This window comes from Aotus nancymaae, unplaced genomic scaffold (assembly GCF_030222135.1).
Source record: "Aotus nancymaae isolate 86718 unplaced genomic scaffold, 86718_ANA_hifiasm-v0.15.2.pri h1tg000010l, whole genome shotgun sequence".
Classification (NCBI taxonomy): domain Eukaryota; kingdom Metazoa; phylum Chordata; class Mammalia; order Primates; family Aotidae; genus Aotus; species Aotus nancymaae.
The window spans coordinates 64373369-64866238 of record NW_026988421.1 but is presented as its reverse complement, the minus strand read 5'-3'; the positions used below and the strand labels follow the sequence as shown (position 1 = coordinate 64866238).

At 39.7% G+C, this 492870-nt stretch overlaps 5 protein-coding genes, 1 non-coding gene and 2 pseudogenes across 18 annotated transcripts; 4 read left to right on the top strand and 4 right to left on the bottom strand.

Moving 5' to 3' along the window:
* Positions 1 to 1592: 1592 nt before the first annotated feature.
* Positions 1593 to 21456, bottom strand: NUDT13 (nudix hydrolase 13). 4 transcript variants are annotated; one of them, XR_001108629.3, is made up of 9 exons: positions 21339 to 21452; positions 17649 to 17740; positions 12624 to 12763; positions 10390 to 10524; positions 8360 to 8466; positions 7456 to 7581; positions 7193 to 7304; positions 5876 to 6067; positions 1593 to 3809 (listed from the first exon to the last, which is right to left on the bottom strand). XR_001108629.3 is itself a non-coding variant. In XM_012460239.3 (9 exons), the coding sequence occupies exons 2-9, from the start codon at positions 17729 to 17731 to the stop codon at positions 3609 to 3611; spliced, it is 1059 nt and encodes a 352-aa protein (XP_012315662.1). In that variant the 5' UTR covers positions 17732 to 17740; positions 21339 to 21452; the 3' UTR covers positions 1593 to 3608. The 4 variants fall into 4 exon arrangements, 3 of the variants coding, with proteins under 3 accessions (XP_012315662.1, XP_064230356.1, XP_064230357.1); XM_012460239.3 differs by having other exon boundaries at positions 5876 to 6030; XM_064374286.1 differs by lacking the exon at positions 1593 to 3809 and having other exon boundaries at positions 5937 to 7304; positions 21339 to 21455.
* On the top strand, positions 6487 to 6615 carry LOC135274085 (small nucleolar RNA SNORA11). Its single transcript, XR_010341896.1, has one exon. It is a non-coding gene; the product is annotated as a small nucleolar RNA SNORA11 (small nucleolar RNA).
* A 12920-nt stretch (positions 21457 to 34376) lies between the features above and the next one.
* On the top strand, positions 34377 to 121548 carry P4HA1 (prolyl 4-hydroxylase subunit alpha 1). Of its 3 annotated transcripts, none has more exons than XM_064374269.1 (15): positions 34380 to 34496; positions 62818 to 62925; positions 64230 to 64326; positions 65573 to 65724; positions 69354 to 69491; positions 81773 to 82012; positions 84164 to 84360; positions 88507 to 88683; positions 90558 to 90628; positions 105127 to 105230; positions 111994 to 112043; positions 114392 to 114457; positions 118037 to 118105; positions 119218 to 119314; positions 120826 to 121548. In XM_064374269.1, the coding sequence occupies exons 2-15, from the start codon at positions 62850 to 62852 to the stop codon at positions 120894 to 120896; spliced, it is 1605 nt and encodes a 534-aa protein (XP_064230339.1). In that variant the 5' UTR covers positions 34380 to 34496; positions 62818 to 62849; the 3' UTR covers positions 120897 to 121548. The 3 variants fall into 3 exon arrangements, with proteins under 3 accessions (XP_064230340.1, XP_064230339.1, XP_064230338.1); XM_064374268.1 differs by lacking the exon at positions 90558 to 90628 and adding an exon at positions 91640 to 91710 and having other exon boundaries at positions 34381 to 34496; XM_064374270.1 differs by lacking the exons at positions 90558 to 90628; positions 118037 to 118105 and adding an exon at positions 91640 to 91710 and having other exon boundaries at positions 34377 to 34496.
* LOC105722624 (cytochrome b-c1 complex subunit 8-like) lies at positions 59070 to 59726 on the top strand (annotated as a pseudogene).
* A 42503-nt stretch (positions 121549 to 164051) lies between the features above and the next one.
* Positions 164052 to 188417, top strand: PLA2G12B (phospholipase A2 group XIIB). Of its 4 annotated transcripts, none has more exons than XM_012460252.2 (4): positions 164052 to 164396; positions 176318 to 176394; positions 177709 to 177874; positions 185408 to 188417. In XM_012460252.2, the coding sequence occupies exons 1-4, from the start codon at positions 164186 to 164188 to the stop codon at positions 185527 to 185529; spliced, it is 576 nt and encodes a 191-aa protein (XP_012315675.1). In that variant the 5' UTR covers positions 164052 to 164185; the 3' UTR covers positions 185530 to 188417. The 4 variants fall into 4 exon arrangements, with proteins under 4 accessions (XP_012315675.1, XP_012315674.1, XP_012315673.1 ...); XM_012460251.2 differs by having other exon boundaries at positions 176318 to 176406; positions 185411 to 188417; XM_012460250.2 differs by having other exon boundaries at positions 176318 to 176406.
* On the bottom strand, positions 179623 to 185260 carry LOC105722577 (BRCA2 and CDKN1A-interacting protein-like; annotated as a pseudogene).
* Positions 186545 to 230732, bottom strand: OIT3 (oncoprotein induced transcript 3). 4 transcript variants are annotated; one of them, XM_012460255.3, is made up of 9 exons: positions 228457 to 230732; positions 223268 to 223642; positions 222187 to 222294; positions 216126 to 216248; positions 211410 to 211532; positions 209771 to 209931; positions 198712 to 199127; positions 192073 to 192172; positions 186545 to 190358 (listed from the first exon to the last, which is right to left on the bottom strand). In XM_012460255.3, the coding sequence occupies exons 1-9, from the start codon at positions 228515 to 228517 to the stop codon at positions 190188 to 190190; spliced, it is 1638 nt and encodes a 545-aa protein (XP_012315678.2). In that variant the 5' UTR covers positions 228518 to 230732; the 3' UTR covers positions 186545 to 190187. The 4 variants fall into 4 exon arrangements, with proteins under 4 accessions (XP_012315678.2, XP_012315677.2, XP_012315680.2 ...); XM_012460254.3 differs by lacking the exon at positions 228457 to 230732 and having other exon boundaries at positions 223268 to 225175; XM_012460257.2 differs by lacking the exons at positions 186545 to 190358; positions 228457 to 230732 and having other exon boundaries at positions 192078 to 192172; positions 198741 to 199127; positions 223268 to 225183.
* A 4534-nt stretch (positions 230733 to 235266) lies between these two features.
* MCU (mitochondrial calcium uniporter) lies at positions 235267 to 460672 on the bottom strand. 2 transcript variants are annotated; one of them, XM_012460258.2, is made up of 8 exons: positions 460517 to 460672; positions 291565 to 291634; positions 274168 to 274338; positions 272999 to 273103; positions 264805 to 264965; positions 262110 to 262313; positions 238596 to 238712; positions 235267 to 237217 (listed from the first exon to the last, which is right to left on the bottom strand). In XM_012460258.2, exons 1-8 carry the CDS (start codon positions 460661 to 460663, stop codon positions 237140 to 237142), a joined length of 1053 nt encoding a protein of 350 aa, XP_012315681.1. In that variant the 5' UTR covers positions 460664 to 460672; the 3' UTR covers positions 235267 to 237139. The 2 variants fall into 2 exon arrangements, with proteins under 2 accessions (XP_012315681.1, XP_012315682.1); XM_012460259.2 differs by lacking the exon at positions 460517 to 460672 and adding an exon at positions 301722 to 301781.
* Between the last annotated feature and the right edge of the window lie 32198 nt (positions 460673 to 492870).

Here is a 492870-nt window from a genome sequence, read left to right as displayed (position 1 = left end):
GACACACCCTCCCACAATATATCCTTGGGGTAATTCTAAATGTTTAATTTCTCCCTTACCTTTATTAATCCTCAGATCAAAATTTCAAGTTGACAAATTTGGATATGATAAATCATTCACTTTTTCTTTTTTTTTATTCTGACCTTATGAATGCATTAATGCCATTATCTTTCACTTTTTCTTTTCAATTTTTTTAGTGAGGCATAACATACATATGGCTAAGTGCACAAATCTTAAGTGTACAGTCAGTGAATTTTGCATGTTTGTACCTAAACCAAGATATAGAACTTATTTACTTGTTAAATAACAGGTTATATCTCAATATAGGTCATATACCAAAAAATTTACCCTTTAAATTATACAAGTCAGTGGCTTTTAGTATATTTACAAAATTGTGCAACCATCACCACCATCTAATTCTAGAATACTAGAAACCCCATGCTCACTAATAATAGTCTCTCATTCCCTTCTACTCCTAGCTCCTAGAAACCACTGGTCTACTTTCTGTCTTTATGGATTTGCCCATTTTGGACATTTCGTACCTGATACTATACTTGTTTTAATTAATTGGTTTGATATTTAATATAACTGATATATTTATTGTGAAGATGAAATGTTTATTTCTTAAAATGATTCTCATATTCTTTCTAAATCAAGTATTATCTATATATCATAAAATTCACCATTAAAAGAAAAAGAAAGTCTTCTCTATAGATAGCTCCAATATTGACCATGTTTTTATAATCTAGGTCTCTGGATTTTTCTTTATTATTGTATACAGCAGAGAGATGCCCTTACCATATCTTACCCTATCCAAGTAAAAACAATGGAAATAATTTCATACTGTTCCCTCTCCAGTGACCAAGGGAGGAATTAGGAGAGTGGTATAGTAGAGTTCTCATTTGAGAACTTACTATCAAAAACTAATAAAAATTAAATATGGCCAGGCATGGTAGCACATGCCTGTAACCCCAGCACTTTGGGAGGCCAACGCTGGTGGATCACCTGAGTCAGGAGTTTGAGACCAGCCTGGCTAACATGGTGAAACCCCATCTCTACTAAAAATATGAAAATTAGCCGGGCATGGTGGCAGGGGCCTGTAATCCTAGCTACTTGGGAGGCTGAGGCAGGAGAATCGCTTGAACCCAGGAGGCGGAGGTTGCAGTGAACCAAGATTGCGCCATTGTACTCCAGCCTGGGCAATGAGCAAAACTCTGTCTCAAAGATAGATAAATAGATAAATATACCATACTCCGCTCCAATCCTTTCTCTTATTTTTATAACAGTGTTCACTGAAGTGAACTAAGGAAGTGAACTAAGAAAGTAACACATCAGATGATATTGTGTAACATTTTAACATTTTAAATATATTATTATTATTTGTTTTGAGGCTACATTTCTCATGTTAAAAATGGGGTCCAGATACTTTTGACCTGACATGAAAAGTGTTATTAAAAAAAAATGGGGTCCAGAATGCCATCCTAGCTTGACTATGAGAAAAAGGTTTCCCCCCATTGCACTTGTGGTACCTTAGATTTTTCCTCACTGAGGATTAAATATTGTGTAGAGAAAGGGCAATAGACAGGCAAAAATAGAAATGAATTTTTTTTATTCCGGTTACCAGGGTTGACTTTCAGCCAGGCTTACAAGATTTTACTTGCTTTTCTATTCTGCATCATGCACCCAGATGGGTTCTATTTATCCTTAGCACCTTGATAATTCATTGCCCACATATATGTTCTCAGGTCAGGTAGGCCCTGTACCAAAGTTTCTTTTATTTTTCTGCCATTTTTAGTACCCCAAGCCTGCCCTTTTCTGCCTCAGCTTTCAAATATCCTTGGGGTTCTACAGCAAATCTCTCTTCCCACTCACTACTGAGAAGCAAAGTTCAATGTTGCAGCTCCTGCTGTTAGCCACTCTCATCTTTTCTTTTCCAAAAACACATTAATCAAAAAGCAAACAGTTACTCCATGGTAAGTTTGGGAAACTCATAACCAGGAATTCCGCACACTCCCCTTTCTATCAGTATTTTCAGACTGGGATGTGTACACATGTGCTCACAAACACACCCACATAGCAACAGAAAAAGATTGGGAGATGGTAATACACATGGACCCTGAACTGTTTTCTTCTAACTGCAAGATATGAAGAAATCTCAGGACCTCTCTTTTGCGAGTGCTTTTCTCTTCTGCATGCTGGGGTCAGCCCAGGTAAAGGCAAGCTGCCAATCTAACAAGACAATCAGGTCCTATCACATATTATCCCTCAACATTTCCTGATAAAGACACTTTGATTTCCCTGAAGCAATGATGGTTTGCTGGCAAGGGAGAGAGCAATGATGTTTTGGAATCAAAAGGAAATTCTGTGCTTTAACTTTTCTAGTTCTAGAATCTCTTTAGTCTTATGGGACTTTGGGAGTTTGGGACTTAGTCCTATGGGACTTTGATGTGTAAATAACCTTAGGGTCTGGAGCTTGTGTCTTTAATCACAAATTAGTGACTAGAATCTTCAGAAAATATGATTATTTCCTCTTTTCAGCAAAGACCTCTGACATTTCTCCTGCACATTGCTTCAGTTGTTCCACTGACTTGAAACCTGGGCTTAAATGTTTAATTGTCACCAATAGGGATCCTCTCCCCTACCCCCAAATTCTCACCTTGTAAAATTTTCTCAATCCATAGGACAGAAAAAGACATCAGAACAAATGTGTGGACATTTATTTTATTTTCCCTAAATAAACTTTTCTCCCTGATGGCATCATATATGAATGATGAGAAATCCTAAATTTAGTTTATTCCATAAAGTTTAAGAAATAGGTCAGGTTTGGCATCTGTTTATCTCCACTAATCCCTTTGTTAATCAACACTTCGTGGATGTCCAAATGCCAGCAACTGTTTTACATTTAGGAAAACAGGCATGGCAAAGTGATAGTGTTTCCCTGGGTCACAAATGATTTTGTAACAGAGCTGAAAACAGAAAAAAAAAGACTTACTGTCTGGAGTCCCATTAGGATTCTACTACCTCAACAGAGCCTCATAGCATCTGATTTATTGTAAAGTACTTTGAGTAATAATGACTTAGGACTTTTATTTAACTACCATGTACAAGAATGTACCTGTACATGAATTTTAAAATGTTATACTGTGCTATTTTTCTTAATTCTGCAAGGGTAACAAGTAACTCAGTAATGACTTGAAACTTGCAATATATTTTCAATACTTAGATAAAAGTTTTAACCAAATTTACAACAGGCCTATTTTGGCAGTTAGTGTAAACACAGCATTAACAAGCCATATGCCAGAAGATGTTTGCTTCTAAGACCTTGGAACAAGGGCCTACATTCAAACTAATGCTTCCCTCTTCACCCTGATTTTGACAGTTGACAGCTCATCAGTGGCTCACACTGGCTTTTTGGATTGCCCATTAGTAGGAATTTCTTCCATTAACACTGATGATAGAGGTGTCTTACTGTAGGCTCACCCTCTGCTCTGCCCTTCTGAGGTCCTTCTGCAGCTAGTCTTTTGTCACTTCTCCTTTGTCAACTGATCTCTAGTTTGTCCCTCAGGAATACCAAGGAGAGATCTAAGATCTAAGTGACTTGATCTGGCCTAAGCAGGCAGGGAAGAAGAGGTCTGTTTTTCCACCCACTCCTTAATTAGTTGGTGGGAGATGGCTAACTTAGGGGGCAGCCAAAATGGGACAGTTCCATTCTGTTGCTGAGTATAAGGGCCCTTTCTCTTCAGGGCTGTGGCTACCTCATGATGACTGAACCAGGCAGCTGTTTCTAATTCTCTCAAGTTCACCTGGATCTGAAAGACATAAGGAAGAAAAGGATGTAAGGTCAGGAGCTACAAAATTTAAAATACAATGGCCAAAGGTCAGAAAATGGTTCCAGAACTAAGCAATCTTAGGAGATAATGCCTGGGATCTCCAGGTTAGGTAAAAGTCAGTTCTAGATACTGCCCAGAAGCAAAAGAGGCATAATTAAGAGATGAGAATTAAATAAATTTTTAACATAGTAAAACAAAGATAAGATACATTAAATAAATCCTGGAAGTACAAATACTAAAATATTAAGAGTGGTTAATATTGAGGGTAAATTATGAATAATACCTATTTTTCCTTGTGCCTCTATTGATTGTATAAATTTTTCTATTAAAAAAGAACAGCCGGGCGCGGTGGCTCACGCCTGTAATCCCAGCACTTTGGGAGGCCGAGGCAGGTGGATCACGAGGTCAAGAGATCGAGACCATCCCGGTCAACATGGTGAAACCCTGTCTCTACTAAAAATACAAAAAATTAGCTGGGCATGGTGGCGCGTGCCTGTAATCCCAACTACTCAGGAGGCTGAGGCAGGAGAATTGCCTGAACCCAGGAGGCGGAGGTTGCGGTGAGCCAAGATTGCGCCATTGCACTCCAGCCTGGGTAACAAAAGAGCGAAACTCCAAAAAAAAAAAAAAGAAAGAAAGAATATACAAATATTACTTTTTATTTTTTTTGAGATGCAATTTCACTCTTGTTGCCCAGACTGAAGTGCAGTGGCATCATCTCGGCTCACTACAACCTCCGCCTCCTGGGTTCAAGTGATTCTCCTGCCTCAGCCTCCCGGGTGGCTGGGGTTACAGGCACCTGCCACCACACCTGGCTAATTTGTTTCTATTTTTAGTACAGATTGGGTTTCACCATGTTGGCCAGGCTGGTCTTGAACTCCTGACCTCAGGAGATCCATCCACCTCGGCTTCCCAAAGTGCTAGGATTACAGATGTGAGCCACCATGCCTGGCCACTCTTTTTTTTTTTTTTTTTTAAGGATAAAGGTTAATGATAATCAACAGTATAGTCTCATCTTTGCAAGAAACAAAGTAATGCAAATTCATCCCCAGGAAGCTGAAATAGATTAGACATTCTATAAAAACCAAAACATACAATAGCCAGACTTTGGCAGGCAAAGACCATCTGTCAGGGATGCTACAGAAGTGCAAGATGAGATTAGATAAGACAACGTCTAGCCAGGCGCAGTGGCTCATGCCTCTAATCCCAGCACTTTGGGAGGCTGAGGTGGGAGGATCACCTGAGGTCAGGAGTTCGAGACCAGCCTGGCCAACATGGTGAAACCCCGTCTCTACTAAAAATACAAAAATTAGCCAGGCATGGTGGTGGGTGCCTGTAATCCCAGCTACTCGGGAGGCTAAGGAAGGAGAATGGCTTGAATCTGGGAGGCGGGTTTCAGTGAGCCAAGGTTGCGCCACTGCACTCCAGCCTGGGGCAACAAGAGTGAGACTCTGTCTCAAAAAAAAAAAAAAAAAGAAAGAAAGAAAAGAAATTGTCTCTTGATTGACATATATGCAAGGGAGAATGGAGATTATTTGCTTCCTTTACTAGATTACAAATTCCTTGAGGGTATAAATCATATTTTATTTTATTTATTTTTGAGATATTTTATTTTATTTATTTATTTTATTTTGAGTCTTGCCCTGTAGCCTAGGCTGGAGTGCAGTAGCGTGATCTCAGCTCACTGCAACTTCTGCCTCCTGGGTTCAAGCGATTCTCTTGCCTCAGCCTCCTGAGTAGCTAGGATTACAGGCATGCGCCACCATACCCAGCTAATTTTTGTATTTTTAGTAGAGATGAGTTTTTGCCATGTTGGCCAGGCTAGTCTTAAACTCCTGAACCCAAGTGATCCGCCCACATCAGCCTCCCAAAATGTTGAGATTACAGGCGTGAGCCACCATGCCCAGCCTTAAATCATATTTTACAAATCTTTATATAATCTAGACAATGCTGGACTAGACAATTACGTAATAAGTACTTGCTGATGAGGAGATTGGATGAAGCAAAAGAAATAATCACAGCATAAGGGAAACATAATAACTTACTTCTGTCTGCCCTGGTTTCACAGTTGCATGGTAAGCAATCATGAGTGAGCTATTAGGAAAGGGCCAGTGCTGGGATGCACAGTACTGCAGGCTTTCCACCTCCAATCCCACCTCTTCTGCAACTTCTCGACGGACAGTCTCTTCCACACTTTCACCTACAAGCACTCAGATTAATTCAGGACAGCCCTGTAGCTGGAAAGGTGATACAGACAGCCCATTTGAGAAAGGTTCCAAACACTGGCTCCAAAGTTTCAATGAAAAGCTCTTGGGAGGGTCCTAAAACTCCAAGTCTTTCCAACAATAAGTATCAGGTCCAGAGTTGTGTGTTGAACCACAGTGCTTGAGCCTGCTAGGTTAGTTATAATGCAAAGTAAGGGTGACAGTAGGAGGGACTACTGCCCTCAGCTTTCATAAAATCCCACTTTTCACCATTTGCAAATTTGACCCCAATAGACTGGAGAAAAAAATAACCTGTAAATAAATACTGAATTCTAGCTAATGTTATGCATGCTGAAATAGTTAGGAAGAAGTATACTAATATCTGCAATCTATTAATGAATAGATAGATGGGCAGCTATGTGATTAAGTGTAGTAAAAATTCATGGAATCTAGAGGTGTGCTCAGAGCAGGGGGCCTGAAGAATGGCTCCTCTGTTTACAACACACCCAACAGGAATCTGGAGTCATTGTGATGAGAGGCATGAAGCTTGTGGCCTCCCTACAAACAAATGCTCTACATGTGAAAGGGAAAAAAAGTATAGAATCTGGGTAGTGGGTATATGGGTGTACACTATATCATTATTTCAGCAATCTCATATGTTTGAAAATTTGCTTAAAAAAATATTAGTGTGGCTCACACCTGTAATCCCAACACTTTGAGAGGTCAAGGCAGGCAGATCACTTGAAGCCAGGAGTTCAAGACTGGCCTAGGCAACATGGTGAGACCTATCTCTACAAAAAATTTTAAAATTTAGCCGGGCATGGTAGCCTGCACCTGTAGTCCTAGCTATTCGGGAGGCTGAGGTGGGAGGATTGCTTGAGCCCAGAAGGTTGAGGCTGCAGTGAGCCATGACTGTGCCACTGCACTCCAGCCTGAGCAACAGGATGAGACTCCGTCTCAAATAAAAAGGAAAGGAAAACACAAACAAACAAACAAACAACAAAAAAATATATATATATAGCCAGAAAGCAGTTTTCTTGACATGACAGAAAAGAATATGCTTAGGAATCCAAGCACTATAGCAACAAGAAAGAGAAACGCTTACTAGTAAGACTTTATATCTTCCAGTGTCACCTGTATATCCTCTCAACTCCTTACCTATATCGCAAAAACCTGCCAAGGCAGAATACATTCCCTTGGGAAAGGAGCTTTGGCGGGCAAGCAGGCATCGGGTCCCATCTGACACCAGAGTGATCACCACAGGAGCCACCTAGGAAAGGGGAATGGAAACTGAGATGCTGGCACTTTGGGGCCTGCCAATGGGCTAAAGCAATGTATAATTAAGAAATTGTACAGGCTTCCTTCCCCAGGACAGAGCAGTGCACTGTCTTGGATTACTGTCCTCTTACAGCAATGCTTACCTGTGGATAATAGATGATATTAGTGGAAGGGCACAGACGCTTGCTGCCAGCCAGGTTCTTCTTGGTGGGCTGCCCACTTCTGCTGCAGAACTGATGAGCATCATGCCAGCGGAGAAGAGCTTGAGCCTAGGAACACAAAGATAGGCCTGGTTTCATTTGGAGAGAATGCAGGGCTCATCTTTAACAGCACTGGGCCTAGTATCTGGAGCAACTCAGGGAAATGTGAATCCCTTTCCAGCTCATGTAATTTAAATGGTTACTGTTTAAATTTTAAGACAAGGAAACTAACTGAACATATTCCTCTAGCATCAAGAAAGTATATTTTTAAATGTATTATGATTTTAAACATATGAAGTATATAAAGTGATAAAATGAACACCCATGTATTCACTAACCAGCTTAAAAAGAAAACATTTCCAGTATAGTTAACACCCCAAAATGTTCTTCTCCCTAGTAAAGTTGGAATTTTTTGCAACTAAAAAATGTTTAGAGGTTTCTTTTCAAATTAAAGGCACAATAAAAATACTTTAGCAAGTGAAATCTAAAGCTGTGAGGGCAAGTCATTAAAGCAATGTAAAATAATTTATCATAGGGAAAACATGATACTGTACATATCATGCTGTGTGGGTTGTTAAAAATGTTTATGTGGCTGACAGATTCTGTTGCCATGGATCTGCATGTCCTTAGAGACAATGGCCTTGACAGTGGTTCTGCCAAAAACAAGGACAAAAGAAGGAAGAATAAGCAATCTTCCTACAGCACATTGTCCTGCCAGTGTTTGTAGAAAGGACTATAATTAGCAAAAGAAGAAATGAAACCACTCTAGCCTTGTGTATGTACACGTGGATTTGCCCACACATACTGCTTTACTAAATTTCCTACAGAATGAGAAATCAGAATCTACCGTGGACAGCAAGGAGGCATCCTTTGCACTGAGTTGAAAGAGAGCCTTTCTCAGTTCAATGAAAGACCCCTTGAGCTCTGTCTCCATTTCAGGTTTGGGTAAGGAGGCTAGAAAATTAGAAAAGATAATGAAATTAAACAAATGACAAACTTTGCCTCAGGGCCTCTCTCCAGTCTATCCTGTTAAAGCAGTGTTTCCCAAACATGCCTCATAAGATTCAACTGGAGAAAGTAAAAAATATCCAGGTTCTCAGCTGGGTGTGGTGGCATGTGCGTGTAGTCCCACCTACTCAGGAGGCTGAGGCAGGAGGATGGCTTGAGGCCATTGGGAGTTCCAGGCTACATACAGTGTACTATGATCACACCTGTGAATAGCCACTGCACTCTAGCGAGACCCCATCTCTAAAATTTAAAAAAGGCCAAGCACGGCATTTTGGGAGGCCAAGGCAGGTGAGTCACTTGAGGTCAGGAGTTTGAGATCAGCCTGGCCAACATGGTGAAACCCCGTCTCCACTAAAAACACAAAAATTAGCCAGGTGTGGTGGCAGGCACCTGTAATCCCAGCTACTCAGGAGGCTGAGGCAGGAAAATTGCTTGAACCTGAGAGGCAGAGGTTGCAGTGAATTGAGATCGTACCACTGCATTCCAGCCTGGGTTTCAGAGCAAGACTCTGTCTCAAAATAAATAAATAAATATATAAAGTAAAATTAAAAATCAAGATTCTCAAGCCCCTACCTGGAGATTCTAAACCAGGTGGCATGGAGTGAGGCCCAGCAATCTCTATTTTTTGTTTTAACAAGCACCAGGTGATTCTTACATTCAGGCCAGTTTGGGAAACATTACCATATAATATTTCTCAAGCTCTTCAGGGCAACAAGAACATTTGCATTAGCTTATCCTTGGAAAAGAGATGAAGTGGGACCTCATGGCTCCTATCTGAACCTCATCCCAGCATCACTACATTTACACCTAGACCATTAAAGACAGAAGGAAAGCCTGATAGGAGCCATGAGCCATTAGCAAAGTGGTTCCCAACTGCAGGTTTCTGGACCCAGAGCTACTCTTATGGAAACATTTTTATTCAACTGTATCGATAAAAGAAATAAGAATGATGTCACAAGTTTTTTAACATTTCTTATGGCATATTGAAGTATACAAAATGTATAGGCCAAGTGTGGTGGCTCATACCTATAATCTTAGCACTCTGGGAGGCTAAGGAGGAAGGAAGGACTGCTTCTGCCAGGAGTTTGAGATCACCTGGGCAACATAAGGAGACCCCCACCTCTCTGAAAAAAGAAATTAAATTAAAAATTAGTTGAGCATGGTAGCACATGCCTGTGGTTCCAGCTACTCAGGAGGCTTAGGTGGGAGGATCACTTGAGCCCAGGAGGTCAAGGCTGCAGTAAGCTGTGATTGTGCCACTGCACTCCAGCCTGGGCGACAGAGCAAGACGCTGTCTCAAAAACTAACTAAATGAATAAAATGTATAATGGTACAGAGACTAATACAATAAACATTCATGTACCCACCACCTAAATTTAAAATGTCCTTTATTTTCATTTAAATGATAATGATAGTAGATGACTATTTTTTTTTTTTTTTTTTTTTTGAGACGGAGTTTCGCTCTTGTTACCCAGGCTGGAGTGCAATGGCGCGATCTCGGCTCACCGCAACCTCCACCTCCTGGGTTCAGGCAATTCTCCTGCCTCAGCCTCCTGAGTAGCTGGGATTACAGGCGCGCACCACCATGCCCAGCTAATATTTTGTAGAGACAGGGTTTCACCATATTGACCAGGATGGTCTTGATCTCTTGACCTTGTGATCCACCCGCCTCGGCCTCCCAAAGTGCTGGGATTACAGGCGTGAGCCACCGCGCCCGGCCCGATGACAGTATTTTTAATGTCCTTTTTTAAAAAACAGGAAGTTGATAACCTTTTGTATTCCCAAATTTTCCTTGAAATTTTACTATTCTGTGAAATCTCAAATTCTGAAGACCACTGGCAAGTACCCATTAGGAACAATGTTATGTACCACTTATGGAAGAGGAGTTATCCAGGCCTAGATCCAGAGCAAACCATGCTTCCTGCTGCTCAGAGCATCCAATCAACACAGAATCTTCTATTCTTTGTGCATCCTGTCCAAATTTACCCAGGAGCCTTTCCAACTCTAAGAAAGGAGAAGGGAGAAAACTAAAATACAGGCGTTTCTGTTAAATCACTACAGCCATATTAGACTCATAGAAAATCATCTACTTCAGCTTAAAGTGGGTATCCTTGGCTTCCAGTTGCTGCCCTGCAGCTAATTAGCTATGTAACCTTGGTCTAACCATTTAACCTCTCCAGGCCTGTTTTCTCATTTGCAATCTGAGGACTTTAGACCAAAGAAGGAATTCTTTTATAACATTGTATTACTCTATGACTGTATCATGAAAGGAAAATATCCTCTAGTTAGTAAGATGCATGATAGTTAACTTATTAAGGCATTGAAAAAAATAGTAAGTATCACACTTAAAATGGTAGAGACCAAGGGTGGAGGCGTGGAGGATCACTTGAGGCCAGGAGTTTGAGACCAGCCTGGGCAACATAGCAAGACGCTGTCTCTACAAAAAATAAAATCAGCTGGGTGCAGTGAAGTGAACACCTATAGTCCCACTACTTGGGAGGCCGAGGTGGGAGGATCTCTTGAGCCCAGGAGTTTAAGGCTGCAGAGGGCTATGACTGCACCTCTGTACTTTAGCATGGGCAATAGAGAGCCTGTCTCAAAAAAAAAAAAAAAAGGTACGGACCAATCCAGTTCTATAATTAACCTCCAGAATGTGCTACTTTTGTGGACCAAAGTACAGTAGAATACTCATCTGAGATGCCAATCTCTAAGAAATGAGTGCTGTATAGGGAGAAATCCTATACACTTGTTCATGAAGGACTCATATTTATTTGTTCATAAAACAACATAACGTATAAAAAACTATAATACAAGCCAGGCACGGTGGCTCACACCTATAATCCCAGCACTTTGGGAGGCTGAGGTGGGTGGATCACGAGGTCAAGAGATCGAGACCATCCTGGTCAATATGGTGAAACCCTGTCTCTACAAAAAATTAGATACAAAAAATTAGCTGGGCATGGTGGTGCGTGCCTGTAATCCCAGCTACTTAGGAGGCTGAGGCAGGAGAATTGCCTGAACCCAGGAAGTGGAGGTTGCGGTGAGCCGAGATCGTGCCGTTGCACTCCAGCCTGGGTAAAAAGAGCGAAACTCCATCTCAAAAAAAAAATAATAATAATAATACAATATTAACATTGCTAAATCTCTAAATAATGTTTAGTGCCTTCTGATGGAGTCCTCAGATTATTCTGCACTGCTAGAAACTACCTATCCAAGTATTCCAACATCCGATCTATGGAGGAAATTCAGTGGCAATACAGAAGTTAGTCAGTATATAGTGACTCATAAAACTGAAAGTTCACATTTTGTTTTCTGCTTTTGAGACTCCACCAGGCTCGACTGATTTTTTGTTTTTGAGTAGAGATGGTCTCATTATGTTGCCCAGGCTGGTTTTGAACTCCTGGGCTCAAGCAATCCTCCCACCTCAGCCTCTCAAAGTGCTGGGATTATAGGTATGAGCCACCCAACCCAGCCAAAGTTTGAATTTTGAATAACAAATCTCAGTGGCTAAGAAATCTTTAGTTATATATGCTAAAAGAGTTCTAAAAACAAATTCATTTTAATTCACTTTTAATCTTGACCCTTCTAGTAAAAGTGAAGTTATGATGGAAGTCTTAATTAGCATAACAGTGTATACCTCCATGAAGGCTAGAATTCACTGCTCTAAGGCAAAGATTGGCAAAGTTTTTCTGGAAAGAAATACTAAATATTTTAGGCTTCGTGAGTCATACAGTCTCTGTCACAACTCTGCATTGTAATGCAAAAGTAGCCATAGACAATATGTCAGTGAATGAGTCTGGCTATGTTCCAATAAAAATTAACTTATGAAATAGGCAGCAGGTACAATTTGGACAGCAGTTTTGCCAACCTCTGGTTTAAGGCATTAGTGGTTCATTTCATCACCAAACAATATTTGACTGGACAACTAGAGTTCATACAAGAAATTATTAGTTGGCAGAAGCAGTTATACAAGCATAAGACTCAAAAGCTTTTTGAAAAATCTAGACTCCAAAGTTCAAGGATCTTTCTTAGAATTCATAATGGAGTGAATTCTGCTTAGTGGACACAGGCTGGTCAACTCCACTGGTCCATTCTGGACTTACCTAATAGGCTGTGCTGGGGGGCCAGGTATTGATGTGCTGAAGTCTGAAGCAGAGGAGCCAGACCATGAAAGAGGTAAAATGCTCCTGTTTGCTGGGCTTTTTTACATGCATCATCATCTTCCTTCAGTTCAAATAAATACCTGTATTTGGGAAATAAACCATTACAAAACCACACTTAGTTACTTGTATAGCATTCATCTTTGAGAATGCTGCTGCTGCATCCCTCTCCTACCATGGTTATTTCCCTTTATTTATTTGCAACCTAATTTGCTCCAAAAAGGATTTGAGGTGGCTCTAGGTAATCATTCCCTCTTTTGTCTTACTGCGTACCTCGCCCATAGTCTGTGGTTGCACTATTGGTTTATTTGTTCATTTGTCTGTCTCCTCTGAGAGACTATGATTACCTTAAAGGGAAGGTATGCTTTACCCAGCTGTGTATCTCTGTAGTTAGCATATCAAATGGCTCGATTGAATAAATATTTATTGAGTTGAACTTCAAGGGTAATAAATATTTACTGAATTGAACTTCAAGGTGCTCTGCCAATATTACACTGTGAGGCAGAAATTTACATGCAGTGGAGTGAAAGGAAAACAAGTACAGTGATAAAACATCAACCACAAAATACCTAGAGATGGGAACAGACTTTTACACAGCAGACAAACAGCAAATACTATCTTCAGTGACCCTCATTCAATCTAGGGAAGATAAAGAACAAATTTTTCTTCAAACATCTAGATCCCAAAGTAGATACCATTAGTTCCTTATCACTATCAATGGGGGCATTGATGAAACTATACTTCTTAACCTATTTAATAAGGATAGTATTTTCATTTTCTTTTCTTTTTTTTTTTTTTTTTTTTTTTTGAGATGGAGTCTTTCTCAAAAGAGAAAGAGCCTGTCACTCAGGCTGTAGTGCAGTGGCACTTCCGCCTCCCAGGTTCAGGCAATTCTCATGCCCCAGCCTCCCGAGTAGCTGGGATTACAGGCATGCTCTACCATGCCCAGCTCATTTTTGTATTTTAGTAGAGATGGGGTTTCATCATGTTGGCCAGGTTGGTCTCCAACTCCTGACCTCAAGTGATCGGCCCTCAGCTCCCGAAAGTGCTGGGATTACAGACATGTGCCACTGCACCAAGCCATAGTATTTTTAGTAGCCAAAATGAAAATGTGGAAAAAGGGAACATCCTCCTATTCATTTCTCAAAAAGAGGCAATAGTAACGGGGTAAGTACTAGGCTTTTCCAGTACCTTCATTAAGGGTGGGCTGAGTCTCTCCCTTGTGATCAGCAGGGACAGAATGCAGATTCCCCTGGGACCTTAGGGTTAACCATTTTGCCTGTCCCAAGCCCTAAAACAGACTCTCAGGTAAAAACTGACTTCTTTTGTCAAGTGGGAAAAACAGTTTGCAGATATTTCCTGTGGGATCTGGGAACTCTTGTAATACTGGTAGGCAAAGTTGGCTCAGCATGAAAATAAAAAGCAAAAAAACAAATGCACTGCAGTGGTATCTTTCAGAACCTATTCTGACAGTATGATAAAAGGGGTTACAATGAGCTCTTTATAAATAGAAGACAAAAGAAACCTGATCTTTTAAGACTCATGATATTTTTAAACTTATTATGAGTTACTGTAGCCTCCTGGGGCAGAGACTCAATGTATGTCAAAGAGAGACATGTGCCACTCAGAAGTTATCAAATAGAAACAATAGAACAAACACTGCTGCCTTTGTAAAAGCACAGAAAGAGTGGTACAACCTGTACTTGCCCTAATGACCCTAAAAAGCAAAACACCCACAAAAACACCCAGGTTAAGGTCTTAGACCCAGGGCCTCACCGGAACTGGAATCGAGATCCAGAAGTTCCTTACACTCCTCTGGATCGGGAACTCTTATTTTTAAAAATTCATTTTCTCTTTTCAGTTATAATAGCATGGAAATTGCTAACATTATCAAAGCTGAAAAGATTTAGATTATTTTAAAACACACTTATTTCTTAACAGTAAAAAAATTATTCTTTAATAATCAATATACAGTTGTCAATTTTTTTAAAAGATAATCATCAAAATCCCACTACTCAGGGATGATAGCACTGTTTACACTTTGGAATTTTCTAAACAATAATATTATACATCAATACATAAATAATTATAGTTAGAATCCATCAAATTACTAATTTGTGGCCTTTTTTCTTAAACATATGGAAACATTTTCACATCATATTCTTTACTGATAGACTTTTATTCTTTTCTCTCTCTCTTTTTTTTTTTCCGAGACGGAGTTTCGCTCTTGTCCAGGCCGGAGTGCATGATCTCAGCTCACTGCAACTTCCGCCTCCTGGGTTCAAGTGATTCTCCTGCCTCAGCCTCCCAAGTAGCTGGGATTATAGGCATCTGCCACCACGCTGGGCTAATTTTTGTATTTTTAGTAGAGACGGGGTTTCACCATGTTGGCCAAGCTGGTCTCGAACTCCTGACCTCAGGTGATCCACCAGTCTCAGCCTCCCAAAGTGCTGGGATTACAGGTGTGAGCCACCCCACCCAGCCTCATTATTTTTATTCATTCTTAGATATATTTATTTAATCACTTTAACATACTTAACTTTTAGACTCTATTCAATAATTTTGTTATTATTCTTGTAGTCTGTTTAAAGAGTGCAAATGACCTAAATGTCCAACAATATCTGAAACAAGTATCACAATTTTGTTGTTTGTTCACTCCTGTTCCTGTAGGATTATATGTTTATGTGCCTCTAATTTTTGTTTTTCTTTGAGACACTCTATCAGGCAGGCTGGAGTGCAGTGGCACGATCTCAGCTCATTGCAAACTCCACCTCCCAGGTTCAAGCGACTCTCCCACCTCAGCCTCCTGAGTAGCTGAGACTACAGGTGCACGTCACTATGCCTGGCTAATTTTTGTATTTTTAGTAGAGACAGGATTTCACCCTGTTGGCCAGGCTGGTCTTGAACTCCTGACCTCAAGTGATCTGCTTGCCTTGGCCTCCCAAAGTATTGGGATTACAGGCGTGAGCCACTGCACCCAGCCTTTATGTGCCTCTAAATTTTGGACTGGGCACTCATGCTTGGTAGGGCTTTATATGTAGGAATCACTGGTTGTGAGTATATACTTCCTATACGAAGTTTTATATTTGTATTTACATGGTGCCCCAGGGGTATTTTCAGTCCAAGATTACTACTTAAATTCATTTCTTAGGCTGGGCGTGGTGGCTCATGCCTATAATCCCGGCACTTTGGGAGGTAGAGGCAGGAGGACTGCTTAAGCCAAGGAGTTTGAGACCAGCCTGGGCAACATAGCAAGACCCTATCTTTACAAACAAATAAATAAAAAAAAAATTAGCCAGGCATGGTGGTGCACAAGTAGCCAGGCATGTGATCCTAGCTACTTGGTGGGAAACTGCTTCAGCCTGGGAGGTTGAGGCTGCAGTGAGCTACAATCACACCACTGCATTCCAGCCTGGGTGACAGAGCAAGATCCTGTCTCAAAAAAAAAAAAAAAAAATTATTATTATTTCTTAGGTTAAGGGTTCTAGGACCATACCACACAGGTGATATAAATTTAACCCTCAAAACTGTATGAAAGCAGGCTAGTGATTTCAAATTCACAGATTTCAAATTTCTCCAGGTTGAGACAAAAAAGTCTTTATCATCTTCATATGCTATTGTAGATTTTTTTTTCCAACTCTACTTTTCACTGAAGTTTACTTCTTGGGGGGAGGGGGTGGAGTTACCTACCTTATTAACAGGAAACGTCATGAAATATTATTCAATACAGTTTTTTTCATCTGAAGTAATAGGTATAAAACAATATGGTTTTAACATGTTTATTATTCTATTATAGTATCTTAATTTACTTAATTTCTCTCTTACTGTTCATTCATTCAACAATACTTTAGTGCCTACCATATGCCAGGCATTGTTTTATGAAGTAGGTGTACCACAGTGGAAAGACAAAGTCTGATCTTAATAGAACTTATATTCAAGTGTGTGAGATATTTTAGATATTATTGGATATTCAGTTTGTTTAAAATTTTTCAGCTGGGTGTGGTGGCTTACGCCTGTAATCCCAACACTTTGGGAGGCCAAGGCAGGTGGATTGCCTGAGCTCAGGAGATCAGACCAGCCTGGGCAACAATGGCAAAAGCCTGTCTCTACACAAAAACACAAAAATTAGCCAGGCATGGTGCCATGTGCCTATAGTCCCAGCTACTTGCTGGTCTGAGGTGGGAGGATCACTTAAGCCCAGGAGATCAAGGCTGCAGTAAGCCAAGATTGTACCACTGCACTTCAGCCTGAGTGACAGAGTGAGACTCCCTCTCTAAAAAAATAAAATAATTTTTTAATGTTTACTAGTTTATTATAAAGGATATTACAAAGGACACAAATGAAGAGATGCATTTGGGTCAGATATGTGGGGGGAGGGTGCAGAGCTTCCATGCCTCCCTTGGGTGTGCCACCCTCCGGGAATCTCCATGCGTTCAGCTATCCAGAGGCTCTCTGAACCTGTCCTTTTGGGGTTTTCTGGAAGCTTCATTAAAAAGGCATGACTGACAACATTGTAGAAATGTGATTGGACAAAATGGTTATGAGTTCATACTAACAGACTGACAGGAAACCCAGCAAGGCCTGTCTGTTCAGGTTCTTCTTGGCCTCTCTGTGCAGCCTTCCTTCCTCTGGAGTATGGGGCATGACCCCCTCTGGAACGAGGGTCTTTGGACCCGCAGTCAGATTAGAGCTGTGCCATGGGCAGGTAAAAGGAGGACAGGAGAAGGTAAAAGAGAATTGTTTCCTGAGGCCTGCCCCTGAGGTCTAAAGTGTCCCACATTATAACAAAAGACTGTAATAATGGCCATGGGAGTTATGAGCCAGGAACCATGGAAGAATATATATATATATAATTATATATATAATAATCATAAACCTAATTATATATATATATATATATAATGATAATATCACAATAATTTAATGGGCCAAACAGAATAATCAGAGCTCAGGTTGGTCAAAACTCACCGCGTCTTAGTTACATAGGTTGACAGCAGCCTATAGCACCAAAAAAATTTTCTCTTGAAAGCTATTCCACAATACAGGGACATTGTCAGGTCCTTAGGAAAAAAAAGGAGTTTAAAAAAAAGTCATAATATGAAATTTAAAGTAATGAATTGCCAAGAGGGTTATATTTTAAGCCAGGATGGGAAAGACAAGTTCAACAGGAGTCAGGTGATCTTGTTTCTAAATTGTATTTCTATCCTTAAGTAAGTATGGGATCTCATCATTTCAGTACTTCTTTGATAATCTAAAATACTGAAACCTGTTCTACCTACCTAGAATAAGAATGAAGTAGAAGGAATCCTGTAGATAAGAATATATAATGTTGGGGGGTTGGGGGTTAGGGGAGGGACAGTGGGGGCGGGGAGGTTGGGGAGGGATAACATTCGGAGAAATACCAGATGTAGGTGATGGGGGGATGGAGACAGCAAACCACCATGGCATGTGTGTACCTATGCAACAGTCCTGCAAGATGTGCACATGTAACCCAGAACTTAAAGTACAATTAAATATACATATATATATATATATATATATATATATATATATATATATATATAGTCACAGCATTAGGAAATTTTTTCAGAAGGCAACTATGCAAATTCACATGGATCCAAGATATTTTCTATTTTTTTGTAGCTCATTGGGAAAGAAAAAAAATCTGTAACTGAAGAATCCATTCTGGCAATGGTCCCTTTAAATTATATATCAGTATTTTATTCCCCGTGAAAAGTACCTTTCACATTGGCAGTAAAAAAAAAAGTCAAGAATTTAGTACAGTTAAATAACCAAGCACCCTTTCACTGTGCCTCAGGAAAGCAAGCTTTGACACTAAATGACCAAGGAACATCTAAAGTTTAGTCCTACTTCTTGATTGCATAATCATGAATCACTGATGAAGAATCCTTGGACAGTTTTGGCTACAATCTATGTCCTAGCCATGGGTAAAATATATTTAGCAAATGACATTCAGCAAAGTATTTATTTGAGTACTGACTTTATTCACGGTCCCCTAAAGAACATGAAAATGTAAAGAATGAAAATCCCTGCCCTCAAGGAACTCTAGCAGGAGAGAGAAAACAAACATATAGCCAGCTTTCACAGAAGGCAGTATGTGATATGTGCGTTGCAAAACACTCTAGGAGGTTATTAAAAGTATTATTTCTACTTTAATAACCTCAAAACTAGTATGATATACTAGAAGAAATGTATTTAAAGTCATTATTTCTGGCTCATACACCACTCAGAATGTAAACTGGTATGATTTTTTATAGGTTGATTTGGCAATATCTATTAAAGTGTCAAATATTAAGCCTCCCTTTTACTTTCGAAATTCCATGTTTAGGAATTTACCCTAGGAAGGAAAGGATAGTACAAGAATGTTAACTGAAAATTATGATAAGATGGATTAGTAATGGGACTTAAGAACAAATAGAAAATAATATAACAGTGAAAAAAAAATATATATATATAGTAACAGGGAGAGATACTTAGAATATATTATTAAGTAAACAAAAAAAGCAAGGAGGAAATTGGAGATGATATTGGTCAAAGTGTACAAAGTTTCAGTTAGGATGAATAAATTCTGGATAGCTACTGTGCTGTATGGTAACATAGTTCATAATGTATTATATACTTGGAAATTACTAAGAAAGTAGATATTAACTGTTCTCACCACGAAAAAATAAATAGATGAGGTAATGGATATACTAATTTGCTAGATTTGATCATTTCACAATGTATACCTGTATCAAAACATCAGGTTGTAAACTATAAATATAGACATTTTTTGGTTAATTATACCTTAATAAAGCTGGAGAAAAAAAAAGTAACAGTTGGTTAACATGAACTAATTAGTTTATAAGGAAATGGCCGGGTGAAGTGGCTCACGCCTGTAATCCCAGCACTTTGGGAGGCTGAGGCAGGCGGATCACCTGAGGTCAGGAGTTTGAGACCATCCTGGCCAACATGGTGAAACCCCATCTCTACTAAAAATACAAAAATTAGCCAGGCATGGTGGCCCACACCTGTAGTCCCAGCTACTCGGGAGGCTGAGACAGGAGAATTGTTTGAACCTGGGAGGCGGAAGTTGCAGTGAGCCAAGACCGCACAATTGCACTCCAGCCTGGTGACAGAGTGAGACTCCATCTCAAAAAAAAAAAAAAAAAGGACACAGACACTTACATACTAATACACATAAATTATATGTATTTATTTATATTTTTCAAATGACTAGAAGTATACATGCCAAACTGTTAGGAGCGACTAATTTGAGGGAGTGGAGTGAAGATAAAGATTGAAAAATGTGCCTGTAATTTTTACTTTATTCATTTTTCTGTACTAAAAAAAAAATTAGCCATGTATACTTATTCCTTTTAAGACAAAACAAAAGCCTATAAAATAGTAGTTCCTGAGACAAACTGCTTAATTAAGTTACCTCCATACCACAGTTCCCAAAAACACCTCACCTTATTCCTTGAGCCAAAGGAATTCATTTGGTGAGTTTCTTGGACCCTGGGAACTGCTGCTTGATGTTTTGCCTAGTCTCTGCTACTAAATTAACCTTAGCCAGTTGTAGATTATCATGGCCTGCTGACTCATGAGTTGATCGTCACAGAGCTATTTATGTTTTTAAAAGTCCAATGTTTGAAAGAGGTGAAAGATAATAGCACTCTTCCCCAACTATTAAATGATGAGGCAAGGTGCTTTAACATTAATATTTTCTCTGAACTCCCCCTCCGTGACAAATGATTCTCACATGTCTCTCATCCTGTTCATCTTTCCAGAAGAAGGATTAATTTATAAAGTACTATAGCATGACAAAAAGCGCATCTTGAATCTTGTGGTTACTTCCACTGAGAAGAGGCCAGGTTCCCTGGTATTTAAGAGAGCTGTTTTGAGAGTCCATTTCTCTATGACTGTGGACCTCCTCGGGATGGGGAAATATGGGAAACTGAGGAACCACGGGAATACAGCTTTGAAGGTCTCACTGACCTGCTTTACAGTTTGCTTTCTAAAAAATAATTTTTCCTCCCTTAACTCAAAAATTAAGACACAGGCTGGACACGGTGGCTTATGCCTGTAATCCCAGCACTTTGGGAGGTTGAGGTGGGCAGATCACTTGAGGTCAGGAGTTCCAGACCAGACTGACCAACATGGTGAAACCCGTCTGTACTAAAAATACAAAAATTAACAACAACAACAACAATACAAAAATATGCCGAGTGTCGTGGCAGGCACCTGTAATCCCAGCTGCTCAGGAGGCTGAGGCATGAGAATCAGTTGAACTCAGGAGGCAAAAGTTGCAGTAAGCCGAGATCGTGCCACTCTACTACAAGCCAAGGCGACAGAGCAACACCCTGTCTCAAAAATAAATAAATAAGTATTTAGGCACAATGTGAGAAGTTAGCAAATTCCATTTTTAAATGAGTCTCCAAAAAAGTATCAGAAAATTATTAGCTGTGGTTACTGAGATAGCTCTACAGTTGTGAGGCAAAACTATGGTCATATCCCTAGTTTCTGCAACAAGGAAGAGATTAAGCAAAAATGGTAAAATGCTGTTACCAAGACCTTTTTTCAAGTTCTGATCATGCCTCCCTGTGAAGTCCTTCCTGCACTTAGCAACTGAGCAGGTTTCTGTTTCACTGTACTCACTCTGAATTATTTTCGGGGCACCTTCCTAGTCCTCATGAATCAGCAGGAAGAAGGAAACTCCAAAGGTTCACGTTCAATGGCTTCCTTTCCTCGGAGAGATCATTGCTGCTTCTGCCACACTTCCCAGAATCCTCTTAGAGATGCACTCTGGGAATTGTAGTTCAGTTTCCAGGCACGCTGTTGTGTTCTCCCACTGCAAGTTAACCATGATTGTCAAAAGCATGATCCTCTAAGATCTTATTACCAAGAGAAGTACTGTATCCTTGGAGAAAGTCGATAGCATTAGATCCATTTTTTAATTAAAAAAGATAAAGTCATTAAATCCACCCTGATACACAGAAGGCATAATGAGGCTGGGGTTGGGATGAAGTAGGGGTGAGAATCAGATACCTTTCAGCCTTTCTATATCTCTAGTTATCTCTCTGTCTGCACACTTTAGAACTAGCTCTAAAATTTCATGGAATTCTTCCAATTTAAAAGGATAGGAATCTGTATAGATTTGTTTGAGCTTATGGTAGGATTCATTTCTTGATCAGAGGAAGAGCATTCCATTTGACTGGAAGCAGTCTCCTAACAGAAATACTTTGGTGCTGCTCTCTTCTCGTTGTACTACTAAAGTTACTTCCCTGTGAGATAAGACACTTTTTTTTTGGAGATGGAGTCACTGTCGCTTAGGCTGGAGAGCAGTGGCACAATCTTGGCTCACTGAAAACTCCTCCTCTGGGGTTCAAGCAGTTCTCCTGCCTCAGCCTCATGAGTAGCTGGAATTACAGGCATGCGCCACCATATCTGGCTAATTTTGTATTTTTAGTAGAGCTGGGGTTTCACCATGTTGGCCAGGCTGTCTTGAACTTCTGATCTCAAGTGATCCACTTGCCTCGGCCTCCCAAAATGGTGGGATTACAGGTGTGAGCCACCGTGCCCAGCCAAGAGAAGACACTTTTGAAGTCCACTCATTCAACATATATTTAATGAGTACCCAATGCACCTGGGACTGCTATAGGAGTAGGATACAGCAGCAAACAAAACAAGAAAATCTCTGTCCTCATGGAACTTACATTCTAAAAGGGGAAAATGAACAAGTAAATATACAATGTGTCATGTGGTTATAAAGCTTAGAAAGAAAAATTAAGCAAGGTAAATAGAGGGATTAGTTTGCTATTGTATATAGGATAATCAGCCTCATTGTTAAGATAATATTTAAACAAAGACCCTGAAGAAGGCGATGAAGAAACCAAGTTTATATCTATGGGAAGAGATTTGTAGACAGAGCAATAGGCAAAGGCCCTGGCATGGGAGTGTGCATTGCACATTTGAGGAAAGGCTAGGAAAGAGCATGGTGGTCAGAAATGAGATCAGAGTAGGCCGGACACAGTGGCTCACGCCTGTAATCCCAGCACTTTGGGAGGCCAAGGCAGGCACATTGTTTGAGGTCAGGAGTTTGAGACCCACCTGACCAACATGGTGAAACTCCGCCTCTACTAAAAATACAAAAATTAAGGCAGGTGTGGTGTCGTATACCTGTAGTCCCAGCTACTCGGGAGGCTAAGGCACAAGAATCGCTCAACCCCAGAGGCAGATGTTGCAGTGAGCTGAGATTGCACCACTGCACTGCAGCCTGGGTGACAGAGCGAGACATAGTCTCAAAAAAAAAAAAAAAAACCAGGGCCGGGCGCAGTGGCTCACGCCTGTAATCCCAGCACTTTGGGAGGCCGAGGCGGGTGGATCACGAGGTCAAGAGATGGAGACCATCCTGGTCAACATGGTGAAATCCCGTCTCTACTAAAAATACAAAAAATTAGCTGGGCATGGTGGCGCGTGCCTGTAATCCCAGCTACTCAGGAGGCTGAGGCGGGAGAATTGCCTGAACCCAGGAGATGGAGGTTGCGGTGAGCCGAGATCGCGTCATTGCACTCCAGCCTGGGTAACAAGAGCGAAACTCCGTCTCAAAAAAAAAAAAAAAAAAAATTTCTTCCTCTCCCCCTCCAAAAAAAAAAATACAAAAATTAGCCAGGCATGGTGGCATGTACCTGTGGTCCCAGCTGAGTAGCTCAGGAGGCTGAGATAGGAGGATTGCTTGAGCCCACGAGGTTGAGGCTGCAGTGAGCTGAGATCAATCATGCCACTGCACTCCATCCAGACTGGCAACAGAGACCTTGTCTCAAAAAAAAAAAAGGCACTTTACAGATAAGATAACAGAGGCCTAGAAAAGTTAAGTAATTTGTCCATATTTACACAGCTAGTCAGTAGAAGGGCTGGGATATTAACCTATAATATCTGCCTAACTCAAGAAAGAATCTGTGCTTTTGACCACCATACCATAGACCTGGATTGTGTCTCTGACTGGGTGTGAGGTAGGAAAATTGAACATACATGTTGGAAAATATTGGAGCGATGGAAAGAATCCCATGTTCATAGATTGAAAGGCCTAATTTGGTTAAAATGGCATATTCCCCAAATTGATCTACAGATTCAATGCAATTTCTATCGAAATCTCATCTGGCTTTTTTTGCACAAGCAACAAAGGAAAAAATAGGACATTATCAAAATTTTTAAAACTTTGTGCTACAAACAATACCATGAAGAATGTAGAAAGACAAACCATAGAATTGGGAAAAATTATTGCAAGACATGTATCTGATAAGGGACTTGTATCTAGAATATGTAAAGAACACTTAAAACTGCCGGGTGCGGTGGCTCACGCTTGTAATCCCAGCACTTTGGGAGGCCGAGGCGGGCAGATCACGAGGTCAAGAGATCGAGACCATCCTGGCCAACATGATGAAACCCCGTCTCTACTAAAAGTACAAAAAGTTAGCCGGGCGTTGTGGTGCGTGCCTGTAGTCCCAGCTACCCAGGAGGCTGAGGCAGGAGAATTGCTTGAAACCGGAAAACAGAAGTTGCAGTGAGCCAAGCTCGCGCCACTGCAGTCCAGCCTGGGGATAGAGCAAGACTCTGTCTAAAAAAAAACAAAAAAACAAAAAAAACACTTAAAACCACTTAAAACTTACGACACAGAGCAGCACTTTGGGAGGCTGAGGTAGGCAGATCACAAGATCAGGAATTTGAGACCAGCCTGGCCAATATGGTGAAACCCCATCTCTATTAAAAAATACCAAAAAAAGTGTCTAAACATCCTGCTTATACCACACACACACACACACACACACACACACACACACACACCCAAAAAATTAGCTGGGCATGGTGGTGTGCGTCTGCAGTCCCCAGCTACTCAGAAGGCCGAGGCAGGAGAATCACTTGAACCCAGGAGATGGAGGTTGCAGTGAGCAGAGATCACACCACTGCATTGCAGCCTGGGTGACAGAGTGAGACTCCGTCAAAAACAACAACAACAACAACATAAGAAAACCATATAATACAGTAATAAAAAGATAAAAAGCCAAATTTAGAAATGAGCAAAGGATCTGAAGATCTGAATAAATATGTCTGCAAGGAAGATATAAAAATGACCCATAAGCACATGAAAAGATTTGCATGGGAGATGCAAATCAAAATCATAATGAGACATCATTTTATACCCACTACGATAGCTACAATCAAAATGCAGATAATGACAAGGAGTGGTGAGGATGTGGAGGAATTGGAATCCTCATACACAGCTGGTAAGATTGTAAATGGTGCTGCTGCTTTTGAAAATAGTTCGGCGGTTCCTCATAAAGTTAAATATAGAGTTACCAAATGACCCAGCAATTTTACTCCTGGGTGTATATTCCTAAGAGAATTGAAAACAAATGTCCACCAAAACTTGTAAATGAATTTTTGTGACAGCATTATTCACAATAGCCAAAAAAAGGTACAAACAACTTAAATGACTATCAACTGATAAATGGAGAAGCAGAATGTGGCATATCCAACCATACAATGGCGTTTTCCTGGCAACAAAGAAGAAAGATATATACTGCAATATGGATGAAGCATGAAAACATTATGCCAAGTGAAATAATGCAGCCACAGAAGATTACATACTGTATTCATATGAAATGTTCATAACAGGTAAATATATAGAGACAGCAGATTAGTGGTCACCTAGGAATAGGGGCAATTTATATGAAATATACCTAGGGTTGTGATTTATGTGAAATATTCAGAATAGGCAAATCTATGAGATAAAAAGTGCCTAGGGATGGGGACAAGGGAAGTATTCAAAGATAATGAGTAACTGCTAGTGGAAACAGGATTTTGGTTTTCTGGGAATTTTTTTTTTTTTGAGAGGGAGTTCGTTCTGTAGTGCAGTGGCCTGATCTCCGCTCACTGCAACCTCCACCTCCTGGGTTCAAATGATTCCCCTGCCTCAGCCTCCCACGTAGCTGGGACTACAGGCACGCACCACCACCCCAGCTAGTTTTTTGTATGTTCAGTAGAGACGGGGCTTCGCCATGTTGGGCAGGCTGGTCTTAAACTGACCTCAGGTGATCCACCCATCTTGGCCTCCCAAAGTGCTGGGATTACAGGCGTGAGCCACGGCGCCCGGCCGAGAATTTTTTTTATTTAAGACAGGATCTTGCTCTGTCCACGCTGGAGTGCAATGGCACAATCACAGCCCACTGCAGCCTCAACCTCCCAGGCTCAGGTGATCCAGCCTCAGCCTCTCGAGTAACCGGGAACATAGGTGCACGCCACCACATCCGGCTAATTGTGTGCGTATGTGTGTGCGTGTGTGTTGTGTTTTTGTATGTGTGTGTGTGTTGTTTTTTTTTTTCTTTGAGACAGAGTTTCGCTCTGTCACCCAGGCTGGAATGCAGTGGCGCGATCTTGGCTAACTGCAACCTCCGCCTCCCAGATTCAAGCCATTCTCCTGCCTCAGCCTCCTGAGTAGCTGGGACTACAGGCGCAAGCAACCATCCCTGGCTAATTTTTGTGTTTTTAATAGAGACGGGGGTTTCACCATGTTGGCCAGGCTGGTCTCGAATTACTGACTTCAAGTGAGCCACCTGCCTTGGCCTCCCCAAGTGTTGGAATTACAGGCGTGAGCCACTGCACCTGGCCAGATATCTCTCTGATGTACTGATTTGTTTTCTTTTGGGTTAGTATCCAGCAGTAGGATTGCTGGATTATATTAATATGATAGTCCTGCTGGGCGTGGTGGCTCATGCCTGTAATCCCAGCACTTTGGGAGGCTGAGGTGGGCGGATCACCTGAGGTCAGGAGTTCAAAACCAGCCTGACATGGTGAAACCTCATCTTTATAAAAAATATATATATATGATAGTCCTACTTTTAGTTTTTTGAGGAACCTTCATCCTGTTCTCCATAGTGACTGTACTAATTTACATGTCTACCAATGATGTATGAGAATTTTCTTTTCTCCATATCCTCACCAGCATTCACTATTGACTGTCTTTTGGATAAAAGCTATTTTAACTAGGGTGAGTTGATATCTTGTAGTTTTGATGTACATTTCTCCGATGATCGGTGATGTTGAGCATCTTTTTATATACCTGTTGGCCTGTTGGAGCAAGGTTAATTTTTTACTACACAGACAAAAGTAGAGAAGAATTGGATCTATTAATGCAATCAATCTGCCGTAGTAGCTCCATTAAAAGTATTCCTTAAATTGACTGGGCACGGCAGCGCACACCTGTAATCCCAGCACTTTGCGAGGCCAAAGCCAGTGGATCATTTGAAGTCAGCAGTTCAAGACAAGCCTGGCCAACATGGTGAAACTGTCTCTACTAAAATTACAAAAATTAGCTGGGCCTGGTGGCTGTGCCTGTAATCCAAGCTACTCAGGAGGCTGAGTAGGAGAATTGCTTGAACCTGGGAGGTAGAGGTTGCAGTGAACTGAGATCGCACCACTGCACTGCAGCCTGTGTAACAAAACGAGACTCTGTCTCAACAACAACAAACAACAACAACAGAAGTATTCCTTAAATTGATAGAGGATATGCAGCAGTGATGTTTCACTTCTGGATTGCCTTAAGAACTAACACTGGCTGGGTGCAGTGGCTCACCCCTGTAATCCCAGCACTTTGGGAGGCCGAGGCGGGCGGATCACAAAGTCAAAAGATGGAAACCATCTTGGCCAACGTGGTGAAACCTGGTCTCTACTAAAAATACAAAAATTAGCTGGGCGTGGTGGTGTGTGCCTGTAGTCTCAGCTACTCCAGAGGCTGAAGCCGGAGAATCGCTTGAACCCAGGAGGTGAAGGTTGCAGTGAGCCAAGATCGTGCCACTGCACTCCAGCCTGGTGACAGAGCGAGACTCCATCTCAAAACAAAACAAAACAACACAACTAACATTAACTAACTTTAGTCTAATTATAGATACCATAAGTAAATATCCCTCTTCTTTACTATTTGTCTGCATTAAGATTAGTTACAATTATTTTTCCATTGCATAATTTTCTCAAAGTCATTGAAATGGATCTAAAACTTACCAACTTTGGCTCTATGATTAACAAACAACAACAAAACACCAGACAATTGTATATCATACAGCATCCAATGATGATTACTCATATTAATAAAGTACTTCATACTTTTCCAAGAAATTTCAAAATAACATCAATTGACTTTTATAATGTATTTGTGTGGATGGTAGGGCAATTATTATTATGGCCATTTGGTGAATGAAGAAATTTTTGCATAAAAGTTTAAAGAATTCACTCAGATACTATTAATGGTGGACTGGAATCTGGGTTCACTGATTCTAGTACTCATCCTTACAAATAAGAAGTTATTCTTTCTACCAACTTCCGTAATTTTGTGACTGAATGAACTCCAGATTCTAAACTCTGAGTTTTGCTTCACCAAATAAAACTGAGATTCCTGGCATTCTTGCCTGGTTTGTTTGAGCTCTTGTTAAGTTTATTTGGGTGGAAGAATGCATGGACCAGCCAAGCTCTACAAATCTTTCATACACCCGATTCAGATTGTCTTTGTTTATAAGCAGAAGCTTTCTTCTGAAATGTAGCTTATTGTTTTCAGTAAAATATTCTTAAAATTTACAAATATTATCTATGCTTGATAGAATAGCTGTTAGATATCCCACAATAAATTATAGAACTTGAAAATATTTAATATTTAGGACTCAGACTGTTGATATTGAAAGGATAATGTATAGTGAATACATTACTAAGGAAAGATACTAGAAAATGGAAAAAGAGCAAATGGAGTCTGCTACACCTGTCGTGGTATCCATAATTTTTCACAAATCAAAATTAATATCCAATATATTTCCAATAACTGATACAATTCCTGGCATATTGCAAGTGCTCAACATATATTTCTTGAATGAATGAACAATGTGATTTGGAAATCTGCTTCATATGGACAAACTATCAGTTGGAAGATTATGTTTGAACCCTGTGAGGGCATCTGTCACTTCAACCCCAAAAAGATTCAAAATCAAACTTTTTAGCTTCTCTACAGACTCAGCTCAATTTCCCAATTTTTATTTTAATATATATTTTTTTCTTTTTCTTTTTTTTTGAGATGGAGTTTCGCTCTTGTTACCCAGGCTGTACTGCAATGGCGCGATCTCGGCTCACCGCAACCTCCGCCTCCTGGGTTCAGGCAATTCTCCTGCCTCAGCCTCCTGAGTAGCTGGGATTACAGGCACGCGCCACCGTGCCCAGCTAATTTTTTGTATTTTTAGTAGAGGTGGGGTTTCACCATGTAGACCGGGATGGTCTCAATCTCTTGACCTCATGATCCACCCGCCTTGGCCTCCCAAAGTGCTGGGATTACAGGTGTGAGCCACCGCGCCCGGCCCTATTTTAATATTTTTGAGACAGAATCTCACTCTGTTGCTCAGACTGGAGTGCAGTGGTGCAATCACAGCTAACTGCAGCCTTCACCTCCCAGCCTCAAGCAATCCTCCCACCTCAACTTCCCTAGTAGCTGAGACTGCAGGTGAGCGCCACCATGTCTAGATCATTTTTCTGTTTTTTTTTTTTTGTAGAGACAGAGTCTTACCATGTTGCTAAGTAAGGCTGGTCTCAAACTCCTAGGCTGAAGTAATCCTCCTACCTTGGTCTCCCAAACTGCTGGTGTTACAGGCATGATGAGCCACTGTGCTCAGCCTGAATGTTCTTATTTTGGTTGTTGATACCATTATTTTGCCAGTTTTAATTACATCTGCCAAGTTCTTTTGCCATGTAAGGTAACATATTCACAGGTTTTCAAAATTAGGATGTGGACATCTTTGAGGGGCCATTATTCTGCCTACCAGAGTGAGCATCCCCGTTGAGGCCACATGACATGGCTGGTCTGGCTACCTCACTGCAGCCATTTCCTACAATACCAGCCAAAGTGCCAGCATATTAGTGATTAGAGTTCTTTCTGGTTTCAACTACATTCTAGAATTCCTCATGTCTTGATTTTCATGTCCCTACTCATAAGCAGGGAGGAAATCTCTATCACTTCTACTCCCAAGGCCCATCTGCATGTCCACTGACCTGGCATTCACAGGTAAACTCATCCTCTTAACATTGAGTTTTTCCTCTGTTAAAGGTAAATAACATAAGGTTACTCCACTGCTTAAAATACTTTAATGCTTTCCCATTGTAGTTGTTATGGTACTTAACAGGTCTGCATGATCTAGCTTTTGCCTACCTCTCCAGTCTCCTCTCATATGAGCTCCTTCCTTCCTTACTGCATTGTAGCCACATCGAATTTCTTTAGCTCTTCAAATGCACCAAGTTTTGTGTGTATGTGTATTTTGCTGCATGGACCTCACATATACAGATACACAGTAATACTCTCTCTCTCTCCAAATGCTCTTATTCACACACTTCATCTGGCTAACTCAGTTCTCAGTTTAAATGTCATTTCTTTAGTGATACTTTTCTTGTGATATTAATCTAAACCATGTCCCTTGTGTTATTCTTTCCCATAGCACCCTGATGGTTTCCTTTTTTTTTTTTTTTTGAGGTGGAATTTCACTCTTGTTGCCCATGCTGGAGTGCAATGGCATGATCTCAGCTCACTGCAACCTCCGCCTCTCAGGTTCAAGTGATTCTCCTGCTTTGGCCTCCTGAGTAGCTGGGACTACTGCGGGCATGCGCCACTATGCTCAGCTTTTTTTTTTTTTTTTTTGTATTTTTAGTAGAGACTGGGTTTCACCATGTTGGCCAGGTTGGTCTCGAACTCCTGATCTCAGGTGATCCCCCACCACTTTGGCCTTCCAAAGTGCTGAGCCACTACTGTGCCATGTTTCTTTGCCATATATATATATATATATGTATATATATTTTTTTTTTTTTTTTTTTTTTTTTTAGATGGAGTCTCATTCTGTTACTCAGGCTGGAGTGTAGTGGCACGATCTCAGCTCACAGCAACCTCTGCCTCCTGGTTTCAAGTGATTCTTGTGCCTCAGCCTCCCAAGTAGTTGGAATTACAGACGTGTGTCCCCGTCCTTGGCTAATTTTTGTATTTTTTTTTTTTTAAGTAGAGATGGGGTTTCACCATGTTAGCCAGGCTGGTCTCAAACCCCTGACCTCAGGTGATCCACCCACCTCAGCCTCCCAAAGTACTAAGATTACGGGTGTGAGCCACAGTGCCTGGCCTGGTTTCCTTATTATTTTCACTTGTCAAATGTGTATGTATGTATATTTGTGTGTGTGTGTGTGTGTGTGTGTTTTTATGTTGTACATACATACATTTTTTTTCTTTGAGACGGAGTCTTGCTCTGTCACCCAGGCTGGAATTCAGTGGCATGATCTCGACTCACTGCAACCTCTGCCTCCCAGGTTCAAGCAATTCTCCTGTCTCAGCCTCCTGAGTAGCTGGGATTACGGGTGCATGCCACCATGCCCAGCTAATTTTTGTATTTTTAGTAGAGAGGGAGTTTCAGTATATTGGTCAGGCTGGTCTCTAACTCCTGACCTCAGGTGATCCACCCGCCTTAGCCTCCCAAAGTGCTGGGATTACAGGTGTGAGCCACTGAAACACACATTTCAACAAAACAAATAAAACAAAACAAAACACAGAAAACCTGGGTGTGGTCACGCATGTCTGTAGTCCCAGCTACTTGGAAGGTGGAAGGATCGCTGGAGCTCAGTAGTTGGAGGTTACAGTGAGCTATGATCATTTTCATTTGGAGGCCTAGGTGGGAGGATTGCTTGAACCCAGGAGTTCAAGACCAGCCTGGCCACATGGTGAGACCTTGTCTCTGCAAACAAAACAAAACAAAACAAAACCCCACAGCAAACCCGGATGTGGTGGTGCATGCCTATAGTCCCAGCTATTTGGGAGGTGGGAGGATCACTGGAACTCAGTAGTTGGAGGTTACAGTGAGCTATGATCATGCAACTCCACTCCAGCCTGGGTGACAGAGTGAAACCCTGCCTTTAAAAATAAAAATTTTTTCTTTTGCTAGGTATTGATAAATGCTAAATCTTTATAATTTTACACATCCAATAATGGGAATAATTTCCCACGGATTAGCTTCAGGTTCCCAAAATCTCAATCCTGCTTCTCTCCTACTGTCCACGTAGGGTTTTGTTTTTTTTTTTTTGAGACAGAGTCTAACTCTGTCACCCGGGCTGGAGTGCAGTGGCACGATCTCGGCTCACTGCAACCTATGCCTCTCAGGTTCAAGCAATTTTCCTGCCTCAGCCTCCTGAGTAGCTGGGATTACAGGGATCCGCCACGACACCCAACTAATTTTTGTAGTTTTAGTAGAGACAGGGTTTCACTGTGTTGGCCAGGCTGGTCTTGAACTCCTGACCTCGTGATCCACCTTTGATGCTAGATTATTGGACACATTAAAATAACTTTAAGAGTTCTGGCCCTGCACCTTTGTTTTACAGTGCTGGGTGGATTAGCACAATGGGTGATTGGAGTATTCTTGGAAGCCACTGGGACAGCTGGCAATATCTTAACTACACATGGAAGTGACTGTGGGTTACAAAAATATATCCCAGTAAATTCAAACCAAATGTATTCCTAACTCAACTTCCCTTCAGCTAAATTTCAAAAATGCTTACTTGCCACTTCAACACTAGACAAAGGGAAACATGGTGGAGGGAAGTCACTAAGGACTGAATATTGCAGTTTAAAATACTTTACTTTTACAAATTTTACAAAAGCATAGGACAGTGTGAACATATTACTAGAGACCCTTCCAGGGACTTGGAAAGGGCTGGTGCAAATGAGGGCCCCAGAAGTTGAAGCCTCCTTGGCTTCACAATAAATCTGCTTCAGGGTCTAGGGCCATTTTAATTACTGAGTAAACTGTCAACGTTCAGAGCCAGCACTATGTAGGGCCAGTGAATATGTTAATTATAGCTCCATTTGAGGCAGTTTTTTTTTTTGAGATGGAGTCTGACTCTGTCCCAGGCTGGAGTGCAATGGTGCGATCTCGGCTCACTGCAGCTTCTGCTTTCTGGGCTCAAATGATTCTGCTGCCTCAGCTTCCTGAGTAGCTGGGATTACAGGTGTGCACCACAACGCCCAGATAATTTTTGTATTTTTAGTAGAGACCAGGTTTCACCATGTTGACCAGGATGGTCTCGATCTCTTGACCTCGTGATCCACCCGCCTCGGCCTCCCAAAGTGCTGGGATTATAATTATTTTTTGAGATGGGTTCTGGCCATATTGCCCAGGCTGATTTTAAACTCCTGGGCTCAGGTGATCTTCCCACCTCAGCCTCCCAAAATTACAGGTGTGAGCACTTCACTTGGCCTAATAACATTTTTAATGAAAAATAACTATTTTCCAAAGCAAAAAGAATTTAGTGAGAAGAGTGGCATTATTTTACATTTCTGCAAATCTCTTCAGTGTCTGGGCTAATAGAAGGTTCTCATATCTGCATCTGCATTCAATCTGTTGCAATATCACAGGCATGTAGCCTCTGGAAGACCCCACTGTATTGTTGTTAGAGTGAAAAAGGGAAATAAAGTCTTAGTATGAAAATAATTTTGGCCTTATGAATTCCCTGACTACACTTTCAGAACCATTGATTTAGACATCATTATATCTACTTTTTAGTTACCTAGTGCTCCCAAAGTACCCTCTCTGACTCTCTCTAGCTGTGTAATCAACCTCGCCTCCTGCGTAAGAGTCAACGTTAGTTATTGCTATACTTTTTAGCACACATGGAAAACTTTAGAAACAACAATTCTTAATGAATAACGAGTCTTAGAAACACATTTTTGTCTTTCACTAACAAGGGAAATATTATCTCCATTGTATTCTTCCTGACAGTACAGGGAGATACAGTTACTTTATGACTAAGGCAAATGTTAGACTAAGACCAAACGCAATGTCGGGTGCCTTATTTAAATTAATGTTACTGGAGAATCATTTCTGTGTGTGAGGCATGTGTTAAGTGCTTTACATACATTATCTCATTTTATTCTCACAAGAATCTTACAAGATGGGTAGTACGGTCATTCCTATTTTACAGGTGAGTAAACGCATACGGAGAGGTTGTTAATACCTAGTGTTACACACGACTGAGGCAGGATTATGAATTCAGATAGCCTGACCCTGGAGCAGTCAGTCTGCTGTCTACTGATAAGTTATAAAGGTAGGAAATAGAGCAAGATTAGCATAAAATGAGTGCTGAGATGTGAGAGGGAGTTTAGCAAAGCAAAAAGCCTTTAGGGATAAGACAACTGAGATACCAAGATTGAATTTCTATTATTTTCCACCCTAGAAAAATTCTGCTTTACTTTCTACACTCTCAGGTTCCTCTTCTCATTTTTAAGATATTTTACTGCTGGTGGCCTCGTCGCTTAGGCCTGACGCTGACCCTGTAATCAAGGAGGCAAACTGAACGGGAGCGAGGGGAAAAAAACCTGTGGTAACCACAGTAACCGTGGCGGGGCGAGAACCCTGAGCAGGCGCGTTACATCCCAGGCCCGCTCGCCCACACCACGGCGGCCGGTCCCAGCCCCTCCTCTAGGCCTCAGACTCCACGGCCCGGCCACGGGTGGGGGCAGGAGGCCCGGGCTGGGCGCCTGCGCAGTCGCCGGGGCGCTGGTGTGATCGAGCTCACGTAGCGAGGGCTGCAGTCGCCTCCTCCCTGGCGCTGCCGGCGCGGCCTAGAGGTTATAAAAGGGCTAACGGGCTCCCTCTGCTGCCTAGTCGCGCCGCCAGCGGGCTGAGAGCAGGGGAGTAGACAGCTGCTCCGAGTGGACGCGACAGGAGCCTGAAGAGCGCGCCGCCCTGCTGTCCCACTTTCCAGGTGAGACGCTCCCTCGACCCCGCAGGCTGAGGCTGAGGCCACGGGACAGCAGTGGTTCTTCTCGGACGACTGCGGCGATCCGGTCCTCCCCGCTGTGGTGGGACTGCTGAGGCGGGGATTCCCCAGGTTACCACGGCAGCCTCGGTACCTTCCCCGCGGGAGACTCGACCCCTCGCCCTGCGCCACGCGAGTCCCGGCGGCTCCCCTCCTTCTTGCCCTTCTTCCCGCCTGCGTCCCCTGGTACGCCTCCGACCGCTGGGGCTGCTGCAGCCTCAGTCCCCGCCCCAGGGACCAAGACTTTCTTGAATTTTCCTTCCCGGGGAGGAATCACCCTGTTGATTTTTTTTCCCCCCAGGTTCTCCCGCACCTGGTCCTCCCTAACGAGGCAGAGGGGAACGCGAGCGCGGGGCGTGGGCTTTTGGCCGCCACAGCCGCAGATGGTTTGCATGTGGCGTTGGAGAGAGGATTTTAAGGCTTGGAGCTAAAACCGAAGCGCGCCAGGCATTTTTGCCCTATCGAAAGTCACCAGGAGCGGGGGGACCCCCCTCCAGAAAGTTCTGGCTGAACTCATCTGTTGCGCGCTGCGGTGCTGCCTCAGCAGCTAGACGTAGCCCGGGGCGCCGAGTTTTGTGCTCCTCGCACCAAGGAAGTCGAGTCTTTGGTAACCTTGTCGTCAGGGAAGCTTCCTTCCCTCTTCTTCCCCAGAACTTTTTTTTAAAGAGACAAGAGCTCTTCTCTCAATCTCTGTCTCTGTGTCTGTCTCTGTCAACGGAGAATTTGCAGCTTTTAAAAGTCCACATCAGTCCAACAAATTCCATGGTTGTGTAAGGATTTTGAGTTGGATTATATGACTGGCCCCCGGATGTATGTTTCAATGGGGAGGAAGGATGGTATGATAAGTATGAGAAACTCTCTCTTAAATAATCGAATCTGTTAAATACAAATTCAGTGTTTAGACACTGACATCTTACGCGTTCCGGATAGAGTGAAGACTTTTGCACTGTTTTCTTTAAGAAAGGGTTGAAGAATCAGCTAGATCCTCTTTTAGGAATTGATTTAAAAGGCCAAAGAGACTTGCCAATTTCCACTTAACTGTTTCTGGTTTCTCCGAGAGCGGTGGTTCTTGGACTTTCCCTTGGAAGGCACTCGGAGGGGATGAAATAGCCACTACGTGGGTCCTGGAGGGGAGGGGCAAAGACGTGGCAGCAGTGTTCTTTCATCAATTTTTTACTCTCTCTCTTTTTAAAGATCTAGTTAGAAACATATTTCCCCTTTTAGGTTTAGATGTAGCTTATGAATGAGGCCAGTCTTTTCCTAAAATAATCAGATGAAAAATTCAGTCTGCATAGCAGGAACATTGGAAGTTAATTTAAAAAACATTTTAAACGGATTTTTAAAATCAAGTTTCTATGAAGAAAATGGGTATCCTAAGAGGATATATTCAAGAAACTGAAAATGAACAATCTCAAATATATTTTATCTTGATTTGAAATGTGAATAGACACCCCGTGATTTTTTTTTTTTTTTTTTTGGCTTGTGAGTGTAATTTAAGAATCTTAAATATGAACTTCAAATTTTACTTCTTTCTTTATGTGGGAAGCATAGATTTTATAACTTATCTTTAATAATAGTTATGGTCAGTTTTGGTTTTGGGACATTGTGCCTTAAGTCCTGCCCCTGTTTTTGATAGCTGATGGCAAATGCTTCTTAGATTTACATGTACTAACTAGGAAAAGGACTACTTCTGTCTCTTTTAAATGGATAGTGCTGTTTTTATTGACATTTTGATGAGTTTTATTTTGAAGTACTGAAAACCCAGGACTTTGGTAGGACTTTGGCCAGTTTGTATTTTGATGGTAAAACAGATGAAAACTGTGTACAACTTTTAATTATGCCAAAAGAAATAGATAGTGCAAAAGACTATAGAAATAAAGAAAGTTTTATAATGTCTGTGTAGTCCGGGTTGTTGCAGATGAATCTTGGCTTTTTGGCAAGGAGCCGTTAACCTTTTCTATTACTGAAGAGTAAGTTGTATACTGAAAAGCAGTATTTTTCAGTAGGGCAAATAAATTCAACTGGCATTTATTCCAGGGATGAAGCAAGAGCTGGGACAGCCATAAACCTTGTGAGCCTTCCTTTCTGTGGAAGCAATGCTTTATTTTACTTAGCAACCAACCAGTTATCACATAGGATGTAATTATTGCTCTTGGATGCATCTATGAGATACATAATAGTGGTTCTCAAACTATTTTAAGGTCATGAAATCCTTTGAGAATCTGATGGAAGGTGTGGTCCTAGGTCAGAAAATGCAAATACACCGTACATGGAATTTTATGTGTCACTTCCTGCTCCTCATTCAAGTCCATCCGTAAACTCTGTTATAAGAACCCCTAAAAAGTAAAAGAGATGTGAAGCTACTCTTTAAGGATATCTAGGCATCTTGAATATTTCTGAAAATTGAGCTGGGTGTGTAAGTCTGATTGGACTCATGTATAAAGATGACCTGAATACATTTTTGCCCAAAGGGTTTTAACAAAAGTTAATAGGTTATTAGAATTGTTGAATTGCTAAATTGCCTGGTCTGTGAAAATATATCAGATTGCCTGCTCTCTCATATATGGTAACTTATATTTGGTTCTCCATTCTGAAAGTGGAACAGGCCTGGAAGTAAACAAAAATAAATTGCACAGGCCCTTGGCATTAAACTTTATTGCTTTTCTTGAAGTGAGATCTTGAATCTTGTAATTAAACCATAATGTGTTATGTTTAAATATATGAATATAAGACAATCCAAACAAAATGAGTATATATGTGAAACTAGTTAAAGCTTTGTGTTTCTACTCAATGAAATTTACTTGTATAAATTGAAGCTGTCCTGTCATTAGTTTTTCTCTAGCCAAATAAGAATTGCACCTGGACCAGGTGCAGTGGCTCATGCCTGTAATTCCAGCACTTTGGGAGGCTGAGGTGGGTGGATTACAAGGTCAAGAGATTGAGGCCATCCTGGCCAACATGGTGAAACCCCGTCTGTACTAAAATTTCAAAAATTAGCTGGGCGTGGTGGCGCACTCCTTTAGTCACAGCTACTCGGGAGGCTGAGTCAGGAAAATTGCTGGAACCTGGGAGGCAGTAAGCCAAGATTGTGCCACTGCACTCTAACCTGGTGACAGAGCGAGACTACATCTCAAAACAAACAAACAAACAAACTTAACAGCCGGGCATGGTGGCTCATGCTTGTAATCCAGAACTTTGGGAGGCTAAGGTGGGTGGATCACCTGATGTCAGGAGTTTGAGACCAGCCTTGCCAACATGGTGAAACCCCATCTCTACTAAAAATACAAAAAATTAGCCAGGTGTGGTGGCATGTGCCTATAATCCCAGCTACTCTGGAGGCTGAGGCAGGAGAATTGCTTGAACCTGGGAGGCAGAGGTTGCAGTGAGCCAAGTTTCGCACCATTGCACTCCAGCCTCGGCAACAAGAGCAAGGCAACAAGAGCAAGTCTCCGTCTCAAAAAAAAAAAAAAAAAAAAAAAAAAAAAATAATTACACCTGAGCAGAAGCTTAGGCAACTCAAAAGGATTCTCTTTTAGGTTAGTTACAACAGCAGTTTTTAAACTTGGTGTGACGAAAAACATTCTTTTTCCTGGTCTTCCTTTGAATGATGAGTATGACAGCATATTTGGTTCGACATTTGCTAAAAATACATTATATAGATTCAGACTTCTTACCTAATTATCATCAGTGAATGAGTACTATATTGGACTTCTCTTCGTCTTGTTTAGTGTTTCATATAAATGTGTCCCTATGTTATTAGTTTACTTATTTCTTATTTAAATAGTAATATTATGTGGAATTAGTACTCAGCCTTTCTCTCTCTCTCTCTTTTTTTTAAAGAGATAGGATCTTTCTCTGTTGCAGTGGCATGACCATAGCTCACTGTAGCCTGGAACTCCTGGGTTCAAGCAATCCTTCTGCCTCAGCCTCCTGGTGTAGCTGGGAGTACAGTTGTATGCTACCATGTCTAGCTAATTTTTAAATTTTTTGTAGAGATAGGGTCTTGCTCTGTTGACCAGGCTAGTTTCGAACTCCTGGCCTGAAGTGATCCTCCCACCTCAGCCCCACAAAGTGTTGGGATTATAGGTGTGAGCCACCTTGCCTGGTCATCCTTGCTTTCTTGTTGGATGCTTGAGTTGTTTCACCATTATAAGTACTGCAAAGAGAGGACTGTAATTTAGTGGTTTATTTTATCAACCTGTATAACTACAGTAAACTTCAACCAATTTTAAAATTTATATTTAAAATTTTTTTTAGAGACAAGGTCTTACTATGTTGCCCAGGCATGGTGGCTCATGCCTGTAATCTCAGCACTTTGGAAGGCTGAGGCGGGAGGATCATTTGAGGCCAGGAGTTCAAGACCAGCCTGGTCAGCATAGAGAGACCCCATCTCTCTACAAAAAAATTTTTTTTAATTAGTGGAGCATGGTTGCACGCATCTGTAGTCTAACTACTTGGGAGGCTGAGGTGGGAGGATTGCTTGAGCTCAGGAGTTGGGCTCAAGTAGTTACAATATGCCCAGTAGACTAGAGGAGAATCAAGAGTGATGAGAGATGTTTCATAGAAGTAGGACATAAAAATTACATGATATCCCACCATGTTGCTAACATTTTACTGGCTGTTAAATCTGTAAGTACTGAATGGAAATGCATATCTAGATTCACATCCTCTACAACCATTAATTCATTTTTCCCTATTCTAGTGTATGTAGTCTTATTTTGTCCATCTTTGCCTCAACTTGAGAACTTTGGATCTGGCATTAGAATAAAGAGAGAATTGAAGGCTAGAAAGATAAGAGGTAGACTGGGGTAAATAAAAGTGAAATTGTGGCAGAATAGTCTTTGGAGGGATGAAGTTGAGTATACTTGGGCCTCAGAGCAATAATCGATTTGTTGGGAGGAAAGGGACTGCTAAAGCCAGTTTTAAGTATTCTACTCTGACCTGAGTGGCCTTGGTTTAATAGTGTATATTCAGACATAAGAGTATATTTAACTTTTTTGTACTAAGAATAGTAATGTTATAGGTACATATGAGAATTTGGCCTTCATCTCTGCAGGGTAATTTTAAAAAAGTTTCTCTAGATATTTCCATTACAGGAATCAAAGTTATTTGATTTTTGGAACTTCAGTAAAACCCAAGAATGAATAGCCAACAACTATTATACAAGTCATAAAATTAAAAGGCATTGAACATTATATGAAACATCAGGTATCCTGTTGTATGTGTCTGCAGTATTGATTAACTGATTTTAAGTAGGCTCAAGACTTCTCTTATAATTCTAATCTTATATTAACTAGATTTGCATATCTAACTTCTCCAAAAATATCCAGAAATGTTTATTTTAGGTTGGGTGTAGTGGCTTACATCTGCAATCCCAGTGCTTTGGGAGGCTGAGGCTGCTATATCTCTGGGGCCCAGGAGATCAGTGCTGCTGTGAGCTCCGATTGTTCCACTGCACTCCAGCCTGGGAGACAGAGCCAGACCTTGCCTCAAAAAGAAAAAAGTTGGTGTTTCTAAAACCTGCTGGTTGAATTTGGGACTTCAAAACATTATTTTGTGTGTGAACTTTGTTCTTGTGCGATGGTTCTGACAACCTTCCTCCTTTTTTTTAAACTCGGGAACATATTAATAGTCAAAGGTTACATGAAGAAATTCTCAAATTTACATGATTTCAAAATTTACAGTTCTTTTAACCTCAAAGATATTTTGAAAATAGACCTCGTCAGCGCGGTGGCTCAGGCCTGTAATCCTAGCACTTTGGGAGGCCGAGGTGGGTGGATCACCTGAGGTCAGGAGTTCAAGACCAGCCTGGCCATTATGGTGAAACCCCATTTTTTTTTTTTTTTTTTTTTTGAGACGGAGTTTCACTCTTGTTACCCAGGCTGGAGTGCAATGGCGCGATCTCGGCTCACCGCACCCTCCGCCTCCTGGGTTCAGGCAATTCTCCTGCCTCAGCCTCCTGAGTAGCTGGGATTACAGGCACGTGCCATCGTGCCCAGCTAATTTTTTGTATTTTTAGTAGAGAGGGGTTTCACCATGTTGACCAGGATGGTCTCGATCTCTTGACCTCGTGATCGACCCGCCTCGGCCCCCCCAAAGTGCGTGAGCCACCACGTCCGGCCCCAGTGAAACCCCATCTTTAAAAAAAAAAAAAAGAAAATAGACCTCAATATACTATGCCTGAATTTAAACAACTTAGTATTATATTTGAAAATAGTGAATAGTGACCATCGCCACCAAGTAGAGTGATAATGATAAGTAAAACACTAATCTTTGAGGTAGGGTAATTACTAATAAATTGAGTTAATTGATATATTTTAACAACTTTATTGAGAAAAATGGACATGATAAATTGTATATTTACAGTGTACAATTTGATAAATTTGACAAAAATACCTACTTAAAAAAATGTCAGTATATTCAAGATAGGGAACATATCCATCACCGTCAAGAGTATCTTCAGGGCCAGGCATAGTGGCTCAGGCCTGTAATCCCAACACTTTGGGTGGCCGAGGCAGGTGGATCACTTGAGCCCAGGAGTTCCAGACCAGCTTGGGCAACATAGCAAGACTTCATCTCTACAAAAAAATAAAATAAAATTAGCTGGGTGTGATGGCACCTACCTCTAATCTTGGCTACTTGGGAGACTGAGGTGGGAGGATTGCTTGAGCCAGGGAGGTTGAGGCTTTAATGAGCTATGATTGTGCTTGAGCCAGGGAGGTTGAGGCTTTAATGAGCTATGATTGTGCTTCTGTACTGCAACCTGGTGACAGAAGTGAGATCCTGTCTCAAAAAAAGAGTATCCTTGGCTGGGTGCCGTGGCTCACACCTGTGATCCCAGCACTCTTAGGGGCTGAGGCAGGAGGATTGCTTGAGCCCAGGAGTTCAAGACCAGCCTGCGCAACATGGTAAAACCCTGTCTCTACAAAAAAATTTAAAAATTAGCTAGGTGTGATGTTGCGTGCCTGTAGTCCCTGCTACTTGGGAGGCTGAGGTGGGAGACTAACCCAAAGCCTGGAGATTGAGACTGTGGTGAGCTGAGATCATGCTACTGTACTCTAGCCTGGGCGTCAGCAGTATCCTCATGACTTTTTGTAATCCCTTCTTTTGTTCCTTACTGCCCTCTCTGTATCCCTAGAAAACCATTGTTCCCTTTCTGTTGCTTAAGATTAATTTGTATTTTCTAGAATTTTATAAAAAGGGAATTGTATAGTATATACACTTTTTTTTGGCATGGGGAAATCTGTCTTCTCTCAATATAATTATTTTGAGATTCATCCATGTCGTTACATGGTCATAGCTTTTTATTGTTGAATAGTATTACATTTTATGAATATACCATGATTTTTTTAACTCACCCTTTGATGGACATTTGGATTATTTTCACTTTTTTACTATTATAAATAAAGCTGCTATGAGCATTCATGTAAAAGTCACTGGAGAGATACATGCTTTCTTTTCTCTTGTATAAATGCCTAGGAGTGGAATAGCTAGATTTGATAGGGAAATATTTTTTCCCAGTTGGTGGCTTGTCTTCATTCTTAAAACAGTGTGCTTCAAAGAGCAGTTTCTATTCACAGATAATATGTCTATGTAGAAAATCCTAGATTATTCAAAAAAGCTTTAGTGAATAAGTGAATTCAGCAAAGTTGTAGCTTAGAAGGTCAATATACAGCAGTAAATTGTATTTCTATATACTAATGATGAAATAGAAACTAAAGTTAAAAATTACCATCTCAATAGCACTAAAAACCATGAAATAGTTAAGTATTAACTTTTCAAAGTATGTGTAGTATTTGTATGTTGAAAATTATATAACACTGATTAGATAATGTTCATGGATTAGAAGAATTAGTATTAAGATACCTAGTCTTCTCAAACTGATCTATAGATTCAGTGCATTTCTAGTCCAAATCTCAGCAGGATTTCTTATAGAAACTGATGAGCTGATTCTAAAATTAATAGGAAAAGCAAAGAAACTAGAAAAGCTAAAACAATTTTGAAAAAGAATAACAAAGTTGGCAGATTCACACTACCTGATTTCAACTTAGTTTAAAGCTTCAATAACTAAGACTGTGGTATTGGAGAAAAGATAGACATAGAGATTAATTGAACAAAATAGAATCTAGTCACACAAAAATTATCAATTCATTTTGAAAAAGTTTAAGGGCAATTCATTCAGTAGAGGATAGTCTGGAACAGTTGGATATTCATATGCAAAGAAAAAAAAAAGAGTCTTTATTTGTGCACCAAATGTGGATACACTGTTAGACACTGGGCACCAAATGTGGATACACTGTAGGACACTGAGCAGGCAGTCTCTTGCCCAGGAATTCACATGAATATTGGGACAAATAACATGAATCCACCAGTGGATATGAAATACAATTTACTTACACAGTAAACAGCAAAAGGATTCCTCAAGGTTAAGGGCTTAGGTTTAGTCCAGAATGAAGCAAGAGTGAAATAGGGTGGGTGGCTTTGGTTTTTATCATGACCAGAAGGTGGAACTTGTTTGATGGATCCATGTGTGGGATTTACATGGTTTCAACTTCACACCAATAGCTGGGCTTTCTTACAGACTTAATACCTGGGCTTTCTTACAGACTTACCCAGATGTGGGACAAAAGGGAAGAGGTGTGGGACTTGAAAGCAATCAGCACTCAAAACATCAAAATGAAATCTTTTTCTTTATTGAGCCTCAGTCTGTGCTTCACATTCTGCAAAAATTAGTTCAGAATGGTTCATAGGCCAGGCCTGGTGGCTCACATCTGTAATCCCAGCATTTTGGGAGGTTGAGGCAGGAGGATTGCTTGAGCCCAGAAGTTTGAGACCAGCCTTGGCAATAGAGTGGGACCCGTCTCTATTAAAAAAAAAAAAAGATTCATAAATTGTGAAGTGAAATGCACAGCTATAAAATATTTGAAAGAAAACATAGGACAAAAATCTTTTTGAGACAGGTCAGGCAGAGATTTCTTGGACATGATACCAAAGATACGATTCATAAATGAACAAATTGATAAATTAGACTTCATCAAAATTAAGAACTTCTGTGCTTCCAGACACACTGTTGAGAGAATGAAAAGACTTCACAGACTGGGAGAAAATATTCCTTATCACGTATCTGACAAAAAAGACTGTATAAGGAACTCAAAGCCAGGCATGGTGGCTTAACGTTTGTAATCTCAGCACTTTGGGAGGTCAAGACTAGATGATTGCTTGAGATTCCAGGAGTTTGAGACCAGCCTGGGCAATATAGCGAGACCCTGTCTCTATTAAAAAAATCAGAATTTAAAAAAACAAAGACCAAAAAAAAAATCAAAACAAAAAAATCAGAATCAGTAAGTAAACAACCTAATTAAAAAGAGCAAAAGGTTTGAGTAGACACTATTAAGGAAGGTGTATGAACAGTAAATAAACACCCCAAAAGGTGTTAAACATAGGTTGGATGTGGTGGCTCATGGTTGTAATCCCAGCACTTTGGAGAGGCTGAGGTGGGCAGATCACCTGAGGTCAGGAGTTTGAGACCAGCCTGGCCAACATAGCAAAACCCGGTCTCTACTAAAAGTACAAAATAAGTCAAGTGTGGTGGTGCGTGCCTGTACTCCCAGCTACTCAAGAGACGGAGGCATGAGAATTGCTTAAACCTAGGAAGCGGAGGTTGCAGTGAGACAAGATCATGCCACTGCATTCCAGCCTGGGAGACAGAGTATCTGTCTCCAAAAAAACAAGGCATTAAACATTAGTAATTATGAAATTGCAGAATTAAAACCAAAAGGAAATACCATTATGTTGTGAAAATTAAGATATTAAGAGAAACTAAGGAAAAAACGGCGATACAAAATGCTGGTGAGACTGTGGAACAATGGAAACTTTCATCCGTTGCTGTTGGAAGGGCAAATAGAGTAGCCACTTTGGAGAAATGTTTGGCAGTTTTTTAATGAAGGTGAATATATACTTGTCGTATGACTCAACATTCCCACTCCTAGGTATTTACCTAAGTGAAATGAGAACTTAGGTTGATTTCTTTTTTTTTCTTTTTTTTGAGATGGAGTCTCACTTTGTCACCCAGGCTGGAGTGCAGTGGCACAATCTTGGCTCACTGCAACCTCTGCCTCCCCGGTTCAAGTGATTCTCCTGCCTTAGCCTCCTAAGTAACTGGGATTTACAGGCATGCACCATCACACCTGGCTAATTTTTGTATTTTTAGTAGAGACAGGATTTTACCACGTTGGCCAGATTGGTCTTGAACTCCTGACCTCAACTGATCTGCCCACCTTGGCCTCCCAAAGTATGGGGATTACAGGAGTGAGCGAGCCACCCGCTCCCAGCCTTTCTTTTTACATTTTTTTAAACAGCTTTATTGAGTAATAATTCATGTACCATACAATTTTCCCTTTAAAGTATACATTTCAGTGGCTTTTAATGTATGCACAGTTGTGTTACCACAACAATCAATTTTAAAATACTTATATCACTCCAAAAAGAAACCCCAGACCCAGTAGCAGTCACTCCCATTGTCCCTTGCCTAGCCCTAGGCAAATGTTTTCAAGGGTCATTTGTGTTATAACATATATCAGTACTTCATTTCTGTTTATAGCCAAATAATATTCCATTGTACAGATACACCACATTTTGTTTACCTACTAATGGATATGTGGGTTATTTCCATTCTTTTTTTTTTTTTTTTTTTGTTTGAGACAGAGTTTCGCTCGTTACCCAGGCTGGAGTGCAATGGTGCGATCTCGGCTCACCGCAACCTCCGCCTCCTGGGTTCAGAAAATTCTCCTGCCTCAGCCTCCTGAGTAGCTGGGATTACAGGCATGCACCACCATGCCCAGCTAATTTTTTGTATTAGTAGAGACGGGGTTTCACCATGTTGACCAGGATGGTCTCGATCTCTTGACCTCGTGATCCACCCGTCTTGGCCTCCCAAAGTGCTGGGATTACAGGCGTGAGCCACTGCGCCTGGCCCTCCACTCTTTTTACTATTATGAATAATGCTGCTGCCATGAACATTCATGCAAAAGTTTTTGTGTGGACATATATTCTCATTTCTTTTGGGTATAGACCTATGAGTGATATATCTGGGCCATATGGTTACTCTGTATAGCTTTTTTGAGGAACTAAAGAACTGTTTTCCAGACCATCTGCCTCTTTTTACATTCCTACCAGCAATGTTATCAGAGCTCCAGTTTCTCCATGTCCTTGTCAGTACTTATAATTGTGTGTCATTTTTTTGTTTTGAAGAGATGAAGTCTCATTATGTTGCCAGGTTGGAGTACAATGGCCGTTCACAGGTGCAATCATAGTACAGTTATATGCTCAAATTCCTAGACTGGGCCAGGCGCGGTGGCTCACACCTGTAATCTCAGCACTTTGGGAAGCTGAGGCAGGCGGATCACCTGAGGTCAGGAGTTCAAGACCAGCCTGGCCAACATGGTGAAACCCTGTCTTTAAAAAAAAAAAAAAGTAAAAAAGAATTAAAAATTAAAAAAAAAATTCCTAGACTCCAGTGATCCTCCTGCTTCAGTCTCCCAAGTAGCTGGGACTACAGGCATATGCCACTATACCCAGATAGTAATTTTTTTTTTTTTTTTTTTTTTTTTTTTGAGACGGAGTTTCGCTCTTGATACCCAGGCTGGAGCGCAATGGCGCGATCTCGGCTCACCGCAATCTCCGCCTCCTGGGTTCAGGCAATTCTCCTGCCTCAGCCTCCTGAGTAGCTGGGATTACAGGCACGCGCCACCGTGCCCAGCTAATTTTTTTGTATTAGTAGAGACGGGGTTTCACCATGTTGACCAGGATGGTCTCGATCTCTTGACCTCGTGATCCACCCGCCTCGGCCTCCCAAAGTGCTGGGATTACAGGCTTGAGCCACCGCGCCCGGCCCAGATAGTAATTTTTTATCGTAGCTATTATAGTGGCAGTGAAGTGGTATTTCATTGTGGGACTGATTTTTTGTTTTCTTTTTTCTTTTTTTCATTTTTTATAGATGGAGTCTCGCTCTGTCACCAGGCTGGAGTGCAGTGGCGCAAATCTCGGCTCACTGCAACCACCGCCTCCCAGGTTCAGGTGATTCTCCTGCCTCAGCCTCCCGAGTAGCTGGGACTACAGGCGCACACCACCATACTCAGCTAATTTTTATATTTTCAGTAGAGATGGTGTTTCACCATGTTGGCCAGGATGGTCTCAATCTTTTGACCTCGTGGTCCACCCACCTTGGCCTCCCAAAGTGCTGGGATTACACACGTGAGCCACCGCACCTGGCTAGGTTTTTGCATTTTCATAGTGATGAATGATGTTGAGCATCTTTTCATGTACTGGCTTCTTTGGAGAAATGTCTATTCAGAGTCCTTTGCCCATTAAAAAAAATTATTGGTCGGTCATGGTGGCTCACACCTGTAATCCCAGCACTTTGGGAGGCCACGGCAGGCGAATCACCTGAGGTCGGGAGTTTGAGACCAGCCTGACCAACATGGAGAAACCCCGTCTCTACTAAAAATATAAAATTAGCCAGGCATGGTGGCTCATGCCCGTAATTCCAGCTACGTGGGAGGCTGAGGCAGGACAATCACTTGAACCCGGAAGGATGGAAGTTGCAGTGAGCCATGACCCCACCATTGTACTCCAGCCTGGGCAACAAGAGTGAAACTGTCTCAAAAAAAAAAAAAATACTGAGTTCTGAGCTTTTTATGTATTTATACTAAACCTGTTCTTTATATATTTAGATACTCAACCTGATACTATCAGAAATAAGATTCACAAATACTTTTTTCCCCCCGTTCTGTATGTTTTCACTTTCTTGAAGCACAGCAGTTTTAGATTTTGGCAAAGTTCAATTTCCTTATTTCTTTGGCTTCTTGTGCTTTAGGTATCATATCTAAGAAACTTGCCTAGGCGTTATGATTAATTGCCTAATCCGAGGTTATGAAGATAATTTTTTTTTTTTTTTTTTTTGAGACGGAGTTTCGCTCTTGTTACCCGGGCTGGAGTGCAATGGCGCGATCTCGGCTCACCGCAACCTCCACCTCCTGGGCTCAGGCAATTCTCCTGCCTCAGCCTCCTGAGTAGCTGGGATTACAGGCACGCACCACCGTGCCCAGCTAATTTTTTGTATTTTTAGTAGAGACGGGGTTTCACCATGTTGACCAGGATGGTCTCGATCTCTTGACCTCGTGATCCACCCGCCTCGGCCTCCCAAAGTGCTGGGATTACAGGCTTGAGCCACCGCGCCCGGCCGATAATTTTTTTTTAATGAGGTGGACTCACTGTCACTCAGGCTGGAGTGCAGTGGCACAGGTTGGCTTATAGTACCCTCTGCCTCCTAGGCTCAAGCAGTCCTTCCACTTCAGCCTCCTGAGTTGCTGGGACTACAGGAGCATGCCACCATGCCCAGCTAATTTTTGTATTTTTTTTTTTTAAAGACTGAGTTTTACCGTGTTGCCCAGGCTGGTCTTGAACTCTTGAGCTCAAGTGATCCTTCCAATATCTTGGCCTCCCAAGTGCTGGGATTACACGTTGGTGGCATGAGCCGCCAAGCCTGGCCAGTTGATTATCTTAAACTTCAAAATGATCTTTAATCCATTTTGTGTTCATTTTAGGGTAAATTTAAAGTTTTCTTGATTATTCCCAGGTAATTAACTTTCGCTGTTGCAAATGAGCTTTTTAAAATTGTTTCCTGTGATTGGTTATTATTTGTATATAAAGGTCATTTTTTTCCTAAAGAGAATGCCAGTTGTTTTTCCCCCCCAAAATGATAATTTTTTCATGTAGTATAACTACTTTAAAAAATTCAGTCTTGCCGGGTGCGGTGGCTTACGCCTGTAATCCCATCACTTTGGGAGGCCGAGGCGGGTGGATCACGAGGTCAAGAGATCGAGACCATCCTGGTCAACATGGTGAAACCCCATCTCTACTAATACAAAAAATTAGCTGGGCATGGTGGCGCGTGCCTGTAATCCCAACTACTCAGGAGGCTGAGGCAGGAGAATTGCCCGAACCCAGGAGGTGGAGGTTGCGGTGAGCCGAGATCGCGTCATTGCACTCCAGGCTGGGTAACAAGAGCATAACTCCTTCTCAAACAAAAAACAAACAACAACAACAAAAAAATTCAGTCTTGGGCTGGGCACGGTAGCTCACACCTGTAATCCTAGTACATTGGGAGGCTCAGGCGGGAAGACTGCGTGAGTCCAGGAGTTGGAGACCAGCCTGGGCAACATAAGGAGATTCCAATTCTACAAGAAATAAAATAAATTTTAAAAATTGGCTGGGCACAGTGGCACAAGCCTGTAGTCCAAGCTACTCAGGAAGCTGAGGTGGAAGGATCACTTGAGCCCCGGAGGTTGAGGCAGCAGTGAGCCATGATTGACACAAACATTTAGTCTTGAATGAAGTTTTATTGAAAACTTCTGAATTGTTTGCCTTACTTTGCCTCATAATTTATATTTAAGACCTCTAAAGTGTATATTGTACAAAACTTTTAAACTTTTTACTTGTATCCTTAAGGTAGTGAAACAACCAAAGCTGTCTTATCAGAACTTCCTGTTTAAATCAAAAGTAGGTGAAATTTGGGAACAAAAGGGATTGATGATGGTATTTTGCCAGCTAGAAGCAGAGCTGTGGAATTGATCATTTGGGATTTTGCTAACTCTGATTTATCTATTTATTTAAACTTTGTTTTTTTATTAGCTTGTTTACTTACAGAAATAGAAATTTTTTATTAAAAATAATGTTTATCAAAGAAATGTAGATGTTGAAGGAAGAGAAAAGCAACTGTGATTCCACCTCATTTAACTTTTTTTAAAATTTTTAAAATTATTGTATAAATACAAAATAAAAATAAATCTGTTACATATGTAGGTAACTATGTTCTTTTTTTGTGTGTGCGACCAAGTGTCACTCTGTAACCATGCCTGGCTAATTTTTTTATATTTTTGTAGAGACAGGGTTTCTCCATGTTGCCCAGGCTGGTCTATAACTCCTGGGCTCAAGCAATCCTCCCACCTCGGCCTCCCAAAGTGCTTGGATTACAGACATGAGCTACCACGCCCCGCCTTATTTGCTTTGAAATTAATAGGGTTTAAAATTTGCCCACGTATGTCTCACTCTCCACATTAGAAAACAAACCAAGTTCTGAGAACTTAACTCTTTAAAGAATTGCTGTTTTGCTTTTACATTACTGCAGTTTTACTCTAACCATTACTGATTGATTGATTGATTGAGATAGGTGTTCCTTATGTTGCCCAGGCTGGTCTTGAACTTCTGAACTCAAGTGACCCTCTTGCCTCAGCCTGCTGCATAGCTGGGACTATAGGCACATACTACTGTGCCCAGCTTCTAACCAGTATTGATATTCATGTTATGAAATATACATGATGTCATTAATATAGCCAGTTTATACAACAAAGAGAAGATTTTGCAAATTCTTTCTTAAAATTCTTTCAGACTATATTAATATTTGAAAATACTAGCACCTATAAGTAACCTTAAGAAACTGTACAATTTAATATTCACTTCTTTTTCTTCTTTCCTTCCATTGCCTCTGTCCAATCTCTACTCCCTCTCAGATTCCTATAGTCTGTGACTGTCTTCTAGTCATCTGGGCTACTTGTTCCTTCTGTCCTAGTTCAGGATCGAGGTTGCCTGGGCTTTCTACCTCTCCGTCTTTTTCTTTTCCATATCCCTTGAGACACCCTTGGCAATAAATCTAGCTATTCTCTATTTTGTTTGTTTTGAGACAGAGTCTCACTCTGTTGCCTAGGCTAGAGTGCAGTGGCACCATCTTGGCTCACTGCAACCTCCACCACCTGGGTTCAAATGATTCTCCTGCCTCAGCCTCCCAAGTAGCTGAGATTACAGGCGTGTGCCACCATGCCCGGCTAATTTTTTGTATTTTTAGTAGAGATGGGGTTTCACCATGTTGGCCAGGCAGGTCTAGAACTCCTGTCAAGTGTCTTCTTAAGAAATGTCATGGCTGGGTGCGGTGGCTCACGCCTGTAATCCAAGCACTTTGGAGGCCAAGGCGGGTGGATCACCTGAGGTAGGGAGTACAAGACCAGCCTGACCAACATAGTGAAACCCCGTCTTTATTTAAAAAAAAAAAAAAAAAAAAAAAAAGAAAAGAAATGTCATCATCCTAGGCACTTTCATCTAAATTACTGCTTTTAAAAAATTACTTGCTGGGCCGGGTGCGGTGGCTCAAGCCTGTAATCCCAGCACTTTGGGAGGCCGAGGCGGGTGGATCACGAGGTCAAGAGATCGAGACCATCCTGGTCAACATGGTGAAACCCCGTCTCTACTAAAAATACAAAAAATTAGCTGGGCGTGGTGGCGCGTGCCTGTAGTCCCAGCTACTCGGGAGGCTGAGGCAGGAGAATTGCCTGAACCCAGGAGGTGGAGGTTGCGGTGAGCCGAGATCGCGCCATTGCACTCCAGCCTGGGTAACAAGAGTGAAACTCTGTCTCAAAAAAAAAAAAAAAAAAAAAAATTACTTGCTGGCAGTTACATTTGGCCTTATTTTGATACTTTACCTTTTTGCTTATTCTGGTTTTTCTTAAAGGGACCACTAAATAAAGGTGAACGTTATTAATTTGGAGGGCTCTTTTTTTTTTTTGAGACAGAGTTTTGCTCTTGCTGCCCAGGCTGGGGTGCAATGGTGTGATCTCTGCTCACTGAAGTCTCCGCCTCCCGGGTTCAAGTGATTCTTGTACCTCAGCCTCGCAAATAGCTGGGATTACAGGCATGTACCACCACGCCTGGCTAATATTTGTATTATTAGTAGAGATGGGGTTTCTCCATGTTGGTCAGATTGGTCTCAAACTCCTGACCTCAGGTAATCCGCCTGCCGCGACCTCCAAAGTGCTGGGATTATAGGTGTGAGCCACCGTGCCTGGCCTAGAGGGCTCTTAATATCACATTTATTTTTTCATAACCTAAACTTTCAGGTTCTCTATTCAGAGAACAAGAATCCTGACCTTTGAGAAATGTATGTGTTTCTAGGTAAGGTGCTTGAAATAGTTGAGAGGTATATTATACAGTATAAAATAGATAGCTTAAAAGTCAGTGAAGAATGGTACCATTTAAGTAATAATATTCATTTCTTCTTAAAGCCCTCCTCATTATTTGTTTAGGGGAACCCAGCTTTTCCTAGTTGAAGCACAAACTTTAAACATTGAGTTTATTTAACTTCAAATGGGAATTCAAATTCCAATTTAAATATTTTAAAAAGTAGATTAAAATCACATGTATTTATAAACTTTGTATCTCTGATATAGAAGTAGCATTTCTTGGATCGCTAACAATTAAGCCCCAAACACTAAAATATCATTGAGAAATATTGTATTCTGGTGATATGAAGTAGAGAGGTACAAATACATGAGAGTTTTTACCTTATTATTTATTTTGTCTATAAAAACACTACAGTGTTGATGGGAAACACTATATTAGTACTCTGGTTTAAACAGAAAGCCAACTTATACTAGGATGTGGGGGAATTTGTTTATTGTGGGGTAAGGGAGTTGTCTTAAAAATTGAGATTAGGAATGTGATTAGACTTCAAAGATACCATCAGAATGTTCTCTTCTCTCTTATCTTCCTTTCTGCCTATCTGCTTCACATTTTAAACTTTCTAGATAAGCTTCATCAACTTTTTTGACATACATGCAAAACTTGGTGCCTAACTTCTCCTGTGCTTTATTTTATGTAGTTCAGGCATTCAGAGTAACTGCTAGAACTTTGGATAGCCATTTCGTTAGGGATAAGTATCATGCTGTATAGGGATGAATTAAAGGTAGAATAGAGTGCCAAAAAAAGGTAAAAGGGGGCAGTTCTTGAAGAAAGAGAAAAGGTGTGGAGGAGGTGTCGTAGGCAAAAACAGAAGTGTGTGTTTTTGAAATGATCTTATCTTAATGTTCTTTCTGACAGGAAAGACTCGGGACTTTGGAAGAACTTCCAAAAGACAGCCTATGTAGCACATTCATTTAAGGGCAATATCTTAACTTAGAGCTGACTTCTAATATGAATCTTGAAATGCTGTTCAGTTGGAATTATGCCAATAACTGCTACAGTACTGCTCAGTACAGTTCACTGCTCTAGTACAGAAAGTGAGGGAAAGAAGCTAGCATGATTTCTGAGTTTGTGATAGAAAGATCGGTCATAGCATTAAAGCACTTGTCCTTCAGACTGTAAGTACTAGACATGTAGCTCACCCTCTTTAAGAACAGAAGTGGCTGGTCCAAAGGTAATGCGTTATCTCAATTGATTGTTCACAGTCAGTTACAGATCGAACTCCTTGTTCTACTCTTTTCCCCTTCTAACTACTGCACTTGACTAGTCTTAAAATAAAATAATAATAATAATAAAGGAACAGAAGTATGACTGGAATTGATGGAGTTAAGTAAAAAGAAATGGCAATTTGCAGAGGAATTATAGGGAAGAACAGAAAGATAACTAATTCTACTAGTAATTACTCTTATTTGTCTTGGAAGATACATCCTATTTAGATGGAAAAGACACGCCAAGTTTTGATGTAGAGCACATTGTAGTGGCCTGAATTAGGAGTCTGAATTTGTGTTGTTCTTTTGTGTTGACCATGAAAACTGTCAGAAACATTGAAGTCTGAAACAGATTTCAGGAGGACCAACAGTTGAATAAGGAATCTGAGGAAAAATAAAGTTGGAGCATTCTAAAAGAAGGTTTGGAACAAGTGTCGAAGGTGTGGAGAGACTGTTAAAAGAACTCCTGTGGAAAATTTTAAGTGTCAGAAAAAGTTTAAATTAGAATATCAAGCATTCTTGGCTGGACCAAGGGCAATGATGTTTACAACTAATTGATCACAACCAGTTACAGGTTTCTTTGTTTTTTGCACTCCCATTGTTTTACTTGACTAGCTTGAAAAAAGGAGAGAGAGAATATCAAGCATTCTTTAGTCTGCTTTACTCATTTTTGAATAATTTGAGAGATACAAACGTTTTAAAATGTTACAACTTTTTCTTGGAAGAAAAATATTAAACCAAAACCCTAATAGAATTATTTACCAGATGTCCTGTCCTAGTAATTCAGTGAATAACTTGTACTTAAAATTCAATGACTCCTCATAACTCGATGTAAATATAGATGCTCCTTGACTTATGATGGGGTTCTGTCCTGAAAAACCAGTTGTAAATTGAAAATATTGTAAGATGAACATCATAGCTTAGCCTAGCCCCCCTTAAATGTGCTCAGAATACTTAAATTAGCCTACAGTTGGGCAAAATCATCTAACAAAGCCTATTTTATAATAAAGTATTGAATAGCTCATGTAATTTATTGAATATTGTATTGAAAGTGAACAACAGAATGGTTGTAGAGGTCAAAGTATGTTTTTTTACTGAATGGTGTATCACTTTTACACCATTATAAAGTTGAAAAATCCTAAGTCAAAGTGTCCTAAGTTGGGAATCATTTGTACTTACTGTGTGGTAGAACTTTTAAGATCTGTTCCCACGTTTGATTGACCTGTTGAGTCTTTGGGACTGGACTTTCCTGGAATAAGGACTGTAGGAAAGTTTTGTGTTTGGATGAATGTACACTTTACGTTTTATTTATTTTCTGGAGACGGAGTTTCGCTTTTGTCACTCAGGCTGGAGTGCAATGGTGCAAACTTGGCTCACTGCAACCTCTGCCTCCCAGGTTCAAGTGATTCTCCTGCCTCAGCCTCCTGAGTAGCTTGGATTACAGGCATGTGCCACCACGCCTGGCTAATTTTTTTGTATTATTAGTAAAGATGGGGTTTCACTATATTGGCCAGGCTGGTCTCAAACTCCTGACCCCAGGTGATCCACTGGCCTCGGCTTCCCAAAGTGCTGGGTTTATAGGCGTGAGCCACCCTGCCTGGCCTACATTTTATTTTTATCCAGGACTACCTGAGAATGTTTTCTGGTAGAATTTCTTCCATACTGCTTTTTTTCTTATAGTTTAAAAAATATGGGCCGGGCGCGGTGGCTCAAGCCTGTAATCCCAGCACTTTGGGAGGCCGAGGCGGGTGGATCACGAGGTCAAGAGATCGAGACCATCCTGGTCAACATGGTGAAACCCCGTCTCTACTAATACAAAAAATTAGCTGGGCATGGTGGCGCGTGCCTGTAATCCCAGCTATTCAGGAGGCTGAGGCAGGAGAATTGCCTGAACCCAGGAGGTGGAGGTTGCGGTGAGCCGAGATCGTGCCATTGCACTCCAGCCTGGGCAACAAGAGCGAAACTCCGTCTCAAAAAAAAAAAAAAAAAAAAATACGATGGAGTGATGTATGCCGTAAACCACCATGGCACGTGTATACCTATGTAACAAACCTGTACGTTCTGCACATGTACCCTAGAACTTATAGTATAATAAATAAAATTTTTAAAAGTATATGAGATGCATACCAAACATTATAAGTAATATACATGTATGTTATAAAAATTATATAAGCACTTAAGAACCTATCATCTAACCAATAACCTACATATTATCAATAACTTATTCATACTGTTACAGCACCAAGTTTTATTCCAGTATAAGTTTATCTTTGAATCTTTGACTCTTCTTGGGTTTTCTTTTCTTTCTTCCTCCTATTTCTCCTCCTTCCCTCCTCTTTCTTTGTCTTTTTAAAAATTAAGACAAGTCTTTTCAGGGATGCTATCTGAGATTTGTCTTTTCTTTTCTTTTTTTTTTTTTGAGTGGAGTACAATGGCGCTATCTCGGCTCACCGCAACCTCCGCCTCCTGGGTTCAGGCAATTCTCCTGCCTCAGCCTCCTGAGTAGTTGGGATTACAGGCACGCGCCACCATGCCCAGCTAATTTTTTGTATTAGTAGAGATGGGGTTTTACCATGTTGACCAGGATGGTCTCGATCTCTTGACCTCGTGATCCACCCGCCTCGGCCTCCCAAAGTGCTGGGATTACAGGCTTGAGCCACCGCGCCCGGCCGATTTGTCTTTCTTTTAAAGGAGATTGCATCCATTTTGACCCATTAATTTCTCTTTCTTTCTTTTTTTTTTTTTTGAGACAGAGTCTCCCTCTGTTGCCCAGACTGGAGTCCAGTGGTGCAATCTTGGCTCACTGCAACCTCCACCTCCCAGGTTCAAGTGATTGTCCTGCCTCAGCCTCCCAAGTAGCTGGAATTACAGGCATGCACCACCACAGGCTTGGCTAATTTTTTGTATTTTTAGTGGAGACAGGGTTTCTCCATGTTAGTCACTCTCAACTTCAGATGATCTGCCTGCCTTGGCCTCCCAAAGTGCTGGGATTATAGGTGTGAACTACTGTGCCCAGCATTTAATTTATCTTTCAAGCTTGTTTGAAGACTTAGAACAGGAATTATTTATATTTTATAATTTTTGATAAAGTCTAATATCTTTTGGGATACTTGACTCTTAGATGTTCTATAATGATTTGCTTTGCAGGCTGCTATCTGAATGAAGGTAGAAATAATAAAAGTGAGACACCATAAGGAAACCAGTTTAAAAAAACCTATGATTGATAAAGATGTTTGCCTATTAACGTGTCACTTAAAGTTTCTGAATGAACATGGATGAATGAGACATAGTATTAAAACAGATTAGAGAACCATTCCCTAGAGTAATTAGACATACAGTTAATATACTTTTACATAAGATAAGTTGAAGTAAAATCTATTTTAAATGCAGAGGTGATTTCATAGAGTGTTTGCTCTATCCAGTGGTTCTCAAACTGTGATCCCCCAGCCAGCACTGTCAGCATTGCCTGGAAACTTGTACAAATTATCTCAACTCCTCAGACCTTTAGGTGATTCTGATATAGCTGAAATTTGAGAAGCACTGCCATACAGGTCTGTCTGCATTTTTATTATCTAGCTTGCGTAGGCATGTTAGTTTGGTATAATGTTGTATGGGTCTGAACTTCCTATTGTAAGTGACAGAAATCCAACTAGAATTAGCTTAAGCAAAAAGGAATTTATAGGCTTTCTTAGGTGGATTGGGAGATTATTGTAGTAGTTTACAAATTCAAAGCAATAGTTGCAAATAATCAGGGCCCTAGGGGTTGGAACTGCTTGTCTCTGTATGACTTGTAGATCCTAGACAAGTGAGAAAGATGGTCACAGGGCAGCCTCAAATTCACATTCTCTGAGCTTAGCAACTCCAGAAGGAGCTGCTTTCTACCATTCACAAGGCCATCCCGCAACCGTTATGTTAATGAGAATGAAAGCCGAAGATTGACCTACTCTGGGTCTTGTATCTAACTATAGGAGGAAATAGAATGGGAAAGTGTGCTACTCTGGCAGCGTAGTTCACTGTTAGATAATTGGGTTGCTTTCAAATTCTCTTTACTTTTACTATTATTTTTATAGATACAGAGTCTCACTCTGTCACCCAGGCTAGAGTGTGGTGGTACATTCAGGGCCCACTGCAGCCTCCACCTCTCAGGCTCAAGTGATCCTCTAGCCTCAGCCTACTGAGTAGCTGGGATTACCACTACACCTGGCTATATTTAATTTTTTTTTTTTTTTTTTTTTTTTTGAGACAGTCTTTCACTCTGTTGCCAGGCTGGAGTGATGTGGCACGATTTTGGCTCACTGCAACCTCCGCCTTCCGGGCTCAAGTCTTCTTGCCTCAGTCTCCTGGGTAGGTGGGACTACAGGTGTGCGCCGCCACCACCACGCCCAGCTAATTTTTGTATTTTTAGTAGAGACGGGGTTTCACCATGTTGGCCAGGATGGTTTCGATCTCTTGAGCTCGTGATCTGGCTACCTCGGCCTCCCAAAGTGTTGGGATTACAGGCGTGAGCCACCGCATCCAGCCTCAAAATTTTTTAATAGAATTGGGGTCTCCCTGTGTTGCCCCAGGCTGGTTTCGAATTCCTGGCCTCCAGTTATTTTCCCGCCTTAGCCTCCCAAAGTGTTGGGATTACAGGTGTGAACCACTGCACCCAGTTTAGACTTAGGTAACTTTGAAGAAGAGAAAGTGAAATGTAGAGGCTTGTAGAACTAGAAAATGGAACATGCTCAAAAGCTTATAGTATTTGTTAGCGAGTAATTAACTACTTTTTAAAAGGTTTGGGGTACCTTAATATGAGAGTTAATGGTTTATTATTTTGTATGAAGGTTTATTATTTTAGGTTTATTATTTTGTATGAAGTTAATTTTTTTGTCACTATAAAATATACTATAGGATGTCTGGAAAATACAGAGGTGTAAAAGGAAACTACCTCTTGCTCTGCTATCCAGAGACAATTACACTGTGGTGAATTTCCTCTGTATATGTTCTTGCATAGTTATGACCATATTATGATGTTAATTTTTTCTTTGTTTTGATCAGTATTTATAACTTTCTGTTGGGGTAATGAAAACATAATCTTAGTCAATATAGGTTCCACCAAGGTTGTATGTTGATAATTGTTAAATCTTATTTTTTCATTTAACTCTGCAAGTTAAAGAATGTGTTTTCATTTTAAGTTTCTTGGCATATAACAACATCATTAATTTTGCTTGTTAATTTAATTGTTCACTTGATGGGCAAAAATGGTATTTTATGTCATTAATTACTAATAAGTTTGAGCATTTTTTGTTGAACTAGCTTGTTACTGTTATTTTTTGTGAGTTCCAAGTTTTTTATCCACTTGTCTATTAGCATCTTAGTGGTTTTCTTACTGATTTTTTTTTTTTTTTTTTGAGATGGGGTGTCACTCTGTTGCCCAGGCTGGAGAGCAGTGACAAGATCATGGCTCACTGCAGCCTCAACCTCCTGGTCTCAAGTGATCCTCCTGCCTTAGCCTCCCAAGTAGCTTGGGACCACAGGCGTGTGCCACCATGCCCAGCTAATTTTTTGATTTTTTTTATAGAAATGAGATCTTGCTGTTTTGCCCAGTCTGGTCTCAAACTCGTGAGCTCAAGTGATCCTCTTGCCTCCCAAAGTACTGGGATTACAGGTGCAAACCACTGTGCCTGGACATTTTCTTATTTTTAAGTTTAGAAATTCTCTGCTTTTAGAGATCTGATAACTTTTCTGTTGTTGCTATTTGTTTTACTTTGTTTTGTTGATTAATTTTGAAACATGATGTAAGGTGAAGTTATTTATTCTTTCTGTGATTGTGTTGAATTTTTATTTTTTTTTATTTATTTATTTATTTATTTATTTATTTATTTTTTTTTTATTTTATTTTTTTTTTGAGGCGGAGTTTCGCTCTTGATACCCAGGCTGGAGTGCAATGGCGCGATCTCGGCTCACTGCAACCTCCGCCTCCTGGGTTCAGGCAATTCTCCTGCCTCAGCCTCCTAAGTAGCTGGGATTACAGGCACGCGCCACCGTGCCCAGCTAATTTTTTGTATTAGTAGAGACGGGGTTTCACCATGTTGACCAGGATGGTCTCGATCTCTTGACCTCGTGATCCACCCGCCTCGGCCTCCCAAAGTGCTGGGATTACAGGCTTGAGCCACCGCGCCCGGCCTTGTGTTGAATTTTTATATAGGCTCTGTCCTCCTCCTCCTCTTCTTCTCCTCTTCTTCTTCTCCTTCTTTTCTTCTTCTTCCTCCTCCTCCTCCTTCTTCTTCTTTCTTCTTTCTTCTTCTTCTTTCTTCTTTCTTCTCTTCTTCTTTTTGTGAGACAGAGTCTCTCTGTGTTGCCCAGGCTGGTGTGTGCAGTGGCACTATCCTGGCTCACTGCAACCTCTGCCTCCTGGGTTCAAGCAATTCTTCTGCCTCAGCCTCCTGAGTAGCTGAATTACAGGCGTACCACCACACCTGGCTAATTTTTTGTATTTTTAGTAGGGACGGGGTTTCACCGTGTTAGCCAGGATGGTCTCCTGACCTTGTGATCCGCTTGCCTCAGCCTCCCACTGCGCCCTGCCTGGCTCTGTCATTCTTAAAATATTTTCAAGCTAGGAGTCCACCAGATCGGTGACTGCGGAAGGCTAAGTGACCCCTGGCCGCCGCCACCATGGGCCTCGAGTTTGGGAATCTGATGTGGATGCGGCATGTGATCTACAACTTGTCACATTTCAGAGCAGCGCCCCTTCCCTCACGTCTTCTCTAAAGGAATCCCCAACGTGCTGCACCGCACTCGGAAATCTTTCCTTCGCGTGGTGAGGCCATTTGTAGTGTTTTATCTTATCTACACATGGGGGACTCAAGAGTTTGAGAGATCCAGGAGGAAGAATCCAGCTGCCTATGAAAATGACAAATGAGCATCACCTCCAAATGACGGTTCCTGTTTCTGAAAGACCTTTCTCTGGAAGAGGAGTCTGCATTGTCTCTTAAAGACACAATAAACTTCCTATGATCCGAAAAAAAAAAAAAAAAAAATATATATATATATATATATATATATATATATATATATAAAATATGTATTGTATTCGAAGAAGAAGCTATTATATTCAAAGAAAAATGCCATCTTAAGCTTCTTTTTAGTTATTTCTGTAGACTAATGGTTTTTAATTCCTTGTGAGATTTAAGGACAATAAGAGATGACAAAAAAACTTTAGTGACAATATATTTTAGCAATGGCAAAATAACCTCTTTTCTGACAAATCTAAACTCTCTTATCAGAGTTAAAAGCTTAGACAGCCTTTGTTATTAGCCTTCTGTGAGTACAGTGAAAGCATTTATATTTTCTGCAAATAGCATTTATTCATGAAGAAAATTATGATAGAAATCTGTTTAAACAGAAAATTCTAGACTCTTCAGACAGCTCAGGCTTTTGAAAAAGCCTTGTGCTTTGGCAGGAGCCCAGGAGAGGAAGTGTCTACATCTGCTACATTCTAGAAGCCTTCTCCAAATCACTGTAACATAGCCAAAAGAGCAGTGTATTTCATTACTGTGTGGTTTTGAAAGTATCTGGAAGTCTGCCGCAAACTCAAGGGAGGAGACTAAGAAGTACTTCCAGTTTTTGTGGTGATCTATTTTTATTGAGATTCAAGTTAGGTGGACAGTGGGGTTATTTTTTCGCTCTTGTGGAATGGGGAGCTTTCAGTTTGAACTTGAGCCTTTTGCTTTAGCTCAAGTCACATAGGAAGAGTTAGAGGGGTCTGCACAAAGAGAAACAGGTTGACAAGTCAGGGTAACCAATGAGAGCCTGTTACTGAGGCAAACTATACTGTAATGGTAACTTTTCCTCCTATAAAATAAATAGGCAAAGTCCATGTTTGTAGTGGAGAAGGAGCAAGAGAAGAGTGCTACCAGGGCATCTGGGTAATTGAGGTAAAGCCTTTCTGTTGGTTTATATCCTCATCTACCATGAAGAATCCTAACTAGAAAAGACAGTGCTACCATGGATATAGAGCACAAAGACAAAAGGGTTTTGCTACCAGGTTTAAAAAAAGAAAGAAAAGAGGCCACAGACATGTGATAGGCTGTTTTTTTTTTTTTTTGTCTTTGTTTTTTACATATAACACAGTTGATAAGAGACACAAAACTGAAGTCTGGGTCCTTTGAGAGAAAATACTAGTTTAAATGGACAGGGGGCATATTTATTCATTTTGGATTATCTACAACTTAAAAAACAAAACAAAACAGGTGCAGTGGTGCAGACCTGTATTTCCTACTCAGGAGGCCAAGGTGTGAGGATCACTTGAGTCCAGGAGTTTGAGTTCAACTTGGGCAACATAGCAAGACCCCTGTCTCTTAAAAAACAAAACCAAACCAAGAGAACAGTGTCATTGCAATATAATTCATATACCATGTAAGTCACCTATTTAGTATTCATGATTCAATGATTTTTAGTGCTTTCACAGAGTCATTCTACCATCAGTCACCACAGTAAATTTTACTTCATTTATTCATTTGTTTTTTTAGAGATGGGGTCTTGCTATATTGCCCAAGCTGGCTTTGAACTCCTGGGTTCAAGTGATCCTCCTGCCTTAGCCTCCCAAGTAGCTGGAACTCCAGGTACCTGCCAGTTAATTTTAGAACATTTTTTGTCCCCAAATCTACAACTTTTAATTTATTTTAAAAAGTTATATAGGAAAAAGCTGGACCAGGCACAGTAGCTCATGCCTGTTTTCCCAAAACTTTGGGAGGCTGAGGCAGGCAGATCACCTGAGGTCAGGAGTTTGAGACTGTCTCAAAACAAACAAAAACATATATATAATTTCATATATATACACATATATAAAAAAGATATGACACATCAGGAATTTTAAGGATTGATCAGAAAGCTCTGAAATCTTTTTCCTTTAAAATGTATTTTAACATTTTGAAAATGTGTTCATAATATTTAAATTGATAAGTTGGTATATTTTTATGGGAAATTCATGGGAAAGGTCTAAATCATAGAGAAACCTTATTTTTCAGGCTATATGAAAAAGCCATCTACTATTTAATAATTCTAATTGTAATAGTAAGGAGAACAAACTCAACTTGAATTTTTAAGCATAAATTATCAGGTAATAACAAACATACATTTTTCTCTAATATGAAATATCAGACTGGGTGCAGTGGCTTACATTTGTAATCCCAGTACTTTGGGAGGCTGAGGCGGGTGGATCACTTGAGGCCAGGAGTTTGAGACCAGTCTGGCCAAAATAGCAAAACCTCTTCTCTACTAAAAAGACAAAAGTTTAGCCAATTGTGGTAGCACACACCTTTGGTCCCACTACTTGGAAGGCTGAGGCATGAAATCGCTTGAACCCGGGAGGTGGAGGTTGCAGTGAGCCAAGATTGTACCACTGCACTCCAGGCTGGGCAACAGAGAAAGACTGTTTCAGAAAAAAAAAAAACAAAAAACAACCCACAAAAAAGAAATGTCATGGTAGTACTCTGATTATATGAAAAACAAGATAGTGGCTATTATTAAATTATTAAATGGACAGGTGCAGTGACTTACGCCTGTAATCCCAACACTTTGGGAGGCCGAGGTGGGTGGATCACAAGGTCAGGAGTTTGAGACCAGCCTGGCCAATATGATGAAATCCCGTCTCTACTGAAAATACAAAAATTAGCCAGGCATGGTGGCATGTGCCTTTAGTCCCAGCTACTTGGGAGGCTGTGGCAGAAGAATCATTTGAACCTGAGAGATAGAGGTTGCAGTGAGCCAGAATCTAACTGTTGCATTCCAGCCTGGGCAATAAGAGGGAGACTTTGTCTCAAAAAAAAAAAAAATTATTAAACAATTGATAATAATTAACATTAATTCTATGGGCAACCTGGGAATCTTTTACTTTTTCATAGAAAGAATAGATAAGGAACTTTTCCTACCCTTTGTATTTTTTAAGTAATGATTGCATTTCTTTTTCTTTTTCTTTTTTTTTTTTTGGCATTTCTCTATTTCTGTTGTAGGTGTGTGATCCTGTAAAATTAAGTCTTCCAAGATGATCTGGTGTATATTAATTGTAGGAATTCTGCTTCCCCAGTCTTTGGCTCATCCAGGCTTTTTTACTTCAATTGGTAAGTCTTACTATTTGTTGGTTTGTGTTGGTTTTGCATTTTTTAATTTCCATTTTTTAGTGTTTGTTTTAAAATCAGCAAAAACAAATATAATGTATTCCCAGAGTATAGGTTTCCTTGCTGCCTCTCTAAAAGGTCCTTTTTAAATAATTTTATTAAAAAAATTTTTTTTATTACAAAAATGATACATATTCAGGGTAGAAACTTAGAAAAATTTAGAAATGCATGTCAAAAGAAGTTACCCATTAATGAGTCTATTAAGCAAATAATGCATATACTTAGTCTTTTTCAGTGCAGAGATACACAAGTAATATACTGTATATATATATAGTCTGCTTTTTCCATTTAAGATTCTACTGTGCGCCAGGCATGGTGGCTCACGCCTGTAATCCCAGCACTTTGGGAGGCCGAGGCGGGTGGATCACGAGGTCAAGAGATCGAGACCATGGTGAAACATGGTGAAACCCAGTCTCTACTAAAAATACAAAAAATTAGCTGGGTATGGTGGCACGTGCCTGTAATCCCAGCTACTCAGGAGGCTGAGGCAGGAGAATTGCCTGAACCCAGGAGGCGGAGGTTGCGGTGAGCCGAGATCGCGCCATTGCACTCCAGCCTGGGTAACAAGATCGAAACTCTGTCTCAAAAAAAAAAAAAAAGTGAATTAAAGGGGTTTTTTGTATCATAATTTAAAAAAAAGATGCTTATCATTATTATTTTTAATAGAGGGTCTCACCATGGTGCCCAGACTGATCTTCAACTCCTGGCCTCAAGGGACTCTCCTGCCTCGACCTCCCAGAGTGCTGGGATTACAACAGGCATGAGCCGCAATGCCTAGCCCATAAGTATTACATATATATGACTCTTGATTCCAGTATATAAAATGATGGGTTCATGCATCCTATTATAAAAGATTATTTGAAACTTTTTTAAGTGTGGCTTTTGTTTATTAAATAAAAATTTAATTCTAATTAGTCTCAAAAACAAACGTAAAGGGGAGGTGGTGAAGAAACAATCTTTGGAAAGTAGTGTTGATTTGCAATTTAAAAATACATTTGTATTTTTACATGGTAAAGACAATTTGCCAGCACAGTGTAAAGCTTGCAAAATTAAATGGCTTGAAAATTAGAACTGGAACCCTTGATTAGAAAAGTTTTTGACTTTGTTTTGGTTTATCTGGTGAAAAAAAGATTGTCTTCAGCATAGTTGATTCTTGCCAGTTAAATTGTCTCATAGAACGAAACAATCATTCTTAACATACTTGTGTGGAAGGATAAGAGTATTTGATAACCTTTTTCCCCTTCTAGGTCAGATGACTGATTTGATCCATACTGAGAAAGATCTGGTGACTTCTCTGAAAGATTATATTAAAGCAGAAGAGGACAAGTTAGAACAAATAAAAAAGTAAGCAAAATGTTTACTTATTATGACTCTGACTCAACCTGGATGTTTTCTTTCTAGAGCTAAAATATTCTTTAAGTAGAAATGAAACCCATTTTTGAGTCTTAACAAAGCCAGTTGAAATGGCTAAAATAGGTGTATAGAGAACAAGTTAGGGTTGGGCCAACTTTCACATGGAAGAACATGGGTTGAGATAAGAATATGGCTAGATATTGGCTGGGTACAGTGGCTCATGCCTGTAATCCCAGCACTTTGGGAGGCCGAGGCGGGTGAATCACTTGAGGCCAGGAGTTCGAGACCAGCCTGGCCAACATGGTGAAACCCTGTCTCTACTAAAAATACAAAATTAGCCGGGTATGGTAGCACGTGCCTGTAATTCCAGCTGCTTGGGAGGCTGAGGAAGGAGAGTCACTTGAACCCAGGAGGTGGAGGCTGTAGTGAGCCAAGATTGCACCACTGCACTCCAGCCTGGGCGACGGAGCAAGACTATCTCAAAAAAAAAAAAAAAAAAAAAAAAGAATATGGTTGGACATGGGAAGCTGACTGATAAATTTTAAAAATATTGCTAATATGTTCTGTGCTTCTGTTAACCTCTTAGTCAAGCCACCTCCTGCAGCAGTTTTCCAATTCTATTTATCCTTGACTCCCTGGTTCCCCTGTAGAGATTATAGTGATAAGTATGATTAGTGTTATTTAATTGATAGAGTTTTTCTCTAATATGAATTTATTTTTAATTGACTGGGGTTCATAGTTAATCCTGACCTGAGAATTCCTGTCTTTTATTTAATGAGTAGCTGAGTATTCAGTTTTTTGTTTTAAGATATAGTTTTTAGATACTGGATGTAAAAATTTAGTATAAGTTAATTTAAATGAACATGTAATTGAATTTGGGTTGGGCTAATTTGTAGTTTGTAATAATCAGTTATTTGGCCCTAGGAACTATGGGGAAATGAATTTTTAACTTTTACTAGAGGGATTCATTCACAACTTTTACTAAGATAGGGAGGTTTCATTTACTATAACCATTGGGAGAAACAAATTTAAAACAAAAAGTCCTATAGTTGTATTTTGATTTTGCCAAAAGAGTCTTGCTTTTTTAAAAAAGACCTTATTTTACTTTAAAAAGAAACTATAGGTATAGTTTAACTCAAAAACTTCTAGTCATTTTCTTTTTTCTGAGCATTTCACTAAATTGTGTTTTTCCTTATGAAATATACATATTCTCAGTTTTTATGTTTTACATCTGTAGATGGGCAGAGAAGTTAGATCGGCTAACTAGTACAGCAACAAAAGATCCAGAAGGATTTGTTGGGCATCCAGTAAATGCATTCAAATTAATGAAACGTCTGAATACTGAATGGAGTGAGTTGGAGAATTTGGTCCTTAAGGATATGTCAGATGGTAAGTCTGAAGAGATTCCTGAGTAAGGCAATATTGCCACCATCTGTAGAAATAATAAAATTAGTGATAAATTCAGTTCCCAGGAATTCAAGTGTTCAGTGTTGTAACTGGATTATGCCTGGGTGCATTTGGTTTGAATAGTTAATTTAGTCAAAATCGTGAATTCTTTGATTAAAAAAGAAGTAATTTTTTTTTCTTTGAGACGGAGTCTGACTCTGTCACCAGGCTGGAGTGCAGTGGCGTGATCTCAGCTCACCGCAAACTCTGCCTCTCGGGTTCAAGTGATTCTCCTGCCTCAGCCTCCCCAGTAGCTGGGACTACAGGCACACGCCACCAAGCCCAGTTAATTTTTGTATTTTTAGTAGAGACGGGGTTTCACCATGTTGGACAGGATGGTCTTGATCTCTTGGCCTCATGATCCACCTGCCTCAGCCTCCCAAAGTGCTGGGATTACAGGCATGAGCCACTATGCCCAGCCAAAAGAAGTAATTTCTTTTACTGTTGACTTTTGTTTTGAAATCTGCAAAAGTGAATAGATTATTTGCCATATAGCTTCATTTCTGAGGGTAATCCTTTTTATTTTAGGATTATCTTCAAACTTTAAAAATTTATATCTTTATCTGCAATCAATTTAAAAAAATGTTGGGAGTGTTACTGTAAAGAGTAGTATTAGCTGTGTTCTACCTAGTATTTTGAAGTTTAGAATTAGTTTACTCAATGTAGACAATAAATCAAACTGAGACTGCAAACAGTAATAATGAATAAGTGATACAAATACAGTTGTAGTTGGAGTGTTGAAATGTTTTAGATACTTTAATAACAGGCGTAGAAGACTAAATCTGGACTTTAGTAAGGAGGTTAAGGGATTATGTCCCCCTCCAAAAGAGAGAGAGATGGAAAAGAGCTGAGCTAGTTACATAGATAAAGTACTACAAGGGTAAGTACTTTCTGTAAGCAGTGAAGTAAACTATTAGTCACAGGTCAGGAAGTCTTGAAAAGAAAATATGGCAAGTACTTGTGAATACTTCTTTACTATGAGAGGTAAATGCCTGTGATTATTTTCTGTACTATATAACACCTTGGGAACTTTTTTTTGGAGACAGGGTCTCATTGTTGCCCAGGCTGAAGTACAGTGGCACAATCATGGCTCATTGCAGCTTTGAACTCCTGGGTTCAAACAATCCTCCCACCTTAGCCTTCTCAGTAGCTGGCACTACAGGCATGGACCACCATGCTGGGCCAATTTTTAAATTTTTCTTTTGTAGAGACAAGGTCATGGTCTTGCTATGTTGCCCAGGCTGATAGCGAATTCTTGGCCTCATGCGATCCTTCCACCTCAGCCTCCCACGGTGTTTGGGTTTACAGGCATGAGCCATGGATCCTGGCCCCTAATATGTTTTTAAGGAAATCCATATATTTATTCTCAAGTGATGAACTAAGTTGTTTTATAATGTGAATTGGGACTTTGTTGTTTTAATCTGTAGTAGTCATTCTATAATGCTATGAGAGAAAATGTATATAAATATATTTTATTTTTCTTAGAATTTTGTTTGTAGCATAATAAATATTATAGCCCTCTATAAAACTTGTAAAACTTGCTTGTAAAATTCCATGTAGAGATTGTGACTGGGAGTTGGTCGTAAAACTAAAAAATATTGTTGGAAACAGAGCAGGTCAAAACTCCCATGCTGATCTAATAATGGAATTACACTAGTAAAAAGCCACTGCACTTCAGCCTGGACAACACAGCAAGACTGTCTCTAAAAAGAGACAAAACAGCATAAAAATACGCTTGATATAAACTCTAGCCCTCTTCCAGTTAGTCGTTCATTTATACATTTTCATTAACATAATAATGCCTGGTCTCAGCTGGGTGCGGTGGCTCACACCTGTAATCCTAGCAATTTGGGAGTCTTAGGCAAGCAGATCACTTGAGATCAGGAGTTTGAAAGGCTTAACATGGTGAAACCCTGTCTCTACTAAAAGTACAAAAGTTAGCTGATTGTGGTGGCAGGCACCTGTAATCCCAGCTACTCAGGAGGCTGAGGCAGGAGAATTGTTTGAACCCAGGAGATGGAGGTTGCCGTGAGCCGAGATTGTGCAACTGTACTCCAGCCTGGGTGACAGTGAGACTCCGTCTCAAAAAAAAAAAGAACCTGATCTCTTGCTGTTCAAAATAAATAGTGGGCTGGACGCAGTGGCTCACACCTATAATCTCAGCACTTTGGAAGGCCAAGGCGATCGTATCAGTTGAGGTTAGGAGTTGGAGACCAGCCTGGCCAACATAGTGAAACCCCATCTCTACTAAAAATACAAAAATTAGCCAGGGGTGGCGGTGCACACCTGTAATCCCAGCTACTCGGAAGGCTGAGGCATGATAATTGCTTGAACCTGGGAGGTGGAGGTTGCAGTGAGATGAGATTGTGCCACTGCACTCCAGCCTGGGTGACGGAGTGAGACTCTGTCTCAAAAAAAAACCCAGAAAAACATATAGTTGATTATAAGTTAATGAGAAGAGAGGGAAATCTCATACCTAATTTTTATTCACAAATAATGATACCTATATTAAAATTTTTTTTTTTTTTTTTTTTTTTTTTTTTGAGACGGAGTTTCGCTCTTGATACCCAGGCTGGAGCGCAATGGCGCGATCTCGGCTCACCGCAATCTCCGCCTCCTGGGTTCAGGCAATTCTCCTGCCTCAGCCTCCTGAGTAGCTGGGATTACAGGCACGCGCCACCGTGCCCAGCTAATTTTTTGTATTAGTAGAGACGGGGTTTCACCATGTTGACCAGGATGGTCTCGATCTCTTGACCTCGTGATCCACCCGCCTCGGCCTCCCAAAGTGCTGGGATTACAGGCTTGAGCCACCGCGCCCGGCCCTAAAATTTTAAACCACTTTTTTTGTTTCTTGAGTGTTTAGTATCCATGCTCCTTGGGGTTATATAGTTATCAATAATTGGTTTGTTAGTTTGACTTTTGCTATACTTTATATAAATCTTCTTTAAATTAAGATTGGGTTTTATATATTGTAAATTTTGTTGATCAATACCATGTTTGATAATTAAACTGATCTAAATATATTTTAATAAACTAGCTTAGCTGTTGATCTTAAGTATATAATTAATATCTCTTCCTTCCCCTTGAAGAATTCCACCAAACTTTACATATTTACATATGTATATAATGTGTAATCACGGAAGAAGAAAACAGAACTTCAAGAGCACACATTTTACTTACCATCTGTTTTCTGGAAGTATAATTGATTGTCAGTGAATGTCATTTTCAGATCCATAAATGTGTTCATTTCCCAAACTTAGTGGATGCACTTTTATTTTCTTGCCATGTTTCTTGCCATCACCTATATTAGGTTAGGTGATCTTTACCTGCTTGTACAATGATTTATATAACAACGTCACATCACTTAAACAACACTAGGCTTTTCGAAGATTGAACAAGTTAGAAATATGCCAAGTCTCATTCAATGTATTTAATTTTTTCTTGTTGAATATGTGGAACTTTTCATGGTATGGTAGAAAATAATAGATTTTGAAAAATCCTCAGTAAGTCTCTTTAAGGGAAGTTTATGAGGTTCTACAGTCTTTTTTTTTTTTTTTTATATCTATTTCAAGGTTTTATCTCTAACCTAACCATTCAGAGACAGTACTTTCCTAATGATGAAGATCAGGTTGGGGCAGCCAAAGCTCTGTTACGTCTCCAGGATACCTACAATTTGGATACAGATACCATCTCAAAGGGTAATCTTCCAGGTAAGATTATTCTTCCAGTCTATAAAATACCTATCACCTAGCTTCTCTTTTGAGTCCATTAAGACAATGTTAGTGTAAAAAAGACATCTGCATTTTAAGATTTTAAATTGTAATTTGTTTCATAGCCTTTGAGGACAAAATAATCACTTTCTTTTTCTCTTAGGGCTTAATAGTTGTGGGTATGCTTCTAGCTTGTTACTCTGAAAGCTTGTATTGATAGAGACTAACTTAAGTAGGTAATTTTAGTGTGTAAGAAAAAGAAACTATCATTTTGCCAACCAGGGAGGAGGTTGTTGCTAATATTTAAGTAAGAGGTGATAGTGGATAGATTATCAAGCTACTTATTGGAGTAGAATAGTAGAATTTGATGATGTACCTAATAGGGATTTCTGGCTTGATCAACTAGATAAGTTCCATTTAACAAAACAGGACTGGGCATGGTGGCTCATACCTGTAACCTTAGCACTTTGGGAGGCTAAGGGTGGGAAAGATTGCTTGAGGCTAGGAGTTAAGACCAGCCTGGGCAGCATAGCAAGTCCCTGACTCTACAAAAAAAATGAAGACTTATTTGGGTGTGGTGGTGCATGCCTGTAGTCCTAGCTGTTTGGGAGGCTGAGGTGGTGGCTAGGGAGGTCTCAGGAAACTCATAATCATGGCGGAAGGCACTTCTTCGCAGGGTGGCAGAAGAGGGAATGAGTGTCAGCAGGGGAAATGCCAGACGCTTATAAAGCCATCTGATCTTGTGAGAACTCACTCATTATCACAAGAACAGCATGGGGGAACTGCCCCCATGATTCAGTTATCTCTACCTGTCCCGCCCTTGACACGTGACAATAAAGGACTCTTTTTAGTGTTAGTTTACTTTCATTTTGGTTTATTATATTCAATTTGATATGTTCATGTCAGTCATCATACCTCTTCCTTTGAACCAAAGGAATTTACAACTTATTCTTGTTTCTCATCAAATTTGGTTTGCTTTTTGTATGAAGCTTTTTATAGTCTCTTTCTGCTCATATCACTTTCCTTATTTCCTTTTCTTCTTTGTTTTCTTGCCTATTTACTTTTTCTTCTCCTGTTCTCTACTTTGGAAACAGTTTTCCTTTTCAAATGCTGCATCACTTTTCATTTATTTTAAAAATCAGATTCCCAGGCAGTCTGCCTTTAGTATTGTTAAAGGTCAATAGGTAAGACAAGCAGAAATACTTTACCAAAGCAGAATAGCTAAAGATTGTCTACTGTCTCTGCCATGCTTGTTCAAATAATGCTGCCAGAATATCAGGTCATGTAAAAAAATATTACTGTTGCTGCCTACATGTATTAATGGCATACTGTCATCTTATGTGTTTTGCATGCCACTGAGAGAAACATTTATAATTGCTGCATTATGAGCTCATCCTCTCAGTTTACTAGTTCTCATAGCTGAAAAATAATAGCATTGTCAAAATTTAATATTCATCTTTAGTTTCTGGAACTAAGTCATGTTAAACTATTAAGAAGTTAGTTTCTTAGCATCTGCTATGGTTTGAATGTGTCCTTCCAAAATTCAAGTGGTGAAACTTAATGGCCAGTGTGATGGTATTAAGAGATGGGGCCTACACAAATGGGATTTAAGACCCTTATGAAAGCGGTTTTATGCAGCCTCTAGCTCTCTTGCCCTTCCACCTTCACCATATGAGAACATAGCATTCTTCTTCCTCTCTGGAAGATGCAGCAACAAGGTACCATCTTGGAAGAGGAGAACAGCCCTCACTAGACAATTGAACCTGCTGGTGCTTTGATCTTGGACTACCCAGCCCCTAGAACTGTGAGAAAGTAAATTTGTTTTTTTATAAATTATCCAGTCCTCTGACATTTTGTTATGGGAGCACAAATGCACTAAGACAGTATCCTTTCCTAGAGTGGAAGCGGGGACAGAGAATTATTTAAGGGAAAAAACACGGATCTTCATCATCATTTTAGGAGTATACTGATAATCAGTTACTGTCTGTAAGTGACTAACAGAAGGCCAGAAAAAAAATAGTGAATGGAGGTAATTGTATGATTTGAATATTTGATTAAATGGGTTATGTGATCCTCCAGTGCATACGTCTACAAGCCTGGACTCTGTTTGATCCTGGAATTCCACAGCTCATTGTCAGACCAGCTTATGCTTTCCCATGGTCCACAACTGTCTAATCACTAGCAAAACATGCCCATAACTTTACTTCCTTTTATTTCTCATGAATTCCTTTTCCGTTAGCATCTTTTAAAAAAACATATGTTACCACCATTGGATAGGTTATAGCTCAGTCTGGTTCTGGCCATTTTAGTGACTCTTTGAAGTGTATTCAATTAAAATGTATTAAAGAAACCACCATTGTGTTTGTTTCTCCACCAATTTTCTTTGTGGTATTATCAGACACTTAACATATACGATGTGATCTGTTTTATCAGAGAAAATGTAGGCTAGTCTGTCTTTGACTAGTAGTTTCTTTTAAAAACTTTACTCTTCTGGAATCATGACTACTAGTGTAATATTGATTTAGTCTCAGAACTGTAAGGGAACTATATGATTTTCTGTATGATAGCATAAAAAGAGCCCCGTAGGACATGACTTTCTCCTTTTTGTTATTTATAAAACTTCTTTTATTATGGAAAATATCAAATATCACGCATACGCAAAAATAAAGGTGATATAATGATCCTATACCATCATCAAGCTCCAAACAGTTTTAAACATTTTGTTGTTCTTGGTTTATCTACTCCTTCCACCTTTTTTGTCGTTTTTGTTGGAGGTTTTTTTTTTTTTTTTTTTGAGATGGAGTCTTACTCTTTTTCCCAGGCTGGAGTGCAGTGGCGCAGTCTTGGCTCATGCAACTTCTGCCTCCTGGGTTCAAGCAATTCTCCTGCCTTACCCTCCTGAGTAGCTGGGATTATAGGCACGTACCACCACACCCAGCTAATTTTTTTTGTATTTTTAGCAGAGATGGGGTTTCACCATGTTGGCCAGGGATGGTCTCAATCTCTTGACCTCATGATCCGCCTGCCTTGGCCTCCCAAAGTGCTGGGATTTACAGGCATGAGCCACCGTGCCTGGCCTTGTCGGAGTATTTTAAAAGCAAATCCTAGATATCATATCCATAAATAATCCAACATGCATATCTAACTGATCAGGACAACTTTTTTGAGGTAAGGTTTCACTCTATCATCCAGGCTGGAATGCACTGGCATGATCATAGCTCAATGGAGCCTTGAACTTTTGGGTTCAAGCCATCCTGCTGCCTTAGCCTCCTGAATAGCTGGCACTATAGGTGTGCCATCACACCTGGGTAATTTTAAAATTTTTTGTAGAGATGGGCTCTTGCTATGTTGCCCAGTGTGGTCTTGAACTCCTGGCCTCAAGTAGGTCTTTTTCATTAATTAATTTCTTTTTTTTTTTTTTTTTTTTTTTGAGACGGAGTTTCGCTCTTGATACCCAGGCTGGAGCGCAATGGCGCGATCTCGGCTCACCGCAATCTCCGCCTCCTGGGTTCAGGCAATTCTCCTGCCTCAGCCTCCTGAGTAGCTGGGATTACAGGCACGCGCCACCGTGCCCAGCTAATTTTTTGTATTAGTAGAGACGGGGTTTCACCATGTTGACCAGGATGGTCTCGATCTCTTGACCTCGTGATCCACCCGCCTCGGCCTCCCAAAGTGCTGGGATTACAGGCTTGAGCCACCGCGCCCGGCCAATTAATTTCTTTAGAGACCGGATCTCACTTTATTTCTCAGGCTAGAGTGCAGTGGTACCATCATAGCTCACTGCAGCCTTGAACTCTTGGACTCAAGTGATCCTCTCGCCTTAGCCTCCCAAGTAGCTGGGACTATAGGTATAAGCCACCTGCGCCCAGCTGGTCTTTTTAAAAAAGTAACGTAACCACTTACTATCACTCTGCTTAACAAATCGACAGTATTTCTGGGCGCGGTGGCTCACGCCTGTAATCCCAGCACTTTGGGAGGCCGAGGCAGGCGGATCACGAGGTCAAGAGATCGAGGCCATCCTGGCCAACATGGTGAAACCCCGTCTCTACTTAAAAATACAAAGATTAGTTGGGCGTGGTGGCGTGCACCTGTAGTCCCAGCTACTCGGGAGGCTGAGGCAGGAGAATTGCTTGAATCCAGGAGGCGGAGATTGCAGTGAGCCGAGATTGCGCCACTGCATTCCAGCCTGGCACCTGGCGACAGAGCGAGACTCTGTCTCAAAAAAAAAATTTTCCTAATATAATTTAATACCCAGTCAGTATTGTTTCTCTGGTGGTCTCAAAGTTGTCTTTATACAGTTGCATTTTTTTATTATATCTCTTAAGTCCATTTTATTCCCTTTTCCTTTTTTTTCTTTCTCTTTATGACACTGGTTAGTTGAGGGAACCTAGTCATATGTTCTGTGGAATGTTCCACATTCTGGAGTTGACAACTTTGGTGATTAACGTGTTCCTTTAATGCTTATGTTTCCTACAAGCTGGTTAGAGTTTGAGGCTCAATTAGATTCAAGTTAAGTTTTAAAATTAACTCCATAGGTGGCGCTATGAACTTTCTGTTGAACTGCACGAACCAACACCTAATGTCTTGTCACACTTTTTATGATGCTGATTGATGAGTGGGGTTCCAGTGGTGAGAGCCTGATCACTCCATGAAAAGTTCTCCTTAAGTTTTGTCTAATGGTTTTGGCAGCCTTTGATGATCATTGCCTACGACCACTATTTCACTAGGGGTTACAAAATGGTGATTTTTTTCATTCTATTATTCTTTTTACTTTTTTTAACTGGAATTCTATAAATAGGAATGTTCCATCATCAACTGTTACCCTGAACTATATACAGGAAAGGCAAATAAGTCTATAATTAGTCGTCTTTATCAGTTTTCAGAGTAATGAGTAACTGTTTTTAGTAGTGATCAGTAATTTTCATGACATATCATGAACTCATAGTTTCGCTCTTGTTGCCCAGGCTGGAGTGCAATGGTACAATCTCGGCTTACTGCAACCTCCACCTCCCAAGTTCAAGCAATTCTCCTACCTCAGCCTCCTGAGTAGGTGGGATTACAGGCATGTGCCCCCATGCCCAGCTAATTTTGTATTTTTAGTAGAGACAGGGTTTCTCCATGTTAGTCATGCTAGTCTTGAACTCCTGACCTCAGGTGATCTGCCCGCCTCTGCCTCCCAGAGTGCTGGGATTACAGGCGTTAGCCACTGTGCCCAGCCGGATTTTTTTTTTTTTTTTTTTTTTTAAATATTTCAGTCTATTCATTATTTCTTTGATCTCAGATTATCCCATTTTAGCCCAGTGGGAGCATCTTTAGATTGACTTGTTTGTTTTTTTGAATTGACTGTTACTATTCTTTGATAGAGAGGAAACCTCCTTGCTTTCTGGCACCTTTTTTTTTTTTCCAGGTTTTTCTTACACTGCAGAGTAGGAACTAGGCATTTCTTTTTTTTTTTTTTTTTTTTGAGACGGAGTTTCGCTCTTGATACCCAGGCTGGAGCGCAATGGCGCGATCTCGGCTCACCGCAATCTCCGCCTCCTGGGTTCAGGCAATTCTCCTGCCTCAGCCTCCTGAGTAGCTGGGATTACAGGCACGCGCCACCGTGCCCAGCTAATTTTTTGTATTAGTAGAGACGGGGTTTCACCATGTTGACCAGGATGGTCTCGATCTCTTGACCTCGTGATCCACCCGCCTCGGCCTCCCAAAGTGCTGGGATTACAGGCTTGAGCCACCGCGCCCGGCCGGAACTAGGCATTTCTTTAATAAGCCTTGGTCCTTCCCCCACCCCGGCCCCCACTTAAGAAATAGGGTCTTGCCATGTTGCCCAGGCTGGAGTGCAGTGGCTATTCACAGATGTGATCATGGTGCACTACAGCCTGGAACTCCTGGGCTCAAGTGATCATCCTGCTTCAGCCTCCTGAGTATCTGGGACTACAGGTGTGCCCTCTTGTGTCTGGCAAGGCTTTATACCTTTGAACAGGGATGACATTTAAGTAGCAGAGTCTAGCTAGGTTCTAGGGGTGTTTATTGCTATCAAATTTGTCATAAACAGAGATAGGAAATATGTAAGTTCATATTGTTAATTTCAATTCAAATTGAAAATCACAGGGTTATATCTCTTTTTTTCTTGTTTTGAAAATGTGGTTCCTAAGGATATTAACATGATTATTCTTCATACTATTAACTCATACTATTTTATTCTTACTATTAATAACATTAAGACTACTGGCGGGTGCAGTAGCTCATGCCTGTTATCCCAGCACTTTGAGAGGCCGAGACGGGCGGATCACCTGACATCGGGAGTTCAAGACTAGCCTGAGCAAACATGGAGAAACCCTGTGTCTACTAAAAATACAAAAAAAATTAGCCAGGTATGGTGGCACATGCCTGTAATCTCAGCTACTCAGGAGGCTGAGGCAGGAGAACTGCTTGAACCTGGGAGGCAGAGGTTGTGGTGAGCCGAGATCATGCTATTGCACTCCAGCCTGGGCAACAAGAGCAAAACTCCATCTTAAAAAAAAAAAAGACTACTGAATACAGTTTAATATTTTTATACTTTATATCCTTAAAATATATCACTCTAGATATGATCAGTCAAAATCTTGTTTTAAAGACATCTGAAGTAATTCATTTCTCTTTGTGGGTATGCCCTCAACATGTTATACAGTTGGATTCATTTGTTTCAATATTTTTCCTCAGTTTTTAGGGATTGTCCTTGTTTTTTCTTTTGATTCATTGTTTTCATTTGTTTGTTTTAGAAACAATGTCTTTCTCTATTGCCCAGGCTGGAGTGCAGTGGCATGATCATAGCTCAGTGCAGCCTTGAACTCCTGGGCTCAAGGGATCCTCCTGCCACAGCCTCCTAAATAACTAGGCCTGTAGGCATGCATGTACCACCATACCTAATTTTTTTCTTTTTTTTTAAATACATTGTCTCATTATTTGCCCACGGTTGTCTTGAGCTCTCTGGCTCAAGAGATCTCCCTGCCTTGGCCTCCCAAAGTGCCAAAATTTTAGGCTCTAGCCACCTTGCCCAACCAATTTGTTGTTTTTAATTATGTAAAACTTTTAAATTCTTTATAGTCCAAACTATACTGATAAGGTACCTTAACAGAAGTCTCACTTTCATTCCTATACTTTTCAACCTATTCCCTTCTTTTTCCTATATGTGACCATTTTGTTTTACTTTTTCCACTTTTTAAAAAATATAAGCAAATATATGTCTACTCCTATATTCTCTCCACGTAAACACAAAAGATAGCATACTATAAATACGGTTATGTACTTTGGTGCTTTAATTTATTGATATGCCCTAGCCATTACTTCATGTCATGTATAGAAATCCTCATTTCTTTCTATAGCTACATGTTATTACTCTATTTTGTGGAGGTTCTAGGTTTTTTTTTTTTTTACTTAATTGTCAGTAAAGGATGATTTATTGGGAAACTTACAGATGGAAGCATGGCCTCGGGCAGCATCAAGATCTCTGCAGCATTAGTCTCCAGACGCATGGCTTAAATGCCATAGGGAAAGGGTGTATATGCTCTATATGGATAATTAAAGGCAAACTCCAGAACAGGCAAGAATGCTGTGTGTGTCATAGCCTGTAATTCTTGTGATAACATCAAGGTTGCTTTGATCGAAAGGCAGGATTTATAGTGAGTACATGTTCTTACACTAAGGACAGCAAGTAAAGTAAAAATCAGCAGGCATTCATGGGACTGAGATTAATCAAAAGGTAAACATGGCGGATTAACATGAAAAATGGAGTCACTGTTGTCTTCACAGCCATCAGTTTCTACTTTATTCATTTGTTTCTTGCTAATCATCTAAAGATTGCCACCCTGCTGGAGTGCGTCCCATGACCATCCCCTTAATTTTTTCCCTTAGTTTCACCCCTGTCAATGTTGTCTTTATTCAACTTTTATTTATTTATTTATTTAGAGACGGAGTCTCACCATGACCATGCCCTCTATTTTTTCCCTTAGTTACACCCCTGTCAATGTTGTCTTTATTCAACTTTATTTATTTATTTATTTATTTATTTAGAGACGAGATCTCACCCTATTGCCCAGGCTGGAGTGCAGTGGTGCAATCTCAGCTCACTGCAACCTCCGCCTCCTGGGTTCGAGTGGTTCTCGTGTCTCAGCCTCCCCCAGTAGTTGTGATTACAGGCCTGCACTACCATGCTTGGCTAATTTTTTGTATATTTTGTAAAGATGGGGTTTTGCCATGTTGTCCAGCCTGGTCTTGAAGTCCTGAGCTCAAGCAATCTGCCTGCCTTGGCCTCCCAAAGTGCTCAGATTACGGGTGTGAGCCACTGTGCCAGGCCCTTTTCTTTAATTTAGATTGGCATTTATGTATACCATTTTCACTGTTCATCGTTCTTTATTGTACCTCAGACTTTCCTTTGGGAATTTTCCTCCTTGAAACACATTCTTAAGAAGCCCGTAAATGTGCTTTGTTTGGCTTGTGGAATTCTTTGTGCTTCCTGAATCTGAACGTTTACGCATTTTAATTTTGGAAATTTTTCTACCATTCTCTCTTTAAATACTATCTTATCTATATTCTTTCTGTTCTCTTCTTCTGGAATTCCAAGTAGACATAATTAGACTTTAGTTTTTTTGTCTTTGTATTTTAACTAGCATTTCATGTTTATATCTCTCTCTGCTGCATTCTGGGTAGTTTATGTCATGATAACTTAATTACCTCTGTCTTCTAGATTTATTATTTTTTTTTAGCTGTGTTTAATCTACATTTTAAGAAGTCTAATGAGTTTTGAACTGTTGTTGATTATATTTATGATTTTTAGAAGGTCTTTTGTTTTCCCCATTCCAAGGGTCTTTGTTAGAGTATCCTTTTTTTTTTTTTTTTTTAGATGGAATTTCACTCTTGTTGCCCAGACTGGAGTGCAGTGGCACAATCTTGGCTCACTGCAACCTCTGCCTCCCGGGTTCAAGCAGTTCTTCTGCCTCAGCCTCCTGAGTAACTGGGATTACAGGCGCTTGCCACCATGCTTGGCTAATTTTTACATGTTTAGTAGAGATGGGGTTTCCACCAGGCTGGTGTCAAACTCCTGATCTCAAGTGATCAGTCCTCCTCGGCCTCCCAAAGTACTGGGATTACAGGCATGAGCCACCACATCTGGCCTAGGGTATCTTATTTGTTCATATTTTTTATTTTTAAATGTCCTATAATTTTCTCTATGGCATTGAAATTATCTTTCTTAATGAAAAATACTATTCCATTACATTGATATATCTGCCTATATGTTTCCTTATTTCCTTGCTTGCAGCTTATTATAGTTTTTAGCTATAATATAGTTCAGCCACAGAAATATTTTATACAGGAAGATCCCCAACCCTAGTACTAAATCTCAATGAAATAATTTAAAATAGTAGTATTGAGTCATAGAGTTTAAATTATTCTTTTCTCATATTGCTGAATTTTTTAAAAGCAAAGTTACCAGTTTACATTGCTGCTTCCTCCCACTATTAGGTTTTGCCATTTAATGGTATAACAACAGGAGCGCAAACTTCTGGAGTTGTATTGAACAGATTCCATTTCTTGCTTTTAAACATGTGACCTTGGACAAGTTAACCTGTTTTAGTTCCTCATCTGTAATAGGATGGCTTTGAGGATTACGTAAGTGGCAAATACTTGGCAGATAGTAAGACCTCAATAAATCTAGGCCATTATTTTAAGATATTTTTATTTGTGGTGATTTTAATTTTTTATTTCTTCAGTGATGAATGAGACTGAGTATTTTCCTTCCTTTTTTTCTTTTTTTGTGATGGAGTCTTGCTCTGTTGCCAGGCTGGAGTGCAGTGGCACGATCTCGGCTCGCTGCAACTTCCACCTCCTGGGTTCAGGCAATTCTCCTGCCTCAGCCTCCCGGGTAGCTGGGACTGTAGGTTCGTGCCCCTACACCCAGATAATTCTTTTTTTTTTTTTTTTTGAGACTGAGCCTTGCTCTATGGCCCAGGCTGGAGTACAGTAGTATAATCTCAGCTCACTGCAACCTCTGCCTCCCAGGTTCAAGTGATTCCTGAGCCTCAGCCTCCCAAGCAGCTGGGATTATAGGTGTGTACCACCACGACCAGCTAATTTCTGTATTTTTAGTAGAGACGAGGTTTCACCATGTTGGCCAAGCTGGTCTTGAACTCTTGATCTCAGGTGATCCACCCATCTCAGCGTCCCAAAGTGCTGCAGTTACAGGCGTGAGCTACCTTGTCTAGCCTAATTATTGTAGTTTTAGTAGAGACAGGGTTTTACCATGTTGGCCTGGATGATCTCGATCTCTTGACTTCGTGATCCACCAGCCTTGGCCTCCATAAAGTGCTGGGATTACAGGTGTGAGCCACCACGTCCGGCCTGAGACTGAGTATTTTCTGAAGTGTTTTGGTTTTCTATTTATATTTTATCTCATGTGAATTATCAAATATCTCCTTTTCTTAAAATGGAAGTTTCACTGCAGAAGTGAGTTGACATAACACCAAAAACACAAGTGCTAAAAGATTAACAAGTTGTACTTTATCACAGTTTCAAAAGTGCACCATTAAGAGAGTGAGAAGACAACCCATAGAACTGGAAAAATATTTAAAAATCATAGCTGAGCCTGGCGTGCGGTGGCTGACACCTGTAATCCTAGCACTTCGGGAGGCCGAGGCAGGTGAATCATGTGAGGTCAGGAGTTGGAGACTAGCCTGGCCAACAGGGTGAAACGCTGTCTCTACTAAAATATAAAAATTAGCTGGCGTAGTGGCACACGCCTGTCATCCCAGCTACTCAGGTGGCTGAGGCAGGAGAATCACTTGAACCTGGGAGATGGAGATTGCAGTGAGCTGAGATTGAGCCACTGCACTCCAGCCTGGGTGACAGAGCGAGACTCTGTCTCAATAAAGAACTCTAACAAATCAAGTATAACAAGGCAAATAACCAAAACTTTTTTTTTGAAAACAGAGTCTTGCTCTGTTGCCCCAGGTGGCAAGCAGTGGTGCAGTCATAGCTCATTGTAACCTTGAACCATTGGGCTTAAGCAGTCTTGCTGCCTTAGCCTCCCAACTAGCCAGGACTATAGGCACGCACCACAATGCTTGGCTAATTTCTAAAATTTTTTTTTGTTAGATATGAGGGTGTCATTACATTGCCCAGGTTTGTCTCAAACTCCTGGCCTTGATCAGTCCTCCTGCCTTGGCCTCCCAAACACTGGGATTACAGGTGTGAAACCACCACCATGCCTAGTCACCAAATTTTTTAAATGGGCAAAAGCTTTGAAAAGATATTTTTTCCAAAGAAGATACACAAATGGAAATAAGCACATGAAAATAAGCCCAACATCATTAGTCACTAGGAAAATGCAAATCAAAACCACAATGAAATGCCACTTCATACTCAACAGAATGTCTACAGTAAAAAAGAAGGACAATAACAACTATTGGCAGGGATGTGGAGAAATTGGAGTTTCATACCTTGTTGGTGGGAATGTAAAATGTTATAGCCACTTTGGAAAACAGTTTGGCAGTTCTTCAAAACATGAAGCATAGAGTTGCTTAAAGACCCATCAGTTCCACTCATACTCAAGAAATGAAAACACGTTCACATAGAAACTTATACACAAATGTTCATAGTAGCATTATGTCCAGAATAAGCAAATGTGTAGGGACAGAAAGTAGATTAGTGGTTGTCTAGGGCTGGGGAAGGGTGGAGAAGGTAATGGGTAGTGACTTAATGGTTACAAGGTTTCTTTTTGGAGTGATGAAAATTTTCTAAAATTATATTGTGATGGTTGCATGAGTCTGTAAATATACTAAGAACTACTGTAATCTTTAAATTAGTGAATTTATGGTATTTAAATTACATATTAATGCTGTTTAAAAGAAAGAATCCAGTTGACATGTTGACCTCTCCTCCTGTACATTCATCTCTTGCCCAGATTGTTGGTTAGCAGTGAGATAGATATATTTCATATGGTAATTCCTACTATTAGAAAATAGTGTATTTCAACTTAATGGATGTTTCATTTTGGTATGATGGCTGATAATTTAAGTCTTGTGTTCTCTAGGTTCCATGTCCCCTATTACCAGCTGTGTGATTCTTGTTAGGCTACATTACATTATAGATTGTTCCTTTGTTTATAAAATTAGGGTAATTTTTGCTTATCCAGAGGATTATTGTGAGCTTCAAATAAAAGTGAGACAGCACTTTGAAAGCTGTGTAGTCCTAAATAAATATACGGTAGTGTTAAGATTCCTAAAGTTCTCTGTATTTTCTTTTCATAGGAGTGAAACACAAATCTTTTCTAACAGCTGAGGACTGCTTTGAGTTGGGCAAAGTGGCCTATACAGAGGCAGATTATTACCATACAGAACTGTGGATGGAACAAGCGCTAAGGCAACTGGATGAAGGCGAGGTTTCTACCATAGATAAAGTCTCTGTTCTAGATTATTTGAGCTATGCAGTATATCAGCAGGGAGACCTGGATAAGGCACTTTTGCTCACAAAGAAACTTCTTGAACTAGGTATGTTATCTGGTCCTAATTTAAGGTTATAGTTCTATTGGGGGATACATATTCTCTATCTTTCTGTCTCTCCCCATTTAAATACTTCTGGTATTTTTTTTATCTGTTAGAAGTCAGGAGCCTTGTTTGTTAAACATACATTATCCTCTTCTTGTCTATTCTCAAAGTAAATGATGACTGATTTTTCTCACCTAATAGTGCTTACAACAGTGGTTGTGTTTCTCTGCTCTGTATTCTCTAGGAATTTCAAAATTGAAGCTAACCTAACTAACTCAGTTAAAAATGTTTGTTTGCCATGTTGCCATTTTAAATGTTAATCAGTTTCCTTTGAAGGGTGTTATGTTTTATTGCATTTCATATTTTAAAATAAAGTGATTTAAAATAGATGGGCTAAAAATATATTAGATTATCATATTTAAATGTTAGAAAAATATACCTTATGAGAATTTTATCAATAGCACTTTGAACAGAGATGTAGTGTTTTTTCAAGTATGGTCCAAGTACCACGTGCATCAGAATTACTTGGATACTTGTTAGAAATAAAAATTGCTTGATCTCTACCCAAGACCTACTAAATTGTAATCTCTGGAGATGGAGTCCAGAATTTGTATGATAGTAAGTTTAGGTGGCCTTTGGTATATAATGAAGCTTTAAAACTTTTAAAATTATTTTTATGAGATAGGAAAATATGTGTATGTTAGAAGAATCAGACAGCTCAAAAGGATTGATCTGAAAATGAACTTTTGATAATTGGGTTATTTCTTAGGTGGGTGATAATAAATTAAGATATTGGTTCAAGTAATCTTTTTTCCTTTCAGTATTTTTCAGTGATGCTTCCTCTTACTTTAAAATGTACTTTGTACTCATTATAGAACATTTATTAAAACAGAAAAAGATAGAGAAGAGTCATCCATAAGCCAGTCACTCAAAGATACCTACACATTTGTTTCCTTTTAGAGTATAATCCCCTTCCCTGCACACATTTTCCGTTAATATTGGATTATATTGTAAGGTTAATATTGGATATTGTAACATGTATTATGAGCAGTTTCTGAAGGACAAGAAATACTTTACAGTCTAGAGCTACGTATCCTAAACAGTTACGGTCACAAATGAAGTCTCTATATACTGTTCTGCCTTTTTATTTTTATGTGTGTGTGGTTCTTTAGTTGTTGTGGTTTTTTTTTTTTTTTTTTTGGCTTTCAGATGGACAGCTTAGTCTTCTTTTCTTCCTACTAAAAGGTAGTTCAAAATTATGACTAGCAATTCTGAGGCAGTTAGTTGATTCTAGCTTGTTCGAAAATTGTATCTTTCATTTCCCTTTTCCTTCTTACTTAGCAATTTGGGACTGAAATTCACTCATCCCTTAGAAGTAGGCTACATTTATAATGTATCTGTGGTAAAGGTTGCTTTTGAACTGCTTATCCCCTGTCATCCTCATGTGATTATTTTTCAGTCTTGGAAAAATGTTTTTCATTGCTTAAAATAAGTAGGATGAATGAGATTTTAAAATTCATTTGACATCAAATTGAACTTAGTTTCTTTAGCTGAGTGGTAAATTCTTAAAATAGAAGCACTAGTTGCTACCTTTAAATAAATGGCTGTTTCTGTCTCCAGAACTGTTTTTTTTTTTTTTTTTTTTGAGACGAAGTTTTGCTTTTGTTGCCCAGACTGGAGTGCAGTGGCGTGATCGTGACTCACTGCAACCTCCACCTCCCAGGTTTCGGGATTCTCCTGCCTCACCCTCCCCAGTAGCTGGGACTACAGGCATCCACTACCATGCCTGGCTAATTTTGTATTTTTAGTAGAGACGGGGTTTTGCCATGTTGGTCAAGCTGGTCTTGAACTCCTGACCTTAGGTGATCTACACATCTCGGCCTCCCAAAGTGTTGGGATTACAGGCATGAGCCACTGTGCCTGTCTCAGAACTGTTTTTATATAAGTGACTGTATGTCCTGATTTACTTGGGGGCAGTAGTAACTTATACCTCTTGTTTTGGTATAACAATTTTTGTTAGTGCCTCCTTTCACTCACAAAAGCAACCTGGTTTGGAAGATAAATTATAATGTCTCCTATTTTTATATTACTGTATTCTGATCCTTGAACAAGCATGAACTTACTTGTGGACATGCTTTGTTTCTCTTCTAATAGATCCTGAACATCAGAGAGCTAATGGTAACTTAAAATATTTTGAGTATATAATGGCTAAAGAAAAAGATGTCAATAAGTCTGCTTCAGATGACCAGTCTGATCAGAAAACTACACCAAAGAAAAAAGGGATTGCTGTGGATTACCTGCCAGAGAGACAGAAGTACGAAATGCTGTGCCGTGGGGAGGGTATCAAAATGGTAAAGTGGAAAAGCCATTGTGTGTATGTAAATGTGTGTGTATGTGTTTGTACACAGTTTTGGAGACAATCAGTTATTTTATATGTAAGCCTATGTGATAAAAAGTCAGAATGACTGCATAAAATATTACAGTATGTCAGCTTGGGCAACATAGTGAGACCCTACTACAAAAAAATCTAAAAACTAGCTGGGCATGTTGGTGTATATCTGTAGTCTTAACTGCTCAGGTGTCTGAGGTGGGAGGATCACTTGTGTCCAGGAGTTTGGGGGTACAGTGAGCTATGATTACGCCACTGCATTCCAACCTGAGCTACAGAATAAGACCCTGTCTTTAAAATTTTTTTTTTTTTTTTTAGACAGAGTCTCACTCTGTCTCCAGGCTGGAGTGCGGTGGTGCAATCTCAGCTCACTGCAACCTATGCCTCCCGGATTCAAGTGATTCTCCCCCCTCAGCCTCCCGAGTAGCTGAGATTACAGGCACACACCACCGCACCCAGCTAATTTTTGTATTTCTAGTAGAGATGAGGTTTCACCAATTGGCCAGGATGGTCTCAATCTCTTGACCTTGTGATCTGCCTGCTTCGGCCTCCCAGAGTGCTGGGATTACAGGCGTGAGCCACTGTGCCTGGCCTAAAAATCTTTTTTAAAAAAATTACAGTATGCCACGTTATCTCTCTCTGGGTGCCACATTTAATATGTTCCAATTATTAGTAAAATAGCTTTAAAATAAAGCTTGTGAATCATATACTATTACGTTTGTGGTAATATTATCTTCCAGGGTGAAGGATCAAATACGCTTAAAGGAAGTCATAGTTTTTCTTTTATTTAATGCAAGAGAGTCCTCAGCAGTACTTTATTTTTGAGACAGAAACCCACTCTGTCATCGAGGCTGGAGTGCAGTGGTGCCATCTCGGCTCACTGCAACCTCTGCCTCCCGGGTTCAGGCAGTTCTTGTGCCTCAGCCTCCAGGGTAGCTGAGACTACAGGCATTCACCACCATGCTCGGCTATTTTTTTGTACTTTTAGTAAAGACGAGGTTTCGTCATGTTGGCCAGGCTGGTCTCATTCCTGACCTCAGGTGATCCGCCCACCTCAGCCTCCCAAAGGTGGGAGGTGGGATTGCAGGTGTGAGCCACCACACCTGGTGGTTCAGCAGTCTTAATTAGAGATGATAACACTACTCTAACCCATCTTAAGAGATACAACAGATTCATCTATACAGTAATCCCTTGTAGTTTTGCTCCTAATCTTGACAAGATTGCTTAGTGAAATGCTTTAGTCTATTTAATACTCAAAAGGCAGAAAGTTTTTAACAGATTTTGTCTTTAATATTTATTTAAAATATATCTATAAATTTTTTTATTGTATATTTATATTTATGTATTTATAATTCAGAATTCCAGTTCTATAGACGTTAGTAGATATTAGGCCAAAAGTAAAAAAGAACAAAGTCTGGGGAACATTTGTTAAACAAAGTTGAATACTGGTTTTTGTTTAGCCTTAAGACATTTCAAGACTATCTCATTTATGATAATGTGCATTATGATATGATATACATTGTTTCTCAATATTAATTGATGATGGAACCTTTTGAAAGGAATATCATGTGGTATTAGCTTTCAGTTGAATGCAGGCATGCATCCAAAGAATTAGTGAATTTTTGGAATAAGTACTTTTAAGTGTAAACATTTGAAAAGTGTTTAAAATTTTCTTTACTACTAATAAACTCAAGCTGGGCTTTACATTTTGATATTGATGACTGTTGACAGCTTAACCACTAACAGCAAAGTATACAATACCTATGGTGACACTTACAATAGCTAGGTTCATGAAGTCCTAGGAGGACATGCTTGATCTAATGAGTAAATACAAAGATAGTGACACTGTTAGACTCATTAAACATTTTCTTTTCTGTTTCATTACTAAATGTTTTAGTATATATCTTTTAAAGATACAAATTCAAAATAATTACAATATTATTATCACCTAAAAATTCACAAGTTTTGTAATACCAAATAGCTAGTGTTCAAATTTTCATAGTAAGCAGAAATTTTTATTGCTCTTAATAACTCTTAAAGAACAAAATAAAACTGTAGCTATAAAACAAGAGTCTGCTAATTTGCCAGTTTGTTTATGTAATACATACTCAACTTTGCCTAAGATCAAAAGAACATTCTTGCTGGGCATGATGGCTCATGCTTGTAATCCCAGCACTTTGGGAGACCAAGGTGGGCATATCACCTGAGGTCAGGAGTTCAGGACCAGCCTGATCAACATGGTGAAACCCCATCTCTACTAAAAATACAAAAAGTTAGCCAGGTGTGGTGGCGGGTGCCTATAATCTTAACTATTTGAGAGGCTGAGGCAGAAGAATTGCTTGAACTCAGGAGGCGGAGGTTGCAGTGAGCTGAGATCATGCCATTGCAGTTTAGCCTGGGTGACAGAGGAAGCCTCTGTCTAAAAAAAAAAAAAAAAAAAAGGAAAGAAAAGAAAATACAAAAATTAGCCGGCCATGGTGGCACACACCTGTAAATCCCAGCTACTCAGGATGCTGACGCATGAGAATCACTTGAACCTGGGAGGCAGAGGTTGCAGTGAGCCGAGGGCACACCACTGCACTCTGGCCTAGGCAAAAGAGCAAGACTCTGTCTCAAAAAAAACCAAAACAACAAACAAACAAAAAAAACCACCTTTCTTTTTCTCAGAATAGCTAAATGCATCTCATCATTATATAAAATACTTATTAAAAATTAAAGCCTTGGATTTGACTCTAGATAAAGTACAGGGAGAACAAACATGAATCATTGTTTTATTGTATTATTAGTGTAATAATTGAAATGAACTAATCATATTCCTGCTTATGTGACATACTTGTTTTTGTTTTGTTTTGTGTTTTTGAGACAGCATCTTGCTCTGTCACCCAGGCTGGAGTGTAAGTGGCGTGATCGTGGCTCACTGCAGCCTCTATCTCCTGGGCTTAAGCAATCCTCCCATTTCAACCCCTCAAGTAGGTGGTACTACAGGCAAGTGCCTCCATGTCCAGCTAATTTTAAAAATTTTTTGTAGAGATGAGATTTTGCTGTGTGACCTAGGCTGGTCTTGAACTCCTGGGGCTCAAGTGATCCTCCTACCTTAGCTTCCCAAAGTGCTGGGTTTATAGGTGTGAGCCACCGTGCCCGGCCTGGCATACTTGTTTAATAAACAGAAGAATCAGCATCAAAATAACTTATTTTATTAATATAATACATAGATGATTGAAGGTTTTGTTGACTGCTCTGTTTTTATATTCCTTAAAAAAAGTGTCTGGGATCTTTGTTTAATTAAACTTACTTTCTGCTGGCTGTAATCCCAGCACTTTGGGAGACCAAGGTGGGTGGATCACAAGGTCAGGAGATTGAGACCATCCTGGCCAACATGGTGAAACCCTGTCTCTAATGAAATTACAGAAATTAGCTGGGCATGCTGGCGGGCGCCTGTAGTCTCAGCTACTCAGGAGGCTAAGGCAGGAGAATCGCTTGAACCCAGGAGGCAGAGTTGCAGTGAGCAGAGATTGCACCACTGCACTCCAGCCTGGCAACAGAGCAAGACTCCATCTCAAAAAAACCCAACAACCTTATTTTCTGTTTTTCAGAGCTCTATCCATTTTTGATTTTGTCCTTAAAAAATTCCTTTTCTTTCTTTGTTTTTTTTTTTTTTGCCACAAGCATTTAACTGAGATATTTAGGAAAACCTAGTGTTTTTGTTTTTTTTTTCTTCTAGAAACTTTTTGTCTCTGGGTGCTTCCCAGTTACTTCATGCCATTTAGAGCAATGCTGGGCATTCATTTAATGTTTTCATAAATATGGCATTGTTTCTTTCATATCTAAACATTTGAACTTTATTTTGATGAGAGAAAGGTTAAAAGAGATACACTACCTTTTTCCTTAAGACCTCACCTCTCTCACTTAGAAAATAATCATTAATGCTGTATTTAAAATTATGAACGTCCTGTTTGAGGCAAAATATTCACAGAGTACTGCTGCTTTTGTATAGTTTTCCAGAGATACTTTGTATATGCAAGCATTATTGTCTCTTATCTGCATAGGAATAGATATTAAATGTAATATTACTCTAATATATTTATCATATTTTTAACTTAATGTTTAGACACCTCGGAGACAGAAAAAACTCTTTTGTCGCTACCATGATGGAAACCGGAATCCTAAATTTATTCTGGCACCAGCTAAACAGGAGGATGAATGGGACAAGCCTCGTATTATTCGCTTCCATGATATTATTTCTGATGCAGAAATTGAAATTGTCAAAGACCTAGCAAAACCAAGGGTAAATAATGTTTTCTTTCTTTCTCCTCAATTTACTGTACCTTTGTATGAATTTTTCTTCGTCAGAAAACAGGATAATTGATACACTAATAATGCCACAGATTTTTTTAAAGATATAATGGAGTTACTAATGACGTTCTCTTTATGCCAGTTTTTCCATTTGTTATTAACACATCTTATCCTTCAACTAGGTCTTAAGCACTGAATTATGAAAATTATTGATGAGATTTTTATTCACCGTTAACACCGTTCCACTGTCTTCCTTATAAACTTTTCTATATATTTTGAAGTCTTCTAATCTCAGAGGCTACTCAAAGCCCAGCTTTTTCATAACTTCTGTATTTTTATTGAAAGAATACTTTGGAAGTATTTTTTTATTCTCTTTTAGGCACCTTGTTACTATTATAAAAAGATATAATTGGGCACAAGCATCATGTTAATTTGAAATGGTGACATTATAGTTTTCTGACTTTAACCCACATAATTTATCTTAACAAGAAAAATAATCTAATGTAAACCCAATCTATAATCTTAGTGTTTAGCATAAAAACTCTTCTTTAGTGAGAATGTGGAAAAGACTGCCCTTTGTACTCTTGCCTTTTCCCCCATCAGCTTGTTCTTAAAACATAGTCTTCTTGATAGTAAAATACAAGCTGCCATCACTTTCATAAAGAGATTGTTGAATAAATTCTAGGCATGCTTTTACTCTGTTACCACACAGGAGTTGGCAGATTTTTTTCCGTAGAGGTTGATATTAGATATTTTTTAGGCTTCGGAGGCCATATGATCTCTGTCATGACTGTTTAGCTCTGTCATTATAGTGCAAAGGCAGCCAAAGAAAATATGTAGATGAAAGAGTGTGGCTATATTACAGTAAAATTTTATTTCCAATGAGAGGCACCAGGCTGAATTTTGTCTATGGCCATAGTTTGTTGACCCTTGTTATATCAAAGGTTTGAATTATCTGGACATCTGTACTGCCAAATGAACTTAGAATTTTTTTTTAAGAGTTTCACTGCTTTTCCAAATTGATGCTCTTTTTTTTTTTTTTTTTTTTTTGGCCAAAGATTACGTTATAAATGCAAAAGACTGGTCCAATATTAATATGTATTATTGGTGCCGTCCAAGGGAATTAATTCATTTCAGCTTAGGGATCAAGTTATATCCTGGAAATTCCTCAATTTGGATTGTTTTTGATGAATAACTAATGGCAATAAATTTAATGCTCATACAACCTCAGAATCATACTTCCATTAAAAAAATAGGAAATTATTACTGAGGCTGTCATCTCTTTCTTACTGTTTTTAACATTTATGAGTTCTTTTCCTCTGCCTTTGTTCTCAGTCCAAGATTATTTTCCTGTATATGTTAATGAATGGATACCTTGAAGGAACAAAAAAAATTGACCTTAAAATGAATTGTAAACATTAACCTTTGCAAACAGTTCCATCACACAAAAAAGTTAAAGTCAGGTTTTGGAATGGATCATTAACTGCAAATAGCCATTCTTCTTTTTTCACCTCCTTTCCCCACCCTCAGACGGCCACTCATATAAACTGTAAATTAGACTTCAAATTTTAGAAATTTCTCATTTTCTCACTGTCATATCCTTTCACCCTTGAAAGAAATTTAATTTCCAATCTCTTTTGTGTGTATTTCCTCCATCTATGCAAAACAAACAAAAAATTGAAAGAAAAAAAATACCTAAAAAACTAACTGGCTTTCAAGGCTCAAGGCTCAAGGTGACTGGAAGTGTATTGGAGTTATTTTATCTTTTTAGCCTCCTTTGTAAAAACCCCAGAATTCTGACTGGTTGGGTAAATGTGATTCATTTTTTGTCTTGTAATGCAACTATTTTGATGGTTGGCTTCACAGCTGAGGCGAGCCACCATTTCAAACCCAATAACAGGAGACTTGGAGACGGTACATTACAGAATTAGCAAAAGGTAAGAGATGCGTATGCTGCATATTTTGCCCTCTAATGAGTGTTTTGTACATCCTACAGGAATTATTCATTTAAGGGAAGTAGGTCATTCTCAGTCTCCAGCTCAAGTCACCACCCTGTATATAAACAGGATAGCGCATGGATAAACTGCTTTGTGTTTCACAGGTCTTTCTCCTTCACTAGAAGTTCTGTTTTTAATCTTTAATTGGTATGTTATTTTTAGGGAATTAATATGCTTTTTATCTTTCTGCAGATCAGGTATCAAATACCCAGGAAATGGCCTGACACATGTTTTCTTTTTCCTGTTTGTTGCTAAAGGGGGAAATAAAGCAGCAGTCTCTTAAATCTGGGAGTAGTAGTCTTCACTTCTGCAGTTTTCTCACAATTATAAATGCTGCAATGATTCATATCATCCTTCATGGTGATTGTATTGGCATTTGTTTACACATCTTGTAAAATACTGTTGTCATTATGTAGTAATCTGTATTCTTCCTGTTGGAGTTTTTAAAAAATTCGCTGACTTAAAAGTTGGCAGTAGGTAGAACAGAGAGTTACGCTTCTGAGCTCAGTCTTCCAGAAATTACTTGTAAACTTAGTTTCCTTTTACTTTGCCAGAGAAATTTAAAAACAGTTTTATCTTAGAGTTTTAAAAAATGAATTTAAGGAGTCTACTTTTTTTTTTTCAAAATACTTAAGTAACTTAAACTTCTAGACCTGAGAAAGCTCCTGTGAAACCCAGTGCTATAAATCATTTACATACAGCTTCAAATGATTTAAAAAAAGTGAAAGGACAATAAATATACAAGAAAAATCTGTCAACTCATTTTCTCTTGATTTGGAAGTGGCCGTTCTTATTGCCACCTTTCTAAATGTTTTTGTGGATTTGAGACCATAACCCACCATCCAGACCAATCTGAACCCTTCCAATCACCTGTGGCTTGGCAAAACAAAACAAACAACCCAAAATTGCCTGCTACTAGAGTAAGTCCTTGTCCTTTCTCTTTTTTTGTAGCTGAGCCGAGCTACAGTACATGACCCTGAGACTGGAAAATTGACCACAGCACAGTACAGAGTATCTAAGAGGTAAGGGAGTAATGGAGAGAACTTTAGTCATATTTGGACCATTTCTTTCTTGGGAATCTATAATTTTCTCAAAACTCATTGATATGGTTTCTAAGACCTCGGTGGTTAGGCATAGATATTTGATAAAATCTGTGCTGGAGTTTTCATGATGGACAAATAAACATGGTTATGGAGTAGTTAATAGGGGTTTTCCAAAGTAACATTAACTTATAGAATGTCTTTTGAGGCTCCCAAACTTTGATAAGTGAAATGTGTTCTGATATTGAACTAAGGGAAGTTCCCAAATTCCCTTCATTAAACAAGGCCTCATGTGGACTCTGTAGTAAAGCAGGGGTTTAAAAATTTCAGGGTCACCCAATATAGCTGCAGGTATTGAGCAAGTAAATGCCTTGAATGACTATATAACAAATCCTTTGCAAGTTCCTTGCTTTTAACAATGTTTAAAGAGAATTTTACTAGGTTATTAGTTGATTGATTACTAAAATAATTTTTTAAAAAGAGCTCATGTTTAACTTAGAAGGAGATCACAGAATTGAGTGACATTATTACAATAGAACTCTTTTTCCATCTACTTGTGAAGGTTTCTCAGTTCTCATGAAAACAGAAATACCTTTGTGCTGAATTCTATCTTCTTCTAACAATTAGAATATTTATTCACAGACACAATAACTAATTAAAAATAACAAGCATAAGCCCTATCCATCTCATTAGGAACATCTTAATATATTTCACATTTTTATATTTGATATTGTTTAGTCATGTTATTTAGATTAACATGTAAATAATAATTATAGTAACAATCCAGAAGATATTATCTTTAACACAGCCTTTTTGTTTTAAGAAATTCATATTTTTGTTAATTGTATAAATATTTTTATTATAGAGAAGTATAATGTAATAAAAGATTTTTAGGCAGCAAACCACATTGCCATGTATGTACCTATGCAACAATCCTGCATGTTCTTTACATGTACCCCAGAACCTAAAATGCAATAAAATATATATATATGTATATGTATATATATATATGTGTGTGTGTATATATATATATATAAATTAATTAAAAAAAAGATTTTCAGGCATAAAAAATGTGTCACTCTAGGACAAGGTTTCTTTGCACTATTGACATTTTGAATCAGATAATGTTATTGGGGGCTGTTTTCAGCTTTGTAGGATGTTTAGCAGCATCGGTGGTTCACTAGATGCCAGTAACGCCCTTCTTCCAGTTGTGACAATCAAAAATGTCTCCAGACATTGCCAAATGTCCCTGGTAGGTAAAATCCCAATCACTACTTCTAGTGACTCCCCACTGTGAGAATCACTGTTCTAGGATGAGAATGGAATGAAAATTTAACATCAGGAAGAAAAAGCTGTAAAATGTCCAAGTATTAAAAAATATTCATACATTTTAAGTGGATGATGGTGGATATTAAATCATTATGGTATTTAGATTCCAGTGGATACATTTTAAAAATAATCATTTTTTAGAAATTACCAACATTTTCAGTATGACAGAATTAAATCATTCAAAATTGAATAATGTTATTTGTCAACTAAAAAATTGTGCAAAGGTGCACATAGATTTTAACAAGCATCTTAGGAGGTACTCAAAGAAATTTGAAGTTTACTGCTGTCTTCAAAAAGACAAAATGATTAGGCTGGACCAAATGCATTGATTCAGCATTTCCTTTTTCTTTTTTGGGCAGAACCATATGCCTTTCATTTATTAACCTTAAACACTACCATGCATATGTCTTGGTTTCTTGTCTGTGCCATATAACACCACCTGCCATTTTGCCCTAGTAAGTGTAAGAGAGAAAAAGTTTTTTTCTTGCCTATCACTAGCTTCATGGCTGAGACCCCTATACCAAAAGACAGATTAACAAGAGAAAAGCATATAAGTGTATTTAATATAAAATTTACATGACAAGGTCCCTTTAGAAATGAAGACCCCAGCCTGGGCAACATGGTAAAACCCTGTCTCTACAAAAAATACAAAAAAAATTAGCCAGGCGTGGTAGTATGCACCTGTAGTTCCAGTTACTTGGGAGGCTGAGGTGGGAGGATCAACTGAGCCTGAGGAGTTTGAGGCTACAGTGAGCCATGAGCATGCCACTGCACTCCAACCTGGGTGACAAAGTAAGACTGTCTCAAAGAAAAAAAAACAAAAGAAAAAGAAAAAAAGAAAGAAAGAGAACCCAAAGAAACAGGGAAACCTGTGTATTTTTATGCTAGGTTTGATGAGTGGATAGTCATGCAGAAATATGACTGAACAAAGGGGATATGATTTAATGGTAATAAACTGGGAGGAATTTAGCAAATCCATTTTGTTTAGATACTTCTTGGTATTTCTGTGTCTCAGGATAGGATGTTTCTTTGCTCCAAATAGAGGATATACTTCTGGATTGAAAGTCTTATACTACTTTAGAGGAAGGTCAGAGAATTTCTTTTATGGCCTGCTTAAGGGGAAAAGAGTGGGAGAAGGTCAAAGAGACCTTCCTACTTCGGTTCAAATGCTATGGTGCCATGTTTTGGGGTTGATTGTCCTAAACCCCATTAGAAGACATGAAGAAAATTTAAATTTGCTATAATATGATTTTCATTTTAATCACAGGAGCAATTATCCTTAAGGAACACTAATAGTAAGGGTTTGCAGAAACTAATTTGCATACATGTTTGAGATATGATTTACAGTGCTTCTGAACATTGTAATTAACCTGATTTTTAAGTTAAGCTAATTTTCCATTCTATTACAGAACCTAATTCATATTTACAAAAATGAACCCCTTTTTTTAAAAAAAACTTAAAACTGTTGTAGATTTTATCAGATTATTACATGGTTTTAATCTAAATAGCTAAATTCTCTAGATTTGCATGCTTCTATAAAGCATATAAAACAAAATTTCATGAATTCAGTGTTTTGGAAGACTGTGTCTTGGAAATTTTCTATGTATACAACGGACCTTTTGAAGAAATATCCAGACTACAGTCAATGGACTGTTGCCAATAAGTCAAAATAAATTACTGTTGTAAGATGATCTATAAGCTTTTTTTTAAAAAAAACTAAATATTTCTAAACATTTCAAACTTAATTTTTAAATATTCTAGTTTTGTACCTCTTTAGAAGCAGTTTTACTGGATTTTTGAGAAAGGTACAACCATACTTACATACTATAAATGACAGTAGAAGGTATTTAGCTAGTAGCATTAGAAGGCCAGGCATGGTGATTCATGCCTGTAATACCAGCATTTTGGGAGGCTGGGGTGAGAGGATGACTTGAGCTTGAGACCAGCCTGAGCAGTATAGCTAGACCTTGTCTCTATTTACAAAAAAATTAAAAAGAAAAAAACTAACTGAGACTGGTGGTGCACATCTGTAGTCCCAGCTACTGAGGAGGCTTAGGTGGGAGGTCACTTGAGCCTGGGAAGCAGAGATTGCAGTGAGCTCAGATTGCACCACTGCACTCCAGCCTGGGTGACAGAGTAAAACTCTGTCTCAAAAAGAGAGAGAGAGAGAGAGAGAGAGAGAAGGAGGCATCTCAGTTGCCAAATGGAAGAAAATTTGTATTCTGATGTCGGTTAATTTAATCCTTTGTAGTCTGGGAACATCTGCATTTTGAAATTTAGAAAGGAATTTCAAATACCTGTATTTTGAGAAATGTCTAAGCAATGATACCACCTTTAGTGGACGCACTAATTTGTTCTAGCATTTCAGCAAATAGAATTTTCTTTGGCAAAATATATGTGGAACTCCTTTACTGTTTAAAAAACCTAAAAAAGGCTTTTTTTCTTTCTTTTTTTTTTTTTTAAGAGGCAAGGTCTCACTCTATCATCTAGGCCTAAGTCCAGTGGCATGATCATAGCTCACTGCAGCCTCCAACTCCTAGGCAGAAGTGAACTTCCCACCTCAGCCTCCTAAGTAGGTAGGAATACAGGTGTACACTACCATGCTTGAATAATTTTTAAATTTTTTTGTAGAGACAGGGTTTCACTATATTGCCTAGGCTGGTCTCAAACTCCTAGGCTTAAATGATCCTCCCACGTCAGCCTCCCAGAGTGTTGGTATTGCAGGCATGAGCCATTACATCTGGCCAAAAAAGGCTTTATTTGTGTTACTGACCATCTGTCAACTTTTGGCAAGTCATCTCTGTCTTTTCCGGTATTAAAAAACAAGTAAAAACCCTAAGAATTTACTACAGTTTGTAAATGGAAAAGCTAATAATTTTGGCTAGATCAGAGAAATGGAATTTGAAGTTTTTGAAATGTAAACATTCAGTTTTGTGTTCTGAAAAGACAGTTAAGTGAACTCATAAAGTCTAGTTAAAGTAATATAAATAAATAACCTATGCAAATAAACAATGCTCTGTTTAGAGTGGTAGAAAAGCTTTTTTGATTCTGGTGGGAAAGTTATTTTCATTTTTTTACTCTGAAGTAATGATTTCCTACAATATGGTATTTACGATCTCATAAATGTAACATGATATTTTTGTGTGTGTGTGTATTTATTTTATTTATTTATTTATTTTTTGGAGACAGGCTCTCACTCTGTTGCCCAGGCTGGAGTGCAGTGGCACAATCATGGCTCACTACAGCCTCCACCTCCCAGGCTCAAGCAATTCTCCCACTTAACCTCCCAAATAGCTGGGATTACAGGTGTACACAACCATACCCAGCTAATTTTTGTATTTTTATAGAGATGAAGTTTTGTTTTGCTGCCAGGCTGATCTTGAACTCCTGGGCTCAAGTGATCCTCTCACCTTGGCCTCCCAAAGTGCTGGGATTACAGGCATGAGCCACCATGCCTGGCCTTAAATATATCATATATATGATAGTTATGCTTAAGATTTTGTTTACCCTTGTTACTAAGGAGCAAATTCGTGTTAAAGTATAATAATATTTTAATAATCTATAAACAAATATAAAAAGTTTTCAGTGATTCAGTTTTTTTAATGGCATACTTTTAACAGCACTGCCCTCTAATGGGTTGAACAGTGGTTCTCAGACTGAGATAACTGAAATAGGTGGATGTATAGTTATCGTGTAATTATCCCACTAAGAAGCAAAGGGACTGGATAAATTCCCAGTCTAGATTATTAACCTTTGTTAACCCTCAAGCACCTAGACAAGAATTATTGTAAATTTTGCCCTCTGTAACTGGCACTTTGGGGTGTTAATTATCTTTTGCCTTTGTAAAGAAAAAAAAATATATAGCAGTTTTAGATTAGCTAACTGTAGAATATTAATTTTTATATCTGTGTTGGGTTAGAAGAAGAAAGTAGTGATCATGTTCAAATTATATTACTGACATTTTTCTTTGGAGGTTTTGTAGCAATCTCCAAAACTTCCAAAATGGTCTTGTCCACTTCATTGTGCCTTCCTTACTTACATATTAGAAGTCTAGTCTTGCACTATGAGAATGTTGATCCTTTGCTCATTCCAGTGATATTTTACAAAATCATAAAGTTTTTTTTTTTTAAACAGCAGAAACTCAATAGAAAGGAAAAAAGTGTAGAACTGTTACTCTAATTGAACGCACAGCTTTGCCCTTAGGTTGTGTCATAAAGGCCAAAAGGAAGATACTTTGGGCTATTTAATTTTTAGTGGGAAAAAAAAGGGCACATATAAAGTTATTTGAAGAAATAGTTCTTTTTTTTCTCCTGGCATTAAATTGTGTTTTATGGGGAAAACCATTGTATAATTAGTTGACATTTTTAATAACAGTTATACAAAAGATAAATGATCTTCAAATGATTTTTCCTATTAAATGCTATACTGTTAAAAAAAAATCCCAACTCAGTTAAAGCACTGAGTACTAGAAAGAAAACCTCTGGATTTCTTATGATTTAATCTAACACAGGAATTAGACTTCCAGGTCCTAGGAGAATGGACAGTTAACACATATTACAGTATGTGTGTTCTCCATTGAATTTTTTAGTAATGTTACAGTATAAATGCAGAGCTGAGTTTTTAGATTACTTGATATGTCTATAATGTCACTGAAGACAGATTAGCAGTAATGGTTTGTTAAGGATGGGACCCAGATGAATAACTTGAAGATAGTTCTTAAACTAAGGAAAGTCTTAATATATTTTAGGCCAGGTGCGATGGCACACACCTGTAATCTCAGCACTTTGGGAGGCCAAGGCAGATAGATTGCTTGAACTCAGGAGTTTGAGACCAACCTGGGAAACATGGTGAAACCTTGTCTCTACAAAAAAATAGAAAAATTAGATGGGTGTGGTGGCGCATGCTGGTAATTCCAGTTATTTGGGAGGCTGAGGTGGGAGGATTGCTTGAGCCTAGGAGGTGGAAGTTGCAGTGAGCCAAGATATTGTCACTGTACTCCAGCCTGAGTGACACTAGGAGTGTTACTGTATTTTGGAGGGGATTTTACCATGAAAGTCAAATTAAATGAAATAGCTTCCCATGCATCAGTGCAATTCATTTTCCTCTGTAGTGACTACAACAGAACTACAATTAAGATGACAGGTAGACAGTTTTTTTTTTTTTTTAAACCTACAGTCAACATTGGCTTTAACTGCTAAGCCTCAAACCCTTCATTGAGTTGTTTTTTTTTGAGGAGTTTTGCTTTTGTTGCCCAAACTAGACTGAAGTGCAGTGGCGTGATCTCGGCTCACTGCAGCCTCTGCCTCCCAGTTCAAGCGATTCTTCTGCCTCAGCCTCCCAAGTAGCTGGGGTTACAGGTGTGTGCCACCACACCTGGCTAATTTTGTATTTTTAGTAGAGATGGGGTTTCACCATGTTGGTCAGGCTGGTCTCAAACTCCTGACCTCAAGTGATCCACCCACCTTGGCCTCCCAAAGTGCTGATTACAGGCATGCGCCACTGCGCCTGGCCAAGATATTTTATGATGTAAGAAGAAGTGCGAATTAAAACTTAAAAAATTTGCCGGGCGCTGTGGCTCACACCTGTAATCCCAGCTCTTAGGGAGGCAGAGGTGGGAGGATAGCTTGAGTCCAGGAGTTTGAGACCTGCCTGGGCAATATAGCAAGACCCCGTTCTCCACAAAAAGGAAAAAAACAAAAAGCCAAAAATACTTAAAAAATTTAAACAATTAAAATATTTTTGCCTTGCCAAGATTGACAAGGAATAAAAGGATTGATACTGGGAAGGGTTTTATGAAATGAGTAGGTGTAAATCCTTGCAACTGTTTTGGAAGGAAAGTTGAGATCATTTATCAAATTATAAAAGGCATTTAGCAATTCCACATCTAGGAATTTATCCTACAGAGATACTCCCACAAGTGTGCAAAGATAAAGATACAGCACTTTTTGTTACAATATTGTTTATAATAGAGAAAAATTAGAAATAACCTTATTTAACCAATACTTAATTGGTAGACTTTCATGGTCATTCCTGGAATTAAAGGTTTTTCTTGTTGTTCTGTTGTTTTTTTTAAGAGACAAGGTCTCATTCTGTCGCCAAAGCTGGAGTGTGTAGGGGAGTGGGCATAGCAACCTTGAACTCCCGGGCTCAAGCAGTCCTCCTGCCTCAGCCTCCAAGTAGCTGAAACTATAGGCATGTGCCACCACACCCTGCTCATTTTTTATTTTTATTTTTGTGTAAAGACAGGGTCTCGCTATATTTCCCAGACTGGTTTTGAATTCCTGTCCTCAAGCAATCCTCCTGCCTTGGCTTCCCAAAGTGCTGGGAGGTATTACATATTTTTTTGGAAAAGCAGTAGTTTAAAAGATAGTGAGAAATGGGAACATAAAGTGGTGTTGCTGCTGTGGGATATAGACTGGCAGCTCCTCAGAAAGTTTAGGGTTACCATATGATCCAGCAATTCCACTTCTAGGTACATACCCAAAAGAATTTAAAGGAAGGAATCAGATACTTGCACACCAATGTCCATAACAGCATTTGTTCACTATAGCCCAAAGTTAGAAGCAACCCAAGTGTCCATCAAGCAGATGAATGGATAAACGTGGTATATACAGATAACAGAATATTATTCAGCTTTAAAAAAGGAAATGAAATTCTGATACTCTGCTTATAACATGGATGAACCTTGAAAACATCATGTTGGCTGGGTGTGATGGCTCACACTTGTAATCCCAGCACTTTGGGAGGCCAAGGCAGGCAGATCGCCTGAGTCTAGGAGTTCAAGACCAGCCTAGGCAGCATGGTGAAACTGCATCTCTACTAAAAATACAAAAAACTATGGTAGTGCCTGCCTGTAGTCCCAGCTACTTGGTAGGCTGAGGTGGGAGCCCAGAAGGTTGAGGATGCAGCGAGCCAAGATTGCACCACTGCACTCCTGCCTGGGCAACTGGAGTGAGACTCTGTCTCCAAGAAAAAAAAACAAAGAAGAAAAAAACGAAAAGAAAAGAAAAGAAAACATCATGTTAAGTGAAATAAGCTAGAATTGACAAATATTAAATGATTCTTATTATAGGAGATTCCTAGAATAGGCAAATCCATACAGATGGAAGGTAGAATAAAGGTTTACCATGGGTTGTGGGGAGGGAGAGATTGGGAGTTATTATTCAATGGGTACAGTTTTCTGTTTGGTTTTGGTAAAAAAGTTCTGGAAATGGATAGTGCTGATGGTTGCAAGATATTGTAAATGTACTTAACACTTAAAATAATGGTAAAATTTCTGTTTGTATTTTACCATAATATAAAAAATAGTCTAAATGGCTAATTTTTTGTTACATATATACTACTACAATTTTTATTTTTTATTTTGTTAGAGACAGGATCTCATTCTGGGGCCCAGGCTGGAGTGCAGTGGTGTGATTGTAGCTCCCTGCGGCCTTGAACTCCAGGGCTTAAGTGATACTTCCGTCTCAGCCTCATGAGTAGCTAGGACTACACGCACATGCCACCATGCCTGGCTAATTTTTAAACTTTTTTTGTGGAGATAGGGTCTTGCTAGGTTGCCCAGACTGGTCTTGAACTCAAGTGATTTTCCTGCCTTGGCTTCCCAAAGTGCTGGGATTACAGATGTGAGCCACCATGCCCAGTCTGTTTAACTTTCCTGATGGTATTCTTTGAAGCACAAAAGGTTTTTATTTGGATAATGTCCTCTGTTTATTTATTCCTTTTGTTGCCTGTACTTCTGATGTCATAACTAAACCATTGCCTAGTCCAATGTCATAAAGATTTGCTCCTGTGTTTTCTTCCCAGAGTTTTTGTAATTTTAGCTTTTATTTATTTATTTATTTTTGAGATGGAGTCTCACTGTCGCCCAGGCTGGAGTGCAGTGGTGTGATCTTGGCTCACTGCAGCCTCTCCCCCCTGGGATCAAGCAGTTCTCCTGCCTTAGCCTCCCTTGTAGCTGGGACCACAGGCACCTGCCACCATACCTGACCAATTTTTGTATTTTTAGTAGAGACGGGATTTCAACATCTTAGCCAGGCTAGTCTTGAACTCCTCACCTCATGATCCACCCACTTTGGCCTCCAAAAGTGCTAGGACTACAGGTGTGAGCCACTGTGCCCAGCCTATTTTAGCTTTTACATTTAGGTCTTTGATCCATATTGAGTAATTCTTTTTAATATAATGTAAAGTAGAGGTCCAACTTCTTTCTTTGCATGTAAATAACCGGTGTCCCATGACCATTTGTGGAATGTAACAAGCTTTTCTTGCTTTTGCAGTTTTAAAGGAGTAAAGTGAAAGATTGGAGTGGTAATTTGCTAGAATGGCTAAAGTGAAGTTATTTTTCTTAGTAGCAGGAGACTTCAATAAGGAAGCATTGACAAGGAGGAGATTAAAGATAAAAGGGAGGCAATAACTGCTGGAGTAAGGTATGTGGCGTTAGAAAGGATAGAATCAAACGCATACTTAGAAAGTCTGCCTCTGTAAGGCTGAAGGACAATGATTCCACCAAAGTACAAGAGGAAATGATATAAGAGTAGATATTTAAAAGTGTTGGTAGCAGGGAGGGAAGTTGAAGATATCAGAAGACAGGTACTCTGTGTGTGATAGGTTCCAGGATGGAATAGGAACAGTTTGTTCATAATGTGTTTAGTTTGAAGCTTTATTAGAATACTTGCCAATTTAGCATTGCAATTATCTGTAAAAATCAAGTCAGTAGTTGGGTTGGTTGCTTACAATGTTCAAACATCCATCAAATTGTACCAGGTAGAAAAGACAGGTATGTTAACATACCAGATTAGTTCTACCAGGAACTTGGGCAGAATTGGAAGGAAAAAGTTCTTAATATACTTATTAGCTATTTTCTTTACAACAATAACACTTTGATTCTTCCCATTTTTGCTACACTGAGGAATTCTATAATACATAGCCAGAAAAAATTGGCAAGAGATCATCAAGCACATAGTTTTAGTAATATAGGATAAATCTTAGATTCATTCTAAGAATCCACCATATTGTGTATCTGCCCTGGTTTAATTCTAATAGGATGTCATGTTAGTTTCACGTTGGGATTAGTAAAAACTTCTTTCTTCTCCATGTCATCTTTCTTCTTCCTCTTAGTAAAGAAACACACACACTTTCTTTCTCTCTGCCATGCTTGCTCGCTCTCTCTGTCTCTGGAAGCTTTGACTTTGTCTGGCAGGGGGAGAGGTAAAGGAAAGCTCCTCTAAAGAAGTGGTAACCAAGGTGTTATCCAAAGTCTTAATTTTGCAAAGTGAAAAAGAATATTCGGGGCAGAGAGAAGAGCATATGCACTAGCCTTAGGACTAGAGGAAATGTGTTCTTGAGGAAATGTTGCTGCAGTTCTGAGAGGGAGGCAGAATACAGTGTTGGAGGCTATAAATTAGGAGATCAAGACAAAGCAGCCTGAGACACTGGAGGAATGCCTGGAGCTTGAGTGTTTCAGAGAGTTTCCAAAAGGATTAATGTTGTCACAAATGTTACCAAAGGAACAAATACAATGAGAATTGGAAAATGTCATTAGATTTAGAAGCACAATAGGGTTATGGGTAACATTAGCAAGAGCAATTTTGATGAAGTGGTAAGTGACTAAAGCTAGACTCCAATGGGTTCAGAGATGAGGAATCTGACAAAGTTAGCTTGAAGAGGGAGAAGAAAGGTTGGTGGCTGGAGGGATATACAGAGTTGGGGAAGTAATTTTTAATTAAGTTGTAATGGTGTTTATTTCCTCTATGAAGTAGGAGATACGTTATCTACTGAGTGAAGGGAGAGGCTGAAGGGAGCAGCTGAAGTGAGTTAGGGTTCAGAGTGGAAGAGGAAGTAAAAGTGAAGGGCCCATTTGAAGTTGGTATTCATGAATTTTTAGTGGAACATATCTGCCCTATTTCATGACTTTCTCCAGTAGGGTTTGGTGACACAGATATAAGCTTGGAGAAAAAGAGAGATTCATCCAGGATTGTGTTTGACAGACAGTTGAATTTAAGCATTTAGAAAGAATGTTTAATTGACAAACTATGGAATCAAAGCTCAGTGAGAGAAGTGAAGAAAGCAAAGGACTGATTGGGTAAAAGCACACGTAAAAAAGGGATGTAGCTGAATTTGGGGATGCCATTTAAAATTAAGATACAGTTCCCATATCATAAAATACATGATTTTAAAGTATGCATTTCAGTGGTCTTTAGCCTTGTGCAACTGTTAGACTTCTCATCGAGTTTAAGGAGGTAACAGAGACCGGAGTGAGGAAATTAAAAGCCAATTTATTCAGCTCCTGGGCGAGGTTCTGTGGTCCTGGAAAAGGGGCCAAAGAAGTCGGCTTCTCTTCTTGGGGCGTGGGGTTTTATAGGGAGTAGAAGTAGCTGATTGACTATGGGGGAAACAAAGACAAGGTAGTTCTATTGGGTATTAAAAGACTGGGGACGGGCGAGGTGAACAAAGTGGGGGCATTTCCATTGGGTATGAAGGGAGTGAGCATGGACGAGGGGCTGGTCGAGGACGTACGGGGGGAGCTACCATAGGGCAGGTTCTTGGCGGGCCTTTTCAAAATTTCTGGCGGGTGCAGGGCTGAGATTGGAATGCGGAAATGGGCAAGGGGGAGCCCGTGTGGAGAGGGCAAATGCTGAGCAATGCACTCAGAATGATGATGTAGTTTTTAGGCGCGGAGAGAGAAGGGCGTGTCCATTCGGCTCCCAAGGAGGCACCGGCCTTACAGCAACTATAACCAGTGTCTAATTCCACAACATTTTCGTCACTCAAAAAAAATCCTGTACCCATTAGAAGTCATTACCCATTCCCCCCAGCCCCATCCCCTGGCAACCACTAATCTACTTTCTATTCTCTATTCATTTACCTATTCTGTATATTTCACAGAAGTGGTATTAAATAACACGTAACCTTTTGTATTTTTTGACTTAATATGATGTTTCATCCGTGTTGTAGCATGTTTGTAGAGACAGGGTCTTGCTCTGTCGCCAAGGTTGGAGTGCATTGGTGTGATCATAACTCACTGCAGCCTTGAACTCCTATGCTCAAGTGGCTCTCTTGCCTCAGCTGCCAGAGTAGCTGAAACTACAGGTGCATACCACCATGCCCAGCTAATTTTTAAAAATTTTTTGTAGAGTTGGGGTCTCACTGTTGCCCAGGCTTGTCTCAAACTCCTGACCTCAAGAGACCTTTCCACCTTGGCCTCCCATAGTGCTGGGATTACAGGAATGAGCCACTGTGCCTGCCAGTACTTTATTCCTTTTCGTGACACAATAATATTCCAGTTCATAGATAATTCCACATTTTAGGTATCCATTGATAAATTGATGGATATTTGGGTCATTTCTACTTTTTGGCTATCATACGTAATGCTGCCGTAACGTGTCTGTACAAGTTTTTGTATGGACATAAAATTTTATCTTGGATATATACCTAGAAGTAAATTGCTGGGTCATTTGGTAACTGTGTTTAGCATTTTGAGCAACTACCAAACTGTTTTCCAAAGTGACTGCACCTTTTACATTACCATCTGCAATGTATGAGGGCTCCAGTTTCTTCACATCCTTACCAACACTTGTTACTGTCCATCCTTCAGTAGGTGTGTTTGGATACCTTTTCAAAACTTAATTTAAGCAGAACTTTTTTTCCTATAAAATATTAGCATTATGTAGATTAGGCTAAAGACCCCATGACTTCCCCCTAGTCAGTTCCTGTACCTTACCTGGAAGGAACAGTTGTTTTGTTTGCTGTGGTTTTTTTAAAGGAATTTTTTGAAGTTCTCAATGTTAGTGGCCTTCAATATAGCCTCCTTACATTAATCCAACTGTTTTCATAGAAGCGTTATAATAAATGAGGTTAGTTTTTTCTTTCTAACCTCTAACAGAACGTCATTTAAAAAAAATTATAGTATCCATTAATAAAGATGAATACTAAACAAGAAAATGAACTAAATGCCTTCAGTAAAGGTTTATTGTCCTATATTTTAAATATTGTGGCTTTCATAATAACAGCTATTAGTCTCCATGTAATGAAACATTATCAGTAAAATTAATATTTTCTTCTTATTTTTAGTGCCTGGCTCTCTGGCTATGAAAACCCTGTGGTGTCTCGAATTAATATGAGAATACAAGATCTAACAGGACTAGATGTTTCCACAGCAGAGGAATTACAGGTAGGTAATCACATTATCCTTAAGTCATTCTTACACTTCAAGAGATGCTTTAGAGGAGATTTCCTGATGATGAACAGGCAGTTCTCAATTTGCATAATAGTTTGGGACTGTAAAAAGTGACCCTGTAAGCTGCAACCATGCAAAGTGGTTTTGATAATTAATGAGGAAAATTATGATTGTTCTGTGACTTTTACATTAATTGTCAAAACATGACAACTCTTAACTGCTAAATATAGATGTCTAGGGAAATGAAAAATATATATCACTAATACTTAGTACACTGTAATTTTTTTTTCCATCCCCAGGCTTCAGTTTACCTGTCAAGTGGCCAGGGTGGGTTTTAAAAAATAATTTCTCTTTTTCTTTCTTTTAAAGCAACTAGTTTTCCTTTATTTTAATAATGAATCATAGGACCGACTTTTTTCATCACTTCTCTTATGTCTACAAATCATTTGTCATCAAAAGCAGCTGTCCTGAAATAGTAATTCTTCACTCCATCATAATCACAACTTGACTCAAAGTATGTGTAGTAAACTGGTACATACAGGAATGTTAGTTATAGGGAATGAACATAAAATCAGTGTATAATAATCTTATTTGGTTTCAATAGTAAAAAATTAAGCATAGGCCTATAAACCAGAGAAAAGAAATAGCTTAGTCTTCCCCTTTGTCAGACATTATTTACTATTCTTTAGTATTTTCCTGTAGAAAAATACTTTTTAAAATATTTGAGTTCCCTTTTCTGTATTAGATTTTTTGAAATTATCAAAATGTGCACTAAAAAAAAAAACCCAATGCCTTTATTAACCAATGCCTTTATTATAGCCTTTCTGGTTGCAATATTTATTTATTTATTAATTTCTTGAGACAGAGTCGGTCTGTGGCTCAGGCTGGAGTGCAGTGGCGTGATCTCGGCTCATACAACCTCTGTCTCCCGATTCAAGCGATTCTACTGCCTCAGCCTCCCTAGTAGCTGGGATTATAGGCATGTACCACCACACCCAGCTAATTTTGTATTTTTAGTAGAGACAGGGTTTTACCATGTTGACCAGGCTGGTCTTGAACTCCTGACCTCAAGTGATCCACCTGCCTTGGCCTCCCAAAGTGCTGGATTACAGGCATGCTCCACTGCACCTGGGCTGGTTGCAAAATTCTAAGACAGATGCAGTCAGTATGCAGCTCATAAGTTCATTAGAAAGGTGATATTTTTGCTTCTTTTCAACTTTTTTTTTTTTTTTTTTTTTTTTGGTGACAGTCTCACTGGAGTGCAGTGGTGCGATCTTGGATCACTGTGACCTGTGCCCCCTGGGCTCAAGTGATTCTCACGGCTCAGCCTCCTTAGTAGCTGGGACTATAGGCACATGCCACCACACCTAGCTAATTTTTGTATTTTTAGTAGAGATGGGGTTTCACCATGTTGGCCAGGCTGGTCTCAAACTCCTGGCCTCAAGTGATCTGCCTGCCTTGGCCTCCCGACGTGTTGGGATTATAGGCATGATCCACTGTGCCCGGCCTCTTTTCAACTTTAAATAATAAACCATCAGTTAATCAGAAGACCAAAATGTATTCTTAAAGCAGTTAGTTCCCTTTTTCTAATTAAGTTTTAAAACTTTATTTTGTGTGTGTGTGTTTTATAGTGATATGGTTTGATGCCACCCTACTCTATCTTTGTCAGAACACATGATCTTATGTTTTTATTAATAAAAATTGTACATATTTATGGTGTACTTGTGATATTTTGATACATGCGTAAATGTGTAATGATGAAGTCGGGGTAATTAAGATACCTGTCACCTCAAACAGTTTTTTTAAGGAGCATTTCAAATCTTTTCTAGCTATTTTTAAATATACAATAATAAATTGGCCGGGTACGGTGGCTCACGCCTGTAATCCCAGCACTTTGGGAGGCTGAGTTGGGCAGATCACAAGGTCAGGAGATCGAGACCACCCTGGCCAACATGGTAAAACCCCGTCTTCACTAAAAATACAAAATTAGCTGGGCACAGTGGCACATGCCTGTAGTCCCAGCTACTCAGGAGGCTGAGGTAGGAGAATCGCTTGAACCCAGGAGGCGGAGGTTGTAGTGAGCCAAGATCGAGCCATTCATTGCACTCCAGCTTGGGCAGCTAGAGTGAAACGCTGTCCCCCAAAAAATAAAAATAAAAATAAACTATGGTCACCCTACTGTGCTATTGAACACTAGAACTTATTTCTTCCATCTAACTGTACTTTTATACCCATTAACCAACCTTTCTTTATTCTCCCCGCTTTTCCCTATCCCACCCACCCTTCCCAGCTCTGGTAACCATCATCCTCTGCCTCCATGAGATCAACATTTTTAGCTCCCATATGTGAGTGAGAACATGTGATATTTGTCTTTCTGTGCTGGGCTTATTTTGCTTAATATAATGAACTCCAGTTTCATCCATATTTCCACAAGTGACAAGATTTCATTCTTCTTGTGGCTGAATAGTGTTTCATTATCTATAAGCACCACATTTTCTTTATCCATTCATCTGTTGATGGACACTTAAGTTCATTCCATATGTTGGCTATTGTGAATAGTCCTGCAATAAACATGGGAATGTGGTTATCTCTTTATCATGCTAACTTCGTTTCTTTCGGATATATACTTGGCATTGGGATTGCTGGATCATATAGTAGATATATTTTTAGTTTTTTAAGGAACTTCTATACTGTTCTCCATAGTGATTGTACTAATTTACATTTCCACCAGCAGTGTATGAGCATGCTCCTCATCCTTGCTAATATCTTTTATTTCTTTTTTAAAAAATTTATTTTGAGATGAAGTCTTACTCTGTTGCCCAGGCTGGAGTGCAGTGGCGTGATCTCGGCTCACTGCAACTTCTGCCTCCCGGGTTAAAGCAATTCTCCTGCCTTAGCCTCCTGTGTAACTGGGATTACAGGCCCCCGCCACTATGCCCAGCTAATTTTTGTATTTTTAATAGAGATAGGGTTTCACTATGTTGGCCAAGCTGGTCTTGAACTCCTGACCTTAGATGGTCCACCTGCCTTGGCCTCCCAAAGTGCTGGGATTACAGGTGTGAGCCACTGTACCTGGCTGGGATGTTTGAAAGCCTTTTCTCCATCTATGGAGATGATCATATGTTTTAAAATTCTATTTATGTGGTGAATTACATTTATTGAACCAACCTAGCATCCCATGAATAAAGCCTACTTGACTACAGTAAATTAACTTTTTGATGTGCTGCTAGGTTTTGTTTTCTAGTATTTTTTGAGTATTTTTGTGTCTCTGTTCATCAGGAATAGCGGCCTGAAGTGTTCTTTTTTCATCATCTCTCTGCTGGGTTTTGGTATTAGAATGATGCTGGTTTCATAAAATGAGTTAGGGAGGAGTCTTTCCTCCTCAATTTTTCGGAATAATTGCAATAGGATTGGTACTAGCTCTTCTTTGGTAAAATTCAGCTGTGAATCCATGTAGTACAGAGCTATTTTTGGTGAGTAGGTTTTTTAAATTAAAATTCAATTTCAGAACTCCTTATTGGACTGTTCAGGGTTTCAGTTTTTCCTAGTTCAATCTTGGGTGGTTGTGTGTTTCCAGGAATTTATCCATTTCTTCTGTGTTTTTTAGTTTGTGTGCATAGAGGTGTTCATAATAGTCTCTGGGGACTTTTTATATTTCTTCGGGGTCAGTTGTACTGTCACCTTTGTTATTTCTGATTGTGCTTATTTGAATCTTCCTTTTTTTTTTTTTTTGTTAATCTAGTTATCTTGCTGTTCTTAGAATTCTTTGTCTTTGATGTTTGAAAATTTGATTAAAATGTGCTTCAGAGAAGACCTTTTTGGGTTAAATCTATTTGGGGACTTTCGAACTTCCTGGAGTTGGATACCCTTATCTCTCCCCAGACCTGGGAAGTTTTCAGCTATTATTAAATAGGTTTTCTATGCCTTTTACTCTCTCTTCTCCTTTTGGAACTCCTGTAATAGAAATGTTTAATAGTGCCCCGTAAGTCTTGTAGGCTGTCTTTATCCTTTTTCATTCTTGTTTCCTTTTTTTTCTTTCCTCTGAGTAATATCAAACAATATATCTTCAGGTTCAGAGATTGTTTTGCTTAATCAAGTGTGCTGGTGCAGGTTTGTATTGTATTTTTAATTTCATTCATTGAATTCTTCAGCTGCAAGATTTTTGTTTGGTTCTTTTTTTATGATATCTTTCTTTGTTGAAATTCTGATTCATGACCGGGCACAGTGGTTCACACCTGTAATCCCAGCACTTTAGGAGGCCAAGGTGGGCGGATCATGAGGTCATGAGATTGAGACCATCCTGGCCAACATGGTGAAACCCCCTCTCTACTAAAAATACAAAAACAAAACAAAACAAAACAAAAACTAGCCAGGCATGGTGGCGCGCACATGTAGTCCCAGCCACTTGGGAGGCTTGAGGCAGGAGAATCCCTTGAAGCTGGGAGGCAGAGGTTGCAGTGAGCCAAGATTGCGCCACTGCACTCCAGCCTGGTGACAGAGCGAGATTTCATCCTGCAGGGTCTCTGGGTACTACTTCAGCCCTGGGATGTGCAGCTACTCTTCTTGGTGGCAGGTCTGACATGTGCTGCCATGGTGCTGCAATCCAGGTGCATGCGTTTGGAGTGGCTGTGGGGCCAGGATCCTGGGCTCAAGGTCTCGCATACCTATTGTAACATCTGGGTCTTGGGGTACAGGTTCACTCTCTGTGGCAGGGTTGGATGTAGGTTGCCCATGGCCCCAGAATCTGTGACTGAGGCACCCTCTAGCTGCTTGGGAAAAGGGGGTCGGGTTGTAGCTGTGATTCTACCCCTGGAGGACAGGGCACAGCCCTGGCCCAGCTCCAGGGAAGAGAGGGTGCTGTGGAGGTTTGAGTTTGGGATGCAGGGTATGGCTATAATTTAGGAGCCTGAGCCAGTAGGGCTTAGTGGCAACTCCAGTCCCTGGGGATGAGGCACCATGTAGTGGTCACTCTAGAACCTGGATTGGTGGGGCTCAGATGGATCCCAGACTCTGTGAGGCCAGGTCCAGTGGGAACAAGTACCCCAGAATGACCAAGCATGCTTGTTGTTTTCGGCCCTGTGGGGCAGAGAGCAGCACAGCAATGACTTCACTCCCCAGAAAGTGTCTCAGCCGTACAGACTCTCCAGGGAAGCAGGGGTATTAGAGTTATTTGTCCTGAAGGGCACATTTCTCAGCTTAGCCATTGCTATTGCTCTGTTTCCCTGGGTCTCTGGGTACTACTTCAGCCCTGGGATGTACAGCTGTTCAGTTTGGCCATTGCACCAATTCCCTAAGGGTAATGTGCTGCTTCAGCTCAGGCCCAGGGGATGTGACTGTTCTGAGTGGCCCAGAACCCTGGGATGCAGGGTTCTGCCAAAATATTGTTTTCTTGGAAGGGGAGTGCACAGCTGCAGCTCCTGCCTCATGGAGTTGGGGGAAGGGTAGGTAGAGCAGTTCTATTCCTCTTGGCCCCACCGGGAAGGGTGTAACAACTGCTGGCAGCTCTGCTTGGGAATGTCAGGCCTCCAGGTAGGCCTCCATTTCTGCCTTAGCTTCAGGGATGAAGGGGTGCTGTGGCTACTGGCCCCCAGAGCAAGACACACTCTAGCAGTAGTTCCAGTTCTACCAATGTTCTCCTGGTTTCATCAATAGCATTCTTAATTATGTTCTCCTTTGATTTTTGTCCGCATTTTATTGTGTTGTGTGATTGAGGGAAAGAGTTAAGTATCCTTCTCCTCATTTTAACAAATAAGAAAACTGAGATTATATCCAAAGTTACCTACATTGTAATTAAGAGAGCTGGAACTTGAACTCAGACCAAATATTTTTCTTACATTTTGCTTGTCACACTGGGACATTGTCATAACCAACTGAAGCTGTTAGGGCTCTTTGGCAGAGTTAATTCAATTGGTATTAACTTCTTCCCTTTTTTAGCAGGGAAAAAATATGAAAGAAAAGGGATTTTATTAAAGTAGATTGGGAGTTTGCCAGCATTTGGGGCTTTGGAAAATATTTTTTGATTTAAGCTCCAAAGGAAAGTGTTTAGTGAAACAAAATAATAGATTTCTCAAATTTTAGCTTATGTATTAAATTTTAAAAAATTAGCTGGTTGTGGTAGCATGCACCTATAGTCCCAGCTACTCAGGAAACTGAAGTGGGAGGATTGCTTGTGCCCCAAAGGTTGAGGCTGCAGTGAGCTATGATTGTATCACTGCACTCCAGCCTGGGTGACAGCTTGAGACCCTCTGTCTGGTGGGAGAGTGGGGGATTGGGGAAAAAATATATATATTATAATATAGTAGCTATCCTTAGTTTTTCATCCCTGTTTTCATAGGAACTCTCATTGATTTTTGTTTTGTTTTTTATTGAGATGGAGTTTCGCTCTTGTTGCCCAGGCTGGAGTGCAATGGCGCGATCTCGGCTCACTGCAACCTCCGCCTCCCAGGTTCAAGCAATTCTTCTGCCTCAGCCTCCCAAGTAGCTGACTATAGGCGCCTGCCACCATGCCCGGCTAATTTTCGTATTTTCAGTAGAGACGGGGTTTCTTCATGTTGGCCAGGCTGGTCTTGAACTCCTGACCTTGTGATCCACCCTCCTTGGCCTCCCAGAGTGCTGGGATTACAGGCATGAGCCATTGTGCCCAGCCTCATTGATTTTAAATACTTTTCATTTCGCTGTAAATACCTGACCATGATCTTAGGGATTTTTTTGAATAGTAATCTTCATAGTTCTTTCATGCTTTGTGTCTTTCCTACAGGTAGCAAATTATGGAGTTGGAGGACAGTATGAACCCCATTTTGACTTTGCACGGGTAAGGTAAAAAAAGAAAAAGAAAAGAAATTCACTGAGGCTTATGTATTACATTGTTAAAGAAAAATTTATTCTCGACACTTGTTAAAGATGGTAAGGCAGACTTCATTCAAGGGGGTACCATTGCAATAGGTATAGAGACCACTGCAACTGCAGTGGGATTTTGCAGTAAGGGAGAGAGATTAAACCCAATTCTAAATACAACAAGGAAAAGTGGGAATTTATAGCCAATGAATAGTGTTAGTAGATGGAAAATTACTAAGAGGTAAAGGAAGGATTCTAGCAAACTGACCTAACAGGATTCTTGCTGAAGTCAGGGCAGGGTGATCACCCAGGGGATAGTGGAAGATGAAGAACCCAGTTAGATTTTGAGGATGATCACGTGGCAAGGATGGGGGATTCTGGCTAATTTGACTTAGCAGGGTTCTTGCTCAAATTGGACAATGCAGAGATAAATACCAGAAGCCCAAAGTCAGGGCCTAGTTGAGGATAAAGTTCAGAGGAGCCTGAGTAGTTTGGTCAAGGAGAGATTCTTTGTCAACATATTAATTCTGTTCTTTTAACATTAAAACTTCATAGCCTATTTGGAATTTGTGGAAATATGGTGTGGCAGATATTCTGTAAGTAAAAAAGAAAAAAAAACACCCACCGAGATACCCAATACAATTACTTAAGATACTTTTAAATGTATTGGCAAGCCTGGAAGAAAGTAAAGGGTATTCCAACAGGCAAACTGAACAAAGATGATTCCAAACCTAGAGAATTAAAGAAGGGACAAAACACAGAGGCTGGAGGCACGTGCCTCCAGGAACTACAGCTTTGGTAATTAGCAGCTCTGTAAGAGTATCTGCCACAGTGTAGGCTACTGAATTTGAGACCCTAGAATAAAATTTAAATCTCCACAAGAATTACAGCTTCAATAAAGAAAGAATGGGTTTGAAAATAAATCTCTTGACCAGGCGTGGTAGCTCACGCCTGCAATCCCGCACTTTGGGAGGCCGAGGTGGGTGGATTATCTGAGGTCAGGAGTTCGAGACCAGTCTGACCAACATGGTGAAACCCTGTCTCAAAAAAAAAAAGAAAGAAGAAAAAGAAATCTCTTGTGATGCAGGAGCCTTACAGGGAACTGTCTGTTTCCATCCTGGGTGGGGCGTAGTGTGTATGGGGAGCTACTTTAGGGAGTACTATGTGTGGAATTTTCCACTTGTGTCATGTTAGCACTAAAAAAGTTTTGAACTTTGGAGCATTTTGGATTTTCGATTTTTGGTATGCTCAGCCTGTATTCCATGTTATGGATATATCACAGTTGAGCCATTCATCCATCGAGGACATTTAGATAGTTTATACATTTCTGTGTGAAAAGCACATTTTCATTTTTCTGGGAGAAATGCCAAGAGGTTGTATTGTATTTTAATTTAGATATAAATATCTAGATATTAACTCTCTAGCTTGATGGAAGTGCTGAAAGTCACTTTACTGGCATTATTAGAAAAATAATACTAGGGGCCAGGCGTAGTGGCTCATGCCTGTAATCCCAGCCCTTTGGGAGGCTGAGGTGGGCAGATCACTTGAGGTCAGGAGTTCAAGACTAGCTTGGCCAACATGGTGAAACTTTGTCTCTACTAAAAATACAAAAAAAGCCAGGCATGGTAGTACATGCCGATAGTCCCAATTACTTGGGAGGTTGAGGCAGGAGAATTGCTTGAACCCCGGAGGCAGAGGTTGCAGTAAGCCGAGATCATGCTACTGCACTCCAGCCTGGGCGAAAGAGCAAGACTCTGTCTCAAAAAGAAAAGAAAAATACTAGGAAACACTTCAGTAGGTCATGAGTTCAAAGCAAGTCTCAAGGTAAATTTTTTAACCACAGGGAGTAAGCTTCAGGAATGTAGCTGAGAGGTGGCTCTCATGTCTTACTTTTTTGGAAGCTAAAATTGTAGGTATTAATTTTTTAAAAATCTGTAGTTAGCAGATAATGGCTGTTGTTTAGGCTAGTAAGTCTGATTTTTATTCAGTAATCTTGTCTAAAGTATCCAGTATACAAGTTCAGTCAGCAAGTATTTGAGGCCAGGTGGTACGATGGCTCATGCCTGTGATCCTAGCACATTGGGAGGCAAAGGCAGGAATATTGTTTGAGGTCAGGAGTTTAAGACCACCTTGGTCCACATAGCAAGACTCCATCTCTACAAAAAGAGTGCCTGATACTTATAGTGCCCTGGACATTACAAGGGAAACTTTTGGGGTTGTTTTTGGCATATTCTTCAGGATATTACTACTGATGTTTAGTTGCCACCGGAGTATTTGTATTACTGAATTTTTACACCACTGAATTTGCTGTGTTTTTATTCACAGAAAGATGAGCCAGATGCTTTCAAAGAGCTGGGGACAGGAAATAGAATTGCTACATGGCTGTTTTATGTAAGTTGTGGCTAAAATTTTTAGGTTAAGTTGGGATTTGATCACATGACTCATTTTAATGTGGTGTTTGTTCTGTGTAGCTCTGATTTAGCATCCTATTTACCATTTTTACAACTGAGTAAAAGGAGTTAAGAATTTTTTTGCATTTGCAGCTTTTTCAGGCTGTAAGCTAGATGTTTATTATAGAAACTTTTGGACAGACTGAGAATTGATAGTGCCACTACGTGCAGACAATCAATATTTTGGCAGATAGGCTCTCTGTTTAGTCATATATGTGTATATAAGAATCTCTATGAATTTCTGTATATACACATACACATTTCGGTAAACTTAATTACATTTTTTAATATACATTGAAGTATATCATATCAGAAGAGTGCACAAATTAAGTGTTATAACTTGATTAATTTTCACAAAGTGAACACTTCTGGTGTATTCAGTACTAAGATCAAGAAATAAGCACATTACAACCCCCAGAAGCCTTACCCCCTTTTAAGTTTTAAAACAGTATGATCATAATTCAATTTTCAAAATTATTTATATATATGGAAAAAAGTTTTGATTATAGTGTTTGTTCTAGTTACCCCAAATAAATCACTCCAGAACTCTTTTCTGAATGGTTTAAAATAACAACAATCATTTTTTTAATGAATCTCTTAACAGTTGTGAGGTTGACTGGACCCAACTCATGGTGCCTGCTTCAAATCTGACGTGCATTTGCCATCAAATGCCTGGCACTGGGGTATCTTGAAGGCTAAGGTTGAGGCTGGCTGTCAGCCAGAATGCCTAAATTCTGGCCAATACATGTGACTGAGCTTCCTCACAGCATAGTGATTGGATTGCAAGAGCAAGCATCCCAAAAGAACAATGCAAAAGTACATGATATTGTTATGACGTACCCTCAGAGGTCACAGATGTCATTTCTGCTGTATTCTATTACAGCAATGACAAAGATCTGCCCCATTTCAGAGAGAGGGCACATAGACCCTGCCACTGCAGGCAAATGTCAGTGTCACATAAACGCATGTAGGATGGGACATATTGGGATGTATTCTTATTCATTCATTCATTCATTCATTTATTTAAATAGAGACGGGGTTTCACCATGTTGGCCAGGCTGGTCTTGAACTCCTGACCTCGTGATTTACCTGCCTCGGCCTCCCAAAGTGCTGGGATTACAGGTGTGAGCCACTGCACCTGGCCATATTGGGATGTATTATATTTGGAAAATGCAATCTGCCATAATGTCATAAACTTTGTTAACTTAAAAAAGACATTTTAGGCCAGGCACAGTGGCTCACACGTGTAATCCCAGCACTTTGGGAGGCCGAGGCAGGTAGATCACTTAAGGTCAGGAGTTCCACACCAGCCTGACCAACGTGGTGAAATCCTGTCTCTATTAAAAATATAAAAATTAGCCAGATGTGATGGCACAGGCAGGTAGTCCCAGCTACTTGGGAGGCTGGGGCACGAGAATTGCTTGAACAAGAATTGGAGGCAGAGGTTGCAGTGAGCCGAGATCACACCACTGCACTCTCCAGCCTGGATAACAACAACAACAAAATATTTTATATCTATATCTAGACTTAATTTTGGTTATTTCATTGCTTTTTCTATCCTTTGCCCACATTTGAATTAAATCTTCTTTGCTGTCTGCAGTATCTCACTCCCTACCAAATTTCTCTGCTCAATCTATTTTCTTCTCTCCCTGCTACCTTCCCCGTTTCTTTTTTCTTCTTTCCCTTCTTCCCTGCCTCCCTTTCTCCCTCCTTCCCAATTTATATTCCTCTCACAATTCCATCTTGTTTCCAAAAGGATGTAAGGTACATTACAAAGATTCATATAAAAAAGAGAAATATCACAGAGGGAAAACCAGGAAAAGGTTAGTACAGTATAGAAATTCATGCTGCAAAGGAGTCTGTACCTATTTATATCCCAATTTTAAGTGGGATATATTTGTGAAGTATGTTTGTCAGACTTTTTGATCTGTGTATCTTTCACTTATCAAATTAGCAGTTACTGTGGCTTTCAGTTGCATTTCTCTTATTAGAGAGGTTGAGCATCTTTTCAGATTTTTAAAAGCCGTTAGTGTTTACATGTTCTTCGTTCTCCTTATATTTTTTGTTTTATGAATATTGATGCTGTATTATTTGGCCCACTATTCATGTATGTTACATTATTTGACTATTAGATTGTTAGATTATTCATTTCTCCCTCTTAATGTACACACCCTTCCTGAAATAGTTGTATGGCATTTTAATTATTTTTTCCATTATTTAAATACTATTGCCAAATGGGGCACATAAAATATCTAAAATTACTTTTCCTGTCATGCACAAATTTTTAATTTCCTCAAAGTTAATTTTTTTCATTGGTTAAATGTTCTTAGCTGTTTATTACTAATTATATATTTATCATTGTAAAATGCCTTTCATCTCATTTAATGCTTTTTACCTTGATTTAAACTGTGTCTCTCATTAAGATCATACCCTGTTTTCCTTGGAAAGCATTTGCCCCAAATATTACCGTTTTGTTTTCTGTGTAAGTCACTTATAACAAATAGTTGGATTGTGCCCTGTGATATAATCAGTCCATACATTCTACTTATGTTGCTTTAAAAAAATCTTTACTGTATGATCCTTATGTCCTTTGCCTTGTTTTATGTGATCTTAAAACCTTAATTTAAAAGGTTTCCCTGTTGGCCAGGCGCAGTGGCTTACACCTGTAATCCCAGCACTTTGGGAGGCTGAGGTGGGCAGATCACCTGAGGTGAGGAGTTCAAGACAAGCCTGACCAACATGGAGAAAACCCGTCTTTACTAAAAATACAAAATTAGCCAGGCTTGGTGGTGCATGCCTGTAATCCCAACTACTTGGGAGGCTAGGGTAGGAGAATCGCTTGAACCCGGAAGGCAGAGGTTGTGGTGAGCCAAGACTGCACCATTGCACTCCAGCCTAAGCAATTAGAGTGACCTCTGTCTCAAAAGCAAAACAAAATAAAAGGTTTCCATGTTTATTCTAAGTTACCTTTTATGATTATAACTTACATATAATTTTCTCATTTTTATTTGATTCCCTACCATGAGAAATGGCAAAACTGATTTTATTATTTTTCTCATTATTTTTATTTTACATTTATTTCTTGAGCACCTACTGTTCTTGAGGTACTGTTCTAGACATTAATGCTCAGCAGTGAACAAAACAGATGAAAATTCCTGCCTCCATGGAGATTACATTCTAGTACAATAAAATACATATTTATATCTCTGTATTGATTTATTAGTTTTAGTCATTTCTTTTCCCTCTGGCTATTAATAAATGCCTATCCCAAATTATGTCCCCTTTTTCCCTTCCTGACAGTTTTTTGTTAATCATTCCTTTGCTTTTTGTAGTTTTTTCTACTTATGTATATAAACCTAAATGGCGTTTTGTTTTACTTTTGAAAAACTGAGTAACATGTACAGAACCTTGGGAACAAGTCCTTGTGTTCCCAATATTCTAGTATTCAATATCAAGTCTTTATTATGGCAGTTTTACTTTATTTTACCAGCACGTTTGATAATACCCTTGTTTTTTATAGATGAGTGATGTGTCTGCAGGAGGAGCCACTGTTTTTCCTGAAGTTGGAGCTAGTGTGTGGCCCAAAAAAGTAAGCTTGTTTGGTTTGTTTTTGGTTTATTAATTTTTTCCCTAAGGAAAGGATGCATTTTTATTCATGGTCTAATTAATGAATTACAGTTTTTTCTTTTTCTTTTCTTTTTTTGAGACATCATGTTCTCACTCTGTTGCCCAGGCTGGAGTGCAGCAGTGCAAACATGGTTCACTGCAGCTTTGACCTCCTGGGTTCAAGCCTCAGCCTCCCAAATAGCTAAGACTACAGGTGCACGTCACCATGTCCAGCTAATGTTTAAATTTTTAAAACAGTGTCTCTCTCTATTGCCCAAGCTGGTCTTGAACTCATAGGCTCAAGTGATCCTCCCACCTCAGCCTCCCAAAATGTTGGGATTATAGGCGTGAGCCCCTGTGCCCAGCCAAATTACATTTTTAAAGGTAGTGTACTTAAGGACAACATTATTGCTAGGTAAAAGTTGTGGTATTTTTATGGTCCTTGCCATGAGTACTTAGAGGTAATGAATGACCAGGACTTAGTATTTAAAATTTTTCATTTTTAAAATGGGTTCTATATGGTGTTTTCTCTTCCATCTTGCTGTGTAAGATTTGTTAGCTTTGTTTTGGCAAATACTTTTGTTGTCAAGCATTTTTATGGTATTTTTTATATGATCAAAAAGGTTTTTAAAATGGTGGAATCATATTTTCAGAATTATATTAGAGGAAGATAAAATGCTGCTATAGAATTGTTCTTCTGCAGGAGCAAAGGAAAATTAAGAACTACTGAAAGCGGCTAGGCACGGTGGCTCATGCCTGTAATCCCAGCACTTTGGGAGGCCGAGACAGGCAGATTACCTGAGGTCAGTAGTTCGAGATCAGCCTGACCAACACGGTGAAACCCTGTCTCTACTAAAAATATAAAAATTAGCTGGGTGTGGCAGCGGGCACCTGTAATCCCAGCTACTCGGGAAGCTGAGGCAGGAGAATCACTTGACCCTGGGAGATGGAGGTTCTAGTGAGCTGAGATCGCATCATTGCACCTCCAGCCTGGGCCATAGAGCAAGACACTGTCTCAAACAAACAAACAAGAACTACTGAAAGAGATAACCTGTCATTATAGACTTGGGGATAATTTTGAATTGTTCTCCATAGGGAACTGCTGTTTTCTGGTATAATCTGTTTGCCAGTGGAGAAGGAGATTATAGTACACGGCATGCAGCCTGTCCAGTGCTAGTTGGCAACAAATGGGGTAAATATTTCATATTTTCTGTGAAGAGAATGTGATTTTTGTTTCGTATTTTAAAACTATTATAATCTGTGTCTTATAAACAAAAGCCCCCGCATATTTGCTTAATATGGTTTTAACATTGTACGGGATACAACCAAACAACTGCCTAATCTTAATATAAATTTATAATCAGAATTTTGATGAAGAATTTTGTTTTTAACTCTTATTTCCACTTATTCCAAGAAACATTGACTGACTCAAAATTGAATAAGACAGTATCTTCCCCTCAAATGATTAATAATTTGATTAGACATACTAATGGATTATAGTGTAGTACATATTAATATAAAAATATAAACAGAAGATGATGACTGCTTAAGTTTGGGGAGTCTTCTTCAAAGCTTATTTTTTGAATTTGGTCCTGAAGTTAAAACAGCAATTTTCCAAACATGTTAGATACCAGGTCCTAATGTGAGGCTTGATTAGCACCTAGTGTGCAAAATTTAAAAAGAGGCACTCACTCTTGGGGACATGCAACTGCAGGACTGGCCACCTTTTAAAAAAGTAGAAAACAGGTGAAATTAGTTTTAATATGTTAATTAGCCCCATGTGTCCATTTTAATCTGTGTTACTAGCCACATGTTTAGTGGTTACATATAGGACGTAACAAGGTTAAGGAGTGAGGCCTGATCAGGATTTTTAAATCTCTCCTCATTATTATAGTATTTAAGAACCCCTGGACTAGAATGAGGAGAGGCTAGTTGGTGAGATAGAGTTTAGAAAGCTGTTTTCCATTGTCTAAGGGGGAGATGATAACAGCATCAATGAAAGCATCAGTGAAAGGGTTGGAGAGCAAATAAATTCAAGAGCGATATAAAGAAAATTGTCGGGGTTTGATGAATAAAGAGTAGATACAAGGGTTGTAAAGGAAAAAGGAGTTAAGAAGGAAGTTTGACTTTAGCTATTTTGAATGGGTTCTATGGTACCAGAGACACACACAAAAAGTAAATTAATGCCTTTTGGGATACATTTTTATATGATACACATTTTTTAAAGGTATTTTGGAAACTTAATGAGCATATAATAGCAATGGTTGATCCGAGAGTTTTTCCTTTAGAGTGGAAAGTTTGTGTTCATTATTAAAATGTCTTTGTATTTTGGAGGTTGTACTTTGAAAACAGTACATAAAGCAATATTCTGCTCTGTCTGTACCTGTATCTTAAGTCCATTTGTGTCTCATTTCAAGCCTCACATTGATCATTGGAAACTTTAAGAAATGCATAGACTTGGAAATATACACACATGTATACATGTATGTACATAAACACATATAAATGTGTACACATGTGTATATAGATATATAAAATCTGTGGTGTTTTCAACATTTAGCCACGTTTTTAAGTAGCATCTGCCTTTATCTGGTTTTGGTGTTGAACTTTTATCCCATGTTGAAACTTTGTTATAGACCTAGCTTTTAGAAACTAAATACTAATTAGATGGGGGAAAATTAATATATAACTTTTCTCTCACAGTATCCAATAAATGGCTCCATGAACGTGGACAAGAATTTCGAAGACCTTGCACCTTGTCAGAATTGGAATGACAAACAGGCTTCCCTTCCTCTCCTATTGTTGTACTCTAATGTGTCTGATACACACATTTCCTAGTCTTAACTTTCAAGAGTTTACAATTGACTAACACTCCATGATTGATTCAGTCAGGAACCTTATCCCATGTTTCATCTGTGGACAATCACTTTGTGGATTTTTCTTTTAAAATTAATACTAAATCACCACATTGCAAATGTAAAACCTTAAAGTGCAGTTGGTATCACAGAAGACAAGGCAGAGTTAAAAAGTGAGGAATTTTTAATTTCATATTTAAAGAACTTTTTGGTTGGATAAAAATTTAATTTGAGCATCCAGTTTAAGCATTTCACTACATCTCGGTGGGTGTTAAGCTCTAATGGGCCATGTGATAGGAAACAAATGCCTTACAGGTGTTATGTTTACCTAGTATCTTATTCTATTTTCTGGATTTGCCTGAAATCTAGTAATAAAGTAGAATACTAACTGGGTTCCATGTGATGTTTGCCCTTTCATAAGATCTTCTAAGTAAGTTGATTTTTTTCCTCCCAAGTCCTTTTTAAAGAAAGTATACTGTATTTTTACCAACCTCCTCTCTTTTCTCATAGCTCTTCTGTGGTGAATTAAATGTGCTTGAGTTAAAATACTTTCTTTTTTTTTTTTTTTTTTTAATAGAAAGTCCTGCATAACAACAACACTGGGCCTTCTTCACTAAAATGCTCACCACTTAGTCTTTTTCTCCCTTTTTAAAAATGACAGATGATTTTGTCCAGAAATTTTGCTGTTTTTCTTAGTGCTAATACCTTGCCTCTTATTCCTGCTACAGCAGGGTGGTAATATTGGCATTCTGATTAAATACTGTGCCTTAGGAGACTGGAAGTTTAAAATGTACAAGTCCTTTCAGTGATGAGGAATTGATTTTTTTTTTTAAGTCTTTTTCTTAGAAAGCCAAATGTTTGTTTTTTTAAAATTCTGAAATGTGCTGTGACAACAATGACCTATTTATGATCTTAAATCTTTTTTAAAAAAAAGTTTGTTTTCTGTGTGGTGTTTTCTTATTTAAATCTGAATGTATGACGTGGCAGTAACAAGTTAACTTATGCTGTTTCTTTAGTACGTAGGGCTTAGGTTTATACTCTTGGTTTCCACTCACACTAATGTCACATGGTTCAGGAAGAAAAATTTAGGCTTTCTGAAGTTTCAGCTATTTAATCAATCAAAATTTATTTCCTTCAAAGAGAGCTCTAAAATACTCTACTATGGTTACAAAGTTATTACAAGCCAGGCGCGGTGGCTCACGCCTGCAGTCCCAGCACTTTGGGAGGCTGAGGCAGGTGAATCACCTGAGGCCAGGAGTTTGAGACCAGCCTGGCCAACATGGTGAAACTCACTCCATCTCTACTAAAAATACAAATATTAGCCGGGTGTGGTGGTGCACGCCTGTAGTCCCAGCTACTTGGGAGGCTGAGGCAGAAGCATTGCTTGATCCCTGGAGGCAGAGGTTGCAGTGAGCCAAGATCGTGCCACTGCACTCCAGCTTGAGTGACAAAGTGAGACTCGGTCTCAACAAAGAAAAAAGTAGTTGTTATTAGAATAATGGTACTTGAGACTTTCTCCTATTTAAAAATATGGTGTGGTAATACAAAGCTGTGAGCTTAATGAACTATGTTAATTGATGCTTTAGACTATTTACATTACTTATGGTGAATCCTAGTTCACACAAGGATTCTTGATCCTTTATGCAGTAAATACTAAAGGGAGAATTTGGTCGATTTGCTGGAAAAGTAGGTATTTTCACCCATTTTTAAAGTGAACTCTGAAGTTCCTTCTGACTAGCCTTTGTTCCAACACAAGTATTTTGGAAATACTGAGAATTAAGTTCAGCACTTTCATCTACTCCTATTTTGTGACCATTGATGATTTTTTAAAAAACTTTTTACATAACGTTTTATAAAGTCTCTACTAACAATACAAAAATTAGCTGGGCATGGTGGTGGGTTCCCATAATCCCAGCTACTCGGGAGGCTGAGACAGGAGAATTGCTTGAACCCAGGAGGCTGAGGTTGCAGCGAGCGGAGATTGTGTCCCTGCACTCCAGCCTGGGTGACAGAGCGAGACTCTGTCTCAAATTAAAAAAATAATAATAAAATGGTTATTACAGGGTAAGAGTGTGGAGAAGTTACAAATGGCAAACCAACACATATATGTAATTTATAAACTAATATGTATATGTGTGTGTATATAAATGAAATCTTACTGCTGCTTAAAAGAATCTAAATACCTTTACATAGCCACGTGTTGACTGCTACGTGTAAATTCCATACCACTTAAGTACATATAACTGAAAAATGAACAGCTTATATGCAGAGCCCAATGGACCAAACTATTGAATGACTGGATTCCTGTTAAGAAATTTACAAGCTGGGCACAGTGGTGGCGCATGCCTGTAATCCCAGCACTTTGGGAAGTGGGAGGATCTCTTGAACCCAGGAATTTGAGACCTGCCTGTGCAACATGGCAAGACCCTGTCGCTACTAAAAATCAAAAAGCCAGGAGTGTGGCATATGCCTGTGGTCCCAGCTGCTCAGCAGGCTGAGGTGGGAGGATCCCTGGTGCCTTGGAGGTCAAGGCTGCAATGAGCTGTGCTTGTGCCACTGTACTTGAGCCTGGGCAACAGAGCAAGACCCTATCTCAAAAAGGAAAAGAAAAACAGTGTAACACCCAAACATGTACACACCAAATCATGATTAAGTAATTATAAATCACTTGATAAGGAACAGACAGAATTATGAAATAAAGATTGCTAGGAGAAAGAAGAATTGAAAAAATTACATCTTAATCCAGATAGCAACACAAGGACCACTTTCTTCTCTTGGCAGTGCTTATTTTTACTATAGTAAAAGTTAATGTTTTAGTGAGAACAATATTGGGTAACTTAGAGAAAAAGGAATGAGTTAACAGAGTACCACAAATTACCAGATTTATCAGAATAAAATAGATTTCATAATCCTGTACTCCTAATGTCTTACATATTATTCGACTACTCTAATGAAGTTTTGCAAAATTAACTGTAGTAGACCAGTAAAGTTCTTTGGCTTCCTTTCTTAAATTTGAGGACTTTAAAGTTTACTTTCTGTGTAAATGTAGCCTTAAGTTGTTAAATATAAATTTCGATTCAGGAAAACTGACAAGAATGCCTTACTGTAAATAACTTATATACAAGCAGATGTTAGTAAAAAGAGCAGCCAAAAGGAGTGGAAGTCCTCCATCTTGTGCTTTTTGAGGTCGTGTTGAACTTTACTGTAGCACTATTCTGCTGAAATTAGTTATATGTTGCTTAGTGACAGGAAAATGCATCATCACTAGAAGATTTTGTTGTTGTGGGAACATCATAGAGTGTACTTACACAAACTTAGCATAGCCTGCTACATACCTAGGCTATATGATAACAGCCTATTGCTCCTAGACTACAAACCTATACAGCATGTTATGGTAGTGACTACTGTAACTGATTATAACACAAAGCTAACGATGTGTGTATGTATTTAAACATAGAAAAAGATACAATATAGAGTATTTTAATCTTACAGGACCACCACCAGTCTGGCATTGACTGAAACATTATTAGGTGGCACATGACTAGTGTTATACAAAGCAAGATAATCACATATGAAATAAGCTCTAAAATCTGAAAAAGAAAATTTCTCAAATTTTGTAAGTTGGTCTTTTCAATTCATAATAGGCTTATTTCTAAAAGAAATTGTTTTGGGCTAAGCACTTCAAATTCAGAATTGAACATTTTAAATATAGATTGATGTGCAGTTTTACATTTCAGTGCTTTTTAGGGAGAAGGATTGTGTTTCAAGTTAGAAAACGTATTCACGTTAAGTCCACAAAGAGTCAGAATTATCGTAATATCTACTTTAAAGTAATAAGTATAGTTGAACTCCATTCCAGTGTAGGTTTTTACCTAGGTTTGGCTATATCATGAATCATGTCATATAAAATAACTACATAATGGTTAACTTATAACAAATACTAATCTCATCTTTTGATACATGTATAATAAATCATTAAGTCTGAGAAGATGAAATAACTTACCTAACAGTTGAATTTAGCTATGTTCTATTTTTACTTTGCTTTTAAAAGGCAAAAAAGTGAGGTTCTGTTACATGAAACACCTTTTGACTTATGAGCTAGAAAAAAAGTAGTCCTTACTAAAAATAATCAGTGCTATGTTTCCCATGTTCCTTTCTTATTTCTGCAACTATGGGGAAAATAGTCCATGAAAAGTTCAAGTAAGGTAATATTAAAAGTGCTCTGAAACAGTGCTAGTCAGTGTGGTTTATAGCTGAGCAATGGGGTTTCTTACTTGTCCACAATGAGATAAGGCATTTACATCAAAATGAAAATAAACTCTATCAGTGAGTACACAATTCATTTAATTCAGCTGACTTTTTTTGTAGCAAGTCTTTCTAGATGAAGAAAGCGTGTTATTTATATATAGTATAAACTTCTCATCTCAGTGAAAACCAGAACTTTTCAGTAGTGTTCAGTTCCCTCCCTTCAACCAGAGGGAACAGAGCAGTACTTATTTCCAGCATTCTGACTCATCTGGGGACTTCCTGAAAGAGTGTCCGTCTCACTTAACACAGCGCTCACATGGGAAAAGGTTAGCATGTCTGGGAAAAGCTGCAGGACTTTAAGCTGTCACCCAGGCTGCTCCCAAGGCTCAGAACATACCTGCTGATTAGCTCAACAAGCTAAAGGAAAACAGAACCAAAGGAAGTCAGGAAAATGACATGTGAACAAAATGAGAATATCAACAAAGAGCTAGAAAAGGAATAAAACTAATTCTAGAGCTGAAATATACAATACCTGAATTGAAATATTCACTAGAGTAGTTAATCGGGCTAGAATTCAAATTAGATTGTTAGGATATTAAGATGTTATCCTCATAACTGCAAAAAAAAAAAAAAAATCTAGAGTATAGACAAAAGGAAATGAAAAGAGTATCAAAAATATGTTACTACAAAAACAGGGTGCAGGGAACCAGTAATAGAGACAAAAGAAAAAAAAAGCTGCTGGGGCAGTGGCTTACACCTGGTATCAACACTTTGGGAAGCTGAAATAGGAAGATTACTTGAGATCAGGAGTTCAAGACTAGCTTGGGCAACATAGACCCCATCTTTTCAAAAAAATTAGCCAGGCATGGTGGTGCATGCCTGTAATCCCAGCTACTCTGGAGCCTGACCTAGGAGAATTGCTTGAGCCTGGGAGGTCAAGACTGCAGTGAACTGTGCTTGTGCCACTGCACTCCAGCCTGAGCAAGAGAGCAAGATCCCGCCTCAAAAAAAATAAAAGAAAAATCTTAATACGCGAAAACAAAATAGCAAAGAAATCCTTCCCCATCAGTGACTAAATGAAAAAAAAAAAAAAGCCAACTAGATGCTGTCTATAAGAGACTCACTTTAGATCTAGAGAGACAGGTTCAATGTGAAGGGATGGAAAAACATATTCCCTATGGAAATCCCAATGAGGGTGCTATGGTTTGGATGTAGTTTGTCCTCACCAAAACTCATGTTTAAATTTAATTGCCAATATAATGGTTTTGGGAGCCAGGGCCTTAAGAGATAATTAGGTTAAGATGGAATAATATCTTTCCCACATGACTGGGTTAGTCCTTTCGAGACCTGAAAGAGCATGGTGTTATAAAGTGGGTCATCCTCCTTTGTCCTGTCTTTCATATGCACTTCTTTCCCCTTCCACTTTTCCACCCTGCTATGAAGCACCATGAGGCCCTCACCAGATGCCACCACCGTGCCCTTGGAATTCCCACCTTTCAGAATTGTAAACCCAGTAAATTTCCTTATAAATTACCCAGTCTTAGGTATTCTTTTATAGCTACAGAAAACAGGCTAAGAAGATTTTTGCAGAAATAGGAAAATCCATCCTGAAATAATAAGGAATCTCAAGGGATTCTGAATAGCCAACAATCTTGGTAAAGAATAATATTGGAGGTCTCACATGTCCTGATTTCAAAACTTACTACAAAGCTACAGTAATCAAAACTGGTATGGCATAAAGACACATATAGACAGACAGATTAGAGAGCCCAGAAATCCTTGTGATTCAATAGCAAAACAACTCAAAAATGGGCAAAGGACTTGAATAGACATTTCTCCAAAGAAAATATACAAACATCCAATAAACACATGAAAAGATGCTCAATATCACTAGTCTTAAGGAAATGCAAATAAAAACTGATGCCGATTGCTATTATTAAAAAATAGACAATAACAAGTGTTGACTAGAATGTGGAAAAATTGGAACCTTTGCATTACTAGGAGGAATGCAAAATGGTGCAGGCACTGTGGAAAATGGTATGACAGCTTCTCAAAAAACTAAACATACAGTTAACGTATCATCCAGCAATTCCACCTCTGGAATTGTATACCCCAAAGAAATGAAAATGGATTCAAAAAAGTATTTGTACACCATGTTCATAGTAGCATTATTCATAGTAACCATGAGTGGATACAATTAAGTTAAGTTGTACACAGACAGGTGAATGGATAAATAAAATATGGTATATACACACACAATACATACAATGTTATTTAGCTAAAAGAGGAAGGAAATTTTGGCGTATCTTTAACATGCATGAACCTTAAAGACATGCTAAGTGAAATAAGCCAAGCACAAAAGGACAAATAGTATATGATTCCACTTATATGATGTACCTAGAGTAATTGAATTCATAAAAACAGAAAGGAAAGGGATGTTTGCCAGGGGGAGGGGGATTGTGAGCTGGTATTTAATGGGTACAGCGTTTCAGTTGGGGAAAATGAAAAAGTTCTGAAGATGGAGGATGGTTGCATAACAATGTAAATGTACTAAAAGCCAGAAAACTGTATAATTTAAAATGGTTAAACTGATGTTTTATGTTATACATATTTTATTGTGATCATGTACAATATGTGTATAATATGTATGTACATAATCACAATAAAACAATTATGATGTGGTCCTGCAATTCTACTTTTCGTTGTATACCCTAAATATTTGAAAGCAGGACTTGAAAATATATTTGTACACCCATGTTTGTAGCAGCATTATTCACAACAGCCAAAAAGTGGAAGCCACCCAAGTGTCTATCTACAGATGAATAGATCAGCAAAAATTTTAAGGTGAAAACCAGGATAATTAAAAAAAAAAAAAAGTAAAAGGCCTCAAAGTGACAAACATTGAAAATAAGCAAAGGCAACCTGGGCAACATGGCGACCCCATCTCTACAAAAGAATACAAAAAAGTAGCTGGGTGTGGTAGTACACACCTGTAGTCCCAGCCTCTTGGGAGGCTGAGATGGGAGAATCACCTGAGCCCAGGAGATTGAGGCTGCAGTGAGCCATGATCACACCACTGCACTCCAGCCCCAGGCTGGTTGATGGAGTGAGACCCTCCAATGGGTCTTAAAAAAAAAAAAAAAAAAAAGATTTAACATATAGATAATAGAAAGTCCAAAACAAAGAAAACCAGGGAAAAGAGCAAAGCTTAAAAATTATATTTTAAGAAAGCTTTCCTAAAATAAAACTATTTAAAACCACATATTGAAGAGCATATTATATATGTGGGAATATTGAGTCAGAATGATCAACACAAATTGATTCTTATAAAATTACCAGATATTAAAGAGGAGGAAAATCATCTGGGTATTTAGGTAATAAAAGCACATGACTGGTCCAGGTGCGGTGGCTCACACCTGTAATCCCAGCACTTTGGGAGGCCAGGGTGGGTGGATAACTCCAGGTCAGGAGTTCAAGACCAGCCTGGACAACATGGTGAAACCCCATCTCTACTAAAAATACAAAAAATCAGCTGAGCGTTGTGGCACACACCTGTAATACCAGCTATTCAGGGGATGAGACAGGAGAATGACTTGAACCTAGGAGAAGAAGGTTGCAGTGAGCTGAGATCAGGCCACTGCACTCCAGCCTGGGAGACAGAGTAACACTCCGTCTCAAAAAAAAAAAAAAGCACATGACTTACAAGGGAGAGAAAATTAAATTATCAGATGTTGACAGCAACACTTTATTCCAAAAGAAAAATGGATTAATATGTTTAAAATAGTCAAGGAAATAAAATGTGAACCAAGAATTTGATATCCAGCATAACTAACCTTTAAGTATAAAGCATACAGACAAATCTATCAACATGCAGGAATTCAGAAAATATTCTTTCTTTTATTTGAGACAGAATTTCATTATTGTTGCCCAGGCTGGAATGCAATGGTACAACCGCAGCTCACCGCAACCTCCACCATGATTCTCCCACCTCAGCCTTCCGAGCAGCTGGGACCACAGGCATGCACCAACACATCCGGCTAACTTTTGTATTTTTAGTAGATACGGGGTTTCTCCATCTTGGTTACGCTGGTCTCGAACTCCCGACCTCAGGTGATCCGCCTGCCTCGGCCTCCCAAAGTACTGGGATTACAGGTGTGAGCCACCGCACCCAGCCAGAAAATATTCTTTCTATAATCCCTTTCCAAGGAATCTATTAAGGAATGAACTTCAGGCACCCAAATGGAAATTATGAAATAGATGTGAAAGATCATGAGAGCACTTACTAGTTATCAAATCTTAATGTTTTTGGTATTATACCATAAACATTACTTAGCATAAACTTAATGTTTATGGTATAATTAAAAAATTTAAATTTTTGTATTCAATTAGAAAAATTCAGTTAAACCAGAGTAAGTAGGATGAAAATAAGCAGTGCTTTGATGAAAGTTTACAACACTAAATATCCATGTCAGAAGAAAGAGTCAAAATTATTTCTCTAAGTTTCTATCTTATGAAGCTAGAAAAACCATATATTTGACTATAAAAGGAAGTGAGAAGGTAGTCACCAAGGACCATGCAGTTAATAATTCCTTATATATGAAATGTCTAGAAGAGGCAAATCTATAGAAACAGTAGTTAACAGCAGCCTTGGTATGGAGGAGGGAAACTGGGAGATGATAGCTAAGGGGTATAAGGTTTCTTTTTAGGGTAATGAAGATGTTTTAAAAATTGTAATGGTAGATGCACAATTCTGTGAATATACTAAAAGCCATTGAATTGTGTACATTAAGTTGGTAAGTTGTATGGTATGTGAATTATATCTGAATAAAGCTATTTTTTAAAAGCTAGAAAAAGATCAAATTAATCCCAAAGCAAGCAGAAGGATGGTAACAAAGAGCAGAAATGAAGGAAATTGAAAATGGATAAACCGTAGAGAAAAGAAACCAAAAGTTGATTTCTTTTTTTCAAGATGGGGTCTTCCTGTGTTGCCTGGGCTAGCCTTGAACTTCTGGGCTCAAGCGATCCTCCTGTCTCAGCCTCCTGACTAGCTAGGACTACAGTAAAAGTTGATTTCATAAGTAGATTAATATAGTTGACAAACTCCTAGCTAAACTGGTAAGGAATAGAGAGAAGAAACAAATTGCCAGTATCTGCCAAGAAAAAGGGACATTACTACAGATTCTACAAACATTAAAAGAATAATAATGGAATTTAAAAAAAATAAGAGCACTTCAAGCCGGGCGTGGTGGCTCACGCCTGTAATCCCAGCACTTTGGGAGGCTGAGGCAGGCAGATCACAAGGTCAGGAGTTCAAGACCAGCCTGGTCAACATAGTGAAACCTTGTCTCTCCTAAAAATAAAAAAAATTAGCCAGGTGTGGTGGCACGTGCCTATAATCCCAGCTACCTACTTGGGAGGCTGAAGCAGGAGAATTGCCTGAACCTGGGAGACGGAGGTTGCAGTGAGCCAAGACCTCACCACTGCACTCCAGCCTGGGCAACAGAGTGAGACTTCATCTCAAAAATAAATAAATAAGAGTATTTCTTTTTTTCATTTTTATTTTTTTGTAGAGATGGGGTTTGACTATGTTGCCCAAGCTGGTCTCAAATACCTGGGCTCAAAGAGATCTGCCCACCTCTGCCTTCCAAAGTGCTGGGATTACAGGCATGAGCCACTGCACCGGGACAATAGTGGAATATTATTAACATCTTTATGCCAATAAATTTGACAACTTATATAAAAGATAACAAAGTTCTTGAAAGAAACCAATTACAAAGTCCATATACAAATTTACTCACAGAGAAACAAACTCTGAATAGCCTCACATCAAGTAAAGAAATTGAATTAATAGTTTAAAATATTACCAGAGAGCAAAGTTGAGGCCTACATGGCTTTACTGGTGAATTCTATCAAACATGTTGAATACCCATTCTATAGAAACTCCTTCTGAAAATAGAGAATGGAAAGCTTCCCACTCGTTTTAAGAGATGAACATTATACCAATACCAAAACCAAAGACATTCAAAGGAAAAAAACAACTACCAATCAGTATTTCTCATGATCACAGATGCAAAATACCTTAATAAAATATTAGCAAGTCTAGTCCAACAGTAAACAAATGACTAAGTTGTATTTATCTCGGGCATACAAGATAGGTTTAACATTCAAAATTCAAACTGTGTAGTTTACCATAGTACCAGAAAAAAGGGAAAGAAAAATACATGATTCAATAGAGGCAGATAAATAAAGTATTTGACAAAATTCAATTTTGTTCATGATTATTTTTTTTAAGTAGCAAGGGACAGAAATGTCCTCAACTTGATAAAAGGCATTTACAAGAATCTTACTGTATCATATTTAAACAGTAAAGGACAGAATGCCTTCTCCCTATGTTTGGAATAAGGCAACAATATCTGCTTTCCTCCACTCCTACTTAACATTGAACTAGAAATTCTAGTTAATGCAATAACATAAGAAACAGAAATAAAAGGCGCACACCTCGGAGAGGAAGAGGTAAAGTAGCAGTCTTGATTCATAAGTGACATGATTGTATTGGTTAAAAAAAATCCTACAGAATCTACAAAAGAGTTTTTTTAAAATGAATAGAGGTTAACGAGCATGCAGAATACAAAGTCCATATACAAAAACAAATTAGAAACTGAATTTTAAAAAATAGTATGATAGCCTGAAAAATGTTACACTTAGAATTAAATTTAACAAAATATGTATAAAAGCTATATATTGAAAACTATAAAACATTGCTGAGAAATATTAGAGAAGTTCTAAATAAATGGAGATAGATATCATGTTCACAGATCAGAGGACTCGATTTTGCTTTCCCCAAATTAATCTGTAGATTCAAGACAATCCCAATCAAAATCTAAGCAGGTTTTTAATAGGTTCATTCTAAACATATATATATATATTTAAAGAGGCAGGGTCTTGCTCTGTCACCCAGACTGAAATGCTGTAGCATAATCATAGCTCACTGCAGCCTTGAACTCCTGGCTCAAGCAGTCCTCCCACCTCAGCCTCCTGAGTAGTTGGGATTATAGGTATGAACCACCATGCTTGCCTCTTTCTAAAATTTATATGGAAATACAAAGGATCTAGAATAAAAAAGACAACTAGGGAGGAAAAACAGGAATAAAGTTGGAAGATTTACATGGCCTAATTTAAGACTTTTTGGGGTTTTTTTTTGAGACTGAGTCTCACTGTGTCTCCCAGGCTGGGGTGCGGTCACATGATCTCAGCTCACTGCAACCTCTGCTTCCTGGGATCAAGAGATTCTCCTGCCTCAGCCTTCTGAGTAGTAGGGATTATAGTCGCCTGCCACCACACTCAGCTAATTTTTGTATTTTTTTTGTAGAGATGGGGTTTTACCATGTTGGCCAGGCTGGTCTCAAACTCCTGACCTCAAGTGATCTGCCTGCCTCAGCCTCTGAAAATGCTGAGATTACAGGCGTGAGCCACCACGCCCAGCCTAAAGAATTTTTATAAAGCAACAATAAGTATAGTGATGTTATTCTAAGAATAGACATATATAGCTCAATGCAACAGAATAGAAAGTCCAAAAAGAAAAAAAAAAAAGACAAACACATACACATTCAACTGATTGTCCACAAAGGAGTCAACACAGTTCAATAGGAAATGGATACCTTTCAATGAGTGTAGCTGGAACAAATTGGTTATCTGTCTACCACCTATGTATCTATCAAGCCATAACCTTTACTTCATGCTATATACAAAAAGACAAGTTGAATTGAATTATGTACCTGAATGTGAAAGGTACAACTATAAAAATTTAGGGAAAAAAATACTTTTGACTTTGGGGCAGGCAGTAGTTTCTTAGGACATAAAAAGCATGAACCTCAGCCAGGTGTGGTGGCTCATGCCTGTAATCCTAGGACTTTGGGTGGCTGAGGCAGGAGGATCACTTGAGCTCAGGGGTCCAAGACCAGTAAGGGCAACATAGTGAGACCCTGTTCTATTAAACCGGAAAACAAGCAAATAAAAGCATTAACCATAGAAGAAAAAAATACATTGGACTTTACCAATATTTGAAAGTCACTTAAGAAAATGAAATGGCAAGATGCAAACTAGAAAATATTGTATGTGGGCACGGGGGGAGGGTCTGAAAAAGGACTTGTATCCAGATTGAGACAGTTCAATTTTAAAAGGGCAAAGATTTTAATAGACACTTTCACTAAAGATACATGAATGACTACAAAGCATATGAAAAGATGCTTAAGATCATTGGTCATCAAGGAAATGCAAATTGAATTCACAGTAAGATACTACTGCACACTCACTATAATGGCTAAAATTAAAAAGACTGACAATGTTAAGTGTTGATGAGGATGTGGAACCACTGGAACTCATATACTGTTGATGGAAATGGAAAATGGTATAACCACTTTAGCCAGCAGTTTTGTAGTTTCTTATGAAGTTAAATATACAGTTGGCCCTTGGACAACATGGGTTTGAATTGGATGTTTTTCAGTGAAACACAGATGGAAAATACATATTTTCAGGATGCAAAGCCCACATATATTGAGGTCTGACTTTTCAAATATGCATGTTCCACAGAGCTGACTGAGAAACTTGAAATGAATGGATTTTGACATACATGGGAGGTCCTGCAGGAATCTCCTATGTATGCCAACAAATAACTGTGTACTTATCATATAACCCATCAATTCCACTGCTAGGTATTTTCCCCACGAGAATTGATAATGTGTACATATAAGGACTTGTAATATGAATCTCCACAGCAGCATTATTCATAACAGCCCCAAACTGGAAACAACCCAAATTTTCATCACAGTGAAATGGGTAAACAAGCTGTGGTATTGTCATTTAGTGGAATAAAATGAACTAGTGATATATGCAATGATATGTATTAACCTCCAAAAATGCTGAGTGTAAGAAGCCAGATGTGAAAGAGTAAATATAGTTACACTTATATGACACTGTAGAAAATAATTTTTTTTTGAGATGGAGTCTTGCTCTGTTGCCCAGGATGGAGTGCAGTGGCACCATCTCGGGATACTGCAATCTCCACCTCCCAGGTTCAAGCAATTCTCCTGCCTCAGCCTCCCAAGTAGCTGGGACTAAATGCATGTGCCACCATGTCCGGCTAATTTTTTATATTTTTAGTAGAGACAGGGTTTCACTGTGTTAGCCAGGATGGTCTTGAACTCCTGACCTCGTGATCCACACACCTTGGCCTACCAAAGTGCTGGGATTACAGGCATGAGCCACCATGCTGGCCAGGAAAGAAATTTATAGTGATTAAAAAGTAGTTCACTGTTTGCCACAGGCAACAGTGGGGTGAGAGTAGGGTGGGAATTGACATGAAAGGCACACAAGAAACATTTTGGGGTGATGAAAATGTTCTATATCATGGTGGTTCCTCAGGTGCATACATTTATCAAAACGCATTTTATAGTGTATTTATAATATATGCACTTTATTCTATATAAATTGTTCTCATTAAAATCTACTTTTAAAAAATTAGCAAACAGCCAGGCAATGTTAACCATGCATCAAAAATATTGCGACTAAGTATCATGTATCCCAAGAATGTAAACATGGTTCAACATTTTAAAAATCTGTTAATAAAATCCACAATATTAATAGATATATTGTCAGGGAAAAGTATTGGATACCCATTTATGATTTAAAAAAATAAAACACTCCTTGAAAACTAGTAGAAGGGAACCTCCTTAACTTGATTAGTGGGATCTACCATAAGCTTCTAATCAATATCACACTTGATTGTGAAACTAATTTTGAAACACTCTAGATAATGCCAGAAATAAGGTCAGAATACTTGGTAGCACTTCTTCCACTCAAAAGTATTCTAGATATGTTGATAACATAAGAAAAAGAAAAGAAGTGGCCGGGCGTGGTGGCTCATGCCTGTAATCCCAGCACTTTGGGAGGCCGAGGTAGGTGGATCACCTGAGGTCAGGAGTTCGAGACCAGTCTGAGCAACATGGTAAAACCCTGTCTCAAAAAAAAAAAAAAAAAAAGAAAAGAAAAGAAGTATGTGGCAGATAATTTGGAAAGGCTCATGCTGCCTATTCCAATTCTTACTTTCTATACCAAAGCAGCTGAAAGCTAAAATATTTGCAAGACTTCCATATCTTTAAGAATCTGCCTAGGTTTCATCAAGCAAATGTATCCGAGAATATTTGCATTTGCATGAGGAGCATTTGCATGAGGAGACTGGATCTTCTGTGGCAAGCCTCATGGTGGTGGCAACTGGTTCCCTCAGGGCTTCTGTGACACAGTTTCTGGCATCTATATATATATAGGAAGAGACAGGGTCTTGCTGTGTTGCCCAGGCTGGAGTGCAGTGGCATGATCATAGCGCACTGCATCCTTCAACTCCTGGGCTCAAGGAGTTGGTCTGGGCTCCTCCCACCTCAGCCTCCTGCATAGCTAGAACTACAGATGCACAACACTGTGTCTGGCTAGTCTTAAGTATTGAGTGGCAGGAGTGGTAGGTTGGGAATTTTATTTGCTACAGAGCATCCCAGTTCAACACTTTGCATAGATTTTGCGACCTAATTGATCATTTGTTAACAAACTACTTTTTGCTTAAAGTGTTGTGTTCTTACTACTCTTGGAAATAAAAAGTAACACATACTTAGCACCAGGCCAGGCACAGAGTGAGCACTCAGTAAGTGGTGGTCACTGTTACTACAGTTAAGCTAAATAAATTTCATAGAAGAATGAGTGCAACTGACTTATAAAGGATGCATCAGATTAAACCAGGCAGAGAAAGGCATTTCAGGACAGGAATATGGTAACTAAAGACTGTGTACAAAAGACAGTATTCTATGCTTCTTTAGTCTGGAGGCGAATTTGAGTTATATGAAGCAAAGATAAGGTGATACCTATGGAGCTGAATTTTTAAAAAACCTCAAGTGGTCAAGTTCTCTATAATAAACTTGCTTTTTAAAAAAGCATTTTAGTCTTAATATAAGAATTATATATTCTACTTCCACTTAAGTTTTTTTATTTTATTTTATTTTTTAGGTGGAGTTTGTCTCTGTCGCTCAGGCTGGAGTGCAGTGACACGATTTCAGCTCACCGCAACCTCTGCCTCCTGGGCTCAAGTGATTCTCCTGCCTCAGTCTCCCAAATAGCTGGGATTACAGGCATATGCCACCACATCCGGCTAATTTTTGTATTTTTAATAGAGGCAGGGTTCCACCATGTTGGCCAGGCTGGTCTCAAACTCCTGACCTCAAGTGATCCACCCACCTCAGCATCCCAAAGTGCTAGGATCACAAGCATGCACCACCATGCCCAGTGCCACTCAACATTTCAATTGAAGAGTGGCTCTGCTGCTTCTGGAATAGAGAGTATGCGGGGCTATGAATTGGGAGAGCTGAGTTTTAGTTCCAGCCTAGGTCAGCTTCATAGGTGCCATCCCCTCAGAAGAGCGCCATGCTTGGTTTAATGTTCTGTTGTCATTGTCTCGAAGTTCCTAAAATTTTTATCTTTGAACTCGTGATCTGTACATGAAATCTAACGGGAGAGTAGAGCATGTAGGTGAGCAGTGGAGACACAATCAGATCTGTGGGCACCGGAGGAAGCTCAGGTACCCCGGCATGTCTATTATACATGCCTCAGGGCTGTTCGGGTCTCTGCAGGAACTTAAGGTAGCTAGAATAAGCCTCAATAAGATTATCTTGCCAATTTCTCAGCAGAAATCTTAGAGGCCAGAAGCAGTGGGATGATTTTTTATTGATGTATTTATTTGAGACAGAGTCTTGCTCTGTCGACCAGGCTGGAGTACAGTGGCGCAATCTCGGCTCACTGCAACTTCTCCCTCCTGGGTTCAGGCAATTCTCCTGCCTTAGCCTCCTGGGTATCTGGGATTACAGGCGAATGACACCATGCCCAGCTAATTTTTGTATTTTTAGTAGAGATGGGGTTTCACCATGTTGGCCAGGCTGGTCTCAAACTGCTGACTTCAAGTGATCTGCCCACCTCGGCCTCCCAAAGTGCTGGGATTACAGGTGTGAGCCACTGTGCCCGGCCTAGGATGATACATTTAAAGTGCTGAAAGGAAAAATAAAATCAACTGATGGCATCTTTGATTTTCTTGTTAAAAACATATATGTATAAATTAAAATTTTTTCAAATTTAAAAACATCAACTGAGAATTATCCAGCAAAGCTGTTCTTCAAAGATGAGGGAGAAATTAAGACATTCCCAGATAAATAAAAGTGGTGGGAGTACATTACCACTGCACCTACCCTAGAAGAAATGCTAAAGGGAATTCTTCAGGTTGAAATGAGTAAATGCCAACAGCAACTCAAAGCCACATGAAGATTGAAGGATTTTTATTAAAGGTAAATACATGGGCAAATACAAACAAATTACTATTAAAGGTTATTATAATTTCGTTTTGGAACTCCACTTTTTATTTTCTAAGGGATTTAAAAGATAAACACCTAAAAAGCAATTATAAATCTATGTTCTTGGGCATACAGTGCATAAAGATACAATTTGTGACATTCATAAAAGGATGGGTAGAGCTAAATAGGAATAGGGTTTTTTTTGTATATGATTGAGATTAATTTGGTATCAATTCAAGTTATATTGTTAAAACTTCAGTGTCTTGTATGTAATCCCCATGATTACCACAAAGAAATACCTATAGAATATACACAAATTAAATGAGAAGGGAATAGAAATGTGTCATTATGAAAAAAAATCAACACAGAAGAAGGCAGTATGAAGGAAATGAAGGACAAAAAGGTTATAAAACATGCACAAAACAAAGAGCGAAATGGCAAGAGTAAATTCTTATCAACAATTATTTTAAATGTAATTATCAATAATTACTTTAAATGTACTTTAAATGTAAATAGATTAAACTTTCCAATTAAAAGACAGAGATAAATGAATATGGATTTAAAAAAAGCATGATCCTAACCTATCTTAACACTTTTCCCGAAAAAAAAAGCAAAAAAACATAATCCAAGTACATGCTGTCTATAAGAGGCTCCCTGTAGATTTAAAGATGAAAAGAGGTTGAAAATGGAAGGATAGAAAAAGATATTCCACTCAAACAGTAAGAAACCAAAAGTGATTTCAGGTGACTGTCCTAATTTTAGACAAAATAGACTTCAAGTTAAAAAAAAAAACTGTTACCAGAGACAAAGGACACTATATATTGATCAATTCACCAAGAAGATACAAGTATAAACATATATGCACCTAACACCAGAGTGCAAAAAAAAAAAAAGAGTAAGTATTGACAGAATTGAAGGGAGAAGTATACAGTTCTACAGTAATAGGTACAGAATTCAATATCCCTCTTTTAATAATGGATAGGTTTGACAACCAGACAGAAAATTACTAAGGAAATAGAGGACTCAAACAATACTATAAAACAATGGACCTAAATACACATACAGAACACGCCACCTAACAGTAGAATACACATTTTCCTCAATTGTACATAGAATATTCTCTAGAGTAGACCAGATTTTAGGCTGCAAAACAAATATTAATAAATGTTAAAGGACTGAGAGCTAAGAAGTGACTGGAGTGTTGACGGGAGAGCACTAGAGTGCAGCAGGGGCAGGGAGATGGAGCTGTGGTGATTGGAAGTCTAGGAAGACAGCCTGGAGGCGCCCAGACTCTGCAACATTGCCCCCTTCTCCACCCAGCCACTGCTCCCCAGATAGGATCTGCTCAGAGTCAGTAGGTATGTCGTGTTGTGGGGAAAAGGTAAGCAGAAGAACTCCACCAGCCCCCTTTGCCACCAGAAACACCTACAGTCCTTACAAGAGAATCCCATAGTCCTCACCAGCTCTGGGCCCAGCACTGGCTGTGAGTGACTCTGACCCTGCACAGTACCCTGCCAATGCACTTCCAGCTGGAGGATCAGTCTGGCAGTCCCATGCAGGGCAAACCTTCCCTTGACCTGGCCAAACTGTGGCATGCTCTCCCCCAAGCAGGAGAGGCCCCTGAGCAGGTGACATACCCCCAGGCCAGCAGAGGAGCTATGCATATACACCCACACTCAGGACTCAAGAAACAGCCCTGCAGAGCCCCCAATTCCCACAGACGCACCCCTAGCCTACCCAAAGGCCCTGTGCTCGGACCTGAGAAACAGTCCTACAGGGTGCCCTGGCTGGCCAAACAGCTGTATATGCCTGTGACCAAGGCCTTTGAAGTAGCCCCATGTACTGTCCCCAGCAAACACATCCGCAGGCCAACTGAGCTGCTATGCAGCTGTGTTCCTGGCCTGAGAAAACGTCCTACAGGCCATCGTAGTTAGGCACACCCCTGACCCAGCCTAGCAGCCTCGCACCAGCATTCCGGATTTGAGAAGCAGCCTGAACAGGACACCCTCAGCACACTCACCCCTAGGCCAGCCAAGTACCCTTGTACCTGCATCCCATGCCTACAAAAGAGCCCTGTGGGCCATCCTCTGCAAAAATGCCCCCAGGCTAGCTGAACAGCTGTGCAGCTGTGTCACGAGACTGAGAAAGAGTCCTGTACTTGCTCCTGGCAAACATGCCCCCATGCCAGCCAAGCGGCCTTGTGCCTACATCCCAGGGATGAGAAGCAGCCTCGTGAGCCACCCTTGTAAGACACATTCCCAGGGCAGCCAAGCAGCACCAAAGTGCTGGGTCAGAGAAATAGCCCTGTGGGCCACCCCCAGCAAACATGCACGCAGGCCAGCCAAGCAGTCATATGCCCACATCCTGGGTCTGAGAAGCAGCCTTATGGGCCACCCTTGATAGTCCTGTCCCCAGACTGGCCAATCAGCCCCAAGAGTTCATGTCCTGGACCTGAGAAATAGCCGTGTGGCCACCCTCAGCATACCTGCATCCAGGTTAGCTGAGAAGCCACGTGATCATGTCTCAAGCCTACGAAACAACCCTGTGGATCACTCCTGGCAAACACACCCCAGGCCAACTGAGCTGCCATGCTATGTCCCAGGCCTGAGAAACAGCTCCAGGCCAGCCAACCAACTTTGTGCCTGTGTTTCTGGCCAGTGTAACAGCCCCATAGCCCCAACCCAATGAGTCAGACTCCAGGTTGGTTGATCCACTGTGTGCATGCACATGCCGCCAACCTGTGAAACAGCCTGGCAAGTGCACACCTGGCAAAGCAGCACCACAATCACCACAAATTCTCTCAGCCTAGGCCACTAAGAAACATGCAAGCGGCTGGGCATGGTGGCTCAAGCCTGTAATCCCAGCACTTTGGGAGGCTGAGGTGGGTGGAACACGAGGTCAGGTGTTCAAGACCAGCCTGACCAATATGGTGAAACCCCATCTCTACTAAAAATACGATAATTAGCTGGACATGGTAGTTCATGCCTGTAATCCCAGCTACTTAGGAGGCTGAGGCAGGAGAATCTCTTGAACCTGGGAGATGGAGGTTGCAGTGAGCTGAGATTGCACCACTGCACTCCAGCCTGGGTGACAGAGCGAGACTCTGTCTGGAAAAAAAAACATGCAAGCATCATTAGTATGGATTACAGCTGAAGCAACTACATGGAGACTACACTACCACATCCACCTAGAAACCAATGTACCCACCAAATCAACACCCCAGGACTCATTCATACAAATAAATCTTTCCCTACAACACTCACTCCATAAAAATGGAAGAGGCAGCTTCTGTACCAGAGGTGTATAAATCAATGTAGGGATATATCAATCATGAAAAAGCAAAGAAACATGACACTTTCAAAGGAAAACAATAATTCTCCAGCAATAGACTCCAATCATAGGAAAATATATGAAATGCCAGAAAAAGAATTTAAAATAATAATATTAAGGAAACTCAGTAAACTACAAGATAATACAGATAGACAATTCAATGAAATCAGGAAAACAATTCATGATTTGAAGGGCAAATTCACCAAAGAGATGAACAGTTAATAAAAAAAGAATGAAGCAGATATCCTAGATAATTTAATAAATGACATAAAAATACAATTGAGAGCTTCAACGATAGACTAGACCAAGCAGAAGAATTTCTGAAGTTGAAGACAAGTCTTTTGAAATAACACAAAATAGAGACAAGAAAAGAAAAAAAAATGAAAGCTTACAGGATTTGTGGGCCACTATTAAGTAAATAAATATTTGTAGTCTGGGCATTCTAGAAGAGAAGGGGAAAGGTGAGGATAACATATTTGATGAAATGATAGCAGAAAACTTTCTAAGTCTTGGGAGAGAGATGGAAATCTAGGTTTAGGCATCTCAAAGAATAAATATATTTCACCCCAAACAGATAATCCCTGAGGCACATTCTAGTCAAATATCAAAAATTGAAGCCAAAGAAAGAATTCTAAAAGCAACAAGAAAAAAGCAGCAAATTATATATAAAAGAGTACCCATTAGACTAAAAGTGGATTTCTCAACAGAAGTCTATAGTCAAGGAGAGAATGGGATGATCTATTCAATTGAAAGGAAAAACAAAAACAAAAACAGAACAACAAAACCTGTTAGCCAAGAATACTTATACCCAGCAAAGCTATCCTTCAGAAATGAAGGAGAAATACGATCTTTCACAGACAAGCAAAAACAAAGTGAATTCATCACTAGACCAGCCTTACAAGAAGTGCTCAAGATAGTCCTACATCTGGAAGTAAAAATATAATCACCATAATGAAAACATGAAAAATATAAGACTCACTGGTAGTACTGATACACAGAGGAGAAAGGAAAAGGAATCAAACCTTATCACTATAGAAAACCACTCAATCACTAAAACAACAACAGAGGAAGTAAGGAACAAAGGATATACAAAACAACAGAGGCCAGGCACTGTGGCTCACACTTGTAATTTCAGCACTTTGGGAAGCTGAGGTGGCTGGATCATGAGGTCAGGAATTCGAGACCAGCCTGGCCAACACAGTGACACCCTGTGTCTACTAAAAATACAAAAATTAGCTGGATGTGGTGGTGGGTGCCTGTAATCCCAGCTACTTGGGAGGCTGAGGCAGGAGAATTGCTTGAACCTGGGAGGTTGCAGTGAGCCAAGATTATGCCAGTGCACTCCAGCCTGGGGGACAGAGCTAGACTCCAACTTAAAAAAACCCAAAACAAAACAAAAAAACAGAAAACAATCAATAAAATGATGAGAATAAGTCCTCACCTATCAATAGTAACCTTGAATATAAATTGATTAAATTCCCCCATTTAAAAGATATAGACTGGCTGAATAAATTAAAAAAACAAGACTTAAAGACTTAACTCTATGTTGCCTAGAAGAAATTCATCTCACCTTTAAAGACACACATAGATTGAATGGGAAGGAAGGAAAAAGATATTCCATGCAATCAGAAACCAAAATCAAGCAGGCGTAGCTATACTTATATCAGACAAAACAACTACAAGTCAAAATATGTTAAAAGAAAGAGAGAAAGAAGGACATTATATAGTACTAAAGGGATCAATATAGCAAGAGAATATAACAATTGTAAATAAATATGCACCCAACACCAAAGCATTCAGAAGCAAATATGACATCTAAAGGAAGAGATAGACTCCAAAACAATAATACTTGGGGACTTCAACACCCCATGTTCAGCATTAAATGAATCAGCTAGACAGAAAATCAACAAAGAAACATCAGATTTAAACTGTACCATAAACCAAATAGACCTAACATACATTTATAGAACATTTCACCCAACAGTGGCAGAATATACGTTCTTTTCATCAGGACATGGATTGGGTTATCCAGGATTTACCATATGTTAGGACACAAAATAGTTCTTAAAACTTTTTTAAAAACTCAAAATATATCAAGTATCTTATCTGACCACAATGGAATAAAACTAGACATCAATAAGAGGAACACTTGAAACTATATAAATACACGAAAATTAAACAACATGCTCCTGAATGACTGATGGTTAAAGGAAGAAATGAAGAATGAAAATTTAACGTTCCTTGAAACAACAGGCATTTCCATACATCTTCTGAAATCTAGGCAAAAAAAAAAAAAAAAAGAAACAAATAAAACCAGACATCAATAACAAGAGGAACACTTGAAACTATATAAATTCACAAAAATTAAACAACATGCTCCTGAATGACCAATGGGTAAAGGAAGAAATTAAGAATAAAAATTTAAAATATCTTGAAACAAATGAAAATAGAAACATACCAAAATCTGTAGGACACAACAAAAGCAGGATTAAGAGACAAGTTTATAGAGATAAATGCCTACATCAAAAAAGTAAAAATGTTTCCAATAAACAACCTAACAATGTACCTCAAGGAACTAGAAAAGAAAGGACAAACCAAGCCCAATATTAATAGAAGAAAAAAAGATCAGAGCAGAAATAAAATTGAGACTAAAAATACAAAAGATCAGTTAAACAAAAGTGTTTTTTTAAAAAATGAAATCAACAAACCATTAGCTAGACTAACAAAAAAAAAAAAAAAAAAAAGAGAGAGAAAGAGAGAGAAGAACCAAATAAATAAAATTAGAAACAGGCCGAGCATAGTGGCTCATGCCTGTAATCCCAGCACTTTGGGAGGCCGAGGCAGGTGGATCACTTGAGGTCAGATGTTTGAGACCAGCTTGGCCAACATGGCGAAACCCTGTCTCTACTAAACATACAAAACTCAGCCAGGCATGGTGGCATGCACCTATAATCCCAGCTACTTAGGAGGCTGAGGCAGGGGAATTGCTTAAACACGGGAGGCAGAGGTTACAGTGGGCTGAGATCATGCCACTGCACTCCAGCCTGGGAAACAGAGCAAGACTCCATCTCAAAAAAACAAACAACAAAAACAAAAAACAAACAAACAAAAAAAAGTAGTTGTCACAACAGATACCATAGAAATATAAAGGATCATTAGAGACTAATATGAACAACTAATCTAATAAATTTTAAAACCTAGAGAAAATGGATACATTCCTGAACACATATAACTATCAAGATTGAACCAAGAAGAAATAATAAATCTGTACAAACCAATACCAATAACAAGTAATGAGACTGAATCAATAATAAAAAGTCTCCTAACAAAGGAAAACACAGAAACAGATTGCCTCACTGCTAAATTCTACTGAAGGTTTAAAGTATTAAAACCAATTTTCTCAAACTACTTTTAAAAATTGAAACAGAGATAATTCTTCCTGACTCTATGAGGTCAGCATGACCCTAATTAAAAAAAGAAAAAAGAAAACAGAAAAGGACATGACAAAAAAGAAAACTACAGGCCAATATTCCTTATGAACATAGATGCAAAAATCCTCCACAAAATACTAGCAAACAAATTCAGCAATACATCAAAATAACACACCATGATCAAGTGGGATTTATCCTAGGAATGCAAGGATGGTTCAACATACACAAATTAATAAACATCATATATCACATCAATAGAATGAAAGACAAAAGCTGTATAATCATCTTAATAGAGGCAGAAAAAGATTTGATAAAATTAAGCATCCTTTCACAATAAAAACAGGGTCTCACTTTGTCACCCAGGCTGGAGTGCAGTGGCATGATCTTGGCTTACTGCAGCCTTGACCTCCCAGGTCCAAGCGATCCTCCTGCCTCAGCCCCCTAAGTAGCTGGGACTATGGGCACATGCCACTAAACTTGGCTATTTTTTTTTGTACAAACAGGGTTTTGCCATGTTTCTCAGGCTGGTCTCAAACTCCTGGACTCAAGGGATCCACCTGCCTCATCTTCCCAAAGTGCTAGGATTATAGCCGTGAGCTACCATGCCTGACCCACAATAAAAACTCTTAAGAAATTAGGTATACAGGGATATTATCTCAACATAATAAAGGCCATATGTGACAAACCCATAGCTAACATCTTACTGAATGGAGAAAAGCTAAAAGCTTTTCCTCTAAGAACTTGAGCAAGACAAGGATGTCCACTCTCACCACCTGTTTTTTTTTTTCTTGCTTTGAGACAGGGTCTTATTCTGTCACCCAGGCTAGAATGTAGTGGCTTGATTATAGTTCACTGCAGCCTTGACCTTTTGGGCTCAAGGGATCCTCCCACCTCAGGCTCTTAGTAGCTGGGACTACAGGCACATGCCACCACACCCAGCAATTTTATTTTTTTAGTATTTTTTTTGTAGAAATACAGTCTCACCATGTTGTCCAAGCTGGTCTTAAACTCCTGGGCTCAAGTGATCCACCCAAATCAGCCTCCCAAAGTGCTGGAATTACAGGTGTGAGCTGCTATGCCCGGCCCACTCTCACCACTCTTATTCAACATAGTTCTAGAAGTCCTAGCTAGAACAATTAGGCAAGAGAAGGAAATAAAGGATATCCAAATTTGAAAGGAGGAAGTCAAATACTCTGTTTGCAGGAGACATGAGCTTATATACAGAAAAACCTACAGACTACTAAAAAACCCTTGGAACTGGGAACAAATTCAGTAAATTTACAGGTACAAAAATCAATATACAAAAATCAGTAGTGTTTCTACACACCAGCAACAAACTAGCTGAAATAGACATCAAGAAGGCAATCCCATTTGTAATAGCTACAAAAAATAAACACCTAGGAATAAATTTAACCAAGGAAATGAAAGACCTCTTTCTACAAGGAAAACTGTAAAACACTGATGAGAGAAATTGAAGAGGATACAAATGAAAAGACATCTCATGCTTATGGATTGAAGAATATTGTTAAAATGACAATACCATTTAAAGCAATCTACAGATTGAATTCAATCCCTATCAAAATACCAATGGCATCCTTCACAGAAATAGAAAAAATAATCCTAAAAAATGTTTGGAACTCCAGCAGATCCCAAATATTCAATGTGATCCTGAGCAAAAAGAAGAAAACTGGAGACATCAAACTACCTGATATCAAAATATACTACAAAGCTGTAGTAACCCAAACAGCATGGTACCCAAACAGACACATAGATCAACAGAACAGAACAGGAAATCCCAAAAAGTAATCCATATTACAGCTAACTGATTTTTGATAAAGGCACCAAGAATACTCACTGGGGGAAGGACAGTCTATTTAATAAATGGTGCTGGGAAAACTGGATATCCCTATGCAGAAGAATGAAAATAGAATCCCACCTATCTATCACCCTATAGAAAAATCTATTTAATAATAAAAATGGATCAAAGACATAAATGTAACACCCAAAACCATCAAACTGCTAGAAGAAAACAGGGGAAACACTTCAGGACATTCATCTAGGAAAAGATCTTATTAATAAAACCTCAAATGCACAGGCAACAAAAGCAAAATAAACAAACTGGGTTATATCAAACTACAAGGCTTCTACACAGAAAACCACAAAACAAAACAATCAACAGAGTCAAAAGACAACCTATAGAATGGGATAAAATGTCTTCAAACTACTCATCTGATATGAGGTTAATATCCAGAATATATAAAGCACTCAAACAGCTCAACAGAAAAAAAAAAAAAACCCCAGCCTGATTAAATAATGAGCAAATGATCTGAATAGACCCTTTCCCAAAGAAGACATAAAAATGGCCACAAATATATTAAAAAATACTCAGCATCACTAATCATCAGAGAAATGCAAATCAAAACCACAATGTGGTATCATCTTACCCAGTTAGAATGGCTATTATCAAAAAGACTTAGAAATAAATACTGTCAAGGATGTAGAGAAAACGGAACTCATATACATTGTTGGTGGGAATGTAAACTAGCTTTGGAGAATAGCATAGAGATTCCTCAAAAAACTACAAATAGAACTACCATATGATCCAGCAATCTTACTGCTGAGCATTTATCCACAGGAAAGGAAGTCAGTTTATCAAAGAAACGCCTTCACTCCCACGTTTATTGCAGCACTATCACAATAGCCAAGAGACAGAATCAACCTAGGTATCCAACTACAGATGAATAGGTAAAGAAAATGTGGTGTGTGTATATATATATATATATATATATATATATATATATATATATACAGTGGACTGCTATTCAGCCATTAAAAAGAATAAAATTTGCATTAGCTTTAGTGCCAAAAAAAAAAAAAAGAATAAAATCCTGTCATTTGTGGCAACATGGATGGAACTGTAGGACCTTATGCTAAGTGAAATAAGCCAGAAACAGAAAGTTAATACTTCCTGTTAAGTATAATAAATGGGGAGGGGTGGCATTGGCAATTCCAGACTGTTTCTCCTACCCTCTTCAGTGCCTCTTTCAGTAGTATAAAGTTAAAACCAGGTACTGAAATTGCTCACCTGATTTTGGTTCTTGTGATGATGCTTGGGCAAAAGAGTGAGACCATATGTCCATAAACAAATCAACAAAAAATACTAGCAAATTGCCAGGCTCAGTGGCACACATCTGTATCCCAGCTACTCAGCAGGGTGAAGCAAGAGGATCACTAGAGCCTAGAATTTGGAAGCTGTAACGTACACAATCATGCCTGTGAATAGCCACTGCACTCCAGCCTGGGCAACACAGTGAGATTCTGTTTTGGGGGATTTTTGTTTTGTTTCTGTATTTTTAGTTTTTGGGTTAAAAAAATTTTTTTGAGACAGGGTCTTACTGTCACTCAGGCTGGAATGCAGTGGCATGGTCATAGCTTACTGCAGCCTCAACCTCCTGGACTCAAGTGGTCCTCCTGCCTCAGCCTCCCTAGTAGCTGGGTCTATAGCTGCATCCACCGCATCCAGCTATTTTAAAACTTTTTTATAGAGGTGGAGTTTTGCTATGTTGCCTGTTGCCCAGGCTGGTGTCAAACTGCTGGTCTCAGGTGATGTTCTTGCCTTGGCTTCCCAAAGTGCTGGGATTACAGGCATGAGCCACTGTGCCCAGCCAAGACTTCATTAAAAAAATACTAGTAAATAAAAATCAATAATAAATTTTAAAGGGATTATACATCTTAACTGAGATTTATTCCTGAAATACAAGGATGGCTCAATGTATTATTTTAAGAAAATCAATTAAGGCCAGGCGCAGTGGCTGATACCTATAATTCCAGCACTTTGGGAGGCTGAGGTGGGCAGATTGCTTGAGGTTAGGAGTTCAAGACTAGCCTGGACAATATGGTGAAACCCCGTCTCCACTAAAATACTTAGGAAGAAATTTATTCGAGGAAGTGCAAGTTTTATATACTGAAAAATATAAAGCATTGCTGAAGTAAATCAAAGGAGATGTAAATAAATGAAATGACAGCCTGTGTTCATGTATTGGAAGGCTTAAGATTGTTGAGCTGACAATATTACCCAAAGTCATCTATAAGATTTGATTCAATTCCTATGAAAATCCCAATGATTTTCTGCAGAAATAGAAAAACCCATCCTAAAATTCGTGTGGAATCATAAGGATCCCCAAATAGGCTAAACAGTTTATAAAAAAGAACAAAGTTGGAGAACTCATATTTCCTGATTTGAAAACTTGATATAGTGCTGGGCACAGTGGCTCACGCTTGCAATCTCAGCGCTTTGGGACGCCGAGCCTGGGGGATCACTTGCATTGAGGTAAGAGCTCAAGACCAGCCTAGCCAACATAGTGAAACCCCATCTCTACTAAAAATATAAACATTAGCTAGGCGTGGTGGTGTGCACCTGTAGTCCCAGCAACTTGGAAGGTTGAGGCAGAAGAATCGCTTGAACCCAGGAGGCAGAGGTTGCAGTGAGCTGAGATCATGCCACTTCACTCCAGCCTGGGCGACAGAGCAAGACTATCTCAAAAAAATTTAAAAAAACAGAAAACTTGATATGGATAGGGGAGAGGTGCGGAGCAAGATGTTGAAATAGGAGCCTACACCATTTGTGCCCTGTGCAGGAATACCACATTTTAACAGCTAACTGCACACAAAAAGCATCATCACAAGAACTAAAATCAGGTGAGCAATTTCAGTACCTGGTTTTAACTTTATACTACTGAAAGAGGCACTGAAGAGGGTAGGAGAAACAGTCTCGAATTGCCAATGCCACCCCTCCCCAACACCCTGCACCGCTGCAACAACCATGTGGCATGGAGAAATCTGTCACCTTTGAAGAGGGAGAGCACAGTAACTGGGGAACTCTCTCTCTCTCTTTTTTTTTTTTTCTGAAACGGACTTGCTCTGTCACTCAGGCTGGAGTGCAGTAGCGTGATCCCGGCTCACTGCAACCTCAACCTCCTGCGCTCAAGGAATCCTCCTACCTCAGTCCCAAGTAGCTGGGACTACAGGCACATGCTGCCACACCTGGTTAAGCTGTTTTTTTTTTGTACAGATGGCGTTTTACCATGTTGCCCAGGCTTGTCTCAAACTCCTGGAGTCAAGTGATTTACCCACCTCAGCCTCCCAAATTTCTGGGATTACAGGCATGAGCCACTGTGCCTGGCCAACTGCAGGACTTTACATTGGACTCAGTGCTGCCCTGACACAGAAGGAGCAAAGCTGTGTTGGGCTCAGCCAGTGCCCATGCACAGAGAGAGCATTAGGACCAGCCCTAGCCAGAGGGGAAGTGCCCATGCCAGCAGTAACAACTTGAGTTTCTTGTCACCATGGCCAAAGTGCTCTGGGGCTCTAGGTAAACTTGAAAGGCAGTCTGGGACACAAGGAGTGCAATTCCTAGGCAACTCTTGGTGCTGGGTGGGACTCAGAGCCAGCAGACCAGGGTGGCATGTGACCTAGGAAGACACCAGATGGGGCAGCTAAGGGTGTGCTTGTGCCACCCCTCCCCACACCTCAGGCAGCCCACCTCACAGCAATGAAAGTGTCTCCTTCCTTCTGCTTGAGGAGAGGAGAGCAAAGAGTTAAGAGGGCTTTGTATTGCATCTTGGATACCAGCTCAGCCACAGCAGGATAGGGTACCAGTCAGTCATGAGGCCCCTGTTCCAAGCCCTAGCCCCCAGACATTTCTAGACACACCCTGGGCCAAAAGGGAACCTGCTGCCTTGAAGGGGAGGATCCCATCCTGGCAGGATTCATCACCTGCTGACTAAGGAGCCTCTGGGCCCTGAATAACCAACAGCGATACCCAGGTAATATGCCGTGGGCCTTGGGCTCTGAGAAGGGCTGGATTCAGGTGTGACCCAGCACATTCCCAGGTTTGGCATTACAGTGAAAGACTCCTTCTGTTTGAGGAAAGCAGAGGGAAAAGTAAAGAAAACTTTGTCTTGCACCCTAAGTACCAGCTTGGCTACAGTGGGGTAGAGCACCAAGCAGGCTCCTGAGATCCTCAAGTCCTAACCTAGGCTCTTGGAAAGCATTTCTGGACCTGGGCCAGAGGGAAGCCCACTGCCCTGAGGGGTGAGTTCCAGGCCTGGCAGCATTCACTACAGCTGACTGATGAGCTCTTAGGCTTTAGGTGAACATTGGCAGTGGCATGGCAGAATACCTCTTGGGCCACTGGTGGTGATGCCCAGAGAGAGGCTCCTCTTCTTGTGGAAAGGGGAGGGAAGACCAGGAAGGACTTTGTCTTGTGGCTCGAGTACCAGCTTAACTGCAGCAGAACAGGACATCAGGCAGATTTCTAAGGTTTTTGACTCCAATCCCTCACTCCCAGACAGCATCTCTGGACCCATCTGGAGCCTGGGGGAACTTGCCACTCTGAAGGGAGGGACACAAACCTGGCTGGCTTTGCCACCTGCTGATCGAAGAGCTCTAGGGCCTTGAGTGAACATAGGTGGTAGCCAGGTAGTGGTTACAGCAGGCTTTGGGCAAGACCCAGTGCTGTGCTGGCCTCAGGTCTAAATCAGCACAGTCCCAATGGTGGTGACCACAAGGATGCTTGTGTCCCTCCAGTCCCAGTTCCAGGCAGCTCAGCACAGTGAGAAAGGCTTTGTTTGGGAGAACTAAGTAAGAGAAAGTAAGGAAAAAGAACAAGTGTCTCTGTCTGGTAATCAGAGAATTCTTTTGGATTTTATCCAAGACCACCAAGGCAGTACTTCTATAAGTCTGCAAGAACCACAGTGCCACTGAGTTTACAGTCCAACTTCAAATACTGGGAAAGCTTTCCTAAGTAGGATGGGTATAAACAAGCTCAGGCTGCAAAGACTACAATAAATGCCTAACTCTTCAATGCCTAGACACGCATGAATGTCTGCAAGCATTAAGACCACCCAGGAAAACATGAACTCACCAAACTAAGTCACCAGGGACCAATTCTGAAGAAACAGAGATGTGTGGCCTTTCAGACAGAGAATTCAAAATAGCTGTGTTGAGGAAACTCAAAGAAATTTAAGATAACACAGAAAAGGAACTCAGAATTCTATCAGATAAATTTAACAAAGAGACTGAAATTATTAAAATTAGTCAAGCAGAAATTCTAGAGTTAAAAAATGCAATATAAATACTGAAGAATGCATCAGAGTTCTTTTTTTTTTTTTTTTTTTTTTGAGACAAAGTCTTGCTCTGTTGCCCAGGCTGGAGTACAGTGGTGTGATCTTGGCTCACTGCAGCCTTGACCCCCTGGGCTCAATCAATCCTCCCACCTCAGTCTCCTGAGTAGCTGGATGACAGGTTCATGCCGCTATGCCCAGAGAAATCTCACTATGTTGCCCAGACTGTTCTCAAACTCCTGGGCTCCTGCCTCAGCCTCCCAAAGTGCTGGGATTACACATGTGAGCCACCATGCCTGGCCACATCAGAGTCTCTTAACAGCAGAATTGATCGAGCAGAAGAAAGAATTAGTGGGCCTGAAAGTACATAGTCAGGCTGGGTGTGGTGGTTCGTGCCTATAATCCTAGCAACTTTGGGAGACTGAGGCAGGCAGATCACTTGAGGCCAGGAGTTTAAGACCAGCCTGGCCAACATGGTAAAACCCATCTCTATTAAAAATACAAAAATTAGTCAGGCATAACAGTGATACTCAGGAGGCTGAGGCACAAGAATTGCTTGAACCTGGGAGGCAGAGGTTGCAGTGAGCCAAGATTGTACCACTGCACTCTAGCGTGGGCCACAGAATGAGACTCTCTCAAAAACAAAAAAAGTGAAAAAAAAAAACCACAGTCAGAGGAGACAAAAGATAAAAGGATAAAAAACAATGAAGCATACCTAGGAGTTCTAGAAAATAGTCTCAAATGGGCAAATCTAAGAGTTACTGGCCTTAAAGAGAAGGTAGAAAAAGAGATAGGGTAGTAAGTTTATTCAAAGGGATAATATTGAAGAACTTCCCAAACCTAGAGAAAGATATCTATATCCAAGTACAAGAACTTGTACTTATAGAACACCAAGTAGATTTAACCCAAAGATGACTACCTCAACGCATTTAGTAATCAAACTCCCAAAGGTCAAAGATAAAGGAAGAATCCTGAAAGCAGCAAGAGAAAAGAAACAAACATACAATGGAGCTCCAACACATCCAGCAGCAGAATTTTCAGTAGAAACCTTACAGGCCAGGAGAGTGTGGCATGGCATATTTAAAGTACTGAAGGAAAAAACTTTTACCCTAGAATAATATATCTGGTGAAAATATCTTTCAAACAAGAAGGAGAAATAAAGACCTTCCCAGACAAACAAAAGCTGAAGGCTTTCATCAACACCAGACCTATCCTACAAGAAACACTAAAGGGAGTTTTTTTTAATCTGAAAGAAAAGGAGATGAATTAGCAACAAGAAATCATCTTACCTGAGCATGGTGGCTCAGGCCTGTAATCCCAGCACTTTGAGAGGCACAGGAGGGCAAATCACTTAAACCCAGGAGTTCAAGACCAGCCAGAATAACATGGTGAAACCTCATGTTTACAAAATAAATAAATAAATAAGCCAGAGTGGTAACACCCACCTGTAGTCCCAGCTACTTGGAAGTCTGAGGTTGGAGAATTGCTTGAGCCTGGGAGGTTGTAGCTACAGTAAGACATGATTGTGTCACTGCACTCTAGTCTGGGTGACAGAGTGAGACCCTGTATATATATAGATAATTATATGTTTATATGTGTATATATATGTTTACATATGAATATATATAAATAAATATAAACAGATCCTGTTTTTTATATATATATATATATATATAAACACAAAAGTTTACAACACTGTAATTATGGTGTATAAACTACTCTTAAGTAGAAAGACTAAATAATGAACCAATCAAAAATAATATCTACACCAACTTTAAGATAGTATAAGATGACATAAAGAAAAACAACAAAATGTTAAAAGTGGAGTAATGACGTTAAAGTGTACAGTTTTTATTAGTTTTCTTTTTGCATGTTTGTTTACGCAATCATTGTTAAGTTGTCATCAGTTTAAATAAAGGATTATAAGATAGTATTTGCAAGCCTCATGGCAACTTCAAATTGGAAAACATTTAAAAAAAAAAAAGGAAAACATACAACATAGCCAGGTGTGGTGGTTCTCACCTGTAATCCCAACACTTTGGGAGGCCAGGGCAGGTAGATCACCTGAGGTCAGGAGTTTGCGACCAGCCTGGCCAACATGGCAAAACCCTGTCTCTACGAAAAATACAAATATTAGCCAGGCATAGTGGTGCACCCCTGTAGGTCCCAGCTACTGGGGAGGCTGAGGCAGGAGAATCACTTGCACCTGGGAGGCAGTGGTTGCAGTGAGCCAAAATCACACCATTGCACTCCAGCCTGGGTGACAAAGCAAGGCTCTGTCTCGAGAAAAAAAACAAAAACAAAAAACACAGCAGATACCCAAAAACTAAAAAGCAAGACATGAAATCATATCAGAGAAAATCACCTTTACTAACAGGAAGATAGGAAGGAAAGAAAGAAGAAAGGGAAGACCACAAAATAACCAGAAAACAAGTAACAAAATGGCTGGAGTAAGTCCTTACTTATTAATAACACTGAATGTAAATGAACCAAACTGTCCAGTCAAAAGTGGCTGAATGGATAAAAGAGCAAGACCCAATGATCTGTTACCAACAAGAAACACATTTCACCTGTAAAGATACACATAGACTGAAAATAAAGGGATGGAAAAAGATATTCCATGCCAATGGAAACCAAGAAAGAGCAGGAGTAGCTATACTTATATCAGACAAAATAGATTTTTTTTTTTTTTTTTTGAGATGGAGTCTTCTTCTGTCACCCAGGTTGGAGTGTAGTGGTGCAATCTTGGCTCACTGCAACCTCCACCTCCCTGGTTCAAGCAATTCTTCTGTCTTACCCTCCCAAGTAAACCTGGGATTACAGGCACACACCAACATGCCTGGCTAATTTTTGTATTTTTAGTAGAGATAGGGTTTCACCATGTTGGCCAGGCTGGTCTTGAACTCCTGACCTGAAGTGATCTGCCTGTTTCAGCCTCCCAAAGTGCTGGGATTACAGGCATGAGCCACCATACCCAGCCAACAAAATAGATTTCAAGACAAAAACTGTAAGGAGAGACAAAGTCATTATATAATAAAGGGGTCATTTCAGCAAGAGGATATAACAATTGTAAATATGTATGCACCCAACAGTGGAGACTCTTAAAGAACTAAAAAGCAAGAGCAGAGCAAACCAAACCAATAGTAGAAAAAAGGAAATAATAAAGATCAAAGCAGAAGTAAATTTGAAAGCAATACAAAAAATCAATGAAACCAAAAGTTTGTTTTTTGAAAAGATAATAAAACTTACAAACTTTTAGAAAGACTAAGAAAAAAAGAGAAGATCCAAATAAATAATCAGAGCTAAAAAAGACATTACAACTGATTCTGCAATGTTCAAAGGATCATTAACGGTTACTATGAGCAACTGTATGCCAACAATTTGAAAAATTTAGAAGAAGTGGATAAATTCCTAGACACATATAACCTACCAAGATTGAACAATGAAGAAATTCAGAACCTGAGCAGCTCAATAACTAGTAATAAGATCAAAGCCATAATAAAGTCTCCTAGTAAAGAAAAGCCTGGGACCTGATGGCTTCACTGCTGAATTCTATCAAACGTTTAAAGAAGAATTAATACCAATTCTACATTAACTATGTGAAAAATAGAGGAAGAAAGTGTAAGTCCGGTTGCCTCACCGGGAGCTCGGACGCACACCCCCACCCCACTTTTTCAAAAGCTCGGACAAGCCTGGACGAGCTCGGGCAAGCTCAGATATGCTCAGGCTTGTTCCCTTCTCCCATGCTCGCACAGCCTGACCCTCCCTTAAAGAGTCCAGTATGCAAACAAGGTGCTGTAACCATAGCCTCTTGTTAACCAATAGCAGTCAAGCGCTATTGACCAATAGCAGCCGAGTCTTAACAACGAATAGCAGCTAAGTCTTAACAACCAATAGCAGCCGAGTAATTCCAACCAACAACAAGCCAAGTCCTAGGTCAAGGCTTGTAACTTACCCAATAGCAGTCCTGCTCTCCCACAACCAATTGAGCTGTTTCACTCCCTATAAAACCCCACGTCTGAGAGGAGTCCGTGCGACTTCTCCGGCCCCTCCTGTCGGACCACAGAATCTCACCTGGGAGCCTGAATAAATTCCTTTGCATTGGATTTTTTTCGTGCTGGCCTCAGTTTCTTCGTTTTATCCTCGGCGAGAACAGACCTTACAGAAAGAATACTTCCAAATTCATTCTATGAGGCCAGTATTACCCTGATACCAAAACCAGACAAAGACATTAAAAAAAAAGAAAACTACAAGCCAATATCTCTGATGAATATTGATACAAAAGTATTTTGTTTAGGATTTTTGTATTAATATGCAACAATACATTTAAACGATCATTTATCATGACGAAGTGGGATTTATCGCACAGATGCAAAGATGGGTCAATATATGTAAGTCAAACAATGTAATACATCATATCAACAGAATGAAGGACAAAAATCATATGGTCATTTCAATTGATGCTGAAAAAGCATTTGATAAAATTCAACATATCTTAGTGATAAAAATCTTCAAAAAAAAAAAAAAAAAACCTGGGGATAGAAGGAATATACCTCAACACAATAATAGCCATATATGACAGACCCACAGCTAGTCTCATACTGAATGGGGAAAAACTGAAAGCCTTTCCTTTAAGATCTGGAGCATGACAAGGACAGCCCCTTTCACTACTGTTACTCAACATAGTACTGGAAGTCCCAGCCAGAGCAATAAGACAAGAGAAAGAAACAAAAGGCCTCCAAATTAGAAAGGAAGAAGTCAAATTATCCTTGTTTGCAGATGATATGATTTTATATTTGGGAACACCTAAAGACTCCACCAAAACACTATTAGAACTGACAAATTCAGTAAAGTTGGAGGATACAAATTCAATATACAAAAATCAGTAGTATTTTTGTATGCCAACAATGAACAATCTCAAGAAGAAATTTAAAAAGCAATCCCATTTACAATAGCCCAAATAAAATTAAATACCTAGGAATTAACCAAAGAAGTCAAAGATCTCTACAATGAAAACTATTAAACAGTGATGAAAAATATTGAAGAGGACACACACAAGGAAAACTATTACATGTTTGTGGATTGGAACAATCAATATAATTAAAATGTCCATTACTACCCAAAGAAGTAATCTACAGATTAAATGCAATCCCTATCAAAATACCAATGACATTCTTCACAGAAATAGAAAAAACATTCCTAAAATTTATGTGGCACCACAAAAGACCCAGAATAGCCAAAGCTATCCTGAACAAAAAGAACAAAACTGGAGGAATCACTTTACTTGACTTCAAATTATACTACAGAGCTATACTAACCAAACAGCATGGCACTGGCATAAAAACAGACACATCGAACAACGGAGCAGAACAGAGAATCCAGAAATGGATCCACGTACCTACAGTAAAATCATTTTTGACAAAGGTGCCAAAAACATACACCGGGGAAAAGAAAGTCTCTTCAGTAAATGGTGCTGTGTAAACTGGACATCCATATGCAGAAGAATGAAACTTGACTTCCGTCTCTCACCACATACAAAAATCAAACTGAAATGGATTAAAGACTTAAATCTAAGGCCTCAAACTATGAAACTACTATAAGAAAATATCAGGAAAACTCTTCATTGGTCTGGAGTGATACCCTGTAAGCACAGGCAACCAAAGCAAAAATGAACAAATTAGATCACATCAAGTTTAAAAAAAAAAAACAAAACAAAAACTTAACTTTCTACATGGCAAAGAAAACAATCAACAAAGCAAAGAACCAACCTACAGAATTGGAGAAAATATTTGCAAACTACTCATCTGACAAGGGATTAGTAACCGGAATAGGTAAGGAGCCCAAACAACTCTACAGGAAAAAAAAAAAAAAAAAAAGAATGATTTAATTTAAAAAATAGATAAAAATTCTGAATAGCCATTTCTCAAAAGAAGATATATGAATGGCAAAGAGGTATATGAAAAGTTGTTCAGCATCATTGATCATCAGAGAAATGCAAATAAAAACTACAAAGAGATATCATCTCACCCCAGCTAAAACGGCTTTTATCCAAAGACAGGCACTAACACATGCTGGCTAGGATATCAGAGAAAAGGGAATCCTCGTACACTGCTGGTAGGAATGCAAATTAGTACAACTACTGTGGAAAACAGTTCGGAGGTTTCTCAAAGAACTAAAAATAGAACTACCACATGATCTGTCCATCCCACTGCTGGTTATATACCCACAAGAAAGGAAATCAGTATATTGAATAGATATCTGCACTCTGTTTTTTGCAGCACTGTTCATAATAGCCAAGATTTGGAAGCAAATGAGTGTCCATCAACAGAGGAATGGATAAGAAAATGCGGTATGTACACCCAACAAAGCACTATTCAGCCACACAAAAGAAAGACTGTGTCATTTGCAGCATGGATGCAATTGGAGATCATTATGCTAAGTGAAATAAGCTAGCCATAGAAAGACAAACTTTACATGTTCTCACTTATTTGTGGGATCTAAAAATAAAAACAATTGAATTCATGTAGATAGAGAGTAGAAGGATGGTTACCAGAAGCTGGAAAGGGTAGTAGGTGTGGGGATAAGTGGGGATGGTTCATGGGTACAAAAAAAAATAGCTAGAAAGAATAAGACAAAGTATTTGATAGCACAATAGGGTGACTTTAGTCAATCATAATTTAATTGTACATTTTAAAATTAACTGAAAGAGGCCAGGCACGGTAGCTCACGCCTGTAATCCCAACACTTTGGGAGGCTGAGGCAGGCAGATCATGAGGTCAGGAGATCCAGACCAGCTTGACCAACATGGTGAAACCTCGTCTCTACTAAAAATACAAAAATTAGCCAGGCATGGTGGTGCACGCCTGTAATCCCAGCTACTTGGGAGGCTGAGGCAGCTTGAACCCGGGAGACAGAGGTTGCAGTGAGCCAAGATTGTGCCACTGCACTCCAGCCTGAGTGACAGAGTGAGACTCCCTCAAAAAAGAAAGAAAAGAAAGAAAATTAACTAAAGAGTATGATTAGATTGCTTGGAATACAAAGGATAAATGCTTGAGGGGATGGATACCCCATTTTCCATGATGAGATTACTATGCATTGCATGCTTGTATCAAATTATCTCATGTATTCCATAATTATATACATCTACTATGTACCCACAAAAATTAAAAATAAAACATTTTTTAAAAACTTGATACAGAACTAATCAAAACAGTATGCATATGGGCTTACGGACAAACATGTAGACCAATGGAATGGAATAAAGAGCCCATACATATATGGTTAAATGATTTTAACAAGGATGCCAAGACTGTTCGGTGATGGAAAGGACAGACTTTTCAACAAATGGTACTAAGAAAACTGGATATCCACAGGAAAAAGCATGAATGTTATACCTTACCTTATACCACATACAAAAATTAACTCAAAATGAATCAAATCCCATATAAATTAACCAGAATTTCTAGGTGGCAGACCTGGACATCAAATTTTTAAAGCTCCCTATGTGATCCTAATGTGAAACAAGGTTGAGAACAACAGATCTAGCTCCAGCGATCATGGAACAGGCTATGTGGCTCATAAAGTCGTTCTGAAACATTTTCGAGCTGTTTTTAGCAACGACAACACTGGGATAATTGTCTGGGCCCCCAAGACAAGTTTTGACTCACTTTGAACTTCAAAGTTTATTAGCATATACGTTATTGATGAAGTTGGTCTCGTTACTTTTCATCCCTTCTTATACATAAAGTAAGGGTATTCCAAAAACTATGGAAGGAAAAGAGGAAAACTTTGTAAAAGAATAAAGACATTTGGAACCCAAGGGTTTGATGAAAACAGATGGAAAGTGTAGCTAGAATTCATGAGACTGACATGCAGAAGTACCCTGTTCTCTTTACTGAACTTCTAACCAAGTTGTTGAGTTAGAACACCCATGGTATAAAGAGACTGATTTCTAAAATACAGTATTAATTTAGGTAGTGAATGCTGATTGTTACATAGAGAAAAGCATCTTGTAAATAAGTAATGCTCAATTTTTCTTTAACTGTTCCAGCAATATTCTTCTGTTTCTCATTCAAAACTGATGGCATCTCTCATCATAACGATGCCATGTCAACAACTGCAGAAGTCAAACCTTAGAGTCTAGGTAGAAACAACTCAGTAGAGAAGGGAGAGTGTTACATTCTTTTACTCTAGAAATCCATTTGCTTCATTCTTTACAGTTTTGAGAAACAGAAGAATATCGTTGGAACAGATAAAGAAAAACTGAGCATTACTTATTTACAAGATGCTTTTCTCTGTGTAACAATCAGCATTTATCCTTTGTGTTACAAGCAAAGCTTTTAATACAAAGCTTTCTCTTTGTATTAAGAGAAGCATTGCTTGAGCCCAGGAGGTGGAGGTAAGCCATGATCATGCCACTGTCTCCAGGTGACTGAGTAAGACTCTGTCTCAAAAAAAAAAAAAAAAAAAGAGAAAGCATATTTAAATTTTCAAACTAAAACATAATCGTTTCCTCCTTACATATTAAAAATGTGGTGGCTAACTCTGAAGCTACCAAGAAAGCTGATCAGCATAGAGGGGATTCAAGTATTAGAAGACCTGCCGGACAAGATTACCTTTCATATTCCTGCCAACACAGAAGAGCCATAATTCCAGGCCAGGTGCGCTGGCTCACACCTATAATCTTGGCACTTTGGCAGGCTGAGATGGGCAGATCACTTGAGGTCAGGGGTTTGAGACCAGCCTGGCCAACATGGTGAAACCCTGTCTCTACTAAAAATACTAAAATTAGCTGGGCGTGGTAGTGGGAGCCTGCAATCCCAGCTACTCAGGAGGCTGAGGCAGGAGAATCACTTGAACCCAGGAGGTGGAGGTTCCAAAGAAACATAATTGTACCTTAATTCTAGCAACATAGATATAATAATTATTATTATTTTGAGACAGGGTCTTGCTCTGTCACTCAGGCTGGAGTACAGTGGCACAATCTTAGCTCACCACAACATTCACCTCCTGGGCTAAAGCAATCCTTCCACCTCAGCCTCCAGAGTAGCTAAGATGATAGGCGCATGCCACCATACCCAGCTGATTTTTCGTAGAGACAAGGTCCCTATGTTTCCTAGGCTGGTCTTGAACTCTTAGACTTGAGCAATCTGCCCTCTTTGGCCTCCCAAAGTGCTGGGGTTACAGGTATGAGCCACTGCTCCTGATCCTGTTATGTCATTTTAAAAAACGGATCAAAGACATAAGAGCTAAAACAGTAAAACTCTTAAAGAAAGCATAGGGTCAGGATCTTCATGACCTTGGATTTGCCAATGCTTTCTTGGCTATGACACACAAAATCACAGTCAACAAAAGAAAAAAAAAATAGATAAATCGGACTTCATCAAAATTTAAAACTTTTGTGAAAAGGATACTACCAAAGAGTGAAAAGGCAACCAAAAGAATGGGAGAAAATATATGCAAATTATATATCTGATAAGAGATTACTTTTTTTTTGAGACAGAGTCTTGTTCTTTTGTCTAGGCTGGAGTGCAATGGCACTGGGGCTATGGCCACACACCACTACACCTGGCTGATTTTTGTATTTTTTTGTAGAGATAGGCTTTTGCCATGTTTCCCAGGTTGGTCTTGAACTCCTGAGCTCAAGCGATCCACCCACCTCAGCCTCCCAAAGTGCTGGGATTATAGGCATGAGCCACCATGCCCAGCCCTGATAAGAGATTAATATCCAGAGTATATAAAGAACTTCTAACACTCAACGACAACAAAAAAAACCCAATTGAAAAATGGACAATGGTCTTAAATAGATGTTTCTCCAAAGAAAATATGTAAATAGCCAATAAGCACATGAAAAGATGCTCAACATCACTAATTATGAGGGAGATGCATGAGATATTCCCTTCCACTCATTAGGATGACTTGTCAAAAAGAAAAGGAAAACAAGTGTTGGCAAAGACGTGGAGAAATTAGAAATCTTGTACATTGCTGGCAGGAATGTAAAATTGTACAGCCACTGTGGACAAGCAGTATGATGGTTCTTTGAAAGTTAAACATAGAATTACCATCCATCAATTCCACTTCTAGGTATATAATACCCAAAAGGATCGGAAGCAGGGACTTGAATGGGTATTTGTACATCAATATTCATAGCAGCAGTATTCTCAGTGAAGTATTGATACATGCCACGTGGGTGAACTTAAAACATGATACTAAGTGAAATCAGCCAGACACAAAAGGACTCATATTATATTATTCCATTTATGTGGGGTACCTAGAATAGGCAAATTTATAAGAAGAGAAAGTAGAATAGTGGCTGCCAGGGGCTGGGGAAAGGGGAAATGGGGACTTACCACTTAATGGGAACAGAGTCTCAGTTTGGGATGATGAAAAATTTCTGGAGATGGATATTGGTGACGGTTGCACAACAGTGTATGAATGTACTTAATGCCACTGCATCGCACACTTAAAAATGGTTAAAATGGTAAATATGTCTATTTTACCACAATTTAAAAATGTATAAGGTGTCAAGAAATGAGGGGAACTACTATAACAGCTCTAGTCACAGTTGCATCAGCAAAAAGATCCTTCTCAAAATTAAAAAGTATCAACATTCCTGCCATCTTACATTTGCCGAGAGCAACTGACATCACTTTCAATTATACTGATTGGAAATTAGGCTGTTAAAAGTATAAACTTTGATGACCTAATCAATGAATTTTTAGCAAAGCCAGTCAGACAAATCTTATGATCAAGCAAGATATCACATATTTATAAAGTAATAGATAATATTATATAAAATTATGACACCAAAAATATTTTTTAAATTTGTTTATACTGATACTCATGTATCCCTATTACCCCTATTATATTTTACAAATAATAAAGCTTTTTTAAAGGAAAAAGCTTTAGAGTTAGCATTTTAATGGCATATTCCACCTGCTTTTGGAAAAGGAGCTCTGCATTTGCAGTTTTGTTTTGGCGAAACCCCACGAATTATGTAGCTGGCCCTAGTGCCGGCTTTCCCACTGGTAGCCTGTCCAGCTTTGATCCAGTCACTTACCCTCTGTGTCAGTTTTCTCACCTCCCAGCTGGGAATATTTACCCTGCTCCATGAAACTGACATGAACATTTGTGCACATGTGCGTGTGTATGTGTGTGGCTGTGTGTGTGTGTGTTTGTGTGTGTATGTATGAAAGTGGTATGAAAAAGTATAAATGCTTTAAAATATTGGATGGCATCACTGTTGTTACTATTACTAATTTTTAGCCACTGCCCTTCCTGGAGTCCGAGTCTTTAGCCAAACACATTTATCAAAAATGAAGAAATTAATTCATTATTTTCCATAGGGCTTTTCAGACAAGCATTTGAGAAAGGAGCTAAATGATTCATGTGGTCCATAAAGGTATCATTTTTATAGGCTAGTGATTATTTTATTTTACTATTTTTTTTTTTTTTGAGATGGAGTTTTACTCTTGTTGGCCAGGTTAGAGTGCAATGGTGGGATCTTGGCTCACTACAACCTCCACCCCCTGGGTTCAAGCGATTCTCCTGCCTCAGCCTCCGGAGTAGCTTGGATTACAGACATGTGCCACCATGCCAGCTGATTTTTATATTTTTAGTAGAGACAGAGTTTTGCCATGTTGGCCAGGTTGGTCTTGAACTCCTAACTTTAGATGATCCGCCTGCCTCAGCCTCCAAAAGTGCTGGGATTACAGGTGTTAGCCACCACGACTGACCCTAGACTAGTGATTTTATAGATGGTATTTCTTCGCACAACTAAAAGCAGCGTCTAAATCAAAAATGATGCCAAAACACTAGACTTCGATCAACAATCTTAAAAGCCTGAATTCTCAAATAGGCTTTCTATTTGATAAACCCTCTGACTTTTAAGTAACTCAAAGGAAAAGCACCACCAGGAGAGTTGAGTGCCCCCAGAATCGTCCTTGGACCATCTGTAGATCTCGTCTTATGATCCAGTACTGCTGAGTATAAACAAAGATACTGCTGTAAATAGAAGCAAACATGGCCCTGCACTCAGATGGCTACATCTGGGAGCTCTGCCGAATTAGAGAATTCATGAGTCTGAGCGCCAGGTAGGTTCCAAAGCAGAAGCTGGGGTCTCAAATCTGCACTTCTACTTCATGCACACTTGGTGCATTTTCTGACAATATCGTGACCCTTGGTAAAGTGACTATTAATCCCTACCACTGGGGCTTTCCTGAGCCCTTTACACATCCTCCTGACTTTCCTTAGAGACTGTGTAGGTAGCTGACTGAGGGGTGGGGCCAGGACCTTCGGACAAGCTCTTCTGTCAAGAGGCTGGCCCTGAAGAGCCACACTTGTAACTGATCAATAAGTTAACAAGCTGATGGGGGTAGAACTCCGAATGCTCCACTGTCCCTGCGTCCTAGAAGTTGGCCAACATCTCCCTCCTCCAGGGTGGTGGAATCCACTTTGAAGTGTTCTCTCTCCCTGGCCCTCCCACTCCCTAACCTTTGCCCTCTTTCTAATTGCCCTGATCTCATCCCAGCCTCCATAGCTTTGTTTAAAGTCCACCTCTGGGGAACAGACAGATTGAACGTTCCAGATAATCCCTTTCCCAGTCCTGCCTGACATCTGGGTAGGGGGTTTGTCCCCGGACTTCTGGGACACTGGCGGAGTTTGAGGAGAGAACCCAGTACCTACCTGGCTGCAGGATGGAGCTGGCCAGTGGCTTCTTGGTTTTGTGGCTCTGCCTGGGGGGTGGCCTGGCTCAGGGTGACACGAGCCCTGATGCAGAGGAGTCCTACTCAGACTGGGGCCTTCGGTACATCCGGGGAAGCTTTGAATCTGTCAATAGCTACTTCGATTCTTTTCTGGAGCTGCTGGGAGGGAAGAATGGAGTCTGTCAGTACAGGTGCCGATACGGTGAGTGTGCGGTTTCTCTTTCTGTAAAAACTCACTGGTGGACCCATGGGCAGCCCCAGAGAGGTCACGATCTGTCTTGCACTTTTCCCTGTTATCCACTTAGAGCTGCCAGATTTAGCAGATAAAAATGTAGGACACCCAGTGAAATGTAAAATCCAAATAAACAACAAAGAAGTCCTTAGTATAAGTATGTCCAGTGAAATATTTGGGATATACTTATCCTGACAAATTCTTCGTTGTTTCTCTCAAACTCACATTTCACTGAGCTTCCTGTATTGTATCTGGGAAACCTTCCCTGGGCCATTTTAATGAGTTTGTTGTGAGGCAGTTCTTAGAAGGGTGTCTGGGGTGGGGAGAAGGTATGTTGGTGTGAGAGTCTCTGCCAGGAGTTCCCAGGGATGAAAATTAAAGCTGAACATTCAGAGAAAAATCTGCCACGGGGCCAAACCACCTCCTCAGTTGTTCTGTGCTCAGCTTGGAAACAAATTCTCCCTTCCCCCACTGCAGTTCACACAGTCCTCCGAGCTCTCAGTCCCTAACTGGCATAAATTTGCCGGACTTTTCCAAGGAAGCTGTCTCTGCCTGCCGCCTCGGGCCGGCCGTGGAGAGGAAGGGTTCTTGGCTCACCAGGGATCCCAGGGGCTGTCCCTGGGGCTGGGCGCCAGATGTAGAATTGTGAGCTGGCCGGAGCACTTCCCCTGCCTTGCCTGGGTGGGACTGGGGGTACACAGGAGCTAAGATGCACACCTGGCTGCCGGCATGGAGTCGCTGGTGCCACTGCTTCCTTCATTGGGCACTGGAAATTAATGTCACGGGAGCGAAATGCGGAGGCCCGGGCCCTGAAGCTGGGTTGCACCGTGTAATTGCAAATGCGCATGAAAATGTTTTCCAAAGCATGCACAGTCTCAGGTAGCATTAGTTTTATGGTTTAATTTATCAAATATCTCATCATGGGATTAGAAATGAAAATGGTGAGCCAGTTTAGCCTAATAGGAAAACACATTTGAGAAACATTTTCTCCAAATACTCCGCAGAGAAAATGTCAGCTTTCAAAAGATGCACAAAAAAATTACATACTTCCCGGACTCACCCCAGAAGTCTCTCTATTCCTATTTATCTTTGAGTGGGGGAAATCGCTTACACTAAGGGTGATGAGGAGCTAATGGTTAATCGTTGCACCGGGACCCAAAGTTTTGCAGCACAGATGTTTTAACCACATAGGGATATGGTTTTTTTTTTATTTCGTTTTGTTTTTTCAAAAAAAAGGATGCTGCAGCTTCTTTGTGAAAGTTTCACAGAGAAAAATGCCTGCTCTGTTAGAACCTATCTGGCCCCAAAACCATGTATTTGTCCAAGGCAGTTAGAACAACGCAGAGGCCTCGCCACCGGATTGTGCTCCCCTGGTTTGCACGGATGGCGCGGGGAAGGGGTTGACTCCTTCAGACATTGGAATCAACACAGGCAACACGAGACTAATATCTGTGGTTCAGCAAATAGGTAACGGCAGGAATTTTTTATTAGGAAATCAAGACCCAAGCCCTCTTCTTCCTTCTCTAGCAAAACAGCATTAAAAGACTTCAGCACATTTTAGTTGTGGAGCCTCTGGCTGAGCAGGGTGGACGCCAGCAGCAACTGGTGGGGGATGGGAAGAGTAAATAGAAGAGGAAGGCAGATAACGCTTCTCACTTTGTGCAAAACAGCCTGCTGCTCAATGAGTGGCCTGAAAAACACTTAGAAAAATAGGGGGTTATGCCTCCTTACCTGGGAATCCAGTGGAGCCAAAAACCTGGAGGCTGTGCCCAAAAGAGTACAAAATATCTTCTCAGATTGATTGTGAATCAAGCAATCTCTTTTTTTTTTTTTTTTAAATAGAGACGGGGTTTCACCATATTGGCCAGGCTGGTCTTCAACTCCTGACCTTGTGATCCACCCGCCTTGGCCTCCCAAAGTGCTGGGATTACAGGCATGAGCCCCCATGCCAGGCCATCAAGCAATCTTTTGAACAAACAACACCTAATAGCAGCGTCTGCTCTTCTGTAGTTTGCTTTGTGACTGATCTCTCTTGCACAGTGCTTCTCTTTTAAGTGGTGGTTCTCAAACTCGCCTGTGAGTTGAAGCCCCTGGAGGGCTGATTTAAATAGATCTCTGGCCCCACCCCTGGTGTTTCTAATTAGTAGGAGTTTCTGGGTTTAAGGGCTCCTCCTGCCTCAGCCTCCTAGTTAGCATGGACTACAGGTGTGCACCACCATACCCAGAGAATTTTGTAACTTTTGTAGAGAAGGGAGTCTTACCATCTTGTCCAGGCTGGTCTCAAACTCCTGGGCTCAAGCAATCCTCCCAACTTGGCCTCCCAAAGTGCTGGGATTATAGGCGTGAGCCACCGCACCAGCCAGATTTTACCTTTGATAGGTACTAACTACAATTTAAAACAGCGGCTAACTTGACTACACTTCAGATCACCTGAGGGGCTTTAACAACACCTGACACCAAATCAATTAAATCAACATTTCTGTGGGTTGGCCCCAGACATCAGTTATTTTAACGTTTTTCCCAGGTAGTTGCAAAGCACAGCCAAGGTAAAGGAGTGGCATTCTATGAAGTCATTCTTAAAGAACTTAGGTCCACAGGTTATATTATTCAGGCAGATAAAACTGTGTCTGTATCCTGGTAGCCCATGAAAGCATGTCAACATTGTTTTCCATGCTTCTCATATCTAAAGTAATTTGGTTTCGTGCCAACACACAAAATCTGTACTTGTCAAACAAGTAGGCTATAAATATGACAAGATCCAGCCTGTGTCAATGGCATACCTAGCACAACTGTCATTAAGGAGTCTGTAGCAATGCAAACAACATGTTCTTGAGAATCTTTTCCAAAATATAGATACCCTTTTCCACCTCCAGAGATTCTGATGTAGTAGGTCTGTGGTAGGACCTTTTAATGGGGAGTCTTTGAACCAGACTTTGAGGAATAAGCATAATAATGGAAAAATCATGGATTTGAATTTAGGGGAAAATATCCCATTGCTGGTGACCTTGGGCATGTTATCTGACCCTCTCAACCTTAGTTTCCTCAAATATGTAAAAATAAGTTACTAATATCCACCTTGCAAGGCTGCTGTGAGAATTAAAAGATAGTATACATAAAGAATCAGTGGTATATAGAGAGCATGGTAGGCACCTAACAAGTTTTATAAATGTTGTGAGAAAGATGGTCTGGTGAACAGGCTAATTGCATTCAGATTCTTCCAGTTCTCTTTCAACATAAAATTAAAAATCCCAGAAATCCCAGTGGCTGGACAAAGCCTCTCAGCTTCTGGAAGAAGTCCCTCGAGGGCACAATGACCAAAGAGTTATCAGCTTTATGAAGGTCTCTGGAGCTGGGTCAACGGAGCAGAGTTTCTATAATGATACTGTCCACACTTTCACACTTTAATAAAAGATCCTCAAAATCAATTTCTTCTTGGATTTAGATCCAAGATTTAAAGTATATTAAAAGTTTCTTTAAATATCAGTCCATTGTAATTCCAGCACTTTGGGAGGCTGAGGTGGGAGGATCATTTGAGGTCAGGAGTTTGAGACCAGCCTGGCCAACATGGTGAAACCCTGTCTCTACTAAAAATATAAAAATTAGCTGCGTGTGGTGGCAGGTGCTGGTAATCCCAGCTACTTGGGAAGCTGAGGCAGGAGAATCACTTGAACCTGGGAGGCAGAGGTTGCAGTGAGCCAAGATGGTGCCTCTGCACCCCAACTTGGGTGACAGAGCAAGATTCTGTCTCAAAAATAAACAAAGAAAGAAAGAATCAGTCTATTTTTTTTTTTTTTTAAGATGGGGTTTCACCATGATGGCCAGGCTGGTTCTTGAACTCCTGACCTCAGGTGATCCACCCAGCTCGGCCTCCCAAAGTGCTAGGATTACAGGTGTGAGCCACTGCGCCCAGCCAATCAGTCTATTTTTTAAGAGAATTTTTATCTGAAGTTTTACAGCAAAATTTCATAAACCTGTGAGTTTGTATCTTTTTCCAGGGAAGTAACTCACAGACGTCATCAGATTCTCCAGGGGATCCAGAGCCCAAAAAAAGAAAACAGCCACTGGCTTAGAGGCAAACAGATTATTCTCTTTTTTGGGTGACTAAGTCTGCTGGGGACTTAGGGAGGAGGGGAGATGCTCCCAGGATGTGGGACTTTCAGTACTAACACAGGGACAGTACCAGGCAAACCAGGACAAGTCGATCGCCCTACTTCATGCCGTAACTTAATCTGTTTTAGAGACTGAAATACAGAGTTCTCTTCAGGAAAATTGTCCCTGTCCTGCTGTGTTCTGTCGACGTGTTAGTCATGTTGCATCTGAGTGTTTCTGGGAAGAGGGAGGATGTACCTTTCTTTCTTTTATTTTTTGGAAAGTTTTTTTTTTTTGAGACAGAGTCTCCCTCTGTCACCCAGGCTGGAGTGCAGTGGGGTGATCTCGGCTCACTGCAAACTTTGCCTTCCAGGTTCAAGTGATTCTCCTGCCTCAGCTCCCGCTAAGTAGCTGGGAGTACAGGCACGTGCCACCAGCTACTTTTTGTATTTTTAGTAGAGACGGGGTTTCCCTGTGTTGGCCAGGTTGGTCTCAAACTCATGACCTCAGGTGATCCCCCTGCTGGGCCTCCCAAAGTGCTGGGATTACAGGCATGAGCCACCGCTTCCGGCCTGGAAATTATTTTATTTTCTCATGTTTGAGATAGCTGGTTGGGGTTGTTGATGAAGCTATGCCTATAATAGTTTAGTAAATACTTTTATTATTCATTTGGTATCATTGTCTGTTCTTTATAACAAACACAACATTAATAGAAAAATCATATTACTGAGTGGAAAACTGTAAAACAAATGACAAAGACATAATATCATTACTACAAAAATATCATTCTTACAAACTGTGAAGACATAGGTGAAAGACCTAAAAGAAAAATGAGCAAAGAATGGAAATAGGCAATTGACAGAAAAGAAAAGGTAAATGGTCCGCATACAAATAACATGGTTGAATTCAGGGGTTTATAAATTAAAGTAACAATGAGATACCACGTTTAGCCAACAGAGTGGCAACATTTTTAAAAGAGTGATAAGAACTATTGCTGCCAGAGATAGGAAAAAAACACTCCTATGAATTCCTTTTGGAAATATAAATGTTACTCCATTTGTTAATGTTTATTTTTAAGTTCTGGGGTACATGTGCAGGATGTGCAGGTTGGTTACATAGGTAAATGTGTGCCACGGTGGTTTGCTGTGGGTGGACCTTTCAATAGAGTGGACTCACTCCCTGCTAGCACCTCCAGGGGAACCAGCTGGGTGGGGAGGATGGACACACGCTCCTGGGAAGTCAAAACTCTTGCCCTGGGTCACAAAGCCCTGGAAGTTTTTACTGCTCTTCCCAGTGACAAAACAGAGGGAAAAAAGGGTGGGCCCCGGAGGCCGTGTCCACGGCTGGCAGGTAGAGCTCTTCGCTTTCTTAGCTAACTCTTCTCAATCTCCCTCCAGTTTGTCTTTGAAGACTTTTATGGTATTTCACTTTATTCAGAAGCTTTTAAGTTTTATAAGATCAGATCTGTCAGTCTCTTTCTTTATGGCTTCTGAATTTTATGTCTTGATTAGAAAACCATCCTCACATCAAGATTAGAATAGTATTCTGCTATTTTTTCTGTGAAAGCTCCCATAGCTAAATCATAATTAATGAGTGTGGCTGTGTTCCAATAAAATTTTTTTATGAACACTAAGATTTGAATTTGAACGGGATCAGTTTGTCAGCGTCTCATTCCTGTTTAGCTTCAGTCAGGAAATAAAACATCTGCGGATATGATACATTATTAATGCCTAGACTTAAAACATCAACCATAAGCTACTCAAATGATAATTTGAGGATATGGTTTCCGTTCCTGTGTAGACTGAAACCATCACCTTTTATCTTAGAACTTATACTTCCAGCTTCATTTCTAAATAGAATTTCTGCAGTTAACATAAAACATTAAATAAAATAAAAATAACTAGGATTAGCTGCAGGCTGGAGAGGAATTCAGTTCCATTATCTTTCAAACTGGAATAGCAGAGTTTTTTGTTTTTTGTTTGTTTGTTTGTTTGTTTTGAGACGGAGTTTTGCTCTTGTTACCCAAGCTGGAGTGCAATGGCGCAATCTTGGCTCACCGCAACCTCCGCCTCCTGGGTTCAAGCAATTCTCCTGCCTCAGCCTCCCGAGTAGCTGGGACTACAGGCGCGCACCACCATGCCCAGCTAATTTTTGTATTTTTACTAGAGACGGGGTTTCACCTTGTTGACCAGGATGGTCTCTATCTCTTGACCTCGTGATCCACCCGCCTCGGCCTCCCAAAGTGCTGGGATTATAGGCGTGCGCCACCACGCCCAGCTGGAATAGCAGAGTTTTATCTTCTGTGAGTTATCAAGGGCAAAAAGGCAGAGGGTAACCCAAGAAACTGAACCAAGTCTGTGGCAAATGTCTTTGTCAGCAAAGTTATTAAAAAGATGTCGCATTATCTGGCTGGGTGAGGTGGCTCACGCCTGTGACCTCAGCACTTTGGGGGGCCAAGGAAGGCAGATCACTTGAAGTCAGGCATTCGAGACCAGCCTGGCCAACATGATGAAACCCTGTCTCTACTAAAAATACAGAAAATTAGCCGAGTGTGGTGGTGGGCCTCTATAATCCCAGCTACTCAGGAGGCTGAGGCAGGAGAATTGCTTGAACCCAGGAGGCAGAGTTGCAGTGAGCTGAGATACTGTCTTGAGTGTGGGGCCACTATGATGGGACTAGTGTCCTCGTAAGAAGGGAAAGAGGTTAGAGAAGACAAAGGCTGTCTACAAATCTGGAAGAAGGCCCTCACCAGACACGGAATGCACTGGCACCCTAATCTTGGAATTCCCAGGCTTTAGCACTGTGAGGAATAAATTTCTGTTGTGTAAGCCATCCAGTGTATGTTATTTTTGTTATAGCATCCAAACTGCCTGAGATGGGGAATGACTGCTGAATGGGCACAAGGTCTACCTTGGGAGTGATTAAAATGTTTTTGAACTAGATAAAGGTGATGGTTGTACCACATTGTGTATGTACTTAAGTGCACACTTTAAGATGGTTAATTTTATGTTATCCAAATTTCACTTCAATAAGAAAAAGAAGGCTGGGTGCGGTGGCTCACGCCTGTAAACCCAGCACTTTGAGAGGCTGAGGCGGGCGGACCACAAGGTCAGTAGTTCGAGACCAGCCTGACCAAAATGGTGAAACTCTATCTCTACTAAAAATACAAAAATTAGCTGGGCATGGTGGCATGTGCCTGTAATCCCAGCTATTTGGGAGACTGAGGCAGGAGAATTGCTTGAACCCGGGAGGCAGAGGTTTCAGTGAGCCAAGATTGCGCCACTGTACTCCAGCCTGGTGATAGAGCTGGGGGAAAAAAAAAAAAAAAAGAAGGCTGCATGCTGTGGCTCATGCCTATAATCTCAGCCCTTTGGGAGACCAAGATGAGTGGATAGCTTCAGTCCAGGAGTTCAAGACTAGCTTGGGCAACATAGCAAAAACCCATCTCTACAAAAAATACAAAAATTAGTCAGGTGTGGTGGCAACATTTGTAGTCCCAGCTACTAGGGAGGCTGAGATGCGAGGCTTGCTTAAGCCTGGGAGATCAAGGGTGCAGTGTGCCAAGATCACACCACTGCACTCCAGCCTGGGTGACAGAGTGAGACCTTGGCTCAAAAAATAAAATAAAGGAAAAAGAAAAGAAGCAGGCACAGTGGCTCATGCCTGTAATTGCAGCAGCTCAGTAGACTGAGGTGGGAGAGTTGCTTGAGCCCAGAAGTTAAACCAGACTGGGCAACATAGCAAGACCCTGTCTCTATAAAAAAATTTACAAGGTAGCCATGCATGGTGGCATGCACCTGCAGTCATAGCTACTTGGACAAAATGTGATATGTCTATACCATGGAAGATTTTTCTGGCAATAAAAAGAACTTACATACTGATACAGACTACAACATATATGAAACCAGAAAACATTTTGCTAATCGAAAGAAGCCAGACACAAAAGGCCACATGCTGTATGATGTAATTCATGTGGAAGAGTTGCCTAGGGCTGCGGTGGGGAGATGGGAGTGATGACTAAGGGGCATAGGGTTTCTTTTTTTTTTTTTTTTTGAGATGGAGCCTTTCTCTGTTGCCAGGCTGGAGTGCAGTGGCATGACCTCAGCTCACTGCAACATCCACCTCCTGGGTTCAAGCGATTCTCCTGCCTCAGCCTCCCAAGTAGTTGAGATTATAGGCATGTGCCACCATGTCTGGCTAATTTTTCTATTTTTAGCAGAGACATGGTTTCACTATGTTGGCCAGGATGATCTCAATCTCTTGATCTCGTGATCCACCCACTTTGGCCTCCCAAAGTGCTAGGATTACAGCTGTGAGCCACTGTGCTTGGCCAGGGTTTCTTTCTGAGATTATAATGTTCTAATATTAGATTATGGTATTGATCGCACAACTCTGTGGATATGCCAAAACCATTGAAACATACACATTAAATGAGTGAATGTAGATGATATATGAATTATAGTTCAATAAAGCTGTTACAGAAAAAAATATAACAAAAAGATTAAAATCATGATGGCAGGCTGAGCAAGGTGGCACATACCTGTAATCCTAGCACTTTGGGAGGCCAAGGCAAGTGGATCACTTGAGGTCAGGAATTTGAGACGAGCCTGGCCAACATGGTGAAAATCCGTCTCTACTAAAAATACAAAAAATTAGCCAGGTGTGGTGGGCGTGCCTGCAACCCCAGCTACTCAGGGGGCTGAGGCAGGAGAATTGCTTGAATCCGGAGGCGGAGATTGCAGTTAGCTGAGATCATGCTATTGCACTCCAGCTTGGGCAACAGAGCAAGATTCTGTTCCAAAAAATATATATATATAATGGCAACTGCAACAGTTATATATTTATATATATTAGTTATATATTATATTAACTATTAATTATATAACTGTTAATTATATATAATTATAAAAATATATAACTATTAGTTATATAATATATATATATAACTAATTATATATATATGTTAGTTATATATTGTTGAGCAACAAAGTACCTCGAAATTTAGCAGCTAACAATAGCAAAGATCATATCACACAGTTGCTGAGGGGCAGCAATCCTGGAGTGGCTTTGCTGGGCAATTCTGGCTCAGTTTCTCATAAGGTTGAGATCATGTTGCTAGCTGATGCTGCCATCTCTGGAGATTCAGCTGGGGCTGGAGGATCTCTTGCTAAACTCATGAGGCTATTGGCAGGAGGCTTTAGTTCTTTGACACATGGGTCTGTCCGTGGGACTGTTCATGACATAACTTCCCCTAGAATGAATGGTGAGAGAGAGGGAGCGTAAGAGAGCCCGAGACAGAAGTCATGTCTTTTAGAGCTTAATCTTAGGAGGAACACACCTCCGCTTCTGCAGTATTCTCTTGGTCACACAGACCATTCCTGGGACTATACACAGGAGATGAATGCCAGGAGGTGGGAATCACTGGAAGTCATCTTGGACCACAATCTTATAACCACATGTATCACAGCAACCAATACCCAAACTGTGGCACGAACTGCTTAGTGTCCCCTAACATCTATTCTTCCCCTTTTCTACAGTAACAAGCCCCTGCTTCTGCTTTTTAGCTGGGCTCACGGCTGCCCGTTTCATTTCCTAGCCCACCTTTGCAACCAGATTTTTGCCATTTGATTAAGGTGTGGCCAGAGGGAAGTATGAGTAAGTAACACATGTAACATTCTGGAGTGTGTTTACTGAAGAGAGGGGCTGGACCCTTCTAACTCCTCCCATCCTGCTGCAGGTAATATGGATGTGTTGGCTGAAGCGCCATCTTGGACCGTGAGAGCCAGGGCTACACTAGGGATGGGAGAGCAGAAAGCTAGAAGCAGCCTGGGTTCCAGAAAACTGCAGATTTACTATAGAGGTATGAGTCTCACCTCTGGATTTTTAAGAGATAGTCTATTTTGTTTAAGGATCTGAATAATATAGGTATATAGAAAGTATAATAAATATATGGAGAGAATGGCGGTGCTCTGTTGAATGACATACAGGAAGACCTCAGTAAATAGAGAACTATACCGTGTCCATATTTGGGAAGGCTGAGTATCCTAAGAAAGGCAGCTATCTCCAAATCTATACATTCGATGGATTTTTCAATCAAATTCCTGGCCATCTTTCTTGTAGACTTTACTAAGTTGATGCTACAAATTCAAAAAAATTGCAAAATTCTTTGTGAGAGTAAAGGTCCAAGAATAAACAAGAAATTTGCAGAATGTTATGAATTGGGGGGGGCTTAAGACATAAACTTAGTATCTAAAAATTAAAATAGAACGATGGGATGCAAAGTGGTTTCAACTGTGCCTGAACCTGCACTTGAACTGTCACATTTAATAAAAAAGAAAAAAACATTTATAGCAAATTTGGCAAATGTTAACATTTATTATGTTTGTGTATTTGGTACATGGCTGTTTGTTTCTCTGACTTTTCGACAGTTTTGAAATATTTCATAATACAAAATAATTAAAAATAAATACCTGGTAGAAGATTGAAGAAAGGAAAGAATGAAAAAGAAAGAAAGAGAGAAAGAGAAAGGAAAGAAGGAAGAAAGGAAGTATGGAAGGAAGGAAGGAAGGAGAGAGAAAGAACTGCCATCGCCTTACCCTAAGGATTAATTATTCTTTGTACATTTCCCCAGTCTTATGCTAGGTCTTGCATCTCCTAAAAAGAGGCAGATATGTGGTAAAGGAGCATGGGCTTTAGAGACGAACAGGAAATCTGACTTTATATCCTATTTTCCCCACTTCCTGTACAATGGTAGGCAAGTCATGCAACCTCTTAGCCCCATTTTCTTATCTGGATAATGGGATAAAATAACCACTGCAGATGACTGTCCTGAGGTCATCTCAGGTCAAGATTATCTTTACCTGTGAGCACTGCCATTGATACAACTGGTAAAGCTTCTCTCTACACATTTGAAAGTTCATAAAAACCAGAAATTCAAAGCTGTTGAGATCATTTCCACTTAGTTCTATGAAACAAATGCCTAAGATATCACATCAGGGTGATTTCTTTGCTCTTTGCTCAATAACGCTCTATGTTTCTGGAATCTTGCTTGAATTTCCTGCAAGTGAAGTGCTTTTGAGGCACTGCTACAATTCCAATTCCTTAAGTGTGCGATCCAGTTGCGTTCTGCTGCTTCTTTATGCGGTGTGCGGTCTTGCAGTGGTTCAGGAATGCGGAACCTTGAGTTTTAGTTGGGTTTTGCCATGGCCCTAATCGTCAAGATCATGCACTTAAGAAACACTAGAACCTTCAGTAAATAAATGCTTATTGGGTGCAATGGCTCATGCCTGTAATACCAGCACTTTGGGAGGCCAAGGGGGGTGGATCATTTGAGGTCTGGAGTTCAAGACCAGCCTGGCCAACATGGTGAAACTCTGTCTGTACTAAAAATACAAAAATTGGCTGGGCATGGTGGTGCATACCTGTAATCCCAGCTATTTGGGAGGCTGAGGCAGGAGAATTGCTTGAACCTGGGAGGCAAAGTTTGCAGTGAGCCAAGATTACAGCACTGCACTCCAGCCTGGGTGACAGAGAGAGACCCTGTCTCAAAACAAACAAAAAAAGTGCTCATGAAATGTTTTGAGATTAGGAGAAAAGGTCAAAGTGGTCTGAAAGTCATGATTCTTCTGTGACATCATCATCATCATCATCATCATCACCATCACCTGATTTGGATGCGAGGCACCATGACTTTTAAAGAAAAAGCGAAATAAGCTTTTAGAAAATTTTCATTTGACAAATGTTCCCAAATGCTCAACTTCTAAATATTTCTTCTTGCTTCTTTCCTTTCTTCTTCCTGCAAGGAAAGGCACCGATGCCCAGACCCGGCTACAAGCCCCAAGAGCCCAACGGCTGTAGTTCCTATTTCCTGGGTCTCAAGGTACCAGAAAGTGTATGTACTGCCAGCATTACCTTCTTGGTTGATTGGTTTTGACTGAGAGCAATCTTAGAGTTATCCCTGATGGAAGTGATTGTTTCTGGAAACAAGCTGAACTTACAATTAAGTATTTGAAATTGGATATGAGGGAAAGGAGAGAATTTTCAAAGAATATATCTGATTTCCTTTTCTCAGGGACAGCTGTCCCTTAGATAAGCCCTTGATAGTAGATCAGAACTTTGAAATCACCACTGAAAATGTCAGTTGAGACTTAGGGCATTATGACACAACTTAATTTGAGTTAGATATGACAGGTTTGACTTATTTAAATTAGTGGACCATTCCAGTGATGTGCTGGAGCCAGCTGGTGGTGGCCAGTAAGAGCTGATTGCTACATATTGTCATGACTTTTGCAAGCAGCTGACTTCGTGTTAGTAGTGCCAAACTGGCTACGTTTGGAGTGCTGACATCATGGAAATCTGCAAACACACACACACACACACACACACACACACACAAGCCGGGCTAATTTTTGTATTTTTAGTAGAGACAGGGTTTCACCATATTGGCCAGGCTGGTCTCGAACTCCTGACCTCAAGTGATCTGCCCACCTCGGCTTCCCAAAATGCTGGGATTACAGGCATGAGCCACTGCGCCCAGCCACATGTGGCATTTTATGAACTTAGTTACACAGTTTATGCTGCTACATTTACATTTGTTTATAGGATGCTCTCATATGTGTGCGAGAGATGTGCTTTGACTACAGTCCCCTTGTGGTCAGGAGCTGTGTGTTCTATACCCACTCTACTTTCCGACACATCCCGAGACACACACACACACACACCCTCAAAATAGTGTTGTCTGGGATGCTGGTGATCTCTTGAACTGAGGCTGAATTGTTCATACTTCTTAGCCGTAGAATCCTTTGCTCACACAAAATCTCACATGGAACTGTTAAGGGTTAATTAAATTTAGAAGGCCTGTGGCTCTGCTCTCTTGATTATCCTTCTGGTCTCTATTTTCATTACTGAAAGCTGACTCTGAACTTTAAAATTACTAACATCTAAAAAAAAAAAAAGAGATGAAAAATGGGCCAGAATCGCTTATTGAAATAATAACTAAGTAACAATAAAAAAACTTTGCATCCTGTGACTGTTGGTGTTTTACTGAGCCACTGGTGTTTCTGAATTAGTTGGGATATGCACTAGAAATGTGAGAACTGGCTCCTTAATAACCAGGTGGGCAAGGTTGCCCAAGGTCCGTAGTCTGGACGTGGCATTTCCTCCCCTTATTTTTCCTTCCTTCACTTTTCCCCAGATGGACTTGGGCATTCCAGCAATGACCAAGTGCTGCAACCAGCTGGATGTCTGTTATGACACTTGCGGCGCCAACAAATATCGCTGTGATGCAAAATTCCGATGGTGTCTCCACTCCATCTGCTCTGACCTTAAGCGGAGTCTGGGCTTTGTCTCCAACGTGGAAGGTAGGTATCTCAATGGCATGTACAGTGCGTAGGGAATTTGCTCCTGTTTTCACACCGAGATGTAGCCAGAACCCCTTGACTCAAAGAGATCATCAGAGCTCAGTAAACATTCTTTATGGAACACTGTGGCTGAGCAAGAAATGGTGAAAGGAAGATTCTGGGCACTCCTTCACTAAAGTTCTTGCTGTCCTGCCCATGAGCTGCTGGCAACACTCCTGAAGGTAAACGACTACACCAAAGCCTTCCCAGAAAAATAAAAATCTATCATTTAAGGCTGGAGAAAGAATTGCCCGACTGGCTTGGATTATCCATTCCACTGTTAAATAATTTTCCATATTAAGAATTATTCCTTATAGGACCACTTGGTTTCGTTTAGGCCTCTGTTTTTTGTTTTCAGTCAGAGTAGGAATTCAAAAAATCTTTTCTGTGTAAACGTCTCTATGTACTTGAGGATAATAATTTTATTTACAATTTTTTATTTTTTTATTTTTTTGAGACAGAATCTCACTCTGTTGCCCAGGCTAGAGTGACATGGTGTGATCTTGGCTCACTACAACCTCCGCTTCCCGGGTTCAAGCGATTCTTGTGCCTCAGCCTCCCATGTAGCTGGGATTACAGTCGTATGCCACCACGCCCCGCTGATTTTTGTATTTTTAGTACAGATGGGGGTCTTGCCATGTTGCCCAGGCTGGTCTCGAACTCCTGAACTCAAGCGATCCACCCACCTCAGCCTCCCAAAGTGCTGGGATTACAGGCATGAGCCACTGAGCCCAGCAAGGATAGTTATTTTAAACAACTGCTTTGCTACCTAGTTTCTAGCACTGATTCTATACTTTCTTTGTCCTAATTAGGAAAAGTTTTTACTCTCTCTGTTTCTGAAGCCAGGATATTGTATCCAGGTATGAATTAGCATTTTCTATTTTTAGCTGGTAAGAGTTGAAATGCAGGCTGATAAAGAGCTGGCTCCACACCACAGAGACTGTCTGCAGTAGAGAATCTTGGCTCTTTTCATAGATCAACGTCTAGAGTGCAGTCTGGAGGTGAAGGTGTGAGGGCTTGGAAATGTGAATAATTCAGTGTGCCCTTTGAAAGGGAGTATCATTCTATTCTATTTCTACAAAGGGTGAAAAACTACCCGCTGCTAATCTAGGGTCAGGTCAAGTTACTTCCTGCAAGCAATGTCCTATTGATTCTTTCTCCCAAATATCTCTTTCATATCCCACTTGCCTGGTGACTTCAAATTAACCCAGTCTCTGTGTCCCATCTAATTGATTGTCACCATTGGGACCAGATACGCCACACAAATCTGATCATCTCGACCCCCTATGTAAATCATTCAATAGATTCCTCCTCCTTACAGGTTAAATCCAAACTCTTCAGTATGCTGTACGTGGCCCTTTCTGATTCAGCCCTAGCCTACCTCTCCACCATCATCTTGGCCATTCCTGATCTCTCTCCTGACTCTTGCCTCAGTGGGCTCGGAACTGTCCCTTCGTAGATTCTACAAAAAGAGTATTTCCAACCTAGTGAATCAAAACTCAGGTTCCATTCTGTGAGATGAATCCACACATCACAAAGCACTTTCACAGATAGCTTGTTTCTAATTTTTTCACAGGATATTTGATTTTTCCTTACAGGCCTCAATGGTCTCAGAAATATCCCTTTGTAGATTCTACAGAAAGTGTGGTTCCAACCTGGTGAATCAAAACACAGGTTCCTTTCTGTGAAATGAATCCACACATCACAAAGCATTTTCACAGATAGTTTATTTCTAGTTTTTATCGTGGGATATTAGATTTTTTTTCTTACAGTCCTCGATGGGCTCAGAAACGTCACTTTGTAGATTCTACAAAAAGAGTGTTTCCAACCTGGTGAATCAAACTACTTGGGTTGATGGTCCATTCCTTTCTGCCCCTGTGTGAAACACCCTAATCATTCATTTTTTGTTGTTGAAACAGATTTATTAAGCTACAATTCACACACAATACAATTCAGCCATTTAAATGCTTTTAAATATGTTAACAAAGTTATGCAGTCAATCTCACAATCAATTTTAGAACATATTCATCACCCTGAGAAGGAACCCCAGCTCCATTAACAGCCTCTCCCCAAACTCCCCCTGCCCAGCTCGAGGAAATCACAAATCTACTTTCTACCTCTAGAACCGCCTATTCTGGACCTTTCATATAAACGAATCATACAATACATGGTCTTCTGTGACTGACTTATTTCACTAGGCAAGGTTTATCCATGTTGTAGAATGTATCAGTATTTCATTCCTTTTTATTGCTGAATAATATTCTATTGTATGGCTCTAACATAGTTTCTTTATCCATTCACCAACTGATGGACATTTGGGTTGTTTCTACATTTTGGCTATTATGAATATTACTGCTATGAACATTTATGCACAAATGTTGGTGGAAACATGTTTTCACTTCTTTCGGGTATGTATCTAGGAGAGGAATCGTTGGGCTAAATAGTAACTCTATGGTTTAAGCTTTTGAAGAGCTGCTAAACTGTTTTCCAAAGGGGCTGCACCATTTTGCATTCCCACCAGCAAATTGTGAAGGCTCAGGTTTTTCCACATCGTCACCAACATTTGTCATTATCTGTCTTTAATTATAGGCCCTACTGCATGTGAAGTTGTATCTCATTGTGGTTTTGATTTGCATTTCCGTGATAGTTATCAATGCTGAGCATCTCTTTATGTGCTTATTGGCCATTGCATATATACTTGGATGTCTATTAGGATCCTTTGTCCCTTTTAAAATTGTATTTGTCTTTTTATTATTGAGTTGCAAGAGTTCTTTATATATTCAAGTTATTTATCAGCTATATGATTAGCAAACATTTTCTCCCCCCTTTTTTTGTTTCTTTTCCCCCGCCTTCTTGATGGTATTATTTGTAGCACAGAAGTTTCAAATTTGAAATCCAATTTATCTATTTTTTAATTTATTCCTTTGTCATTTGTACTTTTGGTGTCATATGTAGTAATGCTTTGCCTAACTCAAGATCACAAAGATTTACTCATGTTTTCTTCTAAGAGTGTCATTGTTTGTAACGCTTACATTTAGGTCTGTGATTTATTTTGAATTAATATTTGTGTATGGTGTAAGAAAAAGGTCCAACTTCATCCTTTTCTATGTGGATATTCAGTTGTTCTGGCACCATTTGTTGAAAAGACTGTTCTTTCCTACATTATATTGTCTTTGCACCCTTGTCAAAAATCAATTGACCATAAAGATAAGGATTTATTCCTAGATGCTCAATTCTATTCCACTGATCTATGTCAGAACCACATTGTCTGTTATTGTTGTTATGCAGTAAATTTTGAAATCAAGATGTGTTCCTAAACTTCGTTCTTTTTTTGTCAAGACTATTTTGAATATTCTGAATCCCTCACATTTCCATATGAATTTTAGGAACAGATTGTCAATTTCTCCAAGAAATGGCAGCCAGAAATCTGACAGGGTTATTGTTGAATCTATAGATCAATTTGAGAATATTACTATCTTAACACATTGTATTTATATCAAATCTATTTATTATGTTTATATCAATTATATCAATTCCATTTATTTAGGTCTTCTTTAATTTATTTCAACAAGGTGTGTATAGTTTTCACAGTACAAGACTTGGACTTCTGTTAAATTTATTCCTAAGTATTTTAGTCTTTTTAATGCTAATAAAATATAATTGTATTTAAATTTTATTTTCAGATCATTTACTAATAATGTATAGAAATACATTTGATTTTTTTACATTGATCTTATATCCTACAACCTTGCTGAATTAACTCATTAGTTCTAATAGATTTTTCATGGGTTCCATAGGCTTTTCTATATATAAGATAATGCCATCTATCTGCATATCGTCTTCCTTTCCAATTTGGATTTAAACAATTTTTTTTCTCTTGCCTAATTGCCCTGGCTAGAGCTTCCAATACAACACCGAATAGAAGTGTTGTGAGTGGTTACTTCTGTCTTGTTCCTGATCTTAGAGTAAAAGCATTTAGTCTTTCACCATTGAGCATGACTGTTAGCTATGGCTGTCTCTAGATGGCCTTTATCAGGTTGTGGGAGCTATCCTCTTTTCCCAGTTTATTGAGTTTTTTCCTTTGTTTGTTTCTTTCTTTCTTTCTTTTTCTGAGACAGAGTTTTGCTTTGTCTCCCAGGCTGGAGTGCAGTAGTATGATCTTGGCTCACTGTAACCTCTGCCTCCTGGGTTTAAGCAATTCTCCTGCCTCAGTCTCCTGAGTAGCTGGATTACAGAAGCCCGCTACCACACCTGGCTAATTTTTGTATTTTTAGTAGACATAGGGTTTCACCATGTTGGCCAGGCTGGTCTTGAAATCCTGACATCAGGCGATCCACCAGCCTCAGCTTCCCAAAGTGCTGGGATTACAGGCATGAGCCACCATACATAGCCAAGTGTTTTCATCATGAAAAAGTGTTGGATGTTTTCTAATGTTTTTTCTGCATCTATTGAGATGATCATGTGGTATGTGTTCTATATTCTGTTGATGTAGTGTATTATATTAATTGATTTTAGTATGGTTTAGCATTCTTAGACTAAATCCCACTTAGTCATGATGTAAACCTTTTTTTTTTTAAATAAAAAATAGAAGTTTTTATTGAGTTCTTTAAATTACATGTTTTTCTTCTTCTTGGAAAAGTTTTTAAATCAACCATTCATAATTTGACCAAAATTTTAAAAAACTGATATTTTGTAAATGTGTCACAGCCACACGGGACAGAATCCTACTTTTTGTAGAGAACCTTACTCCGAATAAAGTTATGAGTTTTTCAGTAATTCTCCACTGAGTTTTCTGGTAATTTTACAAAAGCAAGCCCATCACTGTCCATTGGAAATGGATTAGACAGATAGATATTCTTTCAGTTTATCCATGATTTCGTTCATCCTGTCGCCTGGAATTAACATCACAGTTCGCAAAGGCTTCATTGGTATGTCATCAAAATACCATCTGCCACCCAGACAGGTGTCGCTCTCCTCCTGCACTGAGTAGTTGAACTTCAGAATTGCCTTCTCATAGAAAAATTCTTCCTCTGCATTTGCAAACATTAACTCATCTTTCTTTTGGTTGCTCCATTTCTTTTTGGAATTGTTTTTTCCTGCTTCCACAAATGTCTTACCAATCAGAAGGTAAAAGCAGCACTTCCCACACGGCTTGTTGGTTTTGTGTGCCTCCGCTACTTCTTTCTGAAGCTGCTGGTACATGGGCAGAGCGATCTGTGGAGGGACGTTAATGAATCTTTCACTTAGGAGAAGACCCACAGGCTTGGTGGTGTCATTTAAAAGTTGTCCAGCTGTTCAACCATGCTCTTTTCACAGTTCTTCTCACAGAAGGTTAGAATCAACTCTTTAATTTGTTCAGCACACTGGGTACCCTTTCTTTCAGTTAAATTCAAAAGGCTTATGAAACCAAAAATCTCATCTTCATGCACATCATCATCGCTGTCTTCTGAAACATCCGTTTGCTTAATCACACTCCCAATATGGTTCTGTTGAATTAAGAGATCTGTTAGCTCTGCAGTGTTCACAGGAGCCTTTAGAAAAAGCTGCTGCAATAATTTCTTAATTCCATCATAATCGTTATCTGATATGGAATAAGCTTCAAATTCGATATTCACTTCCTCGTCAACGACCTCGTCGTCTTCATCCTCTTCTTCGTCACTGTCCGATGTAAACCTTTTTATATGTTGCTGGATTCAGTTTACTAGTATTTCGTTGAGGATTTTGCATCTATAGTTATAAGTCTATAGTTTGTTATTTTTATGAAGTCTTTGGTTTTGGTATGAGAGTAATACTGACCTCATAAAATGAGTTGGGCAATGATCCCTTTTCTCCTAATTTTTAAAAAAAGTTTAGAAAGGATTTATATTAATTCTTTAAATGTTTGGTAAAATTCCCCAGTAAAGCCAAACAGAATTGGATTTCTTTGGGGAAGTTTTAAATTACTAAATCACAAGCTTGGGTTAGTCATTGTATTTATATACCCTAGCAACCTATTCATATTTTCTATTCTTCTTGAGTCAGTTTCAGCAGTTCATGTCTTTCTACAAATTTGTCCATTCCATCCAAGTTATCAACACTTTTTGGCATGTAGTTATTCATAGTATTTCCTTATAATTCTTTTTATTTCTGTAAGATTGTTAGTGATGTTTCTCTCTCATTCCTGAACTCGGTAATTTGAGTCCTCTCTTTTTTCTTGGTTAGTCTAGCTGAAAGTTTGTTAACATCTTTGATCTTTTCAATGAACCAACTTTGCAAATTGATATATTTCATTTTGCTTCCTGTTCTGAAGACTAAGGGTTATAATAGTTGCAAAGACCATAAAACTGCTCTAGGTCCAAGGTAGTAAATCAGAATTAATATCACAACTGGGTTGAATGGTAGAGATTAATGTTCCCTAATAGTCTCAAAGGATGCAAGTATTCAATTTTTTAAAAAAATAAAAAAAGTTAAAAAATTGATATATCATTTACATACCATAAAATTTACCCTTTAAAATTATACACTTCAGTGGTTTTTGTATATTCACAGAGTTGTGCAACCATCACCACAATTTAATTCCAGAACATTTTCATAGCCCCAAAAGAAACCCTGTAGCCATTAGCAGTCACTACTCATTACCTCCCCTACCCCACCCTAGCCCTAAACAACTACTATTTTACTCTATATGGATTGCCTATTCTGGAAATTTTATACAAATGGAATCATACAATATGTGGCCTTTTGTAACTGGCTTCTTTTGCTTAGCATAATGTTTTCAAAATTCATCCATGTTTTAGTATGCATCAGTACTTAATTTTCCTGACCATTCTTGAAGTTTAAACTTATATATCTTACTTCCTCTAAGATACCTCCCCTAATAACCCTTGCTGCAAAGGGATAGAGACCCTTTCTGTGGGCTCCCATACCACCTTGGGCTTACTTTCATCATGAGGTAGTGTAGCTACCTGTTTACCTGTCCACCTCTTTATCCGAACTGCAGAGTCCTTGAATTGAGGATGATGTCTTTTGTCTCCATATCGTTGGCTCCCAAGACAGTGGCTAACCAACATATCCAACACATGCAAATGTATTTCCATCAGTGAACGGTTGTTCATCCAATACTTGAACAGGGAAAGCTATAGGCAAGATGGGGCGTGTTCCGGGTGGTATGGCCACAGACAGGAAAGCTATGGAAAACAAGATATGTCATGTGAGGGAGTCCTCTGCAAAAAATATTCTCCATGGAGTAAGCATGGGGGTGTAGGAGTGCTGATTGCTCACCACTGTTTTGAGCAGGGACCCACAAGCGAGGGCACCTCCAGGTGTCTTCTGCTTTATTGGATTGAGTGAGAGCTTTTCTGAAAACATTCTCTGAAATGTATGCTCTTCCTTCGAATTCTATATTTGGATTACCGTCTCTGCTTTCCTCTGGGTATCATGTCATCCCTGGAAATACAGTGCCTCTTGAAAATTATTCAATATTAACCTTTCTGTCCCTCTTCTATCTTTTTCAAGTAGCCTGTGATTCCCTGGTTGACACTGTGTTCAACACCGTGTGGACCTTGGGCTGCCGCCCCTTTATGAATAGTCAGCGGGCAGCTTGCATCTGCGCAGAGGAGGAGAAGGAAGAGTTATGAGGAAGAGATGATTCCTTCCTGGTTTTGAGTGACACCACAGCTGCCAGCCTTTGAGATGTCAGTCTTCGAGTCACCGTGAGAGATGACTCATTCTTTCTTCCAACAGTTTGGACACCACAAAGCGGGAGAAAGGAAACATTTTTCTACAGCTGGAAAGTGAGTCTTTTCCTTTGAGGAAAATTGAAAAAAGACATGGAGTAGTTTGAAGGCTACTCTTCATTTAAGACTGCTCTCCCCAACCAACCAAGACACGTTTGCCTGGAAATTTAGTTCTTAGCTTAAAGACTAAAATGCAAGCAAATCCTGCAATTCCTGGACTTGATAATTATATTCATGAGTGAAACTGTGGGGAGTCCAACCATTTGGGAGGCAATGACTTTCCTCTGGCCTATGTTTCAGTTGCCAGTAAACATCTCACATTTAATAAAGTGTACTTTTTAGAAAATTTGGAAAGAGATGAATGAATTCCATTATCACCAATATGATTCCATTTCACTTAGAAGAGATCAAAACCCAACTTGGTAAGTTCCACCGATGACAACGGTTATTCCCACTGATGCTGAAGAGAGAAAAACAGGTGGGCAGGCTCAGAGGCTTACCTGATTAAGGCCAGTGGAGGAGAAGGTCAGGTGGAATTAGGTCTCTGAGGGTTTATTTTTCCCTCCGGTGACCTTCCCCTGTTGATATTCCTAGTTACTAAATGGTGTTAGAGTCAAGTTAAGATCTGAGATGTACTTGGTAAGAGTTAGTAATGGAGCTAGCTAGGAAAAGTCTCTGCAGCCTGTCAGGAGTGACAGACAAGTGGCCACTCCCTAACTTGCGGGTCTCAACCCTAACCATGGATTAGAATCACCTGAGGATCCTTTAGAACAAACCAATAAAGAATATCCAGTGGTAGTTTAGAAATGGTTTCCAGGTGATTCTGCTGCACAGAAGGGCTGCTGGTCACTAATTTAGAGTGGGAATTGGCTCACTAAGTCCCGTGGGCCAAACCTAGCCCAAACCCTTTTGAGTGTGTGTGTGTGTGTTTTGTTTGTTTGTTTGTTTTCTTGAGAGGGAGTCTCACTCTTGCCCAGGCTACGGTGCAGTGGCAAGATCTCAGCTCACTGTAACCTCCATCTCCTGGGTTCAAGCAATTCTTCTGCCTTAGCCTCCTGAGTAGCTGGGATTACAGGTGCCCACCACCACGCCAGCTGATTTTTGTATTTTAGTAGAGACGGGGTTTCACCACATTGGCCAGGCTGGTCTCGAACTTCTGACCTCAAATAATCCGACTGCCTCTGCCTCCCAAAGTGCTGGGATTACAGGTGTGAGCCACCACACCTAGCTCAAAGTCTGGTTTTGAATCCTTTTTTTGAATAACTGTGCTCACATTTGTTTACATATTCTCTGTGGCTGTCCTTGCACTATGACAGTAGAGTTGAGTGGCTGTGACAAAGACTGCAGGGCCCAGAAAGCCTAATATATTTACCAGTTGCCTTTTTACAGAAAAAAGTTGCTGACTTCTGATCTAAATCCTTTTCTCCTTTCCCTTACTTTTATTAACTTTATTGATTCTACTAAGAACTATTAATTGTAGCAACTTTTTTGGGTTTTGGGATTTGGGGATTTTTTTTTTGAGACAAGGTCTCACTCTGTCACCCAGGCTGGAGTGCAGTGGCACTGTCATGGCTCACTGCAGCCTCAACCTCCTGAGCTCAAGCAATCCTCCCACCTCAGCTCCCCCAAGTAGCTGGAACCACAGCTGCACACCACCAGGCCCAGCTAATTTAAAACAATTTTTTGTAGAGACGAGGTCTCACTATGTTGCCTAGGCTAGTCTTGAGCTCCTGGGCTCAAGGGATTCTCCTATCTTGGCCTCTGAAGTGCTGGAATTTCAGGCATGAGCCACTGTACCCATACTGTAGCAACTTTTAAAAACTAATAGCCTTAAACATAAGACCTAACACCATAAAAACCCTAGAAGAAAATCTAGGCAAAACCATTCAGGACATAGGCGTAGGCAAGGACTTCATGACCAAAACACCAAAAGCATTGGCAACAAAAGCCAAAATAGACAAATGGGACCTAATCAAACTCCACAGCTTCTGCACGGCAAAAGAAACAGTCATTAGAGTGAATCGGCAACCAACAGAATGGGAAAAAATTTTTGCAGTTTACCCATCTGACAAAGGGCTGATATCCAGAATTTACAAAGAACTAAAACCGATTTACAAGAAAAAAACAAACAAGCCCATTCAAAAGTGGGTGAAGGATATGAACAGATACTTTACAAAAGAAGACATACATGAGGCCAACAAACATATGAAAAAATGCTCATCATCACTGGTCATTAGAGAAATGCAAATCAAAACTACATTGAGATACCATCTCACACCAGTTAGAATGGTGATCATTAAAAAATCTGGAGACAGATGCTGGAGAGAATGTGGAGAAATAGGAACACTTTTACACTGTTGGTGGGAATGTAAATTAGTTCAACCATTGTGGAAGACAGTGTGGCGATTCCTCAAGGACCTAGAAATAGAAATTCCATTTGACCCAGCAATCCCATTACTGGGTATATATCCAAAGGATTATAAATTGTTCTACTATAAGGACACATGCACACGAATGTTCATTGCAGCACAGTTTACAGTAGCAAAGACCTGGAACCAACTCAAATGCCCATCGATGATAGACTGGACAGGAACAATGTGGCACATATATACCATGGAATATTATGCAGCCATCAAAAACGACGAGTTCCTGTCCTTTGTAGGGACATGGATGAACCTGGAAACCATCATTCTCAGCAAACTGACACAAGAATAGAAAATCAAACACCACATGTTCTCACTCATAGGTGAGTGATGAACAATGAGAACACATGGACACAGGGAGGGGAGCATCACACACTGGGGTCTGTTGGGGGGAAATAGGGGAGGGACAGCAGGGGGTGGGAAGTTGGGGAGAGATAGCATGGGGAGAAATGCCAGATATAGGTGAAGGGGAGGAAGGCAGCAAATCACACTGCCACATATGCACCTATATGCAACAATCTTGCATGTTCTTCCCATGTACCCCAAAACCTAAAATGCAATTAAAAAAAAACAAAACTAATAGGAGAAAAACTTTTCTGATCTTATGTAAAGGCCATAAAATTAATTGGCATATTAAGAAATTGGGGTTAACTGCAGATAAAATTTATCTTTGTGGTTTATATTTATTTCAATAAAACTTATTAAGTATCTACAAAACAGAGTATGGCAGAATTGTATACTTTTTTCTATTGTCTTAGCCTGAGGGCATAGAATACCAAATAACAGAGAATATGGTACCAAACTTTAATTCTGTTACAGCTCAGTCATTGAAACACTTAAATGCATATTGATGAATTTATTAATATTTATTAGGTGAAAATATTTCACTTAAGGCAATATATTAGAAGTATCAAAAGATGGCCGGGCACAGTGGTTCACACCTGTAATCCCAGGACTTTGGGAGGCCGAAGCAAGTGGATCACCTGAGGCCAAGAGTTTGAGACCAGCCTGTCCAGCATGGAGAAGCCCCATCTCTATTGAAAACACAAAAATTAGCTGGGTGTGGTGGTGCGTGCCTGTAATCTCAGCTACTCAGAAGGCTGAGGCAGTAGAATTGCTTGAACCTGGGAGGCAGAGGTTACGTGAGCTGAGATTGCGCCACTGCACTTCAGCCTGGGTGACAGAGCAAGACTCCATCTCAAAAACAAAAAAAGAAAAAAAAGAAAAAGAAAATAGTATGCAACAGAAAAACCAAATACTACTTTTAAAATTACATGTTGTTTTATTGATAAACTTCCAAGTCTCCTATAACTACTCTGTATTTGAACTGAAATTTCAAGATATAACTATTATTTACATATTTAAGGAGTCATTGGGTATTTAAGTAATAATTTCAGTTTAATTTTTCTAGGGTTTCTTTTTTTTTTCTTTTTCTTTTCTTTTCTTTTTTTTTTTCTTTTTCTTTTCTTTTCTTTCTTTTTTTTTTTTGAGACAGAGTTTTGCTCTTGTTGCCCAGGCTGGAGTACAGTGGCATGATCTCGGCTCATGGCAACCTCCACCTCCCAAGTTCAAGTGATTCTCCTGTCTCAGCCTCCCAAGTAGCTGGGATTACAGGTGCCCGCCACCACGCCCAGCTAATTTTTGTATTTTTAGTAGAGATAGGGTTTCATCATGTTGGCCAGGATGGTCTGGATCTCCTGACCTCATGATCCACCCGCTTTGGCCTCCCAAAGTGCTAGGATTACAGGCATGAGCCACTGCACCTGGCCTAATTTTTCTAGGGTTTCTACTTGAAATATTATACCCAACTTTTGATTTTATGGTCCGATTGCATCGTACACGAGGTATTTAACTGTAGGAAAGAAATGAGGGAAATAGGGTGAGTCTCTTTCTGGGTGGACTGTTGAGCTTTCAACCCTAGAAAGATGAAACCCCACCCAGGTCACATTGTTCAGCAGTGCTGTGGCCTGTGCCGACCCAATGGACCACCATCAGAGTGAGTTGAGTCTGAACTCACAGTATGAAGTTTGAACTTAGGTGCTGGCGGATGTTCTTGGAGGGCGTGGAGAGAAGCTCCAAAGAGCAGAGCCGCCCAACGCAGGGACGCAGGTGACCCAACACAGGTGTGGCCACAAACTAATCCTCCCAGTCGATGTGGATTGGGCCACCTGTTAGCGTCTGGCTCTGTAGACTGGCTGAGTCCTCTCCTCCTGCCCCACGACGCATACGCCGGTGGCAACCCTGGGCACAGCGGGAACGCTCATCCAGCACTCCACAGACAAGAACCCGGCAGTGCAGAAACACTTCCTGAAGAGACGATCACAATGGTTAATAAAAACAACTGCCGCCACTTGTGGGGCACTTACAAGGAGCCAGACACAATACAAAATGTTCCCAAACATTATCTCATTAATCTTACAGGAGCACTCGCAAGTAGAGGTTATCATCCCTATTTTACAGATGAGGAAACAGAGAGGTTAAGGAACTTGCCCAAATGTAAACATTTAGTAAAAATGTGGCAGAGCTGGCATTTAAGTCACATGAGTGATTTAAAAACCCCCATTCATAACTTCTGCATGGAGTTGGAACAGCAGAGACCTTTGTGAAGCAACATCTAATAACTTGAATGTCTTCCTTCTTCACATCAAGGTCTGGGGATAGCACTGGCTCCCGTGCACTTGTGCTATCAAATGACCAGTGGTTTCTGGAAGTGCCTTTCTGTAGGTAACTGCCTAAGCTTCCTGCCTGGTTGAGGGTGATCAGGATCAGCCATCATTGTTAGCAGTTGTTCTGTAACCCTGGTATAGCTGGAAAGGACTTGCATACACTTACAAGCAGTGTGGAAAAGAATGTTGGCCTCTTTGACTTCCTTTTGTTTAAATGTTTCAACAACTACACTCTAACAACAAAAAAAACTTCCACCTTATCTCACTACAACCTTTTCTATATAGCCTCTTATAACCTCTATCCATGTGTATATATATATTTTTAAATGTAATATATTTACTATGCCTGTATGTTGTCATGACAACAGTTTTTACATCTGCTTTTCCCATATTTATCATTTTAATAACTCTTAATATTGCATTAAATTGATATACTGTGGCCGTTAGCCCTGTTTGTTTGGGGCTTTTTCTTTTACCCCTTTATAACAATGCTCTACAAACACTTCCAACACACCTTGTCTGTTTTGGCTTAAAATTTTGTTGTTGTTGTTTTTAGAGACAGGTTCTCACTCTCTCACCCAGGCTGGAGTGTAGTGGCCCGATCATGGCTCACTGTAACATTGAACTCCTGGGCTCAAGTGACCTGCCTCAGCCTCCTGAGTAGCTAGGACTACAGGTGTATGCCATTATGCCCAGCTAATTTTAAAGTTTTCTGCAGAGAAGGAGTCTTGCTGTGTTGCCCAGGCTGGTCTCAAACTCCTGGCCTCAAACGATCCTCCTGCCTCTGTTTTATTTTGTTTTTAAGAAACTGTCAGAATTAGAATTTTTAGATAAAAGAATAGGATGATTTTATGATTATTATCACATATTATCAGACAATGTTCCAGAAAGTGTACCAATTTATACTGTCACTGTATACTTCTCCCTATAACCTTATAAGTGTTGTATTTTGTAATTTACATAAATTAATATGTATAAAATGGTGTCTTATAATTGTTTTCATCAGCACTTAAGTACTATTTTCAGTGAACATTTCACTATTTGTCTTTTCTGTGAATTTCCTGTCTATATCCCTTGCCATTTGACCAATCACCGCACTGGCTTTTCAACCGTACCTGCCCACAAAGATCTTAAATTATGATCCTATAGTATTTTATTTGAACAGCACAATTATTTTGTCGGGTGGTGGGGGTGTGACATACATGAAAGGGTTAAGCCTCTAGATGGCCGGTTTCTCTGTACTTTTTCTTGAGGCCATGCAGATCCTAACAGAGGGCTCTTAGAACCTCAACGCATTGGGACACCATAAAAAAGGCTCAGGTTCAGGGGTTATAAGTTAAAGATGTTCAACTCACCTTGTGGTTTTTGCCCACAAATTTGAAGACGGGGACCTGGAAGTGCTTTGCTAGGTGATCCCGGGATGTGTACTGCTTTACAGAGTCATCTGAAACACAGCTGAAAGTAGGGCAGATAGCACATAAGACTTGATTGTTTCAACAGAGATGGAAAAACAGTCCAGTCCAACATTTTGGCCCAAGGAGGGCCAAAGGGGTGGAGGCGGCTGGACTGTACTCAAGCTTTTTGGGAATGAAAGAAAAATCAAATTTTCCCCTATGAAGTCCTCTTCAGACCTAGCCTTACTAATAGTATCTGTCCCACTTATCGTTCTCTGTACCCACAAACTGGGCACCACTGCTTCCTGTTAATGCATTTAAATATTCGTAACAGCAATACCATTTATTTCAAAGATACCTTTTGCTAGTAAGGCTGTCTTTCCATTTGCAATATAATGCAGGAATTCTGCCTCTATGTACCTTAGTATTGATTTGAGAAGGCTTTTCTTTAACAAAATGTAATAACTAGGCACTCGACCCCTAATAGCAACTGACCACTGAAGGGGATACAAAAGTGAGGGAACTGCAGTGTGTGCATCAAAGTGACATAAATATCCAAGTTTCTTAGATACTAACTGGTTCTATTGGGTAAAAGTCACAAACCTCCAAATTGTTTTAATCTCTCTTTTCCCAAATTTAATGTTAAATTGCAGTTTAATAGGGTTTTAATCTCAGGTCTACTGCTTAAAGTGAAACTCCTAGGTTCACCTCAGGGTTAGCTAGGGGAAAAGAAGCACTCCCGGCCAGGTGAGGTGGCTCACGCCTGTAATCCCAGCACTCTGGGAGGCTGAGGCAGGAACATTGCTTGAACTCAGGAGTTTGAGACCAGCCTGGCCAACATGGTGAAACCCTGTCTCTACCAGTAATACAAAAAGTTAGCCAGGCATTGTGGCACCTGCCTGTAGTCCCAGCTACTTGGAAGGCTGAAGTGGGAGGATCGCTTGAGCCCTGGAGTTCAAGATTAGCCTGGACAACATGGCAAGATCCTGTCTCTAAAGAAAGAAAGAAAGAAAGAAAAAGCCAAGCGTGGTGTTATGCACCTGTAGTCCCAGCTATTCAGGAGGCTGAGGGATAAGAATCACTTGAAGCCAGGAGGCAGAGGCTGTACTGAGCCATGTTCCCACCAGCTGAGGCCAAAGTCTTGGATATTCATGAAACTTCTTATAGACCAAGAATCACCCTCATATTATTTTTCCCATTCTAAATTCTAGAGGAACTTTTGTGTTTTCTGGACATAGTTGCATTTTAGTGGGTACCTAATAGTTCCTGTCTTCTGGGCCAGGAAAAAAGTGGGGGTCAGATGTTAAAGCCTATGAAACTGGGTAATTGATCCACATGCGCAGACCACTTTTTTTCTTTTTTCTTTTTTTGCTTTTGTTTTGAAACAGGATCTTGGTGTTGCCCAGGCTGGAGTGCAGTGGCACAATTATAGCTCACTGCAGCCTAAACTTCCTGAGCTCAAGAAATTTTCCTGCCTCAGCCCCTAATTGGGATTATAGGCATGTGCCACCACAGCTGGCTAATTTTTTCATTTTTCGACAGAATCTCGCTATGTTGCCCAGGTTGGTCTTGAACTCAAGACCACTGAAGCAATCCTTCCACCTCAGCCTCCCAAAGTGCTGAGATTACAGGAATGAGCCACGATGGTGCCCAGCCAGACTGCTATCTAGTTCCTTGCTAATTGTTGTTTCAGTGTGCTTGAAAAATCCAACAAAATTGTCTTAAAATAAGGCATCTTGACTAGTGTTATTACCAGTACTTCATTCCACTGAACCGAAGAGGTTTCTGTTATTTCTTGTATTTATTTACTCATTTTTATTCTCCTGAGGTAAAATTCATTTATACCCTCTTCTGATTATATTCTATAATAAATATCCACTGCATACCTAATCTATTCAAGACACTGTGCTGGCTGCTGCAGAGGACATAAAGATGAATAATATGGTCTCTGACGTCAAGGAGTTTATAGTCCAGTATCTAAGATAATAGTAAGTCTTGACATTAAAATAACTTTTAATCTAAATGCCTGAGCATTTTCAATTTATCTTTATCTCAAAATAACTGTTATTTTTCTTTAAAAGAAAAAATGAAGCAGAAGAGGTTATTACAAGGTCACACATTCAGAATAGAATCCAGGACAAATGTTGGCTCTGGATTTGCTATGACTAGACAATGCTAGTTCTGAACTCCAAGTTCATGTGCTGAAAGAAAGTAACAATGGTATAATGGAATCAAAACTAATTGCTTATCAAAAACTTGTTCAATGCTTGATTTTGGAATTCAATATATTTCTTTTCCTGGTGATTAACTTTCTAGTTATATTTAGCTTAGGCTTGTGTTAAATTATTTTGAATTCTCAGAGCATACGCCAACCAAAATTAGAGGGAAGTGAATCAATGCGTTCAATATCAGGGGAGAACCAACTTGATTTAAATTTAAGCTGAGGACAATGAAAAATCAAAGAAATGAATAATCAAACAATTTATAAATATAAGTAAAGTGAGTTATGCTTATTTTAGGTTTGTGGACTAGCCCCAGATTATGATTATTATAAAGACTCATTCAATTGTTAACCTGGCAAATATTGAATGACCCTTACTGTATGCTAGGAATTGAGGAAGAAGAAAAAAGAAGAAGGATTTTGAGTTCAGATGGAAAGATACCAGGAAAGGCTTCATGGAGGAAGTAAACCCTCCATGAATCTTGAAGAACCAGTAAGAATCAGACAGGAAGAAAAGGTGGGGAAGAAGATGTCAGGCAGAGGAAACAGCGTGCATAAAGTCAGAAGTTCAGGAGTGAGAGTTTGGGAATTGTCAATAATTCCCTTTGGCAGGAGCAGAAACTGAAAGGGCTGAGGTCAGAGGGTAAGGGCCCATGAGGCACACCAAGAGCTGGAGGGTCTCGCACACATCATTCTTGTGGAGCACCACAGATGGGATGATTTGCCTGCTTACAAAGTAGGGCCACACTGCTGTGGTTTTCCCATTTTTGTCTATGCTTTTTTCTTCTAAAGCATATATATTTTTTCTCTTCTGTGTATGCTAAGGGCTGCCAAATAAGTAGTGCAGCTTCTTAGAACTGCCTAGAATAAAAGTAAATAGCACCACTGGGCGTGGTGGCTCATGTTTGTAATCCCAGCACTTTGGGAGGCCAAGGCAGGCAGATCACCTGAGGTCAGGAGTTTGAGACCAGCCTGGCCAACGTGGCAAAACCCTATCTCTATTAAAAATACAAAACTTAGCTGGGTGTGGTTGTACATGCCTGTGGTCCCAGCTACTTGGGAGGCTAAGGCACAAGAATCGCTTGAACTGGGAGGTGGAAGTTGCAGGGAGCCGAGATTGCACCACTGTACTCCAGCCGGGGCAACAGAGTGAGACTCTGTCTCAATCAATCGGTCAATCAATAAAGTAAATAGTCCTTCACTGACAGTCCGAATAACACATATATAAATAAGTTTCACAAACTTTACTAAGATTATAAGTTACATGTTTTTCTCAGTAAGTGAGTTATGATTATATTCTTATTTTTGCAAAAAGTAAATATGAAGGGCAGGGGAAATCTTTTGGGGTGAGAGAAATGTTCAATATCTTGATTGTCATAATGGCTTCATGGGTATACTTATCAGAACTTGTCAAACTACATGCTTTAAATATGTCTATTTATCATATGTGAATAGTACTCCACTAAAGTTTTTTTTTTTTTTTTTTTAAAGTAAAAAGGGACAATAATCTACCTCCCACTGCAAAAAAGTAGATCTAGTCATTGAAAAAATAAATAAAAAATGTTGCCTCTACTTTTCATTTTAAAACTTTTTAGAAATCATCTTAGGATGGCAAGAAACCCACAGGTCTGCAGATGTCCTCTGCTGCTGCCCGTCCAGAGTAGCTCAGGATGGCACTTTCCATATTATGAAAATGAGCTTAAGGAGCTACAAGAACCTGAGGCTGGAAGCACACCTTCTGAGAAGCAGATTTACTGACCAAAGGTAATAAAGAACCATTAAAAGGTTTTCAGCAGGGATGTGACAAGATCATATTTTCTGTTTGAATGGATCACCCAGGGGCTCTGTGGAGCTGAGCTGTGAAAGATGAGGTTTTGGAGGCTGTGTTAAGAGGCTGCTGGCTGGGCACAGTGGCTCACGCCTGTAGTCCCAGCACTTCGGGAGGCTAAGGTGGGTGGATCTCGAGGTCAGGAGATTGAGACCATCCTGGCTAACATGGTGAAACTCCGTCTCTACTAAAAACACAAAAAATTAGCCAGGTGTGGTGGCACACGCCTGTAATCCCAGCTACTCGGGAGGCTGAGGCAGGAAAATCACTTGAATCCAGGAGGCGGAGGTTGTAGTGAGCTGAGATCACGCCACTGCACTCCAACCTGGGTGACAGAGCGAGACTCATTCTCAAAAAAAAAAAGAGGCCGGGCGCGGTGGCTCAAGCCTGTTATCCCAGCACTTTGGGAGGCCGAGGCGGGTGGATCACGAGGTCAAGAGATCGAGACCATCCTGGTCAACATGGTGAAACCCCGTCTCTACTAATACAAAAAATTAGCTGGGCACGGTGGCGCGTGCCTGTAATCCCAGCTACTCAGGAGGCTGAGGCAGGAGAATTGCCTGAATCCAGGAGGCGGAGATTGCGGTGAGCCGAGATCGCGCCATTGCGCTCCAGCCTGGGAAACAAGAGCGAAACTCCGTCTCAAAAAAAAAAAAAAAAAAAAAAAGAGAGAGAGAAAGAGAGAGAAAGAGAGAGACTGCTTTGCTGTCCAGGTGAAAGATAATGAAGGTGGGAATTAAGACAACAGAAATGGAATACAGAGGACGGGGTTGGGGCATTGCTATTTGTTAAAAAGCATCTCAGTTGGTCCTAATGTGCATCAAGGGATGAAATATCACTGTGCAAGAGATTGATAGCAGCAGGTGAAGGCTGGCTGTGGTGAGAAACAAGAGGAGTAAAAGCAACGTAGTAATGTCCAAGAGCCTACAGGCCTGCCGGCAGAGGGCAAGCCCCCGAGGGCACTGAGCTGTTTGCGCTGGACTTTCTCCCTTTGATTAAGCTGCAGCTCCTGACCCCACCTGAGACTGTATCCCTCCTGACATGGAGAACAAGGAAGAAGCTCATGAGATACTGCTATGAGTTTGGGTTTGAGTGTAATTTTCCTGGGAATGTAAGCAATGGCTGTGAAAAGGGCTAGGTCTCATGAGTACCTCAGGACACCAAGGATCCTTAGGAAATACCATGGAACTCTCCTTTGTATAAAACAAGTGCAGAGGGGGCCAGGCATGGTGGCTCACACCTATAATCCCAGCACTTTGGGAGGCCAAGGCAGGAGGATCACTTGAGCCCAGGAGTTCGAGACCAGCCTGGGCAAAAAAGTGAGACCTCATCTCTGGAAAAAATAAAAGAGTAAGAATATTGAATAAACATTCCATTTTCCCCTCTATTAAAAAAATAAAAAAGAAAAGAATTAGTCAGGCATGGTCATGTGCATCTGTAGCCCTGGCTACTTGGGAGGCTGAGATGGGAAGATCACTTGATCCTGGGGAATCGAGGCTGCAGTGAGCTGTGTTTGCACCACTGCACTCCAGCCTGGGTGACAGAGCAAGACCCCGCACTGCTCTACATCCTCAAAAAAAACCAAGCAAAAAACCAAACTGTGATATCTGTATCTTTCTTCTCCTAAAATCTACCAACTATTTCTTCTCTGTCCTTGACTATCAAACTTCTTAGAAGAGGAATTTATGTCTGCTGCCTCCTTGTACCCTGCACTCTCAGCCACATGAACGGGATCTCAGCCCCCACCTCCACCCATGCTCTGCCATCTCTGAGCAGGTTACTCAATCCTACAGGGAATCCTGCAAGGAATCAGATGCTGCCCTGTCCTTCAGTTCTAGCCCAGACTGTGTTACTGAGTCTAGCTGATAAAGCATTTCTACTGAATGCCCACTGAACTTCTCTTCCTAGGTATCCTGCAGGTATCTGAAAAATTAATTTATTCACTATATGATTTTGCATGACCAAATTCAGTATTTTTACCTCAAATCTGCTTTTCTATACACATCTTTTCATTTTGGTTAATAGGATCTAGTCAGTCACGTGGGCTAGACCCCTTGGAGCCCTTTTTTTTTTTTTCTGAGATGGAATTTTGCTCTTGTCACCCAGGCTGGAGTGCAGTGGTGCAATCTTGGTCCACTGCAACCTCCACCTCCTGGGTTCAAGCGAGTCTCCTACCTCAGCCTCCCAAGTAGCTGGGATTACAGGCACCTGCCACCACACTCAGCTAATTTTTGTGTTTTGAGTAGAGATGGGGTTTCACCATGTTGGTCAGGCTGGTCTCAAACTCTTGACCTCAGGTGATGCACCCACCTCAGCCTCCCAAAGTGCTGGATTACAGGCATGAGCCACCGTGCCTGGCTGGCCTAGGAGCCATTTTTTACTTTCCTCTCCCTCACTAGTTTTTACCTCCAAAATGTCAGTAAGTGGTTCCTGAACTAACAAAGAGCTGACAGTTGTGCCATGCAGTTTTAGTAAATGACTGGGTGTGCTTGTGAACTTAGAAGCCGGATACAAACTAGGGGTGATGAGATGGTTCCGGCAGCAGCATTACCCATCCCGGATGAGGTAGTATTTCAGGACCTCGTCGATCTTGGAGGTGGGGGTGGCAAAGCAGCTTTCCACCAAGCTTTCCAAGCCGCTCACGTGCACCAGGGGCTCGATGCCAAAGTAGAGGGAGTCACGAAGCTTGAGGGTGGGCAAAGCTTCCCGGTAAGGCTCCTCAAACTCATCGTCCTTGAAGATCTCCAGAGTGAATGGGAAGATCCCATGATTTCGGCTCATGATTTCCAGTGGGGAGTTTCGAAGGTTGGGAACATAACCTTCAGAAATGGTGTACAGGCATGGAAACTCGCAGGTCACTGGGATCAGCAGCTTGCTGGTTCGGATGATGAAGTCCCCGCTGCTCCCCGGGGTCTGCTTGGGTAGACCTGTCACAAGGTTGCTGGCCACGATCTTGTCATTCACCACCTGAGCCAGGCCAGGGTGAGGAGAGGGAAGAGACTGTTTACTTCTACAGTTTTTTCCCTCCCCTCTCATCTTAACATTCTACCAGCTTCTATTTACATTAAAATGCATTAGAGATTTGGTTGCCTAAGGCTGAAGTTTTGTTTTGTTTTTTCCTGCTGCCCTGCTTTTGTTATCAAGCCATCCTGACTGTTAAGAGTCTTAGCTCTACCAAAACATAGCCAGACTGCTTCTTTAAGTGGGACTCTGATCCGCTCCTTATCTCTGGACAGGACATCACAACTGGGGCTTCCAGCCAGCTCTGCCCACCCATATTATCTGGCAGACAGAGTTTTGATTTCTTCCTGTGATGAAGTGCCCAGAGGGAGGGGCAGGCTGCCATCTTTGCTGTTTGGACAACTCAGTCATTCCAGCGTGCAGGGAGTCCAAACTGTCTGGGGTGAAAGTAGTACCCCAGCATGGTATAGCCGCTGTAGGAAACTGTCTGGGGGTGAAAGCAGTACCCCAGCATGGTACAGCCGCTCTAGGAAACTGTCTGGGGGTGAAAGCAGTACCCCAGCATGGTACAGCCGCTGTAGGAAACTGTCTGGAGGTGAAAGCAGTACCCCAGCATGGTACAGCCGCTCTAGGAAACTGTCTGGGGGTGAAAGCAGTACCCCAGCATGGTACAGCCGCTCTAGGAAACTGTCTGGGGGTGAAAGTAGTACCCCAGCATGGTACAGCCGCTCTAGGAAACTGTGTGGGGGTGAAAGCAGTACCCCAGCATGGTACAACAGCTCTAGGAAACTGTCTGGGGGTGAAAGCAGTACCCCAGCATGGTACAGCCACTCTAGGAAACTGTGTGGGGGTGAAAGCAGTACCCCAGCATGGTACAGCCGCTCTAGGAAACTGTCTGGGGGTGAAAGCAGTACCCCAGCATGGTACAGCCACTCTAGGAAACTGTCTGGGGGTGAAAGCAGTACCCCAGCATGGTACAGCCGCTGTAGGAAACTGTCTGGGGTGAAAGTAGTACCCCAGCATGGTACAGCCGCTGTAGGAAACTGTCTGGGTGAAAGTAGTACCCCAGCATGGTACAGCCGCTCTAGGAGACTGTCTGGGGGTGAAAGCAGTACCCCAGCATGGTACAGCCACTGTAGGAAACTGTCTGGGGGTGAAAGCAGTACTCCAGCATGGTATAGCTGCTCTAGGAAACTGTCTGGGGTGAAAGTAGTACCCCAGCATGGTATAGTGGCCACACTGCTTCTTTAAGCAGGTCATCGATCCCGTTCCTCCTAGCTGGGTGAGATCTCCCAACTGGCGTACCCAACCACCTCCTACAGGTGTGTTCAGGTCAGCAACAGGTCTGTACCCTGCTGAGATGGAGCTCTCAGAGGAAGGGGAGGGCCACCATCTTTGCTGTTTCAGTAACTGAGCTGTTTCAGCCTCCAGGCTTTGAAGAGCGCAACCTGATTGCAGCAGTGGGTGGTGGGGGGTAGGGGGTGGAAATAGTACTCCAGCACAGTTCAGTTGCTCTATGAAAGCAGGGCTAGACTGCTTCTTTAAGTAGGTTTCCAGTCCTTTCCCTCCTGCTGGGTGAGACCTCCCAACTGGGGTCTCCAGCCACCACCTAATGGTATGTTAAGGCTGGCAATAGGTCTGTACCCCGCTGGGATGGAGCTCCAGAGGAAGGGGCAGGCTGCTAACTTTGCTGTTTCACAGCCTTCACTGGTGATACCTCCAGGTACTGGAAAATCTGAGGCAATTAGGGACTGGAACAGATACCTAACAAACCGCAGCAGCCCTACAGAAAAGTGGCCAGACTGTTAAAGGTGGGGAGTAGGGAGGGGGGAATAAGCCTGGGCACGGTGGCTCATGCCTGTAATCCCAGCACTTTGGGAGTCAAAGGCAGGTGGATCACCTGAGGTCAGGAGTTTGAGACCAGACTGGCCAACATGGTGAAACCCTGTTTCTACTAAAAAATAAACAAAAATTAGCAGGGTGTGGTGGCAGGCACCTGTAATTCCAGCTACTCAGGAAGCTGAGGCAGGAGAATCGCTTGAACACAGGAGGTGGAGGTTGCAGTGAGCCAAGATTGTGCCACTGCACTCTAGCCTGGGCAACAAGAACGAGACTCTTGTCTCCAGAAAACAAAAGGGGGAGAAACCCCCAAAACCCCACCCAAAGGTCAGCAACATCAAAGATTGAAGGTAGATAAGCCCACAAAGATAAGAAAGAATCAGCACAAGAACACAGAAAAAGCAAAAAGCCAAAGTGCCCTCTCTCCTCCAAATGACGACATCATCTCTCCAGCAAGGGTTTGGAATGGGACTGTAGCTGACATGGCTGGAATAACAGAGGTAGACCTCAAAATGTAGATAAAAACGAATTTCACTGAGCTAAAGGAGCCTGTTCTAACTCAATGTAAGGAAGCTAAAAATCATGATGAAACACTGCAGGAGTTGACAAAGAAAATAGCCAGGATAGAGAAGAGCATAACTGACCTGATAGAGCTAAAAAGACATGATACCAGAATTTCATAATGCAATCACTAGTATTAATAGCAGAATAGATCAAGCAGAGGAAAGAATCTCAGAGCTTGAAGACTATCTTTCTGAAATAAGACAGGCAGACAAGAATAGAAAAAAAAGAATAAAAAGGAATGAACAAAACCTTGGAGAAATATGGGGTTATATAAAAAGATCAAATCTATGACTGATTGGGGTACCTGAAAGAGCTGGGAGAATAGAACCAATTTGGGAAACATATTTCAAGATATCCATGAGAACTTTCCCAACCTTGCTAGATGGGCCAACATTCAAATTCAGGAAATACAGAGAACTCTAGTAAGTTACTCCATGAGAAGACATCCCTGAGACATATAATCATCAGATTCTCCAAAGTTGAAATGAAAGAAAAAATGTTAAGGGCAGCCAGAGAGAAAGGCTAAGTCACCTACAAAGGGAAGACCATCAGACTAACAGCAGACCCCTCAGCAGAAACCCTATAAGCCAGGAGAGACTAGGCGCCAATATTCAACATTCTTAAAGGAAAGAATTTTCACTGACTGGGTGCAGTGGCTCTTATCTGTAATCCCAGCATTTTGGGAGGCTGAGGCAGGCAGATCATTTGAGGTTAGGAGTTCGAGACCAATCTGGTCAACATGATGAGCCCCCATCTCTACTAAAAATACAAAAATTAGCCAGGCACGGTGGCACATGCCTGTTGTCCCAGCTACTTGGGAGGCTGAGGCAGGAGAATTGCTTGAACCTGGGAGGCAGAGGTTGCAGTGAGTGGAGATCGCACCACTGCACTCCAGCTTGGGAGATAGAGTGAGACTCTCTCTCTCTCAAAAAAAAAAAAAAAAAGAATTTTCAACCCAGAATTTCATATCCAGCCAAGCTAAGCTTCATAAGTGAAGAAGAAATAAGATCCTTTTCAGACAAGCAAATGCTGAGGGAATTTGTTACCACCACACTTGCTTTACTAGAACTCCTGAAGGAAACACTAAATATGCAAAGGTAAAACCACTACCAGCCACTAAAAATACACACCGAGGTACACAGACTAGTGATACTAATAAAACAACCACATAAACAAGTCTGCACAATAACCAGTTAGCATCACAATGACAGGATCAAATCCACAAATAATAATACTAACCTTAAATATAAATGGGCTAAATGCCCCAATTAAAAGACACAGAGTGGCAAACTGGATAGAGAGCCAAGCCTCACTGGTATGCTATCTTCAGGAGACCCATCTCACATGCAAAGACACACATAAGCTCAACAAAGGGATAAAGGAAAATTTACCAAGCAAATGGAAAACAGAAAAAAGCAGGGGTTGCAATCCTAGTTTCCAAAAACACAGACTTTAAACCAGCAAAGATCAAAAAGGACAAAGAAGGGCATCACATAATGATAAAAGGTTCAATTCAACAAGAAGATAAACTATGGTAAATATATACACACCCAATACAGGAGGACCCAGATTCATAAAGCAAGTTCTTAGAGGCCTTTAAAGAGACTTAGATTCACATACAATAATAGTGGGAGACTTTAACACCCCACTGACAATATTAGACAGATCATCAAGACAGAAATTAACAAAGATATTTAGGACCTGAACTCAGCTCTGGATCAATTGGACCTGATAGTTATCTACAGAACTCTCCACCCCAAAACAACAGAATATACATTCTTCTCATCACCACATGGCACTTACTCTAAAATCCATCCATAATAGGAAGTAAAATAGTCCTCAGCAAATGCAAAAGAACTGAAATCATGACAGTTTCTCAGACCACAGCACAATCAAATTAGAACTCAAGACTAAGAAATTCACTCAACATGATACAATTGCATGAAAACTGAATAACCTGGTTCTGAATGACTTTTGGGTAAATAATGAAATTAAGGCAGAAATCAAGAAGTTCTTTGAAACTAATGAGAACAAAGATACAACATACCAGAATCTCTAGGACACAAGTTAGGCAGTATTAAGAGAGAAATTTATAGCACTAAATGCCCACATTAAAAAGCTAGAAAGATCTCAAGTTAACAACCTAACATCATAACTAAAAGAACTAGAGAACCAAGAGCAAACAAATCCCAAAGCTAGTAGAAGACAACAAATAACCAAAATTAGAGGTAAACTGGAAGAGACAGAGACACAAAAAACCATTCAAAAGATCCACAAATCTAGGAGCTGGTTTTTCCAAAAAGTTAATAAAATAGACTAGATTAATGATGAAGAAAAGAGAGAAGAATCAAAAAACACAATCAGAAATGATAAGGGAGATATTACCATTGACCCCACAGAAATACAAACCATCAGAAAATATTATAAACACCTCTATGCACATAAGCTAGAAAACCTGGAAGAAATGGGTAAGTTCCTCAATACATTCACCCTCCCAAGACTGAAGCAGGATGAAATGGAATCTCTGAACATACCAATAATGAGGCTCTGAAATGGAGGCAGTAATAAATAGTCTACAATGAAAAAAAGCCCCAGGACCAGATGGATTTATAGCTGAATTATACCCCCTGTACAAAGAAAAGCTAGTACTATTCCTACTGAAACTATTTCAAAAAATTAAAATGGAGGGACTCCTCCCTAAGTCATCCTATGAGGCCAGCATCATCATGAACCAAAATCTGGCAGAGACACAACAAAAAAGAAAACCTCAGGTCACTATCCTTGATGAATATTGATGCAAAAATCTTCAACAAAATACTGGCAAACTGAATCCAGCAGCGCATCAAAAATCTTTTTCACCATGATCAAGTAGGCTTTATCCCCAGGATGCAAGTTTGGTTCAACATATGTGAATCAATAAATGTGATTCATCGCATAAATAAAACTAAAGACAAAAACCATATGATTATCTCAACAGACACAGAAAAGACTTTCAATAAAGTTCGGCATCCCTTCATGTTAAAAACTCTCAATAAACTAGGTGTTGAAGGAACATACTTCAAAATAATAAGAGCCATATATGACAAACCCACAGCCAACATCATACTAAAATGGCCAAAAGCTGGAAGCATTCCCCTTCAAACAAGCACCAGACAAAGATATCCTCTCTCACAATCCCTATTCAATGTAGTGTTGGAAGTTCTGGCCAGAGCAATCAGGCAACATAAAGAAATCAAGCTCATTCAAATAGGAAGAGAGGAGTCAAACTATCCTTGTTTGCAGATGACATGATTCTATATCTAGAAAACCCCATCATCTCAGCCCAAAAGTTAAGCTGATTAACAACTTCAGCAAGGTCTCAGGATGCAAAATCAATGTGCAAAAATCACCAGTATTCTTACACATCAACAACAGTCAAGCTGAGAGCCAAATCACAAATGAACAGCCACTTGCAATTGCCACAAAAAGGATAAAATACCTAGGAATACAGCTAACAATGGAAGTGAAAGATCTCTAAAAGGAGAACTACAAACCACTGCTTAAAGAAATCAGAGATGCCAGGTGTGGTGGCTCACACCTGTATTCCCAGCACTTTGGGAGGCCAAGGCGGGTGAATCACCTGAGGTCAGGAGTTTGAAACCAGCCTACCCAATATGGTGAAACTCCATCTCTACTAAAAATAGAAAAATTAGCTGGGCATGGTGGCTCATGACTGTAATCCCAGCTACTCAGGAGGCTGAGGCAGGAGAATTGCTTGAACCTAAGAGGTAGAGGTTGTAGTGAACTAACATCAGGCCATTGCACTCCAGTGAAACTCTGTGTCAAAAAAGAAAGAGAAAGAAAGAAAAAGAAAGAAAGAAAGAAAGAAAGAAAGAAAGAAAGAAAGAAAGAAAGAAATCAGAGATGACACAAACAAATGGAAAAACATTCCATGCTCATGGATAGAAAGAATCAATATTGTTAAAATGACCATATTGCCCAAAGCAATTTATAGATTCAATGCTTTCCCATTAAACTACCACTGACATTCTTTGCAGACTAGAAAAAACTATTTTAAAATTCATATGGAACAACAAAAAAAAAGAGCCTGAATAGCCAACACAATCCTAAGCAAAAGAACAAAGCTGGAGGCATCACACTACCCAACTTCAAATTATGCTATGGGGCTACAGTAACCACAACAGCATGGTATTGGTACAAGAAGAGACACATGTATCAATGGAACAGAAAAGAGAACCCAGAAATAAGACTGCACACCTATAACTATCTGATCTTCAACAAACCTAACAAAAACAAGCAATGAGGAGATGGTGCTTGGATAACTGGCTAGCCATATGCAGAAAATTGAAACTGAACCTTCTTTATATTATATATGAAAATTAACTCAAGATGGATTAAAGGTTTAAGTATAAAACCCAAAACTATAAAAATCCTGGAAGACAACCTAGGCAGTACCATTCAAGACATAGGCATAGGCAAAGATTTCGTGATGAAGATGCCAAAAGCAATTGCAATAAAAGCAAACATTGACAGATGGGATCTAATTAAACTAAAGAGTTTCTGCACAGCAAAAGACACTATCATCAGAGTGAACAGACAACCTACAGAATGGGAGAAATTTTTTTTCTCTGATGAAGGTCTAATATCCAGCATCTACAAGGAACTTAAACAAAATTATAAGAAAAAAAAATTAAAAAATGGGAAAAGGATATGAGCAGACACTTCTCAGAAGAAGACATACATGTGGCCAAAAAGCAAATGAAGATAAAGCTCAACATCATTACAGAAATGCAAATCAAAACCACAATGAGATCCCATCTCATACCAGTCAAAATGGCTATCATTAAAAATTAAAAAAATAACATGCTGGTGAGGTTGTGAAGAAAAGGAATAATTTTACACTGTTGGTAGGAGTGTAAATTAGTTCAGCCATTGTGGTGGAAGACGGTATGGTGATTCCTCAAAGACCTGAAGACAGAAATACCATTTGACCCAGCAATCCCATTACTGGGTATATACCCAAAGGATTACAAATTGTCCTATTGTAAAGGCACATGCAATGCACACATATGTTTACTGCAGCACTATTCACAATAGCAAAGGCATGGAATCAACCTAAATGCCCATCAGTGATAGACTGGATAAAGAAAATGTGGTACATATATATACCATGGAATACTATGCAGCCACAAAAAAGAATGAGATTATGTCCTTTGCAGGGATGTGGATGGAGCTGGAGGCCATTATCCTTAGCAAACTAACACAGGAATGGAAAACCAAATACCACATGTTCTCACTTAGAAGTGGGAGCTAAATGATGAGAACACACTAACACATAGAGGGGAAGGGGAACAGCACACACAAGGGCCTCTCAGGGAGTGGAAGGTAGGAGGAGGGAGAGAAGCAGGAAATATAACTAACAGGTAGTAGGCTTAATACCTGGGTGAAATAATCTGTATAACCAGCCCCCGTGACACACATTTACCTACGTAACAAATCTGCACATCCTGCACGTGTACCCCTGAACTTAAAAATAATTTTTTAAAAATGATTCAGCTTCAAAGACTGGTATACGAGAGTAAGGAATGATCTGTGGTCAGGAAGGGCTGAGTGTGATGAGACTAGAACTCAGGGGATGACATCTCTCCTCACCCATCATTCGTATCTTCATTTACCCATCCTTCAATGCCTCACTCAAAATTCATCTCTTCTATGAAGCCCACAAGTTTACAATGTACAGTTGATGCCCATTATTCATGGATTTAGTATGTGTGAATTCACCTAGCAGCTAACATTTATTTGTAATCCCCAAATCCATACTCACTATGCTTCTGAGGCTATTCACAGAATTGCGCACAGTGGCACATTCCCAGCTGAAGTCCAACAAGGCACCACCGCCTTCTTGCTTTAGCTCTCATATTGTAAGCCAGGATCCTTTCTGTGATCTACAGAATGGCATGTTTTTTGCATGTTTGTGCTTTTGCTGGTGATTTTGCTGATTAAAGGGACCCCCGAGTGCAGTGCAGATGCGCTGTCTAGTAAGCACAGGATGCTATGATGTGCCTTACAGGGAAAATGAGAAAATACGTGTTTGATACACTCCAGACATGCATTGTGGTGCTGCTGGTCATGAGTGCAATGTTAATGAATCTATAATGTATGTTAAATAAGGTATCTTTAAACAGAAACACACACAGAACAAGGTTGTTAACTGTCAGTTGACAAAAATGTTGTAACAAGAGGATTACAGAAACCTAACCCAGATTTCCCCTAGGAGCAATGCTTAATTGCTAAAGAAATTAGCTTCAGTAGTCCCTAATTCATTGCTTATGGCAGCTTTGTAGAACATAACTACTGCAAATAACAAGAATCAACTGCAGCTTAAACTCAGATGGCTCTCATTTAGAACTTGTCTCTACCTCTTACTTAGTCCATGTTATACATGGCTTCATATTCTAACTATTGGTATTATACTGCCTAGCTCTTTGTTGTGTACTTTTTAATAAATAATAAAATAATAATAATACCAAAAAAAGGTAGGGGGCCTGGCACGGTGGCTCACACCTGTAATCCCAGCACTTTGGGAAGCTGAGGCAGGCAGATCACCTGAGGTCAGGAGTTCAAGACCAGCCTGACCAACATGGTGAAATCCCATCTCTACTAAAAATATGAAAATTAATCAGACATGGTGGCGCTTGCCTATAATCCCAGCTACTTGAGAGGCTGAGGCAGGAGAATCGCTTGAATCTGGGAGGTGGAGGTTGCATTGAGCCGAGATCACACCATTGCACTCCAGCCTGGGCAACAAGAGCAAAATTCCGTCTTAAAAAAAAAAAAGAGTTTTACACACTACCTCTTGGGTAGCCCACACATTCCTCTGGAGTATTACTCATAATACTTGATCTATGCAGAATCAGCAAATCCAAAGCTCTGGTATTTTAGAAAAGGAGAGCTTCTGCCCATTATGTGTTTTTCTGGAGTCTTAGATCTGGTGATGCTGTGGCAGCATGACCTTGTGTAAACTCTTCCACACTCAGGATTTCGGCTGTGACATTTACCGGATGGTTTTCAGCTCTTTATCACCAGATTCTTCTGTTCTGCCATGTGCGGGAGAATAGCGCCAACCTACCATGCGGCATTTCCATTTGATTATCCACACATACAATCCACAAAACTTGCCTCAAGTGGGACTGCCTGCTCCTTGAATATCTCCCCCTTGTCTCCCGCCAAGTCGAATCAGCTTTCTGATTTTCATTTAGTCAGAGAAATATTCGTTTAACCAAATGATCACGAAGGCCTCCGTGCTGATCCACATGCAGGCTCCTCTGCTCTATCCATCTTGGAAGCTGCTGTCAGATCATGGCATTCATCACCACAGTCCCTGCCTAACCCCATTTCTATGGGATAAAATCCAGACGGCTCACCCTAGCACACAAGGCAAGCCTTTGGAAGCCCAGCCCGCCCCATCTACTTTTCCGGTTTCATTTTCCAGTACGAATTCCTGGCTAGTCTGGTTGCACTCTCCACACACCTCCACACAGGCCTGAAATATCCCCTCTTGGAGACTTGCTCACTTGTTTCCCATCTGAAAGGCCCTTTCTTTTCCTCTCTGCTGTGTAAACCACACACACACTTCCGCCTGGATCCAAGTCCCACTTGTCTTGACTGCTCCTGTGTTCGTCCCTTGACTGGGCTCCTGCAGGGCCTGTCATCTGTCTTGCTGTTCATCCTTTCCTTACATTTTTTGTGTTGTCATCTCAGTTCTGCTGTGCAAGTTCCTAAAAGGCAGGATTTCATACATTCCTAACTCTCCAGCACAGGGCTGTGTGCAGAGTGAAAAGTATAAACCTTTTCACTCAACCTGGTTCAATACTTGAACTCATTCACTACATCATGAATGAACCATCATCTGTATTAATTGCTTTCTTCAAATAAAATAATTGGTCAGAGGGGATGTAGCCAGCCTCCCAGTACCACAGGTACTGATGCATTCAGGAAAATGTCTGCACACACTGGAGAACTGGGCTATTTGAAAACAGGAATAACAGAATTCTTCACAGTGCCAGGACCATAGCAGGTGAGCAATAACATATTTGTTAAATGAATGACATAAGATGTTTTGAGCTCAAATCTTTTGTGCATAAATATCTCATTGATGACACAAGTCACATGGCATACCTCTGTCCACTACCTCCCAAATAACTGGCTTTTGGTCACTCCCCAAATGCCCACCAGGAGGAACCTACATTGACCACTGTACCACACGTCTTGAGAGAGAAGAGGATGTTGACGTGGGTGCCGTTGGACACTCCGCGGCAGGAGGTGTTGGTCAGGAAGAGCTCCAGGCCACCAACCAGCTCCCTGGGGATGCTCATTTCAATGGCATTCGATTTGCACAACACAGGGACTGCAGAGAAACGGGGCCACTGTTAGAGCCAGGAAACCTGAATTGGGAGGAAAGCTTTTAGGAGAAATAATTTCACCCTCACACAACCTGAGCTTTTTGTTCCATCCCCAAGGAAATCAGAGGGGCTGAAAACAAGTTGGTGAATAAAACCAGTATTCCTAGCTCCCAAGATTATGGTCAAATAATGTTCCTCAAACATATGGTTCCCTGAATTAGGAAACACAAGTTTCAAATTTCAATTCAACAAACATTGGTTTCAAAGCGTAGCCAGCATAACTCTGTGAACTGAAACACTTAAGAAATTAACTTTCAGCACGAACACAATTTATTGGCAATATAGAAAAAGTGCTGCTTTGATATAGGCCTACGGTACATAACGATGCTGCTGTGACTTTACCATTAATTATTGCCTCATAAAACAGAGACAACAAAAACAGTGTTAGTGCACTTGGGAAAGGCTTCCAAATTGTCCTTGCACTGCTCAGGAAACCATAAACTCTGACTATAAATTTCACCATTTTACCGTAATATAAAAAAGATCACTTTTCCTTAGCATTTTCCAGGTTCTTCTCTAGACTGCAAATACCCTAAAGAGAATACTTGAGTACTGTCAGAGTCCAATACATGAAGACTTATAATAACAATGGTATAGTGTAAAGAAATCAGAAATAGGTGCTCATTACATATTTATTGGATGAATACATAAATATTCTGGACATCAAAAACTAGATTTCCAAGCCAGGCATGGTGGTTTACGCCTGTAACCCCAACACTTTGGGAGGCCGAAGAGGGTGGATCACTTAAGGTCAGGAGTTTGAGACCAGCCTGGCCAACATGGTGAAACCACATCTCTACTAAAAATACAAAAATTAGCCGGGCATGGTGGCACATGCCTGTAATCCCAGCTACTCGGGAGGCTGAGGCGGGAGAATCGCTTGAACCTGGGAGGTGGAGGTTGCAGTGAGCTGAGATCATGCCACTGTATTCCAGCCTGGGCAACAGAGTGAGACTCTGTCTCAAAAAAACAAAAACAAAAAAACCCCAAATAACTAGATTTCCAAAAAATAATTCTCAGAGCATTATTAACCCTCCTATCCTAAGTGTGGGGAAAATAATATGTTCCACAGGGCTTTCAACTTAGTTCACTTAGTTTCAACCCTGTTAGAAGAGAGAGGAGCTGCATCAATGTCTTATGTTTTCATAGTAAGTTATTAGTCATACAAATAACCACAAAAAGTAGTCAAAAATCAAAGGTAGACAGCAAAGGAAAGTTAGTTTTTTGGTAATCTTTTCTTAGAGATCTTCTCTTTTAAATGATTCCAGAGTGATGATTCAGTGATGCACACTGCTCAAAGAGCCATGGTTCTGAAAGGTAAGAACTCTGATATACTTGGCGGAGGAAGGCAAAGAGTTTTGGGGGAGGAAGAAGTGTAATCAAAACAGAGTCAAGCACCCCCCCACCCTGCCCCATGTACTACCTTGGCAAGTGCGGTTATCCTCAGACAGCACCAGGCCCCGGGGACATTCGCACTGGTAGCTTCTCTCAGATCCAAGGCAAGAGTGGCTGCAGCCACCATTGTTATTGTGGCATCCTTCAATATCTGTGGTAGAAACCAACAGAAAAGAAAATCATCTCGCAATCCTCTACCCCAAGGATTCTGGCACTTTGAATCAGGGATTATACTTAACTTATGACAGCATCCCTGGTGCCTAACCTAGTGACTGAGACATGCAGGCAAGACCTCAAAGAATGTTTATGAAATAGCATAGCTATAAAGACTGATCTTCCAACAACCATAACTCTACCCAATTAAGCTGGTCAGGAATTTTGTAGAATGTCCTTCAGTTTGGGTTTGTCTAATGCTTTTCTCATGGTTAGCCAAAAATCATTTCTTAATTGCTGTAACATTTAACCCACTCAATTTGACATTTTATAGAGCATTATTGATGTAAAAGGGACTGACAGAATATAAATTCACCTGGACTGGCTGGATGGATTTGACTTATTGTGTGGACTGGCTGGGTCACCTGGCCCTCTCCTCAAATATCTAGGACAAGAGCACTGGGGGTAAAGGGCTTTGGGCTGACAGCACGCTATAAAAATGAGGCCTGGACCACATGCTGAGTCCACTCAACCAAACCCTGGTGACAGTCCTCTCATGAGATGGTTTTGTTTAAGTTGCCTTTTTTAATGTTTTGCATGTTCAAAAAGCAAACTCAAGCCAAAAGGACAAAAGGGAAAAATATTCCATTGAAAACTAAAGAAGCTACAAGGTGATTTTGAATTTAACAGAAAAAAAAAATGACTTTTGTGGGACTTGGACATTATCTTCTAGGTCAGAGGTTGTCAAACTCTAATCCGCTACATATTATTATAAATAAAGTCTTATTGGCATATAGCCATGCACATTCATTTACCTATATGGCCACTTTCTCACTGCAAGAACCGAGTTGAGTAGTTTCTACAGATTCTGTACTGTCCACAAAGCCTAAAGTATTTACCATCTGACCTTTGGAGAAAAGTTTGCTGACACCTGTCCTAGGTTAAAATAATGAAAGGGAATGTTTTCAAATCATCTGGGATGCTCAGGGAAAGATAAAAGCTGATTTTCAGTTACAGCTATAACTCTCTCAGTTCAATAATAGTTTTTAAAAAGTAGTTATTTGGAACATCAATAAATTAACTTAGGATGAATTAGTTTTTGTGAAATGTATACAGAGAAAAATGTGGCAATGAATCACTCTTTGCAACACTTTAAGGAGATTAAATATCACCAGTTTTCATATCTGCATATTCTTAAAGGATAAAAGCACACCTAGGGGCTTTTGAAATGGCTGAAAATTATATATAATACTATAGAAGAAAGCACAAAAATATGCTGTAAGATGTTAAAATGAACATTAATAGCACTTTTTTCCTTAAAAATTACCTTCCTTAAGTCATTTTATTTCTCTGAGTCACAATTTCAATATTTGTAAAATGAAGAGGTTGCACTAAAGGTTCACTCAGAATATTTCCAGGTCTAAAAATGCAAAGTACAAAATAAACTGAAAATTTAAATTAGCTTAAAACATTTAAGTCTCTCAGGAAGATAAACCGAAATGTTTAGAATGGATACATCTGGCAAATGGATTGCGGGTCATTTTAATTATTTTTCTCCTGCTCCTCTTTATTTTCTTCTACACGTTTATGATAAAACAAAACAGGCTGGGTGCAGTAGCTCACACCTGTAATTCCAGCACTTTGTGGGGGCCAAGGCAGGCGGATTGCATGAGGTCAGGAGTTCAAAACCAGCCTGGATAACATGGTGAAATCCCGTCTCTACTAAAAATACCAAAAAAAAAAAAAAAAAAAAAAATAGCCGGGCATGTTAGAAGGCACCTGTAATCCCAGCTACTCAGGAGGTTAAGGCAGGAGAATCACTTGACCTGGGAGGCAGAGGTTGCAGTGAGCCGAGATCGCCCCACTGCACTCTAGCTTGGGCAACAAAGTGAGACTCTGTCTCAAAAAAAAAATTAATAATCATAAATTAAAAATAAGTAAAACAAAACAACAAAAATTACTTAAAAACGATAACTGAATTAATGCAGGAACAGAAAAATACTGCATGTTCTCACTTATAAGTGGGAGCTAAACAATGGGTACACACAGACATAAAGTGGGACAAATATAAACTATATAAAAATAGACACCAGGAGCCTGGTACAGTGGCTCACACCTGTAATCCCAGCACTTTGGGAAACCGAGGCAGACAGATTGCTTGAGTTCAGGAGTTTGAGACCAGCCTGGCCAACATGGTGAAACCCTGTTTCTACAAAAATTAGCTGGGTGTGGTGGCACATGCCTACAGTCCCAGCTTCTCTAGAGGCTGAGGTGGAAGGATAACCTGAGCCCAGGGAGGCAGAGACTACAGTGAGCCAAGATGGCCTCACTGTACTCTAGCCTGGGTGACAGAGTGAGACCCTGCCTCAAAAAAAAAAAAAAAAAAAAAAAGACACTGGGAACTCCAAAAAGCAGGAGAAGGGAGCAGGGTGAGGGTTGAAAAACTACCTATTGGGTACTGTCTTCACTATTTGGGTGATGGGCTCAATAGAAACCCAAGCCCCAGCATTAAGCAGTATATCCTTATAACAAACCTGTGCATGTACCCACTGAATCTAAAAAATAAAAATTAAAAAGGGCTGTTGTTTTTTAAAAGAACATGTAATTATCAAATAGCTTAGCTAAAGAAACATGTATGTTTGGACTATCAATAAAACTTAAGGGTTATAAACAGGAATATTAATCCTAAAGTATAACTCACTTAATTTTCATCTTCTGTTAAAATATTTTTTCAGTTATGGTTATTAGGTTTTAAGATTATATGAGGATTAACTGCAATCTTTCCAATAAAGTGCTCATAAATAATTATAAATGTTTTTATGGAACATTTTATTAACATTCAAATATGCAAAGATTATTACATAAAATAATTAAGATTTAAGGAGGACTCTGGATATTACATCTATTCAATAAAGTTTAAAATACATTTAGTCTTATTATAAGGAACACTAATTTAATATTATGGTTAATGGTCTCTCAGTTAATAATGCAAAGTTTGTTGCATGAAATAAAATGTGGGCACTAGCCATAATTTTTCCTTTTGGGGTAGTATTTTTATTTTATTTTATTATTATTGTTATTTTTTGAGACAGAGTTTTGCTCTTGTTGCCCAGGCTGGAGTGCAATGGCGCAATCTTGGTTCACCGTAACCTCCACCTCCCAGGTTCAAGCAATCCTCCTGCCTCAGCCTCCCGAGCAGTTGAGATTACAGGCGCCTGCTACCATACCTGGCTAATTTTTGTATTTTTAGTAAAGACGGGGTTTCACCATGTTGGCCAGGGTGGTCACAAATTCCTGACTTCAAGTGATCCACCTGCCTCAGCCTCCCAAAGTGCTGGGATTACAGGCATGAGCCACTATGCCTGGCCAAAGTGACAGAATTTTAGTAGTGACAATTTGCAAGGGTAAATGTGCCTAAGAGAAGGGATATTATTTAAGTTTCATATAATAATGGTAGGCAATTTCCATTTCAATTATTTGATATATATTATGAGTTCTTTTTTGTTGTTATATAAAATGTATGAAGTCCTATAAAATGTCTGTTATTAAAAATAGATCTAAAAGTAAAATAAAATAATTAAAATAGATTTTTTTATTTATCACCCCAAACTGTATTCATCTTCCATAAACACAAAGCATAAAGGGAGGAGAGGAAATGGTTTCATGTAAACCAGTTTCTCAAACTTCCAGGATGATAAAAATCACCCGTGGAACTTGTTAAAAACACAAATCCCAAGGCCCCACTTTAGCTCCTCTGAAGCAGAGGCTCCAGGAGAGGGTTGGGAGGGGCTAAGCGTAAAATCCCCCAGGTGCTTCGCAGCAGCAGGGAAGTTTGGGAAACACAGCTGTCGGCCGGTGGTTATGCTACTGCCTCTATTACCTGGCCAGTCCAGGTGTGCTTCTTGGACCAGCAGTATAGGTAACTCCTAGAAGTTATTTAGAAATGTAATATCTTGACCTGATCTCAGACCTACTAAATCAGAATCTGCATTTTGACAAGATCCTAAGTGATTCGTAGGCACATTTTAAAGTTTGAGAAATACTGAATATCCCTCCTCCTTTTTTTATTTTTTTGAAACATTTTCTATTTGTTGCCCAGGCTGGAGTGCAGTAGTGCAATCATAGCTCACTGCAGCCTCAAACTCTTGGGCTTGAGTAATCCTACCGCCTCAGCCTTCTGAGTGGCTGGGACTACAAGCATGCACCACCATGCCCAGCTAATTTTTATTTTTTAATTTTTTGTAGAGATAGTGTCTTACTATGTTGCCCAGGCAGGGCTCAAACTTCTCAGCCTCTCAAAGTGCTGTGATTTCAGGCACCTGGCCAGAACACCCTATTTTTATTTCTCATATAAAAATGTGGCTTTCTGCCTCTTGCAAAATTCCCTCCTGTTAAATCCTAGAGACAAAATCAGCACTGAATTCTGTCCACAGTGTGAGCATTCTCAATGTTGATGAACACCTTATTTCATTTCTTTGCACAGCCAAACTGTTGCTCTCTTTGGGTTTTAAGACAGTTTCCTGAACATCAGAGAATAAGCCAGTGGCTTCCCTTAAGCTCTCGATTTGGGTCCCTTCTTGCCCATTCTCACCTTCACAAGTCTTGCCATCACTTCTTAGCACACGGCCAACCCCACACTCACAGCGGTAGGAGTTTTTGAGGTTCACACAGATCTCACTGCAGCCACCATTGTTTTGCTCACATTCATTTTCATCTGCAGAAGAGAAACCACACTGTTTCTGTACTGCTGAGCGACTCAGCCTTTTCCCAAGCCCCCGGACAGAATTTCCACATCTTTTCAGATCCTGTTGATGCACCTTCCACCAACCAGCTCCCCTGTGATCCAGTATCATGACTTACATCCACCTGATCTCCTGAACCACATTATTGGTCCATCTGCCCTTTGCGGACTGGAAGGTACCTAATTGCTTGCCAATTACCTTCTCTTCAGGGAAAAACTATGGGAAAATGAAGTTCCTTTTGTGTCCTTGGTACACCCACTTATTTGTATTGGTGAATTTCACTTTCTCCAATGAGTTCCTGAGAAGTTGCTAAATAAATACAAACTTACAAAGTAAATTGTTTTAAGTCATGAAAGGAGCTTACATTACAGAAGGAAATAGGTGATAAAATATTTTATGAGGCAATTTTCTTTTATAACATGAACAATTGCCCTCAAAATCTGTTTTTTAAATTAGTATATTCTCACATTCTACTTAAGCAATGATTGCTAACCTTTTTAAGAATCTGATGAAGGGTATGGACTCTTGCAGTAAAAAAATGCGCAGTTGGCAGCAAATTCTATGCCTTTCTTTCTACAAACAAGGAAAAGGAAGCTCAGGAGCTAAATTTGTCATGGTCCTCGGGAATAACAGACCTAGAAAGGACTGAGGTTTACACACCCATGCAGTGACAGGAGGCATGACCTTGGCCCCAGGAGAGGAGATAAGCTGTGACTGAAACCCTGCTTAAGTCTAGGACCCCAGAAAATGTATCCCCTCGATGAGATGGGGAGAAGAACTTTGCCCAGTGGCCCAGGGAAGCAATAAGGAAACTGCCCAGGGCTCTAGAGAAAGAAAAGCCTTTACAAACAACGGAAGCCCCAAGCCAGGGTTCTGCCATGGCTGAAGTATGTTTCTTTGGTATTTTTTTTTTGAGATGCAGTTTCACTCTTGTTGCCCAGGCTGGAGTGCAGTGGCGCAATCTCAGCTCACTGTAGCCTCTGCCTCCCAGGTTCAAGCAATTCTCCTGCTTCAGCCTCCCAAGTAGCTGGGATTACAGGCACCTACCGCCGTGCCCAGCTAATTTTTGTGTTTTTATTAGAGACGGGGTTTCACCATATTGGCCAGGCTGGCCTCAAACTCCTGACCTTGTGATCCACCTGCCTCAGTCTCCCAAAGTGCGGGGTTTACAGGAGTGAGCCACCACACCCGGCCTGAAGTATGGTTTTATACTTCACACATGGTATGGGGAATCTTGAATAATGAAAACTTTGGCCTGGTCTGACAAAGCATTTGTGATGCCAACAGAAGCATTTGAAAAAGTGCTCTGTGTAAAACTTCCTCAAACCACGTGCTATGGTTTGGATATTTGACCCCTCCAAATCTCATAGTGAGATTTTTTTATTTTTTTGAAACAGAGTCTCTGTTGCCCAGACTGGAGTGCAGTGGTGCAATATTGGCTCACTGCAACCTCTGCCTCCCAGATTCAGGAGATTGTCCTGCCTCAGCCTTCCGAGTAGCTGGGATTACAGGCGTGAGCCACCATGCCTGGCTAATTTCTGTATTTTTAGTAGACAGGGTTTCACCATGTTGGCCAGGCTGGTCATGAACTCCTGCTCTCACATGATCCACCTGCCTCAGCCTCCAGAGTGCTGGGATTACAGGCATGAGCCACCGTGCCCAGGCTCATATTGAGATTTGATCTCAGCGTTGGAGGTGAGCCCTAATGGGAGGTGTTCAGGTCTTGGAGGCAGATCCCCTATGAATGGCTTGGTGCTATCTTTGCAGAAATGAGTGAGTTCTTGCTCCATTAGATTAGTTTCAGTATGTTTAAAAGGAGGCTGCCCCCTCTCCCTTTTCACTTTCACTTCCTTTCTTGCCATGAGATACACATGCCAGCACCCTTCACCTTCCTCCATGAGTGGAAGCGGCCTGAGGCCCTAACCAGATGCTCAGTCTCCCAGTCAGCAGCATCATAAACCAAATAAACCCATTTTCTTTATAAATTACCCAGACTCAGGTATTCCTCTATAGCAACACTAAACAGACAAGGATACCAGATGACAAGAGTGGCGTCCTACAGAAGAACAACCACAACAGAAGATGGTTTGCTGCAAGACACTTATATGAGGAATGATCCATTGTGAGAGAGTGTTGGCATGGTAACTGGAGGCTCTGACCTGGAAATAACAGAATTGTCCAGAAAAATCCATAATACAAGTATTTAAAGAATTAGTAAAAAGATAAAAGAAAGGATAATAACCAAAATCAGTGTGTAAAAAGACAAGGCAGAACTGAAAACACACAAAAACAAACACGTAGAACTTGTAGAAATGCAAAATGTAGTTGATAATATTAAGAATCTTTATCAGGGCCCCTTCTTTCCCTTTCCTCATTATACTTCCTGGAAAGCAGATGGTTAGAGGCTCATAGCCTTCCCGGATGTGGACATGGTGATACCTATGCTTGGGTGGGTCCCTTAGAAGCCTCCATTCCAAGCCTGGACTGATTATCTTGGACTGATTTTTTTTTTTTTAATATGAGAGAGAAATAAATTTCTACTTATTTAAGCCACAATTATTTGGGGGTTTATTGTTATAGCCAATGAAGATAGATACTCTATGCCCCAGCAGTTCCATTCTTATGGGTACCTGCTAGAGAAAATCTCACACACTTGGTAAGGTATAATATTTATGCTAATTCTAAGAACACACAAAACAATGCTATCTATTGTTATAGATACATACATAAATAATAAAAGCATAAAAATGGACCAGAAGATCATATGCTAACTTTAAAACAATGATTATATCTGGAGGATGAGAGAAGAAAGTAGGATGGAATGGGGTGGCTTTACTTGTATCTACAAAATTTTATTTAAAAGAAAAAGGGCTGGGTGTGGTGGCTTATGCCTATAATCCCAGCACTTTGGGAGGCTGAGGCAAGTGGATCACCTGAGTTTAGGAGTTCAAGACCAGCCTGGCCAACATGGCGAAATGCTGTCTCTACCAAAAATACAAAAAATTAGCTGGGCGTGATGGCATGCACCTATAATCCCAGCTACTCGGGAGGCTGAGGCAAGAGAATCACTTGAACCCAGGAGGTGGAGGTTGCAGTGAGCCGAGATTGTGCCATCGCACTCCAGCCTGGGCAACAAGAGTGAAACTCCATATAAAAAAAACCCAAATAACCAAAAAAACAAACAAACAAAAAAAAGGAAGCAAAAGTGAACTATAGTTAAATATAGGTATATGAGTTTCTGTTATATTATTTTGTTGTATGCTGCCTGAAAAAATTATGTAGTTTAAAACAAATCATTAAAATTATTATGTTTAAATAAAAACTAAAGGAAAATTAACACATGCTCTCAAACACAAAACTCTGTCTATAGTTTCAGAGGATTCACAATCTCCCTAAAATCCCACAGACCCCACACAGGAACTTGGGGCTTTGATAGACAAACATGTCTAAGATAAATTAAGGAAGAAATGTGTATGATATGCTACATTTGATGTTTAAAATTCACCAATAAGTAAACATATTGATATGATTTGGCTGTGTCCCCACCCAAATCTCACCTTGAATTGTAATAATCTCCACATGTCAAGGGTGGGGCCAGGTGGAGATAACTGAATCCTGGGCGTAGTTTCCCCTGTACTGTTCTCATGGTAGTGAGTAAGTCTCATGAGATCCAATGGTTTTATAAATGGGAGTTCCCCTGAACAAGCTCTCTTGCCTGCCACCATGTAAGAAGTGACTTTGCTCCTCATTCACCTTCTGCCATGATTGTGAGGCCTCCCTAGCTATGTGGAACTGTGAGTCAATTAAACCTCTTTACTTTATAAATTTCCTTTATAAATCCAAGCTTGAGTATGTCTTTATTAGCAGCATGAGAACCGGCTAATATATATACGTGTATTCATTTTTAGATTTGCCTGTAGAAACCCTGGAAGCAGTACACATAAGAAAATAATATAACTGCTTCCTTGGGATGGAGTTGGGGAAGAGGGAAATGGGGCAAGAGGGTGACTGAGAGCTGGACAGTTTGCTGTATACCTTTTTATGTTGTTTAATTTGGGAACCACTTAAATGTATTACCTATTTAAAAGTTACATTAAAACAAAAGCAAAGAAATGAATGAACAAAAAAAAAAAGCCAAATATTTTTTAACAGAAATATATGAGGGTAGGAGGAGACTTCAGGAACCACTATCGCCCCTACCCCAAGTCATTTAGCATTAAATCACATACTCAAAATCAACCACACAAGATTCCTAACAACTCCTATGGCAGGGCCTAAACATGCTCCACAGGATGGTCAGTGGGGTTCATTTAGGAGCTTTATTTATTTATTTATTTATTTATTTATTTATTTATTTATTTATTTATTAGAGACAGGGTCTTGCTCTTTCACTCAGGCTGGAGTGCAGTGATGCAATCAGAGCTCACTGCAGTCTTAAATTCCTGGGCTTAAGCAATCCTCCCACCTCAGCTGAGACTATAGCTACTGCCACCACAGCTGGCTAATTTATTTTTATTTTATAGAGACAGGGTCTCACTATGTTGCCCAAGCTAGTCTCAAACTCCTGGCCTCAAGCAGTCCTCTTGCTTTGTCCTCTCAAAGCACTGGGATTATAGGCATGAGTCACTGTACCTGGCTCACTTAAGAGATTGAAGAGAAATAGCTTTTCTAAAACAAGAAGCCACTTGAGCCCAGGATGTCGAAACCTCAGTGAGCTGAGATCACACCACTGCACTCCAGCCTGGGCAACAGAGTGTGACCCTGTCTCAAAAACAAACAAACAAATAAACAAAAACCAATAAGCCTTTTATGCTCCTTTCACCTCAATCTCCTACCTCAATCCTGACCTGTTACTGTTCTTCTTGGGGGGACCAGGGTAGGGCAATCTTCCCCTTTCTCTCTAGATTTGTTTTAAATCTATTTGAGTCTGAATCCAAAAAGGTTCATAACCTTAAAGAGAAAGAGAGATGATCTTCAATCTTGAGATTTTCATCTCTGTTCTCTTCCAGTTATAGACAACATAATACACAATTCAACAACTCTGGATTTCCTATAGACAATCTCACTCACATTTCTTGCTACTCAGAACAACCAAAATTGTAACAGTGAAGCTAGAGGAGTAAGTCCTTAGATTATTCTAGACCAGTGCTGTCCAACAGAAATGTAGAGCAAGTTATATATTTAATTTAAAATCTTTTAGTAGTCACATTAAAATTTTAAAAAAAGAAACTTAATTTTAATAATATATTTTATATAACCCAATTATATGCAAAACATTTTCACTTTGATATATAACTAGTATTAAACATACTATTTTTAGAGACAGAGTCTTGCTTTGTCACCCAGGCTAGAGAGCAGTGGTATAACCATAGCTCATTGTAACCTTGAACTCCCAGGCTCAAGTGATCCTCCCACCCCAGCCTCCTGAGGACCTGGGATTATGGGTACACGCCATCATACTCAGATAATTTTCATATTTTTTTGTAGAGACGAAGTCTTTCGTTGTTTCCCAGGTTGGTCTCGAACTCCTAGGCTCACGCCATCTGTCTGCCTCAGCCTCCCAAAGTGCTGGGATTACAGACATGAGCCACCGCGCCTGGCCAAACATCAGTTTTAAAATTCAAGTCAAATAAAATTAAAATTCAGTTTTTCAGTCACACTAGCCACATTTCAAGTGCTCCATGGCCACCTGTAGCAACTCTAGTGGAGGGCACAATTCTCCACTGTCCCCTAATCATGATACAAATTTGGCATGGGGCTTTCAGTCTAGGCATAAACTAAAAAGCAAACACCATTCCAAGTGTTTGGAGACACAAACTGGGAAAAAGATGGTGCTCTGAAGCAGAAAGAGTTTTTGATTTGTCCTTTCGATCCTAATAGCCTGTTTCTACCTTATGATGAGTTTCTTACCAAGGCATGTCTGCCTGTCAGGGCCTAGCACGGTTCCTGGAGCGCAGGTGCACTCGCTGGTATCTGAGCAGCTGTCATGGCAGTCCTCGTCGCAGATGTCATAAAAATCTATGGAAGGACAAAGATTATCTTTCATGAGAGGAGGAGACCAGAGGACACTCTCTTTTTCATTCTTTTTAGAGATGGGGGATGGTCTCCCTATGTTGCCCAGGCTGGCATTGAACTCCTGGGCACAAGCAATCCTCCCACCTTGGCCTCCCAAGTAACTGGCACTATAGGCATGAGCCACTGCATCCAGCTGACCCTCTCCTTCTTGAGAGGGCCTCATAAGTGCAGCCTGGGGGATGAGTTTCCAGCCACCATCGAGGGAATTCTCATTGTTCAGGATTTATATAACCCAATGGAAAACAAAAAACTAGGGCATCATCTGTCATCTAGATCAGTGATTCCCAACTTCAGATCCATAGGCCCATGAGTGGACATAGAGTTTCTGCAAATCTAAAACCTCACCATATATGAGCTATAGACTAGGAAAGTGTTATGTCCTACTCTTCCAGTGCTCTATTTTTAAAATGCATACAGACATTGATGGGATTAATAACACAGAAATTAAAAGTATTACTGACATAAAGTGCTTCTTCCCATTATATATTATTAAAAAAAAAAGTGGACGCTAAACACAATCCAACCACATGGATGTCTGATTACCTATCTATTAATCAAAATAGAGATCTTAAAAAGGTGTTCTCCATACTCAAAAAAGCTGGAAATCCACTATTTAGAGAACCTAAATCAATGTTTCATTTTCTAATGTTTTAATTGAATGGAATTCAGACAAAATTAAAAAGAACTGATCAAAGTCATAGCTTCTTTCCCCTTCTATTTCTTCAGGAATTTTTCAGAAGTTCTAAGAACTTCTGAGATAGCAGAAATCACAATCTAGAGGTATCTTTGGCCCCACATCAATGTTGTTCAGACTGAGATATAGTTGTCACTGTAACTGCATTTCCTGTAAGTGGTACTTTTGGACTTCACCCATGGTCTTGTTGGCGGAGAATAAGAGCACAGGGAAGGTACTCACGACCACAGTAGACATGGAAGCAGACACTGGGCTTGGTCAGATGATACACATAGTAGCCTCCGGGGCAAGACTTGACCTCCACCGTGGTATTCCAGAGGCAGCAGTTCCCATTGAAGCTGGCACAAGCCTGGCGTTGCACAATGCCATCACCTTCTAGGGGGTGGCTGCCATTGAGCCAGACAGGTGCGTGGGTTCCACAGTGGTTTTCTGGTATGCAGAAGGTGGGCATGGCATCTCCTGCCATGCCTGTGAAGCGGTACCACTCCCCATCCACATGGTTGTCACACAGAGGAGGACCTTGAGACTCATCCAATTGGTGGTCAGTGTTCCTCCAGGGCTCATTCAGGCTGATGTAAGCAGAACAAGGATCTAGGGCTGGAAATGAAAAAGATACCTCAGAGTACCTGGAGTGTTTCAAATCACAGCACCAGCAGCCCAAGTCCACCTTCTTGGTCTTGCATTTGAACATTTTTGAATTCAAGAGACAAATTAGTTAAGGTCCCAAAAAATAGCTGTTTAAGGTTCCTCAAGTTGATTTAAACATGTTGCATAAATGCCTATTTCAAAATCATTTCAAACCTAAAGTTTAGTGTTAGCATCGAATTAAATTTTTATCCAGAGTAATTATTTGATAGAAGGATAGTTATTCAGACCAAGGGAGGTTAGGATTAAAGACTCACTGAACTCTGAATGAGTCAGACCCTACTCTGAGTATTTCATTCATAACTGGAGGTTGTATTATTATTGTTATTGTTTGTTTTTGAGATAGGGTCTGGCTCTGTTGCCCAGGCTGGAGTGCAGTGGTATAATCATGGCTTACTGCAACCTCTGCCTCCTGGGCTCAAGCGATCCTCCCCACTCAGCCTCTGAAGTAGCTGGGACCACAGGCCCATGCCACCACACCTGGCTAATTTTTGTTTCCTTTTTTTTTTTTTGGTAGAGAGAGGGTTTCGCCATCTTGCCCAGGCTCTCCTGAACTCCTGGGCTCAAGTGATACTCCTGCCTCAGCCTCCCAAAATGCTGGGATTACAGGCATGAACCCGGCTGTCATCCAGGACTGTATTTTGTAAAAAGTAATTGACAAACTTGTTCAGAGAAAGTTGATCGGACTTAGAAGGGGTCCTAAAAATTATTTACTGGAGAAGTTGAGAATTATGGTTTGGGAAAAAGGAGACTGAAGAAAATGCATATTGGTTTTTAAAAATCTGAAATAGGCTTGTGGAAGAGAAATTAGCTATTCTGTTACAAGAACAAGAACAAATAGTGGGAAAGCACATTTCGGTTCAGTTATCCAGTCATAGGACAGGCTGTGTCACAGTGCAGTTAGCTTCCAATCCTTGGAAATTTTCAAAAAAGTATTCAGCTGGCCATTTGTAAAGAAGATTATAGGTGAAATTTTGCATTATTAGAAAGTTTGACTTGATAAGGAATGTGGAGAGCTCATTCCACTGAAAAGGAAAAGACCTCAGGCATGTGTTACCTACTTTGAAATACACAGTATAACAGCATGTAGTTACCAGGAATATTTTCAAAGTAAATTCTGGTATATATTCTATCAGTTTATTGAAAATATCAAGAATCCTGTGTATTCACGGTTAACCATGGCATTATTATCCTAGCTGTTATACAGCAAAGTTTTTCAGGCATATATTTTAGTGCATAAATTACAAGGACAAATATCTCATCCAAAACATTTCATTGCATATCTTGAAGACTTTGAAAAATAACATTCTGGTCGGGCATGGTGGCTCACTCCTGTAATCTCAACACTTTGGGAGGCCAAGGCAGGTAGATCACCTGAGGTCAGGAGCTCAAGACCAGCCTGGTGGAACCCCGTCTCTACTAAAAATACAAAAATTAGCCAGGCATGGTGGCACGTGCCTGTAATCCCAGCTACTTGGGAGGTTGAGGCAGGAGAATCAGTTGAACTCGGGAGGTTGGAGATTGCAGTGAGCCGAGACCATGCCATTGCACTCCAGCCTGGGCAATAAGCGTGAAACTCCATCTCAAACAAATAGATAGATAGATAGACAGATAGATAGACAGATAGATATAGATAGAAAGAAAAACAACATTTTAATGACTAAAGACACCAATATCTCCAATATTCTCATTGCTTCCCTTAACTCCAGGGAAACTAATTAATGAATTAATGTAGGTAAATTGTCCTTAGAAGAATCTATGAAACTAAGAAATTCTAGAAAGGAGCATTGGCCAGAGAGTACTATATTATCCTTCTTAATGCACAGAGGTTGACTTACGTAACTTATACCATAGGCAAGGAATTCACATTAGGGCCAATACATTTTGTGTGCAGGGAATTCAGTATTAGCAAATAGTACACAACAATTAAATATGAATGGGCAATGATCACTAAATCTAACTTGTCTAGAAAATACTTTAGACTTTTTAAATCTACATTATCCACATTTCAAAGTTTACTCTCTAAACTTCAGTCACATGTAGAGAAAGGTGTAGCCCATTGCTCATGGCCCCCAAGAAAACATGGCAATTTGAGACAAGAAAAAAGTGGGATATTGCATTTTCTGGAAAGCAACCTGCTTTCTTTAAAATGTCCCTTATATATCTCAGCTGAGCCCTGCATCACAAGCCTTTAAGGGGAAGAAATATCCTCAGATTCTCTCTCCCCTCAAAAGGGACACATTTCTTCCTCTGCTCTTCCAGCTGTGGCTTTTTCTTACAAGCAAGGTTTCCAGAGCAATTTCACAGGTGATTATAGAGTCACAGAAATATTTGATTCCTCTCCCTGTCTCTAATTTTATAAGAAATGGTTAGATACTCAACTTTTAATGGCTTCTGCAGAAACTCCTAAACCTCTCTCAGTAACTATTTCCTGATTTATAAAGTTTTTCCTTCAAGTTAAATGTCATTTCTTGGGCTGTTTACTAAAAGTTCACTTCCTTCCCTGCTGTAGAGGAGATAGGACATGAGGAGGAGAAATTTATCTACCATCTTCTGTAACCTAACTAAATAATACATATATGTTTTTAAAAGTTAACCATCCAATACTTTCTGACATTAAATGTACCCATCCCACTGTACCCCCTTTGAAGGCAGCAGTCTAATCTAATAGCCTGGCCCCTGGTCTTATATCCTGTTTTCAATCTCAGTGTGAAGTACAGAATCTGGTATTGCACACATTCATCCTAAACTGCAGATCTATATTTCTCAATGGTACGGCTTCAAAAAGAATAGCCCTGTGGGTTCCTTCCTGGCCTACCAGAAGCTCCTCCTGTTTGCTAACAGGCCCACTTGCCAGCCGTCCCTCTGGCTTCTTCCACCAGAACCATGCAGGGCCAAGGGCAGAGAACTGATGTCTGCATCCCCACCCTTTCACTCCAAGGTTGCGTCCTCCAACCCTCCAGGTCCTACAGAGAGCCACCCCTGAATCTCAGCCCCCTGGAACTCTGTGCCTGAGCTTGATTGGAAAGCACCCCCCACTTTCCTGCTCCCTCCTTTTCCATCCTCCTCCCTCATCACCCTACTTTGCTTCTCCCTTTCCCATTCCTCGTTTTCCCTCTTCTCTCACTTCCCCTCTCCTCCCAGGGCAAGCACCAACCCCAGCCCCTAAAATTCCCTGTTTATCTTGCTTCTGTCATTGAGCCAAATGCCATCCTTGACATGCTGTGTGCTGGGGGTTGGAGAGAAAAGTCTGGGAAGGGTGAGGGTAATGGAAAGAATAGGGGATACAGGACGTACTAGAGGGAGAATAGGTAAGGAGAAGGGTGGAAAGAAAGGGCAGTGCAGATTTTTGGGAGGACAACCTTCTGAGCGACCCTTGGGTTACGGGCAGCAGATATGAGGTGATTAATGACAGGTAGCTCAAGCATATTTTTTGAACAGTTTTGGATTTACAGCATAGCTGAGATGATAGACAAAGAGATGCCATATATGCCACACCCAGCTTCCCTTGTTATGACACATTGCCTTTAGCCATACATTAGCATGGTACCTTCGCTGCATTAATGAACCACTGCTGATACCTATTATTAACGCATGTTCACATTTATTCAGACTTCCTTAGTTTCCACCTATATCTTTCTGTTCCGGGATCCCATCCAGGATCCCACATTACATTTAGGTGTCAGGTCTTCTTAGGGTCTTGAGTCATTTTTTTTTTTTTTTTGAGATGGAGTCTTCCTCTGTTGCCCAGGGTGGAGTGCAGTGGTGCGATCTCAGCTCAGGGCAACTTCCACATTCCGGGTTCAAGTGATTCTCCCCGCTCAGCCTCCCAAGTAGCTGGAATTACAGGCATGCGACACCATGCCCAGATAATCTTTTTTTGGTTTGGTATTTTTAGTAGAGATGGGGTTTCACCATGTTGGCCAGGCTGGTCTCGAACTCCTGACCTCAGGTGATCCACCAGCCTTGACCTTCCAAAGTGCTGGGGTTATAGGTATGAGCCACTGCATCCAGCCCCAAGCCTATTTTTAATGTGTATCCCTTAAGGTGCTAGAGCAAGGTCCAAGTTACCATGAAAAAATAAACCAGGGTCAACTAAATACTGAGCTACTCAAAAGTGTCAAGAAGGATGGTTCTCTCCATCTCACCTCCCACCTGCTCTTCCAGTTACCACTTATATTCTACTAGAAAAAGAGGCAAGAGAGAAATCTGTTAGTAACTGGAATTGGAACTTTTCTTTACTTGGTTGGCCACTTTTGCATCAAGCCTGAGGACGGAGACAATTTAGGATTCACCCAATCTGTGCAAAAAGTCTTATTTTCTGATATAAAAACAAATGAGTTTGATTTATCCAGATCTGTGCCCCTCATGGCAACAGACCTTTCAGTCCCTTGCCTTCATTAAAGAAAAACTCTACACTCAACTTTAAAAATCTTTTTTTTCTCTTCAAGTTGGAACTATAAAAGTGACTAGAACACAAAGAAGTTAGAATTCTTTTTACACATATTCCAGGAAATATTTAGCTAGTGGAAAGCAGTGGGATATGGCAGATCCATGGAAATTTTGGATGTCCAGGCAAGAGGCTAAATGGAAGCTGTAACAGAAATTCTCTGGAAATCTATTTTCAAGGGTTACCAGGGACTTTTCTTACACAATTCTAGAGCTAGCATTTAAGGTACTGGAATCTAGTTCTTAATCATCTGTACATCATAACAAATTGCCACAACAAAAAGTGCATCGTCCCAAGTTCTTGACATGACACTTACCCACGGGCGACATGGAGGTGCCTGTGATGAAGAGGCAGATGAGAAGCAGAAACGGAGTCATCCTTCTGGACCAACCGCCAGAAACACACTGGAAAATCCTCTTAATACTGGTGTTCCTTTGTCCCCCTCCCTTTCAAGCACTTTTTTTTTAAAGGCCTCTAGGCTCTCATGAGAAAGACTTTATCAGCACTGGTAGGGGTGTTATCAGAGGAAGAGGATGAGGATGAGTGGGATAAGGTGTCCACAGCTCTGGCCTTGGCCCCAGAGAGAAGCACTGCTTTACACTGTCAACAGGGTTCCTTTATTGATAGTTTTCTTTAGGGAAAAAAAAAAAACCCTCATAATCCCTTATCCTCCTATTGTTTTCTCTCTAGAATTCCCTGCAATGAAACCTCCAGTATCTTATCCTAAAGGGAACTCTAAATGAGGGACATCCCTTCACATCAAATTCTTGCTTTGTGACTTCTTGGAATTGATTTCACAATGTTGCAGCCATAGCATTGCACACAAAATGAGAATGGATAAAGCCAAATAGCTGAAACTGTCTTGGTCAGATGGTCGAGGAGCTTACGATAGCACACAAAACAAAGTAGTAAGGACAGGTATGGGACAGGGACAGTATTCTCTTCAAATAAGCTCCTGAGTTTGTTTTATTATGGTCTTTGGCCTCAAAACTCCTGCAAGAAACAAGGTTTAACAAGAAACAAGGTTTTCGCCCTTTCATTTTTTATTTTTATTTATTTATCTTGAGACAGAGTCTTGCTCTGTCACCCTGGCTGGAGTGCAGGGGCGTGATCTCGGCTCACTGCAACATCTGCCTCCTGGGTGTTTACCAATTCAAGTACCTCATGTTTTCATCCTGTCTTTGCCCCCAAAATTAAAAAATGGTTTAATGTGATTTATTTCACTAATTCTCACATTAAGATGGGGTAGGAGCTTAGAATTAGAAACTATTCATTAACACTCTGGAAAATTAAATGTCAACATTTACTAAAGTTTCACTTTTAGACAAAGGAGGGGACATGTAGGGACCAGTATATTACATGTCACAGACATGGTATATTACATGTCACCGACACAGCCTTAGGAATTAGAGGTTTAAGAGTTTGCTAGCTCCCTGACATTCTGCAGTGTTGTGGACTCCTGAGAATTAGCAAGCACTATCACTGAAGATAATGTAAAGGGGAAGGATAAAAAGAGGGGTAGGGAAAAGTTGCTCTTTAAAAAAAAATACTGTGTTAAACAAGGGTCTGAGGGAAACCACAACTTTTCTGTTCCAATCTTACTTTGACTTGATGCTTTGGGCTTCTATTATTCCTGCACTTGCTTTTATCTGTGTAACTTTTCCCAATAACCACAATTCTAGTGACTGGAAAAGGAATAGTATCTTTGGGAAGTCATCCTTAAACTTGTTTCCATAATCTCTTAGCACAAATTTTTTTTTCAGAGGTGGGGTCTTGCTATGTTGCCCAGGCTGGAGTGCAATGGCTATTCATATACACTCCATAGCACACTGCAGCCTTGAACTCCTTGACTCCATGGATCCTTCTCCCTCAGCCTCCCCAGCAGCTGAGACTACAGGGGCACCATGAGCCCGGCTTCTTAGCACAATTTTTAAACCAAATTCAGTGACATTCAGATGATCATGGCCCCTTTCCTCTAAGGATGTCTGTTCAATTAAACATCAGTGCTTACTGGGGCCAGGTGCCATGCTAATCACTTGTTTTTGACAATAGCAAAAGTACAAATGGTCCCCAGAAGCGCAGGGTTTATGGTCAAGCAAGGGGTTTCCATTGATCTAAAATTGTAGTTAGCTGCTTTATTACTAACATTAGTGGAACACAGGTAATTTGACCATTAGCTTGGTAAGTTGTGGTTTGATGGTAGCAATGGATGACTCTGCTGTCTCACTGCAGGGTAGTGCTGCTAAGAATCAGTGCTTTAAACAGAAAAAACAAACCCCCACAACTTCCCGTCCTTAGGAAGCCATCTGAGGGCTTCATATGTGTTGCAGAGAAACAGAGGACGTGTGCATGAGATAAACTCAGACTTGTTGCCAGGATTGATTGCTGGAGTCAAGGACTTTCACCAGATAGCCTTTGGTTCTGTAAACAAAAATTCCCAGGATGGTAAGATTTTTTTTTTCTCCCTCATTTTTATTTTTTCCTTTTTAGTTGACCTGCCCTTTCATTTTTTATTTTTTATTTATTTATTTTTTTTGAGACAAGAGTCTTGCTAGGCTGGAGTGCAGTGGCATGATCTTGGCTCACTGCAACCTCTGCCTCCCAGGTTCAAGCAAATTCTCCTGCCTCAGCCTCTTGAGTAGCTGGGATTACAGGGATGTACCACCATACCCAGCTATATTTTATATTTTTAGTAGAGATGGAGTTTCACCATGTTGGTCAGGCTGGTTTCGAACTCCTGACCTTGTGATTCACCTGCCTTGGCCTCCCAAAGTGCTGGGATTATAGGCGTGAGCCACCACATCCAGCCTCATTTTTTACTTTTTATGAGGAAAAATTTCAAATATATAAAGAACAATAATGAACAGCTAGTTATAATTACTAACATTTTTTCAATCTCATCTCATTTACATACCAGTATGCATTTCTAACATAGTCTTTTTTTTACATAATCATGATGCTTTTATTACAACTATGAAAATCAGTAATAATTCCTTACTTCATACCTAGTCCATATTTAAATTTCCCAATAGTTCCAAATATTCCTTTTTATCGCTGGATTAAGTGAGGATTCAAACAAGATTTATATGTTGCATTTTGGTTGTCACTTAAATTTATTTTTATTGGCCGAGCGCAGTGGCTTACGCCTGTAATCCCAGCACTTTGGGAGGCTGAGGTGGGTGGTTCACCTGAGGTCAGGAGTTTGAAACCAGCATGACCAATATGGTGAAACCCTATCTCTACTCAAAATATAAAACTAGCTGGGTGTGGTGATGCATGCCTGTAATCCCAGCTACTTGGGAGGCTGAGGCAGGAGAATGGCTTGAACCTGTGAGGTGGAGGTTGCAGTGAGCCAAGATTGCACCACTGGACTCCAGCCTGGGCAAGAGGGAGACTCTGTCTCAAAACAACAAAAAAAAATTATCCACCATGGTTTTCCCTCCTTCCTTTCATTTGTTGAAGAAACCTCATCCTTTGTCCTATAGAATGTTCCACATTTTGGGTTTGGTGAATTGCTCCTTTGTGGTGTCTTGTAGTCTTTCCTCCCCCATATTTAATGATAATGCTTGTTCATACATTATATTTTCTTCTAAATTATGTGCTATTAGAATTTAAAAACAAAAATACTGGTGACACTGAGGGAATTTAATGTACAGAAGGCAATGTTAGAAACAGACCAGTTAGCAAGAAGATAAATCAGTCTAAGATACATCTGAGCAAGAGTAACAATTTGAGAGCTACCATCATATAACTGTACTGAAATAGGGGAGACGGGTGAGACTACACCCATGGAAAATGGGGTACAAGATGGAACCTTGGGGAAGCTTAACATTAAAGATGTGGGCAGAGGAATAGGATGCTGTAAAAGAGACCAAGAAGTAGTCAGAGATTTATGAAAGGAACCCCGAGGGTGGAGTCACAGGAGCCGATGTTCATGGAGGAGGGGTTGTCCAGTGTATAATGCATTTATAAAACATACATAAACATTTATAAAGTAGGTAATTTTTTTTTTTTTTTTTTTGAGACAGGGTCTCACTGTGTCACCCAGGGTGGAGTGCAGTGGTGTGATTTCAGCTCACTGCAGTCTCTGCCTTCAGGTTTCAAGCAATTCTCCTGCCTCAGTCACGTAAGTAGCTGGGATTACAGGTGTGCACCACCATGCCTGGCTAATTTTTGTATTTTTAGTAGAGATGGAGTTTGCCATGTTGCCCAGGCTGGTCTCAAACTCCTGAATTCAAACTATCCACCCATCGTGGCCTCTCAGAGGTAATGTTATATTCAGTAGGATTCATTAAAAATAACCTATACATTTTTCCTAAGGAAATATCACAAGAGCCCATGGGAGACGAGGAGTTAGGACTTATTTGGGAGAGCAACAAAGGTTGGCAGTGATAAATCTCAATTAAAACTCTGAAGAGTTGTGGTGAAACTGAGCTCTAAAATCTAAGTCCCATTTTTCTGTAAAATCTTTCCAGATAGAGTTTAAAAGTCAACCTATTTGTATTTGTTTTGAAAACATCTACCACATGCTTAACTGCTGCACCCTGACAAGCAGGATACCACATTAGCATTAACAAGACCTCTGATTCTATCTTTTCTACTCACCACAGTCACCATGCTCAGCAGGCCTCCAGTCACTCAGTCTGGTATTTGACCACAGGATGCATTGAGGAGTTGTGACATAGACGCCATCTCTGTTCCTCAGTTCCTTTCTCTTTAAAGCAATGGTTAGACTAGATCAAGGGTTCTTATCAGAATCACCAGGAGGGCTTGTTGAACAGGCTCCACTCCTAGTTTCTGATCCAAAAGGGACCAGAGAACTTGCATTTCTAACAGCTGCAGGAGATGACACACTGCTGCTCTGGGGACCATGTTCTGATAACCCTTTTACTTTTTCCACCTCTAAAGCCTATGCTCGGTTAGCTTTAATGCTGTCATTACGCGCCTTTAATCCACTACGTTTTTTCCCTCTATTTTGGTAAAATATACATAAAATCTATCATTTTAACCACTTAAGTGTACATACAGTTCAGTGGCATTAGGTACATTCACATTGTTGGGCAACGTCATTTCCCAAACTGAAACTCTGCATGCATTAAACAATAACTCCCTCATCCGTGGCAGCCACTATTTAACTTGGTATTTCTATGAATCTGACTACTCTAAATACTTCATATAAGTGGAATCATATGGTTATTGTCCTTTTGGGACTAGCATGATTCATTTAGCATGTGTCTTCAAGGCTCATCCTTGTTACGGCATGTGACCAAATTCCATTCTTTTATGGCTGAATCCTGAATTGTGTACATACACCGTATTTTGTTTATCCATTCATTTGTTGGTGAACATCAGGTTGCTCCTACCATTTGGCTATGGTGAATGCTGCTGCTATGAACATGTGTGTACACATGTCTGTTTGTCCCAACTTTCAATTCTTTTGGATATATACCCAGAAGTGGAATTGCTGGATCATATGGCTAATTGTTTCACTTTCTGAGAAGCCACCATAGTTTTCCACAGGAGATGCACCATTTTACATTCCCGCCAGCAGTGCCAAGGGTTCCAATTTCTCTACTTCCTCGCCAACATACTTAATTTTCTGCTTTTTCTGATAATAGCCATCATAATGGGTGTGAAGTCGTATTTCGTGATAGCTTTACCTTTCCTTAGTTATTAGTGATGTTGAGCATCTTTTCGTGCTTATTGGGCATTTGTGTATCTTCTTTGGAGAATTGTCCAACTCCTCTGTCCATTTTTTAGTTTTTATTAGGTTCACTATACTTTAAAGTAAGCTTGTCCTACCCATGGTTCGCAGGCCATGTGCAGCACAACACAAATTCTTTTTTTTCTTTTCTTTTTCTTTTCTCTATTTTTTTTTCAAATTCATAAACTTTCTTAAAACATTTGAGGTTTTTTTTTTTTGCGTTTTGTTTTAGCTCATCAGCTATCATTAGTGTTAGTGTATTTTATGTGTGGCCCAAGACAATTCTTTTTCTTCCAGTATGGCCCAGGGAAGCCAGAAGATTGGATACTCCTGCTTTAAACTTCAAATTGTAAGCTCCTTAAAGGCAAGAAATCATGTTTTTATTTTCCTTAAAAAACCTAACCAAAACAAAAACAACCCTGCAAAGCTTAACAGAATGTGTGAAATATGTAGATACTATTTGTTGAATGCAAAAAATGACTTAATATTTTCAGCCTTGTAAGAGCTGAAAGGAGAAACAAAAAGTGGCTCGACAGTCAAAGACAGGTTTATTTTGAAGAATAAACCTGAGGGAGATTCTGGCTGATTTCAATCAGTAGCTTCTCTCTTACTAAGGGTACTTAAGGGTTTAGTGGGGAGAGCTTACCTCAGGCTCAGAGTGTTTCTGGGTAGAGAAGAGTCTTATTGTAGGGGTGGAACGTCTCTGTTCGGAGGGGAGGTTATTTCGGGGCTGGCATGTCTCTAGTCAGAGAGGGCTTTAATTTCAGGGTTGGAATGTTTTTGGTCAGAAGTGTCAATTGTGGTTTACGGTCATGCTGACAGCCATGTTAGCATGTTAGGCTGATGTTTTTTGGGCTGGATTTAGGCGGTTTTCAGCCAAGGGGAACTTAAACTGGCGGTGCTTGCCCAAGATGGCGATGCTCCTGCTCTGTCAGACCTTACCTTCTTACACCTTACACGTGGGTCAGGGTTGTCTGTGTGATATTTTTCGCGTTTGGCTACCACTGTAAATTTCATACAAACTCTGAAAATAATGAATACTTAATTTTGGTGCATCCTTGAGCAATCTTCTTGAGTCCAGGAGCCTACACTGGGCAATCCAGGTGATATGATACCATGGAGATTTTTCCTGTCCATCAGGAGATAAGGATTCAGGCTTACTGAGACTGCTGCTGCTGACTTTATTTATGGTTGTAGAGGTCACTCAACCTCTTGGTGGCTCTGGAAAATTAGGAAAATACTGATCATCTTAGGTTCAGGAATAATTAGTGAAATGCCTAGTTTTGAAATACAGGCTTAAGGAAGAGAGCTTAATTTGATAATATTTTTATAAAAATAAATTTTAGAAGTAAAAAACTTCATACCTAGAAACAAAGGAAACGTAGTTTTTCTGGTTTTGTTTTAAAGAATGAGATGCTATCCTTCAAAAATTGAATAAGTATTTATTGTTCCAGAAGGTACAATTCTTTTTATACATATTTCATAAATGATACAGGATTTTACACATGTTCAATAGTTTGCTATTTGTTTAAAGAACTCTTCTCCATGTCCTCCCTCCCTTGCCTCCCACACACCCCGAAAAGATTTGCTCATCGCACTGTGCTGTTTCTTCTTAAAAATCCTATGCACAAACAGGATAAATGGTTTAAAAATAATTCACACAACAAAAATAAATGAGGGAAGGAGCTGACGACTGGGGGTGGTGGTGGGAGAAGGAAGTGAGTGGAGGGTGAGGAAGTAGAGACATGCATCCTTTCATTCCATCATGCCAATGAAAGGGGTGGTGGCAGGAGTAGCAGCAGCAGCAATCCTGGCTGGCCTTCAACCTTTGCAAGGCACCTGGAGTCTGGGTTTGTCATTTAAAATTTTTCTTTTCATACACAATGATCCCAAAGGAGGAAGAAAAAGAGAAAGAAACTCCTTGCCATAATGAGGAAAAATGAATCATGTGAAAGAAAAGGCCAATCAGTGGTGTGGCAGCCCCCATCATCCTTTCCATCCTGCCCCTACAGCAGTTAAAAACAGGATATTAGACACAGATTCCTTTGACTCTTCAAGCGCAGATGTCATCTGGAAATATAGTAGAAAACGTTTTGACAAAGTATAAGATTAATTTTCTTTCTCTCAATTTAAGATAAGAAAACATAGGGTGAAGAGAGTAGGCTGAAGGAAGCCCTAGAAGTGTATTCCTATATAAAGATAAATTGCACCCTTTGAGATTCACACACTTGATTTACAACAACTGAAGTTGTGGAGGTGGGAGGGCTCCCAAACAGTGTGGAAGTGTGTGTCCTTTGAGATGAACAAAGCCTCCAGACAAGGCAGTGCCATCTGGCTGGCCTGGAATGCTGTCACACAAGCAGATTAGCAATAAAATTATTTGGGTTGAAATGGCTACAGAGCCATGATTTTTAGCCAGTTTGTAAACCTTACATCTTCCTGATTTGGTAGTACAGCTGAACACCCCTCCTCTCTCTGACTTGTGTAGTGGAGGGAGAGGGGATTATCAATAGATACGCATATAAAGGAGGGCAAATTTTCCTCCCGTGAAAGACTAATTAATAGAAAAACAAAACCAAACCAACAACCTCATGCAGTGTTGCCAATGATTTTTAGACACTGATCCAGAGCACTGCGCTATACAGACATTTAAGAAAGTATTAAGAGATAAAGTATCAATCATTAAACAGTTGTAAGTCGGTTCCAATTATCAAATGGAAAAAAATGAGTGTAGCCAAGAGGTACAGGTAGGTGGTCAGTAAAGGGGCAGGAGGGAGAGATTCCTGGTAACTCTGCAGAGACTGGGTCCGATTTAAAATGAATGCTAATGATATGCACTCAGATTGCCATCCACATATCATGAGAATTTGCTTTTCTGGTATATTTATTTACTCCTATGTCAAAAATAGGGAAAGTTAAATTAAAAAAATAGAGCAGAGTGGGGTGCTGGTGTGTTACTGTTTTGCTGACTCTGCAGAGAAAATGCAAGAAACAAACACCCCCAGCATCATTTTCTCTTTATGAATCTCTCAACTATATAACTGCATCATTTTCATCCAGAAAGTGAGATACTTGGTTAAGACAAGATTCACTAAGCCCTTGGATCTTATATTCCACAATGCCTGATCCTCAGGTTTTAACATTCCCTTCTTCCCTCAGATCCTTTCTGTTTTTGTTTTATAATTAAAGGTAAAAACGCTCTACCCCCACATGGCTCCCAGCTTCCACCTGCAATGCTTTAATTAAAAAGGCAAACAGGTGTTCCTTCTGCTGGGATTCAGAGGCTCTTTGCAGATCAATCTTTTTCACCAATTTGTCGGAGAGGCAGATGCACTTGTAATGGGTCTCTCAGTCTCTTAAGGTCCATTTCTGCCTAAAATAGAAACAAAAGGTGAGAAAAACTGGCTAGTGAAGCTTTCAATGATATTACTGTCTAGTGAAAAAAGGAAACTGTCTGTTTTCCATTACTGTGAGTCAGAGAGATCATCTCAATTACTCTCAAAATAAGAGTGCCTCGAAAGACAAAGCACTTTAACTCACAGCATAGGACAACAAAGGGTGAATCCAAAATGGAAGCTGTCCTTGGCAGTTTCAGCTATCAATAAAGCCTCCAGAAAAAGCAGTGCTATCAACAGGGTAGGACTCAGGGGCTAAGAATGTAAGGAGCATCTGAGACATACATCTTGATGGTATTTCTCCAATGAGAAGCCCTTTTACAAAACTTTACCTGGAGCCAGAACTTTATGCTACTCAAGATTTTAGTTATTTATCCAGTATCTGCTTAGTTTTTACTTAGCCAATGAATTTTAAAACAGCGTGTGTAGTCAATTGTAGTACTTTCAAAACTCACACATGCTTGGACTTCACCCTGGAGGAGTAGGACTAATGAGCAAGCCTAGGGTGAGACTGAAGCATCTGTAGTTTTAACAGCTCCAGAGATGATTCTGATGCATTCCCTCCAGTTTAGAGCCACCGTACATAGCAAAGGAAGACAGAAATTCACTTAGGCCAAAGCAGGAAGATGGATTAAGCCTATTCAAAGCACAACCTCATCATCAAGGAGAGATAGGAAAGGCAGATAAGAGCAACTAAACATTAAAGAGAATGGAAAAGCTTCTAGAGATTGCTGAAAACTCTCTAAAGTCACAAAGACTACAGAGAAAAAGAATGCGGGTTTAGTCACCAAAATCAAAGATAACAGAGTGAGGGAAGCACATCCAGAAATTTGAAAGAGGTAGCTTTTATGAAAAATAAAATGTATCAATCTTTTCCAAAAGCATTTTCTAGTTTAATAATCCCTAACCTGTCCCTGGCAAAGATTTCTAGCAGTCTTTCCCTCTTACCTTGAGTTTTACTTTTCCCCACTGCCACCACATTTATGTGAAAAATCTTAGATCGATTATTATAGAAATAATCAAAAAGCAGAGAGAAAAGTAGAAACAGACAACTATAAAAAAAAAAAAAGAAAAAAAAAAAAAAAAAAGAAAGAAAAGTAGGCCTAAAAATGTCAATGTGCTGGTGTTAACAGGATAGAGTAAACCCACAATCTTCTCACTTGCTTTTTATAAAACTTTCTAGAGAAACGTCCATGTCTAAAATAGTTGCTGTAATCAACTGAGGAATAATTTATACAAGAAGAAGAAGGTTGAAACCTTCTTTCCATTTCCTCATTTGAAGAATTGTGGCTGTGGATAATAATAATAACCATGCAAGATGGGGCTGGGATTTATTTTAAATTTTATAAAACTTACCTGAGCAATTGCATCCTTGAGTTGATTGTATTTCTCTAGGTCAAAACGTGACTTTTTGGCTCCTTTATGGAAAAATAGTAAGTATTGTCTGTCTCTGGCTTCTGGATAAACATACTCCTAAAAAAAATAAAGAAACTGAATTATTAGTCCTTAGCATACCATCGTCACAAAATATCTTCTAACTGCTGCTTAGATTTAATACATATGTATGCACATGTGCTGACATGTGCTGTGTGTAGTATTTAATTACTGCCTGAACATTTCTACTGTGAAACATACAGAACAGTACACACAAAATGTATATCACAATGAACACGTTACTTGTCACCAGATTTTATAAAAATAGAACACTGCCAACAATCCAGAAGCTCCCTCCTGCCCCTTCCCAATTACTCACACCTCTTTCCCCAAAGTAATCACTATCTTGACTTTCATGGTAATTGTTTTCTTGCTTTCTTTATAACGTACCTCCTTAAGCATGGATTCCTAAGCTTCACAACTTAGTTTTACCTGTTTTATGAAGATGGAGTCAAATGGTATATATTCACATGGCTACTTTCACTTAGTATTGTTTGTGAAATTCACCTTTTGTGTGTAGCTGCAGTCTATTCATTTCCATTATATTATATTGTATGACTTCATCATAGTTTATTTAACCATTCTACTATTGATAAACTTTTGGGTTGTTTTGGTTCTTATGAATAATATTGCCAAAAACATTTCTGGATTTATCTCTTCTGTTGGAGATATACTTACGAGTGGAAATCTTAGATCACAGGGTATGCATGTGTTCAAATGTAAGAAGTGATGTTAAACAGTTTCCAAAATGGTTGTACCAATTCTACTATCAGCAGGATATGAGAGATACCATCATTCCACATCCTTGCCAATACTTGATATTGCCAGTTTGAAAAATGTTATCGTGATTCTGTTGTGTATGCAATATTATCTCATATAAAAAAGCTTTATTGATATATAATTCACATACCATAAAATTCACCCAATTAAAGTATAATACTCAATGGTTTATAATGTAGTCACAGAGTTGTACAATCATTACTACAATTTTAGAACATTTTCATCACCCCAAAAAGGAACTCCATACGAGTACTTCAACAGTCAATTCTCCTCTTCCCCAAAACTCCCAGTTCTAGGTAACTTCCAATTCTTTCTTCTGCCTCTATTAATTTGTCTATTCTGGACATTTCATGTAAGTGGAATCACATAATATGTGGCCTTTTGTGTCTGGATTCTTTCACTTAGCATAACATTTTCAAGGTTCATCCATTTGTAGCATGTATCAGTATTTTGTTTCTTTTTATTGCCAAATAACATTCCATTGAATAGTTATGCCACATTTTATTTATCCATTCACGAGTTGATAGCATTTGGATTTTTCCATGTTGGGCCTATTATGTACAACCATGCTATGAACACTTGTGTACAAGTTTTTGTGTGGATGTGTGTTTTCATTTCTCTTGGAGATACACAGCATTTTCCTGATCACGAAGAGGCTGAGGCCTTTTGATTTAATATATTATTGGCTATTTGCATATCCTCTTTTAGAAGTGCCTGTTCAAATCTCTTGCCATTTTTTCTGGTGGACTGTCACTTTCTTACTGATTTGTAGAATTTGTATGTTCTGGATATAGATCCTTCGTTGGGTATACATACTGCAAGTATCTCCTTCCAGTCTGTTTACCCTCTTCATGGTGTTAATAAACAGATGTTAATTTATTGTAGTCTAATTTATCATTCTTCCTCTTTTGTGAGATGGGATCTTGCTATGTTGGCTGGCCTTGAACTCCTGGGTTCAAGTGATCCTCCCATCTCAGCCTCCCAAGTAGCTGGGATTACTAGCACACACCACAGTGCCTGGCTTACTTTATCATTCTTATCCAAATGGTTAGTGCTTTTTATTCTGTGTAGGAAATCATTCTCTAGTCATTAAGATACTCTTATGGGAGCTTTATTGCATTACCTATCATATTTAGATCTATGATCCATCTGGAATTTTTGTTTATAGTATAAAATGGGGTTATTTCATTTTTAATATAGGTATTCAACTGTCATAGCACCACTTACTGAAAAAGACTCTCCTTTCTTTGTAGGGTGGCCATCTTTGTATTCCAAGGCTCGAGTACAGTGGTGCAATCATAGCTCACTGCAGCTTCAAACTCCTGGGCTCAAGCAATCCTCCCCGCTTGGCCTCCTAAGTAGCAGGTACCCACAGGTGCATGTGGCCACACTCAACTGTGGCGATAGGGTCTCACTGTGTTGCCCAGGCTGGTCGTGAACCCCTGGCCTCAAGTGATTCTCCCACCTTGGCCTCCCAAAGTGCTGGGATTATAGGCATAAGCCATCATGCCTGGCCTGCCATCTTTTTTTTTTTTTTTGAAGTGGCCAGGCGCATCGGGTCAGGCCTGTAATCCCAGCACTTTGGGAGGCCAAGGAGGGTGGATGACAAGGTCAAGAGCTTGAGACCAGCCTGGCCAACATGGTGAAGCTCCGTCTCTACTAGAGAACAAAAAAATTAGCTGGCATGGTGGCATGCACCTGTAATCCCAGCTACTTGGGAGGCTGCGGCAGGAGAATTGCTTGAATCGGGAGGCAGACGTTGCAGTGAGCCAAGACTGCGCCATTTTGCTTCAGCCTGGGTGACAGCAATACTCCATCTCAAAAAAAAAAAAAAAGTCAGAAGTTCATTTATATTGGGTCTGTTTCTATACTCTTTTATTCTACAGGTCTATCCTTGTGCCACTGTTATTGGAATGTTATAACTAAAGCTGTAGTCTTCAGATCTGATAGAATAAATCCTCTTATCTGGTTTTTCTTCAAGAGTTTATTGGCTTCTCTTAGTCTTTTACATTTCCATATAAGTTTTAGAAGCAGTCTATTCAAATCTCTTCCCTAATCCCCAAATCTGTTGGGATTTTTGACTGGCTGGGATTGCACTGAATCTAATGGATCAGTTGAGTAGAACTGACATTTTTGCATAGAGTCTTATACATTTTTTATACAGTATATTCCTAGGGTTTTCCCCCCACTGCTTTGCCTTCTACTTGTGGTCTATGTATTTTTTAAAGTAATTTTAAGGTGCAGCTTTTTTTTTTTTTTGAGACGGAGTTTCGCTCTTGTTACCCAGGCTGGAGTGCAATGGCGCGATCTCGGCTCACCGCAACCTCCGCCTCCTGGGTTCAGGCAATTCTCCTGCCTCAGCCTCCTGAGTAGCTGGGATTACAGGCACGCACCACCATGCCCAGCTAATTTTTTGTATTTTTAGTAGAGACGAGGTTTCACCATGTTGACCAGGATGGTCTCATCTCTTGACCTCGTGATCCACCCTCCTTGGCCTCCCAAAGTGCTGGGATTACAGGCATGAGCCACCGCGCCCGGCAGGCGCAGCTTTAAAATATTTTCATTTTCTAACCATTTGTTGCTAGCATATAGATATACAATTGATTTACATGCACTGACCTTGTATCCAATAACCTTATGAAACTCACTTATAGATTCTAACCAATTATCTGTACATTTCTGCATTTTTTAGGAACAAAACCTGTGTCAGTTTTTTTTCTTTCCAATCTTTACATTTTTCATATTCTGTTCTTCTTGCCTTCTGCACTGGCTAGGGCCTCCTGTTCAAAGGTGAATAGAAGTGGTACTTCCACCCCCAGACAATGAAGGGATACTAGAACATTTTAAATCTATTTACCTGCTCCAGACATATATGTCATTGTTGTTGCATATTTTATTTATTTGTTTGTTTGTTTTTGAGACAGAGTCTCGCTCTGTCACCCAGGCTGGAGTGCAGTGGTATGATCTTGGCTCACTGCAACCTCCACCTCCAAGGTTCAAGCAATTCTCGTGCCTCAACTTCCCCAGTAGTTGGCATTACAGGCCACCATGCCCAGCAAATTTTTTTGTATTTTTAGTAAAGACAGGGTTTTGCCATGCTGGTCTCAAACTCCTGACTTCAAAGGATCTGCCCGCCTCAGCCTTGCAAAGTGCTGGAATTACAGCCGTGAGCTACCATGTCTGGTCTGTCGTTGCATATTTTAATTCTCTCTATATCTTAAATTCCATAAGAGTTTATTATAATTGTTTTACACATTTAATATTTGTTTAGACTCATTACTCACAGGTTTATCATTTTTGTTGCTCTTTATTCCTTTCTGCTTTTCTGACTTTTCGTATGTGATAATCTTTCTTCTGCCCAAAGAACATCTTTTAGCATCTTCTTTAGTGCAGGTCTAGTGGTGACAAATTCTCTATTTTTCTGAAAATGTCTTTATTTTGGAAAGATTTTTTTGCTGAGTATAGAATTCTAAGATGACAGTTATTTTCTTTTTTTCTTTTTTTTTTTTTTTCCCAATGCGAAGAAATTTATTCAGGCTCCCGGGTGAGGTTCTGCAGTCCGGACAGGAGGGGCTGGAGAAGTCGTGTGGACTCCTCTCAGGCACGGGGTTTTATAGGGAGTGGAGGCGTTTGATTGGCTGTGCCCAAGGTGAGTGGGACAAAATGGAGGGGAGTGGGACCTGGATGGAACAAAACGGAGGGGAGTGGGGCCCAGATAGGACAAAATAGTAGGCAGGAAGACAAAATGGCAGGCACAGGGTGGGGCCTGCAGAAGACAAAATGGCAGGCACAGAGTGGGGCCTGCAGAAGACAAAATGGTAGGAGTGGGGCCTGGATGGGACAAAATGGTATCAGGTAGGTTCTGATGGGGCTTTTTTCCCAGACTCCCGGAGAGGGGGAGGGGGTGTGTCTGAGCTCCCGGAGAGGGTAAGGGGGCATGTCCGAGCCCCCGGAGAGGGGGAGGGGGTGTGTCCGAGCTCCCGGAGAGGGGAAGGGGTGTGTCTGAGCCCCCGGAGAGGCAACCGGCCCTGCTCTGTCACCAGCCCCATTGAGATGTCATAAGAGCCCAGCTGCCCAGTGCCCCACCCGGACACAGACTAGTGGGTGACTCAGGACTACCCTCTCCATTTCTGACCATTGTATTGGTCTGTGCACAACTTTCCTAACATGGGAAATTTACTAAGTGTATTTTGTTCCTGGGTACACCGCAGGCTCCAGCAGCAGTGGCAACTGCAAGGGTCACCTCCAGTCCACACAAACTCTTCAGCCGGCCAGGTTCACCCCGCAGTTCCTGCGCGTCTGCCTGCCCCACCATGGTCACCTAATGTCCATGAAGACTCTTCAACTCGCCAGGTTCACCCCGCAGTTCCTGCGCGTCTGCCTGCCCCACCATGGTCACCTAATGTCCATGAAGACTCTTCAACTTGCCAGGTTCACCCCGCAGTTCCTGCGCGTGCGCCTGCCCCACCATGGTCACCTAATGTCCATGAAGACTCTTCAACTCGCCAGGTTCACCCCGCAGTTCCTGCGCGTGCGCCTGCCCCGGGAGCGCTAAACTCTCATCGCTTCGCCTTGTCCCCCGAGCCGGGTCTTCGACTTTGCATAGTAGTCAGCTGCAAGATCCTGAGCTCCAGCAACCAACAGTGGGACTCTCCTCCCTGGGTCTGGAGGCCCCCATCGAGCAAGAAACCTGTGCTGTCTCCACACAACTTTGCAGGCAGCAGAAACACCGTGGGGAAAGCGCCGGGCCAGACCCCAAAGGCGGAGGTGGGGGCGGCGGAAGAGCTGGAAGAAGCGATGGAAGTGGACGATGAGGTAGAGACCCAGGGGCAGGAGGAGGAGAAAGGGGGCCCCTGTAGCAGTGGGGGAGCAGCATCTATCTCGAGGCCCCTGGAGACTCAGGGAAACCTCGCTTCCGTCAACTGCAGTCCCAGGGCCTTAAAGGGAAATGTCCATAGCAGGAGCCTGACAGAAATGAACAGGGCTGACAAGGCCCAGGTGCCTGTGAGTTTCCACTCCAAGGGCCATGGAGTGCCCAGCGCACACAGCCCTGCAGGAGGCGTCCTTCCTTTTGGGAAGCCTGACCCAGTGTGGGGATCACTCCAGTGTAGAGACCCCTAAGTGTCTCCGCCATAATGGAGTTTGAGCCCAGACACGTTTTTCCCCCCTGGAAGCAGTTGAGCTGAGGGAAAGAAGGAACTGAAAGGAGTTTGATATTGCAAAAGTCTATTTCTGGTTCACTGACCTAATATTATGGCTGGGTGAAGGCTGTGTGGTTTTATTAGACATTGTGTTTCTTGAAGTTTTTGTACTGGGCTAGTTTTATCACTTTGTTTACCAAGTATTCACTGAAGCTTGTGATTATTCTCATGCCATTTGAAATTGTTGTCCTCAAGATTTATCGCTTGCTTTGACAGTTGTAAAATGTTATCTTATTCCTGTAAGTAGAAAAGGTCATCTGTTTGTTTTATGATTTTTTGGATCAATCTTTATGTACTAGGTGCTGGGGAAAGACCACCTCCGCAGTTCCTCGGATTCCCCCATGGAATGGGAGGACACCCAGCCCAAGGATGCTGCAGCCCTTGCAGTAAGCAGCTGTTCCCTACCCACAGCTGGCAGCCAAAGTCTCCGACTGGTCCCTCCCCAGGAATGGAGGTGGGGGAGAGCTGAGGGGCCTCTACCCGCTAAACGTCCCCGCCGATCCCCGGAAGGATTCGGAGTCAACACAGGCAGACGTACAAGACCAACATCCAGGAGACCTTGAGGAGCTTGAAGACTTCAAACAGACATCTTATGGTTCAAGACAGTAACTTCTACCTTCCTCCAAATTTCTGACCTATGAGAGCGGAGAACACGAAGGTATCTTGCCCACGGTCTGCCCTGTGGTTAGCTGTCCTTTTTTCCTTTACACTTCTAGGCTCCTCTTGATGTTTACATAACGTCAGCGGGAAAACGCCAGCGAAGAAAACCCAGAAGCGACACTCTAAGGTTCATTCCAGCTTCCGAACTCTGGACTGGTTTTCAGCGATCCAGGGCTTGGGATGTGAATGTCCCTGCCTACGATGGGGCTGCCGTTACAGCCTTCCTCCCGGGGCTCTGGAGACGCGCCAGAGCTTTGACGCCTCTTCTGCGCTAAGGAAGAGTTTATCCTGGCCCTGGAGAAAGCCTCCAGGCGACAGGGCCAGCGCCACCGCAGCCCAGGCGCCATTATCTGCCTCAGCTGCCACCTCAGGTGCCCGCCTCGAGGAGGTTCTTCGAGGCCTGTGCGCCCACGGACGCTACCAGGACGCGCTGTGGGAAGCTGGACACCCGGACGCCGAGAGAAGCCCCGCGCTTACACAGCGCCAGCGCCAGCGGCACACCCAGCAACCACCTTGCGGCGGCGCCGGCACGTCCGACAGTTATTTTCTTTCTAGAAATTGAAGATACTATCCCATTGTGTTCTGGCTTTCATTGCTGCTATTGAGAAGTCAGCATTCAGTCTAACAGGGACTCCTTTGAAGGCAAACGTTTTTCTCTCTTTGGCTGCTTTTAAGATTTTTCCATTTGGCTTTGGCTCTTGAGGTTCTACTACCGATGTGTCTAGATGGAAATTTCCTTTTTAAATTTTAATTTAATTTTTTTTTTTTTTTTTTTTTTTTTTTTTTTGAGACGGAGTTTCGCTCTTGATACCCAGGCTGGAGCGCAATGGCGCAATCTCGGCTCACCGCAATCTCCGCCTCCTGGGTTCAGGCAATTCTCCTGCCTCAGCCTCCTGAGTAGCTGGGATTACAGGCACGCGCCACCGTGCCCAGCTAATTTTTTGTATTAGTAGAGACGGGGTTTCACCATGTTGACCAGGATGGTCTCGATCTCTTGACCTCGTGATCCACCCGCCTCGGCCTCCCAAAGTGCTGGGATTACAGGCTTGAGCCACCGCGCCCGGCCTAATTTAATTTTTTAATGCAGAGTCTCACTCTGTCACCCAGGCTGGAGTGTGGTGGTGTGATCTCGGTTCACTGCAACCTCCGTCTCCCAGGTTCAAACGATCCTCATGCCTCAGCCTTCCAAGTAGTTGGGATTACAGATGTGTGCCAACATGTCCAGCTAATTTTTGTATTTTTAGTAGAGAAGGGGTTTCGCCATGTTGGCCAGGCATGTCTCAAACTCTTGGCTTCAAGTGATCTGCCCCACCTTAGTCTCCCGAGCTGCTGGCATTACAGGTGTGAGCCACCATGCCCGGCCAGATTTCTTTTTTTCTATTGATTGGGATTCTTAAATCTGTAAATGGATGTCTTTCCCCATTTTGGAAAATTCTCAGCCATTAACTCTTTAAATATTGTTTCTTCCCATCCTTTCTGTCTTCTCCTTCTGAGATGCCAATAAAATTAAATACATATTAGGCCTTTCCACTGCATCCTGTGTCTCCTACCCTTTCCTATATTTTATATCTTTCTGTATCTATATAATTCATTTTGAGTAGTTTCTTGTGCCTTACTCAAGGATACTATTTGTCTTTTGTTATGTCTAATCTGCTATTAAACCCATTATATTTCATATCTAACATTTTTCAATGGATTCTTTATTTAAAAAAATCAAGTTATTTGCCAATATTCTCAACCTTGTTATCTCCCTGAATATACTAAGTATAATTATTTTAAAAGCTATGTCTGATAATACCAATATCTGGAATTCTTGTGTCTGTTTGTAATGTCTATTGTTTCTGCAGGTATTTGTGTATCTGCTTACTTTTTATTGTATGTCTAATTTAATATTTGCAAAATTAGCCAGGTACAGTGACTCACGTCTGTAATCCAGCACTTTGGGAGGTCAAGGCGGGCAGATTGCTTGAGCCCATGAGTTTGAGACCAGCCAGAATGACATGGAGAAACCCCCACTCTACAAAAAATGCCAAAAAAAACCTAGCTGGGAATGGTGGCATGTGCCTGTAGTCCCAGCTACTCAGGAAACTAAGAGGGAGGACCACTTGAGCCTAGGAGTTTGAGGCTACAGTGAGCCATGATTGTGCCACTGCACTCCAACTTGGGTGACAGAGTGAGACCCGTCTCAAAACACACACACCCCAAAATTACAAAATTATTTGTAGAAATAATTTAAGGTTTAGAATAATGTTATCTCCTCCCAGAGATGATTTATGTTTGCTTCTGCATGAAAACTGTGAGCATGAGCAGTCTGGGATTACCAGTATTCTAGGACTACCTCAATCCAATTTGCAGGATTGATATGAATGAAAGATAAGCTACAGTCCCTGAGAGAGCCTATGATAGGTTCATGCTTATTCTACAATGGCAGCCTTTACAGGTTCCAAACCAAAGCAAGAGTGTTTCTGTTTCACCTACTTTAGTGATCACTAGACACCAATCTCTAAGACTTTGGTTCCTCTAGGCTAGCAAGTATAGCTCAGTTTCTTGGCCTCTCCACTATATACTCCTCAATCAGCATAAATCCCCAGAGGAAAAAACACATCTAAACACCAGTCTCATCTTCCTGGGACTCTTATTTTGACCAGTACCTAGCAATTTTTGTTATTTTGTTAGCGCTCTAGTATCTTTGAGCAGATGTGTATTATGTTTCGTCTAACAATTCTAACTTTTCTTAGTGGGAAGACTGGTTGATTGCCTAGTATGCCACAACTAGAAGCAGAGTAAATATTTAATTATTGATGGTGATAAATATTGGATGACTGATAGCTAAAGGGTTCGTGGAAGCCTTTCTAAAAAGAATAAAATCGAGAATTATTAACATTGACTGAAGGGATAATTAGTGGATTAAGAACTTGAGGGAAAGCCCTCTACATTCATCTAACATGCTGTTACTAAGCTATTCACCTATGTTCGCTTAGGATGTAAATATAAACACTAATTAGGTTTATTCAGATCTATTCTGTGTTCCTGCTTTCGGGCAACAAGCATTGACTGAGCAACTATATGCTAGACTCTATTCTAAAATTTCTGTGATTTGGGTTGGGTGCAGTGGCTCATGCCTGTAATTCTAGCATTTTAAGAGGCTGAGGCAGGAGTATCACTTGAGCTCAGGAGTTTGAGACTAGCCTGGGCAACATAGGGAAATCCTGTCTACAAAAAAATTTAAAAACTAGCTGGGCATGGTGGCACATGCCTATGGTCCCAGCTACTCATGAGGCTGAGGTAGGAGAATTGCTTGAACCTAGGAGGCAGATGCTTCAGTGAGCCATGACTGTGCCACTGCACTCTAGTTTAGGAGACAGAGCAAAACCCTGTGTCAAAAAGAAAAAAATTGGAGAGATCCAAGATGGCCAATTAGGAGCAGTTCAGGATTGCAGCTCCCAGTGAAAGCATGGAGGGTGAGTGGATGCTGCATTTCCAGACGGATTTTTATTGCCTACAGACCAGGAGATTCCCAGGCGGAGGAGCCACATTGGTTGCCAGCGCAGCTGGTTTGGCCGGCACGGCTGCTGGCGCAGCTGTTTTGCCAGCACCCCAGCGCAGCGGTTCTCCGTACAAAATACATGGGTCTGGGTGCTGTTTTAGCTGGCGACTGGAGCTCCGGGAAGGCAGAGTCGCCCATTCATGTGATTAAAAAGGGGACTGAAACAGGGAGCCAGGCCAGGAGATTCCCGGGCAAAAAAGCGACATGAATCTCAGTGCCGCTGTTTCAGCCGGTGCAGTGGGTGGCAGCACGGGAAATCACACAGATCCCGGTGCCTTTTCAGCAGGCGACTGGAACAGCTGGGAGACAGTTGACCGTTCAACTAAAAAAAAAAAAAAAAAAAAGGCTCTGAGGTGGGGGAGCCAGGTGATCAGGCTCGGCTAGTCTCACTCCCACAAAAAAACAGCAATCAGAAATGCTGTGGATTGAGAGTTTCACAGCAAGCACAGCTGAACCCTGGACAGTACAGCTCTGTGGGGGAGGGGCATCTGCCATTACCGAGGCAGTCCACCACTAAGGAGGTAGTTTGCCATTGCTGAGGCAGCCTGCCATTACACAGAGAGTCCGCCATTATAGAGGTGGGCCGCCATTGCCGAGGCAGTTCTAACTACACCTGTATAAACAGGACTGCAGGGAAGTTCATACGGCAGCTGGGTGGAGCCCACAGCAGCTCAGCAAAGCCTCTGCAGGCTGACAGTGACTAAGCTGCCTCCTCACTGGGCAGGGCAGCCCTGAAAAAAGGCAGCAGCACAACAGAAACTCATAAATAAAGCCCTAACTTCCCGGGACAGATAACCTGGGGGCGGAAAAAAAGGGGGGTTTATGAGTTCTGCTGCAGCAGACTTAAATGTACCTGCCCAGCAACGCTGAATGAACAATGGAGCTCACAGTTCAGCACTTGAACTCCTATAAAGGACAGACTGTCTCCTCAAGCAGCTCCCTAACCCCCGTATATCCAAAGAGTCATCTCATAAAGGAGAGCTCAGACTGACATCTGGCAGGTATCCTTCTGGGACAAAGATAGCAGAAGAAGAAACTGGCAGCAACCCTTACTGTTCTGCAGCCGCTGCAGGTGATCCCCAGGCAAGCAGGGCCTGGAGTGGACCTCATCAGTCCTACAGCAGAGGGGCCAGACTGTTAGAAGAAAAACTAAGAAACGGAAAGAAATAACTTCATCATCAACAAACTGCACATCCACTCAGAGACCCAATCTGAAAGTCAACAACTACAAAGATGACAGGTGGATAAATCCACAAAGATGAGAAGAAACCAGTGCAAAAAGGATGAAAACACCTGAAACCAGAACGCCTCTCCTCCTACAAGGGATCACAACTCCTCACCAGCAAGGGAACAAGGCTGGATGGAGAATGAGTGTGATGAATTGACAGAATCAGGCTTCAGAAGGTGGGTAATAAGAAACTTCTGTGAGCTAAAAGAATATGTTCTAACACAACGCAAAGAAACTAAGAACCTTGAAAAAAGATTTGACGAAATGCTAACGAGAATAAACAACTTAGTATAAGTGAATTGATGGAGCTGAAAAACACAACACGAGAACTTTGCGAAGCATACACAAGTTTCAACAGCCGAATTGACCAAGCAGAAGAAAGGGTATCAGAGGTCAAAGATCAACTCAATGAAATAAAACGAGAAGGCAAGATTAGAGAAAAAAGGGTAAAAGCAAATGAACAAAGTCTCCAAGAAATATGGGACTATGTGAAAAGACGTAATCTACGTTTGATAGGTGTACCTGAATGTGACAAAGAGAATGAATCCAAGGTGGAAAATACTCTTGAGGGTATTACCCAGAAAAACTTCCCCAACCTAGCAAGGCAGGCCAATATTCAAGTCCAGGAACTACAGAGAACACCACAAAGATATTCATCAAGAAGAGCAACCCCAAGGCACATAATCGTCAGATTCACCAGGGTTGAAATGAAGGAAAAAATGTTAAGGGCAGCCAGAGATCAAGGTCAGGTTACCCATAAAGGGAAGCCCATCAGACTCACAGCAGAAATCCTACAAGCCAGAAGAGAGTGGGGACCAATATTCAACATCCTTAAAGAAAAGACCTTTCAACCCAGAATTTCGTATCCAGCCAAACTAAGCTTTATAAACAGAAAGAAAAATAAAATCCTTTGTGAACAAGCAAGTACTGAGATTTCATCACCACCAGGCCTGCTTTACAAGAGCTCCTGAAAGAGGCACTTATCATAGAAAGGAACAACCAGTACCAGCCACTCCAAAAACATACCAAATGGTAAAGAGCATCAACACAATGAAGAAACTGCATCAACTAACGGGCAAAACAGTCAGCTAGCATCAAAATGGCAGGATCAAATTCACACATAACAATATTAACCCTAAATGTAAATGGGCTAAATGCCTCAATCAAAAGACACAGACTGGCAAATTGGATAAAAAGCCAAAACCCATTGGTGTGCTGTATCCAGGAAACCCATCTCACGTGCAAGGATACACAAAGGCTCAAAATAAAGGGATGGAGGAAGATTTACCAAGCAAATGGAGAGCAAAAAAAAGCAGGAGTTGCAATTCTTGTCTCCGATAAAATAGACTTTAAACCAATAAAGATCAAAAAAGACAAAGAAGGATATTATATAATGGTAAAAGGATCAATGCAACAAGAAGAGTTAATGATCCTAAATATATACGCACCCAATACAGGAGCACCCAGATACATAAGGCAAGTTCTTAATGACTTACAAAGAGACTTAGACTCCCACACAATAATAGTGGGAGACTTTAACACCCCATTGTCAATATTAGACAGATCAATGAGACAGAAAATTAACAAGGATATCCAGGACTTGAACTCAGACCTGGACCAAGCAAACCTAATAGACATTTACAGAACTCTCCACCCCATATCCACAGAATATACATTCTTCTCAGCACCACATCACACCTACTCTAAAATTGACCACATAATTGGAAGTAAATCACTCCTCAGCAAATGCAAAAGAACAGAAATCATAACAAACGGTCTCTCAGACCACAGTGCAATCAAGTTAGAACTCAGAATTCAGAAACTAACTCAGAACCTCACAGCTTCATGGAAACTGAACAAATTGCTCTTGAATGTTGACTGGATAAACAATGAAATGAAAGCAGAAATAAAGATTTTCTTTGAAACCAACAAGAATGAAGACACAACATACCAGAATCTCTAGGACACATTTAAAGCAGTCTCTAGAGTAAAATATATAGCAATAAATGCCCACATGAGAAGCAAGGAAAGATCTAAAATCAACATCCTATGGTCAAATTGAAAGAGCTAGAGGAGCAAGATCAAAAAAACTCAAAACCTAGCAGAAGACAGGCGATAGAGACACAAAAAACCCTTCAAAAAATCAATAAATCCAGGAGCTGGTTTTTTGAAAAGATTAACAAAATAGACCACTAGCCAGATTAATAAAAAAGAATAGAGAGAATAATCAAATAGATGTACTAAAAAACGATAAAGGGGATATCACCACAGATTCCACAGAAATTCAAACCATCATCAGAGATTATTACAAACAACTCTATGCACATAAACTAGTAAACCTGGAAGAAATGGATAAATTCCTGGACACTTGCATCCTCCCAAGCCTAAACCAGGAAGAAGTGGAAACCCTGAATAGACCAATAACAAGGGCTGAAGTTGAGGCAGCAATTAAGAGCCTACCACCCCAAAAAAGCCCAGGTCCAGACGGGCTCACAGCCGAATTCTACCAGACATACAAAGAGGAGCTGGTACCATTCCTTCTGAAACCATTCCAAACAATCCAAAAAGAGGGAATCCTTCCCAAATCATTTTATGAGATCAACATCATCCTGATACCAAAACCCGGCAGGGACTCAGCAAGAAAAGAAAACTTCAGGCCAATATCCATGATGAACATAGATGCACAAATCTTCAAAATCTTCAATAAAATACTGGCAAACCGATTACAACAGCACATCAAAAAGCTTATGCACCATGATCAAGTAGGCTTCATCCTGGGGATGCAAGGCTGGTTCAACATACGCAAGTCTATAAACATAATTCACCATATAAACAGAACCAAAGACAAAAACCATATGATTATCTCAATTGATGCAGAGAAGGCCTTTGACAAAATTCAACAGCCCTTTATGCTAAAAACCCTCAATAAACTAGGTATTTATGGAACGTATCTCAAAATAATAAAAGCTATTTACGACAAACCAACAGCCAATATCATATTGAATGGGCAAAAACTGGAAGCATTCCCTTTGAAATCTGGCACTAGACAAGGATGCCCTCTCTCACCACTCCTATTCAATATAGTACTGGAAGTTCTAGCCAGAGCAATCAGGCAAGAAAAAGAAATAAAGGGTATTCAAATAGGAAAGGAGGAAGTCAAATTGTCTCTATTTGCAGACGACATGATTGCATATCTAGAAGACCCCATCATCTCAGCCTAAAATCTCCAGAAACTGATAAGCAACTTCAGCAATGTCTCAGGATACAAAATCAATGTGCAAAAATCACAAGCATTCCTATACACCAATAACACACTTAAAGAGAGCCAAATCAAGAACAAACTGCCATTCATAATTGCTACAAAGAGAATAAAATACCTAGGAATATAACTAACAAGGAACGTAAAGGACCTCTTCAAGGAGAACTACAAACCACTGCTCAACAAAATAAGAGAGGACACAAACAGATGGAGAAACATTCCATTTTCATGGTTAGGAAGAATCAATATTGTGAAAATAGCCATACTGCCCAAAGTAATTTACAGATTCAATGCTATCCCCATCAAGCTACCAATGACCTTCTTCACAGAACTGGAAAAAACCACCTTAAACTTCATATGGAACCAAAAGAGAGCCCGCATAGCCAAGTCAATTCTAAGCAAAAAGAACCAAGCTGGAGGCATCACACTACCAGGCTTCAAACTATACTACAAGGCTACAGTAATCAAAACAGCATTGTACTGGTACCAAAACAGAGATATAGACCAATGGAACAGTACAGAGGCCTCGGAGGCAACACAACACACCTACAACCATCCAATCTTTGACAAACCTGACAAAAACAAGCAATGGGAAAAGGATTCTCTGTTTAATAAATGGTGTTGGGAAAACTAGCTAGCCATGTGCAGAAAGCAGAAACTGGACCCCTACCTGACACCTTACACTAAAATTAACTCCAGATGGATTAAAGACTTAAACATAAGACTTAACACCATAAAAACCTTAGAAGAAAATCTAGGCAAAACCATTCAGGACATAGGCATAGGCAAGGACTTCATGACCAAAACACCAAAAGCATTGGCAACAAAAGCCAAAATAGACAAATGGGACCTAATCAAACTTCACAGCTTCTGCACAGCAAAAGAAACAGTCATTAGAATGAATCGCCAACCAACAGAATGGGAAAAAATGTTTGCAATCTATCCATCTGACAAAGGGCTGATATCCAGAATCTACAAAGAACCAAAACAGATTTACAAGAAAAAAACAAGGCCATTCAAAAGTGGGGGAAGGATATGAACAGACACTTTACAAAAGAAGACATACATGAAGCCAACAAACATATGAAAAAATGCTCATCATCACTGGTCATTAGAGAAATGCAAATCAAAACTACATTGAGATATCATCTCACACCAGTTAGAATGGCGACCATTAAAAAATCTGGAGACAACAGATGCTGGAGAGGATGTGGAGAAATAGGAACACTTTTACACTGTTGGTGGGAATGTAAATTAGTTCAACCATTGTGGAAGACAGTGTGGCGATTCCTCAAGGACCTAGAAATAGAAATTCCATTTGACCCAGTAATCCCATTACAGGGTATATATCCAAAGGATTATAAATCGTTCTACTATAAGGACACATGCACACGAATGTTCATTGCAGCACAGTTTATAATAGCAAAAACCTGGAACCAACCCACATGCCCATCGAGGATAAGACTGGACAGAGAAAATGTGGCACATATACACCATGGAATATTATGCAACCATCAAAAACGATGAGTTCGTGTCCTTTGTATGGACATGGATGAACCTAGAAACCATCATTCTCAGCAAACTGACACAAGAACAGAAAATCAAACACCACATGTTCTCACACATAGGCGGGTGTTGAACAATGAGAACACACGGACACAGGGAGGGGAGCATCACACACTGGGGTCTGTTGGCGGGAAACAGGGGAGGGACAGCGTGGGGTGGGGAGTTGGGGAGAGATAGCATGGGGAGAAATGCCAGATATAGGTGATGAGGAGGAAGGCAGCAAATCACACTGCCATGTGTGTACCTATGCAACAATCTTGCATGTTCTTCATATGTACCCCAAAACCTAAAATGCAATAAAAACATAAAATAAAATAAAAAAGAAAAAAATTGTGATTTGATACTAACTGAGAAAAGATGCAGATAGTTTGGTTATGAAAGAAAGAAAGTCAGAGAGGAGAGGCTGAAAACACAGGGAACACAACAAATAAACTGGAATAAGATACTAGGAGGAAAGAATGGAACTAAGAGCATGTGGAGGGGATAGCCCTAAATAGGAAAATGTCATCTCTTCTTGGAATTTGATGGAAATAGTGTGAAATTAGGTACAGATATAGTTGCATTTACAGAGTTTTAAGAATTAGCTTCTATCTGTTAACTTCAATTTTCTAGGAGAAGTAGGAAGCAAGGTTAAGGGTGGGATGGGGATCTTGATACGAAATCTTAGAATAACTACTGTGGGGATATGAGGGAAGAAAATGTAATTAGAAACCACAAGCAGTTCTACAAGATGACATGATTTTTCTCTAGCATTATTTAATAGCCTAGATATAGGATAAAGTGCTAGATTAATCCAAGATTAGGATTTTGTAGAGTACATATTGTAGAAAGACAAAAGGGCAGGGATGGAAGGATACTAAAAAGAAAATGGCAACACAGTTTAAACTGGATGGAAAGGAAGCAATACAGGAGGAAGGTGATAGTAAAAAGTTAAGAGAAAGATGCCAGTAGCTTAAAGGTCTGGGTGAGGTCAAAGGAGAAAGTAAGTGAATAAAAGGTCTAGAAAGAAAATAAATTATCAGAAATTAACATACTAATTTTATCATAAGAGGGACAGTTCAGCCATTGAAGTGGTTTGCTTGAGTACAATATAAATGATGGTTATTGGAACTGAAGAGGTAAAGGATATTAAAGGCTAGGTCAGTATTTATCAACACTTTTTTCATTATTGCCCCCCAAGTAGCCTTTTAAGACATTTTTTCCTGATTGCTCCTCCTCCCCAAAGGAGGTTTAGTTTAATATACTATTTATCTGTTTATGCATTATAATATCTAATAGTTTTGGCTCCCCAAGAATCAATGCTCACTCCCATGAGGCAACATCCCCTCCATTGAAAATGCATGGGCCGGATGGTGGGATGGCTGGTCCGCGTGCATGCTGACACAACTCCCATAGGCAAGTCTTACTGCCAGACTCTTTTCCACAGAGTAGAAATCAGTACTCAGGTTCTACTGAAATATTAATCAGCAAAACTCAATATTCCATTTGATTTTACGATTTCAAGGAACTTGCCATCTTAAAAAGATTCTTTGGAACTTAACATACTATTGGGATATATTTAGATTGTTAACAAGTGCAGCAACTCAAGTAACAACAGTTTAGAAGAGTTCAAATGCCATTGAACAGGCATTTGCCTCAGGTATATTAAAATGGATATAAGTTAGCAAAAGAATATTTAACATGAGAAACTATTTACATTTTATTTGATCACTGTTTTCCTAGTCATAAGTGAATAGTGACTAAATTGTTTACCACTGCTGTTTTGCAACTTGTCACTTGGGGGCAGCAAGACTATTTTGGGACTCACAGAATGGAGCATTCAACTAGTAGGACAGGTAGGGTATTAAAGATTCTACAGCATGAGGAGAAGGGAAAAAAGTGGTAACACTGTATTCAAGTCTAATACAGAAAACATTTACAAAACAGCTTTTTGTAAGCAGTAATTCTTCAATATTTTTAAATTTCTATTTTCTATTCTAATGACAGTGTTCAGAAGTTATTCCTCATAAATGAACAGAAGGCAGCATAAATTGAGTGGAAAGTGAGCAGCCTACAGAGCCACACAAATCTGGGTTCAATTCCTTGTCCTACAGTGTACTAGATATAATGTTTGGGCAGAGTTTTTTCTCTTGGAGACTCAGTTTCCTCATCTACAGAATGGGGATATATTAATACTTACAGGTTGAAGTTAAATATATGAATATATGTACTTATGTTATAGATATACAATGCCTGACACATAATTAGGCTTAGCAAAAGGTACTTAATAGTAATGACCAAGCAAAAAGGATGGGTATTTCACAGTAGAAAGAATGCTTCACCTAGTAATCAAGGAAATGCAAAGTCCACAAGAAAATACCACCATTTTCTACCCACTTAATTAGCAAGAGATATATCAAGGGTGGTCTTTAGATTCAATGTATGACTGGAAAAATATTAGTGTTTGGCTGAAAATATGGCTGTTATTTATGTATTTACTTATGAGACAGGGTCTTATACTGTCACTGGAGTACAGGGGCATGATCATAGCTCACTGTAACCTCAAACTCCTGGCCTCAAGTGATCCTCCTGCCTCAGCCTCCCAATTAGCTAGGACTACAGGCATATACCACTACACCTGGCTAATTAAAAAAAAATTTTTTTTTTTGGTGGAGACAAGGTTTTGCTATATTGCCCATGCTGGTCTCAAACTCTTAGCTTCAAGTGATCCTTCTGCTTTGGCCTCCAAAAGTGCTGTGCCATTTATTTGATATGTTCAGTTTATTCAGTCTTTTAGATATAAGGCACATGTTACACAGTGCCTAAGATAATATAGATATAAATCACTGTGGAACATGTGCCTTATATCTAAAAGACTTAAGTCTAAGTCTTTTAAATCTTAGATATAAAAACTGAATAAAACCAAATGTCTAGCCTCGAAAGATATTACAGTCTAGTATAGAGAAAAAGACAGCATATGATAATTATAATACAAGGTAGCATGGGATGAGTAAAATGAGAGGCACAATGTGGGTAACCTCCCTTCTGGGCACTAAGCAGACCCTCGGCACAATTAGTGCTTGAAGAATAACTTACCGCTCATTTATTTCCTTTTATATAATCCTTTTATAAAATCGTATCTTAGTTTGTACTTGGAGCAGTGTCAAGATCAGACATGATACAGAACATGAACTAGGGATAAAACAGCCATACCAGGACAAAAATCAATGGCCCACGTGGTAGTGCCCCTGCCTGAAAGGGCATGCACTACATGGTAGGCTGGCCCAGGCGGCAGCGTTCAGTACTGTAAAGATACCTGCTGTATGGCAGGCTTGGTGCAAGAGTCACTCCTCCTGTAAGGAAGTTGTAGTGTCTTGCATCCAGTTCTTGTGGAAAACTGGTCTCAGGCAGGCAATCCCGTGAACTTCGGAGGGTTTAAAACTCCTCCGGTACAATCACACCCCCTTGGCTGTATTCCCTGTCAGCTCTCTTGCTATTGTGCTGACTCATAATACCCTCCTATAGAAAACCTTAGAAGCTGCCTGCCCCTAGATAAGAGATGTTGCACACTGCACCCTTCTTGCTGCACACTGCCCACCTCCTTGCCTTGGTGACCTAATGGGGATGGACCCCTTGTTTATTACTCATGTGATTGTCTTGACCCTATCACTATCCGTAAGATAACCTCACTCACTTCCCTTCCCCCTAACCTATACCTAAGAAATACAGCCTGGACGCTCGGGGCCTTGCCCATCTCTGCTTGTAAGTGGTGCTGGCCCGCTGAGCCCAGCTGCTCTTATCCAGTCCTTTGGTGTTTTGTCTCCTTATTTCTTGAATCCACCGCCTCAGCACAGTGATAGGGGACACCCCACGACCCTACTAGGGTTAGACCCTACACAGGGTTACATCCTTCCTATATGTTATAGGAATTTAGAAGAGGAAGTGATCAAAGTTAGCTACAGGGACTTGGTCAAATGTTCATGAAAGATAAACATTTAAGTAAACCTTGAAAGATGACAGGTAGAGATCAACAGGCAGAACTTTCCCAGTTGAAAAAATGAAGTGAAGTAAGGAACAAAAGAGTGGAAAACTCAGGACACTGTGGAGAATACAGAATATAATTTGGCTTGTTTAGAACACACAGAACATATACAGAGGAGCTGAAAGACATTTGGAAAGGACAGATAGCAACCAGTTATGAATACCCAGGGTAAGGAGTTTGGACTTAAATCAGTAGCTAAAAAGAAGCCATTAAAAGTATGCATCAATGAGAGAGAGAGAGCATAAGAGAGTTACCGCTAAAGAGAGATTTTATACACACACACACACACACACACACACACACACACACACACACACAGAAAAAGAAATGTCACAGACAGACAGATGTAAGCCATGCCCAGAGTGGTGATAAGAATGAGGTGGCTGTTCAGTTCTGTTCACAGTGATTAGTATGAGCCAGACATGCTACTAGGTGCTAAAAAGTCTGGGCGAGCAATTGTAGGACATAAAACAGTTTACTTTCTTCTCTACTAGACACATTTGGGAGGCTAAGATGGGCTAAATAACATTCTTGTGCTGTCATTTTCCCAAACATAAATAGGCTGTGACCACTGATCTAACAACAGAAAGAAAACGCATATGTTCAACAGCAGCCATATAAACATATGAGAAGCAACTCTCAGCTTTCTTGTGATAACTAAGAAAACAGAAAAAGTTTTTCCTATGTCTGAGGTATTTCAAATATTTGATATTGAAGGAAGTGCTAGGTTGGATCTGTGGTAGTATATTATAATAATAAGTGAAAGTAATTATTAATCTTCATATTTCCTTTTTTTTCTTTTTTCACTATACAGAAAAGTCTTCTGCCAGATAATCTTCATATTTTCTAAAGTGATACTGGAATACCAAGATATTAAAAACAGCATTGACAATAAAAATTAGTTCTAGATACTGGTATTCAATAAAGGAGCCTTGGCTGATAAAGAATAAACTAACACTACACTGAATCACATATACATTCGATACATTCCCTATCAAAATACCAATTATACTCTTCACAGAAATAGAAAAAACATTCTAAAAATTATACAGAACCACAAAAACCTTGAATAGCCAGAGCAATCCTGAGCAAAAAGCACAAAGCTAGAGGCATCATACTACCTAATGTTAAAATTTACTACAAAGTTACAGTAAGCAAAATAGGACGGTACTGGCATAAAAACAAACACACAGAGGAACAGAATAGAGAATCCAGATATCAATCCAAGCATTTATAGCAAACTCATCTTTGAAAAAGGCACCATGAACCCACATGGGGAAAAGGTAGTCTTTTCAATAAATGTTGCTGGGAAAACTAGATAACCATTTGCAGAAGAATGAAACTAGACCCCATCTGTCTCCATACAAAAAAATCAGATCAGAATGTATTAAAGACTTAAATCTAAGACCTGGACTATGAAACTACTACAAGAAAACATTGAGGAAACGCTCCAGGACATTGGTCTGGGCAAAGATTTTTTGGGTAAGACCTCAAAAAAACAGTCAACAAAAGTCAAAATACAAAAATGGGATTATGTTGAACTAAAAAGCTCTTGTACAGCAAAGGAAACAATCAACAGAGTGAAGAGACAACCTAAAGAATTGGGAGAAAACACTTGCAAACTATACATATGACACACAATTTATATCAGAATCTACAAGGAACTCAAACAACTCAACAGCAAAAAATAAATAAACTATCCAATTAAAAAACAGGCAAAAGATCTGAACAGACGTTTCTCAAAAGAAGACATACAAATGACTAATAGGTCTATGAGGAAATGCTCAGAATTGCTTAATCATCAGGGAAATGCAAACCAAAACCACAATGAAATATCATCTCATTCCAGTTAAAATGGCTATGATAAAAAAGAAAAAGAATATCAAATGCTGGTGAGGATGTGGAGAAACGCTGGAGATGTAAATTAGTATAGCCATTATGGAAAACAGTAGGGAGCCTTCTTAAAAAAAACTAAAAATAGAAGTATCACATGATTGATCTGGCAATCCCACTAGTGAGTATATATCCAAAGGAAAGGAAATTAGTATGTTAAAGATATACCTGCACTCCCATGTTTACTGCAGCACTATTCACAACAGCTAAGATACAGAACCAACCTAAGTGTCCATCCAAAGATGAATGGATAAAGAAAATGTGGTATATACATACAACGGAATATTACTCAGTCATAAAATGAATGCTATCCTGTCCTTTGCAGCAACATGGATGAGCCTGGAAGACATGATATTTAATGAAATAGCCCAGGGACAGAAGGACAAGTATCACATGTTGGCACTAATATGTGGGAGCTAAAAAAGCTGATCCTATAGAAGTTGATCCCACAGAAGTAAAGAGGAGAGTAGTGTTTACCAGAGGCTGGGAAGGGTAAAGGACAGAAGGAGATAGGGAAAGGTCAGTTAATGGTTCAAAATTATAAGATAGGAGGAATAAGCTCTAGTGTTCAATTGCACAATAGTTAACGATAATTTATTACATATTTCAAAACAGCTAGAGGAAACGATTCTGAATGTCCCCAACACAAGGAAATAATTACATTTGAGGCAGATATGCCATTTACCCCGATTTGATCATTACACATGTATATGTTGTATACATGCACACAGACCCCCAAAAATATGTACAATTAAAAAAAAATAGACTTGAGTATAAGTAACTAGGTATCTAATTATCAGCTCTCTTCCTTTACAGGAAACAACAACAAAACCTCTCCTTTCAACATACTTAGAAGTAGTTTGGAGTTTAGTTTAAGTATTTGATTAGTTAGCACCAATTTCCCATTCCAAAAACTTAATAAAAAGCACGGGACTTTTCCCACAGTACATAAAAAGCCAAGCAACACAGCTGAACAAGTTATCCTACAGCTGACTACTCTACCCTTTGTCCACTTATTCTATACCTTACTGTAGAATATTTTTATGAATTTAATGGGTTTGTGAGCTCCATGAGGGTGGAAGCCATGTCTTATATCTACCTCTGTATCTACAGCACTTGCTTAGAATATTGCCTAATACACAAATGGCACACGTGTTTGTGTGTGTAAAGGATAGGAACTTAAAGAAAACTGGCCTGAGAAGATGAGAAAAAGAGAGAACATTTTGACAATCAAAACTTTATTACTATCTCATAAAAAGTTACTTGAAGAGGAATTCTTACCTGGCGTGTCATTACAAAATATGCATACATTGCCATGGCACTTCCATATGTGATGAAGTAGGTGACCGGCTCCATGATGTCCCAGGAATATTCCCACCAGGTAAGCCGGGCCAAAATGCCAAACTGTGTGGCCATGTAGGCAAGGCCACCCCATAGCACCAAAGTGGTCCTCTTCTCAGCTTTTCTGCTAATCTCAATTCTTACCTATTAGGCACACATAATCGATCGTAAGGCATTTTGACATAGAACCAATTTTAAAATGCTTAAACTGTTCTATGTTCACTGAAGAAACAGGGCTCATAATCAAGACACAAGGATCAATTCTAGTAAACATAGCTTGTCTTCCTAAATAGTATTTGTAGTTTTCACTAAATAAAATATCTTAGGCTGGGTGCGGTGGCTCACATCTGAAATCCCAGCACTTTGGTAGGCCAAAGCAGGTGTCTTGCTTGAGCCCAAGGAGTTCAAGGCCAGCCTGGGCAATATGGCAAAATCCCATCTCTACAAAAAACACAAAAATTAGCAGGGCATGGTGACATATTCCTGTAGTCACAGCCACTCGGGAGACTGAGGTGAGTGCATCGCTTCAGCCCAGGAAGCGGAGGATGCAGTGAGCTAAGATCACACTGCTGTACTCTACTCTGGGTGACAGAATGAAACCCCATCTTGAAATAAAATGTATACATATAACGATTATTCATAGTATTTATATTTTATGCTTCACCCTAGAAGTAGGTGAAAATATGGGTGTGAATAACTCAGTTTTAACAGGTCTTCATCCAACCACAAGATAATCTTCTTTGAAAGAGGGAAATGAGGTCGGGCATGGTGGCTCACACCTGTAATCCCAGCACTTTGGGAGGCCAAGGTGGCAGATCACCTGAGGTCAGGAGTTCGACACCAGCCTGACTAACATGGTGAAACCCTGTCTCTTACTAAAAATATAAAAATTAGCTGGGCATAGTGGTGGGCGCCTGTAATCCCAGCTACTCGGGAGGCTGAGGCAGAATCACTTGAACCTGGGAGGTGGAGGTTGCAGTGAGCCGAGATCACACCATTGCACTCCAGCCTGGGCAACAGAACGAGACTCCGTCTCAGAAAAAAAAAAAAAAGAAAAGAAAGAGGGAAATGAAAACATACCTATATTCTTTCACTGCTGCATACGTGATTTAATCTATTCTCAGTTTTAACTCCAATGGTACACTAGGGGCAGAACATGGACTCTGGATTTAACACAGTTCAGTTCAGAGCACTGATCTACAAATCAGCATTAACTTCATTATAAAGGTTGTTCCGAAGATTAAATAAGAGAATATAGGTAAAATACTAGCATAATTCATGATACATAGTAAATATTTTATAAATGATGAAAATTATTTTTCAGGAATCAGGAAATGTAAAATACTAAGAGTATTTGTTCCCCTTGTTACTCCTTATAATCAGATGTCTTAAAATTGAAGTATCATAGGAAAAATAAAGGTTAACATATGTTCACTGTAAACATTCAGAAAAGTATGAAGAAAAATCAGTCATAACCCAACTACTGTATTTGTATTTTGGAATATATTTCTTCTGATTTCTTTCTCTGTGTATGTATATATATAAATGGGTATATGTATAACACATTTAAAGATTGGATCATAGTATGCATACTATTTTATAATTTGGTTTCTATAGCAAATTAAATGTACATAGTCACTTTAATAGTTGCATAATATTCTATATGCAGTTTTCTCTTGGTATCTGTGGTGAACTGGTTCCAGGACACCCCCTGCATCAAGATACAAAATACACAGATGCTGAAGTCCCTTATATAAAATGGCATAGTAGCAGCATATAACCTATGCATATCCTCCCACATGCTTTAAATCATCTCTAGATTACTTATAACACAATGTAAATGCTATATAAATAGTTACTGGTTTTTAAATTTTGTATTATTTTTTGTTGTTGTATTGCTTTTTTTTTTTTTTTTTTTTTTGAAATAGAGTCTCGCTCTGTTATCCAGGCTGGAATGCAGTGGTGCAATTTCGGCTCACTACAATTTATGCCTCCCAGGTTCAAGCAATTCTTGTGCCTCAGCCTCCTGAGTAGCTAGGACTATAGGCATACGCCATGACACCCGGCTAATTTTTATACTTTTAGTAGAGATGGGGTTTAGACATGTTGGCCAGGATGGTCTCGAACTCCTGACCTCAGGTGATCCACCTTCCTCGGCCTCCCAAAGTGCTGAGATTATAGCTGTGACCCATCACATCTGGCCTTGTTATGTTTTATTGTTTTTTTCCCTTCAAATATCTTCTGAGGTTGGTTAAATCTGTGAATGTAGAACCTACAGATAACAAAGGGCCAACTGTAATATTCATTTTAACTTGATTAAAATCATTATCCACTATACTTAAGAGCCTTTCCTGATCAGCAATTATTCTGATCTTAATTTTAAAGGTGGTAAATCTGGTTAAGGGCAGTACATTTAGACCTGAAAGCTCTAAGTCCATCATCAAGGCTCCAAATGATTCATTTTAAGCTCTTTCTTAGCTTTGACTGAAACTTTTTTTATGGTTCAGTTCCATAAACTAAAGAACTAATTTGATTGACATGACTCAACTGCATAAAACTTAGGAAAAAAATCAGAAACATACATGCTCTGGAAAAAATACAGGTGAAGTGAAAAACCTGAAATTTGAAATTTTACCTTTTCCAGGGGAGCCAGTTGCTCTTTGAGATCCTCTAGTCTTTCAATAAGCTCCCTTTCCTTGTTTAACTGGTGCTGCTCAATGCACAGTGTGGTATATAGCTGCTGGACCAATGTCTTTACATCATTCAGTGTTGCTGCATTTTCGTGACTTAAGAGGTCTGAAACAAAGGAGTTACATTTTTAAAAATGTATGCCTTATATGAAGAGTTGCTATTCCTGGGACTATCAAATGAGGCAGATTCATCTACTATAGGTATTTCACTTTCAGTGTTAAACTGAAGGAAAGTAACAGTTGTTTTTTTTTTTTTTTTTTTTTTTTTTTGAGACAAGGTCTTAACTCTGTTACCCAGGCTGGAGTGCAGTGGCGTGATCTTGGCTCACTGAAGGCTCTACCTCCAGGGCTCAAGTAATCCTCTGGCATTAGTTTCCCAAGTAGCTGGGACTACAGACTACAGGTGTGTACCAGCCACCATGCCTGGCTAATTTTTGTACAAACAAGTTTTCACCATGTTGCCCAGGCTGGTCTCGAACTTCTGGGCTCAAGCGATCTGCCTGCTTGGCTTCCCAAATTGCTGGCACTACAGGCATGAGCCACCATGCCCAGCCAATAGTTCTTGTTAAAACAAAAAAGTTGTCCACAAATGTAAAAAGTAAATTCGTATTTGGGTAACGTAAAAAATTTGAAACAAATATCCACCATTATATTCTTGGAAGTCTAAATGCTACAAATGGGGATATAATTAAAGTAAACATTAAGAAAAATAATACAAATAATAGTGATCTTCATTAGATAAAGACAAAATTAAAGCAAATGTTAAAAACTAGTGGAGAGGTTTAGAATCAATCTGATTATTATGCTTATTAAAATGGTGATCTATAAATTTATCTATAGTCTCTACTATTTTAATTGATTTTTTTCCCCTTAGTAAGTCCTGAGGGAAGAAGATACAGATTTCAAATTTGCAAATACAAAGGCATAAATAAAAATACCATCATCCTAATAATCTTAACCCTCATTATTCTTCTCCCTAGTATACCAACTTTTATTCATTCCTTTTGAGGAAAGACAGAGAATAGCTATATGGGCCTCAGTATCATGGTCTAAAGGATGTGAAGTTATGAGAATGACTGAAAGGCTGAAAGATTAAATTCTTTCATTCAATATCCTCTACTATGAGTAGCACATATTTCTAGAAATCTAAAAATTATGTTTTCAGAATCGAATAAAAACTCTGCTGATTACAGCAGAGTTAAAAAAATTTTTTTACTTTAATTTTAATCAAAAAAATTTTTTTTAAAAAGCACAAGTAAAGCTTTGATTTTAGAATATTATTAACTTTAAATATTAGGTACAGCATAAGGGTAGCCCTCTTCTAAATTGAAACAAGCTACAGTCAGATCAGAATTAACCATATATTTCAAACATTCTTTAAGAATGTCCTTTAGTATAGTTATCATGGAAGTTCAATCAATGAAAAAATTAAAATGAAGGTAGCAAATTGGATTAGAGAAGAGCTGATACAGTAAAATGGGATACAGCATCTAGCTGGGTATCTTCTATGCCTCAGTAAATGTGTGCTGAATTGATGGGAACATAAAAGCAAGAGCACTTTGAGTTCCAGAAGTCATCTATGTCAACAGCGTCTTCCTTGTACCAAAGCTGCTGCTCACATTTGCATATAGCTTTAAACTGTCCAAAGTTACCAGAAGAAACTGCACTCTAGGAGGCTGAAGTAACTTGTCCAGAATGTCACAGTAAGGCATAGAGTCCTGGTCTCCTGATTTCTAGGCCTGGAGCTTATTACAGTGCTTCTACTATACCAGTATTAAATTTTTCTTACAAGCTCAGTCCCCTTTCAAAAAGTTAATTCCTTAAGTAGGCATAAATTACCTATGGTCAATGAAACCCTCTTACACAGATCTTCCCATGTTATCCTCAAGATAATAGCATGAGTAAGCTTGGTGCTCACAATTTATAAACCAGTACTTTGAGTCCCAGACAGACAAGATTAACAAACAGTTCTGTACTGATCTAGTTACCATAGAAGGAAAATAAAAAACCAAATAAGAGTTTCTCTCCCTAATGAGGTCTAGTAATGATATTCAAAAAGTCACAGATATTAAGGAATGAAAAAAGATCTGGCCAGTGGGGTGGTACAGTGAGTTTCCGCCACCACACCTGACTTTTTTTTTTTTTTGTAGAGACAGGGTCTTGACATGTTGCCCAGGCAGGTCTTGAACTCCTGAGCTCAGACAATCCACCCACCTTGGCCTCCCAAAGTGTTAGGATTACAGGCGTGAGCCACTGCGCCCAGCCTAGATTCTATCTTTTTAATTTTTACTTTGAATTTTTAATTTTTGAGACAGAGCCTTTGTCTGTCACCCAGACTGGAGTGCAGTGGCACAATCTTGGCTCACGGCAACCTCCCCCTCCTGGGTTCAAGTGATTCTTGTGCCTCGGCCTGCCAAGTAACTGGGATTACAGGCTGTGCCACCATTCCTGGCTAACTTTTGTGGTTTTAGTAGAGACAGGGTTTCACCATGTTGGCCAGGTTGGTCTTGAACTACTGGCCTCAAGGCCTCAAGTCATCTACCCGCCTCAGCCTCCCCAAGTGTTGGGATTACAGGTGTGAACGACCGCGCCTGGCCCCCACACTGAATTCTAAATGAATGAGCCCTGTACCCTCAGTGCCTGTTGGAAGTGTATGAACTTAAGAGTTTATTGGTAAACAACATTCATAGAGCATTTTTAGTTCTAAAGTGCTGTCCATAAACAGGGAAAATAATAAATAGGAGAGAGAAGTGAAAGTTAAAGGCGGTAAAATGTGAGGAGAAAAATTTGTTTCAAAAATTTAAAAATTGTCCTAGAAAAGTTTTCCTTCATTAACTATTCTATTAGATAAAGCAGATTTGTTCCATTTTCCCCATGTATATATAAAACCCTAGTATTGGCCTGGCGCTGCCTGTAATCTCAGCACTCTAGGAGGCCGAGGTGGTCAGATCATGAGGTCAGGAGTTTCAGATCAGCCTGGCCAACATGGTGAAGCCCCATCTCTACTAAAAATACAAAAATTAGCTGGGCGTGGTGGCGCATGCCTGTAATCCCAGCTACTGGGGAGGTTGAGGCAGGAGAATTGCTTGAACTCAGGAGGCGGAGGTTGCAGTGAGCCAAGATCACACCACTGCACTCCAGCCTAGGCAGAGCAAGACTCTGTCACCAAAAAAGAAAAGAAAATAAAAGAAAAAACCCCTAGTATTATTCCTCTTTAACATCTTGAACCTAATGCTTTCTATTTATTTCCCCCATTTAGCCTTTTCACTAAAGCATTAAGATGTAGGGCAGAGGAACATGCTTACTCAATGAATGGCATCCCTCTTAAATACAGAATTTCAAACCACTCTCTTAATCAACTGAAAAAGAGTGGTGGTATCTTGGATGCCAGCAATACCTTCCTGAACCAGAGAGAGAAAGATACATGGTAGAAACAAAATTTGAGCCTGTTTTGCATTTTATCAAAAGAAGAAAGATATTCTTTACTACATTTAAAAACCAGTCTGGGAAACATAGGGAAACCTCATCTCTACAAAAAATAAAAAAATTGCCAGGCATGGTGGCATGTGCCTGTAGTCCTAGCTACTTGGGAGGTTGAAGTGGGAGGATCTGCTTGAGCCTGGAAGGTCAAGGCTGCAATGAGCTGTGATCATGCCACTGCCCTCCAGCTTGGACAACAGAGTGAAACCCTGTCTCAAAAAATAAAAATATATTTAAAATAAAAGAAAACAAAGTGTTTATGGATTTAAAATCAAATTGAGTTTCTGTGAGAGATGGTAGCTGACGGCATAACCTTTCACTAGTGAATAGCAGAACTAAGAGAGCTATGATCTGTGCATCTAAACATTAAAAAGGTCTTCTGAAATTCTACACCAATGCTGCTATTGAGCTACTAAAGTTCACACTTCAATTTACGATTATTTGCATGAATTAAAGATTTTTGACCCTTGCAAGCTTCATACCCTAGTTTACTTCTAGAGAAGCAAGGTAGATATTCCACAGTTCCTGGATACAGATAAAGGAAAGGGTTGGTTTTGGTTGCCAAATCACCAGGTAATCAAATACAATCCCCAGTTTTTCTATTTCTACCTTTTCTTATTCAATTTGAGAAAAGTTTTAGTTTTTAAAAAACTAAACGTTCATTTGTTTAAAAAATACAATTATTACATAAATGGCTGGTATTTATTAACTGATTAAAATACTTTTAGTTTTTGACAATATAATATATGGAAACTCACATCTTAACTTTCCTGATTGTTATACTTTATATAGGAATATATTAGTCAACTTTCAGAATGTTACCAAAAGAAAATCTAAATAGATGAACTCCCTAGGTAATTCACACAAAAAGATACTAAAGCAGAATCTGTACTTCTGTTATTTTAAACAGACCTTCTAACCTGAGAATCAGAGACTAAAGAAGAAAAACATATTAGCATAGCTGATATATGGCTGTCTCTGGTCTACATGTTTCATTATTCCAACTTAATAAAATCTGATTCAATAATGTCTTACTACAGTTGACCAGTGAACAATATATGGGGGGGTTGGGGCACCACCACCTACAACTTTTAAAACCTCAAAAACTTAACTACTAACAGCTTATGTGGACCAGAAGCCTTATAAATAACATAAATAATTAACGAATGTTTTGTATATGTATTATATATAGTATTCTTACAGTAAAGTAAGCTAGACAAAAGAAAACACTAAAATCACAAAGAAGGGAAAATAAACTGACAGTGCTATACTGTATTTATCTATATTATAAGTTTACATTGTCTGTTTACAAGATGAATCATCTGTCTGAAATGATGGGCAACCGTAGCTGCAGACCTCAGTCTACATATCAAGCAATCCAACTTTTTCTTGCAATGTCATGAATTTTCTCTGCTTCTTGGGAGCACTTCCAGTATCACTGGTAGCACTTTGTATGGGTCCCATGGTGTTATTCGAGGTGCACTAAACACAAAAAAAATACTCAAGAACTGCAAGAGATCACTTTTTACTGCAATAAAGACAATTTACTGGAGAGATGAACTATCCATGAAGAGATGATTAGCACCATAGTGTTTTAAGCGGATATTAGAAACACTTGAGTTTACCGCAATAGCAACAAGAGGTGGCCATGGAATTACTAGAGTAGTACACTATGTACTAGAGTTAATTTTATGTAGTTATTATTTAATACTGCATCTTTATATTTGTTTACATTTATCTCAACTGCAAATGGCATCATGTATGGTCTGTAAAAGAGTGCGTAAGTTTTGATCATTTTGCACCACTGCATTCCAGCCTGGGGGACAGAGCAAGATTCCATCTCAAAAATAAAAATTAAATAGACTCATATCTATATATATTTTATGCATTCATGATATACTTAACTTTTTCTTAATTTTTTGATATATCTAGGTTATGTGGTTCATTTGCAAGTTTTTTCAAACCTGTTTTATTCAACAGTCAACTGTATTTAAAGAATATCTTTCCATTCTTACTATTTAAGGATACTTTTCTATACTTTCCCCCAGCTAGCTCCCTCTCATCTAGCTTAAAGAAAGTGAATATGGCCTCTGCACAATCAAAATGCTACCCAGTGAACACATTTAATTCACTCCATATAGAAGGAATCAGTGGGGAATACAAAATCACAGTGGCTTCCCTCAGAACATCTACAAAGAAAAGGACTAAGTAAAATTCAGAGAAGAGATTAACCATTTTTGGTTGATCAGGGGTCAGAGAAAGAGTATGATCATTAAAGGCTTACTGGAAGAGTCAATACTGACAATTTTAACTTGAGAAACAGGGGCTAGGAAGAAAGGCATCTTAGGCAGAGGAAAGTGAGCAAACAGTGAGATGGAAAAGAAAGGGGCATAGTTCAGGAAACCATAAAGGAATACACAGTGGAGAAAAAGTAGGCAACATGTAGGATGGAAAAGAAAACATTTTAAAAGGTAGATGGGGACCATATTATAGAGGAATTTAATAACAGGGTTTCACTCAGAACTTTTCTGTTAAACCCAGTTCTTTATTTTTTTTTTTTTGAAAGATGTGTTGTCCAGGCTGGTTGCCACTGTGTTGCCCAGGCTGGTCCCAAACTCCTGGTCTTAAGCAATCCTCCTGCCTCGGCCTTCCAAAGTGCTGGGATTACAGGTGTGAGCCACCTTACCAGGCCTAAACCCAATTCTTAAAAGCAGGATCGAAAAGAAGGAATGTCCTATACTAGTGGTCCTCCACCCCTGGGGTGCAAACCAATACTGGTCAGTGGCCTGTTAGGAACCGGGCTGCACAGGAGGAGGCCAGCAAGTGAGAATTTCTGCCCGAGCTTCACCTCCTTTCAGATCAGCAGCAGTATTAGATCTCATAGGAGCACAAACCCTATTCTAAGCTGTACATGTGAGGGATCTAGGTTGTGTACTTCTTACGAGAATCTAACTAATGCCTGATGATCTGAGGTGGAACATTTTCATTTCAAAACCACCACCCCTGCCCCTACCCCCATTGTCAGTGGAAAAATTATCTCTAACAAAACTGGTTCCTGGTGACAAAAAGAATGGGAACTGCTGTCCTATGGGGCTGGTGAAGGGAGTGGTAGAAAGGGCATTAACAACAGTAGTGAGTAACAATGAATATTAAGAACAAATAGAGAAACAAGACCAAAAAAGGCACAACTCAAAATGTTATTTTAGAGGGCTACTTAGCATTGTACTGTGCAAAGCCATAGGAGAGCCCAGGATGAAAAGAAATATTAGCAATACGGACTCTGTCTTTTATTTAAAATTGTGTTCATCATGCATTTTTTGCATTAACTTTGTTTTTTAAAAATAGTACATTAAAATACTATTTATCTTGCCGGGTGCAGTGGCTCATGTCTATAATCTCAGCACTTTGGGAGGCTAAAGCGGGTGGATAACTTGAGGTCAGGAGTTCAAGACCATTCTGGCCAATGTGGCAAAACCCCATCTCTACTTAAAACACAAACACACACACACACACACATACACATACTCTCTCTCTCTCTCTCTCTCTCTCTCTAGCCTGGCTGCTGGGCACAGTGGCTCACCCCTGTAATCCCAGCACTTTCGGAGGCTGAGGCAGATGGATCACCTGAGGTCAGGAGTTCGAGACCAGCCTGACCAATACAGTGAAACCCCATCTCTACTAGCTTGAACCAGGGAAGCAGAGGCTGCAGTGAGCCAATATCATGCCACTGCACTCCAGCCTGGATGACAGAGTAATAATCTTAAAAAAAAAAGCCAAAAAACAAAAAACTCTTTATCTTGATTACTGAGTTTTTTGGTGCCTTCTTAAAATTTGTGTCTGAGGTGAGCACCCTACCTTTTTCCATAAAAGCATATATAGGCTAGGAACAGTGGTTCATGCCTGGAATCCCAACACTTCTGGGAGGCCACAGAGGGAGGAGTGCTTAAGCCCAGAAGTTCAAGACCAGCCTGAGCAACATAGTGAGACTTCGTCTCTACAAAAAGAAAAAAAAATATCCAGGCATGGTGGCACATGCCTGTAGTCCGAGCTATTCCAGCTGCTCTGGAGAATAAGGTGGGAGGATAACTTGAGGTCGAGGCTGCAGTGAGCTGTGATTATGCCACTGCACTCTATCCTGGGTGACAGAGTGAGACCTTGTCTCAAAAAAATAAAAAACATGAAACATGTCAGAAGTTTCTAAGAACTATTACTATTGTACAATAATTAACTTTCAGACTGCTGACCTTGAGCCATAAAAAAAAGCTCAATACTTGTTACAATGCTTAAGAGAACAGAGAAGCCTATAGCTTATTTTAAAAAGATATCCCCTGTAACGTTATTAAAGTAGTATGACTTTTGGCCTTTATGAAGGGAAGGAGCTTAAGTTATGTAGGACATTCATTTATGTGAAACAGAATGACAATGTCAGATAATAAAGCATTCTGGAATCTAGGCAGAATCTAAGTAATTTTAGTCAATGTACTAGCCAAGTGCCAGGTACTCAATGAGCTCTTCAACTGAAATAGTGTCATCTGTATGTAAAACTTTTAGTGTTCTTTGAATATTGTGTTTCTCAAGGTTACCCAAGGAAAAAAACATAAAGTTCTTTCCAAAAGCCCTTCCCACATTTCTGTGACCATATCAAGGTTACTATTTTACCTCTTTTTGGTGGTCGTACGTGATATGTTAAGTCATTAATGACCAGCTTAAAGTCATCAAGCAGGAGGAGATCTATCCCTGTTGAAGCAGCAACGCGAACACCATCTGTGAAAATTTTAAATGAAACTTGTCATAGGTCCATAATTATTCAAGAATGGTCGGGAAAATTCAATCTTCAAAATCATTTTTAAAAATTACCTCTTCCCTTTTAAATTTCAGTTAACTTTTGGCCTCATTTCCCAGTTCTATGCAAACAAAGTTTAGGTTGTCTAAAACTCTGTTTTTAGGCCTCAAGTCTGTGAACTTTGAACAACAGCTTTTCCTGTTGAACTATATTAGCAAATGAAACAATTAGTGGTCATAGTTCTATAGGTATACATTGGAAATCTAGGGTCACTGGGAGAGTTGTATGGACTTACATTGTCTATAATGGAAGCTGGTTGAGTCAAAAAAAACAACAACAGTATTTTCTGACATAGTACTTTTCAGTATAGTCACTGATTAGTTGCCAATAATTTAGTAGAGACAGAGGCTGGGGTTAGCAAAGTATTATACACCCACCATGCTGGTCTACTAATTATATTGCCAGATGAGTAGAAATGTGGTAATTGTTAACTTGTGAATCCAGTTGAAGGGTAAATAGTGATTTATGGTACTAACCTTTCAAATTTTCTGTGGGTTTGAAAAAACTGTAGGTTGGGGAAAAAACTTAAAGCACTTAAAAAATAAATAAATGAAATAAATAAAATGGTAATTTTAGTGCCTTATTTTGTATTCTTTTCAAATCATATATTTATTTATTTTAGCAACCTCCTTTCCAGAGATGAGGGTTCAACTATTGAAGTATTTATTCTACACCTACCATAATGATAAAAAGTCTCAATAATATATAATGTGATTAATTGTTCATCCTTGCCCATAGTATCATAAGAGAGCTGCTTTTGAATGAGACTCCCTGTGCACACACATTTGCTAAAACCAATCAATTACACTCTGAGTATCACTGGGGGAGAAATCACTTTCACTCCTGGTAAGTGCTAAGCAAAGGAAAGAAGATTTCTGAAGTTAAGGGTTCTTTTGTAGCTATGTGTGTGGTGTATGTATGTGTCTAGGAATGGTGTGGGGTGAAATGAGGGGTAGATGGTACTTAATGATGATGATGACTATACCTGGTGAATAGACAGCAACTCTGTCAATTCCCCGATCCTCTTCTTGCAGTTGTCGTAAAAATACACCAACAGAGTCAGAGATAGGCTTGAGTGTGAACTGACAGCGTTCACGCCGGGATGGTAGCCTCACAGATATCACAGGTAACCCATTTTGATAAACCACAGTAACATCTGAATGAAAAAGACCCACAAACATAAGAAAATTGGATTTTGATGTAAGTTAAAGTCACATTATTACTATTCTTGCATGGGGGTCTATATTAGTGTGATTTTAAATGTTTTCAAAGGTTTAAGAACATGCCCTTTAGCTTTAGTTGAAGGTTATTCTGGGAACTGGCTTATAAAAGATCAAATGGATCACACAGCTCATTTTGCAGATATAAAAAAACAGGCAAGGAGCTGTCTTCTGAGTGGGTCAAGGAGAGGTTTTCCCAAAGATATCAGGTGAAGTTCTTGATATTGATGAATACAAACCCTGGTTTCCATTTAGCAAGATTTTATTAAGCAGTCAGAGATTGCTGGGCCAGACTTCATAGCCTGTAGGACGTGGCTCTCAAGATCCAGAGCTTTCAAAAGGTACACTAATAAGTGAGATTCTTACTCCAGGACAGTCAATTCATGTATATATAGTACAATGTTATATCCAAACTGGTAAGTGAGAAACAAAAATGAAATCCTAAGCTCCTCAACTGACTGAATGGGCCCCCTCTTGGCCAAGAGGACCCCAGAGTAACCTTTAAAGCTAAGTTCTCAGCCATGACAGATGGGAGGTCAGACACAACTCATTATACCCCTTCCTTGCTAGTAACCATTAGGCATTCTTTCCTAAGGGCTTAAGAGAAACTAGCCCTTTCTAAAGACTCCACCACTGATATTAACCAGTTAACTGCACAACACTGTTGGGAAAAGCAGCAAAGGAGAAAGGACTTACAGAGTGCCTACATAAATTGGTTATGAGTAACACATAAACAAGGAAGAACAAAATGCGGAAGGCCACAGGAGGCCTCTGAGGAGGAAGGCCTCTCCATGCCTCATGTTCCAGTGCAGGGTGACCAATTCTCTGTTACCATAAACATTGTGCTGAAGGACATGAAACTCCTTCGTAGCACTGTGACGCAGCCAGACTTGTAGGCTCCTTTTAAGGCCCACGTTCCATCAGCTGCATATAGATAATAAGCTAAAGATAACCATATGTTCTTGTTTTGTGAGACTCCCAAACCACCACTGCTATCAATCCTTAAAATGACACACCAGTTCTGGCTCACTGATTCATTCCACCATCACTCTCTCCCCACCATCACTCCACTCCTGCCCTGTAGATCAAAGTGATTATAACCAATAAATAGTGTGGATGCTTGAAGATAACTTACAGACATTAAAGAAAAAAAAAAACAGTGTGGATGATCAGAGTTTGGGGCCTTCACTGTCTCCTCCAAAGTAATGAGTGATGGCCCCCTGGTCCCATTATCTCTCTTAATCTGTCTTTTTCTCATTTCTTTGTCACCACCGAACACGGGGTACCCACAGGTGATGTAGGGCTGGTTCCCTACATTCTGGTGCCCAATGTGTGGGGTTCATGAATCCCTACACAACACTGCCCCTCTTTTTTTGCCTGACAAGAGGCCACCCACCATGGAATGGTTCTGGCCAGTCTACGGAGAATGCGCAGTGAGGGTTTTCACACCCTCTGCTTCATCTTTTGACGCCAGAGAGCTGAACAGTCCACCCTCAAATCATGCTGATGCAGCTATTTTTATACATAAGACCTATGAAGGGGCATGAAGCTCAGTTGTGCATACACAAGTTTCTCCTTTCATAAATATTCATGACCTCTCCTATAGTGTACTGAGTATGTGGATTTGGCCACCCTGCTCAGCATGCATTCCTGTTCTTTTTGCCTCTTCCTCAAGGTGTCTGTTTTTGGCTTCTGACTGGAGGCTACATTTCCCAGCCTGTCAGAGTGGCCACCCTGCAGGTTGCAAACTTTATGAGAAATATAGGTCTCCATTCCAAATTTATGAACTTTGTCATTCTTCAGTTGTCATAAGTTAGTATTCTATCAAAAGCAATTCATGTTCTCTTGAACATCTTCATGAACTTGGCTATACAGAACCCAAACTCAGTTGTTTAAGATTTTATAACATGGCCGGGCGTGGTGGCTCACGCCTATAATCCCAGCACTTTGGGAGGCTGAGGCGGGTGGATCATGAGGTTAAGAGATCGAGACCATCCTGGTCAACATGGTGAAACCCCGTCTCTACTAAAAATACAAAAAATTAGCTGGGCATGGTGGCGCGTGCCTGTAATCCCAGCTACTCAGGAGGCTGAGGCAGGAGAATTGCTTGAACCCAGGAGGTGGAGGTTGTGGTGAGCCGAGATCGTGCCGCCATTGCACTCCAGCCTGGGTGACAACAGTGAAACTCCATCTCAAAAAAAAAAAAAAAGATTTTATAACAAAATGTTATGAAGGGAAACATTATTAGGAGCTATAAAATAGAAGGGGTCGTCTATAAAAGTATAGCATAGAATGCCTATTTCCTTATTTTTTCCCTCAGTATTCTTGATTTATAGGGCCCTAGTAAAACAAATATCAGAATAACCCTCTTTTGGAATAATTTTCAAATATATTTTTTAAATGCAGTTTTAAAATAAAAAATTTTTTACATAAGCAACTAATGATTTAAAGATGTTAGCACTGAAGGAAAAAAAAACAGGCTTTGGAGTCAAATCTGGGACTGAATCTTGGCTCTGTAATTTTGAGCATATTATGTAACTTCTCTGAGCCTCATGTTTTTCATATATAAAATGGGTTTAATCCCTAATTCATAGAACTGTTATGAGAAATGAATGAAATAAATAATTTAAAACACAGCACACTACATGATACATAAATGATAATGTTTCCTTACTAGCATCTTTTAAGAGTCAAAAGTTGGCCAGATGTGGTGGCATCTGTCTGTAGTCACAGCTACTTGAGAGGCTAAAGCAGGAGGATTGCTTGAGCCCAGGAGTTTGAGGCTACAGTGAACTATGATTGTGCCACTGCATTCCAGCCTGAGTGACCAAGTGGGACCCCATGTCTAAAACCTTTTTTTTTTTTTTTTGAGACAGAGTCTTGCTCTATCACCCAGGCTGGAGTGCACTGGTGTGATCATAGCTTACTGCAGACTCGAGCTCCCAAGCTCAAGTGATTCTCCTGCCTCAGCCTCCTGAATAGCTGGGACTACAGGAGCATGCCACCATGCCTGGCTGTTTTTTTTTTTTTTTTTTGGTAGAGACAGGGTTTTGCCATGTTGCCTGGCCTGGTCTTGAACTCCTGAGCCTGAGCAACCCACCCGCTTTGGCCACCCAAAGTGCTGGGACTACAGGCACGAGACACTGTGCCTGGCTTTTAAAAGCAATTTTTTAAAATAAAATAAAGAGTCTACAGGAAATATATGAGATTAATGTTTTGGAAATGCCAAATGCATCACATTTTCCATAGCTGTAGTTGTAGACATTTACATCTTATTTCCCTGTCTATTCTAGTAATCTATAAGGCCTACATTACACACAAAAGCTTCACACTAAAATCTTTCATAATTTGAATTTTCAAGAAATAAACCTAATTGAGGCATAGTTTATAAATAACAAAATACATTCTTATTTAAAATAAAAATTTGATGAGTTTGGACATAAGACTCAAAATAAAGAACATTTCTATGATTCCCTCAAATTCTCTGATCCCCATCCCAGTTAATCCCTGGGTAACCATTAATCTGATTTTTGTCACCACAGATTATATTCTATTTTTATAGAGTTTTATATAAATAAAAATCACGCTATGGGCCCTTTTGTATTTGGCTTATTTTGGCATGATTATGAGAGTCATCTATGTTGTTAGTAGTTCATTAATTAACTAGTTCATTAGTAGTCATTCATTTGTATTGCTGAGAAGGATGTCATTACACAGACACACCATAATTTGTTTACCCTGTTGATGAACATCTGGGTTGTTTCCAGGTTTTGGTTACTATGAATAAAGCTTTTATGATTATTTGCTTACAAGCCTTTGTGTGACATGTTTTCATAGTGTGTCTTTCCCTATCCTTTTAACTTATCCATGTTTTACTTAAAGTGTGTTTCCTGTAGAAAGCTTATGGTTGGTATTTTATCCAATCTAACAATCTCTGCCTTTTAATTAAAGTGTGTATATCATTTGTATTTAATGTAATTGTAAGTATGGCTAAGTCTACCGCCTTACTACTTATTTTCTATTTGACCCTACTACTGTTCTTTCTTCTGCTTTTCCTCTATTCTTGCCATTTTTTAGATGTACTATCTTTTAATCTCTTTAAAAAGGATTTTCATTTAAAAAAAAGGATTTTTTCATATAATAAATATGAATTTAATCACATTTATTATAATTTAATCTCATTTTTTTTTAACTTTTATTTTTTAGGGACAGGGTCTTAATCTGTCTCCCAGCCTGGAGTGCAGTGGTGTGATCACAGCTCGCTGTAGCCTTGATCTCCTAGGCTCCTACCTCAGCTTCCTGAGTGGCTAGGACTATAGGCACATGTAACTATGCCTGTATATATATATAAATTTTTTGGTAGAGACAGGGTCTCACTATGTTGCCCAGGCTGATCTTGAACTCCTGGACTCAAGCAATTTTGACACCTCAGCATCCCAAAGTGCTGGGATTACAGGGTTGAGCCACAATGCCCAGGCTAATCTCTGTATTGACTTATTAAATATACCTTCTTATTTTATTTTTATTTTTACTTTTTTAGTACCTATAATTCCAGCTATTAGGGAGGCTGAGGCAGGAGAATCGTTTGAACTCAGAAGGTTCCAGAGGTTCTTTTATAGCTATGTGTGTGGTCTATGTATATGTCTAGAAATAGGTACATACCACCTACCGCACCCAGCTAATTTTTGTATATTTAGTAAAGACGGGGTTTTACCATGTTGGCCAGGCTGGTCTTGAACTCCTGACCTCAATGATCCACCTGCCTCGGCCTCCCAAAGTGCTGGGACAGCTAATTTTTTTAATTTAAATATTTAATTTTAATTTTTATACAGATGGGGTCTCACTATGTTGCCAAGGCTGGTCTCAAGCAATCCTCCTGCCTCGGCTTCTGAAAAGGCTGGGCTCATAGGTGTGAGTCACCATGCGCCCTCTGCCTGCTTTTTAACATTTTCCTTTTATCACTGGTTTTCAACAATTTGACTGTGGTGTGCTTTTTTCTTTATGAATTGGTTGAGTTAGATTTTTTAGATTTGTGGGCTCACAGTTTTCCTCAAATTTGGAAAACTTTTGACCCTTATTCAACTATTATTTTTTTCTATCTCCCACCCTTTTGGAATTCCAATTATACTTATGCTAGGCCATGTGATACTGTTTCACAGGTCACTGAGGCTTTCTTCATACATTTCAGGGCTTTTTCCCCCCTCTCAGTTTGATTTTGGACAGTTTTAATTGCAATATACTTTAACATCATGGATTTTTTTTCTTCTGCAGTGTCCAATTTCCTGGTAATTCCATCTATATAGTTTTTTTCATTTCAGACATATTTTTCACCTCTAGAAGTTCCATTTCTTTTTATATCTTCCATTTCTTTTCACATTATACTTAGGTTTTTCTTTTTCTCTATGAGCATAAGGATCATATTTATAATAGCTATTTTAACATCCTTGGCTATTTATTCCATTATCTCTGACATTTCTAGATCTGTTCATTGACTGAATTTTTGGAAGGTTTATTTTCTGCTTCTTCATATGCCTAGTAATTTTTGATTGGTGTTGAGACATTTTAAATTTTACATTGATGAGTGCTGAATCTTGTATAGTTAAATTACTTGCATGTTAGTTTGACCCTTTCGAGACTTCAAAAAATTCTTTTAGGACAGATCTAGAGAATCCTTTATTCTAGGACCAATTTGTCCCTACATCTAAGGTATGGTTCTTTTGAGAATGTCTAACAAATGTTTATGTGTTCAAGTATATCTCTCTATTGAAACTAGAGGGAAGTAAAATTATTCATTTTATATTATTGGCAATAGTTATTTCCTAGAAAGTTGTTTCTAGCCTGGTCTTGTGGTTTAGAATTCAGCCAAAGCCTCACAGGATGCTTATGCAAATTTCTGAGATTCTTCTTTCTCTTCATAGCTCCTTCTTCTGTAAATCTCTGTCTCATAAATTCTAGTTGCCTTGGCATTTACAAACTCTGATCTCTGTTTCTTCATCTTAACTAGATGGCCAAGATCTGTTTCCCCTCTCCGTGATGCAGTTTAGAAGCTGCCTTAGGCTGTAAACTCAACCAATGCATGGTTCAACTCATTTGTTCCTCTTATCTCAGGCATCACAGTCCTGTGTGCCTGCTGTCCAGTACCTAAAAACAGTTGTTTCAGATATTTTGTCTGGTGTTCTAGTTGTTTATAGCAGCACAGTAATTCCCACAGCAGTTAATACTTCATGGATGTATGATTTGAATTTTTACATAAAAACTAAAAGGCAAAATCAGAAATCCCTATTGCCTTTTTCCTTCCAAAAAAAAAATAGTCTATGTTTCCTAAGGAAAAGAGGTCAAAAAGTAATTTGAATTGAATATATAGCATGTACTATTTAAAGTTTGCAATAACAAAAGATATTTTAAACATGTGTCATATTCCTTTTCTTTTTTTTTTTTTGAGATGAAATCTCACTCTGTCACCCAGGCTGGGGTGCAGTGGCACCCAGGCTGGAGTCCAGTGGTCTGATCTCAGCTCACTTCAACCTCCGCCTCCCGGGTTCAAGCAATTCTTTTGCCTCTGCCTCCCGAGTAGCTGGAACTACAGGCACACGCCACCATTCCCAGCTAATTATGCCCAGCTAATTTTTATATTTTTTATATTTTTAGTAGAGATGGGGTTTCACCATATTGGCCAGGATGGTCTTTGTCAGGTCTCCATATGCAAGCCTGGAGCCTTAAAGTCTGAAGTCCTGCTTGCCTTAGCTGATCGCCTCCCACCCCCTGCCTGCATTCGCCATTGTCCCTAATTGCCCAGTGGAGCTTCCTGGACAAGCCCCTCACCCCACCCTGCCATCTTAACTGTTATTATGATAATACTCTTATCCCACCTGCCATTGTAACTAACTTATGGTAATGTATACTCCTTGCCCCTACCCCCACCACTGTAACTGATCTTACTCTGTAACTTTCCACTGACCACCCCAAACCTATTAAACCAACTCCTATCCCAGTGCCCTTTGCTAATGCCCTTTTCAGCCTTAGCCCACCTGCACCCAGGTGAATAAACAGCCATGTTGCTCACACAAAGCCTGTTTGGAGGGGGTCTCTTTATTCAAAGCGCATGTTTTTCAACAGTCTTAACTCCTGACCTCATGATCCGCCAGCCTCAGCCTCCCAAAGTGCTGGGATTATAGGCATGAGCCACCATGCCCACCCGGTCTCCTCCGATATTCCTTTTCTTTTTCTTTCTTTCTTTCTTTCTTTTTTTTTTTTTGAGACAGAGGCTTGCTCTGTCACCAGGCTGGAGTGCAGTGGCGCAATCTCGGCTCACTGCAACCTCCACCTCCTGGGTTCAAGCAATTCTTCTGCCTCAGCCTCCAGAGTATCTGGGACCACAGCACGTGTCACCACACCGGCTAATTTTTTTGTATTTTTAGTAGAGACGGGGTTTCACCGTGTTGGCCAGGATGGTCTCTATTTCTTGACCTCACGATCCGCCTGCCTTGGCCTCCCAAAGTGCTGGGATTACAGGCATGAGCCACTGCGCCTGGCCTCCTTCTTTTTCTAAAAGAATCCTTAGCAATTAATCTACTGTTTCCTGAAATCAGTACCACTAACGTGAATATTTCTATCTTTTCTATAGGCAGTAATGATGATGAGGTCATTAAAATTAGTGATTAACTTATCCAATTATCCCCTTTCTATATGTGAAAAAGAGTAACCACAGATTAAGAAGTAGACAGAGTTGAATTTAAATAAGATAATCTGTAAGTCTGAAATACATTTGGAGGATTTTGAAACTGTCTTTGCAATAATTATAGAAGTGAGAAGATTAGGACAGTGAAAGAGACCTGATCTAATCAACCCCCATATTGTCTTTAACCTCCAAACTGCCCTTGATCATGGGCTTGGCCTTGTTAGCTTTGGGAGAAATTTAGTTTTTAGTTTAAATAGGCCTTCCCCCAAAATAAACTGCCTTCACAAAACTAATGAAAGAGCACCAAGTTAGGAAGATGGGAAGAGGCTGAATTCTGCTAAGATGTAAGTGTAAGAGATTACCAGCCATTATTCCAGAGGTCACAAGATTTGCAACTTCCCCACACTCACTCTTGCAGATAACATCACTGTTGCAGAACCAAAGATTGGCTTTTTGAGATGTCCTTTCAGGCTGTGGCTCCCACCCAGAAAAGGACTCAGCACATGAGGATCATTTTCCACACCCTTATGATTGTATCCACAACCAATCAGCAGCACTCATTCCCTTAGCCCCCTACCTGCCAAACGATCCTTGAAAAATCCTGGCCTCCAATTTGGGAGACTAATTTGAGTAATAAAACTCCAGTCTCCTGTTCAGCAGCTCTGCATGAATTAAACTCTTTCTCTATTGCAATTCTTCTCTCTTGACAAATTGGCTCTATCTGGACAGTGGGCACAGAGAACCTGTTGGGCAACTACAAATGCACTAAAACATCAGTTTCACATGTAAATGCTTAGGGGTTACTGTTTTAAAATAACTGAGACAAAGTCAACAGAAAATATAAAGGTCTTTTGTACCCAGTTTAACTTTTTCCTTTAAAGAGCATGGTGCTTTTTTCAAGGGAATGAAATAAGAAAGCTTTTGAGAAATTCTACAAGGAATAACACATTTCAGAGCTGACAAGTCTTTGTTATATTGCTTTTGAAATCCCAAGGCTGGCTTCTTTCCTACACAGATTACAATGTCCATGTTAGATTTCTTAGTTTGCTGCTCAGGAATAACAATTACCAAGGTTCCTCAGGTTTCACAATATAAATAAAAACAGCTAGTTATAGTGAAGTCACAATGGGTATTCACAAGCTAATGACAGTTGTCAGCTACTATTACCTAGAGACAAAATATTATTTTAAAGTATAAATTGTATCAAGTGGCTCTTTGGTTGGATTTTTTGATCTTTTGTTTTGATTTCCATGTGAATACAGTAAGAAATAATATAAGTATGTTCCAGAGCAATGTGCTTCAAAAAAGCCTAGAAATTACAGAGCATTCAACATGACTAGAGCCGGAACATGATAACAGATTTAGGCATAAAAACAAAAAGCTATGGAATTGTGCAGACTAAGAAGATTAGTACAGGAACTACAAAAAATTGCATTTGAAGAAGGAATACATTTAAAAAAAATGCCTTTGAGGCACCAGATATTGAAAAACAGTCATAAAATATAAATGATTATTTGGTAAAATAAGAATGCTTGTAAAAACATACAGTATGAAGTTTGGCTGGTGTTCAAAATGAGTAAAATCTCCACTAAAATAAATCACCTGTATATATCTTGAGGGCTTATTATTCAAGGGAACTGGTACAGTAAGGAAGCACACGTTGGGATTTTTCTGCAAAGCTACTTGGAGTAGAACTATAAATGATTTCAGGAGCCTATGATCTTAACATTGTCAATTTCCTCCCCACTTTCTATAATATTCTGCAACATAAGTATGAGATATAATCATAAAATTTCAATGTTGGAAGGCCAGAGAGATCATACAAACTCTTTTGCAGCTAAGAATAATAGAGTCTAGTAATGTTAGATAATATTCCTGGGCCGGGTGCAGTGGCTCACACCTGTAATCCCAGGACTTTGGGAGGCCAGGCAGGTAGATGACCAGAGGGCAGGAGTTCAAGACCAGCCTGCCCAACATGGTGAAACCCCACCTCTACTAAAAATGCAAAAAATTGGCCAGTGCAGTGGTTCACACCTGTAATCCCAGTACTTTGGGAGGCCAAGGTGGGCAGATCATGAGGTCAGGAGTTTGAGACCAGCCTGGCAAACATGGTGAAACCCCATCTCTACTAAAAATACAAAAATTAGCTGGGCATGGTAGTAGGCACCTGTATTCCCAGCTACTTGGGAGGCTGAGGCAGGAGAATTGCTTGAACCCAGGAAGCAGAAGTTGCAGTGAGCCGAGACCATGCCATTGCACTCTAGCCTGAGTGACAGAACAAGACTATGTCTCAAAAACACATGCAGGCACACATGCACACACACACACACAAAATTAGCCGGGCATTGTGGAGGACACCTGTATTCTCAGCTACATGGGAGGCTGAAGCAGGAGAATCACTTGAACCCAGGAGGCAGAGGTTGCAGTGAGCCGAGATCGTGCCATTGCACTCCAGCCTGGGTGACATAGTGAGACTCCATCTCAAAAAAACAAACAAAACACACACCAAAAATTAGCCAGGCATGGTGGCAGATGCCTGTAATCCTAGCTACTCGGGAGCCTGAGGCAGAAGAATCACTTGAACTCGGGAGGCGGAGGATGCAGTGAGCCACGGTGCACTCTGATCTGGGAAACAAGAGAGAAACTCCGTCTCAAAAAAAACACCAAAGAAAAATACAATATTCCTAAGGTCACAGCAGTTCAATCCAATGCAATACCCTCTTCCTCTAGGTCACACATGACATTAGGTTGCTAAATTCAGTAGAGATTTTAGCTCTTAACTTGCTTGTTTTAGCAGCATCTAATGATATTAATGACTCCCTCACTGTGTAAAAAGTTTTTCCCTTTGGCTTTTACGATGCTTCTAGTTTTTCTATCTTTCTGTCTAGACCTTCTAAATTTCCCCTCATGAGCTATTCTTCCTCTGTTCATCCCTTAAACGTTTCTAAGTGCTTTGTCCTAGGCCTCCATGCTTCTCAGTTCACACACTTGCTAGGCAATCTCATGTAAATGCTGATGATATCCCAAACCTATATTCAACTGTCTGCTAGAAATAGGGTCTCCCACAGCCATGACTCAAACTCAAAAGTCCTAAAAGTGAATCCATCTTCCCTAACCATCCATAATCTCAATCAATAACACCATCATTATTTATTTTTGACCAAGCCAGAAAATTGCCTGTTATCCCTGACTATTCTTAGAGCCAGAATCTGACATTCCTCATATATAATCAGTCATCATGGCCTTTCATTCTATTTTTTAAACATCTCTAAGCCCTCTGATACTCTCTACATTACCACCATTTTAGTCCAGGCCACCACCATCTCTTTCTTCTACCAGCTACACTGTAATTAAAGAGTCCTTCATTCCAGCCTTGCTACAGTTCAATTTTCTACACTGAAGCAGGGTGATCTTTTTCCAAATGAAGCCACTATCCTGAAATTGGTAGTTGGTATTTACCATTTTTATACATTTACACACACACACACGCAGATACACACACACATATACACATGCACAAACATATATCTCAATACACAATATTTAGTATTGTGATAGCTAGCCTCCAAGAAGGTTCTCTATAATCCATGCCTGTAGGTATTTGCTATGGTTTGAATGTCTCCTCCAAAACTCACCTTAAAATTTAATTGCCATTGTAACAATGTTGAGAGGCAGGACCTTTAAGAGATGATTAGGTCATGAAGCCTCTGCCCTTTGTAACTGGATTTTTGCCATTATCACAGGAGTGGGTTAGTTACTGGGGGAGTGGGTTCCTGATAAAACAAAAATGGTTAAGTGCAACTCAACTTCCCCTCTCTGTCTCCTGTGTACACTTCTTCACCATGTAATGTCTTCTGCCATGTTACAATGCAGCAAGAAGACCCTCACCAGACGGACTCCTCGATTTTGGACTTCCCAGAACTGAAAGCCAAATCAATATCTTTTCTTCATCAATTACTCTGTTTGTAATTGATATAGCAGTGAAGAAATGGACTAAGACGGTATAGATGCCTTTTGACTTGTAAGATTACCTCCTGTTAAACCCACTGCAAGTCAAAAATACATTTAATACTCCAACAAATCCATCATAAAGTCAAAAAACCTTAAATTGAACCATCACTAAGTCAGGGATTGTCTGTATTCATGCCCTTGTGTAGTGTCATCCACATTAAATCAGGGCTGGTCTGCATAACCAATATGATACAGCTGAAGTGATAATGTGTAACTTTCAAAACTATGTCATAATAGACGTTACAGCTTCTGCTTTGGTCTCTTGTATACTTGCTCTAGGGGAAGCCAGTCACCATATCATGAGGACAATTCTGCAGCCCTATGGAGAAGTCCACATGGAGAAGTGGTACCTTAAACGAAAAGTAAACTTGTCAACCATGTTAGTGAGTCATCTTAGAATCGGATCTTCCAGCCTCAGTCAAGCCTTCAGATGAGATTAAGTTCCTAGCTGACATGGGGCTGCAACCTCATAAGACTACAAACTGCTCAGCCAAACTATTCCTAAATCCCTAATCCACAGAAACATGAGTGATAATAAAAGATTATTTTATGCCTCTTTGCTGTAATTTGCTATACAGTATTAAAATAACCAAATATGGTATGACTTTGCATGTATTTATATTTTATAGTAGTATACCCTATCCATGGAGGATATGTTCTAAGACCCTCAGTGAATACCCAACTGCAGATAGTACAGAACCCTATACATACATACCTATGATAAAGCTGAGGAACTGCCTATTTCTGGCTTCTGACTGGAGGCTATGCTTCCCAGCCTGTTAGAATGGCCACCCTGAAGGCTGCCACCCTTTATGAGAAATGAAGTTCTCCTTTCCAAATTTATAAACCTTGGCATTCTCCAGTTGACATGATTGGCCTATGAGGATGGGATCTGTGGAGAACTCCATGTTCCCCAATTTGATCAGAAATCAATATACAGGCTGGGTGCAGTGGCTTATGCCTGTAATCCCAGCACTTTGGGAGGCCAATGCAGGCAGACCACTTGAGGTCAGGAGTTTGAGACCCACCTGGCCAACATGGTAAAACTTGTCTCTACTGAAAATACAAAAATTAGCCGGGTGTGGTGGTGGGTGCCTGTAATCCCAGCTACTTGGGAGACTGAGGCAGGAGAATTGCTTGAACCTGGGAGCGAAAGTTGCAGTGAGCTGATACTGTGCCACTGCACTCCATCCTGGGTGAAGAGCGAGACATCATCTCAAAAAAAAAAAAAAAAATCAAAAACTTGTTTAACATTTCTGGAATTTTCCATTTAACATTTTCAGACTGCAGTTGCCCGTGGGTAACTGAAATTATAGAAAGTGAAATCACAGAAAAAGGTTGGGGGAGACTACTATATATAAAGATCACAGTGTATACAACCCTCTACAACTTGCCTTTTATGATAATCACTGCTTTGAGGTTTATCTAAGTTGAATCATATTTATGGAAATACTCACTTAAACTCCTACATATAAGGAAGTAGTAAATTAAAAAAAAAAAACTTCTATATAGAATTTCATTTTATGAATACATTGCTTAACAGGGCTACATTCTGAGAAATGCATCATTAGGTGATTCTGTCACTGTGTGAACATCATGGATGATAATTATAACACCTAGATGGTATAGCCTACTACACACCTAGTAGGTATCTAGGTATTGCTCTTAGGCTACAAACCTGTATAGCCACTTTGGAAGGCAGTTTGGTGTTTTCTTACAAAAACAAACATACTGCTACCAATCACAATTCTTTGTATTTACCTGAAGGAGCTGAAAAATGCCCATATAAAACCTTGCAAACAGATGTTTATAGTAGCCTTATTCATAACTGCCAAAACTTGGAAGCAACCAAGATGTCCTTCAGTAGGCAAGTGGACAAATTGTAGTACACCCAGGTAACAAGACTGTTATTCAGTGCTAAAAAGAAATGAACTATCAAGCCATGAAAAGACATAAGGAAAACTTAACCATATCTTACTACGTGAAAAAAGTTAATCTCGAAAGGCTACAAACTGTATGATTCCAACTATAAGACATTCTGGAAAAGGCAAAACTATGGAGACAGTAAAATATCAGTAACTGCCAGGAGTTAAGGAGAAGGGAGACATGAATAGGTAGAGCACAGAGGATTTTTAGGGAGGTCAAACTCCTCTGTGTGATACTATAATGCTGGATACATGTCATATATACATTTGCCCAAAACCCATAGGATGTAAAACACCAAGAGTGAACCCTAACGAAAATTATGGACTTGGGGTAATAATGATGTGTCAATGCAAGTTCATCAGTTGTAACAAATGTACCACTCTCATGGGAAGATGTTCATCATGGAGAAGATTATGCAAGGATTTGGGGGCAGGGAATATATATTTCTGTACCCTTCTCTCATTTGGGATGTGAAGGTAAAATTGATCTAAAAAAATAGTCTGTTTTTTAGTATTTTTGGTCAATTAACCTCTTAGAGAATCTGATAAAGCTATGGATAAACTTTCCTCAATCCTATTTCCTGAAAAAAATCCAAACAGTTTATACATAAAAATTGTAGATATAATTTAGAAAATATTTTATTTATAATTATCTTATAATTATATTTATTATTTATAATTTATAAAATTATTTTATTCCAATGCAATAATAATTGTATTGGAAACTGATTTTCTTCATATTGCCATATTTTAAAAATAAATGTTTATAAAACCTGAAGGATTATTTCCCTAATTTTTGAATCAAAATTAATGGCCATTTTCTGTTTGTTAAAAAGAAATAAAGTATACAAATTAAACAGGAAATAAATGCTAATTCAGTAGGAAAGAACATGTAAATTATAAGCTGCTATTGTTTGGCTAAAGAAGTCACATACTGTCCTAGCTTTGGAACACAATAAACTGAGCATTATCTTTGGTATCCAAAGGTTATACACTTTCTGTTTTGATGAAAAGTAGTACTGAAAACTCCAAGAAAGGTATATGGTAACAAACAGAATCACAGCTCACTTTGCCAAATGATGCTAGGTTATGCTTGTGCAAGGAACCTAAGAATTGTCTGAGAATTGATTTCATATCACTGCTTAATACAATACCAAAAGTGAAAAGATTATAAATCCAAGTTTCAATTGTGAAGTTTTTTGTGTGGAGGTAATCTTTATATCTCTGCAGTTTTTATATATGCCTTCAGAGAAACTGACAAAACTTTTCATTCATGACTAGCCTACGGAGCTACTTCCAGCAGTGCAAAATTCACATGGTTGTCCATTTCCTTTTTTTTTTTTTGAGACAGAGTCTTGCTCTGACGCCAGGCTGGAGTGCAGTGGCACAATCTCGGCTCACTGCAACCTCTGCCTCCTGGGTTCAAGCAATTCTTCCGCCTCAGCCTCCCGAGTAGCTGGGACCACAGGTGCATGCCACCACGCCCAGCTAATTTTTGTATTTGTAGTAAAGACGGGGTATCACCATGTTGGCTAGGATGGTCTCGGTTTCTTGACCTCATGATCCGCCCACCTCGGCCTCCCAAAGTGCTGGGATTACGGGTGCAAGCCACTGCACCCGGCCTGGTTGTCCATTTCTACAGGACTACGGGACTCCAGATGTATGCTACCACGCCTAGCCAATTTTTAGTATTTTTAGTAGAGATGGTTTCACCATGTTGCCTAGGATGGTCTCAAACTCCTGGCTTTACCTTACTCAGCAGTAACTTGGCTAAGAGTTTACTACTTTTCTGCCAAATCCATAACAACTGTAAGACCTTGAATCAGAGTACTCTTTCATAAAGCTCCAAATATCCCCAAGGAAAAATCAAGCCATGAATAAACTCCTTCTGTACTAATCTTTCTTTTCTCTTAAAAAGCAAAACTCCTGCCAAAAATTTAATCAAGCAAAGGAGAATTTTATATTTTTATCCTTTTTCTTGATAAAAACCTTGTTGTCATGAAATTGATTACTTCTGTGGTAGCAGGCAAAACTTTTAGGCCTGCTGGGAGAGTCTTTAAAGCCAGTATGTGGCAGTGAAAAAAAAGCAATGCATTATTTCAACGGGTGGAGCTGCTTTCTCCTCTGAGGCAGTCTAAGTATGCACATTGCTAAGTTTGGAACATGCACCATCTGTGAGGAGTACTAAGATCTCTGTTATAGTCAAAAATTTTTTTTTGGCCAGGCGTGGTGGTTCACACCTGTAATCTCAGCACTCTGGGAGGCTGAGGCGGGTGGATCACCTGAGGTCAGGAGTTTGAGACCAGCCTGGCCAACATGGAAAAACCCTGTCTCTTCTAAAAATACAAAAATCAGCCAGGCGTGGTGTGATTCCAGCTACTTGGGAGGTTGAGGCAGGAGAATCACTTGAACCTGGGAGAAGGAGGTTGTAGTGAGTCAAGATCACACCACTGCACTCCAGTCTGGTGACAAGAGCAAAACTCTGTTTCAGAAAAAAAAAAAAAAGAAAAGAAAAAAATTCTAGTGGTTATTTTAGCAAAGAAATTTAAGTCTGTCAGAGATGCTGGTAGTATATTAACAGCCTTTGCAATTTCCACAAGAGACCTACATATTAGGAATTTTTCTTTGTGTCAACATTCATGTTAACTGACAAAAACTAGGAACTAACTGCTTTGAGCAATATCAGTCATTTCATCAAGTTGCATTCTGGAGGAAAATGGGATAGTTTCCAATTCCCTCAAAATTCACTTCAAAATATTGGAAAAAATGATGACAACCCTGAAGAAGATGGCATCACCTGAAATTGACATAGAAGTAGTTCACTGTCAGCACATAAAGCTTACAAGTCTTTCCAATTTCATGTGGCTTCTTTTCTTGGTAATGTAAAAGTCAGTCTTGAAGAATCCTTCAAGAAAAGATTCTGTGATGGAACAAGTTCATCCACATTTTGGTAAAGTTGCAAACTGTAACTAACTACTACTTACAAAAAAAATCCGAACTGTTCGATATATTTTTAAAATAAAAAAAAAATAAGGTGCTTCCATTTTCACAACTTTAAGTTGGTGAGGCCTCTGCCACATTAAAATACTTAGGCTCTGTGCGCTATAATTTTCGGTGATTAAGTAGCTTCAATGCTGTTATTTCTTTTTTGTTGTCAAGTCTTTATAAAGCTGGAGTGAAAGATATATAGTCGTGGGGGGTATAGTGGTGGGGTATGTATGTGCCCTCAGTGCAATGATATCAGAATTTCCAACTGTGTATAACAGTTAATAACATGACTTGACAAAAAAGTCATTAATAACATTTGTCCCTTTTCCCTCAAAACTATTTTAAAAACTAACAGGAAAAATTCCAGACTACATAAAGAACTCTTACAACTCAAGAAGAAGTTATTTTCCTTCTCTAGCTCTCCTTTATCTCTCAGACCCCTAAGCCCACCTTAAGTGGAAGAGTATAATTTGTAAATTTTGTGTCAGGTAGAGAATAGGAAACACTGAGCTAAGAGGGAAATAATATCAGACATAAAAGATGGATTTGCTGAAACTCACCATCAGAGGGCACAACAGTACTGCAATAAACAACTCTCAAATTCTGCCAGGAAGAGAGCCTCTGGTGTACCTAAAAATACAAAAGATATATCTACTATCAGAATGGAACAACAAACATATACTTATGTGTGTGGATATAATAAATACATAAATATGATTACTTAAGTAATATGTATGCTTTGTAGAAAACTTTAAAAATACAGATAAAAGAAAAGTTTTTCAAACTTCTATCATCCTAAAATAATAATAGTGAACATTTCGGTATGTTTTGAAGATTTAAGCAAACACATATACAAATACAAATACAAGTATACATGCTACATTAAACAAAATTAGAATTATACAAATCATGTTTTAAAAACACTTAATATTGATTCTAGGTGCTATCAGGCCTCAAGTAAACTTTCTGGCTTTTTCTTCCTCTGGTTACCTTTCAGAGCTGCATCTTCTTCATATCTCTTACCAGGTATAAGATAGTAATTAAGAATTTACTGTTATTGGGTAGGCATCTGGTCTTTATGTTCACTCTTCTTTTTTAAAAACTTGGACAGTCAACCTTACTACTTGAGTCCTTAATCATGACTGCTTCAATGTTAGAAGAAATCACTCACACTCACACCCACCTCTACTACTTCCTCCAAGAGCAATGTCACTGTGGATGTGGATCTGGAACTTAGGTTCTCATAACTAAACCACGTCTCAGAATGAACACTGAATTCATTTCTCACTTGCCAAATGCTTAATTTATTCCTTTGTATCTTTTACTTTCCCAGTCCCAAAAAGTATCAAAGGAAGAAGAGGGGAGGCATTAACCGAATAAAATCCAATATACCAGCTTCAGGTCTGACATATTCCATTCCATCAGCGACTGTGTGACAATGCACACTTTAATATAGCTTAGTAGATGGCAGGCTTACAGCCTTCATATCACTATCATTAATTTCCATCTCATTTCAACTTGAGAGAGCATGCAGAAAGGTAAGACTGACATTTATAAAAAATGTAAATAAATCACTTAAAATTACTTGAGACTTGGCTCACAGCTAGTTTAGTTTTAAATCTTTGATTCATTAGGAATTACTTTTAGTCAAAGTTAGTAAGCAGAAATCTAACTAATTTCCCCTTAATGACAACATAGCTGTCCCATACAGTGAATAATACATCTTTTCCTTTCTTATTGGAAATGCTATCTTTATAATTTTCCAAGTACTTATATGAATTTGGATCTATTTCTGAACTTCTATTCTGCTCATGCTCTAGTGGCCACATTGTTTTAACATTCTAGTCTTACCATATATTTCAGTATCTCGTAGGGTTAGTTTTTCCTTATTACTTTTCTTAAGAAATCTCCCAGCTATTCTTGCTTATTTGTTTCTCCATATGAACTTTAGAGTCAGTTTACACACACACACACACACACACACACACACACACACACACACACAGCTATTCGCTTCAAAAAGCAGTATCATGTAGCGGTTAAAAGCACAGAATCTGAAATAATCTTGCCTGAGTTCATATTGTGGTTCAGTAACTTTAACTGCAACTCTTGGGCAAGTTACTACCTTCTTTGCGCCTTGGTTTCTTCACTGAAAAATGGGCAAAAAGTGATACTAACATTACCCATATAAAGTAGTTGTGAGGACTAAATGAGTAATACATATAAAGTCCCTAGAACATGCCTGGCATAGAGTAAATTCTCAATAAATATTAGCTTATGTCTTGTTTTGAGATATTAACTTCATGAGTTAAAAAAGGGGAAACAGCTTTTAAATGATTTTGATTTTTACCAAAGAATCTTGTAAGTCTTTCCATTTAAGTCTCTATTTGTATTTCTGAGAAGCACTTTAAACTTGTTTTCATGCAGATCTTGTATTGTAGGCTCTTTTTCCTCATGCAATGATTTTTGCACAGTCTTGTCCAATGTTAGGAACGACCCCTGCATGTTTCAGTGTGCATATGCCTGTTCTTTAATTTTATTATTCTGAGTTTCTTTGCTTTCATTTTCTTAGTAATTTGATCTTGGAATGTTTTATAGAAGAGTTAGCCTATTTAATATAACACACAAATTTAATCTCTTATCAGTTATGAAATTTTATGCTACGCTTTCTAAAGTAAAAATAGTTTACTAGTGGCTGGGCATGGTGGCTCACGACAGCAATCACAGCACTTTGGGAGGCTGAGTGAGAGGACTGCTTGAGCCTAGGAGTTAGAAGAAGCTGTAGTGATCTATGATTGTGTCACTGAACTCCAGCCTGGGCAACAGAGTGAGACCTCATCTCTCAAAAAAACATTAAAATAAAATTACTCAATGATTTGAGCATGCTTTTAGTTATGTATATATTCCTTCTGACAATAAGAAAGGTTTACTTTTTTGTTCTAGTAGTTAGGTCAGAGTAAAAGTCAAAGTTACTTTAATGGCCTTTGAAAGTTCAATATTCTCTGATACCCCATTATCTCTGACTTATCTCTTACCACTCTCCCTCCTATATTACTGCTTTAGCCCTTTAGACTCTTCCCTGTTTCCTGAACCCTGCTACATTTTTGTTTCAGGGCCTTTGCAATAGCTACTACCTTTGCTTAGAATACTGTTTCTCTAGATAACTATCTGGTTCTCTCATTTCCTTTAAATTTTTGCTCAAATTTCATTGTCTGACTAAGGTCTACTCTGGTCACCCACTTCAAAAAAACAATCTCATCAATGGGTACTCCTAATCCTTTTATGCTGTATTTTCCCCCCATACATTTAACACCTCTTAACAAATTATTTGCTTATTATTTTTGTTTCCTCCAACTCATGAAGCAAAAATTTTCATCTGCTTTGGTCACTGATTATGCTTGGCAAATAACAAGTCCTCATCAAACACATGTTAGGGAAAAAAACCCTATTATTTTATAGTTTTTTAATATTATAACTAAAATTTTCTAAAAAATATGCTTTAACATATAAAAATCCTATCTCTATTATCAGCAATGATTAACTAATACAGTTACGTTTCTTTTTCTTTCCCTCTACCATTCGGTTTAGTTTATTATTTCTCTTAGTGCTTACCTTTCACTTTAACCTACATATCTATGTATCAACTATAGACTCCCCTCCACTCCAATCTTAAGATTTTACTAGATTTATTGATTTCAAATGACATCTTTTGACAGGTTATTATAAAACATGACAACATCATTTATTTCCTCTTTCTGACTTTCATTACTGCACCGTCAAGGTTTTAACGATTCACACTCTGCTCTGTAAATCTAATTTCCACATTTGTTTTAGTCTTAATTCTATAGATCAATGGACTCTATGTTCACGGCTAATACTTTAGCTGTAGTTTCTCCTTTCATTTCTTGGTTGGCTGCACTTCTTCCTGTAGAAGTAGGACTCATGAGAGCTAAATTTCCTGCAGCTTGGCATGTTAATTTCTAAATTAATCTTTCCTTGAGGATTTGAAAGTTAAAGGATCAGTGTTGACTGCTGCTTTGGAGAAGTCTGAGGTTGGCAGCTTCCTCTGGAGAACTGTGCTTGGCTGGCTTTGTCAGGGATCTGCAACCATAGGTGTCATTCCTCAGGGTTTTCCCACACACCTCTACTTGACCTTGACTGGATCTGGCAACCTTCCATTATATAATGTGCTTTGGAATTGCAGAGATCTCCATAGTTGTGCTGAAGATGGGACTTGCATTTTTGTCTTATTTTCCTTCCTATTCTAAGATGTGAGAAGAGAAGGGACAAACTGCTGCCTTTACTGGGCCATTATTTGTTTATATATTAACTTTTAAATACTGACATCTTCAAACACACACAGTAGAAAGCACAGTGTGAAGAAATCTTATGAACCCATCATCTGCTTCTATATTTATTAACATTTTGTCAAATTCAGTTCATCTATATACCTAGTTTTTTCCTTTCAGTATATCTTAAAAGGAAATCCCAACCATCTATCACTTAAATATACATACAACATTGGGCCGTTTTCGTAAATTATTCTTAACAATAATAAAAGATGTTTTTGTGGGGCAGAGAACCACATCAATGCATGGTTGCTTATGAGTAGTATTTGTTAGATGATATAGAACATGGGTTGGCAGGCTGGCTGCCTGTTTTTGTAAATAAATTGTATTAGAACCTAACAAAGCTCATTCATTTACTTACTCTCTATAGCCCACTCAACTACTTTCACATCACAACAGCCAAACTGAGTAGTGGGTATATTCCTGCAAGAGTTGAGTAGTTCCAACAGAGACAACATGGCCCACAAAGTACAATATTTACAACCTGGCCCTTTAAGAAAATGTTTGGCTGGGCACAGTGGCTCACGTCTATAATCTCCCGGCACTTTGGGAGGTTGAGGTGGGCAGATCACGAGGTCAGGAGTTCGAGACCAGCCCGGCCAATATGGTGACACCCCGTCTCTACTAAACACACAAAAATTAGCCAGGCGTGGTGGTGCACACCTGTAGTCCCAGCTATTTGGGAAGCTGGGGCATTAGAATCGCTTGAACCCGGGTGGCAGAAGAATTGCTTGAACCCGGGTGGTAGAGGTTGCAGTGAGCTGAGATCTACTGCACTCCAGTATGGTAACAGAGCAAGACTCTGTCTCAAAGAAAAGAAAAAAAAGGAAGAAAGGGGGAAAGGGGGAAAGGGGGAAGGGGGAAAGGGGGAAGGGGGAAAGGGGGAAGGAGGAAAAGGGGAAAGGAAAGGAAATGTTTGCTGATCTTTGCTTACAGAACAGCTTCTGTAGTTTTGGTATAATTCACTTTCCCAAAGTCCTTCCCACCCACTTCTGTAATGGCACTGGCAATTATAAGATATTACATACTAAGTGTTAGTAAACACATATACAAGTCCTTTCCTTTCTTTAAACCTTCCAGAAGCTTAGAGTCTAATAAAGACAAAAAAAAACAAACATTATTTTGCTCTTGCCTATTTTCCTTGAAATATGGCAACAACAAACAAAAAAAAAAACAAAAAACCAAGAAAGCAATTAATAAGAGCTCAAGATCAAAGAGCCATTGCTGTTTTAAACTCTTCCTTAATTCCCCTAAACTGAAACTATTTCATGGTTTAAATTTTGTATTTTTAACATGTCACAAGAAAATAGTAAGTTTTTATAAGTTTTTTTCCTTTACTGTTTAGGTTTTTTTTTTTTTACCCTTTATTGTCCTTGTATGCTTTTAAAAAAAGGAAAGTCAGCAAAAACATTCAGGCAAATGGTGTGTAATTTTTTTTTTTTTTTTTTTTGAGTTGGAGTTTCGCTCTTGTTACCCAGGCTGGAGTGCAATGGCGCGACCTCGGCTCACCGCAACCTCCGCCTCCTGGGTTCAAGCAATTCTCCTGCCTCAGCCTCCCAAGTAGCTGGGACTACAGGTGCATGCCACCATGCCCAGCTAATTTTTTTTTTTGCATTTTTAGTAGAGACGGGGTTTCACCATGTTGACCAGGATGGTCTCGATCTCTTGACCTCGTGATCCACCTGCCTCGGCCTCCCAAAGTGCTTGGATTATAGGCATGAGCCACTGCGCCCGGTGGTGTGTAATATTTAAATATTTAAATTTCATAGGCAGATACCAAGATTAAAGTTAAGCAAAGTTAATTAAGTTAAATCTTGGCAGATACAAAGATTAAAGTAAATTATTTAAAAAGTATTTTAAAAATTATCAGAGAAAGAGAATATCTCTAGGAATTTTTTTTTTTAGACAGTGTCTTGTTTGGTCACCAGGCTAGAGTGCAGGGGCACGATCTTGGCTCACTGCAACCTCCACCTCAAGCAATTCTCACTCAACCTCCGGGTTCAAGCGATTCTCCTGCCTTAGCCTCCTGAGTAGCTAGGACTACAGGCAAGCAGCAACTACGCCTGGCTAATTTTTGTAATTTTTAGTAGAGACAGGATTTCACCATGTTGGCCAGGCTGGTCTCAAACTCCTGACCTCAAGTGGTCTGCCCACCTTGGCCTCCCAGTGCCCGGCCTCCCTATGCATATTGGTGCCCAATGAATAAGGTGATTTGGTGCCCTCATAGTCCCTTGAAAACGAATGGCAAGTTTATTCTTTTGGCAATAAGTAACTTTAAGGAAAAGTAGGGGCTTGAAACTAAAAGAAAGTATAACGTCTGCCCTAGTATTATAATTATTTACCTGTAATCTTAATCCCTAGTGTTATCAATTTAGAGTCAGGCTACAAAATACTGTAATTTTATTTCCTCAAATCATAAGATGTAAGCCAATAAAAATTAAACTTTAGAATGATAAAAAAGATATGCCTCAGAAAACTATTAAATTCAAGTCAAAATTTACTTTTAAATTCCTTACTATGATCATAAATTATTCAACTATATCTAATTCATCTTTCATAGTTCAAAAGAGCAAACTCAGCAGTATATTCCTTCCAGAAACTTGAGAGGACTGTCAGATCTAAATAACCTGTCAATAGCCCCAAAATATTCACAGCCAATTAGACATCAGGCTAAAGGAAGGGGAGTTGTGAGGGGGAGGAAAAAAGGGAGGGGCAGGGAGAGAGAGTGAGAGAAAGAGAGAGGGAAAGTTAGTTCCTTATTAACCTAGTTCCTTTTAAGAAAACCTTGGGATCTAATTTTATTAAGAAACAAACACCTATTAATTACATCAAACTAAACTATATTAACTACATCAAACATCTTTAGATGGAATAACTGTACCTATATACTTGTCCATGGCTAAAATTTTATTATAAATAGCCTCACTATACCTCAAGTTTGGATATGTCCACTTGTATCTCCTTGTTACATTTCCCTAAACACAATATGGAATGCTTATAAAAATGAACCCCTTTCAATAATGTTTCAAAAATTTCTTTTCTAAGACCAGAGTACCCATGTTTCAGCAACTTTGCCAAACCTGTCTCCAAATTCAGTGCTTATATGCATACTCCAATTAGCAGTGTAAACTATTTCAGTTGGTCTAAAGCAAGACACACCTATAACAGCTTCCACAACTTGGGATCCCTTTTTTTCCATATCTCTGATACAGTAAAGTGTTGAAGCATCATACTGGCAACATTTACTACTTCTAATCTACCAACATACTAAAATAAGAACTGTGGCTTTTTTTTTTTTTTTGAGACGGAGTTTCACTCTTGTTACCCAGGCTGGAGTGCAATGGCGCGATCTCAGCTCACCGCAACCTCCGCCTCCTGGGTTCAGGCGATTATCCTGCCTCAGCCTCCTGAGTAACTGCGATTACAGGCACGCGCCACCATGCCCAGCTAATTTTTTGTATTAGTAGAGACGGGGTTTCACCATGTTGACCAGGATGGTCTCAATCTCTTGACCTCGTGATCCACCCGCCTCGGCCTCCCAAAGTGCTGGGATTACAGGCTTGAGCCACCGCGCCCGGCAGAACTGTGGCTTTAAACCCTGGAGATTGGACAGTGGGGATAAACACTGGAGTGGGAAGACTTGGGCACACTTCCACAACTCACAATCTTGAATTTCAACTAAGTCTCTGTTTCTTCATCTGTTTAATTAAAAATAATATAACAATGATAACAACAAAACAATTTCACAAGGCTGATTTCACTTAAGGAAAGTGACAATATAAACGTGGTAACACTTGAATGACTAATAGTCTACAGAAATACAAACTCAAAACAAACCTTCGATATCCTTGAGTGATTGACTCAACATAAAGAATTTAATAAGTATAATACATTTCAAAAACCACAACTATCTCTAAACAGAGGTAATATACAATATAAACATCTTATGATGTTAAAGATAGAAATCCGAAGTTTTAAAAGAGTAACTCTGCAGATACCAACATAAAAAACATCTGAAAATTTGTTGTTTTACTGCTAAGCTAGTCTGAGAAATAAAAATTATGATTTCTGTAAGCATTTTTTGATACATTCAGAGTACAAATTTCTTCTTATATATTAAATGTCTGTTTTATTTTTGACTGATGTAGGTATAAATGCATTCTGTGTTGTGTTGAGATGATCATTGAATGAATTGTTCATTATTACTTTTTAAAACCTAAAAACCTAAATGCAAAGATCTTAAAGGACTCACTGTCACATAAAACCTAGCATTTGTACCTTTTAAAAATCATTGATACATTCAAAGCAGCATATAGATTTAGATACAAGGGAATAAAGTCAGAATGTGAACTCCACGGGAACGGAAACTCTAAGTACAGTATTCTCCCGTTATCTGTGAGGGGTATGTTCTAAGACTCTCAGTGGAAGCCTGAACCCACTGACAGTACCAAACCCTACGTTTTTTCATATAAACATATACCTTACCACAAAACCACAGCTCATAGGAAGAAAAACACACACACACACAACCCTATGGATAAAGTTTAATTTATGAATTAGTCACAGTAAAAGAACAACAACAATAACTAATAATAAAATAGAATAATTACAACAATATAGTACAATAAAAGTTATACAAATGTGATCTCTTAAAATATCATATTATACTGTACGTGGGATGATTTATGTCTTGGATGGGACAGAGCGGGCCAGTGTAGGACAGTGTGAGATCTCACCACACTACTCAGGACAGTGTACCATCTAAAACAATTATTTCTAGAATTTTTCACTTAATATTTTCAGACTGCAGCTGGCTGTGGGTAATGAAAACCACAAAAAGTGAAACAGCAGGTAAGGGGGAACCACTGTACTCCATCTGTTAAATGAATAAATGTGGTTGGCTTGAAGATGTTTTTATTGAGTAAAAATGGAACTTCATTTGGTTGCTTGTTTTGACAGACAGCTCTGTTTGGCAATGGTTCTTTTCATCACCTGAATTCATATTTCTTTCCACAGTGCCATTAAAGCCTGTGAAATCTCAGTGCATTTGTTGACATAACAATATTGGGGAAAGAGTCGCATCTATAACAAGATATTGAGATAAAACTTCCTTTTAAAGTGCCATTAAAGTTAGGAAAATACAAAGAACTTTTCAAAATATTTTATAGATAAACAGGTGTTAGTTACATTTGTCTCTATACCTTTTGGAACTAAAATAGCTTATATTTTTAAGTGTTTTTTTCTACTTTGACAATGCCTAGGGCCTGAGAAATCCGTGTTTGTTCTAGAAAATGGCTACTCAAAATGTAGACCATGGATCTGGGGCATCAGCATTACCTGGGAGCTTGTTCGAATGCAGATCTCAGGCCCCACCTTCGACCTACTGAATCAGAATCTGCATTTTAACAAGGTCACCAGGAAATTCACATGCACATTAAAGTCTGAGAAGCACTACCATAGTTCATGCAAATGAGTTCAAAGGGATGCATCAGTTAGCTAGGAATAGTATTCTCAGACCCTTCACCACTCTCATTTATCAGGACCCCAACATAAACAACAAGGGCTCAAAGAGAAGAAACATGACATAGCAGAAACCAATGCACTGAGTTTCAAATGCTAGATTCTAGTCTCATCTCTAGTTGCATGACCTTGAATCTTCACATCTGTAAAATGCATGGGTTATGCAACATACATGTAACCCTTCCAACTCTGAAAGTCTATTAATTCATAAAAATAGATACCAATAGATTTTTTTCCTGACACACACTACAAAGTAGTTTAGAGAAATGGTTCAACCATATGTGATAGAATAAGAAACTGGGCCTACTTAATGCTATGGGGCCTTGTCTATCAATCACTTTGTATTTATTTGGTTTGAAAATCAACTTCTATCTTTGTTTTCCCAATTGGTTTCTGGAAGATGCAGAGTGGCGAATAACTTAGGAAGTGGGTGGTTGCTATTAATAATTTCCCTCACTGCCTCCTTTGTTCTTGAACACCGATAAAACACAGGTAATAGACAGGAGTCTGGAAAAATCAAAAACAAATTTTGTATTTTGTACAAGAGCAAGAGGATGTTATTGTTCTCAGAAAAAACATGGCTGAAATATTCAGCAGTGAAAGATTATGATGACTGACATGGTTAGTAGATCAGGAAACAATAAATAATATGCATATGTGTACATATACATGTATATGCACATAGGCAGAGAGAAATAAAGCAAATGTGGCAAAAGATGAATTACTGGTGAATCTAGGCAAAACGTGTAAGACTGTACTTTATAGTCTTTCTGCAACTTTTCCGTAGGTTTGAACTTTTTCAAAATAAAAAAATTAAGGGAGAAAAAGAATTACAAATATCTACTGACCCAATTGTGCTCTGTTGTATTCTTCTCTTTTTTAAGGTGAAACATAACAGATTTAATTTTCTGTAACCTTTAAAAGACATCAGAAAAGCTAGGATAGAAGAAAAAAAGATCAGTATAGAACACATTGCAGTAATCTACACTCCCATGTTGCTACTTCATTTTGACCTTGACTTACAGACTTAACTTTTTTTCTCAGGAAAGGCTAAAATAAAAGAGGGGGAAAGAAATGGTGGTGAGAATTCATCTCAACTCTCCTTTGTATTAATGAAGTAAACAATTCAAACTAAGAAGTATGCTTTGTGTGACTTTCATTTTTGCTCTAGCTTCAGTTAATAATAAAAAGAATGCAGTTACCACTCACAAATATAAATAACTATAGGCCTCTTTTATTCCCCTGCAATCAGAGGGATACAACAGCTGCTATAAAAATCATTCTCTACCCTCCCATGTGTTGTGTGAGTGTGACACTTACACCATGAAAAGAATAAAATATAAAAAGAGAGAGTTATAGCAAAGGAGCTGGTTTTATTTTAGAATTCCTTTTCCATTTACTGTAAGTTATTTTACCTAATTAAAAATAAAATAAATATGCTACCTGCATTTCTAACATAATTGTCTCACTTAGAAACCTCAAAACTGGAATAAGAGTAATAGAAATCATGGGTCAGGTGCAGTGGCTCACGCCTGTAATCCCAGCATTTTGGGAGGCCAAGGCAGGAGGATCACCTGAGGTCAGGAGTTCAAGACCAGCCTGCTCAACATGACGAAACCTCATCTTTACTAAAAAAAAAACAAAAAACAAAAAAGTAGCCGGGTGTGGTGACAAGTGCCTGTAATCCCAGCTACTCAGGAGGACAATCGCTTGAACCTGACTGTACTCCAGCCTGGGTGACAAGAGCGTCTCAAAAAAAAAAAAAACAAACAGAAAGAAATAAATTATGTACGAGCTGACTAATAACATTCCTTCATTTCTTCCAGATTTTATCCAGTAGGAATACCAGAAGAACAACAAATCACCTTTCATTAATTGGAGATTTTAAGGCATTCATAAAGCCCTTTTTTGGGGGTATAAGAGGGTGGTGGGGGACAAGGTCTCACTCTGTCACCAAGGCTGGAGTGCAGCAGTATGATCATAGCTCACTGCATCACTGACCCCCTGGGCTCAAACAATCCTCCTGCCTCAGCCTCCTGAGTAGCTGGGATATGCCAGGTTTTTAAATTTTTGTAGAGATGGGTCTTGCCATGTTGCTAGGGCTGGTCTTGAACTCCTGACCTCAAGCAATCCTCCCAACTCAGCCTCTTAAAGTGCTGGAATTACAGCCCTAAGCCACTGTGCTGGTCCTTAAGTCTTACTTGTCTTTAACTCTTTGGCTTCATACAAATGCAACAATTTTGACAGTTTCTATTCTCTTTCTCTACCTTTAGCTAATGGGATTTATTTTTATTTGCTTGATTTTTTTTTTTTTATTTTGAAAGAGTCTCACTCTGTCACCCAGCCTGGAGCGCAATGGTGTGATCTCGGCTCACTGCAACCTCCACCTCCCAGGTCCAAGCGATTCTCCTGCCTCTGCCTCCTGAGTTGCTGGGATTACAGGTGCGCACCACCATACCCAGCCAATTTTTTTTTTTTTTTTTTTTTAGTAGAGATGGGGTTTTAGGCTGGTCTCGAACTCCTGACCTCGTGATCCGTCTGCCTCAGCCTCCCAAAGTGCTGGGGATACAGGCCTGAGCCACCGCACCCGACTTATTTGCTTGATTTTTTAAAAATACCCTTAACAAAGCCATGCCAAAGTGTAACTTCACGTAATGAACACATTACTTAAGATTAATACCAAAGAATAATAGTCATTAAAGGTCTTAGTGCAGTATAAAGGGGAAGATCAAATAAGAGAGTTAAGATGATTTTTACATATAATTCAAAACTGAAAACACTCAACCCAGAACAGTACTCAGCCCACTCTGCCTATGACTCCAGCTGATTTCTCCTGTCTCTTTAGGGTTCATATGGGGACCAGTCTCTTAGCAAGCAATTCTAAGTCACAACTTTACAAGTTGAGAGACCAGCAGATGCTTATTTGCATATAAAGAAAGAATACCATTACTAACATCACTACCATCTTCTGCCTTTTCTAAGCATGCACAGGGCCCAATTTTTGGTCTTTTTGTGACTGGTTTCTTTCACTTAGCAGAACGTTTTCAAGGATCATCTATGTTGTAGCATATATTCATACTTAATTCCTTTTTATTGCCAAATAATATTCCATTATATGGCTTTATGACATTTTGTTTATCCATTCATCAGTCAGTGACCATTTGGGTTGCTTCCACTTTTGGCTATTATGAATAATGCTGCTATAGACATTCACGTATAAGTTTTTGTATGAACATTTATTTTCCTTCCTCTTGGATAGATACCTAGGAGTAGAACTGTAGGGTCCTATGGAAACTCTGAATTCGACATTTTGAGGCATTGCCATACTATTTATATAAAGTGGCTGTAATATTTTACATTACATTTACTTTTACAGTGAGGGTTCCAATTTCTCTACATCCTTACCAACACTTGATACTTTTTGTTTTTTTGAAAAAAAAAAAAAAAAAAAGGTCTCACTCTCTTGCCCAGGCTGAGTATGGTGGTGCAATCATGGCTCACTGCAGCTTTGACCTCCTGGGCTCAAGCAATCCTCCTGCCTTGGCCTCTCAAAGTGCTGGGATTACAAGTGGGAGCCACCACACCCAGTCCTATCTGTCTTTTCAATTATACCTTCCTTAGTGGATGTTAAATGGTATCTCATTGTGGCTTTGATTTCCATTTCCCTAGTAAGTAATGATGTTGAGCATCTTTTCATATGCTTACCGACCACCTTTATATTTTCATTGGAAAAATGTCTATTCAGAACCTTTGCCCATTTTTAAATTGGGTTGTCTTTTTATTATCACTAAACGTGTTGGTTTTTGGTAAGTCATGTTATTCTAGGAATTTGTCCATTTTGTGTGAAATTTTAAATGTATTGACATAAAGTTGTTCAGAATACCCTCATAACTTTTTAATGGCCATAGAATGTGTAGTGACATGCCTTTTTTTGTTGTTCCTGGTATTGGTAAACTATGCCTACATTTTCTCGATCTGTTAGTCTTCGTTATTTCCTTATTTATTTATTTATTTTGAGAAGGAGTCTCGCTCTGTCACCCAGGCTGGAGTGCAGTGGCATGATCTTGGCTCACTGCAACCTCCACCTCTTGGGTTCAAGTGATCCTCCTGCCTCAGCCTCCTGAGTAGCTGGGCTTACAGGTGTCTGCCACCACGCCTGGCTAATTTTTGTATTTTTAGAGATGGGGTTTTACCATGTTGGCCAGGCTGGTCTTGAACTATTGACCTCAGATCCGCCCACCTCAGCCTCCCAAAGTGCTGGGATTACAGGTGTGAGCCACTGCGCCTGGCTATTATTTCTTCTTTGATGCACATTTCAAATACCAGATGATTTTCCAGTGAAAATGTAATTTCTGGCAGGGCATAGTGACTCATGCCTGTAATCCTAGCACTTTGGGGTGGGTGGATGGATCATGAGGTCAGGAGTTCGAGACCAGCCTGGCCAGCATGGTGAAACCCCATCTCTACCATAAATACAAAAATTAGTTGGGCATGGTGGTGCATGCCTGTAGTCCCAGCTACTCAGGAGGCTGAGGCAGAAGCATCACTTGAACCGGGGAGGCAGAGGTTGCAGTGAGCCGAGATCATGCCACTGCACTCCAGCCTGGGTAATAGAGCGAGAATCTGTCTCAAAAAAAAAAAAGAAAAAGAAAATGTAATTTCTATGTTAATTTCACTGTGGTTAGAGAACATACTCTATATGATGTAAATCCCTTGAAATTTATTAGGACTTGCTTTATGGCCTAACTGTGGTCAGCTGGAAAATGTTCCATGTGCACTTGAAAAAAGCAAGAATCCTATGACATCTCTTTGTTGGATTTGAGGTTGTCATGGACTTTTAATACCAGCTGAGTTGAAGGTGACATTTTTGTGTGTGTGACAAAGGGCTTAACTTTGTTTCTTCACAGCCTAGAGAGATGATATATCCCTGTAAAGTCAAGATTTTCAAGAAATTGTTGTGAGGAAATTTCTAAATATAATATGCTGCCACCCTAAATGCTGTGGAATAAAAGTTATGCAGAAAATCATGCTTGTTTGTTTCCTTTTGACGAAGAGATCAATTTCATGTTAAGAACTCGGGCATGCATATCAATCTTATTGAGACTGGAAAGAAAAATTGGACTGGGTCATTTTCATTCTCTAGACTTACATAATCCAATTGGTTTTTCAACCAGTTTTCTAGAAGGAATACATGTTCTTCAAAAATTTTCTCACAAATAATCCATAATATTTAAACATCACATGAAATTTAAAATTTGCTGACTACTTCACTACATTTTATATGAAGAACACATTTCATTACGAAAATGTTGATCCTTGTGCTACATTCAGGTCTTGAAGACCAAAAGTTTTAGATTAAAAAAAAAGAAATTAAGTCTTATAAAGCCTGTTTGACTTTTGTCATGGTCTTTGTTCCTTTTCTAGTTTGTTTCCTACAATATAGGAACCCATCACTTCTTTTAGAGAAGAGTAATGATCACAAAAAAGTTACAAAGTTAACAAAAATGGGACAATGCTTTAGAGATAAAGGAAAAATCAATTTCAGTTAGCAGAATGGGCACTGAATCTAGGGATAGAATTGGATGTCCAACATTCAAGTCCTAGTCTCAATACTGAGCTGTCAAAGCGCAGATTATTCTGTGGAGTCTAGTATTATGTCACCAATTGGGGGGGGGAAAACCCGAAAACAGAAAGGGAACACTATGGAAAGTGGTAGGGAATAACTACTGACAAAAAGCACTGTTAACTTCATTTTGTTATCCCATTAAAAAATACTAACTAAACTGATGAAGAAGTTCAGAAGGACATCTGTGTTTCTCTTTCAAAGTACAGCCAGAACAATTTTGACAAATAATCACCTAAATGTTTACCCCACAGCAACTATGAGCGTGAGGTCAAAAGTGAAACAGAAATACCAAAACTATTTCCTTCCAACAATTAAGTTCATGAGTATAGCTTGTAGGATAGAAGACTGAGAAAAATTATTAAGAATCAAATCTAATAAATAGTTCCTATGGTACCTGGCACATACTACCTTATTTCTTACTGACAAAATTATCCAGAAATGTTTACAAGCAATAATGACAAAAACTTAAGGTATGCAAATATATTATATTTACATGCACAGCACAAATGGAATATTCTTTGAAGCACAAATGTAAATGGATATTTTGACACATTCCCATTGATAAAAGATCCTTACTTCTAGCATGATTATTTCTTCCTGCCCTATAACAGACATATATCACTCAATTTCACAGAATAAATGGTACACACTTTTCCCTCAGACTTTTCTTCAATGGCCAAAAATGTATTTCCCATTGAGGTAGACAGAAGAAAAATGTTTCTTAAGTCAACAACTATCTCACTATATTTTTCAATAGACTATAATTTATCCAATACTATCAACTAAGATAAATTTATTGAGTATAAAAATTATATTATGATTATGTAAAAGAATGTCCTATTCATAGTAGACACATTATGAACTTTTTGTGAATGAAGTGTTGATGATGGCTCAAATGGCTCAGTGCAAAAAAAAAATAAAGACTGGAAAAATGTTAACAACTACTGAATCTAGCTAAAGGGAATTTAGATGTCTACTGCATTATTCTTTCACTTCTCTATATATATGAAAATTTTCAAAATAAACAGAAAGCAAAGTACTTATTAAAAATCCAAAAATACTAAGGCTGATGAGTTATTACGGCCTAGGAAACTGAAAGTGATACTAAGAATATTATTGTAAGCTCCTTGAATGTAAAAACTTTCCTCCTGCTTTATATTTAAAAAGAATGCTCCTATCCAAACTTACTGAGGAAAAATTAAAAAAATAAACTTACGAATGAGTATTTAGCATGTTGGGGTAGAGGGAATGTTGGGATACAGAAGTAGCAACAATTAATGAAAGGGTTGGCCAGGTGCAGTGGCTCACACCTGTAATGCCAGCACTTTGGGAAGCCGAGGCAGGTGGATCACAAGGTCAAGAGATCGAGACCACGCTGGCCAACGTGGTGAAATCCCGTCTCTACTAAAAATACAAAAATTAGCTGGGCGTGATGGCCTGTGCCTGTAGTCTCAGCTACTCGGGAAGCTGAAATGGGAGAAGAGCTTGAACCCGGGAGGCGGAGACTGTAGTGAGCCGAGATTGTGCCACTGCACTCTAGCCTGGCGACAGAGCAAGACTCCGTCAGAAAAAAAGATCGGGGGGCGGCTAACAAGTTGTGTCTTAATTGTATGTGGGTAGCTGTCTTTTCTCACTCCTTTTTTCCTCTATTTCTACTCTGCCTTCTCACAAAAATGTCAGACTTGCCACAAAAGCTAATTCCTCAAAGTAGCACACTATGTTTGAAAGTCATAAGGCTGTCCCTGGCTCACTTAATTTGTCAAAATAAGGAAAACTGATCTAAATCCCTCTCTCCTATTGATTTTAGAGATGTTGGTCAATTTCTAGACACCATTCTCCATGGACTTCTCCCCTGAAAATTTCAAATGTCATTCCACAAAATATTTTATCTATTGTTCTGCCTTCCCCAGCAGAAGAAAGCGTTAATAGAGACACAACAGAATAAAAATGGATATCTCTTTATATACTGTTTTGTTTTGTTTTTTTTTTTGAGATGGAGTTTCACTCTTGTCGTCCAGGCTGGAGTGCAAAGGCACAATTTTGGCTTACTGCAGCCTCTGTCTCCTGGTTCAAGTGATTCTCCTGCCTCAGCCTCCTTAGTAGCTGGGATTACAGGCGTGTACCACCATGTCTGGCTAATTTTTGTATTTTTAGTAGAGATGCGGTTTCACCATGTTGGCCAGGCTGGTCCTGAACTCCTGACCTCAGGTGATCCACTTGCCTCGGCCTCCCAAAGTGCTGAGATTATAGGCGTGAGCCACCACGTCCAGCTAAGTCAGTACTATTTTTATGTCTTGACAACACAAGCTCTTTGAAGATGGCCATCTTCTTCGTATTTAGATTCAATGCTACTAAATAATTCACTAATTGATCTTCAGTAACAACTGCAATAAATAAAAACTGATCAGTTTTACCATCAGGGTGTGGTAAAGGAGTTCACGTTTCCAAAATAGAAATCACAGAAGTCAAGAAGGCCAAAGAACATCAGTGGCTTCTTCGAACAGTACTTTCTGCTTTATTTTCATAATGTGAGTTAGCAAAACACTGTGAATATCATTATTAACCACAACGGCGCAATCATGGTTTGCTCACACTTAGCCTCTCTCTTCTCACTAATCCTAGCTTTGAAGCACATGAAAATCTGAAAAGTCACAGGTGACCTAGGTTAGAGAGGAACTTTTCATTTTAAATCACATTTTTCAATCTAATATAGTCAGAAGACTTGCTTAACTATAAACTGTTTAAACTTTTAAAGTTTTATGACTTAAACTTTCTTATCAACTAATTCTTTTTCAGGAGGGGAATTTAATTCAGTTTTGCTTATTTTCAAGTGGCTATTTTCCATTTTACAAAATTCTAAAAGAACTGTGCGAGTCAAAATATTATTCACACTTAGAGGTTAGAGTTAGTACTTGATTGGATTTTGTTAACTTACTTAGTACATGCAAAGACACTCAATAAATGTTAATTTCCATTGGGACAAAATCTTAGCATTCTCTGGGTCACTGAAGTCCATTAAAGTCTCTACTACTGTCTCCTTATTACTTTACTAATATAAAATAAGATACTTATAGTTTTACTAACATTAAAAATACTTATTGAACTAAACTGGGTGTGGCAGCATACTCTTCCAGTCCCATCTACTCAGGAAGCTGAGGTAGGAGAATCGCTTGAGCCTAAGAGTTCAGGTCCAGCCTGGGCAACACAGTGAGACTCCATCTCTTAAAAACAATAACAATAAGACAAAAATTTGTTGAACTAGACTGTAAAAACAGGAGCAGTGCATGTACTTCTATTAATGCTCATAGTAACCACTTAATAACTGTCATTTTAAAGACAATAAAATTCTAATGCCCAAGGACCGTGGTCACTGAAAGCAGTCTAAAGAATAGATTCACCTGTTTATTCAAAATAATATCAAGTTTCCTTATACAGTATAGCAAACTAGCCTACCTCAGGCTACCATTAAGAAGGAGGTAAGGTCAATAAAAGTAAATAAAGTAAAATTGGCACTCTGCAAGGAAAGGACATGTGATGAGATGGAACTGACTGAAGGGTCCTATTACTGTATTGTGTCAATGGTGGCAGGTAGATGGGTAAAAAAACAAATATATCGCTAGGCTTTGACTCAGAACAGCTGTTTTAAAATATATTTATTTATATATTAAAAATATATTTATATATATAAAAATATAAAATATATATATAAAAAACTCTCCTCAGATATATATATCTGATATATATATCTGAGGAGAGTTTACTCTCTTCTCCAGGGAAGAAGCTTGAAATTACTCTACTTGAAGTTTACATAGACATAGAACATTTGCTTTGCAATACAGAGGTCTAATATTTGATACCACAGAAATTCTGGAATGAGTAACAGAAGGTGGAAGGGAGACTACCAACCAAAAATGATTCTCCTGAATCCTTCTGGATTACATTAATTTTTAAGGTGTATGTCAGGGGAGGAATATGAAGGAAACTAAGCCCAATAAGTAAAACAGAAATACATTAGTAGTAAGTCCGCTGTAGAACACTTCTTATTAGTCAATTAAGTTGTTAAATGCAACTATTTAAATAATGATAGTATGTTACCATTCCTCATCACCATTATATGAACTTGCTTGCTTGCCTGGCTGTCCAGAAGACTATTTTGTAATGAAGGTCAGTAACCTCACCAGGTTATATATTAGTTTTTGTTTGTTTTGTTCTGAGACAGTGTCTCCTGTGTCACTCAGGCTGGAGTGCAGTGGTGCGATCCTAGCGCACTGCAGCCTAGGCCTCCTGAATTCAAGCGATCTACTGCGTCAGCCTCTGGAGTAACTGGTGGTGCTTGCTACCACCCCAGCTAAATTTTTAATTTTTTAAATACCAATTAAGTATTTCTATGTTGTCAGTGCTGTTCTCAAATTTCTGAGCTCAAGAGATCCTCCTGTCTTGGGCTTCTAAAGTGCTAGAATTATGTGTGAGCCACTGTGCCCTGCTGATGTCTTAGTCTTAATCACTGTGTGCTGGCTATTTAAAAGCACACGCCAATTGGCTATAAAGGAATAATTTTCAATTACTGAAGATCAGGAAGCCAGAGGAAATTTCCTTTTACTTAAATGATTACTGAAACTTCTACTGTACAACTGAATAAATCTCATCCTTATGTTTTACCCATTCCTATGTTATTTTAAAAATATTTTAAAGTTTTCACTGAAATAGCAGAAGAAAAAAATCTGCTGTAAAACTAGACTTGTTAATGAGTGTTGAGTCATATGACATACCAGTTCCTAAAAGATCCCTCCAGAGTTTATTTATTTTTATTATTATTATTATTGAGACGGAGTCTCACTCTGTCGCCCAGGCTGGAGTGCAGTGGTATGATCTTGGCTCACTGCAACCTCCACACCCCTGGATTCAAGTGATTCTCGTTGTTCACCTCTGAAGTAGCTGGGATTACAGGTACACGCCACTGTGTATTTTTTTATTTTTAATAGAGATGAGGTTTCACCATGTTGGCCAAGATGGTCTTGAACTTCTGGCATCAAGTGATCCTTCTTAATATGAAGGAATGACATTTATACCTGCCTTCTCCACCTGATTTATGTAATGTTTATAATATCAAGTTTATAAAGTTATAATCTATTCTGAAAGTATAATTTCCACTGAGGCATATTAGCTCTGTAATGAAATGAATTTAATTCTTATCACACTATTTTTTTATCCGTTTATTTCTTAATTCTTCGATTAAGTAGGTTTTTAACATGATGTAATCTGTCTGAAAAAGATCTCTTGGGTATTAGATTTCCTGAGCTTTTCCATGCTAGAGCACATCCATGTATTAATATTCATGCTTAAAGTATTTCACTGGTTAAAATCCTGGGTTAACCTCAAGATATGGTCAACATTCCTCTATTGTTTTCTAACATTGTTTCTTGCTAAAGAGAAAGCTAAGCTAAGCCCAAGTCCTGTCCCGCATCCCACTACCTACCATGTCCACCAAATTCTTTATCCATTTAAGTTCTGTATTTTCACCAAGATATGTCTCGATATTAGTTGTTCTATATCAATTATTCCTGGACTACAGGGTAGTAGTCAGTAGTAGTCATTTTTGATTCAAGGTTTTAATTATTTCAGAAAAATTTTTCTCCTATTACAGCTCTAAATATTACTTCAGTTCCATTTGTTATTTTTCTCAAGAACGAAGGTCAGTGACCAAGATCAGGCAAAATCTGGCCCATCAACTGTTTTTGTAAATAAAGTTTTACCAGAACACAGCCATATAGAGTGTATATGGCTGTTCCTGTACTACAAGAGGCAGAGCAGAATGCCTGCAACAGAAACTATATGGCTGCAAAGCCTAAAGTATTTACTCTAGGGTCCTTTACAAGTTTGCTGACCCCACGCACAGATGTCCTTTGTTTTCCCTTATCATCATCTCTATAATTTTTATATCTGTATTTTCTTAAATTATATAATTTCCTCAAGCCTCTCAGCCATATTTCTGATTACATTTACTCGTTGTTATTTCTGATGTGGTTTTCACTTCTCTAATATTTTTATTTTTCTTTTATACTGCTTTCCTAAGGTTTTCCCACTGGTTTTTCATCTCCTCCTATTGCCTTATTATTTCTTAACACTTGTGTTGGACAGATTCTAATTTTTTCTAATAGATCATGTCTATAATTTGAGTCTATAAAAAACTAAATGTCATAACACTACAATAAAGATTCTCTGGTTAGACCTTTAAAGTACTGTAACACTTAATTTTAGAAGAATCAGTACATTGCTTGGAATTCCCAGGAGAGGTTCAGCATCCTCCTATATGTGGTCTAGATTTCACAGTATGTATTAGGCAAGTTATGCTTTCTTGTTGGTATTTTGGGGCTTAGCTTTGTGCCTAGTTTCACTAATAATGGACTTCTTTTCTATTTTCCTGTCTTCTTGTTTTTAGTGAGTTTCAAACAAGAAAGGAAGAGCAAAAATTCCTTTATTCTCCTACTTGTAATTGATGTTTCTTTCTCACACATTACATTTTAAGAGGAGCTAATCTTTAAAGCAAAAAATTATAGGCTTCATACTTGATAGGTTTTAATGCAACATCAGCAGTATGAAAGAATTGCTCAGAAGAATCCTGTGCCAGGAACAACATTTGTTTGGAGATCCGTTGCAGCAGCCGTGCCAAATCAGTTGTATCACTTGGATTCAAAGCAGTTGCAGAATGCTGTACTATAAAAGACTTCCATGGCATGCTTACAAATTAGGTTTTTACCAGTTTACCACGATTAGGATTACCAGTTTCACCTGACTGTTACTAAAGTCCCTTGTTGCACTCTTCCACTTGATTTGACCTCCATTTGTTGACATGTAACTGCCTTTCCTTTTCCATCCTCTGACACTTGGATTCAAATATCTCCTCCAATTTCAGAAGGTTAGATTAGGAGATTTTTAAGGTTTAAAATTCTTTGGGTCTAAGTACTGAAATATCATGCTGTTAGTTACAAAACACAGTGTGTGTAGCAAGAACCTAAATTATGTTTTAAAAATATGTATGTATAGACCTGAAGGACACAGACTAAACAGATCTGCAGGTTATAATTTATGTGTAGTTTCCAAATTGTTTACAACAATCATGTGTTGTTTCATGGTCAGGAAGAAAAATCACAAAAATACGCTATCCATAGTGCAGACATCAAGAGAGATGGTGTTTGCTGGGTGTAGTGGTTCACACCTGTAATCTCAGAACTCTGGGATGCTGAGATGGGTGGATCACTTGAGGCCAGGTGTTGGAGATGAGCCTGGTCAACATGGTGAAAACCCATCTCTACTAAAAATACAAAAATTAGCCAGGTGTGGTGGCACATGACTGTAATCCCAGTTACTTGGGAGGCTGAGGCAGGAAAACTGCTTGATCTCAGGAGGTGGAGGTTGCAGTGAGCCAAGATCGTGCCACTGCACTCCAGCTTGGATGATAGGGCAAGACTCTGTCTCAAAAAAAAAAAAAGAGAGAGAGAGAGTATTTAAATTAACAGATCCTCTTACACTTTTTTCCCAAGTTTTACCTGATTTTTCATTACCTTCTATAATTAAAGGGTTAGGTTTCTGCAGTCTTCAGAGTTGTTTACAGCTGTGAACGTTATTATCCATTGTTGGTTGATGCCTTTGCCATAAAAAGACACTGACTCTAAATGTTAATTTCCAAGTTGGCTGGTCAGTTGTTGCTCACTAGGAGTCTGCAGCTAGCTATACATCATTTGAATTTATGTTCCAATGAGTTCTACCTGCCTTGCCAAAAGCTTTCAATTCAGCTTCCTAAAGGGAATCTGTTTGAAAAGACTCTTGCCATGCATAGGCACCCTCACAGCACATATAAAAAATCCAGAATGTTGGGCTAGTACACTGGGCTAGGAATTAGACTGTATTCCAAATGCTGGCAGCAAGGAACCCTCATGTTATTTAATGTTTAGTACAGCTTAGAAAAGACAATGATGAAAGTGATCCAGGAATCAGAGGTGACAGTTAAAGCACATCTTGAAGCACTAAGCCACAGAGATGATTAACTTGTCAAGCTGCATATTTTGAATTTATTCAGGGCTGCATGCTCCTCTCCACCAACTTCCTACAGAACACTAACAACCAGACAACATAAAGCCAAAACATTTGATAAAACAATATATAAAGCAGTAATGGGAAGAAAGCTTACTTGCTCTTTACATTGCTTTGCAACAACTTACTTCTGTAATGATAGAAAGTTATGTCAGAAAACAGCCCCTCCTTCCTGATGCTATTTTAAAGCATATCTCAGTAGTGAATACTAAAGATTACTCACTAAAGACCATCCCTGAGGTTACTTTGCCCCTTTGCATTATGTCTTCAACCACTAAATCTCTTCATAGAATTCTGTTCTCTCTGGTCACTTTTCTTCCTTTTGTACTGTCTCTGGTTCTGCCCACTGTCTCCAACTCATATCGATAACTAAGTATAAGAAATCTTGAGGCTGGGTGCAGTGGCTCATGTCTGTAATCCCACCACTTTGGGAAGCTGAGAGGCATATCACCTGAGCTCAGGAGTTCAAGACCAGCCTGGCCAACATGGTGAAACTCTGTCTCTACTAAAAATACAAAAATTAGCTGGGTGTGGTGGCAGGTGTCTGTAATCCAAGCTACTTGGGAGGCTGAGGCAGGAGAACTGCTTGAATCTGGGAGGTGGAGGTTGCAGTGAGCTGAGATTGCACCACTGCACTCCAGCCTAGACGACAGAGCAAGACTCTATCTCAAAAGAAAAAAGAAAAGAAAAGAAAAGAAAAGAAACCTTGAAATTACAAATTAAAAGCATTCTACTTTCCACAGGTTAAAAAAAAAAGTACTATAAACATCCAAAATGAATAGGTAAATATTATTTCCTAAAATACGTTCAAATAGGAAACTGCTTTCAAGTGTATCTAGTACATACACGACAAGGAACACAGGGTTGGCTGAATAAAACTTATTTTTCACTTGAACAAGAAGGAAGACATAGGGAAATGTTTCTGATTATATCTGTAATGAAAAAAAAAGACAGCATTTAGAATTCTATGTATATGAAAATAAGACTGAAAAACCCATTATCGGCTTTTTGGTAAAATTCTTTTCAAAACAGTTATGTTATCTTGAGAAATTATCTTTTATGTTCAAAGATAACATTAAGTTTATTTTGCAAAAATTCAAAACATTATCATTACTTAGTCTCTTAATACGGAGACAGAAGGAGATCGTTAAATGACAAGCTCAAAGATAACTCACACATTTGAATTAAGTAGGCCTTTTCAATCAAACTAAACTGAGTGAAAGATTCCTTTCCTCCTGCTCTGGAACTCCAATGCGATCATTGAAAGAAAAGCAAAGAGAGATTGTGTAACTGCCTAGTTAAGAAAAGAAAATCCAACTGTAAGAATAATCTGAAGGGACCCCACAGGTCTTACAAAACAAATCTTACTATTCAGATTAGTAGAGGACCAAGTCTATTGGTTATATTGGCCCTCTTCTCATTGAAAAACTACAACAGGCAGAAAAAAATGTTTATGCCATAAAAATGCCAACTCATTTCAACAAAAAACACACATGAACACATTAACAAGGTCACAACAAATTTTACTTTGGCTCATTGAGTCTAGAATGAGCCAACTTTCCTTTAACGTTAATAACCTTTTTCTCAAACAACCACCACCGGAACCAAACCGAAAAGGCAATCTAGACTTAGATCTTAGCATCAATTATTTTATACCCTATCTTTCCTACATTATAAATTATGCATTTTTGTTTTGAGAAACTGGCAGTAAAAGATTTAAGTTTCTCTTGGTTCAAAGGGTGACCCCAGTTGGTAAACTAATGAAGTATATACTGAATAGCTGTTTCTAAAAGCATGCACTGAACAGGTTTGAGGTTTCTTACTGAGTATAACCAAAAGAAGTTACCAAGTCTTTTCAATATTCTCCAGGCCTATTGTCCTTTCTCTACTACTATCTTTATACCCAATATAGGCCTTATTTTAACTGTGTTCTCTAGCATTTTGGCTTCCTTGACCTCCTACACCTACTTTGCCAATCCTTACTTTCTGGTAAATTTATTTCATCAACTCCTGCTGTGGGACAAAGCAAGGCCTAAGACAAAAAGATAACAAAGGCTGGGTGGGGTGGCTCATGCCTGTAATTCCAGCACTTTGGGAGGCCAACGCAGGTGGATCACCTGAGGTCAGGAGTTCAAGATCAGTCTGGACAACATGGTAAAATCCTGTCTCTACTAAAAATAAAAAAAAAAAAATTTTAATTAGCTGGGCGTGGTGGTGGCCACCTGTAATCCCAGCTACTCGGGAAGCTGAGGCAAGAGAATCACTTGAACCCGGGAGACAGAGATTGAAATTAGCCAAGATTGCATCCAGGCTGGGAAACAAGAACAAAACTCTATCTCAAAAAAAAAAAAAGGCAACATAATTGTCTTAACTGATGCCACTACAAAATCATGTTATCCAATCTCAGCCAGATGACAAAGTTTACTTACAAATGCTTTCACATATGTCAGTGGACTCTCAGACTTCTTCCCTACAGAAGCTGTTTGGAACTGTTTCCTGACTCAGTAGAAGACCTCACCTCATATTTTACTGAAGCCAGTAAAACAAGAAATTTCTGAAATTCACCCCCCACAATTTCTCTCTTCTCCAACACAAAGTTTCTCTCAATTTTCTCCTTTTTTATTCTATCATAGAAAAAGAAGTCTCCCCACTCCCTTGCAAGGTGAATACCTTTACTTCTTCAGTTAGTTCTTTTCTCTTACATCTTTCATTGCTCCAACTTTAATAGCTCCTTTCTCCAACCTTAAACATGTCTAGCTCTACACTATGCCCACCCCATACAAATACACACACACACACACACGTACACACAGACACATACACACACATGCACACACAAGCATGCCTTCACTAATCCTACTTCCCACTGACATTTTCTCGTTTCTCATACTATTATACTTTTTTGGAAACATTTGATACTGCTGACTACCTCTTCCCCCTTGAAATTCTTTTCTTTGAATTCTATGACACTCTAGGAGTTTCTGAATTTACTTCTTACCCTACTGTCTTTGACCACTTCTATGTCTTTTTATTACTCTTGCTCTTCCAGCTATCCCCAAAATACCCGTCAAGGCTTATTCTTTCCCCTTGTCTTTTTACACTTATTCTGTTTGGAGAGCTCAACCATTCTTAGAATTTCAAGTTATTATCTCAATGAAAATAATGTCTTGTGTTCTTTCTGTACTGATTTTCAGATTCAAATTTCCAACTGCTTATTAGAATAGCTCTATCAAATGTACCTCTAAGTCCCTGAAGCAAAATATGTTCCCAAACCTGCTCCACTCTGGTGTTTCCTATTTTGATTAATTATAACTGAAACTTTTTGGTCAGTCTCTCAGGCTTTAACACCCACAACCATTTTAGAGTCTTCACTTCATACCCCCAGCCAATTCCTCATCTTATCAAGTCTACCATCATCCTCTTAGATTCTTTTTGTTTCTTCTTTTCTCTATCAACATTAATATAATTGAGTGGTTAAGAGCACAGGCCCTGAAGTCACAAATGGATTTGAATCTCAGCTCTCCCATTTATTAGCTTTGTGGTTTGGAGCAAGTTCCATTGACTGCCTCAAGTCTTAGTTTCTGTTTAGGTAAATCCAGATATTAAGAGGTGACCAAGGGCTAATGCATATAAAGCACAATGAGCACAATGCCTGGCACTCCAAAAAGGAGTGTTATTGTTATTACTACAGCAATTGCCTCCAATCTTCTGTCCTAATATATCCATTGGAATGCACCAGTCGCTCTCCAAAAGAAAGACTGGATGATATTATCATCTCTTCAGAACACTTTCACTGGTTCCTCATTGCTTAAAGGATAAAAGCAAAACATCTTAAAATTTCCAAGGTGATATGGTTTGGCTCTGTGACTCCACCCAAATCTCATGTCAAATTGTAATTCCCAATTTCGGTAGGGGGACCTGGTGGGAGGTGACTGGATCATGGAGGTGGATTTACCCCTTACTGTTCTCATGACAGTGAGTGAGTTCTCACGAGATCTGGTTGTCTAAAAGTGTGTAGCACTTCCCCCTTCGCACTCTCTCTCTCCTCCTCCACCCTGGTAAGATGTGCTTGCTTCCCCTTTGCCTTCCACCATGATTCTAAGTTTCCTGAGGCCTCCCAGCCATGTTTCCTATACAGCAGAACTGTGAGTCAATTAAACCTCTTTTCTTTATAAATTAACCAGTCGCAGGTAGTTCTTAATAGCAGTGTGAGGACAGACTAATACAAGAAGCTTTCCAGAAAATAAACCAATCCAAATGCTACCTCAAGGTACTAAAAGAATACTTCCTTCTACAAGATGACTGTAAAAATGTTACTAGAGGGAGAGAATCCAAGATGGCCAAATAGGAACAGCTCTGGAGTGCAGTTCCCAGCGAAAACAACACAGAGGGTGAGTGATCATCGCATTTCCAAATGAGTTATTACTGCCCACAGACCAGGAGATTCCCGGGCTGAAAAGCGCCACGAGTTTCCAGCACGGCTGTTTCAACCAGCGCAGTGGGTCTCCACACAAAAACTCACACAAATCTGGGCAGCCGTTTCAACTGGTGCCTAGAACACCTGGGAGACAGAGCCACCCATTCAACTGAAAAAAAGGGGGCTGAAACAGGGAGCCAGGTGATCTGGCTGGGCAGGTCCAACCCCCACAAAGACCAGCAATCTGAAATGCTTTGGACTGAGAGTTTTGCAGCAAGCCCAGCTGGACCCAGGACGGTCCAGCTCTGTGGGGGGAAGGGTGTCTGCCATTACCAAGGTAGTCCACCACTACTGAGGCAGTCCACCGTTACCGAGGCAGTCCGCCATTACCGAGGCAATCTGCCATTACTGAGACAGTCTGCCATTACAGAGGCAGTCTGCCATTACTGAGGCAGACCACCATTACTGAGGCAGTTCTAACTATACCTCTGTAAACAAAACCGCACAGAAGTTCACACAGCAGCTGGGCAGAGCCCACGGCAGCTCAGCAATGCCTCTGCTGGCAGACTGTGCCTAGGCTACCTCCTTGATGGGCAGGGCATCTTTGAAAAAAGGCAGCAGCACGTCAGGAACTTATAAAGTCCCACCTTCCCAGGACAGAGCACCTGGGAAAAAAGGCAGTTATCAGTTCCGTTGCAGCAGACTTAAACGTTACTTGCCCAGCAGCTCTGAATGGAACAGTAGAGCTCACAGCTCAGCACTTGAGCTGCTATAAGGGACAGACTGTCTCCTCAAGCAGCTCCCCAACTCAGGTATATCCAAAGGGACACCTCATAAAGGAGAGCTCAGGCTGACATCTGGTGGGTATCCTTCTGGGACAAAGATAACAGAAGAAGAAACTGGCAGCAACCCTTACAGTTCTGCAGCCACCACAGATGATCCCCAGGCAAGTAGGGTCTGGAGTGGACCTCTAGCAGTCCTACAGCAGAGGGGCCTGTTAGAAGGAAAACTAAAAAACAGAAAGAAATAACTTCAACATCAACAAAAAGGACGTCCACTCAGAGACCCCATCCAAAAGTCACCAACTACAAAGACCACAGGGAGATAAATCCACAAAGATGGGAAGAAACCAGCGCAAAAAGTATGAAAACACCCAAAACCAGAATGCTTCTCCTCCAAGGGATCACAACTCCTCACCAGCAAGGGAACAAAGCTGGATGGAGAATGAGTCTGATGAATTGACAGAAACAGGCTTCAGAAGGTGGCTAATAACAAACTTCCCTAAGCTAAAAGAACATGTTCTAACCCAATGCAAAGAAACTAAGAACCTTGAAAAAAAGGTTTGAGGAAATGCTAACGAGAATAAACAATTTAGAGAAGAACAAAATGACATAATGGAACTGAAAAATACAACACGGGAACTTTGCGAAGCATACACAAGTTTCAACAGCCGAATTGACCAAGCAGTAGAAAGGATATCAGAGATTGAAGATCAACTCAATGAAATAAAACGAGAAGGTAGGATTAGAGAAAAAAGAGTGAAAAGAAATGAACAAAGCCTCCAAGAAATATGGGATTATGTGAAAACACCTAATCTATGTTTGATAGGTGTACCTGGAATGCAACAGAGAGAATGAATCCAAGCTGGAAAATACTCTTCAGGATATTATCCAGGAAAACTTCCCCAATCTAGCAAGGCAGGCCAACGTTAAAGTCCAGGAAATACAGAGAACACCACAAAGATACTCCTCAAGAAGAGCAACCCCAAGGCACATAATTGTCAGATATGCCAGGGTTGAAATGAAGGGAAAAATGCTAAGGGCAGCCAGAGAGAAAGGTCAGGTTACCCATAAAGGGAAGCCCATCAGACTCACAGCGGATCTCTCGGCAGAAACCCTGCAAGACAGAAGGGAGTGGGGATCAATATTCAACATCTTTAAAGAAAAGAACTTTCAACCTAGAATTTCATATCCAGACAAACTAAGCTTCATAAGCGAAGAAGAAAGAAAATCCTTTATGGACAAGCAATTGCTGAGAGATTTTGTCTCACCAGGCCTGCCTTACAAGAGCTCCTGAAAGAAGCACTAAACAAGGAAAGGAACAACCAGTACCAGCCACTCCAAAAACGTACCAAATGGTAAAGACCATCGACATAATGAAGAAACTGTGTCAACTAACGGGCAAAACAACCAGCTAGCATCAAAATGGCAGGATCAAATTCACACATAACAATATTAACCTTAAATATAAATGGGCTAAATGCCCCAATCAAAAGACACAGATTGGCGAATTGGATAAAAAGTCAAAACCCATTGGTGTGCTGTATCTAGGAAACCCATCTCACATGCAATGACACACACAGACTAAAAATAAACGGATGGAGGAAGATTTACCAAGGAAATGGAGAGCAAAAAAAGCAGAAGTTGCAATCCTAGTCTCTGATAAAATAGACTTAAACCAACAAAGATCAAAAGAGACAAAGAAGGGTATTACATAATGGTAAAAGGATCAATGCAACAGGAAGAGCTAACAACCCTAAATATATATGCACCCAATACAGGAGCACCCACATACATAAACCAAGTTCTTAATGACCTACAAAGAGACTGAGACTCCCACACAGTAATAGTGGGAGACTTTAACACTCCACTGTCCATATTAGAAAGATCAACGAGACAGAAAATTAACAAGGATACCCAAGACTTGAACTGAGAGCTGGACCAAGCAAACCTAATAAACATCTACAGAACTCTCCACCCCAAATCCACAGAATATACATTCTTCTCAGCAGCACATCACACCTACTCTAAAACTGACCACATAACTGGAAGTAAATCACTTCTCAGCAAATGCAAAAGAACAGAAATCATAACAGTTTCTCAGATCACAGTGCAATCAAATTAGAACTCAGGATTAAGAAACTAACTCAGGGGCCGGGCGCGGTGGCTCAAGCCTGTAATCCCAGCACTTTGGGAGGCCGAGGTGGGTGGATCACGAGGTCAAGAGATCAAGACCATCCTGGTCAATATGGTGAAACCCCGTCTCTACTAAAAATACAAAAAATTAGCTGGGCATGGTGGCACGTGCCTGTAATCCCAGCTACTCAGGAGGCTGAGGCAGGAGAATTGCCTGAACCCAGGAGGCGGAGGTTGCGGTGAGCCGAGATCGCGCCATTGCACTCCATCCTGGATAACAAGAGTGAAACTCAGTTTCAAAAAAAAAAAGAAACTAACTCAGAACCACAAAACTTCATGGAAACTGAACAACTGGCTCCTGAATGTTGACTGGATAAACAATGAAATGAAGGCAGAAATAAAGATGTTCTTTGAAACCAATGAGAACGAAGACACAAACATACCAGAATCTCTGGGACACATTTAAAGCAGTCTCTAGAGGAAAATATATAGCAATAAATGCCCACATGAGAAGCGAGGAAATATCTAAACCTGACACCCTATCATCAAAATTCAAAGAGCTAGAGGAGCAAGATAAAAAAAAAACTCAAAAGCTAGAAGACAAGAAATAACTAAGGACAGAGCAGAACTGAAGGAGATAGAGACAACCCTTCAAAAAAATCAATAAATCCAGGAGCTGGTTTTTTGAAAAGATCAACAAAATAGACCACTAGCCAGATTAATAAAAAAGAAAACAGAGAAAAATCAAATAGATGTAATAAAAAAACGATAAAGGGGATATCATCACTGACTCCACAGAAATACAAACTACCATCAGAGATTGCTACAAACAACTCTATGTACATAAACTAGTAAACCAGGAAGAATTGGATAAATTCCTGGACACGTGCACCCTCCCAAGCCTAAACCAGGAAGAAGTCGAAACGCTGAATAGACCAATAACAAGGGCTGAAGTTGAGGCAGAAATTAACAGCCTACCACCCAAAAAAAGTCCAGATCCAGATGGGTTCACAGCCAAATTCTACCAGACATACAAAGAGGAGCTGGTACCACTCCTTCTGAAACTATTCCAAAAAGAGGGAATCCTTCCCAAATCATTTTATGAGAACAACATCACCCTGATACCAAAACCCAGCAGAGACTCAACAAAAAAAGAAAACTTCAGGCCAATATCCATGATGACATCGACGCAAAAATCTTCAATAAAATACTGGCAAACCGATTGCAACAGCACATCAAAAAGCTTATCCATCACCATCAAGTAGGTTTCATCACGGGGATGAAAGGCTGGTTCAACATATGCAAGTCTATAAATGTAATCCATCAAATAAACAGAACCAAAGACAAAAACCACATGATTATCTCAATAGATGCAGAGAAGGCCTTCGACAAAATTCAACAGCTCTTTATGCTAAAAACTCTCAATAAACTAGGTATCAATGGAACATATCTCAAAATAATAAAAGCTATTTACAACAAACCCACAGCCAATATCATATTGAATGGGCAAAAACTGGAAGCATTCCCTTTGAAATCCAGCACTAGACAAGGATGCTCTCTCTCACAACTCCTATTCAACATAGTACTGGAAGCTCTAGCCAGAGCAATGAGGCAAGAAAAAGAAATAAGGTGTATTCAATTAGGAAAGAAGGAAGTCAAATTGTCTCTATTTGCAGATGACATGATTGTATATTTAGAAGACCCCATCATCTCAGCCCCAAATCTCCTTAAACTGATAAGCAACTTCAGCAAAGTCTCAGGACACAAAATCAATGTGCAGAAATCACAAGCATTTCTATACAACAATAACAGACTTAAAGAGAGCCAAATCAAGAACAAACTGCCATTCAAAATTGCCACAAAGAGAATAAAATACCTAGGAATACAACTAACAAAGGATGTAAAGGACCTCTTCAAGGAGAACTCCGAACCACTGATCAAGGAAATAGGAGAGGACACAAACAGATGGAAAAACATCCCATGCTCATGGTTAGGAAGAATCAATATTGTGAAAATGGCCATACTGCCCAAAGTAATTTATAGATTCAATGCTATCCCCATCAAGCTACCGAGGACCCTCTTCACAGAACTGGAAAAAAACCACCTTAAACTTCATATGGAACCAAAAGAGAACCTGCATAGCCAAGACAATCCTAAGCAAAAAGAACAAAGCTGGAGGAATCATGCTACCTGACTTCTAACTGTACTACAAGACTATAGTAATCAAAACAGCATGGTACTGGTACCAAAACGGAGAAATAGACCAATGGGAGGCAAGGCCACACATCTACAACCATCTGATCTTTGACAAACCTCACAAAAACAACCAATGGGGAAAGGATTCCCTGTTTAATAAATGGTGTTGGGAAAACTGGCTAGCAGTGTGCAGAAAGCAGAAACTGGACCCCTTCCTGATGCCTTACACGAAAATTAACTCCAGATGGATTAAAGACTTAAACATAAGACCTAACACCATAAAAACCCTAGAAGAAAAGCTAGGCAAAACCATTCAGGACACAGGCATAGGCAAGGACTTCATGACTAAAACACCAAAAGCATTGGCAACAAAAGCCAAAACAGACAAATGAGACCTAATTAAACTCCAGAGTTTCTGTACAGCAAAAGAAACAATAATTAGAGTGAACCAGCAACAAACAGAATGGGAAAAAATGTTTGCAATCTACTCATCTGACAAAGGGCTGATATCCAGAATCTACAAGAACTAAAACAGATTTACAAGAAAAAAACAAACCCATTCAAAAGTGGGTGAAGGACATGAACAGATACTTTTCAAAAGAAGACATATATGATGCCAACAAACATGAAAAAATGCTCTTCATCACTGGTCATTAGAGAAATGCAAATGAAAACCACATTGAGATACCATCTCACACCAGTTAGAATGGTGATCATTAAAAAATCTGGAGACAACAGATGCTGGAGAAGATGTGGAGAAATAGGAACACTTTTACACTGTTGGTGGGAATGTAAATTAGTTCAACCATTGTGGAAGACAGTGTGGCGAATCCTCAAGGACCTAGAAATAGAAATTCCATTTGATCCAGCAATCCCATTACTGGGTATATATCCAAAGGATTATAAATCGTTCTATTATAAGGACACATGCACACGAATGTTCACTGCAGTACTGTTTACAATAGCAAAGACCTGGAAACAACCCAAATGTCCATCGATGATAGACTGGACAAGGAAAATGTGGCATATATACACCATGGAATACTATGCAGCCATAAAAAACGATGAGTCTCATGTCCTTTGTAGGGACACAGATGAATTGGGAAACCATCGTTCTCAGCAAACTGACACGAGAACAGAAAATCAAACACTGCATGTTCTTACTCATAGGCGGGTGTTGAACAATGAGAACACATGGACACAGGGAGGGAAGCATCACACACTGGAGTCTGTTGTGGGGAAATATGGGAGGGACAGCAGTGGGTAGGGAGGGTTGGGAAGGGATAACATGGGGAGAAATGCCAGATAGTTGATGGGGGGATGGAGGCAGCAAACCACACTGCCATGTAGGTACCTATGCAACAATTCTTCATGTTCTGCACATGTACCCCAGAATCTAAAGTGCAATTTTATTTATGTGTGTGTGTGTGAATAAAAGTTACTAGAGTCTTACTTCCCTTCATCTAATAGCTATCTATACCATGGATATTAAGAATGTACCCGAAAACTTAATACAATTTCATGGGAACTTCATTTTTGAGTCAAAATTGTGAAATATTTCTTTGGATTCTGCAATCATTATATGTTCTGTTGAACAAATTTCTACAGTAGACTCGTCTAATTTCAGGGCAAAGATTTACTTGAATCTGTTCTCATTTGGCTGGTAATGAGATCTGCATCAGAAGCCAAAGACAAGAGAAACTGGCTGAGTTTCAAAGATAGCAGGTGGAAGAAAAGGTAAGCCAACTGCTGAATATAATGACAAAGGAAACAATATCCATTAGTGGTGATAATATGGCATTGTGAAATGTGACTATTCTTTAAATTCAGGTTATTCTTCTCCTAAAAAGTATTTCTTACAGAAATCATCTATTTACCATCAAGTAAAATAAGCTTATCAATAGACTGCTATAAATTTTCCTATTTCATGTTGCTTACTGACTAGATTGCATTTAAGTGACTGCTTCTATTTGGAAAAGTAATTAGATGTTTAAGTAAGTAAACCGAATCTGGACAGAAATCAATTATTTTCCTTTATACTTTTTTCTGTTTCCTGCTAATAATTTGCAGGAAATACATATTAAGAGAATATGTCATTTTATGAATAATAGATGTTCCTGGGTGAGAAAAGGAAAAAGATTCTCAGTGTCCTATCTTCTGCTGGCCATCCCCTAGAACAGCCAGTCAACATTGAATAAAAAAATCCAGCATCAGGTATATTTTCTGAGCAAAGCTTATGTGTGTGGGAGAGAAGAGAGGGAGGGTGTGGGTGTATATGGTGAGAGGAGTAAAAGGAAGCAAAACAATCAAAGTATTAGATTCATTGTTCTAATGAACTATTTAGAATTGAGTTACCTGGGAGCTAAACTTTGGAGTTTGATTATACTATGATGACTAGCCTCCTTTTTTAATAAAAGTGACAAATAAAAAAAGAACTCATTGAACTTCAGCAAATTTCATTAGTTTTCTTGGCTTAGACCACATTAAAAGTTGCCATTTCCAAGAAGCACCTTTACATTTTTTTTTTTAAAGATTTCAGAAGAAGTGCACTTGGCACAATAGGAAGCCATTAAAATGTTATCATTAACCTTAGGTAATATGCTCCTCAAAATTCTCATTTAAGTTTTAGTGCAGTTGACTCTACTAAATAACTAAATTACTGTCAATGCATCTTCCTTCCCCCTTCACTCTACAGATGTATCACCTTATAAAAGTTTTTGTGGACAATCAGGTTTTTAAGCTCAGCTAAACTTCACATAATAAAAGAAAATGCTACTCCTAACTGTGAAAAGTAATATAATAAATATTGTTTCTCAGTGACTTAAGGAACCACATTTACTACTAAAGCAAATGTCACTCTTTAGAGCTGTGTTATTTTGTGACTAATTCTATAACATGGTTTTATAGGTAAATGTTAGCTGTATGCCTCTCCCAACCTTATTTTGTAACTCTGACATCCTTACTCCTTATGTCACAGCCCAATGTCTTCTACAGTTCCTTGAACTAGCCAAGCTTGCTTCTGGCCTCATGGCCTTGCATAATTTCATTTGTCTGCCTGAAGTATTCCTTCCAAAGATTTTTTTTTTTTTATGATTGATTCCTTCTTATCATTCAGGTTTCACTAAACAACCCTTCCTCAGAAAGGCCCTCTCTTTCCATTGAATCTAAAGTAGCTCAACAATTGCTTTAAACACAAGACTCTGCTTTATTTTATTGTTGGCACTTCTCACTATGTGATTCTTTCTTATTGATTTATTGTTCCCAACCTCTTCCCCGCTGCCTACACCACCACTAGAATGCAAGGTCCGTGACTGATTCTGTATGTTCCTGGCACCAAGAGAAGTGCCTGTCACGTAAGAGAGACATTCCCTCAAATAACCACTGCGTATTTGAATGAATTAATGAATCAAAGGCCTCCACAAAGCTGTCTTTAAAGCTCTTCATGGCTATTCCCTACCTATGTCTTTGACTTCATCTCACATCAGCATTCTCTCTGTACCTCACCACATTGGCTTTTTAAATTCCCTGTATTCTTCATTCTTCTCTGTGGGCTCCAGGCCTTCCCCATTCTTCTGGTTACAGAAAGATCCCCAGGTCACCCATTCATCCAGTTAATGCCTACTCATTTTTGCAGACCTCATTCAATTACCACCTCCTTGATAAGTGGAATAGGTCAAATCCCTTATGAAATGCTCTTAAAGTTTTCTTCACATCTCTCTTCTAAGTGCTTATCAAATTAAAATTCTATATTTAATCGTGAGATTATTAGTGTCTGTTTACCTGCTGGACTATTACTCTATGAAAGCAGGAACGATGTAACCTTTACAGTGCCTGTATATAACAGACTCTCAATAAATATTTATTAAATGGGTAAATATCTAGGGAATGACTAGCAAATTCCACAGGGACTTTCTATAGCACAGTTGAACTGGTTTATTCAACAAATAAACGGCAAGGGGGAAAAAAGGGGGGTAAACAAACTGTAAGCAAAGAATTGGGTTCTCATTGACATCTTAATCAATATGGAAGTTCTCTGTCATCAGAAATATACTGGGGCGGCTGGGCACGGTGGCTCACACCTATAATTCCAGCACTTTGGGAAGCTAAGGTGGGCGGATGGCCTGAGCTCAGGAGTTGGAGACCACCCTTAGGCAACATGGTGAAACCCTGTCAACACTAAAATACAAAAAATTAGCCAGGCATGGTGGCAGACACATGTGGTCCCAGCTACTTGGGAGGCTGAGGCATGAGAATCGCTTGAACCCAGCAGGCGGAGGTTGCAGTGAGCTGAGATCGTACCACTGCACCACTCCAGCCTGGCTGACAGCAAGACTCTGTCTCCAAAAAAAAAAAAAACAAATAAAATTTAAAAAGAAATATACTAGGGCCGGGTGAGGTGGCTCATGCCTGTAATCCCACAATTTTGGGAGGCAAGAAGATCACTTGAGTCTAGCGGTTCAAGACAAGCCTGGGCAAGCCAGCAAATCCCCATATCCACAAAAAATAAAAAATTAGCCAGGCCTGGTGGCACACACCTGTAGACCCAGCTACTTGGGAGGCTAAGGTAGGAAGATTGCTTGGGCCCAGGAGGTTGTGGCTGCAGTGAGCCGTGATCACACCATTGCACTCAGCCTGAGTGACAGAGTGACATCCTGTCTCAATCAATCAACCAATAAATAAAAATATATATATATTGGATAACACATGGACACAATTAAAATGCAACATACTTTTTTCATTTTTGTTGGGAATCACACAAAATAGAACTGATACTCTTCTGTTTGCAGTAATACTACAATGACTGCAACTGTGTGTGAATTTGCTAGTTTTTTTGCATGTGAACTATCTACAACAAAAAACAAATTTCAATCAACTATGCTAGGGAAAAAAGGCTGAATTAGGTTTATTTTCTATAAGAAATTATATTAGAAAGTCTTTGTCATATGAAGAAGTGATCAAAGAGTATGAAGACAAAAACAGAAGGAATAAAAAGTATTATAGAGGTGTATCAGGTAATTAATTAAAATGTTTTTTCTTCTGGATTTTGTGGTATTTGAGGCATTTGTTGACTTTAAAAAAAGGTAACTTGGCCGGGTGCAGTGGCTCACACCTATAATCCTAGAACTTTCAGAGGCCAAGATGGGCAGATCACCTGAAGTTGGGAGTTCAAGATTAGCCTGGCCAACATGGTGAAATCCCATCTCTACTAAAAATACAAACAAACTTGCAAGGTGTGGTGGCGAGCACCTGTAATCTTAGCTATTTGGGAGGCTGAGGCATGAGAATCACTTGAACCCGAGAGGCAGAAGTTGCAGTGAGCTGAGATTGCGCCATTGCACTCCAGCCTGGGCTGCAGTCAAAAATACATATGTATATATTGCAAATTGTTGGCACTCTTATATGTTTACTCACATTAAAAAAAAAAAAAAAAGAAGGAACATAAAGATTAAGAAAGAATACAATGTTTGGTCCTTGTTTGGATTCTGTTCAAAATGAGCTAACTGTAAATTTATGGGACAGTCAGAGAAATTCACACAATGACTAGACATTTTATGATATTCAAAATACTGTTAATACTTTTAGATTTGATGATGGTATTGTGGCTATCCTTATATGTCAGAGAAATATACTGAAGTATTTACAGGAAAATAATATAATAAATGATTTGCATAAAACAGTCCAGTATTTTGCATGTGTGCAAAAAAATGAGTGGGGGTAAAAATAAAATAAGATTGGCCATGTGTTAGTAACTGATGAAGTTAGGTACTGGGTACATGGGATTCATTAAACCATTACTTCAACTTTCATAATAAAATACTAAGAAGAATAAAAAATGGAAGTTATTACAAAAAAATTGGAGAATAGAAACTGAAAAGTCTTTAAAAACACAAGCCTTTTCACAGACTTTACAGCTTGTATAAATAAATTAATAGCAGAAGACACTACTGCAGAACAAACTAAAGAGGCCAGATTTATGAGTTTGGAATTTTTTCTTTTTCTATTTTTTTGAGACAGAGTTTCGCTCTTGTTACCCAGGCTGGAGTGCAATGGCGTGATCTCGGCTCACCGCAACCTCCGCCTCCTGGGTTCAGGCAATTCTCCTGCCTCAGCCTCCCGAGTAGCTGGGACTACAGGAGTGTGCCACCATGCCCAGCTAATTTTTTGCATTTTTAGTAGAGACGGGGTTTCACCAGAGTTTGGAATTTTTTCTATGTGACAAGCATTTGTCAATTGTTTCAATTTCTGCATTTTAAAATGACAAGTTCTGTAGCTCCTTAGGTTCACTGAATATCACAATAGGCAAGCAGAAGATAGGGGAAAATGAGAGCCAACTGGATGAAGAAATACAAGAAAAATATAAGGAGAATTGTTGCTGATTTTGTGAAGAAATGATTTCTTAAAAAAATACAAGCAGGAAAAAAAAAAAAACAACAAACCATCTACTGTATGAGCTATATTCTCCTCCACAATAATAAAAGCCAAAATGGATTACCCAGATGGAAAAACCCATGTAATTCTGCTCCCAAAAATTATTCTGTTTTAAGCCTATCTTCTCTTAGAACAAAATCCACAAAGAAGAAGTGGGGGGAAAGGAGTATTCGTCTATTTTAGGTGAAATACAGAAACAGTGAGTCATGAGAAATACATGAAATAAGATGGAATTCTTTTGGTACACAATCTGATGGCTATACTGGGAATGAAACCACTATAAGCTTATAGCGATTAAGCTGTATAGTGAAATGCTACTCAACACAATTACTCAGGAGTTATAAATATTTCAAAGTAAGTTTGAGTGGTAATGTTTTTGTAAAGGATTTAACAGATTTACCAGATCACCTTTCATATAGAATTAGGGGAAATACATATAAACAAATATCGTTTTGGTCATAAAGCACAAACCAGAAAGTGAACCTTTAAGGATTATACAAAGGAATAGTGTTCTATTTGCCTTTTAAAGCAAAGGTTGAATATTTTGTATGTATATACACACTGAATATATTTGAGCAAGGCAGGCTCTGAGAGCTGTGGCTATCCAACGGTCTACAATGGATAAGTATTTACCTTTACCATAAATTTCCTTTTGCCCAGTTTCTGATGAAATTACAAATTTGTCAGACTTGTTCAGGTTCTTGTCAGTTTCACTGGAGAACTTTTAAGACATCATTCAGAAGCTCTGGCCAGAGTGGTTAGCTCTGAGTCACTCATCTTTTTTTTTTTTTTTTTTTTAACTCAAACAGAGCTTATCTATATTTCAATTAAGTATAAATTTTTTTCTTTTTGAGACAGAGTCTCATTCTGTCGCCAGGCTGGAGTGCAATGGCGCGATCTCGGCTCACTGCAACCTCCACCTCCCAGGTTCAAGCGACTCTCCTACCTCAGCCTCCGGAGTAGCTGGGACTACAGGCACACACCACCACGCCCAGCTTATTTTTGTATTTTTAGTAGAGATGGGGTTTCACCATGTTGGCCAGGATGGTCTCAATCTCTTGACCTCATGATCCACCCTCCTCGGCCTCCCAAAGTGCTGGAATTACAGGTGTGAGCAACCGCACCCAGACCAAAATTATTTTTAAATAAAAATGAGGCTAATAAAATAAAATTTGTCTTGTTTATTCTTTATCCCTACTATATACTTTACTGAGTCAAAAGACTCACTGAAAATGCTAAAGTTACTGAAGCAATGATAGATGATTGTTTAAAAGGAGGCAGGGAAAATACTCAGGAAACACTTCGAGCATGCCTCCAGAGCCATGTGCCTTGAAGAGGTACAAGTTAAACCTAGAAGGACAGCAGGAAATGCCTGCTGTCCTTCAGGACAGAAAGGATGAGCCTTTCAACAGTGGAAGTTTCCATTTTTGTGTTTAACACTTAGTATCACAATTTCTCAAAGGCCACATAAGTGGCTTAAAGGAAATCCCACACATGTAAAAACACAATTAAGAGTTACCTAGGGCTGGGCACAGTGGCTTATACCTATAATCCCAGCACTTTGGGAGGCCAAGGTGGGTGGATCGCTTGAGTTGAGGAGCTCAAGACAAGCCTGGGTAACATGGAGAAATCCTATCTTTACCAAAAATACAAAAAATTAGCTAGGCATAGTGGCGTGCATCTGTGGTCTCAGCTACCTGAGAGGCTGAGGCAAGAGGATCGCTTGCGCCTGGGAGGTAGGGGTTGCAGTGAGCTGAGATCACACTACTGCACTCCAACCTGGGTGACAAAATGAAACTCCATATTAAACAACAACAACAAAAAAGAATTACCTAGAACTAATTACCTAGACTCTTACCTAGACTTGTCAGGAAACAGGATGTTTTCTGTTATCTATTTTTAGAATGAAGTAGCAATTTTCAAGACAACAAACTGGTAAAGAATTATCAAAAATAATCTGAGAAGTCTGTGGGTCAGAGTCAGTCCAAGCCTCTCAAGAGGAAGAAGGGTTAATGGGAAGAACATGAAACTAGAGTCAGAAGGGTAACATTCTAATGTTAGCTCCAGTACTGGCTGGCACTTACATTCACTACACTGTACCTATAAAATCAACTAACTTTTGAAAATTCAGTAAAAAAATAAAAAATAAAATAAAATAAACTGTTATGAGTTAATACTATCTAGGAAATTACATAATCAATGAGAACCTCTCATCATCTCCATTTCTACAGCGCTTTAACTGAATAGTTACCTTAATAGGTGATAGTGTATAATAACATGAAAAGTAAAAAACTAAAAAAAAAAATGTGAAAAGTACTACAAATGTTCTAGAGAACACTGCCCAAAGTACTATGAATATGGCTGCTACCTATCCCCACCTCCCCAAATTAGTGAAAATATACTAAAATTTTTGGTTTCTCATTTTAGTGAAACTTTTTTTTGTTTTTGAGACAGGGTCTCTATTGCTCAGGATGGAGTGCAGTAGTGTGATTGATCATACCTCACTACAGCCTTCAACTCCTGGGCTTAACTTAAGATCCTCCTATCTCAGCCTCTCAAGTAGCTAGGACTACTGGTGTGTTCCACCATACCCAGGTAATTTTAAAATTTTTTTGTAGAGACAGGGTCTTGCTATGTTGCCCAGGATGGTCTCGACTTCTGACCTCCCAAACTGTTGAGATTAAAGGTGTGAGCCACCGTGGCAGGCCTCAGTGAAACTATTTAAAAAACAATCCAACACGTTAGATTGTGTATTTTACTGTGTCTAAATTGTATCAATTAAAAATGCATGATGCAAGGTTAAAAAAGATCATCTAAACACAAATGAATTCAAAAATTTATTTAGGAAAGCACAGCTTCTCTTTTATTCGGTATTCTGTTAGAGCATGTTTGCTTTTGTTATCAGTGATTCTCAGCCTTTCAAATTGAGAGAAAAATTCAGAGGCTGTAATCTGTAGACAGGGTTTTTGGAAGATATATGGACTCATTAAATCATTCAGTAAATAAATTTTGATATATGAGCAAGAGGCTTTTCCATCTTTTTTTCCATTACAGGTTGAGTATTCCCTATCCAAAATCCTTGGGACCAGAAGTGTTTCAGATTTCAAAATTCTTTAGATTTTGAAATATTCTCACACACATAATGAGATACCTTGGGAATGGGATCCAAATCTAAACACAAAATTCATTTATGTTTCATATACACCTTATACACATAGGCTAAAGATAACTTTATACAATATTATAAACAATTTTGTGCATAAAACAAAGTCTGTATACATTGAACCATCAGAAAGCAAAGGTTTCAACTACTCAGCCACCATGCGGACAATCTGTAGTTGTCTGGCATCACCATCATGCTGTGCTCGGAAAAGATTTAACTGGAGGGCACTGGGGGGTCGGGGGGGAGGGTCTTTTTTCCCTTGAGATCACTGAATAAACTGTGTGTTGTGTGCCTGTGTTTTGACCGCAACATGATACACGAGGTCAGGTGTGAAATGTTCCACTTGCCATGTCATGTCAGCACTCAAGTAGTTTTGGATTTTGGAGTATTCCAGATTTTGGATTTTTGAATTAGAGACACTGAACTTGTATTTTGTCAGACTGATTATTAAAAAATTAAATAATAATAGAAACTATAATCATCTAACCAAATGTTATATATCTAATATGTTTCAAAAGCAATGTATTATTACTTATCAGATATTATTTGTAATCCTTAAGATAGGTAAGTCATAAAATAAGAAATACAAATGGCCAATGACATTAAAAAAAAGTTTAATCTTAACAATAGTGACAATTATTAAAAACAATGACAAGAGTTTTGTTTGTCCTCTTCTTCTATCAGATAAGAAAAGAGAGAGATTTAGCAGTATCTAATGTGAACTCTTAGCCCCAACAATTCTGCTTTCAAAAAATGTTCTGACTTTGGCATAGTGGCATGTACCTGTAATCCCAGCTACTCATGGGAGGATCAGTTGAGCCCAAGAGTTCAAGTCCAGCCTGGGCAACACAGTGAGACCGCATCGCTTTAAAAAAAAAAAGTTATATATTGAAATTGTCACAAGTACACAAAGCTAGGAGTGCTTACTAGAGAACAGCTTTGTGAAGGCTGAAACTTAAGATTTGTTTACCACAGTTTTCAACACCAAAAATAGTGTTTGGCACACAGCAGGTAATCATTAAATATTTATTAAATGAATGACTGTTCAATATACTATTAATTATAGTGAATATTTGGAAATCATGTAATAAATTATGATATATCAATACAATGAAAACTATATAGCTTTTAAAAAGAATGAAGTTGATCCACATATACAACTGTCAAAGTATATTACAGAAATCTTAGGTATAAAAATTAACTTATAAAATTAAATATACTTTGAAATATACAGTATGATTCTATACTTGAGCTTAAATTATATCCACACATTGTATATGCACAGAGAAAAGTCTGAACAAATGTATATCAAACTGCTAATGGGAGGGCTTTCACTTTTTGCTCTGTAACACTGTAATATTTTAATTTATAAACATCAGCTATTACTCCAGTGAGAAAAGATTTCTAAAAAATATTTTAAAAATCACTAAATGCATCTAAAAAAAAAAAAAAGTCCTGAGAGGAGCATAAAAATACAGTGGGGGCCAGGCAAGGTGGTTCACGCCTATAATCTCAGGACTTTAGGAGGCCAAGGCAGGTGGACCACCAGGTCAGGAGTTCGAGACCAGCCTGGCCAGCCTGGTGAAACCCCATCTCTACTAAAAATACAAAAAATTAGCCGAGCATGGTGGTGTGCACCTGTAATCCCAGCTACTCGGGAGACTGAAGCAGGAGAATTGCTTGGATCCAGGTGGCAGAGGTTGCAGTGAGCCGAGACTGCGCTACCGCACTCCAGCCTGGGCAACAGATCAAGACTCCATTTCAAAAAAAAAAAAAAAATACAGTTGGTACCTTTGGGTGTTGGGATTATAGTAATTTTTCCTCATTTACATATTCAGTTTAGTTTTAAAAATCCCACTGAGTTTTTCTGCCTATAGGTATTATGTATAGTTTTCTTTTCCTTTATATGCATTATAGGTACATTTTTCCCTTTATGCATTTATGTATTGTCCAAATTTTATACATCGAGTATGTATTACTTTTCTAATAGGAGAGAATAATTAAAACATTTTTAAACCTCAATATATTGAAGTACATGTTAGTACTGTTTTTTGCCAATCTGAAGCTCACAGAAGTTAGATAATATACAAGGTCTCACAGCTATTAAGGGGATATCTAAACTGTCCCCCTAAGAGGTATGATTCACAACTAAGATAGAACAATTGTGAATATATATGTGCCAAATAGCACAGCTATTAGGATGGTGCAAAAGTAACTGTGCTTTTTGCTATTGCAAGTATATTATGGCCAGTCGCAGTGGCTGACACCTGTAATTCCAGCACTTTGAGAGGCTGAGACGGGCAGATCACTTGAGGCCAGGATTTCGAGACCAGTCTGGCCAACATGGTGAAACCCTGTCTCTACTAAAAATACAAAAAAATTAGCTGGGTGTGGTGGTGTACACCTGTAATCCCAGCTACTCAGGAGGCTGAGGCAGGAGAATCGCTTGAACCCGGGCGATAGAAGTTGCAGTGAGTCAAGATCACGCCACTGTACTCCAACCTGGGTGACAGTGTGAGACTCTGTCTTAAAAATAAATAAATAAAAATAAAATAAAAGTATGTTATAAAATATAAACAGAAAGGGGAAACATCTATAGAAATATACTAGAAACAGGAGACTTCTACTTCTTAGACCATAGCAGTTCATGTAGACAAAAATAATGAGGCTATTTAATCTAGTTGATAAGCTGCAATATTATGGGTGCATTCTGTGGCCTAAAATTAAAAAACAAAAATCTTAACAAATGTCCATGGAACATTTATGAAAACTGAACAGTAAGTTACAAAAAAAATCAATAAATTCTAAGAAGTAGCAAAAAATTTTTTAAAATTCCTTAATTGGCCAGGCATGGTGGCTCATGCCTGTAATCTCAACACTTTGGGAGGCCAAGGTGGGTGAATCACGAGGTCAGGAGTTCAAGACCAGCCTGGCCAACATGGTGAAACCCCGTCTCTATTAAAAATACAAAAATTAGCTGGGCATGGTGGCACATGCCTGTAATCCCAGCTACTCGGGAGACTGAGGCAGGAGAATTGCTTGAACCAGGACCCGGGAGGCGGAGGTTGCAGTGAGCTGAGGTTGTGCTACTGCACTCTAGCCTGAGCTACAGAGTGAGACTCCATCTCAAAAAAAAAAAAAAAATTCCTTAATCGTATTGCAATAAAAAAAAATCAGAAGGCCGGGCGCGGTGGCTCAAGCCTGTAATCCCAGCATTTTGGGAGGCCGAGGCGGGTGGATCATGAAGTCAAGAGATCGAGACCATCCTGGTCAACATGGTGAAACCCCGTCTCTACTAATACAAAAAATTAGCTGGGCATGGTGGCGCGTGCCTGTAATCCCAGTTACTCAGGAGGCTGAGGCAGGAGAATTGCCTGAACCCAGGAGGCGGAGGCTGCAGTGAGCCGAGATCGTGCCATTGCACTCCAGCCTGGGTAACAAGAGTGAAACTCCGTCTCAAAAAAAAAAAAAAAAGAAAATCAGAAAATAAAGTCATTCCACCTGGAAATTTTAAAACTCTGTTAAATAATTCTTGGTCAAGGAGGAAACAGAATTATTTAAATTCAACTGTTAAATGCCTGTAATCCCACCACTGTAGGAGGCTGAGGCAGGAGGATCACTTGAGTCCAGGAATTTGAGACAAGTTTGGACAACATAGCAAGAGCCCATCTCTACAAAAAAAAAAAAAAACCTAAAAAATTAGTCAGGCATAGTGGTATGTACCTGTAGTACCAGCTACTCAGCAGGCTGAGGCAGGAGGATCACCTGAACCCAGTAGGATGAGGTTGCGGTGTACTATGATCATACCACTATACTCCCAACGTTGAGTAACAAAGCGAGATCTGTCTTTTTAAAAATAAAAAATTAGGCCGGGCACGGTGGCTCATGCCTGCAATCCCAGCACTTTGGGAGGCTGAGGCAGGCAGATCACAAGGTCAGGAGTTCAAGACCAGCCGGGCCAACATTGTGAAACCTCGTCTCTACTAAAGATACAAAAAATTAGCCGGGTGTGGTGGTGTGCACCTATAATCCCAGCTACTCGGAAGCCTGAGGGAGGAGAATCGCTTGAACCCAGGAGGCAGAAGTCGCAGTGAGCTGAGATCGTGCCACTGTACTCCAGCCTGGGTGACAGGCAAGACTCCTTTTAAAAAAAAAAAAAAACCCACAAAATTAACAAAATAAAATTTCCTGTTAAAGCTCTGGCTTTGTATTCAATAGAATAGGATATCTCTTTAATTGTTGTTTTAAAGGTTTTTGTTGTTGCTATTGTTGTGGTTTTTTTAGAGACAGAGTCTCACTTAGGTATCCAGGCTAAGTCCAGTGATAAAATCATGGCTCCCTGCAGCCTCGAATTCCTGGGCTCAGCCTCCCATGCAGATAAGACTACAAGTGCACGTGACAACACCCAGCCAATTTTTTCTATTTTTTGTAGGGACAAGGTCCCACTATGTTGGTCAGGCTGGTCTCAAACTCCTGTACTCAAGCTATCCTCCCACACTTGTGTCCCAAGGCATTGGGGTTACAGGTGTGAGTCACCACAACTGGCCTGTTTTAAAGGTTTCTCTTTGAGAAATGTTAAAGTACTGCATGCAGTTTAAGGCAATGGTTCTAAGAGTACGGACCTGGGTATCCTGGTGTTTCGTGAGAAACTCTTGGTGGATCAATGAGCTCTAACAGTTACAGAGTGGCATTTCTTTTTTCCTTTGAATGAAGTCTTGTTCTGTCACCCAGCCTGGGACGTAGTGGTGCAATCTCAGTTCACTGCAACTTCCACCTCCCAAGTTCAAGCAATTCTTCTGCCTCAGCCTCCTGAGTAGCTGGGATTACAGGCAAGCACCACCACGTCCAGCTAATTTTTGTATTCTTAGTAGAGACGGGGTTTCACCACATTGGCCAGGCTGGTCTTGAACTCTTGATCTCATGATTTGCCTGCCTCAGCCTCCCAAAGTGCTGGGATTACAGGCATAAGCCACCACACCCAGTCCCAGAATGGCATTTCTAACTACACTGTTCATTTGTGCCAAGAAACGGACACCACATAATAGATGACTCATCAGAAGCCACCAACATTTTCAGTTATCAGGAGCTATGATCAAATTGTACCCATACTCTATTTCCTCCAGTAATATATTGTTCTGATGCAAGTCCCAGAAATTACATCATGTTATACACTAATATTTTAATATCTCTAAAAGATTTTTAAAAATCACCATATCATACACATATACACATTTCAAATTTTTAGCCATTTTAATGGAAAAATTTCCAAAATTTACTCATTTTTCTTAAAGCATACTGAATATGAAAGAATTTTAATTTTAACTTGATAACCCAGAGTCAATATTCCTGGAAGTGGGGTGATGCCATATCAAAAACCAGAAACATGTGGCACTGATAGAGATGGGATGGCAGTGGAGGCAGGGTGGGCCTGAGGAAGGTGATGATGAAAACTTACAGGAAAGTGAGAAAAATTTTATTGGAAGCTAGAGTGGTGAAAAACTTGGCAATATAGTCACCAATGGTAATGTGGAAAATAAGAAATATACCCGATAGCTCAATGAAGAGATTTTAGGACAGGATTTTGAAGGTACTATTTGTCTTCTTCTAGCTGTCTATAGTTAAGTAGAAGTGGAAGAGAGATGGCATAAATTTTAAAAACTCAATTTCAAGGAAAATTTTAAGGAAATATAAATAACCTAGGATTTTCTGGGTTTGAAAAATAAGCATTTTTTTTTTTCCATTCAATCCAGAAAGCAAACTTTTCTCAAATGAAGAAATACATTCTGGGCAAATATAAAATCCAGAATGAACCTTTAAAATATTTTGTTAAGACTGCAGGGAAATTTACAGATCCTTTCAAATGGGAGGTGGGGGAAGCTATTTAAAGATCTTAGGGGCATGCCTCACAGGCACTCTCCATTAAACAGAGATTTCTAAGAATCCTAAGGGTCTTGTCCCACAGTGATCTCACACGGAACTCAAGGTAGACAGGCTTACCTTTTAGAAATTTGGGGGTGTCAGTTTGTCTAATGAAGTGAATTGATAAACTGATTCATAAGAAATCCACAGAGATTTAATAGAAATTATACCAGCTCGGACAGAAAGGCACAGAAACAGAACAAAATTAAGGGAGGCTTTTGGACTTTCCAAACTTCTGTATGTAAGAAATAGACCAAGAAAAGAACTCAGCAGTAAAAACAGGTTACTTTTATATAGAAGCAAGGATGACTCAGCGAATGAAGAGCACAGAAGGCAGAACCAAGAACCTTAGAAACAACTCCCTAGACAGAAAGACTGATCCCAATCTCCATGTGTCTGGCTGGATTCCAGAAATGCTAACATTCAGTAACCGCTATGAATCTCATTTTCCCCCTTTTTGAATAGGAGGGTCTGTAGTAGTGATCCTGTTTTTCCCACCACTGTACCTTGTGTGTATGTGGGGCAGATAACTTACCTTGTTAGTAACAGGTCTTCATATCAAGAGGAATGACTCCCAAGAAACTGGATGAAAGGAACTGTGACCGAGGAGCCTCAATCACACATGGACTTTATTTTTCTAATTAAAAAAAGTTTTAACAACACCTGCTAGAGTAGGATGGACTTGATTTAGATGATGAGAGCCTAGACTTAGAGTTGATACTGTAATAGAATGTAAATAGGGAGTATTGATAGAGGTGCTGAATGTAATTTGCATACATGAGAGGTGTGAATGTTTTCTAAAGATGGCCACCACAATACACCCCACGTCTCACATGCATGTGCTCAACAGCACGTCAAAATATGAAGCTGTTATTCCTCCCTTCAAGAAATGGATCTTGAATCTGAGTAGGCCCGTGAATATGAAAGAAGTGATGATATAACTTGTGAAGCTAGGTCATGAAAAGCAACACACCTGGATCTTTTGGGATGCTTACCCTTGGATCCCAGCCACCATGCAGTTAGGAAATCTAAGTCACACAGACCACATGTAGATATATTCGAGCCTACAGCCCCAACTGAGGGCCCAGCTCATAGTTAGCCTCAGCCAGATCCATGTGAGGAAGTCCCAGACATCATCTGATTGTGACCGTATGAGATATTCCAAATAAGAACAAACTTGGTGGGCCCAGTCAACCCACAATGCTTTAAGAAATAATAATAAAATGATGGTTGTTGTTTTAGATACTAATTCTGATATGTTAAAAGCAATAGATAACCAGAACCCAGTATATCCCTGCTTTAATAAATGAAATCCTCATGTCCACAAAGGCATATAGGACTGTTTGCCTATACAGTAAGTGGTCCTCAACTACTGAGTTTCTACAAAAATATTTTAATAGTCCTTCCACTTCTTCCTTTTGTTGGTTGCTCTGTCTTTTTAAGTGGTTTCAACATCTAGCTTCTCATCTATGGCTTTATTTGCCTAAGTGAGGATCTGAGGCAGGCTCTCCCAGACTTTGGGGACAATGCTTATTTATAAGTATGTAGCTATATTGTTGCAATAAGGCACACACCTGTAATTCCAGCACTTTGGGAGGCCAAGGTGGGCAGATCACCTGAGGTCAGGAGTTTGAGACCACTGGGCAACATGGTGAAACCCTGTCTCTACTAAAAATACAATTAGCCGGGCATGGTGGCGGGTGATCCCAGCTACTTGGGAGGCTGAGGCAGGAGAATCGCCTGAACCCACAAAGCAGGGGTTGCGGTAAGCCAAGACTGCGCCACTGCGCTCCAGCCTGGGCAACAAAGTGAGACTCTGTCTAAATAAAAAATTAAAAAAAGAAAAGAAAAGCAGTGTAATCATTATTGCCACTAATGTCTATTGGACACTAGCCCTACACTATACCTTACATGTATTCATGTCATTCAATCTGCAAAAACTGATGAGGAGGTCTTAACATTATTCAGATGGAGCAGGGAGCCCCTTTTGGGAGGGCCGGTGAGAATGCGGGGGGTTGCGGGGGGAGTTATTGGGGTTGGGGCAAGCATAAAAATAAATAAAGGAAAGCAAGAGTTCCTTCAAGAGAAATTCCAGGTACCTGGCCCTGAGATATAAATAAGTAATTTGATAAACAAGAAAGTGACAGGGAGGTTAGAGATGTTTGGTTTCCCTACAGAGACTGAAGATAACATCTTAACACGTCTCTGAGTTGTTTTTCAGAAACTCGGAGACTCACAGAGGACTCCCAAGGAACTGATCCACTGGCAGGTAGACCTCAGATATGAAAGAACTGAAGGCTGAACTCTGACCACCTTTCTTTGTTCTAAATTTCTCCCTGAGAGGCCTGGAGGGAATCATCCCCATGAGCCAATTTAACATTCTTTTCTGCTGATTCCAAATTTTTAAACAAAGCTTCTCTTCCTTAATCAATCACAAATCTGAAAATTTTTGACTCTACCTATGACCTGCAAGCCCCTGCTTCAAGATATCCTATCCTTTTAGGCCAAAACCACTGTGTACCCTCCATGCATTGATTTTTATGATTTTTGCCTATCGATTCTGCTTTCTTGAAATTTACCCCTGACTTTAAAAACCCTTACATGTAAGCTATCAAGGAGGTCAGGATTTAAGCATTAGTTGCCTGGTCCTCCTTGCTTGGTGCCCTGCAAATAAATGCCTTCCTTTCTGCCACTGCAAAATGTCCATGTGTCCATGTAGATATCTGGTTTTACTGATCCAGGTGAGTAAACTTCAGTTCGGTTTTACAAATTTTTGTATTCACATGGAGATACTGAAAGACTTTACCCAAGGTCAAACATCTAGGAAGTGGAAGAGCCAGGATTCAAACTTGACTTCAAAGTCCCCCCTCTTTAAAATCACTACACATATGGCTGCTTTTGATAAAAGGAACTGAGGTAGCAATCTCTTCTGGATAGAATCACTTAAAAATCTTTTTAGTTTTTTTGGCATTTAGAAAGAATATCCTACATAAAACATGTTGGGAAAGGAAAAAAATTAAAAGTAAGTTATGTAATTAACATTCTTACATAAAGATGCAGAGATAATTTTACAACCAATATACCTGTACTCAGTTACTAATTATTCGGATTAGTTGTACCGGTGATTTGTGGCATTTCAAAACTATGGGAAAGCACATTGGGCTGAAAGCCTTCCTGGGAATAAGAATAAAAATAACTTCTCCTACATCTAAATTGGCAATATAACTAAGATTAAACCTCAAAAAAGAGAAAGAAAAGGCATAGACTTTTCAGCACTGTTTCTTGAAAAGAGAAACATTCTCTAAAGAGAATTCATCCAAGGACTGGCATAAAAAACACTCACATTCTTCCCCTGGACTGGGGCATAGATAGAGATGTTGTGAAGAGAGTAAAAATCAAAAATAAGTGAAATAATGACTACTAATGGTTACAGTTTACAGTCTACACATGACATTAAAATTCTGTTTTGTCCATTTTGCACAACTTTTTAACTACAGTAAGAGAGAGCCAGCCAGCAGATGAGCTTTATACATTTGCTTTTAAGAGACTATAGTCATTCCATAATTTAAAGGTTCTAAAATGATATAATACTTATCACTAATTAGAAAGTGTTGGTAACAAGGCAGGGCAACAAGGGTAAAATGTGTCACCACTTGTTACCTCTTAACAACGAGAAGATGATTTTACTTTAAATTTTAATACATGTTTGCCATCCCTCTCCCCAACTTCTAAGACTATCAAAAATATAGAATATGAACACTATTCCTTCTGGGGAGAATCATATACTCTAAAGAATATCCACTAATTATACATGAAGAGAGCAAGGCTTTCAAGATTTTGAAATGCTTCCAAAATATCTGATCTATCTTTGTCAGACCACAATATGTTTCTTTGTTTCTTAGTTCTCTATAATAAAAATGAAAAGCACTATTATGATTTAAAATAAATACTGGGTTTGCGATTCTAGGAGATTACATTTTAACTGAAGTGGTATTATTCACAAAAGAACTTCTGCAAAGCTTTCTGAGCACAGTGGCATAAAGCGTGCCTAGTAGCTTTTATTATGTAGCACCAGCCTTCCCTAGATGCAGAGCTATAAATAAATAAGTACCAGGGAATCCCAAGAATATCCAGAGTTATTTCATCAAGCAATCAGATATTCAATTTAATAGGAGATGTATATTTCAACTCTATACCATTTGTATCATCATCTCCATTCATCTGCAAGATAATAGAATTCAAAAATAAAATATATCAGAATTACGTTGCAGTCTTTTTCTGTATATGAGTCACCTTAGATTTAATTCCACTCAAAATCTTTAGATGTTTGTTTAGGCTTCTGGGAGTTAAAAAATACATACAACATGCAAGCAGCTTCTCCCCCAACCCCCAACTGGGGGTGGAAGAAGGAAGACAGAAGGCACTGGAATTACCTGAGAATCATTTCCTTTCTTTTTCTATAGAATATGTGAATATTCAGTGGGTACACACTCAGGGAATGTCTTTTCCCCCCATTTTCTTTGCTGAATTTTGCAACATGAAAGATAGATTCTAGACCTACACCAAAATGCTGGTGTTGGGACTTGAATGTTGTAAAGTTAAGAAAGATAAAGAGTTCAGAATTCTGATGTGCATATCTACAGTTTAAATGTTCTATGATGTGCATGGCACAGAACACGTTCCATTTTAAAGTCTGCTAAATCAGACCACTGTCTGAATTAGAACCAAAGCCAGCAAATATATCAGAAGTGTATAAACAGAAATGGCTAGTGGACCATGTAGTGAGAAGAGGAACTGTCATCCTTTTGAAGGTCTTTGATTATGCTAGGTGGTTTTCATATTTCTTTTCCTGCGCTCCATATTGGATGGCGTGATTTAAATGGCTTGAAGTCTGAAATGCCTTTAAAAGAGGATAACTATTTTCATGCCAGAAGATAGATTATTAGAAATATGAATCTAATTTCAGAATCCCAGGAGGGTTACAAAGATTAAGATATTGATAGTCTTTTTCCTGGGTAAATATTTGATGGAGAATAATGAGGGAACAGGTCTTAACAGGGATTAATGGAGACAGAAAGGGCAAGCTAGGAATCCTGGAGGTAAACTTTACCAATCTTACATCTGAGGTGAGCAGAAGAACTAATGTTGTGTGTCAAACATGGTTTGACCTTTTTTATCTGGATGTATTATGAAAATGGAGCAGTTTCCCATAAAAGAAAACTGAAAGTTGAAACAAGTCGATTCAAGAGTTGAAAACAAGATGATTAGACTACAGATGATATAAAGCTAGCATGATAAATTCTTATAAGCTCCTATACTTAATATGAAACTAAAGCTAAGGTATCTAAACATAACACAGAAACTACAGACATTTTGGAAATGCTATATTACAATTAATATGTAATGGCAACCACTCAAATTCAAGTCATCTGACTCTATTAGATACTAACTTGTATACATACTACCAACAAAAAAACTTTGATTACATAACATTATTTATATTTAAAACATCTTGGCTGGGCGCGGTGGCTCCCGCCTGTAATCCTAGCACTTCGGGAGGCCGAGGCGGGCAGATCAAGAGGTCAAGAGATCAAGACCATCCTGGCCAACATGGTGAAACCCCATCTCTACTAAAAATACAAAAAAATTAGCTGGGTGTGGTGGCACATGCCTGTAGTCCCAGCTACTCGGGAGGCTGAGGCAGGAGAATTGCTTGAACCTGGGAGGCGGAGGCTGCAGTGAGCCAAGGTCGCGCCACTGCACTCCAGCCTGGCGCCTGGTGACGGAGTAAGACTCTGTCTCAAAAACAAAACAAAACAAAACAAAAACACCTTACTACCTATTGTGCTAAGATTATATTCTTCAAGTACCTTAAATGTTTCCAAAGTCTCTAGTTCATTTTCAGAACTGGTCAAGTCACCCAGGGAAAAGGAGTTAGAAGTTACAAGCCAGCCCTCAAATTTTCCTCATCTAATACCCCAAATCTACTCCTTAAAGGCTCAAGAAGTAGACACAACCATTCTAGAAAGCACAAATGAACAAGTTACAGGACTCTAAGTATAGTCTTATCTTTTTCACTAAGGGAAAAAGAGAAGTCTTTAAGTGGCCCCAAGACATCACACTCCGCTCTAGACTGTTGTCAAAGGAAGGGATTGAGATTTATAGAGCAATTCCTCAGCAAATGTGAGGTTTATTCCAACAAACCACCTGGCTCACTACAGTATCTTTTAAAATATGGTTTGTTATGGACTAGCAAGCAAGCACTTTATCAAGAGTCGACTATCCATGATGTGCTATTAGGTGACAATGCAAAATATGAAATGCTTTTTAAAAAGACATTCTCCTGTAGCCATCTCTTAGAAATATGGATGTTGTGTAAAATTTCCAAATAGAAAGCATGAGGTGAACTTTACTCATCACTAGTTTGCAGTTTTTTGTTTTTTGTTTTTTGTTTTTAGACAGCGTCTCACTCTGTGGCCCAGGCTGGAGTACAGTGGTGCATCAAGGCACACTGCAGCTCCATCCAACTCTTGGGCTCCCGTGTGGCTGGGATGCTAGGTATGCACTACCATGCCTGGCTATTTTTCTTACTTTTTGTACAGAGAAGGTCTCACTATATTGCCCAGGCTGGCCTTCAACTCCTGGCCCCAAAGGATCCTCTTGCCTTGACTTCCCAAAGTACTGGGATTACAAGCATGAGCCACTCATCACTAGTTTGTACGTGCAACCATTTATGCCAGTCTACTACTATGTGTTTTCACTACAATCCCATCATTTCGGTGTTGCTGAAAAGCAGTCATTGAGTTGTTTAGCCAACTGGAGTCATATACTCAAAGTCAACAACTATTTACTTGGGTAAGGGCTGTATACCTATTGAATAAGTAAGCCAGAACTCCTCTACAAATAGAATACAGAAAAGAACCTATTCTTGTTTCCTGTTACCACTTTCCTCAAGCACCAGGTATCAACTCAGTGCCCACGACATATTGTGAAGAAAATAATTCTAAGACAAGGTCTATGGCTGCTAAGAGGTTACAATCTAATTGGCAAGGCAGGATGCAATAATAAAAATAGACATACATTGGTTTATAACAATGCTTTAGTGCCAAATGAGAGGTAAACTCAATGAAATTGGCTGGGCACAGTGGCTCACACCTGTAATCCCAGCACTTTGGGAGGCTGAGGTGGGCAGATCACCTGAGAGCGGGAGTTCAAGACCAGCCTGGCCAACATATTGAAATCTGATCTCTACTAAAAATACAAAAATTAGCTGGGTGTGGTGGCACACACCTGTAATCCCAGCTACTCTTGAGGCTGAGGCAGGAAAATCGCTTGAACCCAGGAGGTGGAGGTTGTAGTGAGCTGAGATTGCGTCACTGTACTCCAGTCTGGGCGACAGAGTGAGACTTCATCTCAAAAAAACAAAACAAAAACTCAGTGAAATGTGTATAACCAAAAGAAACGGGATTTTCGATGAGAAAAAAATTATTGTGAGCTGGAGTGGCCAGAGAAGGCTTCGTGGAGGTAGGACTTTTGCTGAGTTTAGAAGAACATCCTATTTTGTAAAATGCAAAGGCAGCAGATTTGTCTTTCAAATTGTTTTGTTTAGCTTAACATGAAAATAATTTTTATTACATTATTAAACTGATAGAAATTTACCCTTTAAGCTGGAGATTAAAATAAGTTCTTTGAAAAACCCTCCTCTCCCCATATATACATTCTCTTTGCTATTCTGCTACTTGACATTGCGGATGTAAGGATTCATAAGAGAGAGCGGAAAAGCACAAATTTGGTGATTTGCATAAGAACAAGTGCTATGGGAAATAACCTAAATACCTAGTATTCTACCAGCGATGGCATGTTTCCAGGAGGATTAAATTTAGTGAGAAACCTGAAAAAGCAATGCTTCTGTGCTTCAAAATTATTTATTTATTTTTACTTATTTATTTGTTTTAAGACAGAGTCTCGCTCTGTCACCCATGCTGGAGTACAGTGGCACAATCTCAGCTGACTGCAACCTCTGCTTCCCGGTTCAAGTGATTCTCCTGCTTCAGCCTCCCAAATGGCTGGCATTACAGGCGCAAGCCACTATACCCGGCTAATTTTTGTATTTTTTGGTAGAGATTGGGTTTCGCCACGTTGGCCAGGCTGGTCTCAAACTCCTGACCTCAGGTGATCTGCTCACCTCAGCCACCCTAAGTGCTGGGATTATAGGCATGAGCCACAGTGCCAGCTGTGCTTCAAAATAATTTAATCCCAACAAATCTGTAAATTAGTAACTTACATCCCAGTTCTTCCAATGAGAAAAACTCAGGCTCAGAGAGCACACAGAGCTAAGAATGAGCACAGCCAGGATTTGAAATCAAATATGTCTGATTCTCAACCCATCTCTTTATAGTATGTGACTCATTTTTAGGTAACAAAAATAGTAACTTCTCACTCTACGTTGATGTGTTCAAGTATAACACAAGAAAAAGGATAAAGACATTAAAAAACAAACCAGCCCAAGTTCCACAAACAGCTAGCCAGAACTACATTAACTAAACTGGGTGACATCTCTGGACATCAAGTTCACATCTAATGAAATGATCTCCAGAGCAAATAGTCCATTATGTATTATCCTATTCTTGAAATTTTATTGTACAGCATAATACCTTTTTTCACACAGTGTTTGTTCATTACTATTCTATGGACCACCTTCATCTCCTCAAATTGGTAAGAAACACCTTGTAGGCAAGGATATGTTCTTCTTTAGAATATCTAAAGCACGCAATACATTACCACAGTATATATTCAGTAAACACCTATTAAGAGTTGCTGAGCAACACTCCTTTGATTTCTATAAAAATCTCCTTTCCAAAAGGATTTTCTTCATCCATTTCTACTACTACACTGACAAATGACACTAAATTAAAACAAGTAGCTATACGTACATAATAATGTTTTTCTTACAAATTAAGCCAACATGAAAACTGTTGCCCTTAGAAGGGTCTTACTACAGATACAAGTCAGAGATAAAGTGAGCCCTTATTTCCACAAAGTGAGCCAGCAGGAAAATTTTACATAAACACTAAAAGTGAAAAACTTGCAATTCTGGACTAAGTGCCAACACACAAAAGAAGCTCATTTCAATCTGTCAGATAAATGCCTACTCAATAAGCATGACTTCCTGGAATATATTTGGCTATTTTATATTCTGTTTCCTTAATCTGCCACTAACTGTGACAATCACAGAATGTTTTTGAACTTTAGGATATATTTCTATTATGCACATTTTTTAAAACTCTAAAATTTGTTTTAAAGATGCATGTCTGGCCAGGTTCTGCATACCACAGGTAAGTTCATTAATCTAAGTGGCAGGGGGCAGCAGGAGGGGAGACAGGAAGACAACAAAAACAGGGAAAGAGAAGAGAGAAAGAAAGTTGTAGCCTCGGTAAACACCACCATTAACCTTGCTGCAGAGACACCAAGGTTATTAGAAAAGTGATGGCAGTAGCACTGCCAGGTTTGGTTGGAGCAGCCACCACTACCATTTGCTCGGTGTAATGTATGTGGAAATGTGGGAGATTCTCCTGCTAGATCATGAAACTGCATCTACATACTAAATATCTAGAGACAGGAAGAGCCCTGGAAAAGGAAAAGAAGAGCAATCCCTGTACTATGTGAAAGCCTAAATTCCTTGACAACAGCATGATTCTGCTTGAACAGCTCTATCAAGCAAGTAAAAAAGACACACACACCAGTAACTGGTTGACTGGTGCTTTGAAATCAATCTCTATGTGTGTTTTGCTCCTCACTCCAACAAGGGCGTTATATAGAGCTGAGAATGCAACAGCATTTAGGAATTTCCCAAAATACTCTGGGTAGGAGGGATTCCCCACACCCAAGCCTATGAAAAAAACAAAGCTGCTCTGCTACTTACTGAAGCCAGAGAGGCAGAGTGCACAGCCAGCCCTCACTCACACACCCACGCAAACCTAGGGACAGGCTTTCCCTAGCATCCTGCACTGAAAAAGAGGAGATTGTTCCCTCGACTCCCTGCATAGTGCCATATTAACATTTCTGAAAGCTACTGGATACACAGAAGCCTTTTCCTGACAAACAAGGACATCCAGAGATCTAATCCCTGCTGACAACTGCTTTGCAGGACTTTCTGTTCTTTTAGACATGCCTACTTAAACCTATTCTTTAACCTCTCCTTCAACCAAATGTAGCCAATTAAAAATTGTACTTACCTTCAATAAAACAGGAAAATTACTCAAGCTACAAGATGCTTGATTTTAAGTAAATGAATCACATTTATATTACTTTAAAAACCACAATTACTATTTGCATAAGAGACATGCTTTTAAGAGATCTATAAAAACAGAGCAACATTTTCAAAACGTGACAGTATTAATTGGATAGGATCTGAAAAAACAAAGCCTTTGTACTTCCCTTTTAGTCAAATTCAAAGTAATTTCTATCTGAATTACACATATTCTATATTGTTCTCAAGGAGCAGAAGAAAATCTTCTTTTGGAAAACGTCAATCCCTCATAGATCCAGGTAAGTGGACATTCATCTTCGCAGCACAACATGAGGGGTTAAGCAAGGAGCTACACCATCCAACAGTGCCCGGCTTTCCCCTGGCTTCCCTTGGATCAAGCGGCAAGGTTAATTACATGGAACAGCCAAAAAGGTACAGTAACTGGATATTGACTTTTGAGAACTGGTAATTTCTACAGTGCCTATGGCTCTAGACTTCCTAATAAGGTTTTCTTTAATCTGCTTTTGAAACTAAAGAGTCAAGAACAAAGTAAAAGATTTTTTAAAAAAAGAAAGAAAGAAACAAGCAACATCCTCCCCACCTCCTAACATTTGGAGGTAATCATGGGGAAAATCCTTCCTACAGGCATTTGATTTTAGGGACTCGTCACAGTTTCTTTCCCAACTCTACTTCACCCCACTCTGCATTTTTCTTGGCATGCTCTCTCTCCCTTCCTCTGAGAAAATAAACTGCATTTGCTCTATATTAACACTTCAGATACAACAGCTCTACACAACAAAATCTCCCCTTTATCCTGGAAGGTTTAACTTGACATGTATTTTCCCCAGAAGAAAATGGGCTAGAAATCCCAGCACTGCTCTGCTAAGTAAACTCTCCTAGGAAGAGGATTCAGACCGCATATGCAAAGCCTCTTAAATGCTAAAGAGTTGAATGAGTGGCATGTGCCAGTTCCACACCTGAGTCCAAAACACAACCCTTCAGAGAGCCACCAGTATGATGTCCTCAATAATATTCTAAAATGAATAGCATCACACTGTTTTGAACATGAAGGTGATGGTTCTGAAGGGATGAGAAGGAATATAAAACATAACCTACCTATGCCAGATGACAAAATCTAATTTGAAGGGTCTGCACATTGACATTCTCTAGCCAAGGTGGAGCAAGTGTAATGCAGTGGTTTCATTCAAACTATTCAATGAAGTACTTAGGGTGAATATTGATTATGCTTAAAGTGCATTCCACAAAGACTTCAAACCAATTGAGTTATTTCCTTTTTCCATGGTTGGAAACTCCCTTCACACTTTCCTATAAGAAGCTTAAATGTAAGCTCTCCTATTTAAGCCTTAACTGATTCTGCAAATTGCTCAGGTTTGTCTTAGGTTCAGTGAAAGACATTATCAGTCACAAATATTTCTAAACTCCTTCTTCTACAGTATGTTAGCTCACAGTAAGACAGCTGCACTAGAGTCACGATAACTTCTGCAGCTCATGGCCTTGCTGGACAAGATACAAATAATACATAAGCCCTATATGCAAGGAACTTAGAAACTAGTAAGAGGAACTAGACACACATCCTTGTAAAGTTAAATAAGCAAAGAAAAGTTAAAATAAGTTCCACAGAACAGGCAGAAATTCAGTTTGATTAAGGATTATGGGCCAGGCACAGTGGTTCACACCTGTAATCCCAGCACTTTGGGAGGCCGAGGCAGGCGGATCAACTGAGGTCAGGAGTTTGAGACCAGATTGGCCAATATGGTGAAACTCTAATAAAATACAAAAATTAGCTGGATGTGGTTGCAGGTGCCTGTAATCCCAGCTACTCGGAAGGCTGAGGGAGAAGAATAGCTTGAACCTGGGAGGCAAAGGTTGCAGTGAGCCAGGACTGTGCCACTGGACTCCATCCTGGGCAACAAAAGCAAAACTCGGTCTTTAAAAAAAAAAAAAAAAAAGAAAAAGAAACAAAAAAACAAACAGATTTACAATTTTAAGGATTATATAGGAGTTACAAAAATGGGAAAGAACAAGAAAGCATTTGTAAGAGCACAGAGTTAAGAAATACATATAGCATGAAGGTATGAAGGTACTGGGCACTCTACAAGTAGAAATGGACAAGTTTAAGTATCATTCTACCTCTACAAGCACTCCACAAAGGAGTTTTGGGGCAGACTGAGGAGGAATATGGCACATTCTTTTGTACTTCCAATTGCTGTGTCCCTCTCATCTGAATGTGCAGTCAGGGTATTTTTTGTGGAATCAGCAATGGTGAAGGAGAGCTCTGGGGCAGAGTATGAAGACTTATGATCTGGAGACTGTGGGGAGGAGTCTGCAATGTCTTGGTAGCATTCATTGGTTTCTTTCATGAAAGTGACCCCAAACATCTGATGAAGATGAAAAGGAGTTTCCCCTTTTTGCAGCCTATTCATGGTCACAAATCACAGTGTCCTTGTTCTGTCAGAATTGACTATTTGGATCTTCCAGAAAGATCCTGTCACTAAAATGGATTCCAAGATCATTATTCCTTTGGCCAGGCTGTAAAGACCTTAAATATACTGCAGCGACCAAAGGAAGAAAAAAGAAATGACATAAAACTGGTAGGTTCCTATTTTTCTGAAGTATATTTGGGAACTAAGCAACCTGTCACTCTCATTCTTCACCTAGGAATTAGCTCAGGCTAAGCTCTCATATTTAAGCCTCAACTGCTTCTCAGGAAAACAAAACATCTGCTTAAGTTTTGCAGATGCACATGACCATCTATTTCTGAAAACAACCATAAATACTCACACTCCCCAAGGTTTGTTTTAACCAAACATGGCATAAATGAATGACACTTCAAATACTGTTTACTCTGTATATTTTTGGTTTTGGGGAAACTTTACCACCCATAACCTGACTAAAACTTAAGAGATGACTTTAACTCTATGATTGATTTAAAATTAATAAATCTAAGACACTAAGGAGGCTGTATCAGAAAGCAAAGTGTCAGAGGCAAAGTAAACCATGGGGGAAAATTCTGAAAGCCTGCAGCCCAGGCTAAGAATATGATTAGTTTATACATATAAACAAAGATGTTCTATTGGCTCCAAGTAGCCTCAGCCTCAACAATTTCTTATCTCCAAACTCTGCCCAACAAATTCAGTTCACCAAAATTATCCTGATTACCAGTAACAACACAACAGATTCTACATAAAATATTTTCCTACCTAAATTACCTCCATAGTTGCATCCTCATTCTCCCCAGTCCAGTGTTCCAATTCTTTTTTAAAAATTTTTTTAATTTTGAGTGTTCCAATTCTTAAAATTCCATTAAGAAGGCAAAAATACACCAAAATACATAAAATATTAATTGAATTATTGTCTCTCCATGTCAGTCAGACCAATTAAATGGGTATCACAATGTCACCAAATTAAAACACCATTCAGTGTTTCATCATATTTGTGTTACATTTGCAGAATGATTTTAATTCTTTGAGTCTTTTCCCATCTAAAACTTCATTAAACTATCACAAATAAGCCTGTGAGCATAAGCAAGATGTTAACATTGGAGAAAAGCAGAGATGCAGTGACATGGTAAGATCCAGACATCACTCTTCCAAGTCTTTTCTTGCTAGATCTTTCCAGATGATGAAGGTTGGGAGGGGGCAGCAGGAGAGAAGCTCTGAGTGACTTCATCTAAATCAAGTAGCCCTGATGTTCCTGCTATGGTAAGAGATAATGGCAAATTTGTTTTAACAAGTGATGACAACAGTATCTCTCTTCCTCTTTTCCCAATTCATCCAACACACACACACGCATGCCAAAAAATACTTTAAAACATTACTTCAAAATAACTGGCAGACTTAATTTTCCACTTCCTCATTCCACAGCTATTTTTTAATCCTTTTTAGATATAATCTACATACCATAAAATTCACCCTTTTAAAATGTATAATTAAGTGGTTTTTCGTTTACAGTTAGGCAAGCATAACCACTATCTAATTCCAGTACAGTTTCATCATCCCAAAAAGAAACTTCATACCCACTAGTAGTCACTCCCCATTATCCTCTAACCAGGCCCTGGCAACTACTAATCTACTTTTTCTCTATGGATTTGCCTATTCTGGACATTTCAAACAAATGGAATCAGGTAATATGTGGTCTTTTATGACTGGCTTCTTATCATTTACCACAATGTTTTCAAGGTTCATGTGGGTTATAGTATGTGTGAGTATTTCATTCCTTTCTAGACTGAATAATATTCCATTATATGGATACACCACATTGTTTATCCATTCATCAGATGACGGATATTAGGGTTACTTCACTTTTTGGCTATTTTGAATAATGCTGCTATGAACATATGTACACATTTTTGTGTAGATATGTGCTTTTATTTCTATTGGGTATATACATATTTACAAGTGAAATTTCTAGTTCTATGAGAAAGATATGTTCAACATTTTGAGAAGCAAACTATTTTCCTAAGTAGCTGTACCATTTTACAATCCCAACAGCAATGAATGACGGTTCCAATTTCCCCATATCCTCATTAACACTTGTTATTTTCTGTCTCATTATTATAGCCATACTAGTGTGTATAAAGCAGTGTTTCATTGTGGTTTTGATCTGCATTTCTATAATGACTAATGATGCTGAGCATCACTTCATGTGCTAATTGGCCATTTGCACACCTCCTTATAGAAATGTCATTTCAAATCATCCCATTTTTATTGGGATTTTGTTCCTTTTATTATTGGGTTGTAAGAGGTTTTTTTAAAACAATTCTGGATGCAAGTCCTCTAACAAATAAATGATCTGCAAATATTTTCTCCCATTCGGTGGGTTATTTTGTTTACTTCCGTAATGGTATCACTTTGCAGCACAGAACTTTTCAATTTTGATGAAGTCTATTTTCTCTTTTGTCACTTGTGCCTCTAGTCTTATATCTAAAAGATCATTTGACTAGTCCAAGACCAAGACCATGAAGGTTTACAACTGTTTTCTTCAGTTTTATTGTCTTAGTTACTACATTTAGGCCTTTCCCAAAAAACTATGAAAATATACTTCTGAATTCTCAATTCTATTCCATAGTCCATCTTTATGCAGGCTCCACGCTGTTTCCATTACTGTTGCTTTGCAATAAGTTTTTTTCCCTACTGATTTTTTTGTTTGTTTGTTTTCCGGTATTTATGATATATTGAAAAACCCTTTGTTATTATTTCAATGTGCACTTGGTAAGGATAGTGATGATTTTTTATATTAACAGTCAAAATATAGTTTGATCGGTTAGTTAAATATTCAGTTGTTTTCATTATTTCCATGCATGATGTTTTTCTAATGCCTGTGAAACATTTTAATTATGACTATTGGTTTATTACAAAACAAGGAGAATGTTCTTGCTAGCATGAATCAATTAAGTCATCAACATGATTATGCTTCCACTTTATATTCTTTTTTCCTCTACCCTGTGTCCCCCAACTCTGATCCCGTCACCATTCCCAGCCTCTGTAACTACCGTTCTACTCTCTATCTTCATGAGATCCACTGTTTAAGCTCCCACATATGAATGAGAACATGTGATATTTCTCTCCGTGTTTGGTTTATTTCACTTAACATTATGGGAGCCAGTTCCATCCATGTTGCTGCAAATGGCAGGATTTCATTGTTTTTTATGGCTAAGTAACATCCCAGTCTGTATATATACCACATTTCTTTATCTATTCATCCATTGATGGGCACTTAGGTTAATTCTGTAACTTGGTTATTATGAATATTGCTGCATTAAACATAGGAGTGCAGATATCCCTTAAAAATATTGATTTCCTTTCTTTTGGCTACATACCCAGTAGTGAAATTGCTGGATCACATGGAGCTCTATTTTTAGTTTTTTGAGGAAACTCCATATTGTTCTCCATAGTGGCTGTAATAATTTATGTTCCCAACAACAGTGTACAAGGGTTCCTTTCCTAGAAATACTCATCAACATTTGTTACTGTCATTTTTAATACAAAACATTCTAACTGGGATGTTTTGTATTAATTTAATGGTGATATCTCATTGCAGTTTTGATTTGCATTTCTCGAATTATTAGTGATGTTGAATATTTTTCATACATCTACTTGACCATTTGTATGTCTTCTTTTGAAAAATGTGTTTGAATCTTTTGCCCACTGTATAATTAGATTATTTGTTATTCTGCTATTGAGTTGTTTGAGCTCTTATATATTCTGGTTACTAATCCCTTGTCAGATGCACATATTTTCTCCCATTCTCTATGTTGTCTCCTTACTGTGTTGACGGTTTCCTTTGCTGTACAGAAGCTTTTTAACTTGATGTAATTCCACATCTATTTTTTGCTTTGGTTGCCTGTGCTTTTGAGGTCTCACCCAAAAAATCTTTGCCTAGACCAATGTTCTGGAGGGTTTCTGCAGTGTTTTCTTTAGATAGTTTCATAGTTCCAGGTTTTAAATTTAAAGCTTTAATACATTTGGATGTGAATTTTGTGAATGGAAAAGACAGGGGTCTAGTTTCATTCTTCTGCATATGGTTATCTACTTTTCTCAGTACCCTTCATTGAGAAGACTGACCTTTCCCCATTGTATGTTCTTGGTGCCTTTGCCAAAGATGAATTGGCTGTAAATGCATGGATTGTTATCTGGATTCTCTATTCTGTTCCATTGGTCTATGTGTCTGCTTTTATGTCAGTATCATGATATTTTGCTTTCTGTAGCTTTGTAGTAAATTTTGATTTCAGGTAGTGTGATGTCTCCAGCTTTGTTCTTTTTGCTCAGGATTGCTTTAACTATTCAAGGTCTTTTGTAATTCCATATAAATTTTAGAATTTTTTCCCCTATTTCTGTGAAGAATATCATTGGTATTTTGATAGGGATTACACTGAATCTGTAAACTACATCAAGTAGTACTGTTATTTGAAAAATATTAATTCTTCCAATTCATAAGCATGGAATATCTTTCTGCCTTTTTTTTTTCCTCCTGAGATGGAGTCTTGCTCTGTCACCAAGCTGGAGTACAGGCACAATCTCGGCTCACTGCAACCTCTGCCTCCTGGATTCAAGCAATTCTACTGCTTCAACCTCCTGAGCAGCTGGGACTACAGGTGCATGCCACCACGCCCAGCTAATTTTTGTATTTTTAGTAGAGACAGGGTTTCACCATGTTGGCCAGGATGGTCTCGATCTCTTGAACTTGTATCTGCCTGCCTTGGCCTCCCAAAGTGCTGGGATTACAGACGTGAGCCACCGCACCTGACCCTTTCCGCTTTTTTGTGTCCTCTTCAATTTCTTTCATCAGGGTTTTATAGTTTTCCTTGATCTTTCACTTCTTTAGTTAGATTAACTCCTAGGTATTTTGTAGCTATTATAAGTGGGGGTGCTTTTTTGATTTCTTTCTCAGATTGTTTGCTGTTGACATAAATAAATGCTACTGATTTTTGTATGTTGATTTTATATCCTGCAATCTTACTAAACTCATTTATCAGTGTTAACAATTTTTTTTGTGGCGTCTTTAGGTTTTTCTAGACATGACATCATGTCATCAGTGAACAAGGCTAATTTGACTTTTTTCTTTCCAATTTGGATGCCTTTATTTCTCTCTCTTGCCTAACTGCTCTGGCCAGGACTTCTAGTATTATGCTGAATAAAACAGTAAGAGTAGCCATCCTTGTCTTCTTCCAGTCCTAAGAGAAAAGGCTGTCAACTTCTCCCCATGCAGTATGATGTTAGCTGTGAGTTTGTCATTTATAGCCTTTATTACTTTGAGGTATGCTTCTTCTATACCCATTCTGATGAGGGCTTTTATCATAAAGCAGTGCTGAATTTTATCAAATGCTTTTTCAGCATCTGTTGAAATGATGTGGTTTTTGTTCCTAACTTTGTTAATGTGACATGCCATGTTTATTGATTTGCATTTGTTGAATCATCCTCTTGTATCACTGGAATGAATTTCACTTGATCATGATGAATAATCTTTTTAATGTGTTGTTGAATTTGGTTTCCAAGTATTTTGTTGAGGATTTCTGCATCTATGTTAATCAATAATACTGGCCTGTACTTTTCTTCTTTTCTTGGGTCCTTGTCTGGTTCTGGTATCAGGGTAATCCTGGCCTAAAGAATAAGGTTGGAAGTATTATCTCCTCTTCAACCTTTTTCTATTTTTTTAAGAGATAGGGTCTCGCTCATGTTGCCCAGGCTGGAGTGCAATGGTGTAATTATGCATAGCTCACTACAGCCTCAAACTCCTGGGCTCAAGTGATGCTCCCACCTTAGCCTCCCACATAGCTGGGACTACAGGCACATGCCACCAAACTCAACTAATTTTTAAAACTCTTCTTATACAGACAGGGTCTTGCTATGTTGCCCAGGCTGGTCTCAAACTCCGAGTCTCAGGGGATCCTCCATCATCCTCCCAAAGTGCTGGGATTACAGGTATGAGTCACTGCACCTGGCCCAATTTTATTACCACTTTGATCTCATTACTTGTTATTGATTTGTTAAGGTTTTCTATTTCTTCAAGGTTCAATCTTGGTAGGTTGTATGGTATCCAGGGATGTATCCATTTCTTCTAGATTTTCCATTTTGGTGGTGTATAGTTCTTCAAAATAGTCTCTAATCACTCTTTTTATGTCTGAGGTTTCAGTTATTATTCCTCCTTTTTCATTTCTGATTTTATTTGGGTCTTCTCTCCTGTGTAGACTAGCTAAAGATTTATTGATATTGGTTATCTTTTAAAAACACCAACTTCTTGTTTCATTGATCTTCTGTGGGTTTTTTTTTAATCTCTATTTCATTTATTTCTACTTTGATCTTGATTTCTTTCCTACTATTAATTTTGGGCTTGGTTTGGTCTTCCATTTCTAGTTCCTTGAGGTGCATTGTTAGGTTGTTTACTTCAATTCTATTATTGTCATAAGCTTCCCACTTAATAATGCTTTTGCTGTATCCCATAGATTTTGATTATGTTGTATTTTCCATTTTCATTTGTTTCAGGAAACTTTTTAATTTTTCTTTTTAATTTTTCCATTGATCCATTGGTCATTCAGGAGCATATTGCTTAATTTCCATATGTTTGTGTATTTTCCAGGGTCCTTCTGTTATTGATTTCTAGTTTTATTCCAGTGTGGTCAGAAAAGATACTCATATTTTTTCTGTTTTTTAAAATTTCTTCAGGCTTATTTTATGGCCTAAGAGATATCCTACTCTAGAAAATGTCTGATGTGCTAATGAAAAGAATGTGTATTCTGCAGTAATTGGGTGAAATATTCTGTAAATATCAAGTCTATTAGATCTAGTGTGTAGTTTAACTCAGACATTTTTTGATTTTCTGTCTGGATGATCAGTCCATTACTGAGACTGTGGTGTTAAAGTCCCCTACTATAATTGCATTGCAGTCTATATTTCCCTTTAGACCTATTAACATTGGCTTTACATTCTTAAGTGTTCCAGTATTGGGTGCATAGATATTTATAATTGGTATATCTTCTTGCTGAATTGATTGTTCAGTTGCTCAAAGTATTGGGTGAGTTAGAAAACACACTACCATGAGGTATATGTCCTGGAGGTGGTGATTTTGATGTCTTCATTTTGGAAAGAGTGTTACGGTCACCTACATACAATGCAGCTCTTTTTATGTGCCCTTCTAAATATGCACATGCTCCAAGAAACAAATCGTCTTCTTTGTCTCCTGTGGGATAAAATTTTAAGAAGAAAATTTGTCTCCAGGAATCAGTCCTTCCCCGAGTCCTTATTTAGAATGTATGGTTCACCTTAGGTCTGCCCGCCAACCCTACAGGACCTCATATCTCTCCCTTCTCAAGTGCCTACCTCTCCGCTTCCCTTCCTCTTCACCATCAGAAAACAGGCAAAGAGATACTCAGTCATCAGCTCCTCAAAATTAATTTTATTGTTATTACTTGTCCAGTTCGGTTTCTCCACGTGTGACTAATCCTGCCCACCCTCCTGTGAAGATCCTTCCCATGAGTTGAGGTCTTTGTCCTTCTGTGAAGATCCTTCCCATGGATCGAGGTCTTCGTCCTTCTGTAAAGATCCTTCTCATGGGTCGAGGTGTTTGTCCTTCTGTGAATATTCTTCACATGAGTTGAGGTCTTCAGCCTCCTGTGAAAATCCTTCACATGAGTCTAGGTCTTTGTCCTCCTCCTCTGGGATTGGATTGATAGAGTTATCTCGGGACTGGTCATTCTCCATTTGATTTGAATTTATTTTCTTATCCTTCCTGTAGTAAAACACTAATATTGTTGGATATTGTGATTTTTTGGTCTTCTTCAAACTTTGTTCAGAGGCTAAAGCTCCGTTCAGTGTCTCCAGCGTCTTGTCACTTTTTTTGTTGTTGGATATACTTTTCATCTTGGTGCCTGAAGTTGGCTGTTTCATGACTATGGCTGTTTGTAGAAAGTCTATACTAGGCTCTTCAGGACTGCAGATTTCCATGGCTATATTGATGCTTGCCAGTGGGTTGTCCCAGAGCTCTTGCCCTCCCTATATATACCCTCCTGGTGACAAGGCAAAGCCACACCCTTGAGCTTTGTTTGATCATACAGGCAGTGTCCCAGCCAATGGCAGTCCTAGGATGGCTTTGACATCACAAAGTACCACCCCTGACAACTTCCTGGGCTTGGGGGGAAAGGATGAAAGGGTTGTAGAGAAAACCAAATGCTGTTCTTGTTTCAACATCCCCTGAAGATGCATCCCAAACTGATCTACTGCTGCTCCTCATTTCTCCACGTTTAATGTTCATGGTTCACATGGATGTGAGAGGATGATTCCTTCAAGCCCTTCCCCATAGCCATTCCTATTAAGTGATTCATTTCCTTGTCTTACAGCACTCATCATATACTAGTATTTTGGATGTCTCACCTCAAATCCCTCCAAGCTAATGTAACCCATTTAAAAGTTCCCTTTTCTCTGCATTCTTCCCAATGCATGGAATGTCTTGTTCCACCATTCACTTTCAGCTTATGTATGTCTTTATTAGTGAGGTGGGTTTCTTGAAGGCAGCATATAGCTGAGTTTTTTTCCTTTATCTATTCAGCCACTCTATGCCTTTTAATTGGAGAATTGACAATACTTACCTTCAGTGTTATTATTAATAAGTAAGGACTCACTACTGCCATTTTGTGGCTTATTTTCTGATTGTTTTGAACTGCTTTCCTTCCTTTCTTCCTTTGTGGTTAAGTGACTTTCTCAGTAATTTGTTTTTCATTTGTTGCATTTTTCGTGAGTTTATTGTAGGTTTTTACACTCTAGTTACCATGAAGCTTACAAAAAACATCTTAGGGATATAATAAGTTATTTTAAAGAGATGAGAACTTAAGTCAAAAATACACAAAAAAAGGCAAAACAAAACAAAACAATTCTATGTTTCAACTCCATCTCCTCTACATTTTGACTCAATTTACATGTTTAACATTACCTACATTACCTATCTCTTAACAGGCTGCTGTAGCTATTACTGTTTTTGATAGATGTGATTTTGGGCTTCATATTAGATAAGTGTACTGCACACCACAATGGCAGTAATAGAGTATTTTGTATTTGTCTATGTACTTAATTTTACCAGTGCATTTTATACATTGAAAAGTTTTCTTTTAGCATATTAGTGGGTTTTTTCTTTCAGATTGAAGAATTCTCTTTAGCATTTCTTTTTTTTTTCTGAGATGGAGTCTCACTTTGTCACCCAGACTGGAGTGCAGTGGTGCGATCTTGGCTCACTGCAACCTCTGCCTCCCAGTTCAAGACAGTCTCCTACCTCAGCCTCCTGAGTAGCTCGGACTACAGACACACACCACCACGCCTGGCTAATTTTTGTTTTTTTCTTTAGTAGAGACGGGGTTTCACCATGTTGGTCAGACTGGTCTCGAACTCCTGACCTCAGGTAATCCTCCCGTCTCGGCCTCCCAAAGTGCTGGGATTACAGGCATGAGCCACTGTGCCCAGCCCCCTTTAGCATTTCTTGTAAGATGGGTCTAGTGGTGGTGAATCCTCTCAGCTTTTGTCTGTCTGGGAAGTACTTTGTTGCACCTGCATTTCTGAAGGATAATTTTGCAACATATTCTTGGGTGGCAGTTTTTTCCTTGAGAATTCTGAAAATGTCATTACACTCCCTCTTGACCTGTATGGTTTCCACTGAGAAATCTGTTGCCAGACTAATTGGAGTTCCTTTATATGTTATTTGCTTCTTTTCTTTACTGCTCTTAGGATCCTCTTTTTGTTCTTAACTTTTGAGAGTTTATTATATGCCTTGGGGTAGTCTTATTTGGGTTTAATCTGTTTGGCACAGACTTTCCTGTGCCTGGATATTTGTATCTTTTTCAAGTTTTAAAAAGTTACCTGTTATTATTTCTTTGAATAAGCTTTCTATCCCTCCTTTTGTTCAGCTCCCTCTTAATCACCAGTAAGTCTTAAATTCGGCCTTTTAAGGTAATTTTCTATATCTTGTATACAGTCTTTGTTCCTTTTCATTCTTTTTTCTGCACTGACTGTATATTTTCAAATAGCCCATCTTCAAGTTCACTAATTATTTTCTCTGCTTGGTCCATTCTGCTATCGAGAGCCTCCATGGAGTTCTTCAGTTAAACAAATGTGTTTCCCATTTCCAAGATTTCTGTGGGGTTTTTTAAAAATTATTTCAATCTCTAGGCTGGGCGTAGTGGCTCAAGCCTGTAATCCCAGAACTTTGGGAGGCTGAGGCGGGCAGATCACAAGGTCAAGATATTGAGACCATCCTGGCCAACACGGTGAAACCCCATCTCAAAAAAAAAAAAAAAAAAAAAAAAAAATTGTTTCAATGTCTTACAATTTCTCTGATAAATTTCTGAATTGCTTTTGTTATTTTGGAGATCACTCTGTTTCCTTAAAACTCCTATTTTGTGCCAGATATGATGCATCATGCCTGTAATCCCAGTACTTTGAAAGGCCAAGGTAGGGCCAGGCATGGTGGCTCACGCCTGTAATCCAAGCACTTTGGAGGCCAAGGCGGGTGGATCACCTGAGGTCGGGAGTTTAAGACCAGCCTGAAGAGTATGGTGAAACCCCGTCTTTATAAAAAAAAAAAAAGAAAGAAGGAAAAAAAAATGAAAGGCCAAGATAGGAGGATCACTTGAGTCCAGGAATTCAAGACCAACCTGGGCAACATGGTGGGACCATCTCTACAAAAAATTCAAAAATTATCCAGGTGTTGTAGCATTTCCTGTAGTCCCATCTACTTAGGAAGCTGAAGTGAGAGGATCGCCTGAGCCTGGACGGTTGAGGCTCAGTGAGCCATAGTCGTGCCACTGCACTCTAGCCTAGGTAACAAGGCGAGACCCTGCCTCAAAACAAACAAACAAAAAACTGCTATTTTAAATTCTTAGAAAGCTCACAGGTTGCCATCTTGTTAGGGTCAGTCACTGGATTTTTGCTTTGTCCTTTTGGGGAGGTCATGATTCACTATTATTTTTTATGGGTACACCTTCTATGTCTTTGCATTGAAGGATTTGTTATTCCAGTTTTCTCTGTCTGGCCAGTTTTGATTTTGTTTTGTTTTGAGACAGGATTTCACTCTGTCACCCAGGCTGGAGTGCAGTGGCACAATCTCAGCTCACTGCAACCTCCACCTCCCAGGTTCAAGTGATTCTCATGGCTCAGCTTCCTGAGTAGCTGGGATTACGGGTGCGCACCACCACACCTGGCTAATTTTTGTATTTTTAGTACAGATGGGGTTTTGCCATGCTGGCAGGCTGGTCTTGAACTGCTGGCCTCAAGCAATCTGCCCACCTTGACCTCCCAAACTGCTGGGATTACAGGCGTGAGCTACTGTACCTGGCCTTGTTTTGATTTTTATTAGATGTATCTGCTTAATCAATATTGCTAAGTCACTGCCTCCTTTTCAGCTCTAGGAAATTATTGAACAGCTGCCTAACCTGAATAGGGAGGCCTCAAAGGGATTATCCCAGCAGTGTGTCAAGGCTGGCTAGGAGTTTGTGCCCATGGGACTTGTGGAACATACCTCCTATAGCATGGTGCTGCTGAACAGCCACTATGATTTGGCATTTCCTTTGATTAACAGAGTAGAGTTTCCAGGGCGGAGGATGGTAGTCTCACCTCCCCACTTTGTCTCTGCCTGTCCTCAGGCATTTTCTCCCTTCAGGCAGCCACTGTACTTCCCACAGGTTAAAGCAAGGACAGGTCTCCCAACAGGGAACCCAAGATGGTGGGGAAGTTTATTGACTACCTCAACCTCACTGTTTCCAGATGAGTTGGGAGGAGATTTTACAAACTCTTGGTCCTGGGTTAAATCAGGTAGTGGGGCAATGAAGATGTGGAAGGAAGTCTGATCCTCTTACCATCTGCTTGGAATTGTTCACTTCCCTGTAGCCCTGGGATTCTCTCATCTTTATATTTGAAATCTGGGTTGTTGCTGGTTAAAATCTGAGTGCTGTATATTAATTTTTGTTGCTCTGTGGTGGTGATGGTGGTGGGGGCCAGGGGACTAGGGTAGTTAAGCCAACTTGCTTCCACAGTGTCACTTTGGAACTAGATGGCCATCTGTTAACAATATTAAGTGTTCTGATCCATAAGCATGGAATTTTTTTTAAAGTTTTCTTTCTTTCAGTGTTTTATACTTGTCAATGTATAAATCTTGTACTTCTTTTCATAATTCCATAGTCATTTTGGTCACAGAGACACAGTAGAATCAATACTCATTTCTAAGTATTTTAATGGGCCTCACTGTATCTGGTTTGAATGTGTATATACAAATTTATTCTCTTTCATTTTTATTTTTCACCCATTATACATTCACATTATTTGAAACATTAATCTGCAAACCTGTAAAAACCACTAACCCATGACCACCATACCTACTCCTAGCCCCCACGTCACCTCTTCTTATGCTCACAGGAAATCACTCTCAACTGTTGCCTTGGGTGTTTTCTTTCACAGCTCTAAATGACACACACATACTTTTCAGCTTCATGCATTATCTACTGACTTCCCACTATAAAGAGAAATAAAGGTTAGCTCTCTCTGATATGTACACTTTCCCACTGACCCCACTCAGCTTGTCTTCTCTAAACAGTTATGCTATTATTCTTTGTTGTGAGGGGCTGTCCTGTGCATTAAAGTATATTCACAAGCAGGCTGGGTGTGATGGCTCATACCTGTAATCCCAGCACTTCGGGAGGCCGAGGCAGGTGGATCATCTGAGGTCAGGAGTTTGAGACCAGCCTGGAGAAACCCTATCTCAACTAAAAATACAAAATTAGCCGGGCATGGTGGTGCATGCCTGTAATCCCAGCTACTCTGCAAGTGAGGCAGGAGAATCACTTGCACCTGGCGGGTGGAGGTTGCGGTGACCTGAGACGGCGCCACTGCACTCCAGCCTGGGCAACAAGAGTTAAACTCGGTCTCAAAAAAAAAAAAATTTATGTTCAGAAACATCCCTGGCCTCTACTCACTGATGCCAGCCAGTAGCACAGTCCTGGCACTGCTGTCACCTCCCACCAGTTATTGACAAACTAAAAATGTCTCCAAACATTGCCAATATACCCTGGGAGGCAAACTTTCCCCCATTTGAGACCACTGCCCTACTGCAATTAGACAGTATGACCGTTTTTAGTTTCCTGTTTAAAAGGTACTCTAATTTCATTTAACTTCATACTTTTTCCTAGTTTAAGATAGTGAGACACCCTGAAATGTGTATATATACTTGCTACCATTACTTACAGGAATAGTTCCCTAGTCATAGACTCATGGTAGAATCTTAATGATCCAGTTAAGAGTTCTAATATGGATCACTGCCCAGGTCTGTGGTTGTATACACAACAGCTCAGGAGAACTCAATGAGAAGTTTTAGGCCAGGTGCAGTGACTCATATCCGTAATCCCACCACTTTGGGAGGCTGAGGTGGCCAGATCACTTGAGGTGAGGAGTTTGAGACCAGCCTGGCTAACATGGTGAAGCCCTATCTCTACTAAAAATACAAAAATTAGTTGGACGTGGTGGCAGGCACCTGTAATCCCAGTACTCAGGAGGCTGAGGCAGGAGAATCACTTGAACCCGGGAGGCAGAGGTTGCAGTGAGCTGAGATCGTACCACTGCACTCCAGCCTAGGTAACAGAGCGAGACTCAGTCTCAAAAAAAGAAGAAGTTTTAAATTTCAAGCCTTTAGCACCTTTGAAAATTTGGGTACTCCGAATGAATACTTTAACTGAGTTCTGCCAGGATATGTGTGTGCCCACATGTGTATTTACCAGCACAGAAAGTCATCAGATTCCCTTGCTTACCTAACTTAATAAGAAAAGCAGAGAGGCAGGCAATACAATTAAGACATTAAAGACCAAATGATAACATGCTGCACTGAGTAAAAGATTTACAACAGTTTTAACGGAAACACAGGGGTAGGCGAATTAAATTATCAATTCATACAATGATCCACTTCCACTTAATTAACAGTAAATATATTTTCTCTTCCATTGGTTTTCTTAATAATTTTATTTTCTCTAGCTTCAGTATGTAACACATACAAGGTCAGAAAGACCCTGTCAAAAAATCTATATATATGTTATCATAAAGGCTTCTGGTCAATAATAAGCTGTTAATAGTTAAGTTTTAGGGGACTCCAAAGTTATACATAGATTTTAAACTATGGAGGGTCAGCGTCCCAACCCCCACACTGTTCAGGGTCAACTGTATTTCACCTTCTGCTAGCTCATGCCCAAAGGCTTTTTCTCTTTGATACAAAGTAACAGCAATAAAAGGTTGTAATCTCATGTGCCAATGTTGGTATAAGCTAATCACAGATCCCCTGGATACAAAAAATACTTCACTGCAGTCCACAGCCAATAAAGGACAATGGCTACCTATTTTCAGTATTTTCCCCTGTGAATGCATATTGGGAAATAGTGAACTATATACTCTCTCTCTATGTGCTGTATGTTATTCACCAGCTCATAACATATATACTAACAAATAAAAACCCTAAAGAAAATTACTGAGACTTTTCCATCTTAAACTATGCTGACATTACTATGCATTTTGGGGGTAGCCAGATAAAATAATAATGCACCATTATACTACCTGTAAGTACGCTGTATACTTTAGGTTTGTAAATAAGTTGTGAAAAACTTGAGATACTATCAATTCATCTTTCCTCTGGCCGGTCAAAGCTGTACAACTACTAGTAATATGGTTTAAATTGAATTTGAACTCTCTTTCTCCCATGGCAACTATTGTTATCTGAAGACAGGGATGCTGGAAATTAAGGAAGATTTCTTTAACCCCACAATTTTTAAACACATTGCTATACCCTCCACATCGACTAGCACTAGTTCATATATGCAAAATGTCCTAAATTAGATCAAGGAGTACTTTTATTCTTACCAATACTTTAAACCAGATAAACAAAAAATGGTTTTACAGCTGGGCACGGTGGCTCACGCCTGTAATCCCAGCACTTTGGAGGCCGAGGCAGGCAGATCACCTGAGGTCAGGAGTTCGAGACCAATCTGCCAACATGGTGAAAACGCATCTCTACTAAAAATACAAACATTAGCTGGGCATGGTAGCAGGTACCTGTAATCCCAGCTACTCGGGAGGCTGAAGTATGAGAATCACTTGAACCCAGGAGGCAGAGGTTATAGTGAGCTGAGATGGCACCACTGCACTCCAGTCTGAGGGACAGACCAAGACTCTGTCTCCAAAAAAAGAATAAAAATAAAAATAAATAAAAACACTTTTGCCACAAAACATGGAGAAATGCTGGATAAAAAAATTAACAAAGGGCTGGGCATGGTGGCTCATGTCTGTAATTGCAGCACTTTGAAAGGCCAAGGCAGGAGAACTGTTTGAGCCCAGGTAAGACCAGCCTGGGTAACGTGGTGAAACTTAGTCTCCACAAAAAGTTTTTTTAAAAAATAAAAATTAGCCAGGCATGGTGGCACACACCTGTAGTCCCAGATACTCAGGAAGCTGGGTTGGGAGGATCACTTGGGCCCTGGAGGTTGAGTCTGCAATTAGCTGTGATCACACCACTGCACTCCAGCCTGAATGACACAGCAAGACTTTGTCTCAAAAATTAAAATAAAAAATATATAACAAGAGCTGAGTGCACTGGCTCACACCTATAATACCAACACTTTGGGAGGCTGAAGTAGGAGGATCACTTGAGGTCAGAAATTTGAGACCAGCCTGAGAAATACAGCAAGAACCCATGTCTATAAAAAACATTTTTAATTAGCCAGGTGTGGTAAGGAGCTTGAGGTTACAATGAGCAATGAATGTGCCATTGCACGCCAGCCTAGGTGAAAAGCAAGACCATGTCTCTTTGGGGGAAAAAAGCCTAAAGCATAACAGAGCACATTAAAAAAAAGAAAAGAAAAGAAAAACTGCCATGGACCTACGATTGAATTGGGAACTGAAAACCAGAACCATGGGGAAAAGTCCTTAGTCTGGGTAGTATACAGCCTGTGGCTTTAAAACAGAGATTCAAACAGATATTTGTACACTCATGCTCACAGCAGTATTAGTCACAAAAGCCAAAATGTGATAACAACCCAAATGGCTATAGACAAATGAGTGAATAAACAAAATATGGCATATATATTTATATACCATATTTTTAAGATAGAAATATTATTCATGGATGAATAATACAACATGGATGAACCTTGGAAATGTTATGCTAAGTAAAAGAAGCCAGATACAAAAGGATAAATGTTGCATAACTCTACTTTAAGGAGGTAGTTAAAAACAGTAAAATTTATAGGGCAGAAAGTAGAACAGTGGTTACCAGGGGCTAGGGGTAAGGGTAAAGGGAAGTTACTATTTATTTGGTATAAAATTTCCATTTGAAATGATGAAAAAGTTCTGGAGATGGATTGAGGCTGAAGTGCAAAGACTGCTTGAGCCCGGGAGGTGAAGGTTGCTGGAGCCAAGATTGTGCCACTGTACTCCAGCCTGGGTAACACAGCAAGACTCGGTCTCATAAATAAATAAGTAAGAAACTGGGCACAATGGCTTAGGCCAATAATCTCAGAACTTTGGGAGTCCGAGGTAGGAGGATCACTTGGAGCCAGGAATTCAAGACCAGTGTGGGCAACATAGTAAGACTCCATCTCTACCAAAATAAAACATTAAAAAATTAGCTGGGCATAATGGGGCATATTTGTTGTTCTAGGCTCAAAAGGCCAAGATAGGAGGAATGAAGTTTGAGACTGCAGTGAGCTATAATCATGTCACTAGACTCTAGCCTGGGTAACAGAGCAAAACTCCAACTCTTAAAAAAAAAAAGGTTAAGATGGTAATGTTTGTGTTGTGCATATATGTATGAATGTGTATATGTATGTGTATATATACATATATATATATACACATATCTGTATATGAAAATGAAAATAAACGGGAAAATACAGATCACTTTCAAAGGAATACTAAGAATGACACGAGTCCGCATAGCCAAGTCAATTCTAAGCAAAAAGAACAAAGCTGAAGGCATCACACTACCGGACTTCAAACTATACTATAAGGCTACAGTAATCAAAACAGCATGGCACGGGTACCAAAACAGAGATATAGAGCAATAAAACAGAACAGAGGCCTCAGAAGCAATGCGACACATCTACAACCATCTGATCTTTGACAAACCTCACAAAAACAACCAATGGGGAAAGGATTCCCTGTTTAATAAATGGTGTTGGGAAAACTGGCTAGCCATGTGCAGAAAGCAGAAACTGGACCCCTTCCTGATGCCTTACACTAAAATTAACTCCAGATAGATTAAAGACTTAAACATAAGACTTAACACCATAAAAACCCTAGAAGAAAAGCTAGGCAAAACCATTCAGGACATAGGCATAGGCAAGGACTTCATGACTAAAACACCAAAAGCATTGGCAACAAAAGCCAAAATAGACAAATGGGACCTAATCAAACTCCACAGCTTCTGCACAGCAAAAGAAACAATAATTAGAGTGAATCGGCAACCAACAGAATGGGAAAAAATTTTTGCAATCTACCCATCTGACAAAGGGCTAATATCCAGAATCTACAAAGAACTAAAACAGATTTATAAGAAAAAAACAAGCCCATTCAAAAGTGGGCAAAGGATATGAACAGACACTTTACAAAAGAAGACATACATGAGGCCAACAAACATATGAAAAAATGCTCATCATCACTGGTCATTAGAGAAATGCAAATCAAAACTACATTTAGATACCATCTCACGCCAGTTAGAATGGTGATCATTAAAAAATCTGGAGACAACAGATGCTAGAGAGGATGTGAAGAAATAGGAACACTTTTACACTGTTGGTGGGAATGTAAATTAGTTTAACAATTGTGGAAGACAGTGTGGCGAATCCTCAAGGACCTAGAAACAGAAATTCTATTTGACCTAACAATCTCATTACTAGGTATATATCCAAAGGATTATAAATCATTCTACTATAAGGACACATGCACATGAATGTTCACTGCAGCACTGTTTACAATAGCAAAGACTTGGAACCAACCCAAATGCCCATTGATGATAGATCGGATAGGGAAAATGTGGCACATATACACCATGGAATATTATGCAGCCATCAAAAACGATGAGTTCGTGTCCTTTGTAGGGACATGGATGAACCTGGAAACCATCATTCTCAGCAAACTGACACAAGAACAGAAAATCAAACACCGCATGTTCTCACTGATAGGTGGATGTTGAACAATGAGAACACATGGACACAGGGAGGGGAGCATCACACACTGGGGTCTGTCGTGGGGAACTAGGGGAGGGACAGCGGCGGGGGGGAGCTGGGAAGGGATAACATGGGGAGAAATGCCAGATATAGGTGATGGGGAGGAAGGCAGTAAACCACACTGCCATGTATGTACCTATGCAACAATCTTGCATGTTCTTCACATGTACCCCCAAACCTAAAACGCAATAAAATATACATATATATATATATATATATATATATATATATATATATATATATATATAAAAGAATGACACTAGTCTAATTATTCCAAAATTGAATTATATCAGCAAAGGCTGAGATGAAATAACTGTCAAGCTCTAATTCCATATGCTACTAGGCTATCATTAAAGGGTAAGAGAAAATGAAAACATTTTCACAAAAACATAGTATGAGAGAATTTACTACTAATATACCCTAAGAAAAATTACTACAAAAGATGTAAAAGAAGAAAACTGAACCTAAAAGGAAAGAAAGAGTAAAGAAAAAACTGGCAAAAATTGTGATAAATCTAAACCAGCATTATATAAAAACCAATAATGACAATAACAACAATTACTTGGGAAGAATAAAAAGTAGAATTAAAAGCTAGATAAAAGAAACATCGGCAGGCGGATTACTTGAGGTCAGGAGTTTGAGACCGGCCTGACCAACATGGTAAAACCCCGTCTCTACTAAAATACAAAAATTAGCTGGGCATGGTGGCACATACCTTTAATCCCAGCCACTCGGGAGGCTGAGGCAGGAGAATCACTTGAACCCAGGAAGCAAAGGTTGCAGTGAGCCCAGATTGCATCACGTCACTGTATTCCAGCCTGTGTGACAGAGCAAGACTCCGGCTCAAAAATAAAAATAAAAAAGGAACATTTTGTATTACAGAAGAAATGATGGGTAAAAAATGAGTGGTAAAAGCATACTAAGGTTTCTGAATTGTATGAAAGAAAAGTAGAAATACAGATCAACCTTAGACTTTAAGGCAGAAATGCATGTTAAAATGGTACAGGTAAATATTATAAAATATATAAAGAACATAAAACTGCTAAACCAATTCGGGAGGGAAGAAAAGGCCATAAAGAACACATTTTCAGGAAGAAAAAGCAGGAAAGAAGGAAAGCATAAGAAAAAGAGCAGAGAAATAGTAATTGGAAAGTATAAGATGATGAAAATAAATATAAATGGAGACAACTTCTAAAATCAAATTGTGAGGATGTCTGTGCACCATCTACCCAGCAAAACAACTCTGTGAAAATTCTTAAGGAAAAAACAACAAAACATAACCATTTAAAGTCTGGAAATTGTCCTAAAGGCATGCAACAAATGAAGTAATATTTATTCAAGAAAATTGACTAAATTTCTGTAAGAAGAGTAAAATCTTGTATTTGAGCCACAACCTGCTCCCTTCTCCCACTGCCTCCCACTTCAATGTGATGTAAATTTTACTCCTAAGGGCAACCAAGAATTAAGAGCTTCTCCCCTAACTCCCAATTGAGACTATCATATCTTCCCAGGAGGGTCAGGCTACCCACATTTCTCATACACCCATCTCTATACTGCAAAAATTCTGTAACAAAAATGTAGCTGAGAAGTCTGGGGTTTGTTTCTCTAACCAGTCTCCATCATAGGAAAGAAGTTCTACCCTGGCAAGGTAGCCAAAAATACTGGCTTTCAGCTGTCTTGGACACCCCACTCATAAAGTGAAATTTCCACAATAAAAGAAGTCCAGAAGACCAAGCAGGGGTGTCTTTCTGAGAAAAGCAGGTCACTATCCTCAACCCTAGCTTTAGGGTAATTGCAGAGGTTTGGCCCAGAGGTAGATACAGATCATAACAGGAGAAGAGCTCTGAATCGCTCCCCAAACAAAGTGACTTTATTTAGAACACAGTGTGGGGAAGTTCAAGCCTAAGGGCACTGTACAAAACAATGGAGATTTTGGTTGTAAGCAATTAAGAAGAGAGTGGTAGCTCTATGAGAATAACAAGCTGTAATCCCAGCACTTTGGGAGGCCGAGGCGGGTGGATCACTGGTCAACATGGTGAAACCCCGTCTCTACTAAAAGAAAATACAAAAAATTAGCTGGGCATGGTGGTGTGTACCTGTAATCCCAGCTACTCAGGAGGCTGAGGCAGGAGAATTGCCTGAACCCAGGAGGCGGAGGTTGCAGTGAGCCAAGATCGCGCCATTGCACTCCAGCCTGGGTAACAAGAGTGAAACTCCATCTCAAAAAAAAAAGAAAAAAAGAGAGTAACAAACTACAGCATAGATTGGCTAGAATTTTACCAGCGAGCATGCCTGGAAAAGAGAAGACTAAAAAGAGTATTCCTGAGTTCAGAACAAACCACAAAGGTTGGCCTCAAAATTATTCCTGTAATGAAACCCAAATTTGATTGCATCAGACTGTGGAAGAATTTATACCATTGGCATCACTGATAACAACAGAGCAATCAGCTGGCAATAACCGGGTCTGATACCTATAGATGTAAACAGCTTAACAGAGAATAACAAAAGAGATAGCCAAAGAGAGCCTTGCTAAAACCACCATTATCCCAAGATGACTCCGAACATGCCAAAGACTGTAACCTCTGAGGAACAACATTAGAGGCTGCACACTGCAGGGAAAATAAACTTTATCAAGATGGTCCAACCAAGTCACTAAACAAATAAACAAGCAAACAACAACTACAACATCCATCTGGGTGGAGAAGTTGGGGGATGGACTCAATATCCTCAATTACTACAATGTTATCTAAAATGTTCAGTTTTCACAAAAAATTATAAAACATGCAAAGAAACAAGAAAGTATGACCCATACACAGGGGGAAAAAGCAGGCAATAGAAACTGCCTTTGAAAGAGCCCGGATGTCAAATAACAGGCAAAGACTTCAAAGCAACTATTAAAAATATTTTCAAAAAATTAAATAAAACAGTGCTTTAAAAAGTAAAGGAAGCTATGATGACAATGTCTTATCAGATAGAGAACATCGTTAGGATATATAAATTATTGCCGGGCACAGTGACTCACACCTGTAATCCTAGAACTTTAGGAGGCCAAGGCAGGCAGATGACAAGGTCAGGAGTTCAAGACCAGCCTGGCTAATATGATGAAACTCTGTCTCTATTAAAAATACAAAAATTAGCTGGACGTGGTGGCATGCACCTGTAGGCCCAGCTACTTGGGAGTCTGAGGCAGAAGAATCGCTTGAACCCAAGAGGCAGAGGTTGCAGTGAGCCAAGATCATGCTACTGCACCCTAGCCTGGGCAACAGAGCAAGACTCCATCTCAAAAAAAAAAAAAGGGTTACATAAATTATTTTCAAAATGGAAATTCTGGAGTTTAGGAGTACAATAACCAAAATAAAACATTCATTAGAAGAGGTGAGATGTGAACTGGCAGAAGAATCAGCAAACTTCAATACAGACCAATAGTCTTAGAGAAAACTGGAACGCCATTAAGCATGTCAACATATGCATAATAGGAGCAAGGAGAAACTTTTCACAAAGTAGAGAAAAGAAAGGAGTAGAAAAAGTATTTAAAGAAATAATGACTAAAAACTACTCAAATTTAGTTAAAACAATCTACATATCCAGGAAGTTCAACAAACTCCAAGTAGGATAAACACAGAGATCCACATCCAGATATATTATGTAAAAATGCTGAAAGCTAAAGACAAAATCTTGGAAGCAGAAAGAGAACTCATTATTTAATAAGGGAATATTTTTAAAGGTTAGCAGTAGACTTCTCATCAGAAATTATAAGGGCTAAAACTTAAGCTTCATAATTGAATGAGAAATAAAATCCTTTCCAGACAAGCAAATGCTAAGGGATTTTGTCACCACCAGGCCTGCCTTGCAACAGCTCCTGAAGAAATCACTACATATGTAAAGGAAAAACTGGTATCAGCCACTGCAAAAACACACCAAAATAAAAAGACCAATGACAGGATGAAGAAACTGCAATCAACTAGTATGCAAAATAACCATATAGCATCATGATGACAAAATCAAATTCACACATAACAATATTAACCTTAAATGTAAACAGGTTAAATGCCCCAATTAAAAGACACAGACTGGCAAGGTAGAAAAAGAGTCAAGACCCATCGGTGTGCTATATTCAGGAGAGCCGTCTCATGTAAAAAGACAGACATAGTCTCAAAATAAAGGGATGGAGGAAAATTTACCAAGCAAATATAAAGCACAAGATTTTAAACCAACAAAGATCTAAAAAAGACAAAGAAGGGCATTACATAATGGCAAAGGGATCAATTCAACAAGAAGAGCTAACTATCCTAAATACATATTTACTCAATGCAGAGGCACCTAGATTCATAAAACAAGTTCTTAGAGACCTACAAAGAGACTTAGACTCCCACACAATAACAGTGAGAGACTTTAACACTCCGCTGTCAATATCAGACAGATCAACGAGACAGAAAATTAACAATGATATTCAGGACCTGAACTCAGCTCTTGATCAAGTGGACCTAATAGACATCTACAGAACTCTCCACCCCAAATCAATAGAATATACATTCTTCTCAGTGCCACATGGCACTTATTCTAAAATTGACCATGTAATTGGAAGTAAAACACTCCTCAGCAAATGCAAAAGAACAGAAATCATAACAGTCTTTCAGACCACAGTGCAGTCAAATTAGAACTCAGGATTAAGAAACTCACTCAAAATCACACAACTACATGGAAACTGAACAACCTGCTCCTGAATGACTATTGGTTTAATAATGAAATTAAGGCAGAAATCAAGAAGTTCTTTAAAACCAATGAGAACAAAGAGACAAAGTAATAGAATCTCTGGGACACAGCTAAAGGACTGCTAAAAGGCATATTTATAGCACTAAATGCCTGCATCAAAAAGCTAGAAAGATCTCAAATTGACACCCTAACATCACAATTAAAGTAGATAGAGAAGCAAGAGCAAACAAATCCAAAAGCTGGTAGAATTCAAGAAATAACTAAGATCAGAGCAGAAGTGAAGGAGATAGAGACACGAAAAACCCTTAAAAAAAAGAAAATCAATGAATCCAGGAGCTGTTTTTTTTTTTTTTTTTTGACAAAATTAACAAAACAGATTGCGAGCTAGACCAACAAAGAAGAACAGAGAGAAACTCAAATAAATACAATAAAAATGATAAAGGGGATATCATCACTGACCCCACAGAAATACAAACTATTCGGCTGGGCGCAGTGGCTCATGCCTGTAATCCCAGCACTTGGGAAGGCAGGGGCGGGTGGATCCCAAGGTCAAGAGATCGAGACCATTCTGGTCAACATGGTGAAACCCTGTCTCTACTAAAAATACAAAAATTAGCTGGGTGTGGTGGCACACACCTGTAGTCCTAGCTACTCGAGAGGCTGAGGTGGGAGAATCGCTTGAACCCAGGAGGTGGAGGCTGCAGTGAGCCAAGACCACACCATTGCACTTCAGCCTGGGTGACAGAGACTCTGTTTCAAAAAAAAAAAAAAAAAAAATTCAACATCCCTTCATGTAAAAAATTCTCAATAAACTAGGTATTAATGAAACATCTCAAAATGATAAGAATTATTTATGACAAACCCACAGTCACTATCATACTGAATGAGCAAAAGCTGGAAGCATTTCCTTTGAAGACTGGCACAAGGATGCCCTCTCTCACCACTCCTATTCAACACAGTATTGGAAGTTCTGGCCAGGGCAATCAGGCTAGAGAAAGAAATAAAGAATAGGAAGTCAAATTGTCTCTGTTTGCAGACAATATGATTCTATATTTAGAACTCCATCATCTCAGCCCCAAAACTCCTTAAGCTGAAGCAACTCCACCAAAATCACAGGATACAAAATCAATGTGCAAAAATCACAAGCATTCCTATACGCCAACAACAGACAAGCAGAGAGCCAAATCATGAATGGACTCCCATTTATAATTGCTATAAAGAGTATAAAATACCTAGGAATACACCTAACAAGGGATGTGAATGACCTCTTCAAGGAGAACCACAAACCACTGCTCAGGGAAATAAGAAAGGACACAAAGGAATGGAAAAAAAATTTAAAACTCCATACTCATGGATAGGAAGAATCACTATCATGAAACATCCTTCCTAAAGTAGTTTATAGATTCAATGTTATTCCCACCAAACTACCACTGACAGTCTTCACAGAATTAGAAAAAACTGCTTTAAATGTCATATAGAACCAAAAAAGAGCTCGTATAGCCAAGGCAATCCTAAGCAAAAAGAACAAAGCTGGAGGCATCATACTACCTGACTTAAACTATACTACAAGGCTACAGTAACCAAAACAGCATGGGACTGGTACTGGTACCAAAGGAGATATATAGACCAACAGAACAGAACAGAGGCCTCAGAAATAACAACACACATCTACAACACCACACATCTACAACCATCTGATCTTTGACAAACTTGACAAAAACATGCAATGGAGAAATGATTCCCTGTTTAATAAATGATGCTGGGAAAACTAGATAGCCATATGCAGAAAACTAAAACTGGACCCCTTCCTTACACCTTATACAAAAATTAACTCAAGATCGACTGAAGACTTAAATGTAAAACCCAAAGCCATAAAAACCCTAGAAGAAAACCTAGGCAATACCACTCAGGACATAGGCATGGGCAAACTTCATGACAAAAACACCAAAAGTAATTGCAGTGAAAGCCAAAATTGACAAATGGAATCTAATCAAAGAGCTTCTACACAGCAAAAGAAACTACCATCAGAGTGAACAGGCAATCTACAGAATGGGAGAACATTTTTGCAATCTACCCATCTGACAAAGGTCTAACATCCAGAATTTACAAGGAGTTTAATCAAATTTACAAGAAAAAAACAACCCCACCAAAAAGTGGGCAAAGGATATGAACAGACAGTTCTCAAAAGAAGACATTTATGTGGCCAACAAATACGTGAAAAAAGTTCAACATCACTGATCATTAGAGAAATGCAAATCAAAACCACAATGAGATACCATCTCATGCCAGTTAGAATGGCGATTATCAAAAAGTCAAGAAACAACACATGCTGGAGAGACTGTGGAGAAATGGGAACACTTTTACATTGTTGATGGGAATGTAAATTAGTTGAACTATTATGGAAGACAGTGTGGCAATTCCTCAAGGAACTAGAACCAGAAATACCACTTGCCCCAGAAATCCCATTACTGGGTATATACCCTAAGGAATATAAATTATTCTACTATAAAGACACATGCATACATATGTTTACTGTAGCACTATTTACAATAGCAAAGACATGGAACCAACCCAAATGCCCAACAATGATAGACTGGATAATGAAAATGTGGTACATATATACCATGGAATACTATGCAGCCATAAAAAAGAATGAGATCATGTCCTTTCCAGGGACATGGATGAAGCTGGAAGCCATCATCCTCAGCAAACTAACACAGGAATAGAAAACCAAACACTGCATGTTCTCACTCATAAGTGGGAGTTGAACAATGAGAACACATGGACACAGGAAAGGGAACATCACACACTGGGGCATGTCGTGGGGTGGGGGGCTAGGGGAGGGATAGCATTAGGAGAAATACCTAATGATGGGTTGATGGGTGCAGCAAACCACCACGGCATGTGTATACCTATGTAACAAACCTGCAGTTTCTGCACATGTATCTCAGAACTTAAAAGTTTAATAATAATAATAAATGAAGGCAGATAAGACATTCCAAGATAAAAACTGAAAGAATTTCTTGCTAGCAGATCTGCACTACAAGAAACAGTAAAGGAAGCTATTCAGGATGAAAGCACATGACCCCAAAAAGTAATTCAAATACAAAGGGAAAAAGACAAAGCACTCCAGCAAAGGTAATTGTAGTTATAAAAGACAGTATAAATGCCTATTTCTATATTAACTATTTTAAAAGCAATTATACAGGATAATATGTATATAATTGTATTACTGGGTCTGTAACATTCAGGAATGTAATATATTTGACAATATCAGCGCAAAGAAAGTAAGGAGAAGCAAACATGTATTGAAGTAAGGAAACAACACCAAAAGGTAACTTGAAAGCACAGAAACAAATGAAGACAACCAGAAATAAGAAGGTGAATATTAACAAACTCTATAAAAATATCCTTGCTCTCCACATTTCTCTTGGTTTCTTTAAAACATGTAAAATTATGCAAAGTAACAATAAGACCATTTGTAACAATGGTGTTACAAACGTAAAACGTGTAAAATTATGCAAAGTTACAAAATTATACCATTTGTAACAATGGTGTTACACCATTGTTAAGTTTGTAACATATATATCTATAATATATAATAATAATAGCACCAAAAAAATATAATAGCACAGAAGAGAAAGAGGATATAGAGACAAATTGGAGTAACTTTTTGATACTTCACATGAATTGAGTTAGTACAAATCTGAAGTGAATTTTGGTAAATTAAGATGTATAAAACAAACCCTACAGCCCAATGAGAAAATAATCCTTAAAAATGTGAAAAACGGGCCGGGCGCGGTGGCTCAAGCCTGTAATCCCAGCACTTTGGGAGGCCGAGGCGGGTGGATTACGAGGTCAAGAGATCGAGACCATCCTGGTCAACACGGTGAAACCCCGTCTCTACTAATACAAAAAATTAGATGGGCATGGTGGCGCGTGCCTGTAATCCCAGCTACTCAGGAGGCTGAGGCAGGAGAATTGCCTGAACCCAGGAGGCGGAGGTTGCGGTGAGCCGAGATCGCGCCATTGCACTCCAGCCTGGGTAACAAGAGCGAAACTCCGTCTCAAAAAAAAAAAAAAAAAAAATGTGAAAAACATCATTAGAAGAATTTAAATGTTACATCAGAAAATATTCACATAATGCAAAAGAAAGCAATGAGGGAAAACAGAGGTATAAAAATATAAGACATCATATGCTAGACCATAAAACAAGCCTCAATAAATTTAAAAGGATTGAAATAATAAAGTATGCTTTCTGATCACAATGGAATAAAATTAGAAATCAATAACGGAAGTAAATTTGGGAAATTCACAAATATGTGGAAATTAAATACAATAACAATAACTAATGAAAGAAAAAATCACAAAGGAAAAATAGAAAACATTTTGAGATGAATGAAAATGAAGACACAATATAGCAAAACTTACAGAATGCAACTAAAGTGGTGCTCAGATGGAAATTTATAATTGTAAATGCCTATATTTTAAAAGATCTCAAATCAATAACCTAAACACCCACGTAACACCACACAATGTATTATTCCATTACACAAATGTCCACAGTAGGTGAATCCATATAAAGGAAAAGTAGACTACTAGTTGCCTAGTGCTGGGAGGATTGCAGGGAAATGAGAAGTGACTGCTAATGGGTATGGGGTTTCTTTCTGGAGTGATGAAAATGTTCTAAAATTGATTGTGGTAAAGACTGTACAACTCTGTGATTATACTAAAAACCATTTTAAATGGGTGAACTGTATGGTTTGAAATTGTATCTTAATAAAGCTGTTAAAATCAACACACTTCTACAGCCAGGCACAGTGGTGCATGTCTGCAATCCCAGCTACCCAGCAGGCTGAGGTAAGAGTATCACTGGAGCCCAGGAGTTCAAGATTGGCCTCAGCAACATACAGACCTTGTCTCAAAAAACAAACAAATAAAAATAGTAATGTTTCATCAATATTAAAATCTTTCCTCCCCATTATTTTAACATGTATGAAACCAGGATGCATCTACCTGCAGTGAATTCTCTGGCAGCAAAGCAGCAGTTGTGACATAGTTGTCATTGTTTGTGTGAGCAAGAACTCAGTTTTATTCTTCATGGCATAACTGGTTACCTACAACCCTTTGACAACAAACCACTTAAAGTTCATTTTAGGAGGAAATAGGAGTCCTGTTGCTTAGACATTCCACTGACACTGAGAGCAATAAAGTTCCAAGGACCAAAAAGTACAAAACAGCTGGGCAAGATGGCTCACACCTGTAATGCCAGTGCTTTGAGGCAGGAGGATCATCTGAGTCCAGGAGGTAGATACCAGCCTAGGCAACATACCAAGACTCTATCTCTTAAAAAAAAAAAAAAAAAAAAAAAAAAAAAGATTAGCTAAGTGTGGTGGTACATGCCTGTAGTCCTAGCTACTCAGGAGACTGAGGCAGGAGGATCACCTGTGCCCAGGAATTCAAGGTTACAGTGAGCTATGATCATACCACCCTACTCCAGCCTGAGCAACAGAGCAAGAAGACCCTGTCTCAAAACAAAAACTGTAAGGCCGATCGCCTTGCCAGGAGCTCAGATACACCCCCACCCTGGAGCTTGGACATGCCCACACCCTCTCCCTCTCCGGGAGCCCAGACATGCCCCATCCATGCCTGAAAACCACGTCATTACTCCACGCCCACTTCTGCACTCGACACTAGGCTCTGCACTCGGCACCTAGCCAGTTGTTGAAGAACCACGCCAAAATGCAAAAGAAGTCTTGTATATCTACCCCATAACAGTCGAGTCTTGTAAAGCTACCCAATAGCAGTCGAGTCTTGTAAAGCTACCCAATAGCAGTCGAGTCTTGTAAAGCTACCCAATAGCAGTCGAGTCTTGTAAATCTACCCAATAGCATTCAAACCCTGTCTACCTGCCAATAGCAAGCTTGCCCTGCCCATGTCCTGCTCTCCCACAACCAATCAAACGCCTCCACTCCCTATAAAACCCTATGTCTGAGAGGAGTCCGTGTGACTTCTCCGGCCTCTCCTGTCAGACCGCAGAACTTCGCCCAGGAGCTGAATAAATTCGCATTGGATCTTCTTGTGCTGGTCTCAGTTTCCTCATTTTAAACTTGGCAATAACCCTTACAAAAACCATGCAGAACATGTGTCAGCAGCTTGGAAGAGAACTCCTGAGACAATAGTGGTGCATTTTCCAAAAACACAGGATAACACTGTATTGGAAAACACAGATATCCACAACTACGGGTTTAAAAAAAGAAAGAAAGAAATATTCACAAGACATGGGCTCTGAAGATGAAGTTTTAAGGTAACTTTAAGCAATTTATTTAACTTATATATTCCTTTTTATATGTGTCTAAAAGTTATATGTAATTATTTTTTTAAAAAACTAAGTTTTTCAATAAGCATAAAATAAGAAATCTGCATAACAAAGCACTGTCATCTTAACTATAATTTTTCTTACTGCTAACAAAATAATGGTGTGTCTTACAACTGATGGCATCGTAGAGGCAATGAAATACAATGAAATATGGTACAATATATTAGTAATGACAATCAAGATGAGTGAACTAACGTCACCATTTAAGAGGCTGAAACTATCATCTTGCTGAGTTCTATGCAACCTTCTGAGTCCATGTTGCAACCACATTAGATGTACAATATTACAAAAGAGGTTTGATAACTTCTCTACTTAGCATAGAGTTCAAGATTGATTTGCCTAATTCTAACTTACTGGAATTTTAACATGAATATTAAATCCTAAATTGACAGAGATTGTATAAATGTTTTTAAAAATAAGAAAAAAATTTCCAGAAGCCTTCGTAGACATTCTTCAGCATCTTATTATTGACTGCACACCAGATGTCTATCTCAAAACCTAGGCAAAATGGGTTAATTAATAAAAAACCAAAATGACCTCATAGTCAAGTAGTTCCACCTAAAATTCCAAGTATTCCAGAAACAGAATTTAAGAAAGATTCTATGACAATTTTATTTTATACAAAAATAAATGCAACTTTTTCTAAAAAGTTTTTTTCTGTTTTTTTCTTTAGTTCAAAGATAACTACTCTTTATTTCATGATCTTTTTATTTTCCTCTTGGAAACTTTTCACCTTAATGGATAGTACAAGTCATTTTAAGAATCTTGACATTTTCTACGTTCCCTCAGATACTGTTTTTCCAAGTTGATCTGATCATCTAACATCTGCCTAAATTAAAAGAGCCTAACAAGATGAAGATGAAACAACTAGTAAAATTTATCCCAAAATTAAACAAACTCCTGTCCAATCATATATTCTCTTTTCATTCCTATAAGACTATGAATTATTATTTCATTTTACAGATCAGAAAACTAAACTTCACTCAAGTGACTAAACCTTTTGGCCAAAGTCATCTCCCCAAAAAAGGGAAAGACTCAGCACTCAAACACAAATCTTAAATCCTTAATTTCTATCCTTTATAAATTCCTCAGAACCTAATATGCCAGAGACAAGAGAGCTGAAATGGGCCAGGTGCAGACTTGTGCCTGTAATCCCAGCACTTTGGGATGCTGAGGCCAAAGGATCACTTGAGCCCAGGGGTTCAAGACCAGCCCAAGCAACATAGTGAGACCTCATCTCTACAAAAAAATTAAAACAAAGTTAAATTAAATTAAATAAAAAAGAGCTGAAATGAACTAATCTGATATTAAAAACCACGAAGTCAAAAAAAATATTTTCATTCTCCTCGCAAGACTTCCAACTGAGCTCCTTTTCAACAAGCAAGAACTCTACATAATCCTATGTAATCTCTGAGCCTCTATAACACCTGTGTTTCGGTTTTCTTAACTATGAATTGCAGTTAAGACCTTTCCTAGGCAACTTCAGAAATGAGAAGATCATGACAGCAAATTAAATTGTTTTAATTTAAAACTCCTTAAGTCTTAAACCAAAGAAATCCATTAAAATTTTTAAAAAGACATAAAATAATCCTTTCCATAAAATAATGAAGAGACAAATAAGTTATTACTTCTTATATACAGACTCTAAAACTAATTTGTAATGACAGAAGACAGGTACCTTTGCAAAGCAGCACAAGGGAACTTATGGAATGATAAAAATCTTCTGACCAGGTGCAGTGGCTCACGCCTGTAATCTCAGCACTTTGGGACGCTGAGGCAGGTGGATCATGAGGTCAGAAGATCGATATCCTGGCTAACATGGTGAAACCCTGTCTCTACTAAAAATACAAAAATTAGCTGGGTGTGGTGGCGTGCACCTGTAGTCCCAGCTACTCGGGAGGCTGAGGCAGAAGAATCACTTGAATCCAGGAGGCGGAGGTTGCAGTGAGCTGAGATCGCACCACTGCACTCCAGCCTGGGCGACAGAGCAAGACTCCTCAAAAAAAAAAAAAAAATGTTTTATTTATTTTATTGTGGTAGTAGTCATGTACAATTGTCAAATCTATTACTTCTACACTTAAAATAGGTTTAATTAATTACATAAAGTTGATTTTAAGAAGATCAAAAGACACAAAATCAAAGCTAGCTCCTGTAGAAGAGTTCTCCCCACAAGAACAATCTCTTCTATTACTTTTCATACCTAGGCATCTTTGGGAAATGAAATTTATTTAAATCGGAAGGAATAAACAGTTGTTAATAAATAAAAGTTCATTTGAAGAATGACAAGAGTATTAAACAACCTGGCTTTCAATCATAATTGATCAATAAGTATCAGATATACAGGATCAGAAGGCTATGAAGTACCAATTTTATACAGAGAGAAATCCAAGTACTAGGAAATGGGCTATGATCTTGAATGTTCAGTTTTAATACCCTTGCCACAAAATTCTGCAATCTCCTAATATACAGATGAGAAAGGAATTTTTTTTTTAGTTAAAGGTAAAATTGGAAAATACTCAAGGGTTCTAGTAGTCCAAGCAGCTCTAAGGTATAGATTGCTAATTCATCACTTCAATGATCTATGTGCAATGAATAAACACAGGTCTTCTTTTTCTTGCATATTTTGTACTTAGCAATATATAAAAGCTATTAAAAGAACTGAAGAGATGATGGCAAACCTTGACTTTTGCCATAAATTACTAATGTTAATTAAGACAGGTTGGGTTTAATCTGAGATTCAAGAAAATCTAGTCTTGTCATGCTTATACTATAAAAAGAAAGACAAGAAAAAGGAGCCACACAAAAGGTACTTGAAATTTGCAACTTTCTCTTTATTCCAATTGATATGAATGTCAAGAAATGAAAAACAGTCAGTCATAGTGGCTCATGCCTACAATCCCAGCACTGTGGGAGGCCATGGTCAGACTAGGTGCTCAAGACTAGCCTGGGTAACATAGTGAGACCGCCCCCGTCGCTACAAAAAATTTAAAAACTAGCTGGGTATGGTGGCACATGTCTACAGTAGTAGTCGCAGCTACTCAGGAGGCTGAGGCAGGAAGATCACTGGAGCCTGGGAGGTGGAAGCTGCAGTGAGCCATGATCTTGCCACTGTACTCTATGTCTTCCAGCCTGGGCAACAGAGCAAGATTCTGACTCAAAAAAAGAAAAAAAGAAAGAAAAGAAAATAGTTGTCTGAATTGTTTTTATTCTGTAACGTTTTAGAGCTACTGTAACTCATCAGTAAGAAAAGGAATTTTTTTTTTTTTTTTTTTTTTTTTGAGACAGGGTTTGGCTTTGTCACCCAGGCTAGAGTGTAGATCATAAGTCACTGCAGCCTCAACATCCTGGGCTTAAGCAATCCTCCTGCCTTAGCCTCCAGAGTAGCTGATACCATAAATATGTGCCACCATCCTGGCTATATTTTTTATTTTTTTGTATAGATGGCATCTTGCTATCTTCCCCAGGCTGGTCTTGAATTCCTGGGCACAAGCAATTCCTGCCTTGGCCTTCTAAAATGCTGGGAATACAGGTGTGAGTCACCATGCCCAGACTAATTCCTTATTCTTGCTGGAGGTATTTGCCTTAATAATATCTATAACAGAAAGCTCTACAGATTATTAAAATAATAATCTCTGAAATATAAAACATGACCTAGGAAATACAACTTTACAGGAGGAGCTAGCATAAAGAATAAAAGGCTAATAAAACCTTTCCCTCCTACTCATTATCCTCTTCTAACATCTTCTCTTTTATAGTACTTCTTATGAAACCATTTACAGATTTTGCAACATTTTATGGGCAAAACTACTTTAATTAATACATTGCTAAACAATCAAATAGTTGTAAATTAACTGTACTATGCTATCAACAACTGAATTTATAGACTGAGGTTAATAGGCAAAACACAAAAATGTTTTCATTAAAATCCTTATTCTATATGCCCTAACTCTCTCTTTTTTTTTTAAGAGATGGGGTTCACCACATTGTCCAGGATGTTCTTGAACTCCTGGGCTCAAGCGATCTGCCCACCTCAGCCTCCCAAAGTGCTGAGAATACAGGCATGAGCCATCACTCCTGGCCCTCTAATATTTAATTCTTTCTAAGGGCAAAAATCACATCAATATAAGTCATATGTTGCCTCTTTCTATAAATATGTAGTCATTAGTGAATCTATTTATTAATAGATTAATTTCCCTTTCTATAAATAGTGGCTTTCTCAAAGTATTTACAGTTAACTTGTGCTATAGAAATTCAGACCATTCTTGATAAACCTTATTCTCTTAATATAGCCAAAAGTCATACACATCTACTTAGAACTTCATGGCAATACATTTCTTAGTTACTCTGTGTAGACTGCGGCCCATATCTCAATTAGAAATATTAACATTATAACCCCAATCTGTTTAGGGGAATGCAATATTTTAAATTCAAATATAATTCTTCCCTACTGTATAACCTTCCAAATAAAAAAGTATACTCACCATTTAAACATTTTATAGTTTTAGCAGTATATGTAAAAACTCTTAATTCATCTGGTAAACAGAACATATTTGGGCACATGTGCTCAAATGTTATGCTACCTTTTAGCTGTTGGACCAACCACAGAATCATCTTTCAAAATAGCTAGAATTCCTAGGTATGCAATACATTAGAATGCTGCAAAACCAAAAGGTTTTTTAATACCAGGTCTACATGCAAATTCCACTCCCAACCAGTAACTATGTCCCTGGAATTTTTTTGATATCTTCAAGTAACAAGTTCCTTCTGCAGCCAAGATTATACCGTCCATTAAATTGAATAATGGGCTATTTGGCAAGCCAGAAACTGGCTCAATCGCCACAGCAAAATGAAGGAGAAGAAAGTAAACTGGAATGGACTTGTACAACACCCTAATTTCTTTAATCATTTAGTGGAACTGAAAGCTACAGGGCAGGAAAAGACAAAATATGAGTCCAGTCAACATTATGTAAATGTGAAACGGACGCTAAAGGGAACAAAGTCAGCTCTTGAGAAGGGAAAATATAACAGTTCAACCTAAACTGTTCTGCTTATTTACTGATGGTAAGTGACTACTTTTAGAGAAAAAAATTAGGAATTTAGGTTGACTCTAATAAAAGTTCCTTCTTTCTTTGGCTCGTGTGCACGCATGTGTGTGTGGGAGGGGAGTGTGAAGAGGAGGGTATTAATATTACCTTACATCTCTCATACCTTTCTTTCTATGTTTTCCTATCTCAGATGGCATGACTCAGTCACCTAAGTCAAAAATTTAATCAGCTGAATTACATATAAAGATACCTGAACTATAGTAACAGCCTTTTCAGTCTCTTTACTGCCAGCCTATTCCCACTTCAGACAGTTGAAAAGGATCTACCTAAAGTGAAATCTAATCAAGTCACTCCCCAGTTTCAAATCCTTCAATGTCATGCCACTGTTTGCAGGATAAACTGAAGCTGTGAAGCATAGTATGCAAAGTCCCATCATAATCAAACCTTTCTCTCCATCCCTACCTATCCCCATGCCACCATCTCATACTACATTTTTACTAATCTGCGGTTCTTTAAAAATAAAAATTTAATTTTATAAGCCATTCTTTTTCACACCTCTATATATACTCACGTAGCTCCCCTTAGCTCAAATGCCTTTCCCTCACTCATTTGATACCCAGCCAGCAGCCACTCAAACTCTCACTTCATCCAGTTTGAGACCCAGCTGATCTGCTCCTGGAAGCTTTTCTTGGGCTCCTAAACTGGGTTAGGTGCCAGACTCTTTCAGATTTCCTTACTACGGTAGGCGAAATAAGGACCCCAAATTGTGTCCATGCCCTACTCCTCAAAATTTTTGAATATGTTACCTTACATGGCAAAACGGACTTTACAGACATGGTTAAGGACTTCGATGTAAAAATGTAAAGTTTGCACCCAGGATTATCCAGGTGGGCCCAATCTAATCACAGTGATTTAATCAATTAAAATCAGAAAACCTGTTCCAGCTTCCGAGAACCAGAGAGATGGCAACCTCAGAGGAACTGAAAACACTAGCTTTGAAGATGGAGGAAAAAAATCATGAACCAAGGAAATGTGGGTAGTTTCTAGAAACCAGAAAAGGCAAGGAAACAGATTCTGCTTTCACAGGTCCAGAAAGGAACACATTCCTACTAACACTTTGATTTTAGCCCAGTGAGACCTCTGTCAGATTTTTGACCTACAGAAATACAAAATAATAAATTTGTTATTTTAAGTCATTAAACTTATGATAATTTGTTACTGCAGGAAAAAAAAACCCTAATACATCTGGGGACCGTTTTATGACACTACACTACACTAACTATGCCTGCTCCCTGACTAAACCCTAATAATATCAAAGGCAAAAACTCTATCTTAAAACTGCATTCCCAGTACCTAGCATAGTTCCTGTACATAGGGATTTGCTCAATAGTATTTCAGAACTGATACATGTTTATAATTTAATTCCAAAGATTCTATTACTATAATTAAAACATCTTTCTTCAATCCAGAATCTTAGTTGGCAATATGAGTTTCTTTCACATTCCGTCACCAATCCTTCCAGTTTACTACTTCTTACATGCCTCTTTTTATTAACAGGACAAGTATTCACTGTGACCCTGTCTTTCCATGGAAGTTGCATGTATGTAGTTTCAAAACAATCCCTGTTCCTCTATTATATCAGATATCATGTATTTTTTAAAATCATAATATATATTGTCATTAGGTACATATTTTTAGTTCTATCAATTCCAAGATCTGTTAAGAACTATTTTTTTTTTTTTTTTTTTTTTTTTTTGAGACGGAGTTTTGCTCTTGATACCCAGGCTGGAGCGCAATGGCGCGATCTCGGCTCACCGCAATCTCCGCCTCCTGGGTTCAGGCAATTCTCCTGCCTCAGCCTCCTGAGTAGCTGGGATTACAGGCACGCGCCACCGTGCCCAGCTAATTTTTTGTATTAGTAGAGACGGGGTTTCACCATGTTGACCAGGATGGTCTCGATCTCTTGACCTCGTGATCCACCCGCCTCGGCCTCCCAAAGTGCTGGGATTACAGGCTTGAGCCACCGCGCCCGGCCAAGAACTATTTTATTTATCCAAAGTGCTTTGCCCTTAGGCCCCTTAGGCCCCCTGAATATCTGACAAAATATATTAGCACTGGAAGTTCAGCCCTTACATCAAGGATTTAGAAATCTTCAGAAAGTACCAAAGTACCATTTCATAACCCTCTAAAATCGAAACATACAAACCTGCTAGATTAAATCAGGAAGAAACAGAAACCCTGAACAGACCAATAACAAGCAGTGAGATTGAATCAGTAATTTTAAAACTGTCAACCACAACAACAAAAAAGCCCAGGACCAGATGGATTCACAGCTGAATTCTACCAGATATTCAAAGAAGAACTGGTACCAATCAATCCTACTGAAACTATTACAAAAGATTGAGAAAGAGGGAATCCTCCCTAAATCATTCTATGAAGCCAGTATCATCCTGGTGCCAAAACCAGGAAAGGACACAACAAAAAAAGAAAACTACAGACCAATATTCCTGATGAACACAGATGCAAAAATTCTCAACAAAAATGCTAGCTAACCAAATCCAACAGCACATCAAAAAGATAATACACCATAATCAAGTGAGTTTCATCCCAGAGATGCAGGGATGGTTTAACATACGCAAGTCAATATATGTGATACATCACATAAGCAGAATTAAAAGCAAAAACCACATGATCATCTCAATAGATGCAGAAAAGCATTCGATAAAATCCAGTGTCCCTTCATGAAAATTAAAAAAACCCACAACAAACTAGGCACAGAAGAGACTTATCTCAAAATAATAAAAGCCATATATAACAAACCCACAGCCAACATCATACTGAATGGGGAAAAGCTAAAGGAGTCCCTCTGAGGCATGGAACAAGACAAGGATGCATACTTTTACCACTTCTTGTCAACATAGTATTGGGAGTCCTAGCCAGAGCATTCAGGCAAGAGAAAGAAAGAAAGCGCATCCAAATTGGAAAAAAGACAGTCAAACTATCACTGTTTGCCAATGATATGATCATATACATAGAAAACCCTAAAGATTCTTCAATTTGATAAATGAATTCAATGAAGTATCTATCAGGTTGCAAAATCAATGTACACAAATCACTAGCACTGCTGTACACCAACAACGACCAAGCTGAGAATCAAATCAAGAACTCAGTCCCCTTTACAACAGCTGCAAAAAAAGCCAAAACAAAACGAAACAAAAACCCTAGGAATATACTTAACCAAGAAGGTAAAAGATCTCTGCAAGGAGAACTACAAAAACACTGCTGTGAAATAAATCATAGATGACACAAACAGAAACACATCCCATGCTTATGGATCTGAAGAATCAGTATTGTGAAAATGACCATAACTGCCCAAAGCAATCAACAGATTTAATGCAATTACTATCAAAATATCAACATCATGGCCGGGTGACGTGGCTCAAGCCTGTAATCCCAGCACTTCGAGAGGCCAAAGTGGGTGGATCACTTAAGGCCAGGAGTTCAAGACCAGCTTGGTCAACATGGCAAAACCCCATCTCTCCTAAAACTACAAAAACTAGTTGGGCATGGTGACGTGAGCCTATAATCCCAGCTACTTGGGAGGCTGAGGCAAGAAAATCACTTGAACCTGGGAGGTGGAGGTTGCAGTAAGCCAAGATTGTGCCACTGCACTCCATCCTGAGAGTCAGAGCAAGACTCTGTCTCAAAAAAAAGAAAAAGAAAAGAAAAAATTATTTTTCAAAGAATTAGAACCAAAGAAATCCTAAAATTCACATGGTACCAAAACAGAGCCAAACTAGCAAAAGCAATCCTTGGCAAAAAGAACAAAATCTGGAGGCATCACATTACCTGACTTCAAATTATACTGCAAGACTATGGTTATTGAAACAATATGGTACTGGTATAAAAGTAGGCACATAGACGAATGGAACAGAATACAGAACTCGGAAATAAAGCCAAATACTTACTACTAACATCTTCAACAAAGCAAACAAAAACATAAATTACAGAAAGGGCACCCTATTTAATAAATGGTGCTGGGAAAACTGGCTACCCATATGTAGAAGAATAAAACTATATCCCTAACTCTCACCTTATACAAAAATCAACTCAAGACAGATCAAAGACTCACACCTAAGACAAGAAACCATAAAAATTCTAGAAGGTAACCTTGGAAAAACTCTTCTGGACATTGGCCTAGGCAAAGGATTCATGACTAAAACCCCAAAAGCAAATGCAATAAAAACAAAAATAAACAAATGAGACCTAATTGAACTCGAAAGCAAAAGAAATAATCGACGGCAAAAGAAATAATCAACAGAGTAAACAGACAACCCACAGAATGGGAGAAAAACTATGTGCAAACTATGCATCTGACAAAGGACTAGTATCCAGAATCTACAAGAAACTCAAACAAACTGCCAAGAAAAAAAACAAATAATCCCATCAAAAAGTGGGCAAAGGACACAAACAGACAATTCTCAAAAGAAGACATACAACTAGCCAATAAACATATGAAAAAATGCTCAATATTATTAATCATCAGGGAAGTGCAAATTAAAACCACAATGAGACACCACATTACTCCTACAAGAATAGCCATTATTGGCCGGTGAGGTGGTTCACACTTGTAATCCCAGCAATTTGGGAGGCCGAGGCCAGTGGATCACCTGAGGTCAGGAGTTCAAGACCAGCCTGGTCAACATGGCGAAATTCCATCTCTACTAAAATTACAAAAATTAGCCAGATGTGGAATCTGAGGCAGGAGAATCGCTTGAACCCAGGAGACAGAGGTTGCAGTGAGCCGAGATCGCACCACTGCACTCCAGCCTGGGTGACACAGTGAGACTCTGTCTCAAAAAAAAAAATACAAAATGCAAAATACAAAATAAAAAGAATGGCCATTATTAAAAAGTCAGAAAACAATAGACGTTGGCATGGATGTGGTGAAAAGGGAATGTTTATACACTGCTGGAGGGAATGTAAATTGGTACAACCTCTATGGAAAACAGAATAGAGGTACCTTAAAGAACTAAAAGTAGATCTACCATTTGATCTAGCAATCCTACTACTGGCTCTCTACCCAAAAGAAAAGTAGTTATTATATGAAAAAGACACACGTACATGCCTGTTTATTGCAGCACAATTCACAATTGCAAAGATATGGAACCAACTCAAGTGCCCAAGACCAATGAGTGAATAAAGAAAATGTGGTATATATTTCACACACACCAAGGAATTCTACTTACCCATAAAAAGGAACAAAATAATGTATTTTGCAGCAACTTGTATGAAGCTGGAGGCCATTATTCTAAGGGAAGTAACTCAGGAATGGAAAACCAAATATCATATATTCTCACTTAAAAGTGGGAGCTAAACTCTGAGTACACAAAGGCATAGAGTGATATAATGCACTTTGGAGACTCAGAGGAGGGAGTGTGGGATAAAAAAAACTACATATTGGGTACCATGTACACTATTCAGATGATGGGTACACTAAAATCTCAGAATTCACCATTATATACTTCATCTATATAACCAAAAAACTAGGTAATCTAGGTAATCATCTATGTTACAGGTGGTTATAACCAAACTGCCTGTAGCCCAAAAGCTATTGAAAATAAAAAAGAAAGGCCGAGTACAGTGGCTCACACCTGTAATCCCAGCACTTTGGGAGGCCGAGGCGGGGGGATCACGAGGTCAGGAGATCGAGACCATCCGGGCCAACATGGTGAAACCCTGTCTCTTAAAAAAAAAATTTTAAAAGAAATTAAAAGTAAATTTCTTAGATCAACATATATGTCATTCATTCCACTAATCAAAACTAGAATTTGGGAAAAGTCAGTCATCACAGTTGAGACAGAACTTACAAAAAGGCAGGTCCCCATGAAGGCATAGCAGTGGCTATCAAAAAATACCAAATAGTACCATCATGTAACAAGGTAAGAAAAGATATTCTGGCCATAAGACAATTTCATTTTCTTTGTATCTTAGAATAAATTTTCCAAGATGAAAATAGGTCTGTAAATTATATGCCAGTCCTGTCTTTCTTATTAACTGCTACTTCCATTCTTTGGGAGACACAAAGAAGAAGAATTACAAACGTAGGCCTCATTTGATGGCATTGGTTGAACCCTTGTTCAATATATTGATGCTTCTCATTACTAAAGGTTAGCATGTACACAGGCTTAAAAATGAACTGCAAAACATAAGTAGTATTGATCTCCTCACTTCACTAATTAGCTCTAATCTTCAGTCACTTCATTAACTCTCTGGACCTTGGTTTTCTCATCCATAAAATAAGAAAGATTAGACCAAGTCTACAATTGTTTTCCAACTTATAACATTCTAAAGTGGCGTTAACCTTTGTATCTTGCCTGGCATTCTACTGAGTCCAGTACAACTAGAAGTAACAGAAGGAATCAGACCTAATTTAAAAGCTTTGGAGAGACTATGTTCAAACTTCAGCCCTATCATTTACTAACTGTAAGACTTTGGGCTTTAGTTGGCTTGCCTATTGAATAGGAATGAAAATATCTACGGGCCTGGCACAGTGGCTCACACCTGTAATCGCAGCACTTTAAGAGGCCTAGGTAGGAGGCTTGCTTGAGCCAAGAGTTCAAGACCAGCCTGGGCAACATAGTGAGACCCTGTCTCTGCAAAAAAAAATTTAAGTAACCAGGCATAGTGGCACACACCTGTAGTACTAGCTATTCAGGAGGCTGAGAAAGGAAGATTGCTTGAGCCTAGGAGTTTGAGGCTGCAGTGAGCCAAGATCATGCCACTGCACTTCGGCCTCGGTGACAGAGTGAGACCCTCTCTAAAAACAAAAGAAAACCAAAAAATCTATGACCTAGAGTTCTTTTGAGGACTAAATTATAAAATATATTTTTAAATGCATCTAAAACAAGCCTTGGTGTTGAGTAAGCACTCACTAAATAAATATTCCTTTCTCTTAAAGTATAACTTTTGAGCATTATAATCCGGTTTCTCAGGGAGCCATTTCTTTCGTATAAAGATTTCAATGTTGTGTCTGGGTGAGGTGGCTCACACCTGTAATCCCCATACTTAGGGAGGCTGACTGAGATAGGAGGATCGCTTGAGCCCAGGAGTTCAAGATCAGCCTAAGCAATATGGTGAAGACAGTGTCTATACAAAAAATAAAATAAAATAGCCAGGCATCATGGTATATGCCTGTGGTCCTAGCTACTCAGGAGGCTGAGGTAGGAAGATCACTTGAACACAACACAAATGGTCGAGGCTACAGTGAGCTGTGATCATGCCACTACAACTCCAGTCTGGGCGACAAAGCTAGACCCTGTCTCAAAACAAAACAAAAATTAAAATTTTATAGAATTTAAAAATAATGTAGCATCAGGAGTGTCTTAGTCTGCTCAGGTTGTCAAAACAAAATACCAAAGAGTGGATAGGTTCAACAACAGAAATTTATTTTCTCACAGTTCTAAAGGCTTCTAGAGCTAGAAGCTTCAAATCAAGGACTGGTTTCTGGTGAGGGCTCTCTTTTTGGTTTGCAGGCAGCTACCTTCTCACTGTGTTCTCACATGGCAAACAGAAAGAACTCTGCCATGTCTTCTTCTTAAAAAGGCACCAGGCCCATCAGATTAGGGCACCACCCTTATGACTTCATTTAACCTTTGTGACCTCTTCACAGGCCCCTATCTCCAAATAGTCACATTGGGGGAGAGGGTTTCAACCCTATAATATATAAATTTATAATAAAAATTTGGGAGGAACAAACATTCAGTCTGTAACAAAGAGTATTTGTTTTTGTACTGAGAGTCTTTAAAGCAAATTTCATAACTTCATTTAAACTTCATGCTAAGTTTGTAAGATGAACAGAAGTACTATTATCCTACACGCAGACTTAAGAAGCAGATATAAAGAGGTCCAGCAACATAACCTTAATAATACAACTAAATGGCTGGACGTGGTGGCTCACGCCTGTAATCCCAGCACTTTGGGAGGCCAAGATGGGCAGATCATGAGGTCAGGAGATCGAGACCATCCTGGCCAACATGGTGAAACCCTGTCTCTATAAAAAATACAAAAATCAGCTAGGTGTGGTGGCACACGCCTGTAAACCCAGCTACTTGGGAGGCTGAGGCAGGGGAATCGCTTGAACCTGGGAGACGGATATTGCAGTGAGCCGAGATTGCATGACTGCACTCCAGCCTGGTGACAGAGAGACTCCATCTCAAAAAATAAAATAAAATAAAAAATAATAATACAACTAAATAAGTACAGAGCTACAAACAGAACTTGAGCCTTTTTATCTTGAAGCTCATTCCATTAAATAATACTACATTTTTAAAACCTTTTCTAAGTGTATTATCATGGTCTTATTCCACACTACTTCTTAAATCTGTCTTAAAATTATGTTTCCAATAGAAAATTTAAGTAATATTATGGAAAAGAGAGATTTCTTTAAAAAGCCTCAAACACTAAATTTCTCAAAGCCAAAAAAAAAAAAATAGATTAAACAGAGTCATGAAAACCAGGGTTTAATTAGCTTTATGATTCTGTGATTTCTGTTTTTAGGGAAAGCCAAATCGTTGGCACATTCAACAAAGCATCGGCTTATTTCTTGACCAATACTCATTAATTAATCTAATCCACCCACAAGCAGGCTGATGTGAATTATTTCTAGTAACTGAAAGTTGCATATTCATGCTTTCAGAAAAGAGAAATAGACTGCTTTAGTAACTATTTTACTTTCTCTGGGTGGCAATTTCTCTGAGGTTTCATACGCCATCAGTTCTCTGAGATTTTATACACTGTCTCTCTGTGTACCAGCATAAAACTGTATCTGTGGACATGATATAGTACAGACGGTTGTAAAGGAAGCCAGAATATATCACCCCAAAATATTCCTTTTTGATATAAATATTTTAAACTTAAGAAGCAGGTGCAATAGCACGTACCTGTAGTCCCAGCTACTCGGAAGGCTGAGCTGAGATCACTTGAGCTTGGGTGTTTGAGGCCAACCTGGGCAACACAGTTAGACTCTCTTAAACAAACAAATAAAAAGTCTATGAAGAGGGAGTTGAGAAAAATTAATGAATAAAAAAATTAAAATAAAATAAAGGCAATTAAGAAGTGGCAAATAGAGGAAGAGCTCTTTCTATCCTCTTCTCCCACTTTTCCATCTAAAGATATAAATTCTCCTTTACTGGAGACAACTTATCAGTTCAGATATGGCACCAGAGGGATCACAAATCTTATTCCACTAGTTTACTGCCATACATTCACCTTTCCTTCCCACAGTTTCCCGCCTTTGGAAGTGTCAACCTGCTTTCCTTTCTCTTGTCACTTTTGGAAAATTCATTGCTCTTTGTTGAAGATGCTACATAGGCAAGCGTTCTAAGCCACTACTTTGAATTACTTCGCAGTGAGGTTTCTCCTGCATCATGTGCACTGTACACATGAATACACCTGCTTGTTTTTCGCTTTTTAATCTGTCATTTGTCACAAAGGTCTGTCCCCAACTATGAACTTATGAAGGTTAAAGAAAAATTACTTCTTCTCTGATAATTGTTTCAAAGAACATTCTCATGGGGGAGGAGGACAGAATTATTTAGTTGGGAAAAACACTGGCTTATATTATCAAATACCTCTTCAAATTATTTCCTCAGATCACTAGGTATAAATTCTTTCCCTCTCTTTAGAGATTTAAAAAAAAAACTGTTAAGAACTAGGTGATGTTATTCCAATTTTTATGGACTCTTAAAAAACTACCTTTTTTTTTTTTTTTTTTTTTTGAGACGGAGTTTCGCTCTTTTTACCCAGGCTGGAGTGCAATGGCGCGATCTCGGCTCACTGCAACCTCCACCTCCTGGGTTCAGGCAATTCTCCTGCCTCAGCCTCCTGAGTAGCTGGGATTACAGGCACGCGCCACCATGCCCAGCTAATTTTTTGTATTAGTAGAGACGGGGTTTCACCATGTTGACCAGGATGGTCTCGATCTCTTGACCTCATGATCTACCCGCCTCGGCCTCCCAAAGTGCTGGGATTACAGGCTTGAGCCACCGCGCCCGGCCAAAAACTACTTTTATATTTTAGCACTGACACACAGGCTGGCACCTCTTAGAAAAAGTAAAAAGCTTCCATTCAAAAAATAGCAACTTTTACAGAGCTTTCTATATGTTCTTTGGCTGGGGGTTGGGGGAATAGGGGAAAGAAGGAGATGAAACACACTGTACTTGCCCCAAATTATATTTTTCTTTTTCACGTTTTTCCCTGAAACAATGAAGTTTGTACTCCTTATACAATAATGTCACATCTCCCTTATTTCTTCAGCTGGAGGAGGTGGTGCTGGTGACTTCCTGTTGCTATCTCTACATTACCTCACCATCTCCTATTTGGTTCTCAGCTCTTTCACTACCAGCGTTACAATTTTCCCTCATCGAATTCCTTTGGTTCTAAATGCCTGAGATGGTTTCTGTTTTCCTAGTAAGACCCTGACTGATAAAACCACTCACTTGACAATGTACCATTTACTGCTTTTTGAAATGTTAACTAGCTTTTTCATATACTTACATACTTTCATATGGTTCTTTTTTTTTTCTTTTTCCAGATGGAGGTCTCATTATTTTATCATTCATGGCAGCAAGTTCACGGCTCTTGGAGGCTATGATAGCATAGTCATTGCTTGCTGCATTCATAGTCACTAACCTTCTGATTTGTTTTTAGTAGTAGTTTTGCCATATTCAAAGAAGAGCTCAATCTGAGGAGACCCCTTGATTTGCCCTTACTTTGACATAGCTAGCATATTACCTTAACTTAGCTTTTGCCATCCATTTTGTTCCCTGACCTTCCCTGTTGACATTTGGGCTGACCCATACTCCTGAGTTCAAACAATCCTCCTGCCTCAGCCTCCCAAGTACCTGGGACTACAGGTGTATGCCACCGAGCTCAGCATCATATGGTTCTTTTACAAATAAAAAGTAAAAGCGGCCGTGCGTGGTGGCTCATGCCTGTAATCCCAACACTTTGGGAGGCCAAGGTGGGTGGATCATGAGGTCAGGAATTCAAGACCAGCCTGGCCAAGATGATAAAACCCTGTCTCAACTAAAAATACAAAAATTAGCCAGGTGTGGTGGCAGGCACCTGTAATTCCAGTCACTTGGGAGGCTGAGGCAGAGAATTGCTTGAACCTGGGAGGCGGAGGTTGCAGTGAGCCAAGATTGCACCACTGCACTCCAGCCTGGGCGACAGAGGAAGACTCTATCTCAAAAAAAAAAAAAAAAAAAAAAGGAAAAGCCTGGGTTCATGGACTCTGAGATCAAAACTCTAATTTTTTAGTGCTAAAGAAGATGGTGGCAGGGGGCGGAAATTAGGGGGAGGGGAGCTGGACATGGGGGGCATAAAACATCAACAGGGAAGGTCAAGGAACAAAATGGATGGCAAAAGCTAAGTTAAGGTAATATGCTAGCTATGTCAAAGTAAGGTCAAATCAAGGAGTCTCCTCAGATTGAGCTCTTCTTTGAATATGGCAAAACTACTACTAAAAACAAATCAGAAGGTTAGTGACCATGAATGCAGCAAGCAATGACTATGCTATCATAGCCTCCAGGAGCAACGAACTTGCATTCATCCATCGAATTATGTAGTTTCTCCTGAGAGGCTCCCCAAATTGGCTAAATGACCCAAAAGAAAATTTTTATGTGTAAGTAATTGTTAGTGGCTATAACCTAGAGCAATCTACTGAAAAATGTAGTTCTTAAATGATAGCAATCCAAACATAGATTGATACCACAACACGATACAAATAGTATTGTTTCCAAAAAAGAAAGAGAATACCATATGACCGTGTAAACCTCTTTTAAAAATTGGTTTTGGCCGGGCTCACACCTGTAATCCAGCACTTTTGGAGGCTGAGGCGGGAAGACTGCTTGAGCTCACAAGTTCAAGACCAGCCCAGGCAGCATGGCAAAACCCCATCTCTACTAAAAAATAAAAACAATTACCCAGGTGTGGTGGTTCACACCTGTAATCCCAGCACTTTGGAAGGCTGAGGTGGGAGGATCCACTTGAGACCAGGAGTTCAAGACCCACTTGGGCAACAAAATGAGACCTTATCTCTATAAAATACATAAAATAAAACAATTAGCTGGGCATGGTAGTGCACCTCTGTAGTCCCAGCTACTCAGTAGGCTGAGGTAGGAGGACTGCTTGAGCCTGGGAGATCGAGGCTGCAGTGAGCTATGATCATACTGCTACACTCTAAGCCTGGATGACAGAGACTCTGTCTCAGTGAAAAAAAAATTGGTTTCAATTGGGCTAATACCCCTAAAGCAAGTACTTTGGCACAATCTTTGAAAACTCTTATCTGGCAAAAACAACAACAACAACAACAACAACAACAACAAAGGTTGAAGAAATGCCATATTTAGATGTTCGTTTATGCTTTGGTCATTCAAATTGCTTTGAATTATAGGCTACAAGTGCAAACTCATAGTGATCTAATATTAATAACAATAATAACAGCACTTAAATAGTACTTAATGTATTTACTATATTTATGTGCAAGGCATTATTCTAAGTGCTTCACATATTTAACTCATATAGTACTCACAACTCATTGGCTAAGTATAATTGTTCCCCACTCTACCCACAACATTACACACCAGGCTTAAAGACATAAAGTACATTGCCCAAGATGGCCAGGCAAGGTGGCTCATGCCTGTAATCCTACCGCTTTGGGAGGCCAAAGCGGGTGGATCACCTGAGGTCAGGAGTTCAAGACCAGCCTGATCAACATGGTGAAACCCTGTCTCTACTAAAAATACAAAACTGAGGTGGCGGCACATGCCTGTAGACCCAGCTCCTTGGGTGGCTGAGGCAGGAGAATTGCTTGAACCCGGGAGGCAGAAGTTGCAGTGATGAAGATCATACCACTGCACTCCAGCCTGGGCAACAAGAGCAAAACTGTCTCAAAAATAAAATCAATAAAAAGTAAATAAATAAAAGCCCAAGTTCACCTATCTAGTAAGAAACAGCTAGAATTTGACCCCAGGTAGTCTGAGTCTACAGCTGTTAACCACTAAACTTATTATATTCCCTTCTTAACTTGGTCAACGTCACACAGCTAACTAGATGGAACACCAGGAATTCAATACAAATCTTGTGCCACATAAAAACACAGTTGGTTATGAAACATGTGAGGTTATAACTCTGTAGTTCTACTCTTCTAAGTCCTAAGAAATTTTTAACATGGCACACAAAAAATGTCTGTAAACTGGGCCCAGAATAGTATGGGACTTCATTTCTTGGTCTTTTTGTTGTAGTTTTTGAGGCAGTATCTAGCTAAGCTCTGTCACCCAGGCTGGAGTGCAGTGGTGCACTCATGGCTCACTGCTGCCTCAACCTTTCCCAGGCTGCTCAAGTGATCCTCTCACCTCAGCCTCCCAAAGTGCTGGGACCACAGGTGTGTGCTAACATGCCTGGCTAATTTTTTCATTCTTTGTAAAGACAGGATCTCACTATGTTGCCCAGGTTCATCTCAAACTCCTGGGTGTCATCTGTAATTCAACCAACCTGCATGGTGTATAACAGAAAGAGGAAAATACTAATGGTCAGAAAATCTTGCTGAAGTCTTAACTTTGCCATTAATTGGCCGCATGCTATTAAATGGAATATAAACTCTGGGGACTCAGACATGACTTGGATTGAAATCTGGGCTTTAAGACCTTTGGGTAAGGGTGGCTTAGTTTGCCAAGTATAAAGGCACCAAGGAAGCAAAATAAGGCTGAAATTCTGCCCATGTTGAGCTCACAAATGCTGAAATTATGGCATCTAAGCACAGGTCCCCAAGTCACTGCTTCAGAGGAAGTTTGGCTTCCTCATTGGTTCACCACAGGAGGTAACTTTACTAATTCAAAAAAAGTCTCTCATATTGCATAGTAGTGGCTCTGCCTCCTCTGCTACTTACTAATAGCAATGTAATCTATGGCAAGTTACTTAATCACTCTAAACCTCAATTTCCTCACCTGGGAAATATGGTTGAAAACAGTACTTGCCTCATAGTGTGGATGTTTTTTGTTGTTGCTGCTGTTTTTGACAGTCTTCTTGCTCTGTCACCCAGACTGGAGTGCAGTGGTGTGATCACAGCTCACTGCAGTCTCAATCTTCCAGGCTCCAGTGATCCTCCCACCTCATCCTCCCGAGTACATGGGTCCAGAAGCACATGCCACCACCACACCCAGCTAATGTTTTGTACTTTTTGTAGTGATAGGATTTTGCCATGTTGTCCAGGTTGGTCTCAAACTCCTGGACTCAAGCGATCTACCAGCCTCAGCCTCTCAAAGCACTGGGACTACAGGCATAAGCCATCACACCTGGCCCATTGTGTGGTTTTGAGTATTACATGAAATGATACAAGTTAAGGTGCCAGGTATTTAATAGGTTCTGAATAAACTGTAACCATTAATATCATAATCTCTCTAAGCCTCAGATTCCTCATGTGCTAAAATGAATACCACCTACTGCACAAGACATTTCTGAGAATGTTGAATGGAATTTGACAAATGAACAGGCAGTTTATAAACTATATCATACAATGTAACAATGAGTAAATAAAAAGGGTTCTTGGTAACTAGAACTTAATGTATTAATATGATGAAATGTCAAGTAATATTGTTGCTGCTGGAATTAACTCATTTAAAATTTTTATATCATATATTCTTACTTTGGGTGTTAACTTATTTTAGGGAAGATACGCTCACAGATCACTTTAAACTGTGAGAGAAAAATTATCTCATAAGGGAAATATGTAAACAATAAAAATCTAAGAGGCCTAAGGTTAACTGGTATCCAGTCCAAGAAAGAAAAATTATTCACTCTATAATATTTGAACCAACTTTTTAAAAAGTCACCTCAAACTCTGAACTTTCTTGCTTTAAATTAGGGTCTCTCAAGAGAAAAGATGGTGTTTCATATCCACATGTCATGCAGAAACCAGCAGACTGTTAATGATGTTATGATGGCATAACTGCATCTTGTTTGAACTTGGAAATGGCATTCTTCAGAGACTGCCTGTTGATTCATTTCAACTTCAAAATGAATATTTGACCTTGCTTCTTTAGGAAGTGCTCCTTCCACCTTTACTGCAATGTTTGGGATATTTAAAGCTTCCATTATCATAAATTTGAAACTTATAGTCACACAGCAGCCATTATTCTGCTGAAAGAAACACACACCACAGGCCTACGAATGACAGAATTTTAACAGGCCTCCGGTTCTATAACTCAATGTTTCCTGTGACCCATGCAGCAGGCAAAACCCCAAACAAAACTAACACCAGATCCTATATTGTCCTTCGTGTCTCTCTATCTTCCAAATGTACCCTGTTTTGTTGTTGCTTTGTTGCTATTCATGTTTATTACTACCACCAAAAAGCTAGCTGCACATTTATCAATACAATACTAAGAAAAGAATGTTTACAACTTCATTAATGCCCATACATTCTTAGCATTTAGACATAAAGCACATTCTATATTTACTGTGGATTATTTTGCCTATTCAAAAAACATTTTGAGGGCAGGTGCGGTGGCTCATGCCTGTAATCCGAGCACTTTGGGAAGCCAAGGCAGGCAGATCACTTGAGGCCAGGAGTTCCACACCAGCCTGGCCAACATGGTGAAACCCTGTCTCTACCAAAAAAAAAAAAAAAAAAAAAAAAAAAAATCTGGACTTGTCACTTTTGTCCTCAGCAGATTATTTAACCAATCTGCTCTGAGATAATGCATGAAAAGCATTATCTTCTAAGGGCTGACTTCAAAGTAAAAAATAAGTTAAAGATATAAATGGGCAGCCAGACACAGTGGCTCATGCCTGTAACCCCAGCACTTTGGGAGGCTGAGGCGGGTGGATCACAAGGTCAGGAGATCGAGACCATCCTGGCTAACATGATAAAACCCTGTCTCTACTAAAAATACAAAAAATTAGCCAGGTGTGGTGGCGAGTGCCTATAGTCCTAGCTACTTAGAAGGCTGAGGCAGGAGAATCACTTGAACCCAGGAGGTGGAGGCTGCAGTGAGCCGAGATCACACCACTGCACTCTAGCCTGGGCAACAGGGCGAGATTCCGTCTCAAAAAATAGGCAATACACAGTAGGAGAAACATAAACAGCTAATAAATTTAATAAAATGTTCAACTTCACTCAGTATCAGGAAAATCATTTTAATGATTGTAAGAGTCCATTTCATACCCATCATATAGATAAAAAATTAAAAGTCTAACAGCACCCAGTGTTGAAAATAGTATCCTCAAACAGGACATGGAGCAGTGTAAACTCTTACAACAAAAGAGTAAACTGGTATGACCATTTTGGGCAACACCTGTAAAGAAAGATATGCAAACTCTATACCCTAGCAATCCTAGTCATAGGCAAATATAAAGAAAGTCTGGGCCAGGTGCAGTGGCTCACGCCTGTAATCCCAGCACTTTGTGAGACCGAGGCAGGCAGATCACGAGGTCAGGAGTTCAAGACCAGCCTGACCAACATGGTGAAACCCATCTCTACTAAAAATACAAAAATTAGCCAGGCATGATGGCATGTGCCTGTAATTCCACCCACACAGAAGGGTGAGGCAGGCAGGAGAATCACTTGAACCCAGGAGGTGGAGGTTGCAGTGAGCTGAGATCGTGCCACTGCACTCTAGCCTGGGTGACAGAGAGAGACTCTGTCTCAAAAAAAAAGAAAAGAAAGAAGGAGAAAAAGAAAGAAAGTCTGCCATATATACCCAAGCAGACCTCCACAAGAATGTTTACAGTGGCATCTTTATTACAGAAAAAAGCTGGAAATTAGCTGCATGACTATCGGCTGAGAAATGAATGTTAAAAAAATTTTTGCTGAGCCAGGCATGGTGGCATGTGCCTGTAGTCCCAGCTACTTGGGAGGCTGAGGTGGGAGGATCACTTGAGCCCAGGAGTTCTGAGCTGTAGAGCACTATGCCAATCGGGTGTCCACACTAAGCCAAGCATCAATATAGTGACTCCCGGGAGCGAGGGACCACCAGGTTGCCTAAGGAGGGGTGAACCAGCAACCTGGTGGTCCCCTACTCCTGGGAGGTCACTATATTGATGCCAAACTTCGTGCAGACATCACTATAAAAACTAAAATAAAAATTAATTAATTAAATTTTTGCTGAATAAATGACACTGAGGGATTAATAACGATGTCTCAAAGGAAGCCAGACCCTCATGAACCTGTACAACAACATCATTAAGAATAGAAAGAGGTGGGGTGTAGTGCCTCACACTCATAATCCCAGCACTTTGCAAGGCCGAGATGGGTGTATCACTTGAAGCCAGGAGTTTGAGACCAGCCTGACCAATATGGTGAAACCCCATCTCCACTAAAAATACAAAAATTAGCCAGGCATGGTGGTGTGTGCCTATAGTCCTAGCTACTCAGGAGGCTGAGGTATGAGAATCACTTGAACCCAGGAGGCAGAGTTTGCAGTGACCCAAGATTGTGTCACTACATCCCAGCCTGGGCAATGGAATGAGACTCTGTTTCAAAAAAAAAAAAAAAGAAAAGAAAAGAAAGAAAAGAAAAGAGAAAAGAAAAAAGAAAAGAAAAGAGAAAAGGAAAAAGAAAAGAAAAAAGAAAGAAAGAAAAGAAGAAGAAGAACAAAAAGAATATGGTACCGAAAAAAACATTTGAGGCTGGGTGCAGTGGCTCATGCCTGTAATCCCAGCAGTTTAGGAGGCTATGGCAAGAGGATTACTTGAGGTCAGGAGTTTGAGACCAGCATAGAGAAACCCCATCTCTACCAAAAATATAAAAAATTAGCCGGGTGTGGTGGCACGTGACTGTAATCCCAGCTACTCGGAAGACGGAGAGGCGGAGATTGCAGTGAGCCAAGATTGTGCCACTACACTCCAGCCTGGGCTACAGAACGAGACTCTGTCTCCAAAATAAAAAGGCTGGGCATGGTGGCTCATGCCTGTAATCTCAGCACTTTGGGAGGCTGAGGCGAGCAGATCACGAGGTCAGGAGTTCGAGACCAGCCTGACCAACATGGTGAAACTCCATCTCTACTAAAATACAAAAATTAGCTGGCCTTGGTGGCACACACCTGTAATCCCACCTACTCAGGAGGCTGAGGAAAGAGAATCGCTTAAACCCAGGAGGAAGAGGTTGTAGTGAGCCAAGATTGAGCCCCTGCACTCCAGCCTGGGCAACAGAGTGGGACTCCATCTCACACACACACAAAAAAAAATTTTTGAAGAAATAGCAGCTTAACTTAAATCTGGTAAAAGACAAACTATGGTACATCCATATGAGTGAATACTATACAGCAATAAAAATTTTTTAATATCAAAAAAATAAAAATATCAGCACTTTGGGAGGCCTAGGCAGGTGGGTCACTTGAGGTCAGGAGTTCAAGACCAGCCTGACAACATGGTGAAACCCCGTCTCTACTAAAAATACAAAAATCAGCCAGATGTCATGGTACACGCCTGTAGTCCCACCTACTCGGGAGACCAAGGCATGAGAATCACTTGAACCTAGGAGGTGCAGGTTGCAATGAGACAACGTCACGCCACTGCACTCCAGGCTGGGCAAGACACTGTCTCTAAAAAAATAAAAATAAAAATGAATTAAAATATCAAACTATTGATACACGCAACAACATGGATGAACCTCAAAGGCATTATGCTGAGTGAAATAAGCTAATCTAAACTAAATAAGCTAACATTATAAATCTTATAAACTATTTGATTTCATTTATATGACAATTTACAAAAGGCAAAAGTATAGAAACAGAACAAGTGAAAGGTTGTCAGGGGTTAGGGATGAGAGAAGGAACTGAATTCAAACGGGCAGCACAAGAGAAATTTAGGGGCAATGAAAACTGTTCTGCATTCTGATTGTGAAGGTGGTTATACAAATCTATGTAAATTCATAGACATAAACACTAAAAAAATCAGACACTGAAAAAAATCAGTATCTCCTCCAGATGATACATATCTAAGACACACGATATCACATGCATCACATACCCACTTCCTGAAAATGTAAAAGCCTACTGGATCATGCAGTTAGATGGCCATCCACATAAATACCAGGATATCTCCCTCAAAGATGGTTAACAAAAAGCCTAAATAAGGTTACTGAACAATGCTCTTAAAAATCAAATATGTAATCAATGCCTTGCAACAAAGTTTTCTTAGAGCTCAGTTTTTTGCTACCTATTTTATGATCTTAATCTAGAATTTAAAAATAATAATATTACACAATAAAAAGGAAACATTCTTCTGTCACATTGGTTTTCTTGCATGTAAAACTTTCTTGCAGGGATAGGAGAAACTGTTCATCTATTAAATTAAAATTCTTTAGCTTTTCCCTCTTACTCAATCTCTCTAGTTCAGTGTTCTCTGAATAAAAAGTATTCTAAGCTCTGAAATGAAGAAGGCCTCATTCACAGATCAGGAACTTTACACTGATGAATTCTGTGATTTCACTTTCCATAGCCTACTAGGATTTCCCAAAAAGATGGTAGCAAAGGCCAGGAGTAGTGGCTCACACCTGTAATCTCAGCACTATGGGAGGCAAAGATAGGCGGATCACCTGAGGTCAGGAGTTCAAGACCAGCCTGGTCATGAAACTGTGGTGAAACCCCGTCTCTACTTAAAAAAAAAAAAAACAAAATTAGCTGGGCACGGTGGCACACACCTGTAGTCCCAGCTACTCAGGAGGTTGAGCCAAAAAATCACTTGGACCTGGGAGGTGAGGTTGCAGTGAGCTGAGATCATGCCATTACACTACAGCCTGGGTGACAGAGCAAGACTCTGTCTCAAAAAAAAAAAAAAGAAGGAAAAGAAAAAGGTAGCAAAGCTACAAAAGCGCCCTTTAACTAGGGTGACCGTATGTCCCAATTTGCCTGGGATATTCCAGCTTAACACCTGCTGCTGTAACATATTTATTGTCAGCACTCTCACTCAAAAGTCATTGCAACTTAGAGATGACTTACATGGCCATCCTAAACTCCTTTAAGAACCTAACTTTAAAAAAAAAAAAAAAGGAACCTAACTTTTAATCCTTTTCTATCACCAAGACATGGAAAGGAGTCCTTACAAACAGAAGTCCCTATACTAGGTCAAAAAAGGCAGAAAAATTTAATTTGATCAACCTAATGTGTTGTATTTATTTTGTAATTACAAGCTAATAAAATTCTATTCTTTGGATTATATAACTGCATATAAATAGCTTCACACTCAAGTAAATACCTTATACCTTAGAAGAGAAGCTCCTATTAGTCAGGTTGGAGAAAAATTAATCACTCATTTAAAATCTCTACCCATATCTCTATTCTCAAGTTGGTTTTTGTTTTTAGAGACAAGGTTTCACTCTGTCACCCAGGATGTAGTGTTGTGGTGTGATTATGGCTCACTGTAGCCTTGACCTCCTGGGCTCAAGCAATCTTCCCATCTCAGTCTCCCAAGTAGCTGGGATCACAGGCATGTGCCACTATGGGGCAAATTTTTTTTTTCCAATTATTGGGAAAGACGGGATTTCACCATGTTGCCATTGCCCAGGCTGGTCTTGAACTCCTGGGCGCAAGCAATCCTCCCACCTTGGAGGGTATCTCAGAGTTGGCAGGGATTAGAGTCCAAATAAGTTATTTTTTTTTTTCTAAACCCTTGGCCTCCCAAAATGTTCGGATTATAGGCGTGAGCCATCACAATCCAACATTCTCAAGTTTTACAGCTATTTGATAGTGTGGAATAGTAAGTGCTTTACATCTCAATTTAGGATGCTGTGTGACAAATTCTAAGAAAGATAAACGACACTGACATTTCAATCCCCAGATGGAAAGTTTACTTCTGTTTCCTTACAGTAATAGCATTGTCAAGGAAAGAACAGGTTTCAAATTGTAATTTTCTTGAGACTGTAACAAACATGGACCAGATGTCCTTCCTTTAGAGATTATCTCTTTTTTTTTTTTTTAAGATGTAGTTTCGCTCTGTCACCCAGGCTGGAGTGCAGTGGCACGATCTAAGCTTACTGCAACCTCTGCCTCCTGGGTTCAAGTGATTCTCCTGCCTCAGCCTCCCGAGTAGCTGGGATTACAGGCATGCGCCACCACACCCAGCTAGTTTTGGTATTTTTAGGAGAGACGGGGTTTCACCATGTTGGCCAGGACGGTCTCAAACACCTGACCTCAGGTGATCCACCCGCCTCGGCCTCCCAAAGTGCTGGGATTACAGGAGTTCATCTTTTTTTTAAAACAATGAAGTATTTCTTTAGAGAATGCATTACCCAGACTCCTTATATATCCTTTTTAAAATTTATTATCATTTTTATTATTTGTAGAGATAGGGTCTCGCTATGTTGCCCAGGCTGGTCTCAAACTCCTGGGTGCAAGTGATCCTCCCTGCTAGGCTTCTCAAAGCACCAGGATTACAAACATGAGCCACCTTGACCAGCCATTATATCTCCTTGACATTCAGTTTGGATAGTTCACTAGACAGAAAAAAGTTATTACTTATCACTCCTTGTTAATGGATCTGATGGGGAAAGATAATAAAATGCAGATCACTGTTCAATATGACAGTCGCATTCTTTATTAAGCACTTGAAATGTGTCTAATCTAATGATAATTAAGATGGTTGTGGTAAGACTCCTGAAAATTAAGTATGAAAAAAAGAATGTAACTCATTAATAATTTTTATATTGAACACACAGTGAAATATTTTTATATTATGTTAAATAAAATGCATTATTCAAATTAATTTTACTTGTTTCTTTTTACTTTCTAAAATATGGCTACTAAAAAGTTTTAAATTACATATTTGGCCAAATTATATTTCCATGGTTTGGTTTGGTTTGTTTTTTTTCCAAGACAGGGTCTCATTCTGTCAAGTCATTGGCATGATCACAGCTCACTGCAGCTGCGACCTCCCAGGCTCAAGTGATCCTCCCACTCTGCCTCCAGAATAGCTGGGACCACAGGCATGCGTCACTACGTCTAGCTTTTTTATTTTTTTCCTTTCTTTTTTTTGGTAGAGATGAGGTCTCCCTGTGTTACCCTGACTGGTCTTGAACTCCTGGGCTCAAACAATCCTCCTGCCTCAGCTTCCCAAAATATTAGGATTATAGGCATAAGCCACTATGCCTGACCTATTTCTATGTTTTGATGTGTTTGCAAAATAATTTTAGTATTACCAATAGTAGGCAATACAATGACTATGGCAAAGTGCAAAAGCAACAAAATTATCTGTAACAAGAATGGTCCTTATTACTTCATAGTAACAAGTACTATACATTCCTTAACAGATTTTTTTAAAAGAACAACAAAAACTCAAGAAAGTTTTTAAAATGCACTACTCCTTACTTTTCTGGTTCGGAGTGTATTCTTAAGCCTCTAAAAATGTATTAAGTATCTATAACATTCACGGCCGGGCACGGTGGCTCACGCCTATAATCCCAGCACTTTGGGAGGCCAAGGCAGGTGGATCACGAGGTCAAGAGATCGAGACCATCCTGGTCAACATGGTGAAACCCCATCTCAACTAAAAAGACAAAAATTATCTGGGCATGGTGGCGCGCGCCTGTAGTCCCAGCTACTCAGGGGGCTGAGGCAGGAGAACTGCTTGAACCCAGGAGGCGGAGGTTGCGGTAAGCCGAGATCATGCCATTGCACTCCAGCCTGGGTAACAAGAGCGAAACTCTGTCTCAAAAAAAAAAAATTCGTAATAGACATTGTGTGATCCCTGAAATATCTGAAAACAACCCAACGGTGGATTTTGGAAGACCATTACGCCAGCTTGGGAAACCCATGGCAACAGAGAAGGAGTGCAATGAGGAATGAGGAAGCAAAATATGAGCACTAAACATGGACTAAAAGTAGCAAGTAGAAGCAACCAGAGTTAAAACCAAAACAAGCACCTTTGCCCTACATCTAGTCCCTAAACTTTTCCTTATATTTTTAGTTTATATTTTTAGCTGGTTTTGGTCACATTTCCAGGGTTAGGCTGAGAAGGCTTAAACAGTTTCACTGTTAGGTTCGGAATTACTTTTATATTTCCAAATTTCAAACAGACTAAATTCATGCTTAGCAACCTACCATTAAGTGTTTACCAAACTTCTAGACAGAAATCATAAATCAATCACCTCCTCAATTCCCTACATAATAACTACATGTCTTGATATCTCAGAGTTGGCAGGGATTAGAAGTCCAAAGAAGTTGGTTTTTTTTTTTTCTAAACCCTGGCATACCTTCCATGGAAGCAATTATAACAAATTTGGCATTAAGTTTACATTTCAGATGGCTGCTAAACGTTACAATTATGCAATTAGCACAGAATACCCAAAACACATAGGGGCTACTGTAATTTCTGTTCAGAGACAATTTCAGACATTTCAAACACTGAAGTCTTATTACATACCCTAGAACCAAAAGATGCCTGAAAATAACAGACTCCGGCTTGCTGCTTAGGACATTGTTCTAATAGATACAATTCAAACATTCTACCTAATCAGAGCATGTAAGTCAGATTTATCCAGCTGAAAAGGGAGGTAGTATTTACATAGAGACAGATGACATTTATGCCTCTTTGATACTTACAGTTGAAATGCCAGTACAAAAAAATTGTTTTGTTTTTTACAACCAGAAAAAAACTTCTGATTCTCCAGATATGTGATGTGACTTGGAGCTTCAGCTCAAATATTTTTTTCATTTTAAGCCAGACCATGATTCAAATATTTTATACAGGCCTTTTCTTTTTGGTTTTTGAAATATTACTACAACACCAATGTGGCTGGTATCAGACAGTCTTATATTTGAATACTGTAACTATAGTTTTCCACTAGGTTTCACACTATACTGTGCATACAAAAGATGCTCAACAAATATTTCTTCAGTGAATAAATGAGAAGAGGAGAAATATGTCCACTACCACTGAACTGCAAAGAAAAATTGGATGCAAGGAAACAAAATACAGGCAGGAGCAGCTGGGATGCCCTTCCACCTAGAAACATTAAAAATAGCCACTCAGTACGGGATGATAAAGGAGTTCTGGAGGTGGATAGGGGTAATGGTTCACAACTACATGAAAGTATTTAATGTTAATGAACTATCCACTTAAAAATGATTAAGATGGTAAATTTTATGTTAGGCATACTTTACCATAATAAAAAAAATTTTTTAATAGTTAGCCAAGTGTGACATTTGACTATACTTTCACAGGAAGACACTGAGGCTATGATGAGGAAGTCTGGTCATGTAATGATATATGGTATACTACCACATGTGGTAATATACCATTTTATGGTAATGACATATGGAAATATACCATATTACAATATATGGTAAAGAAAAAAAACTTGCAAATAAGCAAAAAGGCTCTGAGTGAAAACACTGTACTATGAGAAAATTCTACGTGTTTGCCATATCCCTGTGATGAAAGTAGCATGCTATAGTAGCTATTTATGTATGAAATATTGAATAGTGGCTGGGCATGGTGACTCATGCCTGTAATTCCAGCACTTTGGGAGGCCAAGGTGGGTGGATCACCTGAAGTCAGGAATTCGAGACCAGCCTGGCTAACATGGTGAAACCTGTTCCTACTAAAAATACAAAAAACTAGCCCAGCGTGGTGGTGCACGCCTGTAATCCCAGCTACTCAGAAGGCTGAGGCAGGAGAATCGCTTGAACCCAGGAGGCAGAGATTGCAGGGAGCCAAGATTGCACCATTGTACTCCAGTTTGGGCAACAAGAGCAAAACTCCATCTCAAAAAAAAAAAAAAATTACTGACTAGTATTCCACTGGAAGAAAAACTAACTTTAGGTAAATGTAAAATCTGAACCTTTAGAAATAAACCTGCTTGCTTTAAGAAAACTGAAGTAAATTGTTTGGATCTAAGTTGTCCATAAGCCTTGACAGTTTACAAATAGGTTTTTTAATGCATGTAGAAGACAAACCCAAAAACAATTTTATAATATTAATATGAAACACTTATCTGTGGGCCTTATTATACAAATCCAAAAGAAAAGCTGAGAGGTGGATCATGTCAAGGGGAAAAAACAAAAACCAACAAACAAAAAAAAACAAACCTCTATCTTATACTAAACACCTAAAGGTTTAAAAAATAAAAAATTAAATCTTAACTGGTGACACAGGGATTATCTGCTGACCCCAGAGGTCTAATCATTCCTTGAATGATCACCAACTCAGAAACAGGTCTGGCAGGAAGAAGTCTGCATGGTAGCTCAAAGAGCGCTGACAGAACCAGATGTTTTTAAGAAAGGAGAGCAGACCTACCCTTTTGAATAACTACCGGCTGTGTTGCTTTATGTTCCATCCTAAAGCTGTGATCAGTCAGCCAAAAATTCTAGCATTTTCTCCTCCCTAAACTCCTGAATTTAAGGAACTAGTTAACAAAATTAGTCTACCCTTGCTGTTTTGTGTTCTGCTCCAAAGCTGTGGCCAGTGAGCCAAAAATTCTAGCACTTTTCCCTCCCCACCAAACTCTTCTGCATTTAAGAAGCTAGTTGGCAAAATGAAGTCAATCTATGTATCAAGCCTGCACTCAGTCTGTCACTACATAGGAAAAGCACATTACTGCTATTTCTCCAAAATATTACCTATCCAAAAATCTTAATTAAAAAAAAAAAAAGCTTATCTGGATATCTGAAAAATGAAGCCAAAAGATCAACTATATAGTTACATAGTTATTCCATAATATAGAGAAAGAATTTATAAACTATATAGAAAATACCTTCTATATTAAGAGTAGGTTAAAAGGGAGACATATGTATATTTTATATATTTATGTATCTATTAAGAGTGGGTTAAAAGGGAGACACGTATATTTTATATATTTATGTTATATAAACATATATTTATGTTATACATATATACATAAATATATAAAATATACATGTGTTGACCCCAGAGGGGTCATACATATATATATAAAACATATAGAGTTATATATACACACACACACACACATACATATATACATAAAAACTATTAAGGAAGAGACATCAAAATAATGAGCTACAGCATAACCTACAAAACACAAATGGCTGGATTTCTGGAAAGAGGGGCAGAGTTTAATTATACTATAGAACAGTACCCTCCTCAGCTTTTCATGTAGAAATACACTACACAGAACTAAGGTTATTTTCAAGTCTAATTAGTTGGTCTCAAATTCCATTATACACATATAAATCTTTCATGATTTCCTCATAACAACTTTTCCAATGAAAGCACCTACCCCTCCAGGTGATAATGCAAAATAAATCTATATTTGTCAAAGTTTCTTTAATTTGCCTCTAAGTTCGTAACACACTAATCTTCATAAGCTTCTAGAAGTAGAAACATGACTTGCATAGTGTCTTAAATGTCCAAGTACAGAAAAAATATGCTTCTAATAATTAGAACAGTGCATGATATACAGTAGGTACTCAGTAAATATCTGATGAATAAATAAAGGATTAATCCTAGTGAATATTACTATCTCCCCCTCATAAAGACACTTATATTAAAGGCACTCCAAAAACCCTTTCTTTTTTTTTTTTTGGAGATGGAGTCTTGCTCTGTCACTCAGGCTGGGGTGCAGTGGCGCAGTATCAATTCACTACAGCCTCTGCCTCCCGAGAAGCCAGGGTTACAGGGGCCCGCCACCACATCCAGCTAATTTTTTTGTATTTTTACTAGAGATGGGGTTTCACCATGTTGGCCAGGCTGGTCTTGAACTCCTGACCTCAGGTAATCCACCTGCCTCGGCCTCACAAAGTGCTGGATTACAGGCGTAAGTCACCACGACTGGCCCAAAAACCCTCACCTTTCTCTTGACGATAATGACAGGGCAATGCCATAAATATAACATGATGATCAAGCCTCTCCCTCTCTCTCACCCTCTCTCTTTCGCATACTCTCTCACCGCACTCTCACACACAATCTCACATACCCATGGACACTCTCTCACACATGTCCATTTGATACCGAAACCAAATACACAGTACTTGTTACCCACCTTGCCCTGACCTCCTACCTTGAATAAAGCCCCTAGCAGCATTTATAGAATTATACCTCCTAGGAATCACCTCAGGAGGTACCCAAAGAGCAAGCTGCCATTCTAATTACATTTTCAGGAGAAAGACTTTTCCTAATTTGGGTTCTCTGGTGTCTTCTGTCTCCCCTAATGGGTATAGTCAAGTCCTGCAATTTATCTATAGTCCAGGCCCTGCCCATGGGCCACATACTCTTTAAAATTAATGGCTCTTCATTATTAGACACACTTATATGTGTGAAAGTTTCAGGGCAAGACATGTTTAACTTATCTTCCACTATGTCCTAATTAAATCCTACTAGATACGATTTTCACATAATCACTCTCTCCAATAAATAGGCAAGCATCCAAAGAACACATGAAAACCATGGCTATAAGAATCATATTCATTTCTGAGCATTATTTACTGAAGTCCAAAAACAATAGCTGAATGATATATAAAAATGCTGAGAACCTCTGGGGGAAAATGGTAACACAACAGAGTATAAATAAAATAGAACTGCAAGTCTGAAAAAACCCTATGATGACAAAGATGGACAGTGTGCAGTCCTGTATTTCTTCACAATGGGGATATACTCTGAGAAATGCATTCTTGGGCAATTTCATCATTATGCAGACATCACAGTGTACTTACACAAACCAAGATGGTACAGCCATCTTGGATATATGGTATATCCATATACATCTAGGATATATGGTATGTCCTATTGTGCTGAGGTTACACACCTGTACAACATGTTGCTGTACCAAATACTATAGGCAACTGTAAGACAGTGGTATTTGCATATCTAAACATAGAAAAAGTACAGTAAAAATATGATATTATAATCTTATGGGGCCATCTATATATGCAGGTTATGGCTAACTGTAATGTTGTCATGCAGTGCATGACTATACACAGAAAAGGATAAGAAGACTAATCAGACAGAAGTTTTAGATACCCAAAACCTACAAGCTATCATCAACTTGGAAGCATAATACAGGAAATATCAACACTGGTGACAACTGACCACAGGGAACATGGACACTCTTCTCACCGTTCAGATGCCTCTCACTTTACCTGGCATGGAAATATCTTCTACTGTCAAAAGAAGACTGTCTCTCTATGTTTATCCTTTTCAGTAAATGTCAACAAATTAGAGGGACATATTTTTGACATAATTTGCTTATGCTTATTGAAATCTATATTTAGTTATGGTCAAAAAATGCTACTCTCGCATGCACAGTGGCTCATGCCTTTAATCCCAGCACTTTGGGAGGCCAAGGAGGGCAGATCACCTGAGGTCAGGAGTTTAAGACCAGCCTGGCCAACATGGTGAAACCTTGTCTCTACTAAAAATACAAAAAAATTAGCCAGGCATGGTGGTTGGCATCTGTAATCCCAGCTACTTGAGAGGCTGAGGCAGAAGAATCACCTGAACCCAGGAGGCAAAGATTGCAGTGAGCCAAGATTGCGCCACTGCACTCACTTCAGCCTAGGGAATAGAGTGAAACTCCATCTCAAAAAAAAGAAAAGAAAATGCTACTCTCTCAAGAACTCAATTATAAACTCATTAACTATTGTATGTGAGAAAAAAAAAAGATTGTTAATTGTGTTTACAATTAAAGAGATGAATAAGTAAATGCATGACTAAGTAAATATTAATATATTGTTAATAATTATTAAAATACAACGGAAAAGCCTATATTACGTTAAACACAGCTGGAATCTTTTTATGTAACCAAGAAGTCTTTGCCTATGAGATTTAGAAACTTTTTCTCTCAGAACCATGCTCTCATCTCCCCTCTGTCACAACTGTATTAAGTGGATCTTTCCTGAGAGCTCAATGAGACACAGCCACACCTAACAGCAGCACACTGGCTGCCCCAACAAAGGAGCAAATGACTCATAGCACCTGCTGGTTTGAACTCAACCCTTGTACTACATTAGCTTTTATAACCTCACTGGAATCAAAATCAGAAATCGGGAAAACAAGCAACATCCAAAATATAAATAGGAATAAAAGTCAGAAGTCAGAAAGAAATATAAATAAAAATCACAATTCTGAAGCTTCATTGTTTAAGACATTCCAAAAACACTGAAAAGAAGTTTGATATTGGAAAACCATCTCTAACAACATATTCTAATCATTTATTAACAAATTATAGTGCTTCCTATCTTGAGATAATGCAATCACATTCACACTAGAAGTGAGATCATGAGGATGGCACTCTTTTTCCAGCTAGCCACAGAACAGTAAGCAAGAGAGCTATTAACCAACACACAGTAAGGAGAAAAGATAATGACTGATAGGATCATAAGGGAGGAAGAAAATAAAAATCGTAATTTTGGGCCAGGTGCAGTGGCTCATGCTTGTAATCCCAACACTTTGGGAGGCCAAGGCAGGCAGATCACTTGAGGTCAGGAGTTCAAGACCAGTCTGGCAAACATGGTAAAACCCCGTCTCTACTAAAAGTACAAAAATTAGCTGGGCCTGATGGTGCATGCTTGCAATCCCAGCTACTTAGGAGGCTGAGGCAGGAGAATTGCTGTAACCCAGGAGGTTGCAGTACAGGTTGCAGTGAGCCGAGATCATGCCACTGAATGCCAGCCTGGTCTAAGAAAAAAAAATTTTAATGTTCTTAATTGGCTAACTTCATATACCAAGCCAATTTTAGAGGAAAGAGGCTGAATAATCACAAACCCCTAAAGCCATTCCCCTGGAAAAAGTCAGACTTTGGGAAGATGAGAAGTTGGCTTTCTTTAAAATGGAAAATGTTTCTCTGTTTCATAAACAAAAAAAGTCCTGAAGGACTACTCCAAGGAAGGCCATTAAAATGCTAAATTCACCTAGAACTAAAATTAACACTTTCAAGCTGGAATTCAAAGGAAAAAAGCACATAGTCTGACTTTTATTGCTCTTCCAATTTCCAATGCAGGATTTTTTAAACTCTATTTGATGCAATACAATTTAACGAGATTCAAGTTGTGCTAAACATAATTCTAAATGTTATTTTTAAAGTGCATAGAAAGGAATGGTCTACCACAAATCTGAACATGAACTTCACAGTAAGGTAAATTGCTCATTCCAGCCTTTTCTTTTTTGAAGATTAGTCACTAGTAGTCAAAAAAAATTTTAAGGTAGGTTACACCTAGACTCTCCCAATTCATAGTTTCTACTTCAGTAATTTAATTATAATTTACTATACATCTATAATGCAGAAGGCCAGGCACAGTGGCTCACGCCTGTAATCCCAGCACTTTGGGAGGCCGAAACAGGCAGATCACCTGAGGTCAGGAGTTCAAGACCAGGCTGACCAACATGGAGAAACCCCATCTCTTATTAAAATTACAAAAAATTAGCCAGGCGTGGTGGTGCATGCCTGTAATACTAACTACTCGGGAGGCTAAGGCTGGAGAATGGCTTGAACCCGAGAGGCAGAGGTTGTGGTGAGCCAAGATCCACTGCACTCCAGACTGGGCAGCAAGAGTGAAACTCCATCTCAAGAAAAAAAGGAAAAAAATGTGGCATGACATTTAAACCATAATGTTTACACAGTTTAAGTGCACATAGTTATGTGTCTTCAAATATACACCCAAATATATTTTTGTCTCTAGTTGAATATAATAATGAGAAGAGTGTCCTAATAATAGTATAAACAAAAGAGTTGAAGCCTTAAAAAAAAAATAAAAAATGAGCATTTTGACCAGCAGAAAAGGAACAGGAGGATATCTCACCCAAAGAGATGTAAACAAAGTCCGAGAACCATAAGGCACATCTCAGGAATCCAGCACAGCAAAAGGCTCTCTTGTAAAAAGGAAAGGAGAAAAAAAAAAAAAGCCTGGAAGGCTAGGCTGAGTTCAACCATCAAGGGCTTTCAATACCAAAGTTCACAGATTTTAAGCTTCATTCTCCAGGCAACAGGCAACAGGCAACAGAGGATTTTAAGTAGAAGAGTGACCAATATAAACTGAGTGCCAAATGTAGCATTTCCACAGATAAGAAACTGTAAGTTTTACATAACATTTCCTTTTGCTCTGTTATTTATAACTCTTAACTATTAAAAAAAAAAGGGGGGGGTGCGCGGCTGAGATGTCAGCATCATGGCTATCAGCACTCAACATTTCTTTTCTCAAGGCAATTAAAAATCCACATTTCCTTGCTTAGAATAAACTTTCTAGAAAGGCTCTTTGTCTTTCCGCCCCACTTTATCTAAAACAAATAGGACAAACCAGAGGAAAAAAGAGTCTTTTCTAACATTTGTTCAATCTAAAAGCTAAATCCAGCATGTACGATATACTTACTTTATTGCTATACATGATTGACTCTATTCTTCACTCTAGGAGGCTATTTTTGATCTGTTGGACATATAACTAAGGAGGAAAGAGTGGGAGGAATTTCTCAGAGCCATCAGGATATTTATTCATATAACTTTACTCCTACTTCCCCTTCATCTTCCCCAAATAAATTCTTCTTGATTACTGTAATCATTAGTTTTGTACTATTAACAGAATTTGAAAGCTTTTTCCAGTGGTTTTTACTTATAACAGACTATCCTCTGTTCCCAGTTCCAGTCTAGGTTTTTTCATTCATTTGAAATATTTATCCACCTGCATTAACTTGCAAAAGCCTGTAAGTCCTAAAGACTACTAAAGCAGCAATTATACCTAAAGATAACCCCAACAATTCCACTGTTCATCCCTGCTCCCATGCCAACTTAAAAGCTGAAGAATATGGAGCACCTATGAATATAATAAACAGCTTGATGCCCTGATGCCTACATAGCTCACTTTTGAACTTCAAGTCAAAGGTAGGAAACAGAAAAAGGGGAAACAGGCCGGGAGTGGTGGCTCATGCCTGAAATCCCAACACTTTGGGAGGCCAAGGCGGGAAGATCACTTGAGGCCAGGAGTTCAAGACCAGCCTGACCAACATGGTAAAACCCCATCTCTACTAAAAAAACAAAAATTAGTCGGGCATGGTGTCATGTAGTCCCAGCTAATCGGGAAGCTGAGGTACAAGAATCGCTTGAACTTAGGAGGCAGAGTTTGCAATAAGCTGAGATCGTACCATTTCAATCCAGCCCGGGCAATAGAGCGAGACACCATCTCAAAAAAAAAAAAAAAAAGAGAGAAAGAAAAAGGGGAAATAATGCCAACTTTCCTTCTAAGAAATACATATAGGGCTGCTTCCCTTATCCCCACCCTTTACATTTGAAATTATCAATCCATTACAAATATGCTCTTTAAAGTCTGGAGCCAAGGCCTAGCAATGGGCATTTTACACACAAGGTACAAAATAATATATTTTTTTAAACAAGTATTTCCTGAATTGAAGTTCCTGCTCATCTGTATTACAACTTTTATTCCTATATTGCTAAAGTTTCTGCTATTAACATTAGTGACTTCGTTCTTCCTGACCTCAAAGACACTAACGTATGCTGAAAACTCATGACTGGAGAGTTTGAAATACACAACTACTATGGTACCAACAATTACTATAGTATCAACTGAAGAATTTTTGAAGTTTAGAGAAAGCAAGTTAAGAGTCATATTCAAGAAAAATGTTTGTGGCCATTTAGAGTTTAAACCACAATTCATATGCCCCACACGCTTCACTACAGGGAACACTGTAGTGAATTATAAACAGTCTTGTAGAAACTTTTTTAAACACTGAAAGCGACCAGCCTGTGAAACCTCTTTTAGCAAATGCTAACACATTTTTCCTAGTACTACCACAGCAAACAGCAAACAGCTTTATGTTGACAGCAAGCAACAATGTCCAAGATTGTCCACCATTTAGACTGCTAAATGCCTGCCCTAAAAAATCATCAAAAGGCACTACTGAGCTAAGGCAAAGAATCATATTAATAAATCTCTTCACTAACAAAATGTTACAGATTTTTTAAGAACATGAGAGAACTACAGTATTTAAATAACCAAGAACCTAAGCAAACATCTACTAAGATAGTAATGGCGGGAGGAGGTGTGGCTCAGTTTTTGTTTACGATCTATTTACTAAAGCAGCTTAGCAACGTTTCTCCTAAACATCTCCAGGAGGCAAGTGTTGGTCATAATCCTTCTTTCCTAATAAGCATTAAGGGCCAACTCATGGCCGGGCGCGGTGGCTCAAGCCTGTAATCCCAGCACTTTGGGAGGCCGAGGCGGGTGGATCACGAGGTCAAGAGATCGAGACCATCCTGGTCAACATGGTGAAACCCCGTCTCTACTAATACAAAAAAAAATTAGCTGGGCACGGTGGCGCGTGCCTGTAATCCCAGCTACTCAGGAGGCTGAGGCAGGAGAATTGCCTGAACCCAGGAGGCGGAGATTGCGGTGAGCCGAGATCGCGCCATTGCGCTCCAGCCTGGGTATCAAGAGCGGAACTCCTTGGCCGGGCGCGGTGGCTCAAGCCTGTAATCCCAGCACTTTGGGAAGCCGAGGCGGGTGGATCACGAGGTCAAGAGATCGAGACCATCCTGGTCAACATGGTGAAACCCCGTCTCTACTAATACAAAAAATTAGCTGGGCACGGTGGCGCGTGTCTGTAATCCCAGCTACTCAGGAGGCTGAGGCAGGAGAATTGCCTGAACCCAGGAGGCGGAGATTGCGGTGAGCCGAGATCGCGCCATTGCGCTCCAGCCTGGGTATCAAGAGCGAAACTCCGTCTCAAAAAAAAAAAAAAAAAAAAAAAAAAAAAAAAGAGCGGAACTCCGTCTCAAAAAAAAAAAAAAAAAAAAAAAAAAAGGGCCAACCCTTGATCTCTGTGGGATATAACAGAACCACCTGGGGAAAAAAAACAAAAAATGCCTGGGTTAGAAGGAAATATTTTCCTAAGAATGCAACAATTTTTTCCACTCTCACTTCCTTTTAGGACTAAGCCTTTGGACAGGGGTACTAGGCAGCAGCAGTCAGGGCCTTATTGTTTAGTTATCTGATAATCAAAACCTTGGGGCTGAAGGTAAATCTGAGGATGTAGAATGATCTGTCAAAGCCCAGCTAACACCCACTGTCACCAACCAGATCAACTACAGAAAAGAAAAAAGTCTCCTTAACCAAATCAGTCTTCCAATGGCAAAAAAAAAAATCCATATATTCCACATTCATGCATACACAAATCTGTCAATACTGAGGGTTTCTAAACACTTAAATTGTTTATAGTAATTTACTAAGTTACTTTTGAAAAATTTTTAAAGTATTAATTTGTGTTGATTTGCAAGAGTATTTGATTTTTTTTGCACCAGTGTCACTAGCCAAGAAACAAGTATTTACAACTGTTATTAAAGAGTGGCCAGGCGTGGTGGTTCACACCTGAAATCCTGGCACTTTGGGAGGCCAAGGCAGGTGGATCACGAGATAAGGAGTTCGAGATCTGCCTGACCAACATAGTGAAACCCTGTCTCTATTTAAAAAATACAAAAAATTAGCCGGGTATGGTGGCACCCACCTGTAGTCCTAGCTACTCAGGAGGCTGAGGTGGGAGAATCACTTGAACCCAGGAGTCAGAGGCTGCAGTGAGCTGAGACCATGCCATTCCATTGCACTCCAGCCTGGGTGACAGAATGAGACTCCCTCTCAAAAAAAAAAAAAATAGAGCAATATATACTCATTGTAGAAACTAAAATTAAATACAAAAGTACGTAGCATGGAAAATGACAGTCTCCTATCCCATCCCTCAGAGACAACCACTATTAACACTTTAAACCCCAGTATTCTGCAATGTTCTATCATTATAAAATATTAATATCAAGGTTGAAGATCCACAAAGATATTCTATATAATTAGGCACCTTCTCCATTCCTATACCCAACTAGTGATACTAAAATACACTGTCCCTACCAAGTTTTCACCCAGCTTCTGCTTGAACAAATCCTGTGACATAGATCTGATTACCTCCACAGGCTGGGTGTAGAGGAGAACAGAGAGTGACTGCTAATGGGCACGGGTTGTTGTTGTTGTTGTTGTTGTTGCTGTTGTTTTCCTGGGAAACATTCTGGTTAGAGTTGCAGAATTCTATGAATACCTTAAAAACTACTGAATTGTATACTTTAAAAGGGTGAATGCTATGCTACATGAATTAATTCTCAATAAAGCTTTTTAAAAAAGAGAGATTCCTACCCTTTGACATTGAAGTTAAGGACAGCTATAGCTTTCCAATATCCATTCCTTGGGCAATAAGTGACCAGAATATCTACAATAAAAGGATCTAAACCTGAACAAGTGAAGTTAATTTCTATTATCTCACAGGCTTGATCTCTACACATCCCTATTTTATTTTTCTAGCCATTTAAAAGGAATGACGCAGCCAGGTGCAGTGGCTCACACCTGTAATCCAGATCTTTGGGAGGCTGAGGTGGGAGGATCACTTGAGGCCAATTCAAAACCAGCCTGGGCAATATAGTGAGACTATATTCCTACTAAGAAGAATTTTTTAAAAAATATTAGCTGGGGGCCAGGTGCAGTGGCTCACACCTGTAAATCCAACAATTTGGGAGGCCAAGGCAGGTGGATCCCTTGAGCCTAGGCATTTGAGACCAGCTTGGACAATATGGCAAAAATCCATTTCTCTAAAAACAATAGTAATTTTTTAAACACTGACTGGCTTAGGCTAATCAGAACTCACACCTTGGCTAGGGTCACTGCAGAAACCATACTGCTGCACAATGGGGAAAAGGCAAAATAGTTTTTGCATAATCAACCACTGCATTGCCCATGGTGCACTACTGCATACATAATCTTATCTGATCTTACAAAATAAGTATTCGAAAAATCCAAATGACATACACAAGGGGAAAAGGGATTTTGTCTTCTCATTTTAAAACTATGTTAAAACTTTCTGCATATTTAAGATAAAGAGGTCATATTCTGAGACTGTTCACATGCATGCATTCTTGGCAAAACATCTACAGGGTGTGGTCATCAGATATTATTAGAAAGGACCAATAGGCCAGCAGGTGGCTCATGTCTGTAATCCTAGCACATTGGTAGGCCAAGGTGGGCAGATCACCTGAGGTCTGGAGTTCGAGACCAGCCTGGCCAACATGGTGAAACCCCATCTCTACTAAAAATATAAGAATTAGCTGGGCATGGTGACATGTACCTGTAATCCCAGCTACCTGGGAGGCTGAAGCAGGAGAATCACTTGAACCCGGGAGGCTGACTGGTGCCACTGCACTCCAGCTTAAGCAACAGAGCAAGACTTCATCTCAAAAACAAAAAGGAAAGGACCAATAGGAGAACACATTTTAAAAGAATGCTGAAGGCTGGGCATGGTGGCTCATGCCTGTAATCGCAGCATTTTGGGAGGTCAAGGCAAGCAGATTACTTTGGGTCAGGAGTTCAATACCAGCCTAGCCAACATGGTGAAACCCCATCTCTACTAAAAATACAAAAAACAAGAGGCTGGGTGCAGTGGCTCACGCCTATAATCCCAGCACTTTGGGAGGCTGAGGCAGGCGGATCACAAGGTCAGGAGCTCAAGACCAGCCTGGTCAATATGGTGAAACCCCATCTCTACTAAAAATATAAAAATTAGCCAGGTATGGTGGTGTGTGCCTGTAGTCCCAGCTACTCAGGAGGCTGAGGCAGGAGAATTGCTTGAATCCAGGAAGCGGAGGTTGCAGTGAGCCGAAATAAAACCACTGCACTCCAGCCTGGGCAACAGAATAAGACTCCGTCTCAAAAAAAAAAAAAAAAAAAAATTAGCCAGGTATGGTGGCGCATGTCTGTAGTCCCAGCAATTCAGGAGGCTGAGGCAGGAAAATCGCTTGAACTCCGGAGGCTAAGGTTAATGGTGAGCCAAGATCATGCCACTGCACTCCAGCCTGGATGACAGAGCCAAACTGTCTCAAAAAAAAAAAAAGAATGCCAAAGAGAGACAGAGCAATGGTTCTCAACCACAGGTGATATTTGGCAAAGTCTAAATATATTTTTGGATATCAGCTAGGGAAGGAAGTGCTACCTGCACCTAGTGGGTAGAGGCCAGGGATGCTGCTAAACATTTAACAATGCACAAGAGAGCCTCCCAACCACCAAGAATTATCTGAAACAAAATATCAGTCATGCCAAGGTTGAGTAACTCCAAGTATTACCACTTATATTTGAAGTCCAGCACATCTGAAGTCCAAATACCATGCCACAGTATGAAAATATTAGATAAATCTATCTGTTCTAGCATGAAAAGCTGAGTTTCACAAACAAAAAAGAGTGAGCAAGAAGCAGAAACTACTTTAACCAGAGCAGTTACTCTTCTAACATTCTAAAGGCAAATTTACCTCACTTGTTTATAGGATTGATTTCTTTTTTAAAAGGAATATAAAAAGCAGTTTTCTTTTTTCTTTTTTTTTTGTGAGACGGAGTCTTGCTCTGTCACCCAGGCTGGAGTGCCGTCATGTGATCTCAGCTCACTGCAGCCTCTGCCTCCCAGGTTCAAGTCATTCTCCTGCCTCAGCCTCCCAAGTAGCTGGGATTATAAGCACCCGCCACCACATCCGGCTAATTTTTTTTTTTTTTCAATACAGATAGGGTTTCACCATGTTGGTCAGGCCAGTCTCGAACTCCTGACTTGAGGTGATCCACCCACCTTGGCCTCTCAAAGTGCTGGGATTACAGGCATGAACCACCATGGCTGCCTAGAAAACAGTTTTCTATCACTTTACTATATAATGCTATTCTTTAATAGGAAAGATCTATCAGTGTACATTTGGGCTTAGAGCCTTTTGCTATTTTGAAGCAGTCCTGAAAGCTAGCACAATACAAATAACTGCAACCATAATACACTGTTCCTGGATACCAAGTTAAGAAGAATGAAGAAACAATTCTTTTCAAGGCCCACCAGGTTTGGACACTAGAATAAAAACAGGTTTCATCCCTCTACCCGCCAGAAACACAGTCTTTCTAGTATTTCTTATCTTTCCTAGATCCCTCATGTTATTATCCTCCTAAACAAATACACAAATAATTTTAGTTCCTCCATGGTATCCAATAGTTCATGGGTTTAATAACACAGGAATGCCTTTCTTATCCATATACACATAATTTCTTTCTTTTTTTTTTTTAATGAATGAATTAATTTATTTATTTCAAGATGGGGTTTTGCCATGTTGCCCAGACTGGTCTCGAACTCCTGGGCTCGAACGATCCGCCTACCTTGGCGTCTCAAAGGCCTCTTATTCCCAAACTCTGATATTGGCATCCTCCTCCTTCTCATAATGTTCAGGCTGAAACCTTTTCATTCATTTGTAAGCTCCCCTCTCTGTTTCCCCAACATCATCCACCACCTTCATGTCCGTATCCAATTAATCATGACATTTGCTGATTCTCCTTTACAGTGTCTCTACACCCATTCATTTCTTTCAGTTCCCACTGTCCTAGTTTGGGATCTTGCTCTCTCTCACTTGGCTAATACAATTGCCCATAATTACCGTCTTTTCCTTCCAGGGCTCTCCCTACTCTCCCACTTTGCCAACGTCAAACAATATTGCTTCCAGTACGATCATCCTTTAACAGGGTTGACCTGGTCACTACCTATAATAATTTCTTATTGCCTAGAGAATGCCATTCAAACTCTTAAGCCTAATTTGCATATTCTTCCAGAATGTGAAAGGCCCAAATCATGATTTCCAGTTTAATTTGTATATCGCCATGCATGTTATTCTCCAGCCAGGATTGTGTACTGTCATTCCTTGAACACATCCCACACTTTCTTTGCTGCTATTCTTTGTTCTGTCCCTTTGGGCTTCAGCCACATAGGCCTCCTCTCAGTTGATGGTCCTCCCTGACCTCTCCCAACACAGTCATGGCCAGCAGGGCCCTTTTTGGTATACATATAATTTCATCCCTTCTCTCAACAAGGCATTCTCAGAGTAGGAAAGGAAATAAGCTGAGTGTCCTCAAACTTATGTTAAAACGGAATCTTCTCCCCAGTGTTATCTCATACTATACACCCCCTCACTCCCACATTCCCAACACATTAGCCATCCTGCTGTTCTTTCCTGTTGTGAATATAAGCTCATATAATATCCAAGCCCCAAACCCCCACCCCAGTCTCAAACCAGGGGCTTTTCACTTGTTTCCTCTACTGAAATACTCTTCACTCGTACCTTTCTTCACATGGATTTCTCCTTGCCATGTATGGCTCAGCTTAAGTATCATGAACTCAGAGAAATCTTCTCTGACTGCTCAAATCTAAATTAATCCTCCAACCACTCCACTGTATCAAATTTCCCATAGTTTAACTATTAATAATTAACCAGTTAACTATTCAGTAACTTTAAACAGCCTTTCTTGTTTGGTGAATTTCTCATCCCATAAATACTGCCTCCTCAAAATAAAAGTCAGAAATTCAGTTATCCAGCCTCTCTTGCAAACAGGAAGCAGGTAATTGACCTATGCTATGCCAATAAAACACATTCACATGATATTTCAATTAAGAAGCAAGTGATATAATGGAGACACTACATGCAATCCACTTTAAAGAATATTTTTGAATGATACCAGCTTTCTTTCAGAAGCAGAAATAGCAGATGTCCAAGCAATGGCATCTCATACTCAACACAGACAGTTACAAGTTCTAATACCTATTCCCAGTGGCAAAAGCAGTAGTCTCCAATGATCTAGTTCAGTGGTGTAATTTGGGCATTTTTCTTGGCTAAGTAGACTCCAAGACTGGTTCTCTGGCATCCCTGAAGATTCTGTGAGCTATCTAATATCCTTTAAAAGGAAAAACAGTATTTTTTCTGCTTAAATTAACTACTGGGCTTTGCCATTTGCAACTAGGAGATCTGATTCATTCTTCATACATTTTTTCATCAGATTCTTACTGATATTTTCTTGTTAATTATGTATTAGCTGTCTCTCCCCACAAGAACATAAAACTTGTTAAGGACAGGGGCATTAACTATTGTGTTCATTCCTATAAACCCAGTATTTAGCACAGTGCTTCCCATACAGGAGACATTCAAAAAAAAACTTCCTACTGCTACACAAATACACACACACACACACACACACACACACACACACACACACTCGGGAACCAGTAGGAGGAATTCAAAATATCAGTACTCCAGGAGTTAAGAGCTAAAAAGGATCAATGTGGACTAGGGAAAGCAAAGAGGCTTTATGAAGGTGAAGACACTTGAGTGGAGTAGTGAAAAGACAGATTGTAATCAGGAATGTAGAAAGGGAGAGATGTATCTTCCAAAGATAAAACAAATGTCTGGCACTGGGAATGAATGTAGCAGGCAGAGAATAAAGTGGGATTAGGGAAAGCTAAGTTGGGCTCGATGGGAAATATTATCAGACATGCAAGATGAGCAAGATTATGAATGGCTCTGAATGCTAGGCTTGGAGAATGTTCCATTTGACGTTTCAAGAACACTAATCCTCAATGAGTATTTTCATCTGTTCTTTATTCTAGATGTTATCTGCTGTGTAAAACTACAGCAGCTACCCACACGTTCTCTACAGCATTCCCTCTCTGAGCATTGGTTCTCTATATTTATCTGTTCAAGCTGAGAGACTACAAGAGGAAGAGATTTCTATAATTAATCCTCTTGCAACCAAGTGGATACCCACTCTAAAGATAAAAATCTATTGCCAAAATGGCCTTTATTTCCTGACCCCCATCCCCAAAGCCATATATTAAAATCTGTCTCAACTCAATTTACCTTCTAGCCTATTTTTGTTTGTTTGTTTTGAGATGGAGTCTTGCTCTGTCACCCAGGCTGGAGTGCAGTGGTGAGATCTTGGCTCACTGCAACCTTCACCTCCCAGGTTCAGGCAATTCTCTGCCTCAGCCTCCTGAGTAGCTGAGATTACAGGCTCCCGCCACCATGCCTGGCTAATTTTTGTATTTTTAGTAGAGACAGGTTTTCACCATCTTGGCCAGGCTGGTCTTGAACTCCTGACCTCATGATCCACCCACCTCAGCCTCCCAAAGTGCTGGGATTACAGGCATGAGCTACTGCGCCTGGCTACCTTCTAGTACATTAAAATATTTTCCAGGTACTAGAGCTTTGATGAAAGACTTTTGTTTTATTTTATACTAAGGTAACACAGTCATTCAGAAGATGATCAATTTTATAAATAGAACACTTAAAGTCTTGAAGAATCCAGAAAATCCTATAAGAAGACTATATAATTATATTTTATGGCCTTACATGAACCAGAAGGGATCCTGGAACCTTGGAAAGTTGGTTAAGAAAAGCAATCTGGCAGTAATTATTAAATACAGGTTGAGTATTTCTCACTGGAAATGCTTTGGACCAGAAGTGTTTCGAATATTGAATTTTGAATTTTTTCAGATTAGGAATACTCAATCTATATTATTAAATATGCATATATTATATCTACATATACTTTGAACCAGAAATCCCACTACTTATCTCATAAACCTACCTGTAAGGATATGTACAAGATGCTTATTACAATGTTCACAGTAACCAAAAAAAAAAAAAAAAAAAAAACAGAAACAAAGAGAATGTCTACCAGGAAAATATCAGCTGAATAAACAAAAGTACAGCTGCACCATGGAATAATCCTATACATGATGACATATTTACAGCCACTGAATTAATGACTTAGAGCTGTATCACTTAACTTAGAGGAAGCTCTATTATTACTAGGTAAGAAAAACAAAATACAGGAAAGAATGCCAGTGTGATTCAATTTTATAAAACAAACTACACACACACACACACACACACACAAACGTATGTGTGTGGTGACAGACAGACAAAAACACAAACAGGGTGGAGCCAGGTGCCAAGGTCAATGCCTATGGTTCTATCTACTCTAGAGGCTGAGGTGGGAAGATCACTTGAGCTCAGGAGTTCAAGACCAGCCTGGCAACAAAGCCAGATCCTATCTTAAAATACACAAATAAAAACAGGTAGGATAATCATTCAAGTATAAGGGAAAATATGGAAGGATATATATACCACATGGTTACCTTGGAGGAAAATGGGAGGGAGAGAGAACCAGGCAAGAAAGGAGGAAAGGGCTGGGCATGGTGGCTCACGCCTGTCATCCCAGAACTTTAGGAGGCCAAGGCAGGTGGATCACTTGAGGTCGGAAGTTTGAGACCAGCCTGACCAACATGGAGAAACCCCGTCTCTACTAAAAATACAAAATTAGCCGGGCATGTGGTGCATGCCTGTATTTCCAGCTGTTCGAGAGGCTGAGGCAGGAGAATTCCTTGAACCCAGGAGGCGGAGGCTGCAGTGAGCCAAGATCATGCCATTGCACTCCAGCCTGGGCAACAAGAGCAAAACTCCATCTCAAAAAAAAAAAAAAAAAGGGGGAAAGAAATATGATTTTAGTTATATGAAAGGCAGTATGTATAAACACACACATTTTTTTTTTTTGAGACGGAGTTTTGTTCTTGTTGCCCAGGCTGGAGTGCAATAGGGTTCACTCGGCTTGAACCCTCTGCCTCCTGGGTTCGAGCGATTCTCCTGCGTCAGCCTACCAAGTAGTGGAGATTACAGGTGCCCAACACCATGCCTGGTTAATTTTTGTATTTTAATAGAGACAAACTTTCACCATGTTGGTCAGGTTGGTCTCGAACTCCTGACCTCAGGTGATCCACCCACCTCTGCCTCCCAAAGTGCTGGGATTACAGGCATAAGCCACTATGCCTGGCCTACATTAATATTTTTTAAATGAAAATAATATGAGCCAAGCACAATGGCTCACACCTGTAATCCCAACCCTTTGGGAGGCCCAAGTGGGAAGATCACTTGAGCCCAGGAATTAGAGACCAGCTTGGGCAACATAGTGGGATTCTATCTCTATGAAAAAATTTAAAAATTAGCCAGGTATGGTGGCATATGTATGCAGACCCAGCTACTTGAGAGGCTGAGGTGAAAGGATCCCCTGAGCCCAGGAAGTCAAGGCTCAGGGTAGTAAGCCATGTTTGCGCCACTGTACTACAGCCTAGATGACAACATGAGACCTTGCTTCAAAAAAATAAATAATAAACAGAGTATGAAAGTTATTTAAAAACCAGCTAATTCAATCATCCAGATGCCCCAAAGATTCATTTATTCAACACTAATTGCTTATTTTTTGTAATGAACTAGGGAAAAGGCTGGCATCTCCTTTCCAATAAAAAATCTAGTAACAAAGAATCCATCTATTCCCAAGGATGTCCATTTCATTTTGAAGCTGATCTAATGAGAGAAAATTCTTCCATATGCTGAGCTGTAATTTGCTTCTCCATAAAGAGAAAGAATGAATCTAATCTAACCTTCATCCACATAGTTGTCTTCAAATATATTCAGGACTAATAACTGTGTTTACTTGGCAACATTTACAGATAGCCCTACTTTCATATATAATACAGTCCTTTAAATGTCCAGATTCAGACTTAAGGGACTTAAAATGTTAAAAAGTGACAAACTTGAGTTAGGGGTTGCGGTGAGGGAGAAATGCAGCTAAGATCACAAAGGATTAGTTTCCCTAATATACAAGAGCTTCTATAAATTACAAAGAAAAAAAAACAACATCTCTATGAGTTTTAATAGATTTTTAAAAGATGCTCAACTTCACTTATACAAGAAATACATATTAAACCTACACTGAGATACCATTTTTTCACCAGTCAGAAAGTTTAGTACCACATTGTGTTGGTAAAGATGTCAGCAGATAGTAATTCTGATACCTTCTACTTTTTTTTTTTTTTTTTTTTTTTTTAGATGGAGTCTCACTCTGTCACCCAGGCTGGAGTGCAGTGGCGCAATTTCGGCTCACTGCAACCTCTGCCTCCTGGGTTCAAGTGATTTTCCCGACTCAGCCTCCCGAGTAGCTGGGATTACAGGTGTGGAGTCCACCACTACGTCCAGCTAATTTTTTTTGTATTTTTAGTAGAGACAGGGTTTCACCATGTTGGCCAAACTGGTCTTGAACCCCTGACTTTATGATTTGCCCACCTAAGCCTCCCAAAGTGCTGAGATTACAGGCGTGAGCCACCACACAGGGCAATACCTTCTACTTTTAGGTACACATTCTATAAACTCATACACAAGCAATGATGAATGCACAAGGTTATTCACCACAGCAATGCAAATAACTGCAAAAGACTTGGAAACAACATAAATGTGTAACAGGGAATTGATTTTTTTTTAAATATATTATATCCACATAACTATATTAAAGAATCATAAGCTATTTCTTAACATTCTTGATGAGCAAATCTAAGACAAAAGGATGGGCTTTCCAAAGACTTAGAAGAATCCAAAAGTTTGCATTAAAAGTTCTCAAAGTTACCATCTGAAACAGATAGACTTTAAGATGTTCTGAATAACATTATTATAATTTGTGGCTGTTACTTGTGAGTGTACAAGAACACAGCCAGGGCAGTAACCTATTCTATTTGCAAAGCAACAAACTACAAACAAAAGTCATCAGGTGAAAATGAGAAAAGAATATTTACCTTTAAAATTCTCAAATGTGCTACCAAAACCAAAATATATTTTGAAAAGCATATTGCAAGCACAAATATTGATACAGTCACTCTGGAATGTTATGCTGCCATTAAATGTGAATGACAAGTTTGTTAAATACTTGGTATAATGCTGAGCAAAGGAAGCAAAATATAGTTACATGGGTTTTCTCCCTTGAGTAGTCTTCAATGGTAAGTTACATGGTTTTATGGTATGTATAAAGATGATCTATTCCTTTATGAAAGCAAGATGAATTCCATTAAAAAAAAGTCTAGAAGAAAATACATAAAATGTTAACAATGGTTGTCTCTGAGTAGCACTTTTTCTTTCTTCTTTTTTTTGAAAGACAGAAAGAAAAAAAAGAATGAAGAAGGGGAATAAAAAGGAAGAGAAAGAGAGAGAGAGAATGGGAGTATTGCTTTCTTGCCCAGGCTAGAATGCAATTTAGTAATAGGTATTGAAAACCACTTTTATACCAATAATTATACTTAATGATGTAGACAGGAAGGAATAAGGGAAGAAAATAACAAACAAGCAGCTAACCAATATTTCATTTAAACCTATGAAATGCTATGCGATTACTGAGGAGTGATTTACTTCCAATTATGTAGTCACTTTTGGAATAGGTGTGAGGTGGTAATGTATGTTTTGTGTATTTGAAGTGGAGAGTTCTATAAATGTTTATTAAGTTTACTTGTTCCGGGTCTGAGTTCAAGTCCTGGATGTCCTTGTTAATTTTCTGTCTGGTTGATCTATAGAATCGTTAGCTCTTCTTGTTACATTGATCCTTTTGCCATTATGTAATGTCCTTCTCTGCCTCTTTTGATCTTTGTTGCTTTAAAGTCTACTTTATTAGAGGCGAGAATTGCATCTCCTGCTTTTTGTTTATTTGTTTATTTTTACTCTCTATTTGGATGGTAAATCTTCCTCCTTCTCTTTGTTTTGAGTCTTTGTGTATTGTTGCATGTGAGATGGGTCTGGATGCAGCATACCGATGGGTTTTGGCTTTTTATCCAATTAGAATATATGTAAGTTTAGTATTGCCATTTGATGCTAGCTGGCTGTTTTGCCCATTAGTTGGTGTACATTTTTCATTGTGTTAATGCTCTTTGCTTTTTGATATATTTTTGGAAAGGCTGATATTGGTTGTTCCTTTATATGTATAGTGCTTCTTTCAGAAGCTCTTGTAAAGCAGGTCTGGTGGTGGTGAAGTCTCTAAGTACTTGTTTGTTCGCAAAAGATTTAATTTTTCCTTCGCTCATAAAGCTTAGTTTGGCTGGATATGAAATTCTGGGTTGAAAGTTCTTTTCTTTAAGGATATTAAATATTGGTCCCCACTCTTTTCTGGCTTGCAGGGTTTCTGCTGAGAGATCTGCTGTAAGTCTGATAGGTTTCCCTTTATGGGTAACCTGACCTTTCTCTCTGGCTGCCCTTAGTATTTTCTCCTTCATTTCAACCCTAATAAATCTGGCGATTATGTGTCTTGGGGTTGGTCTTCTTGAAGAATATCTTTGTGGTGTTCTCTGTATTACCTGGAGTTGAATATTACCCTGCCTTGCTAGGTTGGGAAAGTTTTCCTGAATGATATTCTGAAGAGTATTTTCCAACTTGGATTCATTCTCTTCGTCACATTCAGGTACACCTATCAAACGTAAATTAGCTCTTTTCACATAGTCCCATATTTCCTGGAGACTTTGCTCATTCCTTTTTATCCTTTTTTCTCCAATCTTATCTTCTCGTTTCATTTCACTGAGCTGATCCCCAACTTCTGATATCCTTTCTTCTGCTTGATCAATTCGACTGTTTAAACTTGTGCATACTTCGCGAAGTTCTCGTGTTGTGTTTTCAGCTCCATCAATTCACTTATATTCCTCTCTAAATTGTCCATTCTCGTTAGCATTTCGTCAAACCTTTTTTCAAGGTTCTTAGTTTCTTTGCATTGGGTTAGAACAAGTTATTTTAATTCACGGAAGTTTCTTATCACCCACATTTTGAAGCCTGCTTCTGTTATTGGAACACACTTGTTCTCCATTAAGCCTTGTTCCATTACTGATGAGGAATTGCGATCCCCTGTAGAGGGAGAGGCATTCTGATTTTGAGTATTCTCTGCCTTTTTAGGCTGGTTTCTTCTCTTCATTATATATTTATCCCTCTGTCGTCTTTGTAATTACCGACTTTCTAACTAGGTCTCTGAGCGGACATCCAACTTTTGATTCCCAGCGCCAAAATCTGAGCAATCCACTGCACCGGCCAAAACAGCGGTGTTAAGATTGATGGTGCTTTTCTGCCCGGGAATCTCCGGACTCTGCACCTAGAACTGCTGCGCTAAGGCGCCAGCAAAACCACCGCACTGGCCACAAGAGTCGCTCTGGCGACCCATGGGGCTCCTCCGCTGGGAATCTCCTGGTCCGTGAGCAACAAATATGCGTCTGAAAGTGTGGCATCCTCTCGTTCTCTGCGCTTTCACTGGGAGCTACGTGCCCGAGCTGCTAGTGATCAGACATCTTGGCTCTCTCTCTCTTCTTTTTTTTTCTTTTTATTTTTTATTTTTTAAATACGGGGTTTCACCATGTTGGTCAGGCTGGTCTTGAACTCCCAACCTCAGGTGATCCACCCACCTTGGCCTCCAAAGTGCTTGGATTACAGGCGTGAGCCATCACGCCCGGCCGACTTTTTCTTTCTTCTATTTTTCTGTACATCTCAATTTTCTATGATAAAAGATTCAGTACTTTTCATATAAAGAAGTTTTTTAAATGAATGATTCTGAATATGTTAGAAAAAATAAGAATCATAGCATCATATATACAAACAAAAAACTAAGTTTATTAATTTAATCTTTGTTCTCTCTGACAAATTTGGTAGTTTTTAAAAACTTAATTGCAGAAAAAAAGACTAGAAAATAAAGATTTTTTAAAGATAACAGTAATAGAACAAAGGGAATTAAGCTTTGATAAGGAAAAGGGACTTTTTCTCCCATGTCCAATACTCTTGAGGAAAGAAAAAATGCAAATTTTAGTTAAAATGTCACCCAATAAAGTAACAAAAGGCCTTATAGAAAAAGAAACAGACTTTTTCTCTATTTCTTAATCATCTATGAAAAGTAACAACTTTCACTTCAAGCTACTCTCTTCTTTGACTTATAAATCAAACTCCCCCCAAAAATGGGTTATCATAGTTACCCCTGAAAGATTAATTTTTAAAAAGTAACTATAGTTACCAGGTTTTCATCTCTGGTTACATTAGAATTTTGCTTGTAAAAAAGTTAAGTGCAAAAATAAAAGAAAAAAGAAAAAAGTGGCAATAACTACAATTCAATCTTGTTACCTCATTGTAATGTTGGCTACACCTAGACTAAGTCAAGCGGAAGGCTAAAGTTCCTTAATAAAATAGAAAAGAAAAGAAAAGGAAAAGAAACAGCTGAGGTTAAGGGGAAAAGGTGGCATCTAGTTCTTCAGAAGTCATATACCTTTTTTTTTTTTAGACAAAGTTTTGCTCTTGTTGCCCAGGCTGGAGTGCAATGACACAATCTCAGCTCACTGCAACCTCCACCTGCCAGGTTCAAACAAATCTCCTGCCTCGGCCTCCCAAGTAGCTGGGATTACAGGCACCTGCACCTTTTTTAAAATACAATAAATTAATAAGTTATACTAATCGATACATTTTAATATTTATACTAAAAATTCCTTATAAACCCACTTTATATTCAAATAAAATGTATAAATTCCATGTTCTCATTACTTAGCACAGATCTTCAAACCCACAATGATGTTATTGTGAGAACAATACACTACCAAACATATACTTAACCACAAATATTGTTGCATTCCCCATAAGGAGCTTAAGCGAATAGTAATTCAAGTTGCAATTACCAATAAGAATCCCAAACTGATTTGTTTATACATATCACAGATATTTTCGTTACAAACAAAATGAAATGCTTCTTTTTAAGTCTCAACAGCAAATATAACCATTATACCCACCCACAGAAGACACAGCCTAGAAATAGCAGTAATGCATCACTACAGCAAGGCATCAGACAAGTACAAAAACATTGTAGTGTATATTAAAATCATCTCCAAACAACCAATAAAATAAAAATTTCACGCAGGGAGATCATGGAAGACCTTACTGAGAATACAATATTTGAGCAGAGACTTGAGAGGGATAAGAAATAAGAAAACCTGCATATATTCAGGAGAAGAGCGTTCTAATGATAGAAAACTGCAATGCAAAAATCCTATAAGGTGGGTGCATGTTCAGCATGCTTGAGGAATAGCAAGGAGGTCAGTATCACAAAATGGAGTGGGCAAGAGGGAAAGTGGCAGCAGATGGGAGTCAGACAGGGAGCCAAATGTTCAACAGTGATGTGCTGAAGCCAGCGCTGGCTGGAGAGCAGATTGCTGTACATTCTAGAACTTTAAATCAGCCAGAGTGGGAGTAATTATACCAGGAAAATAGGCAAATGCTACAAATCAGAAGCTTTTCCACCTCCAGAGAGCCAGTTTATCATCACGACCTATAGGCCACTTGATGAACTTTGTCTTATACTAAGTGAGATCAGAAGCTACTGGGTAAGTCTCCTTCTGCCTGAAGTCATCATTTCCACTACCGAGTTATGACCACAGGGAAGAAAGGACAAAAGCAGGGAGACTAATTAGGAAGCTGTTAATATAATCCAGATGAGATACACTGTTAGCCTGAACCAAAGAGCCAGTGGTGAGACAATGAACTGGTTACTTCTCCCTGTCATGAGACACTGGCTCTTTGGTTCAGGCTCTAGATACAAAGAACTATTCTGATTTGGAACAGTACGTAGCAACAATTACTAAGCTTCCTGTCTAGAAAACAGTATCTAACTCTAACCTAAACATGTCATTCCTAGTTCTGAATTAAGACTGTTAGTTGGATGTATAAAGTACTTCAAGAAGCTCAAATAACCAAGAGTCTTAGATACACATTACATATCTTCAGCTATTAAGGATTCTATTACCATTTCAACTGATCAACATATACATTTAGTGAGCATCTACTACATTATAAGACACTGCAGAGAATACAAGTAAAATTTATAATCCAAGCCCTTTCCTCAAGGAGGAGGTCACAATCTAAAGTTTAAACTAAAGCATCCATATAAAAAAAGATAGATTCAAAGCAGTGAAAGTAGAAAATGTGTTGCAGGGCTAAGGAGTATTCTATAAATTGGAGACGGGGAGGAAGAAATCACTGAACAGATGGGACTTGAGCTGTGCCTTGAAGGATAGGTAGAGTGAGATGATGAGAAAGGGACGAACAAACAAGTAAGGGCCTAATAAGCAGTGGATCTGCAAAGTGAAAGAGCTAAGACAAAGGTGGGAATGTACCTGGTGATTAAGGAGTAATCCACTCACATCATTCAGGAGAACGGGGAAACAGAGGTTACAACTGGGAAGTATGCAGACATATACCTGAATTCCTAATTCCATCACTTACTAGCTTGGGCAAGTTGCATAAAACTTCCTGTCTTTATTTCTTCAGTAGTAGAAATTATAGTTCCTACTTTACAGGACTGTTGCACAGAATAAATAAAATTATATATGTATGGCATGCCACACAAACTGAAAGTTAGTAAGCAGTCACTGGTTATCAAAAACATTATTGGCCAGGCACAGTGGCTCATGCCTATAGTCCCAGGCCAAAGTGGGAGGATCACTTAAGGCTAGGAGTTCAAGACCAGCTGGGCAACCTAGGGAGATCTCGTCTCTACAAAAACAAATTTAATTAGATAGGCGTAGTATTTTGTACCTGTAGTCAGTCACAGCTACTCAGGAGGCTGAAGTGGGAGGGTCACTTGAGGCCAAGAGCTCAAGACCAGCCTGTCCAACACAGCAAGACTGCCATCTCAATCAATCAACTAATCAATCAAAAATTCTTGGGAAGTGGCGATGATTAATGGGTACAAAATAATTAAAAGAATGAGTAAGACCTAGAATTTGATAGTACAACAGGGTGACTATAGTCAATAATAATTTAACTGTATATTTAAAAATAACTAAATAATATAATTGTATTGTTTGTAATACAAAGGATAAATGCTTGAGGTGATTTATCCTCAAGTCACTGGAAAAACCAGTGACAACAAGAAAAGTCACAAAAAGGGCTCTGCTTGGGAAAAACACTCTAAGTTCTGGTTACATGTGAAGTGATACCTTAAAAGCCAAAAGAACATGTAAAATATACACACACACATGCAAGACTGCAGCTCACTCGCTGATATAACAATCAGTGGGAAGGAAAACATACCAGCACTCGTAAACACACAAATATTCCGAAGGCGCAACTACTTGGCTGATCATTCTTTACTGTAGTAAAAGAATAGATGAATGTTTTGACTTGGTGACTCAAAACAGACCAAAAAGAAAAGATGTCCTCCTTTGGGGCATCCCAAAAACCTGGTTACAATAAAAAGAGATCATTAACATCAACTACTTTATTCTTCTTGTAACACAAATAAGACTGTAACAACTCCAGTAACACAATGGTACCTTGATAATCCTATAATTCTGAGAGCATATATTCTAAAAGGTTCATTTGTTCAATTGGTTCTCCATATATCCTTTAAATGCTAACAGTGAAATGTTGTGATTTTTTCAGAATTGCTAATACTTTTAATACTTTTTGTATATACTTTTTGAATAACATGCAAATGAAAAACTGTAAGCTTGATAATTTTTCACAAAATGAACCCACCCATGTAACCAATGCTTAAACCAAGAGAGAGAACATTACTAGCACCCCAGGAACCCCCTTCATACCCTCTGTCAAACACTTTCCCCATTCTCCAACAAGGGTAATCAATCTCCTGATTTCTGACACTATTGATTAGTTTTACCTGTTTCTGAATTTATATAAATGGAATCATGTGCTGTTAGTGTCTGGCTCCTTTTGTTCATCACGCTACTTGTGAGAACCACGTATTTTTATATGTAGCTATAATCTGTTCATTCTGATCACCATTTAATAATCATTGTGCAGATATGTCTAAATTATATACTTATTCTACTGATTTTTTGTTTGTTTTGAGATGGAGTTTCGCTCTTTTGCCCAGGCTGGAGTGCAATGGTGCAGTATCGGATCACTGCAACCTCCGCCTTCTGGTTTCAAGCGATTCTCCTGCCACGGCCTCCCAAGTAGCTGGAATTACAAGCGCCCGCCACCCCACGCAGCTAATTTTTGTATTTTTAGTAGAGATGGGGGTTTCATCATGTTGATCAGGCTGGTCTCGAACTCCTGACCTAGTGATCCGCCCACCTCAGTCTCCTAAAGTGCTGAGATTACAGGCGTGAGCCACCTCACCTGGCCCCCTTATTCTACTGTTGATGGGCACTTGGAAAATTCCAGTTTGGACTATTAGTCCTGCCATGAACATTTCTGTCAATGTCTTTTGGTGAATACAGACACATAATTCTGTTTTGTATAAATCTAGAAATGGAACTACTGAGTCATAGGGCATGCATGTGTTCAACTTTTGTAAATAACTAAAGAAAAAATATTTTAAAATCTTCATAGGGGGCTGGGTGCGGGGACTCACACCTGTAATCCCAGCACTTTGGGAGGCTGAGGCGAGCAGATCACCCAAGGTCAGGAATTTGAGACCAGCCTGACCAACATGGAGAAACCCCGTCTCTACTAAAAATACAAAAACAGCCGGGAGTGGTGGTGGATGCCTGTAATCCCAGCTACTTGGGAGGCTGAGGCAGGAGAAGAGCTTGAACCCAGGAGGCAGAGGTTGTGGTGAGCCGAGATCGCACCACTACGCTCCTGCCTGGGCAACAAGAGTGAATCTCTGTCTCAAAAAACAAACAAACAAAAAAACTTCATAGGAAAATACGAATGATTAATAGATTCATCAGAAGGTACAGACTCCAAAACTACTTTTAGAGGGGAAAACTTACTGATGTAGGAGAGCTGATCCACATCATTCCCAAAGGAGGCAATTTACTTTAGAAAGTTTTCACCAGCAATTTAGCATATGATACTTAATAACAGAAGTAACCAAATCCATCTTGCCCTTTCTGAAATTGATGATGCTAAAATTTACAAACTAACAATTGAAAAGCCATCACTATCAATAAGTAACAATTTTTTTTCCAACATGTCACAGGAGAATATAAACATTACAAGTCCTAACTTTGCCTAGTGTACTCATTTAAATAGACTCTTAGAAACTGAAAGGGACTTCAGAACTAGCCTAACTTTCAGGTGATCATATAAATGCCCTCTACTTCAACAAACATGCTAATAAAAATCTGTTTAATCCAAGAACAGAAAAAAAACAGTAGGCAAAAACTAAGGGAATCTGAATACAGTATGTACTTTCGTTAATAATAATGTATCAAGATTGGTTCATTAATTGTAGCAAATGTACCAAAGTAATGTAATATGTTAATGATAGGAGAAGATGAAGGACATATGGGAATTCTGTGTATGATCTTTGCCATTTTTCTGTAAATCTAAAACTGTTCTAAAATAAAATTTATTTTTAAAAGTCCAATTAAAACTCTGCAACATAATCTGCAGATTGTGATACACCTGCTAAACTCCTTTCAGAATGCAATCCAGATGCACTTTAAAAGCTGTTAGACACACATACCCACACACACATACACAAATATACTTTCCATCTATGGTCTTAGATACATAGATATATGAGGAAAGAATTCTATCTATGCCAATTTTAGTTTTGCTCCTAGCTTCAAAATTATGAACAAGGCTCTAACTTCTTTTTTTTATTCCATCTAAGCCAAGCTTTCTGAGTACATACTATAAGCACTTAGTGACTCATTAAGAAGCAATCCCCCAGTTATCTTCAAACAATAAAAGCATCCAAACTCCAAGTAAGACCCATACTCTAACAACCTTATCTTTGTAGTTCAAATCATTGAGTCTTTGCTTTTACTTTAGGGGCAAAAAGACAGAAAGAGAGAGAGAGAGAGATAGGAAATAGTCTTTGCACCTTTCAACTAGCAGGGAAAACAAGAATCCTCTAATATGGTATGAGACCTAGTGAAAGGAACCCTAGGAAAGCAGGCAGGAGACCTAGCCTCTGGTTTCAGTAGTAGGATACTAACTTGCTCTGTCATCCTTGAATAACTCTGGTCCTCAATTTTCATTCCCTTGCGTGGTATTTTAACTATAATAATTATTCCATGAATCTGAAGGTCCTTTCTTTTCTTTCAGAAACAGGGTCTTGCTCTGCCATCCAAGTTGGAGTACAATGGTGTGATCACAGCTCACTACAGCCCCAAATTTCCTGGGCTCAAGCAATCCTTTCACCTCCTGAGTAGCCAGAAATACGGCATGGTACCATGCCTAGCTAATTTTTTTTTTTTAATGGGGCCTCACTATATCGCCCAAGCTGGTCAGGCACTCTTGGACTCCAGCAATCCTCACAACTTGGCCTCCCAAAGCATTCAGATTACACATGTGAGCCATCATGCCCAGTCTATGAACCTTTAGAGAATCCATTAATAATAATATCCTGCAACTGAATGAATGCCTACACCCAGTGAGAAAGCAAAAGAGAAAGAGAGATAAGAGTCAGTGTGAAAGATAGAGAATATAATGAATGAAATAAAAGATAAAGAAGCTGGACTGCCATCATAGCTTTCCATTTCATTAACCTTGTATTAGTAACCATACCACTATACATACTGCAAATATTTACTAGCTAGTCAGCATTATGACACAGGTCCTGGCTTTCCTGGTTTTCTCTTTAGAAGCCAATTTGAAAACAACTGTGGTTCTAGCAAGCTTATTTCTAAACACAATTTGAAGTTTGGTCTGCCTCTAGTAGGAGTTGGCAAATGTTTTCTTAAAGGGCCAAATAATAAGTATTTTAGGCTTTATGGACCATATAGTCTCTGTTGTAACAACTCAACTCTGTTGTTACAGTGCCAGGGCAACCACAGACAATCTGTAAACAAATGGATATGTCTGCGTTGCAATAAAACTTTGTTTACAAAAATCAAGCAACCGCTTAGGCTACAGTTTGTCAACATCTGTTCTACAGTAACAGGGGGCAGAAAAATCAACTGGCAATATAGATTTCATAAAACCACATGAGTTCACACCAAAATAAACTGTTTTGCTTGCAGGGAGAAAATGCTTATGAATCATGATCTTCACATACCTGTAGTGTTCAAGTTTCCCCTGCGTGAACAGGTCACATCACCAATACCTAAGACAGAGCAGGAAAACACTCTCCCTTACATGGTTGTTATGACATACAGGGGATGTGTTAATTTATACAGGCAAAATTTACAGGATGACCTGCAAAAGTAAGATACCAGTTTTAGCAACTTTAGTGATAAACATAGAAACCTACACCTGATTAACATCAACCTTTACTTCTTCCATATATTAAGCCAAATTAATTAAGATAAACGCCAAGGTCATTGCCTTTCCTAGGAGAGCTGCCCTGTTTCCATGCAATCTGGTTGGTTTATACCAGCAAACCCTTGGTCATCCATACCCTATTAAATTTCCAGGAGGCAGAGTAACTGTTTGAGATAGCATAATTCTGATTTACTGGGGTTGTTCACCAATATGGTCTAATCAGGCTAAGATTAGATCTATCATCCCTTAGGTTCTACTATAGTAAAAATATTCCATTGTGCAACAGTCACCTCACTAAACTCAGCCCCATGTTAGCTACCAGGTGTTCAACAGCAGGCTGGAGCAAAGAGCCAGCCCACAAGGATCAAGCAAGTGCCTTTTTAAAAACTAATCTTAAGAAGCTCCTCTACATGGCTTTGCAAAGTAAGCAAAAACCATGCCAAATAGTAAAAAAGGCACTTACTTGACTCCCACAGGCCAGCTCCACACTCTAGCAGCTAAGATGTCACTGGCATGGGACATGGAGAGTGAGGTGGAAACGGTATCTTGCCAATCACTGTAGGAATGGTAGTGAAAGACCTAAAAGAATAGAAAAAAGTAAAGTAAATGTCAAAGATAAAGGCCCTCCTGAGCCTGCTAATTTGGGTACCTCAGGATATAATGCCAAAGAAGAAAAGAGAGTCTAAAAAGACCTAGTTTAGGTCATTCTTAGCCACTAATTATTGCAGTGACCCTTAGGACAAGACAGCACTTTTATAAGAAAGAGTTGTAATCTAGAATAAATCTAGATTGACTCTAAGAAACTCTGGAAAACTTTTTTCAGAAATAAAGTATTAAATATTTGGACTGGGCACAGTGGCTCAGCCCTGTAATCCCAGCACCTTGGGAGGCCAAGGCAGGCAGATTGCCTGAGGTCTCAGGAGTTCAAGACTAGTCTGACCAACATGGAGAAACCCCATCTCTAATGAAAATACAAAATTAGCCGGGCATGGTAGCACATGCTTGTAATCCCAGCTACTCAGGAGGCTGAGGCAGGAGAACTGCTTGAACCTAGGAGGTGGAGGTTGTGGTGAGCTGAGATCCCACCATTGCACTAAAGCCTGGGCAACGAGAGCAAAACTCCATCTCAAAAATAAATAAATAAATAAATAAATAAATAAATAAATAAAACGTTTGATCATCACAGAGTAAGCTCAACAGATACAAAAACTGGGAGTTAGCTGGGTGTGGTAATGTGTGCCTATAGTCCCAACTATTCAAAAACCCAAAGCAGGAGGACTGTTTGAGCCCAGGAGTTCAAGTTAGCCTGGACAACAAGCAAGACCCCAACTCTTTAAAAAAAAAAAAAAAAAAAGGTGGGGGCAGATCTGAAGTAACAACTCGTAAACTAATTCTTTTAGAAATATTTTTAGGGTCAAGTGCAGTGGCTCACACGTGTAATCCCAGCACTTTGGGAGGCTGAGGCGGGCGGATCATGCGGTCAGGAGTTCAATACCAGCCTGGCCAAGATGTTGAAACCCCATCTCTACTAAAAATACAAAATTAGCTGAGTTCAGTGCACCTATAATCACAGCTACTCAGGAGGCTGAGGCAGGAGAATGACTTGAACCCAAGGGGTGGAGGTTGCAGTGAGCTAAGATTGTGCCACTGCACTCCGGCCTGGGTGACAGAGTGAGACTCCATCTCAAAAAAAAAAAAAAAAAAAAAGGAAATATTTTTAGATTAAAGAAGGAAAAAATTGGTCAGGGATCGTGGCTCATACTTGTAATCCCAGCACTTTGGGAGGCTGAGGCAGGCGGATCATGAGGTCAGGAGTTAGAGACCAGCCTGGCCAACATGGTGAAAGCCCATCTCTACTAAAAATACAAAATTAGCCAGGCATGGTGGTGGGGAGCTGTAATCCCAGCTACTTGGGAGGCTGAGGCAGGAGAATTGCTTAAACCCAGGAGTTGAAGGTTGCAGTGAGTCAAGATCATTGCAGTGAGCCAAGATTGCACCACTGCACTCTAGCCTGGGCGACTCAAAATAAAAAATAAAAATAAAAAAAAGGAAAAAATTTTTCACCCCATTTCTGTGCTTCTGGAATATAAAAAACTGATAGAACCCTAATAAACAATGAAGAAGTAAATTTTTTAAATTAAAAAAGTCTTAGGCTATCCACTAATTTCAGGCTTTCACTAGTTTCAGAAACAAATTTACAAAATTTAGAAATCTTGGTGCACTAAATTTTAAAAAAAAATTCTGGTTCATTTGCCAAGCTACACAACTTTCTGGTTTAGGGGTTCTGTTTGAAAATGATTGGAAACCATTCCAAAACAAAAAAAATGCAAAAGGCCCTTTCACATACCACTATCTTTTCTCCCCATACCTATACTTTTCAAAGGTAAAATAATTTATGAAAATTATTACAAAAGTATAATTTATGTAGTTAGCAAGAAAACCAGCACTAGTGAAAAAATAAATCATTCTGAATTAGCAATATTCTCTTTCCTCCTTCCATCTAATCATTTCTACCAAAAATAAAAAACCTCTTCCATTACTGGAGGTCCATTCAGCACTCTTTCCCTTTAGAACAACAGAAGAAACAAACAGGCAGCTGAGTTTAATCATTGCTGAGGCACTGAATAAAAGAAGCAAAAGTATGTTTTCATTCTAATTATGTTTTAGCCAAAAGACTATTGTACAACCTCTAATTAAAATATGCTTCAAATTGGTCACCATTCCTAACAATCTTCAAATTGTACAGATCTCAAACAATTTAATGAGAATGGAAGATTCACTGTTAATAGCCTATCTGGCCAGACTTATATCTTGGGTGCCTAACTAACGTTTTCTTTTTAATTTTGGCTTGTGTTTGCTTGCCTACAGTCCCTGGAAACCATCCCATTTATTAGTGTTTCCCTTGCTACCTCAGCATTTCTGGTTAATGCACTACAGCAAATCATTTGGAGGGACACCCTGAATGAAGCTCTGCACCATGTACTCTGCAAAAATGCTCAAACCATTATCAAGAATGCTGGAAATGAAAGACAACAGCATGAAATTGAGAAGATAAAAAATTTTATCAGATTGTCTTTTTAAAACAATGACTTCAAAGTAAGAATATACATTGACTAATGCATACAGAAGATTTATTATTAAAACAATATTTATTTCACACCAACTACCTGTCTCAAAAAGTGTGTCCTCTCATATCTACATCTTACTTTTCTTGTGCTTGCCCCATAAAACCATAACACAATTCAAGAACAGTCTTTTTACCATAAAAGGCGCATCTCCTTTTACAAAATAAAGCAGATAGTACCCAAATTTCAGATAATTCCAAACACACAGAAAAGAAACAATGAATTAATGCCAACAGATTTCCACCCACAGCTTGTCTGCACTTGAAAAATCAGAATTTTAGTAACCCAGGCTTTTGTTGCAGCAGCTCAATCCACCATGAGCTCACTGGATTGTGGCAGATGCTGCTCTGCATTTTGAACAAGACATGTTCAACTGTGTAATAAAACATTCTTCTTCTCTGCCTTCTCTCAGGAAGTACAAAGGATTTTCCCAGGAATATGATAAACGAGGACATTCCACACCAAAAAAGGAAACTGCCTTTTTTGAAAGTCAAAACAACATTCCTAGTCTAACTTTAAAAATGACATAATAAATTCCTCTTTCTTGTCCCCCAGAATATTCAGTAAAAAGTCTGTCAGTTAATAGATGTTTAAATATATAGAATAGAGACAGAAACGCCACAAAGCAGTTAAAAATGAATGAACCAGATGCACATGTATCAACTAAATAAGTTTTCTTTTTTTTTTTTTAAGAAACAGAGTCTTGGTCTGTCCCCAGGCTGGAGCGCAATGGCCCAATTATAGCTCATTGTAACCTCAAACTACTGGCCTCAGCAATCCTCCCACCTCAGCCTCCCAAAGTGCTGGGATTACATGTGTGAGCCACTGTGCTAGCCTAATTTTTTTTTTTAAAGTATTAAGAAAAAAAAAAAAAGGACCAGGTATAGTGGCTCATGCCTATAATCAATCCCAGCACTTTGGGAGGCTGAGGCAGGTGGATCACTTGAGGTCAGGAGTTCAAGACTAGCTTGGCCAACATAGCAAAACCCTGTGTCTACTGAAAATACAAAAATTAGCCAGGTGTGGGGGCACACACCTGTAATCCCAGCTACTCAAGAGGCTGAAACAGGAGAATCACTTGAACCCAGGAGGTGGAGGTTGCAGTGAGTCAAGATCATGCCATCACACTCCAGCCTGGGTGACAGAGAGACTCTGTTCAAAAAAAAGATTTGCAGAAGGATACACACAGTGTAATACTTTTTTTTGTTTTTTTTTTTTTTGAGTTGGAGTTTTGCTCTTGTTGCCCAGGCTGGAGTACAATGGCTCAGTCTTGGCTCACTACAACCTCCGCCTTCCAGGTTCAAGTGATTCTCCTGCCTCAGGCTCCCAAGTAGCTGGGATTACAGGCGCCCATCATCATGCCCAGCTAATTTTTATGTTTTCTGTAGAGACGGGGTTTCACCATGTTGGCCAGGCTGGTCTCAAACTCCTGATCTCAGGTGATCCACCAACCTCAGCCTCCCAAAGTGTGAGTTACAGGCGTGAGCCACCATGCCCAGCCAGTGTAATATGTTTTGCATAAGGTTTTAAAACATTCTTATGAAACTATATAAGGGGTGTGTGTGTGTGTGTGTGTGTGTGTGTGTGTGTATATATATCAAAAGGATAAACACACCCATGCGATGGTAAACATCAAATTCAAGAGAATGTTACTTTTGGGAGAGAAGACTAAGGAAGGGGACTTGGGGACAGCAAGTATTATTATAATGTTCAACTTTTCAAGCTAACGAGTATACATTATATTATTCCACTTCTTTTTATACATATGACATACTTCATAATTTAAAAATAATAGATTTCTGTTCTTGTATATCTGATTGAACATAATGTAATTTCCTTATGAAGGACTACCCCACTTCCACCAAAAAAGAAAAAAAAAACCTCAGGTAATAGAATGGCCTTTCCAAGTGAATTCCTTTGAGAACATTCCCATTAGTAGTTTACTTCCGCCTTTTCTTCCACTAGTGCTGTGACTTTCTAATGCTGGCTGTGATGTGACCTTTGGCTCCATAACTCAGGGTCTCAGCTTGTCTCTACTTTTAATCTTACAAAGAATACCCATTTTGGGCAAGAAATCTATTATAGTTTCCTTTCATTTTCCACTTTTTCATGTTAAAGGCTCTAGAAATCATTAAAAAGAAAGCCATTAGTCAGGCAAGGTGGCTCACACCTGAAATGTCAGCACTTTGGGAGGTCGAGGTGGGTGGATCATGAGGTCAGGAGATCGAGATCATCCTGTCTAACACAGTGAAACCCCATCTCTACTAAAAATACAAAAAATTAGCCAGGCGTGGTGGCACGTGCCTGTAGTCCCAACAACTCGAGAGGCTAAGGCAGAAGAATCGCTTGAACCCAGAAGGCGGAGGCTTCAGTGACCTGAGATTGCCCCACTGCACTCCAGCCTGGGTGACAGAGCGAGACTGTCTCAAAAAGAAAAGAAAACTATTATATGTTTAAAGTTCACCCAACTTTGTGGCAATTGGCCACACTAAGAACTTGAATTCATTCTGAGTCAAACACCAATACAGGATGAGTTACTAAAATTAAAGAAAGCACTGACTGGAGTTCAGCTCTCCATTAAGGAAATGAATATTCCAAAATTCTGTAATATATTACACTAAAATTCTGTTTTACTATCTCAACTGTGCTTAGTTAGACAGCATTTTAACATTTAAGTGACAGCTGAAAATAAAAAGAAAACAAGACTTCATTTTCTTTGGGGTTAAAACAAAAAAAATAAAGAAATAAAACCAAACTATTAACATCTATATCTATATCTAGTCAGATATTCACACAAAGTATATCCTAGGGATCCCCCCAAAAGTAAAAAAAACACCAGAAAATCCATTTTTCCTGTCTATTCAGCAGTGTCTAGCACCAGCACTCAAATATCAGGAAAAAGGGGGAAAGAGAGAAACTAACAGATCAAGAGAGACATAAGTTGATATTCTTCTGTTTACAAAAAAAAATGTAATGCCATCAAAAGCAAATGAAAAACTTTCAATCTTCTCATTAGGTTTTTACTACTTCTTCCATTCCACTCAATCTATCTTTAAATACTTCTTTAAAATATTCTGACATCTATATTCTGTTTTGAAATGAAAAATAGGTTTTTATCACACTGGCCACTTGCCACAGTCCTGCTTCATGGCAGCTATCAGAATTCTGGCAGTGCAAAATACAGGATACAGTGGGGGCAGAATGGAAATATAGAAGATTAGTTCCAAAATAAACACTTCCAAAAATCTGTCTTCTTTGGAAATATATATATACAGAAAGAATCTACAGTTGGCAGCACCTCTTTGAAATAGTTCCTTTCTCTCTTCCGCAGTGCCTAGCATGGCCCACACCCACACCAATACATGCCAGGTAGATGTCACTGAATCCATTTCTCAATTTTTTTTTAAGAGACAGGGTATCTCACCCAGGCTGGAGTACAGTGGTGCAAACAAAGCTCACCATGGCCTAGATTCAAGTGATCCTCCTGCCTCACTCTCCCAAAGCACTGGGATTACAAGTGTGAGCCACTGAGACTGGCCTAAATTACTTTAAACATAATAGATCTTTTTCCATTACTACTTTTACTTAGCATTTTAAATAGTCCTGCTTGTTTCAGCACAATCGGAACTGTTTTAAGAGTATTAGCTGCTTCATGAATCAAACAAAAGTCATTCCTTCTTGACATTCCCCTAATTCCCATTACTGTAGTATCTGGGCACAGAGAACAAGATGATCTACAGCTGTGTTACTCACAGGGTTGAAGGATTTAGACAATAGTCTCTAGGACTAGTTAACTCACTGACTCCCATTCAACCAACATAGACTGAGTTTGTGTGTTACTGACACTATACTAGGCTCAGTTCACAGAGCTGGAAGAATTTAAGGGCTACTATACCTACAGACTACTGCAGGCAACTAATCACTTAAGGCTTTCACACTTAGAATTCCTATAGTGTAACTACAAAATAAAACATTTTCTGCTTCAGAGTGGCAAGGTACAGCTCAAAATTAATAAATTACTAGTACAGTCCCATCTTACTTCAACACTCTGACCTTAACTGCTTTCTTCCTTCTCTCTCAACTCTCCAACTCTCTGGGCTTTTCACATCTTCACCTCTTCCTCCACTCCCTTCAGCAATTTGGATTAGAGAAAAGAAAACAAAGGTGAAAGATGAAACTAAAGGCATAATGAACTGTTTAAGGGGAATACAAGGTAAATTGTTCACTAAGATGTCAGAAATAATTATGAAAACTGTCCTAAAGAGGAACTTGAAGGCTGTTTTTCTACATTTCAAGCTCTTGGCCCTTGTGAGAATAAGCAAATAATACCTGGGTTTATGATTTTATACAAGCCACCTAATGAAATAACATAATTATTTGCAAAGTATTATATAAAAATACATGTTTTATAATTTTAAAAGCTCTTTTTGAGCTGAACGTGGTGATACGTGCCTGCAGTCACAGCTACTCAGGAAGCTGAGGCAGGAGGATCACTTTAGCCCAGGAGTTCAAGACCAGTCTGGGCAACATAGTGAGACTCCACCTCAAAAAACTAAATAAAATAAAAAGTAAAAGCCCTTTAGGTTCACCTAATCAAGCATCCTTATTTAACTGACAAAAATACTAAGACCAAAAGGGTTAAGTCACTTGTCCAAGATCAAAAAGCAAGTTAATGGAACAAAGGAACAGACCCAGTTACTATTATACCACTTGGCACCAAATTCTCTTCAATTACTTTTGTTTCGGTGGGAAATACACACACACACACACACACACACACACACACACACACACACACACACACACTCTCTCTCTCACCATAACCACCTCTTCATTTATTTAACTATCTCAGAAAACTAATAATAAAAATATTCTGTGATGGTACAGCAATCCTTGGCTTCCATAAGATTTCAAAAGGGGAGTCGGGCACGATGGCTCGTGCCTGTAACCCCAAACTTTGGGAGGCTGAGGCGAGCAGATCACCTGAGGTCAGGAGTGCAAAACCAGCCTAGCCAACATGGTGAAACCCCATCTCTACTAAAAATGCAAACATTAACCAGGCGTGGCGGTACATGCCTGTAATCCCAGCTACTTGGGAGGCGGAGGCAAGAGAAGCACTAGAAATCAGGAGGCAGAGGTTGCAGTGAGCCGAGACTGCCTCCAGCGTGGGCGGCACAGCACGACCCTGTATCAAGAAAAAAAAAATTTTTTTCAAAAGGCTCACCAACAGCATTACAAATACAATCTCTCTTCTAGTAGAGAAGATACTGTAGTCTGGCCGGGCACAGTGGCTCATACCTGTAATCTCCAGCACTTTGGGAGGCCAAGGTGGGTGGATCACCTGATGCCAGGAGTTTAAGACTAGCCTGGCCAACATGGTAAAACCCCATCTCTACTAAAAATACAAAACTTAGCCGAGCGTGGCAGCGTGCACCCGTAGTCCCAGCTACTCAGGAGGCTGAGGCAGAAGAACTGCTTAAACCCAGGAGGCGGAGGTTGTGGTGAGCTGAGATTGTGTCACACTGCACTCCAGCCTGGGTGACAGGGTAAGACTCTGTCTCCAAAAAAAAAAAGAGAGAGAGAAGATATTATAATGTCTCTAAAAAATTTTGTAGTTATCAAAGAAATAAATACCTATACTTTTGTACTGCAATAACTAGAAGATCAAAGAATGTGTATTATCTAAATAAAGCAATCTAGTAAGATACTTAGTCAATTAAAATGCTAGAACCACTCCAAATAATTTGTTTTCAATTATATATTTTTATAACTTCTGAGTCACCGGAGTAGCAGAGCAGTAGGAATCTCATATATCTACATTTCTAATGTGGAGGGGAAGGCTGCTATAATTTTACTAAGAAAAGGTTTCATGCTTAGTAATGGCTACTTAAGAAAAAAAAAAAAAAAGACCATCATAAAATGCTCAGTAATAGGTCCCCAAAAGGGATAAAAACAAGTTAAGGCCATTAGAAAGCTCTTTATCAACTTATATATTAAAAAATGAAAAATTAAAGAGAATAAAGTCAAAGAAAATTACTCAAAAGTATTCCTCTAATTAACAAACATAAAATTCAGTTATAGCACAAAGCTTCAGAGAAGTATAATAAACAGAATATACCCTTTATTTTATTTATTTTTTTTGAAACAGAGTCTTACTCTGTCGCCCTGGCTGGAGTGCAGTGGCTTAATCTCAGCTCACTGCAACCTCTGCCTCCTGGGTTCAAGCCTCCCGGATTCTCCTGTAGCTGGGATTATAGGCACATACCACCACACCCAGCTAATTTTTGTATTTTTTTAGTAGAGATGGGGTTTCACCACGTTAGCCAGGCTGGTTTCGAACTCCTGACCTCAGGTGATCCACCTACCTCGGCCTCCCAAAGTGCTAGGATTTCAGGCATGAGCCACCATGCCCGGCCTCACATGTTTCCTCTTAAACAAGACCTCTTCTGTGAATCCTTCCTCAGCGCTCACAGGTAGGTCCCAAGTGCTCCCACTGAACATTCTTTAGAAAAAAAAGAAGCACAACCACTTACAGTCTGTTTGTACAGTGTCTCCTGGCCAGACTGTGAACTCTTTTAGAACTACCACAAAGGCATCTCTCTCCCCAATGCCCAGGGCAGTGCCTCACAAAATGTAGGAGTTCCACACATATTTTCTGAATGTCTCCAGGTTACTGAACCTTTCTAAATCTTCACTTTCCATCTGTACAATGGGAATAGTATTTTGCCTGAAGGACTACTGTAGAGTACATTAGAGAATGTTATAAAAGCATCTGGTATAGAAGTAACTCAATAATTACCAGGTTTACTGAGTGGCATGTGTTTTTCCTTTTTTTTTGTTGAGACAGATTCTTACTCCATCACCCAGTGCAGTGGTGTGATCTTGGATCACTGCAACCTCTGCCTCCCAGGTTCCAGTGATTCTCCTGCCTCAGCTTCCCAAGTGGCTGAGATTATAGGCACCCACCACCACGCCTGGCTAATGTATTTTGTATTTTTAATAAAGATGGGGTTTCACCATGTTGGCTAGCTGGTCTCGAACTCCTGACCTCAGGTGATTCACCCACTTTAGCCTCCCAAAATGTTGGGATTACAGGCGTGAGCTACAGCGCCTGGCTGGATGGGACGTTTTAGAAAACCAAACTAAGTTAGCAGTATTTCCAAGAGGCAAACACCTTAGACCGCTAACAGCTAACACCTGAGGAAGGGTGAGGAAAGACATTTAAGAAATGTAGTCAGTGGGAGGGATGTCAAGATCTCTTGAAGGAAAACTGCAGTAGATGCTTGAGGAGGAACATGCTAAAGGAGCAAAAATGAAAAGGAAGGACACTGACACCCAGAACAGTACAGTTTTCATTCTAACCAGACTTATGCTTAAATACAAAACATCTGTCCTGTCTTTTGGTGCATCCCTAGCCCTAAACCAGTTTATTTATTTATTTATTTTTTTTTTTTTTTTGAGGCGGAGTTTCGCTCTTGTTACCCAGGCTGGAGTGCAATGGCGCGATCTCGGCTCACCACAACCTCCGCCTCCTGGGTTCAGGCAATTCTCCTGCCTCAGTCTCCTGAGTAGCTGGGATTACAGGCACGCGCCACCATGCCCAGCTAATTTTTTGTATTAGTAGAGACGGGGTTTCACCATGTTGACCAGGATGGTCTCGATCTCTTGACCTCGTGATCCACCCTCCTCGGCCTCCCAAAGTGCTGGGATTACAGGCTTGAGCCACCGCGCCCGGCCCTAAACCAGTTTATGACACTTTATGTAACTGGGATAATACCTCTCCTAGGGTTATGGTAAAAATTAAATGAAGTAACAATCCCCTCAGGTCTTAGACAGTTTCTTCTAAATCTATTCCTCTATCTATAGAAGCCAGGTGGTTCAAGCTAACCTATATGCTCTCTTATTATTTGACAATTTATCAGTCATACTAACTTTCTCTGAACTAAAGTTTAAAGGAGATATTAATACAGTGCTCTTAAACATCCTGTAACATTACTTACTATAGAAAAGAGGTACAGGCCAGCATGGTGGCTCACTCCTGTAATCCCAGCACTTTGGGAGGCCAAGGCAGGTGGATCACCTGAGGTTGGGAGTTTGAGACCAGCCTGACTAACATGGAGAAACCCCATCTCTACTAAAAATATAAAATTAGCCGGGCATGGTGGTGCATGCCTATAATCCCAGCTACTTGGGAGGCTGAGGCAGGAGAATCGCTTGAACCCAGGAGGCAGAGGTTGCAGTGAGCCAAGATCGTGCCACTGCACTCCAGCCTGGGCAACCAGAGCAAAATTCCGTCTCAAATAAAAAAGGAAAGAAGGAAAAGAAAAGAGGTACAAAGTAGATCCACCTCAGAAGGCAAAAAAGAAATTTAAATGATATTGACACCTATAAGGCAGTACAGTTCAGAACTGTACATTTCTGTCTTCTACAGTCTCAAACACCTAACGGACTCCTCAGCAATTTTCTGATGATGACTACAAACACTCTCCAAACAATAAAGTGGGTAATAGCAAAAAAAAAAAAAAAACCCATAAAAACTAAAAACTTTAGGAACAAAGTATAAAAATTAACACCCACTCTTCTGGATTAGTAAATATTATTAATGTCATTAAAGAACCTTTGGAAAAGGTTCATACCTTTGAAATGTCAAAATGCAATTTCATATCATCCAATTATTCCATAACGGCATTAGAATAAAGTTCAGCTTGCCAGGTGCAGGGGCTCACGCACTTTGGGAGGCCGAGGTGGGCAGATCATAAGGTCAAGAGATCGAGACTATCCTGGCCAACATGGTGAAACCCCGTCTCTACTAAAAAATACAAAAATTAACTGGGTGTGGTGGGGCGCACCTGTAGTTCCAGCTACTTGGGAGGCTGAGGCAGAAGCATTGCTTGAACCTGGGTGGCGGAGGTTGCAGTAAGCCAAGCTTGTGCCACTGCACTCCAACCTGGCGCCTGGCGACAGAGCAAGACTCTGTCTCAAAAAAAAAAAAAGTTCAGCTTTAGCATGCTTTAGACCCAATTGATGATATAATTTATGAAGTTATATTTTTATCAATATAAAAGATTCAAGTGTGTACACAGTTTATGGGCCAATAATTCACTAAACTTATAAAAATTAATTTGCTTGAAGTAAACTTTCATTTTTACACAGGCTATCTAACTGTAAGCATTTAACAGACTGCAATAAAATAAATAAATGCATTGTTTCCCTTTTGTGTTCAACCTACAGAGAAGAGGTTTTTTTAACAGATATTATCAAGTTTAATCTAAATCAAAGAGTAATTAATCGAGACTGTTTTTGAGGTAAGGTACTTTAAGAATTTGAGGTTAGGTACTTTAAGAATAAAAGGTAATCTTGACCTTAATCACAGGAAAACAAACAGTAATTTTTAAGAAAATCTACAGGGATACAAACAAAGCTAAAATATAAGAAGAAATAAAAACCTCCTAGCAGCTGATAGCAAATTATTTTTTGTTTTAGGGCTACCTAGGGTTTGAAGTTGAAATGAAGGACTGGCCATGATCATATACGATAGCACTTCATTGATAACATCATCTGAATGATTTCCTACCAATGTATTGCCTTCGACTCACATCACTCTTAATACTGTATTTTCTATTTAGATTTCATGTTTGAAAAAGGTTACATGAAGCATAAAAAAGAGCCACTTGGACTTAAAAAATTCAGATAATCAGAATTTTAAGAAATCCAAGTTCGTTCATTCAGATATTTTATGAGTTATAAAATAAGCAAGATTTTGTGCTGGATATGGTAGCTCATGCCTGTAATCCCAGAACTTTGGGAGGCTAAAGTGAGAAGATCTATTGAAACCAGGAGTTAAGAAACCAGCCTGGGAAACATAGCAAGACCCTGTTTCTACAAAAAAAAAAAAAAAAATTATTTTAATTAGCTAGGCATAGTGTGACACATGCCTATATACCCAGTTACTCAGGAGGCTGCAGTGAGAGGACTGCTTAAGCCCAGGAATTGAGGGCTGCAGCAAGCTATGACTGCACCACTGCACTGTACCCTGGGCAAGAGAACAAGACTGTCTCTAAAAATAAGAATAAAAAATAAAAAGAATGGTTACTTCTTTAAAAATAGAAGAAATTGGCCGGGCGCAGTGGCTCATACCTGTAATCCCAGCACTTTGGGAGGCCGAGGTGGGCAGATCAAGAGGTCAGGAGTTCGAGACCAGCTTAACCACCATGGTGAAACCCTGTCTTTACTAAAAATACAAAAATTAGCCAGGTGTGGTGGCAGGCGCCTGTAATCTCAGCTACTCAAGAGGCTGAGGCAGGAGAATCACTTGAACGTGGGAGGCAGAGGCTGCAGTGAGCCGAGATTGTGCCACTGCACTCCAGCCTGTGTGACAGTGAGATTCCATCTCAAAAAAAAAATAGGGCCAGGTGCAGTGGCTCACACCTGTAATCCCAGCACTTTGGGAGACCAAGGCAGGTGGATCACAAGGTCAGGAGTTCAAGAATAGCCTGGCCAATATGGTGAAACCCTGTCTCTACTAAAAATACAAAAAAATTAGCTGGACCTGGTGCCAGGCACCTGTAATCCCAGCTACTCGGGAGGCTGAAGCAGAGAATTGCTTGAACCCAGCCAGTGGAGGATGCAGTGAGCCGAGATCGCGCCAGGGCACTCCAACCTGGGTGAAAGAACAAGACTCCATCTCAAAAAAAAAAAGAAAAAATAGAAGAAGTCTGGCCCGGGTGTGTTGACTCACGCCTGTAATCTCAGCACTTTGGGAGGCCGAGGCGGGCAGATTACCTGAGGCCAGGAGTTTGAGACCAGTCTGGCCAACATGGCGAAATCCCGTCTCTACTAAAAATACAAAAATTAGCTGGGCATGGTGGTGCGTACCTGTAATCCCAGGCTACTTGGGAGGCTGAGACAGGAAAATCGCTTGGAGACAGGAGAATCACTGGAACCCAGGAGGCGGAGGTTACAGTGAGCCGAGATCACACCACTGCACTCCAGCCTGGGCAACAGAGCAAGACTTGATCTAAAAAATAAATAAATAAATAGAGGAAGTCTGTTCTAAACATATTTATCCATAACTCTCAAAATCTTAATATAGAATAAACCAACAAATGTGGAATCTGATTCAAACATACAATAATCTGGGTAATTACTGTACTTTTGCTGGCTATTGTCAGAAAGCTAGTGACCACTGCTGAGCTAATCCAATGGTACCAACTCTTTCCATCACTCCACCATAAAGAGTATTAATGTACAACCAAAGACAACACCGGCAATACTAAGCTTAAAGCAATTCGCCAGATGTGGCTACCTAAGCGAGGCTATAAAGCAAGCCAAACTGGGGGCAGGGAGACAGGGAGAGAAAAAGGGCATATCTTTCCCCTAGCAAGCAGAAAAAGGGGTGACTAGTTAATTAACGCTTGTCTGAGTGTCACCTATGTAGCCAGCATTGTGCTGGAGTCTATGAGATACAAAGGTAATAAGATATGCATCGTTGCTTTATCTCCCCAGTAAGATTAGGTGCCCACAAATAAAACATTTAGAAAACATGTCTGTGTCAATCCGTGTCCTGAAGATAATAAATCAATTCAGAGAGGACAGAATAAACAATAGAAAAGGGTTAAGAACCAGGAATTATGCAAATCGAGATTCAAACTAGGAATCTTTTTTTTCTCTACACATTTAGAAAAACTTTTCTAGTAATAAACTATAGAAATTATCCCTGATGGCCAGGCATGGTGGCTTATGCCTGTAATCACAGCACTTTGGGAGGCCGAGGCAGGTGAATCACCAGATCCGGAGTTCAAGACCAGCCTGGCCAAGATGGTGAAACCCCATCTCTACTAAAAATACAAAAACTAGCCGGGCGTGGTGGCAGGCACCTGCAATCCCAGCTACTCAGGAGGCTCAGGCAGAGAATTGTTTGAACTCACGAGGCAGAGGTTTCAGTGAGCCGAGATCATGTCACACTGGGTGACAGAGCCAGACTCTGTCTCAAAGAAAAAAGAAAAAAAAAAAAATTATCCCTGAAAGTCTAGGAATTTTAGGCCAGATCTTCACACTAGGAATTCTTGAATCCATCTCCATTTAAAGGAATTTTAGGCCAGATGTAGTAGATTACGCCTATAATAATAGAACTTTAGGAGGATGAGTCAAGGAGTTTGAGACCGGTCTGGTAGAAAAACCCTGTTTTTACCAAAAAAAAAAAAAAAAAAAAAAAAAAAAAAAAAAAAATTTTTGTTTTAATTAGCTGGGCATGGTGGAGCATGCTACTTAGGAGGCTGAGGTGGGAGGATAGCTTGAGCCCAGGAGTTGGAGATTGCAGTGAGCTGTGATAGTATCAATGAACTCCAGCCTGGGTCACAAAGTGAGACCTTCTATCAAAAAAAAAAAAAAAAAAAAATGTAAAGGAATTTTAATCCTTGGTCTGTTCGTAATCACAAGCATAACAAGTCACTTTCCTCAGTTTATAATGTTTGTTTCCTCATGTGTAAAGCAAGAATGTTAGCTTCAAAAGGAGTTGTGCATCACAGTCTGTAAGCTGAAATGGACCTTAGAGGCTAGAGGTGATAAAGGCTGAAATTCAGCTACAAAAAATCCATAAAGGTTTAGTATGGATGTATGGGACAGTGCAGAGACTGGTTTAAGTAAACAGTATTAGGGCTGGGATGAATCTGGCATAAGAGTGGTCCAGACCATGAGGAACTCAATTAAAGCTTTAGGACCTGCCTCTGTGTCAGGAAATGTAACCTGTTAAAATTTTCAGGTCAAGCTGAAACAGTATCATTGCCAAAGAACTGTGACGTGTAAAGTAGAGCAAGTCAGCCACAAACTATAACAGGACAATGACAGACTTAAGTAAAAGATGTAGTAATTCATCATAGCCGTTAACTGCTAGAAAATGCCAACAGTGAGGCTGTCATAATCAGAGATGAGACAGTTTGTTTTAGCAATGGAATTACACAGCTTACAATGAAAGGCAGTTCCTCTTCAAAGAATCATCCTTAAAAATAGCAGCCACTTTCACTAACCATACAGAAAAGCATGCAACAAACAATTTATGTAAGTTTTGGTTACAGTCACAAGCTGGAGAGAAGGGAAAAAAATTACACTAGATGGTGCTAAAAATATTGAATAAGCCCCTGCACCTTTACTCTTATTTACTCAGTTGAATGATGTACTAATGGGGCAGGGGGAGGGGATAAACTATGTTTATAACTTCATAATTGCACTTATCAACTAGCTGAACTACTGTATTGCTTTGGACTCACTCTTGAAACTTGGAAAAGATGAATTTCTCATACAAAAAAGTAAGCAGTGCTGTAACTGGTTATGCCCCTCTGGTTGTAATTTACCATACCTACTACAGTAGAACAAAAGTGGCATAAACTGGACTTGTGATCCAGTCCAATGCAGACTGCCATCTGCTGCACATACACAGGATGTCTCCCAAGCAAGATTCAGAGTCAACCTTGGTGTCTCTCAGGGACCTTTATCAGAACATCTATTCTTTCTGGCAAGTTGTTTGTTCACCTAATACATGTACTCAAATCAACACCTACTTACAGGAGAATTCCCATTCATGGGGTTTTCAAATAAATACCAATACTTTCCTAACAGACAACAGTAAATTTTATATAAAGGATGAAAGAGACGTAAAGGAGCATTTGCACTTTACAATAAAAATAACACACTAAGGGGTGAGAATATCTCAGATGGGTGGGAGTCCTAAAACTGTTATGTATTAGCTAATGTAACCTTGGCCAAATCTCTCTCTTTTCTGGGCCTCAATACCTTTTAAATGAAATGTCTTGTAAGGAATCACAGACTATCATATGGAAACAGCTGTATACATGATGGCTTCAGAAGATTGTAGAAAAATAAAAAATCTGTTTATATATTTTAAATAATCAAGTTCAACTTTTTTCAAAATCTTACCATTCTAAATTCATTTACAAGTCACCATTCCTGTAACATTCCTGCCCTTCAGAAATAACTCTGTTTTAATTGTGCTTTCAGTTACAAATTCAGCACTTCACTTTTCCTAGAATAGCACAGAGAACACTTTCATGAAGTATACCCACAAGGGAGACACTCACAGCCTGACAAACTTGTATTGTGGAAAATATACAAGGCACAAATTTTTTAAAATGCTCAATGACTATCACACCCAAACAATCTTAAAAACTGTGAAAAGTCAGAAGATGTCTTATCAAAATACAGACTTAAGGACCACTTGGGAAGTCTTTAAATAGTTGGAGGAAAAGAGGAATGCAATCAAAATTTGGGGTGGCCTTATGTTTTTAAGAGAACACAACACGTAACTGGAGGCTATAAAACATGTAAATTAAATTGAACTGTGGAAAAGCTCGGCTCTCACCCAAAAGCTTCATCAAAGCAATATGCCAGTATACCAAATAAGAATGAGGGTAGGGTCCACACCTATGACTAATAAGAACAATACAACTTTGCTTTTGCAGAGCATTAGGTGTTTTCATAGCTCTTTCAGACACTTGATTTTGATGTTGTCATTGCCTTTGGAGTATGCTCTCTGAAGAGCTCCAGTTGTTTCCTCTTATGAGCTATGATCAGAACAAGGCAGGTGATGTGTTTATTGAGGGTTGAAGGTACTATTGTAGTTTCTCCTATCAGGCTGTTTGCAGTGATCTTCTAATGACCACACTATACAACTTAGCTCCAGGAAATAAAAACTACATTTTTCTTCCCTCAGAGCTGGCCAGAGACCAACACATACAGGTCTAGAGAGTCCAAGGGAAGGAAACCTCCTGACTTGTTAGGTCAAGAACTCCATGCCAAATTCATCTCTTGGAGTTGAAAAATGAAATCTTTCTCACACTCTGTCTCTCTCTCACACACACACACTCACCTAAGAGTATTCAAACAGAAATACTCTTTCTCTGCCAGCCAATGAAACCCAGCAACAACTGGTTAATACAACCACCACATCTCTGCCTCTGTCAACAACTTGTCATATTTGCTTCTCCTGTGCCTGCTGCCCACCCTTCCCGCCTCAGGCACGCGTGAACACGCTTATACAGCAGCCCTCAAAAGGACCCCCGAAAGCACCTTTAAGGACCCGAGAGGATGGAGCTTGCCTCCTGAAGCAATGCAGCATCCATCTCGAGGGAGCTGGTTCCCCATCCATGCACACACACACACACACACACACACAGAGGAAGTCACAGAGGGGGATAAAGTTTGATTTTCCTTCTTGCCCGTCCCCTCCGGGCCGACAGAGGATGAGGGGCGGCCCCGCCGGGGTCCTGGGCTGCTCTCCCCGGCAGCTCCCAGCAGCATGGCACTGCCACGCTCCTGGCAAACACAAGGCAGCCGCGGCAACTCAGGACTCCCCAGCCCGCCCGGAGGAGGAGGGAAAGGGGACAACTTGCACCGGGCTCCGTTCGGGAGACTTGGGGCAGGGCAGTTAAGAACGAAGAAGGGAGGGACCGAGATTGGGGGCGGGTCGGGGAGAGGTTCAAGTCCCTTGCCTTCCCCGCCCTGGTGTCCCCAGTCCTGCGGGAACATCCCCGCCGTCGCCCCTCCTCCTCCTCTCGGCTTCCTCCCGCCCGCCCTCCCTTCCTGGTCGCCGCCGCAGGCGCCTGAAGGGCACGGCGGCTCCCCGGTGCCCGGCAACCTCGGGAGCGGCCGGGAGTTGAGGTAACTCGCCTGCCGCCCCGGCGGCCTGCCCGCCGGCGGCTCCCACACGCCAGCGCCGCCCCGCCCTCCCCGGAGCCTCCGGGCGCGCTTGCTCACCGTCCGGTGGTGCTGCTGCTGCCGGTGGCAGCTGATGCCCAGCCCGGGGAAGCAGCCGGCAGTCAGCGCCCCGCAGCCGCCGGCGCCCCCGCCGCCGCCCCGAGAGGAGAGGAGCAGCAGGAGCGATCTACCTGCGGCGGCCGCCATCTCTCAACTGGAAACGGCGCCGACCCAGGCAGCGCAGCGGACGGCCGGGGCGGAGCTAAAACCCGCCACTCATCGACGCCGAGCCAACTGCCGCCCTTGACTGAGCTGATGAGGCGGGGCTTCCTGCAAGGCCCAATCGACAGGCGGGAGAACCACATTGGAAGCTGCCTGTCACTTCCAGAGTTACCTATAGTGGGACATAGTCAATTACGAGCAAATTCTAGGGAACCGGTAATTGGCACCCAAGCCCGTGAAAATAACAGCAATAGAGATGGCATGTTCAGTTAGGCTAATCTTGACCAACAATAGAGCTATGATAAGGGTAACGGGGGAAATAGATATTTGTGAAAAGCTTTGTTCTCAGTTCTAAGTGAGTGTTCTAAGTTGGCAAAATAGGCACCAAATTAGTAACCATTAACTGTGTATGCTGTAACTCTCGACTACGCCGCCAGAGTTATCATTCATAACTGATAATATTTAGATATGCTGAAATTAACTCTACATCATGAAGTGATCTAATGACTGATGTATAGCAAAATATAGGAGGGGTAGAACGATTACAATATCAAAGTTTCAGAATGAGTACATACCATCAGAGTGAATTAACAGACCTGTATACATCTCAAATACTCAATTCATTTTTACAGCACCTTTATACTGATATTCTTACACTCTCCAGAAACAGCTCTATTTTACCACGTTTGACCTTGTGTGCATTTATAGAAACAGAACACGTTAATAATGTAATTCAAAAATCATGTAAAAGGCTATTTTAATGAAGTCTCATAATTTTGCCAAAATAGCTATCAGAAAACACTTTGGAATAACAATCACTTTCCCTTGAAAAACACTTCTTTCCACTTAAACTCACAATGAGGGCTCCTTGAATACTGCCTAAGAAAGATTTTGGGTCCTGAATTTCCCTAAAAGAGTATTTCCTTGCTATCTGTTTATTATTATGAGCTGATTAATTCTCACACCTTTTTTTAAAATCTGGGGCAGAAAAGTAGTTTGGGAAGCAAATACAAGCATTATTCTAAATTTTGGAAAACATCTTTGTAGTGTAGCCTTACATGATAAATTTAAAACAAAAAACCAAACACGCACGAATCAGGAGAAAATGTTACCACTTGTTCTAAGAATAGTCTTTAAAGTTTGACTGAAATAGTACTTTCTTGGCCAAGAATAACTAAAAAATGAAGTGGAAGTTTTTCTGTTTGTTTAATTCTTATGCCCCACCTACTCCAAAACAGTGAGATTACTGGCTTCTCCAGGTGAGATATCATGTCACTCACACAAAAGGTTTTATTGCCCAACAAGCGGAACTTGAGACCTCAAGAATGATCCCCCATTCAACAGCTGCACACAGTAATCCCCCTAGTTGGAAATCCATGACATTCCTGGAACAATTTCCCTTACAATCATTTTCCACCCATCTATATTTATCCCAACTGCTTTTGATGTATTTACTCATGCTGTGCCATTTTCTCTCTCACTCCTTCATGCCTTTTTAAAGAGATCACCATGGATTTTAGTTTTGTTTTTATTTTCTGTGCCTTCATCAGCTCTAGCTATGAATCAGGATTGCTCCTTCTATTTCCACTTTCCACTTTGAGAAATTTTACTAGAATTGCCTTTACTCTGTTTTTCCAAGTATGAAAATTAGTTGTGCATCCTGCAGTACTGAGATTTAATCATGTACATTAGCAAAAGAACTAAGTAAATAATAGTTTTAAGTGCAAAAACGTGAAACTGGAGGTATTAGCAAAAGTTTTCTTCCTACTTATTTACCAAAACGTGTCATCTTTTATCTACTAAGATGAAAACACTGATGCACCAGAGGTAGGCTGTTTAAATCTGAGGATCCACTGACTATACTGTGTTATGGGTGTTAATAATCCAAAGCTAGTAATTAATTTAAACAAATATCAATTATCTCCTTACAGAGAAAAACTTTTCCATAGCTGCAAAGGACATATCTCATATGAGCCGGTTGGCCAAGCCCGATAAGGAGAAAGTGTAGATAACGCAACAGAAAGTCATTCTCAAACCTAAAAAAATTATGTATGTGTATGTGTGTGTGTTTGTGTGTATTTATGTGTGTGTGTGCCTGTATATACACACGCATTATGTAGAGAGAGAAGGAAAGGGAATCAACATTCATTTACTACCTGCTATATGCCAGAGATAGTGCTGATCACTACAGAGATACTACATTTAAAAAGGATGGCAAGACAACCACAGGAAACTAAAAAATTGTAACTTTTATGAGAAAGAAGTTAAAGAAAACCTCAATCTCTTCCAATAGGGAATTAGTTAAATACATTAGATGCTAACTTTGTAACAGAAAATTATTCAAACATTGAAAAAATTGAGGGCCGGGCACAATGGCTCATACCTGTAATCCCAGGTCTTTGAGAGGCTGAGGCAGGAGAATCACTTTAGACCACATGTTTGAGACTTGCCTGGGTAACACAGGGAGACCCTATCTCTGAAAAATATATTTTTTACTTAGCTGAGTGTGGTGGTGCACGTCTGTAGTCCCAGCTACTCAGGAGGCTAAGACAGAAGACTTGCTTGGGTGCAGGAAATTTGAAGTTACAGTGAGCTATGATCATGACACTGCACTCTAGCCTGGGTGACAGAGTGAGACCCTGTCTCTTAAAAACTTACTCTATCTATACTTTTTCATTATATATATAGATAATAGATATAGATATAGATATAGATATAGATATAGATATAGATATAGAGAGAGAGAGAGACGAAGTCTCACTATATCCCCCAGGCTGGAGTGCAATGGCATGATATTGGCTCACTACAACCTCTGTCTCCCAGGTTCAACCAATCCTCCCACCTCAGCCTCCTGAGTAGCTGGGACTACAGGTGTTCCACCACCGCGCCCAGCTGATTTTTGTATTTTTAGTAGAGATGAGTTTTCACCATATTGACCAGGCTGGTCTTGAACTTCTGGCCTCAAGTGATCCTCCCACCTTGGCCTCCCAAAATGGTGGGATTACAGGTGCTATCTATATGTTTTAAAAGTAATAATATAAATAACACAGTCTAGATAATATTTTTAAAGTAATTTATATATATGTATAACTTAGATAGATAGATAGTAATTTCCAGAAGAAAACATGTTATCCTCTGGGAAGTTTTAAGGGGTAGATATTCTTCTGAATGGTTTAAAGTGTTCTCATCTGCTTGAATTTAAGATGTATATATGTATGTATAATCTTACAATTTATATATATATGAAATGTAAATTGTTCTCACCTGCATATTACTTTATAAAAACATGGTCACCAAAACCAACATGGCTGCAGAATTGTTTTCTGTGCCAACACTTAAACACAGGTTGATTTTTTTTTTTAAGCTAAAACTAATCAGAACAGACTTCCTGGAGCATGAAATCTTAACTAGGTTCTCTACTAAAATGTACACTGACGTCAGCTCTCAAGTATGACTCAACTCAGTGGAGTATTTGCCTAAGCATTCCGGAATAGCTAGGGTAGGTGATGCACACGGTTCATTGACACGATCAAGAAAGCATAAAAAGAATCTGTCCAGAAGTCTGGGGGCTGCATTACATTGTTTACTGATAATATGAATTATTATTCAAGTGAAATCAGCAGTATTTAAAAATCAGGAAAAGGTATCCGAAGAGGAAAACCAAAAGGAAAAGGTTTCCCCTTCCAATATTTATCACAAACCACAGCCTAGACCTGTTTGCTGGCTATGCTTTATTGTTTTTCCTGATGTTTTTATTCCTATTTCTCCTCATATATCCACTGGCAGTCATCCCTTCATCACTACCACGCCTGTTCCCTTGACTTCCTCGTTTCTGTGATCATTTCTGTCTTTTTTGTGTCAGCTTCTCTGGATCATAAATATTTCTAGTCAGTGTAGCTGAGAAGTGCTCTACTAATTTTTTTTTTTTTTTTTTTTGAGACAGAGTCTTGCTCTGTCGCCAGGCTGGAGTGCAGTGGCACCATCTTAGCTCACTGCAACCTCCGCCTCCCGGGTTCAAGTATTCTCCTGCCTCAGCCTCCTGAGTAGCTGGGACTACAGGCGCCCACCACCACATCTGGCTAATTTTTGTATTTTTAGTAGAGACAGGGTTTCACCATGTTGGCCAGGATGGTCTCGATCTCCTGACCTCGTGATCCACCTGCCTTGGCCTCCCAAAGTGCTGGGATTACAGGCGTGAGCCACTATGCCCGGCCAGGGCTCTACTCTTAAACTGCAGTACATACCTTTTCCTGTCTATCTATATCTATTCTCACTACACACACACACACACGTTTTTCCTTCCTCATTTTTGTTTCTTTTTTCTTCCGCCAACACTCCCATTTCCCTTACTCTAATATAGATTGTGAAACTACAAGCCTGGGCAACATAGCAAGACCCTACCTCTTAAAAAATTAAATTTTTTTTTTTAATTAGCCAGGTGTGGTGACGCGTGCCTGTACTCTCAGTTACTGAAGAGGCTGAGGTTAGAGAATCTCTTAAACCCAGGAGTTGGAGGTTTTGTAAGCTGTGATAGGGCCACTGCACTCAAACCTGGACAACAAAGTAAGACTCTGTCTCAAAAAACAAAAAAATAAGTAAAAATAATAAGTCAGAGATAGATTCATATAGTCCCTGTAAAATGTTTTGTGTGGCAGGAGGCTCATGTCCTGGTCTCCAAAGGATGACAGACTCCATATTCATTTTATAACTTAGTGGCCTTATAATCTAACATTCTTTTAGGTCAGGAACATCCAATCAGCAAGTGTTTTCTGTTGACAGTTGAACTCCAGGAAACACTGAGTTGAGAAGGGAAGGGCTTGTTCAAATATAATTGTTTTTGTTCAAGTTTCTTTAAGAGTTTGGCAGCAAACTTTAAAGCTGTTCTTTTTGGGTTTTATTGACTTGTAGCCTCTGGTAACCTTCTGTTTACTAGACTTCTTGATATAGGAAGTCTTTCGTCTCTATCGGAAGTGATTCAAGGGGTGGGACACTAATTTTACACTTAAATAAACCACACCTCCTAAGTGCATAAGAATTCAACTCACATTATTATGGAACCCAACACCATCCATTCCAGAGTATTCAAAAGTGCCCAAAGATCATAATAACTTTATCTAATAGGGTTGAACTACAACAAAATTCCAAAACCATAAAGTAGCTCCTCTCTCTCAGTAATCTTCTGCCCATATAGCTTTTTTTTTTTTTAATGGAGTCTCGCTCTGTGGTCCAGGCTGGAGTGCAGTGGCATGATCTCAGCTCACTGCAACCTCTACCTCCTAGGTTCAAGCAATTCTCCTGTCTCAGCCTCCTGCGTAGCTGGCATAACAGGTGCCTGCCACCACCCCTAGCTAATTTTCGTATTTTTAGTAGAGTCAGGGTTTCACCATGTTGACCAAGCTGATCTCGAACTCCTGATCTCAGGTGGTCCACCCTCCTAAACCTCCCAAAGTGCTAAGATTACAGGCATGAGCCACCATGCAGGCCTTCTGCCCACGTATCTACTGTCCATACCCTGAACATGCCCTGACACTTCCAACCTCCGCTCTTTGCTCCTATTCTCCCTATAGCCACCTGTCCTGCTGTTCTTTTGAATACCAACCTGGTCTCATCTGTGAGTCAATGTCCTGGTAAAATTAAACCCTCCCTCTTGTATCTTCTCATAATTTGTTATTTGACTTTCTATCTCAGTATCTTGGTCCTGGATCTGAGCTGATCTGACTGTGAGGTCTGTCATATGCCTTTATTATCAGATCTATTTAATTAGGCTATTTTGGCTGGCTGGGCCACAGTTCTCTTTTTTCACCATTCCATGTGTATTTCATATCAGAATTGTTTATGTTACTATCTTTCTCCTACAGAGCTCTTCCAGGTTGGGGTGCCAATCTGGCAAATTAATTGAAGCTAACTTCAGATGATGTCAGTTACTTCTTCGATTGCCTCTTTTATAAAACACTTATATTTATAGGAGCTTCCAATGCTGATATCTAAAAGAATTTCACAAAGTATGGCAAGTATAAAAAAATTATTTTGGTCCCTTAAAAGTCTTCAAAAATTCATCAAATACTGAGCCATATTAATCTACCTTCTTCAAGGTCAGCTACATCCTTATATCATGCTGGGTTTTGCCCAAATTTCAGCGTCTCTGAAACTAAACTAATGTACTGTCAAAATGCTATATTTGGGGCTAGATGCAGTGGCTCACACCTGTAATCCCAGCATGTTGAGAGGCCAAGCTGGAAGGATCACATTGAGCCCAGGAGTTTGAGACCAGCCTGGGGGCAACATAGTGAGACCCTATGTCTACAAAAAATTTAAAAATTGGCTTGGTATGGTGGCACATGTCTGTAGTCCCAGTTGTTTGGGAGGCTGAAGTGGGAGAATCACTTGAGCCCAGGAGACTGAGGCTGCAGTGAGCCATGATCATACCACTGAATTCCAGCCTGGATGACACAGCAAAACTCCATCCCCCCCCCCCAAAAAAAAAGCTATATTTGTTCTCAATTTTGATATAACGTGTATAATCTTCATCAGTACTTATTTACACATGAACGCACAGAATCTGGGCTATGGGTTGTACTTGGGAGGCAGGGCCTAGAGGAAACCGCAGGCGTGAGATTGGTCATGCCAGTTAACAACAGGTGCGAACACTGCTCTTTAAATTTAGCCATTGCACTTGGCGTCTTGTCTCTCAGCTGTGACTTATGGCAAGTGCTGCTGATTTGAAAAGGATCAAGGAAAGGATGACAGAAAGGGTCACATTTATTAAAAGGCAGAGAGAAAAACGTTTTTTTCTCTTTTATTTAATGAAAACTAACCTAAGGAATGAAAAATAGTATAAAGACTTGGAAAATATAAAGACATCTTAAAAGAATAGAAGGGGGAAGGAAATTATTCAGAGATAATTATTAACAAATTGTTAATTAGGCACTTTAAAAACCATTCCAGCTGCCAAATTTGGGAGCAAAAGCATCTGAAAGCACTGGTTGAAGCTCAGAAAACAATTATTATTAATTCAGAGTTGGGATAAGAGTAGAGGACAGACCCGGATTGATATAATTTACTCATTCATTCATTGTCAGTCAAGAAAAATATATTGAATAGTAGGTGCCAGGCAATACATGAGGGGAGAAATTTTCCAAAATTTGCATTCCCTATATTGTGTATTTCTTTTTCTGAAATATTCATCTAACCACCATAACCCTGACCTTGAAATGGAATAAATTCTTCCTATAACTTTGTAGTCCAACATTTATATATCACTCCAAAGAATGAAAAATCCCTTGATAACCTCAGAGCATTAACATAACATAAATTTAAAACATACCACCAATGTAATAATCACCACACTCAATGACTTCATTAAGAAAACATGAAGAGGTCGGGCATGGTGACTCATGCCTGTAATGCCAACACTTTGGGAGGCCGAGATGGGTGGATCTCCTGAGGTTAGGAGTTTGACACCAGCCTGACCAATATGGTGAAACCCTATCTCTACTAAAAATACAAAAATTAGCCGGGCATGGTAGCATGTGCCTGTAGTCCCAGCTACTTGGAAGGCTGAGACAGGAGAATTGCTTGAACCGAGGAGGCAGAGGTTGCAGTGAGCCAAGATCATGTCACTGCACTCCAGCCTAGATGACAGAGTCCAGAAAAAAAAAAAAAGGAAGACATGAGGAATAGCCAGGTACAGTGGCACACCTATAGTCTCCGCCACTGGGGAAGACAAGGCTGAGGTAGGAGGATCACTGGAACCCAAAAGTTCGAGACTAGCCTGGGGGCATCAGAGTGAGGCCCTGCCTCCATTAAAAAAAGAGAGAAAGACAGAGAAATTGTAGTTTTTTTGTCAATGTGTAGTAGAGTACAATTCTATTTAAATAGTTTAAAACTACTTCACTGCCTAGGGTATAAACTAAATTTCAGTCTCAGAATTCTAAGAAGACATTGTGTTACTTTTTTCATGGCTTACTCTGCTAAGATGTATATATTAGGTTGAAACAGGGCCCTTTGGGTTACTCACTATCAGGGGAAATAACTAAACTAATAGGCTTGTTAAAATTTAAGCAGAGTTTTTAGCATCTATAAATGCTGCTACTTTAAGATCCTGAAGCAATTATGCCTATTATCTATTTGATCAAAACATTTTGTTTATTGCCAAGAAGAGAAAATTTTCACATAATACCACTAGATGAGTAACCCAAGACAGCATGTGAAAGGTCCTTACTCAGAATTCTGAATTAATTTGGAAATATTATTATTACTTCCCACAATATAGATTTAATATCAAAGAGGATTTGATAAAGATTGTAAAGATTGATTTAATGGTTCTTTTAAAATCAGCCTTTGTAGGCATCAGCTAAATTAAAGGATACCAAGAAAAAAATAAAAATAGGCAAACTTTCAGCTGTCTCAGTGCAATTTTCTTTTATTAAAACATAAATAAATAAATACATATATAAATAAAATAAAATCAGCCCTTGCTGCTTTGCTGCTTTCCTACCAATTTTGCCTTTTGGAGGGTGAAAAAATATGAAGACACAAATAACTTCTCATTTGCCAACCAGATCCTTTTCCCAGAAATAGTCCTGGGACAGGCCGGGCGCAGTGGCTCATGCCAAGCACTTTGGGAGCCCGAGGCATGAAGACCATTTGAGCTCAGGAGTTTGAGACTATCCTGGACAACACAATGAGATTTTGTCTCCACAAAAAAATAAGCAAAAATGGTGGCACAGGCTTGTGGTCTCAGCTACTAAGGAGGCTGAGATGATACAGTCGCTTGAGCATGGAAGGATGAGGCTGCAGTGAGCTGACATAACATGCCTGCACTCCAGCCTGGGCAAGACAGCAAGACCCCATCTCTTAAAAAGAAAAAAAAGTCCTGGGACAGAAATGAATCTTTTTTGAATTAAATTTTACATATAAGTTAATAGTAAGCAAGCCAATTTTGAAAAGTAAAACCCTAGTTAATTATTTCTAGAATGCATTCTTTAGGATGGAATTCTCAAACTTTGTTTCATCTCGACAGATACACTTTTTTTTTTTCTTTCAGACAGGGTCTTGCTTTGTTGCCCAGGCTGGAGTGCAGTGTCGCAATCTCAGCTGACTGCAACCTCCACCTCCTGGGTTGAATCGATTCTCCTGCCTCTGCAGTAGCTGGGACTACAGGTGCATGCCACCATGCCTGGCTAATTTTTTGTATTTTTAGTAGAGACAGGGTTTCACCATGTTAGCCAGGATGGTCTTGATCTCCTGACCTCATGATCCACCTGCCTCGACCTCCCAAAGTACTGGGATTATAGGCATGAGCCACCACACCGGGCCTTAGTTCTCTGAAAGCTGTAATTCAGCATTGCTTTTTTTTTTTTTTTTTTTTTTTTTTTGAGACGGAGCTTCGCTCTTGTTACCCAGGCTGGAGTGCAATGGCGCGATCTCGGCTCACCACAAACTCTGTCTCCTGGGTTCAAACAATTCTCCTGCCTCAGCCTCCCAAGTAGCTGGGACTACAGGCGTGCGCCACCATGCCCAGCTAATTTTTGTATTTTTAGTAGAGATGGGGTTTCACCATGTTGACCAGGATGGTCTCGATCTCTTGACCTCGTGATCCACCCGTCTAGGCCTCCCAAAGTGCTGGGATTACAGGCGTGAGCCACCGCGCCCGGCCTCAGCATTGCTTTTATATCTCCCAGGCCATTCAGTTTGCAATGGAAAAAAAAGCAATACAGAATGTTAGAGCTGAAAAGAGTTGAAAGAGTGTCTAATTCAGTCTCTCAGTCCACAGTGGAGCCATTGAGGTCTAAGCACATAACTGACTTTCCCAAGGCCACAAAGCTATTTAGTGGTGAAAGCAGGAATACAATCCAAGTTTCCAAACCTTCAAAGCAGTTCTCTTTTGACTATACCACAAAATCTGCCCCTTCTACATTCTTTTCCTCTGGGGTAGGAAAAAGGTCCAAAGTTCTTGTTGACTCTTTGAATGGACTGGCTGATATGGCCAGGAAGGATTGGTCATTATAAGTATGCAGCTTCTACTTCCTGGTCCATATGCAATGCCACCTCCAATGTTATACATTAGCAGAGTGGGCAGGTAGGATATGCTGTGTGAAAAAAAATCCTGTTTCCTTTTATTATTATTATTTTTTGAGACGGAGTCTCACTCTGCCACCAGGCTGGAGCAAAGGCGTGATCTCAGCTCATTGCAACCTCTGCCTCCTGAGTTCAAGCGATTCTTCTGCCTCTGCCTCCCTAGTAGCTGGGACTACAGGTGCGCACCACAATGGTCAGCTAATTTTTGTATTTTTAGTAGAGACGGGGTTTCACCATGTTGGCCAGGCTGGTCTTGAACCCCTGACCTCATAACCCGCCAAAGTGCTGGGATTACAGGCGTTAGCCACCATACCTGACCAAAAAATCCTGTTTTCAAACTGCTTTGCTACATTAGCTTTGCCTTGATACCTCAAACCCTCACATTATTTGCTCCTGTGGGTTGGAGCACTGGAAACCTCTGTGAAAATGCCAATGGACATTATAACTAAAGAAAGGTCTTGTCAATACCTTAGCTGAAATTTATTTATGCAATTAGCACTTGCCTCTTGGAAGAGTCCTGAACAAGCAGGACTCTGGAGAGATTAGGATTTTTTTTTTTTTTTTAAGAAGGACTCTCACTCTGACACCCAGGCTGGAGTGCAGTGGTGCAATCTTGGCTCACTGCAACCTCCGCCTTCTAGGTTCAAGTGAGTCTCCTGCCTCAGATGCTTGAGTAGCTGGGATTACATGTGCCCACCACCACACCCAGCTAATTTTTTGTATTTTGGGTAGACACATGGTTTCACCATGTTGGTCAGACTGGTCTTGAACTCCTGACCTCATGATCCGCCTGCCTCGGCCTCCTAAAGTGCTGGGATTACAGGCGTGAGCCTCTGTGCCCAGCCGAGATTAGGATTTTCATGCTGAATCAAATGGTACAGATGGCCTAATATGTATGAGGTAGGTTAGAGTGGGCACTGCAGTGAGGGATCATGGCATATAAAGTCATCAAGCTCCTGTGGAAAGTGGGAAGAAACAGAAAGTGAGGCAGAAACAAGGGTAGAGAATGGAGCACTTTTGTACAAATTAGAAAAAGAGGCCCCGGCCAGGCGCCATGGCTCATGCCTGTAATCTCAGCACTTTGGGAGGCTGAGGTGGGTGGATCACCTGAGGTCAAGAGTTTGAGACCAGCCTGACTAACATGGTGAAAACCCATCTCTACTAAAACATACAAATATTAGCCAGGTGTGGCGGCATGCTCCTGTAATCCCTGCTACTTGGGAGGCTGAGGCAGGACAATCGAGGAGGTTACAGTAAGCCAAGATCATGCCATTGCACTCCAGCCTGAGTGACAGAGCAAGGCTCTGTCTCAAAAAAAAAAAAAAAAAGAGGCCTCTTTTGCACAACCTGGAGCACAGACCGGATTTCTACCCCCAGTGGTCCCCTTTTAGATGCTAGAATAACATTGTTTCTCTCAGTGTTGTTTTGTTACAACGTTGATGGGGCAGGACTGGGAAGAATCAATTCCTGGCTGTGGCCACTGTCTGTGCAGAGTTTGCACATTCTCCCTGTCCCATGTCTGCCTGGGGTTTCTCTAGGTAGTCTGGTTTCCTCCCGCATCTCAAAGATGTGCACATGAAGTTCACTGGCGTGTCTACATTGTCCTAGTCTGAGTGAGTGTGTGCATGTCTGTGTACACTTGTGTGTGTGCCCTATGATGGGATAGCGTCATGTCCAAGGCTGGTTTTCACTTTGTTCCCTAAGCTGTCAGGATAGGTTCCGGCCCCTCAGGACCCTAAACTGGAATAAACAAGTCAGAGAGTGAATGAATATAAATTATTGTATAATAAAAATTCATAAAGTAGATGATAATCATACAACTGCACAATAAACAATGAGGTATGAAAGCACTCAGGGAGCCTGCTGAATTTGTTCTTGTTTTTAAACTGTGTGGTGGGAGGAGTTGCTCCTTACAATTTTCACTCTGCACACATTTATTCCTTGGTTTAACCCACCACCACTATGGCCACTGTTACTCACTGATTCACCAAAATTAGATAAATAATTATCTTACTTGTTTTTATTAATTTCCTTCTTTCCTTCCTTCCTTCCTTCCTTCCTTCCTTCCTTCCTTCCTTCCTTCCTTCCTTCCTTCCTTCTTTCTTTCTTTCTTTCTTTCTTTCTTTCTTTCTTTCTTTCTTTCTTTCTTTCTTTCTTTCTTTCTTTTTGAGGGGATTCTTGGTCTGTTTCCCAGACTGGAGCACAGTGGCATGATCTCAGCTCACTGCAACATCTACCTCCCAGACTCCTCAAGTGATCCTTCTACCTCACAGCTGAGACCACAGGCTCACACTACCATGCCCAGCTAATTTTTGTATTTTTTGTAGAAATGGGGGTTTCACCATGTCACCCAGGCTGGTCTTGAACTCCTAGATTCAAGTTACCCGCATGCCTTGCCCTCCCAAAATGCTGGGATTATAGGTATGAGCCACCTGACCTGGCCCAATCTTCCTTAAATGCATGTATAACTCACATAACTCACATTTATTTTAATATTTAATATTAGAAATGTTTTGAGTCTTTTGTTTTTTTGAGATGTCTCTTGCTCTGTTGTCCAGGCTGGAGTGCGGTGGCATGATCTCTGCTCACTGCAACCCCCGTCTCTTGGGTTCTAGTGATTCTCCTGCCTCAGCCTCCCAAAGTAGCTGGGATTACAGGCTCACACCATCACGGTTGGCTAATTTTTGTGTTTTTAGTAGAGATAGGGTTTCACCATGTTGGCCAGGCTGATCTCAAACTACTGACCTCAGGTGATCTGACTGCCTCAGCCTCCCAAAGTGCTGGAATTATAGGCATGAGCCACTACACCTGGCCTAAGTCTTTATTTACAAGTTTGGTGATGTTTCTGTGACCAGGAATATGCCATAGGAACTTAACTGTTGTTTATATCAACTGGTCTATGGTAAAATTGATTTTATCATCAGTTCGCCTAAAGTCACGGTTTCTAAGAATCTATCAACAGCATTAAGTGAGAACTTACTGTGCACTGAACAATTTGTGACCCATTTGTATCAAGCACATACATCCTAAGGTTGCTAAGGGACTGCCCTGACTGCACTCCTGCAGTTACTACTCTTTAGCCATAGAAAATGAGAAGGGAACTAGTATTCACAGTGCCTAGCTGCAGCCCTCACTGAATCTACTGAGTCCCTACTCTGCGCAGTCACTGTGATCACAAAATTTCCGTGAATTGTATATTCTCATCCCAGTTTTACAGATGAGAAAAATAATGGTCCAAAGAGCTTAAGTAGTTTCCCTAAGACACATACTAAGAAATCATTCAAAGAGGCTAAGTATTACGTGCTGAGCTGAGTCAAATTGAGGTCTTTTGACTCGTGCTTTTCTTGTGTCACTCTACCACACCCTGTCACCGAAAATTGCTTCCTAGAGTTTATGTAGTTGCACATTCTCATTCTCAGTTATGTGAACCCCATTTACTCCACTGCATTGACCTTCAATGGTCTGATTTATCACAGGTGAGCTGTTGGCTTCTCATTTGTAAGTGGGCCATCTGGCAAGCAGCATATGGAAGCAGACCCTTTAACAAGGTCATAAGAAGGTGAATTGACTCTAGATTTTAAACTATTTTTCTAAAATCTGAAAGAAAGAAATACTGTTTGATGTTGAGTACCAGTTATTAGTAAGGTGTTGGGCTGGGTGCTGTATAAATATTACATTATAACTTCTTGTTGTTTAATCCTCACAATATCCCCATGAGAAAAATACTACACTGGCCCCCATTTTTCCAGTGAAAACCAAATGTGACATTGAGAAGTAACTTGTTAAAGATCTCTTGAGCCCAGGAATTTGAGGCCAGACTGGGTAACATGCTGAGACCTCATCTCTACAAAAAATTATTTTAAAAACATCAGTTAGGTGTGGTGGTAGCTCCCCTCTAGTCCCAGCTACTTGGGAGGCTGAGGTGGAAGGATTGCTTGAGCCTGGGAGGTTGAGGCTGCAGTGAGCCGAGAATCACATCACTGCATCCATCCTGGGTGACAGAACAAACCTGTCTCAGAAAAAAAAAAAATGGGTTTGTACTTCAGTTAATTTCCTAGCATCCTTCTCCACCTTGTTTAGAAAGCAAAGGAAATCATTTATAGCAAGTCAACACACAGTTCTAACTTCAGAATCCTCCCTGCAACTATAATGTTCAACTTAGAGTACCCTTGGTGAACCCCAAACAAATAGGCATATGGTACCCAGACACATTTGAATAAATGCATTTCTACCTTATTGCAAAAAAAAAAAAAGATTCACAATCTGATATCTAATGGTCTAACGTCTATACATTGCTAAAGAAATATACAACGAGAAAAAAAGAGATGCAAAATAAATTTTTTTGCATCCATTTCTCAAAAAACCATCAAGTAAAAAGTTTATCTAGAAATTGCCTCAGGCAGAGTGCAGCGTCTTATGCCTTTAATTCCAGCACTTTGAGAGGCTGAGACAGGAGAATGTCTTAAGCCTGGAAGTTAGAAACCAACCTGGGCAACATGGCAAAACCCTGTCTTTTCAAAAAGTACAAAAATTAGCTGGGTGTGGTGGCGCTCTCCTCTGGTCCCAAATATTTGGGAGGCTGAGTTGGGAGGATCACTTGAGCCCAGGAGATCAAATGTGCCTTGAACCATGATCGTGATACTGTGCTCCAGCCTGGACGACAGAGCAAGATCCTGTCAAAAAAAAGAAGAAGAAAAAAGAAAATAAATTACCTCAAAGGTAAAAATCAAAATATTGCCAAAGCCTTCTAAGAAAAGAGAATTAGATAGAATATTCAAAGTGGTTTTGGAGACCTAGATTCTAAATCTAGATCTATTACCACACAATCTGTGTGACCATTGGGCAAATTGCTACTCAACTTCTGCTTCCCAACCTGTAAAATGAGAATACTCCATTCTCTAGGTTGTTGTAAAGATGTAAAAAAGAGAAAAGAAAAGAAAAAGATAATGTGCATAAAGCTATATGACACTCTAAAAAAGTCAGTTTAATTAAAACCAGGCATGTTTTATTAGAAACTAAAGATGTTTCTTTATCTTCTAATTTGTTGTAAAAAACTAAGAAAGAATTATGAAGAAATGAGATCTTTGTTCATTTGGCTCCTACCTTTTTGGAATTCTGATTTAAATGAAAAGTTTCACTGTTGAGGAAGTCTATGTGAGCTTTATATCCCTCTGAGCAGTGCAAATGCCTATCCACTTGAAAATACATGTATGCCTGAGGAAGGGACCAAGTGTCAGCTTTTATAACGAGAACTCATCTCACTGGCCAGGCATGGTGGCTTATTCCTGTAATCCCAGCACTTTGGAAGGCCAATGTGGGAGGTATTGCTCACAGCCAGGAGTTCGAGACTGGCCTGGGCAACAAAGCAAGACCCCCATCTCTACCAAAAAAAAAAAAAAATTAATTAATTAAAAAAAAAAGAACTCATCTCACTGTATTGTATCTCTTAGAATCTTTTTCAAATTAGGTGAAAAGCCTCATCATTTCTGACTGGTCTCATTTATCCATATTTATAAGGTTAAGCAACAGATGTTTTAAATGTAGGACAAAAGACAGCCACCCTCCTTCTCTTCTATTTTCTCCTCTTCTCCCGTGGTCTATTCTCAGAGCTTGAAATGGACCATGTTACCTTTCAGACTGACACAATAGACTAGCCAACGTACAGAAAAACAGAGCTCTCTAGCTTGCTGATTCACACCTTCTTTAAGCAAAGAGATGATTGTTTTTAATGTCCTTATTATTTCCTGACTCCTAACAAGCTTCAGTCAACCGAGATCCTTTTGTATCACAAAAACGAATACTGAAATAGAAAAAACAATGTCCAAAAAGAATTTTAATTTGAGATTTTTTTCCCCTTAGGTAGGTTAAAAAATGAATTGTTCTGTTCATCTATAATGAAAAGTTAACTAATGCTGGTGAGCCTCTCATAGCATTAGGGTAACACTTGTTGATGAAATTCAGTAATTTAGTCTTGCAGCTTAATGGCAGGATCAATGAACAAGGAGTTAGAAGGCTTGGACTCTATTTTCAGTTCTATCTCTGGCTCATTACCATCACTCTGCCCTGACTATTGCCTGTTATTACTGGGAATCTCAATTATGTTTAGCAATGAAATTTGGAAAATAACATTCTGTAAGCTACCAGATAATAGGATGCAACAATCTCATTTCTGCAATTGATGTCCCATTGTGGTCTCAGACAAGAAATTGGCCAATTTGGTACCCCAGTTTCTTTATGAAAAACATAATAAAGTATTTGCTCCTTTTCCTCCCCGCTCCCCCACAGGAATGTAGTAATGATCAGGGACTTGGTATTAATGCTATAAAAGATCTTGGATCTCTTTAGAATGTTTCTATATAAAGAGGAATGTCCTTTCAATTATTTCTACTGGCATTTGAAGTACTTAGTACTCTCTGAGTTTCAGCCAGATCAATTCTATTTGGAAAAGATTACTATTTATACTGTCATTCTTTGCAGAACATTTGTGGAAATAGAATAGGCTACAGAGAACAGGCTTTAAGAAAACAAAATTATTCCACAAGATTGTTGACAATTAAAAATTCTTCAGATTCACATTATTATCCCTGACCAAGAAGCAGCTTATTAATTCAGAGCTGTCCATAGCCATGTTGTCTAGGTAACAAACACCAGCTATCAAATGAGGATACTACTCAGTTGATCCTAGCTATTCCAGGGTTTTTGAAAAGTGCTTCAAAAAGGTGTGTTGGTAGTGAGGGATCTTAAAAATCCAACAATGGTTGACAGAGAGCTTAAAATCTGTTTAGTTGTGTGTGCGTGTGTGTGTGTGTGTGTGTGTGTGTGTGTGGTAAACCTAGGATGTAAAGGGGTATTCACCAGTCTCATGTAAATACCAGAAGGGTAAAAGATAATAAGTAATATCCTATCAGTAAAACGGTTATTATCCTTATAATATCCATTCTAATTTTTGAAGATTGTGATGATTATGAATTTTGTTATATAATCGCTTGGTCACATTAATGAGTAATACTGGATGCAAAAGTCAAATGATGAAGGGAAATAGTCTTGGATTGAGACGTGAAGTGCCATTAATTCAAGGATGAGTCTGAAACAGAAAGATCAATTTATGGGGTAAAAGGAATAGAGGAATATAAGTACCAAAAAATCCCAACCAAATAAGCCCCAAGATATAGGGTTCGGCTGGTAACTGACAGAGCTCCTTGTAGGCAGAACAGAACTATAGATGCCTGACAACTAGTATTGGAAATTAGTCAAGGAAACTGGAGTTAAAAGGTAGAAAATCTAGTGACTTTGGTTACAACAGGTACCCATAGAAAAACCTATAAACTGGCTGGGCGCAGTGACTCAAAGCACTTTGGGAGGCCAAGGTGGGTGGATAACCTGAGGTCGGGAGTTCGAGACCAGCCTGGCCAACATGGTGAAACCCTGTCTCTACTAAAAATACAAAAATTAGCTGGGCATGGTGGTGCATGCCTGTAATCCCAGCTACTAGGGAGGCTGAGGCAGGAGAATCACTTGGACCCGGGAGCCAGAGGTTGCAGGATCTTGGCTCACTGCAACCTCTGCCTCATGGGTTCAAGTGATTCTCCTGCCTCAGCCTTCTGAGTAGCTGGGATTACAGGCATGCGCCACCATGCCTAATTTTTGTTATTTTCAGTAGAAACAGGTTTCACCATGTTGGCCAGGCTGGTCTCAAACTCCTCACCTCAGGTGATCCACCTGCCTCAGCCTCCCAAAGTGCTGGGATTATAGGCGTGAGCCATCGTGCTCAGTGCAATTTTATTTTATTTTATTTTTTGGGACTGAGTTTCGCTCTCATTGCCCAGGCTGGAGTGTAGTGGCATAATCTTGGCTCACTGCAACCTCTTCCTCCCAGGTTCAAGTAATTTTCCTGCCTCAGCCTCTCAAGTAGTTGGGATTACGGGTGCCTGCCACCACGCCCAGCTAATTTTTTGTATTTTCAGTAGAGTCTGGTTTTCACCATGTTAGCCAGGCTGGTCTCAAACTCCTGACGTCAGGTAATCCACCCACTTCAGCCTCCCAAAGTGCTGGGATTATAGGCGTAAGCCACTGTACCCAGCCTGGGGTTGCAATTTTAAACAAGGTGGTTAGGGAAGGCTTATCTGAGAAGATGTTATATAAGCAAAAACTTGGATGAGACAAGGAGGAGGGAGACAGTCATGAAGATATCTGGGGAAGAGTGTTCTAACACGTCAGATGCAAAGACTTTGAGGCAAGATCTTGCCCAGTACATCTGAAAAATAGTAAGAAAGCCAGATATTTGGGGCACAGTGAGGAAAGTGGAAAAGTAATAGATAATGTCAGAGAAGTGAGCAGACACACCAATAATGTAGAGCCCTATAGATCATTTTAAGGACTCTGGCTATTACTTTTCAGTGAGAAGAGAAACTATCAGAGCGTATTGAGCAAAGGAAAAGCACCACATGACTTACAGCTTAAAAGGATCGGTCTGATTTTTGGTTTGAGACCAAACCATTTAGGATACTATTGCAATAATCCAGGTTTGTAAGAATGAACTCACACAGACTGGTAGTGGTGGAAGAGTCAGAAGGGGTTGGAGCCAGCTCAGTGGCTCACATCTGTAATCCCGGCACTTTGGGAGGCTGAGGCGGACGGATCACTTGAGCCCACAAATTTGAGACCAGCCTGGCCAACGATGGCAAAACCTCATCTCTACTAAACATACAAAAAATAGGCCTAGCAGGAAAGTCTCACAAATATGCAGTCATTATTCATGACGTTGACTAGTCCCCATTTTCTCCTCACCCCCTACAATGTTAAATATACACATAAGCAGTCCAAAGTGGCTAATCTCCCTTGTTAACAGCTTGTAATTTGGTACACGTTTAATTCTATTAAGTAATTGATTGAATATACTCATCTCTCTTAGCAATCCCTAGCTTGGTCAATATTTAAGACTGCTCTTTTATTGTGTGGCATTCCTCGAATGTCTCTCTCCTCCTATTCCTTTTTTCTTTTTTCTTTTTGAAATAGGGTCTCACTCTGTTGCCAAGGCTGGAGTGCAGTGGTACAATCTCCTGGGCTCAAGTGATCCTCCCACCTCAGCATCCCAAGTAGCTGGGACCACCACACCCATGCCTGGCCATTTTTGTTGTTGTTGTTGAGACAGAGTTTTGCTCTTCTTGCCCAGGCTGGAGTGCAATGGCACAATCTCAGCTCAGTGCAACCTCTGCCTCTGAGTTCAAGCAATCCTTCTGTCTCAGTCTCTCAAGTAGCTGGGATTACAGGCATGTGCCACCACCCGGCTAATTTTGTATTTTTAGTAGAGACAGGGATTCATTATGTTGGTCAGGCTGGTCTTGAACTCCTGACCTCAGGTGACCCACCCGACTTGGCCTCCCAAAGTGCGGGTATTACAGGCATGAGCCACTGCACCTGGACATGTTTTAGAAATGGGGGTGTCACCACATTGACCAGGCTGGTCTTGAACTCCTGAGCCCAAATGATCCTCCCACCTTGGCCTGCCAAAGTGCTCGGATTACAGATGTGAGCCACGGTGCCTGGCCTCTGTCCTATTATTTCCTCAGCTCTCAACCCTCCCTCACCTGAACAGGGAAGACCTCCTCTATAATCATACTATCATACTCTGTGTGCAGTGATTGTACAAATGTATATTCACAAAATATGTAACAGTTTGCTCCTCCCCTATCATTGCCGTCAAATCAGAGACCACTAAATTCCTACTTACAAGCTTAACTAGCTCTCAGGGGTGGGTACAGGGAGCCCTCATTAGCAACATTTGCCGATTTCTATATTGTAAATACACCATGGCTAATTTAAAGCTACTGATACATCAGTGAACATAGAGTTGAGACGAGAGGCATGGTAGCACATCATTATATAGCATTTCTACCATACAATACAATATATATAGGTATCTCAAGAACCTAGACAGTAGTAAAATGTAGTGAAATAATTAGGAAGTAAGGTGTTTTAGGTATTTTAGTCTTTGTTTTTATAATGCACCAACTGTGAATCAATATAATTTAGGTTTTGGGTTTTTTTTTTTAAATTGAGTCTGACTCTGTTGCCCAGGCTGGAGTGTAGTGGCGTGATCCTGGCTCACCCGGCTCGGCCTCCCAAAGTGCTGGGATTACCAGTGTGAGCCACTGCGCCTGGCCAAAATCATAGATATTAAAGACACTGTCTAATTATTCCTGTGAGACAGATAAACAATACAATTTGGGTCTATTGTTTTTATCTTAAAAAGAAGGAAGCTGGAATCCAAGAAATACTAATGAGTTGTTGAGGAAAACAGAATGAGTGAGCCAATGGCAGAATTGGTGGAGAGAAAGATCTTGGCCATTATAAGATGGACAACAGTGAAAAAGTACAGCAATTCAGTGATTTATTTGTCAAGGGACACAGGGTTGAAAACGTGGGTATTAATTATAAACATGGCAACTAAAATGAAAAGTTGAAAATGATAAAGGAAACTGAAACCACCTTTGCAAAATTATGACTGAGACAGTGAAAAAGATCTAACTTAACCAACTCCATCTTGCTTCTAACCTCCAAGCTGTGCTTGTTCATTCCTGGGCATAGGCTGAACTAACTTTGGGAGAAAGTTAGTTGATAGTTTATAGTTTAAAAAAGAGCGTAACAGCCCTTTCCCAAAGCAGACCTCCTTCTTGCCTGGGGACTAGATTGCCTTTGTAGGACTAACAGCCACAAGATTAGAAATTATGGTTTAGGAGTCACGTTGCTGGAGGCTACAAGATTCTGACCATTCCTAGATTGCTCCTAAGATCTGTGCTTGAGGTATTTTACAGACCCTGTACTTGATGGATCAGCTGGCACCACCCAGATAAATAACCTGGCTCATCTGATCTTGTGGCCCCCACCCAGAAACTGACTCAGCACAAGAAGACAGCTTGGACTCCCTGTGATTTCATCCCTGACTAATCAGCCCTCCTGGCTCACTGGCTTTTCCCCACTCACCAAGTTATCCTTAAAAACTCTGCTCCCCGAATGCTCAGGGAGACTGATTTGAGTACTAATACAACTCTGGTTTTCTGCATAACCGTCTCTGCATGAATTACTCTTTTTCTCTTACAATTCTCCTGTCTTGATGAATTGGCTCTGTCTAGGTAGCAGGCAAGGTGAATCCCTTGAGAGGTTACAAGAATATGAAAAAATCATCTTTAGTTCCCAGTTTTCCTCAAATGTCTCCACATAACTGACTTTAAGTGTTTCCAAAACTGCAATGTTTTCCTTTTCCTTAGATATATTCACTCGCCACCTCCCATCCTCCCTCACTGGCTTTCTGTTTCAAAGCTTTAATCTTTCTTACTTAAAATTTTTTCACGAAGTTGTTTTCTTGAACTCCTAAAACCTCATACTTAGCAGAATCACTAGGTTTGAGCATTAGTTTTATTTCCCTAGACATATTTATGAATTTTATTTCCTTAGACATATTTACGGATATGTGGAATTCCTGGACCAATGGGCAGAGGTTTATGAAGACTCAACAATGCATAATAGAACCTGTATATAATACCCGTGCTTGTTCACTATGATAAGTTCCTAAGTGAAAACTGATGTATTATTATTGTTTTAGTTTGCATTTCTTTGGTTTCTGATGAAACTGAACATTTTTCCTATATGTTTTTACATTAATATTATGTCACTTGCCTATCCATTTCCTTGAGGCCTAGTGTAATTTTATCAATTTATATGAACTCTTTATATAAGAAAGATATTAGCTCTTTACGCTTAGTAGCTTTGCAGATATTTTCCCATTCTGTTGTTGCCTATTTATTTTGGTTAATTTTTAAAAATCTGTTCACATTTTCCTTTGATTTTTTTAATTGCTTGTTTTCTTTCATTCTTTCTTCTTCTTCTTTATTTTTTTTTTTAGAGATAGGGCCTTACTGTGTAACCCAAGCTGGAGTGCAGTGGCATAATCATAGTTCACTGCAACCTCAAACTTCTAGGCTTAAGCAATTCTCCTGCCTCAGTGTCCCAAGTAGCTAGGACCACCACAGCTGGCTAATTATTGCTTCTAAATATATTTATTTAAATATCATGCTACATAGGCTTATTACATATTCAATGCTATTTTCTTCTGATTTTTCCATTGTTCAATATTTATACCTTCTTTTTAATTCATCTAGAATTTATTTTGATATATAATATCAAAGAATAATCTAAACTATATTTTTCCAAATGCATAAGCATTTCAGAATGGTCCCTCCTTTCTTTATTATATGACACATTAAGTTCATATATAATGGAACTATTTCTGTACTATGCATTTTTAAACTTGTATTTATCTGGGTTTTTTTTGTTTGTTTGTTTGTTTTGTTTGTGAGACAGAGTCTCACTCTGTTACCCAAGCTAGAGTGCAATGGCATGATCTTGGCTCACTGCAACCTCTGCCTCCTGGGTTCAAGTAATTCTCCCATCTCATCCTCCCGAGTAGCTGGGACTCCAGGTGCCCACCACCATGCCTGGCTAATTTATATATTTTTAGCAAAGAAGGAGTTTCACCATATTGGTCAGGCTGGTCTCAAACCCCTGACCCCAGGTGATCCACCTGCCTCAGCCTCCCAAAGTGCTGGGATTATAGGCTCAAGCCAGCCTAAACTTGTATTTCTCTGTTTTAATGGAATAGTGTTGGTATATTATTATATTCAATTGGCTTAGTTCTTGTTCATAATTATTAAGTTTTTCTCATGGCCGGGCACAGTGGCTCATGCCTGTAATTGCAGCACTTTGGGAGGCAGAGGCAGGCGGATCACAAGGTCAGGAGATCCAGACCATCCTGGCCAACATGGTGAAACCCCTTCTCTACTAAAATATAAAAAAATCATCCGGGCATGGCAGTGGGCCCCTGTAATCCCAGCTACCCCAGAGACTGAGGCTGGGGAATTGCTTGAACCTGGGAGGTGGAGGTTGCAGTGAGCTAAGATTGCGCCCCTTCACTCCAGCCTTGTGACAGAGCAAGACCCTGTCTTAAAAAAAAGGAAGTTTTTTATCTTCTATTATTTTTCTTCTTATTCTCCCAGATCAAGTTTTAGAATCATTATAGATAGTACAAAGATTTTGATAGTTAACAATGGTCATTTGTTCTTTAATAGAACAATAGTTATTTCCCAATACTACTAATTATATTAACAATGAATAACTAGGTCAACAATAAGAAAAGAAGGATATAAAGTTGATTCATGCTATAGAATTCTTGTTTTTCTTTCTTTCTTTTTTTTTTCTGGGATGGAGTCCCACTCTGTCACCCAGGCTAGAGTGCAGTGGTGCAATCTTGGCTCACTGCAACCTCTGCCTTCTGGGTTCAACCGATTCTCCTGTCTCAGCCTCCCAAGTAGCTGGGATTACAGGCACCAACCACCCTACCTGGCTAATTTTTTTGTATTTTTAGTAGAGATGGGGTTTCACTGTGTTGGCCAGGCTGGTCTTGAACTCCTGACCGCAGGTGATCTGCCTGCCTTGGCCTCCCAAGTGCTGGGATTGCAGGCGTGAACCACAGCACCTGGTCCATGCTATTGAATCCTGTGGTATTGTCTGAAATACTTGCAATGTCTCAGAGTCTGATGGAAAAAGATTTTTTAAGACTTAAAAGTGACAAAAACATCTATACAAAGTTTTTCTTAGGAAGATATTTTATGAATTGGAAGAAGAAATATTTCTCTTTGAAGCAAATAAATACAAAGAATATAAAACATAAAGTCATTAAAAATATATATGTACACACCCTTGAGTATATTATATATCTTGCAATAAACCTTTCATAATGCTCCTGAAACTTAAGACAAAGCATTGTGAACAACTGAACAATAGAGCCACTCGTACTTATTGTCCTGATGCATTTTTCACCTTAATTACCTAAGAATCACTTAGAGCCTTTTTTTTTTTTTGAGACTGAGTCTCTATCACCCAGGCTGGAGTGTAGTGGCACAATCTTGGCTTACCGCAACCACTGCCTCCTAGGTTCAAGCTATTCTTCCACCTCAGCCTCCCGAGTAGCCGGGATTACAGGCACAAGCCATCATGCCCCACTAATTTTTGTGTTTTTATAGAGACAAGGTTTCACCATGTTGGCCAGGCCGGTCTTGAATTCCTGACCTCAGGTAATTTGCCCGCCTTGGCCTCTCAAAGTGCTGGGATTACAGGTGTCAGCCACTTTGCCTAGCCTAGAGCCTCTTAAAAGTTAAAAACATTTTTTTTCTTTCTCCAATTTATTTTTTCTTCAAAAATGATCAAACTCTTAGAGAACATATAGAAATTGAGAGTTTCTGTAGTCTATGGCAAATATTTTTTGGTACTTAAAAAAGTGAAAATAGACCAGGCACAGTGACTCACACCTGTAATCCCAGTGCTTTGGGAGGCCAAGGTGAGAGGATCGCTTGAGGTCAGGAGTTTGAGACCAGTCTGGGTAACACAGGCAGATCCCATCTCTAACAACCGAAAAATTAGCTGGGTGTGGTAGGCTGAGGTGAGAGGATCATTTGAGCCCAGAAGTTTGAGGTTACAGTGAGTTATGACCGTGCTACTGCACTCCAGCCTAGGTGTCAGAGCAAGATCCTATCTCAACAAGAAGGAGAAGGAGAAGAATAAAAAGCAGAAAGAGGAGGAGGAGAAAGAGGAAGAGAAGAAGGAGAGAGGAAGAAGAAGAAAGAAGAAGGAAGAGGAGGAGGATGAGGATGAGGAGGACAAAGAGGAAAAGAAGGAGGGAATTAAATTCCATTGTCACAGCATAAATTACAAACTTTTGGCCAGGCTCGATGGCTCACACCTGTAATCCCAGCACTTTGGGAGGCCAAGGCAGGCGGATCATAAGGTCAGGAGTTTAAGACCAGTCTTGCCAACATGGTGAAACCCCCTTCTCTACTAAAAATACAAAACCTTAGGCCAGGCACGGTGGCTCATGCCTGTAATCCCAGCACTTTGGGAGGCTGAGGTGGGTGGATCACAAGGTCAAGAGATCGAGACCATCCTGGCCAACATAGTGAAATCCCATCTCCACTAAAATACAAAAATTAGCTGGGCATGGTGGTGCGAGTCCCAGCTACTCGGGAGGCCAAGGCAGGAGAATTGCTTCAACCTGGGAGGCGGAGGTTGCAGAGAGCCGAGATCGCACCACTGCACTCCAGCCTGGCACCTGGTGACAGAGTGAGACTCTGTCTCAAAAAAAAAAAAAAAAAAAAATTGAAGGATGATTGCCATAAAAAAGAAAAAGCAAGAAAGAAAAAATAAGTACAAAAAATTGTTGGGTGTTGTGGCGGGTGCCTGTAATCTCAGCTACTCAGGAGGCTGAAGCGGGAGAATCACTTGAACCTGGGAGGGGGAGGTTGCAGTGACTTGAAACCACGCCATTACACTCCAGCAGCCTGGGTGATAGAGGGAAACTCTGTCTCAAAAAAAAAAAAAAAAAATTACTAAGCCTTCACACTTTTAGATGGGGCTCTACAGGGCTTCATTACCATTTTCTCTTTAAAAGGTCAGCAGAAATGTTCAATTTGAAGCATTTTCCTAAAATTCTAAGGCAATGATTTACAGCCTCATCCACAGTTGTTCCTAACAATGTCTTTACTCCTAACAAGTTTCCTTATTATGGGATAAAGGTGTTAGCTCTCCAAAAATAACCAGGAAACAGGACAGTAAAAACAGACCTGTTGTTCATAAATGGAAAGCATAAAGGGTGAGTGGGAACTCACAGAGAGCAGCTTCATGCTTCTTACATCTCTTTTACAAAATATCAAAGACATTTCATTATAGTAATGGTTTCTGTTATAATTGGCTCCCATTTCAAAAGAAGCCTATCACGTTGGAAAATAATGTCAAGAATATCCAAAAGTTATTCATTTATATGTTCTTGTTTGTAATTTATAAAGTCTTTTAAGATATTATTTCATTTTATCATCTTGCTTTTATAACCAGTACTGTGGTTTGAGTATTTGTCCCATTCAAAACTCATGCTGAAGGCCGGGCGAGGTGGCTCATGTCTGTAATCCCAGCACTTTGGGAGGCCAAGGCTGGTGGATCACAAGGTCAGGAATTTGAGACCAGTCTGACCAACAAGGTGAAACACTGTCTCTATTAAAAATACAAAAATTAGCCGGATGTGGTGGCCCACGCCTGTAATCCCAGCTACTCAGGAGGCTGAGGCAGGAGAATCACTTGAACCCTGGAGTCGGAGGTTGCAGTGAGCCGAGATCGCACCACTGTACTCTAGCCTAGGCAACAGAGCGAGACTCCAACTCAAAAAACAAACAAACAAACAAACAAAAACTCATGTTGAAATTTAATCTTTGGGCAAAGTGCTAACACCTGTAATTCCAGCACTTTAGGAAGTTGAGGTGAGTGAATCATCTTAGGTCAGGAGTTTGAGACCAACCAGGCCAACATGGTGAAATCCCTGTCTCTACTAAAAATACAAAAATTAGCTGGGTGTGGTGGCAGATGCCTATATCAGCTACTCAGGAGTCTGAGGCAGGAGAATCGCTTGAACCCAGGCGCTGGAGGTTGCAATGAGCTGAGATCATGCCATTGCACTCCAGCCTGGGTGACAAGAGTGAAACTTCGTCTCAAAAAAAAAAAAAAAGGAATTTAATCTTCAATGTGGCAATATTGAGAGATGGAGCCTTGAAGAGGTTCGGACCCATGAAAATTCTGCCCTCATGAATGGATTAATACATTCATATATTGATAAACCAATGAGTTAATGGATTAATGGATTATCATGGGATGCAACTGGTGGCTTTATAAGAAGGGGATGGGAGGCTGGGCACCTTGGCTCATGCCTGTAATCCAGCTACTCAGGAGGCTGAGGCAGGAGAATCACTTGAACCTGGGAGGCAGAGGTTGCAGTGAGCCAAGATTGTGCTACTGAGAGGGAGACTCCATCTCAAAAAACAAAAAAAGAGGGTAACCTGAGCTAGCATTCTCATCCCCCTTGTCAAGTCATGTTTGCACTGCCTATGGACTCTGTTAGAGTTCCCACCAGCAGGAAGGCTCTCACCAGATGTAGTGCTTTGACGTTGGGCTTCTTAGCCTCTATAAGAAACAAATTCCTTTACTTTATAAAATACCCAATTTCAGGTCTTCTGTTAGAAGCAACAGAAAATGGACAACCTCCCTCTTGCAGATAAAATGTCTATCTTCTGCTTTTGATTATGTGTCTTTAAACTAAATATTTAATTTCCTTTTTTTTTTTTTTGAAACAGGGTCTCGCTGTAATCACCACCTCCAGGGTTCAAGTGATTCTCACGCCTCAGCCTCTTGAGTAGCTGGGATTACAGGTTACCACCACCATGCCTGACTAATTTCTGTATTTTTAGTAGAGAGGGGGTTTTACCATGTTGGCCAGATTGGTCTAAACTCCTAACCTCAAGTGATCTGCCCTGCTTGGCCTCCCAAAGTGCTAGGATTACAGGCATGAGCCACCACGCCCAGCAATTTATACATTTTCTAGATGTCTGTTATTACTTCATTTCCTGTTGCTGAGCCTTGCTTTGTTATCTTAATAAAGCATAAATAATACCTGCAGTGGAACTGGGTTTACTCATGCGACTGAATAACCACACCCTCCTAATTAGAGATTTACTAGCCATTCAGAGAGTAGTACAGTCAGTATCAAAATATTGTGCCACAGGCATATATATAAGCACTTTTAAAAATAAATCTGAAAAAAATAGCCAAGAAATTTACCAATCACGATGTCTACTCTTCATCTCTATGAGATTAATACACCTAATATTTATAAGAAAGTCCTCATAGTTACAAAAGCAATATTTTCTGTTTTCACCAGTTCATAAAAGTCTTCCTCCTCCTCTTTCACCCAACCGATTATCTTCAAATGTTCAAATTATGCAAGGAAAATTTAGAATGAGGGGGTTCTTAGGGGAAAAATTATTGTTTTTCAGAAAACAATCAAGAGCTTTTAAGAGCTATCTGCAACAACTAAACAACTAAACTATTGGGTGGTTACATAAACTATCATCAATATACCCAAAGGAATACTATATAGTTTTGTTTTATATTTTTTCTAGAATACTATAGTGTTTTTAAAAATAATGACAGAGGCTGGATGCAGTGACTCATACCTGTAATCCCAGCACTTTGGGAGGCTGAGGCAGGTGGATCACCTGAGGTCAGGAGTTCGAGACCAGCCTGGCCAACATGGCGAAACCCCGTCTCTACTAAAAATACAAACACTAGCCAGGCATGGTGGCACACATCTGTAATCTCAGCTACTCGGGAGGCTGAAGCCAGAGAATTGCCTGAACCCAAGAGATGGAGGTTGCAGTAAGCCAAGATTGCACCACTCCAGCCTGGGCAAAAGGGCCAGACTCTGTCTCAAAAAAAAGACATAAATCTATCTTTATTGATGTGAAAATATATTTATGATATATAAATTGATAAAAGGATCTTCTAAAAACGTGTTTTGTTTAAAATAAGAAAAAGGCCAGGTACAGTGGCTCACCACTGTAATCTCAGCACTTTGGGAGGCTGAGGCAGGTGAATCACGAGGTCAGGAGTTCAAAACCAGCCTGGCCAATATGCTGAAACCCATCTCTACTAAAAACACAAAAATTAGCCAGGTGTGGTGGCAGGCACCTGTAATTTCAGCTACTTGGGAGGCTGAGGCAGGAGAATGGCTTGAACCCAGGAGGGGGAGGTTGCAGTGAGCCGAGATTGTGCCACTACACTCCAGCCTTGCCGAGAGAGCAAGACTCCATCTTGAAATAAACAAATAAATATATAAAATAAAATAACAATAAAAAAGATAGTGTCTTGCTGTTGAGCTCAAAATAACTTAAATTTTCTTCATTTTAAAAAATTTTTATTTTTTTAACAATTAGCATTTATTTTCATAGACAAAACAAAAAGTATATTCCTATTTTTAAAAAAGTATAAAGCTGGGCATGATGGCTCATGCCTGTAATCCTAGCTCTTTGGGAGGCTGAGGCGGGCAGATCACCTGAGGTCAGGAGTTCGAGACCTGCCTCACCAATATGGTGAAACCCAGTCTTAAACAAAGAAAAAAGAAAGAAAAGAAAAAAATTAAAAAGTATAAATAGGAGTTGTTTGGTGATGAGAAAACAGTCTCTCTCTGTCTTTCTCTCCCTCCTTCCCTTTCCACCTTTCAATTATTCTTGCCTCTGGCTTGCTGCTACATACAGGTTCTAATCTCAAGGTGGGAAAGATGGCTGCCCCTCACTTCAGACTCCAAAAGTATACCCATGATTAACTCCAGCAGATAGGGATGATCTTTTTTATTAGCTCTAGCAGAAAAGTCACAGGGCAGACTGTCTTGACCTGCATCAGGAACCAACAATGTGGTAGGAAGCGAATCGGGGTAGGTAGGGAATGTAATTTTCTGTTGGGACAAGTCTTGGTCACAAGATATCTCCTAAAGTCAGGGAGGAGAGGGAGTGAGTCCACACTGAGTTCATTCCCAGTAGGAGAGACTAGTTTTATCATCTTGAAGGAAAGAGGGAGGGTTGCTGAAAAGACTGAAATAACAGACATATATTACAATATTTATTCTAGACTCTCATATTAATAATAAGTTTTAAATGGAATTCCACACTGGGTTTTTCAGTTTTTAGGAACTGGAAGGCACCATTCAATGTCAAAACCACAATACATATTCATTCAATAAATGTTCATCAAGTATCTACTATGTGCCCAGTAGCCTATATATTTCTGGGATGGAAAGTAAACAAACAGCAAGCAAGCAAAATATCCCTAACCTCATGGATCATACATTAGCAACAACTCCGAAAAATGAGTCTGAAATTGTCCTCTGGCTGGAAATTTTATTGCAGTGATTGAGATGAAAGAAAATGCACTTTGGCTTTCATATAATTATTTTTTCACTTGTCTATGAACAGCATAGTAAAATCCTATTCTTGAAAGAAACTAAACTGAGATGAGTCATGAGATTTACAGGCAAGTGAGAGGAGTACTGGCTTTTGTGCCTTGATATTAATGGGAAATTGCATTATCTAGACACACCCCAAGGTGTTCTGCAGCATCCTTGAGCTTTAAACTTTGTTACTTAACCTGCCCTTACAGTGACGCTGGGCAAACCAATCTTGGGTTGTGTATTTAATTTCAAGCAAAAATTCTTTTTACAGTTGACTCAGCAATGAACACACTTATTTTTGCAGGCCAGTAGGTTAAGTACATGGATCAGAACAAGACACTCATTTTGTTTCTTGTTTGTGTTTATTCTTGGCATAGCAAACACCTAATACTGAATTCAAAAAGCTTTGGAAAGAGAATCTAAAGCAAGTTTTAGCTAAAGCATTTTTATGCTCTTTAAAAAACTCTGTTAAGAACATAGCAGTTATAATTCCCTACCATAGTGATTCTCAATGTCAGCGACACATAAGAATCACTTTTTTCATTTTATTTTATTTTTTTGAAATGGAGTCTCGCTCTGTCACCCAGTCTGGAGTGCAGTGGTGGGATCTCGGCTCACTGTAACCTCTACCACCCAGGTGCAAGCAATTCTCCTGTCTCAGCCTCCAGAGTAGCTGGGACTACAGGCGCACCTCACCACGCCCAGCTAATTTTTTATTTTTAGTAGAGACCAGGTTTCACCATATTGGTCAGGCTGGTCTTGAACTCCTGACCTCAGGTGATCCACCCACCTTAGCCTCCCAAAGTGCTGGGATTACAGGCATGAGCCACCGTGCTCAGCCTTCAGTTGTTTTTAAAAGGTGATTCTTGGACTGGGCACTGTGGCTCATGCCTGTAATCCCAGCATTCTGGGAGGCTGAGGTGGGCAGCTCACAAGGTCAAGAGATCAAGACCAACCTGGCCAATGTGGTGAAGCCTCATCTCTACTAAAAATACAAAAATTAACTGGGTGTGGTGGCGTGCACATGTAGTCCCAGCTACTAGGGAGGCTGAGGCAAGAGAATCACTTGAACTCGGGAGGCAGAGGTTAAAGTGAGCCAAGATCGTGCCACTGTACTGCAGTCTGGTGACAGAGCAAGACTGTCTCAAAAAACAAACTTCAACAACAAAAACCTACTGGAATGGGGATGGGGCCAGGCACAGTGGCTCATGCCTGTAATCCCAACATTTTGGGAGGGAGGGCAGGTGGATTACCTAAGGTTAGGAGTTCGAGACCAGTCTGGCCAACATGGTGAAACCCCAACTCTACAAAAAATACAAAAAATTAGTGGGACGTGGTGGCCCATGCCTGTAATCCCAGCTACTCGGGAGAATAAGGCAGGAGAATCACTTGAACCTGGGAGATGGAGGCTGCAGTGAGCTGAGATTGTGCCACTGCACTTCAGCTGGGGCAACAGAGCAATACTCCGTCTCCAAACAAACAAACAAACAAATAAATAAACAAACTACTGGAATGAGGTTGGAGGGTGGGGATTAGACATTGATATCCTTCAAAAAGATCAGTGTAGGTGATTTTAATATGCAGCTAGTGTTGCAGCTAGGGTTGAGAACTGCCTAAAGAATAAGACAGACCCAATAGAGGAGAGAAAATGGTGGACATTTTGAGTCTAGACACACCTTGGTTTCTTTCAAGAATAGGCTCTTACTATGGTGTTCACAGATAAGTGGAAAAATAAGCACATGAAGAACAAAGTGCATTTTCTTTTATCTCTGCTACTGCAATAAAATAATTTCTAGCCAGAGGACAATTCCAGACTCACCTTTTGAGTTGTTGAGGATGTCTGACAGGTAAGATCCAAGAGGATAGGGATATTTTGCTTGCTTTTTGTTTTTGTTTTTTTGTTTGTATTTTTTTTTTTCTGAGACAGAGTCTTGCCCTGTTGCCCAGGCTGGAGTGCAGTGGCACAATCTTGGCTCACTGCAACCTCCGCCTCCCAGTTCAAGTGATTCTCGTGGCTCAGCCTCCCTAGTAGCTGGGACTACAGGTACACACCACCACCCCTGGCTAACTTTTGTATTTTTAGAAAAGACAGGGTTTCACCATGTTGGCCAGGCTGATCTTGAACTCCTGGCCTCAAATGATCCACCCACCTCGGTCTCCCAAAGTGCTGGGATTACAGGTGTGAGCCCCTGAGCCCAGCCTGCTTTTTTATTACTGCCCACTCCAGATTATACTTGGG

Bases quoted from the DNA above. Each gene is read 5' to 3' on its own strand.
- PLA2G12B (XM_012460250.2), top strand. From the start codon at position 164,186: ATGGAGCTGGCCAGTGGCTTCTTGGTTTTGTGGCTCTGCCTGGGGGGT. The intron at 176,407-177,708 runs GTATGTACTGCC...ACTTTTCCCCAG, and splicing joins GTCTCAAGGTACCAGAAAGT to ATGGACTTGGGCATTCCAGC. The intron at 177,875-185,407 runs GTAGGTATCTCA...ATCTTTTTCAAG, and splicing joins CTTTGTCTCCAACGTGGAAG to TAGCCTGTGATTCCCTGGTT.
- P4HA1 (XM_064374269.1), top strand. From the start codon at position 62,850: ATGATCTGGTGTATATTAATTGTAGGAATTCTGCTTCCCCAGTCTTTG. The intron at 112,044-114,391 runs GTAAGGTAAAAA...TTTTATTCACAG, and splicing joins CCCATTTTGACTTTGCACGG to AAAGATGAGCCAGATGCTTT. The intron at 118,106-119,217 runs GTAAGCTTGTTT...TGTTCTCCATAG, and splicing joins CTAGTGTGTGGCCCAAAAAA to GGAACTGCTGTTTTCTGGTA.
- MCU (XM_012460258.2), bottom strand. From the start codon at position 460,663: ATGGCGGCCGCCGCAGGTAGATCGCTCCTGCTGCTCCTCTCCTCTCGG. The intron at 262,314-264,804 runs GTAAAATTTCAA...TGTGCCTAATAG, and splicing joins AACTGGCTCCCCTGGAAAAG to GTAAGAATTGAGATTAGCAG. The intron at 237,218-238,595 runs GTAAGTTTTATA...TTTCTATTTTAG, and splicing joins TCAAGGATGCAATTGCTCAG to GCAGAAATGGACCTTAAGAG.
- OIT3 (XM_012460254.3), bottom strand. From the start codon at position 223,736: ATGTTCAAATGCAAGACCAAGAAGGTGGACTTGGGCTGCTGGTGCTGT. The intron at 211,533-216,125 runs GTGAGAATGGGC...TTTCTACCACAG, and splicing joins TGATGGCAAGACTTGTGAAG to ATATTGAAGGATGCCACAAT. The intron at 209,932-211,409 runs GTAGTACATGGG...GTTTCTCTGCAG, and splicing joins GGATAACCGCACTTGCCAAG to TCCCTGTGTTGTGCAAATCG.
- NUDT13 (XM_064374286.1), bottom strand. From the start codon at position 17,731: ATGTCCCTGTATTGTGGAATAGCTTTCAAGAGAAAATTTTTTTGGTGC. The intron at 12,764-17,648 runs GTGAGTTTTGAC...TCCCAAATACAG, and splicing joins ACCTATGTAACTAAGACGCG to GTATTTATTTGAACTGAAGG. The intron at 7,582-8,359 runs GTAGATTCTGAT...TTGTGTTCCTAG, and splicing joins ATGCCTCCTTGCTGTCCACG to GCTCAAGCTCTTCTCCGCTG.